Here is a 576,716-nt window from a genome sequence, read left to right on the forward strand (position 1 = left end):
GGTGGAAGTCCCACTCACAGACTCCCCAGTGACTCCAGGGGATGCAAACAGCAGCTGGGAGGCCAGCAAGGCCCTGGGAATTGCTTATCTCCACACCTGACCTTTCCCCAAATCCATTCCACCTATGGTGACAAGGCTCACCAGGATGTCCTAACATGAGATGTCAGGAAATCCATAGGAATATGTTTTTGCTCATGAAAACCCACATCACTGCCTGCCAGGGCCTGTGTGAGCACACCTGCCGTCCAGCCCTACATGTATTTACCTGCCATGTGACACCTGCTTTATTGGGCCAATAAATTGGAAGCTGTAACAGCCCCCCGGCCAGATCCTACCTGGATCCCAAGGCCAGGCTCTCACCCTACATCCTTGAGGTCTCCCCAGGCCCTCTGCCTGCCGAGGGCGCTCTGGTCTCTGAACCGCGGTGACATCCGTGGTGTGCGCCTCACTTTAGGCACCTACTGTTAACCATTTTGAACTGTTACTTAGCTGGATCGTATGGGCACAGTTTGTCTCGTTTTAAACTAGACAAGCTCTTGCCTGACAAGATTGCCAGCTCTCCGGGGATGGAGAGCCTGTCTTACATCCTTCTCCCCCACCCCTCATTGAGCTTTCCCTGGGGAAGGGCATGTTATAAGGGCTCAGTTAAATTGGATGGCATAGTGATTGTCAAGCTAGAGTGTTTAAGATAATCGGCTTGATGTGGTTGATGAGCACATGTGAAAGGGGAGTAGGGGTGGCATTTAAGACCCCTGTAGAGACATAACAGAGTTTTTCATCTCTGACCAGGGCCTGCCCTCCTAACTAAACAGGACATGGGGAACAATGGCCTCCTGGCCTCTCACGGTGCTTGGTCCAGAGGAGTCCAGACTAGGAAGGACGTGGAAACGTGCCCTTCTTATGCTACCAAGAAGGTCCTTGGATTTACCTTTAAATTTGTTTGGCTCAAAACACAGAATGTTAGCACTGGAAAGGTGGCAGTATGTGAAAGTACCAGGTCTTCATTGGAAAGATGATGAAACTAAAACTGATCGAAGGAAAGTAATGGTAGGAGGAGAATACGTAACATTACCTGGTCCTAGAGCTCGTTATTAGCAAAACACCAGGACCTGAGTTGTAAACAAATGCTCCTCTCATTAAACCCTTGGGAGCCCTCTCACGTCTGTCCAAGGAGAAGCGACAGTCCGAGCAATGGCCTATGGGCCCCTCCTTACACCTACTGTGTTGTTCCTTAAATGCCAGGCCTGCTTTTGCCTCAGGACCCTTGAACGTGCTGCGTCTGCCTGATTGCTTTTGCTGCAGATGTCCACATGCCTTGCTGTGCCACCTCTTCTAGGTGGTGCTCAAATGCCACCTGCTGAGGGAGGCCTTCTCTGTCCTCTAAATTTACACGTCTCTAAAAATCACATGTTCCTACTGCATGCCCCAGCCAAACATTCACTCCCTTCCCTGTTGACCCTTCTCTTCAGCACTTCTCACTAACATGTTCTAAATAGTTTACTTACTTATTCTGTGTATGTCTCTCTCCTTGATTATAGTGTATGTTTTCAGAAGGCAGGGGTTTTGGGGTCTGCTTCATTCAGTTGTCTACCCTCAGTACTTAAAAGAGGGCCTGGCACATAGAAGGTGTTTGGTAAATTCTTGTTAAATGAGCAGTGCCGATGTTGACTGGGACAGAAGCCAAAGCCCGGGAGCCTCAAGCCCAGGGAGGTTCAGGGACATGTGAGCCAGTGGTGAGACTGGCAGCCATATTTCAGTTCTCTGGTTTCTCCTAGAAACCTGCCAGAGCCACACCTGGGAAGTGACCCTGCTCTCCCTGGCCTGCAGGAGTTCCCCGAGTTCTTTGACAAGCAGAGCGGAAAGGCGCAGATGGATCTCATGGGGCTTTAAATATGGATTTAGAAGCACGGCCTTCAGGTTTCGCACTGGAGTGAAGGCCCCACGGACTGCCCTGTAAACTGTCACATCACCAGGGCCCGGCATGATTGAGGTGGTATTCAGGTTTTATTAAAATAAAAGCTCATTATGAATTCGTTCCAGAGATAAGAACCAACATTCAAACTGTCAGAGGCTTATTTGCCAATGGCTAGGAGAACCTCATTTGCCAGCGAGAGTCCCCCCACCATGCTCAGAGACCCACTTAGATGACAAAAAAATGCACATCAGAACAATTAAAATCAGTATCTGCTCTAATTGCAAAATGTGCCCCCATCCCAGAGCCATCTGAGTGGCAAGGTCATAACTGGCTCTTGGACTCCAGGTCACGGTCCACACCTGGCCCCCGATGGGGAATCGCTTGGGGAGGAGCGGTCCTGGGCCCAGTCTTCCAGAAGGGCCTTTCCTCGACTCCCAACCACTGCGGAACCCCGAAGGGCCGAAGAAACGCAGGACACAGGATGTCCTCGTACTCGGTGACCCAGGGCCAAGCGCTTCCTGGCATTTTTCAAGCCAAAGGGCCGTAGAGTTCTCTCTTTTGCCCACCCATCCCTTGGCCTGTTATTTGCACATCAGCTGGCTCTCGGAGGTCACGGAGGCCTTTCTCTCCCCACCTTCCCTACATACCAGGTAGGGTTCCCATGGGCAGGGCCACCACTTGGGTTCAGGCCCAAACTCAGAGCGGGAAGATTTCCCATTAAAAGCCTGACTCCTTAACCACGGGGCTCACACGGCCCCTCCTGGCCCTCCAGCCGCCTGGATGCACCAAGACAGATCCAGCAGGACCAGGGGGCCTTGAAGCCCTTCCTGCCGCTTGGGAGCCCGACGCAGCGCTGAGGAAGGAGGGACGGTTCCGTCCGGACGCCGGCTGTGCAAACGGGCTCCCTCGGAAGTCACCGCAGGCTCGGGCTGAAATGGGCACCATTCACCACCTTCAGGAGCTGCCACTGAACGCGAATGGAAATCTCAAGCTAGCTAGTCTCTTCCTTCCATATTCTCTTCCGCCGGCACAAAATGCTCGGGGCCCACCTGAGACCTAACATTTGTCTGTTTTGAGAATAGATGAGTATTTATTAGAATTAAACATCTGGGAGCTCTGTGATATTTAGACGGGCATTAGGAGGAGTGGATGAGAAGAGGAGAATGCAGGGTCTTTTCTTCTGTACACCAGTCTGGGCTTAGGTACTGAGGGGATTTCTCGGATCTCCTGTGAGAGCCAGATACAGTTAATTTCCTGCAAAAGCTGCCGGCTGGGCCACGCTGATATTGCGGTGTTATTTAGAAGAGAAAGGTCAGGCCTGAGATTGAATAATCATTGACAAGAAATCCACGGGGGATATGAAGCAGTCGGTGAGCAGTGACTGAAATCTACCCCGATTCAACCCCCGTCCCTTCCTTCCCAGGTGTCTGACTGATCCTGGGGTTTGTTTATTATTCTTTCTGCAAAATGCTTCCCGAGCCCTCACAGCTAATGGGCAAGGTGTGCTGGGCCAGGGAGAGGGGCACGTTCAGGGCACATTCAAGATGGGACGCACACCCCTATACACGAGGCACACCTGCTCCAGGGCCACCATAGTGCTGGGCACCTGCACATGAATTTTCAAATGGCCAGTGGCACTTTATCAGGCGTTCCTGCGTGGTCCCTGGGAGAGTCCGCACGGCCCAGTTCCACAGGCCGTCTGCAGGGTGGAGCCTTAGCTAGGACGTCAGGAAGCGCACAGGGAATCAGGTGGTGGAGCACCTGCTATGCGTCACACACGTGCTGTGCCCTTTGGATATAGTGTCTCCCTCATCCTGGCAACCCTGTGATCCCTGTCCTGCAGATGAGGAAAAAGGCTCGGGAGGCTCAGAGAGGGTGAATGACTTGCTCAAGATCGCCCAGCTCCCAAGCAGCAGAACAAAGGTTTTCCACCTGGGCTCTCTGAGTACCAAGCACATGCTCTCTGCCTGGCCGTGCTGTCTCAGATTTCCTAATCTCCACTGCAGACCTCCCCTGATGCTGTCTGTCCTCCTCCCCTTTAATCCAGTCACCTTAGAGGGGGGTGCTCAGAAATCCAGGTTTTCCATCAAGGTTTCTCTCTTGTAGAAAACAATCCGCAGCCACTGTACCTGAGGTCTGATCCCACAAACCTGGATGACACAGGCTTGCGTCCAGCTTGGAAAGAGGAAGAAAAGGCCAGGAGATTTCTGAGGTCCCTTTTGAATTTCATGCAATTTATTTACTTAAAATTATAATCATGTCTCAAGAGTTTGGCTTTAGAACAATTCTGTAAAGCATATTCATTTCATTTCATTTGTGCCTTAAGGGCACAAATAATAAAATAATCAGCAAGTAATGCAGCAGTTGTCAACTAAAATTGGCATCTAGGTTATGCTCCAGTTACTCTGAGGGTCACAGTTAGAGCCAGGTACGTACGGGTTAGTGTCCATGGTTCCGGTTAGAACAAGGGAAGGCCCGTGGTTATAAAGTCAGGATCAGGATTTATCTCTGTAGACAGCCCCTAATCTAGGTCAGATTATCAACAGGGAATGTCATTCTGGCATCATTTCCCGGCACAATAGCTTCGCACAACAACTTTGCTGATGCTGCCCTGTCTTGTCAGAATGTTCTGGCATCTGATGACACTGCTGCTCTCTGAGGCTCCAGAGGTGGGTGACGGGGAGGAATTATGGGTAATAGGCTGGGCGATCGACGGAGTTGGACCCAACAGCCTCTTCCCCAGGACCCCCCGCCCAGAGACATGAGCTGCAGAATGAAGATCCTCAGTGTGACTGGGCGACCCAGTCATACACTTTACCCCGGGGAGGTAAATCCACCTTCTTCCCTGAGGTGCCATTTGACCACTGCTGTCAAATCAGTTACGGAATAATGAATAGAAATATCTATTTAGCTTTTATAAATTTAAAAACACCCATTTAAAAAAATGCATGTTTTTAATAGCTAGAATTTGGGTTAGAAAGTTGGAGTCCTGAGTTCTATCTCCACACTGGACCCCCCTTTCTCCTGAGAGAACCGAGGGAGCTTCGTGTCTTGAGTTCACTTCCTGAAACTACACAGGTGCTGGGACGTGTCATGGCTTCAGAGTTTTTTGCTTACAAGGACTGGGTTCATTAGCGCAGCAAGATGTCTGCTGTTAGGGCACCTCTCCTTCGTTTCCTGAGCGCCCAGTCCCACTCCCAGGCCAGAACTGCCTCCTTATTTAGTCCACCTGTCCCTGGACTCCGAACCTGGACCTCCGTGAGACAGCTAGGCCAACAGATACGGAGGTCAGGAGTTCATATGGTATGGCAGGCTGGTCAACAGCTCAGACTCTCAAGCCAGACTGCGGAGTTTAAACGTGGCTTCTGCGTTTTATGGTTTTTGGAAAGTTGCTCAACCTCTTTGTGCTTCCATGTCTTCATTTGTAGTGGACGCAGTGATAGCATCTGCATGGGGCTGATGAGAGAAGCGAGTACGCGAATGTACGCAGAGCCCTTGGAGCCATGCCCAGTCCGTCACAGCACAGCAGGGTGGAGACGTACGCATCCCTGCCTGCTCTGCACCTACAGTGGCAATGCACCTTTCCCAGCACCAAGCACTCTGGGGTGCCCAAGCATCAAGTCAGGGAAACTGGTGGTGATTTCTCGCCCAGCTGATTCAGGTGCGAGCTGCAGGTTCTCGGATCTCAGTCCTGGACCTTTCTCTGGATATGCCTCCAGAGGCAGATGCTGATCTGTGCTTTTGAGGCTGTGTTAGAGCAGCATAAAGCCATTCATTCATTCATTCAACAAACACTTGTAGAGAGGCTCCTATGAGCCAGTCCTGCCTTGTGCCCGAATCTCAGTTTCAGGGACTCTTAACACCTGCCCTGCCACACTCATAGGGCTGTTGTGAGGCTCCAAAGGAATATGTCAGCACGCCCTATAAAATGCTAGACAAGCTGGTGGCACCAACATTATAACCATGTCAACTGTCCCTCTCTCCAGGCTCGTGACCCTGCCATCAGATGGCAATCCCTCCAGGGCAGAGTGGCACTAGATCAGACAGATGACCTCGTGAACACAAGCTCCATGGCACCATCTGGCATCCTCTTTGCCTCTGATTTATCAGTGCAGCTCTCTCCCCATGTAACACCATAAAGGCAGGCTGGGCGACACCTTTACTGCCTGGCACACTGTGGAGCAGAGACAATCTTATGCTGCCCACAAGGACACAGTGCAGAGGCTCACCTTGGCCTTTGCAGCAGCTGATTCACAGGCTGGAAAAGGCCACAGGTGCTGCCCAGGAGAAGTTGGCCACCCTAGCTTCCCCAGGATAGGTCAGCTGAGCCCAGGGCCACAGTGGATCGGCCAAGGCCAAGCCAGGTTCCTGCCACCCCTGCCCCGTGCCTCCCTTACTCTGCTCCACGGTGGCTGCCATCCCTGAAGTTTATAGGTATCATTACCTATGAAAAATCTGTTCTATCTGAAGACAGTTGGGGCTGGGGATGGGTGGCAGATGCAATTTAATGATCAGATTAAAATATGCTAAAGCAAACAAATAAATAAATAAAAAGCCCAGCAGCCTAGAGCTCCACAATTCATTCTGTGGGCAACAGAGGCCGGGGCTCCAGAGACCAGCTCGTAATTCACCCCACAGGCAGGTTTAGTAGCCTGTTACTGTATGACCACAAGGAAAAACACCTCTCCTGGAAAGATTTATACCCAATGGCACTGGAGGCGGAAGGGCTGGGGGCAGGTGAGGAGAGAGAAGGGGGAACCTGACAGGTCCCGGGACGGATGCTGGAAGAATGGTGCCCAATTCCTTCCCGTCAGCGCGGCCCATCTTCCCTCCTCTTCCCAGTGCCTCCCAGCCCCGCCGCGCCTCACCGCCCTTGAGCCATCTCTCCCCACCATGATGAAATGTGAAGTGGAAAGACTGCACACCTAGTGGAGGGGTGTGCTTCCATGTCGACTTCTCAGCAGACTGGGATCTCAGGTGGGGTGGAATGTCAGTTAGTCATCCTATTACCAGCTCAGGCACAGAGTTGCTCCTCCCTTGGTGAATGTGGGCAGGTTGAATGAATGAATAGCTGCCCTCCCCGTGGAGAAGCTCCTGGGTGCTCTGGAGTGCCGAGCAAGCCGGGTGAATGTGCATCCAGGCTCCCCGCGGCCCTGCCGTCCCATCCGCCTCCTTGGGGGCTTTCCTTCCCGGGTCCTCCTGGCCCGTGTTCAGGGGCTGGTCCCTGCCAGGCTCCCTTCTTGCAGACAACCTTGGTGCCCACTCTTCCCCTTGCCTGGAACTCTCTTCTCATCCATTATTACATATTTTGTCAATTTTTCAGTTTGCAGCTTGAGAGGCAGTTCCTTGAGGAGACATTGTTGATCCCCTGGAAGAATGCAATTCTCCTTCTCGGAGACCCTCATGGGCTCACCTATCTTTTATCCATATTCCAGATCAAGCGGCGGATGTGCACTTGCCTGTGTGAATAACGGACTGATGTCAGCCAGCCCATGAGGCAGTCGGCACCCGGACAGGAGGAAGTAGGTGTTTTCATTTTTGCTTCTCTCCCCCAGCGCCAGAACATCAGCTGGCACAGAGTGGGCTCTGAGAGTCTGTTTGTTGGATGGAGGACCAGGACCTCTCCCTAGGGATCTGGTCACCCTATCAAGTCCCCAAGCTCACCATATCCTAGTATCCACGACCCAGCACCCTTTGCCCCCGCTGAACATGCGCAGCGACAGCAGCAGATCCTCAGGAAGCTCGACGGGGAAACGGATTAGGGCAGCTCCGCGCCGGGGCCCCGCAGGGCTGCGGATCGCTGCTGCATCTGAGAAAGAGAGGGGTGAGGCGATCTGACATGATCACTCATTCCCCGCCCCCCTTTGGGGAAACTTTTTATTTATTCACACTCAGCAGATGATGCTCTTGTACCAAATAACAAATGTCAAATGCTCTGCCCGGGACTTGAGGGAGACAGAACATTAGCAAAGGAGGAGCGATCCAGGGCAAAGGACAGGACTTCTGTTTAAACGCTGAAAAGCCAAGTAACAGATGTCACCAGGAGACTCCGGGGAGACAGCGCTGCAGCAACGACCGGCACTACAGAAACGAGCGCACCCACGGTGACTTCTAATCACCTGCACCCCCGTTTCCCGGAGCCTTCCCCTCTGCCGTGGCCCTCGCTCAGCGATGCAGCTTCTCTGGGCCACTGTCCCGCCAGGACTGAGCCCTGGGGAGATGCCAGGGGAAGCTGGGAGCAGCAGTGACACTCTGCCCTGTGGCTCCGTAAAGAGCCTTGCAAATAAGGACACCACATCTCTGGCCATGCTGGTGTGGCTTCTGGTCTATGTGTTCACGTATTCATTTGATAACTTACAGCCAAACTCCACATTAGGCGTGGGGACAGTCGTTCAGTCCTGTACTAGATTATAACTGGATAGCATCCTTTTTACCTTTTTATTCCCACTAAGTATTAATGTTCGCACCCTGAGCTGAAATTGAGGGGTTCTTGGTTTAGAGGGCGGCTGACGTACACGAATAACCCCAAGTCAGTATGATGAGGGCTACAGGAGAGGCGTGACCAGCGGGCTGTGGGAGCAGTGACCCCCCCCAGGGGACTCCGGGGAGCGGGTGATGTGGGCACTGAGACTTGAAATACAGGAAGGCGTTTGGCAGGGAGGAAGTCGCTCCAGGCAGGAGAGATTGTGTGCAGGAGGGCAGGCCCTGGCAAGGACAAATGGAATGAACCCAGCTGGGGTTTTCTGAGCCCCCACCGCCCTGCTCTCCTGCCCAGAGTGCGTAACTGTCTTCTAACTGGGCCCCCAGCGCTCTTTCCTGTGGTCTGCGCCCAACACGCCCCCGGCATCCTACGGCTGAAACTTAAGTCACGGCACCTCGTTCCTCTGCCCCAAGCCCTCCCGGTCCCCGCACTCATGCTACGGCCTGGCCCAAGCCCCCAGCAGGCCGCACCCCAAGGGGCTCTCTATGCTCTGCCCTCCCTCCCACCATTAATTTGCTGCCCACATCAATGTCCTTCACCCCCTTCTCTCTCTGGTTCAGCCACTCTGCAATTCCTTGGACCTACCAAACAGGCTCCTGCCTCCAGGCCTTAGCAGGGGCTGTTCCCTCTGCCTGGAACCATCTCTCAGTTATCCTAACAGTCTGCCCCTTCACCTCCTTCAGCAGTTGGCTCAAACCCATCTTTTTGGTCCATGCCCTGGGCCACCCCATCTTGACTCACTGGCACCCCTGCCCTTCCCTCTTCCCCTTGGCTCCAGCACTTACCACCATCTAACACGCCGTTTGTTGTACTCACTATTTTGTTTCCTGTTTGTTTCCCTCCCATGGGAATCTAAACTCCTGGACAACAGGGATTTGGGTCAATGTTGTATCCCTACTTCTCAGACTAGTGCCTGGCACGCGGGGCAGGGTGTTTGTTTAGTATTTGCTGAGTGAAAGAATAAATGAATGGGAAGTGGTTGATAACCATGTGTTCAAACCAAATGCCGGTGGGACTAGTCTGGCCTGTTGACACCCCAGGCTTCCATATTACACATAATTGGGATTCTTCCAGTAAATCGCAGACGTGGTGCTTATAAGCGAGGCCGGCAGGTTTGCTCTTAAATAAAACTGTGAGGTCAGGCCATGGAATTTGTCTTCCTACTTGGTACCCACTTTGAGACCTTCTTCTCTCTTCATACCCACTTCCTCTGACCTCTTACAACTCGAAGGCCAGAGACCTCGCTTCAGGCGGAGACGTGGCCTGCTTCTGATTCTTCCTTGAGCAGCCCCGTGTTCCCCCTTCAGTGTTTCTCCTCCAACCTCTTCCTGCCTCCTGTTTCCCTTCCCTGCTCCTCTCCTCCGGGTTTCTCTCTCCTCTGTCCTTTCCACCTCCTCTCACCCCTTTGCTCTACCCTTTCCCTCCCTGTGTCTTCCCTCACTCCCTCCCTCAGTTGTCTGAGCACCTACTGGGTGTATAACATGGTTCTTCATTCTCTGGGTGACGGATATGGCCCTGGAGCCCTAACAGTTTATGTGGGGTGAGAAGATAGTTCACAGCATTTCGAGGCACAGGCAAGGATGCCCTGGGGGAATTTGGAGGAAGAGATGACTCCAGGAAGGAAAAGGCTTCCCAGAAGAGATGGGCACCTGCTTGGAGCACCAGCGTGAGGAGGTCTGAGAGGGCGGGAGGGGCCACCGCTCCAGGGAGCCGACGTCACAATAGCACGAGCAAAGTTTGCAAAGAAGCCAAAAGGATTGAGCTTGGAATTTTTGGGGGTGCAAAGAGCAAGCCACGGGCTAGAGGCCACTGCACTTATCTGAGCTTACAGGGAAGAGAGGCTAGATTAACGAACGCCCCTCAGAATTCAGAGTATTTCTTTTCTGTCATTCTAACATTGTATTGTTACCTCTGCAGAGCAACCTGGATTCACACATACATGTTTTTAGGAAAGCAGTGGCTAGCTGATCTTAGGGATCTTGTGCACTGGTGTATGCCCGGCGCTCAGCTGCCAAGACGTATTGGTTGAATTGGATGGAAGTGAATTCCTCTATGACTGGGGAAGGTTGCGTAACTGCGTTCCGGGCTTGGGAAGGCTTTAAATCAACAGCAGCGTTGCTTCTGGGAGTCAGAGATTCCTCCCTCGCATCCTCCCACTGCTCCGGAAGCAAGATGACTTTAAATAATTGGGTCACACATTTCCTCAACAGCTTCCTGTGCTTCCTATTGTCCTGTGCCTTCATGGGATTAGCTGCTTCGAGCCATCCAACAGCAAGAACATATTCATTTTAATGCACATCTGTTCCCATAAGCCCAGCCTAATTCCATTTCCCCCTGGTTTAGGGCTTTGGTAATGGACATTGTAATTTTAATTTCCTGCCCAAGCTTGTAAGTTCATGAATACAGTTGTATTCATCGACAAGAATCTAGAGATTTGGGTTGTTTTTTGCTTAAAACACCTTCCTGGTGGTAGCCCCATCAGAGGTTAGGATCCTTCCGAGGAACAGAGCTATGCCTGGCACACAGGACCTGGTCCCTGCATGCTTGTTTACTGCAGAAATGAAGGATGGCCACGCAGACAGCTGCCCCTTCTATCTCTGATGCCCCGAGCAATAACCCCCTGGCCGAGGAGCCCAGGGGACTCACAGAATCCTCAGGCTAGATTTTTCTTTAGATATAAAGGAGGTATTGGCCTTGCAAGGCAAGTCCCAGGGAGGGAAGTGTACTGGATAAAACAGTGACGTGAGCAGAGGTAGGACTGCAGACCCGGGAATAAAAGAGCTGGGTTCATGTCACTGAAGGGCAAGATGCAGTGGCTGGATGGCGAGACACCTGAGTGCAGAAGACAACAGTTACTGTGACTGATGAGGTCACAGTGTCTCTTCTCTGCAGCCAGGCCAGAGGGCTCTGGTTGAGCCTCCAGCCTGTGTGGACACGCAGAGGTCTCTCTTCCCCAGTCTGTCCTCTTAGATACGCCTGGAGGGTGTGACTCAGGCCAGGCCTGCATAAAAGGCTCTCCGTCTTCCATTGGAGTCACGAGGTGGGAGATCTGCTCTATTTTCTAAGAATGTTTCCCAGACCTCCGCGACTTGGAGGAACCTTGCAAATCTGGACAGCCTCTTGGCATCTCTTTGGTCATTAATAAAAGGTTTCTTTTTTCAGTTTAGTTAAGACATAAATTGACATAAAGCACTGGGTAAGTTTAAGATGTACAGCATAATGACTTGACTTGCATATATTGTGAAATAATTACCATAATAAGTCTAGTTAACATCCATCATCCCATAGATACCAAAAAAAAAAAAGGTTTTTTTCCTTGTGATGAGAACATGCAGGATCTACTTTCTTAGACACTTTCAAATATACAATCCAGTGTTAACTACGGTCATTGTGTCGTACATTTCTTGATTCCCATTCAACTGCTGCTATTTGTACTGATTAGTAAGAAGCTAGACACTCTTAACCTTCAATGTATGTTTAGATCGGCCTGGAAGACCTGCCAATAAACCCAAAGACTAGCATTTGGAGAGCAGAGTGTCACTCGAGGACAGATTTTTACATGTTGAAGCCATCAAAGTAAGATATTAGAGGCACACCACATCCTTTCTCCTAAGGAGAAATCCCTGCACTTTGGTAGTGAAAAGCCTAGGAAGGAACACCAGGCGAGAACAGGGTTCAGGTAAAGTGCGTGGCAGGTAAGAAGACAAACCTCGAAGCCCTCACAGTTTTGTCCGAGACCAACTCCTGTTCATCTGTGCCTAGGTAAGTATGTGATTTGTTCGAAGAATCTAAATTTTCCAAGATGGGGACCCTGGAAAAGTGCACGAGAAATGACGGAGCATGCTGACTGAGCCAGGAGAGGAGAAGAATTTCCTCAGGAAGGACAAGATCTTAGCAGCCAGGCTAGACTGATAGAAAAAGAAGGAAAAAAAAAAAAAAAAAAGACAGATGACCTACCCACAGCTAACAGTCCTTTACAGTGGAGTTAGGAAAAAGGAGGACATTCCCATGGCTACTCGTTCAGGGATGGAGACGTACCCAGGCAGATATATCAGGAGAGGAAATAATACTAACAATAAAGACATTTTTAGCACTTACTGTTGTGTCAGGCATTTTTCTGAGTATTAACTCATTGAATCCAACAGCCCTATGATGTATCAGTATTATCACCATTTTATAGATAAGGAAACCGAGGCAGAGAGAGACTAAGCAATTTATCCAGACAGTTGTCACGTGATGGGGACTATTTGGCCTTTGTGGTTCCCGACACAGAGCTCCTGAAGCCGTTGGAATTTCTGGATAGATAAGGGTGACAGGAGCAGGTTTTGCTTTCGGGTCCCCAGATGGCTTCAGGAGGGGACTGGTCACAAGAAAGACGGAGCCTTGATGAGAAGCTGGAAGCTTTCAGCCCCACCTCCCGACCTCCAGGGAAGCGGGAGGGGCTGCAGGGTGGGGGACTCACCAGTGGCCGACGGCTCAATCAGTCATGCCCAGATGAGACTGGTGCAAGATCCTCTGACCCACAGGCTTTGGGGCGCTCCCTAGTTGGCAGAGGCACCCACGTGCCGGGAGGGCAGCGCATCCCAACTCCCTGGGGACAGAGGAGCCTGCGCTCAGGACCCTTTTAGACCTCGTCCTACGCACCTCTTCACCTGGATGTTGATTTGTACCCTTCATAACAAACCCGTGAACTTAAGACTCCCTGAGTTCTGTGAGTCCTTCCAGCAAATTGTGAAACGTGAGGTGGGGTTGTGGGAACTTCACATGTATAACTGGTTGGTCACAAGTCCCGGTGACTTGATCCTTGCAACCGGCACTGAAGTGAGGGCTCTCCAACAGGTCTGCGCCCTTCAACCTGTGGATTCTTTGCTGACTCTGGGTAGGGTCAGAGCTCGACGCAGGACACGCAACTGGTGCTGGGATGCTGGAGAAGAAATTCCTTCTGTTTAGTGTCAGGAGGGACCTGAGAGCCGCAGAGCCGGGCTCAGATCTACGCAGTCTGGCTTCTCAGATCTCTGCGAGGGGCCTGTATGTACTTCTCACACCAGAGGATCTAAGGAAGACCCTCTGGAAGCAGGTAATGGCCATTGTAATTTTACGCTCGCCAGTACAGGTGGGGACTCAGAACAAAAGCAACTGGAGGTGTCCCCATGGATGGCTTTAAAGGTCACACTAGATGAGAAAACGCGGACACACCGGTAGTGGAAGTCAAGAAGACATGGCGCTAAAATGCTTCAAGAATTGATGGTGATTTCTAGCAGAACCACCACCGTGTACAGGGGCGCAGATGGGTGTTGAAGGCTGGCCCAGGCCATGGCGCCCCATGGGCAGGCTCCCCGGGGGTGTGTGTGGGACACACCACGGGGAAGGACAGCGGCTGAGCACGCCGTGACACCGCCTGGGTGGCAGCACCCAACTCAAGCAATTAGAGCCGAGCAGGAGTCACACAAACAATGGGAGCCTTGGACAGATCCAGAATTAAAAAGAAAAAAAAAAATCAACATAGAATTAGAAAAATATGTTGGGAAAACAAGTGATGGGCTCAACAGCAAAGCCGGCTCTCTACAGAGCTGGGGCAGAGAAGGGACCCGGCTGGGGACAGGGCAGGGCAGGCGATTTCACACTTTGCGGCTCTGCAGAGGGCTGGGGAATAGCAGGAGAGAAACGCCGGGGCAAACCTCAAGGAGATGACGGGACGGAAGGTCTCGGCGGGCGCTGAGGACTCCCGGGCAGCGGGAGGGCGCGGCACTGGGGGGAAGGTGGGGTGGGGGAGGCCCGCACCTGCACCTGCAGCCCCAGCCTGGTTCAGCGACTGGACACTGACTCCAGTTGAGACAGAAGAAGAGCTCAGCGGGGGTCGTGGGCTGGAGGACCTCCAGGGAGGGAAGAGCAGGAGCCCCAGCGCCCCGGGGGAAACACACCGGGAGCAGCAACGCAGGGCTTCAGGGGGAAGAGAAACGGCGCTGCCTCTCAGTCCTACACGAATAGCAGGGGGGAGAGGGGAGCCTCAGAGGAAGCCTGTGGATGGGAGGGAGGGGACCCATTTTACATTTTTAAATTTTTCACAAAGGCATGAATATTTCAAAGGTCATTCTCAGAGAGAGAGGAGGCAGCAGGCATGGGTTGGATTGTCTCCCCGGGATACAGGAAGCAGGGTACAAAATTAACCTCTTGCTGGGGGCTTTTTCTCAAGACTAAAGTGGAGACAAACCAGGTGGCACTGTGAAAAGACTGATGGAAAGATGGTCCTTTTTCCTTTTTCCCTTCTTTTCTATCTTTCCCGCTTCCTCCTCGATCCGCCAAATTTCTGCTCTGGTCCTTCACTAGCAAGAGTGATGTGGGTCGAGGATCTGGGTTCTGGGGAATTAATTTTGCTCTAGAAGCCTGATTGTTGCTGTGTTTTCTAAATTCCATAGGTAGGCCTGATGCTGGGACGTGCTTCATATGCCTACTAAGGTGACTTTTTAGAAAAAAATGGGCTAACAGAGAAATTTAAGTTTGGATTAATTGAACTTTGGAGAGATGGAAGAGCAACCTCCATCCCAACAGAGGGGGGCCCCCGTGGCTGCCGTGGAAGGCGGGCTGCACTCCGCTTCTGGCGATGGAGTGGGGTGCTCTGGCTAAGAGGGAACACAGGAGGGAATCAGGGAAGGTAGAGGGGTAGCCTCGCGTGGTGTTTTTATTCTTTATTTCGAATTTTAATTTATAAGAGGAAGATTTTGTTTTGAGCCTCAGTTCCTGTCTAGATATGCACTCGTGGGAGATGTATGTTCCACGTCCTGTGCCACTTGGGCCTCGCATGCTGTCAAGAGGTTCCCTGTGACAGATCTGGGGGGTGCCCTGGACAGTGTGGCTGAGTATCAAGGGAGAGAGGGAATCTCGGCTCAGGGTCAGTGTAACCGGATGCTAAGGAATGCCTCTTCCTGACGCACCCAGGGCCGTTCAGGAGCAGGAGCGAAGCTGTCTCCTACTTGGGTCCAGGAGGATACACACGGGCAGCCCTTCTCCAAAGCGTGAGGCCCTGGCACTGCCACTGTCGTGACCCCTTACACCTCCTCCGCCAGCCCCACACTGCCCAGAGTGGCCTCGGAAATCTGCCCCAGGCGCAGCTGTGGACTGGATCTCACTGGCTCCGTGGTCAGTACGCCGACTGCCCTCTTACGCACACGCTGTCAGCTTTGACTACAGCCCGAGAGTGGAGTCCCCAGAGCACAGCCTCAGGCCTGCCTCCGGGCCTAACACCCTCCTCCGTCCACTGAGTCACTCCGCAAGGCGGCGCTGGGGGCACCCTGCACGCTGGGTGCTTCTGTGCATCCAGCTACACTCTGCCTGATAAATGCAGGTCACAACACTGGAATTTGCTGCATGTCTTGGCATTTTTAAATGGGGAGTCTGTGAGGATAAGCACGTAGAAACCAGTGGGGCTGGTAAGCATATCAAATTCTGTATTTTTAAGGCTTTAGTCCTGTTCAGAGTGACTGCTGGCCACCAGAGGGGACCCTTCTAGCCGGCAGTAAGCATGGGCATGGCCTCCTGAAGGTGGGGACAGGCCGGGGCTGCGCTCTCCCCTCCAGGTGACCACAGAGGGAGCCGAGGCCTGAGTTCAGACAACAACTAGGTTTGGTGAATGCTGGGAAGGGGGTGTTTCCCTCCCACGCTCACATCCGCACAGAGGGGGAGACCCTGTGTCCTCCCTGGAGGGCGACGTGGGGCTGAGTGGCTCTGGCCCTGCTGGTACCCTCCTTTCCCCACTGTCCCCCTGAAACAAAGCTGAGGCTGGGGTGCTGGCTGGAAGGTTTGTACTGGGAGCATGTCCAGCGCGCGCAGTGCAACAGCCACGTGGGCTTGCCTCTGCTCACTTGTCCTTGTGGCCCCCGGCTGCGACAGAGATGGCCCACGGTCTGAAAAATTGCCAGGAAGTGGCTGCCTTGCCAGGGACGCTGTCACACCCCCCCTGCCCCCACCGCCCCCAAGCTCGTGCTTGCACCTGGGAGCCGGGTGGGAGGGAAGGGGTTTCAGCGAGGGGCAGCCTTCCTACTCCTTCCCCCTCACCAGCCAGATGTGGAGGCCTGCGCGTGCCCGGAGGGCGGAGGAGCCCAGAACTAACTGAGTCACTGCCCAGGCACCAGGCATCCGACCAGACATTTGCCTAGGCTGCTGCGTAAGGGACAAGGGGACTTGCAATGCATTTGGGGTATGGTGCCCGCTGGTTTCTTTGTCGCCAGTTAATGCCCTCTAAGCGGTGCACCTGGTGGGGGGCAGGTGTGCACGTCTCCACCTACCTGGAGGAGGAAGTCATTTGAGGCTTCCTGCCCAGACGTCTGGATGTGAAGTGGGAACACGGGGCCTCCATTCCAGCCCCTGGCAATATTCTCCACATCAACGTTAGCAGGTAATGTTGAGGCCAATGCGCCCTTAGCTTGTCCATCAACAAAAATGTTCATTTGATCCCCAATGACTCTCCATTTCTTTGATCTATTTTCTACTGATCAGAATCGTGATCAGGATGAGAGGGTGAGTGACTGGCACATTCCATACATACCGGCCTCAGAGGGGCTCTGGGCAGAGCCTCCCAAGAGTTCTGGTACGAAAAGGAGGAAGCCGTGCGTGTGAGGCCCCTAGAGGGACAGCACGTCAGAGGCCACACAAGAAGCTCCATCCTGATCGTGGATGGGGAGGCGGCGTTCAAGGCTGGGCCACAGACAGGCTGGAGGGCTGCGGTGGTGTTCTGGCAGAACACCCTGAGATGCCAAACTGCCGTGGGACCCAAACCCAAAGGCCAGGGGCTGTGTGAGTGCCAACTATCGAGAGAAACGCTGACACGGCGTGGTGGGTATAACACACGGTGGGCACGCAGATCTACGGTGACATCCAGCATATTCTCAAAGCCAACAACTATCCCTTGGAGCCTAGATTCCTTCCCTGAAGCATCTCTTGGACACCACGATGTTCCTTATGACCAGATCACAGCAAAGAGAAGGCAAAGAGAACTGGGCAAACAGCTACGGCTTTGAAACTTCGGATTTACTATGGACAAGCTCCCTGGAATCTTTTTAAACTGGTGCTGGTAGGGGGCGGCCGGTCACAGACAAGCCCGCGCTGGGGCGCTGCGCCCTCCTGAAGCACAGCTAGTGTTTGCCCATAAATGGCCTTTCCTTGTTTCTTCCCACCTTCCCTCCCACCCTTCCTTCTTATTTTGTGGGTCAGGTAGGTGGCTCATGAGATCATTTGCCCCACTGTCCTGGTATGTGGACTTCAAAATGATTAGGGCCACGGTTTAAACCACAATCTACACTAACACAGTCCTACTTGGGGGGAAGACTAGTTGTCAGCACAGTTAAGAGAAGAAATTTACACAAAATACAAGTCTATTTTTTTTTTTTGCAACAAAAGAAACTATTTATTTGGAATATGCATTACCAGTACAAATTAGGAGACTGCAAAACCTACCCCATGTTAGTATCATTAGAGAACACAAACGTCCAGCTGGAGTCAAAAGGGACAGAAGCCTGTGCTCTCACAGAAGCAGAAAAGCTTAAACTTTCAAAACCGAAACAGAGCAGAACTTTGCAGGTTTATACTCTGAATAATAACAGGGGAGGGGGAGCAGGGGAATAAAACCACCAACCAAAGTAAAGCACTTCAAAATAACTGGAAAAAAAAAAACCAAGGGAAAGAAAAGAATAAGAGAGAAAAGGGGGAAAACATTGAATGTTTTATTAAATTTAACAAAAGGAAAGAAAAAGGTTACAAAAAATAAAAGATTCCAGAAAGCTTTGAGCTAGGGATTTGGAACCATAAAGGTGATGTGAAAAGCTTGTCATCATTTCACTATGACTGAAACACCAGAGAGCGCGCGTTTGGGTGGAAACGCTTCCTAAAGCGGTACCCCGCAATTCTGCATATTTTTGCTCCCCTTTCTTTGCGGAGGTTCTGGTTGCTTTTTGAACAACTTGATCGTTTCTTGAATGAAAGACGTTTAAAACACGTTTCTTCCAGATAACGTTGCTCTCTTTTCTCCTGTAACTAATAAAAACATTCCCAGTCAAGCCAGTTTAACAATTGGCTTTAAGCAGCCGCCGGAGTCAACGGCTAGAGAGGGTGCTTCTCGAATGTAGCTTCTCAGCATTAAAACGACCGAACTGGGTCTGCCTCAATTTCTCACCACCTCTGCTTCCGAAACACGATTCAAGAGATCAGCAGGCCAACAGGAGCCGGGGAAGGCTTGCTGGAGCTGGTCTACTTAGCCAGCGGTGGTGCCCTTCACACCGGGGTCTTGTGTGGGATTCATCGGTAGGAAAAATTTCATGTAGATTCGTCTAGAGAGGTCTGGCTGGAAGAGGCCTCATGGAATGGTGTTATTAATCAGGAAGAAAGGAGAGAAAGCGTTTTGCTGTGAATTCACAGTCAACAAAGGCAAAAATCTTTCCCTACAGTGGAAAAGGTCCCCTGCACTCATTCCTTGAATTTTTAAAGGGCCAAATGGAGCGCTCAAATCCCTGACTTTGTTTCCCTCAGGGACTGCAGAGGCGCCACACATCCTGGACATGCAGGTGTCCAGCGTGGTAACTGTTGTGACACCAACAGGGGCTTTATCTATGTTTCTGAAGTCAACTGAATTCTGCAGTGAAGTGCAAGCACAAGCCTATTTCACGATGTCATCTTTTCACATCACCTCGTATACATTTTTAAGGAATAAAAACAGCAAGATCATAATCCTGACATTTAAAAAAAAGTACCCCCTCATAAACAAACCAAAAATAACACAAAACATAGTATTTTTTTTATACTTTAAAGAGCAGGAATAAAGAAAAGAAAAGAATTTATTTCTGGGTCTCAAAGTTAATAAACATAATAACGTGTTAGGTTGTACCTATTATGCTCACTATTCAGTTTACAAAATGAATTTTTTTAGTTTACAAAATGAATTACTGTCACTTTTAAACATTGTGAAACGGAATGGATGTGCACGACGACACTTTTCTAGCATTCTTGAACTAATTCACAAATGCAAGAAAATGAAGAAGAAAAATGGGGGAAATGATGAACATAGGTAGCTTGGTGTTAAAAACTAATGCAGGAATGATGCACATTGTCACAGAAAGAAGAGGGGGCAATTCCCCGTCCTGTTTCACGTGCTATGAGGGTCATTTTTAAAATTTTTTATTATAAACACTATTAAATTCAGACCGCTTTTTTGGTTTTTTTTTTTCTTTATCTGAATATACAAGAACATTCATTATCAAATGTTCATCAATACTACAAAGAACCAGACACAAGTTGCAAGAAACAATGGAAAATGTTAATAAAGCTGAAAGAATCATTGAGTATTTTTTTGTGTTTTTTTTTTAAGTTTTTTTTAAATTTGAGTTTCTGTAGTTTCATCTTTTTTGGTATCGAAGTCAGGTTTTTCTGGGCAGAAAAATAAAACTCAGAAGGAGAATAGGGGGAAAAGGTGTATGAGAGAAAAGGCAACAGCCAGTAAGAAACCACCAACACAGCAAGATGAAAAATAAATGCAAAGAAGGCGCCACGTGGTCAAAGTACTAAACGGGGGTCAGTTCCACGCCAGGGGAGGAGCTAGGGGTGAAGGGGGCAGATGAGTAGTTAGCAGATGGACAAACCCAAGGGAAGTGTCACTTCCGGGGGGAATTCGCTGCACCCCCACTTCCATTAGAAACTGATGGCGTCCTGGGGCTGGTAGGAGGGCCCCAGGAGGGATTCCGAGGGGCACGCTCTTTCCAACCCCATCCTTCTGCTGCCGCGGCGTGGACAGCTCTCTCCCGAGGCTGCCCCACTGGCCGTGGGCGTGGGGGGGAGATGGTGGGAAAGGCGCCTGGTACAGGGGACCCGGCGAAGCACCGGGCACTGCGAAGGGGAGGGTCGGTGCCGACAACCACAGTGGGGAGCCAGCCTGTGCACCTGCCACAGCTCTCATCTCTTCCATCAGCTTAAGACAGTGATCATTTGACCAAATCTGTAATCTTTCTTCCTGTTCCCAAGAGAACCCTTTCCTGTCTCTTTTGTACTTTGCCCAAGGTAGGCGGATGTGAGCCAAGCCATACCGCAGTGTGGGTAGTTTCAACAAGCCCTGCCGCCGAGACAAAGCCGCCCCTTCTGGTCACTACAGGGCCGCCACAGCGGGGGCTCCGCGGGCCACCCCTCCCTGGGCCCTGCTCTGGCACGGCACAGACGGGCGAGCAGGGCCTTTCTGCTCCTCCATCACAAGGCATGATGCCATCTCGCCCAGCATTTACCGTCGGCGTTTCCTTCACCCACGCACAGCTTCCAGTTTTTAGGCAGCGTCTCCCCATGACACAGGGGCGCGTTTTCTCTTCATTAACCATCATGTCATGCCCAATTTCCACGACCTCGCCCGCCGGCCGTCCTCACCCTCAGGGACGTCCACCTCTCCCACAGGCCTCGCGAGCAGAGTGTATGCGACAGGGGACTAAGTACTAACAAGGCCACGTATCGGATTCAAGTACAAACTAACAGAACCAGGTCCTATTTTTTCTAGTATGGAAGCTTACCTATTCTAAGAAACCAAACAGACCAAAACAAACGAGTGAAAGCCACAATCGCGCTTCTCTTTGTCATCACACGATGGCATCAGGGTACCGACAGCGACCCAAGTTAGAAGAGGAAGACCATTTATCGTCCCTCTAAGGCATGAACCAGCTGACCTCAGAGACCCTCCTTCCCCTGGCTTCATATTTGTAGACTGGATATGAATGAAATCCATCCCTTCAGTCTCCCACAAGCCTCTCGGTCAGCCAGACATAATAACCCCCATTTCACAGATGAAGAAAATGAGGAGCAAAGAGATTTGCCCACCTCCCCTCTCACCAAGTGGCCGACCTGCCATCTTTACGGCTGCACAGTTGGCTATGAAGAATGTACACTCAGGCGACATCAGAGAACAGCTTTCTAGCACGTACCCTTCTTAGATATCCCAGGGGACAACGGCCACTGTGATGGCGTCACTGAGAACGGGACCGCCCTGCTCCCCGTCACACTCAGGTCTTCAAATTAAGCTACCAAGTTTGCCCAAGGCATGTTCTTACACGTAACTCTCTCTTCGAGAATGAGAATGTGGTGCCATGTCACACTTTAAGACAATTAATGTGATGCCCCTAATATAAAGCCACAAATGAAACAGAACCAAACCCATTACAGACATTCTAAGTACTGTGTGTGGCTTCCTGAGCGCTCCAGAGGTGGTGGGAACCGGAGCAGTTACCGCGGCAGACCCGGCCTGCATTGCGGCCCAGTCCTGTGCACATGGTTTGGGTGTGTGTGCCCGGGTCCTGGAAGCCCTGCGCACACACTATTCCTCTGCCAGTGGCCTACACTCAGGGCTGCTAATTCCCTCCCTTGGGCTCACAAGGCAGAATACTATGGTCACGATGTGGGTATCTGTACGTGGCATGTGACTGATTGTGAGAAAGCGACTGGTGGGACTGTGTGTGTGCGTGTGTGTGTGTGAAGGGATTACTGAAAGCCAACTCAGACCTGCTTTTGCAGGAGGGTGTGGACACAGCTTACAAAGTCTTTCAGTTCCCACAGACTGTTTCTGAAACCAAGAGTTGTTATCAAGAGGCTGAGAAAGCCCCTAAGAGGCCGGCCCTGCTCTCTCCATGCCGCCTGACTTCCTGCCTGGGAGGCAACCCGGTGGAGCTGAAACCAGAAAATGCGGCACCTTCAGAAGCCCGGCTGTGGCTGTCCCCAAGGGTACCAGGCTGGGGAGGAGGAGGAGGGAAGTGTGCGAAGGGGAACCGTCCCCGGGGAAGGAAGAGCAAGAGGCGGCAGGGAGGCCTGGAATGAGGGGGGCCGTGTGGCGTATTCCTGCTAAGAGGTAGTGAGAATAACGAGAGAAACAGGACGACTACCTGTGAACATGGGGGGCGGGCCCCCCAGGGGAGGTGAATCTGGCTCCTTAAACCACCAGCACGAAAACATACAAACACCTTTATTTTCTTTGTAATTATTTTGCTCTTCAAATTCCTCTAATTGTTGGAAATATCCTTCAGGGATGTAATAGTGGGCAGGGGCCCAGGGAGTCTAGGACAGACGGAAAGGGGCGGGGGGCAGGGGGGATGACGGACACCAGGCTGACAGCCGGAGGCAGGGAAGAGTGGCATCTACCCAGAACAAAAAGGGAAGAGAGTATAAAGAAGTGTCCAGATTGGCTGAATAGCATCCCAAAGAAGAGAAGAGAAGGAGACTCTCATTGTGTTTGCTGACTGCTTCGACCTCCAGTCTGACCGCTCCAGCGCTGGGAGAGAAACCCCCCCTCCTGGCCCTGCCCCGACACAGGGCCGGCCGGGATGCGAGGGCGGGGGGTCAGTTGGAGGTATCGGAGTGAACACTGCCAGGGCCTTCTGTAGGGGAGGTCACTGATGAAGGGGTAGTGGCATCCTGCCAGCCTCCATTAGCCTAGAAGGGAAAAAGGGAGAGAAGTCAGTCCTCGGAGCTCGGGCGGCCGCTGTGAGCAACGACACCAAGACAACGGGTGTAAAGGGCTGTCACAGTGCCTGGCACGTGGGGACACTCATCAACTCGACCGTCTTGCTGTGGCTGGTGACATCCCCCGCCCTCGGCCGCATCTAGGTCCTCCCGGGGCGCCTTCAGACACACGCTCGCACTGCCCACTTCTTCTTCGTGCGTTTGGCCCGACCAGGCTGTCAGATGGCCGCGTGCGCCCTCGTGCTACGACAGTGGCCTGCAGGCCCAAGGGCCCGGGACCCATTCTGACTCTGGCCACAACTGGCTGTGGATTCTGGAAAAAACCCTTCCATCTCTTTGGCCTTGGGCCCCCCCGTAGAAACATTAAAAAGTTCCCCAAAGCTTTCAAAAGTCTTTCCAGCTCTGGTTGTTCCCTATGTACAGGATTTCAGCTCGCGGCTGCTCTTGGGTACAGAGTGATGGGTGAGCTACGGTTCGTGTCCTTAAGATGGGGGATAAAGCCAGCACAGGAATGAACTATGACCCAGGACGGAACATAATAAACAGGACAGCCCGCTTGTTGTGAGGTTCAAATGAAGGCAACATCCTATCTCGCTGGGCAATCAGGAAAGGCTTCTTGGAGGAGGTACTGTGAGGTAAGCCTTGAAGAGGATAGCGGGTGATTCAGGCGAATAAGAGGAAAAAAATGGTGCTGAGACCCTAAGGCCTGGTCTGCGCGAATATGTACCCGGAGAGGCCGTGAGCCGAGGGGCTGTAAGTCTGATCTACATTTGTAGGTCATTTTTCTAAGATGCTGAATCTGAGGCACCCAAACAGTGCAGCTGTTCTGAAAGGGTTTGTTTGAATGACCACCCCTTTCAAAAAATACCCACCACTGAAACAGCTGAAGTCTGATTTGTCCTAGTGGTTAATTCATGGTACATAATTCACGATGGTTTATGTATTTTAAAGCATTGAAATACAAGTGTGTTAAAATTCCTGTTTTTCCCTGAATGTTGTGTTCCTTTGCAGTTAACAGACCACAACTCTGAAAATGTGAATTTTGAACAGACCGGGTCTTAGGCATTCCTGGGAAATTATGTGCTATTGCACCTCCCAGTCACTTTGTTCCCTGACATATTTGGGGTACCTGGGGCAGGTGTGATTAATGCCATTTGGGAGGGACCATGGTCTCTTCTCTGGCATAACCCACGGTCCTCAGAACAGCATGCTTGGCACTGAATAGGTGCTGATGCTTCATTCATGAGAAGGCAGAGGTGGGAGGGCAGAGCAGGCTTCCGGGCTACGACTGACACACAGGCAGGCCTCCTGACCTCTGAAGTGAGGCCGCTTCCTAACCTCTTCCTCTGCCCTTTCCATCCACCTGGTGTTATTCGTCACTGGTCCCCCAAACGATGTGCCAAACTTCCCCAGACAGCCAGGCTTTTTATTCAAAGCAGCTCGCACCAGTTACTTCAGCATGAGGACAGGTTCTGTCCACACCTCACCCAAGAGCAGAGCTAGATACCAAGAGGGCAAAAGGTCATGCTGGGCAATGCCAGACACATGGCACCTTGAGGGCAGATACAATGAGTGACTGCCCTCAAGTTCACATGGCCACCTCCTCCCCGGGCCAGGGAGCCCCCTAGTCCTTCTCTGTTGGAGGACCTTCCCCTGTTGTCTGTGATAGTTTAGAAGGAGAGCAGTGAGGGAAAAGGAGAATTCTTTTGTAACAGGACGCTTTTCCAACAAGGCGCCAACGCTGTAGTATGATCAGAATCAAGCACAGAATTCAATTTCCCCGTGCAGGTTGGCCACAGGGGTGACAACACCGTCAACTCCCTTCCCCATCAGGAACATGTGCTCTGGGGCCTTTTTAGGCTGACTGAGAACAGCGATTATATTTTACTCTTCTCCAAAGAAAATCCTTGAACCGTCATTTATCTTTTCTGACTAAAAAAAGAGATGCTCATATAAATTTGCAAAAAATAACATTTGCAATTGTATATGCACTATAATAGTTGGAAAATAGGAAAAGATAAAAAAACCGAAAACTTATGATATCCATAATCCTCACTCGGGGATAATTACTGTTAGCACTTTGATACCCATCTGCCTTAAGAATCTTTTTTTTCTATGTGTATGTTTGCCAGGTAGATGAGTAAATAAATAACAGATGTATATGTGTGTGCGCGCGCTGAGTAGTACAGGATTTTAAGGAGACTAAGAGCTTCCTCTTGTTCAACGTCATAAGGCAGAGAGTAAAGTACTGGTATAAGAAGAAAAAAGTCATGTATCTCCGAATCGACTGGTATGAGACAAGTAGATAAAGAGGCTCTAAGAAAGCAGTCGGTAACCACACCACAGCGCGGGGACAAAGGAGTTTCACCGCGTGCCTCACAGGTCGCCACCTTACTCTTATGAAGCCCGTGCCATCATTCCACCGAAGTGATGGCGAACGGAGCCCCAGATGAAGCCATTAGTAAGGAAAACGAGTCGGCGGGTGCTGTGCTAGGAGCGCGCTGGCACGGCGTTCTGTGTTGGCCACGAGGTTCCAGGAGATGTTGTTTTTTTGAGTCATTCTGAGCTGACATAACTCAAACAGTAGACATTTGACCTCCCTCCTTAAGAAGTTCTGTTTTCTCAGGCCAGCGCACACGATGCCAGAGGGTACAGAGAACTCACAGATGGTGGAGACAGGAATTAGCTCAGGCTGAAATCAAAACTGGCATCCTAATTATGCTTGTTGGCCCAGTGAAGAAGAATATATAAAACCTTCTATTAAAAATAAATACATAAAACCAGTCTTGTTGCTGCCTCCCCGCCCCCCTCAGGAACACACACACGCTTCCATGTGGGGGACCAACTGTCTCAGTGTGCCAGGACCCCATGGTGTTAACACTCGAGTCCTATATTCCCGGAACCCCTGAGTCCCAGGCACCAGATTAAGGACACTGCAATCTATGGGTGTAAATTAAAGGAACTCAAGTACTTTTTAGACTAAGGATGTCTAATACTAGCAAATGTTGAATTCTTTTCTTTGGGGGTGCTTTCTGCCATGGGACGCTGTATGGGGCTGCCGATGCTGCTAAAATCTCCACCATCAGAAATATGGGCAAACCCAGCGTACCCGGGTTCCTGTAAAACCACTTCGGCTGCCCCGGCTGTGTCGTTCCAGCTTTAATGTACGGCGCTCGGAGGTTGCACCGTCCCGGGAACAGCTGACCCCGCTTACTGCACTTTAACCCTGGGGAGCAATTCCTTCCCTCTTCCTCTTGCGGGTGAATATTAAGCAGGAAATTTCACCTTTGTGTGTGTGTTTCTATCTGGCACAGGGACAGTGGGAGATGGTCTCATTAACCACTGTGGGATTTGGCGAGAAACCAAACTTTTGTTTTATTCTCTTCTGTACCCCAATATGCCCTCCACTCCCCCATGTGAACTACTCTTTATAATGGACACGCTTTTCCAAATGCTGACGTGAGTGACCAAATAGAGGGTCACCTGCAAAATCAAGGGTGCCCCAAACCCTTTCCAACACCACTGCTAGTGGGAGAGAGTTTACATTTGCACTTCATTCTACAGGTAATCCTGGGGCCGGGCACCCGAGCCTCAAGACCTGATCTAACATTGAATTCCACTAGGTGAAGCTAGTAGCGCGCACAGCGTGGAACCTCCAGGGGAGGAAGCTAAGAGAATATAAAATCAGGACAAAATGCAGCAGGTTTCCCAGACCAGAACATCTGGATGTTCAACACACAAATTAAAACACATTTGGAAACAAAGGTTCCAGGAACAAAAATGACTATTTACTGTATATCGTGCCTTAATGAATTTGGCACATGACCGATGTACACCAAATTCTGCCAGAACCCCATGCAATGGATAAGGCAGGTGTGGCTGTCAGAGGAAGGGGACCTAGTCATGGAGCCCAGGGAGAAACGGATGGGGAAACCTGTGTGGTTTCTCCTGACAAAACACAAGAGCCAGGACTGCAACTGAAGATGACGTCCCTCTTCTCTGCCACCGTCCCTGAGCCGGAACAGGGCCACCTGCCTTCCTGCGCTGTGTTGGAGCTAGTGGTGCTGTTAGCCCAGCGCCATGGCTGCCAGGCTGAGAACTGCTGGCTCCAGCCTCCTCTCAGGCCTGCCTTCCCTCTGAGCTTACCTTAGCAGCACACGGTTGATGCAGAGAATTCATCACCCAGCGTGACAGCCCAAGTGAGCCTGGCACTAAGAAACTCTCATTTGCAACCCAGAAATACACTGAGGTGCCACAAAGCAGCTGATGTCAGCACCGAGTAGAGCTAGATCTGCATATGGGCCAGATGCCGCTACCAGAGATGCCTCCACGCGGGTGAGGAAGTATGCGTGCCCCGGGGCCTCAATCACCCCAGCCAGGACGGGAAATAAAACGACGTGGAAGCATCCTCTCTCCTGGTCTGTGCACGCACACACACGCTCACATGCACACACACACACACAGACACCACTTATCAGGGGAGACATCCCATCACCAAGGGGAGTCATGCTCTAGATCAACTGCTTTGCCTTTAAGAGAACTGTTTTCCTGACAGTCATGTGCTCTTACCACAATTACTCGGTGAGCATTTACCAAGGGATGCTGGGGGATGAAAAGAGGCCACTGGTATAAGGCCCCCAATGGACAAAATGTTCCCCATTTTCCTGGGAAGGTTCACAGTGTACTGAGATCCATGCCCAGTCTTGCTTCCCTCCAGTCCTAACTCGGGCTGCCACCAGCGTGGTCTCTCAAAACTGCAATTCTGATCCTGTCGCCTTCAGTGGCTTCTCGTTGGCCTCCAGATGAGGTTTGATGTCCTCATCAGACCTGCAATGTCCTTGACTTTGCGCCCTCTCTGCCTCAGTGCTGTTTAAGGCTTCAATCACATCAGGCTACTAAGAAATTCCCAGAACAGAGCTGCCACGTCGTGCCTGCTGCTTCTCCCCTGAACGCTCCACTCCTCTGCTTACATGCCACGCACACCTTGGCTGTTTTTCAAGACCGAGTTTAAGCATCTTTGCACCCCCATCCACCCCGTGGCAATGTCTCTTCCTCCTGCACCCCACACCCCGGTTCTCTGGACGCACCTCTATCAAGCACTTGTGCTGCCGTGTTTGTTGTATTTGTTCTTTTACATCAGTCTCACCTACCAGAGAGCAGGGTGAGGGGACTTGGCTTTGATCCCAAAGCACCCACCACAGTGCCTGATGCAGCCTAGGTTTAATAAATATCTCCTGGAGAGTCACAGAAGACGTAACTGCATGTTTAGTGGCTCTCGACATGCAACCTCCTCCATGGGTGGGGACAGATTAGACATCGTCCTTGACCTGCACAATTCAGTCTGGCTAAATGCAAAGGGCTGTGTATACCAGAAAATACTCAGGAGACAGAGCAGGCATCGTGCAGGTCCACAGAAAGATTCACATCTAGGAAGTGAATTCACATCTAGTAACTTTTCTTTCACTCAGTAGGCATCAAGGAGATCTGGTACTTTGTAGCTTAGCCCAAACGGTTAACTATGATCAATATGTATATTGCTCTGTTTGGTTTTAGGGAAAACAGTTGAGAAAACACTGGGTCCTGCATGTAGCAGCCCCACAGCTTAGCACTCCAGCCCAGCAGGACACGGAGCATTCCCTACAGGGCACGAGAAGGAAGATACCCCACCCTGAATTTGGGAGAGTCCCCAGTCAGCATCTCAGGCATAGTGGGTACTCCAAAACATCCAGAACAGAATCCCTCTGTGGCCTGGAGGGTCTCTGTCTATCTTCAGTCTCCCCAGGCCTGCGACCCACATGCAGATTTGGTGTCCCCTAGGATCTGGGAGTGGAGTGGCCACGTAACATGGAGGGCACCCAGTTAAATATGGAACGTAAACAATAAATAATTTTTAGTATAGCTAAGTCCCATGCAGTATTTGCACTTGCTAAATCTGGGCAAATTTATATGGAACTAACATGTACTCTCAGCCAAAAAAGTTTTACTGTGGCCTAGCTGGGTACCCTAAGTGCCCGAGATCCCACGTGGCTGCTTGCTCGCTCCGACCTTGTGCACCTGCGTCTTTGTACACGAACTTCCTCCCCGGGGCTGAAACATCCCTGGGAAGCCTCTGCCTAGCACTGCTGAATTTCTTGCAATTGACTGCAGTTCTTTTAAGATGACGTGATGACTTGGTCTTGCAATTGGAACCCTGCTCTGGAGCCTAGCACACCAAATACTAGCTGGCCTTACACTTCCTGGAAATCAGTCCTCTGCCCCCGTCATCCCATGCTGGTGACTCTGGGATTCCCATGGTCCCCTGTCTGCTGGCAGTATCCCGACTGCCACCTACCACTAATTCAGTCCCCAGTGACGTACATCCAAGACACACCGTCCAACCTCTTTCTAGTCTGGCTCCTTCCCCATTCTCAAGTCCCAAGTTTTTGCTGCGAAAGTCTGTGATGTCAAGAGAGCTCGGCAGTGCCATCAGCCAGTCCTGGCAGAGAACAGATACCCTTGCTCAGCGACCTTCAGTAGTTTAGCCACTGTGAAGAAAAAATAGGCTTCCCATTGCCCAATGAGATGCCTGCTTCCTCTACAGAAGCCAAGTGAGGCTTCACTGTGATCATTTAAATCTTAATTCCACAAATACGTATTCAGTGCCTACCTCGTGCTATGTACTTGACATACAGTGGTAGATGTAACGATTTCTTAAAATATATGGTATCTGCTCTCACAGAGCTTACTGTCTTGTGGGAAACAGACATGCAATAAATCATTAGAAAAACAGTGTAGATTCTAGATGGTAGTAAGAGCTATGAGAAAGGACACTGGGGACGTCATTACTGAGATTGGAGATTCCGGAAAGTCAGCCTACAGGTGAACAGAAAATAGACAAGTAAAGAGTAGGGCAAACAGCCCTCTAGGCAGGAGGAGAAACCCGCCCAAAGGCTCCACGGAACTGAAAGAAATCCAGAAAGCACAGAGCACAGGCTGAGTGGCGAAGGCAGCAAGGTGGGGCTGGAGAGGGGGGTCTCCATCGTGCTAAGGCTCACGGGCCATGCCAAGGGCTCTGGCTTTATCGTCAACGTGATGGTAAGTCATTCAGCCGCCAGCCATGAGAGGACAAGGGTCATGTCTGATTAAGCAGCTGCCAAATTAGGCACTTGAGCTGAATTAACAGAGAAACGAATGCTTTGAAGGCTTCCCTTGGTGTCCTGCCCTGTGAATACGAGGCCATCCGGCTGCCGGGGCCCATCTTGACTATGTGGCCAAGGTAGAATCGCGACAGTTAAGTCCCCCACTGTGGCTGATGGGGGTAGGACGGTACATCAGCCCAGTGCCAACACCTACTCCTCCTCATTACATGAGGAAACTGGGACCCAGGAACTGGGACCTGCCAGTGTCAGTTCCTGCAGCATGCCACTGCTTTTGCACACTTCAAGTCTCAGGAGCTCCAGCTGTGTGAGTGTGTGTGGGCACCACGTGGCTGCTCCTAAAGCCCGGGAGGGACGGCGGACGACCCGTGCTCCGCACGCACGTGCAGGGAATCTGAGCGCGGTTCATGAGGATGCTAGAAGCTACGAGAAAAGTCTCAGAAAAATCTTTTGGGGGATCCTGACACCTTCCACTCCTAGGGTCAGTCCACCTCATCAAACTTGGTGTTGGACAGACCACCCCTATTCCCCTGGGGTTACACTGCTGACTCGCCACTGTGCGACTTCATATGGCTTATCTTAAATGGCAATGCAGAGTTCTGGCCTAAGGCCTGGGTAGGAAGATGGTGACCCACCCCAATCCACGTGCACTTGTATGAACATGAACCATCTCATGACAAGTCACTACCTCTGCCTTTATCTGGCTTTGCACCCGACCACAGGACTCTCACATGTGACACCACAATGTGCATCCTGCCAGCACCCAGCATGAGTGACTGATGGGCAGATTGACTCTGACGTCGAGCTCTATGGTGGCACCTTCTTAGCTTCCTCCTCTCCTAATTCATCTGTCAGGAAGGAAGGCCCAGGATTAACACTGCCACGTGAGACACTTGAGAGAGGCTGGTGGGGCTCAATCTGTCATTGCTCACCCGTGGTATGAGGGGGTGTCCATGTCTAGGTTTAGGGCTGGGTTGCTTTCTCATTTCTGTTCAAAATGTAAACAGGACAGTTACACATAATGTTTCCACATTCCACAGACTAATGGGGTCCTTAGGTTAAACGTACACATGGGAAGTTAAAACTTAAAATTCGTTTTATTTAACTTTGCTGAGGCAAAAGAAAACAAGCTCGGCTTGATTTCACTAAATAGAGATGTCTTAGCGTAGATAAACTATTTATATCTGAATAAACATCCTCCTCCACACTCAGACGTGCACAGACCAAAACACTTCCACACATTCACCCCATGTACAAAAACACACATAATTTACACGTATTTTATATTTATATAGAGCTAATACACGTTAAAAAATACAGCATCTAAAGAATGCACAGGCACGCGCATGTGCACACACACACACACACACACACACACTGCTTATTCTGGTGAAGACTAGCTGACATTTAAGACAATATAAAAGATAATTGTATTTACTCATCTAGCCAAACCTGGATAATTCTAGCAAAGGGAATTTTTTTTTTAACTCTCAATATAAATGATCTGACTGGCTGATTCTATACAGCCCCAAATTCTTCTTTTTATTTTTATAACCTTTGATTTTGCTTTGGCTTTGCTGAAAGGCTATTATTGACTCGGGGCATGCATAGAGATTGTATATATACACCTTAATGATGGACAGCGGCTACACACAGAACACACAACAGGCGGTGCAAACCTGGAGGCTGTTTCCTATCGCATAGGAAGCCAAAGCCCCTTACACTTTTCGGACCATCCAAGAGACAGCAATTACCCCAGATTATCAGACCAGAAATGACAGGCCGCGTAAAGAGAGACACTGAACCAACTCCACAGCCCTAAGACTGGCATATTCAAGTACTGCTAGGACACTCATGGCAATTTACGAGCCATCACTGAGACAAAGCCACAAAGACTCCGTTGGCAGCCTCTTATTTTGAAGCCTATTATTTGTGGGAGTTACAGGCTATAATCACAACAGAAACTTTCAAAACCCTTATCTTCCGTGACGCACCAAATCTATTTCAGAGTCATAATTGCTATGTCACCGGACAGTTTGCTGCTTAATGCACTCAGATGCCATTTAGTGTTTGCAGGGACATTACAGCCAGCAGAAGGGCGGCGGGGAGAGGCTGGGAGGCGGTGGGGGAGATGCAGACGAGAATGTACTAGAACGGGGCACACGCCTCCATTGTGCCTCATTTATTTCGGGGAGGACGCTGTTTTGAGAATTGTATTTACCGACATGGTGAGAGCAAGGGCTTGGACACCATCGATGGGCTCACGAGCTCTGACTTCGCCTGCCACCATCCCAGAGCTCTGCAGTGGGTGCTGGGGGGGGATCCTCTTTTATTCCGGGATTCTCATCCAGGTGTAAGAGAGGGCTGGCGTTTCAGTTTTTGGTTTTTTTTCTCCTAACTGTCCCTGAAATCTCTCCAGTGGAAATCTTCCAGCTGTGCTGGGGGTTCAGGCGTCTGCCGCGGCGTTTCTGTGCATGTTCCGCTGTGGGAGGAGAAGGGCAGAGGGGGGCTGGCGATGGGGAGATGGCACAATCCAACCTGGAAGAAGGTGCGACCTGACGGACGGCTGAGGACACAGGGGGACGGACACAGCACCAAAACACAAGGCAACATCCGGGCCCTCGGCAGAGCCCTCTCTAGACCTAAATGTAGCCAAGTTATAAGAAAGCTTTTTGAATATACATAACTTTGTTTCTTCAGTCTGGTTGTAAACTAGCCAGGTGCTTATTTGGAAGCTGCTAATACATAGGATAATACAAAGCATGACATAATTCTGTAAGGACACTTTTGACTAGAATTCTTAGGTTCTAGTTTATAGATACGTGTTTTTTCATAGGCTGGAAATACAGAAAATGTCAAACTGATTCAGACTGCAGGGTTAGTCATTTTTTTTTTTTTAACATGAGTTTCACTTAGAGATCTACCTTTACTTTTCTTAGGACAAGAGTCCAGCTTTCATGTGGAAGAATTTTCCATAGAGACAGAGAGAGTGAGTCCAGGGGCCTTATGCCACTTGAGCCGTCTTCCATGTAGGAATAGAGTTTTCTTTATTTTCTAGATGTTGGCCAAGTGTCCAGTGGAATAATCTTATTGTGTAAGAGTTCTTACAAATCAGCAAGAAAAGATGAACATTTCGAGAATACATATAAAAGGCTAATAAGCACGAGAAATGTTAATTAAATCTTATGAGTAAAAGAGTTCCAAATTAAATTAAAATAAAAATGAGCTGCCATTTTACAATTTGGTAATTGACAAAGACTGAAAACTGCTAACATGTTACTGAGGGTGTGAGGAAATGGGAATGATCATAAACTGCTGGTGGGAATCATAAATTAACAGAAATTTCCAGAACATCATGTTTATAAGACATCACAAAAAAGCTTTCAAAACATCACAAAGGCCTTACTTGTTCACTTCCTTTGATTTAGCAAATCAAATTTCTAGAAATTTGTCCAAGCAAATAGTAGGAAAAATGCACTGAATTTTCTGTACCATGATGTTTACCATAGTATTATTAGTAATAGTCAAAAAAAAAAACCAGAAAGAAAACAGCTCAAATGTTCCCCAGTAGAGATTGATTAAATAAATTACGACTTTCTCTATAACAGGCTCCTATGCAGTTATTAAAGTCATGTTTGAGAAGAATGTTTAATGATATGCAAGATATTCATTATATATTTTTAGTAAAATAAGTAGGTTACAAAATATGTTCGATATGATCGTAACTTCCCTACACCCACACCAAACACATTTACACACAAAACGCGATAAGGCAGCCGAGCCAAAAGTAAGCGGTTATCTCCTGTGTGATTTTTGCATTCTCCAAATTTTCTACATTAAACACCGATGAGTAATCAGAAAATCAAAAAGTAAATGTATAACTTAAGCCAAGTGCATGAAGGGAAGCCCGCATGTGATTTGGGTCTTTGTCTTGGGTGTTTGCAAGGTTTTGGCCACATTCTGGAGCTCTTTGGAAAAGAGCACTCAAGGTCAGATATGGGCCTGAGGAAGGAAGATGGAGGCAACTGTTCCTCTTCTGCCCAGAGAAGAGAAAGTGAGCAAGTGATTTCATACCCTCGCTCCAAAATCTGATTACCTGGGAAGAGTGTTGATCAGTTGTGTTTCCCTTTCCACAGAAAATATGGTCAAAGACAAGAAGCTCACCACGGAGCCCAATCTAGAGAAGACGGAGAGGTGCCTGGGGTAGGCATGGGCTGGCCTGCCTTCCCGCCCTCATGTCCAGCTCAACACCAGGCTAGTCATGGGATCCAGGTAAGTGCCTGCTCATCTCGTGAGTGAATCAATCAACTGTGGATGGAACTCAAGGCCACAGAGGCAACACCAGCCCCAGGAAACATCACGAGGAAGAGACCTAAGAGTGACAGAACTCTGAACATGAACCTGTAAGGGATTGCTGGCATGAGTTGCTGAAGATCATAGGGTCCCAGGGATAGACAAACTGGAGGTAAAGATGGGCACTAGGCTGTGATAACCAGGAAGGATGAAAAAAAACAACAAAAACCCCCAGCAACACTCTTTTGTGTGAGAGATTCTTTGGACAATAGAAATACAAAAATGCGTATTTGCAGGGGTTCCAGGTAGGCAGAAAATCCAGCCACAAGTCTTCTTGCTGGTTTACAAGGATAGAAAAATAAAGAATAAGAAAAACCCTCTAAACAACAGGTTCAAGTAGGCTAACTTCAAAAAACATGCATCAGCACATACTTGTACCAGGTCTGAATTGAAGGCTGGGATATAAAACTAGGATCTTCTCTTCAGAAGCCTAAGACCTAGAAAGGCTATAAAGAAACAGATCAGAAAGGAACTCCCATTCTAACCCAGGACACGACCTATCACGTAGGTACAGTCTGGAGAAGCCAGGAAGCACTTGCAGGAGGTAATCCTGAACAAAATCCTATAAAGACGAGTTAGATCATGAGTTGTTTACCCACCGCCACAGGTTCTGGGCTGTGGATTCTATCGCTTGAGGATTTTAACCACTAGGAATTGCTTTTGAGAAGACAAGAGAGGAAGAAAACCAACGTTCAGAGTACAGAGCCAGGGCCTTCCAGAACCCGAGGTCTAGACAGGAAGTACCAGGCCAAGGACTTGGTGATTTTCAATAGCAAAAATACACTTGACAGGGAGTAAAAATGGACATCTGCAGGTCTGTTGTGCTAACCTTCAATTTTATGTGTGTGTATTGTTCTGACGCGTTATTGTTACTATTGTTTTCCCCCCTCTGAACTTTTTTTGTTTACATTTTTTTAAATGTCCTAATCGTTTTAAGATACTTAAATACAATTAGATAATGCATAGAAAGGGGCCAGCACATGGGAAGAAGTCAGTGTGTTAGTTATTAATACAATTATTAAGTGTCATTTTAGCCTGCTAATTTTCTATCTTTATTGTTTTTTAATGGTTCTTTAATTTACGGCTTTCTACCAGTTCCTTATTTTATTACTACTTGATCTGTTTTATAATCTTTGTATGTTCTTAGCTGATGTTATTTATTTTAATCACTCATCCTAGCTTATTTTATCTTTTTATTGTTCTCTTTAGTATCTTAATTGCTTTTAACCTTTATTTTGCCATTTCACGTGCAATTTTATCCTTCTCCTGCCATTTTTACCCTTCCATCACCTTAGAGTTCATTAGTATTTTCTTCCTTCCGAATTTTCTCATTCCCTAGCTCTTTTTAATGCAATATGTGCCATCATTTTTTCTATTTATTTTTCTGATTTCATTCATATTGTATTACCCTTGCACTTTGTTGCATTTATTCTTTTAACTTACTAAAAATGCGAAGTGTTAAGTGTCGATAAAGAGAAGGGATGATCTCCGTAGGAGTCTTGGCCCAGGGAGGTGAGGGCGGCTCCTTCCTACTCTCTGTCGGTCCAGGAGAGACGGTTACACCTGTAGATGATACACCGGTTCCCTCAATGTTCACTTTCCACCCTCTAGAGCCATTATTTAACATGTGTAACCTATTACATTAACAGGCTTTAATACTTTGCCACACTGGCTTCTCTTCCACTTTAGTGTCCCCAGATCGACCAACACAAAAACAAAACCTCTTTGATATTTCACACCTACATTCCTGGGACAGCCTTGCCATCAATGTTAATGACCCACCCAATCTCTCCAGGAAGAGACACTTACCTAAACCACCTTTGCTCTCGTGTGTCTGATGGCTGGCTCCCTGGCTCAGCTGGCTGACCAGTATGATGCAACAGCAGGGCACGGGGGACTAGATCCAGGGAAGGACTTCATATGTAATTTTAGATTTAAGTTTACTACAAAAGCCAACTAGTCTTAAGCCTTCTCTATGCCACCCTGGAAGGATTCATAACAAAACAGTTATAACTGAGTTCTGACAGATTTAAGTATCAGCAAAGCTCCAAAATATTTATTACCAGGAAACACAGTGGATGCTCTAACTGTACGCTTCTGACCAACTGCCTTGATTTAGTGTAAGGGCCGGAGGTTCAAGGCTCCATCTGGATAAAGGGAAAGAATAGCGGCGGTGGAGTCCGACTGACCTGGGTCCACACCCATCACTCACTGGCTATTCAATGTTGAGGAACCTACTTGCCCTCTTTGACTCTCTGTTTTCTCAACCATGAGATGGAGGTGAGAATGTGAACAAAGACACTGGACTATGTTAGGGCTTAGTAAACATTCTGAGTTAGTATTCTCAGCGTGAATTTCGGTGGGGCCCAAGTTATCCCCAGAACTTTAAGCACAGCACGAGTTGTGTTACTCTTCATGCACAGCAAGGCCCCAGGGTGCTGAGTAGTTACACTGGGTGCCTGCAGAGCTTCCCCAGCAGCGCCTCAGCCTCCTGGTCTGTGGGCTGGCTGAAACAGGCTTCCACATTCCTGTGATAGATCGCTTCCCGAAGGGGAAATAAAGCTCAACTTCAGGCAGTGTGTGGTTCTGAAAAATAACAGGCTTGTGTAACTTAGGGGGGACTTTGGAAAATGAACTGGACTTCAAGCTAAAGGACACCAGAGAAGAAACTGGGGGATAGCAAAAGGGAAGAGGGACAATGTGGGTGAGGAAATCTTACCCTAATTCTCAAATATCATTAGCTTCTATGTTTATGTAGTTCAAAGGTTTTCATTATGGAAGGGTACAAATCCTTTTAAAAAAGCAGGCACATCAAGTCAGGACCTACGGCACATGTAGAATAAACCATCTTATTTCATTTAAAATGGACTTTGTGCAGGGAGGGTTTCACTGTCAGATGGAGGCAGTGGGGTGGGTGGGACAGGGGAGCACGTAGCTAAAAAGACCAGGCGACCCTGTGGTTACTGTGCTCTGTCCTTCTTCTTTGTTTGTTTGGTCTAATAGAGAAAAGACTAGGTGAGTAAAGGGCGGTAAATTTATACACAAGTGCATTACATTGGTCAGGAGGATGTACACTTAGCATCTGTACACCCGATTGTGACAAACTGTACCTCGGAAGAGAAAAACAACTGTCAACAAATACTGTCCTCGTGTTACTGACACACCGGCCACTGGTGTTTGTTGAGGCTAAAGTGTATCATTGTCTACAGTTTACTTTGAAATGCATCAAAAAAGTACAGTGGATTGATGGGTGGATAGAAGGATGCAGATACAGACAGATTATATATAACAATTATCCATCCATCCATCCATCTGATGAGGCCAGTGGAGCAAAGTATTATGGGTAGAACCTAGATGACAGGCATACTGCTTTCACTGTAAAATTCTTCTAACTTTTCTCCATACTTGAAAAAGTTCCAACTAAAATGCTGGACCATTTTGAAGAGGCAGTGTCACTAAAGCAACGGCAGCAGCTCTCGGCTGAGCGCTGAGCAGCATTCCAAGTACTTCTCACGGGAGCAGCGCTTCTCTGACTGGATGAGCTGAGGCATGACTGGGGGTCCCCAGGGGTTCTGATCCCAGGGAAGAACCTGCTGGAGGGTCTGGGCAGCTGCTCAGGAGCTCCCGGTGATGCAATGCTGTGGATCTGCAGGCCACACTTGGGCGAGACCAGCAGGGGAGAGAGGAAGGCACGGCGGAGCAGAGGAGGCCGCCTGCAAAGGCTCTGCTCCCCTGGGAGATCTGAAACACAGACCAGACCTCCTGCAGGCCCAATCGGTTTTTAGACGTAAAGGAAGAGCTCAAGAGAAGTTCAAAGACATATCTTGCTTAGCCGTGAAAAATTATCGGGTTAGACGAATCTGTGGCTGACGGAGTTAAAATTACTGCAAACAGAAATCTTATAACTGTAGGTGTTTATATATTTATTTATATATTTTTAAGTTTTTATTGAAGTACATCTGATAAGATGCACACATCTTAAGTGTACAGCTCAGTGCATTGTGGCATTGCAGACACTCATGGAAGCATCAGCCAAACATTCTTGCTAATTTTCCCCTTCTCCTTCAATATAAAAATTATTTATATTTTAAATCTTTATCCATATTATTTCATTGTTTAAAGCATGCTATTATCCTTATCTGAGTTAACTTCTTGTATGTGGTTCCTTTTAATAAAGATCTTTATCTATATTAGGAAAGGCGTGTTTAAACAGAAAGCATCTTCTCCGTGCTCCGTGTTGGGAAGTCTGCTCTGTCTACGCAGCGTGGTCAGTCAGGGCTCTGACACTGTCATCCCGCCTTTGGTGGCCACAAAGCGGCTGGCAGGTCACCTAGAAGCTGTCCAACTCTAGCCACTATTAAATTAACATTTAAGTAGTGTGGCTATTTAAAAGTGACTCTATTTTTTTTTCCCTGTTGGTTTACTTATATATATTTTATCACCTTATTTTTAAAATTCAAGTATAGTTGATATACAGTATTATATTTGTTTGAGGTGTACAACATTGTGATTTAACAATTATATATATTTAACTATATTCCCTATGCTGTACTTTTCATCCCTGTGACTAATTTATTTGATGTTTGGAAGTCGGTCCCTCTTTCTCTTCTTCATCCACTTCACCCATCTCTCCACATCTGTCTCCTAAGGCAACCATGTCTGTTCTTTGTGTTTATGAGTCTCTTTGTTTTGTTTATTTTTTAGATTCCACATGTAAGTGAAATCATATGGTATTTTTCTTTTTTTGTCTGACTTATTTCAATTATGATATCATCAAGCATAATATCCTCTAGGTCCATCAATGTTGTTAGCAAATGGCAAGATCTCATTCTTTTTTTATGGCTGAGTAATACTCCGTGATATATATATATATGCACCACATATTCTTCATTCATTCATCTATCAATGGACACTTAGGTTGCTTCCTTATTCTGGCTGTTGTAAATAAAGTGGCAATAAACATAGGGGTGCATATATCTTTTCAAATTTGTGATTTTGTTTTCTTCAGGATCAATTCCCAGAAGTGGAATAACTGGGCCAACAGGTAGTTCTACTTCTAAGTGTTTGAGGAAGCCGCACGCTGTTTTCCATAGTGGCTGTACCAGTTCGCAGTCCCACCGGGGCCTGAAGATTCCCTTTCTCCACCCCCTTGCTCACACCTGACCAGCACCTGAGCTCTCCTGTCTTGCTGAGCCTGGCCATTCTGACTGGTGTTTGGTTTCCATTTCTCTGATGATTATTCTTAAATTCTTTAAAAATAATATTATATTGATGACCTTGGGTGGTATAGTCCGTCCCTTTCAAAGAAACGGGGGACTGAACCAGGTAACTTTGAGCCCTCCAAGATTTGTGGCTTTACAGAGCACAAGAACCATTTTCTACTGATACCTGCATTCCTGGTGCTGGATATCAGAAGGATCTCTATGACCACTTGTTGAATAAAGTTTGTGTTCATGTATGTATTTATCTGGTTAGCCTTTCTAGACTGAAGCTGCCCAGGCCTTCTGCCTTATTTCTCTGTCAAACTGGAAAATAGTTAGAGATCTAAATACTTAATATTTAGAGATGTGGACAAGAATTTCCCCAAACTCAAACAGAGAAAGAGAGAGAGATTTTAAAAATATACCAAGCAACATTGGGATTTTCCGAGAAAGAGTTCTAATATTTTATCTGAGAACAAGCTTGTCTGAGAATATGGAGCTCCTTCCGCAAAGGCCAGAAGAAGGCCATCTGCAGGCGTCCATGCTAACGTTTCCCACAATTAAATTCGGCCCATTTAATTAGTTTTACTATTGACTGAGATCTAGAGGGATCATGTCACACTTTCAGGAGCAACCACAAAAACTGAACTGCCTTTTGTGGTTGTGAATTTCTGTGCAGAACCTCTCTGAGTCTGGAACTGCCAACCAGATCCTGGCCCAAGGACAGCACAGCTGCGGGTCCAAATGCAGCCCCCGCCAGGCGGGCTGCTAGGAAACGCTAAATGTAAAGAGCATGGTGAACACCTGTCATCTCACCGATGGGAATCTTTACAAAAACACATTTCTCTATTATTTATAGCTTAGAAGTATTTTCTCTCCTCTTGTATTTTTATGGGAATGGAAAAGCATCATGGTTTATAAGCAGACTAGAACACTGGAACAGGCCTTAGAGATCATCGCCCTCAACTGTCCTTATGAGAGTGCAGGAAACTGAGTCCTATTGAGGGAACGTGGCGTATGAATACTCACACGGGCAGAAAGTGGCACAAGGGGCATATGTACACACGTGTAACACCCCCTCCCACACACACACACACTATAAATGTGATGGTGTTTGGAGTGATCCTATCACTAGGTTTGAAGTCAACAAAATTCTTTGTGACTAACTCCTACAAAGAGCTAAGAGGTCTCCACAGAGGAATACCCACCATCACTATTAGGGTCAGCCCACGGTATGGCTTTTTGGAGAGAGGGGAAAGGATCTCACACACTACTGCTGGTTGGACTAGAGCTTCTCTCTTCCACTGTATAACTTAATTTCAAATTCCCTCCTAAACTACAGGAAAAGTGGTGGGTTCCCAGGGAACGGTGTAACAGGACACCTGATCCCAAAGTGCTGGATGAGATGTACAGTCACATATACCCTGACTGGTTTCCCCAACTTGATCTGGATATTATGACGTAGCCTCATTCGCCAAGCTCAAAAATGCACCTTGATGATATATTTAGTGAATGCATGGATGAATGAATGAATGAACAGATAAATGCATGTGTGAATTCAGCATTAAATGATTTGGCCTCATTTGCTTTCTGTACTTTGAGGACTTTTTATCTGGCAGCTGGATTGCATATGAAATTATAATATTGGGATTTCTGTTTTGCATCTCCAACTATGGTGGGCTTAAATAAAATGCTTTTCCGGTTTCAAATGCTCAACTGATACAGTGTTAGGGTTTAACGGCCTTGTCATGTAAGAAGCTGAAGGGACTTACTCTGTCTCCTTTTGGCTGTTATCAAGGAAAGCCAGGGTGCGAGCTTTCTGCACACAGGAGTCCATCCGCTCCGTATTCCTGCTGCCTCCAAACTCTTCAGAGATGGGTTCCCCGTGTTCCAACCTGTCCATCTCCCTCCCTGCCTTTACCCCTGCAGGTGGGGCTGTGCGCTAGTCCCCCACCCCAGCACCAGAAGGGACCCAAAAGCAACTGAGAAGCACATCTAAATATGCTTTAATACCTTCAAAATTCAAGTTCAGCTTGGTAAAATAGAAAAAGTAAAACTCCATAAAATTAAAGTGGGTTTTAAAGACTTACATATGAATTTTAATTATCACCCTCACTTTCCAGTCCTACAATTTCACATGTGGCAACATCTTATTAATACATACTTCAGTGGAAGGAGGTCTCTCAGACGTAGTTACGGAAAAATTAAAATGATGGCATGTGCCCAAGTATTACCAGGCAGACCCTGTGACAATCCAAACGCCAGAAATGTATTCACTTAAGCAGGACGCTATTTGTGTCCTAATGATTTATGTGTTCCTTATTTTCTGTTTAATGTCCTTTTTTCCTGTGGCCAAGCATGGAGGAAAAGAAAACCAGAACAAAATATGTATGTTATGACTTACAAAGATGAAAAACTTCATCTCTATTTTTCCACTACCATAATTATCACAACAAAGCAATTAATGAGACTTTTCTGCCATAAACTGACGTTAATGGCCCTTTGCCTTTAGAGAGAGAACACTAACACTTTATTTCCATTTTCACTAAAACTCTTGAATAAAGAAAAATCTTCTAGGGGTGTCTGTTTACATTTCAGATTGGCTACAGCGAACTCCCTCCCTCCCTTAAGTCCCATGTGAAAATAATCGAAAATAAATGGTGTCACCATTAAAGAATAATGTTTCTTGCAACCACAAATCTCTTAAGAATTCAAAGGGGTGGAAAGTTTGCGCAATGCAAGCTCTTTCTCCTTCCCATTTAGGGCCTGAAGATATAACTGGGGTGGGGGTGGGGGTGGGGACAGAAGGGGAGGCTAGAAAGAGTGGCAGGGACTAAATGTAATGAGAATGTTCTGGGGAGAGCGGTCTACAGCTGGGTCTAGTGCCCTCTGAGCCGACAGTAAGAACCGAAGATCGTACTTGCAGGATGCTGAAACAATTGAACTGAAACAGGGACCTCAGAGCTTGCTTACTGGTGAGTTTTACAGATGAAACAGCAACACAGAGGTGAAGCCACTTGTCAAAAGAAAAGCCACAGAAAGGGTCCAAGTTTACTGATTTCCAGTTGCTACCCCCTTTGACCAGTTTGTCTGTGGAGGTGCTGGTCCGCAATCCCACTGAAAGTGATGTGATATTGCTACATGGCTGGTGTCCCCTCAAAGAGGTTTGATGAGAGGATCCTTTTAGGGCAGGAGGAGTTGAAGGATTCAAAGGAATCGGTTGCTTGACAGTATCATCACCCTATAACATCATGTATTTAATGCTGATTGAATCTTATTCTCAGAGAATCTGCCCTGCTATCAAGTTGAGAAATTTTTTATGAAAAGGAAGACTTAACCTTTTTGAATTAAAAAGACAGTATATTTGTGGGCTTGTAAAGTATTCAAATAAAAACCATTACTAGACACTGCACAGCTGTTATTTAAGACGGGGCTATTGGTCATTCAAATGCATTTTTAATTCAGTGGCAGCTTATCTTTTCCTGCCTGATTTAATCATTCAACAGGTAATATTTAGAGCAACTAATGATACGCATTTTAGGAAGACACACATCTTTGGGAGTGAAAGGCACAGACCCACTACGTATGTCTGTGTGCGTGTCTGTAATGGTGAAATGAAGCAGACAGAAGAGCGGAGAAGGGCTAAGGAGGAGAAGACCCACAGCGGGGAGGAGCTGGACGTGGGCGAGTGAGCGTGACTGGCAGTGGTGAGGAGCGTGCGGAAGGACGTTTCCATAGATGGTGTACATGAGCCAGTGTAGGGGAATGTGTGTAACCAGGTGAGGGTGAGCTGACCACATTGCCTGGCATCCAAAATTCACCTGGAGGACAGGAGGATGAGGTGGAAGGACAGGCAGACAGGGGCCAGAGTGCGGAAGACCGTAAATGTCAGATTCAGGGTTTGCCGTGGCTTAGGTAGGAAGAGGGGGCGCTGATGATTTCTGGGCAAAATTCAGGGGATGTGCAGGAGAAAGAAGCTAAAGGTACTAACAGGAGTTAGAAAATGATCAGCAGAGTCCAGCTAATGAACTGTTTCTGGAATGACGACAGTGGCAGTGAGAATGGAGAAGAAGAACGGATGTGATAGCCAAACGGTGGTGAGTACATGTGACTGGCAGGCAGTGCAATGACCTCCCTCCATCACTGAGCCTGGTACTCTCCCGCCACTCTAAGCCTGGTAAGAACTGCCCGCTGCTGTCTGCGAGCACAAAGTGCAAAGGAGGTATAATTTAATGCTCGCCTGGCTAAGAAAGGGGGTCTTTAGGGCTTGCTTAAGTCTGCATACTGGCTGAAAGCTTCTCTTCCCATCAGAAGAGAACAGCAGAGACAAGTGTGTCCTAACCAATCCTCAGTAGGCACTACCAACTGTGAAAACCGCTCACACGAGGGGAGAAAAAAGGTCAAATTGGAAAGTCATCACTTACAACATTTCATTGCTGCCATTCACATGGAACAATTTATGCTTTGTCAAGCCCTTTCCTACTTATATTCTCATTTCCCCTAAAGCGGCTCAAGGTATTAAGGGGGGGAACTGCTGGCCCCATTCTGCAGAAGACAGCTACGGCCTGCCCGTGGGCACATGGGTGCCTAGGAGCAGCGTTCTGGCAGCTCTTAGCACTACGACCTTGCAATGCCATTGCTGCGTGGTCTTAGTTAAACGCAAGTGGTCTGAACCTTATGGGATTCATCATAGCCACTGGCAGGATACGATATGGGTGAAAACCCAGCCAAGGGAGCAGATAAAGGCTGCCCAGAAAATGTCCTCCCCCGAGTGAAACACAGTCCAGAGCCCAGCTGGGAATTCCATTGCCGCCCCGCGTTTAGGAATTGCTTACTTTTATTTCTTGGCTCCGACCTCCCATTCCTGTCCTTGTCTCTTCTCATCTCCCTCCTTTTCTCTTTCTTCTGGCAGCCAGAGCTCCACTCTGCACACGCACGTGCTCACGCACACACACACGCCCGTCTCAGCATCTAATACCACCTTCTAAAAACACATCTTGCTCTAAGCAGCTTAGCCTTCTGCAGGTGGCCTGATTTAAAATTGATACCAAGGAAGCATTCCGTATCATGATTAGCTTTTGATTCCTTTGCCCTGCATATTAAAGAACCAGAAATAAAATAAACAAAGTTCACAGGGAAGGAAAAATTAATGCAAAATGAGAGACTCTTTCAAGTGGCATTTTCAAGCCCAGTTTTTGTGGGAAGCTTATGCAATCAGACATAACTGTCTGCACATGTTTGGCCACACTATTTCAGAAATGACTCCCAGGCCATCAGATGACGTCAGAGGGGTCAACGTTGACCTCCCAGAGTCTGAGAGCTGCTCTCTTCAGTCCTACCCAATTAGGAAAGAAAGATGCCAACCAGCAGAACCGTGAGCCCCATTTCCCACCCAGTCATGCAGACTTGCGACAGTTCCGTTTCGGAGCGCGCTCATATTCTCACCCCCGTGCTTGGGTACTTCCCTCACATTCTTGTCTCTCATTTGCATGTACAGCAAAGGTTTCTCTGGAAAAATCTACCTTGTATCTCAAAAAAGATTCAGGCAATGCATAAATGCATATATGCTTGAACCTACCACACACACTGATGAGCACAGAGCAACTTCATTCATCTGGAATCCACTTTAGAGAACGTACGTCCCCACTATGGTCCTGTCTTATGCAAAGCAGGTTTCCAGCAAGTCGGCCATGAATGCAGCAATAACAACTAGTATAAGCACAAGAAGCGGGGAGTCCCTCTGCTTTGGAAATGCTTTCTAGAAAACTGACACTGCTCAGAGTATGTTTAATGGGTTTACCTTTGATTTCTTGTTTCCCTCCCGGAGAGGGGCTTGGTAAATATTACATAAATTTGGAGGGGATTCTGCCTAAGGAAGACGAAAAATAAAGAATTCCTAATTGGAAGGGACCTTCAAAGTCATCAAGATAGATATTCATAACCCGATACTTAACTCCCTGGTACAACACCCTTACTGAGTAGGCAGCCAAACCACGTTCGAATGTTCCGCAGACAGGGAGGTCTTCACTTCCAGAGGCAGCCAATCCCTCCTGAGGACAATTCTTTCTAACTGTGAGAAAGTCCTATCGCGCTGAAGTGAACTGTGTTTCTCTGAACCATCCCCTCAGCGATCCTCTTAGCCCTTCCACGTCATGCACGAGTCCGATCTCCCTCACAAGCAACAGCGGGTCTAGAACCATTTTATGCCACCCACACCTTCTCTTTTACGGGCTATGAGCTCCTAATGCTTTCGACCTCTCCTCCTCTGAGGGAAGAGCTGGGATGCTCTTAGTTCCTGCCAGTGTGGCCCTGGCCATGTGCGATGTGACCACTGTAGGCGTGAAGGCTCTATCCCCCGCCCTCTGCAGACGCGACCCCTCTGTCAGTACCAGCTGGGATCCGTGCTTCGAGCCGACCTGTCGTTCCTTCCATTCCCCAACTTATTTTAACCATAATGACAGATACAAACAACAAAAACTCATCACCATCAACCAACCATAATTTTCTTCAGTAGTTCTGAGCCAACAGCTCTCGTGGAGCCTCCTGCAACCTTGAACAAAGCCCGAGAAGTCACCCCTGATCTAAAGAACAGCCTCCTTTCCCAGGCCACCCTTCTGTCCCAGCCTGCTGTCACCGTGGCTGAGATAGCGGACGATTGATCTGAGAAATCAAGTTGGATTGCTGTCCCAAGTCCACATGCGGCTCCCCTTGTGTCTGTCTGATCGATTTCACTCGGTGCGACACAGCTTGTCGCTATGAATTTTCATGCTGGTCAGGAGCCGCCAGCACACCCCGGGACAAGTACAAGATGGCCCGTAACCCTCCCCGTCCCTTCCACACACCCAGCCTCTGCTTTCGTTTTTTTTTTTTTTTCAATTCTCCCTAGATGGTGTGGAGGAAGGATGTTTATTTAGACCACAGACCTGAATGCGATGGATTCTGGCTACTGGGTTTTCCTCTGAAGGTTCCCAGGCCCCAGCTTGCGGCGACAACTTCCTACCGCTGTTGTACTAGGTGTCACCTGTTTAGCAGCTCTTCTCAGCTGAGCGCAAGTGGCCGCAGGTGCCATGCGAACACTGATTGTGTCTGACAGCCCTGGACGCCAGCTGCCTGCATGAAGCCTGCCCAGTCGCCACTTCTTTTGTGGGTGCAACGATGCTGATGTCATGGCCGATACTGAGACAAGGAACTAGGTGACCATAAAGCTAAGCTAAGTCCTACTAAGTGGCATTCTGAGCCCCCTGGCTTTGAAATAATTGGGAAATGACAGAATTAAAACAAAGGGTGGGGGACCTCGGTTTCTTACACTGATGCCCTGCGGACTGTACATCTGGCTGGCTGCGAGTCCGTCACTGTATCCTCCTGTCTGGCTGATAACATGGCGAAGGGTATCCACCTAAACAGATGAACAACAGAGAGGAGGTTAGTCAGGGAGATGCTGGGCAACGTAGGCATCACCACCCAGGCTGCCATGTGCGTGCCGAATTCACATAATCATTTTGGAGATGATCTTCCAGGGAAGGGGTCCATTAGGAGGAGGTCGTGCCTCCCCTATATGCCAAATCCATGTCCTGTCTGAGTTCAGCAAGTGAGACAGTAAAATGGTAAGAGAAAGCGGGATTCCCAGCACCAGAATTGATGCACAGAGTGGAATGAGATGGCAGGGATGCGGGGGGAGAGAGCGGGGAGTTTTCCCTTCTATGCAGAACATCCTATTTAACTTCTCCTTGGCTGGGCAGCCTATAAAGTCAAGGTTCTGTTTAAAGGGGGCGAGGGCAGCCACCCCACAGAGGGGGCTGTGTGACTCATGCCCCATCTCTCTGAGGGCTTAAATGATGGCCAGTGGTTTAGCTGCTTGACCAAAGTCTGAACGGATCTCCTCACACCTGCTTCCAGGCAGTACTTTCTGAGCAGGGAGCTGAGTCACTGGCCAGCTGGGCTCCTGCGGGTACGTAATGCTTCCTGTTGCCCATGCAGGGTGGGAGACTGGACTGCGTGGCTCAGAGGGTCCCCAGCAGTTCCGACCCAGGGCCTCCTGCCGGCTCCCTCACACCAGCCGAGACAGGACGGCCTCCGCAGCTGCGGCGGGGGCGAGGGGCCACCACGGGGCACTGAGGCTCTGCCCCGCGCAGCCTGGCTTCTGCTTTCCAACACGGACAGCCTCGTGACCGAAACCCAAGTCCCTAGACCTCAGGGATGACTCAGGAGATGAAGTTCGTCAACCTGGCTGGGTGTTTTTAAGGCATAAATGGAAAACAGGAGATCACTAAAGTGTTTGCCTACTTGTTAATCAACTCCTTATTTGGCAAATCTTGAGTGTGGGAAATGGCTGACCAGAGGGAGACCTGGAAAGTGAGGCAGGGGCCGGGCTCCTCCCTCCCCGTTAGTGAACAAAGTGCACGCTGGCCCCACCTGCTCGCCGGGCCTCGGCCGCCCCAGCGCCTCTCCTCTGACCTCCGGGCGTGGCCCACGAGCCGGAGCAAATGCACTCACGCAGTGTGGGCGAGCTTCCCCGCCACAGTGGTTGCCTTTGTTTTGGTTTGGTTGTTGGTAACGTTTTGTTTCCACAGCTCTGTCTGCCTCTCTCCCTGTCTGGGCAGGAGCAGGGCGTGCCGTACGCCTGCGGGCTCCGGGCTCTGGCACATCCCCCTGGCGGCACAGCGGCTGGGTCCCTACCTGTGACTGCACGTTGGCTCCGACCTGGGCCCCTTGGTAAGAATCCCCATTGAGGGACTGCACGCTCATGAACAAATCTCCAGAGTTTGACATGTTAAAAGAACTGGAAGAACCTGGAAAGGAAAGAGTGAGGTACCTGAATCACAGAGAGGAACAAGCTCGACCCCTGCAGCTGCCGGCCGAGAGGAAGAACGGCATGCGAAGCGCCCCCCCCGTCGGTGCACATCAAAACAACACCAGCAGAGTCTGGTTAGTAGCATGAAGGACAGAGCAAGCGATAAGGGGGGCAGGGCGTCCATGGTATGTGAAGCCGCCTCTTACTACAAGTTGCACTAGGACCGCTTGCCCCGAGCAACTTCAGGCTGAGAAAGGGAACGTTTATTCTTCTCAACTTAGCCTATTTGAACGGGAGGTAGTCTCCACACCTAGATCCTCACGCCTCTGACATTCTGGGGATGGCCAAGGGACCGTCAATGGGAGAATTTGGGCTGGTCAGTGACTTCCGCCACCATGATGGAGAACTTGAGCTATTCAGCTGGACTCTAAATCTGCCACTGCCAACCCCATCAACCCTCGTGTGGGAGAGGCGCCGGCAGGGAATGCACGAAGGCAGCCCTACGTTAGGGCTGGTCCTGTGACAGGAGTCCGCCCACATCCCTGATTTCTAGAAGGAAGGTAAGTTCCTTGCTGGGTGCCGAACAGCCCGAGAGTATCTTCCCTGCCACCTGCCGTTACACAGGAAGATGAGACAGAATAATGGGCCAGGAGTTCTTAAGCATGCATGAACTATGAAATGCTAATAATAATAATGTAATTATTATTATTATCATTATTATTATTATTATTATTGTGAAAATGAGCCTCAAGAAGGGCCGTTAACTGTGCTCACCCCTGAGAGGGAGCCTTCTCCCAGAGAGAGTTAGCCTTCAGTCACCACCCAGATTCCACTGATTCCACTGGGGTAAACCCAGCCCACCCTCAACCTAAACACAGGGCGTGGGAAAGCTCACTATTACTCGGAAGTCGTTGTGCAGCTCAGCGCATTAGGAAAGAAAGCTCAACGTGCAAGGTTTGGTTAAAACATGACGTTAGCCTGGAAAAGGAGAGACTTCAGGGACCCAGGTCAGTTCCACTCAATGGTTTCTGACTTTGTGTTGCTCCAGTTGCCCTCTTGCCCTCATTTTCTGAGACAGCCATCGTTTGTGTGGAATTGCCCACCTGCAATGCCTCTGCTCTGACTCTTTCTTTTCTGCCAAGACAGGGATCTGCACCCTCCTAGAGAGCTGCCCTGCCCGCAGGAAGAGGTGCCGTGGAGCAGGAGAGGAGGCTTCCTCTGTTCCCCATGAGGACTACTTAACTAGCAGTGAATCCTAAACTCTGCCCCCTGCCCTGTGCTTAACTATTCACAGCATCCTCAGTTCTCCAGGAGCAAGAGCCATTTAGAGGAAACTATGATTTACTCGGGGACAACCTTAAGTCAAGAAACATCTCCATTCGTCTGTTTTGGGGAAAGCTCCCCCCTGTGCCAGGACCTAGCTAGCTACTCAGCTGCATACGTTCATCTCCCACTGTCACTCCCATTTTGTGGGAAAGGGCGAATGCTTTCCTTGGGGCATGGGGGACACACAAGCACCAGCCAGAGAGCTGTAACATCTCCGCAGCTCTGCAACATGGTCTGCCTCACCTGAGACACGTTTCCCTGTCAGTTGATCTGAATGCAATTAGAAAAGCGGAGTCTTAGGTAAAGTAGGCACAGGATCTGACTGGGTATATGGTCTGGCCTGGAACTTCCTTCCACTAACGTGGCACAAATCTTCCCCATGTGCTCCCCAACCTGTGGGGGAGGCAGTGTGGAGCACAGACCGCATTCCCGTGCCCAGCTCTCTAATACCCAGGCCTGTATAGCCCGATCACATCCCTCTCACATTTTTTCTTTTCATCATAGACATATAGCCTAAATAATAAAAGCCATTCTGTGACAGTTGTTAGAACACATGCTCACATTTAGACGTCATCAGAACCAAGAATAGCCATCACCAAGACCCCACATTATTTATATCATCTCAGAAGTTTTCCCCTGAGTGTTCACTTTGAAGCCTAGGTATTCTGTTCCTCTCCCAGTCAAACCCCATGTAATAAACACCCACTCCATATGCTTGGTTGATGGCTTATTGGAAATGAGCACGCAAACTAAGACAAGGGAGAACCCCCCCCAGGGGTATGCTCATGCCCAGTGACATGGCATCTGTGAAACCAGGAAGGTCTGCAACGTGCCATGTACAAGATATACATTGCAACTGACACCGATGATTTAAAAACTGTATGCGCATGGATACATAGTAAATAGGTCTGGCTGCCTGATGTACATGGAGATAAATATGCGCATACCAATGCACTTCATGTACAAATGCATTTGAATCAGAGCAGTAATTGCAGGAATAGGCCCTGTGCTCTCGGCTCTGCTGTTTCAGCATTCTGAAGTCTCTGTACACCCATGTGCGACACAACCATGGCTTCTGACGCTGGTAAGTAGCTAGAGGCAGTGATTGCTCTGGAGGGGAGACCAGGTGCTGCTAATACCGTGATAAAGCAGACTGAACTCCACACAAAAATCTAAATAATGAGCGGAAGACATGTTCTCATCTGGGCCTGGAAGTTGGAAACTTATCAGGGAATGGATAACCTCCCGGGAAGGATGCAGTTCATAGACAAATAACGAATGGGCTCTCTTGGAGGCGCTGTGGAATTCGCAAAGAGCTGAAAGGATTTCCTGGCCTGCTGAGGTCAGTCGGGGACCTTACCTGCGGGCGGCTGTTAAATAATCGGTGATTACTAGAAGCACATTTTAAGATGTGCTTACCAGTTAAAAGGCTCTGAATGTGACTTGGGAAGGGAGGCAAGTGGCTCGTTTAGGCTGCCACCCAGACATGAGGGGCATGTGCAGGGCTAAGGCTGCACTCAGCTAGACAGAGAAGAAATAACGGACCGCCTATGGATTCTTACACACTTGCTCAGGCACACACGAGGATATGAGATGTGTGACCATCCACTTTCTTAAGACAACTCCCCAAGACTGCATTTCGACTCCACAGAGTCACTAGGACACTTACACTTACTTGTTCAAGGGAAAAAAATTAACTGCATCATCCAAAAAATACTAATGAGAAATAGAACAGAATCCGATGACAAAATCTAACTCGAGAGCAGGGTTCCTCAGTGCTGGCCCTACTGATGTTTGGGGCTAGTAATTCTTCACCGTGGGGGAATGTCTTACGTATTGTAGGATGCTCAGCCACATTCCTGGCCTCTGCTCACGAGGTGCCAGGAGGACCCACCCCCAAAACTGTGATAACCAAATACGTCTCCAGATGTTACTGGACGTCCCCTGAGGACCAAGTTCACCCCAGTTGAGAACCAATGGCTTAGAGCAAGAATGGATTTATTCTTTATTCCTTGGGAACTTGAAGTGTTGGAAAGCATTAGCTCATTATGTCTTATAGCATTTTTATGAAGCAGATATATGGTGAATATTGTTCTCAGTTTTACAGTTTAGAAATCAAGGCTCCGGAGAGACTAACTAGGTGGCTAGCTAGCCTCATCAGATTGGACTCCCACACCATTTGGAGGCTCAAAGCACAGAGCCTCTTTGCTAGATGTAAGCTTAATTAAGTCTCATGCTTGCTTTTGTACTGTCCACGATTCTTCACCTTCCCAACTCCAAAAATCATTGTGACATTCTATCAGGGTGAAGTATGGAAGAGGGGTTGCCTGGCTGGATGTGAAATCCCTTCAGTAGTTGTGCACGGCAAGTTTCTGGAGTTCTAGTTCCAGGAGGCTGTGCTTTTGTTTTCCACTTAGAAATTAAGCGGAAAAACATAAGAAAGGAAGAACACAGCAGAAACCATCAATAGGCTAAATTCTTGCACTTGGTTTTTAGAACTAAAAGGGAAAGTGCCAGTCAATTTCCCTGGATGTCTTACCTCCTCTCTCACTGTGCATACTGTATATAAACTTCTCTTTGGAAGCCAGTGTCCAGGGTTTTACTTGGATAATGCAGAAAAACACCAAACCTCCTACTGGGGGTGGTAATAAGGATGTGTGCAAGGGCTTGCCGCTAACTTTACAGTGTCAGAGGAACAAGTTCTATGGCTGAACAAGGTGCTGTCCTCTCGACACACAGCTAAGCAGATTTAAAATCCAGGGTGTTCTGAGCTTCAGTAAGCCTGGGATTGCTTAGCTAACCACAGAACCTGATAAAATATCAACAGAGATGCTCTGGGCCAGCAAACAGCGGTACTGCACAAGCCCATTTCTTTCTTCTTGTATGTTAAAATGTTCTCCAGGAGATAATCTAACCTTCCTAAAGGGGTCCTGTTTTTCTGAGATCTTAATTCTTGCTCTCAGAATTGCATCAAAAATAGGAAACTGAGAATGTGTCACTTCAGGTGATGCCAGGAGAATTATGGGCCCAGGGTTATAACTATTGCTTCAGTCACTCCCATTTTTTGCTTCCTATTTTCCCCCCACGTTTAATTTTCTTGTAGTTCTTTCATTTTTCCTCTTTACTCCATCCACTTTGTCCGACTCTGCCGGTATAAAATCTGAAACAGGACAAGTATCTCTAAATGCCTGCTTATCTCCCCACTGGTCTTCATCCTCAGTGATTTTTACGAATGATGTTTAAGGTGACAGGAGGCCAGGATACACCAACAAGAAGGAATATTCAGAAGCCTAAATAGAGATACTGCGGCTGCTCCACACAAAAGCCACTGGAGGGGAAAAGATTTTCTTGCAAAGCATCCTCCTTACAGCAGCACTGAGTATTTATATTTAGCAAAGGTTCTGGAAAAACAAAAACAAAAAAACCTCTGTTTTGATATAAAGGATTATAAAAAGTTTCCAGGCTCCTGAAACTCTAGGCTTCAAACTGAGCCAAAATATATTTTCACCTATTAACATTTGTTTAAAAGCTTGCTATCTGTTCTAATGATCATTTATCTTTGGCACTATTGCTGAGCTAGGATGCAACATTGTAAACATCATTATGTGAAAAGTTGGGACATTTTAAAGTTCTCACTTTCTCTGTGCAATGATTTGGGTTAAGAGCAAAAGAAAACATTTTTATAAAATGTTTTTTAAAAGCATTTAGAAAAAGCCCATTTATAACTTTGCCTGTTAGAACTCCACATTACTACACATCTACAATGGCGTTTTCTTTTGTCTCTCAAAAAAAAAAAAAAAAGCACAGCAAAGGGTTCCTCGGCATATTATTTCCAAGAACATATTTTCCATAATAATTTACTTTGTGTTCAGAACAGTCACATGAAGTTTTAAGTCACCAGAAAAAATTTCCTTAGAAAACTGTAATCACAGACTGATATTCCAAGAGAGCCAAAATAATTCTTACACACAGACTGGGGGGCTTAAAATGCTTACTTTTCTCTTTTTCAGTGCTTTCGGAAGAATAAACAGTTCCGGATTTAGTAACGGAGGGAGTCCACCAGATCTTTCTAAGGACTAGTCATAAATCACGCTCAGATACATCAGGGACAGGAAGGAGTCATTCTGATACCTGTTCTGCATTACGATAACCTTTGCAGGAGTGTCGAGTGTGTTTTTGCTAATGTTGACAGAACTGTACTTCTTCCAAAGAGACAAGCAAACGGGTCTGCCTAGCAGGGCAATTCAACTAGTGTTGCTGGGTCTGAAATGCTTAGTGACTGACCAGAAGGGGAAGCCGGAAACTCTGACTATGGAATCTGTTAGCCTGGATCCTCTGTCAATCATACCATGTTGGGAAAAGAAGGAAACGCATACACATGAAAACCTCAAAGAGCAAATATGCTCCTTTGAGTCACCCAACGTGGAATGCTGGGAAAGATAAAACTGTACTGAACGTTACACTGTCTTCCTGTCCTTATGTTTACAAAGCCCAGGCCACTTGTCATGCATGATTGCATTTAAACAAAAGAAGGCCAGGATGATATAGTCCAGTGACTCGGGGAACCTTGCAACACACCAGTGCATCCAGAGGCCCACAGGACACTAGTGTGGAGCCTTGCACCTCTTCAGTAACAATCCACCATTAAGGTAGAAAGCGAGCTTTACTGTTTTAACAGACAAGTGAGCTTTGGGGTCAAAGATATCACAAGGCCCCAGAAAGGTTGGTTCACATTAGGATCTAACACATTTACATTTGTGACCCTTCAATGTTGGAGGTATCACTTTTCTTCTATGTGTACCCTACAGCCAAAAATCAATGGATCTGGTTCATTAGAGCAGAAAATATAATCTGAGACCAAGCTTATTTAATAAGGAAATATTTCTGGTACTTCCTTACACAAATAAAAAGTACCAACATGTTTTCCATACATACAAACACTAAGGTTCTATTTTGGGCATTGCTGACTATGTTTTTCTTACATGTGAAAATTCAGAACTGGAGGTATGAGGCACACCCAAAAATACATTATGTTAGCCTAAATTCTGGAATTAGTGATACAATGCATATTCACTATAATGAAAGCGGGAGTACAGCCCATGAGTGATACACTACAACAAGAAAACCAGAATCTGAATAACCTGAAGGAATGACGGGCAGTTTTCTTTGTTGTTTACATAAAGAAAGCCAACAAAATAAAACACATTTACATTTGTGACCCTTCAACGTTGGAGGTTCCAACAGAATGCCAGCTATAAACAAGGGATAGCGTTGATGGTCGTCTAGCTTTGCAGCCCAGAACATTCAAATGAGATTTTCAATGGAAAAGTGAATAATCCTGCATAGAATGCACACTAGTAGGTGTCCCGGATGATATGTGATGATAGACAAAGATAAAAAACTTCCTATGAAACAGACTAAATGCTGGAACCCCACGGGACACCTCTAAGTATTAGGTCAGGCCTACGTGCTTCCTGGCATCTTTGAAAGGACAAGTTGGAGGTCTCCTCGGGTCACAACCAACCAACAGACCTCCGACCGAGTCAGACACATTCGTCCGATCCTCCAGACAAGCCCGTTATTATCAACAGGAAAACACGCTGCCCTTGGGAAATAAAAACCCAAAGTGGCACAAAGAAGAAAATCAAATGCATAAATCAACCAATCAGACACCTAAGGAATGAAAAGAAAACCCCAGTGTCGGGAGAAGCGAGTGTGAAAGTGGAGAACAGTGGCCCCCAAGTCAAAGGGAAAACTAACCAGCGGAGTTGGGAGTTGAGGGCGAGTTAGCTTGGCTTCCGTGGGCTGACACATTGGTAGCGGTGACAGCCGTTTTGGCAGCATAAATATTGGCTTCCTCTTGAAATTTACCTATGTTCTTCTTGTACCGGATTCGCTTATTTCCAAACCAGTTTGATACCTAGAGCAGTTGAAGAGAAGAGGAAGCAGTTACCATGTCATCTGCACAAACACCACAGAAGAAGAGCAAGGGCTGTATGAGGGGGCTGGAGACATAGGCCAATTGGTCTTATCTTATTTCTGATTTCTCAGCATCCGTGAAAACATGGCAAGTAAGAGCTTCGAGAAGAGCCAACTGTATAAAATGAGATCCTCTGGCTTAATATAATCCAATTTAGCAAAAACCACTGTGACCAAGTTTTTCCTATGAAGGAGCTGCTCATTTAAACCAGGACCCTTTCTGTGTAGGGCAGGCATTTTTAATTTGCTTGCCTCTTAAGGATATGACACCAAAATAAACACAGCATTTCAAAGAAACACCTGTCACTTAACAAATGTTAATGCTGACTCAGGGCAATCAAAACACACAGACCTTTAAACATCCCTGAGAATCTGTAACCGCAGATGGGTTCTTTGATCAGGGGATTAATTTCACATTTTTATTAGTTAAATTACTTTAATATGGACTAGATTCATAGCCGCACTGTACTACAACCTTAGGGACTGGTGTTAATTCAGTCCAACAGATTTCACTAAAATTTTGTGCAAAGCCTATGTATTATCTACACATGGAAAAACGGGAGCATCCCACTGACTATTCCTTTGAATGCCATGCTTCACATATTAAAGCCAATACACACAAAATGAACCTAATTTACTTTCATCTGTTCATTTATTTCCTACATGGGCTCCCAGCAGCTGTCCTGGCTTGAGTGCACACCCCGTTCTCTTTACACTAAGACCACTGCCAGACACAAGTGGAGACACAGTGAAATGCAAGTTTTACCCCTGTAACTCCTGCCTGGCGGAGGAAAGTTTTGTACCCCATATTCCAGATGCCAGTTCAAACTAATATGCTGTGCTTTTCATATAACTACAAAACAAACTATGAATTTGGTGAGGGAAGATGTCACATGTACCACAGCTTACAAATAATTTATATTTACCCCCAACAATAACAGATAAAGAAAATTCTTGCAAAGCCGCATTTATTTTTTAAATGCATTAACAAAATAAAAAAAAAAAAAGATTCTTAGAAGGCTAGCCCTTCCACACCTATGCAGCTTAGACTATAGCAGAAACAGCAAGACTCTGTTATAAAAAATCCAACCATTCGGTTGCAATATTAGCAAACAAGACAGGAAAACATTTGGTAAGGAAATGCTTTATTTATTGTAAATGCTGGTGCCTAGAGACAGAGTGAAACCAGGAGAGGAAGAGCACACCTGGGTCCGTTTAAGGACCGCTACGTGTTTAAATTCACTGCAAAACTCATGCTTTTCTTGGCATAACTTTCACAATTCACATGAATGAATCATAGTTATGGTTGTTTTTTGACTTCTCGGTGGACGAGAGAGAGAGGAAAGAGGCAGGGGGATTTTCCTGAGGTAATTGGATGAGTTGGAAGAAACGGGGCGAGATGTGGTTTGGGAGGGCTCTTGAGGAAGAAAGGAAATGCCTGAGGTCTAATTACATCAGCCACAGGAGAGAAAAATGAGAGGAAAGAAGCAGGAGCGGGGATGGGGTGTGGGATGACTTCCCTACACACGAGAACACTGCTGGTAGCAGGTCGGGCATTTCCCACGTGTGTACAATGAGCTTTCATTCATTAACTCACCGTTCAGTCGGGGACTAAGGGTCTGCTCTGAGCCAGGCACTATGGATGCAATGAAGGCAGGTCCAGTGTGAGACAAGACACACAAAAGGAATCATAGATCCTCTGGAGAGAGTTTTGGACATAGTGAGATTGAAAGCCTGCGGGCAGAGCCCCAGGGGAAACAGATATTCAAGCCTCCACCCACCCTCGGAGGGTCTGCTTCAGGACTGGAGTGAGACCTGAGCATTTCTGTTTCTTAAGCGCCCGGGTGCTGCTGATGTGTGTCCTACGGATCACCCTCCGAGAGGAAGTGCTGTTTAGGGGTCAAGGGAGACGGTGGTCAAAGAGGGACCTCAGACGGATTTGGTGTATGACCAGGTTTTTGTTTTGGATCAAGGCGGGGACTCAATGGTAATTAGATTTCAAAGGAATCTGTGACTTAAAAAAATGGTTAAGAACCATGGGCTAGGGCATGAGGAGGTGACGGCTAAGAGAAGAAGTAGGAGAGAGACGGACAGCAGGTGGGGCTCAAGGAGAAGGAGGAAGGTCCAGAGGGGACAGGGCCCAGGAAGCCACGGTAGGAGAATCTCAAGATGAAGGGGTGATTATGAACCCAAAGCAACCAGCCCATGAGCACTGCAGCCCAGAAAGGCGTCCCCTAGATCCGGGAACCGGAGGGCGATCTGACACGTGTGGCCCCAGGAACCACGGCTGGTGGACAGGACAACCGAGACCCCAAAAGAGTGGTTCCGTCCAATCCCACAGCCGACTCCCGGCTCGGACGGGCTCCTGGCCACATGCTCTTTCTATGGAATCGTATCACACTCCCTCCCACTGGGACTTGCCGTGGTGAAGGGGCTGGCTGCTGCTGGGAGGGAATGACGTGACGGGGCACGGAGCATGGCGGCATGGTCTGGAGGGGGAGGTGCAGTCTGCACAGTATATACATCATCACGTCAATGGACAAAGTGTTTGTGCCTTCAGCTTCCGTGATGAAGGAAGTGAGGGTTGCTGGGCCAGACCAGGAGTCCACCCTCAATCTAGGTATTGTACAGACTAGCTCCTGAGGAGTTTATTCCACCTCCACCAGAGACTGGGACCCGAAATCCCATAATCTGAATTCAGACAATAAAATGACTTAATTCTACTTCAGAAGCAGAACAGAAGATTGCATGACTGAGACACACTGTGAGCCAGACATGTGGCTCATCCCTGGAAGCATGCCTCAAACACACAGCAAGCAGCGAAAGACGGCAATTTGCTTTTTATGTGGACAAGGGATCTACCTCTAGACAAGAATGGTTAGAGAGCTCGGCAACATCAGGCCACTGGGGTGCAGCCGCTGGTGTTCTGCCCTTCCAGGGTGGTTGGACTGGAAATGATCGTCAGCTGAACAACCTCTAACTCAGACCTTCCTTAGACGAGTTACAAAGGAAAAGATTCTTTCTGTCGTATCTGGAAGGTATTTCCGCACCTTGGGTGGAGTTCTGCGTTCTCACTAGACCTAATCCTGCTTAGCTGAATGCAGCTGGACGGGAATCAGCACCTTGTGTGGGTAAGAGAAGCCAGGACTCAATCCGGGGAGGTACCGATACTCAGTTTATACAAAACAGCCCCTACCTCTCTTGGAAAACGGTGAAGTTTCTCCCTAGTGAAGTTTCTCCCCAACTCCCCTGTCCCTTTTATGGAAATACCTGTACCTCTGGTTCTCTTGCATGTGACAAAATTCAAAGGAAAACTTTCTCTGATAGTTTCTCAACTAAAGATGATGGCATTATTTGAGGGTTCAGTCTGAATAAGAAGTTTGGATGGAGGGATCCTTTGAGTAGACAAAATGTTCATATGAAGATGCCTTAGTTAATAATGTTGAAGACTCCAGGTCTGTACAAGTTTCCTATCATGTATCTGTCCAAGTCAACAGGCACCTGTGATGGTCATTGCCCTTTGGGGGCAGGGGGCACTCAGTGACATTTTGTGCAACCACCTGAATGCCATCAGTGACGTTAAAATCCCTACACCTCACTTACAGGGTGAGCACTCCAGAGTATAAAGACATCTGAATCCCTCCCTTTCTTTAAAAGTTTCATTCACTGACTCTTAAAATTCCTGAGTTGGGCAAAAAATGGGCTAAGGAATTGGCTATGTTTGAGAAAACAACACAGGAAGTGCAGACAGCTTCCCAAGTGCACGTAAGACCCTCGGCCCATCTGAAGAATGGAGCCGTGGTGGGAAGAATGCCGGCCCTTTGTAATACTGCACTCCTGCCTCTGCTCGGCCCTCTCAAGCTTTTCCAGGGACTTCCCTGGGAATGCTCTTATTCACGCACATCGCGTGCTTACCTTGCCATTTTAGGGTCACAGGTGATGGAACTTGCAAGGCAATGAAGTTCAGTAAAGCAAGACCTTCAAGACCCTGCCAGGCGGCCCTGCCCCCGCCAGGCCCCTGGCTGAACCTTCTGAGGGTGCTTACCTGGGACACCGTGATACCACACTTCTTGGCTAACTCCTCTTTGGCTTCCTCACTGGGGTAAGGGTTGCTGAGATGGGAATAGAAATATTCATTCAGGATTTCCGTTGCTTGCTTGTTGAAATTCCGTCTCTTCCGCCTACATAAAGGAAGGAAACAAGCGCGACAAAGAGTTGACATCAAATACACAGAACAGGGAGAGACGAGGATCTGATTCTGGGAGGACATTTTTAAGCAAAATGTGGATTAGAGGAGAGCTGTGCAAAGGGGCTGGATGACGAACCATCATGAACAGCACTTGCTGAGTACTTCACTGCGCACAGTCATTCTCACCACTGTGCAGAAATGTGTTTGCAGAACGGCCAGGGGCACCAAGTGTCAAATCCCGGCCATGCCAGATTCGAATCCCGGACCGACCGGCTGCCGGCTGGGGGACCTGGGGTGCCTCTCTGTGCCTCAGCTTCGTCCTCAGAAGCGAGGAGAGCCACACCGAGCTCGCGCGCGAGAGTAAGTGAGCAACATGGTCGCGCACAGGAAGCGCTTGGCGTGGCGCTGGTGCGTGGCCGATGCCAGGACGCGGTGGTGGCAGAGTTTGCTCCTACTGGGTTCCAGGCATTGGGCTTTGTTCCTCAAAACAATCACGTTACCCATTTTTCACAACTAGTGAGATAGATATGGTCGTTCCTATTTAAGAACTGAGTCCGAAGGTCACCCAGCGACTATGTTACGGGGACAAGATATTAATTCAGGTCTGCCTGTCGGCAGAAGCCCACCTCTGTCCTCTACACAGACTGCCCCCTGGCGATCCCACAGAGACTCTGCAGCCCTAAGTTAAAAGTAAGTTGTAAGTTAACACTTCCTCTTTATGCCGTCCCCCGTGTGCGTGCACGTACCATTTTTAAAAGACATCTCTCTGGGCAAGAGGGTATGGAAGGGACTGAAATTAACCCCCTGACTGCCTGGCTTTCCTCAAAAGGAGCAAAGGGCCCTCTTCCACAGAACAGCTGCTAAATGGTAAAACAAAAGCCTGCAGAGGTCCTTTGAATGTACAGGTTGCTGAAAGGAAGAAAACCACTTTTTGAATAAAAGCATTTTTCTGCCTTAAAAAAAAAGTGCTAATTGAACTAATTTAAAGTGAGAATCACTTTGTAGCCTCCTCACAGCTCAGGCCTGTGAATAGCTAGGCAGCTGTGCAGACGTTGGTCGGTCCCCCCTTGAGCTGCTGGGGATCCATCTCTCAATTAGCTCTCTTAGCACTTTTCTTGACTTTATCAAAAGCTTTTCCTTCTGGAGAAGATTTCCGTAACATCCTTGATTATGCCAGTATATAGGATTTCCCCATTTTAGCCAACAGACTAGCACTGACCACCTTCCTAGTCAGGAAATTCAGCTAATAGTGTATTTTCAGGGTCCCGCTTGGATTAATTAACACAATCAAGTGCCTGATTTTGCCAGATGAGCACCATCTGTCCATAGGTATCAGCCACATCTGTCCAGATTACGCCAAGCCCAAGTCCCTTTCCCAAATCATGCTGAGTTTGTGGGTCACCCAGCATCAGAAACTGGGCAGACCGGATTAAAAAGCCCAACTAAAAAGGCAGGCGGGTGTTACAATGCCCATTTCTTATCTGATGGAAGTTTGAGGGAGACAGCCAACTGGCCATCAAGGTCTCCGGGCTGGTCTTTAGATAACCTTTGGCTTCTTCTGGGCATAAAGAAAACAGTTGTTTTAGGCCTGGGGAACTGGACCCTGAAGGCAGGGAGAACCTCAGTTCATTCGGCCAGTTGTTTGCGTCAGCATCTCGGTGTATTTTTTGGGAGTATTCCAGCGGAGCCAGGAGGAAGCCTCTGGAACAAGCTGGAGGCAGAGGGGTGGTGCAGACCGCTGTTCCCAGCTCTGCCGTCGTGACGTGTGACCTTCCCTGGGAGGTCTCTCCTCCTCTGACCGACTGGCTTAGCACCCCTTCCAGGGGCTGTCTGCATCAAGGGCCTTTGAAATCTCAGGCTCAGGAGTTTTTAGAATTTCAAGCAACCTAGTGAAAATAATATACTTCTGATGATAGGTTATTTGAGCTCAGACTCCAGGTGTCTTTACTTTGGCTTCAAGTGTTATCAGTTTGGGGAGTTAACCTTTGTGATTTTAAGCCAATCCAAAGCTTTGAGATCATGTATGTAGGTTTTTAATTTAAGAAACGTGGGAGTTGATTAAATAATACTGGACAGATGTGGCATTTTAGGGGCAAAAACTTTTGGGTCAGAAGGATTCAGGAGCGAGAAGTGGAGGTTCTGCAGACAATGCTGCCAACAGCCGAGTGCGCTGTCTCCTGCCCGGCGGCCTCTCCCGCGTGCCACCCCCCCATTGACCATGCACGCTACACTGCTTCGAACTAGCTCTGTTTCCACACCCCGAGCTGGCTCCATTTCCTTTGTTCCCCACTTTACATAACGACATCGCCACAGATACGGCTCACTGTACCTGCTCATTTGTTCATGCATCGTTCAAATAGCTGAGTCCCTAGCATGTGCTGGAACCTGGGAGTGATATTCGACTTCTGTTGCTGTTGTGCCTTCAACAGACAATGACTGGTCCCAAAGCAAGTCCTGCTGGTTCTGTTCTTTCAAATCCATCCCTTTTGTTCTGTTCTCACTGTCACTGCTATTTCTAAAATGGGTTTAGACAAGCCACTGACCCCCTCGTAGAATGGTCTGGCCCGAGCTGTCGACAGCACGAACTGCTATGAGGCAAGCGTTCTATGCCCTCAGCCGTCCAACAGCAGCCCTCAAACACGTGTGGCTACGGAGCAGCTGAAATGGGGCTCGTGTGACTGGGGAGACAAGTGTTTAAATGTTATTCATTTTTATTTTATTTTATCTTCATTAATTTAAATTGAGAATCAAATAGCCACACACTAGACAGTGGCGCTCTAAACTGATGCTTTCCAGAAACGGTAACCTGAGCGTCCCCTCCTGCAAAGCATGAGGTGGACGGGTAAAACTCCCTCGGATTAAAAAAGCAAGAAGGTTTTCAAACCTCCTATTCCGTACAATAACAATCTTTATCTTAAAATAAGAGTATTTCCCCCAAAATATTTAAGTAAAATGGGGGGTGGTATTTCCTACTTACTCTGTATCGCCCGAGCCTAGGAGCTCAGTCCTCACCCGTGGTCCCCGACTACCTTGTCTCTTTTCCGATTACTAGAGTAATTCCTCCAAACCAGGGATCTGAGCACGTCCATAACAATAATAACAATAAATGCCTACTACTATATAATGTAGCAATCTTTGTTATATTGGAGCAGAATTATTGTGCGAATACTATGTTTCAGACACTAAGGTTTTCTTTTTCCATATTATCTTATTTATTCTTGTGTAAAGATTATTGTCATGTGACAGATATGAGAATGGAGTCCCACGGAGGAGACATCACTCGCCCTGGGTCACAAATGGAGTCAGGGCTGTGGCCAGGGTTTGGATTCAAGCAGTGTGACTCAAGAACTTAGGCTGTCAATCACCATGTTCCTTTCTTAAACAGCTCTGAGGGTTTCTGCCACTTGATAGGACAAATTCAAAATCTTCACGGGGGTAGTTTTCAGTGGATCCATCCCATTCCGAGTGCCTCATTTCTCCCAACGCTAATGAGCGCTGACTAATTTCATCCAGTCCCACCACATGCTACCTCGCACCCCTCCCAGGCACCGTGACTTTCCCTCATCTGCACCTCCTCAGGACACCCTCTCTCCCACACTCCTCTCTGTGGCATTCGCCACAAGCTTGCATACATCTCCTAACCAGCAAACTCCTCCAGGGCAGGAGCCCTTTTTCCTCATATTTGAAACCCTAGAGCTGAACACACAGTAAGCAAATGTTTGTTGAAGTTGAACAATATTGTCTTACTTTGCTCATGTTACCCCTTCTCTTTGGCAAAACTCCTCCTCTAGGACTCGTACCATCTGCCCCCTTCCTAGTTCTCTCTCCGCTTGGGGTAGTTGGTAGACATACTTCACGTGTAAACGTAGTTCTATGCTCAGTTCTAAGAACGTCTGCTTGTCCTTGAAGTAGGGTCCCCTTTATAGGTTGTTTTTTTTTTTTCCCGTCTAAGTTATTCCAGTGGCTAATATAGTATCTGGCCCAGTGTAAGAACCAGAAAATCCACCTAAATACAGTGCCAGTTAGAGCAGATGCCACAAGATTCCCTTTCCTCTTCCTTGCCATTCTTCTCCTTGCTATTTCAATTTAAGTAATGCCCTCTGTCAGGGTGAAGCACAGAGGTGTCATTCTGTTTACTTTCTTATGTTATCTCCAGCAAAATGTTATCTAAAAAGTTAAAAATAAATAGGAGGGTGTATAAGTTCTTTCTCTCTTTCAACTAAGAAAACTGTATGAGTCCTAATAATAACTTTGACGAATTTTACAGCACAATGCTTGACACACAGCATGAGATATAAATGTTGAATGAATGGATGAATGGAAAGTTAAAATTTTCTGGCACAGTTAAGTCCAGGAAGGAAAAAAGGATGTGACTTGAGAGGACACACCTGGGCCAAGTGCTCAGTTGCGTATGGAAGACAGAATTTTAAGGTTTGCAAGATTCCATGGTGGGTGTACATGACGCCAGCCCGTGGAGTGTGGGTGGGGCTGTGAAAACGACAGGACATCATTCCTGTGATTACGTTACCAGCCAGTTGACTTTGACTCAATGAAAAGGGAGATTAGGTTAAAGCCTTATAATGGCAAGATTCCAGGAAGCCAGCAGGCAGCCCCTCTGTGAGCCGCCTACACAGAGGACAGCTTCCAAGAGCTGGGGGGCTCAATCCTACAACCGCCAGGAATTGAATTTTGCCAATGACTGGAATGAGCTGGAAGAGGACCCCGAGCCTCAACTGAGATCACAGCTTTAGGATCTAGTAATGCCCTGTGCAGGGTCCTGAACAGAAGCTATGAGATTGTAGCTTTGTATTGTTTTGAGCAGCTAAATTTGTGGTAATCTGTTCCTCGGCAATAGAGAACTAACACCCGGAACGCCACACCCAACAAAAGGGTAACACTGGACTCCGTACACCCCTCCGTGACAAACACTCACGCTGCTATTAGAGCAACCCCTCCTTGTATTTTGCCTTCTGTGAAATCTTTTCCTGATGAAGCCCTGATTGTCAGAGGCATGGTTGGGAGTAGCTCCTGAACATCAGCTGTGAGCATGTCTTTCTCACTGAGGTTTGTTTGGCCAGCTCTCCTCCCAATTATAGCACTGGACGTGATGATACTCACTGTACCAATCAGGCAGTCTGGGCAAACACTTATTTTTGAGTTGAGAAAGCCATTTGCCCAGACTTGGGCTGGGATGTGGGGTTTTATTCTTTTACAGATACCAAATATACCCTCAAAATAAATGCTAATAACAGTGGCAGTAAGTTAGTTGTTTCAGTTTGAGCCTCGGCTCAGGGGCAAGATTCCAAGGTTGCAACCCAAGCACGCAAGACACTCTCTCTTACAGTGATTGTCTTTCTCATACCGACTGGAACCGTCTAGGCAAAGGCTGGTGGACACGACAGGAGCCGTGTACAAAGCTCTAGTTCTGCGTCTTTTAGAGTCTGACCTTCAACTGGGCACAGTACAATTCCTGTGAGGAACGAGACAATGATCCTAACTCCCTGCTGCCCTTCCCGAGTTCTTTCTTGAAAAGAATTCAGTCTGGGCCCGACTTTGCTTTTTTTCAGTATCTGCCAACATAAACACCAACTCCAGCATTTTAACGAGGGGCGTTACCATGGGGATGGAAGCAACACATGCAGAATGGCGGCGGCTGCAGCCCAGGGGAAGGGCCCAGACAGAGGCCACCAGTCACTTGCACTTCGCACGGTGCAGAGCAGCATGCTCTGAAGAAGCCAGGCTGGCAGCAGGCCCCGAGGCGAGGGAAGCCCACGGGCCCCGCTTCAAATGGACTTTGGCTTTCTCCCCTTTTCACCATGCCCAGCTGGGAAACGCTATCTTCATTTCTACTTTTTCTTGACTTACTCTATGGACATGTACTGGCCCAAAGATACACTGTGCTAGCTGGCTTTCTCATTTCCTGCTCCATGTGACCCAAAGCACGCCGAATAGAAGGGAGTTTTAGGAGATGCCAGGGAGTTTTAAAGAGATCTGTGGACTGGTAAAAACCAGTTGTGAACAGAGAGAAAAGTACAGGTAAGAGAGCTGAGTCATGCATGATTTCAGGGGTGAAAAAACTCAGAAAGATGTGTGAATCATTCTGTCTGACTGCAAAGGGACAAAACTCTAGATCATGAAATGGTATAGAATCTTGACACTTCTAACACTTTAATGATACAAATCACAAGATTGGGATTATTTTCAGGAATTGAAATGATGCATGTTGAAATCTACAATTTTAGGAGATGGCTAATTTCACACGAACTGCAGGTCACAAAGGAGACCCGTGTGCAGAAAACACATTTGCTAGATCAATTACCAATTATTTTCTAGAGGAGATGAAAGATATGATTATCATTATCTTACAGGTTGGACAACAGAAGCAAAAGGAATCAGAGCGATTTGCATAAGTCCACCGGTTTAGAGAGCAGGGGGACCGAGGAATGACTACTTATTCTCTGTTTTCAGTTTTTATCTTCTTTAAAGGACCTTTCTATCCATGGTTTCTTAAACTGAAATCTACAAACTTGTAAGGTCATGAACGGCAAAGCCAGACAGAAAACATCAAATTTTGATTGAAAATTTGGCCCAGGCAGACCAGCCTCTATGCCCCCTCTATGCCTAAGAGGCCACATTTTATTCATCTCTGCACTCCTGAAACTCAGCCCAGAGTGTGGTACATGGTAATAAACTTAAAAATATTTGTTGAACTGAACTGAGTGTGGTCTCTGCCTATACAGAGTATATGGAAAAGATCCCAGCCCTCAGACCGAGCCATCTTTCTGGGGGCAAGTGGGTCACTGCAGTGTCTATGAAAAACATTATGGGCCATAGTTACAACGTGGACCTATAAAAGGGGGGCCTGGTGGTATGAAAACAGAAAGTCCTGCCTTTTCTGTCACTGTAGCCAAGCCACCTTTGCTTCGGAGTGAGTAGCAGTGGGTGATAAAAATCACTGCCTCAAGCACACGTCGCCCTGGAGCTGCAGAAACCCAACGGCTTGTCTGTCCTCTCACAGTCCTCCATCACCGAGCTAAGAACCTTCCTCACGCTGCCATTTGGCCCAGCATTTAACGCAGTGAAAACGGAACCTTTGATTCCAGCTCTGGCTCAGGGATTCTCCCGGCACAGAACCGCCTGGTGGGGACTCACCGCGCATCCAGGAACCGGGAGCGCAGGATCATGACGGCCTCGCACGTGCTCTGCTTGAGCTGCATCTGGATGGAGCTGAACTTGCGGTGGATGATGCTGACCATGCGCTCGATCTCCTTCGGGGAGATGGGCCTGGTCCGGCTCTGCTCCCGCAGGAGGTTCATCACGTGGGTGGTGAATTCGTTGCACGCCTAGAACGGCAGACAATGGGGCGGCTGAGGGTCCACGGCAGCGCGTCAGGTCCTGGACCTTAGGCTGTGTGCCAGCAGAGAAAACCGGGCCAGGCTGTGGTATGTGCATCAAATCAGAGGGATAAGATAAATGACTGCCTCGAAATCCCCTTCAGCTCATTTGACTCCGACTTTTGACCACGATGCAGATTATTTTTTAAAAGGAAAAGAAAATTCTTAACCATTTTTTTCCCCCACAAGTTTACCACAGTAAAAGGTGAGAACGTGATCCTAGTGAAACACTTCAAAACACTCAAGGTCGAGAGCCAAAGGGAGTTTGGGGTCAAATGTAACATGAACTTCGTTTTCAAATGTTCCATTCTGGGAGGTACAAACAGCCAAGAGAGGAATCATGGAATTAAGAGCTTTGGTAATTCTCCTGGGAGATTTCTCATCAATCTATTTCTACTTCTAATTATATTGTAAGAAGCCCCTCCTATGCCGGCCTTCTGAAGATCCTCTATGTCTACAACACAAAGGGAATCTGTCCTCAGTGGTCTTACGGACACAGCATCAAAACATGACTGAGGGCACGCAGGAGCTATCCTTGCAGAAAGCGGAGCGCTCAGGGTCCAGACCAACAGACCATCAGCTCTGCAAGAGGAGCTGGAGATCGTTTTCCTACCGCCTTACGTTATAGTTGGGAAAACTGTGGCCCAGAGAGATGCAGGGCCTTTTCCAAAGGCCCACAGCCAAAAGGAGCAGCCGAGACAGGGCCTGAACACTTCCTATGCCAGGCCAGGCACTTCTTCCCTTCCCAGAGCCTGAAATTGCTCCTCTGAACACCACGGCCTCACTCTTAGTTACTACTGCTTAACATCTGAGGTCTGGTTTCCTTAGCTGAGCATTTGATAAAATATCTATTCACAATTAAGTCATTGCAAGGTTGTAACACTGTATTAGATTTGTAGCAGAAAAGGCAAGATGGTCTTTAAGAGCTGAAGAACTAGACTCTAAGGGCCCCAGCTTAATGGTGCAACAGAAATACACTCATGCATGGGGACACAGCCGTGCCGTTGTCCTTACAGCCCAGGGCCCTTCAGGTTTGCTGGCAACACACGCACTACTTGTTTCTCGAAGAAATCCTCGGAGGTTGGATGGTCGAAGATACACAGGCAGCCGCGACCCCTGGGCTGTGTCTGCACTGGGGAGGGGAGGTCTGGGTCTCCACCCTGCCTCAGTGAGTATTGGGGCAAATGCTTTCACTACTCCTCACTTTGTTTTACTCATCTGAGAGGGGATCTCGTCAGTCCTAGCCCCGTAGAGCCCTGCTCTGTGCCGTGGCTGAGTAAACCATTTACAGAAACAGAGCCCGGTGGGCTGAGGCGAGACCACACTGCCTGCACTCCGGCCCTGCCTCTGGGGCTCCCTGAGCTGCGGGACCTCGGGCCTCATCGTCCTTATCCGGGAACTGGGCATGACAATACCCACCCCTAAGGGCGTGGCAAGGGTTGAATGAGTTACTGTGTGTCTGTCTGGTCACCTAGAATGGTGTCATTATTATCTCTTCAAAAGACAGAGAACTCCGAAATCCAACATGTTACCACGATTGCATAAACTTCTCCAGGCTTTAGTTTTCCTCCTGGTTAAAAAAAAAAGGTGGGGGGTTCATAAACACCTTTCCACTCTGCAGGCATTTACTGAAGACAAACCCATAGATAAGATCCAACTCTCCAACAAGAAAATTTTGAAGTAAACACAAGATCTATATTAGAAGCCTTTTCCTGTCTGGACACCCCTGACCACCCCACTCACCTGTACACCAAAGGAAGGAAATAAAATGCAACAGTGAGTTGGCTGGGACTTCACGGGGCCACGGGGTGGGGACAGAGGGCCAGGCACAGAGCAAGCTTCCCAGCCGGCCTTCGGGGGAAAGGCTGCGCTCCGCTGGGCTGCAGCGTCCCTGTCTCACGAGCGCTCACAGGCAGGAGGGCTGGGTGTGACGGCACTGTCAGGTGCACTTGTTCTCCATTGGGAAGCCACAGTGCTCGACTCATAATCATGTGCTTCATTACGGTGAATAAAAACACTCATAGCATTTGCTGTGTGTTGAGGGCACTGTATCCTGGGGCCCTTCTACGGTGCCACAGACAGACAGTGGGGTCTTTCCACCCGCTGCTGAGGTTCGGCCAGGCAGCTGCTCCACAGCTGCTCAGGGACGCACAACCGAGAGGGGAGCAGAGTTCCAAGCCCACGCTGGACGGATGGAACAGAGGGATCCACATTTCCCCGGGGCCTGGACTCCCCATGCCCCCTCCTCCGTTCCTCCAAGCGCAGCCCCTTCGGAAGCTGTGGTCTTCCTCAGGTCAGCCGTTCACAATGCGACAGCCATGTGGGCAGCTGGGGTTACCAGCACTGTGAAGCAGAACCCACCCAGGCCGAAGGCTTCCATGAGGGGGACACCCTGATGTAGACTGTCAGAAAGGCAGTCCCCTCCTGCAGCAACCGCTCCGGCTGTCCCAGACGGCTGGGGGGTTCTGAAAGGGCTCTCCCCAGGCTCCAGGGCGAGGGCGTCTCCAGGAGCCGCAGACTCAGAGAAACCCTCGGGGAAAACCTGGTTGGAGGCCCCCCAGTTTAAGCTTACATCCTGGACTGTGTGTGGACCATTTTCTTCCCTTACCCCAAACTGCATTTGCTTCTAGTCCAGCAATGGATACAACTGGGATTTGAGGACTCTCTTAGCTGTGATCTGGCCTGACCTGGCCCGGCCCAGCCTTACAGAGAGGGCCCCAGTGGATTTGTTCTTCTTTATGAATAGCGCCTGGACTATAGTCCAGGTTTCTGACAGCATGGTTTTATCTGTTAGAGTATAACAGCTCTTGGATACCTTAGCTACCAACATGAGCTGCTGAAAAAGTGTTTTGCCCACCCCATTGAATGAACAAAACAATTTCCTTCCTTTCTAATGGAAGTCTCTAGAAGCCTTCTTTATTTAATAACCTGAAGATGCAACAATGGCTGATTCAGGCATTTTTTGGGGGGTGGGAGGTGGGGAGGGGAGTATGAGGAGGGCTGTGGTAGTTAACTACTAGGAAGCTAACTGATTGCACGGTTATCTGCCACCATGACAGTAAAACCAAAACATACAACAGAATCAACTATTAGATAGTCAACTTGGTAACTTCATCCAGGTATGAAGAAAACAGACAGTGATGGTCATGCTTTACTGAGGTTTCCATGTTTAAGATCCCAAGAGGAATGGTTATTACAGAAAAGTGAAGAGGCTATACCTCTCACATATACTAAAAGCTTAATGTAGATGTAATTTCCCTACAATTTGCTATTTAGTAAAATTAACAATATGAGTAATGTTAATAAATTATTAAGCACATGGAGTGTGTTAAGCAGCACTCACTTCTTACCAGAAAAGTCCATATAAATAAGAAAATGATTTTTTAGTCCTATTTCAGAATCATAATACAGACAACAGCTATGATGCTTACATAATTTGCCTTGACAGAGTTTTTCCTTAAGTTCCCAATTTCCAGTATCTTTATTATCTAGAACAGGGAGACAAGAAGTGTCGAAAGGAGGATAGCCTTTATCCCTAGCCTCTCAGGTGCTGGCAATCTAATGAAAGGAAGTAACAGGGAAGATGAGCTGGTTATTTCACTGTCTACAGAAGGCCACTCTCTCTCCGCATTTAGGGAAGTCCTATACTGCTCCAGTAAAAACCCTTGGATGAAGGGTCAGAAACCGGATTCCAGGGCAGACGCCATCCCTCACTGGACGTGTGACCCAGAGGCATCCCCTAACCTTGCTGCCGTCCACTTCCTGACCTGTATCAAAATGGAAAACCTGATGACAGTGCCCGTCTTGGGTACCCAACCACAAAATTACCTCGAGGAGCAAGTGCAGTTATGTTGGTAAAAAGGTTTTCCTCATTTTGCATGAGCACAGAAGAGTGACAGCGGGCGTAAATCAAGGAAGTAGGCAGTTCTTCTATGCTGCTGGCAACCTGAGCTAAGACGTAAGCTGGTTTTCAACACCCTCAGCCTGACATCCATTCCCGCTGTGGGCTGAGCTGGGGAGGCTGCACTCGGGACCCTAGCGCCTGGAGCTTGGTATGTGAACCGGGATGACAGATCTAGGCAGGCGGTTATGGAGACACCAGGCTTAGCTGTGGAGGTGGGTAGGAAAAGCCTCTCTAGGGAACGCCCCACCTGTCTGCCCAAGTTACCCCAGGGGCTAGGGCAGACTCTGAACTCTAACCTTACGGGCGAGGCGGGGGAATCTGTCGTGGATCAGCCGCCATCTGCGCTCAGCATCTGGTGGCATCTGGAGACAGGTCTCCATGAGCCAGTACTGCGGCAGGAACCTGTGTTCTCTCCCAGGAGGGTGGAGGGTGATGACGCACAGGTCCCTCCTGTGGGGCCCTCCCTATACCTGTCTGACGCTGAATTTCCCCAAGCTGGCCGTCAAGCCTCACAGATTTCTTTCTTTCCCTTATCACAGAAGGGACTTTGCAGAAATCCATTCCAAAGGTAGGCAGAAGTGCAATAATGAAACTTCCCTCACTTTAAATTTTAAAGCGCATACTTCTATTTTAAAATTTAAAATTTCCCATTAAGTTTGCATTTTGCCTTCTACCTGGGCAGTCATAACTGGACACTGAGCTCTCTGCCTTCTGGGCTTTCTTCCTATTCTTTTGTGGCTCTTAAAAAAGAAAAGAAAGCCAGAAACCCAACAATCAAATGAAAGTGAATTTGCTGTAGACCTTGAGGACATTGTGGGGGCCAAAGAAGTGACCACCGATGTATCTGCCACTGAGTGACGGGGGGTAAGGCTGGTGCTCAGAGTCCCCTCGTAAGCACCACGGTGCATGCGGGGGCCTGTGGGCAGGGGGAGAGCTCCGTGAGAGAGGGGCTCTGTCGTAACTACAATACCCTACATTTATACACGCTTTGGAACATAAAGCCTTTATATCCTTTCCTTTATGGGGCTTTCATGGTCCTGGGGTATCCTTGGCTCCAAATCCATGGCTTTTTGGCATGCACCACCAGCTTTTGTGGCAGAGTATGTGGGCCACTGGGTCCCACACACCATCGGTGGACTGTCAACTTTGACTCCAAGGGCCCCCTGAGACCCTCTACTCTTTTCAGAGAGGGAGGTGTGTATCAGTCTGCACACCATATGTATCAAGGAGACTGTGTCTGATTTTCAGTTGAACTGGGTGTGGGCAGAGCGAGAGATGTTAAGGCCAAGTTTGAGTGTCCTTTCCCAGAGGCCATGCACACCCAGAAGATGAGGAATCCTCAGAGCAAACGAGGGCAGAGGAGCCCAGCGACCTCCCCGCAGGTCAGGTGGTGACTTAGCTAATGACCCGTGTCATCCGGACAGTCCCTAGGCTGCATGCCAGGGGCAAATGCTCTGGAGGTCCAGGTACTAAGTGTCCTCTATCTTGACTAAAATCATCATTTATAACCTAACTTTTTAAATGCCATTAGCCCTGTTTGCCTGGGTTTTAATAGTGGAGACCAAGAAGGTGGCAGACTCATGTTTAGCAGGTGGCTCTGCAGTGAGGCAGGAAACGCTAGACGTGAGAATGCCCACTCCAGGGAAGGCTGGCCCCTGTCTCCGCCAGCCCCTGGTTTACGTTTCTGCCACCCGTTGCTAAAGGGCCCGGGGTGCCCGCCGCCCCTCCCGGCTGGGTTACCTGTTCGTATTTCTCCAGCTCCGTGTGGTAGATCTGTCTGATCTGTGAGAGCTTGGCTCTGTAATCGGAATGCTCCACTGAGTTGTCTGAACCCGCCCCTCCTGACGCTGCTGCGGCCGCCGCCGCCGCCGCCGATCCGCCCCCCTTCTCGGGGCCCGCCACGCCTTCTGCCAACAGCATGTTGTCCAGTCGCATCAGCTGGGGGTCCGTGGGCTCCTCCTCCTGGGCTCCCCGGATACTCAAAACTGCAGGAAGACACAAAGAGGGGGTTGTTAACAGTAACCCAGGGGAAAAACTAAAGACAGAAACAAAAACAACACAATTGTGCCTCCTGGCTAACCCTGTCTCCGAAATGCTTGCAATGTGGCATCCGAGGGATGGGCGAAGGGCTGGTCCAAAAATCAATTACACTCTGCTTAAATGAAGTGTCTGGACAGTCCAGGTCACAGACGGGGAAAGCAGACCAGTGTGCCAGGGCCTGGGGAAGAGGGCAGAGGGGATAGGCAGTATTTAATGGGGTCAGAGTTTCACTTGGGGCTGGTGGTAATGATAACACAACAACGTGAATGTACTTAATGGCATGACCTGCATGACCTGTCTGCTTAAAAATGGTCAAAATGGTAACTTCTCTTACATATGTTTCACCACAATAAAAGAAATGTCGAAGCTACAAAACATGAGTTAGAATATAATTTTCGCTCTCATCCCCAAACTGCCAAGTTTTTAATTCAGGGAAAAGCATTTCCTTCTTCATATCTCATTCTAGATTTCTGTGAGTTTGTGGCTTTACACTCATTGACTCTGTAATTTTGATCCATCTCAATGTTCATTTCATTCCAAAATAACCTAAGCCAGGTGAATCCAGTAAGTAAGTGAAATCTTAAGACCATTCCCCCTGGACAAGCAGAGAGTATAGAGAAGTCTACACCTGCAAGAAGACATATGTATGTCAATTACTCCTCAATACAACATAAAATGAAATGGAGTAACATGTGAAATAGAAAGAATATAAAAAAAAAAAATTGGCTCTAGAGTAAGGAGGTCTGTCTCCCCAAGCTGAGATCTGTCAGTTCCAGGTGGGAAGGGCTCGGTCCCTGGAACCAGGGTGGGGCCCTTCAACAAGCTGGGTCCGGGGTTCCGAGAAGCCTAGAGGTGGTGACGAGATAGCAGCTTTCTATGAAAACACTGCCACTGCCCGGGCGTGATTCCTACTCAAAGAGATCAAGTGATTTAGTAAATCAGCAGAAGAGCTAGGCAGTCCCTTTTTACTACCATCAGACAACCTGCCATAAAATAAATCACTCATCTAAACCCCAGTTTAGTTGGAAGCAGCCAAGTCTTTGTTGAGAGGGAACAGGAAAAGAATTTCCAATTTTAAAAAAATCGAAAAAATTTGGGGTAGGTTAGGAAAAGAGAAAAGCGACCAAAGGCGGCAGAGGAGGCCCATGTTCGGTCACATTTCGGGGACGGGATGCCAATGGCAGGGACTACGAGGCCAGTGGCTGTCCAGTGGAGGGCTGTTCCAGGCGGGGCACACACCTCCCAGGGGGATGTGCCAGCACCAGCTGTCCCCCAAGCCCTGGCAAGGCAGCCCATGGGGTGTGACGGGGAAGGCGGGCATGGACTCGATAGGAGGGGAGTGCAGATGCTCAGAGGGGTCCGTTATGTCTACACCAACATAAACACATGCTCCTGGCTGCTGACAGGCATGACAAGAACCAGCCTTGAAAGTTGTTAGAAGGGAATCGCAAGGCCTGGGCGGAAGGGAGGCATGGCACTGCTTTCATGGAACACGAGACCGCTGAGCGGGAGGTCCGGCCACGTGGACCAGTGGTGACCGTTAGGAGCAGAGGACAGGAGGCACGGGTGCGAATGCAGCTCCGTGGTGGGCGGAGGGGAGGGTGGAGCAGGGAGGGCGGCTGGCCAAGGAAAGGAGGGTGTTTGCACCCACGCACACCAAAGGCTTCAGGACCCCACTCCTGTCCTTTCACACCTGACCGCTAATTAACATTCTGCCGGCGAGGTGCTGGTGACAGCACAGGTTAGGGCATCTCTGAGGTTTACTCGTGGACTCTTTTTCCAGTGAAATCCTGCTGTAGGCTCAGGAGACAAAATGGGCAATTGCCTCGTTGACTGATCTCTGAATAATAGAGATTTAGTCCTGTTATTCAGTTCCTGGAATTCATTTACTGGGATCTCCAAAGTCCTCTAAAGAACTGAGCATGGCTAACAAAGGCTTCCTGAAGAAAGTAACTGAGGGCCGTACCCACTTCCTGGAGAGCAGCCCCTAAAGGCGTGGGAGCCCCTCCTCCTCTCCCCACAGCGCTGGTATTAGAGCTCGGCAGCCCCTTCCTCCTCAGCTCCACTGCCCAGGGAGTCCCCTCCGGGGAGGGCACTGTGGGGAGGGCTTCTGGGCGTTTCTCTAGGGAATTTTAATTGCTTTACCAACAAAAATATTCACGGGCCATTTTAAAATGAAGAAAGGAATCACCTCTGAGCCACTCCTACTAAGTGACTGTAACTGTGCCGCTTTAGCTAGGCCGTTACAATGAGTACGCTGGGGCAAAATTCTATTCTCTAATGCACCTTCCTGAATCTCATGTCCAGTAAACTCCCGAAGATGCCACAAACTCTGGGAAAGCAGCCACCGAGGCTGACGGGAACCACCCCCTGCACCTCAGAGAAGCTGGGGCTGATGACACACGAGCCCGGGGGGAATGCCTTCAAGCGGGTCCTCCTGGCTACACATAACCAGTCCCTTGGGCGTGTGACCCGACACTGAAAGATCTTACAGTGATTTCTGGTCTGTAGCAAGGAGAAAAAGAACAACGTCCTCTTACTGACCCTGCCCGCCTGGGGCCAGCCTGCACTCTGCCCATGAGGTGTGGTCCAGACCCCCCACAGTCCCCGAGGCTGAGGTTGCCTCACTAGCTCTGTTAGTTTATTCCTCTAGCAAAGGTCAGTTCATTCTGAGAAGCGGGGGAAGCAAAGAGGCGGCATCCACAGGCCGGCGTGCCAGTCCCCGATCCCCCAGGGGCTGGGCAGGTGACCGTGGGCCTGTGGCCACTGCTGAGCTCCAAGGACAGCATTCCTTTCCAGACCTCTCAGTCTCATCCAGCTCTACTGTTCCTTCTAAACAATCAATGGGAAGCACCAACCATCCTACCTAATTAGTATTCTGCTTGGTCTTGAAATTGAACTGGTTTTAAATAAAGGAAGGAAGAGTAAACTGCTAAGGGTGGCAGAGGACACGGAAAGGATGCGCTGCAAGCTCCCACCCACCCCGGAAGCTCCAGGACAGTCACAGAGTGTTTAACACTGATTTACACGGACCTTCCGCCCGCCAGGTATGAAGGTCATTTTCCCCCCCTCCTGTATACATTTAGTCGGGGGAAAAAAAACACAGACGGAGTAAAAATGTTAGCATTTCGCTTAGCTTTTACATCATTTTATGAATCCTGGAATCCAAAACGCTTTAAAAGAAATATTTGGATTCACTAAAATTTAATATAATTGATTTCTAAATGTGGCCAGAAAGGAACTAGTATGATAGAAACACAATGTACTATAACATATATAGGTTGCTTGAAGAATATAAAAGAATGGAAAGATGTGGGAAAACAAAATGAGCCCTGTCCGAATACCCTTTAAATTATACTTGAATCATTATGAAAATGGAAAATTTCAAGAGTATCTGTCAGAAGCCACCCCTCCCCCCAGATATATAGGAAACAATATAAACAAGAACAGCCCTTCACCTTGCACTATTTCACCTAGAAGATCCCGGTTCTGCGGGTCTTGGGCTGTGTCTGTGTGCTTGCAGGCGGCGTGCCTGGCCCCATAAACACGGTATGCACACATCTCTACTCACGAGGGGAGAATCTGAATGTGCCACTATAAAAACGGGTGTTGGGATGCACTGACACGGAAACTATTCAGCTAGTCAGTTCAAAAAAACCCAACAACGTTAAATAAATAAATGTGAAGGGTGATACGTCTAAGCAGAACTGATGGTTACCTATTTATTGCTTGAAGCCAGCACTCCGGCGAGGGGAAGACAAAATGAGTACTTAAAAGCTCCTGTTTATCTCAGTGGCACCACGCAAGACTCAAACAAACCTTTCGCCAGGGCACCAGGGATGTTAACACGCATCCTCCAAGATCCAATTTCAACCAGCGTGGCCCGCTACCTAATCCGGCAAACATCGCGTCTGATCAGGTTCCTTCGTCCCGGGGGGGCCCCCGCCCCGCCCCCACCTCTGCCTCCCCAGCCGGCTGCTTTTACTGAAACCGGTTTTAAAGGGCCCAATCCCCCGTTTATGCCGGCGCACGTAGGGGCTTAATAGGCAGGTCTGCCCGTACACATCCACTACCAAAATGCAATCACCTGCCGTGGACCTGCGGTCCCCAGAAGGATCACCCCAAAAGACAACCCTTTCTGGAATACTTCTTAAAGGGATTTCTTTCTCACCAATCATCCCCCTTATGTGAGAGACGGTCAGGGCAGGTAAGTGATTTATATAGAAATTGTCACAAGCCCTTTAAAAAGCATCTGATGTCACCTCTCCCTTGCTGCCCTCACTGGCCCTGGGGTTAATTCTTTGGTAAAAATGCCAAGATAAAGGGACTGTCACAGCACTGCTGGAGATGCTCTCACAACTGGTCTCCTGCTGTCCTTTATTTATTTCTTTTTCTTCACACGAGGAGAAAAACAAACTAAACCCAAAGGCGCATTCATGATCCTTGGCAGGAGGGCTGAGCGCTGGCGTTTTGTCCTTGCTGGGGCAACCCGGGTCCCGAGCAGCTCCAGCCAAGGCCCACTAGAGGGCACTCTTTCTTCACCAAGGACCGGCTCTGCAGGGAGGGTCCCGCAGTCTCCCTTCCCTCCCTGGCTGGTGCCGGGGAAATGCCCAGATTCAAGGTTCCACAGGTAAGGCAGGCAGCAAGGGGAGGACAGATTTACAGGAAGGGCCGCCTTCGGATACGGTCAGCAGCCCAGAGACCCAAAGCTGGGCTGAGGCTCACACCCTCTGGCCCATCTCTTTGCTTGCTTTGAAGGCAGTAGCCTTAACATGCATGGAGGCTGTCCTACTGTCCACCACCAGAAAGACAGTTGGGAGCATGGAGCTCCCCACCTCACCCCCAGGACTGCTCGGCCATCGCCCAGTCGGTCAGACCTTTGGACAGAAGCTTGGGGCAGAAATAGGGTGTCCTTGCATTTCCAGAAACAGAGCAAAGAGCTCCTGAAAACACCACAGGTGCATGTCTCTGCTCATAAAGAACTTGCACACACTGAACTCCATGGCCTTAGAGAGCATGGAGTCACACTGCAAACGTACACAGCAGCTGAGTGAAGCTTACAAAGGCCGAGTCATGATAAAGTCACTTTCCCAAAAACAAAGCAAATGGGACACAGCCAAGACTAGAATCTAGGTCTCCAACTCTTAGAAAATTATTCTCCACTGCAGCATGAGGGTCCCGACTCTCCCCCAGACGGTAGCCAATGGATGTGGGAGCACCATGCCTGTGCACACACACACATACGCACACACACTCAGGTATGATCACCACACACACACACGCATGCATGCACGCGTGTGCCGCTGTCCTTTGATGCGCAGGCCATGACTGATGCCCCAGGGAGGGGACAAGCAGACGTGGGGCAGTGAAGGAAGGAAGTTCTTCTTACTGAATTCTCCGATTCCTTCTTTCTGCCAGTGGCACCTTAACAGTCAGAGTCACTGGGCCCCATGACAGGCTACAAGGCCCTCTTCCCTCTTGGCCAGAGACCACTCGCCACTGTCCTGTGAGACTTTAAATCTCAGCTCCTTCATGAAACCTACCTTAACAATAGCCAAAAATGCATTCCCTGGCCCCTGAGCCATCAGGGCACATACTGTCTACGCCTTGGCTAGGGTGCAGCTTAGAACACCCCAGGCCACACCTGCCACCTGGCCAGCAAGGCTGTGAGCCCCTGAAAGGCAATGACCACCCGTCCTGCATCTGTGTATCTGCCCTACGACCTCACAGAGCTCCAGGCACTAAGGGCCTATTCAAGGGCTGTTCAGAAAATTATGTATTTCTTAGTACATGAAAGCATGAAGGAGGGCGGGACGCAGGACGGTGCGATCCAAAGCTCTCTGCCTGGATCTGCAGTGCTCGGCGAGGCAGTCCGTTCTCTGTACGTGCTCTTCTCCCTGCATGCCAGTTACAAGCTGGACCCGAGCCAGCGTGCTGCTGGGTGGAAGGGGTGGAAGGGATGGAAGGACCCTCCCTCAGCCGCCTCTTTCACATCCACTTCAAAAAGCTGTCAGATCTGCCTTTTCAAATCTGACACTTCTAAACAAGCAAATCCGTGCTGTCATTAAGCCAGGGCCTCTGGGACCCATAGCCTGGTGTGTCCCCCATAAGTCAATGTATCCACGAGGAAGGCTCTCTGTGTTGGGGAGAGCCTGGCACGTGGCTGGTGCCTGGAGAATTCCTGGGGGGGCGGACAGTGGACCCCAGCAAAGGCGGCCACCCATACGATGTTAACCACAAATGAGCCCCCGGAGGAATTCTCGGTTCACTTAAACACACTGCTGATTCAGCACCTCTAAGGTGCCAGAAAGAGGTGGTGCTGGATTTCCAAGATGAATCAGGCCTGGGCTCTGGCTTCAAGAAGCCCACGGTTGACACCCCTTTGTCCCCCCTTACCCATGACACTCGCTGCCCTGAGGCCTGTGGTGGACCCACCAAGTCCCCAGGTTAGGTGGCTGCCAACCAGAAAAATCTCAACTGAGACACACCCTCTCATCCTTGCCCCAGTTCTTTCCTTTCCTGTACTCATGACGACATCCACAAATCGGAAACTCCTCGGCTCAAGCTGCGAAATCACCGTGCAGTAACTGCATTCTTCTAAGCCAGAGGTGGGACCAAAACCTCCAGGTAGTGGCTGGAAGCTTCAGGAAGAATGCCCTGATGGTCTTCACCCTTATTCTCAACCCCCTACTCTGCTTGATAGAAAAGCTCTCTTTTGGGTTTTTTTATAGTTTGCCCATCAAGTAAGTGGAAATGGTTATCAATTCATTTTCCGGAATTTTACAAACCAGCCTGACAGACAGCTGCCACTCAGGGCTTCCGGACCGCATGGGCGAGCCAGCCACCCCGAGCCGACGCCTGCCGGACCAGGTGGAGATCCTTGGTGCTGCAGCTGGCCCGCGACAGCCTGGTCGGATGAGGAGCCCAGGCGTGTGAAACCTTCAAATGCTGAAAATGCCCTGGGACTCGCAGTGCTGGCTCAGCCCCTGAGAAGTTTGGGGACACAAAGGTGGGCCCTGTAGGTGGGGCCGCCAGAGGAATTCTCGGTTCATTAAACACATTCCTGACCCAGGAAATGCTACCAGCAGTATATTAGACTGAGATATCTTCTAGCCCTTTCAATTTTTTTCCTTGGTTTGTTAAGCAGGTAGACCAAGCTAGGGGACTTGAGGGCACTAGTCAATCAACGGCAAATTTTGAGATTTCTCAAGTATTTCACCCCACAAATGTTTATCGAGCACTTCCTATGGGGCCGGGAGTTGTGCTGAGTGTCAGTATAATATGTGGTCATCGACCAACTGCTCACTGCTTCATATTTAGCCAACAGCCCCTAGAAACAGGCCCTTGTGTGAGGTTTTAGGGCAAGAGGTAAAAATAAAAATATGACACTCTTGAGATGATTTAAAGATTTTTTTTTTTTGCATTTGTATTTTTGGGTTCCTTTTGGAAAACCTATCAGGCTTTTCTGGTCATACCTTTTTCTGGGCTAGGTTTCAGCTGCTGGGGTCAGGTGCATTTTCAAGTTCTAGAGAGATGCTCAGGCAAGGGGCTTAAGAGCTCAAGCTTGGACTGCTGCTCGGGGAGCCCCTCTGCCTTAAGAGTCACTGCAGAGGTTGGTAGGAAGTGGTACGTAAAAAGATGAAAAATGTGGAGCCACTGATCGGAGGCTCGCTGTTCCTTCCCTGGAGATGCAAGCTCCTCTCTACAATGGTTGTTTCCAAAGGAGGTGACCACAGAGAAAGCGAGAGAAACTTCTCAATATTCTCTTGCCTTAGAGGACAATGTTCTGGAGCCTGGAGTCTGACAGGGACCTAACACACTGACTGCTGGTGCTAATGTATGATAGATTTCCATCATATTTTAATATCCCCCTGAAAGATGAGTGTGGGCCCGGGGCTCTCTCATAGCTAGCTCTCATGGCATAAAGGAAGGACGCTGGTCTAAAGCCAGGGACAGAACTCGCTCTGCGTGGCTTTGCCTCCCTTAAGCTCAGGTTCCTCATCACCTAACAGCCAATCATCATCTCAACCACGTCATAATTCTCATTAAGAATTAAGTAAGGTTATTTTTACAAAAGCACACGCCCATGCGTGGTAACTGGTAGGTTTTCAAATGTTAAATCTAAATCAATCCCACTGAGGAAGGTCCCTTTGGGGAGAAAAAGAGCAATCGATTCGGAGTTAAGAGTTTGGTTTCTGTATGTTAGGAATCAGCAACACGGAAGGACCCAGGGCACATCGGTGGGCGTGCAGACACGTCCCTGGACACACACGCTCCACCTACTATCCTGTTCCCAGGCAAGCTCACACTGACACGATCATGGGCCAAGAGATGGACCCTCAGCCAACAGAGTACATTTCAAAAAGTCATCTTTTTCTCCTTTTTCCACCTCTTCATGTTCCTTTCTTGCCATTCTCTCCTTCACTTTAAGAATTCCATTTCCACTGAAGCCTGCAGGGTCCCCTCTTTACACAGAGCCCCCGACTTTAGTCTTCCTAAGCCAGAAAGCATCTTTGTCTTCCTGACCTTGCAGAGCTTGCCCTGGAAGCCTCGGTCCTTCTCGAAGGCTGAAAGACCCTTCTGGGAACCACTTAGCTCTGAAGCAATCTCACCTTGGATCAGACAAGCTAGCCTGGAAGTCAGCTTTAATGGCTGCTTTCAAATTTCCATTAAAAGTAAATAAATGATAACCAGAAGAGAGTAAAAGGCTCTATTCATAATCGAGGTTACAGAAAATGTGTTTCCGTTTCAAATTTGGGGTGGGTTCTCGGTTATCTTCTCTGCCAGGGCATAAGTAGAACAACACACTCCGAATACTAAAGTGCCCGTATGTTGACATGTTTGTATCACATATGGTCTTACCTTCCTGACATCCTTCCGCTGTCTCAGGACTACAAACGCTTTTCCAGCTCCTAGGGACAAGCAGTTTTCTTGCCCATCTCTACAAGGTCAGTTGTAGCAGAATTGTTTTTTTTTTCTAACCTTCCAAATAACATCATCAGAACAGAGTTGGAAATAAAGTGCACTTTGTTCTCACAAGAATCTTTCCCAGTTTTTGAAGACCACAGAATAATTCAAAGGCAGGGTTCCTAACACAATGTGATAGTGACCTTGACGGGTCCTTACAGAAGATAATTGATAATTTAGCATTACATGCTCCACGATTATTCCCAATTCCACAAATCACAGGAGACAAATACTGCACCTTCATCCTGCTGGAATTGTGCAAGGACGTGGAAATGCGCAACTCTGCCCAGTGGTCGTCTGAGACCAAGAAGGGCAGACCAAGGGCAGAGGAATGACATCAAGGATGGTACACAGCAAACCCCAGCCGCGCCCGGGATGGGGTCTGGAAGCAGGAAATGAGGTGCACTGTTCTAGCTCACTCCATCCCTTTGGCCCCTGTACCTTGGCCCTTCTACTTCTCTCCCCATTAGCCATCCAATTCCTTTGATTCCATAAAAGGACGGAAAGTAGAAGTGTGGGAGAGAAAAAAGGCCAAGTCTGTTTTTCCTGAACAAGACAAGAAGGTCTCATTGAATCTCAGGATCACTGTTACCACTGCAATGGACACAGATAATAATGCCATTTTACATAAATGTGCACTTAACTATGCTAATAGGCTGCGATATGAGCTATGATGAAGCATGTATCTCTTCCTGCTAGGGACCTGGGAGAGGGAACACCTGGGGAAGGGCCTGCCAGAAGGAAAAGGCTGACTTGCTGGTTTTCCAATGTATCCTCTTTGTAGAAACAAAACAGGGATTTTTAGCTGAGTTCATGGCCACTGGGAAGAAAGACACCTCCCAGCTTCCCTTACAGCTAGATGTGGTCACACCTTGAATGACAAAATTGTAGGTATAGATGAGTGGAAGTAGGATATAAAACTTTTCAGAATGTCCTTAAGAAGAAGGAACACCTTTCCTGCCCCTCTCCCCTTCCCTTTGCTTGCTGGAACATATGAGTCTATGGCTGGGGCTCCAGCAGCCACCTTGGGCTGCAAGTTGGCCTGGGGAATGCTGGGGAGAGAATCCAGAGAAAAGTTCTCACACCCTAGACACACTAGCCTGGATGGTCACCTGCAGATTGTATGAAACTAAGAGAGAGACAAGCATGTATTTCATTTGGGCCAAGTTATTTTGGGTGTTTTTTAGAGGTTTTTGTTTTGCTTCTGGCAGCCTAACCAATTCAAGCTAATGCAAGCTGTTAAAAAAACACTAAAAAGAAAGAACTCTAGAAGGCAGGGTGGTTTCATGTTGGTTAGAGCATCACAGAGGGAACTAGGAAGAGGCAGGTTTACTAACAAGAGGCGAGTCACAGAAACAACTGAGCAGCCACTGGGAGGAATTTCTGCCTGCAAAAAGGGAAGGTTCAGGACAGATTGAAAGAGGCTTGGTCCTTAGAGGGGCCTCTCTGGGGGCTACCTGGGCTCTTCACAGAGCCGGGAGGTCTGGGGAGAGGGAGGTGGGGAAGGCGGTGCCTCCTGGCCAGGGTGCTGCGTGGCCCGGAGGAGTGCAGCCTGGGCCAGAACACGGGTGGGTGGGGAGGGGTGGCTGGGGGTGGCAACCAGCCAACACTGCTGCCTCTGTGAAGAAGAGAACAAAGAGAGCGTTGGGTTTTGACCAGGGAGAGAGAAGACAGGCACAGAGCTGTAAACCCCGAGGCAAACAGAAGGACGGGGGCAACGTGGGAGACGCAGGCCACCGTGACTTGGCCACCTACACACAGCTCGATCGGGGACGCGTCCTTACCCTCCAGGAACATCATGCTTGCACTCTAACCAGCCTGTGCATCTGTCAGTTCCAGGAGACCCGAACAGGGACACAGAACACAGGGAACGAGAAGTCCCGACGCAGCCTGCTTGGAGAAGAAATCACCTCCATTCACTCTGATGGCAGCAGGAACCCCCCTGGCTGGAGGACACTGCATCTATTTCTGGGCACCCGAGGTCCATTTCAGAACACATGCCAATTAGCTTCCCTTTTTCTGTGATCACAAACAACACCTGTGACCCCAGACAGTCATCTCACAGATGCATCCAAGGTCGGCCAGGGTCCCGCGGGGGCAGAATATGGATGATCCATCACCACTCGTTACAAAAACCACCCCAAGCACACGGCTGGCTGCTCACGGGTCACCCAGGCTGTTCTCAGACACAAGATGCTGTGGACCCCGCAGGCAAAAGGGCTGTGTGAGGACCAAGAGGCTGAGGCTGCTTCTCAAAACTTTCCATCAGCCTCCAAAAGCATGAAGCCCTGACTGACAGGGAAGACGGGGTGGCAGACGGGCACTGTGGCAAGGTTCTCACCCTGGGCAAGAGGAGCTAAATAAGAAATGCCAGTTGCGGTGGGGGCGGGAGGTGGTGGGGCGTCTGAGATAGGAGCCCTGGATTGCAGACATGCCTCCAGTCTTTGCTAGCCCAGGAGTTGGAGAAAAGAGAACCATCTCACAGGGACCAAGAAAGGCTTGGCTTGACATGTTAAGGGAGGAGACATTTCTGTTCTGGGGAACAGTCCATGGGGCCATCCTTTCCTCAGGAAATGAGATATGGGGTGGCCCTGGACTGTCACCCCATGGAGCCCCTTCTCTTCCTAAAGGAGTGTGAGTGGCTGACACCCTGAATACACAAGCACCTGGTGGTCAAACAGGTAACTTCTCTTGATTCTGAGCACGGGCATCCTGAGCCGTCCTGAGCGGGGTGCCTCGAATGCCCACTCCTGTGTCCAGGGGGACGTTCTAAAGGAGAAGGAGATTTCAAGTAAATGACTGCAACTTATCGAAAATAATGTGCTACTTAGCGTCTGCTGCAAACGCCCTGGCAGGCAGCGAGGGGAAGCGGCGCTGGAGCAGATGGGAACCATTATGCTCTGATTTTCAGACGAGATTTTTGTTGTGGCTGTTGCCTCACTTGCTTTTACATCTTGGTAAGATCAGGAAGTCAGAGAGAGCAGAGAGAAGGGTCTTGGGGCCCACTCCCTCCTCCGTGAACTACAGCTGGGGCCCCCAGCAGGCGCGCTCACCCAGGAGGCGCCCTCCCCCCGCGGGGAGGTACTGTGGGCATCCCGACCATCATCAAAAAGCATTTAGCACCACAAGGCGCACGCTAAACACATCAACGGTTGACAGAGAGACAGATGACGGACCATCTTAATTCTCCTTTAAAGATCTGCCTCCCTCAGGCTGGGCCTTATTTACTGTGGTCCTTACCACATTTATCTGAAGAAATGACTTGTTTTCTCCTCCAATGAGCGAGCCGACATCTTTCCAACCCACAAAATATCTGCTTTCCAACCAACATGGAGCGGACGCCGGCCGGCTGTTCCACCGGCCGGACGGTAGCACGGCCCCCGCATTATCCTCCTGGGACGGCCCCTGGTAAGCCACGCCTACTTCAATGAGGCCCCCGGGGCACACAGTGCTGAGCTCCGAGCATACCCCTTGCAGACTGGAGAGGAGATTCCACTGTCCCCAGGACAGCAAAGGCCACTGCCAGGGCTCAGGCGCTCTGGGGGGACTGACATAGGGTCTTTTCAGAAGCCTGATGTGCTTCTCTCCTTTGGTGCTGCCTGCTTTGCAGCGACTCTCTGCGTGACTGTGCCAGACTGGTCATGTCCACTTACGGTTAGGGACAGCCTTACGGCTCAGTTAAACCTCTCAGCCTACGTGAGTGCTGCTGGACCACACGATCCTACACACACCATCCTCTCAACGAGGACCCAGGCCGCTTTCCGCGTCAACTGGGCATTCAGCACACACACCCCGGGCAGCCACTCTCTGCTGAGTCCCACGTCCCAGCTGGGGAGACTCGACCAGACATAGGCCAGGCCTGCAGAATCACGAGGGGCAGGGAACCAGGAGCGAAGGACATGGACAGAGCAGACGGGATGACAACAGTATGGGAGAATGCTGGGGCAATGATGCTTTCTTGGGTGGGAATTAAACTTTACAGAGCATTCTGTCCCAAAATTAGCTCATTTGCTTTTATTTTTCACATGAGTATTACAGGGTATCATTAAGCCCTTTTTTGCAGAGGAGGGAGCAGAAGCCCAGGGGAGCAGAGGGCCCATGGGTGCACAAGGTAAGCAGCTGACTCATTTCAGGACTTTCTCCCTACTTCACAGCCGCTTCCAACCTCAGCAAGGCTGGTAGCAAGCGCAGGCCGGGCCCTGGAAAATCAGAGCTGAACCAGGACCCTCCTGCCCGAATTCCCAGCTGGCAATTTTCACAGGCTGGAGGCCCATGTGACCCGTCATGCGGCCTTCTGCAGAATTCATTTCTCTGCTCTCCCAAACTAGCCAAAACTAAGAAAAACTCTAGCAACACACCTGGGGCTTTCCCAGCTTCAAACCCCCTCTACCCTACTCTGTCCTCAAGTAAACCCAGAAGTCACAGAATTGTTTACACACCAAACCATCCAATAAGGCAGTTGTCCAAATGCTTTTTTAAAGCTGAATTTCTTGCTCCAGGGTCTACCATTCACTTTTTGTGGGAGTGAAATTCCAGCGACTGTAGTGTTGCTCTGCCTGGTGCAGAATGGCTTTGGGTTGCTAGCATTAAGACCTCGTTTGTTTTATTAAAGTATCGTTAATATACAATCTTACGTTGGTTTCAAGTGTACATCACAGTGGTTCAACAGGCCAGCTTATATTGTGACTGTGAATTATTGTTCCCTGTTATCTCCCTCCCCCTGCACCTGCCCCATGTCCACCCCTTGGTGACCACTAGTCCCTTCTTAGTGTCTATGAGTCTGTTTTGTTCCTTCAATTTTGCTGTTTTTATATTCCACGAATGAGTGAGATCATGTAGTATTTGCACAAGACCTTGGTTTTAAGGTTTGACATCACTCAGGAGGAGACACGCTCCAGTTCCAGGCTGCTCCCAATTTACAAACCAGAACTCCGAGCCCCCCTTCTGCCATCACATGCCCCCAAAAGGACACTTGGGCACACAGCAAAGGGCGAAGAAAGGTGCTCCGAGGTACCCCGGTGGAAGAGTAGCGTGCAACTCTATCGGGATTGTTCCATGTATGTAGGTGTCTGGTTCCTAGAAAAAATAAATAGGTATGAACCATCTCAGCCTATCCTCCTCACCTTCAAATATCTCAAACAGGTAATGGAATCATGGCAGCAGGAGGGAAAAAACTAGCCAACTCCAAGATTCTGTAAACCAATGGCAGTTACATCTAGGTAGTTCTCTTCCCTCTTCTCAAGAGGACCCAGAGGTTCTGCTCTGGGCAAACGTTCAAACCACGTCCTTAAAACTCAGGACAGCAGCGACACACTGGCAACCAGCCAGCTCTCCAGTCCTTCTGGGATGGGGCTGTAAATGTAGATGAACAGAATAAATTGCAGAAGTTTTCCTACTTTCTTTCTGCTTTGCTGTTACTGGTATAGTTCTGCATTTGGTGGAACCCTGGACTCCGAGAACACGATACTCTGGCGCATGCTCACGTCTTCCAAGAAAATTCTGACTTTTGCTCCACAGTCTGAGGTTCTGTGATGTAGCGACACTATATTCACTTGACTCTGACCCTGAGACTATTTCAGAGATGCCAAGATGAATTCAAGATATGGTTTTCCCAGACAACCGTTCTTTTGATAACCAAACATTTGCTCAGTTTGCATGTAGAAGGAAATAAAGGCTCCATTACTTGTACCTCCACCTGAATGACGGTACACACCCTCTGGCACACACACACACACACACAGAACACACACATGTGGAGACACTCAGTCTTAAATTTTAGATGAGATTTAAAAGTTCAAACCATACCTACAATGCTGAGAATCCTACAGCCATAGATTCATAATCCCTTAAAATTGAGGAAGAGAAAATTAATCATTGCACATCTAAGAAATCTTTCATCGCTCAAATTAGGCTTCAAACTTTGCAGTCCCCTTGATAGCTCCGTGCTGGTGGCAGCACCCCCTGTGTGGTTCCTTTGGATTTTTCCTAGGAGTATGGATAAATGCGAGTTCAGAGGAAAAGAGATCTCTGCGGGGGGTACAAGTCACACATTTGGAGAATAGGCTGACCTTTAGGAGACAATGATTTCCCTAGAAAAGGTAGAGGAAGGAGAGGTAGTGGTGGTGCAGGGGTGTTGGGGGAAGAGGACGAGGAAGGGAAACTGGGGGAAAGGGTAGGAGGAAAGAGGGATGCTTGCGGGTCAGGTAGCGTTACGCAGACCAGATGCCCAGGGGTTAGGACCTGATCACACGAGGCAGTAACCTTCCTGACACGCCACTTGGCTCTGCGGGATTCCGTCCTGCCTTCAGCTGACCTGCTCTTTACACCAGTGAATACCCATCCCCTGGGGACCCGGAGTCTCTGTTTCACAGACATAAAGCAGAAAAGACTCATTGAGGAGGACTACGTGGCAGTGCACTGCGATGAATTCCGAACCATTTATACCTGCTGTCATTCTTGGGCAAGCCCCCCACTTCCTGAAAAGCATTCATTCATTCATTAACTCAAAAGCATCGTTCCTCAGGAGCTTACCAGGTGCTCACCTTGAGCACGGTCTTTGTGTGACAGAGAAACGACAGGAAGTGCCTGCCCTAAAGGAATGGATGGCTTCATGGAGGAAAGCACAAAGGAACAGATTATTAAAGCACAGTGGTGTGGAGGAGGTTTACTCACCAGGAGGCCTCAGCTGTGATATTTTCACAATTAAGTGTGTTGACATCCATCCTAAATTCCTTACTCCATATTCAGATGTAGTTGACCCTTGAACACAGAGATTAGAAGCGCTAACCCCCCAGCACAGTCGGAAATCCACATATAATTTCGACCCCCCCCGAAAATTTAACTACTCATAGCCTACTGATGACGGGGAGCCTTCTCAATAACATAGTCAATTAATGCGTATTTGGCTTGTTATATGTATTATATATTGTATCTGGACAATAAAGCAGGCTACAGAAAAGAAAATGTATTTTCAAATTGTTGAAAATCTGCAAAAATTTTTCCAATATATTTATTGAAAATAAACCCACATAGAAGTGGACCCGCACAGTCCAAAGAAGCCTTGTGGTTCAAGGGTCGGCTGTACACAGGCAGACACCAACATATGTGCTGCAGAGGTTGAGCAAGCCAGGGGCCAGGTGCAGGGGCTCACCCGCGACCATGTCAGTGCTCCCCTCATCCTCACACCCCACCATTTCTAACGGCCTTTCTTGGACGTACCCACAGCTCCGCCTCTGCCGCCAGGATCCCACCTCTCCAGAAAGAGCTGCTTCAGTGAAGGGGTGGGGATCCCAGGAGAGAGGCCAGCGTCCATCACCCAACGTCACTGGGCAGACATGCATAGCAGACGCTCCTGCCTGAGGAGCAAGAGCTGTGTGGGCTGCGCCCAAGCCACAAGCCGCACACCAGAGAAGTGGTGGCCCGGGAGGGAGGGGGCAAAGGTGTTAACAGGCTTCTGCGGCTTTGCAGAGAGCACCTCGGAGCATGCACAGTGTTTGAAGGATCTCTGCCGGCCGCCCTCCTTCCCGGGGCTGGGCCCTCCTGGGTCTGCGGCTGGAGGGTTTCCACCACACGCCCTTCCACGGTGGGCCCACCTCTCCTCCCTCACGGAGCCCTCCACATACCCCTCAAACGGCCCGCCCACCAATCCAGGCGCAATCGGGCTGCACACTCAGAGATCTCTGACAGGGCGGCCTGGGGGCAGAAGTCTCAAGACTCTCACAATCTTATCGGGCTCCTTCTGTTAACAGGGGAGAGAAGTAAACACCCGGCCACTGGCGCAGAGGTTGAGGGAGAAGCAGCTGCAATCCAGACGCCGTTTCTCACCCCTCCCAGATCTGGGGTGAAGCCTGGCACTCCCACCCCCAAGCAGGCTTCCTCATGCGGTACGCACAGACTCCAACCAGCAATAATTCCACGTATAAACAACTCTTGCTAGGCATGAAGCACACACCAGACGGTAATCAGCTTATCTAATAGAACAGGCCTCTTTTCCGAACGCGGAGGAGGATTAGCAGGCTTGAATTACAGCCGTGAAGTGTAATCAAGCCCTGATCGACACTGGCAAAGGACACCGTATATCCCTGCTGGGCCCCGGGTTGCTGGCACAATGTGGTGTACCTACAGAGGATGCGCAGGAAATGCTTGCGATGGTAATTACACTGGGAGACAGCAATTGAGAAATGGGGCAAAACAAGCATTATGGGAGAAACATTAGATTATAGCTGCTGCCCACATCCCCCCTCTACAGCGCCCAGTCTTCAGAAAGTCTTGATATTGCTTCATTTGAACAGATGACTCAGGTCCATTAAAAACAGAATATCCTCTAAGTCATAACCAGGAGTGAAATCCTCCCTCACTTGGCCACAGAGGCAACCCCAGGAGGGTCTGTGGTACAGGCCCACGACCTCTTCCCACAGGGACACCACGGCCGGTGGTGTGCCACCCTGGGGAGGCTCGGCGGACATGCAAATCACAAAGGAATTTGTACCGGGCCTCGGAAATCCAAGTAAACAAGAATCCCACCCTCGCCTTGAAGCTGCCAGACCAATGCAAACTTGACAGCTGGCTTTTCTACGTCCCAGAGCAGAGACCTCCCAAGGCACTTGAGGGTCCAGCATTTCATGATATGCTTGAGCCAGGGTCTTCTTTCCTTAGTAATTTCCACAAGAGGAGATGCCATGACCTCGGAAACTCCTGAAACTTCCCCAAGAACCCTATATCTTGCTTAAAAAGGAAAACATTTTTACTATTTTTCTCTTGTTCTGCTATTTCTTTGTGATTTTCTTAACATCCTCAACTCATCACAGCCCCCTCTCAAATTACTCACCTGGCCTGCAGCCTCTCCTTTGCTCCTGTTCCTATTTCTTAAAGATCAAAGGATCTAAAGTGGATATAACATTTTTCAGAAGTTGCCCCCACTGACAGGGAGAATACTGGAAAAATAACTCCCTGGGTCCGGGACCCCCCTAGGTAGATCCACTGCACTGATGCTGCAAAGGTGCCAGTCACAGCACTAGACTCCCAGGGACCCAGCCACACTTGCTTTTCTTCAGTCAAACCTCCCCTCAACTAATTCCTTCCAATGTCTGCTTTTCAGTGCTTTTTTCAACACTGGATCCTTTTCTGTACCCGTGGCAGGTATCTGACGATGGCATCACGAATGCAACTCTAGAAATCATCTTCATGGGTGGGGACGGAGCTGGGCTGTGGCCAGTAAGATGCGGGACTGAGGATTCTGAAATGACGTGCCTGGACCACCTGTCCTAGCAGTCCTGTCCTGACCCTGGCCGTCCCTTCCTGGTCCTCGCCGTCCTGTCCTGGTCCTTGCTGTCCCTTCCTGGTCCTTGCCATCTTATCCCTTCAGACCCATGCCCCCAAAGCCCCCTCACACTTAATCACACAGGGAAACCCTACAGCAGAGATCTTTAAATCCATGGTTTCTGACAGGAGGTCTTGAGATCAAAACTGTCGGCTTCTTGGACAATCAATAAGGACATAAAAATTAATTTTTCAACAAGTGACTGGACTACAGTGCAACTGCTAATATGTGTAAGACACACAGTGGGTCGGTCGGTCATGCCTGAGGTGGGACACTGAGCTGACCGGGCCACCCAGCTCTGCCAGGGAACAATCCATGTGCCGGCACAGAAGGTAATACCAAGGACTGTGTGCGTGTGACTGTCGTCAGGAGCCGGGTCCAGGAAGAAAAGACTCTACTCAGTGTGTGACGTGGTGCTGAAGACCCTTGGAGAGAGCTTACAAGTCATTCCAAAGTACAACCGAGATAACTGTAGGATTCAAAACTGTGCTACCAAAACAGAGAGGCTGAGAACCACCACACTTAGGGGGACAAAGTCAGGAAATGCATGGAGGGACCAGGCTCTATCAAGAATTCCCTTGGTGATGAGTTAAGATGATCTGGCCTGACATCAGGTTTGACAGCCAAGGGGCAGTTTAGGGCTGCCACCCAGAACTGGATGCGGTCACACCTGAGAAATCAGCCAGCCAGAGCTTAAGCCATGGCTCAGGTCTGAGTCAGCAGTCCCCTCCCGCTCTGACAGGCCTGACCACTTACCTTGAGCCAGGCATGCATTCAGGGGTTGCCTAAATTAAGCACTGCAGGCTCAGCTCCGACTTCCAGCCAACCCGGAGGGCATACCTGGGCCATTCCACAAGCCTTTCAAACCTCAATCTACTATCTCCACCCAGACAAGCAAGCAGGCTGCCATACTGCCCCACACCAGCCCTCCTCAGGTGTAGAGTGGGTGGAGAAGGGGAGTGGTCAGCCCTGTCTAGGGGCCATACTCCAAGCTACAAGTCCAGCTGCTTTTAGTTTCCCGGACTGAGATGTGATTCCAAGAACAGCCACTCTGCACCAGAGAAAGTTTTAACTATCTGCAAAATGGGCCACTGTCTTGCCCTTCCAGAACTGTTATGAGTTTCATTAACATACTCTCTGCAAAGGCGTCTCAAATTTATTCACCTTGCTGACAACCGTATATAGCCCCCCAAACACGCCAGCTCGTAGAGTGGCCTGTCAGAGTGGGGAAAGGTGTTGCATCTTTGGGATTTAAAATGTCTGCAAGGATTTTAAGCCATATGTTCTTTTAAAGACAGACTTGGTAAAATAGAAAAAAATCACTTTGCTGAACCCCAAAGTCTAATGGCAAAGAATTTTGGGATGGCAAATCTTTAGAAATTACATCATGCGGTGGAATGCATCACCATTAGAAGGTGTCACGGCTTGCTCCACGATCTTTCTGTTAAGTTTCCTCTGTAGCTAAAATGGATGTTACAGCAGATTTTTGGGTAAGAGCTATCAGGTGCTTTTATGAGAAATGATGATTAGTGGGTTTTTTCTGTTTTGGGGGTAAGGCCCAAACTTGAATACAGCTCTGTGTTCCGTGCACAGATCTTGGTTTTCTGCATTCCATTCTCCTTCCCTCAGGGTCCCCCAGCCCCCTTTCCGGCAGGAGGCCCAATCATGCTCTCAGGCAGACAGGTCTGGGGGGGCAGATGGGTGATTGTTCCTTTCGGCTTTAATGGCTGCTGTTAACAATAAGTTGCCCTGCCCTACTGATAGCTCAACTTTCAGCTTTTCCTCCTCTGATTGCCTATGAGTAATACTGTGTCACATGAGCTGTGTTTAACAGAGGTGTAATAAATGCCAAAGAAGACATATTGCCCAAAATAAAAAATAGTTTGTCCTCATGTGGCCAAGATCCCATGACTCACAACAATGTTCATCTCAGCTTCCAGCATAATTTCCATTTGCATTCTTTTTTTTTTCAAGGGACTCTGGGGGCTTTAAAAAAGCTGTTTAAGAGAAAAGGCAGAAAGACTGTAGTCAATGTCAAGTACACGGAGTTCTGCTGTCCAGACAAACGCTGTGTACAGACAACAGGCAGAATTACTGACGAGAACCCTCTGCGTGAAGGGGGCGACTGCAAGTGGTGAGAGGCGGCCTGGCCTCCCTGCCTGCTGTGCTTCAGGGTGCTACCAGGAGACAGAGATGGAGGAAGGGAAGACCGGGCCCCCCACGCCACCACGAGTGTACACACACACACACACACACACCCTCGGGGCAAGACAGGTACCAAGTTCTCATTTAGTTGCAAGAAAACTCCATTCTCCTTTTGATAATAAGCAAAAAAGCACTTCTCTATTTTTCAAATAGTAGCGGATAGGAACTCATCCAATTCTGGAGGAAAAAAACAATAAACCCTGAAATCCTCAGACAGGCCCTTGGTAGAAGACATGGGCAGGAAGAGTTCCAAATCCTCAAGGTTGTCAGGGAGAAGGAGGACAGAGGTGGAAGGAGGCTGGCAGAAGCCCCCGGGAGGCCTACAAGTAAAGGGTGCCCCTCCTGTGGAGGCTGGGGTCTGACGGCATCAGGATCGAAATGCCTGCCTCTAAATCCGCCTTGCTGGCGACGCTCAGCGAGCCCCCAGCGGCCGTCTCTGCAGTGAATGAACACAGGACCAGTACCGGCCGGGGCCTCTCTGGGGTCACAGCCCTCATGCCTGTACAATGAATACCAAAACCTTCACTCTACACTTGAGTAAGGGGCTTGGGGGGCACCAGATGACAGCAGTACTGGGACTTGGCTTCAGAAAGGCACTTGGCTCAAGGAGATCCTCTGAGCTGGCAGCATCACCTGGTTGGGACCGGTGGCGGGCCTCACAGATTACAGCAGGAAGAAGAGACAGGCAAGGAGGATAACTGCCTGGCCATACCCTCCGGGAGAAGACCCCGGGGGATGGCGGACCCACACAGATCGGAACGGCCACTGGCTTCACCTGCAAGACCGCCAGGCAATGAAGCGCTTCAGGAAGAGGGGAGAAGACAGCTCTGGTGCACCTTGGTCACTACAGAGAGGAAATGTCCCCGGACTGTGAGCACAGGAGGCAACTGTGTGTGACCGTGGGGATCACAGCCAAGAGGCAGCTGCTGCGGAAAAGACATGGTTTGTTGGGGAGGCTGATGTCCCCAGTCTGCTGTCTCGATCCCTGTCATCGTGGACAAGCCACTGTCCTTTATCCACAAAACACAGAGATGGAACTTGGGAGGGTTCCTTGGGTCACTTTTAGAGATCTTGGCTACTGAGACACGTCTCTGGAAAACCAGCCACTTTCTAAACAGGTAGAGCTCCGCAGACGGCCTTCCAGCAGAGACATGGACTCCATTCCTGCGGCACTTTGCAGTCCTCGAAGAACGTTATTATCTCACCGGATCCCTACACAAACTTCAGAAGTAGATCATGGATACCCATTTTTTAGGAAACTGGCTTGGAGAGGTTGAAATGAGCACAGGTTTATACAGATCACTCAAGTCCACTTCATCAAAGTCCATACTCTTTGCCCAATCCTGGGCATCTGCCCTGGTTTTCAGAAGGACCCAGGCTGGCTGGGGGTGTGCGGGGGGCAGGCGGTGGGGGCTGTGCTGGCCTCAAGCCCGTGTCCTTGCTGTGAGCTGGAGGAGGGCAGGAGAGGGGAGGGTCGGGATGGAGCGGGTGCCGGCGAGCAGCACGTGCGGAGGCATTCGTGCGCAGTGGCTTCTGCAGAGACTGAAGTCAGTGTGAGGCACGGTGGCTGCGGCTGGGCCCCAACGCCTTTCAGCAATAAAGTGCTTCATCGCTTACGTGGAGGTTATTTTAAACTATTTCATATGGTGTCATGATAATAACACTCGGCTAGAGGTCCACGTTTGGCACATATTTCCTAGGTCACCAACTCAAGCTCTGGCCCCTGGTTATGTGACACTACCAGCGCCTGGACGGCACATGCCACCTCTCATCTGACCCCATGACAGCCTCACTGGGGGGGCTAGTTCTGTAAGGCAGACTTAATAAACAATAAAGCAAGACTCCACTGTACGAGGGGCAGAGAAGAGAGTAAACTGGGTGCCCTCATCAGGGGCGGGGGGCTCTCCCCAGTCTATTCACAGGATCTTCGGAGCCTAATCTCTCCCTTGGCTTCAAGCACACCCCCACCTCAGAACACGGGTCAAAGGAGCCGCTTCCGCCATCAAAGGGGATGTGTTTTCTGCCCGGCTCTGGGACGGAAAGGAACCCAGAGCACAGATCCATAGGTTGGGGCCTGAGCCTCATTCAGCCTTTCTGAGATTCGTCGTGACCCCCTTGAAACTTTAAGCTGGCAAATTCATTGCATTTGTAAGGGAGTCAAACCGCATGCACCAGCGGAGGCAATGGACCTGACGTTTAAGTCAATGCGGACGGAGTCCTTAAAGAAAGCACCCCGAGCTCCCCCAGGAGGCTGACCATACTCGCGGCCTGAGGCCCGGGGGTGAGGCAGAGCAGGGAGCGCGGGGACAGTGACAAGAAATGTAAATTTCTTTGGTGGGAAAGCTGATAGGCTTCCTCTGGGCTGTGCTATGCTCGGCACTAAGCAATGGTTCTCGCTGGCTGGAGCTACTCTGGGGGGGCCACTGTGCCTCGCACGTGGACAGGTCACATCGGCTTCAAATCCTAGACACATATCAGCAACAGTTAAGGGGGCAGACACCCAGTTAGGAGCCGTATCCAGCACCCACAAGGGCCTAAGGAAAGCTAACAGCATCCTCCCTCTTCATGATAAGGTTCCTACACGGTCGAGAGGTAGAATTACCTGGCAGGCCCTGTTCCTCTAGGTCTCTGGTGTCCTGTGCTGGAATTTAGAATGGGCTGGGGAAGCCGGCGTGCGGGGAGAGAACGGGTTTTGGGCTTGGGATTCAGGTCCTATCTCTGCAACTGGTTGGCCAGGAGGCCTTGCACGGCATCTGGAAGCACTTTTCCTCGACTGTAAAATAAAGCTGGAAGTACTGCCCACCTGTGGCTTCAGGGAGTCCCTAGGACGTGCTGGTGTGAAACAGGTATGAGGGACTTTCTTCTCCCTGTTCACACCCCTTTTGATAGTACGATTCAAGACAGTAGTCAGTTTGGGGTTAGCCTCCCCCTGAATGAGAAGTGTTGTCTTTGTTAGGCGGGCATGTCTGCTGGTGAGAGAAAGTATATCCATGGGGAAAAAATTACCCTCTTCCCTCAGAAGATGTAGAGTTAAGCCACATTCAGGATCAACGAAGGGGTCCTTTGTCCGAAGTCTTGTTCTACTTAAACACCCTGTCGTTTCAGCCTCAATTTCATGTTTTGCTTAATTGTCCTGAGTGGCAGAGGTGGTTTTTGTGTAAGTCTCTATCACATCTGCTTTTGTGCACAAAATACACGTGGAAGGTTCGAGGGCTTCTTCATAAAGGCGGGCCTTACCTGCGCTTAGAATAATAAACTTACAAGCTTGAAAATTAACCAAATCTGAGCTGGCAGGGAGTACGGAAGACCCGTTTTTCTATGCCCGGCTGCCTCCCTCTCCTTCATTCTCTCCTTTGCTCCGGATGGGAATTCTTCGGGAGTGGCTAACAGAGCTCTCTCTCCCGTCGCAGCGCAGAGCTAACACGCTCCCGGTACGTCTGCACGGAGGGGCAGAAGCAAATGATGGCCTCCGTCCCTCGCCCCGAAGCCCACCGCGGCCCAGCTTCCATTCCCCGTTTAGGGAGGCCCGGATAAGGCTTAGGGATGAAAGACAGGCCTTGTATTCTAAGCCAAATCTCCAAACAGGGCTGGCTTTACTGATGAGGCAGACACAGGGTCCCATGCTCGGAATGACCTTGACTTTGGTGTGATGCTCTGACGTTGCCACCTTGAAATTCTTGACTATTTTTGATGGAGGGGGCTCGCATCTTTGTTTTGCACTGTGCCCCAACAAATTCTACAGTCGGTCCTGCCTCAGAACGTGTACTCTTATCAGAAAATATTTGTAAACGTGAGCAAACATAACTGAAATAGAATCAGCGTTTCAGAAGCAAGGCACATTCTACTTTACAACAGGAATCCGGGGTGGGCCTGGGAATCTTAGCTATACAGCACTTTCAGGAAATGGCTTTTAGGGGGTTCGCAAAAGAAAAAAAGAACATGTCTGGAATACAACGCACCCCTAAACTGGAACCCACTGATCAGAAATGTCGAACTCTAGAAAATTCCTTACTTCTTATGTCCAAACTGGAATCAGAAGACTTGGGTGTGTCTCGTAAGAGAGGCAGTGAAGATAAATGAGATACGGAAATATATACACTCTTCTTACATCTGCAGATGGCGACACCGGTGTTTCTGCTGTCAGGGCTCATCCAGCTGTCCCTCTGAGGTCCTCTCTTCAGCCCTTCCTCCTTTCAGGCTCTGTTCACCTCAGCATGCACACATCACCTCTCCTCCGCCTCTGGATGGCTTTGAAGGACAGCATACAGCTCCACAGAGACCCCAAAGTCACGAGTTTACTAAGAATCACCACGGCTTTCCATTGCTCTGCATCCTGTTTTCTCATTGCCCAGAGACAGTTACCCATCCACAGGGACCACATCTGACCCTTCTCTTGTACCCCTCCAGCATTTGGGACTTTGCTAGGGGCACAGATGGCTTCGTAAGTACTTCCTAACTTAGTCAAACAAGGTAAGCACAGAGGGTAAATACAGCACAAAAAGCCACCACTATAATTTCCCAGAACAGTATTTTAAGGGGCATTTTTCACACCCTGACAACAATGAGCATATCTGACCCACAGGAACACAGGTTCCAAGGTACCCTGGGAACGGGATGGGTTCATAATCAGACAGATGCAAGTTAAATCCCGACTCCTCTGCCTCTTATTAGCTGTCTGACCCCAGATGAGTTAACTTCTTAAAGCCCCAGTTCGTTTCCTCATCTGAAAACTGGGACAATCACATTTATCGGGTTTCAATGAGTCTACCCGGGTGAAGTCATCAGAACAGCACTTGGCACACGCAGGGAGCCCCACAGGTGTTAGCTGCCTTCTCTCCGACCTGCTCGAGATGAAACGCACCGGGATCAGTCATGACTCTGCTAGCAGGCTGCTTCCTGCCTCACTCCATCCGGCACCGGAGGGGACCCACTGTCAGGAGGAACCGACCACCTTCGTGGACGAAGCCAAGTTCGCCCCTTCCCAGCCCAAGTTCCCAAAACGAATCGGAGCAGATGTATCCCGTTTTCTTCAGTCAGAGAAGAACATTTAACGTCCACTAGGCCGCACACATGCACATGTAATGCACCCAAGGCAAATTTTAGAGATAACATAATCTTGCTGGACGGAGACAAAAAATCACAAATTAAAAGCAGGATGGTATGCACCTGTGTATTTATACTGACTGCCACTTCTTGTCAAAACATTATCTCTGTGTATTCCTGAAACTGGGGGTTAAATCAATGGCCATAGACCAATGATGACCATAAACGTGGTCCTCAATGACCATGTACGTGGGCCCTGGTAGAAGCAACCAGGCTGGAAAGGTCAGGGTGGAAGGAAAAGTATTCCAATCTGTAACTATATGCGTATCCGTTTTCCATGCTAGAAGATTCTTTTCCAAAGGAAGAACAACAATTCAGAATTCAGAATTGTAATTATGGCAAGATGACTTCCAAGAATGAAACAAAGCTCTTAAATCAGAAGAACGCCTTTAGACATAACAAACACAGACAGTAGTTCCAATAATGGTAAAGAAATATACTGACCTAAATATTTCACATACGATCGTGAAAAATGTTTTGTATCTAACATTTCCACTATGCATTTCAAATCACATTACACACAGATTTTCGTACCAAAGTTGCCACTATTTTGTGAGTCTTTTTCCATGTACGTGGACTATAGCTATTTAGACCACTTTCAATGGAATTATAAAGGTGTGAGATAAAAGAAAAAAAAATGCAGCTGAAAATGTAATGAAATAAGACAACTAAATTATGGGACCAAACATCTGTGGTCTGCATAAAATACGTGATGGTGCAGACAGCACCATAAAGTTTCTCCTGACATCCTGAGAGGCCAGCAGTCCTGACTCATGGGTGATGTGGTCATCCCCACATTACTGGAGCAAAAATATTAGAGCAAGCCAAACTGTCCGATATTCCACATGGATTTGGGACCTAAGGAAAATCATATTAAGAGGCTAAAGAGATAAGACAATGTGAAATATTATAGATACATAAATACACACAAAATGCTTCCCATCACAAACACATAGGTGGTTCCATTTTCATCTTATTCTCTAAAAAATATAAATAAATAAAGGATAGCCACCAGCCACGAGTACCCCTGAGATGTGACCTGTGTGACTCCCAAAGCCCGTGGGGCAGGTGATACAACTGACAAAGCGCTGAGGGAAGACACCCTGCCCACTCAGCTCATGGACAAGGATTTGAGTGATATTTGGGCTATAAAACAAAAAGTACATGCCCAAGTACTTGGAAACCTGGATTTTTTTTTTTTTCCCTCTAGTAATGAGGTTGGGAGTGAGAAGCCCTTTCCACGGAGGCCATATGGGACACAGGTTCCTTGACCACTGACAACAGAATAACCAAGAAGTTGATCCTATAAATCTCCACATCCTATAAGCTATTCTTTTATGATTTAAGTGGAAGGAACACCCAGGGGGCATGTGCATTTGGCAGCTACATATTAAAAAAAATTCTTCTGGGAGCACCAAAGTCACCTTTAAGAATTTACACCAGAGCTTGAAGGTCACTGCTGCCTCCATGGATTGACCACCTGTGTGGCATGATTAGCATCAGACTCTTGTCAGTGTCTCTGTTGCTCTGGGACACACACCACCTCCTCTTTTCTGATGTGCTTCATCATGAATGTGTTTAGTTACATCAATTTAGCAAAGATCCACTAACACAATCAAGATTGGACTTTGCCTTCAGCACACAGGTTCTCTGGCATAATGTGACACCTATGTTCCAAATTAGATCTAGACAGTAAAATAAGTACCCAGTCTATCTTGGGGTAAATTTGCGGGCTTGGGCTTTCAATTCTCTTCCAAATACATGTGCAGTACCATTTCAGAAACTTGTCCTGTTTCTAAGAAATAGCTGAAGTATTTCCACCCAGTTACATTCCAAGGCTCTTAGAACAAAGCATAGTCATAATCAGTAAGTCTAGTCAACAAGGTACCAGCAGCAGTATGTCTAGTATTCTAGAAAGTCTTCTTAAAAAGGAGCACGTCTATCCTTCTTCACCCCTTCCTCCATTCTGATGCTGGGAATGGGTATGGGATGGCTGGAGTTCCAGCAGCCACTTTAAATTCATGAAGATGTCAAAGGCTCACACTTGTCTTCTGTTCCTTAAAATGATGTGCGTTTGGATTCTGCTGCAGTAGAACTTAATCCTAACACATTCACACTGGATTTGAATTGTGATTTTGGTTAAATCATTTAACATTGCTAAGTTGGTTTTCCAGTCTATAAAACAAGAAAAATAAACTTACCTTTCCAGAATTATGATGAGGATGAAATTCAGGTAGTATGTAGGAAAAACACTTGGTACATTCAAAGTTACTATGCCAATTATTAGTCCTATTGCTACAGTTTTTCAGTTTATTTCAAATTTCCAAAGAAAAAGTAAGTCAATGATGACAAATCAAAACTAGCTAAAATTAGGGACTCCAGTTTCATTTTTCAGGCAAGATTTTCTATTAGCGGAAAGTGAGTCCAAGATAATTAGTTTTATGAAAGTGACCAAAAGTTATTGAACATTTCGAATTGTAGTGCTCCCAGAAAATCTGCTGAAGAGAAGTTATTTTGGCTACCTGGAACACAGGAACAAGGGTGCTGCTAAGTCTATTTAGGTCCCAGGTTTTTAAAATTTTACCTAATATCATTTGGCTAACAGAAGCCAGGCCAGGATTCAAGGTGGACTGGAGCCCTCGGAGGAATCGACCTAAAGCAACTTCAGAACAGATCTTCAATGACAAGATCACCTTCAAGAGGTGTGTGATCATAAGCCAATGTGGAAAGGAAGCACACATTTTTTTAAAATATAGTATTTAGTATATAGCATTTCTGAAAAACTTGGCTCGTTGTTTTGGGTTAATTTTCACTGTTACTGCTAGAATAGATTGGATCGTTTGAGTGGGAAAAGAAGGCAGATGCTGATCTGAGATTTGCTACAACTCGCAAGAGAAAACAACAGTTCCTGAAGCCACACTGCTCCTGTTGCCTGTGTTGATCTAGGGCATCAGACTCTTACTCTGACATCCTACCACTGTCTTTTATATTGGCAATTTCTCTGTAGGCCACTTTATCCTTCATCTTAATGACTTAAACTTAAGAAATATAGGTGGTGAGGAGACACTATAAATTTATACCCCTGGTTAACTTTACAAGGGTAGATATCAAAGGGAAGGTGGAAGCAATAGGCCCGCGGGGTGATAATGCACAACTGGTTTCCAACCGTAGGTGAGTGAAATAAAAAAAAAAAAGAAAGATCTTCATGGAGATTCTGCATAAATCTAATGAAATATCAATCCATCCATCAATCAATCCAAGAGAAACATGGTCAATATTTTTCACTTCTTCTTTGAAATGACTGGTAGGTTTTCAAATTAGTCATTCTTCTAAAAGTATCTATTAAGACTGCACTGGCCCAAGACTTGGCACTCATAGATTGGGGGCTGAGGGTGGGGGGAAAATCTCACACTGATTCCAGATAAACATAGCCTGAAGTACACAGCATGCTCGACTACTTACCAAAATGTTCAAAAACTAATAACCCCAATAAAAGAATATATCCAATGTTTATCTTCAGACTTCCCAAAACATACCAAACCCAAGTCTTTCACCATATGCACGCGCATGCACACACACTTAAAATACTATTAGTGCCTAATAAATATGTGCATATAAGATTGCACTCATACATTTGCATAATCTACTATATTTGTATGTTTTATTTGTATAGGTTGAGTTAGTGGGCTGGGTATACACGTACTAATGTGAAGAGAAGTCTTTATCTGACCACCGATGGTCCCTAAGTGGTATGATGTGAAGGGATAGGGCTTTTGAGGGCACAGAGGATGGAAGTGGTTTTGCTCAAGGTTCTTGAATAAATAAATCCTGGAGTCAGAGCTGAGGAATCAACAAGAATCAGGAACTAGAAAGAAAAAAGTGGGGTGGGGGCAGAGGTCGCTTACACTTTCAGAATATGGCTTTAGTTCAAGTGAGAGAAAAGAAAATATTTTTTAAAAAATCATGATCACACATTTAGCTTCTAATGTAAATGTAACCCAAATCCTCTGGGGAGTGAACTAATGGGGGGACATCCAGGTGGAAGAGAGGCAATCTGAGAAATTCCTACCCACCCAGCTTCATTGTGTTATTCCAACTAAGCAGAGACAAAAAGACAAATCTCAGCTCCCTACTTCCATTTATAACTGAACCAGGTCCAGAAGGACAAAGTTAGTGCCATCTGTAACGCACGCGGCGTCAGCAGCCGGGAGCATGAAATATTCAAATGACTCTAGGCTACCTCGCAGAAGGACAGTGCCCAGCCACGGCGGGGCAACTGGGGCGGGGAGAGCAAGAGGAGAAAGTTTCTCTTATTTTCTTTTCTTTTCCATTGTTGTCATTTCAGGGCATGGCTCAACCTAACAAAACCTTAGTCTCAAAGAAAGAGAAGAGCTATACCAAAACATGCTCTGGAGGGAAAAAAGAAGTTTTAATTTATTTATAATTATCAGGAAAACTGAAGAATGGAGGGAGGAGAAAGAAAAAGGGAGGGAAGGAAAGAGGAAGAGAGAAATGTGCTATTCTGGATTTGATTCATTTAGACTCCCTCTCGCTTTATAAAAGATCCTGTAGTTCTAGAATCTTGCTTTGTGTAAATAGGGGCACTGTTTTTTTGGGGGGAGGGCATGGAATTGGAGCTGCTCATTCTGATACCGTTAATCAGGGCTGCTGAAATGTGTGACATGGTAAGTGGCTCTAGCCCCCAGCAGTAGTCAAGACGGAGTGACAGGCTCCATTTAAGATGTCACTGCACATAATAAAGTGTAAAACTATACTTAAAATAAACGAGATAGAAACAATAAACTTGACTCACTATTTGAACTTTTACAGACACACGGAGACGGAAGGAGGAGGCACGTGTGTTTGGGGACTTTTCAGAGGCTGCTGTCCCTACAGGGCTTCCACAGCTGTCATTTCTGGGGGACCCAGTCAGGCTCCGAGTGGAGGTCAAGTGGCCGTACCTTATCGTGCGAACCGGGCATTCGACTGGCTTACGACCAGAACCCCGCAGGGGTCAGGACCACGAGCCATTTCAAAGCCCAGGTCCAGAGCTGCCAGTCTTCCTGGGGCATGAATGCCTCAGAAAGGTGGAGCTGGCACCGTGACATCTCTTGGTTCTGGAAGTTTCTGCCTGCTACGGTTCTCCATACCCCCCGGCCTGCCCACCTTGCCACAGCTTGGCTTCATCTCTCAGAAGGTTTAACACAATACTGTCAAGGCTGGTTGGCCCCAAATTGGAATGATATTTTTTTTTTTTCCCTCCAGGCCCTGCAATTACTGTTACATGTGGGGGTGGATTCAATGTCAAAGCAAATGTTTTCCTTATGTTTCTTTCTTTTAAAAAGAAAAAAAAAATCATACATGGGAGCCAGCAGACAAAGCTGAACCAGCCACACAGTTTCTGCGTCACCAGTGGGCCCTGGATTCTTCCCTGTGCGCCAGACTTGGGGGCGTCCGCTCAGGAGGCAACCTGCCCCCCAGAAATTTATGCCAATCCCACACAGAAGGGCACAGCTTGGAAGGAACCATCTCTGCCCTGCCACCGCAGCACATTACTGGAACCCGGGTTCAGCCAAGCGGCATTAAGATCCATTGCCTATGTACTGCTTTCTACCTCCACCTTCCATCCCCCATTGCAACCAGAAGGTGATTCCTGGAGGACAGACACTGTCCCTTAAAAGATTGTTGTTGTTTTTTATTGCATCAGAGAATACATTAAATACAAACACATACATCACAGATGTTTGGTTTGGTCCATTTTCATAGTGCACGTAGCTCAGTATCCAGAACTGGCATCAAGAAAGAGAGTTACTAGCAGGCCTCATAGTCCCAGTCGGTCCTGTACAGACAAGGGTCATAGGGTCATGCTGTCTCTGAGGATGAACAATATCCATCCTGACTCCTCTGAGGCAGAGGTCTGTTCACCCGCTTTTGAATTGAGTTTTTCCTCCCATTTCTTCATCCCTCTCATGGGGGCCTGGCACTTTCATTCATTTAGGAATTCAGTAAGTGGTTAGTGAGCACCTACTGTGTGCCAAGCACTGCAGCTAGGTGAGCACAGTGGGCACTCAGGATGTGCTAGTGGAATTGACTAAACTGAAAGGAAAAGGAAATAGATTTTAGTTTCAAGCATCTTGGCTGTCAGCGTTAAAAGAGAGTCACCTAACCCAGCACACTTTAGGAGGCTCAGTCCAATTTCATACCATAGTCTGCACTCTTGTTGTGCCCGTGGCTGGTTGTTGGAAAGGAAAACAAAGGCTTCCACGTGGATTCTGATGGTGACAGAGTAAGAAAGATGGGAGGGGAGGCAGGCTTGCACTCACCCACGGCCCCTGGTAGCTACCCTGCTCCCATGCTCAGGCAGGGGCCCTTGGTCGCCTGCTCTTCCCCTGTCCTCCACTCTACGGAGCTGAGATGGATCCCCAGCATCCGGGCATATCAAAAACCTGCCACCGCAGAGCCTGCCGGCAGCCCACAGCGTCCCTTCCCACTAGCCAGGCTGCACTCACTCAGACAGGGAGTTTTATTAGCCAGAAGCCGTGACACCAGGCAATGATATATTCAAGCAATAATGAACAAGAAAACGGTAATTGTCGGAAACAACCATTGGAGTGGTAAAAGAAACCAACGGTGTTGTGTGAACACAAAGCCCCCCTGGCAGATCTGTGATTGTCTAAGAGGGGACGACAACACGAAGGTTTGAGGGGGCACAAGGTGTAGGCTCAAAGAGGAAAACCGCTAGAAACGAAGGGCTGTATAAACACGAGGTGGTCGTAGGTGACGGTCCGAGTGGCCCACTGGGTGGTCCTGCCCAAAACACAGTCACGTCAATCACAGAGTGCAGCTTTCCCCCTCCCCCAAAGTCTGGTCACCTCAAAAGCCATGGGACACCACCTTAAATTATAAAACTAAAAATGTTATAGTGAAAAACACTAAAGTACAGGAGTACTTACTCAGGGGTATTAGATCCAAATGGATCCAAATTTTCCCTCTGACCAGCCAGCCCCCCACGTGAACCTCGGGCTGCAGTTGGAACTGGCCTGGTAGTTAACAAATGGGGAGTTTTACTGGGTCACAACAACCTAGTGTGGGAGTAGCAGCATGTTTTAGAGGTTTAAAAAAGGCTTGAGCCAACTTGGAAAAATGCCTTTTAAAACCCTTTCCTTCATTCTTGCCAATGCCCAATTGAGTGCAGGTGGAGCGCACAGACTTCATTGCCTGGATATGTTAACCGGGTAATAGGCTTGATGTGATTATAAGATGAATGAGATAACACTTCTCAAGTCCTTCAACGTCTCTCAGAAGTTTGAATTTTAAGGCATTACTTTGGGGCTGCTATTTACATTCTTTTAATCATCTCCTTTGTATTCCCTGTTTGGTCAAAGTTCAGGCTGTAAGAGAAAACAGGAATCTTCAGTGAGTTGATTAGTTAAGACGCCAACATTAGCATCAATTATTATGAGGTTACAACACCATCCACTTCCAACTTTCCAGGCATTCCAGTTAATTAAAAAAAAAACAAAAACCCCACAGCATTTCATAACTTTTTTCTATCCGTACTCTTTGAACTTGAACCTTCAAAGTTCTGCCCACCATGGTCAGCCCTTCAAAATTCTAACTATTCCTGATCAGGTTACGCCCTTGTATCTGGCAGGCTTTATATATGTCTCCCCTATAAGAATCTGGGTTCCATGGGGACAGTGATGTCTTATTCATTGCCATATCCTCTTTTCTTGGTGCAGAAAATGGTCTCTATAAATACTTGTTGCATTTTTCTCTTGCCAAAAAAATTAAATGAAATCCGTATCAGTTTCAGAGGTAAGGCTAAATACCACCTCCAGTCCTCTGCCTCCAAACACCCTTCCCCTGCAACTCCCAGAGCATCAATGACCTAAGAGGTCTCGTTCTTCAGCAAGTTGCTACATAAATATAAGATTTTTCTCTTCATCAACACTTTATCTTTGACAACCATTTAAATTATGATTTTTGCTCTATTATCACACTAGGAATTCTCTGCATCCCAATCTCTATCTACCCTTCCTGTCAGCACATATGTTCATATGTCATGATAAGCCTAAAGCATATATTTATAAATAAGCATACAGACATCCAGAATTTGCACCAAATACATTACCTTCCTCTGTTTGTCTTAGAAACACTGAATCTTGTAAGGTAAGAAACATATGAGGAGCTCTCAAATCAGTTTTACTCTAGTGAGTAAATTTTATGACTCTGGTATTTTCATTAGATAGGCTTCTATTCTGGATTTCCTAAATTTATGGGATGCTTTACTATTTCTGGACTATGCATACCATATTAGGGTACCTTAAGACCTTGCAGCCATGTGCATGTTTTATATCGCAGTAAACATGGTTATAAATGTGATTGTGAGCATGGGTATGGCATTTCTATGCAAAAAGATGTGCAAATTATTTCTCTGGGAAAAACATTCTTCTAATTTTAAACATGTTTTGCAAAGCCCGAATTAAAGGGGCGTTTTTAAAAAACTGAGGTTTCTAATGGAGGCCACTATTTTCCATAAGGCTACAGAGGGGGAAAAAAATCTATAAGTTATTTTGTGACAAAAACCTGGGTTACATAGGGCAGTGTGAAGGAGAAAAGAGGCTAAGCTTTGGGCTGGCCATCCCCTGCAATGCTATTCATGTAATGACAAAGATGGCTTACATCAAATGCCACCATGCAAGTAATCCCCTTCTCCATGCCACCCCAGAGCAAAAGCTGCCCCCTAAAAATACAGGGCAATGTGCCAGCAGAGATAGTCCTTATATGCCAGCTAGCTCCGTGCAGATGGGAAAGCTGTGGAATTTTTTTCTGAATTGGGTTTTACAATGAATGGTGACTGGCACCAGGAGGCTACCTTGGGCCCCCAGAGCCTTCTTAAAACCCTGGCCGCCTGCCAGGGGAGCTCCCACTTTGCAGCCCAGAGAGAGAGCCATGTTGGCAGCTTGTCAGGAGCCAGGGAGTTACATGGCGCCCTGGGGGTAATAATATTTTCCAGAACACTCAAGCTAATAGTCCCATGATGGGTGATTCAAAGGACTATAGGTATGCTCTTCGCGGTCCTCAGTCTGGGAACTCTGATCCATCTCAGCAAAGCGCCAAGGCTCACTGCGCTGACCTTCACGGCAGAGCTGGGGACACGGTTCTCCGTCCCTCTTTACCTTGCTGTCCAGGCTGTTACGTTTAAGCCAAGCCTCGCTTCTGCTTATTGTCCCGCTTCAAGCTCGTTTATGTAAGAAAAAGAATGTTGTACATGTACCTAGAGGCATTCTGGCACCAAGTGCATTTTTATATCTTTTTTAAAAAAAAACTCACAACTATGGATACAGAAATACAGGTTAAAAACCCACACAAATTTAGCAGGGTGCCTCGTTCACACAAGGGTTTTCCTCAGATCAGTGAACTGGATGGAGTCCTGTGTTGTTTCTCTGAAAGTCGCTGCAGAAACTGACAAATGACTAGCTTTTTGTTCTTCCACCAGAGACCCAAGGAGAAAGAGACTGTGTTTAGTCTCCCCAAAATTCATCCTCAGCAGCTTAAATTTTAATCTCTTAATTTCTCTCAGCAAGATGGCTCTGAATTCTTAGCAACGCATTCAATGCTAACTGGAAATCTGCAGGCCTCTCTCTGTTTACATGTCAGTGATGAAAAATATAAAGACAGAACAACCGAATTCACTCTTCAAAGCATTCAGATAACAGAGGTCCACCCCCCACTGAGCCTGCTAGGTGGGGGGAACCACCTCGGAGAAGCTGTAGGGCAATGTGAACGCGCCCATCACAGAAGATGACAAAGCGAAACATGCCCCAAACCCATTTGTATCACCCTCATATGTGTCTCTCTCGTGCACACACCCCTCTGTTTGTTTCAGAACAATAAACTGAATTCAGTTACCCCCGATGAAAAGTAGGGTAGCCATTTCTCCTGCTACAACGGCTTTTTTCAGTCCCTGCAAACAACTGAATTGAAACCCTCACACAGGTTGATGCCAGTTCTACGTGTTGAAACAAACCAGTCACTCTTTCTCCTGCTAAGCAGTTAAATTAGAGAGTATTCAATTAATAACAGCTGAATATTCTGTCACATTTAGGAAGATGTATGGTAAGACAAGCGAGTTGTGATGTATCTGACAGAAATGATAAAGGTTCTCCCGACACAGTCTGGCAGATACTTGGCTCTTCCCGAGGCCCTTTCTCATGTTCTAAAACGTCAGCAGTACAGACCCAAGATCCGGCACTGGCTCCAAGGGAAGCAACACTCCAGAGTGAACAGGGCAGCCTCTGCCAAGTTCTCCAAGCATGCCCACCCTCTGCTGTGCCCCGTGAGCACGCGGACCCGTGTTCGCATCCACGGGTGAGCGGATGCTCAGGCAGGGGGACAGTGGGCGCTGTCCCCCAGGAACCCTGGGAAGGCGGGGGTGCGCCAGCCCATGCACGCCTGCACCTGCCCCATCCTCCTTGGCTGAGCCCCCCCTTTTCCCCCACCCACCTCCCAGTGGCCCCGCCAAAATGCTTTTCTTATTTGATACACACCAAAGGCGACCCGGAGAGCTGACCCGCTTCCCGGCCACACTCACCAGAAACCTCTGCTCTCGGGGGCCTTTCAAGGCTACTCCGGCCCCTTCAGAGGGTGAGGCAACTGTCCCAGCTGCATTATTCCTTCTCCCAGCACTGGGAGCCTCCATCCACATTCTTTTAGGAAACTGCTTAGGCCCAAATTGAAAAGGAAATAAAAGAGACCACAGTCAAAGTGCTAACATACGGGGAGTAACAGAGCCATCCATGACACAACTGTATTAAACTTTCCCCTCGGCCCAGCCAGCCAGCCCCAGTGGTGGGGGGAGGCGGGGAAGGTGCTCTCATTTCCAAAAACCAAAAGGGGTCAAACGGTGCACTGGCTGTGCCACTCACCAAGGGGGCTGGTGGAACTGCCCCGGGGCAGACGTGGGCTTGCACTAGGCACCTTTAAATTCCACGGAACGCCTTTCCTAAAACTGAAACTTCAGCTTGCAGACATGGGGACCAGGGTACCCATAGCAACATAAAAACAGGAGGTATAAAAAAAATTGTGCTACGAATGTGTAAAACAACAATCAAACCACAGAAAAAAGACAACTGAAATAACCGGCTTTTGTACAGAAAAATGACTGAAACATGAGCCTAGAGGCTTCTTTAAAAGCAAAGACTAAGAGCTACTGATTTAACTCATGGTAATAATTTTCAAAATGGAGTTGCATCTAAAATAAAATCTCAGAATCACACATTGTGCAAAATTTTTAAAAATTTCTTAATAATCCAAAAAACAAAAATGTATAGACAACATTGTGCCCATTTTTGCTTTCCATTAAGAATTTTTGTAAGCTAGAAAAGATCACTACACAACTTTTCTCTTACAGCATATATACAGGATTCAGGTCACTTGCACATTTCACACACCACACCCATCAATAAAATGTTTGCAGAACACAAACTTACACGCGTTTGCTATTAAGAAATCAAATTCATCTCCAAAACCCTTTCAAGTTATAGTCTTTTGGAACTTCCATGCCAAAACGCACAGCCTAATTGTTCCCCCCCCCAACGTAGTTTGTAAAATTGAAACTAGCCCCAGGGATTCCCTAGGCATCTTCCCAAGTGGAGAAAAGACTTGTTAAACGTGGAATGGCATCAAGGGCCTCGCCGCCTGGCACCAGTGACTGGGGCCTGACCATTACACGTGGACACCTCGGTTGAGTCACTCAGCTCCCGTCCAGAGCCACATGGCCCGTTCTTCAACCCTTCCATGTTCCATAAAATTATTATTATTGCCGACTTTCCCATCTACTTTATTGGCAAATGCCTTGGATTCATAAAGCCCTCATGGTGTTTATGGTCAGAAGAGTACTTTATTCCCCTAACACAGCCAATGACACTGCGGGGCAACAGGCCCTACCACTTCATTAGATTACATGACTGTCAGGAGTTGGTGAGGTTTTGGATTTATATTTCAATTAATATTTAATAGAGCTTAATTAACAAGTCCCCCCTCTCCTCCTTCCACATTCTGCATTCTCCCCTATGTCTTATTTCTCAGATCTCGTTCTGGAATGGGAATCTGGCTCGCAGGATTTGGTAGGCTGGTAACTAAGGACCAGAGAAATGCACTGAAATGCCCAGGCTATGACACCAGAGGAAGAAATTATGAGGAGAGATGAGTCTCTAGAAATATCTTAGGAGCTGGTTCTCTGTTTCCGCTGAAAATCCAGGGTTCAAAAGAGCCTGAAGGGAGAGGAATCGATGCACCAACTGCCTGACAACCTCTAACTTGCTCATTTCTTGAGGGACCATTTCGAATCCATCCCACCATTTGAAAAGAAATAGTACTGGTGGCTTCAAACCCATGGATCACACGAAGGCACAGACTTTAGAAGGTGCTTTAGAAGTAGCTGAGCTCAAACATCACGGGCTCAGAACCCTTCGCATTCTTAAAAACGCCTGAGGACTCCAAAGAGCACTTGTCTCTATAGATTACACCCATCAACATGTACTGTGATAGAAATCTGAAACTAAGAAAAAAACCTTCATATTTACTAATCCATTTTAAAACAATAGTGGGGCCATTACACGTTAACATAAGTAACCTGTTTTTATGAAAAATAGTACTTTTGACACACAAAAGAATTAATGAGAAAGAGGGCGCACTTGACATCTTTGTCAATCTTTTTAACGTCAGGTTTAATAGAAGGCAGGTGGATTCACACACCTGTTTGTGCGTTCAGTCTGTGGCAATGCCACACATCACATAGCCTCTAGAAAAATCCATTATACACTCATGAAAGTGTGAGAGTGAAAAAAGCAAATAACATCTTAGTATTATTATCAAAACAGTCTTGCCCTAGTGGTTCCCTGCAAGGGTTTGGGGATCCCCAGGTCATCCCTTAGAACTGTCGCATTAGAAAATTTCAAAATGTGTGATGGATATAACACACCAGGCCTGAAGTACATGAATTCCTCGTTTGCTTCTGCAGCCCCTACCCATCCTGACCATTTCAGCTAACTGACTACATGCCATGGAACAGCTGGCTGCACGTCTCAATGATACAGGCTCTCTGTTCCTGAGCTTTTGTGCTTTTCTTACAGAACTGCCTTACCTAGGATGTAAGGAATGCTTGAAAATTAAAAAAGACACTGAAAGGAAGAAGAAAACGGAGCCTCCTGCAAGCTACCTCTCGGTCTAGCATCCAAACACCCCAAGCCAGTGACTCTGCCTCAAGGCAGCTGGATGGACAAGAGGACATCGTTCTCTGTGAGATCAATTTCCTTTCCCACCCAACAGGAAGGGCTTGCCCAGCCATCAAGTGTGGGTATAGTTTTTCTTTTGTGGGCTTCTTTTTTCCTTTTTAATGCTCTTGTTTGAGAATGTATTTTAGTTGCTAAGAAACTAGTTTCTTATTGTAGACTCAGTGAGAGTAAAGATAAAGCAACTGTCAAAACAGCATGTTATTTTGACAGTAGCCATATCATAACCATAAATGATATAGTTTATCTGTACATTTTTACCCTCACTAATGGGGTCTAAATACTGTATTCTCAGATATTCACAGATACACAAAGACACACACATGTGAATTTTAGTAAGAAAGGCCACCACACAGTTAACAATGAACTACACACACACACACACACACACACACACACACACACACACACACACACGCACGCACACACACACACCCTACACAGTACCCAGCCCCTGACTTGAAAGCTACTTTTAAATGAAACTTCAGAGAAGTACAAGTACTCTGCTGGCTTCAGCTCAGTATTTACTACACTTGAGGCATTTTTCTATAAAGGTAAAATTCCTTCTTAAGAAAGGTAATGTACATTTTCCCCTATGCAGTAATGTTTTTATTTAAATCCTTTTCATGTAAAGCAAAATAGGCTTGGGTATGTCTGTGTTAATTCAAACCATCATTTCTACCTACGCATTTCTGATCCATCAGATGATGGTAACTGTGGTTGGACATGATCCATCTTCCCCAGGACCTGCTCGGTCCATGGCTCTCGTAAACCAGGTACTTACACTGGCTCAGTCACAGATTCAGTCTCTCCCTCCCGTCTCCTCATCCATCCATCCAGACATTCTCTAGCCACTGTATTTCTAGAAATCCTTTGGTCAAAGGGTAGAAGCCTTGCTAATAACAACAAGTTCACGTGAAGGATCAAAACTACCGAGAAATCTCCAGCAGCTCAAACCAGATACCTGAATACGTGCTTCATCTCGCTTTTGTTTTGCTGACAAATTTGGCAGAATTTGAAGGAGGAGGAGAAAAACAAACGTAGATCGTTATCTCCCTGTGTCTGCCCAGGACTGGCAGTAATCATAAACACTATTTGTCATTATTTTCACCTGTTTCTAGGGTGAGGACCCTTACAACTCTAAGGAATATTAAACAATTGTTAAAAACACTTATTTGAAAGTAACATAGCAACATGGAAAATCCCTATAGCGTTTGTTAGGTTAGTAAGCAAGATACTTGCCTGTGTACCAATTTTAGCTATTTGATGTCTCTATCACCTACCTACCCACCCACCTATCAGCCCAGAAGTGAGTACCAGTGAAGGAGGATGCAGCAAAATGCAGAGTTGCTGTATTTGGGCCATAAGACTACCAGTATTTTCTCCTTGTTTACCAAATTGTGTGCTGCTTCAGTATTGCCTTGATAGGCACAAAGAGAAGAAAGGACACCTTCAAGGGCTTTACCTGTGCTTCATTTGCCCTACGTGTGGCGATTTGAAACATTTTCCCTGATGGCATGAGACCTGCCCAACCAGGTGAAGATGAAAGGATGAGGCCCAAAGCAAACCTAACACAGAGTCGGGGGTTGTCCCGTCTGGTCTCCTCCTCATACGTCTGGTTCTATTTGAAGCAGAGACAGGTTTGCCCCTGTCGCCTTCATCACCCACCACCACCCCGGGGTGCTTCCATGGTCAGGGTGGTATGTTCAAGTCCTCGTTCAAGATGTGATGCCGCGGTTGACCCTTCTCCTCATCCAGAGTGAAGGGCAGCGGTCACGGGCATTTGCTCGCCATGCCCACAATCCCCATTCTCACGAGAGCCCCAGGAGAGCTTCCTCGGAACTCAGCTGAACTGCAGTGTGTAAACATTTCTACTGTGAGATTTAAACTTTGTTACAGAAATTCCAAGAAGCCAGAGGCTTCTGCAAAATATGTGAATCACAGGGAAAGAATCTGCTCTTTTCTGATGGACCCTTTTAATGACGTATTATTTAACCTTAGATGATAGAGATCAGAGCCTGCCGGGACCGCCTCTAAGGACTGTTGAGCTGACCTTAGGCAACAGAGCCGGGAGGAATCAGAACCGACGCGGAGGACCTGCTACCCCTTTCTGAAGAGGCTGGAGGTAGAGGTCTTATTTCCACTTAATTATCTCTTGGCCTGTCCTCTGATACACATGACTGCCTCTGGAAGCAGCAGAAGTCATTTGAACCCCAGTGGTTTCCTCCTCCTACCCCTGGAGACAGACAGACAGACACACACACACACACCACTCTTTGTATTGTACAATTACTATTTATGGCGTGATAGGACCTTTCTATATCATCTATTTTGAATGAAGAATTTGACATTTTTCTCTTTTCAGACTTGCATCTCGAATCCTGGTGGTCTATCTGCCTGCTTAGCGGTATCCTTATTTCAGGGTAAGGCAAACCAAAAATAAAAGAGAATGAGTTGTGTCCACACCATTATCACAGTGGCCAACCAGCTTCAGTCAGAGTGGCAGGCAGGCCTTTCTCCATGGACGGTTTGGACCCATCACCTTACTATTCATGGTCTGCGTACATAGTAGGAGGTGGACTAAGAAATATTTCTGTTCTGACTTGCAAACCTCTTCCAGCTTTCAACCCCCAATCTACACGAAATTCGGAGGTGGTCTGACCCCAGCATGCCTGGGCACACGATTCCTCCAGGAACACGCAGGTGGCCCTTGCCTTGCACGCACTGTACCTCAGGTCATCCAGGATATGTTGAGCATCACTAAGGTCCAGCAAATTTTTCCACTCAAAAGATTATTAATTATCTCATAATCGCTCTCCTCCTCCATCCAAGAAACAGCAGCAAACAAAATCTTGCTGTGCCTCCTCTTCATGTGCAAGCTGGCGAATCCTGTCATAGCCAGCAGGCCTGTGGTCACTGGAGACTTGGGGAGGCGGAGTTACTTGCTAATGGTTACAGAGTCGATGGCTCCTCTAATCTAAGATCCAGCAAACGGGCCACAAAATATACAAAACTGCCCTCTCATCTCCTGACAGGCCAGGAATATAAACATGACCACATTGATCTTCGGTGAATTGCTTTAGTCCTACCTTCCTGTATTTTGAAATAAAAAAGATACTTATTTATTTACATGAAATACACGTGCACATACATACATATGCATATGGCTCATACACATACAGGAGCCAGGTGAACCTAAGTAGGCAAGTTATAAATAACATTCTCTGCAGGCTGGACTTGCTAAAAGAAATACGGTCATTCTCAAATTTACTAGTATTTTAAATCTGAATTTGAGCTGGCACTCAGCAACTTAGGAGTGGGCACTCTCTGGAAACTTCATCTGTTTAAGCCTCAGTTCTTCATCAGCACGAAGGGACAAAAGGTCCCCAAAGACTTGTGAAGAGAACACAAGGAGAAAATGCAATGATTTTCAAAAGAATTTTGTGAAAGCTTAGCTCTTCCTTTAGGATTACTTGGAAGAACAATGTGTACACTAGACCAAAGCGGCCCTACTCCAGGAAGAAGTGGGATCCTGTCCCAGTTCACCTGCCAGTCCTCACCCCATTCCTACCCCAGGCGCCCATGTGGAGCCATGAGGTTCCTATGGAATTCTGTACAAAAAAAAAAAAAATCTGAGATAATTCATGGAAAGGAACACAAAACTGCTGTAGTTAAAATGAGGTCTGGTAGGAACTTGGACAATAATCGCTCAGAAAAAAAGTAACTACTCACTATAATTTCATCACATGATATTTAGGAGCTGTACCACTTTTACCTACAAATTCCATGCTCAGTGACTAAGCCCCGGGAGTAGAGGGGTCCTATTGTTCTACTGGCTGTTCTGATCCTCTTGCACAACCAAGATGCCCCACACAGGAAAAGTACCTCTGAATACTTTTGAGAGTGAAAAGCTGACTTTCTTAGCTTTTTCTTTGGCCATAGGAAAATCACATTTGTCACTCTATTTCAAAGTACTTAGGATAGCCCCTTAAAAAGAGACAGTTATACTGCTCTGTCATAACATATTCATGTGCTTCCCTGGGTAAAGACAAGAGCCGCGTGGGAACCACAGGTTAGCTCAGCGAGGGAGTGTTTTGATTCTGATATTTATTCTGCCGGATGAAGGCCAATGAGAAGTATCCTTCATAAGTACATGAGTCAATAATGTCAACTCTGGTTGGATGGGAAAGTAAAAGTATTTGCAGGGGAACAGAACTCAAGAATATGGTATCAGTTACTTTCGGACACATATGCATATATGAAAGCATGAGGCAGAATTCCCTAAGAGGTTTTTCTGAAAGCTTCTGGAAAGTTCTTATCTCAGATAATCTCTCACTCTGTTAATGTCTTTATTAGACACTTCAGAGCAGAAGTAAATTGGCAGAAAATGCTTAGATGCTTTGGCCTAACCTGCAGCTGGCTAAGTTTATTATTAATTACTAGTGAATTTGTATTGTTATTGTTACTAATACTTTCATTGGGCACTTTACATTTAGATGCTGCAGCTCAATTAGAAGATCCAAAATCACTTTGCAAACTTACTGTGTTGACAAGCAGTGATGTTTAAGAGGCACCTCATTTGTTGTTTGCTGAGCACTTTCCAACATATTAATTATTACAACACTCTGGCAGAAAAAACAATATTTATTATTAGCCCAGTTTTAGAAGGGCAGAAGTGTAGGTGTAAATATAACTTGTTATTATTTAGACAAAATAGCACTGGTACAGAAAGGGCTTGATCGTTTATAAAGCACTTCAAACATGCAGCTTGTGATGATGAAGAAAAGTCCCAGGGTGGCACGAGGGAGAGAGAGGATTCAGTGACTGATTTCCAGCCGTTGCTCAGTCTGCGGCCCATGCTTTCCTTCTATTTTTTCACTGTAAAGTTTAAGTTTCCTACTTTGGTATGTTTCCTTGGAGAGGCAGTGTGGTGGGCAAACAAACAGGCTTTAATACCAGCTTTGCCCCCAGGTATGTGACCTGGAGTGACTTTCCTCATCTCTCAGACTCAGTTTCCCCCTCTAGAAATATTGGCTTACAAGTCTGGTATAGAAAATAAAAATATGACTTTGCAAATATTACTTTGCAAATAGAGTTTTGCAGACGGCAGGTGATCAGTCAAGATGCAACCCCACCTCTGGCTCCTCCAAGCACCCTGTTACCTTCTTTGGTAAGATACCAGCTTAGACAAGCTCAACTAAGATTTGGGACACGTGCACCTTTTTGGCCTGTACTGCTGAATGAATTCTCCTCAGATTACCTAGGTGTCTCCTACCTCCTGACCACAGCTCCTAAGAGCAGAGGCCACCTACTTATTAACCCCTCCATCCTGAGTGTGCTGGGTCTATGGGGCGAAGATTATTTATCAGGCAGTGTCCTAGCCAGGCTCTGGGGATGCAGAACCCATCTTGATGGACAAGGATGTGCTCCCATAGACGAGACACCACCCCTGCCCTGCGAGGTTGCTGCAAGATTCCAAACAGCCGATGGGTACCCCCAGAGGCAGACTAACCCATGAGTCTTACTCTTATTTCATGTAAGAGGAGCTGAGTTCAATAACTATCTGCTCATTGGACATATGTAGGTTGTTGTGACTGGAAGTTCTTCAGTAGTAAGTACTGGAAATTTTTGATATCTCAATCCAAACATAAGGAAATAAGGACTAAACTTATAAGATTAGGTTAGAAATAGCCTAGGAAACATAATGTGCCACTGAGGCAGGCACATGACTTTGAGTTTCTGACATCAGCTTCCCAGCACCGACCACATGGGTGGGGTTTGTCTGGGTCTTCTGGTGACCTTGAATCTCCACCATTGTTCTCTGATGCTCTGTGACCCTACCTCCTTGTCTTCTGGTGCTGTGGACAGATGTGAAATGAAGTGATCAAGATTAATCAAATGGGTCCATAGCGTCCCTTCAGACTTCTAGCTACCCAGTCAATATCCACTCCACCTTGCCCGTTTAGAAACAGAAGTCTGATCTATTCAGAGAACATGCCCGGGTAGATGATTTCAGTTCTCAGCCTCCCTGGAAGCTAGCCATGGTCACAGGACAAAGTTCTGGGTAATTCTAAGTCCTAGAAGTGTTTATATAGCAGCTTGAAGAAGGCACCTAAAAGGGAATAACTCAGTTGGAAGTGTGCCCTTTTTAACCTTCCCCTTCTCCCCTTCGCGTGTGGAACATCGAAGGGATGGCTGGAAATCCAGGTAATGTTAAATGATGACGTGGTCTTGAGGATGGGAGTTAAATGCAGACGGACGCCCTTGTAAGGCCCCTGGCTCCCTGGTGATGCACTTCTGACATTCCATGCCATGAGAGACTGTTCAGCCACCATTTTTTAAAAATGCTGCTGGCAGACAGATCTAATCCAAAGTGACTCAGTATTGGGAAGCTGTCCAACAGAATCCTGGATTTCCTTGGAATCAATTTTGGAAGCACGGTTGAAAGATGATGCGCAGTCTTGTGGGTAGTGCCTAATAAATTCTGAGGGGTCCAGCTTATATCGTTATGCAGAAGCGCCACACTGGACATACATCATTTTCAACAGCAGCAGAAGGACGTTAAGTATTTGAGTAGAACGATCAAAACAGCAGGTAGCCAGGGCTCCAAGTGTTGGGGCCTTACATTCTGAGGTTGCCTAATTAAAAAAGAGGTGTGGGCAGGTAGTGGGACAAGAGAAAAGGAAGAATTCAGCAAGTCAAGAGTCAACCAAGACTAACTCTGCAGTGGAGAAAATAAATGACCCAAACGGATCCACAGAACCGTTATCAGTTTTGTTATCACGGCAATAAATATTGCTATTATCATGGCCATCTTATTATGTGGCCATTGATTGGATGTTAGTGTGGAAGGAACACAACAGCTAAAATGCCACCAGGAGCTCCGCTTTCAGGCGGCTGGGCTTTGCTGGCTTTGCTCCGTCACTGGTCCTAACCCCCTAGGAATCCTCTTCCCTGCCTTACACTGCTGTTTGCCAGGAGCTGACCCCGTAGCAGGAAAGTCAATCATATTATTGGAGTCAAAGATTGGTGCCACTCCTTCGGTCCAGTAACTAGTATGCAAAGCCATGACATCTCTGCTCTATTATGAACTTACTCATTACCATCTCACATTCATCACTGTCAATTGCTCTACAGGCACGTCCATGAGGCCTCGCCTCCAGCATTTTCAAGCAGCAAGCTGGCTGGGAGCATTAACCCCCATCCCGTAGATAGCAAAAGAAAGGCCCACCTTTGGTTAACCTGATCTCCATGTGCTCTTTTCTGGGTCAACCTGGAGCTCTTATTTCAGTTTTTAAAAGTCAGAGGTTACACCAGTTTAGTTAAAAAAGGCCTGTTTTTATATAGCAGCCTCCTGAAGCAGCGACCTGGGCTCTCCTATGGATACTGGCCTCAATGTGTCATTGTTTCACTGTTGAAAATGAACCTATTCCCATCCTGGAAGTCCAGTTTTCTGATCCTTAGAGTATGTGATTATGTGGTGGGTCTTCCAGTCCATAAATACTACAGATGCCCTAGTTGAAGGCTTTGAAGACTTTTCTCCCCCCACCTCAAAAAGAACAAAATATCTGCATATTTCCCTATTCTGGAGTTTCCCAAAACCACATGTGCCCCTGAGTAGGAGTTACCCCTCTCTACAAGACTTCCTGCAAGACCGCCTTTCAAAGATGGGTGTATTTTACTTGGCTCCTAGATGAAGCATGCAGCTCTCTAGCTTTTCTTCTTGCCTCTACATTTGTATTTTTCCAGATGGGATATAGTTTTGCCTAGAAAGATTAAAGAAATTTCTGTTTTAAAAGAATTAAACCGTTGGCTGTTAGAGCTCCAGGTTTACAAGTCTTTGTTGGAATTGACAGTGACATTTCTTCGCTGTTAACGTAGGTGATTTTCACCCTAGTACTTCACTGTGGCTTCAGTGTTTCATAAATCAAGTGCACGTGTGCGCACACACACACACGCTCACATGCACACATGCTGACGCCAACCTCACACAGTTGTCTTCATCTAGAGATCATAACTACGATGATGGCCAAGGGACTTATTAAAAATACCCTCACCATTTATTAGAGCAATGCAGTGAGAAAGAAAAGGGGAAAAGAAGGTTGGCTGCCATCCCACTGGTGCAACCAACAGGGACACACAGCCCATTTCTGCAGTTACTTTCTTGCACAGATATTCCATTTTTAAATGACAGGAGCAAAAGACCACACGATGCACTCTACCGTCATTCTCTTCCTCTTAGATCTGAAATACGTTTTACTTATAGGACCCTTTCTGGCTGCTTGTTAGCAGGAACTGCAATTTATAAACTTGAAAATCTGTCCAGCATTCTTTCGAACAGTAAAGGCATATATCTCTAAATCATATGGATTCTGGATCACTAAGAAGAATTTTTCAAAAAGTCCTCCTGGCCCACTGACTCCACAGGTATCCTCCTCATGACCCAAAAAGGCGGCCCTTACCCCATCAGCCTCAGACACGGAGGGGACTTAGCCAACTTCTCCACTTAAGTCTTAGAACGTCTGCCTCTCAGTCTATACCTTAGCTGGGCTAGGTAAAAGTAATCGATCCCACAGTGTGGCGAACAAGAAGAGGGAGAAGTGGCCCTGTACTAATGCTAACACAAACACATGTACATAAATCACTAGCTCTTGTTTGGTTTTCATTGTTATTTTTTTACTTAGCGTATTTAATAATGCTCCGAGATTAATGGTTTTGAAACCTTTATCCTCTATCTCGTAACAGTGATCAGTTATCGGTATCCACAGATAGAATTATTTTCCCCATTTCTGTCTTCCCACAGAATTCTGCAAATATCTATATTATAAAGCACTTTTAATTATGTACTGAAAAGAGTTGATTATGTATCTTTTACATACACTATTGAGTTCCCTGAGAGCAAAGATAATGTCTTATTCATGCGTGGCACGTAACAGACACACACTCAATATTTTATGAATTAATTAACAAATCCATCTTTGTATCCCAAGCACCACACACACATCACTGGCACACAGCAAGTACTCAGTAAATTTACTAATTTCATATCATATAAATCTTCATAGGTGGGATCTGAGCTTGGCGGGTCCCCCCACCCTACCGAATTGGTTGTAGGACTGTTTTCTCCATCCACTGGTCCTCTTGTCAACATAGTCACCCCTTTGCAATATACTGACTGCTACTGGGGGTAAAGTTTATGGCTGCTAGACTGTGAGCTCCCTGAAGACAGAATGCCTCTTTTCATCTTTTCTTTCTCTCTTCCACACTATAATTTAAAATGTATTTCCTTCTTCATACGGTGCAGCACGTACACAGCATATGGCATGTAGTAATGCCTCAGTATGCTTTGCAGCCATGATCACAGACCGTAGTGAAGCTGACCGTGACCCACGGGAACTGAACTCATGAACAGGATGCTCTCATGACCCTGCCAACTGCCGAAGGACTTTGGGACCATCATCTCACTCTTCACATCTCCATCCCTGCTCCTTCACTTGCACCTTTTATTTCCTCTCCCGACACTGACATCAAATTCTCTCTTCTTCGGATATAAGAATCTTTAAAAGGTAACCAATCTTGCTTACTGTTCAAGTCATGGAGGCTACCAGCTACCTTATTTTCTTCCACAAGGAAATGGACATTTTTGATTAGGTACACTTTTTTAAAGCCCTAAACCCTCTAGTATTTGTGCCTAAAGAATATGGACCCTAGAATTAAAATACAAAATGTTAATTAAACATTTCGCCACCGTCTATTTTGTCTCTGCGATCTCAGGTAAATGAACACTGGCGCGGAAGGAACCACACACACTCAGCGGCTTCATAAACACCGCAGCAGGGGCTGCGTCCAATCCCACAGAAAGAGCCAGCACTGTGCTGCTTAAATGGGAAGGAAGAAAAAAGGCAGGAGGGAAAAAAAAGTATAATCACCTAAACTTTTAAAGACAGCAATTTACGCAAATTGCCATATCTGCTTTTAGAAATGAAAGGGGAAGAAAAATGCTCATTTCTTTGGAAGTAAAATTGAGTAGGTCAATGGCTGTGACAATCCTCTCAATAGCCACTCACAAAAGACCAGTCCGCATGGTTAGGGAAGCCACTCAATAGCAGGTATTCATTGAATCTTGGAATAATTTCACTTACCACAAGCTGTGTGAGAACCAGGCACTGTGCAGAATACAGCCTGCGACCTAACACATCAGCAGCTGAGGTGGAAAAATAAAACCCACAACCAAATATTTCTTGAGCTTTATCGCATGATTATTTACTCAAAGGCAGGGAGCTGAATGTGGAGCCCATGTAAGGCACAGGAGAGGCACGATGGTTTTATAATACAAAGGCAGAGACTGAGTATGAATGGGAGTGTATGTTCACAATGGATTTACACAGACGACCCTTACGCGTTATTTAAGATATTTCACCTTAGGCGATAGAGTGGTAGTGAGTTTTTTGAACCACACCTTCTGGGGACTTGTCTTGCTTATTCAAGAATTTAATGAGCACTATAGTATGCATGGCATTAGTAAGTGGCAGGGACACTACAAAGGGAAAAAAAAGTGCCCCAGTTTGTCAGGGACTTAGACCAAAATTGGTCCTCACCAAAGAGACCATCACACCAACTAGAAACGACTGGTTACAAAAATACTGTCCAAACTGGATGGCAGTACGGTGTACTTTACACACTTAACAGTGGGAGGAAAGAGAAAGAGAGCTCAGGATGGAATTCTCTCTGGAAGGGTTCTTGGAGGAGGTGAGAAACAGGGCCATGTAACACACCTGACAGCAGAACTGTGTTTTCAGTGTTTCTTTCAAAAACTGCAAAATGCAACTGGATCAACTAATAATTAAGACCTATAGATTTTTAGGAAAGGCTTTATTCTACTGTTATTTAATTTTAAAAATGGAATAGTTTGAGCCATTCATCTTAACATAAAGCAGCTTACAGACCAGGAGAGGCCTGTCACCACTGGTCATGCCTTTTTCTCACACTATATGTAATATCTCACTGACATTTCCCTTTGTGGAAAATACAGTACGTTCTCACTCAAGAAGAGCTAGAGGTAAGATCACTTTGGGAAACAGGGTGGTAGTTTCATATGGCCTTAAATATATAGTTACTTCATGAGTTAGGAATGTAAGCCCTGAGAGAAGTGAAAATAGGTCACATGAAGATGTGCACACAAATGTTCACAGCGACTTGATTCGCAAGAACCCCAAACTGAAAATGACCCAACTGTCCATCAGTGGATGAACGGATCAACAAATGGTGCTATTTTCCCACAATGAAATACTAACCGGCCACATAAAGGGACAAGTCACTGAGTCAAGCATCCATGCGCATGCATCTCAAAACATTACTTTGGAGATTTTAGACATAACAAGCTGGGCATAAAACACTACATTCTGTATAATTTCATTCACATGAAACTCTAGATTAAGTAAACTAGTCCACAGTGACAGAAAGCAAATCAGTGATTACAGGCGGGCAGAGGGCAGGGGACTAACTGTAAAGAGGCTGAGGGAACTTTTGGGGGGTGATAGCCATGTTCTCTATCGTGATGGTTGGGGGGCCACATCTACCTGTCAAACCTCTTCAACTGTAGGCAGAAAATAGGTGCATTCATTTACGCAAATTACACCTCAAGCTAATTAAAACTAAAAACTAAAAAAAAAATTAGCTATCAACACTGAAGTAAGAACTTTGATCTATTTCCTTAATTTCACCCTGATTTATTTCTTGATTTAGGGGACTGAGGCCATTTGTCTCTCAGTACTACTAATGTCATAGGTGATTCACATCAGTCTAGCTTCAAAAAACTGGTCACTCAGAGAGCTGGAAGTTGAAGAGCCCAAGGCTCCTGAAGGGGCTTTTCTCACAGGACTCTGCCCTTGGCATGGAGAAAGCACACCTTCCTTCCTCGTCTCCTTGAACCTGTCAACAGCGCGGCATCCCGTTTCACCTCCTAATCCCTCCTGAGCAACTGCAGAAAGTGCTTCTCAAGAACTGAAAGATCCAGGCAGTCACGGGATACCATTTTCTGGGGCCTCCCTATTCCCACTCTTCTTTCCTTCAACAGAGTGAAACCCTAGGCCTCCTTGAAAGAGGGACTCGAACTAGACAATGAGAAACACACAGTATTTCATCATCTCTTCTTGACCTCAACTCCCTCCCACGTTTAGGCACGTTTCTCTCTCTTTGGGTCCTGTCTTTCTGATCTCTCTTTCTCTACCCACCCCGGCCCGCCCCATCCGTCCATCTCATCAACCTCAGATTTGGTTGACAATCATGTTTTCCGACTTCCGGTGCATTCATTTCCTGGCTGGTGCCTTTGTTAAAATCTCTGTGTTTTCCAGAGGATAACGCAGACGTCAGTGTTCCTTGTGTGCCTTTTCCCCTTTTCTTTCCTCAGGCAGCAGAGGAATGGATTTTTCTCAAAGGAAGATGAAAGGAGGAATCAGGTGGAGACGGGAGAGCGTGGAATGAGAGAGGAAGGTGTCAATTAAAAAAATGAGCGCCACCACATCCCCCTCGTGACAGGCGGGGTGAGCGGAGCTGACAGCCGTCGCATTGGCTGGCTTTGGTGGGACCCGTGTGCCTCGCGGCCCCCGGAGCTGAAAGAAGATGCCGGGGCCAGTGGACACACTCACACATCTCACTCGGTGCACCGACGCCTGCCCCGCAGCTATTTCCAATAATGGTAATTATAATGATGTGAGGCTCAAGCAGGCCGACGCCGGCCCGGAGGCAGATTGTAATGAAGCAGTCAGGGCGCAGGGAGGGGAGGAGGCAGCCGCAGGAAGGGGTGCACGGGGCCCTCTCAGGCCTTCAGCAGCTTGGGCTGACCCAGGGCCACCAGGGTGGCCTCACCCACCCCAAGTTTTGCCCCAGGATATTGTGCAGTTTCTGCAGGGGAAGGAGGCTCACGTACATCCCCAGAGGGTCCGCACGGACTCCTGGGGGGACCAGCAGCTCTGGGGCTGGGTGGGTGGAGGCTCCCCACCTGCAGCCCACAGTGGCTGTGGCTCCATTCACGCCCATCCAGCCCCTCCCCAGTCCCTCACCACAGATAACACTGTCCTCGGATCCTGGCCAGAATCCAATTACTGCTGATATACATCTTCCCTTGACTCCAAATGACTCTTTCTGCCATTGAAGGATACCCTGGAATGTTGAAAACTTGTCCTGATCGCAGAGTTAATGGTCATGCGGCCCTCCGCTCTGACGGAATGGCCTTAGGGGGGGCCCCATGGGTCTCTCCAGCCATCAGTGTTAGCCCACCTCTCCGCTCTGCCCTTATTAAAGCCATTCGTTCTGAAAGCTAAATGAATATGTTTCATCTTCAAATGCTGGAAAACAATAGCAGGCAGCCAGCGATTGGTACAGAACAATGCCGACTTAATCACTACTATTCTCTCCCCTTCTCCCACTCTCAATTGCCTGCTTTTCAGCTTTGTTCCTAGTATCAGCAATGAGGCCCAAATAGACAACTCCATGATTCTGCACATGCAAAAATAAGCACACACAGATAGGTGCACACAAGCCTACGATATTTACAAAGAAATCTGAAGTGCAAAATCATACATAGTCTATATATGCATAACATATATAATTTAATCTTATTATGTCTAGATTATGCATATCTGTGTTTATTTTTGACCTCCCTAAGCATTCAATGATTCTCATGCTGCCAAGTGCTGAATGAGTGCTTCTATCTAAATACTTCATGTATACAACAGTGATATGCATTTTTTCCAATGATCATGGTGTTGCAAAATGGAATATATTCATACTGTAATTGGAGTAGGGATGGGCTAACGCTGTAGAGCATGTATAGCTCATGCAATATAATGTAAGTAATTGCACAATATGCATTATTAAACAAATTAAGAATTTACATTAAATTTTAACTGGAGATGTGTATTTTTGTAATAGCATTAATGAATTATAGAAGCATTTGGAATATTCTGAATTTCACTTTGCTTCTGATATCTATCATTTTTGCTATCCAGCTTGGAAAATGTCATGATGTTATCTCTATACTCCCCATTTCCTTACTTCACAGATACTTACTTCTAAATTATTTTACTTAACTGGGAGAAAGGTAATATGAATATTCCCTCTCCAGATCACAAGTACCATCATACACAATTTTTCCATTCTTAATCCTCTACATGCTACTCAAGCACTTAAGACACATACCATCACAAGAGAGAAAAATGTTCACTGTGTCAAACTCTATTTGTTATTCATGGTAATGCTATATTATTAATTTTTTCACACTGTAATTCTTCACTCCATGTTATCCTCAGGGGCTAGTAAGTGTGTGACATACCCCAGGCATTCAGAAAGTGTTTGTTAAGTGAACCACATATATTACAGCCATTTCATATAATGGGGGAGAAGATATACAATCCCCAACTCCAAGAGTTAGTACGTACGTGGTGAGTCATGGAAAACACAGGCTGACAGTGATGGTTTGCAAAACAAACAAAAATCACTTGAACTGAGAAATTCAAATCACGAAGTTGATTATTCAGACAAGAAATAATAGGATGCAGTTAAGTAATTTAACATTGTGGTCTTTATATTTTCTGTATTTTAAACATGCAAATGAGTTGCCCACTGAAGTTGATTCTGGTTCATTATATACAAGAAATGCTTCCTTCAAACCACTGCTTATAATCTGGACTTGCTGTAATATACTTACAGCAAAACTCCAGGAGAAAACAAGAAAGCAGATGACTTCAAAATACAGAGCGGTATCATCTGACACATGCATACTGTATGTTCCATGCACACCCCATGCAACCACACACATTTGAATGTCCATTAAAATCACTATCTGTGAACATAGTGAAAAATGCAAGCACGCATACAAAATGAAGTACTCACACTTACACAACACGGCCATGTATACAGTAAGTAAATACACGCATGTTCTGTGAAAGCCCAACATTTAACCATTTGCAAATTAGACGACTAAAGAAAAAATAATTTCTGCGGACACAGCGAGAAACAAACACAAAAATGGGTTCATTAAAAAAACACACACAATTTAAATGTATAAAAGTTATTCTCCTTTGACCAACAGGCTTAGTGTAAGACTTAAAAATACTTAAGGAAAGTTAAAATCTCACTTATAATTGATTCAAATATAAAAATGTTTAAGATTTTTCTATGTTAATGACCAAAGAAGGCAACTGGATATAGAAAAAGTTAATTTGAATGTTTCTTTAGCACTAAGTGAAGGTTACCTTTATACTTGGAGCAGTATCCTTTGTTAATCTGAAGATAAATTTACTTATATACAAGCAAGTCACTTCTTATAAATAGATGGTAGTACACAGAATAAAAATATACTCAATAGTATTCTGGTATTTCTGCATCAACGATGTATCTTTGGAAATTTCACCATTAAAAAATATCCTTCTTTGCAGTCTGCTTTGAAATAATCTAGTCTCAGGATTTTCTTAAATGACACAAAGACCTGATTCACCCCCAAGGAAAAGGGGCACAGGAAACAAGAAGGACCCTTGAAAGCAGCCCTGGCAGGTAGCCAGAAAGCTTATGAGCTGGGCTTCTGTGGTCCAGCAGTCCGGCAAACTGTGTGGACAGCACTACATCGTTGCAGGATACGACAATGAATGAGACACGGAGCCTGGCATCAGGGGGTTCTTAGTCTAGTGAGTGAGCTGCCAACACCCTGAGATCGATGGGATCCCCCCAAAAGTGTGTTGAATGAGACCCACCCAGAACCCATCTGAGGTCAGAACTCTAGGAAAACACCAATATCTAAGGGCCCGATGGGCGAGAGAAGCCATTCAGAGGGACAAAATCATTCAGAATCACAGAGGTCAAGGGGTCAGAGGTTCTGAGAAAAGGTCATGAAGAAAAGTGTCAAAGACAGCAAAGGAAGAAATCTAAGGAGATGAGGACTGACAAATGCACCTTGCATCCTTAAGCAACCGTGGGGCCCTGGTGACATTAACTAGAACAGTGTCAGGGAAGGACCGGGACAGAAAGACTGGAGGGCGCTGCGGGTTAGGACAGACTTAAGAAGGCCCATGGGCTGGAGGAAGGAAGCCACTGTGGGGGAGACAGTGAGACACAGAAGGTAAACAGAAAAACAGACAAAGCAAAGGACCAGAGGAGAGCAGAGGCCAGGGCAAGGCGCCCGGGCGGAAGACTCTACCTTGACGTAGGGAGGGGAATATCTCCTGAGAAAGAAGAGGAAGGTAGAATATGGATACACTGGGAGACTCCTGCAGGGAGACGCAGGGATTTCGGGATTAAAGGGTTCAGTTGTCGTCATTCAGTAGAAGGCAACGTCGACGCTGGCAGGAGGCTAAATCCAGGACCTAAGGCCGAGAGCCCAGGTGAGGCTGGGGACATCGTACTTGCGTGACCAGGTCCCCGAGGCACGCGTAGCCATCCCCTCACCACCCATCACACAGTCAAGACCAGGGTGTCAGACAGGGAGGAGGTAGGGGAAAGACACAGACAACCTGGTGCCGATTTCCAACTGCATCTTTTATGTCTGACCCAGCTTCTCATGGTGAATGTGAGCCTCAGCCCCAAGGTGGAACTCTGACTTTTTCCCTGTTCACAAAGCCAACAGCGTGATCACAGGAAAAGAAGACAGGGCTGGCTCTGGCAGACCCCGGGAAAGGCTGGGGTCTGTGCATCTCTCCGCATGTTGTCGGGGTCCTGTGCCCAACACCACCCTGGCCTCCTGCCTGCCCTCCACGTAGGGAAGTGCCTGGTAGTTGATACCCTGCCAGGGCCTGAGCGCTGACCCCTCCTGCACCCCTGCATCCCCCCCGTCCCACAGGTGATGCTGGAAGGTCAGGAAGATGCGTGGTGGCAGGGGCCCAGGTGGACGCAGAGCCCCGCAGAGCCCGCACGGGCCGCCAAGCCGGGCTCACTTCAGTGGCAGACTTCATAAGGCTCCGCTCTTTGACTGGCGTTGAGTTTATGTGAAAGTAATTAACAGTAATTAATCCTTAATTACAGTAATTAGCCAAGTCGCAGTAAATTAAACCACATCTGGAGCAGATGAGGGCTTCCGAATGGGAGGCACAGAGAGGCGACAATCGGGGAGATGCTGAATTCATCTGACAGCATCTGATTAAGTCTACCTGTTGCTGGGGCCTCATTTCCATGTTGTTTTTGTTTGCATCTCCAGTAACCCTTTCACCGGCATTCACTGTGTGGACCTCTTGGTCCCTGCGTAACTACCGGTTAGGCAGCCCCGCTGCAAGAGAGGCCAGGGAGTCCCCTCACACCCAGCAGCGTGGTTGGGTTTGCTGGGCTTTATTTATACATTTACCCCCTCCCTCCTAACAAACAAAAATATAAATAGCAGGGACCTCATCAAGTCACAGGCTGAAATCAGAGAAGCCAGGCAAGAATTTTTTTTTGGCTGATGAAAAGGGAAAATGATATGAGCCATTAACATGTCTGCTGGGGGAAGGGAAGCAAAGGGTAGGAAAAGGGCAGAAGACACATGCAGAAATAGGTCAAGTGGGTCGCCCCGTCCCGAGGTCTACAGCCCACAGAGGACCTGTTGCCCATTATGTCATAGACACAGTTGTGTGTACGGATGCTCACACACACACATGCGTGGAATGCACTCACAGAAAAGCAAGGAACTGAGAAAAAAAATCGTCCATTTTTCTGACATCATTCTTATGAGCACTAATGATCCATGCATTACATTTCTGCACAGTAAAGCAAAAGAATACCCACAAAACCCCATCATCCAGAGAGGTGTTGACACATCTTAAAAGGAGAGAAAATATGGCAAAATACTGCAATAAATGGTCACCGCCTCTTTAACACCAAAGGGGCAGAGCCAGCTGAGTTATTCTGACTTCATGCCCTGCTGCTGCTCTGGACTTAACCAAGCTTACGCAGGGCAGAACTTTTTCTGGCCAATGACTCTTGGGGCCCCCCTGCCAGCTTGTTGAGATCCCATTTTAGTGCTGGCGGCTAAAGCGAGAACGGGGAGGGAGGGTCACAGTGCCTTTGTTCTTTAAAACAAGTTATGGGGGAGGGGGCTGAACCTTTGCAGAGAGAGAGGACAGGAGGGAGCGGGGAAAGCAGAGACTCACCCGCCCCCACCCAGACCTCACACCAACCAGGTCACACAAGACCCGGAACGGAACAGGACGCTCTCCCGTCCTCACCACGAATGGAGCGGTCCCAGGACCACACGCCACCTCCCGAGGTCACGACGTCCACGTGCCCCACGGCAGGGGACACAGCTGGCATCACCAGGTCCCAGTCAGCAGGGCAGGTCACTGACACGGCTGCGAGGATGGCTCTGCACCAGTCCAACCACACGCTCTTTCCGCTCGAATGCCATCAACTTGGGGACTAACAGCCAGGGTCCTGGCCACTGAGTACAACAAAACTGACTGGGAAAAATGGGTGCACTGACCCCGAGGCCTAACGGCCGGCAGACCTGCCACTCCCAGCCTCCTAGGCTCCCAGCTTTGCCTTCTGCTACCGTCACAGTGACGCTGAGGACTTTTCGAGGTCCTGATGCCCTCCAGGGTTTATCCCAACAGTAACGCATGGCTCTGCTGCTTACTAGATGTGTGACATGATGCAAGTTTAGAAAATAAGTCTGTGTCTAAATATGTGGAGGATACTAATGACACCTATATCATGGAATTATTGGGTGGATTAATGACAGCAATGAACAGAAAGTGCTTGCCACAATATTTAAAGTCCTCACAGCAAATATTTGATAATGTTTACTTCTTATTATTATATTACTATTACTAGTTATTATCAACATCCATCCTTTGCTTATTACACTTATACTAAGAAGCAGCACAATGTAATGTTAAAAGCATGAACTCTTGAGCCAGACTACCTGCCTACATTAACTAACTATGCTGTGTGACCTTAGGTAAGTTAGTCAACCTCTCTGGGCCTCAAGTTTCTTAAGTGTAAAGCAGGGATAATACATATACCTACTTCATCTCTTCTTCTAAATAAATTGCCTATCAACTGCAGAGGCTACTAGTCCCAGGCATATTGTAAATGCTACATAAATGCTGCCTGTTATTAATTTTATATATGCATAAGCATATATATATATACACATACGTATATACACACAAACACACAAACATACATACATATATACCTTTACACAATCTTTGAAATTTTTATATCCATATTAACAGCACTTATATTAACTTGTAAGTTCCTAGAAAGTGAGCCCACCCTACTGCTAATAACATAGATTCTTAATACTTTTTGATAATAAATAATCATAACGATGAGGAAAAGGAAGGAGAAAAAAAATGAAGGCAGAAACCTAAGCACGTGGATAAATGGCAAAAGGTGAACCCAGCAGGTCAGACCTTGAGCACTCCACACTTAGTGAATCTATAAATAGGATGTCATGGAGGGAAAAATCCACTTTTTATCAACAAAGGGGTTCCAATGATTTGAAGCAGACTGTCCAAAACTTATTTCCTACTTTTCATAACAATTCAATCACAGATTTTCTTTTTGGCTTTTAAACCTCTAAGACCAGTGGCCAAATATTCCTGGATGCAACCTTGAAACTTCTGCCTTGAAAATCCATGTCAACCACCTTTATTTATCCTGTCCTGAAAAGAGAAGTGGGTATTGCAAGCTGAGCAGAGAAAAGTATACAACACCTAACCCAGCGCTGGGGAGCCTACCAGCAATAACCCTACAATTGTCCTGTGGTTTCCTGGACGTTATAATGAGCTGACCCACATGGTGCATCCAATTCCTCCTGACTGGTTTTGAAGCTCTCAGTGATGCAGAGACACAGCTCTATGAAGAAAAATAACAGGCCATTTAAACTGAAATATGTTGCAGTGGGTGGGGAGAATATCAGGAAAGAGATGCATGCTGCAGTCACAAATTACCCAATGACTCTCAACTGGTGCTGTGAAGTTAAACAACCCAGACCGTGGGCAAAAAAACAAAACAAAACAAAAAACATGCATTTTTGTGAAAATAAACAAATCTTTGGCTGAGAGAGGTTCCCTCCTTCTGCTGAGAGACGAATGTGCGGTTCACATTAATACCCCTATTTTCTGCATTTCCTCCAATTTCATTATTCAGGCCATGTCTAAATCAGGGATAGGTTATAATTCTGAATAATGGGCTATCTGCTGCCTGTGAGGAAATGCTATAATGATAATAAATAATTTCTGAAAATTATGAATTACTTCTATGACTTTGGCTTTATTTTGGAAAACAAATAAATTATTGGTTTGCACGAGAAACGGGAACGTGTTTGTGCAGGCTTCAGTCCTCGTGGGCTCTGGCTCACTTCTCCAAGAAGCACGGTCTGACATGGCTCGCCTGTCTTAACCGGAGCTCCGCCAATTCTCACCGAACACGGGTAGGAAGGAGCTATCTCCACTTTCTGTCCATTTGTTTTTTTCTCCCATCCTCTGCCATGATGCTGACAAATCCCACTAAGGACTTCAACGAGGTCAGAGTCTTCCTCTCAGACCAGGGACAGACAGCTTCCCACCAGGGTCCCTGGCAGGGGGTGGGAGGCAGTACTAACCACTAACGAGGAAGCTGGAGCAAAGACCTCTCAGCTCCAGAGAAAAGAGGCCTATGCACAGTGGCCTGCACCCGAATCCTAGCAGCTGGCAAAGGCGAAGAGCCACAAACGGCATGTGTGCAGAGGCCATCTCTTCACAAGACAAAGTGGTCGGGAGTTACCTCTGGTGCCTGGGAGGGGGCTGCTGGCTTCTGCTGCAAACCATCTCAAGACCCTTACCATGGGCAGGGCTGTGTATGTAACACTCAACCAATCTCTCAATCTCAGTAACAAAAACCATTTGCAATTTGTGTGCATGGATGGGGGCAGGTCGGAACGCTCATTCAAAGGACCAGCACTCTCTGCTCACAACCTCTAAATGAAGGTTGGTTACCCTATTTACTTTTAAAACTATGTTGGTTCTCACAAAATGCACTTTATTAAAATGCTCTAGATAGGAACTGTATTCCCTTGAGTTATAGACCAAATATAGCTTTATTAACATGATGGTCAGTAGCAAATGAAACCATACAGGGAGAGTCCCTATCTTCTAGAATCTTACAATCAGAACTAACAGAATGGCAGAGATTTCCTAAGATCGCATGACAGACATTAAGGGTACACATTAAACAAATACATAAATTAAATAAGTTAATTACTGAATTTCATTATAGGTTCATTATGTGCATGCCAAGGGGTGAGGGCAGTAATTCATTCAGGAGCTGCTGAAGGGTCCAAATATTTATCCCCAGTGGTCTGTAACTTAATAAAGCCTAAGCTTGGTGTCGAGCTTTAGCGAAACCCCAACATCGGCACTGCATTCTGGGAGCATCTGACCAAAATGGAGTTGTCAGAGCAAGGAGCTGGAGGGAGCCCAGGAAGGCGAGGGAAGGCTTCTTCCTGCGGCAGGAAAGCTGGACAAAGGGCAGGTCCTGGACAAAGCCAAGGCCAGCGTGGGGGCCGAGCCCCAGCGCTCCTCCAGCTGAAGGGACTCTGGAGATGTCGCTGCTCCAGATGGGCCTCAGCTCTTCCTGCCGGCACCGCACAGAGAGTGCCAAAGAGTATGAACAAAGACGTCCAGGAAGAACTGTCCCCCCGACTGCGGGCGGGGCATTCTTTCATCCTCTGGGCTTCAAGAAGTACTTCTCCTCCTAGAAGACTTTCTAAAGACCATGCTAATACTCCATCGATCTCCGTGTCACACTCCAAAGACTTCAAACATAGTCCTAATTCAGTGATGGGGTAAGTGGCCGTACTCACAGTTTCAACGAAGTCCCTGATGTGGCTTCAGCATGCATCTATTCATAAACCCAGATGTGACCAGGTTTCTCTGGTTAATTCATTGGTTCCAGCCATATTTATGGCTGAATGCCACTTGGCTGACTAAACGGATCCGAGGGCAGCCTAACCTTTGCGTGGCTAACGTGGCTAAGGTAACTGGGAGGCGACGTACAAGGCAGGCTCACGAGTCATCACCACCATCCGGTACTGGTCTCTCTCCTCTAAACCCAGGTCAGAAAAAGACCACAGCCTCTGTAAACTTTCATCAACACATTCCTATCAACAAGATCCTGTTCCCTAGAGGCGGCAGATGTGGGCTGACCAAGATGTCTGTACGTAGAAAGAGGGTTTACAAGTAAACACTGCACTAGAACTTTGGCCGTTACACAGTGGTCTCCGATTATTTTTAATCTTGTCAAGCACAGATGAAACTTTTAAGACTCAAAGGCCCACTTGAGAAAGCATGTGGTATAACACTTCTCCAGTGAGAGAGCATCCAATCACCAAGGGCAGTCAGAAATTTTCAACTGAACATAAGGGAAGTAAATTCAAGAAGCTTTAAGGTGGTTAAATTTCATTTCCAAATCGTGGGGTTGTCAAAGACTCCCTCCACCAACTGAAAGGTAGACAAAGCAGACCCCATCATGGACCAGCAGTCCCGGGCAAGTCCCTTTAATTATCTGTCTTGGCTCTCTCACCAACAAAATGATGACTAGCTGCAGCACAGTAAGGATTTACGCCTGCAGGCGAAGTGCTCCGAAGACAGGAAGTCAGACGTATTACAGTATCAGGATTTTTGCCCCCAAATGTGTTTGTTACGGCCTGGGCATCAGATGCTCCTGTTCTGTGCATCAGTCTGAGAATGTTAGACATGTAATGGTTTAAAGGTTGCCGGGAGCAAAAGAGACCCTCGAGGTGTTGATGGGTAATCGGAGGTCTGTTAAATGATGGGGGAAGTTGGAAGGTGCTGCAGAAGGTGAGGCCGTACACGCAGAGGCAAGTTCAGAGGAGCATGCAGCTCGAGAGAGTAAGGAGGACTGAGGTGCAGAACGCTGCTGCCTGGGAGGCCCTGAGGGGGGTTCTCGCTGGAGGAATGTTCTCCTGGGGTTTCTGGGTAAGTGTGTGAACAGCGAGGCAGACAGAGCAAGTTCGTATGTGAGACGGACACACGTTCTGAAGGCTCATGAACGTGAATTCAACTGAGCCTGAGTGCAACCTCAGCCTCTGAGGGTCTGTCCGTTGGCCGTCTGTCCCAGGGTCCAGGGCTTGTCCCTTCAGGATAAGAACTCTCAAAGGCCTCACCAAGAGGGATGGCCAACCGCACATCTGGTTTTGCCTTCCTGCTCCCTGCAAGTCTCCGCTGGGGAAGTTGATGCCATGCTTAGGAGGCTTCAACGCCAGAGGGGATTTTCTAATGAAATTAACCCAAAGATGCCTTTGCTTGCTACGCCCTGTCATTCAGAGGCAAGCGGCACCCAGAAGGCCCCACGCAGGGACCCCAGGGGCTGTCTGCAAATACAGACGGAATGCCCAGCCAGTTAGGTCGGCGCCACCAGGAACAAGCAGAACCCCCACCACTCACACCTGGAGAGGCAACAAAGACAGGCTCGGAGAGTGGAGAGCGGACAGCTCAATGCAGCCTGCAAGGAGGCTGTGGTCCGGACTTTGGGGACCAGCCCTGTCTCCGATGAAGACTTGGGCTCCTCTCCCTTCACTCTGCTGCTCTGAATGACCCCAGGACTCTCTCTTCAGCTGCAAAGGTTGCCTGGGAGGATGAACAGGACGCCAGATGCAGAGTGCGCGCCCACTGCTGCCTGGAGGAAGCCATTCGCATGTGCTCCATGTACGCCTGTGTTACACAAGAGAGTGAGCTCCTGAGAGGGAAATCTCAAGGCCTGGGAGCTCAGCAGAACACCTGCAGGTTTGGATTTACATCCCTGTGAACCGCACAAAACAGTGAAGATTCTGAGGGTGCTTTTCGCAGGACCCCCAGCGTGCAGAGATAGGTAACCTCATAACACCTGACGTCTCATTTCCCGTTGGACCAAGAATCCTCTGGGACCTGGGAGGACTGAGCCAATGCCATGTGAGAGTTCTGGAGCACCTGCTTCTGGTGGCAGGACCTTGTTTCAGGAAAGCCACGTGTGCACAGGTAGCGAGACCCCTGGACTTGAGACACCGACCCTGCCTGCCGATTTATGCTACTGGGGGCTAGCAGCCGAGTTCCGTCAACACTCCCCATGCTTTAGCAACTTCCAGGCTGTGGGTTCTGGCTCCTCTTCTCATCTGCACGGTTCAAATTAATTATACACTTTAATTTCATGAATTATTAATTTGATTCTGACTCGGCAGCTTATGATTATCCAGCGCTACAGACTATACAATTCGAGCTTCATTAAAACATCACCAGCTGCCTGAGAGACAGACATTAAATAGGGGAGAGCAATAATAAAATTAAGCTTCCGGCGCATAGCAACAGTCTTCTCCAGCCGCAGGCAGTGCAGGGCCCTGCTGCCTGGCTGGCCTGGGCAGAAAGGAAAAACTCCTTTTAGATTAAGTGCACGCCCCTGTGCAGAATGCCTGCTTGGCCTTCCACCACGCCCACAACTTCAGACGGTCAGATGGCGTGATGGGGGGTGTGTGCCTCTCTCCATCCCTCCCCCCAGCCCTGCCTGCTTGCCCGCCACCCACACCCACTCACCCTTACCTCTCTGATGACTGCCAAGGCTCCAAGCACAGCCAGGCTGGCCACCACCCAGCATCTGACAGTGTCTGCTTCTGAGGAGGGTCTTCAATTGCTGCCAGCCCAGCAGGCAGAGCGTGAAGCTCCAAGGCGCCAACTAACCCGAGAAACTGCCGACTCTCTCTTCTCTCTCTTTGGCTATTGGGCTTAAGAGAGGCAGTACAGAGGCTGGGATGGGGCTGAGTGTGAGCTGCTGCTTGTGTGCTCAGCAGTCACTTCACCATTTAGGGCATATGTGCCTAGTGCCTAGGCTAGGTCCTGGTACACAACAAGCACTTGGTACAAATTCTTTACCCCATGTTCACATTTATGAAATGAGGGAACTGAGTTCCTCTCTATGCAGACTTCTGTACCTCCGTGTGCAAGATTTGCTGCACTTACAGACCTTATGATACTGAGCCATTTTGGATAACTGTCCCCCAGAAACCCATGCTCACTATTAACAGGGAGGATCCGGCAGTCAGAGAGATATAACTCAACCAGATTGCTGCCACAGGTTTTCGCTGTGCCGTCCTGGAAAATACGCTGCATTGCTACTGTTCAAAAGACTTCCTAGGTGATGGTTGCATCTTCTTCCAAGAAGAACTTGAGAATTCACTGGCTGCTGAGACAAGGTCCCATCTCGGCCAGCATTATGGAAGTAAGTGACAAAGGGGAGAGGTGACTGAAAGGAAGGAGAGAATGAGGAAATGATTCCTGCTGAGGGAGAGGGGAGGAAGGGGAGAAAGAAGAGAGAGAGCCAAGCACCTTTTTCCTTCTGGCAGGTGTACAAGAACCCCTCCAAGAAGGCAGAGTCCCCTGCGGACTAACATACTCCCTCCCGGCAACGGTGGGGCAAAACAATTTGCTGAAGGAACAGGGTGGAATGTAGACATTGCATTTAGCTGCTTCAGAAACCTAGGGACCCTGAACCTTGTGGGATTTGAGATCGATGGAATTAATTAAGGGAGATGTCCAGTGCCCTCCACTAAGTAATCAGCAAGTACAGTAGACCTGAAAGTCTATAAAGAAAAATGGAACAGGATGACACTGAGGGAGGCAGAAAGGACTAAAAAATGTGCACCCAGAGGGAAAGGCACACACCCATTGGTGGCAGCATAAGAGATGAAGGCTGTGGTGCAAGAAGATTTTGTGACAGAGAAATGGTTACAGACCATGAGCATAAACCCTGCAGATCTCTATAATCAGTGACAGCCAGGCAGCATCCCACTGGGGACCACCTGCCAGGAAGCCTAGAGCTGAGAGAGTCACTCCAGGGGTGAGAGGCGACACTGGGTTTGAAAGATGCTAGTATTTCATAGGATAGCGCACCATTTTATACCATGTTATATCCTATTTCTTTCCTTCACTAAAGTAGAAGCACCGTGAGGGCAAGGATTTTGTCTGTTCTGTTCAGACAGTATCCCCAGTGCCTAGAATATAGCCTGTCACAAAAAAAGATGCCCAGTGAAGTGTTGTTAAGTGAATAGACAAATGATGAGCAAGTAAAGAACAATGTAAGTGAAAACACGTCCCTGCTGGTCCCTGGGGTGATTCCCCACTTCCCACAGGCAGGCCGGTGCCTGGGGGGCAAAGGGGAGCCACCAGGAAGCCATGGATGAGCAACCAACTGAAATGTTCCCTAGTCATACCTGGGCAGCATGAATGAGCCTACAGGAACTCCATCTTTCATGCCAACGGCAGCAAACGGGAAAGTGAGAGACTCCAGCTAAGAGTTTTAGAAGATATTCCAGAGTGGGAAACAAGTACACAGAGCACCGCACCTCGAAGAAGTCACTGTGTGTGCTTCTACGTCATTGCGCTTGTCCCTCCATTCTCTCCCGACCTGCACAGAGAAGAGACCCCAGCACGACCACCCAGTGTTCCAGAGGGAGTCACAGACTTGGGGCAGTGCCCTAAAGAGAATTCTGCCCACCCTGAGAGGCAGCTAGAAAGTCTTAAGACCCTCCTGCTCCCAGTTCATATGCAGCTCAACCAAATGCCTGCTGGGGGGCCGGAGGGGAGAAGAGCAGCGAGTCCTACATTCTGCGGACACAGCTGCCCTTTCCACCACAAAGCACAACTAGCACACACCCTGCGTGACGATGCCAAGAGGCCGGCTCCAGAAATAGACGCATACGGGCTGTCGCCAACCTGAGAATGCTTGTGGGCTCTCAGGAGAGAAGAAACCCTCACAGACGCCCGCGCCTTCCCCTGCTCCCTCAGCCGTCTTCTCCCTGGTTCAAGTGAATAGAGTACGATGCCCTCCTCAGACACCCTGGCATTCTTCTGGACGAAGGGATCCTCTGCCTGCGCAAGAGGAGTCTTTTAAATGTGTCTTTTGTTACACTGAAGGTAAAGCCCCTGAGAATATACCTCAGGAAGGAAAACACAGAGGTCCTCAGCCAACCACACCTCGATACCGAGGGAGCAGCTCCCTGCGGCCAGAGATCGCCTGGCCCAACAGGCGGTGCTCCACTGGGAATCTGTTCCCTTATCAGGCATCCCACCACCTCCTGGCCCAAACACTACGTGCTGCTCATACTGAGGAAGATATTAGCTGGATGGGGATAGGGGTACCCAGGCTCCAGAGATAGTATTTCCCCATGCGAGCCCCCCAGTCTGGGCACTGGCAGGAGGCAGCCTTGAGGGGTTCCTGCTTATGTCAGCAGATGTTAGCCCAAGACACAGCAGCTTTTGTTTCTGGGACTTCCTCCAGAGTAAGTTCGAAGGTTCCCAGGCTCTTGGATACACCCTAGAGCCTTAGGAGATGGCTTTCCTTGCGGCCAGAACTAGAAATGTGGGGCGTGACATGCTGACTTTCACTGCGTGGTACGCATGTCAGTCACGTATCCCAGAGTCTTGCAGAGGGGTCAGCATGTACCCGTCAGGTTCCTTGGCACAACGCAGAACCCTGCACAATAGAGATGCAGCAGGTTCTGCCACCGAGGAGATTAGAATCCAGATAGGGTGAGTTTCCCACGAGCTCAGCTCTCTGTAAGAACTGCTCATTGCCATCAGACCCACCGGACTGTAAAAACAGAAAATAAAATATTCAGACCAATGAAAGAAAGGTTTTCTGAAACAGAAGAGACAGTCTTCCATTGTTTCCTCTGTCTTTACAATGAAAACACAGTGTTGGGCCTGTCTGAACATGGGGACTTTCCAGGTTCCACGTGAGGCTGGACATTTTGCATTCAATACAAATTAGTTCCTCAAAATCAGCATCAGTTGTCATAAAATGTAGAGAAGTGTTTTTCCCACGGGGCAAGCATTTGTGGTAAAACTGGAAATGTTCAACTTGATTATAATGCTTCACGAAAAGGTCAGTGTGGGATTTCAAAGCTTTACCTTGAGGATGTTAACTCTGTTTGCAGGCAGGGAGAGTAAGGGTGCCCAGGCTTGCCACGTCCACATCACTGCGATCACATGTCACAGGGCCAGCACCAGATCACGTCAGGAAATTAACCAACGCATGCCTACGTATGTCTACCACACACATTTTAACATGCACACAACCCCTCGCACTTTTGGGAGCCGGAAGTAGGAGCTTTCCAGAAACACACATGCCTGAGCCTCCCCACATCCAGACATTCTGGTCCAGGACATGTACAATGTAGAAAAGGTCTCCGGGTAATTCTAATACGCCATACACTGACTCCCTGGCTTCCTGGAAATGCTTTATTTTCAGCTCCAATGAACAGCCTGAAGATTTCAAATGTTCTGGCCAAGTGACGAGAGCTGCCACTTGTGAATGTCCGGTTCTGGTTCTGTATTTGTCACAGAACTGCACGACATTTAGAGCCAACATTTGACCTTAGGCGCTCAGACAATTAGCTTCCTCGCCTTCCCTCACAGGAGGAAGTACAGGCAGAGGAATTTCTCCTAAGCCCACCTCAGATTTACCCCTGAAGGGGATCGAAAAATGGCTCATCCTGGAGTTTGTCTACTCCTTGGACCCCCCTGCACCATGACCATTTGTTCCTCTCACAGACGCGCACTCCTGGGTAGGTCTCCTTGGCAGCTTGTGGGGACCCCCCAGCTTGTTCAGTTTATCGGATCTGATGGGGTCACTGGCTGGAAGAAGGCTGAGCAGAATTCTGAAACCCTTTTGTTATCAACCGAAAGCTGTCATTTGGCCAGTTTCTGAGGATCTGCACCCCACCCCCGGCTTTCAGGAGGTCCTGGTGCGATGCACCTCGGGGGAGGGGCGGTTCCCGCAAGGAGCGGAAGAACAGAACCCCAAGCTCCGTTTCCAAAGACCCAACCCCATGCTGTACTTGCAATTCACATCTGCACATTGCAAAATCTGAAACTCTGAAGCAGACTTCATTCAAAACTAGTCCCTGCCCCAAAGCTGAGAGCCTGTTGCTATCGCCACCATCTTGACACCAGGTTGGGGCGGTCAGCGAGTCAGGAACCCTAAGCCACCTTCAGCCAGGCAACCGCTGTCCCCACTCGGGCTTCCCAGGGCAGCGGAGGTGGGCTCAGCTCAGCCCCAAAGCCTGGGCGATGCAGGGCCGGCTGCCTGGTGTTCCTAAGTCCAGGTCCCACGACCGACCACTCACCACATCAAAACCAGTAACATGGTGAACCTGTGGGTCATTTTAAAGACCACAGTTCTCACCCAAGTCTTACTCCCTGCTGTCAACGATTCCTCTTACACTTGCATGTACCATGGTTTGTCCTACACGACAAGCCCGACATAAGGGAGGTCCCCACATCTTGACTTTTCAGAGTCATGCCCTCAGAGTCCGCAGAAGTGAGCCGATTGGGAGCTTCCACTGGCAGCAGCAGATTGACACCCCAGGCACGGGTGACAATCTTTACGGAGGCTGGGGGTGAAAGAACATTTTATAAAAAAAAAAAAAAATCTGATTCTCCAAAATTGCCTTGAACATGCATCAGTGCCAACACCCTAAGATACTATTACGTATTAATCTATATGTATAAATTTAGACTAAAAAAAAAATGTGCTGGTGCTGGCAAGTTCCAATGGAAATGTAATTAACATTTTCATTCAAGTGTCCATAGCACAGAAATCAGACTTGGACCTAACTCTCAACTCCGTGGCCATGTATGTGAACCTTGGGCAAGGTTCTTGACTACTCTGAACCTCGGTTTCTGAACCTATGCAAATGGCGATAATGTCACCTACCTTGAAATTCTTTTCAGGATTAAAGAAAACCACCGATATGGTGTCTGACACGTAGGAAGTCCTTAAGAGAGGACAGCTACTATATTGACAGCATCATTATGACTGTGAAATAGCGATGGATCTGGGGTGTGCTAGATACTCTGTTGGCGAGTGTTGGTCAAGAACAGGACGGGACGGATGTGCGGATGTTAATTCCACTCACGGCTCTGAAGCCACAGTCTCCCCCTAATGGACGCCGATTGGTTTGCTCGCTTTTGAACTCATGGGTTCAGACAATGCGCACCTGTTTCCAGGCAAGGCTGCATGAAATAAATGTCTCATTCTGTTTCTGTCAGAAACGGGGCCCTGGTCCGTGCAGGGGATGCGTCTAGAGAGTGTCTGTTCTAACTTCCTGGAGCCAACGCGCACCTGCCCGTGTAGCTGGGGTGATGTACTCCCACCGTCCCAGAGCTGCTCGAAGACAGTTCCAGCTGCTGCGGGAAGTATTTTTAGCTGCACTATTGATTTGAACACCTGCCCGACGATCCCAGACAGAGCTCGGTCTTGGACGGGAAGGGCCCCGGGGCCGCCCCAGGGTTCCTCCCCAGCTCAGCTGCATTTGCTAGTCGGGATTCATCCCGCGGCCAAGGGCTGTGCTCTTCCCCAAATCTGAGTCTGATCACACCACCCACCAGGGGGATGCAAGTCTCCTGACAAGGACTCCAGCCTCTTCAGCAGAGGCTCTGGAGAAACCCAAGAATCCAATACCAAGGCCCAGTGGTCAAACGTCAGAGCATCTCACCCTGGCAGCTATCAACGCATCAGTCACCCTCAGCCACCCTTCAGTGGTGGCCAACTACCAATGAATAGTATTTCCTTTATTTCTATACCAGAAGAAAAAGAGATACAGCGAGAACTGCTACGGCCAAATGTCATCCTCTATCTGATCTTTCTGCCTCTGTTTGCTGCTTCTCAAGTGTAAGGTCCATTCTTCCTCCTCCTGACTCTGATCCCATCTGTTTTCCAACTCAAAGCCTGAGTCCCCAGGCCTGCCGTCCCCATGACTGGTGCCCGGAAACTTAACTGCTCTCTGCCTCCAAGACAGAACACGGTCTGTATTACAGTGTCTGATCTTTTAATTATGTGCTGTATCTCAACAAAAGCAAAGAATGCTTTTTCGGTCTTATAAGAAAGGAACTATGTATGTTTTGATCTTTTTTTTTTCTTCTTTACTAGTTTCTAACTCATTACCAGGCACACACATACCAGGGGCTGGATAAAAGCCCAAGAGGCCACAGAGCACCGCTCGCAGGCTGCCCTGCCCTGTGCCGGTGTAAAAATGTTTACAGTTCAAACGAGCTCCTGGAGCTCACTAGGTTGTCCCTTCTCTGAACACTCTGCCTTGAACTAAACTGCCTAATTTTTCAATATTTGGGCTTCATACTCTGTTCAAGGGGGTAAGGATCTTATTATTTATTTAACGCACAGGAGTTTTAGGTGACTGAATGCTTGTGAAAGGTTCTGGCATCCCCAAATGAATGATGCTCCATTTAGAGCAGAATAGCACCACCTTACATAGATCAGTGGGTGGTGTGCTCCGAGTCATACACATAAAATCGCTACTTGGCAGTCACCGCACACACCATTTTCATATGATCCGAAAACATCTCACTGGCGTAATTCATAAGCGGAATGTCTTGATATTTAATGACACAAATACACCAATCACGTGCCTCTGAGAAGCAAGTTAGATCTGATAAAGCTGCATGTGTGATCTAAACCTCTCCCTTCCCCACCTGCATCTCCCCCAATCTCTCTGCCATGGATCTTGACCTCTCTGAATGGCTGCCTTCAGAAGCCTCAGTGGGCAATCAGTCTTTTGAGTAGTCACCTCCTGCGGAGGCTGAGAAGGCCCAGAATCCAAGGGTCTTGGCAGCACATAGGTTAACAGGTCCAAAGACACAGATTTTTAACTGACTGACAGAATTTATGCTTTGAAGGAGTTGATCCTGCCCAGGATTTCTGAGTCAGAGGAACAGAGTTGGAAGGGAACCTGGCAACAGTCATCCAGTCCAGCTTCCCACTGTGAAGGCATAAACTACGGAAGCAAAAGTAGATCAATCTGCATCTAATTCGTTCATTTACCAAGTGCTTACTATTATCTGGGTATTATTCAGGCACTAGAAATAAGTTAGACAAGGTCTCCACCCACGGTCCCATGTAAGTTCCCCTTCTATCCTCACGAGAAATGAAAGACAGACCCTACAGCAATTCACTGCACAGGGCTTCCAGGCACCTGAGCACGCTGAGGTCTGCTACTGACCCTCGGGACCGCTGGGCCGTGGAAGGCTTCACCAACAGCCCGCTGCCCGGAACACAGACGGCGACCCCAGTTCCATGATCGCAATCGGGCTCTGCCAGAATGGAAAGTCTTCCATCAGAACTACCAAAGACATCATCATCATTTTTCACTACTTCTCCTGAAAGAGATTTAAGAAATGAATGGCTGAGAATGTGCACACATGTTAGAAAAATCATTTAATGAAAGAGCCATCACTGGAGGAGTCCAATTAAGAGTCGTATTCATTCATTCATTCAATTATTCAACAGTCAACGTTTATTGAGCAGTTCCGTGTGCAAAGCGCCGCATGAGCTAGGCGCCCTGGGATATACAGAGATGGATGGCACAGTCCCGGCTCCTGTGGAACTTAAAAATCAATTGGGAAATTACAATCCTCATTTTACAGATGAGTAAACAGTGGCATGGACAGTTAAGGGATTTATTTTAAATGCTTCATCCCGTAACTAAATCATAATATAAAGTCATCATAAAGATGAAAAGGCACTGAGCTGGAAGGTGGAATATCCTAGTTCTAGGCCCAGTTTGGACACATTGGACAGGTCCTGTCCCCTCCCCGGGCCTTCAGTGTCCTGAGCTACCAAAGCAGGAGGTGGTTCTTTACCATGGGTCCCTCCAGCTCCAAGAGTCTATGATTCTAACCCTTGGATCCAACAAGGGTTAATGGCTGGAACCGAAGAACTCCATCTCTTGACAAAGAGGATGGATTTTAAGGGTAATTGTGATTGAGCTAACTTAAAAGTCCTACCTAAAGGAATACGGAAGCCATTCCAATCTGTTGGCATTCTTGTATTTCTTCTTAGAAGATGCTCAGGCCTAAATGAAACATGTTCTCTTCCCAGGACTTCCTAACTGGTGTCTCTGCCATCTTAGCAACAGTGGCAAAGAAAGCTGGAGCCTGTCCCCTGATCTCCCTTCAGCCCTGCTAATTGTCTATATACGCAGGGTAATAAGTGCTTGCAAGAGCCATGCTGCTCCCTGTAAGGGCACCGCTCCAAAGATAATATAACCAGTCTACATGTGATGTGACAAACAGGGGCTTGGGCTACGTGTAAAGAACTCTTAATCAAAGGTTTAACAGACAGTGAGAGGTCTGAACTAGATCCCATGGAAGGTCCCGTCCAGGTTTAGCTTTCTCTATTATGCTACTACGAAGTTTGTGAACATCATGTAAAAGATTATTTCACTGAGTTAACCAGTAAATCTAAAGTGTTAACTCAAGTCATTTATATTCCACTTACACATCCTAACTTCCCAAAGAAAAATTTGTGTAGAAAAACCTGTCTGGATTCTTAAAAACATACTGTTTAATAATTTCACGACACACTGACCGCCCCCCCAGAGATTTTCTCTGAACTTGGGGTCTGTCCCCTAAATTGCCCAATCAGCTGGCCATTTGCAACACGTGAGCTATAAAATTATATATATGAAGATCTGAATGACAGAAAGATGGCATTTGAATCCTTTTGTTTATATGTAATTTCTCCCTTCCGGCTTCCACCCGTCATTTGTTCTTAACACTCTTTTTTTTTGGTCCTGGAGGCACAGGTGGTTCTTACTTCAGGCCGTATGAATGCTTCTGCTGTTCAAAGATTAATGAATAAAGGGGCCTTGTAAATAGATTAGCATGATAATGGTAATAACGCTTTCTGAGGCCTTCTGTGCCCACTGCAATCTGCGTCCCTGAAACGCGCCCCCCTCCCCAGTGCATGGGTCTCCTCACCCCTCTTTCCTACCACCTGATTCTACCCTTTCAGTCTTAGGCAGACAAAAGTGAGTCAGCAATCAGCCAACTGCACAGAGAGCAGGGAGAGGATGGGAAGAAAGGGGAGAAGAGGGGAGATGGAGACAGACAGACAGACGCAGAGTAGAGTAAATGCCTGGCCCCCTGGGGGTTTGTGCAGAGTGAATTCAGAACATGCAAGACCTCCTCTGTCTAACGCAAACAGCACCTTCAAACTTCCCTCTCTTGTGAGGGCTGCTGGCTACCCCTAGTGTACCTCCCCTGCTACTTTCTATGTTCACCACATGCTTGCCCTTTTTATCCCAAATTCATAACTGTTCTAGAACCACACATAGGTCAAGGCCCAGATATAACTGTCTTTCTGGAGAATTTGGCTTTTATGTATCACCGTGTAGGGGCACGTTCAAAGGGCTTTTCCATGAAGGCTTTACTGAGAGGCAGAAACCTGGGCCTGGCGAGAACTCACAGCTCCTGCGGGGTTGGTGAGTGTCGGTTACTGATCCATGATTTCGTGGGCCTCAGTTTACATGCCCCTGGAGCCCCAATCCGTGTCCTTTCTCCACCCTTGGGTGCTGGCCTGTGTTCCTTTCTTCCTACCCTAACCCACTATCTGGTCTCCAAGCCCTGTGAGGAAATGACCGGGCTGGGGACACTTCTGGAGGCATGCCCTGAAGACGCCCGGGCCTAGTGGATTAAGACTGGAAGTAAAAGTCGTCCCTACAGCAGAAGGGAATGTGGACAGAACCCCACAGCCACGCCTGCCGGTCCGGTCGGGGTGGAGGCTCCAACTGCGGGCAAGGCGGAGCCGAGTGGGCTTCGGGGCCCACACACCAGGCCAGGAAACACGGCCTCTTCCCTTCCTTTGTCCCCTAAGACCTGCACGTGTTCTCCCTCATATGAAGGGAGCCCGGAGCACTGGAAGCCGGGCTGACCCTCTGCCTCTTGTGTTGATTAACATCCCACCGGCGCACACGTTACAACCCACCCCACCTCCTTCCTCTGCGCCTTCTGATATCAACCGGGAAAGGGGAATCTAAAAATAAAGCCGGGGCCAGAGTGTGTACCACTCGATTGGGCTCCTGTGTTCACAGATCTGCTTATTTTGGCCTATCTCTCCCCAGCGATAAGGCTGCTAACAGCCTGTTATCAGCCAGTCGGTGAAAATGTGCTCCAGCCTGATTAGGCCTCAGTCTTTGCCAAGGTTATAAACAGCCGTTATCGTTTTCCCGAACAGAATAATCCGGACAGTATCAGCTCAGAAACATATGGGCCACACAGAGAAGATAGCCGCTGACGGACACTTCATTTTAATTGTAACGAGTGGGTAGCAGCCGCCTGCAGACAGCAGACAGAGAGCTGCCCGCCTGGCAGCAGTGGCGTGTTTTTTTTTTTTTTAATTCCTTCCTCCTCCTCTGGTTTCCAAAGCCTAAACTGCTTTGATATTCTGGGCGACATAATGAACTGGACCCTACCCCAGATGTTACCAGTCACTGAGCACGACCCTCCCCTAGGAGGCAGATGGGAGCTCTCTGACTCTTATGGCAAAGCAAAACAAAACACACAGCAAAGGGGGATCAGGAGAAACCAATTTCTCCCTCTGCTCCCCACCCCCTAATTCAACTTCAAAACCCTGGTCTCACCCCAGCAGGGTCCCGACCCCACCGCCACACTCCAGCCAGCAGAGAGCAGGCCCTCCATGCACCGGGGCTGCACCTGAATGGAGCGTGTGCACGTTCCCTCCGACTTCCCACATGGAGATGTGCACACCAGCCCCGAAGATGGGGGCCCATGCTTGTAGGGATTTTGGGTCCTGAAAGCAGTTCCCACATCTGGCTGCTCCCCACACACCAGGGATAGGCCTGTGTCTCAGGCTGTCACAGGAGGGCAACTGCAGGACTGGGGGGGGCGGGAGGGGGTGCAACAAAAAGAGAAAGCCTGAGGAACTTTCTGGGGAAAAACCTCTCCCTATCCCGGGCGGCTGAGCCTGGGGCCGCATGGCCAACAGCCACCCTGTTCCTTCAGGGGGTGATGCGATTGTCCCCCTGGCGGGTGGGCAGAAGCAAAGTGCAGGAAAGGCGTGGGGACGCAGGGGAAAGGCCGACAGAGGAGGGCGCTGTCCAAGGAGGGCCCTGCTGCGGCCTGGCCACACGCACCCAGCCAGCCGGACGGGGTCCGGAGGCAGGTGGGATCCTGAGGACGCAGCACGGCGCCCCCACCTTGGTCTCATAACCACTCCCAACAGTTGAAATAAAATACCCTCAACTTACTTTGGGGGCCCTCCTTTGCTGTGTGACTTCTCTGTTTCCTCCCACTTTCCTCCTTAAAGCCCCAAGTGTCCTTTGCCTTTAACCAGAGAAAGCCAGTGGCTTTCCAACGAGAAGTAAGGAGAGGCCCGAGCAGAGAACAATGGCTGAATCAGAGGAACACTGGCCCAAAAGGAGACCCCCAGTACCAGCACGGTGGCCCCCTTTTCTGGATGTCTGTTTCCAATTCTGCAGGAGGGGTGATATCGCTTTGCCCAGGACGGCATATTAACAGTGGCTGCTGTTTCCTGAGGGCTGGCGTAGGTGCCAGGCCCGCCTGAGCGTTCTGCATCAATCTGCTGACTTCATCCTCAGAACGATCCCATGGTTCACACCCGAGTGCCAGCTTGCGGGCTACATCTACCCCACTCCAGCCTCTCCTGCGCCCTCAGCAGCTCCCATCCTGGGGCCCCCTTCCGGGGGCTCTGGGCGGCCGTGGCTAGCTCCCCCACTCCACCTCCACGCAGCCCTCCGCAGATCTCCAGGGGCTCAGGGGACGCCGCCCCACAGGGCCGCGGAGCGGTCTGGCCCCGGGACTTCTGGCAAGTGGAAACTGAGTCCGTGGTAATGTTCCTGTAATAATATCAAACGCAAAAAGGAAAGAGGAAGGAAATTCTGTTGCCAGCTGAAACGAGCCGGAGGCACATTTTTGTTTTAATTCTTTTTTTCATAGCTTTTCAACACCTGCTTTTGCTCTTCCACTCTTCCAACCAAATATGGCTTAGGTTGCCCGGCAGCATTACAGTGAGACTGGCCAGTGGCCTGACCCGAGATGCTCTGCAGTGGGTGGTCCATGTGCAACGTCCTGGTGGTCGTCGGCTCAGTCGCCCCAGACAAAGTGCCAAGGTTACAGCGGTCTCTCCCTAATTGCCATCTGCGTCTGAAAGTATCCTGGAAACAGGAGAGCCCCCCTCTAAACTCAGGAGTCGGCTCAGCAGCAGTTTATTCAACTTAAAGTGGGGTGTGTTTTTTTTTTGTGCTTTTTCTATTTATGTTTTCTTGTTCTTTCCATTTCAATGGGACCAGCTTTGTTCTGCCAGAGTTTCGGGCTAACAAGACTGAAGGACTTCCTGAAACAGGGAGCTGGGCCTCTTTCTCCAGGGGGTCTGCTTCCCATTTTGTCTCCACCCCCTTTTCTTTAGAGAAGCTTCCAACTTTGTGGAGAGAAGGCCAGCTCTCTCAGCGTCAGGCAGCGAGTAAGGGGGCGTCTTCAGGATGCTGAAGGGACCACAGAGTCCGGTGGGCGGCCGCCATCCTGCCCGCCGCACTGCGGGCCCCATGAGCGCCGCGTCCAGGTTCTCAGAGCCTCTGCGACAGGACTGCCGCTGCCCGTTTCCTTGGCTGTCCCGAGACCGTGAGCACCCGAAGGGCCAGGCACTGTCATCCCCCAGCCTGTATTCCTAGCATGGAACCTAACATACAGCAAACACACGATTCACGGCGGCTGGAAGGAGGGACTAGATTCAGCCCAGACTCAGCCTGGTGGGTGGGCAAAGCTGAGCACTGGGCAGACAGCCTCGTTTTAAAACCTGCCTCTAGCCCACTTTCTAACGGCCTTAGCCTCAGTTTCTCTGTCTCTAAAATGGGGACGAGCAACATACTCGTGCCATAGATTCCTTGTGAAGATTATGTAGGTTAAAAGCACTCAGCCCAGGCCCATCACCTCACAGTCACAGGCCAAATATTTCCTTTATGAATGATTATCACTCACTCATCCACATTTGCCCCTTGCAGAAACCTGCTCAGATCAACGAAAAGGCTGCATCAAGGAAGCCGGGGCCGGTCCCTGCTGAGCCAGGACCCCAGGGGTTGCCCGGTCACTCCATCTCTCTCTGCTCCTGTGGCCTGTGCTAGGCTGTGGTCACTCGGCCTCGCTTAACCGACTCGCTATGACACAGCATGGCCTCCTAAACGCGGCCATGTGTAGAAAAGCAAAGTCCAGGTTCTCAGGTCTACACGTCAGGCTCTGGCAAGGCTAGTCCACATTCCATGCTCCGCGGGGCTTGTGACATGTCCCACAGTGCCTTCGGATCTTCAGGGCTCTGCCAACATTCTTGCCTTAAATCAGATCCTCCAATGAAGATGGTGCAATGCAAATCGTTTGCTGGGCCCACCACCTGCACCATGACCTTGGCTAGAAATGAAACCACCTGAAGGGCACCCACCCACACGGCCTCCCTCTCGTCCACGATGCCGTTTCAGCAGGACCACGGCTTCCCCCTCTGGGCACACACTCCAAAGTTGTCTTTCCCTCCTGTTCCCAAACAGGGCATCTTAGTTTGGAGCTCTTAAACCCATGTGCATTCCCAAGACAAGCCTTTAAGCATAAAATTCATTTCAGCTTGGGGGTCTTCCTCTCACCATGAACCCACAGTGAATTCTAAACAGCTCTAGCAGTTAGCCCCAGGGCCTTAGAGGAGACTGGATGCAGGTGGTCTGTGCCACCCCCCCACCACCTCTCTTTCTCTCCCTCACCTGTCCACACCTCCACAGTGTTGTCATTAGCTACAACACTGGCCTCATCTCCCCCATCCCTAGACCCGCCCTGCCCCTGGCTCAGTCAGCGTTCTTTCCTGGCCTCCTGAGGGCATGCTGCCAAATAAAATAAAATATTCACACGGTAAGGCACATTCAAACCTTGGGAAGGTTCAAGCCTGGGCTTCATGTCACGGATGCGCCCTCCCATAATCTGTATTCCAATCCGGTGTCAGCAGAGCTCTGACAGGAATGCCCAAGGCCTCACAGAAGATTCAGGGCTCACTGACTTGCCTGACGTCTGCCGTGTCATGTTGGTCCTGCTCGTCCCCTTCCAGCCTCTGAAGAGTCCACAGTCCCTTTCGACTCACTGCTGCAGATGGCAGACGTGCCCAGTCCAGGAACTCAGGACAAGGACAGGACCTAAACCTTCCTGGGCCTGTAGCTGGGACCACGGTTGCGGTTCTTGTCTCTTGTGGCTGTTTGAGTCTGGTTGAGGGTTTTTCTAAGACCGCATTTCTGCTGCCTCCTCCATGGTACGTGGAAGTGGGACTTAATAATCTAGGAGGTTCACGAGACTTGATGAAAAGTTCCCCTCTTTGCCCTGGGTGCTTCGGAGGGCCGATGTGTGTGCCCGATTCAGCGTGTCTGCATCTTCCAGGTTCGCACCCCGGTGTAAACTATTAAACCCCGTAGAGTGTTGGGGCTGTCGTCTGTCGGGGTGGCTGTCCACCAGACAGGGCCGAGCACATTCTGTGGTGGCCAAGTGCAGAGACGGGCGAATTTCACATGTGTGCCATCCTACGCAGCAAATACCACACTGCTGTGGATATTAGTAGTTTAAAAAGTCAAGCGAGATGTATTATGAGTTAAGGGAACCAGCTGTAACTAAAGGGGTGCTTGCAAACAGCTCTTTGTGTTACTAAGATCACCAGAAATGTCCTAGGCAGACCACCGGCAGGTTTCTAATAAAATTTCCTTTCCAATCATCCACTTTATACCCAGCTACCAGAAAGGCATTTAGTGAATAGCCTAAGTTATACTGCACTTTTTAAAAATGTCATACAGCTTCACAGAAGGAAATCTCTGATATACCTACAGTGTAGGGGCCCAGTGACCTACAGAAACAGCAAGAAGGGAAGACAAGACATACTGTGCCGCGGACATCACCCAGCCCTCCAGGGTCAGAGGAGCAGAAAGGAATGGCGGCCTCACAGAATAACAGAATCAGGCACTTTCAGGAAACCCCTTTGTAAGTCACAAATGTTTAGTACTTAAAAAAGAAGAAATAAAAATGCAAACGTGGAATTCCAAAGCTCAGGCAGTTGAAAAGGGAAGGAATATTATAACTTAATGTTTTGAAAACTTACTATCTTAATTATTTCTGCAAATGCGATGTTCATCAGGCAAATTAACACAAAATCCCAGATCAAAGTGCCATTCGCACGGAGATACTCGCCTAATATGACGTAGCATGAAGGTGAACGGGTGCTATCAACAACTTCATTGAATGTTTTTACTGAACCCACTAACAAAACCTCCTGAAAAGGTTGAACAAATTCTAGCACACACAGTGAAAATTAAAGACAAGTTGACGGTACCACAAAATTAAGCATGTCAAGTGGGAAAATCAGAATAAAAATCGTCTCTCAAATCCTTCACAGTATAGCAACATAATATCTATCTATCTATCTATCTACTATCTATCTATCATCTATCTATCTACAAACACACTATATATACATGTTTCTGCATATGCTCATGAAATGTCAGAGGCAAACTTGTAAGTGGTCCATCATAAGGTAATACAAAAAGAATATGCCATCTTTCATATGCCACGGTTTCACACGTGGATGGATCCATAAACCCCTGTTCTCAGACCCAGGTGAGCAAACAGGACATTTTTCTGTTGCAGAATAATGTGGTCCTGAGAAATTATAAGTTATGCTGTAAAGACTGGGTTAGGTTGCCTTCTTTGGGGATGCATTGTAAGAGATGTCTGTAGTCAGACATTCCTGAAAGTAAATACTCCTATAATTCACATTTGGTAACTACAGTTTTTTTCTGATTAACAGACACAACCCATATTATTTATTTACAGTATCATTTTTTCAAAGCCTTACTATGATGCTATGGTACAAATGAGGGTGATTGTGCCCCCAGGGCACATCTTGCCATGTCTGGAGTCATTGGTTTTCACTGCCACGACAGAGGAATGGGCATGCTGCTGGCATCTCTGGTAGAGACGAGGATGCTGTTGAACACCCCTACGGTGCTCAGGGCGGCCCCACGACAAAGAATTTTCTGGCCCAAAAAGTCAACAATACAGCAGCTGAGAAACCCTGATACTGATGATCACAAACATGACAAAATTCCTCAAGTCGTGTCCTTGAGAGACTTTTGAGAAATGAGAAACAAGACACTGGAAAATATGAAAGAACTGTTCCTAGTAGCATTCTGATTAACAAAAATAGACTTGCTTTTTGTGGGTGCTCCGATGTATTACTTGACCTAAAATATGCTCTTAAAAATCTACCACCTGAATTTGCATTACAGCCACACACTAAGAAATCTGGGGAAATCAGCAAAGATCTGGAAAAAAACATTTACCCCGAGACACCTTTCAATGAACAGAGGCATACCCTGACTGTGTCAAAATCAAATAAAGTAAGATAAAACAAAAGCTAACTTTTCAACCAGTGAAAAATAAACACATCTGGTATTTAGAGTCCTACGTGTGTGTATCCAGCCGATTACGCAGCACCAGAGCTCTGACGCTCAGTAATGTAACAGTATTATTTTTCAGATCAGTTAAGGTATAAAATGTGCGTACTCTCAGTCTTTAATATTAATAAGTCTTGTAACTAGCAGTTTCTCGTAGCTCCGAATTCTTGAGCACAACTAGAAAGGGCACTTATCCTGAAAAATCTAATAAATTTACAGTTTTATATACTTCCTTCAATTGTAAAAGTCTTGTTCAATAAACTTTAAAATGCCACTATAGAGCAATAACACAGACAGTATAAACCCAGCCCTGGGAAAGCTGTGCAACCAGAAATTGTTCCCCTTTCTGCTAGAGCAATAAAGTTTTATATGTTTGAACTGACTGTAAAAAGGTTTGAATGTTGGCAACTGGGGAATAATCTGTCTTCTTTATAGTTATTATCATATTTCCCACAAGACCCCTTGCTCTGTGTCAATCCTTCTTGTATATGACACCTTTGTACTGTCAGCGAAAGCAAGACTACTCTACTTTTTTTTTTAACTATAGGACTTGTATCTGTTTTCCTTCAGATTACAGCTAACAGGAATAAATTATTTCTGACAAGCATCTATTGCAGCATTTTACCAAATAAAGCTGGTTGTGAGCTGCTTTTCCAAGACTAAGGCGGGAGGCACCTCCTCCCTCCTCCTCCTCTCTCTCAACTGATTCAAATGCAATTCAGAGATGGTTAAATTGGAGGAAATGCCAATAAAAAGAGATTTGTCGGTTGCTCAGAGTGCCAGAGCCCATTGTAACAAGGTGGTTGGGTCCTCATGGGTGCTACTGGCTCTGCAGAAGAGGTGCAGGAAAAGGTGGAAGGAGGAACCTCCGTTTTCCTTCCCAACCTGTCTCAGGTCTGAGAGAATCTGTGCTTCTAGGGTCATCCAGAGAGCTGAGCCCAGCCAGCAGCAGTGACCAGTTTCCTAGACTGCTTACGGCCAGAGAAGCCATGGCCGTGACCAGCAGGCGCAGACACCCAGGCTGTCGCATGCAGATTTGGCCAACAGGTCACTTCAGCTGAAATGTTTCGGCTCATGATCATCAGCCAAGAGCCACTGTGTGTGTGTGTGTGTGTGTGTGCACATGCTTTTGGACAGCAAAGAGTCTCCTCTCTTCCTCCCCAGCCCCACCACTGCAGCCACTGACAGCAGATACACAATTCTGTACAGTGTAGCCCACCACACACACACCGGCTGTACTGAACACACTCTCCCGTCTCTCACGACTCCACACCACCGGGCTGAAGTTCCTCTGCCATCTCCCATTTACAGAGAAACACAAAGGAAAAAGTCAGAGAGGAATGACAATAGATATTTGCAAGCACCAGGTTTTTTTTTTTAAATCAAAAGACATGACATGGTGGGACATGAGTGGAACTAGCCCAGGAAGTTGATTATGTCTGCACTTTGGGACAAAGTCTCTTTAAGAGGCCCCGAGAATCGGTTGGCCCAGTCACATGCACACAGGCATATCCACACACACACACAGTATGTACACCCATGGGAATGCACACATTCCTACTCAAAATTAACCAAGCCAACTCAAAACAGTCAGTTCAAACATGGAAGTTCTGGTGCAGAAGGGTGAATGCCAAATGGTATCTATAAATACATCCGCCCTACCAGAATGAGGCAGTGCCTTCAAAGCTGAGTAAATACAGTCACATCTCAGCAGCCTGGACAACAGCCTGAGCATCGTGGTCCTGAGTGTGAGCACAGGGTGTCGTCTCTGGCCCTGCTGTCTCCAAGTCCATGAACGTGGCGGGTCGGGCTATGGTGTGTTCTCCTGGCCCGGTTCAGACAGCAGACATTTCAGTCCATGGGTGGCAGACACCTGGAGCCCCAGCACGCCCATTGCCTCACACTACCGGGTGGGACAGAGGGCACTGTGCCGCCTACCACCCCTCCCCCAGCTGCTACAACCTGTACTTCTCAGTCCGAGCGTCCTCATCTGGGGCTTTACATCCCGGGAATGGCGGCGGCCTGCTGGGAAACACAGAACCACAGCCACGGCTCCCTATCCTCTGGACGTGGGTCAGAACTTCTTGAGTTTGGGTGATATGTCATAATGACGTGGATAAGAGGACAACAGAAGCTATTTTCACAATTTGGGGCAGGGAACATGGATACAGAGACGCACACGGATGACAGCTTGGCAAAAAGACATGAGACGTTTACAGATGTGGAACCGCCCTCGTGTGGGACCCAAGCTCACCTTTGCCAGGTGGGTCTCAGCTTGTGGGCAACCCGGAGGTGGGTGCACAGGCCGGGCTGAATCCACATGGAGGCGGATCACCAGCCTCATGACTGGTAAGTGGGCCACCGCCAGGGGAGGGAAGAGCTGTCCGTGCAGGTGGGGCTACTTCGCGACGGCAAAGAGGTGCTACGGGCTCTAATCCATCCAAGACCGATTTCTAGGCCACACAGCAAAGCCTGGATGCGGGACCTGTGCACCTGGCGTTATAAATACCCTCGGGTTATTCCGGAGAACGGCTGAGCTTGCCACTGCCACCCACCACAGCCCTCTCCTGGACGCCAATCACATTCCCTTTTTCAAAAACGAAGTTCCTCAGCGCACACATTTCTGAGATAACAGTCGGTGAACTTCAAAGTACTGTGAACCGTGCTTTTTGACATAGAAAAATAACTGATCAACAAGGGAAATAATTGTCCTGGAAGCTTTGCTTTCTCCTGCCTCTCCCGATCTCATGTCTACGGACCCTACTATTCTGTCCTAGTAGAATTTAAACAAGGTAGAGGGGCCAAGAGTCTCTTGGAAAGGCTGGGAGTTGGGCCTCTCCTCTCCCTTTAGCCCTGCCCTTCTTACACGTTTCAACACATCCAGGGATTCACACCTTGCTGTGCCCTAAAACACACCTTTTTTCATGAACCCAAAAGGAGTCAGCTTTTATAGGGACATATCTGCAGAGAACCTCCCGGGACCTCAGAGGTGCTCAGGAAGACCCCACGGTAGAGTCCAAGCCTTCAGAACCTGTCGGAGGCAGAAGGACCCCGCTAGCCCAAGCTGGAGTCACATTCAGAGGGTCTGGGGCTATTGTTCCCCAGCGTACAGGTTCCATTCATCACACACGTGGAACTCTAGCAGTGCCGATGGAGCAACAAGTGCAGGTCAGTGGGCATGGGCCTGGGGGCCACTACTGCGCCTTCCCAACTATTAATGCTGGTGTTGGTGCCCCCACGCGGCTGTAACAAGAGCTAACGCCTAGCGGGTGCCCGGGACCATTCTGAGCTCCTCAGACGCATCACTGCATTCAGTCCTCAGGTGGACCCTTGCGGGAACATACCAGCAACACTGCTCAGTGGGAGACAAGATCCTGCAGGGGCTGGTGCTCGGCTTCACTCCCCCAGAGCACCCACTGCCATTCCCTTCAAGGGGGAGTGGAAGCATGTCTGAGCATACAGACAGGGGCAGGAAGAGAACTTTTCTGGTAAAAACTGTCAGTAAGTTGAAGAAATAACAGGAGAGGTGGTATCCTAGATTCTTGGGACATCAAAAGACACCTAACATCATGCTTCTTTCTATAAGGAACTGCTAGCCTGGTGAGGAACACCAGAAATAAGAACAAAAATAAATGCTCCATGTTCTAGAAGCATTGTATTGAAACAGACAACAAAGGGTTGGAGAAGTGGGCAGTGCAATGCCAATCACAAGGGAAAACACATGCAGGACACGTACCCCTTCTCTCCAGAAATTCTTAATATCTTTGGAAAGTCATCTGAGACAATCAGAGAAACACCAAAAACTACAAATAGCCGGGTTCAAACGTGAGGAATCGAGAGAAGGGAAGGTTCAAGCTGTGGCTGCTGGAAAAGCAAGAAAAAGCAAAGTTTGAAGGATGGACAGAGGCTGGACATGAAGAGAGGACAGGAGGAAAAAGCCACCCCAGGAGGAGCAGGGTAAGAGCAGGGCCACCTCCTGGGGTGAGGACGGGGAATGGGGAGAAGGACGCAGGGAGGCAGGACTCGCCCCTCACCTCCCCACTGGGTGCCTCAGGCTGACCTGAGACCTGAGCAGGGTCCAGACCACAGCTGGTCATATACGAGCCCGCCTGAGCCTCGTGCTCCTGGGGAAATACAGAGGGTCTTTGAAAGCAAAATGACAACCAGAATAATCCCCTGAACGTGGGCCATGTCATCATCCCAGTAAGGGCAGGGCCCTTGGTGCCACAATCTCACAAGCGGCAGCCAGACCTGAGGCTGAGGCGGGGCTCGGGAACGTCCTGGATGGAGCTCAAAGGAAAGACCCTGCAGCTGCCAGAGGTGGGCTTGTGCTTCAGCAGGAAGCACTGCCCCAACTAAGTCAGGGCCAGGAACGGACATTCAACAAGGGTCCCTCTAATTCCAAAATGCAGGGTCTCTGTGAAACCTTGAGACAGAAGGAGGACCGTCAAGGCTCCTAGGTGACTACGGTCCCCTGCAAGGGCATTCCTGGCTCCCACCGACCCGGTTCCAACAATATAAACATGCAGCCACGGTGGTGTCCTTGCTGATGCGGCTGCCACAGAAAGCAGAGACACTGACATCAGACAGCAACAGTATTACCCGGGTAAAGGCACGTGAAATTGCTGGCTTGAAAACTATTTCTTGGGTGAACTTCTCACTTTATCACTTAATACACATTTATTGTCTTGTGACTAACAACAAAAATAATTGTAATACTTCGGTGTTTGCATGATGTTTCATAACTTGCCAACATTCTCATAAGCATGATTAGGCTTAATCTTGATAATAAATTTATGAGGTGTTATGATTCCCACATTACAGACGAGGAAACTAACACCCAGAGAGGGTCAAGACTTGCTCAAGGCCACACAGCAGGTGACGGCCAGAGCTAGATGGGGGCCCTTATCAACTGCATCCTCATAGTTTACTAAATGCTTGTCATGTGCTAGACACAGGGCTGGCCACCATCAGGACACACAGACAGGTGGGAAAGGTTGCAGGAACCCAGTAAAAAGGCGAAGCATCTTGCTCGGTGAAACTGGCCACCTTTCAGTCGATGTCTCTCCACCCTGCTCAGGCTGGCTGGGTCCCTTTCATCACCCCATCTGAGGCAGGGTCTCCCCCTGACATGCTCACCTCTGTCACCTCTATCGCAAACACTGTGCTTGATGAGGAAGCACTAAGGACGGCCACTCTCCACCCCTTTCCCTCCCACCTTACAGCAAAGCCACCTGCGGTGGTCAGGGGGTGAACAGCCAGGCACAGGCCACACAAAGTGGCAGAGAATCTTCCAGGGTCGCCGAGGGAGCCGGGTCACATGAATCTCCTTTCCCGAGTAAGCAAAGCTCTCTTCCTACATGTCCAGTGGAGAAATCGAGAGCCAAGCTCCCAGATCGTGTCCTCCCAGCGATCAGGCACAGGCCTTCCGGCAGCCACGGGGACGGCGCGCCCCTCGGGAACTGCCAAGGCATCCTGACGTCCCCGCTGCCGCGGCAGTGTCGGGAGGCACACGCTGGCCCCAATCCTCCACACACGCCTGCTTGCCCGCCTGGAGAAAAGCCACGCATGGGCTCCGCAGAGGGACGCAGCGGGAAGCCCACAAAGGGAAATCGGCACGCCGAGGGTTAAGCACACCCTGTAATGAGCATCTCTGTTCCGGGCATGTTGCGAAAGCCCATTACCTCCCGCCACATTACCTCATTCATTTCTTATATGCGGATGGTTTATTTTCCCATGAGCACCCTGGCTCTCGGTATTAAGTCCCCTCCTTCGCCTCTATTTCTCTATCCATCACATTTAACACTCTGACAGTAACAGTCTATAATGTTTCTATTCTACAAAACCGCTCTGTCAACTCCGGGCTTCCAGAGCAGCAACTGAGGAAAATAAATAACATCAACGCCAGGGACGACAGCATCTCGGCGCCCTCTCTGCTGGGCATTTTTATTTTATATTATTCTGCAAAGGGAGAAAAAATATAAAGGGGCTGGGGAAGGTGGAGGCAAAGGAGAAGGATTTCCTTCTCATGCAATAGACACCTAACAGACCTGCAGGGGCCGTCAGCGCATGCCCCTTCCAGACAAAGAAGTGATTCCCTCTCTCCCTCCAATCCCCTGGCAGCCCCCTTCCGGATCCCCGTGGCTCATGCGAGGGCTGGCGCTTCCCGCACTGCGTTCCCTCTACCTGCCGCCATCCCAGCGACAAGAGGCGACCAGTGCGTGGCACCGCGTGCACAGGGTAGGTGACTCATAAATTCATGTCATCTGTTCCGGAGCAAGGGTCCAGTGAGGACGTGGAGGCAGTTCCCAGGGTCACACCCATTGTTCTGCGGGGAGACACCAGGGACCAGAAGCAGGCAGAAAGGCAAGAAAAGGTGAACTACTGAGAAATCAATCACTCCAGAAAGCGGCCTCGTCTCCCCATTCCTGGGGCTTTACCAAAACTAGTTTTTTGGATATTAATCACTTAAAACATGTTATATTTCCCTCTAGTTTCTTTAAGAGGTGTCCAGACAGACAGACAGGTGGGTAATCCTGAACATAAACGGGCTTCGGCTTCATGACCCAAATCATTCGTCAGGGCAAATGCTGGTTTTCGCCCAGGCCCACCGCGAGGTGCGAGTCTGCGTGCCTATTGTATCTAAACCCGGCTGCTGGGCTTTTTAAGATCTCAGGTCTCACTCTTGCAGCCGTCCTGCCTCCCAGCACCTCCTCTCCTTTGCAGACAGTACAGTGTGAGACTTCAGAACATGGCTGCGGTACCAGATCTGGAAGCCACGCCTGACTACCGGCTGGCTGTGGGACCTTGCCTCTGAACAGTCCCCCGCTGTAAAATGGAGACAGCCGTGTTACCTGGCTCCTAGGGTGGGTGGGGAGATGACCTCAGTTAACACCTGTGAGGGTTTAACGCTGTTGTTACAGAGAGTTAGTGCTTAGTACATGTCGTGATCACTGCACCCACATTCCCAGGGGCTGGGAACCCAGACGCCCACACGCTCAGAATCGTGTCTGAAACAAGGGGGAAGGCTTGGGGTGGTGGCCTCTGGTGCTCCGAGGGGCGAGGTTGCCGGAGATGAGTCCTGAACGGGAGATGTAACGACAGAGAGATGCGTTCGGGACAGGGAGAGAATGAGGGGACTGAAGGCAAACAAGAGAAACACAACTCCAGCCTTTCGATTCGGCACTCCCTATTCAACCACACAGGGACCACACAGGGCTGCCTCTCAAAGAACAGGCCAAGAGGCCCTATGCATAAAACTGCTTTGATGAGTATAAAATACTCTGTGCATTATTGTTTTTACTGCTAAGACCACTATTAGCACCCAACTTTGCACCCTAGAGCAGTTATACGAGGTATGCAGAGGTGGGGACTCGCCTTCTCCCATCACTGCCGCCCACGGTGCCATCTCAGGTGAGTCAGAATGGAGAAAAGGACAGGCTTAGGGCCCGACCCTCCTGATCAGTCACTGACGTGGATTCCCCAGACCCTCTCTCCACCAGGTCAGACTCCATTGCATCTGTGGCACTCACTGCAAAGCTTGAGAATCCAGCCTGCATTCCAACGGAAGGAGCAAAAAGTAAGAAAAAGCCAAGCCTAAGTGGGACACAGCATGCCTGATGCCCGGCGGCAAGGCGGAACCGGGCCCAGTACTTTATTTCTTGTCTCATTCAATTCCAAGTATCACAAACAATTCAACTTACGGAGGCAAAGCTCACATCTGCTTTCAAGACTTTTTTGTTGTTCTTGGGAGAGGCGATATAAGGACCACAATCAGACTGGGGCATTATTTCATTATTTTAAATGATCACATTTCATGGGTGCTGCTCATTGTACTTCCTGACATGTAAATTTTTCTTTTTCAGTGACAGAAAGGCCAAGGTGAACTCATGTCACCAAAGGTGGCCCCTTAATACCATTTCTTTCCCACAAAGTAACACTGAGGATGCTTATGTATAAAGGAGGAGTCTGAGGGAAAATGCATAGGCAGGCACAGTTCCTGGATTCAAAAGTTTATAATTTAGTGAAGAGAGAGGGATATAGGAACAAATGACTAAAATTAAGGGTTGAAAAGTTATAAAATACATGGTAATTAAAGCCATGGGCATTTTGTTATAGGAACGAGGTAGAAGGGATGATCAATCTGAATGGAGGTCCTGGGAAACCTTTCAGGGTTTCTCAGAGAGAATGATACTTGAGGGGCTGCAGAGCTTTTAATTATTAAAGGCTCACTGCTAAGGTCACCCGACCTAGGTTCAAATTCCCACTCTGCCAGTACCTACAATTCTTAGGGCAAGTTACTTAACCACTCTATGCTCAGTTTACTGGTCAATAAAATGGGTCAACAACAGTATATAGCTTATAGGTTTTGCAGGGCGGATTCAATGGAAAACATGAATGTAAACAGCACAGTGCCTGGTACATTCCCCCTAAGTGGACATGAGCTATTTTTATTGTAATCCTTCCCCAAATCCTATGGAGTAGGTATATCAACATCTCTACTTTTAGTATTGAGAAAATAGACAAGAGAAAATTTAGGTAACCTGCTCAATGTCACACAGAAAGTGGAGAAAATAGGACACAAATCCAGGTCAGCCTCACTCCAAAACTAAAGTTCTTTCCACTGTGTTTTATGCTGGTCCACAACAAACTCTAGCTCCTCCCAGAAAGGAGGTCCCAGGTACCAGAGGGCTAAGTCTTGGAGTCACCTGAAAATAGAGCATGACACCAGCAGATCACACATTGCCCCTGGTGAGATAAAGTTGGATGAATGGTCAGAGACAGCCAGTTGGAATATCAACAATTCCACAGAAGAAATCACAGTATTCTATGAAACTGGAAGATCTACCAGTATCTGAAACAGGTACAAAACTGTACCTGGCATCCAAATTCCCTCCCTTTCCTAATTACCTTGTTCTTACAAAACCCAAGCCCATTCTCCCAGGTAACCAGATCAGACAACCTTAAACACAGAGGCACACAGAGACGGAGGCCATCTCAGAGTCTAGTTCAAACCTGCACACGCCACAGCAAACGCCTCTGTCACAGCCCTTGTTTCCGACAGTTACGAGATAAAGCAGGCGTCTGTGACCACACCCTCTGGCTGTCTGGGGACAGTTATCATTGTTAAACAGTATTTCACTGTACTGAGTCATCTCCCACCTCAAACGTTCTGTGGAATCCAAATTAATAAATGAATTAAATGATTCATTATCCCTGACTCATACCGTTCTTTCAATCCCACATCTAGATGGTCACTGGACTCTTGTTAATCATTCTTGCAAAACAGCCGGATCCTTTTCATTCCCAAAATACCATGCACTCAGCCAGACCCTGGGTCCTTCTGTCTCCTGGCTGAAGTCCCTGTTCCCAGTCTCTCTACAGTCTAGCACATCCTGCACATGTTTACCAGACTAAAAGTCTTAGGTCTGATTCCAGCATATGCTGTCTGTCCTCTAATAATGACTAGGTCTCCATTCCTTATCACATGTCCAAACCCTTCTGCTGGATGGTGCTTTGGTATCGAAGTTAACCACGTGGGCCTCACTTTACCTATTAATCCTGTTTCCCATACATCCCACAATAGATCTTCTAACTTGGTCTATGCAACCATTTCATAGGACAGTCCCACCAGCCAACCATGCACATGGACACAGATGCACATAGGCTTTATGTAACATAGCTACGGCCATAAGCCACTCGTGTTCCACAGACTTCCTGCCCAAGGCTTTCTCTATCCACCAACATAGGACATGGCACTAAAGCTGTCCGCCTCTGGACAATGTTGAGACCGGTGGTAAGAAGGTCTCTGTATGACTCCAAGTTCACATAACAAGTGATTGTGGAGCACTACTGCGTCCCCCAGCCTGCTGAAAGAATCGGGAGAATATAAAAAGGCATTCATCTCAAAGTGCAATGGGAAATGAACAGTCCCATGCCGTCCAATGGGAAAATAAACATATAAAAAAATAACAAGCAAACATTAAAATTACCAAGACTAGGAATATACAAGGCAAAGTGAATATAAAAAAATAAAATAAAGGTCCAAACACTCAGACAAGGCTCTGCTAGGATCTGAATGACTGGCAGTTGTTCACTGTGGGGATGGTAGACAGGGCGGGGTGGGGTGGGGTGGGGGTCCTGGTAGAGGAGACAATCCTCAAAGGTGTAAGAAAAAAGTGGCAGGTTTCAGGTAGATTGCAGGGGACTCTGTAGATCTGCAGCCTATGACGAGATAGAAGACAACGGTAGGAAACAGCGGTGGTGCGGCAGACGAGGGCTGGGTCACCAGGTTACTGGAGTCCTGCTGAGGGCCTCACAGCTCCTCCTGCAGACTTCGATCCCGTGTCCACCGCCCACCCCCACTCATGCTCAGATCTGGGGCACACTCGAGAGTGGGGCACCCACAGAGACGAATGCCTCCCAACAGGCGACCACGCTATTTCTCTTCCATGCAGGAGAACTCAATAGAGTCAAAGTGACATTTTATGGGGATAATTTGAATTAGCTTAAGATTTTAAATAATTTGCAAACCTCGGGTCCCAGGCCCTTTAATTATCAAAATTACTAGTGACATCCTTCACGGCTGATCACGGCACGATCGTTGTGAGATTCAGGGCCACAGCTTTTGACACTGGAGCTGCCAGTGAAGAATTTTCAGTAAGGGTTGACAAGCAGTTTTGCATTAAGAGTGTCATGGTGGGTCTCGGAGAGGAGGGCCAGCAAGAAGCTACGAGGGGCAGAGACACCAGCTAGGAGGTCAGTGCAGCGGTCCAGGTGAAAGACGGTGACAGGGTGACCTAGGCCTGTGGCAGACAGGGAGGGGAAGCGACAGGGGACATAGTTAGGAAACATGTGTGTTTGTATTCCCTCGCCTGGCACCAAGTGTCCGATGAATGCTTTCTGTTAAAATCAACACAAATTGGCTAAAGATTAGATTGGGGGATGGGCAGGCTTGGAAAAAAGTTAAGAGTCTGATGCAATCTGAGGTATCTGGACCGGGCAGATGACAGAGAGAAGGAACACAGGAAGGTTTCATATAGATGGGGGGTTGAGGAGGTCTGCCCTGGATGTGTAAAGTTTGAGCATCCTCTTGCACACAGACACAGAGCTGCCTGGAGGGCAGTTACCTGTGCAGACTGGAGAGTCACGGAATAGCTCTGGGCTGGAAATACAGGTCTTCATGCGTCATTTGTTCAATACCTATTTCCTGGGTGCTGGTTCCGGTTGGGGCACTGTGCTGTTCACTGGGGATGCGGAGGCTGACGAGAAAGGTAAGGGCCTGCCCTCAGTGGGATTACAAGTAGATAGATTTGCAAGGCATGAATATTTGGGGAATAAATGAAGCCATGGGGGTGGGGAGCAATAGTTCAGTGATGAGGCGGAAAGGCCCTGACGTTGACTGGGAAGGTCCTACGAAGGGGCTACAAGGCACATCAGGATGAAATGGAAATCAAGAGTGGGGGGTGGGGGGTCTGATAACAGAAAGGTGACTCGTATGAAATACAGTCAAGTGAAGACTGGACTTCTTACCCAGGGGGTTCCATAACCGAGAGAGGTGGAAACCCCACCTTAGCAGAAGCAAAGAAGCTTTTCAGGAGTTAGGTGAGGAGGTCAGAAATCTTAGAATGAACCTGTGAAGTCTGGAATCATCCCAGGAGGCTTCATGAAGGTGGGATATGGGTCATGGGGTGCAGAAGGTACAGAGGGCAATTTTGGACAAAATCAAAACAGACTTGGACTGGGAAAACACTGTCTAACCCTTCTGAAGGGCAAATAGGGGTACAGACACCTCTGCTTAGCAACACGTTGCTCAGAGGGAGGTAACGTCACCCTCATGGGGTCTAAGGACACATCCCTTCTCTGGCTGTGTGAAGCTCATGAAAAGGCCTTGCTAGGAAACAGCAGGGCCTGGAGAACAAAAGATCTGAAAGCTGCCAAGTGGATCCAGATACAGGAATGGAGGACACGCGAGAAGAGCCAACGGCATGAACCCCCATCCTGCCAAGTAGGGCGGCCCTGGGAGAGGCCAAGGAGAAAGGGTGGAGGGCAGGGGTCACGAGAGGGATGCCCTCCGAAGCAATTAAAGTAGTGTAAACATCTAGCGAGTAACGGTAAACACCTACCTGAAGGATGCCATAAAAATGTCACACTTGACCCTCAAAAACATATGCCATGCTTTATTCAATTTACCAGACTAATAACTTTGACCTTCGTCAGTGTCAGCTTGTCCTCAGGTCCTTTTAGGTAGTCTGACCATTGTCCCGCTATCTGAAAGCAGAGCATTCCTATAAAACCTTTTGTAAGCTGAAAAGGTGTTTACCTGGAAAAATTCTGAGTGTTCCCAGACCCAAAAAATAACCTCTCTCCGGCTTTTCTGATACCTTACGATGCATCTTGCAAAGGGATGCACAAAATAAATGGAGACAAAGCACGATGCTCACACACACAGTTGAAAGCAGAGGTGCGGAGCGTGGTTCCCGGAGAGGGGCTCGTCGGGACCGCCCACTGCTGGTGTGTGCGCCGCCATACCTGCTGGGCTCCCTGAAGAACACACACTGACCGCTCTTTTCACGTTTCACCATTTTTTGTTAAAGCAAAAATCCTCTTTGGATCTTAGCAAAAACAGGGACTAATGCAGGGCCTTCGTAAAAGCAGAGCAGCTAGCATGAGCTTTCTAAAACTGGACAGGGGGACAACACTTGACACCTGTGCCTCCCTTGTTGCTCAGCAGGAAACCCACCACATATCAGGCACCCTGCGCTCCAGGTTAAACCTGTTTCCTGCATCCCCCTTCCCTCACGAGCATGACCTGCCAGGCCGGTGCAGAGACACCACTTCTCCTAACTCCAAGCTAGATCTGATACCGGGAGTTGAACCCTGCCGTGTGGAGGTGGCAGTGGAGAGCCCCCGGCCCCACCGTTCTCTCTTCTCCTGCACACACACAGTTATGTGGGCAAACACAGGTCCCAGCGAAGGTCCCCATCACACAGGCGTCCATCCGGGATTGGCCCAGGCGGGCCGAGGCTCACAGAACCCGTGTGCTGTGGCAGAAAGCAGACAATCCAGGTTTACTCTTGACTCTGCAACTGGCCAACTCTAAGACTCTGGGTAAGTTGCTTAACCTCTCTGTGGCTCAGTTTCCTTATGTGAAATTAGAAACTCATAAAAATGCCTCCCATCCACCCACCCACAGTTGCTATGAAGATTAGGTGAACTAATGCTTCTGCAGGTTTTTACTGGCTTTAATACTATTTTTAAACAGGTAATACGTTTACAACATAAAAATACTTTTATAGCACATACATCATGATTCCCATATGCTGCTGAATTTTGTCCCATCTTGTCCCCATCCCTCCACCGCCCCCCTCATATCTGGCCTCTACAGATAACATAATAATAACTGTACAGATACAATATCTGTACAGATTATGATAACCCGTACAGATACAGATAAGAATAACATTTTTATTCCTTTCTTGTTTATCTCTTTCAAGTGTTTCTTGAAAGGCTATTTTCAGTGTGAAGTGCTATATAGATGGGTGATTATTATTGGAATGGAAAGCAGGTAAGTTGGGTGGGGGGAGTTGTTACCTTTCTAGAAGAGGCCCCTTTTCCACCATGAAGACCTGTCTCCTCATCACCATAGAAATGTTGGCCATAGTTGATGTTCAGGATGATCCCTTCCATTCATTCATTTATTGGTCCACTCAACCAGTACTGGGTAAGTGCCTGCCACAGTCAAGGCACTGCGCTAAGCGACAGCATCACTGTAGGAACGCTAGGTTAACGAGCGCACCTGTGGTGCTGTGCGTCCACACCACCTTCATTTGCACTTACCCTCCCCCGCATGCTAACCTTCTGCCTGGGCGTAAGCTGCCCACAGCCAGTGGCCATATACCATGTATATTTTTGGTATGTATTGCACACAAATGCATGCGGTAGATGCTCATAAAGCCCCGCAGACTTGAGCTGGGCATGGACAAGGAGCATGGTGGGGCAACAGTCAGGCCATCTGGGGCCCCGCGGCCTTTCTGTGCACCCATGAGAAAATCCAGGACCGCCTGCAGGCTGTGGGGCGGGCTCCGACGGGTACAGCTTCAGCCTCAGCTTGTGGCTGGCAGAGATGGAGGGAAGGGGCCTCTGGGTGTCCACCTGGTGAGGAGACATGCGGAGCAGGGGGAGCCGAAGGAAGGTCACAGAGCAGCCTCACGCTGGGAAGAACATCACGGAGGGAAAACTGCTCCTCCAGAGGGGATGTTACACGCCAGCTGTTCTCTGTATGAACTGTCAGGTCATGATATTCCAGCAGCCACTGCTCCTGCCCCAGACTCTCAAAGCACTTAATTTTCTAAGATTTACCGGCCCTCACTTTATAGTTTATACCCCTGAGCTACCCCACTTTGCCGCCAAGTGACTGTGCACCCCTGATCGGCAGTGTCCTGCAGCCTCTCTGTGTCTCTGTTGCTCCATCTGCAGAATGGGGACAATTTCTGTTCCACCCGGGTTGTCAGGTGCTGCAGAGACTCTAACAGTTTAACATGAGCTGAATAAAGATGTGCTTGTGCTATAAAAACAGAATGTATTACTGGTGCCAGCCCGTAAGTGTTAGCTCTCCTCCAGGAAAAAAAAAAGGAATTGTTTTTAAAGGAATAATTTTCAAGGTAAGCACCAACTAATCACGTACCCGCCTCCCCTACCAGCCATTTTTCAGCCACTCTTTCGGTTTCCTTTTCTGATCTTTCAACCTAGAGAGACATTTTTGGTCTCTTCTCATTGGAGGCCTGAGAACCACTTCCAAAAATTACGATTTTAAGGGTTAATTCCAATTATAGGCATAGAGTACATTTATATTCCTTCCCCACCAACCCTGTCCTACCTGTCTGTCTGTCTGTCTGTCTGATAGGCCTTCTTTTCCCAAGGACCCACAGGCCCCTCCCTTCCCACCCCCAGCCCACATCCAGAGCGGTGGAGATGATAACCACTAATGAAAACCTGCGGCTGCCGTCACTGAAGAGAGCAGAGCACAGAGGGAGGCTGGGGAGGAGCCGGTCAGGATGCATGTAATCAGAAGGGTTATCTAATGCTAGTTTCATTCTAATTGAGTCAGTACCATATGTCACCCTGCAATAACATCGCAAGCAGCATGCAACTGAATACATATTTAATTCACATAATGGGTACAGCAGTAGAAGTAATCAAGGCAGTTTGCCATAAGCCATAAAGAAATGTAGCTTGTTCCTATCAAGAAACATTTGGCACTTGGGGAGAGAACTGGATCACAGGGAGAGGGGAGCTGCGTTCCTGCAAAAGCTCACGGGGAAGCGGGAGGGGTGGGTGTGGGGGAGAGGGGCAGGGGGAGGAGAAGAGGAGGGGCCGGCGACAGAAACGAGAGGATTTAAAGCCCCACGGAGAGGAAGGCAGATTTTCATCGATTCACCGCGAATGCAAACCAATGCGGGAATATTGTCAGCCATCGGTTGGCCATCTCAATATAATTAACGGTAATGGATTTATTGGCAGAAGGTTAATGATTTCACATTAAACATGCCCCCCGAATTTTCTGGGCTGTCATGGGGTCCTTCGCGTGCCCTCCTGGCCCAGCCGTGGCCCAGGAAACGGATGTAGCAATGGAGGGCTAAAAAGACTTTTTTTCCCCCCACCTCTTCATCTGGATTGGCATCTGACAGAAACCTGCTCACAGGGCCTTCATTTCCTCCCTCAAGGCGATGATTAATACGGCCAGGCAATGCTCATCAATATCTCTGGGCAGATCAACTGCAGTTTTCATTAAACCCGTATTAATGTCCTAGATACACAGCTGTGGACAGGTTATTCTAAAAAGGGAAAGGAATGAAGGGGGAGAAAGAAAAGGAAAGGACTAAAAAGAAAGAGCAAAACATGCCTCCACTTCGGTTAGATATTTGCCTGGAATTAACAGGAAGCCCGGCCCCTTCCCTCATTAGGGCTTCTTCCGCCAACATGTTTTGATGTATATTTCATGAGGATAAACAAACATTCATTTCACTTTGGGAAGGTGTTTGCTGTAATGTATTGTCAGCCTAGCCGGCAATGAGGGGACATTAATTTCAATTCTGGTGTTTAAACACTTTGGCGAGTCCCAATTACTCATCCCCTGCTCGATATCAGGAGCCCAGGAGGAAGGTCGCTGGCTCTCCACACAGTGGGTGGCGTCAGCCGGAGGTGTGGCTCCACCCTGCGGAGCCCACCTGCCCCTCGGGGATGGCACGGGGAAGGGGGCGAGATGGGACGGTCACCCTGCCGGCCTCAGTCAGCCGGCGACATGAACGGCCGCGTCAGCTTGGCACCACTGCGATCTTAATGAAAAGCCCTGTGCACACAAGGGTTCTGGAAAGGGAATTCAGTCCCATTTTTTCTTGGCCTCCATTGGAGGAAGCCAACCATTTTATGGAGAAGAGGAAGGCCTCGAAATCTAGAAGGGTAAATGTTGGGAGAGGAATGGGAGAATGGACATAGGGCCCTGTGTCATTGGTGACAACCTTACAAATGACCCGTAAGAGGTCGTGGCCCCAGTGCAACTGGAAGGGCTCATGCTGGTGGCTTCCGGCCACGCCCCGCTCAGAAGAAATGTACGTGGCAGCCTCTCCATCCTGCAAAGGATCAAGGCTGGAGACTTCATACGTCACATGAGAACATGTGTGAATGAGCTTGTAAAGCTAGAGGACTAACAAATTTCAGTGCTTATTCGTTTGTATCTCCATTTCCTAGAGCACCTCAATGGGAGCTTCAAGTTCTTCAGCGACGCACCAAGCCACTCCCTCAAGCTGGTACTGATCTGTACACCCACTCAGGTACAGCAGAGAGTCCCCCTATGGACAGGGCTAGCTAGCGAATACGTCACCCAACTGAAGAACCCTTTAATTCTGTGAATAACCATCCTTACGTCAATCTGAACGGTTATTTCCAATTAATGACAAACTACAGGTACACGCAACTGCATTGCAGAGGTAAAGCTTTAAGACTGAGGAAATGAAAAGATGACATGAGATGCGTGGGCCCTGGATGAGCGAGGAGGAGCTGAGAGAGGCAGGCACCCCCCCAGACAAAACTTCTGTTACAAAGACCAGTCCCCAGCGCACCCCACGTGCGCCACAGAGGGGAAGAGCCCGGCGCCCCTGTGATAATTTGGGGCAACACATGGGGTGCAGCTGGACAGAGTTAGTGAGAGCTGGAAAACATGAAACCAGTAGAGAAAAACAAAAACCCACCCGGTTCTTTCCAAAGTTACTTCTCCCTTCAGTGAGTGTTAAGCCCCCAGTTTCTCCATACGCAATTTTTTTTTAAAAGAACCCAGTACTAAGCACCAGAAGCTAGTGCTGGTTGTGGTTCCAGATGACAGTTCCATCCCACACTGTGAATAAGACACGCAGGATGCTCCTAAATCCGCGCACATGTTCTGGGCTTTGTTCAGAGGCACCCTGAAAGTCCCTATAGTCACAGACGCTGGGCTGACATGTGTAGGTACCCGTGTATGTGGACCCCCTCAAATACTTCTACACCAGTGGATAGTCAGCTGTGCCTTAACCTACTTCTCTAGCTCCCAGCGCTGGCCTCTCTGCCCCAGTCTCTCCCCTGTACTTCCCAAGGATGCGGCAGCCAGCATCAGCAGCCAGCAGGAGGGGGGTCCTGCCGCCCCTGTCCACTCCGCTGCGGTGAAATGGTCCGGATGCCACCTCTGCACCCAGCGGTGTGCATGATCATGGCATCACCACCTGTCCAGCAGGCCTATCCAAGGCCCAGGGTGTAGCTGGGCTGTCCCCAGGGGACTAGGGATGTCGAGTCTCTCCCGCTGACTCACGTCTGGGAGCCCAAGGAGGCGTCCTCCGCCACGACTCCAGAGGTAATGACGGCCCGTGTGGTGCCTGCTCCCTGGCCCACCACTGCTTCGGGCCTGCTGGGACCTCGATGCACACCTCCCTCCAGTAGCTCTGGGCACACGGAAGGCTCCTGTGGCCCAGTGTTCCTGATGCACCTCTGCGGCAGCTGGCCCTGGTTCTCACCCCGCTGGATTCTCGTGAGACGGGCCAGGCAGGTTTGGCAACACAGAGAAGCCTGGGCAGATCTGGATCTCCGGCAGAGCGGAAGCCCGGGAAGCTGGCAAGTAATTCTGGCACAGATCAAAATCACTGTGCTGAGCAGCGTGGCCCCGCAGGCCCCAGGTCCTTCATCTTAACAAGGGATCATGTAGCCACTGGGCCAGTGAGGAGCATCATTTGGTGAAACCCACCAGGTTAGGGCTGTGCCCACATCCTGTCATCTAATCCTCCCCGGTCCCCTGCCCCACAGGCCATTCCCCTTTACCAGTGGCTAAATGGAGGTCTGGAGAGGATAAACAGCACGCCAAAGTGATCAATAGTAAGTGGCTAGTGCAGGATTCTCACTCAAGCCTGACGAACCCAGAGTCCTGGCTCTGTCCACTGAGGAAGGCATGCAGAACCTCCTAGGTCAGTGACCCTCACCACGGGAGGCAGGCACAGAGCCGTCTCCATCCAGAAGGCTGGCCGCCAGAAAGCCACCATCGGAGTTTCTCCAGCAGGACACCCAGTGTGGACAAGAGGCCCCAGAGTTTGGACTCCCCCAGGTCTGAGCTCCTGCCCGGGTTTTTCCTCACGACCTGTACAACTTTGGAAAAGGTTCCAAGTCCCGGTTTCCCACCTGAAAGCTGGAGACGCCACTGACCCTAAGAAAACTGTTGTAATAACTGAGAAAATGCTTACAAAAATCCTAACATCGTTCCTTGTACAGAATCAATGAGTATTAATCCTCCTCTGGTCCCCAGAACCCCCTTCCCTTTGAAGGGAAAAGAATCACTCTGTCATTATTTTACGGCTCTCAGGCTGGAGGAAGGAGAGAGCAGAGCAGAAGGAATGGGATCCGGGAGACGCCGAGGGCCCCTGGCTTCACGTCCATTGTGGGAACGACCTCTGCACCTTCCTTCCAGCCAGGAGGCATGAAGGTGCCCCTAACCTGTAGGTGAGATAAGACCCTTGTGTTCTGCAACGCTGTGATAAGCTGAAGCTATGCTATTTTTGTGAGCTAAAAGTACATTTTTCATGAAAACAGAACTAAAAATAACAACAACAATAATGCAGAGAGATATGGGAAAAGTCATTCCCATCTCCCAGGAACAGCTGTGACAGCAGGAAGCCTTCAAACACCGGGCTGCAGAAAAGTCTGAATAAAACTGGAAGATTTTTGCTAATGCTTCTGGATTATCAGACATGGCTTGACAGAGACAGAACCTGGGACTCGGAAAACTAAGGTTCAAGTCTTGATCTGAGCATGTAACATCCTGTGTCCTTGAGGATGTCACTAAATGTAAGACTCAGTTTCCCAATTAGTAATTGGCTCCAGTAATTTATGTCTACTTCCAAGGGTCATGGTGATGATTAAATAACATATTTATAAGTGAGTCTTCTATTATTTCTTACTTAAGTTCAACACACAAGACAAAGCGATTCTTAACCATAAAATGCTGTATAAAAGTTAACTTACTTTCTGTATTATAGATACGAGTAGAGGTGAAAGGATATATTCGGTAAGTACATCCAGAGAAGAACAAAGAAGTTCACTTTTGAGCCTAGTACCTCAAATCTCTTTTTGCTGAAATAAGGCGGGCTAAGGACCATTTCCAGAAGCTCGTAAGTACTTCCTCCCATTTTAAGTGATTTCTGGAGGCGTGGGGGTGATAATACTTTTTCCATATTTATCACCCTTAGGAAGTAACATCCGCATACATCTTGATGCCCAGACCAGAGAAGTCACTCAGGTCTGTGAATCTAGGACACTTAGAGAAAGACCTAAATGAAATCTTTTCAACCCAACAGCTGGGGTCAGAGAAGTTTCCTGGGCTACCCTGATCACACAGACTTCTATCCAGGTCTGTCCATAATGGCTCCTAAAAATTTTAAAGCACTTTTAAAGCCTGCTTCTCAAAACTCAGGGAAAGCACTAAAGCATCTATTTCCTTTGTTCCCCCTCAATTTTTCAGAATTCATAAAGCATCAGGGAGATCAAAGAATAAAGACAGTTCTTTTATTTCTGCCATGCTTTCACAAGGTATCAAGAAACAGAGAAAACATAATGACACTGCTCTGTGCCAGAGACAGGCAGGTATGTGTATAGATTTGTCTACAAAAAGCAAACGTGCTGAAGCTGGAGGAATTCACCAGGATATTCATAAAACTGTTGGCAATGTTAGCCTCGTGTTAAATACACTGTACGTAAGCAACAGCAAAGAAATCTGAAGCGTAACTATCAATCTAAAGTGGTCCCCCATCAATGCTAAAAGGAGGAAAAAGATGTACATTACGACAACACAAGCATATTATCAAAAATAAAACTTTATTTTACCATCACAGTTTCTGGATGAGGCTCAACGGTCTTTAACTAGCTTGCCTGGTGATAGAGTGAAACTAAAAGTGTGTGTGTGTGTGGTGATAGAGCGAAACTAAAAGTGTGTGTGTGTGTGTGTGTATGTGCACGCGCACTCGCATGTGCTGAGAGGTGGGGTGGTGGTTCCTGAAACATTACACAAAGTGACAGAGCAGAAAGACACAGATTAGATCCAAACGATCCTAGCTCCCCAGCCTGGTTTGTAAGAATGGCAAGACGATGGTGTGACGCCTGTTAATCTCATCTGTTGGTGAGGCACTGGGGCCTGTTAGGAGGGGCACCGGCCCTGGAATCACAGGACCATAGCCTAAGTCTTGTTCTGCACACTTCGTACAGGACCCAGGGCAAATTCCTTGGAATCCTGGGCTTCCTCTCCTGTAAACTAGGGCTGCCTCTCCTGCTTCAGGGCAGCCTGATGGGATCAAATGAAATAATTCCTGGTAGGGTATCTGGAAAGCTGTGGACTGAGACACAAATGCTAATGTCATTGATGACAGAGAGTCATACACATGGAAGCCATTGTAACTGTTTACTGATACCCATCAAGCAAACTTTGAGTTTTAAACCAAAATTTGATGGTATCCCAGAATCAACACTCTTAGAAGCTTTCTTTCCCTCTCTCCTCTTCCTCAGGACATGCTGTCGTGAACGGCTCTCCACACGCAAAGACATACAGACCGGGGGCTTAGCAAAACCAGTGGGAAAATAACTAGAATGAAGAGCGGAGCCTGACAGCCACTGGGAGCTGCTCTATCCTTGCAGGGATGGGAGGGGTGAGGGGAACAAAAGGAGAAGAGGAGCAATCCTGTCCCAGATCACGCTGTGTTCCAGTGGGGGCCTCTGTGGTGGCCGGGGCTCCCCCAGCATTTATACCCCAGAGCGCACAGGCCTGACCACTCAGCTGCCAATTCCATCAGCTGCCTGAGGAAAGAGGTGGCCACTTAAGAGCAAGAGAAAAATAAGGGGTAGGACCTGGTACCTGGTTATCCTTAGCGCATGTGATTCATTGGGTTTTATTCTTTTTGTTTTGTTTTTACACTGGAAGGATCCAGTTCGCAGATAGAGCTGATAGTTGACAAAAGAGCAACTACTAAGTCACTCCAAACCATCATTCCTAACATCCAAGCTCTCTGCGGTCAGGACATTCTCTGTTTTGTTTATTAATGAAGTCCAAGCACTGAAAAGTGCGTGGTATCCCACAGATGCTCAATAAATATTTATTCAAAGGATGGATGGTTTGCTGGCTGGACAGCCCGATGGGCAGACAGACAGGGGGATGGAGGATGAAAATGTCCTTCCTGTGGGGCCAAGAAGAGCTGTACCAAAACCACTCTTACTTCTAAACACTTGCAAAGGAAGCGAGTGATTCCAAAGTGCAATGTTTGCGCCATGTCGTCACCAATCCAGAGTGACCAGCAGGCGATTACTGGGGATGCCTAAGGGAGCTCGTTAAAGAAAGTAGGAGGATTTCTTTCCCCTTCTTTCAATCAGGTTCAACAGCCTTGGGGGCACACATCTGTTTTAACCTGTATTGAAGATCTCTACTATAATTACATTACCACTTTATGTGAGTGACCTATTAATACATTCTGACTGAGTACTTACATTACATGTTACAAAAACATGTGAAGGTGCTATTTTGTGTGCCTGAATACTTAACTCATTTCTCTTAAAGTCTTCTTTATTCTATTTATTTATTAAGTTTCTTTATTTCTGAGTAAATTTTTTTTTGCCAGTAAAACATAAAGGTACACCCAAGTGTCCCAGGTCAAAACATCAACTTTGGAGAATCGAGTTTAAATTGATGAGTTTTTTTGCAATTTAGTTTTCATTTACTTTCTATGTACTGGTCTGGAAAAAAACATCAACAGGCTATGGAAGCTGGGTTTCTCTCTTCACATGCATGGAGGCCTGACAATCAACCCTGTACCTCTGAACAACTCTGTCTCTGAGAAGCAGTTTTAATTAACTCCACAGTTAACATTGTAAATCATCGAAAGTCAAAAGATTATGTTTAAAATGCCTAATTAACTTTTCAATTTCTTTTTCATCTGTTCATCTTCTAGTTTTCATTCCCTATAGTTAAAAAATACACATACATATGCACATGTACATACATATATGTATGTACACACACACACACTCACACATACACTCTCTCCATTTTCTATTCCTTAAGTAGAAAGGAAAACAATACAACCAGTTTTGTTCTCCCTAGTTCTCAGGTTATAATTCATGTGATGAGGAAAAAGGTTGAGTTTTAAAAAACGCCAGGTTCACCCATAGTAGGTACTTTATAAAGGTCTGCAGAATTATAAATTAAAAATAAAGAACATACAAATAGCCCACAGAAACTCAGGGAATTGAGTGTTCAGCCTAGGGAGGAGAAGATGAAGGAGGAGAAATAACGATCTTCAAATATCTGAGCGGCCTTTGTGCAGAAGAGCAATGGATTTGTTTTACATTGTGTCCAAGGGGAGGCCTCAGATAGATGAGGGAAAAGTTTCACAGAGGCAGATTTAGTTCATCAAGAGAAAAAACCAGCCTGTTTGATGTGTGTAATAGCCTAATGGTTTTTGGTTAAATAACAAGTACCTTAAAGGCTCCTTTAAGATAGAAAAATTCTAGGATTTTACTGCCCATTTCTAGAAGTAATTAGACAATATCCAAATGACACTGGCCAGTCTTGTAGTAGCTGCTATAGTGGTAGGTCCACTGGGTAGGAGTTCAAAACTGAATCCTTTTTGAATCTGTAATTATAAAACTGTTAATGACCATTCTTTCAGATACCGCCCCCACCCCGCCCCCACAAACAAGCTTAAGGGCTTTGCTTTAAAAGAAAAAGGCAAATGAATATAATAAATGTTTGCTTTACGATCTTCCAGAGTATAATTTTCTAGTAACTAATTTCCAATTCCATATGGAATATCTATTAGACCCATCTTCCTGGAAACAGGCCTTCCTTCTGTTTTCATTAAACCATCCAGGCCCACCTCCCCAACAATACTTAGGTAGGGGCCAGATTTCCAAATGGGATGGACTAACCTACTGGCTCTCCCCTGAGGTCTCATTCCTACCAGGCAGGAAGGAACCATTAACTGACCTCACAGGGTCACTGGCATTTCCAATGACACCCCCTCTGTTCAACTAAGATCAGGTCAGTGTGTTTAAAAAACAAAAAAAGCAGGAGTTCAGAGTCAGAAGACATTATCTGTGAACTCCGGGCCATCATTTCCTTTCTCTGAGCCTCAGCTTTGCCCTCTTGAAGATGGGGCGATATCCGTGTCTGTCCTGAGAACCATGGGATATTTACGAAGATCACATGAGAACGTGAATATTAATGGAAACGTACAGGGCTATTCACAGGCAGGGGACTGCTTTTCAGGTAAATTTTAAAAGTAAGTACAAAACTAAGAGCCAATTTTGTCTTTGAATTACTTAGACAACAATTAAATGAATACAGTCTGCTTTGACTTTTTCTTTAAAAGCAACATAAGGTCTCCGATCCAATCATTTGGAAATTTTTATTGTGATTAACAGTCTGATGATCTCATATGAGCGACTTGATAAACAAAGTGCCCAGAAGGGCTGTACACTCATAGAAAAAGCCCGGATGACTGGACACACGGTGTAACCCTTACCTATTTTCAAAGGAGCCCTCTGACTATCTCGAAACTTTATGCTTCTCCCACTGAGGTCCCCAAGCCCCCCAACGGCGGCCATCTACCCGTCCGGTGTCCAGCACAGCAGACTATCCCCTCGACTGTCTCCCAGACAATTTTAAGTCCCTTCCAAGTGCCAACAGAGTTTGGCAAGGGTTCCCTAGTTCCCCATCTCCTCCTCCTCATCTCTGGCCTGGTTATCATTCATCAACTGACTAACACGCCCAGCCCAGGACGCAAATGATTTGTTGTGGTTGATGAAGAGCGTAGAGTATAGAAACCCTTGTAACCCTTATGGGGAGGATCAGGAGTGGGAGGAAAATCTATGGGGGATTTTTTTTTTTACTTATGGGCAACCTCTTTCTTAAAACACTGGTCTCGCTGTAAGATACATGTAGAACTTGATTTAGTTTTTTTCTCCCCTGCCCACATGAGGACAGTTTCCTTGCCATTTACGGTTTCTTTGCAATCTTTGATAAATCTAAGTGAAATGACCTCAGAGCTCCCTGCCCACCTGCAGACAGGTCTCCTCTGGAGTTCGGAATCGCCAGGCCTAATTAACAGGGAACATCCGTGGGAAAAACAGTCCGTAACTCCACCCCGCAGACCGGTGGGGCACTCGGCTTTGGTCTCCTTAGCACCGCGCTGGCAGCCGCAGAGACTGAGCAAAAGGACGTCACCTTTCCGGATAAAATGTCCCCCGGGGGTGAACTCAGAGGCAACAGAGCAGAAGGCTTCCCCTCCAGAGGTCACCCAGCACACTCCCCCAGGATGGGAGGACTAGGGTCCTGGGCTGGAATAAACAAGAACCTGCTCTCTGGGGAACACAGCAGCCCATGTTCCCTTCCTTGAAGGCCCCCTGCCCTCTCTCATCGACAGCCAGATCACCACCCCTTTCACCGGAAAAACCATGAGAGTTGAGAAAAATTACACCTTCCATACCTCTCCCCCCGCCGCCTCCACCCCCCCCCCCCCACAGGGCGTAAGGAGAAGCTGGAACATCAAATCCAAGTCCCCTGCTATTTCAGTCTCTGGTTAGAAACTCTGACAACATAACCTATCACGGGGAAGAGTTAACTTGCCGGGGTAGTTATGAGTGAACACACTGCCCAACGCACCAACAGGTCAGGAAACATAGCTTAAAGCGCCCCGGGGATGGGGTCTGCTGTCCCTGAATGGGCAGCAACCGCCAAGGGACTGGTCCTGAGATTCTGCCCTTGCCACCCTGGCCACCAGCTCACGTTCCCAACCCGCTGCCTGAAGAAGGCCTGGGCATGTCGGAAGCACAGTTTCTCACACACAGAGGGCGACGGCAGAAAGCTATGTCTGCCTCGGTGCCAAAGGAATCATGTTTGGCCATCAGAAAGCATCATAAACCATAGGGACGCAGCCAGGAAGGGCCGGGCCTCTGAGGCCAGCTTGATGCACAGAGAGCCATGTGGGCACAGACGAGCCAGACCTCAGAGAGAGGGTGCAGGTCACAGGAGCCAAGTTCCTACTCGGACGTTCAGGGCTGCCTCTGCAACTGCTCTGCATGTTTCCCAGAAGAATTTCCTTGTAATTCTTAAATCCATGAACATCAACACCCACCTGCAGTAAACAAGTTCATGGGTCCCCCCTTCCACTTTCACCTCCTTTGTAAGCAGCCCACAGTGGTCCCTCCTCTGCCCATCACACGCAGCTTGCAATCTGCCTGGAATGAATGCCCCTTAGGTCGGAAAGAGCACCCAGGGGTGCATGCACCATCACCATCACGCCCCGTCACGTTCTATGAAGTGGGGCCACTAAATACTAAATGAAGACACTTGTTGGAAAATTACATGACAAAATACGTATGTGAAGCACCTACTTTAAACTCCCGTTGCCGCCTCTGCACCATCTGACCCTACTCTTCCTGTCTTGGACCATTGCAGCTACTATAACAAACACCATATACTGGTAGCCACCGGTCTATAAACAAAAGAAATCTATTTCTTACAGTTCTGGAGGCTGGGAAGACAAAGATTAAGCTGCCAGCAGGTTGGGCGGCTGGTGCAGGCCTGCTTCCAGGTGCACAGACAGAGGTCTTCTTGCTGTGCCCCCACAGGGCTCCAGCCCAGGACCTTATCACCTCCCGAGGCCCCACCTCCTACACCACCACAGCGGACATTAGGCGTCCGCACAGACATTTGGTCCCCCAAGGCCCTCCTTGAACTCCGTCACTGCGCTGCACATGGGCGGGTCAGCTCCCTGGCTGTCCCCCTCCCCTGCTGAACGGATGCCTGCCGCCTCCAAGCGTCCTCAGCACTGGCGGCTGCCTCCTCACCACACGAGCCTCCCTCCCAGTACCTGCTCATCCCACCTCTTCTCTGTGAAGCCGACTCTAATTACCGTGAACTCTAAGCCACCGCTTTTGTCTCTGAAATATCACTGTACTTTTAATCCATGACACCTAATTAACAACTTCATTGAACATTATCATCTTCAGTTTCTGTATCGTAGTCTTTTCTCCTCAACACTGGAGGTTCCTCTAAGGCAGAAATCAGATCGTACAGTTTTTGTGGGGGCCCCAGAGCACCTTAAAAACTGTGAGTAAAACGGTGCAAATAAATGACTCCGTAAACTGTAAAGCAGTGTCTGTACAGTAAATGTTCTTACTCACCATAACCCATAAGGGGCTTGGCTGTTACTCATGTTGAGACCTTTGCAGGGCAGGCGGTTGGCATAGACTCCTAACAAGTGTCCAGATGGGGGTGGCAGTGATCACATGAGCCTGCCTTGTTAGTCTTATGCAAAAATAAAAACACCCAGGCAGTCACTGTGGTGGGTAGAGGGAACTCTGCAGGGCAGCATGCCCACTGAAAGGCAGACCTCAGCCCCTTGCTTACGGGGCAAGGTTTAAGCTTTGGAAAAGGGAACTCCAGGCAGCTTGGGAGTGAGTCGAGAGGGGCTTTTTTGAAGAAAACAATGTTATGCATTAAGCGGGACAGTTTAAAAACCTCAACGTCACTCAGCCAGCAAGCTGAAGGGCTAGGCTTTGAACCCAGTAGGCCCATTCCAGAGGCTGTCCTCTTAAAGGCTTCACTAGAATCCATTTCAAGACTTGTCTGGGCCAAGAAAGTCCTTGGCTATGAACTCTGCACCCACGGCAGCCAAGCCCCAGGGCTTGAGGTCTGGTGCCCCCCTGCGCCTGGGGCCCACCTTGCTGCAGCGGGTGCCCCCACTCCTGCCTTCACACACAGCCCTACCTCTTCTCCTGGACTGCCTGGTTGGACATTTTGGTCTACCTGGATTTGATTTTAATTTTATATCTTTAATTTCACCCTTAGTTCCAGCCCCTCTTGACCAAGAGCCAGCTCTAATCTACTCCTACCAACAACAACAACAAAAATCCAGTGCCCCAGGGGGTCAGCTGTTTAGGAGGGGATTTGAAAGCAGAGAAGGAATTCCAAGTAGAAGCATGGGCATTTGGGCCGGGCAATCACAGCATGGCCCTAACACATGGGCCCACGGAGGCCCTGGTTTGTCACAAGCCGTGCAAAGACCCACCTGTGGCAACACGGAGAACACAGACCCCTCTTTTTCCTTCCTGCTCCCCTCTGTGCAGTGAGCTACTTTGACCCAGCTTTCCCATCAAGGTGGGCTCAAGGATGCCCAAGTTCATGCCAAATGGAACCAGCACCACCCTACAAGTAAAGCATGATGGGAGAGGTCCCATTAAGGCAAAGGGGGAGAGAGGTCACCAGACTCCAACTGTGGAAATGGAAGGAGACCCAGCACACAGGCCACACCGAAGACGGCATGCACAGCAAGCGCCAACCCAGCGTTAGGGATGGAATGCTTGTGTCCCCCCAAAATGCCTAGGCTGCAGCCCAAGCGTAGGAGGAGGTGGGGCCACGGGGGGTAATTAGGGTTAGAGCATGAGGGTAGAGCCCCTCGTGATGGGATTAGCGTCTTCATAAGAGGAGGAAAACCACCAGAGCTTCCTCGCTCCCCCACGTAAGGATGTAACGAGGAGGTGGCTGTGGGCAAGCCCGGAAGACGGCTCTCACCAACAAACGCATCTGCTGGCATCCTGATGTCCGGCTTCCCAGCCTCCAGGACTGTGAGAAATGCATGTGTCACTTATGCCACCTGGCTTGTGCTACTGTGTTCCGGCAGCCTGGATGACTAATGTACTGAGTCTGGTGAAATACGCAAATTTCAAGTCCAATCCCTACTAGGATCTGCTTGCAAGTTTTCATCCAAGGGGGTGCAGTAGGATATAATGCAAGGAGACAGCAGTCAGTCCTTGGGGTCAGTGGGGCTCCTGAAGTTCATTCATGATGGTACGAGCCTAAGGCCAGTGAAGGGACCTTGCAGCTTCAAGGGCAGAGCATGGGAGAAAAAGCCAGGAAAGTGTATGGACCCCTCATAATGGCGGGAGGGTGGGGTGGGGGCGCTCTGAAGAATGGTGTACAACGGAAGAGCTTGGGATTCCTTTACTGAAAGGAAAGCCCCTCTACTCTCGCCAGGTCTGGTTCTGGCTGGCTCGGTCTGGACAGTGCTGGGCTCGGGAGAGCCGGCTGGGATCAGGCACACTGCTGTCCACCAAGGAGAAGCTAGGGAGGCAGAGACGCATGGCAACTGTTATTAATACTTAAGTGAATGGCGAAAGGAAAAAAAAAAATCCCTCATCTCTTTTCAATGCCAAGAGCTGGAAGCCAGAGGTAGAAAAAAATATCTAGAAGGGAGCCCTTATTTCTATTCCATTTCTATGGATGATATGGTTTTACTGTTTTTTTGTGGGGTTTTTTCCCCACCAAAACTCCCAGAGGAAAGATCTATTGACATCGCTTAAGAGCCCAGGGCCAAGAATTCAAGCGAAGACTTCAAAACATGGTCTGCTGTCGTGGCTCTGCCACCTGCCAGCCGTATGACGTCAAACCAGCCATTCTAGACCAGTGACCTCAGTCTCCTCATCCTCCATGAGAGTAACTGTATTTCCCTTGCCAATCTCCTCGGGTTGTTTTCAGGATCAAACAGGAGCGTAGATGTGAAAGCATTCAGTCAACCGTGAAGCGCCATGTCACAGAGAGTGGTGACGTTCGCGGGGACCACGAAATCACACCACCATTCCATCAAGTTTCAGGTCCCTTTCGCGTGGGTGAGCCCGGGATTCATTTCTCTGACCAGCAGCCCAGGAGCACGGTTGGTCTGCTGGGCCCAGGGCCACTGGCCCCCAGGATCAACTGCGTTCAGGCTGTGAAGCGTTCCTTCATTTTCTCCAGTTGGTTCAAGTCTGTTGTCTTGCCTCCCTGAAGCTACGGCACTCTGGGTGGCTTCTCGACTCTGGCAGCATCTGTAAGAGTTTCTGCCTATGTAGCTGGCATCAAGTTCTTAACGGTCCTTAGTGGTTCAGAATGGATTCCTCCACCGCAGAATTATCCAGGACATTCCATGCCTTTTTATAGTTTTCTCAGGACAGCCAGACTCCTGGCTTTCACCCCAAGTTCTCTGTCTCGGAATTGGAGAAAGGGTTTTTTTGGAGACAACTAACTACCAGAATGCCTGTCTAACATCCCAACTTAGCAATGATAACGTTGGCAGGGCAGAGCCAAGTCAGGGAGGCAGGGCGAAAGGGAACTCCTTGTGTACCTCGGCCACAGATTGAAAGAGGAAGGTGCTGAACTCACCAAGACGCTAAGGTGCTCTGATCCGAAGCGGACTCCTCCTCCGTCCTCCGTCCTTGTTCACGGCTAAGTCACGACGCCGGGAAAATCAGACTTGCTACCAAGACGGGGAATGTGCTTCCAGAAAGAAGCATTTCAGGGGCACAGAAATAATGCCATGTCATGTGAAATTAGGAAACCCCAACCTTAATGAACTTGAGAAGCAGAGATGGACGCCGACCACATACTGATGTTGGTAAAAAAAAACAAGAAAACAACAAAACACCGGCCACGAGTTGAAAGGGCAACTGGATGGCAGATGATGTGTCTCATCGTTGTAAACTGTATGCACCCATGTCTTCTGTTCAGCTCGGCATCACTTCATTTTTGTGCCCCAGGCTCTCGATGTGCTGGTTACTGAAGCCCCCAGACCGCGTACTGACCCCCAGCGGTGGGGCGCGGTGTGTGCTGAGAGATCCCGCAAAACCCCACCACCTTCCCTCGCAAACTCCATCCGCTTAGGAAGGTTGAAAGGAATGCTTTTTCTGTTGAATTTACAACGCCAAAGTTGAAGCAGATTCACAGGACTTTGCTGTCCTAAGGCGAATTAAAAATGTCACTTGCTTTTCCAGAAGAAAAAAATGCCAGAGAGGCTGGGCTGACAAATTATTGGAGGAGAGGGGTGGCCCTTGGATCTTGGACTCATTGGAAGACAGGCTGTATTCCCCCTTTGGGGGGATCCCCACCCCACTCTGACCCTTTCAAGACAGCACTGCACTGGTTACTTATTTACAACCTTATATTATTGTAGGTGATGAGGATTCCAGTGACTAGTCGTCCAAGAAAATCCCTCAACTGTGCTATGCTCTTATTTTCCCTTTTCAACCTTAGTATAAAATACGTCATCCGGCATGCTCATTTTCATTGCATCTATCTGTGTATGCAGGTATTGGATGCATTTGTTGGGGCCCAAATGGGTTTGCTGGAATTCCTCAAAAGAATGACCCGGTATAGTAACTCAGAATTTTATTACACACACATGCACACCCACATCTGAGTGAGTGCAGGGTTTTGGGGAGGCCCCTTTCTGTCGAGTAGAATTATAGCTTTAAGACAGAGGGGGAAATTAGAGAATGAAAGAAAAAAGAAGAGAGAAATAGAGCGAAAAAGAGATGACATGTTCCCCCTCCCCTGGAAGTGACCTACACGTACGCCAGATGAATTTGGAGAGGACAGATCACGGGCAGCCCGAAGGCGAAGACAAAGGGAGGACTCCCCAGATAAGAACAAAAATAGAAATCCATGGGCCCCTGTGTGCATCCATATTTGCGAATAACCAAATGTACACACAAGAGGCACAGACGTGCCTCTGCACATTTATGGGAGGTGAAGGCATATGTTCAAAGAGATGAGGCAAATATCTTTTTATAAATACAATTTAGCAGATACGAGAATGCTAATCAGCTGCAGCTTAAGGAAGAAGGGGGAGAAAAATCCTATGGAAATCATTAATACTCCAAGAACCTCTAAGACTCAACCTGAATGCAGACACTTAAGCTCTCAGCTTTGCCATTAAAGCTGAGGCCTAAATTATTGATCTCTTGCCTTTATCAGCATAACAGTCACGTCCCAGTATCGAGATCTAAGTACACTGCAGTCCCTCTGCTGCAAGCCACTGAAATAATTAGGAGAAATTCTCATTAAAGGAGAGTGAAAGGTTCACAGACGGAGGCAGAGCAAAGGGTCTGGGGGGTGTTTAATGTCTTCCGCGGGGTCGAGAGATCACTGGGACCAAATCCCCAAGCAGTGCCCACAGATGACAGCTCATCAAAGGGAAAAAGTATAAACAATTCACACATGCGGTGGCCCTCCGGTGTGTTTACATCTGTGAGTGTGTACGCAGAATGGCACTGCGTTGGCTGCAGAGACATCCTTATATCCATGATCAGGGGGCGGCGGGGGAGGAGGTGCACGATGTGGCCGGATACTTGTGTCAACGAGCGAATAAGAGACAGAAAAAAGAAAAACAGCCAGGGTAAGAAAAACACATGAAAAATAAATTAAAAGAAACATATTAATAATGGAAAATCCACTGTGGACTCTCTTTGGCTTAATGTATTCATTCTTTGGAAGCACAAGGGAGTCTGGAAAGAAAGGCAAGGTGAAGCACCTGGCAGCCATCACCTGAAGGGCCCAGCGGGCGGGTGGAGACGCCAGGATAACACATACACGATGAGACACCCTCCACCCCCAAATAAAACCCCGACTCTGACAGCAAGCGGCTCTCTATTGATTTGAACACAGGTTTTACCAGTTCCCTCTGCCTCCCCCACCACTTAGGGAAAAAAAAAAAAATTTATCCTTTCACACATGTTCCCAGAAATGGCCCAGACTTATAAGAGGGCAAAGGACAGAGAACAGCCTTTCAGAAACCGTCCTGATGGAGGGAAAGGCTATGACAGGGGGAACTAGACATGAAGCAAGCGGGAAAACAGTGTAAGGAGAGGGCAGGAAGAACAGGAGCCTCTCGCCCAGCTCCAGGTGGGCACGCATGCAGGCACACGCCCCAAAGTTTGCCCGCATCCAACGTCAGAGTGCAGCAATTTAAAAGACAAATTCCATAGCACCCAGCTAACCAGAATCATTAGCGAGCCCATAGCCACAAACACGGGGAACATATGAAATTGATTATTTTTACTTCATTCGGTTAATGAAATCCTCCAGCGACCAAGAACTAGCCCTGGATGAATTTCTACACAATGAAAAGACAAGAGTAACTTCACGGACTTTAAAAAAAAAAAAAAAAAAGGCCTATCTGTGTATTTGAAATATATAGAGATATTTATTTAGTGATTTCTGTCGGAGCGGAATAATTGAGCCGGCTGGATCTGTTCCCACCGTCTTGGGAGCCTGGAGATATTAGCATGGACCTCACATCCCATAGGAGCGCCACATCATTAAATGTCTCGGGCTGGCGCAGGGGGAAGAGAAATGCGGGATGTCACCAGCTGATAGGGAAGAAGACTTGATGTTATTTATTAGGGAACACTTACCAGAAACTGCATTTTCTCCATTTGCATTAGACACGGCACGGCTGCCTTTGCAGAGCACACAGGCGCCGGCCCGGGCTGCAGGGGGACACCTCTGCGGGTCCTTCCTCATGCTTCGTGCACCGTCCCCTCAATCCCACGTGCCACCCAGTCCTCGGTCTGCGGGACACCCTCCACTGTCACCGTCTACTCCCTCCCCGCTGTGCTCTGCACACCATCTTTCTGCCCTAGGGTTGCTTTGTTGCTCTAAAGCCCCTTTCTCCACCGTGCTCAGAGGTGTCCATATATTATGCAGCTTCACCCCATCTTCCTTCCAATCCTGACCCCGAATGCCTTCAGTCAGCTGCCTATTAAGATGTCAGGATGCCTACAAGGAAAGGCTACCGCAGCAGAGCTTATATGTGTATTTCCCCTAAATTCATGAGTTACAGGAGGCACATGGCGGGTAGCTGACACAACTGTTTTAATGAAAGGAAAGGGACAACTGAGTTCAGGCTTCAGTGGAAAAGCGGAAATCTCCCCTAAGGGGATTCTCCTGGAGAGGGGCTGGGTGTGGAAGCCAAGTGCTAGACCCCCAGCCCCCAGGTTCCTCCCAAGCATTTCTTCATCCTGGCAGTCATCAAAACAACCCTGAAATGTGCTTTAAAGGTGCAAAGCCCCAGGCCGTTCAACCTCAAAGAAGTCCTAGGCGATTTCCCCTGGATCTCCCTATGGGGCGTTGCAGCCCGGGGAGGAAACCAACCAGCCTCTGCTCTCAGGAGTCTCTGCTGGGAACCTCGGTCACCTGGGGACAGAATCTGGCTTCCTCCCTGACCACCCACCCGTTTAAATGCCCTCATACTTTTGAAGCATCAAAGATGCAAGAGGAATGACCTCCAGCAAGAACAGCAAGCTGGGCAGGCCGGTCTCCAGACAGGCCCCAGCCTTAGAACTGGGAAAGGAGGCAGGGCTTGCAGAGTGGGAGGGCTCCGAGGAAGCTCCCGGGTGCCCCATCCACAACAGACACCACTGCGAGGCAGGACGCGTCGACGGGCTGCGGGCAGGTGCTTGGGGCCAAGGGTCAAGCGGCAAAGCCCCCAGAGTACGGGGTCTGCTGTGTGAACAGAAAAGGGCAGCAGGGGAGGCCTGCAGACAGAAGGCCAGAGAGGCAATGCATATGTTGCAGAGAATTCCACGTCTGGAAACGACTGGTGGAGCTCAAACTGAGCCCCTACTCAGGACTGCTTCCAGGGAGGAGAAGGGAAAGGAAGAGAACAGGGGGGTTTCTGCTAATAAGTTTTGCTCACCTGCCAATACCAACACCCACGGGGAGTCTGCCCCGCCCCACCCCAGCCTCTGTGCACGGATCAGGGGGCACCCTTGCCCGAAATCTAGCTCTAGACCCCCTCATGCAGTGGCCTCTCCCCCACCTACAGAAAGTGGCCGAGTGTAATTATGCAGAAAGCGCCACTGGAGCTATATCAATAAGACAGACGTCTGTTGTATCATTCTCTCTCAGTAAGGCATTTCTTCTCCCCAATTGCTCATATAGAATCATAGCCTAATAGCATGCCATTAACATAATTGCCAACACAACTAGTGTTCCGTGTCTCAGAGCCATTTACTTACTTTACCATAAAGAATACCAAAACAGCCCTAAAATCACAAAGAGGAGGAAAGGAGAGAAATGGGTGATGGGCAAGGCGAAAGGAGATTTTTACCCTCCTTGGGTTCCCCTTGCTCCCCAGAATGGGGTTCCAAGATGATAAACACTGGAGCGCCTCTCTCATCCATGGGAATCGTAACACCCAGCCTTCCTACCAGACTCCCAAGCAGACGTGTGCTAAAATCTAAACGGATTCTGCCAGGCGAAATGAAATTCCCATTATTTTTAATTAATCCTTAATTAAAATATATTACTCCGCAGATTCCGCAAATCTCTCTTAATATGCAAATGCGGCCCATTCAAGGATATTTACATATCATTAATTAAAACGGCACATTCTTTCAGTCTAACAAGCTGAGGGGCTGTGGCTGCTGCCACATTGGCGCCAGGAGCTGGTCCTGGCAGGGCCCCGCTCGTCTGATAAAAAGACGTCAGGTGCTGGCCGTGCAGGGGGAGGGTAAGGAGAGAGGGGGGAGCCCACTGCGCTGGACACACTCCAGGGCCAGGACTTCAAAGGTGATCTTGGCGCTGGGACCAGGTGATCTGCGCAGGGCTGGAGGCTCCGTTATGCACACCTACCTAAAGATCACCTTGGGGCCCAGCCCCGCTGGGACGCCATGCGTTCTCACCCTGGCCACCTTGAGGTGCGGTGGAGGTGGCCTGGGAGAGGAGGGAGATCTGTACCCACCTGGCCAATTTTCTCTTAAGAAGCAAAGCGAGCTTCAAAGTCAACCATCTCCCCAAATCAAGGCAACGGCAGGTTAGGTGGGGAAAATGAATATGGCCACAGTATGCCAATCCCTTTGTCAATGGCTAACTTAGGACTTCCCAGGAAAAAACCAGTCCCGCAGGTGGAACTGTGTGCTCTGTTTCACAGAGTCCTGAAGAGTTAAGTTCGGGGCCATGTAGCAAAGGGCTGACCGCTGAGAACAGAATATGGGAGGATGATAATGACAGAGTTCCTGACCACAGCATAAAGGAGACGGCCCAGGAGGAGCATGTAAAGTGGGCACTGACCACTACTTCACAGACAAGCCCGATCAGTCTGGGAGAGATCTGCAAAGAGCACTCCACGCACCCCCAAAGCAGGGGGGGGGATACCGTTTGCATGCTGGCCTCCTCTGTGTCGCTAGCTGGACCACCTGAGACTACGAGAGGCCGGCAAACAAAATATAGGGAGCGTAAACTGGCAGTAAGCTTGCTGTCCCGAGACCTCTAGGAACCCCCCATCTGAGAGTCCCCCTCAGAGAGAGGGGGCTGCTGACGGCGGGTAGGGCTCTCACATCAGCGGAATGTGGCTCTGGCTCACGTCATTCAAACTGGTGCCTCTGCAGAATTACAGCTGATGATACACCAGAAACATCTGTGGTCACTTTTAATAGTTGAAACCAAGAATATGAAATCCTTGAATGCCAAGGGTCTCCTGTGCTCAACTGTAAAACTACTTATCCAGTTACAACAGAGGTCGTGTCCATAGGATGTCTTCAGGCTGAAGAGGCTCCCCAAAGGGTCTGAGGTGCAGCCCAAGGACTGGTGGCTCTCGCCTCGCCCAAATGCCCTCTGCTCCTCACCGCGTTGGAGTCCCATCAGAGTCAGAGTTAGTGCTCCGTTATTCAGATCATAAAGTTCTACAAGGGAGGGACCTTAGCGAAACACTCGCATTGTTTACTTTTAGCCTGTCACCATATAAAGACGGGAACTAGAAACAGACACACTGGATGATCAAAATGAGATCAGTGAGAAAAAGGGACAGTCGAAAGGCCAAGGGTTCGTGAGGATGGAGCGGTGACCCTGAAAGACACCTTCGGAAGCAGCATCAGCCTGGAAGGGGAGAGCAACGAAGTTTGCAAACAATTAACCTGCTGTACAACCATCTCAAGACAGACAGGATGGCGGGCTCTCTGCTCAGGGTGCAGCCTACTGCTTACGGGCAATTCCGGGTTCGTTCGTATCTCAGTTCCACCCAGGATGGGACGTGATGATGCCTGGTTCATTCACCTGAGAAAAGGGGAGTCACTGCCTTCCTTTAAAGACTTCTGTGAAGACTAAATGGGATAACCTAGTAAGGACCGCAGAATAGAATCAGGACTCATAAAAGGTAGTAACCACTAAAGTATTATTTATTCTTACCTTTTTTTTGGGGGGTGAGGGGGAAAAAGGTCAAGACCCTAGTCTGAAATTCCTCCCAATTTTAAAATCCAGTGACTCTCAAGGAATCATCTCATCCCCATTGCTTATCCTCCATACTTACCACGGCCCCTCTCCTAGGCATCATTAACTAATATTTTTTGAAACGAGTCTAGGGGCATTTCCGTTACTACAGCAGTCAGAAAAGCCCCCCAGGTCTACTGAACTTATGAAGCTGCACAATAATCTGCTCCATCAGCCAGAATCTGTTATCAGACTTCTTAGAGTAGCTACCATTATTTCATTTTTCTTTCTTAGACTAATCGGAGAAATGAACAGACCAGTACATTATAACAACATGAGCATTAGCTAAATACATCACTGATTCTTTGAAACCTTAGGCATATTTATATACAAAAGCACCAAATAGGAATAATGATAATAATGGACATAAGCCTCTTTAAGCATGCATAATATGTCCACTGAATGCAGAAATGAACAGTCTCCCCATCTTTCCATGTGGCTTTTGAGGCTATTAGGAGGAGCTGAGCTGCCCCCTGGCAGCTGAGAAAAATCCCAGGAGGGAGACACTAAAGTAGACATACACCCCAAGAGGATGGCAAGTGGGGCTCTCCCCTGGGAGGTGAGGCACCCGTGGGAACAGCGAGCAACACCCAGGGGGTCACACCCCACAGCTCCTCAACTCTGCCTGGCCCTGAGTCACTCCCTCCTGGAGATGCCCTGAACTGAGAATCCCATAGCCTACATTTTATAGCTGCCTAATGTCTTTGGGACCTTACAATTTGGATAATTTCCTACCCACCTTATGAGTCCTACCTTCCTGAGGCCAAACCACAAGACTTACAACCCCAGACTCCCCTGCAACTAGGTGCAGGCAGACAAAACAGGTTCTATCAACTTGATGAACTTGCGTTTGGAAGAGCAGCAGTGAATTCAGAGGACTTGATCTTTTGTCAACCACGGTGAAGAGGCATATGGTTCTTTAGGGGCATAAGTATCCACATCACTGGCAGCAGGTCCAGTGGCTCAACCTCCACAGTGCCTCGGTGCTGTGCACATGGCTGTCATGCCCACCACACCCCCCAGACATTCTGTGACCTAAGCAGTGTCCCGTGTATCTTGTAACCTTTGTTTTTCAAACCTAAGATCATTTAATAAAACATTTATTCTGCTTAACATAGCCAGAGTGCATTATTTTCTGGTGCAACTAAAACATTTGACTGATACAGCTATGCTTCCAATGTGGAGATCACCAGTTCCTCCTGCCCAGTTAGAGAAGGATCGTGTGACTCAAGTATTCACAGGATTCACTATGGGATGGAGACTCTACTGAGGAAGCCTCGTCGTCCTCCTCTCCCTTCACCCATTGCAAAAGATCTCTTTTCTAAGGTGCCACAACACAGATCCCAAGTCTGTGCCATCACGAAGCCCCAGAACAGTGGAGAATGCCAGGAGCAGTCAGTCTCTCACGACGGGGGTTCTCAAGCCCCACGCCCTAAGCCATGGCGCTGGTTGGCACCATGACCCATGTTGGTGCTATCACCTGTTACCAAAAGTGGTGTGGGCATCCGACTGGAAAGGCAAGCACCCCCGAAAACAGCAACCTGAGCCCAGAGGAAGATACAGAGCCTCCAACGGTCAAGACACCTGGACCAGGTCCCAGCTGGTTAGCGTCATATCATAACGAGAAGGAAAGACCGCATTACAGGAAGATGAGGGAAATTTCGTCTTTCTAAACTTCATGACCTCAGTTCATCTACTTCAGGTGAGACGTCTGTATCCTTCTCTTTGACATACAGCCACCTCCCTTGTTACATGGATTCATATTAAGTAATTCAATATAGTCACCACAGCAGTGTGTCTGCCAGTTGTGACTGACAAAGCAGTCCCATCGCTCTTTCAAGATTTACCTGTTGCACATGGGGAGACAGTTAGAAACCCCTTGACAAAAATCACCAGGCTCCATTCAGCAGGCTCTTGGACTCCCACCCACAGGGACCACCATCTCGAACAATCTTCAACACCTGGCTTCTGGGAGGGGTGAGTAACGTACACACCCTCTGGTTAGTCACAGCTGTTCTATGAAGGCTGGCCTAGGCTTCACCCCAAACTCACCTGCCAATTGCTATTTTACTTAAGGCGCCAACACACTTCACCACACTTTGCTAATGTAATTATTTGCATAGGACTATGATGGATAGGATATCATACCAGGAGCACTCCAAAAGGTGTCTGATGATCTCATAAATGTTTTAATTGCAATGACAGACAGGTGCAATCATCTCATTAAATGTGAGTATCTTTGATATGGCTCTACTTCTTAAAGAACACACAGTATGTCAATGATAAGTATCTTTACTTTCAGAGCCTAGATCAGGCAGGCCTCCGGCCAGGGCCCGAAGCACGTCATGCTGAACAGATTCCACGTTTTGTGAACAGTAACATATTATTACGCTACATCGTGCTGTATCCATGGGGAGAGGTATCCTACTAAGACACCTTCTGCTTCAACCAACTTTTAAGATAAAAGACTTACCAAAAAAAAAACACTTTACATTTTTGCTTAAGTCATCTATTTGGCTGACACGTGTGAAAGGCTTTGGCTTCTGGGAAACCTCTGAAAGTTACACAGCTGAGCAGGACATATTTTCACAAGTTACGCTTCTGTTGGGGCCCACACACTTCCACAGTATCACAGTCAATTTTAAGACATTTGTGTTTTAGAGATGTAGTTCTTTGTAGTAACCCAGTGATAAGTGAAGGGAGGGAGATGGTTCTAAAGCAGAAGGAAGAAAAACTACTTCTGATCAAAGTCCTGTACGTTAACCACCCCTGGCCAAAAGAGAATAAATATACACACCAATTCACACGTATGTATAACACAGAATGAGAAACCCTCAGATCACAAGGACATAACAATGGCAGAGAGAGATGATCACAGCAACCAAGGAACCAAACCGCAGGCAATTGTGGAAAAGCAAGTGTGGCGCAAAGGCATCGTGCTGCCGTCAGGATTCAAGCGCAAGAGGCTTTAATCCAGGGATACTCAATGCCCACACTCCTGAATCCCAGAATGGGCCCGCCAGGCTTCAGCCTCGTTCGGAGTGAGCTAAAGATGGCTGCTCTGCCCCTGGGCCATCAGGCATGACATCAGACCTCCACAAATGACCGTGGGAACTCAGGATGGACTTGGTAACAGGCAGCTGTGCAAAGGATGCACCCAGAGCCTCCTGGGGAGTGAAGGTCTTCTGCAGGAGTCCTGGGAACTCTGCCTAAACCATGTCTCCTCGAAGGCCTGGTGCCTGGTCAGGGGGAAAGTTCCAAAAACAGACTCAGAAAGTTAAAAAAAAAAAAGACCTTTTCTTCAAGTCTGGGAGGAACTGATTTGGTAAGATTTAGAGCACAGTTATGAAGAAAATATTCAGAAAATTGATGCTCTCCACGGGAGTGTTTTTTTACCTCTATAACCAACCTATTCACCCTTGCTTGAAAGTATGAAATGATAAAGAAAAAGAGAGATGGCGCTATGTTTTTTTAAACTTCCATGAGGGGTTTATGCTTATTTAAACATTACCACCCCGCATAAAATCACACGGGTTAATATAAGAAACTGTCTCAGAGTGGGGTTGCCAGCGCAGGGAAGGCTCTCCCTACGGAGGTGGAGAGCGCTTTCACAGGAACCACTGGCACCATTAGCCCTCCTGGCAGAAGGAATGTCCTCCACACACCTGGGAGGCGGTGGCCTCTGCTGGGCTCATTCATGTTTGCCCAACACAGTGGCCCTCCTTTACCTTCTGACCACTTTAGATGCTGAAGAAGCAAAGTATAAGCCCCTGGCAGCAGGGTTCAATTCACAAGCAAAGCACAGTCCAGTGAGGAAGAGGGGTGAAGAATGTAAGTTGCCTGCCCTCGGCCACTGCCAACCTGTGTTGACTTAAATAAGGCAAAAGGGCACAGCCACGAGCAATGCGTGTGCCTCCAACTGTCCACAGCTGTCCTGATGTGGCAATTACCTGGGTGCGTCCCCCCAAGGCACAAGCAGAGAGGAGATATTAATCAAGGTGCTCGGCTCCACAGGGAAGGTGGGTACCCTTGTGAACAGAATTTGTAGGGAGGAGTATATGAATCCTAGAAAGGGGATTAGTAATATCAACAGCTGATGCATTATTTATTTAGAGGCACTGACCACAATCTGTACTGTCGTTAGAAATGAAATGAAATGCTGCACTGAAAAAAAATATCTTGTGCGGGCTCTTCAGGGCCCAGGGACTAGCAAACGCACCGAAGTGTTGCTGTGAAGGGTAATGTCCGTACAAGGGGCAGGGCTGTTTGGCTAACCCAGAAAAAGAGCAGCGACGACAGGCGTCAGGACAACCACTAAGCGTGACCTCTAGACAGAACCACTTCCTTCTTCCTCTGCTGATGTTGCTCAAAACCAACTTTGGTTTTATCTAGCTGATAGGGCGGCAAGGGGCAGAAGTTACTCGAAGGGAAATGTACGGAACAGCAGGAGGTCTTTCCACTGTATCCCAAGGGGAGATCCCTAAGGCGTCCTTTCGACAGCTCCACGCAGGTGTGTTGAGTCTCAGCACTGCCGTGTCGGCCGCAGGTGAGAGGCCTCAGCCTCCCAGCAGCTGCTTTTCAAACCCACTGGAAGTTCCCCAAAGCTCCAGGCCCCAGCATGTCCCGTACAGGCAAGGTCCCCAGCGGCCTCCATTCAGAGCCCAAACCAGTCTTTCAGGCTCAGACAGCATTCCCTTATATTTCAAGGCCAGGTGCGATCCTTCCAGGGTCTGCTTAACTTCTTTCCTCCCAGACCTGCTCAGCTCACTCAGACCACCTTGTCCTTCTCATCCTACAGCGGGAACACACCATCCACCGGCCCCTCCTCGCTTCCCAGCGGGACGCAGCTCCTGCGACGGCGTCTGACTCACCCCCAGCCTCCTCTAACCAGTCAAGGTTTTTGGCGGCAACCAACGGGAACGGACTCTTGGCTCACCCACTAAGGAAAGGAATTCATCGGGTAGATCCGCTGCGTCTCACAGAGTCAGCAGGAAGCCTGGAGAACCAAACTCAGAAAAATAAGCACCGGCAGCTGAGAATCCAGCCAACGTGCTGCCCCTTCGGGAAGTCATTGAGGAGAACTGGCCGAGGGCTACGTGCTCCTGACCCTGCTGCCCGGGAAGGGGAAAAGGGGTGTGTGGAGGGAGGCAGGCTCTGCAGGAGCCCCTCAAATGGCTCAAAAAAGGGGACATTCTTCCCAGACGTACCTCCTGCTTCCTGGGTACAAATCCCAACTTCCCTCTACTCAGGCACAGGACGCCACTGGTTCAGGAAGTTGCCTTGGAAAATCCAGCCCACGTTCATGACTATATAAGGTGCTGGGGGCTAACAAGGGAAACAGAAGCTACAGCCGCTGTCCTCAGAGAACTTGGGTAGTAACATGAAGGAAGGAGGGCCATATCCCCCATGAGCAGGTAGCAGAGAAACACAGGATCCTTGCTTAAAGCTGAAAAGGAAATGGTCTGTGGCTGCCTTCCCCATGCCCTTCCTCAAAGATGAGGATACAGAATTCCAGATGGTACTGCAACTGGACCTTCCCCGCTGTCCAGCGGAGATGATGTGGGTCAATATGAAGCTTCCAGTCGGAGCACATTCCCCGGATGTGATTCCTAGAGCTTGGAACAAGCCTAACTTCCAATTATTCGGGAAGGGAGTACTTCCTCTCCATGCCCATGTCACACTGTTCCTAGGTAGGGCTAAGGGGCTGGGGGTGGGACACACTCCCTGAGTGCCTCCTGTCTCTCATAGGGCTGCCCGAGTGCCTGCCACATATGACGCCACTGGTTCCCCAATGTTCTTGGGGAGGCAATGTAAGGAGCGGCCAAGGCCTAGAAATCAGAGTCCACAGTCATGTCCTGGCTCTGCCATTAACTAGCTGTGTGTACCTGGCCAAGTTCCTCAAGCCCCTTGGCCTTTACTTCCTCAGCTATAAAATGAGCCTAAGAGCCTCCACTTTGAAAGGCTGCAGTGAATATTCACACTGATACTATATGTAAAGTGATTACAATAGTACCTGGTATATAGGCACCCAATGACTATTATTATTAAAATCCCCATGTTACTGATCAATGATCCGAGGCTGGAGCGAGGCTGAGTAGCCTGTCCAAGGCCCTAAAGCTCGCCCTCACATGCAGACACATGCTAGATCTCACATGCCCTGTGCACACTTCTACGCTGTTAAACACACTCGGGGACATCAAGCCACCGTTCAGAGCAAAAGCTGTGGTCCCACGGCTCGTGGTGCTGAGGAACTGTCCCAGCAACTATCTGTATTAACTGACCTCTAATATTTTATGCCGAGTAATTATCTGTACTTTATTTTGGTCATTCTTAGAAAGGCAAGAGCTGAAATTCCCGGAAACCCCTATGACCACAGCAGATAATAAGGAGTTTCAACCGGTTGGTCCACATGCCAGACTGAAGTGAACCTCGAGTAATGACAACATTTGCTTTCCTGGTGTTTGGGGACCAGGTCACTTTTACAAGGAAGCTAAAGCATGGCTGCAGGATGAGAGCGGGTTGTGAGGTCAGACTGGGTTTTGGTTTTCCCAGTTCTTGACTCTGTTCCTCCTTTCCTCTTTCTTATTTACTACTGGAGAAACAACCACAGCTTCTGAATGCCACCATGGCTGAGAGAGAAAGGGACCAGCCTTTGAATTTCCGGTCCCTGCATCCAGCACCCACTGCGGCTCATCACTCTCCCTTCTCCTCTAGGACCTGCCTGGCGGCGGGGCACAAATGCCGGCAGCCCTGACACAGACGCCGCTGGGAGGCACCTCTCCAGGGGCACCTTTGCGGCAGGCCCTCCCCAAAACCGCCGGCACGACAGAATGGCAAGTCATAGCGTGGCAGGGGCAGCGGGAGTTTGTCTAACTCAGGGCTGTCTGTCCACCACCTTTCTCTCCCAAACAGCAGGCAGGTGGCAGGGGCTTAAACCACAGTGGTCGATAAAGCCACAGAACAGGGTCAGACAGCCGATCTAACTCAGGAAGGAGACAGAGCATCTCTTTCCTCATCCACCCCATCAGGGTAAAAGCCAGCCTCCTTTGGACTCGAGCAGACCAAGAAAATAAACAATACAGGTGTGCTCGGATCCCCTGACGTGGAACACGAAGGTGGATGGCAGTGTGCTCTGCCCCGGGGTTCTGCAGTGCAGGACCGACTAAGTGGTGGCTGCAGTCGTGTATGATTCTGTGCCTTGTTCCCGCCCTCCCGAAACAGGGACCATGAAATATGCTAGCATTGTGAAATTATTCTCATTGCTGATGTTGAAGTAAATCTTACTTAACATATTGCATCAGCTTTTACTTTTCTTTTTTATTGCTTCAACTAATCCAGTTTTAATACATCATGATAATACCGGGTTTGGTTTACTGTATTTATTACTGCCTACTTTTGAGCTAAGTCTCCCAATTACATGACAGACAGCAGATGTCCCCACCTTCTGAAGACATACTGATGCATGACACATTTCCTGAGTCCTAAAAAAGTTCACCTACACCAGAAAGAACCATTTAGTCACTGCAACAGCTGTGCCATCCCAATGTCACCCAATTGCCACATATTTCAAAGCCTGCCTCCAGGATCCACCTAATTTTTAGCCCGTCTACATATTTCTTGTTTTTCCACACTATGGAAAACAATACCAATACACTCCATTGTTTTATCTAAACAAAAGCAGATTATTTGCTTATTTAGACTAGAAAATACTGTCTTAATATGTTAGGCAAATAACCCGCATAGGCTATTTTTGTCCTTATTTTTAACACAGGCTTGGGGTCATACACATAACCCACACTTAACCCATCCATAAACTCACACTTTTTTTGAGTCACCAGCTGATGAAAAACCTTATCACCTATGCTTGGTCTAGTATGATTGTACAATATAGTACATGGAACATATAATAATATATATGTGTGTATAATAATATAGTGTACCATTTATATACTGTTAGGATACCAGAGGCAAAAATGATATTCACAAACCTCATACACGATCAGTACTATGACAAGAATTTCCTGTGCATTTTAGCATATTCTGCTGCCCTTTTACTTACTAGTTCACATTGAGAAAGGTTTTTTCCTTCATTTCCACTGTGTCCATCACTCAGTCTTAAATTGACACAGCAAATCCCCCGGTGGCATCAAATGGCATACCATGTTTCAGCCAAATTCCAGGCAGTTTCTCCTCATAACCTATCTAAGATGAAGGGCATAGATGTGCTGTGGTACTATACAGATGTGGGAGTCCCTGGAGTCTTGAAATGCCACAAAGGAGTATTCTATATAATTTAGTTTCGGGGGGTAAAAATGTTGAACGTTACTAGTTTCTTGGATCTAAAGTAACTCAGATGAGATGAATTCTATAATCACTTTAAATTTTTCTGACTAGGCAAAATATGGATTATTAGATCCATTGGAAAGAATATAGATTCTGTGGGCAAATACAGGTGGACCAAAATGTCCAAGAGACAGGCTAATAAGCATTTGAACAGGTGGAATAATTATCTACTTGAAGAAGTTCCCAGAGTCTATTAACTAGTCCACCACACGGAGGCTTCCTCAGGACCTAACTGCTTGTGCTGTTTACCTTCATTAGTTTCCATAGTGGCCTCAGCTTGACAAGAGTTACATAATTATTTATGTATTAGACCAATATGTATGTGACAATTCGTACCACTGGGCAACTGTATCAATACATCCTAAGAGTTATTAATCAAATAATGAGAGTGTTTTACTTTGACTCTCTTAAAAAGTATCATTTCTAAAATATTTAAGACTATACCATGTTAACTCCACTCTCTATCCCTGCAGTTGAAGCCTAATGATCTGCATGTGATCCACACCAGTCCAAGCGGTGTGGACAAATGGTGAAGAGTTACATTACCTGCTGGTTCCATGTTTATCTACTGACCGTAAAGGTGGCCACAGCCTCATGTGTCATACAAAATCTTCATCAAGTCCTTACACCGTATTAGACTCTAACAACCCTGAAGTAGTTTTATTGTAAAACGAACATATTCCTGCTATGTGAAAGCCTCTTCATTAAGGTTTAGAGCCAGGACATCACACAGTTTACATACAATGTTTTACAAATCTTAAGTCCACTTCAACCAAAACAACAACAGATGACCACGGTCAAGGACGTAACCTGGAGCTCCAGACCAGCAAACACAAAGACTAGGTCAAATACAAAACAAGAAGAAAATTCACTGATCGTTACCAGAATATTCACACTGTCTGGCCACCCCAGTGGGACATCACCAGAAGCAGCTCAACCTTCGGGAGGTCAACAGTGGCCCCAGCGCCCTTGCGCCTCATCAATCCCTACTTATTGGGCACTGCAGTTTTCTACTCCAGAGGGCAGACCACACCCCCAGAGCATGGTGCCCCACAGAAGACGTGTGCTCAAGAAAGACGGCAGGGATGGGCGGAGGCGATATGCTGAACGAACCAGTAACTAGTGGAGAGCTCTGGCTAATGCCCTTAAAATCAAGTCCTCCCCTGAGTCATCTTGGCCAGGGAGCTGCCTGAGCCAGGACCCCCTTTGGGTTCCCAGCATACACTGTGCTCCTCCCTATGACAAGGCAAGTCACACTGTTTCCCAACTGTGAAGCCCCTGAAGGCAGGGGCGGACTCATTTCTTTTTTATCCTCAGTTCAATAAATGTTACTGAATGAAGAAACGAATGCTTAAGATTCAGGTAACTGCCTTGATTCTTCCAGACGACAGCAGCGTCCTCCCTAAGCGGGCCCGTAATGCTGCAGCACCGAGCGTCTTCTCGTGGATTTGATGTGTGTGGACTGGAGAAGCCAGCATGGTGACTGGCACGCTGTGCTGCCCCCAGTCTCTCTCCCAAACCATTCTCTTCCCGGGTTGGCTCCTCAGATGGTATAAGCATCTCCAGGGAAAGTTAGAGAAGGAAAGGATCTCAATTCCTGTACTTCTCGCTTTCCTTGCCCCCATCGTTACAAGTCCTTGTTGACCCCCTCTCCTGCTCTCATGCGCTTGGCGTGGCAGAAGCAGTGGATTTAATGAAAAAGACCGTCAGTGAGGAGATAAACACATTGCGTAACAAGTTGAGATCAGTGGAACCTGAGACCTAGGATCCCGCCATGATGCACCAGAAGACCAAAGACTGGGCCTCTTACCTGTTAATACAAGTGGCAATTCCCTGGACACACACACACACACACACACACAGACACACACACACACAGACACACACACACACACACACAGACACGCACACACACAGACACACACACACACACACACACAGACACGCACACACAGACACACACACACACAGACACGCACATACACACACGCACACACACAGACACACACACACAGACACACAGACACACACACACAGACACACAGACACACACACACACACACAGACACACACACACACACACAGACACGCACACACACACACAGACACGCACACACAGACACACACACACACACAGACACACACACACAGACACAGACACGCACACACAGACACGCACACACACACACAGACACGCACACACACACACACACACAGACACGCACACACAGACACACACACACACAGACACGCACACACACAGACACAGACACACACACACAGACACACACACACACACACAGACACACACACACACACACAGACACGCACACACACACACACAGACACACACAGACACGCACACAGACACAGACACGCACATACACACACACACACAGACACACACACACACAGACACGCACACACACACACACAGACACGCACACACACACACAGACACACACACAGACACGCACACACACACACAGACACGCACATACACACACACACACAGACACACACACACACAGACACAGACACACACACACACAGACACAGACACAGAGACACACACACACACACACGCACACACACACACACAGACACACACACACACAGACACGCACACACAGACACGCACGCACACACACACACACACACACACCCTACCAGTGTAGAGTTTTCCAGATTGTCCCCATCTACAAAATGGGGCTATTATAGCTAGATTCTCCCCCATCCACTGTGTTCGCAGAGTATCTGCCAGAGATTTCTAGTTCCAACTTGGGATAGCTTTGAGTTGACTCTACTATTGGGAAAGGAAATGGGGAGATTTCCCCAAAATAAAGTTCCTCTTAAATCTTACAAAAAGGAAGATCAGAGTTTTTATAATCAAATAACCAACAGAGAGGGACAAAATGCCAAAGAGGAAGGGAAATGCGGTTCTATTGTCAGTCTTATTTGTCATAAAAAGCAAAAGACAATGAACAAGAGAATGAGCCCTAAGCAAAGAGAAAAAGAAGTCCCCAGCCATGTTAAGTACCCATTCCAGAGCCAGAATTAGGGAAGGAGGGCCACCAAGACTTGCTCACCCTGTGCCTCGGCCCTGCCAGGCACAGGATTGAGCACCGTGAGCTCCAAACTTTTTTTGAAACTTTGTGTCTTAAGCATCAAATTATTTTCAAAATATATTTTTCTTGAAAAAAAATTTGCAAGTGAAACTGGATAAGCAAGTAACGGTACATTTATACAGTGGACCCCCTACTTGGCAATGAAGAGGAGGAATAACTATCGATCCAAGCAATATGTGAACCTCTCAGAAAACATTATTATGCACAAAGGTTAGGAACCAAAGTATACATAACTGCATGATCCATTTATATATATAAAGTGTTAAGAACTGGCAAAATTCATCTCTGATGATAAAAATTTGAACAATTGCCTGAGGTGGGATGGGGTATTGATCTAAGTGGAAAGGTCCCAAAGAAACTTTCAAGGGTGATGGAAGAGGTCTTTCTTAATTGGGGTGCTGGGTATGTGGGTATATTCTCGTGTCTACATACATCAAAGGGAATATTCTAAGACCTATCCATTTTACAATCAGTAAATTTACTTCATTTTTTTAAAAATTGACAAGCTTATTCATCAACGATCTCCTTCATGCTCTGACTAAATCTTGGAAGCTGTGTGGTACCAGGGGAAAGACACTGACTCCCAGAAACAGAGGATGTGAAGTGTAACTTTAACCCCCGTCCTCTCCATCTCAGCTCTGTCATCTTGAGCAAGTGGGTTACCATCTTCCCCACACGTTTTCCCTGTCTGCCAAACAGGAAAATCCTACTACCAGTCATTTCAAACAAAATGTTATTACGATAAGATGCCAGTAACATATTTTTTTTAAATGCTTTGTAAATGGTATAATGTTAAATACAAAAGAGATACAAGAACTCATTATTCTCGGGTTGGGGTGGGATGGGAAAAAGGAATACACCAGAGAGAACCCTGCTGGGATTATTTCAATTTATGAGATGCTGTTCTTCCCACCATTGTGAAGCATGGTTTCTGTGGCTGATGACAGCCACTGCACGGGGCTCACATACGGCCTCCACCCTTCCCGACACATACACATGCATCCCCACACACAGATCTTCCACAAGCTCTGTCTGTTCTCACTTGCTCGAGCTGCTCTGTCTGCTTTGCAAGGTACCCAGTCTGCATAAACCATGCAGGTAATGCAACCAGGCAACTAGAAAAAGGGCCCCAAACCACAGCCGAGGCCAAGGTGCAAACTGCACACCTGGACAGCTGGGTCACTAGGTCCTGCTGAGAGTCGTGGAAGTCACCTTGCTTGGAGGGGACGTGGTCCCGGGAAGTCACCCGTTTGTGGCATCCCCCTCTTTCTCCTCCCTGCACCTGCTCTTTGCGAGGCTTGTTTATGTGCCCTCCGCACCCTCCGTCTTCCCTGCTCCTGCGTCTCTCCCGCACTTTCTCTTTCTCTCTAGGCTGGGTTTAATTTGACACCTTGAGCTTTGGTAACGAGGTGGGGAGCAGTGCAGCCACAGCGGAATTCATTAGGCGCAGCACTGCAGGGCCCGCTCTCTGTGCGTTAATGACATCGGAGGGTAGGGAAACGAGACAGCCACCACGCGAGATGAAATAAACATGAGGACTGTCAGCAGTGACAGCCTAAGCAAAGGGGACAAAATGAGCCAGGTAGAGACCTTTCCCCGGCCGCACAATGCAAACCGACAGCTTGCAAAGCCCCCTCCCTGCAGCCTCCCCTCACCCTTACCCAAAGCTAAGAGTAAGACTGGAGGGGAGGTGGAGGTGTGGATGGGAGAGAAAGAAAGAAAATGCGGCACATTGAAATTGTCATTGTTTTAACCCACAAATTTCATTTCAGTTTAATGTTGACACAAACCGAATTCATCACCCTCCTTCGGAGCAGGACGCCCAAGGAGGCTGGGCGCGGGTCTGGGCTGAGCTCTGCCTGGGTGTTCGCGCCCTGCTCCCACCCTGAAGCTGTCTGGGCTGATTTTTTTTCCAGAACAGCATCACTCCCCCCACCTTCAATCACTGTAACTCCACTCTCCCTGTTACTAAAGGGAGCATTGGAATGAGGAAAAGAAGGGAGAGAGACAGCAGAGGTGGTAGAGAAGGGCTAGAAATCCTATACCTGCTTTTTTCTTAAAGGCGGAGGGGGTGACAAAGAAAATCCAGGCAGCGTGTGCTAGAGCACAGGGCGGAGAAGCATGAGTTCATTCCCACTGGGCAAATCCCAGCGCACACTGGGAGGAGCAGGGCCCTGGCTGCAGTTACCAGGTGCCCAGAGGGCTCCCTGCAGGGGGGGCGCGGGGACCAGGCTGGCCTTCTCTTCTCCCGCACAAGGCAGAGGGAAAGAGCCGGCTGTAACCCCACTGAGTCAGGGCCTCCTTCTCTTCCGACAGAAACAATCCCACAGCCACAGGAGCAGAGAAAAAGCCTCCCATCACGCACTTCCCTAAGACAAAGCCGGCATCCCTATCTCCCAAAAGGCTGGCTCCCATTGGCTGGCCACAAGGCGGGCCCAGGGCCGCAGGTGAGCGCCCTGCCCGGAAACCTGCCACTCCCGGGCCCTACACTGTGAAGCCAGAGATCACTGTTTTCTGAGGTTGCGGACTTCACAGGCAAGGTTTTCAAAGAACCCCCAAAGCTCGCAATATTGCTAAGAAGAGGGAAAAGAAAACTGTCCTTTTTTTTAACCAGCGTTAAAGGGAAAGTACTGTAAGTACTGAAAGTACTGAATCAATGACAGAATTCAAACTTAGACCCAGCATGGCCCTTTTGAGTTACCTGAATGTAAGTTTGCCCTATCACACCCCTGGCAGGGATGAGGGGCAAAAACGCCAACTAGCAACTCAGCTGCAGAGACGTGAAGGGTGCGGGAGGCCAAGGGTGGGAGCACCTTTGATCGAAGCTGGTGGGGGTCCAGGAGGCCAAGTGGCCGCGCCTCCAAGCAACAGGTATGAACAACTGATTCAGAAAAACACCTGTTTCACATCCTGGGGGAAAAAATCTTGATAGATTTGGGGTGTCATAAAATGGGAGCCATGATCATTTTTTCAAACACCTCCTGGGGTTAAGGCCTGGAGACTCCAAACAAAAGCTCTGTCTGCATTCAACACTGACAAGGCTTTAGTTTGCACATCAGAAAACAGTTAACACCTTCCTCCCCTAAGGAGTGGAAACAGGTGGGCCAGGACCTTATCCTGAGCACTACGGACTGCAGAGAGAAAGCACTCCCCTCGGGTTTCCCAGGGAAAAGCCTACTTTTGTTTCAAGCTAGGAAATATGATTGTAGGGCCTTTTGTTAAGAGAAGGAGACACACACGGTCCCTGGGTCCTGGAAGGCTGTGACGGAGGGAGGAAGACCAGCGGGCTGGGCGGGCACTGACCTAGAAGGCCAGCTCTAGCAGCCCCAAAGAGAGTCCAGGAGGCCACAGGGAACCCCAGGGCTGCCACGGTAAAACAAAGAAGCAGAGAGAGAAGCAATGTGAGCGCCAGCAAAGGTGTGGCAACCGAGGGCGAAGCTTGTTCACCAGATCATTTGTATTTGGACTGCCCGCAATTTTATTTCTCTGGGCCCAGGTCTCACTTCAAGTTCGCCCGTGGGCCAGGTGCGCTGGCTCCTTGGCACGTTTTCCTTCCTGCGAGGCCTCAGAGGCCATCGCAAAGGGAATCCCTTCCTAGGCTGATTCCTCCCCAAGGATGAGGGTGTTGCTGAGCATAAGGGTAGGAGGGACGTGGCCTGAGAGAAAAGTTTGATCGCCCTCTCCACTGCTTACACGTTTTGGGACCTGGACAAACTATTTAGCGTCCTGGGGCCTCAGTTTCCTCCTCTGTAAAATGGACAGTGTAACACCGACCTCTTCACTACGTGGAATTTGCACACAGTCGGTGTGATACCCCCAGCACAGTGGCTGGCATGTGAGAGATGCTTCCACGGGAGCCAGGGAGCTGGAGAAGCCTCTGCAGAAGGTGCTGGGACAGCTGTGAAGTTTCCCTGCCTTGAAGTACAGGGGAAAATGAGCTGTAGGGGCCCCATGAACTACACTTAGCACCAGAAGAACCTAGAACTTGAGGACATCACAGCAGAGCTTGGAATTCTCTCCCCTCCCCACTGTTTCTCAGAAGAAACACTTAAAACCATGCACCCTGATGAGCCCCCCTGCCTTTCTCTGGGTATTCTCGCCTCTCTTGTTCACCCTCCCCAGGTCCCCATCACAGTACTCTATGATCCAGGTGCCTAACGCTGTAACCCGGGGGACTCTGAGAAAACAGGGTGCTCAGCAGGAGCCCCCAGAGGTTCTGATTTCACTGCTCCAGGACAGAGCCCAGACGCTGGCGCTAGTTTGTACAAGTGCCAGGGTGATTTTCTTGTGCAGCCAGGGTTGAGAACCACGCTGTACCAAGCACACTTGTTACTGGAAGGTTTATGCATAACATTAAAAAAACATTTGTATTACATAATGACTTGGCGGGAGTGTTAGCCCTGCTCACCTGAAAAGGGAAACTGCTCAGCCTCCAAGAAAGATCATACCTGGGAGGGGCTGGGGAGGTCGATTAAGTCACCTCCTTTGTAAGGAGGAGGCTCAAAGAGGTGAAGGGACTTTCCCTAATAATACAGCTTGGTGGCAGAACTGGATTCCACCCCACAGAGCACAGGTCTTCACAACCTGCCTCTTCCAGCTCAAGCCCTGAGTCTGACCTGCTGACCCCCATTTTCTCTTCTCTTCTTCTCTTCCCATCTTTCCCAGGGCTTCCTCAACTGCTGGCCCTGTTTTCAATCTTTAATGCTAAATATGATCAGTCTGAGTGTTCCATAGAGTGCCTGAAGCTCTGAGAGGAAAGGTGCCGTGAAAATCTTAATAAACAAATAAATAATTCATACTAGGTACTGGTCTCTTCTCTGCACCACTGGGTTTCGAACATTTCTTAGAAGCAGACTCTTACCCATAAAGTCAAACAAACAAAATCCATGAAACAGAAGTGCAGGGTGGAAGTTGGGGTGGGAGTCCAGAGCCTGGGGCACTCCCAGCCCCTTCCCAGGGCTCTGGGGGCACAGCCTGGAAACGAGACACCACAGGTCCAACAGTTATATTGTGTGCTTACAATGGGCAGCCCAAAGGATGCAATTTCATCCTATTACACATCCTCAGCCCCCCAAAAAAACAGGGAAAATAAGTTATCTGTTGTAAAAATTGCATGTATTGCGATTGAGTTATGAGAAAAAGAAAAAACTATATGACAATGGTTAGACCTGCTCAATCCATTCAATTCTGAAATGGGATTTAAGTCCCCCAGGACGATCAAAATAAAAAACAAAAAACTCCTCTTAGCAAGGAGGGCAATCTCCCTAACGTTTATGCATCTGTGTGTGCCAGTGACTCTGTTATGTCCCCTGAAGATGTGGGGCCCCCAAGCCCTCTTTTCATGCAAGGAGTGATGGAGAACAACTGGAAGCAAGGAGACCATTTCGGACATACGTCCTGCCTGGAAGCATCCACAGGTCTGCCTCTTCGTTGGCGGCCTACGTGAGGAAATCCAAAAATCACCTTCAGGTTGATTCCTGAATTGCTGTGGCTGTCAGTGACAAGCTTTCCTACTGTTGAGCAAACTAGGAATGCAGCATACAGCCACCAATTTGGTGGCTAAATTTGCCAAAAACCTCAGATTGGTCGTTTTAATTGATTTTCATAATATGGGTGTGGTGAGGATTACAACAGCGTTTGTATGTTTCTTTGCTTGCTTATTTCTTTAACCACCATGCGCTCCTGAATCAATTTCCCCCTCATTCTGCTTCAAAGAAATTCTGGCTCGCTTAACCACTAGGTCTGAACATCTAAAAACCTGTCCAGGGGAGAAGGCAGAGGCAGAAAAAGAAAATCTTTTCAGATATGCATGTTGTGTCCCCTGTCAAACCACTTTGGTTGGATCACAGCATTTCCATGAGGCAGACAGCATGCCCCTGCCCCACATGTACAGAAGAGAAAAGAAGGCTGAGAAAGGTTTAGTGACTTGCCCAAGGTCACACAGTCTGGGTGTCCTAGAGCTTGGGTGCAATTCTTCTACTTCTACCTGCAGTGCTCTACCCACCACATGGCTCCTCCCTCAGAACTCCCAGGACCCACAGTTAACCTGCACTGAAGTCAGAAATCACAGCAAACCTGTAAATCTGCAGGTCCTGTCACTGTGGTGGTGTCACTTTGCCCCAGTGTCATTTTACACCCACTCCCAATTTCTCTTCTGACAAATGTGCACATTGACTGGGAGAAGCTGTATAAGGGTCTGGGGCACCAGTGTTGCCAAGAATAATGGGCCACAAACAATTTTCAAAGGGCCACTCACTCTGTCCTTAATATCTCCAAGCAAGAGGTGGGGTTTTCCTCCCACCTCTCGCTCCAAACTCTTTTGGGTCACCCACCTCGGTACTGTTTAGCCCTAACCTATCCCCAGCCCCTCGCCTTAACACCAAACAGCCATAGTTTGTTCGGATTCCCTATTCATTAACGAAATGAATTCCATATGCATAATTCATTTCTTTTGTGAACTTTTTTCCCCTGCAGGGAGTTAATGCTCCCGAGCGCGCACTGGGAACAGAGACAGTGACAGGAGGGCGAGAGCGGGCGCAAGGGTGCAGAAAAGCCTTCCCCCTGTATCGGGGACAGACCAGGGCCAAGAGGTCTGGCCTCTGCTGGCTGACACCTTGGGCTCCATGGTTCTATCTCGCTGAGAGGAGGCGGGGACCCTGTACCAGTTATTAGGGGACAATAGGCTTCACCTTGGAGGGCGAGCAGCCTGGGCCTTCTGTAGCTGGAGGCCTGATTTCCGAACCCAGTGGAGGACTGACTCGCGGGCAGAGAGAAATCGATGGAGTCCTCCGGCTCTTGTGTCTCTGCTCATATTAAAAACCCCAAACTAAACAAAGAGATATGCACGGGGCCCAAGCAGCATGGTTAACAGCTGCTGCATTTGGAGGAAAAGCAGTCCCTCGTCCCAAGTCAGATTTGAAAAACAGCTTTATTAAGAGAAAGATTTACTATACATGAACTCGAAGGCTGGAAGTGGAGGACGAGCAGCTGAGAAAGGCAGGTCTGGCGGACGGGAGCCCAACCAACTCCCCTGCTGATGTTACCTTTTGGCGGGATACAGGGACCCACGGCTTCCGGAAGTTCCAGGCCTTTGGTTATTAACCCTTTAGCAACCGTCTGCAGTCCCCGAAGTTCACCACTGGCTTGACAAATGGCAGAACAAGTTCTAAGGCCAAGACAGAGCTTTTATTTTAGCAAGGTTTTCAGGGAATTTACGTTGCTTAGCGTCTTGCTTAAATTTAAAAAAATACATCTTTTTTCTCTCTTTTTAGCTTCTGCCTTCCTCTGTCTCCACTGAAAAAGGGTGGCTGATAAGCAGTTTAGATTTGGGAATTCCTATGCCTCACTTCTAAAACCACCTGTCATTCAGGATCTGCATCTTGGGCAAGACTGGCTGGAGATGCTGTCTGCCTAGGGTCAGCACGGTTTTGTACCCAGCTCCTGCACGGACTGGCCTAAAGATGCTCCTAAATAAGGAATAACGAAATTCCATTTTTATTTACTTTTTTCTCTGTGTGGTCTGATATGGGCTAGATAGGATGAGGCCTGTGAACTCACAGGAAGAAGTAGATTCACAATAAACTGAAAGCAACAGAAATTGTACTGTAATCCCTATAAGATTAAGTTGTAAAGACAAAACCCTCCATGGCTCGCTTCCAATGCATGAAAACCAGAGAGAAGCCAGGCAGCTTCAGTTTACCATCCGTGCCCTATGCCCTGGAAGCACAGTGCCAACGTAAGCCCGCCAAACAGAAGCTCGGGCTATCAGCAATGGATACGTGAGTTATGAATCAAATGGCTCAGCGGTGGCTGGGGCTCTAGAGACGGGCCTTGCCCCAGCCTCAGAAAGCTTGTGGTCTATTTAGGAGAGAAAGAATTGTGAATGAAATAGGAGAGTGAACCCTAAAAGTACATAAATATGTAAATGAGCCAAGCTACTCCCAATAGTTAGCAGGGGTTCCCACAGGTGCTCTGCATCAAAGCCACTGGACGGTGGCAGTTTCCTGCAAGGGCTTTGGACTTGCACAGACTTGTGCATGATCCCCAGCCATGCCACCTATTGGCTATGTGATTGTGGATGTGAATGTGGACTCTCGAACCTCATCTGTCAAACACATGCTTTAATTTCATTTCTTCATAGGATGTTTGTAAGAACTTAAGAGTATATAAAATAACTTGGCAGTGTGCCCAATAATGTATGTAATATATGTAATAAGTACCTGATAAGTTGTAACTTCTCTTTCTCAAAAAGGTATTAGCTCATTTAACCACTGGAAAGAAACACAGTGATGCGAACTGATGGTGACAGGTAAGTGGATTTGGTGCAAAGTGGGAGGTCACATTCTGGAACCTACAAACATGAAGGCTTCCAATCTGACATATGCTACCTACATGTTTCATATATGGACTAGAAAGGGCATCAGAGAATAAAAGAAGCCACCCCTTCACCAAAAACGAAGCTTTTCAATCTGGGGGGCAGACATCTCCATTGTACCCTTCGTTTCTGCTGGGTGGAACCGCACCTACCTCGTGTCCTGCACAGTACCTCGTAAGAATAGCCCTCCTTCCTACACTAAATCTGGACAGTAAGTAGCATCGCCCTGTCACGGGGGTACAGGGAGCATCTGCAACGCCCCATTTAACTGCTCTGTGCTCCTCTCTTCGGGCGTCATTAGCATATTTCAGCAGTGCCTTGATGGATGAAGATAGATGGGGAAACATCATCCTTGGTGAAATCACTGTTTCATCAAGGTTAAACCAGCCTCGAGCTTCGCCACCTCCCTTTGTTTGGCTAGGTCTCTAATAACAAAATGAACGGCAGAATTAATGCCCAGGAGGCTCCCGGTGAAATATACTGATGCACCCAGAATGAAGCCTTATCCTGGACCTCCCAGTTTATAATCCATCAGTCAGCTGCTCCCATACTTTATCTTAAAATAAAACATCACCTCCAACATGGCAGATGTCCGCCTCTCCATCCTTCCGTCTGAAACTGCTGGGCTGGGTAATAGGATAAAAGGTGGCCTGTGATTGAGAATCATCACAGTGACACATATCGAAGCAGAGAACAGACACTGTACGTATGTCCTCCACAACCAGACTGCGGGCTCCTTGAGGGCAGGCAGTTTTTGTTTTGTGATCTTTCATATTTCCAGATATCTACTGCTCTCTATGGCAAGCGGCACAAGTTCACTCCGCCCTTGCTGTTATTAAAGGGACTGTGTTTGCCATAATAAAAATACCTCATCAAATTAATAAGTGTATACCAGACTCTTACTATCTCATTGGACTTCAGAAGACCAGGTCGTAGCACCAATCTGCAGGCCCTGGGGGCATAGGAAGGACCCCGGCAAATTTCAGCATCACTGCCAAAGGATCTTATCTCCCAGCCAACCTCCCAGGCACACCTGGGCCAGTCCCTATATGAAAATGGAGTGATGCCCGGAACTTCCTAGTCTGAGACCAAACTGACGAGTCACGTAAGTGACAACAGGGGTCAATTTTACTGCCATTTCTTATTAACAGTCATATTCCAAGACACTTCCACTCACTGGGACCCAGTCTCCACAAAACAGAATAAGCCTGCTCTCAGTGCTGAAGCGGGGCACAGGGGGGCACGGCTAACTCCTCATGCACACCCTACAGGAGAGACGGCGAGGAACCGTGGAAGGGAAAAAGGCAAGACAGAAGCACACAGTGCCAGAGACGGGGCGCATCACCAGGAAGTACACTATTGCTCACCTAGGCATTCGAGTCATCGTCCAGCAAAACCGAGGCGGAGGAGGGGAGGGCAGCCAGGCACAATGCAGTGGGCGTGCATTCTAACTTATCGAGTACTTTATTCACCGAACCTCAGTTTTCCAGGGGTATTTGTGAGGATCGAAGGCTTCAAGTTTACCAAGCATTCTAACTTCCTCAAAGGAAGGGTGTTAGCTGAATACCACAAGTCGCCCGTGAGCCTGCAAACCAGTGTGAGATCCTTGTCAGTGCAAGGATACAAGCCCCAGAGCTCACACCACGTGGAGGGGGGTGCAACTCAGCAGACCACACAGTCTCCCTCCTCGCCATGTTGTCTGACTCGGCAGAAGAGCTGGAATTCTTGGAATCCACAGGGAGAAGGAGTCTGGAGGCAGGCGCAGAAGCCTGGAAGCTCTTCCTCAGGTCTGCTCTCCCAGTGTCCTCTTCACTATGTACCCACGCAAAGAAGAGCAGAGGGAATGCCACCGAATCGGCCAGGGCCGAGGCTGGGCGGTAAGCTGCCCTGTGTGGCAGCCAAGGCTTTTGCGAAAACTCTCATAGAGAGAACCACGCGCAGCGAGGGTGTGAGAAGGCAGGTCACCTCCAGACAGAGCCACGTGGGAGGGCAGCTGAGGAAGCCCGGCTGGCAGGGAGAAGGCCTGACCCCCGTGCTGGTGCACACTGGGTCCCTGCGTGTCCTCCTGGCCGGCGCAGGCATTCCGAGGAGCTGCTGGGGAAATGGACCCTATGCACATCCCCTCTTTTCTTCTCTTCTCACTCCTTCCATCCTGCCCCCAGCCCCAAGTAAAACACTGAGACCATTACCACGAGTTGGCCGTGGCATGGGGCCACCGAATGTGACAGCCGGAGGCAGCTCAGAGGACACACTGGAAGAACAGGTGGTGGGGAATTTTAGGCCCACGCTGCTGCACGTGGTCTGCACCAAGTCCTGCAGGGCCGTGATGAGGGGAGCGTTTTGGGGGACGGTCTCCCCCTGCATGGGGAACAGGACCCAGAGGAAGGGTTATGAAATGAGAGCCAGTGGGTCCTGAGTGACCAAGTCTCTCTTCTGACAGAGCAGCTCAGCTGCTAACAGGTGTTTGTGCAGAAGTAACTCATGAAAGTAAGTACACAGTGTCCTTCATCCTAGTGGGTTCGCATTGTTTCCGAGTATTTGTACTGGGCAAGGAGCAAGGCGCTGAGCGGAGCGCTTTGTACAAGTCAAAGCTGGACACTGCTAATAACCCAGACTTCCCTTGTGCTGAGAAACAGGTCAACACTCTCACCTTGGCGGGGGAACTGCAGCCCGAGAACACACAGAAGGACTCCCACGGGCGAGGCCAGGTGAGGACTGGGAGCCTTCCCCATGAGTCACTCTGCCACCCTGCAGACTGGCAGACGCACAGACCTACACTGAACAGAGAAGACACAGGCCTGCTTTCCACCCTGCTGGTCCCCGAGCTCAGCCGGGCCCCCAGAAGCCACACTGCGATCTGTCCAGAGGACACTCGAGGACCCGGCAATCCTGAAGTGTAAAATTCAGGTCTCATCAGCTCCTAGAACCTTCGGACCCCACAGTGACTTCCTCGGCTCCTCCACACCCTCTGGCTTTGCTCCATTCACCCCCATCAGGCCCCAGGATTTTGGATCTGTCTTGAAAACAATGGTCCCTAGGGTTCCAGAAAACAATCTCACTGCTCTGTATTACTGTCTCGTCATCTGTGAAATGGGTGCAATCTGTCCTGACTCTCTGAGGATTATTTACGAAAACACTCAAAATAAATGAGTATCTTCCAGGCTCCCTATGAACCAAGTTAAGCCACAAAAGGAGGGCAGTCTCTTCTCTTCTCCAACCTAAACGGGGGGAAAATGGCTCTTAGTGTTGAAGTCTGAGACTGAAGATGAAACCAAGATGCTCAAGTGTGTACCCAACAGGCTGGCTCTCTGCCCGCCTTCCCCCCGTTTCCTGCTCTTTCCACAGGCAGGAGGCTAAGGGAGATGATAACTTCTCACTGGCTACACACCGCATGTGGCCACCAACCTGTGCCTCCAAGCCCACCTGGGGAGGCAGACACCGCTGTCCCTTAGACCACATCACAAGGGTTTGGTGGGATGAGCGGCCTGCACAAAAGAGCCACACCATCGGTAGGTAGTGAAGTAAGGCATGAACTAGGGCCTTCCGACCCACCCTGGGCTTCGGTTACCACTCAATTCCAGCAGGCGGCAAACGGGCAGGCAGTACCTACTGACCCAGGGGGTGGGGTAGCGAGCACACACCCAGTGCCTTTTCTCACTGCGCAGTAATTCCTCCTTAAGCATTCAGCTCCAAGCCCTCCTTGGGCTCCACACACACAGCCACCGAGAGCAGGCAACTCCAGAACCCGCAGTGGGCAGCTGACCTCACCAAGGAGTGTCATGTGTGAGGGTGCAGGTCGGGGCTGGGAGGAAGGGTATGTCTGCTTTCTCTCTCCTGACTGCTTTGTTCCCTAGGAAGTCATGCTCTGCTCCTCTTGTCGTGTGTGTGTGTGTGTGTGTGTGTGTCTTTATCAGAAAATTGACTGTTTTACATCATATTCACACATTCAGAGTAAAGGCTCACCAGAGGCAGCACCCAGAGAAGTCTGATGTTTTTCTAAGCTTCCTCTTTCCGCTCAGCAGCGAACCTACAGGTCCAGCTGTGCACAGTAACTTCAGAGGGGAATCCGAGGAATGCTGTGCAACAATCAGCGCTCAGCCTAGACAGTCTGAGAGGTGCTCATTTTGAAGCACGCACTTGTGAGTGTGTCCACCCTCGTTCACGGTGTTTCCTGCATCTCGTGGCTTGGGCAGAGTGTGACCCATGGAAGCCCTCTGTATTTTACAGCAGACCAAACAGGAAGAGGTGCAGAAATGCGCGCAAGTGACCACGCGGCCGCTGTTGCTAGGCAGCACGAGCATGTCCATTCCCTGCTGCTTGGCAACCGGCACTTCCCATCACATGTACACATAGCCACAGCAGCAGCCCGAGTGCCCAGAACTGTTGGCTTCCAGCTTCCAGAGAAAAGGACTGAATTTCCAAGGAGCTTATAAGTATTAATGGGTCCCCTCAACATTCCACCCATACCTGGATGGCCCCGTTGAATCACAGTGTCCCTTTGATGACACTTGAATGTGCACCTGTTGGTCATACAAATCTTCTACGGAGTGCAGGGACATGCCATGGAAAAAGAGATGGAAAAAGAGCCAGCATTAGAACCCGTGGGCTTTTGGGGAAGAAAGCCTGTGCTGGCTGCCCCTTACCTCTGAAGAATTCACTGGCAGAATGACCTTGTCTGCCAGGATCAGCTGTGTCGTGGAGGAGGCTGAAGTAAGGAAGCCAGATACCTTCAATGGTGCTGCTTCTTTCTGCGGTCCCCGACCAAATGCCAGTGAAACTTGGCGAGCTTCTCCTAACTGAGGGCAAAATTATTCTAGAGTCGCCCAACCTCACTGGTCACAATCTGTCAGCTCCTCGACAGCAGAGCCAAAGGCATCCACTTGTTGTTCAAATCGAAGAGCTGCCTACTGTACGACATGACTCCCCCAGCCCACCTCCTGCCTTTGGGCAATAAAGAAACAGATGCCCCAAATCCCAATGGAAGTTAGGGAGCACTTGAACTCAGAAGCCTACTCAGTCAGCTGTCTCAGCAACTCTTACGACCAGCTCTGATTTTCCAGCTAGACCCACAAGAATCACGTCAATTCATTTTCTCCTCCAATTCTCTACGGGCTTCTTCAGCCCATCTTTTTCCTGTGTTAACTTTTCTAAGAGCCCCTCCTGGAGGGGGGACATTACAGATCTTGCTCTGCTCACCAGGGGGATGCAGTCTCTTAATACATCCAGGCCATATGCATTCTCTTCTAAATCTCTCCACAGAATTTTAGAAAATCCTCCAAGAATCCTTCGGATTCTACTCTAAATACAGTTGAGACCATCCAGAGTGATAACCTCGTTGCTATTTCATTTTCTTCTCAGCCCCAGCTGGAGAATTTTTCCCCTCATTAAGATTAACGAGGTCAGTTTCCCAAGCTCAAGATGAGGGGCCCTCCTGTTGGTGTAGTTCATGAAGCTACAGGTCCACGAATGCGAAGTTGTCCTAAGCATCGTTTACTTTATTGCTGCATAACAAGGAACCAAAACGCAAATCCTAAGCTGTCCTCCTAACCCATCCCACACCTCGGCAGCCACACGCATTCGCACACCCCAGCTCAGCCCTGGCTTCTTTGCATTCTGGCCACCACAGGCCCCTTACTGCTGTTTAGGATGGACAGCTTGATGGCAAAAATAAAAAACGCGGGCCTCCTAAGCGGCCAGGGGACTTGTGTTACAGCCAATTTGAAATGAAAGACACGGTCTCCCTGGGCATCTGACAGAGGCATGGTGGCCACGCCTAAAGTCATACTGGGCAAAATGATCTGACTGGACGGTATGATTTCTGTCCCCTTCTCCAGCTCTTCTCTGCAGCCAGCAAACAGGCGACCAGCCAGCAAGAGCCTGATGTGGCCTTATCAACAGTCATCAAACACCCCAGTCCCACCGAAACGCAAGGGGAAATACTCTAAGGCATACTTGATGAGACATCTCTGGTGAAAGAAACAGGGAGAAAAGGATAAAAATAAAAAGCCAGTTTCCTAAATGAGGCGGAAGGCACTGCACAGAGGCGCTGTGAATGCACACATCCCACAGCCTAGACGCAGCCGGCCTCATCCACCCACCCCGTTCCGAGCTGGAGTTCGATGTGCCCAAGACGTCCTGCAGAAAGGAAAATCGTCTTGCTCCGACTCACTCCTCTGCCCGCCTTCCAATTCCTTCTCCTCGGTTGGTCCGACCGACTTTGTTTTCTTCCTCTTTTTGTCCCCTGCCTCTGCAGACCCGGGTTTCGGTACAAATAAAATCTAACTGTAACCGGAAAAAAAAAAGATGATGCTGGGGGTGGGGATGAAAACCTGGAGGGGTGCCCACTGGGCTGCCCAGGCCCACTTACCAGGCCCGGGAAGGGAAAGCGAGCGCTCCCCGCCCCAGGGCTGGCTGACCGAAGCCCAATCAGACAGCACAGGGGGCGGAACCGGGCCAGCCTCAGGGGACCCAGCTCAGGAAGCCCCGTCTGAAGAGAAGGGGCTGTGCTCCTGGGGAGGACGCACCTAGATCTTCACTGAGCCCGCCGGGGAGCGAGAGGGAAGGGGGCCAGCGAGGGAGTCCACCTGAGGCTGCACCCTAACAAACCCTAACGAGTTAATGCGGGGAGCCGCCCCGGGAGTCTGCCTGTAGGAGACGCTGGTCTCTACTGAATCAAAACCTGCTATGCTGTGATGTAATAGATGTAAATTAAAACAGAAAATCTATCATGCCTCTAATGTACCCTGATAGCTGAGTGTGTGGATCCGTCCGAGGAGAGGCACCAGGAGGAAGGGTGATATATGGCGAGGCTGGATGGGGGGCGAAGAGCGTGGCGAGAGGAGCGGGCGAGCGGCACGGCCGCGCGCGCTCCTCGGACCCAAGGGCAGGAGACGAATAAATGTTGATTAGTGTTGATTTTGTCCGACAAACGCCTGTCGAGTGACAGTTGGGCTAAGCTGCACTGAAAGAGGCCCATTAATCTTGGTCTGGTTTAAGTAGAGTATATTAATTTGTGTCATTTTTACTAAGTCGCAGCGAGAAAGGCCTCCCTCCCTGCTTTGCACAGGACGGTTCTGGTGGCCCCGCCCGCCCCCCGGCCCCCCGCCCCTGCCCCCGCCCCTCCCCCGCCTCCACTTTTTAAAGCAGATACCGCGGTGGCAGCAGCAAATTCAAATGACACAGCAGGAGAGCAGGGGACTGAGGCTCCTCTCTTGGATTAAGAAAATAAACTCCCAGGGTGTTGGCATAGCAACAGCATTTCAGATGAACTGCTATATATTCAGTGATTAATAAATTAACATTTTTTACAGTTGTTCCTCCTTTCCTCCCCACCCCCCCTTCCCTCCCTTTGCCCCTCCCCACACACCCTCCCACCGCGCCTCTGGTTGCATCTCTTAATTCCAATGAGGCGCAAGGCTCAGCGTCACCTCCTGCCCACAGCTGCCATCTCAGAAGACACACACACAGCCTCTTTTCACCTATGACGCTGCGAGGCAGCTGGGGCACGGAGGACAGAGCCCCCTGGAACCAGGGCCAACGGAGCGTAGGGGACCCGGCCCTCCCCAAGGCGCTGCAGGCAGCAGGCCCCAGCAGGCCCCAGCCCTGAGCCCCGAGCGCCCGGGCCTTGCCAAGTCCAGGCAGGCCGGGACACCACTAAGAGGGGGCATTCCTCCCCAGAAATACATCTGAGACAAGGCCCCGAACCCCACCCAGGGGAGTCCTGGGCTACGGGGCAAGAAAGTTTGTGCCCCCGGGATGGCAGGGCATCGGTAGGGAGCTGACACTTTCCTTCTGAGCTTACAGTCGTCCACCAGGCACGACGTCCAATTTGGGCAATTCATGTTCCGGAAACGGAGCCCAGTCAGCACTGTGGGAGGAAGGGAAGAACAGAGAGTAGGGGCTGCCATCGCTGTCGTGTTCAGACACATTCAACAGTAAGTTCAAAAAGCTCTCTTTCTTCTCAAAGCCTTAGTGAAATAATATTACACCCCAGGAGACCAGAGAAGGGAAAACCCCCCTCACCTGTACCGGGCTTTGGCACAACCATCTGCGGCTCCAAGGTGAGCCCTGGCAGGTGCGGAACCAGGCCTGTCCTGCGGGGGCCACTGGTACGAGCCTTGGCCCTCGGGAGACACAGGCTGGGGGGCCCTCTGGCAGGATCGCCCAGCCGCCTGCAGCAACAGGCTGTGGGCAGCCAGAAGGAGGAACGCTCAGTGGGCAGCTTACTCTGTCCTGGGCCAGAAGAACGAAGGCTGAGCATTAGAGGCTGGCACGGTGAACCACAGACAGCTGGACAGCCATTACCAAGGACTGTTAACAAGGTGCTTCTTTCCTCAAAGGGGACTTGATTTATATCACCTTTTACGTAGCTTGAGGCGACTGCTGGCGGACGAAGGGAGTAAGTAACAACAAAAATACACTATGAGGCTTCACATGCGCCAGGCACCGTTTCAACCGCTTTACGTATGGTAACCATGAGGGAGATAATTATGCAGGCGACATGACCCTTATTTTTCCTATTATATTGATTAGGGTACTGAAGCAAAGAGAGGTGAGCAACATGCCCACGTCGCCTTGCATATAAATGGCAGGGCTGGGATTCACACCCAGCAGGCGTGTCCAGAGTCGGTGCTCGTAAGGACCACGGGGTGATGCGTCCCACTCACATCCTACCAGATCCAGGAAGAAGCCCGCGCTGAGACCCTCACATTACAGCAAGATGGACCCAGCCACGAAAATACTAGTAATAGAAAACGACATGATTATTAGCATTAGGGAAAGAGAGAGAGAAGGTGGACATGAAAAACAGTCAGAGTACGTTCTACGCTGGGAGTGCAGGATGGCGGGCCTGAAGTCGGGGAAGCTGGTTGCGAGGTCCAGCCACGCCATTCACCTGCTCTATGAACTCAAGCAGGTTAACATCCACTCTGGGTTTCCTTCTCTGCAAAACCACTGGCTGGGATGTCTAAGGTCTCTTCCAGTTCTTAACCTTGTATGAGCAGGTTTAGGGTGCAGGCACCATAAATCAATTCCCCACTTTCTAGGTTATTCCCTGAGTCACCCTGATAATATCCTTTTGTGCCTCCATTTTTACCTTTCCCCCCCATCAAGCTTGCAGAGAGCATGCATGAGGGCATGGTTATGTATTGGCTAGCCCTCAGACATGTGTGCCTGGTGTACGCCTACCACTGACTCCTCCCAGGCTACTCATCACGAGAAAGGCCACTTATAAGTGTCTCAGGTGGCTGATATAAAGCAACAGAATGAGAAAACACCCAAACACAGGATTTGAGTGGTGTTGAATCGGTGGTGGGCATTCCGCATATTCTACACTAGTAGGACATCTAGAATTCGTGAAATTATTCAGATTGTGCAAACCCACACAGTCAGGGTCCTGTGTTTCACAGGAGGGACTCTGTGCTGTGAACCTGAGGACAGGTGCCCAGGTCTCACGCCTCTGAACTCAGAGCCTGACTTCTTCCCCAGCTCCCTCTAATCAGAGTATCTGAGGTTTTAATTTAGGAGCGTGAGCAGTACCACAGGGTGGGGAGCATAACAAAGACAGAGCGATGGGCTGTGGGGCACCCGTGATACTTCCCTCCTGTGTTAATTCAACTCCAGTGCAGCCCCATCAGTGAGGCGCTGTGGGGCTCAGTGCTGGCAAGGTCCTATGATTTGAGGGCAGGAGGGTATAAGGTCAGCCCCCAGTAATCAGGATGATAACAGTAACAATATTAGCATTTGTCCAGAGAGGGGTGGCGTGAGGAGAATCACATTAAATCCACGAGGGCTCAGATAAAATGGTGCGAAGGGTCAGACCGATCTAACAACAGCCTGTGATTTGTGGCCACGCCACCGCTCTAATTTGCCTCTCTCCGGCTGACGGCCCATGAAGGTGAGGGTGTCACTGAGCGTTTCCCAGGCTCAGCTCGTGGAACGAGCCGGCCACAGCCCTGTTCACCCCGTCCCGCACTCTGCTGAGCCACAATGGCCCCCAAAGTCAGGTTTTTAAATACAAAGAGAGTCAAACGCGGATCAGATCTGTTTCCGGGTCTTTGATTGGTACTATTTTCCCTCATTCAATCTAAAAGCTGATTTATCTTAGTGATTTCATGTGCATATTAATTGCTCTCCCCCTTTGTTTAAAGTCTATCTGATGCAAGTGTCTGCCTATCAAAACAGTATATATCTTGTTTATATATTATCTACTGCGGATTGTAAACAGTAATGGCAGGGACTGTCTTTTTTTCTATCACACTTGTAAATATGCCCAGAGGCTAAGCAGCTTCTCCAATAAGTAAAATAAATAATGAATTAAGTAAGTGGACTTGTCACTCTCTGTGAGGATTATTTATGTTTGGCACCTTATCTCAGTAAAAGGGTCAACTCCGAGTGATAGCTTTTACTTCCCTTTTTAACTTAATTTTTAGACCCCCTTCCCCTACCCCCATGATTTTGTTACTTGAATCTGAGAGCTATGTTTTCCGGCTTCTCTGTTTACATCCAAAGACATTAAACTTTTTTTAAAAAGTGCTTTGAGCATCGTAGGTGGGGGAAAAAAGTCTCTCTCCCACTGGGTTTATAAAACTCTTTCATTTTAACCAAAACTTTCATCTAGTACCTAAGCCCAATGGAGGCTTTTAAAAGGTATTTTTTAAAGTAGTAATACTAATAATAACAATAATTATTATAAGGCAGCAGTTATGTACCTTGACCTGCATGAAAAAGAGTAAGAAACTGTGCATGTGATGAAGGTTAACACCTTGATCCTTCCTCTCACCCTGCCAGCCCCCGTGTCTGCCAGGTCCCTAGATGTCCCTTCGCAGGGCCCCGGTGCTGCTATCCCATGATCCCCTCTGCCACACTCCTTGGAAACCTGCTGGCGCTGACAAAGGTCCCTCCATCAAAGGTGAGACTTGCTGATTCTCTGGCTTTTGCAGAATGATGCCAAATGCTTGCCATTCTTATTTTATCATGAGTTTTGTGGAGGAAGGAATTAAGCACGTTATAAAAGCAAAGACCCAGTGATTGCACAAGAGAGGAACAGCCACGTACCCAGTGGGGGAAACGTGATGCAGAAAAAAGAATGTGGGCTTTGAAATCAGAGAAACCTGAGCTTTACCACTTACTAGTCAGTCATAGGAGACTGGGCCACTGACTTAATCTCTCTAGGGCTCAGTGTCCTCACCTGTCAAGTGGGAATAATAACTCTTCCGATAATAAGTTTACATGGATAATCTCATTATATCTGCTTGGTACAAGCCCAGTGAATGTTAGCTTTCTCTTCTCCCTAGCATTTGGGAAACAGAAAAATGATATCAAATGGAGTATTACAGTGTTTCCTGGTTGAGAGATGGACTCATGGCAACTTGCAGCCTGTGTATGACAACACAAACATACTCATGACACAATAGGAACAGTGCACCTTGCTTACAAGTCAGAAGGCCCAAGTGAAGATCTAAACCAAGGCATGGGCTGTCTCCTAAAATGCCACATGACCCACACAAGGCAGGTAATGTACTTCACTCAGAATTAAGAAACTCAGAAAAGAAAAACATATTCAGGGTTCTTTTTCATGCCATCCAAGAATGGACTGCAGTCTTTCTATGCCCATGCCAAAAGACTTAGATCTGAATTCTTTTCCCTAATAAAAATCACTAATGTCAGCCATGTAATCCCCAAGCCCCATGGATCACAAGCACTAGCTTTTCTAATCACCTTGTAAAATGAAATTAGGAAAAATTTCATGTTTTTATTTTTAGGGTTGTTCTAACCACCTTCCTGAAAAAGTGCTTTTATTGATAGCACTTCTCGCATCATCTGTGATTTCTGGCATGCTCATATGCACTTTCAAAAAAGAAACAGTCAAAATATTGCCTATACTAAAATATATAAATACAGGTAGCCATATATAAAAGCATCTCAAATGTGGTTCAGATAACAGATTACAGGAACTCCTACCTTTTATCAGGGAGCTGGCAAGCCAACCTTCTTGCTGAATAAAGAATTGAGAAATTTAGGGGCTACGGCCTCACCACCTGTCAACTTTTACCAAACGATCTCACCACTATGGCTACTGTTATGTTTTACAGAAATGCTCAGGGAGCTTGAAGGGAAATCAGCCTGAGAATGAAAGTTTTTGAGTAATTTCTGTTTTAAAGAATCAACTATTCGTGGCAAAGCTCAAGTCCAACTGGGGGCCAGGGAATGTGAGTTTTCATCCCACCTGCACCACTAGAGGGTGTGTGACCTCAGCACACCATGTGACATTTTGCACCTCAGTTTCTCCATGAAGTAAGGAGCAGGTTGGACTCAATTCTATGAGTCCTTCTAACACTAACAGCCCACAAGTCAAAGAGAAGGAAAATCTGCTGGAAGGGGAAAAACTCAGAGACAGAAAGAGAGAACCTGAAAGTGCACAGGGTGGCCCACAGAAACAAGGGTTCTCACTCACCCAGGCCTTTCTTGGCCTTCTGCCTGCACACAGTATTCACTATGCAGTCTCCCACTTCCATAACTCCGTATTTCACTCAGAGTGCTTACTAACACTAATCTTTTCTCCCCCCTCAATTTTTATTTGATGATTGTCACCTTCTTCACATTCCCTAGAGGACAGGTCTGTGGAGATCTGGAGAATGATTAACAAACAGAAGCCGTGGCATTCTTATAACCAGAGCTTTGGTCATAAAAGAGAAAGAGGTGCCACAGATGACCAGGGCGAGGGCCCCAGCCCTGGCCCCAGCGGAGGGTCTGCGGTCAGCCCAAACACGCACAGGCTTGAAGAGTCTCGCGTGAGCCTGTCATTCCGCTCCACCCTGCGCAACGATGGAACTGTTGCCACGGCAACAAGGGTACTTGAGAGGGACAGGAGCAAAGGGAGACTTAAAAAGAAAAAGACAATATGTGGCCTAAACAAAAATATGTGGCGGTGTAAGGGGTGCTGTAAAGCCTTTATTGCCACTTGTTAAGGAAGACCTGTATAGCTCACTCGTGAGTAATAAGGCGGTCAACCCAAACTAAGGCACTAAAAATTTTATAGTATCCCACATATCATATATATCTGGATGGATACAGAAACAGAGAGATACATATATAAAGGACCTCCACAGATACAAATACACAAGCAAATTGTGCTACTGATTCTGGAACGGCCAGCTTCTAATGGAGTCGTTACAGTTACCAATATCCTTAATTTATTGGCTATCAAATTCCACATCCCATCAATTTGGTTCTTAAAAGGTTCAGAAAGCTCAGCTGCAATGAGAACACACAGGGATGGTTTCACAGGGAGGGCAGACCAGCCAGGTGCAGGGAGCTAGGATGCCCACCTCTAGTGGTGACTCCAGCCAATTTAGTAGCTCACATTTGGATTAAATGATCCACACTCCCCATCAGGGATTGTCAGGGACTTGAAGAGGGGGGAGCACTGCAGCCCAGCACAGGAGATAAGACACTGCTGTGCTGCACATCTACACCCTTACTTTACCCCAAAAACAGTCTCCAAGAGCATCATTCTAAACTAATTTATAGTCTCATTAGATATACAGGCCTAGAGGACTCGGGATTTAGAGCAAACTTAGTGTACACCATTTTAGAGTAGTCTTTTAAAATACTTTTGTAAAATGAATGATGACTTTTTAATTCTTCCCTCAAATTTAGTGTCTTACAGGTTTTCTCAAAGTGAGGTACACGTAACCCAAGGGATTCCACTGTGTGCTAAGAACAGATGCCCCCAAAAGCAATCAACGTACCACTTTTCTCAGCCACCTGAATCTGAAACAGGTTCAAAAAGATGGCTTCTTGGGCCCATGCCCTATTTACAGTAACTCCCAGCTGCCAGTTTCAAATGTACGGTCACAGCAGGAAACCAGCTTGGGCAGGCTGAGTGGCCTGATCTTGCCCACCTCTAAGCAGTTCACGGTGATACGTGGGGGGAAAAAATGGGACTACATGGATGAAAATGCTCCTAGCTCTTTGGAGAAACAGTACTATAGAGATGAAGTGCAGGGGTATTACTATTTCTACGGAGTCATTTCTGAAGCCCAGCCATGGATGCCTGCCTGGCTACTAAAGAGGGAGTGATGCCCAACCCCCAACAAAAGGCCTTGGTCAGCCCCTTGTGTAGCTCAGACAACGTGAACAGCCCAGTCCAGCGTCTCTAAAACACCTTGTCTATCACACCGGCTTCCTACCCCTGCCCTTCCGCCTCTCCTGTTGACGATGCCGAGGGTCCACCACCTCTGATCCCCCGATGTGGGCTTACAGCTGCAAGGTGAGCCCTGCCCCTGCCACTCTCACTAAAGCAGGAGGCAATCTTGCTGAGTTGAACATGCAAAAGCTGCAGGTGACACAATGATCAGGCCAAGCAACTGCCAGCCATACTCTGTCCCGACGCATTCCAAAATCAATGGGACATTTATAATAATGGAAGCTCAACGGCTTCCATTTGGTAAAGTGTTAAATGTGCCAAGGGACTGAGTTAAAGCTCAGGCTATGAAAAGGAACTGTAAGTTATACTTCCTTTAAAAAAATTAGCAAGTGGTTCATTTTTCCTTAAGGAAAAAAAAAAGAAAGCATTTTCAATTAGGTGAGTGGAAAGACAAATGCTCCAAGTGCATTTTCTGAAGTTATAGGTGCTTTTGAAACCCCTCCTGTCAAGGCGTTAGTAACAAAAGATTTAAGATGCCCAATTAATTTTTTCCAGCCACCAGCCAAAAGTAGATGCAGGAAGAGGTTAAAAGCTAAGTGTTTAATTAATATTAAATTTATAAGATTCTCTATCACTGAAAGCATTGTAAAATTGAAAAAGCAGTTAATTTTACGGTTGCTGTGTATTCCTCTGCTTTGATCTTTGATCTATGATATAAAATCACCAACTGTAAAGATTCCCCAGCTTTATTATACCTGTTTAATGGCGAGAAGGAAGAAAGAGTGGGGGAAACCTACAGGCATGAGAGGAGTGAGGCCCTGCAACTGGTCATTAGCGCTGATCAGAAAAACCTAAACGTGTATTCAGGAAATAGCCTCTGACCAAACCACATACACAGACAAGGCATATTCGTCTTATCCATTTTCTATACATCATTTTTCTAGAGTACTCAGACCAGCAAAGAGCAGTTGGCTATCTCTGACTTAAGGCAACACACCGAAGCAGAAAAGATTTAGGTCAGATTATAGAAGAATATTCTGAAAGGGAGACTTGCCAAGACTTAAATTGTTCATTGGAAGAGACCACAGAATTTTTTTTTCTTTTCTTTACAGACAGAAATTTTGAAATGGGATGTGTGTGTCTGTCTCGAACAGCCTACACATTGATTCATTCTACCAATGGCTCCATCCACTCACCCCATGCAGAAATCCAGGCATGTGCCGCCCGGACAATAGCCCTCTTCACTCAATGGCATTTGCAAAAACCCTACTGATGAAGGGCAATGCGACAGGAATCAAGAGGTGATGGGAGGGGACACCTGCTATTAGAAATGTTCCCATCCCGAGCAAGGTTTTCCCAGGGTTTCCAAACACCCAGACGTTGGTCCATCTATGCCAGACCAAGGCATGAACACTTTAAGTTCAAAGGGTTGGTAAGGGAGTATATGCGCCTCAGATAAACTGAGCATTTAGCCGGAAGAAGAATCAAATACTTGCTTTCACCTCCTGCCAACCCCAAGTTGGGAAGGTTAAAGATGGAGGAGTATGAGGGGTCCAGGGAGGAACAGGACTGGGAGGTGAGGACAGAGAGCATTCTCTGCCAGGCAGAACTTTGCATTCTGTTCCCCAAAAAGAACAAATGGGGGTATTTCCGACTCCTGGTCTCCTTCAATTCTGTCTCAAATCCAGAGACAAAGACCTATTATGCAGAACAGATCTTACAGAAAAGCAGAAGGAGGGTGAGGGGGAATGAGATAATTCATGTGAGGTGTTTTTCCTTTTTTTTTTTTTAATCCCATCAGGGACCTCATTATAATTTCATTATTAGCAGAAAAACCAAATAAGTGGCAAGAAAAAGAATCTCAACTTAATATTAACACACACACTCACACACACAGAGATGAAAGCGCGGAGCTTCAAAGCGGCTGCTAATTTTCCCAGCTTCAAACGACTGTGAGAAAGACTCTGGGTAATGAGGGTGCTTTTTCCACTGGTTCACTTTTTTAAACTTTTGCCTTTCCATCTCCCTCCCAAAAATTAGTTCTCATTTTTAATTGGAAACAGGTATCAGACGTAATAACAGCATCCCGAGTTCACACATCATCTCCCCTCTCGGTGCCTCATCAATAACAGTGAGGGGGAACAGGAGAAGGTGCTGTGCGGGGCTCATCTCAAAGGGGAGGGGATCGAGCAGCGTCAGCAGAAATGGACCCAGACACTGAATGGGGTTCAATGGTAAACAAGGAAATCCAGGTCTCCAAAGCCTTGAGAGTGTCGAGGAAGGACAGCAAGACCCAAGAGAGAGAGAGCACCAGGCCTCAAGCACCAGTGCCGCACAGTGTTTTGGCCTCGGTGCATCATGGAGGGCTTCCAGGTGTGTCTCCTTTGTGCATTTCTAAAAACACCACTGCTTCTACTCTGGAACAGACAAGTTCCCTGATCAGAGAGCATTTACCCCAGGCACGGCTGGGGGTCATCTACATTCACAAGACTGACGTCGGGGATGTTAAGAGGGCACTGTTTAGTAAGTGGGGTGATACATATTTTGCCTTCTGTCTTTATAAAATCAATCCTTAGGGTAACGCAGAGCACGGCAAAGGAAGACAACCTCGAGGACTCACGTAGTTACCGCAGTGGGAGGCCATTCTGTCCCCGAGCCCGTGTTCCGGTACCACACCACAGAGAGATCGCACAATGCAGTTTGAACCCCTTAGTAAAGGAAAAGCACACAGAACTGTGCCCGACACAGAGGGAGTGCTGGGTGTCGTCTAACAAAAACCAGTCACCTACACCCTTCCACCTTCCCTGGTGGTAGCAGGGCACATCGCCTTGGGAAAAAAAGCCAGGGAAAAATACTACAAATATACCTCATTGCGCATAATGTGATGAATATACGTCAAGAGTGTACAGCTGATGCACAGAACACTAACTTTCTTTGTCTCTGTCACCATCTTTATCCAAAAGAAGTTACGAACTTGAAACACGTTCACACTGAATCTATTTCTGAAAGCCTTCCCTGGTGGTCAAGTGTGTATGATAACTGAGTCCCTCTCCCCTAGGCACACAAATAAAAGCAAGCTTCTGAAACTGAAGCCCCCGTAAGCCCGTGCCACCTGTACGCTGGGATGTCCACTCACTCAGTGCCCAACATTCTGTGCGGTGGCCTCAGGGACAACCATTCAGTTCCCACTAAGGGGGATTTTCTACCCTAAGGAAATACATTCCTACATTTTTAATAACAGCCACTTTAGAAACAGATGACACCTTAAGGAAATTTTCACAAACATATTTTCTAGAATTAAAATAGTTCAAAAGTGAAAATTACTTGCTTAGTTTCTACAAGCAGCTTTGATAACAACCGGCTAGGCAGGGGTTCCCAACCTTTGTGCAGGTAGTCTTGTTTTTAAGGTAAAAACATATTAAGGAGCACCACAAGAGGGTCATTTTATTTTTAGCTTCTGCAGATGGAAGAAAGGTGTACATGGACAAAAAGCCAATAGGAATTGAAATTTTTTTTTAAGTGAATGTACATTTTGTTAACCATAATGGTGTCTCATAATAGTATCAACAAATTCTAGTGTGTGTGTGTGTGTGTGTGTGTGTGTGTGTGCACATGTGCACATGACCTTATTCTGTTTACTGACAATTCTGAATGTGCATGCGGGTTTACTAAACCTTTTTAACAACTTCAAGGTTCCCCCAGGGTCCACAGCCCACAAATTGAGAATCACAGTAGTAAAGGAAAGAAGATTCCAACTGAAGAAATACACTCCTGTAACCAATTCTTTCACTGAGAGAAGTTGACATTCAAACAGCTGAATGACTTTATACATACCACTCCTTACTGAACTCCTACCATTACTATCAAAATGTTGATAGACACAATACAGATAATTCCCCAGTTTACATGGTCTTGATTGTTGGTTTATTACACAATAAAATTTCTCTTTGGCACAAGAACCTATCTTCTCCTATCTTCTGTGTATACATCTTCTATTACAAATTGCAAGTAGGGATATTGTGGAGAACAACATAATCAAAATAACATTTCTAACAAAGATATAAGTGTATGATCGATGACAAGAGTAGCAATTGCTTAGAAACATCAGTAGATAATTCTTCCGAGACAGTCAGCATTGTGGTTCCAGGACAGTGGAAGGATGACAGGGAAGCGACGTTACCCAGAAGACTGACCCGCACGTAAATGCACACACGGCATTCACAGCCCTGGTACATACCTCCTCCCTCCAGCTCCACTCATCCATTCTCAGCTCCCGTTTGTCTGAGGCCACAGGCAACTGGATTTGTCAAGCCCCCTTTTAACAACTTGTCGTCACAGTCCATTACCAAATTGCATATAGTTATATATCCCACTAATTAGGCTTCTAAAATATCATTAACATGTCTCTTGATCATTAGCATAACGTATGAGGCGTCCTCGTTAGGCACGACTCGAGTTTGTTAACGTGGTAATGAAAGGCACGAGGCGGACGGGCAGGAACCAGGAACACGGGCGAGTGGGGGATAGCCGGGCGCGGATGCCGAGCCGCCGACGTGTGGACGGAGACACAGACAGAGAAAGGCAAAGAGGGAAGATGCAGCACGTGAAGAAGAGGCAGAGGAACACGCCCAGAAGGCAGCACCAGGAAGTGATGCTCCGGGCACTGGGGTGGCTCTCTGGAACGAAGGTGACGCCTAACGCAGCCTTCCCAGCTTTGAAGGACCTGCAACCTGGCACGGCTCTTCATCTGCCTAAGCAGAAGCAGCTTTTAAAATTTCCTAAACGAGATGAAAACGAAGTGCAGACATCTCTGCTTTCTTCTGCCCCAACGCATGGGTACGCACCCCCCACCACCACCCTGCTATTCCTGTCCCACCTCCTCTCCAGGCCTGGCCATGGAGAACTGCAGGCAGGCTATTAGAACCAGCTGGAGGTGACACTTTTCTATTCCTCATCGGGCCCTTTAGGAACACACTGCTAGGGGTCTCTGTCTATCTGCACTCACTGCGTTGGTGCACAATGAAGCAGGCCTCACCTCCGAAGATGATGGGCATGTGGTGTGTGAAGGAGAAAGAAGAGGGGCCTTATTTTAAAAAGGGCACCTGTATGCATGTATGTATGGTAAGCATGTGTCAGCATGTGTGTGAACACACACCAACAACGTGCCAGACACGGACTGTGATCTCAAACAGGCAGCTGACTTTCCGTATTTCATGGAAATGTTTTTGAAGGCAGCTGTTAGGACTCGCAGAACAAGAACAGAGTAAGAAATTTGGTTTAGGAAACTGCCTGGCATATGAGGGGTAGAGAATATGAAGGAACTTGGACAGAAAAATTAACAGCATGTGTAAATCAAGTGCCCAATTCAAGGCACTAGGATGAGTCTTGGTCCAAGTGAGCTTGGCCACAGGCTGAGGGTACAGAACAGCCTAGAAACCACAAGAAAACCTCACAAAGCAACCCACTCCTCTAGAAAAATATCCATCAAGAACTTGGGAGTCCTGAAGCCCCACTGGTCTTCCAGCACAGAAGACTCTGCCGACTAACTTCTGTGTCCCAATGTCACAGATAAACAGGAAATCTGCAAAGCCCAGGCACGGAGCAGCACGAGACCGTGCAGACACATCCCAGAGGCTGTCCTGGGACAGAAACCGAGATGCCAGCAGCCCAGGGTCTGAAACCACCTCCCCCCAATACAATGCCTTCCGCCCAAGTGATCCTTTCCAGCCCGGCCTTGCCTCCTGGCAGCACTGAAGGAATAGTCTACTCAGCCTTTGCAAGTATTAAAGCCAAGTGTCATAGCAGAGAAGAGGCTGACAAATGTAGACGACACCCAAATGGCAGTTTATCTGCTACTGTCCAGCCTGCCTGTCACCGTGTACCACCAATGCCATGATCTGGTAAGTCTATGCCACTAGTGCCCACTTACAGGAGGAGAAATCAGAGGCAGGTGGTCTTACAGACCAGATTGGAAGGTATGAAGAGGGCTTGCTCTTCAATCCACTCATCTCATTCTTGAAGAAGATGGAAATCAAATGGTAGAAAGTATCTCCCCAAACACCTACACAAAAATTCTATAGGTAGGTACAGAAGCAAACTTCTCTGAGACCTGCATGTGATTCCTGCATTCCAGAATCACGGAACCCTTTCTGATTAGGTATGTCCACCCATCCTTTCTCAGGGCAGGTGTGACGAAATGCCACTGGATGTGAATGATTCTTAATTACCGACAAAAAGATGGAAGGTGCACCAGGACGGATGGCCAAATGACACGGCTGTTTCCGTCCAGAAGTCCTCCATGGCTTCTGGAATGAGCAGCTAAGCCCAGGTCCTTCAGAGGCTGAAGGAGAAGCAATAGTAAACCAGCAAGCACCCCAGGCCCAGCCCCAGGTGGCTCCCCAGGCAGCCCTCTGCCACAGTTTCCCACATCCCGCAGTCAGACAAATGTCTCTAATAGGTTCTCAGGCCTCCAGTTCTCCCCCTCGGGCTCTAAAAGGAAGGCAAAACATAAAGGCAGAGAAGGAGGATTTTTTTTTTTAATGGAAAGATAAATTGTAAAGAAAAATATTATCTGGCTTTCCTCTCAAAACCTGATGTCAAGAGTTATAAAACCAATCTTACATTCAACCATCTACTCTGCGTATGGGGATATAGTTATAGGCAAGGTCCTACTTCATGTCACAACTTCATGAGGACAGGAAGAAAAAAATTTACAACATGTATGCACACACACACACACACACACACACACACACACACACACACACACACACACATGCAAACATGTGAATTAGTAAAAGAGCCTAAAACGATAGGGATGATTTTGATGAAATGATAAGGATGATTGTGATAAGATGGTAAGATATGAGATGTCACTGTGTTTGCATGTATACAATAATCAGAACTAGCTAGAATTGCACTAATAGAAGTGTAACCTCTAACTAGTGCCTCACGCAATGTGTTTCAATTAAAAGGCAAATTTGACCTAAATCTTGGGGCATTAAGTACAAATGGGTGTGTTTGAAGCACCTGGATACAAGTGATTTTTATTTTTCTATAAATATTTGCTTAGATGTTTCCAGCATCTATTTCATGGGTCTTCCTTTTCAATGAAACAAAGTAAACTTCAGCCATGTCTCTGTAACAATGATCACAAATTCAAAATCAGGAAAATCAGACTTGGTCACATCCAGCTATGGATGCAGAAACAATAGTTCTCCCATCCGCTTGTTAGCACCAGAAGCTGATGTAGAGAAGGTGCCTCCATCTCTGAGCGGTCAACTGTTCCTCCGTCCCTTGGCTGGACGGTGCTCCTCCCATCATCCTCTCTGTCCACCTCAACTGCTCTGCATTAGCCAAGCACATAGGCGAGATGGAGCCTCTGAAAGAACCAGCACTTTCCATGGAGAAAGCAATTGGCAATGGGGTCACAATACACACAATCTACCTCCCAGGCCTGTGGTGAGCCCCAACTGGGTGTTTAGAAAGGGCCCTGCAAACTACAAAATCAGGGATCAATGAAACTTACTAATAGCACTGCGGAGCAGGAGGAAAAGAATGGAGGACAAAATACTCCAAAAAGCCACTGATCACCAGCATTTTCACTGAGCTGTCTGGGGAACCTATCCAAGTATTTCTCTATTGTCGAGAAAACTTCCCAGCCCCACCTTGGCAGCTAAGCAAGATTTTTTTAACCTGACAGAATTAAAAGATCCACGGTAGTCTTTCAGGGGTTCCTTAACTTCCTGAAATTACATGGGGAAAATATGGGTGTATCTAAGCTCATTTTCCGGGGAGAGGGCCATAGCTTTCACCAGAGTACAAATGGACACATGACCCAGAAAAGGTGCCCTGCCTGTGTAGTGTGTAAGGATCACGCAGGAGCTAGTACTTCAAGAGTTAAAGAATGCATTCAGTTCCCTGTCCAAACCACTCGTCCTTCGGGTTATCCCCCTCCCATGGGCACCTGCCCTCGGATCCCCCTCAGTCCCTCAACTGAATAATCTAGTCATCGCGGGGAAAGACACTGCAAACAGCTCCACCGGCCTGCGGTTTGGGGCAGCTTCCAATTAGGCCTCACTTCCCTCCTTTCCTTCCGGCCAAGGCTGCCAGTCGCCCTCTGCCTGGCTCCGAGCTCAGGGGCAGGGAGGAGAGGAGGCAAGCCGGTCATCAAGCTGGTAGAAGTCAGCTCCCAGGGGTACGAAAGTCCCACCAGAAAGCTGAAGAGGGGAATAGAAGGTTCTTTCAAGAAGGGTATGTGGGGCAGCATGGCCCTAAAGGGACCTGGTTTCCTGCCAGCATCCTTCTGTTTCTCTCCCTCTAGCATAACCCTAACTTTTCCTGCTGCCACTTAATTATGCATGATCAGTTTACCCTTCTCTCTGCTCCCTGGCTGGTTATCCCCCCACTTCATCTGAATCCCAGTGGAGATACATCCAAGCTAAAAACAAAGCTGATGGCCAATTAAAAGGTAAGTGCCTTATGTTAAAAGCCAGCACATTACACTTCAATATTCATAATTAGGTAGCTTTTGAACGGCAGAACAATGCATGACCATATATGGGGCTAATCAGGGCACCTATATTTTGCAATCCAAATCAACCGACATCTACTTAACTGATTGCTAGGAATTACCTGCTTCCTTATTGGCTGGCTGGGAGCCTCTGGACTTCATAAATATTACAGATGTAAAAGATGATGGAGTTCCTAATGTGTTTATTTCAGTATAATGAATTTTTCAGGCAAGTGGCAGGATTACTGAAGCAGAGCTTGGTAAAAAACCCAACTGATTCTGGCAGACCTACTGTTCTTCCGGAGTCACAACTGAATGTTATTAAGGAATAGCGCACAAAGATTATTCACTTGGCTTTAATTTTTTTTAATAAAATAAAATAAAATTTACCTTCCACTCTGTCATTATCTTCCAAATTATAAGAATACCAAAGGCCACTGGAGCTGCACAAAGCCCTGTACGAGCACCCGAGGAGGAGAGCGTCACTGACAAGACCCCAGAGCACTTAGGCATCCCCGGGAGAGGGTGGGGGGACTGGTGCTGATCATCCCGGGTCCCTCCAACGCGATTATTCTCTCAGTAGAAAGTCAATTTAGAACCTGCTCTTAGAACCTTTAAGTGACTGTTTCAAGCATTTATTAATAATGCAACTAGTGTTTTGGGGGATGGTGAAAGGGTGTTCAGTCTTGCGTGGGGGTTAAGACAAGGCCACTCTGCAGACTGGGAGCAATGGCAGGCCAAAGCAATGCTCACAGACCCCACGCAAGCCTTTCCTAGGAAGGAAGCCAGCACCAAGAGCTCTGCTCACTGCAGATGCTCTGTCCACTGGGAGGCAGCATAGGCTGTTGGAAAGAGAAGTGGACCGGAGCCCCGAGGTCTGGGTTCCAGTCCCTGCTGTGTCACTGACATGGGGCATGGGCTAAGGCCAGCAGCACAATCCCACTTACACAATTAGGGCAAAAGGGGGAGAGGGGACGAGAGATGTGCAAGTGGGTGAAAGGTAAGCAGGCAACTGGCTGAAAGGAGATGAACGCACACAGAAGTCTGGGGGACGGGGGACTGGTCCTTGTAACTGGACCCGACTGCCCCATGATGTGGAACAATTCCACTACTACAAGGATGTAAAATAAACCGAACAGAGCAAACACACTTTAAGACAGAGCTTTCTAAAGTGTGTATCTAAGAATCCTAGTCTAGGGAGAAGGTCCTAGCGTCAAATAAATTCTGAAAATCCAAGTGACCGCACCCCACTCGGCCTTTGGGCGGGTCACAGCATGCGCCTGCAGTGAAGGCTCTTCACCTCGCTGCTTCCCAGGCTTACTCAACAAGGCTATCGCTCCTCACATGGAAACACTGACCCCAATAGCAGCCCCACAGGGCACACTCCGAAACGCTGTGCTAAGCCATTAAAAACGGCCATAATGCCTAGTCCCAAACTGGACAGCCAACATTACTGAACCACCATCCACAGTCCTGGGTGGCTTGTCCCGTGTTTTGCACCATTTTATCCTCCTCATTCCGTCTGATCAACAACATGCCTTTGTGACACAGCTGGCAAAGAGGAAAGGTTAATTCTGTGGTCATGAAACTAGCCCTGCTAGGACACTCATACAGGGGCTGAACCTTGTCATCTCTGCCCCGTTAGCTCTAACCAACTGAGCTGACTAGCCCCAGACATTAGCCTTCCTTATAATCTCTAAGGGAAATAAAAATGTAAAAGTATCAACACACAGCCTATGGGCTTTAGCGTATAAACTTAAGAAATTTTTAAAAACAGTATTTGAAATGAGGCTATGCTATTTCACACATAAAGGGAAAGAAATAGTCAAGAGGTAATAGGATACCTCTGGAGCTGGACTCCAGGTGGGTTCAAATCCCAGCTCCACCACTTAACAGCTGTATGACCTTGCATAAATTACTTAACTGGTTTGAACCTCAGTCTCAAAAATTTATAATTAGGATAAATATATTCCATTCCTCAAGGGATTATTATGAGGATTATGTGAAATGATTTATGTGAATGGATTTAGCACTGTGCCTAGCATGTGATAAATATCAATAAATATTAATTATTATTACTATATTTGAAAGAACTGAATAATCTCAGAAAACTCAGCTCCCTGTCAAGTTAGCATCAAGAAAATGCACTTTGGGTTTTTGTGTTTTTTTCCTGTTACTACATAAAGTGCTTTTACCTTGTAATTTATTAGAAAATATGCTTCTTACACCTTTACTGAAAATTTCAGTGTGTGGTTGAGATGGCCTTGGTTAGGTTTCTGTCCTTGAGAGCAGTTTTCTAAATTAATAACTTCACTGGCTATAAAATATGATTCAGCTAACTGAAACTCATTTTACTGGTGTACTCCCAGGAATATATTTCTCAAGGGAGATACACCCAATATAATGCTAAATAATTGCACTGATTTACTATTTGGCCTACAATGTTTCCCACCAACACGGTGTACCATAGGTCAGTAAACAGTTTCCGAGCACATATCACAGGAACAGGAGAAAGAAGGTGGGGAGGAGACCCAGGGGCAGAGAGAGAGCAGCACGGGGCTCGGAGAATGGACGTGGGGCAACAGGGGCACGGGACAGAAGGGGCATGGCTCCTGGATGAGCCACTCATGGCGATGTCAAGGGCTGGTCTAGACCTGTTCACACTGAATCGGCCCCAGTCTGGAGGACGGCCATCAGAAGGCGTACTGGGAGTCACACAGCAGCAGCTCCAGCGGCCAAATATAGAAGGATACCAAGCCAGCCTTACTTTTCCTGTCCCACAGTTGACATGACCACATTCCGCTTGGCAGGATCCTGGGTCTGTCATCTCAGGAGACCCGGGTAACAAGGATTTCCACGAGGGCCACCTGCGAGGCACCTCGGCACCCACACACAATAACCCTTTCGCCTCCCCAGACTCTGGGTTCTTAACCTCGAAGACCCTTTGAGGATATCCAGCCCGGGAGAGCCAAACCCCAGCGACAGGAGGGTGTCACGGGGGTTCCATAGGCCTGTGGGCTCTCCCTCCAGCCCCTTCTCTGGCTTCGCTCCTCCCCTCTCCTGACAAGTCATTTGTAACTGTCTCCTGGGTTTTATTTAGTTGTGGTGGGCACAATTAAAGGCTGTTCTAACTAGTGGAGCCCTTGTCCAGAAAACAAAAACCACACACGAGTCGGTCTGGTTCCTCCGGCCGCATTCAGTGACTGCTTCACATCACCACCTCATCGATACAATCGATGGTGCAGCGGTTGGCTGTTAATAAAGCTGGATAAAAACAAATTGATCACAAAAAGGTCAATTTGGTACCTAACATTTAGAAGGCTAGCATTTGAATGCTAGTCATCTGTAGGGAATCCACACTCTATAAAATCAGGAGTGTTCCACCTTTACAAATAGTCATTTGCTTGAAAGAAGGAAGAATTAGAAAATTCAAGTTATTGTTTCATTATTTTTAGATCTGTCAGCACAGAGAAAGTTAGAAATGGAAAAACAATGAAGAGGTCATTTTTAAAAAAATTCCTCACGGTTATTTGCAAAGATGATCGCAGCCACCAGTAGAAATACAATTAAGGAGGCCAACAAGAACAGGCTATCCCACAGACCAGTAATCAAAGAAAAAGAAATGAGCTCCAACTCAACTCCGTTTCTTATTTTCACACACTGGTTACTACATGTAGAAATTGGGTCCCTACACCACCACAACCATTGGACTACCTGAGAAATAAGTAGTTTTGAAGACTCTTCACTACCAAGAATAAAGGAAAAAGCTAAACGTGCTTGCAGAGTTCGACTGACGTGACCAGGGGAGCCAGCCCGGGCTGCCCACCAGTCAGGTCCTACCACACCTGTTTATCATTATCAAGTGCATTGATGAAGGCCCGACTTAGATGTGCCAAATGCGGGGGAGTCTATTTTTTAGGAGCTGCTTCTACATATCAGAGGGTGGGAAATGGAGGCCCAGCAAAGTGGGAGAGCAGACCCTTCATCAGCCAGTCGGCAAACATCCATGATGTAGGTAGGGACGTTGCAGGGGCCAGAAGTCAAGCATCAACAGTAACAGAGAAATGGGAGGGGAACCAGAGAAAAAGAGGGGCCAGAAAAATCCAGGAGGAGAAAAGGGAGGCTTGATCTATGGGCTGGCCTGATCGGGTGCCCCCGACGCTCAGCAGGCAGCATAGTTAGGCTCTGGAAGAACCGCGGTCCTCAGAGTGGATCCCAAGCCGTTGTCGTGGAATAGGTCTGTGTGAATGGCTCTCCGCCTCACCATTCTCACTTAAAGACGAGACGGTCAGACTAAATGGACTCTAAAATAGGCCCCTCTACATCTGTCTGCTCTGCTTCCATGCACTTGGGGACACTCAGCCTTAGGAAGGCCCAACCGCTGGAAGCCCCAACTCAGGGAGGAACAGTTACCCCTTGCTTCCTGAGCACTACTGGACAACGAACGGTGCTCAGTTTCTTGTGTTCTTACTGTTAGTTTCTATCAGACATCCCTCAGAAATATCTAGAATGACTACCCCTGGGAGCTGTTGGAGTTTACCTGCTCAAGCCCTATTTCTCCGCAAGGCAGTGGGTACATGCCAGGTGTTCCTAGGTCCTGGGGCCCAGTGGGATCACCACCCCAGGCCGCAGGAAAAGAGGGGCTCTCTGAGGGGGCAGTGCACACGCAGCCCTGGGGAGGGCCCAGCTTTAGAGAGTCAGGCTTTGGAGTCAGCCTGCCTCAGACTGTGAGCAGGTCAGATCCTAAGGTGGAGTCTGATTTCTTTGTTTTTTCCCCAGAGCAACTTTACCGCAGGGAGAGATAAGACAAGGAAAGTCATCTTGTCACCAGAAGTACTTATCTGTCCATTTATTAGGACTATGGCACTCTGACCACGCAGCAGGCCCTGGGCCCGCTTCCTGTGACGGAGCTGGGAGACCTGACTCATGGGTAAGACACCGATCACAGCCCAGTACCGTCTACCCGGACTCCCGGGAGGACCTGGGCACAGCAGGAGCAGCTCTGCAGCACCACTGACATCTGAGCTGGTCATCAAGGAAGGAAGAAGAGTCCTCCAGGTGATGTGGCATGAGGGGGGGCACTCAGAGGACCCAGCGCAATGGGGGAGGGTCAGCAAAGGGTGTGTGTGAGCTGCTCGGAGAACAGTGACTAGGTTGGTGCAGCTGGTATAAAATGCTTTTCTTTGCCGTCCGACCTGGGTTTTGGTATAAATATCCAGGTGATGGCCTCAGACAGCCCGTAGGTATGGTGGTAACCAAGCCTAATGGGTCAAACCTTGGAATATAAGGCCTGAGCACAAGCCACTTAAATCGCTGAGAGTAACACAGAAGGAGAAAGAGAGGAAGAGAAAATAAAAACGTATTTATAATTTTCAAAAATATTTCTGCAAGGACTTTTTAAAGTAAATCGTCATGCAGCGTTCTCAGCCAGCCAAGCACTGTTCTAAGCACTCTCTGTGTGTATCAACTCATTTAACCTGCTCGATGACCCTGAGAGGGAAATCTATTGTCCTCATGCTTAACAGAGCAGGGACTGAGCAGAGAGTCCATATAACTTCACCAAGGTCAATCGGGAAATTAATAGCAGGGCCAGGATTGAAAAGCCGAGTTGGACTCCACCTCCCATGCCCCTTACCCCCTGCTTTACCCATGAGGCTCTGGTAACATGGTCGCCTCCAGAAGGAGGGAGGGACTGGGGAGATGCAGACAAAGTCTCCTTGGCGTAGGCACAATGCTCCCAGTTGAGCGCTAGACAACTTTCCACTGTAGTATCTTTTGTACCTTTGGATTCAAACAAATGTAAATACAGACATGGGTCTGTCCTGCCAATTTTAGGGGAAGGGTACTGTCCACAAGAAGGCCATGGCTATCAGCTTAAGGGGAGGGGCACGGGGAGCCCCCAGGCCCATCAGCTCCCCATCAGCAGGGGGAGGGCCACCAGAGAACTCAGGCCTAGAAGACAGGCCCGTCTCACAAAGTCCTGCTTTCCTGCCCATGGGCACCTCCTAGTGCCGCCTCTCTCGATGGCAATGCCTTGGAAATCAAGACAATGGCAACACGTCCCAGCAAGGTGGCTCTAAAAGGGGAAGCTGCCAGCCTCCTCCCGACAGGAGCCCTTCCCACACGTGGTGGACTGACTTAGGCTCTGGGGAAAGGAAGATCCCAGCACAAAAACGCCTTGCTCCCCACGGCCCACCGCAGCACCCCCTCCCCGCCTCCACCTCCTGAACTAGGAGCCCATCTATTATACCACGCCATGGTTCATTTCAGCAAAAATCAACTAGCATTCTTCTGACCTGGGGCAAAAAATTCCCTCATTGAGACCCTGAAAAATAACATTACATCATGTTGCCCTGTCAGGCTTATAAATGGGCTGGGGGTAGGCTGGGGTGTAACCTGACACTATCAAAACACTGGCCCTGGGAGAAGAAAGGAGGCCATTGTTGCAGGCTGTCAGCTCCCCTCCTGCTGGAGGTAAAGTGAGATCCAAGAAATGTTAGTAGGAGGCCAGGCGCAGAGCTGGCCCTTACTCCCCATCTTCTAAGAAATCAGGGAGCCTCCTTCCAAAATGGGGTTGTCCCCACTTCCTGTGGGGTGTGCCACCCTCCTTTGTGGTCAACGGGCAGCGTGAATGAACTAAGTAATTTCTATTCCCATGCCTCAAAGCAAAAAAGCAGTTAGACATAGGGGTCAAGGTTTTGTTGATTTTTTTTCCTGAGCAGGATTCACTTCTCTACACACACAACCAAAGGGAGAACTGCGCCCCAATGATCATGCATCCATGAGTAGCCATGTTCTTTGAAAGACAGAAACGTGAACATGGCCCAAAAGGTAGAGGACAAGGCAGACCCCTAGAAGGGTCAAGTGGACATCCGATCAGAAAGCAAGAAGTCCTGAAATCTGAAAAAGAAAAGGGAAAAAAAAGCATTTCCAAGAGAAGGGCTGGGATCAAGGGGGCAGGAGAGTGGCCAGAAGAACTCAGGGAGGATGAGGGAGCTGGGCAGGACCACACCGGCCACGAGACAAAGTGCTGGTACAAAGATGAAAAACATTTTAATGAATAAAAGAGGAAAAACCAGGATTGATGGTGAGAGAAAGTCCAGAAAATAGAAAGCAAGACAAATGGAAGCCAGCCTGACTGGAGGCAGAATTCATTCTGCTGCTCAAACGTTTTCATTCTCTTTTCTCTTTGCTTTCTTCCCCATGTCCCAGCTCAGCCTCTAAGGACAAGGGAGCGTGCAAATGCGCAATCCCGGGCAGCATGGGCGAGGAAGCCAAGCGGGGTCATCCCACCAGCTGGTCCCCAGCAAGGGTGGTGCGGCGCTACGATTATCCAGGACAACAGGCCTAAGGTCCCTGATGAAGCGGACACCACGGGGACACAGCACAGAGCTGATCCTGTGTATTTCTCCTGGTTTTCTACTTGTTTCCACCAAACTGTTGCTAATCCCATCACAGCTCCACCAGGAACCTAACCTCTCACAAAGGCTCTGCCCGCCCAGCCCCCACCCCCAACTAGTGCCTTCTGGGTGTAATTCACCAGCAATTAAGAAAGCAGGCCCTATGGACCACTGGGTCCCTGGCTGCTAGACCCTGCTTTTATGTTAACCCCACCATATTTTCTCTGCAACACAACAGAGACCCCCTCAACTAAAGTTGAATAGTGCCCCGTGGCCCAAGTACATGGCCCTTCAAAAGAGCTTTCCCACAGAGCCCTGGGACCAGCCCCGTCCCGGGTTCAAAGAAGAGGAGGGGAGGGGCCATGGGCCACCCTCCAAGCCCAGAACTGACATTTCCCTCACAGGCCCGGTCCCTCGTCTCTCAGCAGGGAGACTGTTACTGGCACCAGAGTGTGTGGCAGGCTGATTGCAAGTGGAGACACAGGGACAGGGGAGTCAGCTGAGGTGGCAGCCACCATTTGCCTCGGTGCCCAACCTAACGGAACAAAAGGAGATGCACAGAGGCTGGGGATCTTTGTCAGAGGACATCCGTGAACTTGTACTAAACCTTCGGTGTGACAGCTTTGGAGCAGCAAAGTGCTCGCAGGAGGGGATCTCCAACAGGTTCTCCAGGATTCTCTGTCACTCTGCCTGGAGGCATGTGCTCGGACCCCGACCAGGCCCCGGGCCTTCCTTCTCTATTAAAGAGGCCCATGCTCAGTCTAAAGCCCCTGTTTTCTCTTACCACTGGACTGAGTTAAAGGAGTCGCTGCGTGTCAGAGAGCAGAGACTGAGCGCCCATTAGGTGCCAGTCACTGCATTAGGTGCTGAGGGAGCGCACAGCGGTAAAAAAATTGGATGGGTCTGTACCCCTAGACATGTTGCCTTCCCTGCTCCTTCCCCGTTTCCAGGGCTCTTGCCAAACTCAATAGAAAGGTGTTAGGTGATTTCATGAAATCTGTGGGGCTCACATGGTGTGCCAAAGCGCGGGGCCCAGCCCCTAGTGGACACTGGGAATCTCAGCGTGCCTGGGGAATGGAGCGTGGGGAAGCCTCTAGAGCCGAAGAGAGAGAGGGAATTCGGAGGGACGGAGGGTGGCCAAGACAGGGGGAGAGGCGAAGAAACACGAAGACGCGGCTTTTCGGAATGTACGCACACATTTTTAAAATCCTGATACATGTCCTGCCATGCCGCTATCCCCTCAGGTATTTCCGTGTCTGATTACCAAGAAGAAAATTCTGGTCCCCACCCGCCAAAAAATTGCCTGATGTTACGAGAAGGGCCGTGTCCCACCAACCCCCATGATTTGTGCTCCCGGAGACACGGTCTCCTGCTCTGAGCTTCTTACTTCCTCAGGGAAAAGAAAAAAAGCACAAAGAGGGGCTTCCTAAAAAGTGTGACACCTCTGTCCCTAAATTTATTTTCTCATTAATGAGTAAAAGGGGAATTTATTGTTTGAAACAATGTCTGTTTCATATCAACTCTTTTTCCCTGTCTTCCCCCCAGACAGCACAGCTCCAAAGAGACGAAGAGCAGATGTTTTATATTTCAGGAAAGAGCAGTCTCCCCCAATTCCTGAAAGATTCCTGGAATTCTTATACTTAACAAAAATTAGCTACAGAGAAAGAATCCTGAATCATGAATAGGCAACCCGCTCTGGGAGCCAATCATTTCTTCCCTCCTCCTAAAAACCTTCCGACACCCCAAATTCTGCCCACTGCCCACTGGGTTGTGTAAATCTTCTGGCTGCCCCAAGAGCAGAGTCGTATTTTGTGATGGGAGAAGCCCGTCCCAGGGCCACAATTGCAGAGCTGAAAGTGGGATGGAGACCTGCGTCCTGCTCCTGAGCTCAGTTTTGGCTTTGTTAATCTCTTTCAAGATACATCCATCTCTATTACCTCATCTGTCCAACGGAGAGAAAAACATACGACCTATTTCTAATGCAAAGATCAAGTGAGATGCAAGTGTGCTCTAATAAGTTAAACACTTAACAAAAGTGAAAAGCATTCATATTAAAATCATTGACATCCGGCACTGTTCACACCGATGTAGCTAACCTCCCGTTGGGCATGTGCAGATGGGGTAAGAGGCACATCACATGGACGCTGCCCTCAGTGGTCACCCATCCTCAGTCAAGACCCTTCACCACTCCTTTAACCATTTAGTATTTATTCAATAAACACTGACTTGAGGACCTGGCACCCTCCTCGGCCATGTTGGATTCTCAATAAATATCTGTTGAATAATGAATGAATGCACGTCTAATGCAGAAATGAAAACTCCCCAGCAAGCTGCCTCCCATCTCTGATCTGGAACCCGTATCAGAAATCATTCAGGGACTCCGGCACTCCCCGGCGAAGACCCTGGACCCAGCTCAGAGTTCTCAGGCTTGGCACATGAAAGGAAACCTCGTTGCCATTCCCGACCTAGGCACAAAGATAAAACCCACCTGACTCCTGCTTTAACAGAGCCCACGAGCTAAAGACAGACAAATGTAACATGGATGTGTTAGGACGGAAGTGTAAGAGCCCAGGGGAAGCCACGGCTTTAGTGACGGGGTGACCCTAGAGTTCTCAAACTCCCCTCGGCTGGGCAGGTGCAGGTTTTTCTCCTGCCTTTCTGCTAATCCTTTCTCATCCCCTCCTCTGTCCAACTTGCATATTTGGGTTATTCTCAGGGTCCTGCCCTGATCCCCTTCGGTTCTGCGTGGACGTTCTTGGAATATCGCATTCCCTCTTATGACATCAACTGCCATTTGCATGCTGATTACACCCAAATTTATGTTTCCGGCCTTGACCCCTCTCTGAAGCTTCAGACACCTACTTCCAACTGCCTCCCAGGCAGCACCACTTGATTATCTACCCGACAGGCTACTTGGAACCTAACTCAGTAGCCCTCTTCTCCTAACCTTCCTCAGCAACTCTGTCCAGCCTCTAATAATCTTGACATACTATGAGGCATGACCTTTCAAGTCTTCCAAGTTAGGCATGCTTAGCTGTGGGATAATCTGATCCCGTGACGGCCCTAGACACTGGCTGCAAAAGTCATGTCGCTCCGGGCCTCTGTCCACACTGTGTGCTCAGCCTGGTATAGACCCCACATTCACCTTTAAACTATACCTCTGCAACCGTCAAGATCCAGTGACCCCCAATTCCAGTACCATTCTGGAGTACTCTCCTAACACCTCACACAGCAGACTTAGGTATGCCACCCTCTGGAAACAAATGGTCTTATAAAATTCTGATATTCTTTCTCTCATCAAAAAAACGAAGTTATACAAAAGGCAGTATGCATAGTTATGCAATGTATTTTATACACAATCTGGATATGTCACCAGTTACCATGCACAGAGAAAGCATTAACCGTTTCACCCACTCGTTAAATAATGTGAATGAAAGAAATGTATTTGTCTATTTACTGTCTTTCTCCCATTAGTTTGGGAACTCCATGAAAGAGAGTTAAAATGAGTTTTATCTTTGCATCTAAGTGGGGAATGGCAATGAGGTTTCCTTTCACCAGCCAAGTCTGAGAACTCTGAGCTGGGTCCTATGGCAGGAAATGTTCTAGATGTTAAGGACAGAGCAGAAGGCAAAATCTCAGCTGTCATGGAACTTACATTCCAGCGGGAATGACAGACAGTAAGGAAATGCAACATGAGACCACCAGACATCAGAACCTTATCACAAAACCCACTTATCAGAGAAGACGGAAGATGAGTCGTTCTAAATACACACAAAAAAATTACAACTCTTGAATGATGGAAAAGAACTTAAATCCCTGAAAGCTAAAAAGAATTGCTCTGGCCCTGCCCAAGCCCTTCATCAAAACCACAATTATCAATATCCTTATTGTAATTATAGGAAAAGGGAGTGCAATTATGGTAAAATCTTACCAATCTAGAGAAATTGAAGGGAAGGTAGAAAGGACCAAAAGTCTCTGAATTTGGAGAATTTTAGTGAAAAATAAAATCTTAAAACTTTAGGAGACATGAACACTTAATGCTAATAAGCAGTTTCCTCAAAGAGGCACCATCAGACCTGCTTTCTGAAAGACGGCAAAAGTTGGAATTAGTGTGCAAATAGATGCTGTTCATTTCATAAAGCTTTTTAAAGGTCTGTATCTTTGAACTGGCTATACAATCCTCTTAACAATCTGTGATACATAAACCCAGCCCCCTAAACACTGAAATGCTCAGTATATATTTATTAATTTCATAGTTTTATATATATACTTGGTCAACTGCTTTTCTGGGGAGGTTTTTCACAAATGAGCCGACACTGTAAACACTGGAGTTTGAATTCAGGGGCCTGCAGAATGCCTAATCAGACAGAAAAGAGAAAGCTGTCAGCACAGCCTATAGCAAAATAGAGACTCGGTTCCGGCTCCTCATTCTTCTACAATCTGCTTCAGGACACCTTAACCCCAATTATCATTCTGGAAGCTCTGCTGTAGAATGTGAGAGGACAAAAAGTCATCTTTCTCCAAAACCACACAAGCACTGCAACAAAAATGTTCTTTTGCCGCCCTGCTCCCCTCGCCTACGCCACCTCCCCTGGCCGACTCACCTTCGTGGTGAGGCCCCTGCTCGCCCAGCATCTCTACAGAGACACTTCTGTGGACCTCGTCACCACCAAGACGGGGAGGTGCCCTCCTACACACCGTCTTAGTACTCCATCTGCACCTCCATCACAACATTCCATACTCTGGACTTGGGGGTGGGGGGGCCCCTCGTCTGCCACCACCGGAATACGGGTTCCTTGAGATCGGGGTCTCTGGTGTGGTCATGATGCCTTCCCAGCAATGAGCACCGCGCTTGCTCCAGAGAAGGCACTCTACCTCTAGAGAGTAAAAAGCAAGGTGTTTAGCCTGTCTTCTCCCATCTTTCCTTTTATTTCATTTATTTGGGAAACAGAGTGAGAATTTCAAAAGCAATTTGTCTAAAAATGAAGCCTTCCATAAATGAAAAACTCAGTCCTTGACATGAGGGGGTCTTGGGAGGGGAAAGCCTCAAAGGGAGGGCTCAGCCAGACACAAGATGTGTCTACTGCTCCTGACTGCGCATCCTGCCTAGTTAAGCTCAACACGGGCTCCTTTAGCAGTTCATTTGGTCTGCCATCCCATATGACTACCTTGGTAACTTACTCGTTACATGTGGATGCCACAGGAATAGGCAGATGGCACAGGGAAGGGCTCACAGGACAGAATGGAAGGGCCAGGTCCTCTCCTGCTGGTAAGGCTACATGCTGTGACAAGCGGTGACCAGCGAGTGCTGGACGGAATGACAAGTGTCCGGGTACACAGCAGGCGCTCAACACAGGTAACTGTTGAATGAATGTCAAGGGGCCTCAGAAGTCAAACTGCAGTCATGATGAGTGAGGAGGGACGGAGCACAGTGCCATGGGAAGGGGACGCAGAAGGGCGAGAAGGCGAGCAGGACAGCGCCGTCTAGCCTCGCGGTTCACACAGCCTCTTAATCCTCAGCGTCCTCATCTCTGAACTAGAATAACTGCAATAGTGTACAAAGTGCTTTGCACTATGTCTGGCAAACGGCGTGTGCTCATGGCTATGCTATTATCTCCTGGGTACAGTACATAGTGCCTAGACTGAAAAGCACACCAGAATAAACTTAAAACTCAAAGTGTATAAAGTAGAAGGCATTAGGAAACGCTCCAGACTCAAGCAGGTGAATTATGTAGGTGTTCTCCACACAGTTTGTCAAAAATACTCTATTTGAAAAGAAGTGGATATTCGGTAAAATTAATCACCCCAAAAACAACGTGAAAAGGTTGTTATTTAAAAAGAACCCACCACCTTGAGTGGCTTATACACCACTGCTTGAAAATGTGTGTATTACATGGAATTACACAGACTTCTTTTGGAAATGCATACATCATTCCGTATATATTTCTGAGGATGCACATTTCACATAAAGGAGTTGTTTCAAGTGAGACCACCCCTTCCCCAGGTGTAACTACCTGGTACTGTGACAGTCCCTTAGCTACATCAGGCCAGTCCCAATGGGACAAAGTACATTATTCTCCTCTAGCTTTAATTTTGAAAGCATGGGACAGGGCTGAACTGTCTTCACATTGCATTCTGTTCTAGGTAGGTGGTTATTCAAAATTTCCCTTTTGCAAGCATCAATTCTGAACGTGGCTTAAGAGAAAGAAAAAGAAAGTCAACACAGAGTAAGAAAAGGAAAAATAGAAAAGAGAATTAGAATAAACTCCTTTGGCTTAAGTAGAGAAAAAAAGCAGTCTACTTGTCGCCTCATTATTCCCGCTCTGCACCTCGTGGTTACTAGTAGAAAAATCAAGAGGGGTGGGGAGGGCATGGGTTTGGAAGAAGGAAAGAAAGAGATGGACGATAAGAAAGGTGGAGGGCGGGGAAACAGCTGCAGAAAAAAAGAAAAAAAAAAGAGAAGAAAGGAGAGCTGAAACCTGACACTCAGGAACTCAGGCCCGAAGCAAACAGCCTTCTCAGGCTGCAAACGTGCCAGCCTGGGGAGGCCACACGGTTCCAGTCACAGCCTTCATTAACGCTCCACGCGCTCAGCCCCTAATTTACAACCGTTTAACGGCAAACATTCTACAAGTACCTTTGGGGACCTCTGAGGACAGAAAGAAATCTAAGAGAAATTAGGTACCCAGAGTGCTACCCACAAAGCAAGAGCCCTTTTACGCAAGCAAGCAATTTAGCACATTTTTGGGGGCTGTTCGGGGCTTTGAAGGAGGGGATGGAGATGGGGGAGTGGGAGAGACCTGCAGCCAGCTAGGAGTGCGGGGCGATGGGGAGGGCCTGGCGCCCAGGCCTGGTCTTGGGTCTGGGGACGGTGTGTAGCTGGGGGTCAGGGCTGCGTACCCATGGGGGGACGCACGCACAGCTGCAGGCAGAGACTCTCCCCAAACAACCAGACCCTTGTTTAAGTAATTAAATAAACAAGGACATTAAGAAATAATAAAATAAAATCCCACTCAAACGATCATTGCCAAGCGGTTTCAGAGTGCTAAAACAGAGGCCATTGTTTTTTTTTAAAGGACTCGGAGAATGCACAGAACCCTGAAGTTCACGCCAAGCTGCAGAAACTGAAACCCAGCTAAGGGGGAAGGCGGCTGGGAGGGCGGGGCCCCCTGCAGTCACTGGCAAGCCTTTCCCGTCACTCTCCAGCTTTGTTTCCCGTCAGCCCCCACCTGTGAGCACCCTGAACACAGGGTTTGAACTAACCAGGGCCTGGGAACTGGTTAGGCGGCTTTTCTCCCAAGGCCACAGGCAACTGTCAATCAGCCAAAAGCAGGAGTCCTGGAAGCAGACTTGAACTCCCCCTCGGCCCGCAGCAGGAGGAGGATGCGGAAAGGGCCGCTGGACAGGTCAGCGCCGGGCAGGGACTGGCACGGGGCCTGCAGAGCCGGCTCCCACGCCGAGGGGCGAGGCCGCGCAGAGGCCGGGCCTGTGCAGAGCCAGGAGCTGGGAAGGAGAGCGGGACAGCGTCTTCCCAGGCGGACTTCCCTCCCAGAGGAGCTCTCCCAAGTCTCCCCGGAATAGGCTCGCTGCAGACCTGATCCCACAGCTACGGGGTCTCATTTTCAGCGTATTCAACTGCAACACTTAAAGCCCTATGTCTCCAGGGAAACACAGTGAAAGCTCAGTGGAAGTCGGGGGGTGGGGTGGGGTGGGGGAGAAGGGCCCCCTGTCCTGCCCGGGACCAGGTGGGGGCCTCACCGTGCCTTGTTCCAGAGACCCAAGGCCCGGCTACAGCGTAAAGGCCACGTGGGGTCAGTCTCCCCCCTCCGCAGAGGGGCACTTTCGGGTCTCTCCCACAGCGATCTGCTGATGAATCCGGTTAAATCGCCTCTGTGCATGCCATTCGAAGGACTAACAGGGCCCAGATTTTTATGAAACGCCTGCCATTCTTCAGGCGGGAAGAACACTACTGACCCCATCAAAAATGATCTGTTTGGATCACTCCAGTCTCAGATGGGCCTTGATTCCCCAAGTTCACTGCGTGACTAGAAGCACACACTTATGCGAAGGCTACATTCACCCACTTAGGGGTGGAGCCTATGGCTGAGTAAATACAGTAAGGACTGGCCCCAGGGGTGAGCCCTGATGGGGACCCTGGCCCAGCACTTCTCCAGTTAAACTGGGTGCCAGTATGGGTGGCGGCACCCCAGGGAATGGGAAAGCGCTAAAAGCCTGTTTGCTTTTTGTGTGGAGAGGGGGTACAGATGAGTTTAGTTAAAAAGCAGTAGGATCATTCAGGTTCTTAATATTCTCATCGTTTTCCTCAGATATTACAGCAACAATACATCTTGGAATTTTTCTTAGGACAGTCCTGACTCAAATATTCTACCCCAGATTCCCCCCGTAATTATATATGCATGATCATCAGGCCCAACAGTCTGAATTGATATCTAAGGAATAGAAAAACACCATAGGTAAAGTATTCAACGTTGGGAGAGGTGCTTCAGATTACCAGGGTGGTTTGGGTTTTCGCACTGTCCCCAAACTGGCAGCTGTGGATTAAAATTTGCTTTGGAAAAGACTTGCTCATGAGGTCTGGGTTGCATATACCCAGTGGCTTCAACTTTTGTTGGCTTGCTTCAAAAGAGCCCAGGAGATTTTTAAGAAAAGCATTTTTTAAAAAACGTGAGGGGTGTGTGTTGTGCAAAGCCTCCTCTTTGCTGAGCAGACCAACAGGAAACATAAAATGAAAAGAGGACACACATCAGGACGTATTTCCAGTCTTAACTTCGGCAGTAGGCTTTTAGAAGGGTGCCGCTGAGTGAGCCTCAGCCTCCCCAAGCACTGCTACAGTACCGGGGCGAGGGCCCGCACAATAGCCAGCGTCCCCCTGGAGGACCCTGGGGTCAAGTTCAGGATCTGTTAAGAAAGGATTATTCAACTTAGGGACAACTGCAGAATTTGTATTGGCCCCTGTGGGGAGCAAGGTCAGGAAAAGAGTTGCAATGGACATGAAATCTGCTCTTTGCCGAGCAAAGAGATGGAAAGGGGAAAACAGAAATCATATTGAGTCCGCTGCCGGCTCTTTGCTGGAAGATCAGGAGGAAAAACAGTCAGGAAATGGAGTGTGGCATAAAGAAACATCACTCTGTCAGGAGGGTGAGCTTGGTAGGGACCCAGAGCAGGGTTCAAATTCAAGCTCCGCCATATACTTGTTGAATAACCCACGGAAAGGCACCGTACCTTTCTGAGCCTCCATTTCTTTTCATGGGAAAAGGGGATAACAGTACCGCTCCTTTGTACCTCTGGGTGGTTTTAAAGGTCAAATCCAGTAATACAAATGAGATGTACTGTAAACTCTGAGGTACTACACAAATGTCAAGCTATTTTAGGTATGAGGCTCTTTATGAAAAATGTGGCTGCCCAGGTAGCCCTTCAAAAAGTCAAGAAGGACAAAAGGGGTGGAGCAGAGTTGGGAAGGGGAGAGCCTGCTGTCCAGAAAAGACGGAACCAACAACAGTGGCAAAATCAAGTGTGACCAGGACCTCCAAGGAATCTGCCACATACTGAGGGCTCCAGTCACCCAACTGAAGGTCCCATGGCACGAGTTTGCTCATCCAAGCCTCTGGGAATTAAATGACCTCACCTCCAACCAACAGCCTCTCCAGCTCTGAGAGTGGATGGCAGGCACGCGTCCTTGCATGGACGGGTGGAGGGAGAGATGCCCTGAAGAGCTGCAGACAACAGAGGGCACAGCTCAGGCCCTCCACAATGTGCCTCTGTCCCACCTAACGCCAGGCTGGGGCTCCCAGCTCTCTAGTCAGGTTAAACAAACAAAAATCAGAAATTCAGAAGCTGGGACCCCTACAGAAATGTATGGCAACAATTCAGATCAGTTTCTTAAAAGGCCAGGCTTCTTGAGAGCCCAGAGCTTTAAGCTACAAACTCCTGTGAGGTTACCACATGGCCACAAGACCCCAAAACAAAGCCCATGAGAAGCGGATTCTGAAAGGTAAGGTCCTAAACTACAGATGAAATGTAAGGAATTTGTGGAGGAAAATTCCTTCAAGGCCATAACTTGAGAGTCATCATAGCTGGGGGCATCCAATAGGTATAATGATCCTTTTAAGGCCACATACGGAACTGGGAAATTCTTTCTTGCTGGCCAAAAACTTTAACGTGTGGCGGACAGCTGTCTCTGTGCCCCCCAAAAGCTCTTTTACGATACCACTATTGTAACAAATCGAGACCGTGCCATGCCACCTCTTTGAAGAATTATGCTGTACTTTCCAGCCATCAACCCTTGAGGTCGCCCTCTACCTTCTAAGGAGATGACCGTCCTCCGGGTAATGACCATCACTGTTCCTTCCACAAAAGACAGGGAGAGGGGAGGTCTTCCCGGCAGGCCCCTCTGGGGCCACGTCAACCCATCCTAGCTGAAGGCGTGAGATGAGCGGTATGGCCCAAAAAGTAAACATGACTTTAAATCAGTATTTCCAAGTCTTTAACTGCAACAGCCATTCCCCAAAAGAAACCTTACATTGTCAGGCAATTCATAAAATAAAACAAAGCAGAAGAAAGACAAATACGAGTTCTTGTCTTCGAGTCTGGGTCCTGGAGCTGCTACACTGAACACCCCAGGACTGTGAGGAACAGGCACACCAGAATACAGGCCGTGGATCAAGTCAGGAGACCCAGTCTCCCACCCCAGCTGGGCCATGTCTCGGCTCTGTGGCCCTTGGCCAAGACACTTCTCTGAGCCCCACGTTCCTTCTCTGAACCCCACGTTCCTCCTGGGATAATTTTTTAAGAGAAGCTGAGCAATGTAAGATGTAAAAAAAAGTTTAGAGATTAGTATGGAAATAAAATGAGGGTGGTATAAGGGTCACAGAAATAATAACTCAATCCTTAAGACACTATCTTGTAGTTAACTATTATCCCTATTTTATACAGATAGATACTGATGCTGAAACATTAAATGCTGTATCTACAAACTCGGGATGAATGGAACAGAAGCTTCTACAGACAAATGCTCTTTCCATTAGATCAAAGTTTCTCTCATACCACGGGCTGGTCCATAATGCCTCTGGTGATGTTGGAAGTCATTAAAAAATGCAAATTATACGTAGTAAAAATAGATCCTAAATATGAACCTGCATGCCAACGAAACAAAACATATGTCCAACTTTCCCCTTGCATCTGTTCTTCGTAACTCAGTCTGATAGTAAAACTGGCCTGAAACCATTGACTTTGTCTTACTGGGAAATTCTACTTGTTATTTTTCTACTCTGTGTTCAAGGTGCCACACCGGATTCCACCAAAGCCCTAAAAATTACAACCTTTGGAGTGATTCTGTCAGCTGTATTTCCCTAGAATGTATTTTTCCTACCCAGGCAAGCTTGGGTATCTCTTCCTGTCATTTTTTTCTTATGAGCCCATTTGCAAGGACAGGGTCTAATTCTGTGTTCTTTAGAGCACCTTTCATGCTGCTGTTGATTAACACTAAATAATAATGATGTTTATCATAATGGCTGTCAATAATCATAACCATAACTATCATCACCATAAATAAGACTTCCCACGAGTGGTTTCTGGAAGCCAGTGAATATACAGTGATCACATCAGCTTGGAGATCGCTTGCTACAAGCGAAGCTGAGCTGGTAGTGACAATGAGCAAATGATTCATACATAACACGCCAAAAGTGGTGATTAATAAATGGCTCCTCTTCTCCTTTAAAAGGAATAGGCTCCCAGAGTCACCACCCAGCCAGGTAACCGTGTTGTCCATTAAGGCCGCTCCGTCTTGGCTTCCAGAGACATCATTCATGTCACCCTCAACCGCTTTGACAGCCCACCTGCCACCTTGGGGCCATTACTGAAAATTGCTCTACTGGCACTGTCCACTTGGCATGCCAGTGCAATGTGCCAAGGGTGCCACTCACAGCTTCCAGGGATTTTTCACGAGAGTCGTGCCCAAGTCCACAGCATTGTACAAGGGAAGTTCTGAGCAGAGAAGGACCTCCTCCCACCAACCGGAAGTCTGCAAGGCACAAAGCCATGCATTCCCACTTCCCCTGGAGCAAGGATGCGCTAAGCACTCAGAAAACTCTCTGCCACTCCAAAGACCGCAGTGTGATTTAGGGAACAGGCATGCCACTGTCCGAAAGCCTGTTAACTGTGGGAACCCTCTCCTAGCCCCAACTACAGGGTGTAAGAGGGAAGGTATACAATTACAGCAGAAACCGGGTTCTGTCTTCTTACTGAAGACAGTTCAGTGCAGACAGCAGAGTAAAAAGGGCTCCGCAGGCAGACTAGTGTCATTTTTGCCATCACAATCCTGATCCTCAGCGTCCTGGTCTGTATAATTAAATGGGTAGACTAGACGTGCACTGACCAACAGGGTAACCACTAGTTATGTTGATTACAGTCTGAAATAACATTTTAGATATACTGCAATATTTTTTAACTTAATTTCACCCGTTTCTTTTTTACCTTTCTTCATGGGGTCATTGCAAACTTAACAATTTTCCGTGTAAATTTTTCATTTTCTCAGTGCTGGACTAAATGATCTCAAAAGTCTCTCTTGCAGCTTTCACATCCTGTGTTTCTTTCTGGGCTTCTGAGTGACCTTGCCCCCAACAGGTTAGCAGTGGAACAGGATTTAAATCTTTCCCTTACAGAGATTCAATTGCTTTGTCTCGAATGGGGATAATGCCGCCCTGGATGTGAGATGAAATGGGACAGTGATTTGAAATTGATAAAGTGCTATGCAAATTAAGTTATTGTAATTACCACCCTACGCTGTTACTTTTCAAGTCATCCGACCAAGAAACAGAAAACTGGAATAGCAGGTGAAAGGAAGGGCAGAGTGGGAAAAGTGAGCTTCTCCGGAAAAGAAGAGAACATCAACCTAACCTTGAAATTACCAAGTTTATAGGCACGTATGAACCCTGAGCCAACCAGGAGCTGAACTTCTCGCCAGAGAGTGATCTAGAACCATCACATGAGCCAGGGGGGAAACAGATGGTGACAGGGAGTCCCTGCTTTGGTGTGAGAAGCACCTGGGTCCCCAAAGCACAGGTACTTGATCGTTTACAGGACACCAGGCGGTGCGTTTCTGACCGAGCAAAAACTAAAAAGGAAAAAAGAAAATTAGCGATATTTGTTTGAAAGCAGCTATTTTTTCTTTTTTAGCCCTCCCAGCAATTTTCAGAGTTAAGCCAATACTCACATTTTTACAGGAAAAAAAGAAAAGACGAGAAAAAAACAGAGAAGTTAAGGAACTTGGCTTGGGTCATGCAGCTAGCTGGTGGCCTCAAAAGCTCGAATTCACACCCCTTGTCTCCCTACCTGATTAATTCTTCCCAGCAGGAAAAAGGGGAGGACATGGGGCCGACTTAGCATTTCTAACCTTTTAGGGGCATAGTTTAATTCGTGTGGAGTAGCCCTGGAATCTGGGGTCCACTTGACATTTGGAAAATAGAAGTGCCTCACAGTAACTCACCCACAGTCAAAAATCCAATAAGATAATCTATAAATAGGTAGGTTGGGTTTAAAAAGAATGTAAGGGTTGTGTACTACAAATGCTGGGAAAGTATTAGTTTCCAGTGCATGTGATGGGGGGAACTGTCTTAACTACATGCTCACAAGAAAACCCAGGAGGAGTGCGCACTGTCAGCAGGGCAAACGGGATGGGTGGGTGTGCTGCGGTTCCACTCAGCAGGGATGGCCTGGTGTGCCAGGTGGGGGTCCCTGAGGGACGGGCCTCAGGCCTGCGGAGGGAGAAGCCCCGACAGCGAGCGGGCCGCCTCGTCCACGGATCCCACCCTGCTTTTCAATTTCCTGCATGCAGGTGCCACGCCAACCGCATGAGGCATTGCCTTTTATTCCCCCAGAACCAGCCTGACCCCCACCACCAGCAACAGCATCTTTAGACTCTGCTCATCCTCGATGGCTGTGAGATATGATGGTCACCATTACGGCCCCACTTCTCTCCTTTCTCCTCAGACCATCAGCTTTGCAGACCCGTGAGAATTAAACGGCCAGCCAGGGTCAATCCTAACGGTGCACATACACTCAGGCACCAGGCGAACTGCAGGCAGCGGGCGCTGCTTTGTGAATTCCTACAAACCAAACTGCGAAGGCTGGCGTGGAAGTTTACATGTTGAAGTGCAGAGCGCGGCGTGCGGGTCTTGTGTGCGCGGGTTCCCGGCTGCCCTCCCTCCGAACCGCAGACTGAGAGAACACAACCTGGCTTCAACAAAGGCCCCTCCTCCCCGTCTCCCTGCAGTTTCCCCTTCATCTGCCTTTCCCCCCAGCCACATTAACTACTCAGAAACACAGTCACACCACTCTAGAGTTACTCAGGAATCACATTCTTAGAATAACTCATCAATTATACCTGTCAACTTGCCAAAAGTGCCACAGGGGAGCTGGAAAGTCTAGACTGAGTCTAACTGCGGCGGCGCAGCACCCCTGTTCGCAGAGGCCTCCAACTTCACAAACGGCCTTTACAGGCTCCCAAGAAACAAGGATCCAAGAACACGCAGGCATGTTGGGTTGGGATGGAGACCCTGCCACCGGGTTATTTCTAGGCCCAGGTACAGCATGGATCTCTCCATCTCTCTACTCGCAGGCTAGCAAAACCTGCCCCGGGTCCGCTAACAGGATGTCCCGCCATGAAAGGCCCGGGTTAGGAAACGCTGAAAAGAAATGTCATTGTGTTACTTAAATATGCACACGAACTCATTGTCGATAAACGTGCTGCTCAGAAAGCAATGCCATGCAGACATAGTTTTTAATTAATTGCCAAGGCTCATTACTAATTAAAACATTTATTGTATGCAAATGCTGCTGCTCAATATTGGGAAAGTTTATTCTCCTAAGCAGGACAAATATTTCCAGGAACAGCATTCATGCTACTAATAGAGGTAGAAAGCCCCCTTTGTGTTAACCTGTGAAAAAGTAAGCTTTCCTTCAACTCAGCCTGAAATGATTCAGGATCCAACTTATCCAGGATCCTCACTACTAAGGTTGGCTGGCCCCTGGTTCCCAAACTGTGTGGAATGAAGCTATCCTGCAAAACCAGCCTTGGGAAGGCACTGTTCTTCCATGATAATGCACATAACTACTTGCTAAACCAACCTCAGGCAAGTTATTTTAACCTCCCTGTGCCTCCATGTCCTGGTGTGTTAAGTAATCACAATTTCCACCTCCTCAGATGGTTGCGTACATTAAGTGAGATAGCATATATGAACACATATGACATGCTTTACATGACAAGTGGCACATAGCCTAGACACATGTTAGAGGGGTCATCATGAAGTCCTTTTTAATGTCACCAATTCTCAACATCCCTGCCAAGAGTATATTTTGGTTTTTATTTGGCTTATACCTTAGATAACAAATCAGCGGTCAGGAGAAGCAGAACCCAGGGGTCCTGACACCTCAGATCAATCCCCTGTGCACACCAACAGAAGGAACTCCCAGCCCCCCTAATCATCCGAACCATGAAAGCTACGGGACGGCATCTACATTCCCGAGTCTCAGAGGTCACTATGATTTCGAAGATTTGGGAGAGGAAAAGTCAATAGATCTTCTGGCCTCAATGCTGAGCCAGATTCCACGCCTGTGTCCTTCCCCTGTTAAGGCTCATCTAAAAAAGGGCACCTCGCAATGCAAATTCTCCCACCAACGTGGCCCCATTTTTCACGGCCCCCAGCAGCTTGTGTACGTGGACACAGCAACACTGACCTTCGAGGCACAGGGGCAGGTGGCAATTGGAAATCACAGGCAGGACCCCATGCAGCAAGCAGCGACAGGGGGCCAGCCCAGAGCCCAAGAGCAGACGGAACCAGCCGGCAGCCCCTGGTGAGGCCCTTGCTTATTCTTTGAGAAAAAAGCGGTTGCATCGGGGTTAGAAATCAAACTCCCCTCACTTACAGTAAGCCCTTGGCTCTAAGACCTTGGAAAAGTCACTCTACTGCCTTCCCCAGAAAGTCAATCCTGGGAACAGAAGTCAGGAAGGCATTTGTCAGCCCCATTCCCAGGTGACAGGTGGCCAGTATCACCTCCACCCTGGAGGCTTCACGGGGATGTGCAAGGATGGACGGCAGCAGTCCGGCCAACAGGCTCCTCTCCATCAATAAATGACTCACCTTGTGGAGGTAAACGGGCTCTTCCCAGGGCACCAGGGGATCATTTAGCGCTCTCCGCACTCTGGAAGAAGTAATTTGCTCTATGGGCCTCTGGTGTCCTGAAAAGTGTAATCCACCTCCAAAAGGTGAGCCCTTCACTCCGCAAGAACTGTGCTGTCTCACAGGAGGATGGGAAAGCGCCCGGGGTCCCAGCTACAGGGAAAAGCGGGCGGATCGCCTTTGCCCTTCTCTGGCTCCTTCTCTCCCAGCTGCCTGCCCGATCCAGCTTGATTGGCCCCCGGGCTCTAGTCCCCAAACAGAAACCAGATGAAAGCATCGCCAACAACTCCGGAACGCTCTGTGCACGCCTGGGGGAAACTTAAACAAAACTCCTTCAGGGCCGGCCCCTCCCGCGGCCGCTGGGGGCCCCGTGAGCTAATGGGGGCCCTGGCCTCCTCCTCCCCCAGGGCCCCTCTCCCGGCTGGGTCCTCAGCGTTTGATTCCTGCCTGTCACTGACTGATGAGGACAAAGGGTGAGGAGTCAGGAAAAGGTCTGCGCCACTTTGTTCGGAGTCTGGATGCGAACTTTGGATGAACCCTTCATCGGGGGAGAGGGGGAGGCCGGAGGAGGAGAGGAGAGGCCAGCAGGGAGGACGCTCTGCTCTCTGGGCTCAGTCCTCAGAAAAGGAAGGAAAAAACAGGGAGAGAGAGATTGTCTTTAAACAACAAGGAAAAAAAGGGAATCAGGAGGATAGAACCAGCCTCCCTTAGCCCCCTTAGAAGACAAGAGGGCTCGCGGGGGGCAGGGGTACACTCAAGGGAACAGCGGGCGGGGCTGAGGGCCCTTGCTTGCAGGCCCGGGGCCAAGAGCTAGTTTCGTTCCTCCCCCCTCCAGCAGGCTGTCTTTCTCCCTCTAATTTTTTTTCCCTAAACCAAAGGGAATTCCTAATAAAGCCACAGCACACGTGTAGGGAGCAAAGGGAAGAAGAAGTAACCAGGGATGGAAAGGCCAGAACAAACTCACCACCTTCTCAAAAGTCCAAAATAATATATATATATTACTCATCACCACATGCAGAGACCTATATGCATAAAGCCAACCATGCTCGGTCTTGAGCCTCGTCCTCCTCTTCCTACCTGTGCGTGTGTGTGCCTGCATGCATGGCTGGCAACACTTTCCCCTGCCCTCCTCTGCAGTTTTTAAAAAAGCACCATTAACATATAGCTGGAACCACTGCAAAGCCAATTTGTCTTCTCTGTGCTCAATAAAACCCAGCTGAACCTCCTTCACCTGCACTTACTATGGCCTCTCCTACCGTGCCGTACAGGGGTGCGCACCCCCCTCATCAGACTGCCTTTCGTTCTTGGAACCTCTCTGACCACATCTGGACTGAGGGTTTCAGCTCCCCGTGGTGGGGATAGCCCTGCTTCGTTCAATTATTTTGCACCTGATGCAATTCCGTGGTCACTTTAGGCCTGGCCTCTGTCCTCTGATCTTTGCCTCGGACTCTGGACTTCAATTCCCAAAAAACTCAGGTGTCCATCCCAGCAGAGATGAGAGGTGAGAGATGAGAGGTGATAAGGCCTCCTGCATTCCCAGGGCTGTCCCCCTCTCATCCCACGTGTAAGAAGGGGTTCTGAAGTGACTGGGTGGGAGCTCACACTTCCAGGGCTAGAAGGCAGGGCGAGGAGTGAGGAGAGAGAGGTGGCCACAACATCTGGCCCTTGTGTCTCTGCCTCTCCTGGGAATACCTCTGGGTCGCTGTTCGAGAGGCTGTTTCCCCAGTGCAGAAGTGCCGGACTGCTGCAAATGGGAGCTTTGTGGCCGTGCCTCAACTCCACAAAAAAACTACGTGACTAAGAGAGACTGAGATGAGCCAACGGATGACCATTCATTCACCTTCTGAGAAACTGGAGTTCAGAAATGAATCTGTGTATTGAAAACCTCCCATCTTGCATTCCGATGAACAGGAAAATAAACTCCACACACTGAGTACGTGTATGAGGGCCGTGATCTAAGAAAACCAGATACAAAGCTCAGTCACTAAGAACAACAAAGGCCAGTAAAACGTGGGAGTCCTTACGTTACAGAAAGGGCTCTGCCTGCCATCAGGAGTGCCACCTGCCTAAATCCTGGAAGAGACCTGAAGCATCACCCCAATCAAGCCATTCTCTCAAAGATGAGGCGGCCAAGACTCCCAGAGCACAGGCAGCTCACCAGCGTCCCCACCCCACACGCCCCACCCAGTGCCCTTCCGCCATGCACTGCTGCTATGAGGCCCAGGCAAGCCTCGGATGAAGGACACGCGGTCAGAACCTGAACCCCACTTTTCAGAAACACATCCATGTGAAGTAAAAGACCCCGGTGCACCTCACCTGAAGATACCGAGTAGCTGCAGGCAGCGTCCTGTCCTGGTGCGTGAGACCGGGGACTGTGACATGAGGACACGCACCGGGCATATGCACAAATGGCAAACCACACTTGCTATCCCCTTGCCTCCTGCCTCCACCATCGTGCTTGCCACCCTGAGATGTGAGGTGTAAGGTGTGAGGGCTTATGAGGTCGATACTCAAGTTTCATTCAAAATCCTGCCAGGCTGTTGCCAGCACGAGTGGGGGCAGGTAACCTCTGTTTTCGAGTCTCCTCTGGAAACGACACCCTCAAAGTGCCATCATCTGCCTCTCAATCACACCTCTCGGTTCCACTCTTTCGGGATGTCCACCTCCACATCCGCTGCATGCCCCACCAAGTCTACGTCCAACAGGACTTGTATGCCATCCCCAAATCGGCCCTCTGCATGCCTGCCGATCTGTGGCTACCTCCTCTTGCTTCAATTGTACAGAGAGTTGCAACAGGATGGGTTAGAGAAGAAATCTTAATATTGTGTTGGATTTTAAAATTTACAAAGCATTTCAAACCCACATCTCACTGGAAATTCACAACCACCCTGGAAGGAGATACAGCCAGGCTGATGAGTGTAACCTGCGCCCATGTTACAGATGAGGACACTGGCTGAGTGGCAGGCCCCTCGCTGCGCATCTACTTGGCAGCAGTACAGGTCACATGGTCCCCTGCATCATACTGTGGCTCCAAACAGGTTTGGATGTTTCCGTTTTGCTTTGGAAATGAAGAGGGAAAAACATTTACTGGGCACTCAGCATGACCTCTGTGCGTGTCTGACACTTGCTCTTCCACAGCAGTAAATACATATCCTCATCCACAAGCAACTTCCTCCAGGCCAGCCACGAAATGCACGCACATGCATCTCCTGCACATAACACCCTTTGCTCTTCTTATTTCTGTTTGTCTGGATGCATTAGAGCAATAACTCCTCCAGTGTAAACCCCTCAACAGGAGAGGTGGGGGCTGGGTGCATTTTCCTCTTTGGTTTCACGTGTAGGATTATGAGAGCGATCACCTGTATTTATGGCTCTTTCAATATACTAAAAAATGCTCTAATTCCTAAGGGTGTGAGTATAACACACAACTTCCCTGTGCACACGAGAGCTGTGCCACCAGGTTCCCAGATCACTTTTCTCTCTCTTTTACTTGGTATCCCAGGAAGGGGCCTTTTGTTGAATATTTGAGTGAATGGATAAATCAGTGTCTATAAGCACCACTTATCCAGGGGACACTCCAGTAAAGGGAGGAGAATATAAATTGAAATTAATATTGTTTACTCATCACACAGAGGAAAGGGGTCCTTATTCAAGAAAAAAAAAAAAAACACATGAACATAGGATGTAAAGTAAAAGGTTTCTAAACCAAAATGCTAAAAGTTTCTCAGCTAGAATCATCCATGTTGTTGCCTATTTGAAAAGTCTGCTCCTTTTTACTGCTGACGAGAATTCCCTTCTATGGATGTACCATAATTTGTTTTTCCATAAACCTGTTGATGGAGATTTGAGTTGTTTCCAGTTTGGGCAATTACGAGTAAATTTGCTATGAACATACACACACACACCAAAAAAAGTTTCTCAGCTAGACATACGTTGTTATTAAGCTGCCGGGAAGCCCAGTTTAAGATGAAGTGTCTCGGCAAACGAGAAGAACAGGAGAAATTTTCAACAGATGTGGTTGTGCTGAGAAGGAGAGTCGGACCATGCAGAAAAAACTCACAGGAACTGGTTCTAGTGGCCTCCAAACCAAGCCAAAGGGCATCTCCAGAACATGGTTATTTAAATGTGCTGGTCCTCCCGTGTGGATATTTTCATTTTGTTGATGCAGAAACTGAGGTCTAGTAAATGAAGTAATTTGCTCAAGGTCACCTAAGTAGTAAAAGGCGGAGCTGGGGTCTGGAGATTTGAACCTGGGTCTTTTGATTCCAAGGAGGAATTCTTTGTAACTATTGTGCCTAACTTTTGTAACAAACTTCCTTTCATTAAAAATTCTTTGAAACTTTAAATAAATATATGTACTGGTCCTCAAGGACCTACCAGTACCCTCCTCATAGCCAACAGTGAGAGTCCTTGTCAGAGACCCCCCCATTCCACCCCCACCAAGGCAGCAGAGCAAAGGCGGGGCCCAACAGGACAGGGGCTGCGGGGGGCTGACGTGTAGGGACCACTAAGCTTCTTGCGGCTCTTCATCCAGAAACCCGTGAACTGCAATAGGACCGGGGTAGGCTGCCCCCAGGGAGTGGCCCTGCAAGGTGGCAGCCCTGTCTGAGGTACCACAGACCCCGGCTAGGAATTCCCCTGAGGGAGTCGGGGCAGTGGGAGGAAGGTGGGACGACCCCTTCCTTCAGGCCGCCCCAGAACAGGTTTAAATTACACACGCTTGTCCAGGAAGGGCCGGGGGAGACGAGGGGTGTGTGCCCTGAGAGCCCCCCGTTCAGTTACTTTCCCCGCCTCGGGGTCTGCAACCACCTTCACCTTAAAAAATCCTCACATTCAACTTCTTGGGTTTATGTGCAGTTAGATGACGGTGATGATGAACTTGATGGAGGATTCCCAGTCCCAACCTTTCAACTGATCTGATGGGAGGAAAACTGGGCAAAAAGTTAGCACAAGCAAACAGACAGTTGGCTTAACTTTTGGGAGAGAAAGAAAAGAAAAGAGGAGGCTCTGCAGATGGAACAAGACAGGACAATTTGGGGATGTGAATGCAAGGAAGGTGCTGGGACCAGAGTGACGGAAAGCAGCACGCCCTCCCACCTGGGGTCTCCGCTGCAAGGTTGTGTCTAGCCAGCTTCCTAAATGCGACGATCACTCATCTTTACACAGTTCTCCTATGTCCTCTCTTGCGTACTCTCCCCAGAACCCCGTCTACTCCACAATACCCCGAGCACCCTCGTAACCCCAAGTTCAAGATCATAACTCAGAAAATTCAAGACTCACAGGAGCCAATCAAACACTCCCCCATCCAACAACAGGTAGATTCCAACCAGAAACCTTTCCCTCCGAGCACAGGGCTTGGAGCATTTCACTGGAATGATCCCAGAGGCGTACACGGGGTTTCCATCCTGTGCTCCCAGTCTTTGTCAGAAGCACATACATAAGGTTCAGGAACTAGTACCCTCACAGAAAATTGTAGGAATTTTGGAAATAATTCAAGATGTTCAGTCTGACAATATAAGTAAGTCCAGTTTAGAGTTAGATGAATTACCTGTGGCTCCTTTTTTCCTTCCTTCCTCCAACTGACATTTATTGAGCATCATATATATACTGAGCACTGTGCCAGGCATGCAAAGATGAATGAAGCCTGGCTGACTGGAGTTCACCATCTGGAAAGAGAAGCTTACAACTTAGAGAAAACTGCAATCATCTTTCTGGAAACTTTTTTTTTTTTCTGAGAGTGTACTGTGGGTTAAGGGCTTACTACACTTGGGTCGCCTTCAAGGCCCTGATCAATACAGCTGCTCTGAAGAGCTCATTCTTCTCCCAGTGGTAAGCAATTTGGGGACACGGTCCTAAGTTGCATTGCTCATTACAGGTATACCACGCTTCTTAGAAGTTCCAGTTACACCACTTCATTTTTACGTAGGCCCTGCATTAGTACCTATTTTTGCTGACCGAAAGCGACCCAGAGGAGATTTTTTTACAAAAACTGTCAAAAAGCGGAAAGAGCCTTCAATTCAGTGTGCGTTCTATAGGGAGCCCAGTGGGTATGGAGGCTGTGCACCCCGAGCAGCAGGAGGCCAGCCAGAGCTCCCCCGCCCAGACCACGCTTGGCATCTCCACTTCCAGCTGTGTCCGAGAGCATCTGTGCTTCGTCTCTATTTATTTTCTGAGTCCCTTAGCAAGATGTGTTCTAAGGTATCAGAAATGCGGGAGAAAGGTTATTTTTTCGGGTCTGGGAATGCTCTGAACTTTTCCATATAAGTTAATGACAACTGCTTCCCCACTTTCCACCATTTCGGCTTAGGAAAAGTTTCGAAAGACCTCTATTTTCGGATAGCAGGGACAACCTGTATGCCTAGCTGAGAAGTAAGTATGTGATTTTAAGAGGAAGGAAGGGAGAAAGGGAACGAGGGAGAAAGTGACGTAAGAAGGTAAAAATTCTCTCTGATTAGTGTTATAATGCACATCGAAAAATTAACAAAATGGAATAAAACTCAATGTGGCTGTTATTTGCTCTTTTCACTCTTTATTTTGCAAATACGTGCCAGGGATTGTTCCTTCCTCCTACCAGGTTTTCTCTGTAAGCCAGTCACAGGAGTGGTATGGTGGCCCCAACTCCAGCTGCCATGGCAAATGGAACCACAGTCTACCCAGGAGGTGGCCTCAAGTCAGAAAGAAAGCCTGCCCCACCCTGACACTAATCCCCCTCGCGCCCCCCATTTCAGAGACCTGAGCACCAGGAAGGTTGGGTTAGTTAGCCAAGGCATAAGGTCCTTTTCCTCCAAAGAGAATGGAAATGAAATAACAAGTCTGCCAAGACAATCCCCTCTGTCCTCTCAGAACATGCTCAGAGGGGCCCTCACCATTCCTGTCTGGCCCCCTCCTCCCCTCCTAGCTTAGGGGTCCAAGCCCAGACTCCAAAGGGGGAGGCTGGCTGTACTAAGTGTGGGTTGTAAGCAATCTTACCTCATTCCACAAAAGACAGAATGTGCATACCTCTATTACATAGCACTTATCAGACTAGAGTCCAGTGTATCTATCAAGATATATTTAGTCCCAGTAGACCATAAGTTCCTCAAGGGCAAGGACTCTTGACGGCTCCCTCTTTTAGTTGCAAGTACTCAGTAAATATTAATAAATGGAGTTTCCTCCTTTTAAGATAAGTAGATAAAACAGTGTTTCAATTCAAACAATATTAACTGAGTAACTATTACATGCTGGGCATATGGAAGTCCCGATCATTATCTTTCAGAAACTCATTAGTCTAATGAGGGAGGCAGATTTTAAGCCAGTAATTATAACAACATCTGATGAAGCTTACGGGATGTTATATATAAAAAGCTATGGTAAAATATGAAGTATAACATCTTATTTATCATGTTGTAGAGTACAACATTTTATCACTTAGCATCTTCTTATGAGGAGCTATGGGAGAAATTTTGCATGGAATCAACAATTGATGAGTTTTCAATTCTACATGGTTTGAAATTTGAAACTGATCACATTTCCCTTTTTGCTCTTGCTACCAGGAAGCAGAGTCTCAAATCTGCAGCCAACTCTATAGAATCTGGACTGAACAAGGTCCTCAACTAGTTTCATCCAAAGGGTCAGGAAGTTATTTCCTTACCCACAAAAGGGCTGGAAAGGCCACCATAAGAAAGGATCCTTATATGTGCAATTTTACATGCTAACATTCCTTTGTACTTTATTATTCTACCTTAATTTTCTCTTCTAATTTTCTCATTTATTTAGTAACTCTGCATCTGGTTTGCACCTTTTGGTACGCTGCTTGAATTCTTCTTTGAAATGATATGAGCAATAAATAAGACACATAACAGGTTCTGTGGATAAGTATTAGAGAATTTTATCCCTGAATACGTAATCATTCCCAAGAAATGGAAAATTCATACATCCATAAGCAAAAATGACAGAAAGAAAATATAAACATGAAGTGGGTGACTTGTATGAAATACTGAGCTAGGGTAGTAGGATTAAAGCTGAATTTCTTTACCTTTGTAAAATTTTCTTAATTAAGGTCTTCTGCTGCAATGCCATTTTCTAAACAATAAATTTAAACATGGGATATCTGGAATTCTTTTGTCCCTTCCAGCACGTGGGTAACATCAAGATAACAGGTCCTGGCAAACGTCGCCATCACCAGGACTTCGCCTGCAGCCAGGTCCTTTGCAGCAGCCTGTTCCCTGGGCCACCCCGCTTCTGGAGAAGCAGCTGTCCCCTCCTCACACCGAGGACACTAACTTATTTTTAAAAAACGAGCTGCTCAACATGTTCTGACAAGAGTGACTCTGCGACCGGGAAGCTGAGACTTTGAGGTCTCACCGATGTAGCTTCCACCTGCACCCCTTCCAGTCACCTGCACGTCCCAGGCCTGGAGTGTGGCTGCACTCGGACGTGTGACAGGAGGACGGCAGGATGAGGCAGGTGGGCAAGAACAAGACACGGCGCCCTGCTCTACGCTCCTGTCAAAACCCCAGGCTTCTGAGCAGGAACTAAGAAAGGTGCTGCATAGAAGAAGGGCAGTTAAGCTATAGACCACCTATGAAAATAAGCCCTGCTCGCGGCCTGAAAGAAATCGGGTGGTAGATTCAAAAAAGGTAACAGGCAGACTCCTAATAAAACTCAGGAAATAAGAGTCAAGGAGAATTTTGGACTTATCTCCTTTTACTTCTATTTCACAGCCAACCTCAGGCAAGAGGTAGTTATATAGATGTACTTGAGAAACAGGACCCCAGATGGGTACAGCCAAATGATTTGGTTTTGGGACAACTAAGTAGGATTCCACAGGATGTTCTTGAAAGAATCATAGTTTAAAGGGCTGTCACTCATTGGCACTGTTTCCAATAGAAAACCATATTTAGTACAACTTCCTGAGTAAAACCAGTGCTAGCTCAGCCTCTCACGAGCTGCGTGACCTTACGGAGGTTCACGACACTCTCTGTATCTCAGTTTCCTCATCTCAAAATCGGAATCCTAAGAGCAACTCTGCACGTAAGTGTTCAGCAGGCCTTAAGTGTCAGCGCCTGTGGACGGCATTCCCTGCTCCCAGAGAAGGAAGGGACATCACTTCTGACATTTTCTGTTCAGCTGCCCCGAGATGAGCCACCACCACTCGTCTCCCAGCCTGGGGCCCAGAGCCCTCTTCCCTTCAAATCACCTGGACAAGGTAAACATGAGCATAAGGAGCAGCTTGGCCATCTACACCACCTGCCTCCCTTCCTCGGCTGGCAGCTGGGACAGGCAGACTGCGTCCCTGTGTTCCGAGAGCTGAAGACACCTCCAGGCGGGCCTGTCCCAGTAACTGGACGGAACAAGCTCCTACAGCAGTTTGACCCAAAGAGACAGGCAGCTATTCCCTTCCCAGCAGAATGTCTGGAGAGACACAGTGAGGAGGCTGTCATGGGGCTTCGGGAACCGTAAGGGGCAGGAGGTCTCATGGCGCAAGGCCTCAAAAGAATTAAGTTAAGCCCACATCTTTTACCACCAGGGAAAGAGAGGAAGAAAGAAGGTAGCTGTGGAAGCCAGGGCCCCAGTGTGAACGATGAAGCTGACAGTGGAAATTTAATTTGTTAAAATAATGACTGGAGAATGACAGATAATCCACACATTGTCTACATGCCTTTATTGAATACATAATAAATGTGTGTATGAATATATACAGCTATATATGTGTACCATGATCAAAATTAATTCCAGCCCCTAGAAAGCATCCTTGTTTGCCTCCCTGCTGGCCAGAACCCTGGAGCACAGAGGTAAATTCCACACTAGCTCCCGGCAGCCCCTCCGAGCAGACCATGTAGCTTAGCTGCCCAGGTGAGCAAATGTCACCGGATGCCTGTTCGGCGGGTGGTAAATTCCAGCCATCCCAGGGAAATGCCAGGCGGTCTCAGGTCACAAGGTGGGCAAATAGCAACTTGGGGGCGTGGGGGAGGCCCCAGTAGAGGGGAGGTAGGCAACAAAAGAGAAGATGAAAACGGAGAGGCGGAAAGGGAAGGAAAGGGGTGAGTGGGTTCAAGGAAAGGGAAGAAGTCCAAAGAGGCGAGGACTCAACGCGAGAACACTTCTCAGGCTGCCTAAGTCAAAAACAGCGCCCTCGGAATCAGAGAAAGCGGATTCTGCACACATGGCCCAGCGTGTTTCTGATTCTGCACGTGACCCAGCACATTCGTGATTCCACACATGACCCAGTACACATCTGTGATTCTGCACGTATGATCCAGGGTCTTCCGGATTCTGCACATGACCCAGCGCTTGCGTGAACTCTGGTTCAGCATCGCCTATACGGCCCAGTCCTGGCCATAAGGAATACGGTCTACTCATGGGCTCAGGGCTTTGGGAGCAGGTCAGCTGTCCATGTTACCAAGATCCTGACCACGATTCAGGCCCCTTATGGGGTGTAAGCTCCTTGAGGGTGAGGGCCACAACTAATGCATTCGAAATCCTCCTCCTTTCATAAGGCCTCATCCAGACAAGTTTCACAAATATTTGTTAAAGCAATGAATGGCCCAAAACAGAATACGAACCTAGCAATTTCATTCGTCCTCCCAAAGGTCTAAAATAAAAATATCTAACTGGTGATGAAAAACTAAACCCAACCTGGAAAGGAATTCACTTTTAATTCATCCAATATTCACCCAGTGGGACCTGAGTTTTCCCCCAACATCTCCAGAATAGATGGTGTGCAGAAATATTTGGTCCAAGTCACTAAAAAACAATTAAGCTTCTATGACCTCTGTTTACGAAAAGCAACATTCAGGAGGTGACAGTACAGGAGACAATATATCCCAATGGGATCTTAACAAGACAAGCAATCTTTGCACACTTATACCCAAAAGGAAGCCTCTAGGGAGATGTTACTCTCCCCGGTGTACACCTCTAGAAGTTAATTCACAGTTGTAATTTCCAAGCTATTCCAACTTGAAATACCTGGAAAGGGAGGAGTTCGTACAGTGAGTAAGGGGTCAGGGGTCATCCCGATCAGGAAGAGGGAAGCAATTGTTCTCCTTTGCGATCACTATTGCTGACATTAGTATTGTTACCCTTCTATTTCAGCTACATATGCAACAGTGGAAAATAACAGGTGACCCCTCAACCTGCATAATAATCCTTCCACCTTCTCCCCCAGAGTTCCCAGGATGAGAAGTTCATCCTGTGAAATTAAGAACAGGCCTGATTCTTCAGCTGGTGGATCAGAGGCAGAGCTCATGGAAATGTACACAGAGAATTATTCCTAGATTTTCGAAGTAAGGAGGGGATTCAACCTTTCTGACTTCTAACTGTCCTACAGTCAGTCAACAGAAAGTTTCCGGAGGGTCTGTTGGAGGACCTGGGGGTGGCCCTGTGGGGCTGAAACAGCAATAATAGGAAAGCGCAAGAATCCATTTAATAATAATAATCACACATCAAGAGCATCTTAGTTTAACTTTCTAAGATAAATAAAGCAATAGGGCTTCGGCATAAGCAGGATGACAGCCCCTTCCGGCCTGGCTCCAGCAGCTCGGTGGGGGAGGGGAAGCACCTACTGCACACGGGTAGGAGGGCGGCAAACTACCAAAGTCAACCCTATTATTCGAAAAACATTTGCAAAAGTAAGGCAGCCTGAGGCCCCTCGGACATTCCTCTGAGACAAGACAAGCTGCCATATAAGAAACTAGTATTGTTTGAAGGCCCCAAACCTTCTTCGGGTGTTAAAGAAATCAGACCACGCTTAACGAAAACAAATGTCAGGGATGTTTAAAGTACATCAAGGTTCTTTGGTTTAAAAACGTACCCAGGGGAATACGGTGTTCCTTGTAAGAGCAGAGATATAGGCAAGATCGAAGGGTTTCTGCAGAAACTTCAGATTACGTTATTTGACTCATTTCAATGCCATAAAGCGCCAACTGGAATACGACTGAATAGAGAGGAAACAACACGGGGCCAACTAAGAAGAGCTGCAAATTAACATGCGTGCCTGTGGGCGCGCGCACCCGCACCCACGTGCTCGCGCGCTGCCGCCTGCGTGTCACCTCTGCGTGCAAAGCCCCCGCCGCGGGGACTGCCCAGCGCCGACCCCTCGCACTCGGCCAGGGCCGGGGCTCCCCGGGGGCAGACCAGACCGCCGGCCCCGACGTCCCTGCGCCGAGGCCCCGGCGGCGGGGGGCCACCCCACTCCCGGGCTTGGTGAGGGGCGGGACGACGCCCGGGGTGGCTCCCCCTGCGAAGGGGGTCCTCTGCTGCCCGCCCTCAGAGAGAGGGAGGCCACGGGGACGTGGGGGCGGAACGCCGAAGGGACGACCAAGCCCCACTGCCGGAGCGCCCGGCTCCCCGGGTCGCGCGCGGGCGGCCCACGCCGGGACTCGGGGACCCGAGGGCTCCGCGCAGTGCTGCCCAGACGCGATCTGCACAGAGGCGCAAGGGGCCTGGGGCAGGGGCGCGCCGGGGGTCGGGGGAAGAGGAGGCCGGTGGAGGGGCTTCGTGACCCCTGACCCGCCCCCCCACCTCCGCTGAACGGCCGACCGTGCGGGGTGCTGCAGCAAGCCCGGGCTGCCCTCCACCGCGGCCCCGCTCCGCAGCCCTGGCCTCCCGTCTCGCAGGAGCCTCAGCACGAGGCCACGGGGCTCAGCCACTGCTTCTTGGAATTTCCTCAAGTTCCAGAAGTTTTATTTTGTGCTGTGGCCCCTTAAGCCCTCCAGACAACTGCGATGTCTCCTTCCCACCTGGCCTAAGCGACGCGCCCTCTCTCCTCCGGTTTCGGTGGTTGCGCTTTTCTCCGATCCCCCTTAACCGGCCTCAGGATGAAGCCGCGTTCATTTATTCCTCGCGCGATGCGGTTATTTCTCGGCCTCCAGAGTCGGCGCTGCACCGCCGCCCGCACCGCCCGGGCCTGCCCCTCCCTCGCCCGGCCCGCGCGAGGGGTTAGGGATCGCGGGCACCCCAGGAAGGAGGCCACACAAAGGAAAGCTGTGTGTGTGTGTTGCCCGCTTTGTTTTAAAATGTCTATTAAAGTAAGCGGGGTGCAGGGCCCTAGCGCCTTTGCATGCAAATTCTGCAGAAAGAAATTACCGTCTACACCCTCACATCCAGAGTCAGCCTTGCTGAATGCTTGTAGGCTGAACTCATTAGGGTCCTGGGAGGCTTTCTTTGTTAGGGACAAAAGGTAAATGCAAACTTTCAATTCTCTTAACAATGGAGATTTTAAGGAGGATTCTCCTACAGCTACTCTTGGGTCTCAAATCACCTAGAGCCCTCGGAACGCCGACTCCCGCTCTTAGCCCTACCAGCACAGGCCACTAGGTAAATGTATTCCTGGGACCTACTGGCAGATTCAACCCTGTCTCAAAGCACCACACAGACCTTGTCTGGCCCACTGACACTGTCTTAAGGAAAAGTCAAGCATTCCTAAATATCCTCAATTGAAGATTCCAGAAACCTCATGGGCAGGTAGGTGAGAAAGACATTATTGCAGCATTGCAGCTGAGGCAAGTGGTGAACAAGGAGCTCTCCACAATTCCTAGGTGGAAACTAAACCCAGGTGTCCTGACTTTCTGGGCTGCACCATATAAACCTGCAAAGGGATACACTGAACTTCCCATCCTACAACTATACATTTTTACATTTTCCAAAAGCAATTTTCAGTCTAGAATTCACTAGCCACGAATAGTATGCAGAAGAAACATTTGCATTCAGTCATAGAGTCCGCAAGGTGGATTAAACTGGGGCTGGCCTCTAACTGGCCTTGTAAATGGGATGTTGAAGGCTTCTTAAAGAAAATGAAAAAGTCACTATTTTTCCCTCCCAATTTACCTTCTCCAGTTCAACTTGGTTGGCTGGAGGTTGCTTTACCACCACCATAACCAGTTCTGCAAGACTGTCTCAAAAAGAAATAAGGAATCACAGGATGAATTACAACTGCTGTAACAATGAAAAAGAATTTTCTTTCGTAGATGCTCCACCTGCCTTCCTCCTACGAATCCAAGCCTGGGCAGGGATCACACTGGGGCTCATGATTCATGGACTCTATGGTCAGATGAGTGGCTCTCTGGATTTGCCCATTCCATGGATGTGGAAACCAGAGACCAAGTGGTTAACTAGCATTCTCGAATTAACATACTAACTTGGAGGCAGGCAGAGTGAAGCCTCAGAACTCCTGACTGATGGGGTCCAGCGAACTTGGCTCACACCATGGAATCCCCTATACTTGTTCCACTGTATTCTGGCTGTAGGAAACAAGCTGGCTGCCACGGCCCACTCACTCTGTTTTGGGGAACATTTCAGAGTTCATTAAGGAGAGGGAAACAAAGCATATAAACAAGGACTTAGAGAAAAGAAAAGTAAAAAACAGAAAGACGTAGAAGGGAACTACCTCATCCCAGCTCCCAGCAATAGGACATTGCCTGTCGGAAAGAGATGCCTAAATATGCTTAGATATGGCTTTTTATGGGAAACTAATTCTAATTGCTACAGAACTACCAGATCAAGTATGAATAGGGAACAATCATGTGTCTCCCTCAGAGTATGAAAACTATGTCAAAAAAGGAACAAAACAAAGGTTTATGCTGGAATAACCATTGCCTGACCATGTCATCCAACATGGAAGACACTAGCCCCATGTGAACGCTGAGCATTGGAAGCATGGCTAGCCCAAACTGCGGATGTGCTGTAAATGCAAACCATACAATGGATTTCAAAGCCTTAGTACAAAAAAAAAGTAAAATACCTTGTAAACTAGTTGATCACATGTTAAAATACTTTAGGTGTATTTGGATTTAAATAAAATGCATTATTAAAATTAATGTCACCAGTTTCTTTTTACTTTCTTGGAGTGGGCTGCTGGCAATTTAAAAATATTACGTTTAAAATTGCGCATGTGTGCAATGTCCAGCACATTCTATGGGATTCTCTCCCTGGAACTCTTAGCATTGAAGGAGGGAATGCAGCAGTGTTAGAATGCCTTTCCTGAGCTCTGCCCAAGACCTTTCTCCCTCTCACACAGACAACCATTTAAAGCATTTAAAAGCAAGGTCAGGAAGCATTTTGGTAAGCTTCCAAAACTCCTAGGCAGAGCTGGTAAAGTACCCAACCTGAACAGAGAGACCCCAACTCATGAGAGCAGTGGTCAGCACTCTGCCGTATGGTTTTGGAAAAATGACAGCCATTGCCATTTATTGGGTGCACTCACTGAACTATGCACTTTATATTACTGCCTTGTTTAATCCTTCGTCAACCCTCTGTAGTATCATCTTAACCGAGGAGGAAACTGGAGCTCTGTTAAATCAAACAACTCACTAATATTACGTGACAAGCTAGAATTTGAATCCAGGTCGTTTGACCTTAAAATCCATGCTCTCTCTGTCATACTAGATTGCTCTTCACAAAATTATCCAATCTTTTCTGCAAATGTCTCCCTCTCTAGGAATATGGCATCTGAAATTCCGGCAGATTCAAAGATTCATTCCTTTGACTTTTTTTTCTCCTCTTTAAAATGCAAACAGCGAGGTTTCACATAAATCCTGATTATGCACCCTTCAAGTCAAATATTTTTATCAAAATATTTTTTTCTTAGAGTAGGTATTGATAAAGAAGACAAAAAATAAAGTAGAACCCTAAATAAGGGTGAGTAAATTAATTTTTCTCCACTGCTTGGAGAAAAAGGCTGGAAAAATGGACAGGTGGGAATGCTGAAAAAAAAATTTAGTGTCATTTATAATATGACAAGAATACACCTTCTACAGCCACTCTGGAAACACACTGGGAGCTCCTCAAAATGCTAAGCACAGAGTTACCGTAAGCTCCAACATTCGCCTCCTAAGCATACATCCAGAGAAAGAAAAACAGATATCCACACAAAACTCATACAAAATATCCACAGCAGCAGAAACACATGGAAACAACCTGAATGTCCATCAGCTGATTAACAGATGAATAAAATGTGGTATGTCCACATAATGGAATATTATTTGGCCATAAAAAATGAATGAAGTATTATTACATACTATGGTACAAATGAACCTTCAAAATATGCTAAGTGAAAGAAGCTGGTAACAACCCATGTATTGTGTGATTCCATGTATGTGAATGTCCAGAACAGACAAATCCATAGATCAGTGGTTACTAGGGGCAGGCAAAGGGACAAATGCGAGCTGGTAATGGGTCTGGGATTTTTTTAGGGACTGATGAAAACATTCTAAATTTAGGTGGTTGTGATAAGTGCATTTTGTAAATATACTCAAACCACTGACCTGTACACTTTAAATGGGTGAATGTCATGGTATATGAAATACACCTCAAGAAAGCTATTTTTAAAAAGCATTTTTTGTTTATTAATTTACTATGTTATCAAGGCTGTCATTATAACACAGATAAATTTCTTCCTAAATAAGAAACCTATTAAGAAGACAGGAAGAGGTCAGGATGCCCTAAACTCGCCTTACTGTTAGTGCTTTGAAACTTTGTAAGATGGGCCTTTGGGTTTTCAGAGGGAAAATATTTTTAACCCTGATTACATAATATCTCCAGTTGCTGATGCTAAGTAAACGCCATCACTACTATATGCAATTCTCGCTCTTCAGGTGGTAGTTGTCCAGTGTGTGGATAATTAAAAACCTCTGCCTTTGTTCTTACACATTCTTTTTTTCCCCCTCTTCTTTCAACCTATTCCCAGGGCCTTCTGGCCAGATAGAGCTAATTCTCACTTTAAGAGAATGGCAAAAATACAAAAGAAGGCAAATCTTAAATTCAGCAATTTTTGTCTCTTTCCAGCATAGAATCGGAGTCTTGGAATTGGCTTGGTCTTTAGGGACCATCTGGTTCAAGCCTCTCTTTTTTATATAAGAAAACAGGGCCAGAAATAATAAAAGCTAACTGCTGTTGAAGGTTTATGCCAGGCAATGTAATTTACACATATTACCTCATTTAATCCTCACAACAGCCCTCTAAGAAAGGTATCACAAAGCTCTCCATTTTGCAGATGAGGAAAATGAGGCTCAGGGGGGTTTAGTAACTTGAATAAGGTCACATGGCTAAAAAGGAGGAGATCTGGGATACAGACCCAGGCAGTCTAGCTTTAGAGACCAGGTCCTTCACCTCTACCAGCAGTTTCCCCTAAAAGGGTTTAAGCAATGTGTCTATCAGTCTTATAACTGCCTAGTGGGAGATCCGGAACTAGTACAGGTTTGAGGTCCCCACCCCAGTAGCTGCTTAATGCCAAAAGTGTCAGTGGAAGATGTAGTTGGAACTATTGACCGAAACCAAAAAGGATGAATTTTTCTACCCATTGCAATCTTGATTCCCACCAATAATAGAGAGATTGAAACAGAACTGTCAAGAGGTAAGAAGACCTTCCGGGAAGTCACTACTGACCTTATTCTGCCATAAAGGGAGATAGATTTTTAAATTCTATGACAGTCTATACCTACAATTTTTTTTTTCTGCAAATCACTCTGCCAGGTTCTGAGAAGTGGCATCTCTAGGATGCAGATGAGGCAAAAGATTCAACCAGAGAATTGTCCTCATGAGAGACTACTGACAACCCCATTACTTAGCCACAGCCTAGGAGATGTGTTTCTTTGGCTGGAAAGAGTTAACACAGTGACTCCTATGAAGTGGGAACAGGATATGATTCCTGTGATAACTTATTATAGAAAATACAGCATCTTTTATTTATACAGCTCAGGCTGGAGAAATTATTTCAAAGCACTTTGAAAATAACTCATTAATCCTCCACTTATTTTATTTATCAATTACTGCATTCTTTAAACCTCACCACACCACTCAGGTAAGAGGCAGACATGGGGTCAGAACTGTTATATGCCTCTTACCCAGGATGCAAAGGTCAAAAGGACAGAGTGCTTTCAGGGTCACAGGAGGATGAGTGACAGCTGCCTTTGGGAGCCAGACCTACGACACTGCCTCTATCATATGGCATTCTGAGTGAGATTTTTTTTTTTATAAAAAGGAAAAGAAATAAAAGTGTATATGTAAATTCACTTCACCAAGTCAAAACATAACAGGATTCATCTAAACGAGGTTTGAAATCAAAATTAAGGCTGTTTTCCTAAGGCATGCATGTAAAGCATGTCTCAAAAGAAGCCAGGATTTTGCTTTAAATTAAAATTAAAATTAAAATGCCTTCCTATTTTAAATATGTTCAATATCTAGGTTTTGGTTTGTTTGCTTGTTTGGGGGGATTTTTGTAATTTTGCCAACCACGACCACCAAGAGTTCACGGAGGTCAACAGAACACAAGGACAAAAGCAGGCGACGAGACCTGGCACCGACAGTGGGGACACACACAAGCAAGCAGGGCCCCCCCTCACCCCGAGAGCAGCCTGCAGCCCAGCTGGGAAGCCGCATCCTCACTCCTCCCAGCTCCCAGCACCCCAGTCAGCCTAGGTCACAAGTTCCTCTCTGCATTTCCCGTCACCAACCTTCCTCCAGTTTCCTCAATTTAACTGAAATCCCTCTCATTTCCAATCCTTATAAGACTCCCCTATTGGAAGAAGTAGTGACACCAAATTTCCAGTAAATCTCATCTGGCAGGTATGACCAAAATCCCTTCTGCACCCTCCTCCCCTCCTCTCAAATGCCACAATTTGTCAAAATCCGCTTCTAAAAATGGCTTATCCCAAAGTCACTGGCAAGAAAGTCCCCCCTCATCGTCAGCTTATGGTGGACCTCTGAGAGTCACACTGTAGGTCTACAGCCTATAGTCAGATTATAATAAACAACATATAGTCTAATCACCTTGTCTCTGCCTAACACATTGCTGTGCCTGTTAGGTAGTGTTCAAGCACCACTGGCTTGTAACTTCCTTTCATTTGCTACCCCTTCCAAAGGAAAAGAAAAAAAAAGACCAAATACTTGAATCAGCAAGAAAAAGTTTTTCATTTGCCTGCTGTAGATGAACTTCTATAAAAAGCCATTCCTGCTACTTTGACCCCAAAAGGAATCTGATCAGAGTCATCTCTAAATTGTCTAAAGTTATCTCACTCCTGTTTTCTGTTCAAGGCCTTAATACCATCAGAATTATTTCCCTGCTGTATACAGCTTCCTTCCTGACGCCCCCTCTACCTTCTCATACAAACACATACACACACACGTTAGTCCGTAATGCCATAAAGAGCAAAGGAGCAGCAGCCCCATAATGTAATTGCTATACAAAAAGGAAGCAGCAAGCAAGAATAATAAGAGAGCATGTCAAAGTGAAATACAGTAGTAGACTTAAAAAAAAAAAAAAACTACAGTTCTGTGATGGGGGTGTTAATTGAACACAGAGAAAAAAGGAGAGAGAACAAAAGGGTGTTAAGGGAGCAAAAAAATAATTTTGTAACCTTCAGTGATTTAACTTCAGTGCAGATAACACACAGAGGAGAAATGGCAGAGAAGCACCATATATAGCTATTATGTTCTAAAATTAAAAGCTATTTGCAACAATTACAACAATTCATTGCTATCTATAAATATTCTCCCTAATAAATGGCAACCAATTATTTTTGTTTTCCTCATTTTTAAATGTGCATGATTTTTGACACCAAAGTAAAAAAAAAAAAGTCAAGAAACATATACAGATATATCTAAGGTCTTTCTAAGAATGTAGCATATTTGACTTTTTTCTCCTTTTCTACCCCATCAACCCCACCATCACATATACACAGATGTAAAACTCAGCCTAGTGCTATTGACATGTCAGAAGACAACGGTTCTTAAAAAACAAAAGAAAACAAGGTATTAAATGGTCCAAAGCTCTGCATTAAATCTCTATGCTCCCAGAAGGAGCGCGCAGAGAAAAGCCACCTCTGCAATACACACAGTTGTAGGGCTTCACAGGGCTCTTGGCTGTTGTTTGAGATTTGCCGCTAGAGCATTTTGCAGACATTGTTTTTTCTTAGCATTTATTTTAAAAAGCAAGAAGCTATCAAAATAAAAACTCACCCACACTCTGAAGCCAGGAGACACCTGGATTTTTTTTTTAAATATCCTCCTCACAGTAATTTCTGACTTAGGTACGCATCAATCACCTGTAATTAACACGGCGCTGCCCACTTTGGTGTTTTGCATGTGTTTCTTTAAAAGTTCTCAAAGGTTGGTAAGACAATCTTAGCCAGTTTTCCTACTTACTTCTGAGTTTTCCAACTAAAATCATTAACAACAACAAAAAAGCAAAAATTAAATGAATGCAATTGCCATACTCCTCAGAATCCTGTCTTCCTAATAAAGACCTGGGTTGGGAACTTCGTGTGAGAACACAAAGTGCACCCCAAGTCCAGGAACCTCTGCAGTACTTGAGATGGAAGCTCCAAAAACCTCATTAAGTGCAAAGGGGCTTGAAAGTAACAAAACGCAAAGTCCCCAAACAATTAGGGAATGTATGTGAACCGACCATCCAGCCAGCTTTTCACTAGCTCTGTATCAAGACGAAAAAAGGCTCCTGCAACTTTACAAACACTTAATGCATCTCTGACACATCGGCCGCATGGAAGATAGGCTGGAACATGGAATGAAAGCTACAGACAGATCCTGAATAACCAAGTGACCTCACTTTAGATTCAAAGGGCCCTTTCCACACACCTCAGTTGTCTATCTCCTACTTTAACACAGAACAGTCAACATTCCAGGACAGGTTTCTTCCTTCCCCTTAATCCTCCCCAATATATAAAATGAAGAATATGAAGGGAGGCCTTTTCTTTCTTTACTTTCACCCATGGGTGTCCTCTCAATCTACAACTCTGTGTGTGTATGTATGTACACGTGTATTTCCCTCTTAACACAAGGGCACTGATCCCTATCACTGTCAATTTACAGTACTCGATTAACTTTTTTTTAAATATATTATTCTAAAGAGAACACACAAACCTCAACTTAGATATTTAAAAATCTACAAACATTAATGTCATTAATTGACAGAAAATTTTGAAAGCAAAATATATAATCCAACAATAAATTACACCTTTAGAGTGTTATTTTAACCAATACGACTGTGTGCTATCACCATAAATAAGCCTATATGAATAAGGAGCAAACTCTAACCTGCACGCAACCAGATCTCTATTCACACCCACCCCCTCTGATCTACTGCCTCAGTAGGTTTTAATTAGAAGACTAGAATTAAACACTTCGGCCACAGTATACATTTAAATGCCCTATGGGCTTCCTTTCAATAAGAATCTGATAAAGTGTCTTCAAAAACAGAGTCTCTTTAGCCCGGATTATCAAACATGCCTTTCTACCTCGATTCTACATTTTATGAATCAAGACCGGCAGGAACACATACTAGATTAGAAACAAATTTCAACCAATCAAATATTCAAAGTAAATAAGCACCAGAGATCAAAAGGAAAAAAGGAGAGAAGAAAAGAAAGTATGCATAGACTTAGGTTTCCTATGCTGGGCTAATAGGAAAAAAAAAAAAAAAAACTAAAAAGTGTGACAAACTGTAAAAGCTCTTTGATATTTGTATGCACCATCCATACACCTCTTAAAGGGTGTCTCACCACTAAAATAATGCAATTAACAGCTTGGCAATAAGGTTAGAATTTGGCAAAAGGCAAACCTGAAGACTTAAAGGTCTGAACATGACTATTCAGGTGCTTTGTCTAGAATGTTAGGCACAACACAAATTAACATTCAACAAAGGGGCTGCGTGCTAATTTTACATACATTTTGAGGCCCAAGTAATTACATATTCCATCAACGGGTCACATCTTGAAAACGATTTGTTTTTAAAAGGGAAACACAGAGAGCGCTCAAAAAGAAAGCCACCCTGTGTATGCCCCCCCCCACCACCGACCTTTTTTTTTTATGTGTAACTATCAATGTATATCAACCGGGCATGCAATCATATTTATTGTCACTTTCATTCATGTCATGCCCTTGCTTATATGGTTTAGATATGAATTATTGACTGTTACACTCCTTGTTGTAAAAAATAAATAAATAAATAGGGTGGCAGGTACTTTGCACTGCTCTAGAGCTAGCCAGCAGAAGCTCCCGCTTTATATAACCACCCCTCGTTCCTCATCTTCATGCCCTGGTTTCAGACTGTCTTCTCAACTCGTTTCTTTCTTACCAGGGAGAGATTCACCCCCTTTGGAAAGTTGAGGATTAAAATAAACAAACAAGAGGATGTTGCTAAATGTCCTTCCCAGAGCATCTGTTGTTTAAGAACACCTCTGATTGATGACTGCTATTTTTTAATTGTTGCTTTAAAATTTAAAGGCCCTCCTGGGATGTGTTGTAAGTGTGTTAGTCCATGATATGAGATCTAAAATGTAGAAAAACAACAGAATGAGTGATCTCAGGGCATGATGTTCTCCTAACCCAATGATTCTCCCTGCTATAAAATCACAGGGCACACAAACCCCGACAACCTGAGAGTGTAGAGTGTTTTCCACAGAGGTATCTGACAATACTCGTCAGAGAACCTCCCGTGCCCTGCTTCGTACAATGACAAGAAAGAAAAAGGAGAGGGCACTTTAAACAGTTTAGCCCCCCGCTGCCCAACTCCAAAAATACTAGTTTCCAATATGGGCCAAAATATATTCTTTCAAGAAATGGATCTTCCCTTTCATATTTTTCCTGCAATGGTGCATCATGCCACACGTTCCACCTGCAGAACCCACGTTTTAGCCCCCCTTTCAAAGAAGCCGGGAACACAGTGAGGGCAAATAAACCAGCAGTGTGTGAGAGTAACTGTCAGAAAAACTTGGTGCTTTCTTTTATAGAAGGCAGGCAGGGCTAGCAAGACGTCCTACCGGAATAGGCGATCAATCTTCAGAGCATCACTATTCTGAAATTTTAATATTTAAATAATGGGTTCATGATTGCTGGTTAAGTGAGTCAATTGGCCAAAGAAAATGCTTAAATGTTGGAATCTCATTCCTACCTGTTTTTTCTTTGATTTCACACAACACATTAAACAAGGCAGGCTTCATTCTGTGGCAGTTTAAAGCATGTTTTCTGCAAGAAAGAAACAACAGCAATAATAGCTTAGGTGGACTTTTCAGATCAAATTGCTGATAATGCACAGGGGGAAAAAATCTGAACGTTTAGTCAAAATTATATACCAAGCATAACCCTGTGGCATGCTTCAATTGTTTTATGACTTAATATACAGAGTCCTGCCATAGAAAAAGAAAGAACGTTAATTAGCAGGGGAGAGCAGAGATTTAACTACAGAACAGAACTAACCTAAATTATGCCCATTTAGGCAGCGTTCTGTTTTTTTTTTTTTTTAAGTAGTTTAATCAAAGTGGAATTCTTCAACCAATAATCCTATCCAGGGTAATGAATATGGCAAAGCCAAAAGCATGGGTTAACAGTTTTGTATAATCTATGCAACCACCACAGTTTAGGAGCTGTCTGCCTCTTGGTGATGTGTGTGGTGTGTGTGGTGTGTGGTGTGTGTGTGTGTGTGTGTGTGTGTGTGTGTTTTCAAATTTAATTCATCCATGTGTTCGAATTCATTCCGCAGATGCCCCTGTATTCTCATAAACACAAGATGCTTGAAAGGTCTTCTGAGAAGAACTGTCAATTTATAAAATTTCAGTCCCCAAGTTAAAGAGTATGGAAATGCATTGCCAGGGGGCAAACATACCCATATGGGGAATAAATTCATTTCTCTGTGTTCACATTATGCCTCTTGTGCACATACCGCTTATGTGCAGGTGCTGAAATTCAATTATTTACAATTAGGACCTTGTGCCCATTGGGGGAAAAATAAATACAATTCTGCCTTTTAGATTAGTGATTTACCTGGGTCTCGTATGTGTTCGTATTCAGAATGCACTTGAAGAACAAAACAACACCTTTCCCTTTATTTTTCTGTGGCAGCACTTAGCAGAAGGATATTGTTTTGCAAACAAAACAGTGATCCTATCAGCTATTAGTTATGGGAATTCTGTTTACGAACTATAATTAATGTGTAAAGATAAATGGAAACTCCTAACTCTCCTGACACATGCAATTCTTTTTTAATCCCTGTGAAAGTTAAAAAAAAAATAGACAAAACACACATTCTCATGAAGAGAAACCAGGAGTATGATCTCTATATATACCGTACAGCACGAGTAATAAGCTCAAGATTCAAGAGTATCAAAATCAACACATACTGTGTCTAAAACACAAACGGTTTGCTTTGTAAGTAATAAATGCACATTATGAAGGTGTTAAGTAGGGAAAGGTAAAACATATATTTTGCTAAATAGACTTACATTATTTAACCAAAATGAAAGCTTAGTGGTGACTTAATTCTCATGTGGGGGGTCAGAAAAAAGGTGGGAAAGACTTCAATGTACCAAAACCTCTTTGGGGGCCTTTCAAATAGTTTTCATTAATTCTATTCTCATATATAGGCCCAAAGGCAAAAACAATACAAAAGTCAAACAAATTGAAAAAACCCTACACGGTTTTACAGAAATACTGCATTTCCACAGTACATCAATGGAGTTATAGTGAGAGAACAGAAAATGTCCCTACCCCGAAATTGTGTCTGATCTCTCAGCATCTAGGCCATTGAAAGGGGGAGCCGCCAGGCCACTGTGGTCCTCAGTTGCACAAAATGGAGTGGGACTAAACAGCACAACAGTGGTAAGTCTCCAGTCTTACTGGCCCTTACCACTTCACAAACTCGTTATTAAACCAGTTTGTTGGTACAGCTGAGTTAATTTTTCTGGAACAATGTGATGGAGAAATCCGTTCCAGTTCAAAAAAAGCCTACCCGTGGGAAGTCTTACACTTCACAATACCTATTAGCTATTCTTCGGATAATAAAATTCAAAAAGAGCACCGACTGATTTTTGAAACTTTCCCTATTTTAAGAAATTAAAGGTAGTTCCAATCTTTGAACATTTCCAAGTTTTCGAGCACCCGTAAACCTCAGGACCTCTGAGTTTACATGTTGCATGTGCTTGCAGCTAAACCAGGAGTGTATTTCATAACATCCATGGTTTTAACTGCTTCTTCTCATTTTCTCAACTCAAACTCCTTTTTCCCTAAGACAAAAATACATATAATGATATCTTTTTCATACAACTACGTCAGCTAAAGCATAGGAATCGCATGCATGTCTTAAAAAAAATTACGAGATTTAACAAAGCTGGGTCATTAACTGTAAAGACATATGTGCTCATTAGATTTTTTAAATTCTTCCTTTTGAGATGGGCCCCGGGCAAGCTGTTCGTGGGTTGCCATTGAGTCTGTTTCATTTTGAAAGAGAATTTACTGTAAAATCCTAGAGTGGGGAACTATGTATGTGGCAGTGCCTTAAGTTGAGAAACTGCACAGCTTATTTATTGTTTCCTTAATGAACATCTTCATGTCCCATAGAAATATAAAATGCACACATGCCTTCATTTCTATTTAGTTGCATTCTAAGTGGTCCTGAAAGAAGCATTGGAAAAAAAGCATGCTGGATTTTGCCCCCCCCTCCACCCTTTTTTAAAGGACCATACATTCTGTGCAACGGAAGGTTAGTAAAAAGACTCAAATTGAGGGACAAAAAAGTTAAACTAAATAGCTGAGTCTCTTAACAAATGTGTCTAAAAGCAAAATTACCTGTTCTTTCTTTCCCACCTTTTTATTTTTTGAACAGAATTAAATGCAAAATATTTTCTGGAGAGCTGACAACTACTGACAAAGAATCATCCGGGCTGGTTTTTTTTTTTTTTGGAGGGGTGGAACGGGGAAAATATTAATTTCGGAAGGGTAAGCCAATAAATAAAATTCAAAAGTCTCCGAGTCAGATAAGGAGTCAAGTCAATCGGCAAATAAAGTATTCTGGGACGTGTTATTTTGTAACGTTGCGGGGTCCCTCGACAAGAAGGCATGGAATGCTGTTGCAAACTTGATAATTCTGCTCTCTCTGATACTTTTCTAAAGCAGTAAAAAGTGCCGAGGGCCGCTTTTGAATCAGTTGGCAGTATTTTCGGCATGCCTGAGTGTTTAGTGTGGACATGTGTGGATACCTCCCTATGCACACACGCGCGCGCACACACTCCGTGTATATACATATGCATGTACACGCGCAGCCACACCACGGCACGGGCGATTACACTTCCGAGAACAACCCTCCTGCAAATTCCACTCCTCCGCCATAGAGTTGCCCGTCAAAATGGGAAAAGAAATAACATCTAAAAAGAAAGCGCCCTGGTGGTTCGGTTCCCATTGTTTCCCCCTGCGAGAGGGAGGGAAACACCGAACCCAAGAAAGGGAAGGGAAGCCTCCATCTCACCTGGCCTGGGCCTCATCCAAACTCTGGTCGGTGATGGTCATGATCTGCTGCAGGATGTCCCCGATGTCCTGCTTGCGCCCGCCCTCCCCCTCGGTCCCGCCGGCCCCGTCCGGCAAGTGCTGGGACAGGCCGGGGTGCCCGGCCATCCCGACGCCGGCGTGGGAGTGCAGCAGCCGGGGCTGCTCGTCCATCTCCGGAGGCGGCGCGGCCCCGCTCCTCGCTTCTGCTCCGCGGCGCGGCTCCCGGGAAGCGCCGAGGCTTTTTATCCTTGCCGCTGTCTTCGGATCCTTTTCAGGATAAACAGGGAAGGGGGAAAAAAAGACCAAAAGAAAAAATCCCCTTTGCCTCTGGAGGGGAGGGTGGGAGGATGGGGAGCGGGGAGGGGGAGGGGGCGTGAGGGGGCTGCGGGGCGAGGGTGGGGACGAGGGCTGGCGGGTGAGGGTGTCGACTCCAAAAAGCAAGAAAAATAAGCCACCTTCCCACTGGACGCCAAGAAAGCAGAGCTGGCTCTTGCTTTTCCAGCCCGGTCTCCCTGGCAAGGCGGCGCGGGCTCCCGGCGCTCAGATCTGAGGCTTAATCCTTCCGCAAACAGGCACCGATCGGGAGAAAGGAGCGGAAGGCAGGGGGCTGGCGAGGCAAACTTTCCCCCCACCCCCCGCGGCCCGCCGCCCCCACTCCGGGCCAGAGCGTCTCGGGCGGGTGGGCTGTGGCCGCCGCCTGCCGCCCCCGGCCGCGCGGGCAGAGCTCGGGCTGCGCGCCCTGCAAACTCCGGCAGCCCCGGCAGCCTCCTGCTTTTGTTTAGCTCGGGCTCAGGACTCCAGAAACATAGACAGAAAAACCACGGCCTGAGCCGAGGAGGCGGCGAAGGAGGAGGAGGGCGGCCTGGAGGAGCGGGGAGGGGGCGGCGGCGCGGGGGAGGGCGGGGCGGCCGGGGGAGGGGGAGGGGCGGGCGCGCCGAGCCCCGCCCCGCGCCCTGATTGGCCGGCCGGGGAGAGGCGGCCCCGCCCCCGCGGCCGCCCCGCGCCTCCGCCGCGCCTCCTTCAGCTCCGCCCCCGCGGCGCCCTGTCAATCAGAGTTCAGAGGTGGGCCGGGAAGGAGGCCGAGCGAGCGCCCAGGCTCCGGTCCTTAAAGGTGCCACGGAGCTGCAGCTGAGCTGAGTCAGTCGGTTCCCAGGCGTCCTGCCGGCCTCTCCTGGGCTCCGTCCTTGAAGAAAACGTGGCTCCACTTAAAGGCTAACGTGTGATATTTACACCAAGGAAAGCGGATGGGGTGCGACTGCCTCCCCCCGCCGTTTTTCTCTTGCTGTGTGTAGCATGGCCATTTAAAACCTGATCCTTGTCGATCCTGAACCTCAGGGAAACTTGAGAGCAAAAGTTCGTCAGCACCAAGTACTTACGAAATACAATCGAGCTGTTACTATAACTAATAATGATCTGTAATGAGCAGCAAATGTAAGAGTAGATTTTTTTAAAAATACAATCGCAGTACAGTTAAAAGGAATATCGAACTGTGACCTTTTTGTTGCATGAAAACTAAATTACGGACTATGAAACTAAATAATGCTGAAGAAAAATAAGATTAGTAAATAAGTTCACTAAATGAAACTAATTCAACAGATCTCTCCCTCCCCCCTAGGGGAAATTAGTTATTTGGCTTAAGTACTTAATAAAGAAATGCATTATCACAGCCTGGTTCTAGTTTTTAATATAGTCTAATAAGCATTATTAACTGGGATAAGAAAGGAACTGACATTTATTGAATGCCTACTATGCACCAAGTAATTCACATGAGTTATTTTATTTAATCCCCAGTACATATCTGTGAGGTATGGATTATTATTCCCATTTTAGAGAGAGAGGGTTCAGCAAGGTTAAAAACTTGTCCAAGGTCCCACAGTTATTCAGCATGAAAGCTGAAATTCAAACTGTGGCTCTCTCCAAAAGCCTGGTGTTTCGACTATACAACGTAACTTGGTCTAACGGAAATGCATGAACAGTGTAAAAATTAGTTATGTACATATCACACATCTTATTGGAAAAGAAACTTAAGGTGCTTCAAATGATACATATTTGAACAAAATGACTCAAACTGAAAATGGTTAAGAAGTACTGAAAAAGAAAGAAATAGAATCAGGCATAAAAGCTAATAAGAAACCCATAGCTCACAGCCAGTACTATACAGCTCCAGGTAGACCATAAACATGCCTCTAGTCTTTTCATCAGGGGAAAGGAGAGGGGAAACCTGGCTGGCTACACGGTTACAATGGTTTTAAGACAAAAGAGCAGTGGAACTACTTAGGAAAAGCCCAGAATATTTTGGAATATAAAAATATTCTACTGTGTAGTCAACCAACCTTCTTGGATGGAGGTACAGCCGCATGAAATGCATTGAACCCCTGCAAACCTCAGTGTGCTCAGTCTGCAAAGTGGTCGGTAGCCTTGCCAGGTGCTTTGAGAGCCTCAAAAAAATGTTATTTTTTTTTTCATCAGTCCAACCACCTTCCCAATCATTGTGATAAACAAGTTTGGCAAGTTAAAGGCGGACATGAAAGGATTTCAAAGCAGTTCTTAACAAGCTTCTTAGCACTTATTGGCACACGATGTGCAAAAAGAAATATTAATGTAATTACAATGTCGTATCACTTAATAACCACTGTTTTATTCACACACATACCCTGACTTGTAAACTGGTTTTTTATATCAACACGAATAAAAATTGGAGTACAAAACCATCTCCTCAAATCACATGTCAATCACAGAGTTAGCATATCCCTTACAATGATGAAGTTAACAACTCTTAAATCATGAAAAGGAGTTAATTCAGAACCTATAAAAAATCAGTTTGTGAGCATGTAATTCTAAGTGAAAAATCCAGTGTTTGCCATGCAAAGTATTAGAAAAGGTACCACCACTAATGAAAGTCATTATCATCTAGGAACATTCTTTTTGGGGTGATGGAAATGTTCTAAAAATAGGTAGTGGTGGTGATGGTTGCACAACTCTGTGAATATACTAAGAACCAGATATTTTGTGTACAGAAAAGTACACACATTATAAGGGTGGATCATACCTCAACAAAGCTGTTTTTAAAAAATCCAAAAGATTAGGAAAATAAGAAACGTCCAAAACAAGAATACTAATGATAGTAAATATGTATTGAGTGCTCTATGATTAGGTATTATAGTCAAGGCTCTTTATTAAGTGAATCACCACAACTGTTGGACCTCAGTGCTGTTAATTGTTACTCTATAGTGTTGCCAAAGTATATTTCAATATGTATTTTATGCTATAGAATGCTCTAACCACCTACAAGTGATGAGAACGGGGCAGCTGAGGTAAGGGGCTTGGAAGTAGACCTTGAAGTGGGTCTAGAGGATGAACTGGGCCTGAAGACAGATTTAATGAACTTGACATTGGTACAGAGTATCTCCTCAGGAGCCCTGGAAATGATGTTAGGAAGGTGTGAGTTTGAGGACTACCAACAGCAGCATCTGTGGTATATTTGGTGTCCATGGAGGAGCCGCTGAGAGAAGTCATTTGTGTGTATTAAATGAGGAAGCAAAGATGTATGTCATAGGAAGTATGATCTGGTTGCCCAATATCAAGTCTTTTGAGAAGAGAAGATGAAATAGGGAAGACGAATGAAGAAGGTGGTGGTAGAAAAGGAAAAGAGGACAGGTAGGAAGGGCTCTTCAGGGAAGACCTAGGAGAACTTTGTAATTGGTTTTACGTGGGTGGGAAAGGCTAAGGAAAACGGTTGCACACGTGCGAGAGGAATGCGGTGGCTTTACTCAAATAATCATTGCAGCTATATACACGATTTGCTGAATGCTAATTGCATTACAGGCACTGTGTGTACATTACCACTTAACTTGAACAGTTTGATGTTTAATTTTTACACCTTCATCTTCGTTTTGCAGAGGAAGAAACCAAGGTTCCCAGAAGTTGATTGCTTGATGAAGTATAGGTTTAAAACCTTTCTTATATCTAATATGTTACAGAGGATAAAGAAAGTCAAGAGGAAAAATGCCCATAAGTGAACTAAAATAAAAATTAGAACCATCTATTTACATTAAGGAACTTCTGGAAGTAGATTCTGAAGAGGAATGTACACACACAGTGTCTATACCTTATGGGTTGTGACAAGGGATGGAAAGCGCTTTTTTGCATCTACCATTTCTCAGCAGTGTTTTAATAGTAATAGTATTATTATGATGATGTATGTGTTGAGAGAATGAATGATGCTAGTAATCTCACCATACTCCTTCAAAATAATAACTGAAGTACATCGAATCATGTCTTAAGGCCAAGAGCCTTTACCAAAACTTGGCCAAGGAGCACAGTGTTCTCAATGTGACCTTGTTCTAATGTCTGCAAAGTCATCTCACCTTGTTACCTCTATGTCAACACCGAGTTCACCCAGAGGATTCTCTTTCAAACTTCATTAGATGCCCGCTGGCACATGCTCTGGTCTCTGTTAAGGAAAAAGAGCAGGGCGCAAGGGGAATGTGCAAGGGGCCCGGTCCATTCCTCAGCAGACAAGATGGTTGGGAAGAGAAGGGAACCCTGGCACGGGCACAGAAATAAGTTCCCTACCACACGGTCCCTACCGCATCATCTAGGCAGACGCTCAGCTGTGGATCTTTATGATTATACTTGCATTGGCCTCTAGGTTTCTGTAACCCTTCTATTTATGTGGGAAAAGAAGTTCTCTGCCCAACAGGGTCAGAACCAGTCAGCAAGACAGCGCCCAAGGCAGTTAATGGCATCTGTCCTCTGCCCGGGAACCCTTGTCTTTCTCTTTCAGCTTTGATCTTACCTTCCTTCTTGCTTTTCAACTTTTCCATGCCTTTTCCACCTGCATTTCTCTTGCTCTTCCTGTTCTCTGCCTAGCCTCCCCTGCCCTGCTCCCAGAGGTCTCCCCCATCCAGCCTGATCTGTTCCCTTGCCTCACCAGGCAGCCCCTGCAGCAGGGCTGGGGCCACTGCCCTGCATGTGGCGCTGACATCTGCGGGGAGCCAGCAGCCCCTGAGGGCAGGTGTTCTCCATCAGGGCCCACAAGGAGGCTTTGGGAGTTCTATGAAGTCTTGGAAACTATATATATACAATTTGGTGGTATGTACCACTTTACATTATCCTTAGAGCAGGCTCCACTATGTTTATCAGAGTCTCACAAGATTTCAAGACCCGGAAAAGGCAACATTTCCTAGCCTAATCAAGTAAAGCAAGAGGCACAGCTTTGCATTAGTCTGGGAAAACCATGTGGCTCTCAGCACATCAGGTTTTTCTATGATTTCATGGAAAGCTGTCTCTATTTCCTAAACAAAGCAAGCCATTGGACTGTTCAGAGCCCATTAGTACTGGCTACTGAATGACAGTCAATCTACCATCAATGTCAGAGCCAGAGCTGCAAGTACTACCCTTGAAAGCAGATGCAAAGGCCAGGGGGTGGTTCTCTGTGGCGGGACATTGACACGGTTGTATTGTTCAGGGTATTGGGGCTATAGAAGTCGTGGGACAAACTGTATTCTCTGATTTCCTGGAGCTTGCAGTCTAGCACAGGAGATAGTCGAAACAAAGACCTATGTAAGCTCAGTGACTCTTAAACGCTCTGAATGAAATTAAGCAGGGCGATGTGACATGGACTTGGGGAGGCAACTCCAAACAGGGTGGCCAGAGAAGGGCTTTCTCAGAAGCTGACATTTGGTGTTAATCCAGTAGAAATATGGTAGAAATTGGAAAAGAACAATTGGGGGAGAGGGGTAGGAAGGAGAAAGCAACATATGCAAAGAGCTGGAGCTAAGGTTTGAATTTAAAGGAAAGAAAATCAAAGGCTGGAGCATAATAAGCAAGAGAAAAAAGTATACAAAGATGACATCAGAGAGGGAAGCAGAGACCAGAAAACTTGGGAATTCTTAGGCCATGGTAAAGATTTTGGATTTTGTACTAACTGCATTTGAAATCCACTGCAGCCAGCTAAACAAGGCAGGGACATTGCACATTGATTCAATAAACACTTTTTGACAACATACTTCATGCCAAGCACTTCATAGTCACGGGTGAATATGTCAGGCTAGGTCTCTGCTCTTGTGGAACTTACATTCCAGTGAAATAAACAAATGACTGCAGCTACAAGCAGGCACCAGGGAATGAAAAGTTTCATGAAGATGAAATCGAAAGATGCGACAGCAAGTGAGCTCAGAGCTGCTTTACATTCAGTGGCCATGGAGGACATCCCAAGAAGGGATGTTTGATGGCCACAAACAGTAAGCAGTAAGCCACGTGAGGCCAGTGAGAGATGAGAACTAAGGTCAATGTGTCAAGAGGGGAGAGTGCTACAAAATCAAGGTCAAAAACTTAGTTTTGGATTAACAAGAAGAGAAGGCATTGGAGGGTTTTATGAGGATGTCTTAGTCTGTTTGGGCTGCTATATCAAAATACCGTGGCTTACAAAAATCAGAAATTGATTTCTTGCAGCTCTGGAGGTGGGAGTCCAAGGTCAAGGTGCCAGAAGATTCCATGTCTGGGAAAGCCTGCTTCCTCCCTAGTTCACAGATGGCTCCCTTCTTGCTCTATCTTCACTTGGACGAAGGGGCTCTGTGGGGTCCCCATCCAAATATCATCAGATTGAGCCTTAGGTTTCAACATAGGAATATTGTGGGGACACGCACGTTCAGTCTATAGCACAGGAGAACAAAGTCACCTGACTTCTGTACTTAAAAGTACTATTTGCCTCCAAGCAGAAAATGGATTGCAAGTGTGGGAGTAGGGATAAGAGGAGGCATGAGGAATGTTTAAGTATTGCACAAGGTTAGGCCAGAAATGATGGCATCTTGGGCAAGTAGCGTAGGACTAGACACAGTGCAAAATGATGAGATTCAGGATCTTTTCTGGAGGTGAAGTCCACAGGACTCACTACAAACTAGGATGCAGAGAGAGCAGAGAGACAAGGAATCCAACTCACTTTCGGTTTTACAAGGAAGTGGTGTAGCCACTTTCTGAGAAGCAACTAATTTTGGGATGGTTTTGTACACAATAGATAATCTGAGCATTCCCTGTGAGATAGACATTCCCATTCCCATATTACAGATGAGGCAACTCAACTTCCACCAATACAATTCCAAAGTACAGGCTTTATCCCGGCAGGGTGTGTGTGTGTGTGTGTGTGTGTGTGTGTGTATGTGTGCACCTTTGTGCATGAATACCTGCCTGTGTGTATGTGCATGCTACTAATCTTGTTGATAAAGGTATCAGAAGCAACTCTATTATTTTTTATCCATCCCTTCATCTTCCCCATCTGTGAAAGGGAAGGGATAGCAGAGCAATAAGCTGAGCCGGCTTCGGACCAGCCTGTACTGGGTTACTGGGATGAACTTGGGCAAACCGAGATTGACAGTATAACAAAAAGTCCTGACATAGCAACTCAAATAGTCATTATCATCCATTGTCAGAGCACAGAAACGCTTTTCAGTTGCACTACAACCTGAGGCCTGGGCCCAGATACCGGATGAACAGCAGAGCCCGGTATTTAGCATTCAGACATGAAGCTCACCAGATGGCCTTAGCCGACTAGGTTAACTTATCTACAGCCCCATCTCCACAAGTTTTCAAATTGTGCTTTGGTTGAAATCAGATCACGATGAACGGTAAGCATTTAGTAAGTATAGTGCCTGAGACAAAACATGCTCAATAAATGACTGATTTTCTAATTTTTACTATTCTTGAGTAGCCTCTCCCAGAGCCACAAAATTTCCCTCTGTCCTTCCCACGTTGGCAGTCATTAAGAGCATCGTGCTTTCCTCCATAGGGCTCACAGCCTTTCCAGACAGGAACCTAGTGACCTCCCTGGATATTTTCTTTTCTATCGGCCAAATCACTCTCCTTCACCTGAGACTATTCCCATTCTCATTTGACTAACGAATTCACTCTGCAGCATAAATACCATAGAAGTGTAAACCCCTGAGTTAGTTGTAGAGTTCCAAAAGGAAGCTTTTAGTCTAGAAAATCCCAATCGTCAATTTATTGATCATCTATTGTGTACAAAACCATCTCCAAATTAGTTGCTTCAAACCATAACTATTTTTTACCGCTCACAAATCTGCGTATCAATGGGGCATTTCTGCTGACCTGGGCCGTGCTTGGCTGAGTTTAGCTGGACTTATTCAGACAGCTGGAAGGTTGGCTGGGACCTACTTGTTTGACGAGGGCCTCAGTCAAATGTCTGATGGTTGGCTAACTATGGTTTGGGGCAGCAAGAATGATCAGGTCCCACATTTCTTGTCTTTCATCAGTCCACCTCAAACTTGTTTACATGGTGGAAACAGGGGTCCATGAGAGAGAAAGTGAACGTGCACAGTGTCTTTGAAGGCTAAGCTTGGAAGTGGCACATATCCAGATTATTCTGTCCACCAAAGCAAATCCCCAGGCCAGCCCCAACTCTGGGGTTGGGGAATGTGCACCACCTGCACCCTCTGCTGTTGGTAGTAGCTACAAAGTCACACTGCAAAGGGAGAGGTGAAGAACTGGGGACATATTTGGAATGAAGAATAAGAATGAATCCTTGACCAGGGACATTTTGATTTCTTTGCTAAACCTAAGTCTCCTTCACCCATTCTCTGGCCAGTTAATAGGTAAACAGCCTACCTCTGCTTGCCCCACAAATACTAGTCCATGCTTGCAGTATCCTCCTTAAGTCTAGCTTTCTGGATCAGTATTTTCTTGAAACCCTAAGCACTTCTTTTCCCTTACAAAAATGAGAAGTTGCAGGGGGAGAAAAAGGAGATAATAGAAAGGCACTTGCTACTGGAGAAAACAGGTTAGACTTTTATTCCCAGGTGACCCTCCTCCCTTAGCACACCTCAGCCTTCTTTCCTGATCTCTATATGCCTGTACATCAAAAAGATCAATAGAAACCATGAGCTGTGAGAGAACAGTCTACATTTTATATTTAAAAGGAAAATGTGACTGGCAGGCCCAGCTAGTTACATGCCTCCAACAGACAGGGTTTCTTACTCACAAATCACAATTCATTTTGACAGCAATGTACCCAGATAGATAACTTAATCTCCTAGGCTTCCTTGCATATGGGTGTGGTCATGTGTCATAATTCTGGGCAATGAGGTATAAGGAAGCATTCCTTGGGTTGAACTTCTGGGAAAGCTAATTTTTTTTAGTGCTAAAAGTGGACAAATAAGCACACTCAAGCCTTTTACCTTTTGCTTTCTTAGTTATTGCCTGGGGCAGAGACAAAATATCTCGTGATAAAATAGCCATCTTTAGACCATGAGAATAAAAGGTGTTGCTATTGCTGGTTGAAGAGGAAACTAGAAATGGCCTGAATCCTTAATGATTTGCTTGAAAACCATACTGGTCCTTGACTGCCTATCTCAGGATTTCCTGTTATATGAGATAAAATAATTCCATATATGCTGAAGTCATTATAATCGGTTTACTGATACATGTAGCCAGGCACTATCATAACCAATACTGAGGTTGGTCACCAAAGTATAAATTGATGTCAATAACAGAAGTAACAGAGAAGAAATAAAGATGACGCTTTTTTCCCCAAGAACAAAGATATCATCAAGAGTTTGTTTCCTCTCCCTGGATCATCAATTCTGGTTGGACATTAAGGATGAGAAAGGTAAGGGAACCATATAAAAGCAAAGAAAATCTTAGCTATGTGGATGGGGAAGGAGATCACAAGAGAAAGGGTATTGGTAAGCCATTCTGTAGATGTCCACCATACCAAACTTCCTTGGAATATTATGCCAAAAAGCCAACTGGCACTGAAATCATCATTCTGCTCTTGAACTTCCTAGTTACCTACTTCTTACCTAAGTCATGGGCATCACCATCTACCCATTCTCCCTAGACGAAAAATGTTTTCTTCTCCTTTAACCCCATATCCACCTGACTACCAAATCTTCTTGAGTGTACTTCTTTACCTCAGACCCTTCTATGTATATGGATGAGAGAATCAGATGTACAAATATGATTATAAATTGCTGCTCAAGACATCTTTGTGTTCCATCCAGACAACTGCATCAATTTCCCATCCTCCAGTAAGCCCCCATTCTTTTCTTTAATCTAAAATTCTTGCAAGGTTGCACTCCTAAAATTTATCCTGTTGTTCCTTTGCTTTAGGATATTGAGAAGATTAGAGTTTGGATGGTGTTCAAATTCCTTTGCATGGCATATTAGGACTTTCAAGATCTATTCCCATGGTATGTCTCCAGCCTTATTTCCTATTATTGCATCTACACAACCTCTGCTTCCCATGTGGGCCCTGCACTTTCTTAGGTCTATAAACCAGTAGGTGCTCAACAAGAAGTATCTTTCTTTCTTCTTTCATTGGCTAAACCCAGCTCAAATTCCTTTCTGACTTCCCCAGGCAAAATTAATTATTAATTCTTTTGGGCCCCCTGCATACTATTCATATAACTCTTTGTTTATGGGTACGTATCTGCCAATGGACTGCGAGTGCCTTGGGGGGAATTTGAGTGCCTGAATGGCTAGCACATGGAAACATCTCAATACATCTAAGAAAGAAGAAAGGAGGGGAGGCACTCACATTACAGATTTTTTTTCTTTTCCTTTTGCTTATTTCTTCTCCTTAACATTAAGTTGAATCTATGTCTTCATATACAGTGGGAAGTATTTTCAGACAATTATTTTCTGGGGGAAGGGATTCATATTTTAGACAGGAATTGGACTTCAAAGACACTTAACAGCCTTTCTAGCTCTGAAATTCTATGCAATGGTACCTTTTTCTTTTAATTGCTGTATCAGAGTATTTTAAAATCAAAAGTTAGTAGGATTCAATTATACAATTAATGGTCTGAAGTCTCCCCTTTACTTTGTGTTTATTGAAGATAAAAGTAAAGTGAAATCAATGAACTTTACATACCTGAATTAGCACTTTGAATTTTGACAAATTTCAAGGCAGCATAAAATAGTTTAACAGACTAAGTAATGATGATAAAATAATGGATAGTTTTATGTTTCTTTTTGTAACTCCAGGGGGAAAATATGTTTCCACCCTGGGGAAGATAACCTTTGAAGTTGAAATCAGTCAAAGGGAGAAATAAAGTGGAAGAGACCCGGTTATTGTTTCCAAGCAGTCGTCCACTCTGCCCACCCATGTCTCTCATGACCCAGTTGCAAAAGGGCCCCATCACACCTCCCCAGTCCAGATTTGCTCTGGCTCCCCACCCACCTTGTAATCACCTATTGATATGGAGATGGACTACTTCTCTCCATCCCTTGGAAACACCTATTGACATGGAGATGCATTAAGGCCAGATGAGAGATTCTGGAAATATTGCAATTTTACCCACACTCTTCATTGAATCATATTTTATAAAGTCAATAACAAATATATATTAGCAGCAAATATCTTTCTTAAATCAATAGTAACTCCTACATTAGTTGGGATTAAAGGATTATTTTATCTGACACTCCCCCAAATTAGGAATTAACTGAAAGCTAGACATTACTTACCAAATAGGACAGAAGATAGAGAGGGAACACTAATTCATGGTTCTGCCTAGATCTAGTCTGCCTGTGTAGATGGATTAGGAGTGAAGTATAGATGAGAGCTGTAACACATACACACAACACCTTGCTGCCTCCCATGAGAAGGTGACACGTCTATCATCCTGTGCAAGCAAGTGGAAGTTCACTCTCTATAATGGAGGCTTATTTATGAACCGAAGGATTGAAGTTTGTTTCTTCTTTTCACTATAAAACAATATCCGTCAAGCTCAATTCTCCAAGGCTAAGAAAAGCAAAGTCTTCTGGATTTCCACTTCTGGCTATAGCTGAACTAGCTTGTATCAGACAAATACTCCTGACAATAACAACTAGAAAGGGTTAAATGAAAAAGTCTTTTTTGAAGGCATTGAGAATTAGTGAAGGCCTAAGGCCTTACAATCCAGAAGACAAGGGAAGTTCAGAGAGATAAGCCTAGCTTTCAGCACTGTTTTTCCTTTTAATCCATTTGCTGATTTTTAACTGGCTGCCAAGAGGCTGAGAAACAATAAATAGTCTCACAGTGTTAGGGAGACACAAAAAATTATAGTTCTGGCTCCTATGAAGGAGGATTTATAGTATATTCCCCAATGCTGCATTAGGAATAGAGGTTAAAAAAAAATTAGAACAGCCCTGCCAAAACCTATAATCCAGACTCAAATTAACACAATTATAGACTGGATTAAATAGATTTACACTATCTATCTGCCTCACTGAAATGAAAGTACATCCTCTCTAGAAGTATTTAACATCAATCTGAATCTCAAATTACCTTACAATTCTTCATATGCAACATTCATCATTGTTAAAAAAGTAAAAGGCAAACTGATAAATGAGGCCAAATGAACAAAATCTCAGAAAAAATTGGCACAAATCAAACCCATACAGGAGGTCCAGATATTAAAATTCATGCACATGGTCCTTAAAATAACTGTGATATATATTCTAGAAAAACAGAAAAGCTATGGAGAAGTTCAGCAGAGAATTGTAATCTCTAAATAAAAAGAAATCCTAGAACTGAACAATCTGACAAAAATTAAGAATGCAATAAATGAGTTTGCTAGCAAAGTAGACAGAGCTGAAGATAGGACTATAAATAAATGGGAAATATACAGACTGAGGCACAAAAAGAAAAGAAGATGGAAATTTTAGGGAAGATTCTATAAAATAAATGGAACATAGTGATAAGGCCCAACATACATGTAATTGGAGTCTCGGAGGCGATGAGAACTGAATTATGTTAAAGGCAGTCTTTGAGAAGAAACTGGTTGAAAATTTCCAAAGCTGATGAAAGATATCAAGCCAAAAGTTCAAGACTACTTATGAACTCCAAGCAGGATACATTAACAGAAAACCACATGTAGACATATGACAGCATAACTGCTGAAATCTACTGAAAAAGAAAATTACAAGAGCAGTCAGAGAAAATACATACATTATTTTCAACAGTAAGACTGACAGCTAACTTCTTAATAGAAGCATTTTAACCCAAAAGATAGGGATGCCAACTGTAAACCACTGAAAGAAAATAGAGTTAAAGTGTATATCTATATCTAGAAAAAAATAGTGTTCTAGGGAGAGTAAGGCAAATAGAATAGGAGATAATGATATCTTATGTCACTCTTCAGGAACCACATAAGGCAGGTTATGGGCTTCTTGAGAAATCTGTTCTTTGTATTTTGAAAAGCCTATCAGAACTCAGAATACTCCTGTAGAACAAATGAAGAATTTGGAGCTCTTGAACTCACTCCACTTGGATGAAACTGATGCCACTCCAAAGTGCAAGTTAACTGAAATGTTTTCATGTGGGCCCTACTAGTTTTCAGTTGTGTGATACAGAGAAAATTGTTTAACCCCTTGTATTGATTTCCGAACAAATCACCACAGACCAAGTGGCTTCAAACTCTCACATCTGGAGGCATTCAAAATTAAGGTGTCAGCATGGTGAATTGCCCTCTGACAGATGCAGGGAGGAACCGTCTTGGACTCCTCTAGTTCTTGGATATTGCCTTGGCAACCCTTGCCATTCCTTGTCTTATAGCTGCATCATTCCAATTTCTGCCTCCCTCCTTACTTTGAGTCTCTAAATGTCTCTCCCTCCACTGACTGGATTTACAGGTACTAGTGGTAAGGACTTCAACATACCTTTTTGGGGAACACAATTGAATGCATGGTACCCTGAACTTCAGTTTTCTCTTCTATAAAATAAATATTATAATACCAACTTTGAATGGTTGTTATGAGCAATAATCTCTTATAATCTGGAATGGACCCAGAATGAATGGGTAATAAATTCTCCAGGCAAGTTTTAAAAACTAAGTAATATGGAAAATGACATATTTATACATATTTATAGAGTCAGGAAGGGGTGGGTGGATGATTGAAAGATCCTACTAAATATACATTTTGATAAGGTTCTGTCAATGAAGAAATGTCATTTTTCTTCAAGAAACTGTAATATTCAGTCAATAGCAAATGGACCACTAAAAAAATATAAGGACAAAAGGCACACAGTTGAATTTTTTCAGTTCATTTTATCTCCAGCTTAAGGTTTGGCACATTCCCTTTGGATTTTGCTCTTATTTCTGCCATCAGCAGATGAACTGACATTGGCTACATTGTTTCATTGCTTAATTTATCTTTGTCTGGATTTCCCCATTTACCTAAAACACAGATTCAGATCCTGTTTCACTGAGTAGGCAAGTGAGAGAAAATCCAACTAAGAGTAAGAGAGGCTTAAATAAATAGGAGTTTTATCTATTTACTGTGATATTGTGATATTGTAAGAAATATATATATATATGATCTTTGACCCCAGTTCCTGGCACAGGGCTTCTAGAATCCTTGTAATTGCCTGAGTGATAGCAGCTATAGGAGCATCTTTTGTTATAATATTTGGTCTTAGAAACTCCTGTTCCCTTAGCCCCAGTTTGTGACATCAGGTCTCTAAGACCCTTAGAATCTCCAGTGTGATGAGGAGATGGCTGAGCTTGGGGGCCCCCAGATACCTTTGGGATGGGAGCTGGTTGCCAGAAAGGCCAAGCATTATTAGAGGATTGGAATTTTTAGTCCCCCCTTAACCTCTGGGGAGAGGAGAGGGTCTAGAGGCTGAGTTAATCAACAGTGGCCAGTGATTTATCACCAATGATCAATCGTGTGTGCCTAACTGAACCTCCATTAAAACCCTAAAAGATGGGGATCAGAGAACATCCAGGTAGGTAAATACATGTCGGTGCTGGGAGGGTGCTGTGCCCGGAGAGGGCTGGACACACCTTCCCTTCATATTCCCTTCCTGTTTGGTTGTTCCTGAGTCGTATCCTTGAGGCTAAACCAGTGATAGTAAGCTGAGTGTCTTCGTGAGTGCTGTGAGCCACTCTGGCAAATTATCTAACCCAAGAAGAGCGTTGTGGGAACCCCTAATTTATAGCTGGTTGTCTTGAAGTATGGGACCTGGGACTGTGATTGGTATTTGAAGTAGGGACTGTCTTGTGGGACTGAGCCATTCCCTTGTGGAATCTGATGCTAACTCCAGGTACTGCTGTCAGAATGGAATTAAATCGTAAGACACTCAGCTGTTGTCAGAGAACTGTGTACTGAGGGAAAAAACCCCTTCACACATTTGGTATCTGAAGTATTCTGTGGGTAGAAACAGATCTTAGTACTTACCTAACAGCAAACCAAGTAGGGCAGTTGCTGCCTGCAAGTCAGATGCTCACTGATGTCCTTGGACAACTAAGACCCTTCTGAATTTCTGCTCAACTAGCCCTTGCATTTGGGCTCGGCTCTTACCATCACGGTGAGACAGTGGCTAGCGCTCCACGCCTCACATCCGTGTTAAGGCAGAAAGACAGGGGCACACAGCAGTTTGCAGTCATGTCTGTCTCCTTTTATCAGTAAGACAAAATCTTTCCCAGAAACTCCCCCAAATGTCAGCTTAATATAATTGGTCAGAACTGTTCATGTGACCGCCCTTTGCTGTGGGGAAGGCTCTAAAAGTCTGGAACACGTTTGTCACATTGGTGAAGTAAATTGTGATCCATCTCCCAGCACAGGTACGTGTGACCACAAAGTCAGGGTTCTCTCAGCAAGGAAAAAGTGGGGGTGGGAATGCACATGGACTGGTAGCTAACAGAATCTGCCACAGGTCCCTTTCTGCTAAGAGACCATATTTTTAAAGTTCCAAACAGTGGGACACTTTGCACCCTTGCCCCCCACCCCCCACCCCACTCTCACCACTCTCAGGTTTTGATGACTTAGACGCTTAGAGTTTTGAGCCACAACTTGGAAATGTCTCAGGCATCTGCAGCAACCTGAAGAAATTAATTCAAGCCTAGATTCACTGAAATCCCTGAAACCCTGGTCATATTACTGGACTCTCATTTCTATTACTTTCACCATCCAGCAAAGTGGCTGCCTTACAATATGCTTCAATAAATGTTTAATGGATACATTCTTAGAATCCCTGAAAAATCTGAGATAATTAGGAGGAAGCACCTCCTATCCACATTTTGAATCATGGCCCAAGACTGGGTTCTAAGAGCCTTTCTGATTGGATAAAGAGTGACTCAAAAACACAGGACACTTCCTTAGTTCTGAACGTGCATAATGTGCAATTCCATGAACATACATCTATATAGGCAATTAAGGGCATTCTACTAGTTATGTGCTATGCAACTTATTAAGGTTATTAAAATTGGTTTATTTCTAGAATTCACTGAGATATATGCCATTAAAAAGTCTGACTGCCACTAGATTGGCAACAGGTAATTATTGCATTCGAACTCAAGCATATATTTGGAATTCTAACACATTTCTGGAAGGACTCCTTGACATAAGTGCATTGTGTCTTAAATGAGTTGTATATTTTACATTTAATTCTTAAAAAATATCAAAGTACTATGTATGTTGTTTTAAATGTCAGATTGTACTTCAAGGCTTTTAACCAAGAGCGTTAGTCCTCTTACCTTTTCACTAGACTCCCACTGCCAGGAAGTAATAATAACCAGCAATGTTAGCTGGTCCTTCTGGCATTTTTTTTGTACCTCCATATTTCTAAAAGCATACTTACACTTAAATGAGTGCTTTAAAGAAATTAGGACCTCATATATTAATGTCCTATTACATTGTTATCTCATTCATTGTCCAGGGCATTCATGGTGCCCTTCCAACCCGGAATCATGTTCTCAATTCTGGGGAATTTTCCTATATTGTTTCTGTGAAATTGTGATTTGTAATAAGAAAAATATACTGGTCTTTGTTCCCTTCCTGCCACAGGGCTGTCTAACCCTGGGATTTTCCTAAGTGATAAGAGTGAACTTGGGAAAAAAAAAAGGTGAAGAGTCTTTTGTTGTTTATAACAAGTCTATTCCAACCACACCTGAATTTGTGAAAATGAGAACTTTTGGAAAGTCCCAAAGGATGGCAGGGGGCTGGTTGCCCAGGTAAACTTGGATTAGAGGGTTGGAATTTTCCTCCCCACCTCTTACATCTAGGGAGGGGAGAGGGGAGAGATCGATGGAGTTAGTCGCCAGTGACCAGTGATCTAATCAGTCCTGTCTGCCTAGCGAAGCCTCCATGAAAACCCATGAAACGCAAAAGCATTGGAAGGACTTCCGGGTTGAGCAAGCAGGGGTGCTTGGAGGGCACCACACCTGAGGGGAGCATGGGGTCTCTTCTCCCCATCTCCCATACCTTCTCCTATGCCTCTTTCCCATCCAGTTGTACTGAGTTATGTCTTTTTATAGTGAACTGGTAATTTAGCAAATAAACCATTTTCCTGAGTTCTATGAGCTGTCTTAGTAGATTCATAAAACCTGAGGAGGGTACCACGGAAACCCTGATTTATAGCCAGTGGGTCAGAAGCACAGGTGACAACCTGAGACTTGTGATTGGAGCCTGTGGGGCAAGTCAGCAGGTAGGACTGAGCCCCTGTGGGATCCGACACTGTCTCCAGGTAGATACGGTCAGGATGGAATTGAACTGTAGGACACCTGGTTGGTGCAGAGAATTAGAGAACAGGATGGTGTAGAGAAACCGTCCCCCTCCCATAGTCTGGTGGCCAGAATTATTTAGTACAGAAAAAGAAATAGACTTTTTCCCTTTCAATTTCTCTGTTAATTTCTTCCCATCTATTCTCTCTTCGTGGAACTTCTATTTGTTTTGTGTTATATCACCTGGTTGGGCCTCAGTCACCCACCCAACCCCCCACTTCCCTCCATATTAATTTTCTTTGCCTATTTGTTTATTTATTTTACCTTTTGGGCAGATTTTCTTACCTTACTTTTCCAAGCTTTCTATTTGACTTTTCATTTCCATTCTATTTTTAATTTCTAAGAACTCTTTTTGTTCTTTATCACTCATTTATAGAAGGATTTTTATCCACCTTTTGAAATACCTTCCCTTATCTCTGTGAAAATATTAAGCATAGTTATTTGCCCCAAGCAAGGAAAACAAAATAAAAAATGAACAAGTGGGACTACAGCAAACTAAAAGGCCTAAAAGGTACAGCAAAGGATACCTTCAACAGAACAAACAGGTATAAAATAATATATTTGTAAACAATTTATCTGATAAGTGGTTAATATCCAAAATATTTAAAGAACTCACATGAGTCAATACCAAAAAAACCCAAATAATCTGATTAACAAATGGGTGGAGCACTTAAACAGATGTTTTTCCAAAAAAGAAATCCAGATGGCCAACAGGCACATGAAAAGATGGTCCACATCGCTAATCATCAGGGAAATGCAAATCAAAACCACAATGAGATATCACCTCACAAGGTTAGAATGGCCACTATCCAAAAGACAAGAAGTAACAAGTATTGGTGAGGATGTGGAGAAAAGGGAACCCTCCCACACTGTTGGTGGGAATGTAAATTGGTGCAGCCACTGTGGAAAGCAGTATGGAGGTGCTTCAAAAATAAAAATAGAAATACCATGTGACCCAATAATTCCACTTCTAGGAATTTATCCAAAGAAAACAAAATCCCTGATTTGAGAATATATATGCATCCCTATGTTTATTGCTGCATTATTTACAATAGCCAAGATATGGAAGCAACCCAAGTGTCCATCAATAGCTAAATGGATAAAGAAGGAGTGGTACATAGACACAATGGAATGTTATTCAGCCATCATAATATAAGTTGGTCACGGGGCTGGAAGTGCGGTGTGGAGAATATAGTCAGTGATCTGTAACATCTTACTGTGTTGACAGGAGCAATTGCACGAGTTGGGGTGAGGATTCAATAATGGGGGTAACTGTTGAACCACTGTGTGGTATACTTGAAACCAATATAATATTGTTTATCAACTATACTTAAATTAAAAAATTATTATTATTATTATTATTTTAATCTTTTATGAATTGCCTTTTTCTCCAAGTTTCCCTTTTGCATTTGTTTGCTTTGGCCCCTATTGTGTGCGGTGGTCTTTTCTCTAATGGCCAGGACCCTCGTCTCTCTGCACTTATGGGCGAGGCACTAAGGGATCGATAGAAAACTGTGTGGGGCTGGCTCACTGACTGATGGGTTTCAGATGATGCTCAGGCCTGTCACGGCCCCTTTGTTGAAACTCTCAGAAACTGATTTTTCTCCTTCTCTAAAAGCTCTTTTTTTTTTTTTTTCCCAGAGAACCATTCTTCAAGTTTTGTCTGGGGGATACAAGCTTTTTTGCTGACATTCTGGAAGTTAGGTGGGGAAAGAAGCAGAAGCATTCTTACTCAGTGTGCAGAATCATTTTCTTTCTTTCAGAAAAGAATATACCTCCCCTTCCCTGTAGCTGGGGCCCTGGTCCACGGCCCTCATCTCGTGCTGAGGTGGGTCAGATACGATTCCCTGTGTCTATGGTCTGGAAGGTGCATCTGAATGCAGCGCTGTCCTGTAAAACTTTCTGTGATGGGAGCGTTCCCTGAGCTGCCCAGTAAAGCTCTCAGCACTTAAAATGTACCCAGCAAAACTGAGCAACTGAGCTTTATATTTTAATTAATTTAAATTTAAGTAGCCACATGTGGCTAGTGGCAACTCTGTTGAATAGCACAGGTCTGTAGGCTGTAATTTCTCCTTTTACACAATTTTGAACATACTTCTGACTCTCCTTTCCCACCCTGTCCTCAGAAGGACCTACTACATTGATTCCTGAGCCGTTTCCAGTGTCTGTATCAAAAATCAACTTGCCTTAGGTTGACTGGCACTGATCATTCTCCTCAGCACTTGAACACATTCAGCGGAGAGGGGACACCAGGAGTGTGGGTGAGATAGCATCAGTCCAGGCTTTTCTCTCCCTCCGCATGTTGACTTGTCTCATTTGTTGTCTTTTATCCAATTCTTTTAATTATTCTTTCTTCACATCCTTTCCCCCAGAAATCCCCTTAGAATAATAGCATGGTTTTGGAAGAGAATTATGGAAAAACCGGATTACGGTTGTTCAATTGTTTCTATCCTTTTAAAAATGACTCCTCGTTTTAGCTTCTTTATCAAGTTGAATTCCACTGGTGGCTCCAGAATCGCTGTACCTGTGGGGTAGGAGGGGCACTCCTTGGAGGCTGGAACGAAGCTTGGGGGCTTGTCTTGAGGCTGAGTTCGCAGAGCAAACGCAGGTTTATAAATAAGATGCGCGTTTCTTTGGGGGACTGAAAAGTGTGTGGTAGTGGAAATTATGGTGGGGTGAAGGTGTTCCTCAAACTAGACCCTGCATACTCCCACGATTGTGACTTTGTATTTTTCAAATTTCTGGATGCTATTTACTAGTGTGTAATGAAATCAGTTACATGGAATGTAAGCACCATGTTTTAGAAACTTGAAGTTATAAAATTAAATAGAAAACATTGAGGTAAGGCCAACTTTAAAAAGAAATGAAACTATTTTGTGTATTGTAGTATACACACACTCACACACACACACACTGGGTCAGGAGACAGAATGCATTTCTATTGTTGGTCATGTTCAAAAAAGTTTCAAAGCCAAAGGCTCAGTGAACTTTACAGCGTATAAAGATACGTATTTGTATCAATGGTATTTTTGGCCTATATTTTTCTACTAATTAGGCTTTAGAACATGGAACGTTGCAAATGCAAATATGAATCATCCAGACTTTCATTGCTAAGGAAGATGTATGCATAATATTCTTCAAATTTTCTTCTCTGTTGACCCTTCCTTGTTCTTACAAATTCTTTTTCTCAGCAGAAAATGAGAATGGGTGAAGTAGGTAAGCCTGACTAAAAATTGTGAGAGGAACTGTTTTAGACCAGTGCACTTTTATTTGTTTATTGAATAGGAAATGACTTACATCGTTAAAAATTTTAAAGGTAGAAACAGTATGTGGTGAGAAATCTTCCTTCCTACCCTTACTTTCTTACCAGTAGGATACTCCCAGCCTGAGCTGAATAGAGTCTAGTGTTATGAAATTCTTGTGTATACATTCTAACATATGTATTACTTTTTATATACTAGAGAAGTTTATATATTCTTTTACCTCTTTTTATACAATAGTAGCACACCCTACACATTGTTATGCACTTTGTCCATTTTACTTAACTGTATATATTTCAGATTATATTATTCATTACACAACATTGACCCACTTTTTTTTTTTTTTAGATAATTATTTTTTATTGAAGGGTAGTTGACGCACAGTATTACATTACATTAGTTTCAAGTGTACAACACAGTGATAAAACATTTATATACATAATTCTAGGTTCCAGCTATCACCCTACCAGGCTGTTACAATATCTTGACTATATTCCTTATGCTATACATTACATCCCGGTTACTTACTTATTTTACCATTGGAAGTCTGTCCTTTTTTTTTTTTTTTTTTTTTGTGAGGGCATCTCTCATATTTATTGATCAAATGGTTGTTAAAGACAATAAAATTCTGTATAGGGGAGTCAATGCTCAATGCACAATCATTAATCCACCCCAAGCCTAATTTTCATCAGTCTCCAATCTTCTGAGGCATAACAAACAAGTTCTTACATGGAGAACAAATTCTTACATAATTAATAAGTTACATAGTGAACAGTACAAGGGCAGTCATCACAGAAACTTTCGGTTTTGCTCATGCATTATGAACTCTAAACAGTCAGTTCAAATATGAATACTCATTTGGTTTTTATACTTGATTTATATGTGGATACCACATTTCTCTCTTTATTTTATTATTTTTAATAAAATGTTGAAGTGGTAGGTAGATACAAGATAAAGGTAGAAAACATAGTTTAGTGTTGTAAGAGAGCAAATGTAGATGATCAGGTGTGTGCCTGTAGACTATGTGTTAATCCAAGCTGGACAAGGGCAATAAAACATCCACGTATGCAGAAGATTTCTCTCAGAACGGGGGGGTGAGGTTCTAAGCCTCACCTCTGTTGATCCCCAATTTCTCACCTGGTGGCCCCCCTGCGACTGTGCCTGTCTTAGGATGTTCCTCCCATGAGGAATCTTACCCGTCTCTGGCCAACCAGTCATCTTCCGGGGCCATACAGGGAAATGTAAAGTTGGTAAGTGAGAGAGAAGCCTTATTGTTTGAAATGGTTAGCTTTTTATTTCTTTGCATATTAATGCCCTGTGGCTTCTATGCCCAGCATTTGTCTTGAGGTATCTTGATCACTTGGAAGAATTATGATACTCGGTAAACTTGATATGAGGCACGAATTCTATTTAAGGGTTGTAATTAGGAAGGAAGAAGAAAAGCTATAGAAGTAGCAGGCGGAAGAAAACCTGGGAAGATTATTTCTTTGACATATCTTCTTGTAGAGTAACTTCAGCATGTATAGATTTTAAGCTACTACTTAAATTGCGCACACACATTAACATAATAGGAGTATAGTTACATAACCAAAGCATACCTGTAATTACCAGCCATCTCCAGTGAAACCAAGAAAACCAGTTAGGCACCTTAGGCATTTGTGAAAACTTATCTATGATATGGTGGATATTGTCCAACTGAACTTGAACAGTCTGAGAGAAATCAGACAAATTAAAACAACCCATTCCGGGGGAATGTTCACATCCCTTACGTTCTTTTAACAGTAAATAGTCTGTAGTTGTAAGATTTTGGAGCATTACAATTTGCACTTCTCCTAATTCTTGGTTGAGTTCCAACAGTATAGATCCAGTCAAATTTGTTGTTTTACTGTATGTACAGGCCAGCTTAGATATCTCCTTCCTCATTCCCATGGCAAGTCCAGGAACTGGTGGGATGAGTGCATCTACACCTGTAGCAGTGCGTGGATCTTTGTTGGGGTTTTTTGATGATCATCTTCTGGCATGAGTCTTCCAGAGAGTGCTGATGTTGGAAGTTCTCTTTCATATCGTATCTTAGTTCATTTTCGGGGTAGCCCAATTAGGCTTTGATCCTCTGTATAAACACAAACAGACCCTTTGCCTACACTTTTATATGCCCTTTATACCCTTGTGTAGAACTCGTTGGAGGTTACCACACAGGAACTGCCCTTTTTTGTTTTGTTTTGTTTTGTTTTTGGTATCACTAATCTACACTTACATGACGAATATTATGTTTACTAGGCTCTCCCCTATACCAGGTCTCCCCTATAAACCCCTTTACAGTCACTGTCCATCAGCATAGCAAAATGTTGTAGAATCACTACTTGCCTTCTCTGTGTTGTACAGCCCTCCCTTTTCTCCTACCCCCCCATTGCATGCTAATCTTAATACCCCCCTATTTCTCCCCCCCCTTATCCCTCCCTACCCACCCATCCTCCCCAGTCCCTTTCCCTTTGGTACCTGTTAGTCCATTCTTGAGTTCTGTGATTCTGGTGCTGTTTTGTTCCTTCAGTTTTTCCTTTGTTCTTATATTCCACAGATAAGTGAAATCATTTGGTATTTCTCTTTCTCCGCTTGGCTTGTTTCACTGAGCATAATACCCTCCAGCTCCATCCATGTTGCTGCAAATGATTGGATTTGCCCTTTTCTTATGGCTGAGTAGTATTCCATTGTGTATATGTACCACATCTTCTTTATCCACTCATATATCGATGGACATTTAGGTTGCTTCCAATTCTTGGCTATTGTAAATAGTGCTGCGATAAACATAGGGGTGCACTGATCTTTCTCATACTTGATTGCTGCATTCTTAGGGTAAATTCCTAGGAGTGCAATTCCTGGGTCAAATGGTAAGTCTGTTTTGAGCATTTTGATGTACCTCCATACTGCTTTCCACAATGGTTGAACTAACTTACATTCCCACCAGCAGTGTTGACCCACTTTTTAATGGCTACATAATATTCCATCATCAGGGTAAACTATAACTAGTTTAACCAGTCACCCATTGGTAGATATTTGGGTTGTGGTAAATTTTGCTTTAAACATATGAAGGTTGAAAGGAATAGTTTTTATATGCATTATTCTCCATATGTAGTTGTAGGATAAATTCCTATTTAGAATTAGTAGGTCAAAAGATAATTTAATTTAAGTAGATGTTGCCATATTTTATTGTCCTCCTTGAAGGTTTTATCAATTTTTAATTCCACCATTACTGTCTGGGTTTCTGTTTTCCTCCCCTCTTACCAAATCAGTTACATATCAGTCCTTATGATCTTGCCAAACTGATGGATGAAAAAATATCTCAGTGTAAGCTTCACTTATATTCTTCATATAATGAGAGGATGGACTATTACATCATAGATCTAAGTCATTTCTATTTCTTTTTAATTGTACTGCTTATTAATACTCTTTGCTTATTTTCTTTTAGATTAATACTGATTTGTAGGATTTTTTTTATATAACAGGAGAAAAAGCCAAAGTTTAATTACATAGCCATAGACATGGGTTCCCTGCAGGAGGTTTTCATATTTTAAAGAAATTAGTCCATTGTGAACTGATTGGCAAATACTTTTTCCAATTTGTCATTTGCCTTTTGGTTTCACTTATGGGGTTTTTTGCCATTCAGAAAAGTTTTATTTTATATAGTCAAACTTACCAATGTATTATTTTAGGACTTCTAGGCTTTTGGGAATAGTCTTAAAGGCTTTTATAAGGAGAGTATAAAGCATTGCTGCCATTATTCCTAAAGCATTTTTTTCTTTGGTTTGTTATCTTGATATGTATTTGAGATAAGGATCCAACTTAATTCTTTGCAAACAACTCAGTTGTTCTTAGTTTGTATGCATATTGTAAAATAGACTCAAAATATATAAAAATATTCTTAAAAGTAGAAATAAACAAATGTATAATCTTGGGCAGAAATGTTTAACACATTTCTCTAAACAATATTTTAAAAGCCTAACAAAACTGGTAAATTCCTAGTGAGACTGATTAATCACTGTTAGGAGTTTGTGAAAGGACTACCAAAATTAATTCCATAGCAACTAAAAAGATAGTAAGACCATATTGTGAATAAATTTGCCAATAAGGAAGTAACAAATTTCTAGTAAATTGAATTTACTAAAATGGCCACAGAAAGAAACTGGGAATGTGCATAGCTCTATAACTGTTCAAGAAATTGGATCTGTAATTAAAAAATTTTTCCATAGAAGAAGTTCCAAGTTCAGAATGCTTCACTGTGGTATTCCTGCATAATATTTACAGAACAAAGAACACTAGTCTTGAACATATTCTTCCAGACAAATGGGGAAAAAATGAAATACTTAATAGCCACCATAAGCTTGATAATATCAATAATCTACAAAGACACTGTGAAAAAGAAGTGATAGGTCTGCCTCATTTATGAACATAGATGCAGATATCCTAAACAAAATATACTATTAACAATCTAAATGCTTCAGTATGTTAAAAGGGTATACATTATGACCGAGTTGAGTTTATTTCATTAATACAAGTTTGGGATAATACTAAAATATTAATATAGTTTGGCATGTTGGCAGAATAAAGGAGAAAAATACTAGTATTAATTGAATAGATGTAGTAAAAGCATGTAATAGAATCCAACATCCATTCATGATAACACCTTTTTTATAATCTAAGAAATATGGGAGTATTTTTAATCTGATAAAGATTGTTTATAAAAAAACCGACAGTGAACATGATTCTTAATGGTTAAGTATTGTAAACTTTTCCTCTGAGATCAGACACAAGACAGGATACCTAATATCCAGACCGTGTAATCTACCTTTTACTGCAGGTTTTATCTAGTGATGTAAGAAAAGGAGAAAAAATAAAAAGAGTAAATATTGGAATATAAGAAATAAATTTGCCATTGTTTATCTATAAATGATAGCTCCATATAGAAATTCCCAAAGAATTCATGGGTAAATTATTCAAATTGATTGGTGAATTTGGTGGATATAAGCTCAATAAATAAAAATTGAATGTACTTCCATAATCCACTATAAACAGAAATTAAAATTTAAAAAATATTACCATTAATGATAACATCAGAAAATATCAAAAGTTGAACAATAAATCTAACCAAATGTGTATGAAATCCCTATGCAGACAACATTAAGTTATAATTAATGGGAATTTAGAAATATCTTAATAGAGATATATATCATGTTTAGGTCAGAGGATCTAATCATTAAAAATGTCAATTCTTTCTGTATTGATCTCTCTAGTCAATACAATCCCAACAGGATATTTTGAGGAATTTAACAAGCAGATACCCTGGGAATTATGTATTAGCATCATATTGCAGTTTCAATTTTCTATTCCCTGATTATGAATAAGATTGATCATGTTTTCATATGTTCACTAACCATTTGGATAGCCTACCTGGTGATGTGCCTGTTCAAGTTTCTTGACCATTTTTGTGTTGGGTAGTCTCTTTTTTTAAATTAATTTGTAGGAATTAAAAAAATATTTTCTGTACAAGTCCTTTCTTGGTTTTATGTGTTGCAAATATCTTCTCCCACTGAATAGCTTGCCTTTTTAATCTCTTAACTCTCCTTTGATGAACAGAACTTCTTAGTTTTCATATAGTCAGATTGGTCCATCGCTTCCTTCATGATTAGTACATGTTAAACCTTTAGTTAAATCTTCATCATTAGTACCTGTTTAAATCTTTCCCTACCCTAAATCCAGGCTGATACACTCCTACATTACCGTATCTAGTAGCTTTGTTGTTTTGTTTTTTATATTTAGGGACACAGTCTACCTGGAATAATTGTAATGAGAAGTAGAAGTGAATTTTTATGATTTTCCCTTATGAATAGCTAAGTGTGTCAGCTGACATCTACAAAAGACTATCCTTTCTCCAGAGCTCTGGAGTGTCAACTCTGTTGTATATTGAGATTTCACATATATATATATATAGATCTGTTCCTTGCCTGAATATCCTCTTTCGTCTATTTTCCTGTTTGCTTGCTCTTGCAATGATACAGTATTGTATAAGAACTCACAGCCATAGAGTCTTGTCTTTGTGTGATTGTTCTGCGATGTGTCTGGAGCTGACAAGGAGGTGTCGTAGTTTAAATGTATGTCTTGAACAAAGGCAAGGCAAATCCTCCTGTCTTTTGTTTCTTCAAGATTGTTTGTCTTATTGGTCCTTTGTACATCCATGTAGATTTTAAACTAATCTAAACTAGCTAGAGATACATACTTTAAAAATTATAAGAAAAATAGGATGCGATTACCATAAAAGTTAGGATAGTTGTTATTTTCAGCGGTGAGAAAGGGGATTATGATGTGAAGGAGCACACGGGGGCTCTGGGCTACTAAGTTCTGTTTCTTGTCTTGGATGATGGTTATACAATGTTTACTTCATAATAATGAAGAGAATATAAAAATTAAGTCACACATTTATGGTTTGTGTGCTTTCATGGATATATGTTATATTCAATAATAAAAAGATGTATAAAAAAGAAATACATTTTACATCCTCTTTTATGCATTACATAACAACTAAGACACATGCAACCGAAATAACAATTTTGTGAAATAGTATTCACCTTCATTATGTGTGATATACTCTGATACATTTTCTTCTCTCCTTTTCTCTTCTCTTCCATCTCATTCCATTTTTAAAAATGCTGGCCATTAACCACTAAACTGACTGGATGATTTACAGTTTGAGAAACATTCATCTAGACCATTAACCAGTCATGGGACTGCTGAACGGCAACTGAGAATTCCAAGTTGGGATCACAGGCAACCCGTAACTTCAAGCCTGGTTTCTCCCCATCAGCATCACTGGAATACTGGACTGTGTGATTCTTTTTGTGGAGGGCTGTCCTGTGCATTGTAGGATATTTGGCAGCATGCCTGGCCTCTGCCTACTAGATACCAGGAGCACGCAGCCACCTCTCCCCATCGTGACAAACCAGAGGCAACCCCAGATGAGAAGCATGCCTCTAGAGGCTCTTTCACTTTCTAAACTTGGCCGTGTCTCTGTGGAGCAGCTTAAGTTAGCATTGCTCAAACATGAGTGCCCGTAGAATCATCTGAATCTTCTGCTTGAGAAGCAGCCAGGGAATCTGCCTTTTTAACAAGGACTCTAGGTGGTTCTTATTCAGGTGTTTCTAAAGATTCCACTTTGAGAAACATTGCCTCCTGAAGAATACTGCAATCTTGAATGAAAATCCCCTTGGAGCTGTTAGAATGCTCCAGATACATTAGTTTTCAAGGGGCAGGTCAATGCATTAGAAGATAATAAAGTATCGGCAGGGTGAGGAATCATGTAAAACATCCAAGAGCTCTTCACGGAGCAAATCTAGTACAAATGCTAGTGAACCCACAGCCATAGAGTCTTGTCTTTGTGTGATTGTTCTGCGATGTGTCTGGAGCTGACAAGGAGGTATCGTGGAACCAGAGACCCAGTCTGGCCTTTCCGAGTCCGTGATTTTCCTGAAGCTCATATTTAAGAAGGAGGCAGGATCCTCAGGAACAACACTGGGTGGCCAATTACTTCTTGCCTGATAGAGAAGCTGAAATGCCTCCCCATACTTCAGATATTTTTTCCATTGCACTTAATTGTTCTTCCTAAATTGAATGATCTATTTTTGGAACTCAAAGAGATTCAATGTAGAGGGGAGGGAACTGACAAAGCCCAAGGCAGGGAAGGAAGGTAGTCAAAGGAAACTCAGGAACATGGGATACTGTCTGTTTACACCTTCCTCGTCACAAACCCGTAAAGTAAAGAACGACATTCTCTCTTCCTGCAAGCAGGTGGGTGAGACATTAGGGGCAGGAGATTTTGCTTAAAGAACGAGGAACACCTGAAATGAAAAATGTAAAATTCTGGAAAGAGTTGTGACCTTGAGATCTATCTCTCTAGAGCCATTGGGTTTTACATTAAAGCTCCACAACAAGTGAGTGTGTTTTTATCACCAAATCAGAAGATGAGAAAACCTGTTCCTTTACTGTATTTGTTAATAGATATTTATTTGAAAAGCAGCCTGGCCTTAGTCCTGAAACTGTGGGATTGTCTCCTGGATGTGATTTCAAGACTATTTAGCAGGTCTTCTGAAACATTGAGTCCACATGCTCATAGGAAGAGGCACATATGCACACAGATGTTTGCATTGCCAATGAGCTCAGGATTGTAAATAATGTCCACCATAGCCAGATTCATTAGCTACTATCAAAAACACATTTGAAAAAAGAGTCAGCAAATATTGTGCCAAACAACCTGCGTGGATATCAGCTTCTTACATTTTGCTGCTTCTGTAAATTGTGCTTTTGTTAACTGCAGTGAGTTCTCTGATCCTCCTTCAGACAGAACATCATGCTCAAAGCTTTGGAGCATGCCTACACTAGCCATTTCTGCTGCTTTTGTTCTCCAGGCACTTCAACTACAGTTACATTTTTAAAAGACTCCCTTTCATGCTTTTAAATGTTAGGCAAAACTACAAAGCAGAACACATATCATTTTCTTCAAAACACATAGACATTTTGGCATGGAAAGAAGACCAGTCCAAAGACAGCCAGCTTGCCTTTAACATGCACAAGAAAAGCAGAGACCTTTCAAACCCTCCCAAGATTGTGCCATTCTTTGCACCCCTCCATGGGTATTTCCACAATACCTGTAGTTTCCTCCTGTAATGATGCAACTAAGGAACGGAAGAGGCTGCAAACCAGTGCGTACTCTTGCCTTGCACTGCCAAGAGGTGTCAGGAGAGGAGCTCCTTGGCTGCGCATGCCACCCGTTTTTCCGGTTCTCTTGCCATTGTAGCCTTAGCTTCCGGTGGATAGCAGATCCGTGTTTTTGTGTGTGTGTCTGAGCATTTGATTTCCATCCACTTTCCCAGGAGACGTTAACACTGGGGTGGTGGAGAACGGAGTGTGGCGCAAGAGAAAGATCCTGGGAATGGTGGCATTCAACCAAAGAGGCTGTGCAGACCCCTGAATGCCAGCTTATGACACACAAGTCACAGGATTGAAGGATTTTGTTCTTAAATGTGCTCTCCCTTTGGTGATTTCTCTGGATAGTGTCTCCAACGTTTCCGAAGTTTTATGAACATTAGAAGCCCAAAGTTTGGGATTCTAGTCTAACTCTGTCGCTGATGGCTGTGTGACCTTGAGCTGATTACCTACACGCTCTAGAACGTACCGTCTTTGTAAGAATGACTGTCCTGGCTGACCTCTGTGGGCCCGGTACAGTACGTGATAGGATCTCCTTTCTCAAACTTTAAAACTCTTGGTCACCTCTGATGCCTTCCTTTCTCTCACCTCTTAAATCCAAGCAGATGCCAATTTTTGTCCGTTCGATATCCACAGCCTCTCTCATGCCTGACTTCTGCCCATCCCACCCTGCCACCTTATCGAAGCTCCTGTTGCCCCTCGCTGGGTCTCTACAGCGGCTCCGCTCAGGCCTGGGGCCGCAGAAGAGGCTCCCTAGCCCGGTGTACTGCTTCCTCATCATCCTTCCTTTATTTTCTACATGACCAATTAATCTCTCCACATTTGCACTTAATTGTTATTCGCATGCCATGTCCAAGCACTACCCTTCTTTTAAGGCTAATGTAAATAATGGTCTGTTTTATAATATCAGCTTTTGGTCATCTACTCTTGAGAAATATATTATTTATGCAATAAACACCATCATCATACCATTATTCTTAAATGCTAAGCTTATAAAAAAATCCTTTCTTTTATCAAGATGGTTGATGTATACGGAAATTAAACTGCTTGTAGGTCAGTTATTTTAGTTTTAGAAGGACCATTTTGCATATGCAAAGAATTTGAACAGACCTGGCAGTCAATTCCTCTGTGAAGGCAGCTGGCTAAAATTTGTCATTTTGGAGTCTGGTTTTTTTTTCCATCATATATATAGTCATTGCCTTCTTATTGCTCTATTTATCTGGTGAGTTCCAGATGCTTTTTCACAAGGAGTATCTGTTGTGTTTTTTTCGTAAGACTAATGAATCCATAATCAATCAATAAAGGAATACCTCTCAATATGTCATCTTTGAATAATCTGGTTATTCTGTGTTATGATGACAGACATCTGAGCTGTGGTTCAGGAGCCCAGTGACTTGCTTCTTCTTTGACCACGAGATTGGTCTCCTAAAAGTAATTTAAGCGGAGTCCAAATCCAATTAACTTGGAAACTCCATGAACCGTAACATCATTTTAGCAGATGATTCGAGTTAAAGTATTAGAAACCCAAGTCATTGCCTGCTCTCTTCAACAGTAGAGAGAGGAATAAAAAAAAAAGGGGGCAAGGGGAGAAAGTAGTTCCAAGCATCTAGTCTTCCAGTTATTAGACAAAGTATTGCATGAGACAGCTGGAGACGGATGCAGTCTTTAAGATGTCATATGATTTCTGTGCATCGCTTTCTGTCTCTAAATGGGTGACCAGTAATAGGGAACATGCCCATGTGGCTTTGGTGAACCCCAATGAGACCTCACTCTACAAAGTGAGGAAAACGTTGACTTTCCCCTATGCTATTGTCTGATCTTATGACACATTTGGGGATAAAATATATTTTTCTATTATTCTATGTATTTGCATGTTGCATCAACCATATCTTGAACCAGTAAAACATTTAGAAATACACTTTAAACATTTGAGTCCAGTTCTATATACATATATGTATAGTGTGTGTATGTGTGTGTGTATATATGAATACAGGTGTATGTGTGACCTTATTCACATTTATATTCATACACATATAGGCAGTGCTTTCTGGCAGGACTGTTTTTTTGGTTAATTTGCCAAAATACCTACTCAGGAATTAAATACTTTTTAATTGTATGATTTCTTTGGTCTCGTATTTTTTCTTTATTGTTTGTTTTTTTAACTAGAATGCAGTTAGAGAGCTATTTTACTTTTTCAGAACCTAAAGTTTTAGTTTTCCTTTTTCCTGTGAAAATCAAAGCTCAAGGAATCAATTTCATGTTTTTCTACTGTTTGAATGTGGCAGAGGGATGTACTATAGGGATATTTGAAAAGAAAAATTCTAATTCTCAAAACACAATCTTTTAAATTAAGTAAATAGTAAGAACAAATATTTGATTTTGCAGGAAATTATTCAGTGAGAAGGCCTTAATACCAGGGAATAAGATAGAGGTGTTTCTCACTTAATGCAAAAGATGCATTCTTGCAAACTTTTCTGCAAAACACGTGTGTGTCACATGAACCTTATTTTCTTCAATGCTTGTAAAACCAGAGATCCTATGGATAAACAAATTATCTCTAAATGTATAGCAATGTTAAATTTGTGCATTATGATTGGATGGTGAGTCCTTTTGAATTAATACACTTTAATAGCTGAATAATATCCATCTGGGTGCTAAAATTATAAAAAGTAGACATTTTGTCAGAAATATTTTTGGAAAGTTATTGAAGAAGACTGACTTTAAGCAGAAGTTGAAGAACGCTGTTGAGCTTTTGTGATGCCAGGAAAATCACATTTAATGCCCTCATATATTCGGGATGTGAGAAGTTGCCCCTTCTCTTTCTCAGCTCCCATCTCAGAAGATCTCTGGTTGAAAGCAGAAGATGAGGGAAGGGAGGAGAAGGCCAGAAAAGTGTTGCTAAGGGCAGGCAGCTCAAACTTTCTCCACTATGTTAATTTTTAGAAATAAATAATAATTTACTTTTTGAGCAACCACTGTAAAAAAAATTACATGTAGCAGAATGCCAAATATTATAGTATACAAGAGAGAAGAAGTTGTGAGCACCGAGAATAAGAGGCAAACAGGAGGGTCACGTGGAAGTCCAACGTCTTACATCTTAGGATGATGCTCCTTAGGATGAATGTGTGACTTAATGAATAATTTCTAAGCGGAATTATATAATGAGAATTTCTGTGTAACAGGAACTACAGATGCTCACTTGATACAAATGACATGATAACAGTTGTAGTGTATCTTTTCTTAGGTCAACAGCGCAAATTTAAAAGATGAAGACGAAGGTGTGTTTATGGAGCGTGTGAGGCTGTCAAGGTCTTTACTCCCTTTATCTCATTTAATTCTCAAGACTATCCTATAAAACAGGTATGATTTCTCGTCCCTTCCACCAGGCCTTACCATGGCCCTGCTCCTTCCTGTCTCCTAAATTAATGGTGCCGGACTTCCCACCTGCAGCCCCAGATTTCCTTAATCTTGCTCTTATGCAGAGGAATTCTAAGGTAACTGAGTCTTGTGGCTTGAAGTCTTTCCTGAATCTTGGTCCAGTTTGAATTCCCACGTGGTCTATTGGCCAGGTCTTCGGTTAGCATGGAGACCAGCTCCTTCCCATTCAGTGTACATCTCACTCCACAGGCTTGACTCTGTTGAAACACATCCAATAAGGGATGAACAGGGACGTACCAGGGATGTCCGCACATCTCAGTCTGAACATATTTTATATATTATATATATAATATATATCATAGGCATATATAAATGTAATTAATTATATAAAAACGTACATAAGTATATAAATTACATCACATATGTCTAAAGATATATTAAGGCAAATTCATTATTTTTCCTAGGCTCTCTCCACTCCTTCCCCTCAATTACCTAAAAATTCACTTTTCTCTTTTGGATTCTTTAATCTCTGATGGCATCGCTATCTACCCAGTCATCTAAATTAGCACACTAGAATTTTCTCTGACTACCCTCTCTTCTTCATGGATCTAATATGTCATGAGAATCTATAAATTTTGTCTCTGAAGTCGGGATTTTATCAGGACTACTGAAAATACAGATGTGATAATGCCATTCACTTGATTAAAGGTCTCCTTTATTGGGTGTAGAATAGGATACGGTAACACGCATCTTCATAATCTACCTGTCACATTTTCCCCTCCCTGCCCACGGTTACATGCCACTTCCCCTGTGCGTTGGCCGACGGGTCTGAATAATCGTGCCTTGTTCTTTCAGATCCCTGTGCCTTTGGACACACTGTTCCCTGTGCCAAGAGCTGGCAGGATACGCTCCATCTCTCTGGGCTCAATGTCACTCCTCCATGAAGCTTGCCTGGGTCCTACTTTCTCTAAGACAAAATGAATTTCTGCCTCCTCTGTTTCCCTAGTAGTTTGTTCATACCACTATTATTATATTCATGATGCTTCATAATAAGTGGATATTTCTATATCCTACCTATGGACTGGGAGCTCCTTGGCGTCAGGGACTATGTTTTATTGACTTTGCTGCACCTTCTTCAGTTCCCTGTTTAGTCCTGGAATAAATGACTAAATTAACTCAAGGGAATGATTTTTATCCCATCATGTAAGACAAGGCAGGAGTCAGGATGGCACGGTGGATATTCCTTAAACATATACTCAGTGCAAAAACATGGAAACTCTTGCCAAAGACAGACATGATACTCTTTCCATTCACACTGAACACAGACACTAGGAGACAATTAGTCTTAATATTCCCCTGCAAGAATTAAATTTTAAAAGAAGGGATACAGTGTTCATTTATTCAAGCAGTTTTCCTCTCACAACTAAAATCAAGTAAAATATCTCCAGGTCAAATGAGCAACGTGCGACACGCTAACATGAGACAGGGCACCTGGTATAGCGTGTGGCCCTCACGGTAGTGAGCAGCGACACTTACACAAAGGAGAGGGGCACTGGGAACACACAGCAGCGAAGAGCCGGAACACTGGGTGCCACTGCCAACGACCATCAAGAGCACTGAAGATGAACACGACTCTGACATGTAACGCTATTCAACAGGAAAAATAGGATTTATTTTAGAAATAACTTGCCAGGGATTCTGTTCTATAAAGTGAAAGATGTCTGTTAATGTTTGTATGTCATTATTTCCAAGTTTCATTGTTTTTACAGAAATGCAGAATGTCAAAAGTGGCTTTCCGTCTAGTCTGCACCAGTAGTTTGGGGAAGATGCAGAGGGGCACCCCGGAGCTCGCTGCCGGGGCTCAGGGCGGCCGGGGGAGTGGAGAAGCAGCCTGGGGTGCACGGTGCTCCCGTTCTCCGCCGGAGGACTTCCACTGTACCGATTTTATAGAGAGGCAGGAGTTTGTTTGAAGAAATTGGCCCAGCTTTCAAAGGTATTTAAAATCTCTGATCAGCTGCTTACATCTAACCCGCTTACTTTATTACTTTTATTTTTAAATTATAAACGAAGTTTAAAAATTATTTTTAGTTTTATTATTTAATCTTAATTATACATTTTAATTAACAATTTTAACCTATTAGCATTAAACTTTATAGCTATATTTGCCGAGTTTTTTTTTATTGTGGTATTGTTGATATACAAATTTACATTGGTTTCAAGTATACAACACAGTGGTTCAACAGTTGCCCGAATTATTGAATCCTTACCCCCCCCCAGTATAGTTACTATCTGTCATCATAGAAAGATGTTACAGAATCAGCTATATTCTCCATGCTGTATTACTATCCCTGTGACCAATTTATATTATGATTGAGAATGTGTAACCCTTTTATTTTTATAGGTGAGGAGAATGAGACCAAGAAAACTCAAGGGTGTTACATAAATTCAGAAAACTCTGAGTGTGCTAGCCACTAGTCAGCACTCAAATTTGCTTTCTGTTTTTGCTGCTGTTGTTTTCGACTTCATTTGGTCAAGAATGTGCAAAATGACAGCCATTAGGGGACAAGTAGAGGTAAGGACGCTAGATTAAGGATGGAGTTAGGGACGTCATGACAAAGGGTTGTGCTGTCCATGCAGAGTGAAGAAACAAGTTAGGAACTTTCCCTCTATTTCTTTCTCCTTCTAGAATGTTGCTCTTAAACATATAAACAGCTGTAATAGGTATTCCTTCCTAGAACACTCATGAGGGCTCAAACTGGAGAAACTGCTTTATTATACATATATAATTTATGTATGTTTTATAAAAATGTGTATCATATAGGGATATATGTGTGTGCATATATACATCTACATGTTTATGTAACATTTGGATAATTAGATTGGTGCAAATTCTGGATGGCTTATAAAATGTGACTATGGAATTCAGAGAAAATTCTTTGTGGAGAAGATGCAAAAACTTATTAAACATTGGCCTTAAAATAGGTTGGATTTGCCTGGGTACAAGAGTTCTTTCACTTCTGTGACTTTATTATTCTATCACTGCTGGAGGACAGGCTATGGCCAATAGTGTAAGAGTTAAGGGGGGTGGACAGAAAAATGGTTAGAAGACCATTGAGTCACTGGATTGCAAGAGAAAATTAGGAAATTTGTTTAGGTGAAAGAGCAGTGCATTTAAAAGGTAGGGGAGACTACTGTGACAGTCAATGGCTGAGAGGAAGAGAAAGGTTACAGGGTAAAGCAGGATTAAACACTGGACAAGAGGCTCTGGGACATCTCAGCAGCCTTGAGGGGAGATGATCCTGTTCAACATAAGAGATGAAACAAAAAAGAATAAATGGATCTCTCTGAACTTCAGTAATTAAAAAATAAATTACAAAATGAAAGTGTAGGATTCAGGCAAAAGAGGGAACATCAAAGAACGAAGATTGAAATCTACAATGGGAAACAGAAGATGAACAGCAGATAGTACGAGTCGAAAGAGGCACATATTGGACAGAATAAACTCCCAAAAATGTGAAGAGGGAGAGAGGCAGTGCTCAAGGAAATGACATTGAAAAATACGAGTAGAAAACTCAAGAATGTCTTGTTGCAAATGAACACAGAGGAATATAATTAGAGGACGGTGTATCTAAAAGACACCATAGGCAGCTTACCAGGTAGTAGCAGAGGAGTAAATAATGTGGTCATTAAAATTGTGAAATTAAGCTTCTCTCTTGTTTTGGGGGGATTTAGAACGAGTTCATGCAGAATAAAGCAATTACCACACATGAGCTCAAGTTAAGGCTTTGTGCCTCCCAATGGCACGCATGGCTTTGTGCCATGAAATCAGAGCAGACAAGACTCAGGCGTGTCACGGGAATTCCAGAAAGTTGCAAACTATTTCAGGGCAGCATCGTGCATTTTCAACCTCAGGAATGAATTCAGGAAGGCTTAGAGTTCGCATAAGGAGGATTCTCACACTAAAAAGATCAAATTGGAAATCACTTGTGTGGATGACAAATGTATCATTTCTGTGTGTGTGTGTGTGTGTGCACGTGCATATGTACTCCATGATGCAATAAAAATGGACTGGAACATGGAAAGTAATTTAACCATTTGAAAGTACAATAGTTTCATTAATGTTTACTTTTACTTGATTAAATATTCATGACGCCCTGCTTTCCCTCCTTCCCTCCTTCCCTCCTGGTCCAACAGTGTTGCATTCATGGCCATGTGTACCCGCTCAGTACCCGGGAGGTCTCAATTAGCCATTCAGGCTGACAGAAGACTCTCAGCCAAGGGGCCCTTAGCCTGCAATGGGCTGAAAACAGATGATGAATTTGTCTGCAGGCAGAAGCAAGAGCGAAGCAGACTTTCCCTGGGCTGTTAGGGCAGAGCAGAGGCTACGGCATCATCGTCCCCTCAAGAACACAGAGAGGAGATTTCGGGAATATCTAAATACATAAGCACAAGTGAAAAGTCTCTCCCTAGGGTGCATGACGTCCTGTGGGGAGCAGTATTCAGGAGGTAAGCAGGATGAGAATTGGGGCTCTTGACACCTATAGCACCATGCTTCCATCTGCCACCAGGAGGCTGAGCAACAGACGACCTGATTTCTCACCCTAGTTTAGCAATCTGTAAAATAGGGCTGAAGTATCTGCCCCTGCAGGAAGTGCTGGGAAGGCAGTTGTGGATCTCAGTACTCTTTGTTGCTGTGGTCTCTGGCTCGTACAGACCTCAGTGGCAGTGAGGGTTCACCTTGTATTGTAATTGCCCGCCCCCTGTTGATCTCTCCTCTAAACTGTGACTTTCTGCAAAGCCTAGACTGTATTGTGTTTATTGTGGTATTCCAAGATTTTAGCTAGCATACTAGCCAGTTGATACAGGAACTCTTTTTTCAATAGTTTAGCCTTTGGGGAGACAGGTTTGATTTTAGAACATGGTTTCAAAAGTGGCTGGACAGTTTTATCTATGGTGGGAGCATACGTTCTGTGTGGAAGTGCTCACACACAATGGAGAAGTACGTCGCTGTCCATGATTAAAAATGAAATGCTAGGGATTTTTTCTTTTTAATTTCTGCTAGACTCTTCTGAAGCTGACATTCAGCCACAACATCTGTGCTACATGGACTAATGGCTTCCAAGCGTGTCCATATCCTAATCCCCAGGCCTGTGTGTATGTTGCTTTTCAGGGAAAAAGGGACTCTGAAGGCCTGATCATCTGGATTATTCTGATCAGTGCAATCTAATCACACGAGTCCTTAAAAATGGAAGAGGAAGGAAAAAGAATGAGTTGGAGAGATGCCACAGGAGAAAGATTTGACCTGCCACTGCTGGCTTTGGAGATGGGGAAAGGCCACAAGACAAGGCATGGAGTGGCCTCTCAAAACCGGGACCTCAGTCCTACAACCACAAGGAACAAGATTCTGTGACCAGCCTGAGTGAGCAGGAAACGGATTCTCCCTCATAACCCTGGAAAGACACAAAGACTGCCTAGGTACTTCCTTTTAGTCCAGAAGACCCTCCCAGATTCCTGACACAGACAGCAAATCTGTGTTGTTTTACAACATTACATTTGTGGTGAATTTTTAGGGCAGCCGTAGAGAACTGATACAGCTCACTGACTAGCAGACCACACTTCCCATTAAGCTCAGAGCCTCTAAGGACATTAACAACAGTGGGGCTGTACTGAGATATTTGCCAGTGGTCGGGATGAAAGCAAAGGGCATATGCATTGTCCTCCTCTCTCCTTAGAAGGGTCATGGGGTTGTCCTCTCTGTCACCATCTGTTTAGAAGCTATTTGGCCTCCCCTCGGGTGTAAGCAGAGGAGCAAGATACAAAGCCTGATTTTTAATTTGTGTTATTTAGTTTGTTTCAGCAATGTCTCCAGAGCTGTGTCACGTACAAAGTGAAATCACCTCTACGCTGTATCTTTAAAAGCCGGGGAAGTGCACAGAGCAGAGCAGCGGTCAATAGCAATTTCCACATCTGGATCAATACCATCGGATGGCTCTGTAGCTGCAAAGATTGTTTCACGCACATACTCAGGGAAAGGGAGGGCCGGGGAGAGAAGGGAATTGGCTTTAATGATTTCATGGCGCTGAGTATTCCCTCTCTCCCTCTTTTCTTTAAAAGAAATAAATATGTAAAATTAGAAACCAAATTTACGAACCTGTCAGTCTGCATTCAACCCAGCTTCCTGTCCAAACCTGTCACCAGTAGTGGCATCCAATCTAGCAAAGAGCCTCATTCTGGGTGTGGGATTAAACATGTTGGAAAGAAGAAAGTGATAACACTGTTTGCGGTGATGCCGTAATAAAAATGCTCTGTGTTTACAACAGGCTTCTCCTCAAGGACTTGAAGGACAGTCTTCTTATTTTACAAATAGAAAATAAGGACTGGCTGCTTGTTGACTAGCTCGCATTAACCTCTATACTGTGTCTATATGTGCAGGTCTGGATAACACAAAACTAAAACATTTTGCCAGGCTGTTCACAGCAGCTCTGAGTGACAGAGTCACCCTCATGAGTAGGACAGAGAAGTGATTTTTCACAAAGCAGAGCTGTGGGACTGCCAAGACCCTGCCACGGTGATGGACGCAGCAGGGGGAGTGCAGAGATCCGATGCCCTCTGCTTTGCCGGAAGCTTTCCCTGTAGGCCAGGGGCTCCTGGGCGTGGACATGGCATCGATTCTGTAGCCCTCTGCGAGGCCCCAGTGAACACAGCCTGCCACGCAGCCCAGTAGCTCACCCCCACAGAAGGCTGACCCTCACTCAGCGGGGGCGCACTCTTCATCAGGATGAGCCACACAAAGGAATAAATACGTCCCCTCTGGGCCCTGACATGATGGGGAAACTGAGGCCTCAGCTTGGGAAATGCCATAGCCACACGGTGACCAGCTCAATCATGAAGGCAGATCGCGTGGTTTTCAGGGGTGGTTATGGACAAGCCCCCGCTGAAGGGCCGAGAGGGTCCATGAGTCACTTTTCCAGACAGGAATTGTAAACAGACAGTAACTACGCTACTTGGGGTGAGCATTTCATGGGGAAGATCACTGGTGAACCGCTGGGTCAAGTACTTGAAACCAAGGTAAGATTGTGTATCAACGGCCTTTGAATAAAAGCAACTCTCTTCCTCTTTGTCATGTTTTATATTTTATTCTACTGTACAGTCTGACAAAGCTGTGCTGCACGCACTGTCCCATCTACTCCTCTCAGCAAGCCTGTGCATTTGATCCCTTTTGTGCAGCCGAGGCCCGGAGAGGGGGGCGCGTCATGGTTAAGGAGGCCATCACTGAACGGGCTTGGGTTTTCTGTCCCTCCAAATTGCCTTCTCATCTTCCAGCCCACAGCTTGCCTCTTTGCACCTGACCTGGGGTCTCTGTTACCTCAAATAGCTGAGTAGCTTAGCCTTAGGTTTCCTCTGACTTGACGTGATGTCACAAACCACCCAGGGTTTTACTGAAGTGCCTCAGCCCTGCCCTGCAAGGCCCAGCCCCAGGGGGTGCTGGGAACCAGATGTTTATCATACATAATAATTTTTAAAAAATATAAACTGGTCGTTTTGAAATCATGAGGATGTAGACAACTTGAAGGGTGGTATCTGCCCACTTGATGTTAAAATTCATTTATGTGTCTCTTGCCAGTTCAGAGTCCATGGGTGAGCTTAAGGGACTCTCTGGCCATTAGAACAAAGCAGGGGGACTACCCTAATGGACATAAAACCATCTTAGGACCATATAACAAGGACTGGAGCCAGGAGGCCAAATTCAAGCTCAGACCCAAATTCAGTTCCCTTGAAAAATCTTACTCAAATGTGCTCGTCCACCTTTGGGGCATTTTACCTCTGCATTACCACCAGGAATCTTTCACGGAAGAACTCAGGATCGGCCAGTCAACCCAAGTTAATGACTTCGGTATTGAAACCCAAGAATTCAGTGGGTAGTCATTGACTTAGGGAATAGGAACAAAGAAATAAAGAAGATATCTGGAGGGACCTGTAACTATTGCAATATAAATTAAAAGCAAACCTTCACATGCACCAATCTCAAATTGGCATCTGAGGATGTAATGATTGAACTTCACAAGCCTTCCCTTCCCTTGAACAGGAACCACTGAGCACATTTCTAAGTAGCTTTAGTTACTATTATTCCCACCACATAGTAAAAGAAATTGAGGGGTTGTACAGAGGTAAGGGGTCTGACTTAGAGCCACATGGGACTTGAACCAACTTAGAATCAGAATCCCAGCCAACCAATTTGTGGTTATGGAATCAATCGGCCAAACGAGGCAAGACATAATTAAATAAACGCCTACGCACATGGTGCTGTGCATTTAGTAGGCACTCGGCACATTCCATGGAATGAATGAAATCAAAACACAAGACAAATAGAATTCGACTTTGGTTGCCAATCAAATGTGCCATACTGAAGGCCTAAAGGAGGATTTAGAACTGGCACACACAGGAAAACCTAGGGGGACATGATGAACGTCCACTGTCAGCTTTGTCTCCTTTCCTGGGGACAGGATCAGATGGCCCGTCAGTGCACGCTCCTCTTCTGTCCCGCCAGTGAGGGAAGCTCACACGAGAGCTTTTCTCACCGATGCTGACGGTTGGATACCTCTGTCTCTCAAACTGCAGCCAAGTAGGAGAAAGTCCAAAGTCCACCAGGAAAAGAGCATTTGTTTTTTTTCAAACTTAAAGACTATAAACACTGTGTTTTTCTTTATAATGATTAGTTTGGTGTTGTGCTCTGTTTCAATAGCTGCCTTAAACCATGTGGCCATTATTATCAGTTATGCAAGAAGTAATATAAGTTCCTTGAGGGACTGACAGATACTAGTATGTCCTGTGTGAATCTCTCCTCGGTGTCTTTGCTGCTTGCACACACCAGAGACCCTTTGGCCCCACCATTGAATTTCACTGCCATCCAATAACGTTCTTTAAACAAATGTTTTGGATGTCCTCCTTTGGGTGTTTTATCTGGTAGTATGTGGGGTGCCTAACTGTTGGCCCTCTTTGCACATAAAAAGCGGTCCCAGCTCCCATGTCATGATGTGGAGCCATGATAATTTCTTCAACCAGGCTCAGGGTGGCTAACCAACGATTTACTCCCTTGAGGAGCAAATTAATTCATGTTGTGAGAGAGTGATCATCTCACCCTAAGATTAAAGAAGGTATAGAGGCCTAGAGGCCAAAAAGCCACGGGAAGAAAGGCATTTGACTTGCTTTCCCTTGACCAACCTGCGAGAGCTGCCTGGCCCTCACCTGTGTCCTTGTGAACATTTCACAATAAAAACTTCTCCTCTGGCTAACAGGGGGGCCACGTGATAGAAACAAACAAAACACCCCACTTCATTTAGCTGTTAGCTGGAAGATTTCGTTTGGTTAGATGCTTTATTGGGAGATTTATGGGGGCTTTTTATATCTGCTTTTATAGTTTCATAATCAAGCTAATTGCCGTTAATTGATTTAGGAGGTTTTGGAGGTGAACATAAAGCAAGCTTCAGGAAAAATTAAATACAGTGCGGGCAGTTTGAGCATGTGAGTAAAACAGGGAGACTTTTGGCAAAATCACAGGAGTATTTCCAATGGTTATTCAGCATTTTGTGCCCTTCTCAAATCTTGTTTTGGGGAAGGTTAATTTAGCGGGGATTTCCTGGATTTTAAAGGAAAGCAGGGATAATTTCAGAAATGCGTTGCTTCTAGGGCTCTCCCTGCTGAGATAGGGCTTCCAGTCTGTCTGCCAGGAGAAGGGACAACAGCGAGGATGCTGGGCCCCCACTGGGGGACGGGATGCAGCCAGCACAGATGGCTCAAGTCTGCGTGGAGAGCCGGCCTGCTTTCAGTCGGGTAGCTGGGGTCTGAGGAAGCTGTGGTTTGGCTTCTGTTTATGGAAATGTACAGCCTTGGAGTGAGGGGTGTGTGAGGTCCTGCCACCCCACTCCTGTCCCACCCTGACACTCCAGGGGCGAGCCGTAGTAATCGGTCCTAGCCCCCAAACTCCCTATTCATGCCTCCTTAACCATGACGTGGTTCCTCTCTGGGCCTCGGCTGCACAAAAGGGGTCAAACGCACAGGCTTGCTGAGAGGAGTAGATGGGACCATGCGTGCGGCACAGCTTTGTCAGACTGTACGGCAGAATAAAATACAAAAGATGACGAAGAAGAAGAGAGTGCCTTTGATACACAATCTTACCTTGGTTTCAAGTACTTGACCCAGCGGTTCACCAGTGATCTTCCCCATGAAATGCTCACCCCAAGTAGCGTAGTTACTGTCTGTTTACAATCCCTGTCCTGAAAAGTGACTCATGGACCCTCTGGGCCCTTCAGTGGGGGCTTGTCCATAACCACCCCTGGAAACCACGTGACCTGCCTTCAAGACTGAGCTGGTCACCATGTGGCTGTGGCATTTCCCAAGCTGAGCCTCAGTTTCCCCATTATGTCAGGGCCCAGAGGGGACGTATTTATTCCTTTGTGTGGCTCATCCTGATGAAGAGTGTGCGTCCGCTGAGTGAGGGTCAGCCTTCTGTGGGGGTGAGCTCGCAGGCTGCGTGTCAGCAGACTGTGTTCCCCGGGGCCTTGGGAGGGCTGCAGAGGGCACGGAGGAGAACGGTGGGAGGCGAACTGGGAGCTCCAGCCAGGGAAAACTGTGTAGGCCAACGTAAAGGTTTTGTATATTGGGTTCTTTGTGTGATTTTGAACCTATCGGAGGGTTTTTGATTAAATGAGCAATGTGACACAACAGGGGCAAAGGTGTAGAAGTGACCTGTTTGGGAGCTATTGCATTAGTCCATGTGAGGGATACGGCCGTTTGGATCAAATGGCAACAACAGAGATGATGAGAAGTAGTTAGGTTTGGGAGACATTTTGAAGGTCCAGCCAGTGAGATTTACTGATGGATTAAATGTGGGTTTGAGGGAGAACAGGAAGTCAAGGATGGCTAAGGGTTTTGGCCCGAGTCACTTTATGGCATCTACTGATGGAGAAAAACGTGGAAGGAACATGTGTGGAGGAGGAAGCCAGCCAAGAGTTGGGGCATGGATATGAAGGTGCAGATGGCCATTTGCATACCAAGTGGAGATGTCCAGTGACAAGTCGACATGCAAGTCTGTTGATCAGAGGGGAGTCTGGAAGCTAGAGATCAGAATTAGGGGGGTATTAGCAGAGAGATGATTTACATCTGCAGCCCGGGTGAGACTACTTTGGTGTGATGGTGGCTAACAACAGAAAAAGCAGCCTGAGGAGTAAGGCTTGGAGAATCACAAGCCTTAGAACTCAGGAGGTGGAAGAGGAGCCAGGGAAGGAGGCTGAGAAGAGCAGGGCAGGTTAGAAGCAAAGAGGAAAACGTGTCATGGAAACCAAGTGAAGAAAACTTTTCATAAAACATGAAATGTGTTGAGCTGCATCAATTGCTACTGACTGACAAAACAACCTGGGCGTTGAAGCATGAGGTCAGCAGCATGAACAAGCATGAGGTCAGCAGCATGGACAAGCATGAGGTCAGCAGCATGGACAAGCATGAGGTCAGTAGCATGGACAAGCATGAGGTCAGTAGCATGAACAAGCATGAGGTCAGCAGCATGGACAAGCATGAGGTCAGCAGCATGGACAAGCATGAGGTCAGTAGCATGAACAAGCATGAGGTCAGCAGCATGGACAAGCATGAGGTCAGCAGCATGGACAAGCATGAGGTCAGTAGCATGAACAAGCATGAGGTCAGCAGCATGGACAAGCATGAGGTCAGTAGCATGGACAAGCATGAGGTCAGTAGCATGAACAAGCATGAGGTCAGCAGCATGGACAAGCATGAGGTCAGCAGCATGGACAAGCATGAGGTCAGTAGCATGAACAAGCATGAGGTCAGCAGCATGGACAAGCATGAGGTCAGTAGCATGGACAAGCATGAGGTCAGTAATATGGACAAGCATGAGGTCAGCAGCATGGACAAGCATGAGGTCAGTAACATGGACAAGCATGAGGTCAGCAGCATGGACAAGCATGAGGTCAGTAACATGGACAATCATGAGGTCAGTAGCATGGACAAGCATGAGGTCAGTAACATGGACAAGAACACTTTCAGTAGAGTAGATTCAAGAGATAATGGGGCATGAGTAGGAAGAGGAAGGGAGCAAGATGGGCCATTCTTTTGAACAGTTTTGTTGTAAAGGGGAGTAAAAAAGAGCAACAGTAGGATGTAGATATGTGATCAAAGAATTTTTGTCTTTTTTTCTTTAATGTTTACATGGTGATGAGATGATTCGGTTAAGAGAGAAAAGATGATGGGACATGAGAGAAGAAGTAATTGTAGGAGCAAAGTTCTCGTGTCAGAGGGAGGGGATCTAAATCAGGGGCTGGGCAAAATCACACAGCCGGTGTGGTGAGGGTTGGGTTTAAACCCAGGCAGTGGGAGACTTTATAACCACTATGCTATGCTGCCAAATCCATAGTTTAAAATATCTTTAAGCACAGAAAAGTCTTTTTCTCAAGTGCAATCTTATAATGCAGATATAAGAGTAAATCCTGGTGGTAAGGGTGAGTGAGGGGTGGGTAGCATCAGGACCCACCGGTGATGCAGACCCTCCTCTCCTCTACCTCCCGAAAGCCATTTAAGCAGCTTCTCAGAACTCTAAGACTTCAAGGCATGTATGAAAAGCTGTAGCCCGAGTAATCAATTCACCCTTAAATTCCATATAATGGAACAGGATGGTCCCTAAATCTCTTCCCTGTTTAGGACACTGGCTATGTCCACATACGCAGCTCTGTGTCAACAGCCAAAATGGAGGAGATGAATGAAATGTTTGCTTCATAAGGGTTCAGGTTTCCCACCCCTTGCCCCCCGGAAAAGCCCCCCCAAACCTAGGAAGTCATGTGCAAATGAAGGCCTCCTCAAGAGGATGGCAAGTTTTCAGCGATTTAAGCTTGTCTGCAAGAACATGTGTGTGGTGCAGCGCTCAGCAGGGTGGCCAGAGGTTTGTCTTAGGAAGTTTAATGGATTTTTCCTTTCTCGTTTTAAAGCCCTTTCCCTGCACAATTAGTTGAAAGCAAAATCGTACTGCTCAGTCCTGAACCGGGAGATCAATAACTGTTGATGCTTGTGTGCGGAATCCCAGGTACCAGCTCAGCCACTAAAGCGGCGGGTAAGGGATTTCACTGGCGTCTGGGCTCTGATGCCAGGGAAAAGCCCAGAAACGAGGCCCCCAGCGGCACTCTGCCAAGAACAGAAACGAGGGCTGCTTCTGGCGCAGATGGGACGTGCGGGGGAGGGTCGCACGGCCACATGGGGATGAGCATTGTAGGGGAGCCCCTGCCGAGGTGGGCCCATTCCTGGAGTCTGGGATGGGATGGGTAGGAAGGCTCCAGCTAAATTTCTGGGAGAAACTCTTCGGCTTTTTGTTCGTTCCTTCTGTCAGTGACTAGTTATGAGCACCTAGTGGGTGTCAAGCCATTTGTCATGTCCTGGGAAGATCTCCAGGGTGCAGGCTTTGCCCTCAAGAAGCAAATAGTCCAGTGGGTGAGAAGCAAGTGGAATTGAACTTGATAATTATAGAATGCACGGGCACATCCCATGATGGAGGTATGTACAGGGGCTGTTTCTCATTCGGTGTTTTAACAGTTTAATCTCCATTTTTCTTTGGTTAATTCCTTAAAAGGAGAACTCAGAGAATACCTTGATGCAGTAACAGTTGGATGCAGCTGCAGTTCTTTCCATGTCCTTGGCACACAGGAGGTGCCGCCTACGCACTGTCGGAACTGACGTTAGGTAGCACTTCTGATATATTTGTTTTCATTCTGTTATTTCATAAGTTCCTCAAAGTAACGTGTCAAGCTAGATAGGCCTTAGTATTATTATCATCCTCATTCTCCGACTTGGGGTATCACCACATCAAACGCGATGTGTATCAGCTAATTCACATGGTGGTGTCAATAACTAAGAAGTGCTTGGTGTGGAGCTACCCCACAAGTCCGGGCATTTTAACATGGGCCAATATCCTGATTCAGAGCCCTGACTCAGATCTGTGTTTCAGACAAGGCATCAAACACAAGCTGATATTTTGTGGGGGATGAAAGATTGCTTGGAATCCCTCAAATTATACCATGACATCCAGGTGCCATAGTGTGGATAAGGCTAAGGTTCCTGGGGCCAGGATTCTCACCTGGCCGTGGCTGGCTAGCTCACTACACAGGTGTGGGGAGTACGGCGCTACTGACTCTGTGTAAAGAGCTCCGCCCAGTGCTCCGGGCAACACGGTGGAACGGCCGCTGCACGGCTGCAGGAGCGCAGACGCCGGAGCGGTGGCAACGCTGAGGACAGACACTGAGATGGCTGCAGGGGGCAGAGGGACCCAGAGGCAGAGCCCGGCCTGCCGCCTGCAGCCTCGCTCTGAGTGGACGGGATTCTAGCAATTGACCTGCCACCGTGGGAATAAATAAAGTTGGGTAAAAACCCTTTCACCCCAAGAACATTCCATTGTCATTTTTCAGTCTCAATGAATCCATAGTGAACTTGCAATCCACTGGCAAGACTCATGGATAATATTTAATGACTTAAATGAAGATTTCATGAGGATATGTGAGAACCAGAGCTCCCCCCTTCCTGTAAGTATCGTGACCTACGTCTTCCCTGTGAGGACCTGGACCGAGCAATCCCTCCGGGGCCGTACAGCTGGGAGGCAGCGGAGATGGGACTCCAGGCAGGTTTGCTCTGACTCCGAGGCCGCTCTCGCCCTGAGCCGGACCAAATCCAAAGGAAGCCAGTCAGATGGACTCCAGGGCTTAGGCTGCGCTGGGACCCTGGGCCTTATTATGAAGAACCCTTCACGTGCTCTGGGTGAACTGGGAAAACAAACACAGCTGAAAATCTCCATGAGGAACTGGCTCCTCCCGGCGCCGCTGGGCCCCCTCCTCGCGTGAGTGTCTGGCAGCTGCAGGAACATCGCTTCCAGGGCCAGTCGGCCCAACTCGGCTCTGCCACCCAACAGCTGGTACCCTTGGGAGAATTATTTTCTTCCTTTGTTTCCTCAGCTGTAAACGCAGGTAAGAACAGCATACTACGTTCCACAAAGGGCCCTTGGGAGGATTAAATGATTTAATATACGTACAATGGCTGCATGGCTGCTTTGTACAGAGTAGATGTTATATAAAGGGTAGTGACTACTATTATTACCTTTCTGCATAAACGTCACCCTCCTCTCTGCCAGGATCTAGACAAATATTCTCAGGGACTGTTCAGGATCATTTGTTTTTTTTTTCCAAAATGACCAGGAGGCACAGATAGAAGCCCAGATGCTGAGCTGTGTTTTCCGTGTGTGTCTCTGCGGCCAGCCAGGAATGGGCAGAAATGGGAGCAGGCAGCCCCGCCAAGCTGTGTAGTACCCGCACTCCTGCCCTGTACAGTCAGAAGCAGGCTGGCAGCAGATGCTTCTGAGTGGCTTCGCTACCCTACTTCTTTTGGGCCTCCTGGTGGTTCCTAGGAGATATGAAATAAATCATCTAGCTTTTTAGCTCTAGAATCTCGCGATTTCTCAGATATAGGGACATTCCCTGCTCTCTTATTTCTTCCCCAAGTTGGTCACTGATGGCTCACGTTCTTTTCGAGGAAGGAAGGAAACCCATTGCACACTGTCTGTGGTCCAGGCATTGTTCCAGGCACTTGACACCCATAAGCCCATTCTGTGTGTGTTAAGATCCTATGAGCTGTTTTACTGTAAGGAAAGTGAAGCTCAGGTTATGGGATGTCCCAGTCACCACGGTCACACAGCCGGTGAGGAGCGGCTGCCCAGGGATGTGACCCACCACTGACAAGACTCCAGGTATGGGCAAGATCTTCCATTACACAATTCGAGCTAAAACTGAAAATGCAAATTTCACCAGGAGATGTAACACTGATGTAGGTTCATATTAGGGGACAAGATTGTTACCAGGCTTTTTCTTGAAAACAGGCTTTGGTAAGAGAGAGAACAGAAGAGAGAATATGTAGGACAATAAACAACAAAGGAAGTGAATGGGGGAGGGGGAGGAAGAACAGAATAGGAAGAAGCATATCAATGTTCCATTGCTGCTGCAACAAAGTAGTATAAACTTTGTGTCTTGACACAAATGTATCCTCTTACCGTCGTGTGGGTCTGAGGTCTGACGTGGGTGTCACGAGGCTGAAATCAAGTTTCAGCAGAGCGGTGTTCCCTTCTGCCGGCTCGACGGCGGCATCCATTCCCCTGCCCATTCACGTGGTAGCGTTCAGTTCCCTGGGGTTGTAGGACTGAGGGCCCCCTTCCCTTGCCGGCTGTCGTCAGAAGCTGCCCTTAGCTCCGAGAGGCCTCTGTCTGGTCCTCCTGGCAGGCGGCCCCCAGCTTCTGGGGACCAGCAGTGGAGGGCTGAACCCTCCTGGTGCTGCCGTCTTCCAACTGAGCCTTCTGTATTCCATTGGTGACTCTGCCCCAGCTGGGAAAGGGTCTCTATTTTTAAGGATTCATGTGATTATATTGAGCCCATCTCGATAATGCAAGATAATCTCTCCAGCTGAAGGTCCTTACCCTTAATCGGGTCTGTAAAGTCCTTTCCCTCAGGCAAGGTAACATATACGCAGGTTCTGCATATTAAGGCACAGCCATCTTTGTGGGGGGGCAATATTCTACCTACCACAAGAGGGCAGCCTGGGGATTGCCTGCAAACTGTGCCTCCTTCACAGCCCTGTCCTGGGCCTCCCAATCTTGGGGTGATTCCTCCACCCTGCTCTCCAGGATGGATCTGAGGGGTCAGGATGAGGAGGAGCTCAAGGGCAGTGCTGAGATGCTAACAGACAGATCCTGACCTACCTCCAAAGGGTTTTTGGCCTACCAGCCTTCCCAGTGTCCCTTTAAAGCAATTTGTAGTCTGTTATCCTGTATCATTAACCTAATTAGTGTAATTGCACCCAATTACGTAATCAGTGTAAATACATGAAGAATCCCATAATTAGACGATGTAATTAGGTAATTAATAGATGACGTGGGAAAAATCCATAGAAAACATTCTGAAATGGACATGGTGCCTGCATGAGGCAGGCAATTTGCTAACTTCAGCCTCTCAGCCAACTCCCTCTGTTGGGGAAGACAGACTCACAAAATAATTAGAATCCAAACCATAAAATCATGTTCTAAAAACTATCTTGCCTCCTATTCCTCCAGCCCCAGTTTCATAAATATATGGCCAGGTTCTCTCTCTGTGTTGCTCCTGGGAAGAGAAACTTAGTCCACAGAGCTGAGTAGGATGAGAAAATCTGATCCAATGTAAACCAGATTTCACTCTAAGTCTATAGATAGAATGAGACTGTTTTTAAGGCCATGTCTGTATGATCAAAATAGACAGACTGCACCAGAAACACAGTTGGGCAGCTTAGTCAACAGTCTTACCAGCGGATTCTCACTGAGGCCAAGTCAGACAGAGCAGTGGCACACACTCCTTAAGCAGACCCAGCAATTCTTGGGAGTTCAGAGGAGAAATAGGCCCTGACAATTCCGGTTCCCAGCTTACCTTCGGTTTATCCGCTTCTTGCTGCCTTGAATAGCCGCCACCCGAGGTCCAGCTCCTGGCAGGTGTCTCACCTGATCTATAGCAGCAGCATCTGACCAATCTCCTTGCATCCTTTCCCACCCTTCCTCCCATCTATTCTCTGTGGGTGAGTCACCCATTTAAGTTCCCCAGGTGTTTGCAGAAGACCCCTTTCTTAGTGCACGTATCTGATCTGGCATCCTCATGGAGACCACCAGGGAGGAAGAGGCATGGTGGGTTTGGGATTCTGGTGGAGACAATTCCAAATCTGAGTCTCAGGGACATAGCTGCCAACATCAGCTGGGATGTGCTAAGATGAAAAGCAGTTTCAGTGTCTTCGTGGCTTGACACCACTAAGGTCTATTTTTAATTCACACAAATATTGGTCAGGCCAGCAAGTTCCCCAGGTCACCATTCTCCGTGTTGCCTCATTTTGTAGCGACCTCTCCTGGAAGAGGTGGCCTCCTGGGTCATCACGGCAGAGGAAGACGGAGTGATAGCGGTGAGAACTGGCCGTTTCACGTCCAAGTGAGCTGTGCCATTTCTGCTCACGTTTCCTTGTCCGTAGGGGAAGTATGGCTGGTATGGCTCTGCTAGCTGCCAGGGGGTGAGGGATCATATCCCTTTGTGTATCAGGAACTAGAGGAGAGCCATGTATTGGTGAAAGTTGAGAATATTATAGAGAATAATGAGACTCATCCTATAAGGCTGTTGTAAGAGTTAATTGGGATAATATATGTACAATTGACACCTGTTGGGACCCCGTAAATGTTAGTCCCCTGCAGTGTAAGTAGCAGGGAAGGGTGGGGGCAGAGACTAGAAGGCCACACCAGAGGTTCTGGGAATCCACAGATGGCAGTACGAAAGACCTGTATTTTTGTATTTCACAGAAACTGTGTAAGCGACAGGCAGATTGTCTGCACTGTTTCCCTCTCGGCTCCTGCAGCCCCCCCAGGCAGCACAGACATTAGGTCATGTGAGTCTGTTTCCCTTCACGTGGGTGCACTTACTAAGCCTCTTGGATGACAAGGAACATGGAAGGGGAGCAAAATCCGCTCGTATCTTCTCTGTGCCCAGCGCTATTCTCATTGCGTCGCATGTATTCTCTTACCTAGTCCTAGAGCTCTGTGAAAACAAAGTTAAGTTTACCTTTGTCTTGCAGAAGAGGTAGACGCCTGCCCAGGTGCTGACATGGGTGCGCTAAGCTGTGGAGCTGGGTTTCAACTCAGGGTTGCCCGACTGCAAAGCCTGTGATCTTCCTGCCTCCCCAGGTTGCTGCTTTCCACGATGGCCTCCTCAGTGCGGTACCTGGCACACACCAGAAGTCACGAGTCGAGGGGAAGCTACACCAATGTTCCCAACCTCGATTAGAAAGGGGAAAACCTAGTTCTGCCCAGGATTATTCAGACAGAAGGTGGCCACGGATGGCTTTAGTTTGACGAGGAACCTGACGGGACGGTGGGATTCATGAGGTGAAGGTTTGCAGGCATGCTAATTACTTTTCTCTGGTTGGGAAATAGGGACTCAGGGAAGAAGTCTGCAGAGAGGCCTTTCCTGACCAGCCTTTCTAAAAGAGTCCCCTGCTACTCTTTCTCATAGGATGAAAACGTGGGCGCAGTCCTGCAATTATTAGCTTTGAGACCTTTGCAAATCACTTAAATTTTCTGTTCCTTAATTTCCTCATCTATAAAATGGGGATGAAAATAGTACATACTTCATAGTGTTGGTGAGGATGGATGAGTTGATGCAAAAGAAATTCTTCAAACCATCCTTGGCCCATGGAACACGTGGTCAAGCTAGCTATTATTATTCGTACAGCGCTTTATTTCCATCCGAATAGTTATCACAAGTTGTTAGTTCATTTACTCAGTTAACTTTCTCTCCCTCCCTAGAAAATAAGTGCCACGAGGCAGACACTGCCTATCTTAGTATCACTGCATCCTCGCACCTGGTATAACACCTGGCCTTGTGTGCTGAGCAAACATTTGTTAATAAATTAAGAAACACATGTCAGGTGGCTACAAAGGTGATTTAGACACCATCCCTGCCCTTTAGGAGCTTATAGTCAGTAATGAGGAGGTATGACAGATAAAAACGTAAGTCAACATTGCACAGACTGTAGTTGGTGTTCTGAAAAATGATGCACGCAGGGTGATGGTGGGGGTCAGCAGACGAGGAGGCCTGTCTGTTCGTACCTTTGAGAAGGCTTCTGAGGGCTCGATCACTGAAACCAAAATAAGGAATTATACATTTTTATGGCATTTCCAGGGCATGTGTCTGGAGCAAAAAGGTGAATTAAAGGCACACCAGCTGCTTTTAATGTATAACTGATTGTAAAGTTTTCCTGGCCTTTTGCCACTCGGAAATGTTCCAGGTAGGCGGCGGCTGGTGCTGGGGGCCCAGCACTTCCAGGTCAAACACCGCAGATGCGCTGCAGGCTGGCTCGGGAGGGCCTGTGTCTGCATCCGCGGGCTGGCTGCCCTGGGCTCACCGCAGTTAGAATTCGTACTCTTTCCATGTCCACACTCTGCTGTGCTCCAGGCTGCTGGCTTCCTTTATGGCCTGGAGTTCCCAGGCTCACTTCCATCTGAATTTTCACCTTACCGTCTGAAATTGTGAATGAGGAATATATTTAGAACTATATGTCTCTTTTGAAGACAAAATAAACCTGCTGTCCTGAGATTCCTTGGCCGATTGTATTCCAGAACAGAGGGCTTCTTTCCCCTGATGCATAGCCCCAAACTGCCAGAATGGCTAAACATAGCAGGATTTTTAAAGGTCGCCACACTTACAAGGTATTTGGAGAGTTCCGAATTTTTTATAGGTCTGTAAACAGGCCCCACGTTAGGCGACCATAGGATGTCTGTACCTCTGCCTGCATCCTGCTGTCTGTGCACTGGGGAGGGGAGGGTTGATCTCAGATGCTGTAGCCGTCAAGAGAGGGCGCTCTTTGTGTCTGCAGCTGGCAGGTCAAGGTGGTAACACCCAGGGAGGCTGATGCCATTTGTCCTTTGTTCCTTTCTTCTGTTGCCTTGACAACGGCTACGAAAGGTGATGCCCCTGGATCACGTAGAGCTCGGAAACCTCTCCTTGAGACTGTACGTGGTTCTCTAGCTCAGCCCCTTCTTTTAAGAACGGCTTCACTTTTTTTTCACTTGGGGTGAGGATGCCCTCGTCTGTCCCAGTGCAGAACTCATCTCCTCCTGCAGCAGGTGGGCCAGAACTTCCATCCTGCTAGGGGGTCTCCACAGGGAGTGTGGGCCCCAGGGAGACTCTGAAATCACAAGCATTTAGAGGCAAATCGAAGCTCTGTGGAGTTTCAATTCTGCTCCCCCCCAAAAGGCACCTGGTCGTAAGTCATTGCTGCAGTAAGTCTTTGGCATTCCCCCGTTAGTACTTACAAGGCTTCCCTCTTCCTTTTGTGTTTTCTTTGGCTGCAGAGCTTGTCTGCCCCAAGCCTCTTCTCGAGGGTGCCCGTGACTCACAGGAGCTGACGGTCTCTTACCCTGACTCTGTGGAGTCAGCCTCTGTCCCAGCAGGTGGCAGAGCTCTAGGGCAGATTCACCAGAGGGACGAAGGGACTCTTTGCTACCCAAGACTCTTGTCTGGAAGATGCTCCCTTCCTCAGGCAAGTCTCTGACATCCCAGAGAAATGACACCGGCATTCTGAGCCCCTGACTTCTCTCTCTGTGCTGTTTATATTGAAGTAGCCCCACAGAATTTCCCACCAAGGTGAAAATTTAGAGATGAAAAGGGTGCTAGAATTCCGGAGGAGGAAGTGTTTAGGCCTAGTGGTCCTGTTCTTCCAGGAGTCCAGGCAAAGATAGGTAACCAGTAGGGATGGTTGAATTAGATGTGAAACCCTGGCCTTTGTAGGCAGCATTGTTAAACATGCAGAAGGCACCCTAGGGAACATTTACTCCAATTAATTTATTTTACATATAAGGGAACTGAGGCTCAGAGCAAATAAACCCTCACCCAAAGTTATGTGGCCAAACAACACAGCCAAGACTACAACCTAGATCCCCTGAGGTTCCAGCCACTCTTTTTTCTGCTTTGTTAATGGATTTGTCTAGAAAAAAATCATTGTTTTAATGAAGCATAACAGGTCTATGGACACTATAGAAGTGTCTTGGTAAGTTCAGTACCATTGAACATTCTTGATAAATTGTAAAAAACTTATGAAGTCTCTGGAAAAGGACAAGATAGTAACAACCCATGTGAAGCTTATTCGGTGTGGAACAACATTCATTCATTTTTTTTTCGCTGAATATTTAATAAGCACCAGAGAATATGCAAGGCACAAAGAGATAGAGAAATGGAAAAGATGATGGCTCAGCATTCTGAAAAACTCAGAAGCTTAGGGAAGTTTTGAATGGCAGATAATATTTGACCTGAATTTTGAAAACTGAGTTCTAAGTGGAATTAGTCTCAAGTATCCAGTCTTTCTGGGACACAAACTTCTTACAGGGAAGCAATGGCTTGTGGAGCTAGACTGCAGAGGCTTGTAGTCTATCAATAAGTTTATAGATCTGGTCCACTAAGTAGCCATAATAAATATAACCTGGCTTAACTTTGCAAGGATTTTGAGCTTGTCCTTCACGGACTCCCCATTGATAAATTGGAAAACGAATTCTAGGCCAAATAATTACTGGGTGGGCAAAAAGTAAACTGTAAGTTGATCATTAATGTTTACTAAATCTATTGATGTAGATCTAATAAGCATTAATTTCCGGTCAAATGGAAGAGGCGAGGTCAGCGAAAAATCTGAGGGCCAAATCCATTCATAATCCATTTTTGTAAATAAAGTTTTATTGGAACATTGCTGTAGCTATTTGTTTATGCATTGTCTGGCTCCTTTTTGCACTCTGATGGTGGAGTTGAGCAATTGCAACAGAGACTGTAAGGCCTGCAGAGCCCAAAATAGGTACCATCTGGCCCTTTCTGGAAAAAGTTGGCCAACCCTCAGAATACAGCTTGATGACTGAGTTTGCATACAGACCAGTTTGTGTGGGAGGGCTTGCTGACTGCTTGTTTCAGGAAAAAATCATGGTGGGTTGGAGGATATTTCAAGTAAATGAATGAAATTCAATAAAGAGAAGGAAAGAGTATTTAATCTAGCAGTAAAAAAGAAACAATAGAAATGGCTATCAGAAGGACTGATTTTGTGTACATAAGGCAGGAATAGATAATACTGAAGCTAGCTTAGCTGACCATGGGTCAGCAAGGAAGAGCAAAGTAGTCCTGTAGATAAGAACAGGTACCCAATTTTAATAACAATTACAGTATTATTAGTTAACATTTATTAAGAGCTTACTTGTACCTGGTAGGGTTTGAGGGCTTCACATGTGTTAATTCAATTAATCTGAACACAAATGTGATTATTAGGACCATTTTAGGGATGAAGAAACTGAGGCTGGATAAAGTAATTGCCAAGGTCACAGAGCAGCTAGGTGATGAATCCAAGACTTGAACTCAGCCAGCGAGACATGCTCTTAACCAGTATGCACTATTGCTGATCTATAGTAAATCTTTGTTGCTTATCAAGCAGGCATGACCTTATGCTAAGAAGGATCCTAAGTATGCATTATAAGGAAGGAGAGTAATTAACCAACCAACAGGAGTGAGACCAAGGTGTTTAAATGAGGACTAGTCTAAAATCCCTACGTCCTCAGACCAGCGTTTACTTTACTAACGGTTTTAGCTCAGATGGCTATGAATGGGAATTTCCTTTCCACAGAACTCCGGTTAACAGGCAAACTCTATAGGACACTCAATATATGTTTTGGAATTATTCCAACTTGCTAAATTCTTATAAATAAGAAAGCTTGATCTTCTCAATTTTGAGGATTAGTGAGTGGCAAGGGGAAATCTAAGAAGTTAAGGAAATCCTCAACTTACTCAGCAAGATGACTGTCCTGTTAGGAAGCAGAATGGAACCCAACATGTTTCCTGAAAAACTTGGGGCTACACGGAATAATTATCACTGGAGCATCCTCCGTGTCTGCTGCTCTTTCCCCGAGTAGAAGAAGGTGTGGGGCTCATCTGTAGATTATCCCAGTTGAGGGAAATGGGGAAGGAGAGACTTACTCCGTCTCTGTCTTGGGTCCAGTGTGCTGGGCAGCGGACTCTGAGATGGAGATTTGCATGCAGGAGATGTATTGGGAAGTGCTGTCATTAGGAAGAAAGGAGGGGACACATGGACACTTTGAGCCACCATGCATCTGTAACTGAGGCTTCAGCCCATCTCCCAGGGACCTGAGCTGGGGTGGCCTTGCAGAGAAGGAGGCTGAGTCTGTGTACCCACCACCGCTCAGACTTTAGAATCATGCTCTTCCCGGCTGGGGCATAACTTTGGGCAAGGTGGTTCCCTTTGGCTGAGGACAATTCCAGGGAGGGACTTACCTGTCAGTCATCAGCAATCATCTCTCTTTGCGCCTGGGGAATCCGTTCCTTAGTTCCGAGGAGGATCTGAGAGGCTCATCACAGTATCCATTCCAGTTCCTTCCTCATCTTATTTTCTCCAGACAAACTCTGGTTAAAAACTTCAGGGAGGCATCTGAGAAGAGGGCTTTAACTGACCTCAGCAAGAGTTTGTTCCAAAGATCCAGTTAAATAAAAGAGCAAAACTGTAGCATTCTATGGTCTATGAGATAGTTTGGTCTCCCACGTTCACCGTCTTTACACCTGTCCTTCTGTCCTTCCCCCTTGGGGTGTGAAGTGAGTCAAGTCAAGTGAGCAGTTCACAGTTGGGTTGGGCTGAGCTGATCTGCCACATGTTCAGGAAGGTTCCTGCCTTGGCAGTGATGATGGGGTCACTCCCCAAGGTTCCATTACTCTCATTAGACTTGAAGTTAAGTTTTCCCCAGAAAAGCATTGTACCTAGGCATGGACAAGCTGCCCTCTTCTCTCTCTTGGCCTGGGAGGATCTGGTGGGGTGTGTAAGGGCCTGGGAGACTGGGTGGGGACAAAGAACTAAATAAAGATGCAAGCTTTCTTGATTTTTGTGGTTCCCAAAATTTAGCCTGAGGCTCAGCCTTGAACATAGTTTTACAATATTAATTTTCTCACTTAGACTTTGCCTACCATAGTTTCCTCAGTCAGTTTGGCTTCTACCAAGTCCAACCCACAGGCACTTAGAGCATGTTCTAGTTCAGGCAGGCCATCAGAGCTGCGCAGGTCATGTATCTAACTGTCACAGCAAGTGTGCTGGGAAGAGAAGCACGAAGGATCAGGACAGAGGAGAACATAGCATCTCATAGATTTTGGAAGCAGAAGGGTGGCATCTGTGAGACCTCAGGTCACCTCAAGGGACAAGTGCAGGAGCTGTTTAAAAGGTTCACAGATAGAACAATATGGATTAGGGACAGAGAGGAAAACACTGAAATCATTATAATGTGGTTAGAAAAGAGTAATAGGCAAAGAAAATTGGCTAGAATTTTGGAACCAACCCTCTATTTTCCCAGGAAAAAAAGGCTTTAGATTAGTTACTTAACATATTTAGGCTTGACCATTTTTTACTTGCTGTTAGCCAATTTCATATACATGAGTTCAGTTAACTATCATAGCAAATTTTCAAGTTTGATACCATTTACCTTATTTATTTATTAGGAAACAAGACCCAAAGAGTTTCTGAGTGATTTTCCCAGGTAAAGCCTGGATTTCTGGTAAGCTAGTACAGGTTTGCACATTAATTGTGCAAAAGGTGGTTTTTGAGCTCAATTCTAGGACACAGCGATAACACATGCTTAAGACATTTATTCATGATTAACATGGCATTAGTTACCCATTAGAATCTTGATCATTTACTGTTTGGCAAGGTCAAATTAGAAACTTCACCTCATCAGTTCACTTATTTTAAAGATCATTTTCAATTCACAAGGTCCTGGGAAAAGATTAAGGTCAAATGTGGTAAAATGGTTCAAAGGAGCTAAGATTAAGCAACAAGAAGCCATGACCATTTACACATAAATGATGCCGAGTATTATTTTCTCATGGCTCTTGTAATGGAAACAAATTGATTTCTGGGGCTGCTAGTTCAAGTTTAGGACAGTTCCGATGGTCTCATGGGACAGAAAGTGATAGAAAGGAGAGTAACCAAACTGTGAGCCACTTCCGCTGTCTGCAGTGGCTTCCCATTTCCTTGTAGTTCTAGGCTGCATTTCTTATATCCTCTTAGACTGATACACTTCTTTTGTTTTGTTTTGTTTTCATGAAAGGAAGGTCCCTCTATCTGAAGTCAAAACTAATGGGTTCTTGCCCATTTTTCTAGCTTATTACTGTGATAAACATTGGCAAGCTATATAACTTTCATAAGTTTAGTTTTCTCATCTGGTAATATTGACCTTGTCTTCGTCCAAAATTAGCAAAAGCCCCAAATGACATGATGCGGATAAAAATTCATTGCAATCTTGAATGTACTAGGCAAATACAAAAAAACGAATTGCTAAGGCATCTTCAACCTAGTTGAAGATAAAATGCTGCCTCATGCAGACTGAGGTCCTGAAAGCATTCTCTTCACTTTTGCTTAGTAACTAGCTCCCATCCTTGCAAGTTTCATAAGCTGGACCCTGTGATATTGCTGGTGTCCATTCTGGAAGGGGTCTCAGTTATCCTTCCTCTTGTGAATGCGAGGGCATGAATTAAGGGGACCTCCCTGTGAACAGGGGCCAGGGGGGCCCAGCCCCTGTAATTTTTACTGAAGATTTTCTTGAAATGGGGTAAACCTAAGATTTTATCCAATGTACAAAACAGGCATCTTCCCAGAAAGCCACTCTAGATGGTATTTTTTCTCCCAAAGTTTTTGTGGCAGTCACTGAATCCCTCCACTGCCTTTAATCCTTCAGCGCCCTTCCTGCCATGATGCTTCCCCCCTTCTACTCCCCCACACCTGCCCCCCCCACCGTCCCCTCCCGCACATCTGCCATGTGGGTCCTCCAGCCTGTGGCACCCCCTGCTCCTGCCCGCTGGACCAGGCACCCTATTCTTTGTCACGACCATTTAATGGTCCTAAGGGAAATGCATGCTTTCTGTTATCCTACTTTTCCATGAATAACTCTCATGGAACATTTCTAGGGGATAAAATTCCTCAGCCCATCACATCTGGAGCAGGTAGTTCCAGGGCGAGGCTGACACTGGGCCCAGCTGCACATCTGAACGCGAGTCAGAAGCATTCTTTCTCTTGGTTCTGTCTCCCTTCCTCCTCAGCAACTCATTTTGGTCCCAAGAAGAGGCAACATTTTCTCTGTCTACCAGTTGAAGACTTGGGATTTGACTGATGTAGAAATTAGCTCCCATGTATAGCATTGGCCTATGGGAAATACCTGAGCTGCAAACATGCTTCCACGTGTAAACTGAGGATTGCATATCTATACGAATCTGGGCATCTGATCTCAATTTGTTTTCCTGAGGAACGTGACCAGTGATATTTACCTGGGCACATAGTCCCACATGCGTGCCCTCTTATAGCAGCTGCAGAGAGAAGCACAGGCTATGGGTAATACGCATTCTGGTCCTTTCTCTCCATCTTAAGAGTGCAAATCAGAGTGAAAATGGATGGGAGTGGTGTTATTATTGGGGTATGTTTGCATCTACCTTATTTTTTTTTCCATTTTACAAATGCCCATGTTTTATTTCTAGTAACAGACTCCTCTCAGGAAACTTCCTAACCCCTCATGATTGACCTGAGGGCTGTGACTTATGGTTGAGACCTGTCGGTTAGGGGTGTGAGCGTAAATTTATAATGTTTTCCTAAACAGCGCTTTCCTTTTACCCATAGTCATGCTGGCTATGGAATGGAGAGCAAGGACAAGTTCTCGTATCTGTATGGATTGCAGCCGTCTATATTCTCTGCGAGGGGGATATGGAATAAATGTGCGCATTGCGGAGGCAGTTAAGCGAGCCAGATATAGTGAACTAAGGCAGATAACGATATGGCCTCGAGCCTGACATGGCTGAAGTCATTCCTCCCTGACAAGAGGAACGGCTCTTTTGCCCCGAAGGCCCTCAGCTCCACAGGGCTCCGGGCTGTCATCCTCCTCTACACAGGACACGTGGGTCATTAGGAGAGATGCTGATGCCATGCTAGGGGCCGTGATCTTCGCTGCCACCAGGCTGCAGCTGACACATAGATGACATTTCTTTGGTGTCAAATCCCGGCAGAGCGTTGTCCTACCTGTCCCAATATCTGCTGGAAATCAGCTCTTGGAGGAATTTAACTGGCTCTCCCTCAGGTCAGGTACGACTGAGAGGCAGGGATAAAGCTGCCACACAAGGGCAGTCCTGGATTCCAAATAAGCCCGCAGGTCCCTGGGTGCAAAGAACCCTGCCAGCTCATCTGCAGGGAGTGTGCACGGCTGCAGTGGGACGTGATGTGAGGTGCACATCATATATCTTATTTTTGTGGATCTCAGGTGTGCTTGTGTTTCTGAGTATATGGGGGGACGACCTTGTTAATAATGAGAATATGGTCACTGAAATTTCATTATTTCCAAATTTAGAAATAGTATAGTGGTTCATAATGTCTTGGTCCAAGGTACGGATGTTTTTCCTTTCATGCTCAGTGGAGTGTATCTTTCCTCTTTCTCGCTGACTCCTCACAGGGTAGCATAGCGTTCATTGGACACCTGTGGTCCACTAATCCACCGCCACCACCACGGCCACCATCACCACCACCACCACCACCATCGTCACCACACCACCAACACTACTCCAGCTGCAGCAATCCCTAAGTTACTCTAGAACAAATTTGCTTAAAGGTCCCTTTCTTTTAGAGAATTAAGGTGGGTGTAATGCCCTTTCAGGCTTAAAGAAATAGAGATACACTCAGATAATCTCTACTGACTCAGCCTATTATAAGGGTACATAGATAGATGATAGAGAAAAATATTTTCCTGATCACCACAGTCACACTTGCTGGAACTGAATGTGGTGCATCCCTTATAGGATAGAGGGCTGCTCTGGGCTCCAGGAGTGTCTCTAGTATTCGTCCCCTTAAAGGCAGTTTGGGGCCGATCCTGACTCTGACACTCTCACCCCAAAGGCTTGGTTCCCGCCCGTCTCTGCTTATACGTCTATCTGGTCTTCACCTGGGTGCCTCCTCTCTCTTCTCTCCTTTCCGTCCTTTGGCTTCTGCTTGCGCATGTCCTCTCTGGCTCCATGCCTTCCGTCTCTTGGGCTGGTTTCTACTCCCCTGCTCACTGGACAGTTGTCTGCTGTCTTGCACATTCTTTAAGTGAGTTGGAGATCTTACAGAATAAAGTGCCACTGTTGGCAAATTTCTTACATAGGTCACTTCACAAACACTGACCCACCTACCTAGTCATGACTGACTTTAGAACAGGCAGCAATCCCTGGTCCAATGACCTGGGTTGGTGTGAGGGAGACCCTGGTGCAAAGCTTGTGCATTATAAGCAAGGAGCTGCTTTGTCTACCTTACTCAGAGTGTAGCTGTGGGAGTGTCAGACTCTCCTCTCCATAAGCCATCACTGTACGCTTTCTGGGTGTACATTAGGGTTTGCCAGATTTAACAAATGAAAGTGTAAGCTACCTGGTTAAATTTGAATTTCAAATAAGCAACAAATAATTTTTGTGTATAAGTATGTCTCAATTATTGCATTGGCCAGTCCCCAAATCAGAGTTATAACCATCATGTCACTGCCCCAGATAAAGCCCTGGGCCCTTCATCATGTCACCCTAGGCTCTCTGAGAATAGAAAGGGTGAGCCATGCATGCCTGTTTTCCTCTGCATCAAGGTCCTGTAGTCAGGCACTGCCTTAGTGTACTCACCCCTCCAAATGCTACCACAGCCTGTGTAAACTCTAGAGGCATTTTTGAGTCAACTGAAGTAGGAGGTTGGAGCCCAGCTGAAGGGAATCCATGCACAAACCCTATAATCTTAGTTTTGTTCCTTGCACAACTGGCTAGATGGAGAGGCACCCAAGGGCATGCAGCTCATGGGTATAGAACTGGGATGAGCTTAGCTGATCTAAATTTATCTCTCTTTCTATGAGGAGCCCCATGCAAGACATAAGCAAGTGTGTGTATGCCCCTTTCACAGCCATATTACTATTTCACGTGTTTATTCTGTTTGCAAGTTTACAAAGTCCTATCTTAGGTTTTACCTTAGATAATGTTCCACAAAACAAACAACTTTTTCAGATGGTAGTTATGATTCCAACTTTACAGATGAAGGGAGGCTCAGAGACCTTAGATGAAATCTCCACAGCGAGTAATGAGAAAAGCTGTGACATAAAACCAGACCCTTTAAATATAAATTCATTGCTTTTTTTCACCACTCAAAATGGATGGTGCAATTCCTTCACAAACAAATAGTAGTTATAACTATTTATTGAATACTTGCCATGTGTCACAGGCGTTGTTTAGCTGTGATAGAATTCCTGTGAGGTAAGTGCAGTATTATTTCCATCTTAAAAAGTCCATGTGGCTCAGAGCAGGGCAGCGACTGGAAGGGTGGAACCAACTCGTCGCCTCCCTCGGTCTGAATCCCAGCCTCAGCCAGTACCAGCTCCAGGGCATTGTAATATTTCCCTCTTATGGTCTTGTAAATATTCTACGAGTAATGTGTAAAGTGTCCAAATAAGCAACAAATAATTTTTGTGTATAAGTGTGTCTCAATTCTTGCATCGGCCAGTCCCCAAATTACCACCATCACCGCCCCAGGTAAGGCCCTGGGCCCTTCCTCAGGTCCTTCTGCAGGTCCAGGCACATACTTACACTTAAAAGCACTTAAATGCTCACCATTTTTATTATCATGGCTGTTGTTGAAAATTTTACTCAAGCTCAAAAGGAAGTTATTTGGCAAATGCTGGAAGAAAATTAAGGTTATGACTGAGAAGTCTGTGTTCTTCTCAGCTACACAGTTCTATAAATAGTCCTGTCTCAGTAAATGTATGATCTGACTTCCTCTCTGTACATCTTTAGATCTTTCAGGCTTTAGGTGTGGGAGTCATCCATCCAAGCCTAGATCTCCTTTACTAGACTTTGCTGAGCCCCCCAGCTTCACTGAGACCCAAATCATGTATTTCACTTCTTGCAATTTACTAAATTCTGTTGTTACAGAAAGGGTTTTGTGTAAGTATGTCTCCCCAGTTAGACTGTAATTTCTTAATGGATGAGAACATTTCTTCTTGTCCCATGATGATTATTTCAGAGATGAGTATACAGTTGAGTCTTTAACACATTCACTAATATTGGGGGCACTTTCTTTCAGGGGCTCATCCTCTCTTTGGAGAGCCAGCCCCATCTGCTCTTGTTCTGTGTGGTTCAGCCGAGTTTGACTCTGTCTTCTATTAACCCCATCTTCACCAGAGGGTGGGTGTGGGAGCAGGCGGGGTGCCCCTGGTGTACACTGCGCCTCCACGTCCACTGTGCTTGGTTCAGTTCAGGTGTGTGACCGCAGCCCAGCCTATCAGAGGCCTTCTTGAGACTGAGCAGGAACTCCTGGGCGGGAGGCATTCTTTCTTCTCTGGAATGATGAGTGACAATGGTCACAGATCTGTTCTTTCCCACCATTTATCAAAAATGGACCTCAAACTGAAAATCAAGCCCTCTCAGAGGAAGCAAAGGAGAAGAAGAGAGAGCAGGAGAGAAAATGACCTCTAGGCTCAGCTCTGCCTGTCTGCAACTCCTCCCGTTCAGCTGAAGTTTAGTTGAGTGAGATTTCTTTCGCGTGGAACCCGAGCAGTTCTGGTGGGTGTGCCACACACGGGCTCAGCGACTCATTTGCAGCGTGGACTCTCTCTCGGATCTGTTGCCTCCCAGGACTCTGTCCTCAGTGGGGTCGTCACCGTGTTCTCACTCTCCCATCAGAGAAATGGACTCTGGCTGTTCCCTTTGAGGGTTTTTCATATAAGTGCTTGGAAGACAATCACAAGTCGCTTTACATTAGGCTTCCTGGGACAGGTTTTAGTTTAATGAGGTCATTAGCACATGGAGACATATCGGGGCTGCCTGGTATCATCACTGGATAAAGAGTGATTTGTCCTTCCTCCTTGAGAATAGGGAATACTTGCTGCCCACAGGAAGGCACGTTGTGAACGTGGGATGTAGGATACTGTCGTGATAGATGGGAACTTTCAGTCAAGGCAGGAGAAAGGTGAAATAAACTTCTTGGTCTAGAGACCAATTAATGAAACCAGTGAAGTTTTTCACTGAGAGAAGAAGAACATGGGGATGGGACTGCTGCTATGGCTGCATTCACAGGTTAGAAGCACAAGTGTGCAGAAGAAAACGGCTGGTGTTGGCCATTTGTAGACGCAGCCTCTCCTCAGGTATGGCACCAACATGCTTTATGATTACAGGAATCAGTGTGTGTTGAGTAACCCCTGGCCCCTGCCCCCAGTGACCAGGGGAATGCACGGGTGACACGGCGGCTGGAGAACCCACGCAGGGCTCGCTGCCTGCGTAATCACGGCAGCCGGACTGGGCACCACGCTCCACCCAGCTTGGCTACACAGCCCCGAGCCTTGACAAAACACTTGGAGGCACTTGGACGAACCCTTTCATTTTATTCTTTTATGTAAGTCCAGCACCGACTTTCCAAATACTGGGTGAGCACGACTTTGGTGCGTAACCGACAATAATGTCAGGTTTTATAAAATGATCTTTCAAATAAAAACAATTGATAGCAGTTCTATGGGTTTTTTAATGGGGTTGCAATGGATTTATGAGGGTGAAAAGTATCGTCTTGTGGCAGCCTTGGAGACGTGCCCCTCAGCTCCCCCTACCAGGGACCTGCGGTGTGGACGCAGTGGGTGGCTGACCTTCTCCAGTCGCTGCTCCTCCGGAGCCACCGGCATTCGCTCTGAAGTCACACTTCCCAGGAGCTATGTCCAGCCAACGACTGAGTAAGGCAGTGATGCCAGAGCCAGGCCATTCCTTCTTGGCCCAGGGTTTTTCTAATAAATAGTTTTGGTCAGGAGCTCCCCAATGGCATGGCCAAGATTTTCTGAGAACGTCTCTGCCCTCTGGAGTTCTTCTTACCCACCTCTGCCTTTTCTCTCTCCTGTGTGCAGATTTAAGCCCTGCAACATACCCGTGTAATCACAGAGCGTGTTGGTGCCACACCAGAGGAGAAGCTGGTCTGCTAGTGGCCAACATCAGCAGTTTTCTTCTGCAGAATTCTGCTTCTAAAAGGTAAACGTAGACATAACAGTTCTATACCCATGTTCTTTTTCTCTCATGTGTGTTATCTCCCCTTTGGCCCTTTACAGACATTTCTTCCATTTACATATTTTATACACAATCTCATTTTGGCGTGTATGTCTTGGAAGACCCAAGCTGTTGAAGTACGTGTGGGTTACTCTCCAGAAAACAAGCAGTAAGATGGGCTTTAGGACTGGCTCATTCATTGCCCAGCTGGTATATGGGAAAAGCATAGGCCCAGGCTGATGGGACAGTCCGTTTGCTAAATATGCCAGTGGGGTTTCTCTAAGTCCCAGTAGAGAGAAAGACTGTTATCAAGTTACTTATATTAAAGCTATGGAGAGACAGGAGAGTCGGCTGGTTGTTATTACATTTTATCGATGCCCTAAAAATGGGATAATTAGAAACAGTGGGCTGTTAAAGTCTGTGAACATAGCTTATAAAGGAGTTCCTAATCTCATATGGTAGGAGGAACGAGGCATAAGCTCAGGATCCGATAGGGTCACAGAGCTCCAGAGGTACTTAAAGCTTAGCTGAAACAGGTCTGCTTCCCTGAAGTCAGGGCCTTGGTGGGGAAACCTGGGATGGGGTCATCCTGGCGCAAGTCTCTGAGGATTTTGGTTCTCATAGAGACCCAAGCCTCTGGAGTAAAATAACACTTGGCCCCTGTGAGAGGTTCCTGCAGAGACCACCCCACTGCAAGGCCCCCTCAGGAGGAATCCCATCTCCTCTCTTGGCTGCCAGGCGAGTGGCGAGGGTTCAATGCCATCAGGACTCATCTGGGCCTAGTAAGTAAGGAAAGAGAGTGTAATGCATGGGAGCTGTGAGAACTGGCCTGTTCTGGCAGGAGATGGAGGAATACCCTTGAGATGGGATCTTGAGGATTTTTGACCAAATGGAAGGAACTTCAGATTGTTAAGCTAGAACTTAGTGATTTGGGGGTACTCTTTCAGGACATGGGGCTTCACACCTGACAAAGACCCTCAGCAATTGAAAATAAAAGTTCCCCAGGTCCTGGGGCTCTGACTGAATTAAAATCTTGGCTTTAATGACCTGTGCAAACATGGGCAAGGTGCATAACCTCTTGGGACCTTGGTCTCCTTTGAAATGGGAATAAAAGTAGTTAACAATTTTATGTTGTATCAAAGGAGATAAATCTTATTTAAAAAATCTATAAACTGTTACAAATGTTATATATGGCACATTATAAATGCTTATAAAAAGAAGGAAAAATAGGCAAATGGGTCCCAGATGGAGGTCAAAAATACTAACAAGGAGTAAAGTATTTCCAATAATCTTGGATTCTCCAGACTAGGCAAGGACACCACTGTGCCCAGATAAGCTCTCATCTCCATCTCGTCTCCTGCTGTCCAGGACACAGCTAGGATTTTTCAGTTAGGTGATTGAAAGAACTATGGTAGAATTAATAGAATTCATAGTTTGGAGTGGTAAAACGGAATTAGTGTTATACCCATTGAGTCACATGCTTGGCGAATTTTGGAGACAAGTGATGATAGAGAACATAGACAATCAAACAGTGGTTACCGAGACCTGTTAAATGCCTGCAGGTGTTAGAGCACATAAAGATGCATCAAACAGAGATTACTAGGTTCTAAAAAATGAGCATATTTGAGTAGTTTGCTTGTCAACCAATAGTCTCATTCTAAACAATTTGTATTTATTATTTCAGCATAGTAGTTTCACAGCTTCTGACTTGCTCTTTGGATGTAAGTGTTCTTCAGTTCTTCCGGCCTCACATGCATTTAGAATTACGTCTCTGATGGGAGTGGTAGGTTTGAATGAGTGCACCTGGTTTTCCTTGCCATGACTGGCATAGATTTATGTGATAGCTGATCGAAGTTAAGACCACAGTTTTGTGACCTTACAACAGAATTTTTTTTCCTCTATAAATTTAACTGGATGACACAGCGGTTGCCCCTGAAAATCTGATTCAATACCACTAGAGTCTCACCGATGTTTCAGAGGTACAGAGGGAGCTATTAGGGACATAATTTGCAAAACTAAACTAAAGTTCTTCCTTATATTATTATTTGTGGCATATTGTGCATGTGTGTGTGTGTGCACATTAATACTACACCATGGAATGGGAAACCAAATGGAGCTGAATGCATATTTTTGTAAATGAGGTTTTCTTGAAATACAGGTACATCCTCTCATTTGTGTAATGCCTGTGGTAGTACATTCTCAGCCATTATAAAGGCAGAGTTGGCTAGTTGCAAAATGACCTTATGACCCACCAGGCCTAAAATCTTTGCTATCAACCACTATCCTAGAGGGAATTTAAAACCAAAACTGCCCTTCAGGTGGTTTTCCTACAGAATAAACTAATATTTGAAATCAGATTTCACTATCCCAGTATTTCAAGGTCACCTTCATTAGGTTAAATGTGTTTAACCAAAACACATATTTCCATAGAAAAGTATTAAACAAAGAGGGTGTGAGATAAATCAGTTGGTATTGAAAAAAATGGGGATTTTTATTCCAAAGCTCTAAGTCCTGAGGTTCCTCAAAGCCAATATTTATTGGAATGTATTTATTTTATATTTTTAGGATTCTATAACTGCTGCTATTTTTGTAGTTAGACAATTCAAACAAAGCCAAATATTTGACTACTGGTATGTGATAAAGTATTTGTATCCACAATACATAAAGAACTCTTATAATTCAATAATAAGACAATCTAATAAAAATGGGCAAATGCTTTGAATAGATACTTCGTAAAAGAAGAGAAATGAATGGGCAATAAATATGTGAAAATATACTCCACATAACTACTTACCAGGGATATAAAAATTAAAATCACAATGGTATACCAGCATATATACTTCAGAACGGCCAAAATTAAAAGGATTGACAACATGGAAAGTTGGCAAGGATTTGAAGCAAATGGAACTCTCATACACTCCTGGTGGGAATAGAAGGGGTGTAATCATTCTGAAACAGTTCACTTGTTTCTTATAAAGTTAAACATATGCTTGCTATATGACCTAGGTATTAATATGATGGAATAATATTTAACAAAAAGGGATTTAATGTGATACATAAAACTACATGCATGCATCTGAAATTCATTACGCTGTGTGTAAGAAGGCAGGCACAAATGGGTCCATCTTCTGTGACTCCATTTCTTGGAAAATCTAGCAGAGACAAATCTGATGTGTAGAGACAGGAAGCTGATCAGTGGTTCTCTTGGGTCAGCGACAGGGGCATTGCCTGGGGAAAAGCACACAGCAACTTTCTGGGGGTGATCATAATACTGGGTATCTTGACTGTGGTGGTGGTTATACACATGCATAAGCTGTTCAGGACTTATCAAACTGGATATTAAAATGAGAGTCTTTCGGTATGTAAGTTATATCTTATTAAAGTATATTTAAAAACTTGAGAGAGAGGAGGAAGGAAGAGGCGGAAAGAGACAGGTGCTCGAAGAGACAGAGAGGGAGAAAGGGGTGGGTGGAGACAGAGAACATGGCGTTGTACTGCCCAGTGAAGAGATTAGGTGAGCAAGCTCAAAATTAGCAGTTGGCTTGATGACCCAGGACTCTGAAGTGGAGTTATATTCAAGCTGTGCAGCAAATAAGTGTCTTATGCATCTTTCTTGGCCTTATTTTGTTTTGTCTTCTGTTTTGCTGTGACCCCAGTAGCATGGAGTCATCAGTCAGAAGCAGGTCTCCATTCATGCTGGGAGGGGAGCTGGTGTGCTCGGTGCGCACATCCCTGAGGACACGCAGCGGTGCGCAGGCCTTGGTGCATGGCCAGAGGTCGGGTCTGCCTTGGACGGCTTCTGCCTCCCCTGTCCTGGACCCTTTCTCCACCCCAAAGCTGATCTCTCCCTCTCCCATGGAGTGTCCTGTGACCTAAGGTTTCCCTTTTCAGAAGGCCACCTTCCATCCCCACTAGGCATCCCTTCTCGGGGAGAGGTGACAGTGTTATTTAGTCTTTACAGAACTTACATTAGTGACTTCCTTAATCCATCGCGGGGCCCCTTGGAGGCTTCAGACAACAGAGACAGTGAACCTTCCTGCACCCCAGACATCTGTTGGAGGCACGTGCTTAACTTGGCTCACAGGTGAGCCTGTTCTCAAGAGCCCTGTGCACAGTCTGAATTCCAAGAGGTAATGAGAAGTGAGCAGAAAGTAGTAGATGTTTTACGTCCGCTGATCCTTCCTGCACCGGCGGGCCCCTGACAGCTCTCGGCATGTACCCCTGCTCTTCCTTTGGGCTCCTCTAATTATTCTGAAACGATCACTACGTCACAGCGCTGTTTTCTAGTCCTATTATGTGTATAAGTCTTGCCTGCTTGTGCCTGGCTTCAAGGAGGGGATCAATCATTACTCCTTCATCTTCACCTAAAAGCCTCACTTTGTGTGAGGTGTGTGCTACCTGGCAGCATGGCCAGCTTTTAGCCAGAGCGCTGACATGTGACTTCTAGCACGGAGTCCTCCTAACCTCTGGCAATACTGTTGTGTCACCTTGATGCCCTGTGGTTGACTGACCTTTCCTACGGTCCTTAGGCCCCATTCATGGCCGCTCCTTGCTCTGCGCATCAACCTGCGATTTCTTTCCCACCTTCCCTCCGATACAGCCCTGACCACAGCCTTCTTGCGTCCAGGTTTCTCACCTCACTCACACTGTATTCACTTAGATTTCAAGGCCTTGTACCCCTGAACTGCTCCACGTTCTTCAAATCTACAAGTCTCCACCTCTTTTCACATCTGCCCCAGATCACACAGTGTGTCATTTCACCCACTCTCTTTAGCCAATACTATTGGCTGCCTTTCTTCTTTCTCTTTCCCACGTGTACAGATTGTGCAGCAAGCCAGTCATCCCACTTATCTGCTTTGTCTGATCCTATGCTGCAGGTACTGTGGCTATTCAAGGGAATTACACACTTTATGTAAGTCATGGCTTCTATAAATGCGTGCCTCATTTCTTTAATAACTACTAATTGAACATTTACTATGTATCAGACACTGTACTAGATTCTAAGCACACAGACATGAACGAAATGGACGTCTAGGGTCGGTGACAGTGTGAATTACAGAAAGGAAGAAAGAGCAAGAATAAATTGATGGCAAATGGTTTTAGCACGAAATGCATTCCTTCCCTTATTACCTCAGATGAGCAGGCTAGAGAGGTCAGTAGGAAGGCAGTGCTGTGTAATGAAAAGAGCATAAACTCCAAGTCAGATAGACCACGATTTAAATCAAGGAGGTCAAAGTTGAGGGCAGGTGGAAGGCTGTTGCGGTAAACTGGCGGTAATGAGAACCTGAACTCCAGTAGTGACAAGGACGCTCGAGAGGAAAGAAGCTCTACCTGCTATCACCTGGCACTTTGATTTAAAAGTGAATGGCACCCCCAAAGTAAGAAACATTTTTCCACTATTAGAAATGCTGTGTTTACAAGATGGCAGATTTTCAGATGAAAGCAGAACCTGTTCTTAAAAACATTTCTAGGACAACTTACTCAGAACAATCAAAGACAAGCTGAAAAAGTCCCGAGTCTCTGGTTTTTCCGAGAGTGAAACAATCCACCATTATAGAGGAGATAACTAGTCCGGAGCTATAATTTAATTTATTACCGTCTCAGCACAAAACACATATAAGCTTCTTCAAGAGTGTCTGCAGAAACCTAGGAAACCCAGGAAACCCGCGAAAGGCCCCTTTCAGCCGGCCTGGTGGTGCCTGCTGGCAGCCCGGGAGCACATCTCTCGCAAAAGGTCACTAAGTTAGGGGCCGCGTCCAACTCTGTGCTCAGAGCAGTGCCGCTGGGCGGGCTCTGCGGGCGCTGGTTTCCACAGTTAGCGCCCTGCTGGGCACCGAGGGGAGAGGGGTACTTCCCCACTGTCCCTTCTGTCCCCGTTTGCTCTCAAAATTCTTCTTTCCTTCCAGAAAAATGCCTGATAGAGGGGAGAACATGTGATGGTTAGAGGCTGCCAGTGCTCTCACTGTCTGCCAGGAGGTGTATGTTTTTGGCCAGGCATAGTGAAGACTTTTTTGTTGTTATTCACTGGAAATGCCAGAGATTGTAACAACTTGGCAAGGTTTCTTACATTAAATGTCTGGGTCATATAGTCTCCTCAAACTGTGCCCTTTCTTAAATCTAGACTAAGTCACCCTTTCTCCCTCCCCCACCTTCCCTCCTTGTTCCTTCCTTCCTCTTTTCTTCCTTTTTTTGTTCTTTATGTATCTGTCTGTTTATCTGTGAGTGTGAAATAAGATTATTATAGCACTTGAATATTTTCTTGGGACCAGAGCTTTTTGGCAGAAATGATTTGAAGTAGGTTAGATTCAATCAATCAATTAGACAAAACAATTAAGTAAACACACCCATACATACACATATATACAAAGGACATTTTACTGAAAAATGCTAAAGGAGTAAGAAAAGTCCTTTACCCTTAAGGATAGGAAACAGGAAAGGAGGTGAGAGTAAGTGGGAGAATTCAACATATTTTTGGAACAAAGAAGAGACCAGGGTTACTTGTGTGACTGGACTGGATGAAGATATAACCAGGTGTCTGCAGTTGTGGACAGCAACGTGAAATGAACAATTCACTCTGCAGAACCCTGAAGAGCTTAGCATTTGAGGCACTGGGGGAAGAAGTGGGGGAGACACTGCACTGAAAGTGGTGCTAATCCAAAGCCGTACACAGTGTAGTGGGATCTGCTGCTCCCTTCTCTGCCCATGAAACTCGGGGTCAGGTAGAGGGGGTGTCCTCCTTAGGCTCCTGGTAGAACAGAGGTTTATACTGTGGAGAAATTATACCTACCAACCTCCAGAAGGCCGTGGGTGTAGTGCAGTGCAGGACTGAGGTGTGGGGCTGAAAACAGAGGGACTAAGTGAGAATCTACAGCACAAACACTGAGACACCTCAATTCCCTTCACATGCTCAGATTCTGGAATCAGACACCAGAAATATCTGCCCTGTTCCTTGTCTCTCTCTACCCCATCTTCACAATAGAATAGAAGATTTGTCCCTGGAGAAAGTACATTCAGACGCTGATATTTGGTGGCTCCCAATGAATGACAACCTCGAGTTCTTACAAAGAGCCCTCTGAGAGCTAGCCTTACCTTGGCATGCAGAACCAGGCTCACTCTTGAATAGGAAAGCCAAGGTTATCAGGTAGCTGGGGAAAAACCTCCAAAATGACAGAGAGTGACAAAAAGAAATGAAAAAAAAAGGGAAGCTAGAAAATAAGAGACATTGGACATGGAAAAAAAAACTGTTCACATATGATGATTAATGTCCCTAAAGAAATAAGAGATAATATTGCTTCCAAGAAACAAAAACTAGATTGCTACTTCAATGCAGTATTCAAGGAATAAGATTTGGGAAAAAATAGAAAAAAAATGCAGTATTGTAATTGGAGAAAAATTCTGAAAGTCTGCTGGAAAATAGCATAAGTCAGTGATGGAAAGCTAGAGTGAAAAAGGTAAGACAATTAGAGGATTAATCCAACAACTGATGAATGGTGTTTCCAGGAAAGTAGAGATATTGTGGATAGTAGGTATTTCCAAAGAAATAATAGGAGGAAATTCCCAGAAGCTGAAGGATACATGCTTCTAAATTGAAAGGCTCAGGAAGTGTTCAGCCCAGTGAAAATAACACTCTTAGAAAGATATCCTGACATGAAATTTCAAAACAGCAGAGGTAAGATGAAGATTCTAGAAGATGAGGGAGTTGAGAGAGAGAGAGAGAGAGAGAGAGAGAGAGAGAGAGAGAGAGAGAGAGAGGGAGAGGGAGGGAGGGAGGGAGGAGAGAGGAGAGAGGAGAGAAGAGGAGAAGGCAGGAAAGAAGAAAAACCAGAGACATTCCAAAACACCAGGAATCTGAATGACATGGAATGTGTCAAGGGCAACACTGGGTGTTAGAGGACACTGGGTACTAGAAAATCTGAGGAAATGCTTCCAAACTAGAATTTTATACCCATTAAAACTATTCATGATTGTGATGTAAAAAAAAGAAATCATGCTCAGAAATATAAGAATTCAAAAAACATGAACTGGAATGCTACATAGAAGACGGTAGCATTTGGTTCATTCCCCACATTATATACCAGCAAGAATTCCAAATGAATAGCAAATGTGGAAAATAGAACCATAGAACAACTGTTGAAAACACAGGGAAACTCCTTCATAATCTAGTAACAAACAAGGTTTTGTGTTTTTTTTTCCACAATGCCTTGGTATCTAGAAGCCATGAGAGGGGAAAGTCCAATAAATGTGACCATAGAAACAAACAAAAATGCCACAAAGTCATGACAGTAAAGACTATAAGCTAAATAAAAACATAAATGAAAATACTTGTAAATTATAACACAAAGGGTATATACTCCTAATTTATAAAAAGCCTAAAATGGAGAAACAAACAAAAAATACAAATACCCTGTAGATAAATGAGCAAAAGGTATGAATGAAGAGTTCACAGGAGGAAAAAAATGCATAGGACCTTAAATATCTTAATATATGTTCATTCTCACTTACTATAAGAGAAACACAAAATAAAATGACATTGAAATACTACTTCTCACCTTTTAGATGGATAAATTCCAAAGTTTTGATAGAATGCTGTATTGCATAGACTGCAAGGAAGTGGGTCGTTGCAAATACTGGATGGGAACAGAAATTGGTACAAGTCTTAGGGAGGGGAAGGGAAATTTGGCAAGATCTGTCACAATTACACATCTATTTTCACTTTGACCGAGGAAGCCTGTTCCCAAGAATACACTGGCAAAAATATGAAGACATATTCAACAAAGCTATTCATTGCAACCCTTTGCAGCCGAAGTCTGCAAATGCCTATACTTTCTGCCTATCAGTGGAAGAATGACAGGTGTTTATCGGCATAGGACTGGTTGAATAAACTATGATACATACAGATCATAAAATACTAGGTTTCTCATAAAAGGAATAGGGAATGTGTTTATATACAGCTGACTCTTGAACAACACAGAGTTTAGGGGTGCCTACCCCCACACAGTTGAAAATCTGTGTATGACTTTTGACTCTCCAGAAACTTAATTACTATTGGCCAGAATCCTTACTTACACAGTAGATTCACACACACTTGTATGTTATATGCATTACATACTGTATTCTTATCATAAAGTAGCTGGGGAAAATAAAAGGCTTTTTCAAATTTTCACATATCTCCAAAACTTTCTCCAATATATTTATTGAAAAAAATATGTGTATGAGTAGACCCAACATTTCAAACTTGTGTTGTTCGAAGTCTGCTATGCTACTGCCCAATAATATACTGCTAATTTCAGAAAACGAGGTTCAGTGATGTGTGTATAACACTCTACTTTTGGCTAAGAAAATGAGAGCAATAGGACTGTGTAACGTATATAGACGCTTTCCTTAAGAAAAAAACCCCCACAACTCCTGAAAAGATGTACCAACATTTAAAAAGTTTACCTGTGGGGAGGAGAATGGACATGGGGATGGGTAAGACATCAGGCAAAACAGCTAAATTTCTCTGTACATATTTTGGAACCCCATAAATATTTTAGAAAACTACCAAATCAAATCAAATCAAAATGAGAAAAAAAAAGCAATACCTAAAAAAAAGAGCCAGAAACAGTTAACTCCTAGTAGCAATGAGCACTTTGAGCTACACACTGTGGTCTCTTACTACCATTTAGCACGAAAAGGATCTAGGTGTCCTTGGAGAAAATAGCTAGGAAGGTACATCTGCAGGGCAGGGAAGGTGCAGGGGAGCCTGGACCATCTTATGCAATCAGAAAGTAGGAAGTTTTCTAGGGCCAATCAAGGCTTGTGACAGGAAGTGTCAGAAATTAATAACCAGGCCAAAGTCAGGATAATTTAAGCATTGAGAAAAAACAAACTCACACTGGTTTGAAATATATAAAGTATGTTGAATCAACAAATTCATTATATTAAAAAAATAAAAATATCATTTGCTATGTTTAGAAGATGTTAGAGAAATAATTCATTATTCTACAAAGTGATAAATGAAAAGAAGCATTTTTCAGACCTTTTCTGTGCAAATATGTGTTTTAACATGATCAAATAGCTAATGAGGGGCGGTTCTTAGAATTCAAGCCAATGAATGTATTAGCGTTGAGCTATGTAGAAATTACCTTTTTGCAATCCCAAATAAAATAACATACCAGGCAATGATTATCAATGGCTACTAAAACTGGACTGTTAAAATCACAATTTCTGAGCCCCCTGGTTAGTCAGAATATCACAAAAAGAGAAGCAACCAGACATATTTAAGCCAAAAAAAAATCAAACCTGAATCTGACCAAGTCTTTATTTCTAAGAGTCTGGTTTATTAAGAATACAGGGGTCAGAGAAACATGTTAGCATCACAGGAACACAATCAACAATATCTAGAGTGTGGAAACTGCAGAAAAAAATGACCTTCAATAAATAAATAGCAAGGAAAATAATGGGGGAAGGAATGTTACAGAATGAAAGAGACTTAGAGTCATATAAGCCAAATGTAATTGGGAAACAAAATTTTTACAAGAAGATAAAATGATACATGACATATTGGGGAAATTTAAACATGGATGGCATTTGGCAGTAAAGTTAGCTATTTTTACGTGTGCAAATAATATTGTGCTTATGCTGAACAAATCCTTATCTTTTAGAAGCATTTACAGTGGAAAGAATAGGATGGATCTAAGGTCCATCCATCCATTTGTTTTGTCTGTGACACAAAAGAACAACTTGATGTCAAATTTGGAGGTTAGGAGCCATTAGTGTCAATACAATAATATATCTATTTTTGTAAACTCACCGGAACTTGTTTTATAGACAATATGTGGTTATTATTAATGAATATAGCTCAATTTTCTTTGAATCAGTTTATATTTTAGATCATACTATGGGAGGTAATGTAATTTTTACAGATATCAAATGAGATAATACATGCAAAAGACTATCAAAACTGCAAGTATTATGAAAACACAAATTTCTATATAATTGTGTGAAGTAGTAGATATTCTATTTTATAATTTTCTCTCTAAACCTTTGAGATACTGCTCCTTGTTCTAATACTTTGTGTTGTCTGATGTGATAGAAAGAGCAGGGGTTTTAGATTCAGAGACATCTTAGTCCTCATTCTAATATTAGGATTTAGTGACTATGGGAAACAGGCTACTTAAAAACCTTTTGAGTCCCAGTTTATTCACCTGTAAGCTAGACATAATTAAACCTATTATCTGAATGTCATTCTAATTCTTCAGGGAAATCATACATGTGTGTCCGTTAACACACAGTACATGTTCAATAAATGTTAGCCATCCTTTCTAACCCTTTAACAATCAAAGCCCTCAGTAATAACATATGAAAGAAATAACCGATGTTTAGTCTTTATTATAATTTAATAATTCATAATTAACATTGCCTGTATGCATGAATATAAGATGAACTATCTTCTAGTTATTTCTTGGAAAAGACAGAATGGCTTCACCTTTGAGTCTATAATTGCTTAGATTATGGCATGCTCTCTCAAATATTTTTTTCCTAAACAATGAAGTTTTTTTAACAGAACACAAGTCATCCTTAAATCATTTCAATCCACAATAGTTTGTGTTGCTTAGAGAAATCATCTGATGAAATTCTTAAAATAAAAGGATACAAATATATTAGTAACTTAGTCATTGTTTCTGGGGGTATAATCTCACAACTGCAAGTGTTTGAGGTCATTGCGAACAACTTTAAAAAGCTGCACAGATAACTGGTTGAGTTTTGAAGAGAATGCATAATAAATAGTAATCATGTAATAATTATCATTATACTTATAAGATGAATGCAGTGAAGGATAGTCCAAGTGCCATGTGAGTGGCAGTTTGTGGGGTGGACGCATCAGACATGGATTCAAATGTTCTCGGTCTCAAATGACTTCAGTGGCCATGAGGAAGATACGCTTTGTAAAACTGTGGCAGATGACTCAAAATGTGGCTTTAATAATGAAAAAGTTATTCAGACTGGAAGTGCACATGAAGAGTTTGAGGATAATTGTTTCATGATATGTAAGAATTAGAAGAAGCATTATTTCTAAAATAACACTTTACTTAATCTGAGACTTTAAATATGTATGTGTGACTAAATTAAGAAATGTTGTTAAATATTATATGGGACGTTAATGGCAGAGAATTGCTTTTTCATAATCGTGGTGTAATTTAAATCTTTTTAGACTGTACTTCAATGATTACCACTTTCTGTGCTCCTAGACATTACATTTTTCGCACTCTAGAATTGTTCTGCATGCACTTAGTCTGTTTCTACAGGTGTAGCAACTTGCAGAGCATTGCATTTCAGAGGGAATGCACAGGTTCTGTTTTCTGGGTAAATGCTAAGTGTGGTTTGCTTTGTGTTTTACAATACCCTTTGGATCATACCAATCCATTTGTTGGCCTTTGCAGCCACAACACATCGGCCGATGTCCTCAGCAGACTACAATAAATTCTCACATCCATTTCTCAGACCACAACTCAGAGTTCACAGCCCATCTTTTACAGTTAACGGTTTGGATGATTTCTACCCAGTTGTACTGTTTTCCACTGTGTGGCCTGCACTGAAGTTCACTTATAATTTCTATGTCAACCCACACAGGGCGGAACACATACTTAATCCAATTCTTTTTGTTTCACGTGCAAAAATACTAACGGTAAGTCCAGAAAGGTCAAATGACTCGTTCAAAGTCACAGCTACTTTGTGGAAGTAGTTAGTCCTTCCTGCTTCCCTTCTCCCAGTCCCCTGAGAGTTCCTGACGCCGCTCTCAAGGGTTTGAAAAACGAAAAGCAGTTGCCTCAGATCCAGGATTTTCCAAGGAGGCAATAGGAGCTTCATCTAGTATGGTTTCCAGAAGGGAAGGGCACGTAAATGATGAAATCCACATGGCCACCCCACATCTTGGGACTATGCCTCATTTGCTTAGTCCTTGAGAAACTTCAGGGGAGTTTCCCAAAATGACATTTGCAAGGATGAAAGCCAGGAGTTCCTATCCCGTCCTCATCCAAAGCCCAGTTTAGCAGCCGTGTGAACTTGTGTCAATGAAACACTGTGAGCCAAGCTGTACTTTCCTTATCTCTGAAATGGCAAACCAGGCATCATTTCCAACTTGTTGATTAGAAAAAGGCAAAAGATACAAGTGACTTGCTCCCCTCGGTGAGCAAGCAGATTCCCGAGTTAGATCCCAGGCAGGAACGCCAGCTGAGGTGACTGCTGTCCTGTCTCCACACCTTTGCCTCAGAAAGGATGTGGTTTGAGTAACTGTGTCCTGCTGGCTGCATATCATCTTGCTTTCTGCAGGGACGAGCCCTGCAAGGGAAGACCCAATGCTTTTCTCCTGAGGTATCTTCTCTGGAGCTGGATATGCCGAAAATGCATTTGGAAGTGCACAGGACTGCTGTGTCCCCCTTGATGTTTCTGTCTGCAAGTGTGCAGGTTGATTTCAGCTTGTTAGGTATCGGAGGGAAGTGGGGTGTGCCTGTGTTCTGCAATGGGAAGCAATAACCTCAGAGAAAACAGGTGACTAGAAATGGCTACCAGCTCATGGAGTCAGTTTCCATTCAGAGCACCCTTTTTGAATAAACCAGGGGAGGCTTCCATTCAGTCATTCACTCATCATTAATTGATTTGAGCAATTTTTAATGCCTACTGTTTTGCAGAAACTAGTGCCAAGTTGTGGGGATACAAAACAGAGTATGGCCCAGTCTCTGTTTTCAAAGAGCTCCCCTACGTGGCAGCACAGTTAGCAGTTGGCGTTCTCGGTTCAGATGTGCTGCAGCTCTTACTGGTTGAAGACAACAGGCAGGTTACAAGACCTCTTTGTCTCCAGCTTCCTCATCTGTACAGTGGGGATGACAAAAGACCCTACCTTACGGAGTGGCTATGAGAATAGAATGAGTTAACATTTGCAAAATGCTTAGAATAATGCCTAGCACCTGGCAAGTGTTTTATAAAATTTTAAAAAGTGAGTAAATACATATGTAAGTTAGAGAGAAGACATGTAAGCAAATAAGTAAGTCACAGGCAATGCCCCAGCTTTCAACTTCTTTCACCCTTTGTCTCCCCCATCCAGTTGCTCAACCGCCTCCGTCACGTCAATCATCCTCCCCAGGGGGAGACGTCTTTATGTGATGATCTCTCAAGCTACGCTACGAGAGCTATCGATATCAGCAACTTTGGAATGTGTTGTCTCTTTGGTGTTCTGTTTCTAAACGCATTCTCTTTGCTCTGCTTGAAAATAAGGCAGGGAGAGCGTGTAGCACGAAGGTGGGGTTTGTGTGTGTGCAGTGAGGGCGACAGGAAAGGGGTGAGCAGGGGCAGAAAAGGAGCAGGAACTGTCCAGCCCCCACACAATGGACTGAGGGGCTCGCCTGAGGGCAAGAGAAAGTCAGGCCACATCTGCATCATCTTCTGGCTTGAGCAGGTTCTGCGGTCAGTGTTCCACCGGGTGGAACAACCCTCTGGACTATCATGGGCACGACAATGCCCAAGTGGCACAATTTGTGGCTCTGTGTGTAATGAACTAATGGGAAGTGGGCCTCTCACCAGTGATAGGCTCAGCTCAGAGACCTTTATCAGCTACAAGGGTAGGTCACAATTATAATGTCATGTGGGGAGGGTTATAACAGAGACACGTGTGAGCTGCTGTAGGAATAGAGCAGGAAATGAAACTAAGTCGGTGTGAATGACTTTGGAAATGCCTCCAAGGGTGACAAGCCAACTCCCAAAGCAGGACAAGCTTCCATAAGACACTCGGTGTCCATCAAACCCTGTCCTTTGCCCAGAAGGGCATCGAGCATTGCCAGAGAAGAGGAGCTCGCGATCTTGTGGAAATATGAAGTCTATAAGGAATCATTAGTCTATATCAAAGATAGTTTATAAATAAAGGGTCACAGGCAGACATAAGTCACGTGGAAGAGGTGTGAGATCAGTTCTGCATAAGTTCAGAAGGTCCACCAGGACCAAACTGAGATAATAGGGGGGAAAATCTGCTCAGCGTAGGGAAAATTTGTTAATAGTCAAGCTGTGGTAGGAATGAGCCCCTGGTTATGGTGTTTCACTGGAGGCCGGGAGCTTGTGGGAGGGGATTTTTATCTGTTAACCTAGTGCTAACTGTGGAAAAGAGTAAATGTCTAATGTCAGTGTCTTAACACAGCTGAAGGTTATTTCTCGTTTGCGTAGAGTCCAGGGCGAGTGTTGCTGTTGGCAGGGCACCTTCTTCCTGCTGGTGGCCCAGAGCACCTTCTGCCTTTGTCTCCACCATCAGCTTGGGCTTCAGTGCCCTCTGAGTCAGGCAAGAGGGGGGGCAAAGGAGTCAGGAGAACTTCTTACCCAGCTTGGCTCAGAAGTGACATGTATCACACACATTACATTGGCAATAGTTGGTAATAAGATTCTGCCTAGACACAACAGAGATTGGGAAATGGGGTGCCTGGCTGGGAAGCCACATTCCAGTTACACATCTACAGTATAGAAAGGAGAGCCCTAATTTTGCATGGCCAGCCGGCCATAGGACTGAAGCCTCAGAGGAGAGGTTTCCCCACATGACCTTTAAGTCATCCAAACTTTGAATTCTGTGGTCCTGTTAGGTCCCAATTCCATCTCTAATTGCTTTTGTGTTTGGGGGTAAGCCACTTGTCATCTTTGAGCTCAGTGGAGTCATCTGTAAGGTGAGATTAACAATTCCATGTCAGTTAACAAGGACTCAGGGTCACTGGGAGACCCAGATGAAATAATGTGGAAGTGTTTGCTAAATTTGAAAGTGCTCTGAAGATATGAGGCATTATTTTTAGACAGTTGATTCAAACTTAGCTTTGACTTGGGCCTACTGTTAAGCTTTGATATGTCTTCCATGTGTCTGTGAAAGATTATTGTAATGTTCTAACACAGAAACATTTTGAATGACATGTTTCTATAGTTTTGTTTTTCATTTTAAATGATCTTAAAGTGTTTCTTTAACTCAAGAAAAAAGAACCATGCAGATGGTACCGAAGTACCAAATGGAATCTCTCTGCTTGTCATATAAATGTGTCCATCTCTTCAATATCATATACTTGGTAGGGCACAGAAATATGTATCATCTGTTACTTTTGGACATTTTGAAGTTTAAATAAGAGCATAGATGGATATGAAAACATGAAGTTTAATGATACATCGAAGATATAATTATTGTTACTATGTAGTAGAACTTAAGTAAAATGTAGAGGAATGAATGTTCCAGTTAATTGAATCCTCGATTTAACTAAGATATACTGGGCTCACCATTCTGAATCATCAAACCTAAAACCTAAAAGAAGTGGAGAAATTATCCATTCTATTCTCTCAGTTAGCAGATCAGGAGACTGAGGTTCAGAGTGACTGTCAAGGATTACAGAGCCAGCTTTCAGTGGCTTTGAGCTAAACAAAGTGATGGAAGAAGTGCATTTAAATCTGGATTCCTAAATATTTCATATGGCTCTTCTCAATAAATCATAGTGCTCACTTGCCAAATCTTTTGAAAATTACATCATTGAACAGTAGCTGTAGGTATGAAAGGCACAGATCGGGCAGAGTGTACACATTCTGTACAAACCCTGGAAGGTTCCTCTCTTGGACACCTCTTTTATATAAAGTTGAATTCCATAATTCATAATTGCTTTTTTACTCCTATTTCTGGTTTGTTGAGGAATCTGGCAGAATGAGCTCTGGTCAGTTGATATTTCAATCGTGCCCCTGGTAGTTGGGGCATTATTAAGCATGGCATCCCACTATACAAGTATGGATTAGCTTGTGGCAGAATAAGGAACTGAAACTTGCTGAGTACTGTGGTCATAAGCACCATAAAATAGAGAGACAAGCAGATGGCGATAGATGGAGAGACTGGAAGGATTAGGATTTGTACGGGACCCAAGAGTTCTCGCTGTGCCCCGTACAGTCCATATTTAACACCAAATGGCAGGACAAGTTGTTAAGTGTGAGGAGCCAGGTCCCAGCCAGCCCACTGGCGTCAAAGCCATGCTCTCTGTAACTCGATTCTCAGGCTGCTCATGTGGAGGATGGATGACAGTGGAATTCCAAAGAAATTACTTTGCCCTGAGCTGAGAGGACAACCATCAACAAATCTTCTCCAGGAGGTCAGAGGAAGCCCTCCAAGGATACATAACTGGATACAGAAGCAGTGGAAAATGGTTGCCAGTTGCCACGATAGCTATGGATAAAAAGAACTGACCAGAGTGGAAGTGCTCACAGTGATTGGACTGGGTGAGAGGGTTCGGAGGTCGGTCGTGTGTGTGCACACGAGTGTGCATGCCGGGATCTCTGTGAGGGTAGCCATCTAATATAGGCAGATACCACTTTTATCCCCAGTGTTATGCATAATGAATGTCTTGATCCTGTTCCCAATTTTTCTGAATTACCACTGAATAATTCTGGTCATCAATTTTCTTTCTGTGTCTCAGCTCTGCCCTTTCATGTACACTCTTAATCCTTCCTAAAATACTCTTCCACGTGAGGTGTCATGGGGGCTGATTGCATTTTCCAAAACTGGTTGCAATAATATCTTCAATTCTGCAGGCTCTTTGTGCAGTATGATGGCGGCACTTTCCCCACTGGGAGATGCTGAGGGGAGGGTCTATATTTCTTCTCCAGGAACCTGGGAAGGACTGTGACTCATTTACAACCAAAATAATGTGGCAGAAGAGACAGAGCTTCCAGCTGGTTGGCTGGAATTCTTGGGCTGGAGCCGTGAGCCCTCACGTGAGCAGTCCGGCTGTGCTAGGCCACCGGGCTGGCCGGACACAGGAACTAGCCCAGGCAGAGAGGCCGCTGTGCGGAAGCCCTGAGACCACGTGAGGATAGAACGGCACCTAGCCAGCCCCCAGCACCTCCTCGTCACTGTTCTAGCTTTGGCTACATTTGACTGTAGCCACATGGGAGACCCTGAGCTGGAACCACCTAGTTGAGTCTTTCCCGACTTCTTGACCTACCCTCAGATATTATAAAATGATGGGGTTTTTTTGTTTAAAGCTACCAAGTTTGGTATGATTTGCTATACAGCCACAGAGTCCAAAAATAAGACTTTTCTCTTGAATACTTGTGTATTTATTCACTTTACTACATTGCATTGACCTATTTCTGTGATCTTGAATACATCCTTCCCAAGCTGTAACCTCTAACTGCACACCTTGGAGCGGAGAGTGTCTCAGAGAGAACTGGAAGAGTCGTCCTAGCACCTTGGACTGCTCCTTTGCTCTGTGGGTATCACTTTTATAACTAAGCTGAACATGCATATCAAGCATGATCTTCACTCACTAGATCTTCCGGGTCGTTTGCACGCGTAGGTGACTGGCACTCCACCATCTGCTGCTCACGTGGCAGCCTGGCTCATGGCACCGCTCTGGTGCTGCTTTGGAAGTGCTGCTCGACATTCTCCAGGGAGCTCCATCCAAGTCCGATCCAAGTGCCTTCCTGTGACTTAGAAGGCGTTCCATTATTTGGCCTCCTTCCGCCTCTCAGACACCAATTTCTGCCACTTCCCCTTCCTGTAGCCGTAGCTTCGTTAGCTTTCTTCTCATTTCTTGAATCCCTAGCCTGTTCCCCCTTCAGGGCTCGTGCATTTGCTGTTTCCTCTCCTTCAAGCTCTTGCTCCCGATCTTTGCCTGACTCCCCCATTAACTTCAGTCAGGTCTCTGCTTCCATGTCTCTTCCACGGAGGGGGCTTCTCTTACCATCCCATCTGGAGTTGCCCCTAAAACCCCCTGTCCTTTCTCTGCTTTATTGTTTTTCATAACACTCGTCACTGAGTGAAATCTCACGGGAATGTAAGCACGACGGGACGATGGCTGAGCAGAGGGCTGGGGAGCCGATGCCAAGGGCTACACTGTGTGCCGACTCCCTGCCCCCCGGGGGAAGGAGAATTCCTTGTTAACGTGAGCCAAGTAAATGGTCTACAAGGAAACAGCTCAGCAAATGTGACCTGAGTCCCCGGATTTGGGTGGAGTGGGGCATTGATGAGCACAGATTGCTGCCTGTATAGACCCACAGGTGGGCCCCAGAGTGGCTAGCTGGACCCACTCTCAAGTCAGAGTGAGCAGGAAGGGCCACGGTGAGAGCGAGCCTCATTCGCTGATGGTGAGACAAAGGTACCCCCACTTTCAGCAGACCAGGTAGACCTGGAGGGTGCACCCAGCCTTTAGCCTTCTTGACGAAGCCCTAACCCGAGAGGGTTTCCTGCCAGTGGAAGCCACCCAGCAGAAAGGCTGGAAGTCTAGTGTCTCAGATGGGTAGGAGGGTAGGTGAGGTCAAAAGAGGTCATAAATTCAGAGGTCACCTGAATGGGAAGTGACTCGTGTCAAGAAATGCTGCTCAGAGAGGCCTCGAGTGAGAGGAAATCATGGTGGGACATCAAAGTGCGCCCCAAGATGAAGGGCCAGACTGTACAGGAGACCTGTCCTGCCCCTGAGCTGTCCTCCTTCCCATCAACCCCGAAGGCGTCAGAGAAAACAGGTGAGGGGCAGGGGGGACTAAAGAGATGGAGAGGAAACTCACACGACCCCACCCGTTTCCTGTTGCAGACTTCTCAGCCCACGATGGAGGATATGCTAAAACCTAAAGGTCGATGAGAGAGTGATGTTTTGGTATTATTTGGATGGGCCTTCAAAATTCCTAAAACGGGACTGGTCAGTAATCCCTGGAAATGGTGAGAAAAGCCATGCTGGGTGGCCTATGTTTTGTCCAGGGCTTAGAAAGAAAGATCAACATAGCTTATTAAAATAAGTTTATGATGACTGAAAAAAATAAGAATTTTGCTCCACACTCTACTGCATCAAGGTTGTTCCGTAAACTTGTCACACACACACATGTATCTGTGTGTTATGTACTTTCTGTCTCCTCCACCTGAAGGTCAGCTCCGTGAGGACGAGGTCTTCGTCTGCCTTTGTTTACTTTGTATCCCAGTGTTTACAAGGATGCTGGCACCCTGGAGCTGCTCAATGATTTTTTTCCTTGAGAAATGAATTCTGGAAGGATTGAAATAAGCTATTTTCATCTGGATATTATAATCCCTTGCAAGAGAGCCATTCGGACTCAGGACTCCCATAGAAAACTTCCCTCTGTGGAGTCTGGTGAGTTGGCTGGGGAGGAAGAAGTGGGGTAGGCCTGGGAGGTTCTGGTGCACACGCGCTTAGTAACTGTGTGTCCCTGACGTCACTTCGCTGTTTTGGCCCTCGTTTCCTTTATGGAATAAGGATTCCGTCACTTATCTGACAAGGTCAGGGTGAGGGTTTTATCCATCACGTATGCCCAGCTTCTGGTTCACTGTGCCTACTGACCTCTCGTTCTCCTTTCCTCTCCTGCAGAAAAACATTGCCTTGTTAAGACTTGCCAAGGTTTTTCTGGTAGACAGAACCATTGAATTTTTGAATTCAGAAGGGTGACTATGATTTGCAGTAGGGCCATTTTCTCTGGGAGTTCTCTGGCCTCAGAGGTGATGGATGGGCACCTCTCAGGCATAGGTCCTTGATCAATAAGTCATAAAGTCTCAAATTGTTTTGTTAGATCCATTGATCAAATCTATCGAATTTGTCCCAAGTCTCTTACTGGTAAAGCAGGGACTGGCCATGTTCAGTTTCTCTCTCTTTGCTTCATTCTCCCCTTCATTTGGCTTCAGGGCACCGTGCCGCAGTGTGAGAAAGGCTAGCGGGCAACGCAAGATACTACCCCGCCCACTGAAGGAAAAAGACTTATTTGGGTTGTCTGTTTCAGAATGAAGCAATGTGGGTTTCTGTGTTTTTAAGAGGTTCTTCAGTGAACTGGCTTTGGGGCACATTCGCCTTGTCGTTCACATTCATCCATGCCATCATCGTTCAGTAAATACTTAATATGTACCAGGTACCATGGGTGGGTTATATTTGCATGGCTGTTGTTTTTTTCTTTAAGGAACAACTGGGTTCAGAGTCCCAGGAAGCTACAAGATTTGCTAGGGACGTGACATAAGGCATTTCCTTAATTTTTACCATTGGATGAGTGAGTCAAACTGTTTCTGGTGTAATTTACTAGGTGGAGCTTCAATTTGCTCATTTAACAAAGATTTACTGAGACTCTCTAGTGCAAATAACCACACCTGACTTTTAGGTTTGTCTTGAGGATAAAAGAATATGTAGAGACCCTAGCACATTTTTGGGTATGAAATAAATTCTTAGTAACTGGTAGGTAGTATCGTTATTGTGTTTGATTTATGGCAAGGGAATGTCACTTCCTACTTATTTGGTGGGTTTATTTTAGAAAATCTTACTGCTGAGTATCTTATTTTAGAAAATCTTATTACTGAGCATTAATTGAGCATACAATTAATGCAACGATTCAAGAAAGTATATTCTTAGTACCTTATTTCACTCCTCCTTTCTGCCCTGTTCCCCCAACCCACACACAGTTATTTAGTTCAAGAAGAGTATCACCATCATAGAATTACCTAGTCCTCGGGGAACCTAAAAAGTAAGATGTAATCAAGTTCTATCTTAGTGAGTAAAATACACTCATCCTTGGAAGTAAAGACATTTAGCTCCCTGTATAATGCCTCAGGTGTCCAAACATCTTTTTTCCAAGAAGAGTTTTATTCATTCTCCTAGAAGGTGAGTCCAATATTTAGCAATTGGTTCGTGTTGTTCATTAGAGTAGTGTTCCATTGCAGACTTCCAACAAGGAGCCAACACTGCACATACTTTTTAATATTTTGTGTGAAAAAGAGGAATACCTGTCATTCCTTTCATTTATAGCCTTCCTCTTTTTCCTCTTCCTTCTCTGCTTGTTGCATTTCAACTGACAAGTGACGTTCAGTCACCTGCTGTCTGTGCAGTGCTGTGCATCCCGTGTCTTTTCCAGGCTCTCGTTCATCATCTTCCTTTCACTGGATGCCTTCCCGACCTTCCCTACCCCAGTTTGGGGTTTTTCCTGTGAGTTTCTGTCTTGCAGGGCTTACTCTTATGAATACATTAGTCACTCAGCACAGTAAGGATATGTATATATTATATACTAGTTTGTTTCTCCATTAAACTATGCTTCTTAAGAGTAGGGACCCTGGCTTGTAGTCCTGGGGGCCAGCAGAGCTTCTGACATTTGGCAGCTGCTCATCAGGTGTCTGTTGGGTGAATGCATGATGGACTGAATGAATGAGTGCTTGCTGCTGTGTGAGTTAAAGGAACATGAAATGTGAGGTATGTGAGGTGACTACTCAACTTGGGAAAATGAGGTACCTACTTTTGTGGAAAGAAGAAAACCACACAGAGAATGTTAGTGATATTTTACTCCAAGACATGGTATAGTAGAGGCAAATAAACTGAGTGGTCTTGTTTCCTATAAGAAGGAGTCCATGTGAGTTGAGTGGCAAGTGGTGGCATTTAAGATGAGTCTTAAAGGATGTGTCAGAGTGAAGGATAATCACGGAAACCTGAGAATTGGTACTGACTGTAATGAACGACATGGATTTGAGTTGCCCAGTCTTAATGTCACTAAAATTCTATCTCAACCTGGGAAATTATGAAATATTACTAATGAATACACAATGGCTATGAATAAAGCACTTTGAATAACATTTGAGCTGTGTCAAATACTTTAATTTTCAGTGAGTCCTCTTGGAGTTACCATTAACATTAATAAGAAAATTAATAGTGTCTATAGGCATATAGGTTTTGAATTATGTAAAAATCATATGGAAAAAGATCCCAAATCCCTATGTTTTATGACTTTAAAAATACTTCTAAATGTCAACAGGGAAGCAAAACTTTCTATACACATATGAGCTTTGTATTAAAAAGTTCCAAAGAATTTCATAAATGACATGAAAGGCTGTGATTTTGGAAATTTATAGAGGCGAAGAAGGGCTCAAGGTTGTAAACCTATGATAAGTGGGCAGCAGACAGCCGAGGGACTGGGTCATGAGGAACAGCATCACTATGGGTTCAGAAATTGTAGACTTACTGCTAAACGAGGCATGGGACATCGTTGCTGCCAAAGTTTTAAGTTAATTGCTGGCACCTCTCTTTGTGCATTTGATCAGACATGAGAAGGAGAAATTCTTCTTGCCCTTCATAAATTGTCAAGAAGCCAAGTGAATTATGTGTCTGAGAGTGAACACAAACCTTTTTCATCGTTACAGAAGAACACGATGCAATGGCTTAGGCACCTGGGAAGCATAGCTCTTTCCCCATTATACTTATTTTTTATACTAAAGTAATGTACAGATTGCATACTTGAAAGGATACATTTGAACGATCTTCATTAGATTTTTTTCAGCTTGACAGTAAAGCAATATAGAGCCATCTCTGAATTGCCCAGATGTGGACTTTCCCATTTGTGAATTATCTGTGGCGCATTTTCCAACTCTGACAGCCTAACCCTGTTACCCAGCGTATCTTAGAACTATTGCTCCCTGCTCAGAAAATGAAGGCATCATTTGAATATGAACCAAAGCAAAATGAAGTCTACAGGTCAATGACTTAGAGAAATATAAAATGATTACATGGTATGTTTCCAAATCCCTCTAGCAGAATGAATGGATTTGTTTATATTTCTTAAAAATTTTTTTACCAACTACTATTATAACATTTATCATAGTTTTTTTATTTGCTTGTATGACCCCTTAGGCCTATGAGAGCCAATGGTAAAGAGAGGTTTTAAATTCATTTTTCTTCCTTTAGCCTCTAATTCTAAATCTTGTGCTCAATAACTTTTTGTTGAATTAATTAGTTAATTGAAGTACAAATGAATGAATAAGGTCTTGCATGACTGAAACCGATATACCACTTCTGTGAGGATATGATATGGAGAATGGTCTGTAAAAAATTTAAATTGCATGGCATTTAAAGCTGCAGGTTCTTAGAGAAGAACATCTGGTACAATGTTTTTAAGCTTTATTATTTTTCTTTAAGCGGAAGAATTCTGATTTGAATAAAATGTTTCATTGAACATTAAAAAGTATATAAATAGATAGAGGGGTGTACACCTGACCTAGGTGAAGAGGAGATGCCTCCCTGAGCGTCGCGTCTTCTTGGCTGCACCACCGTCCAGACCAGAGCCCTGTGGCCAGCACGGAACTCCACGTCTCTGCGGAAAGCAATTTGGAAGGTCTTTGTCAGCGAGACTTTACATCTGTCAGATGAAGCCAGAAATGCCTTGGCCTCCCCAAGGCTGGTCCCCATGCCAAGACTGGAACTCAGGTCTCCTGCATGAACAAGGCTTTTTCAGCTTTCATGTCTGAAGCTCATTCTGATTTCTGCGGTTGTTTCAGATCCCCCCACCCTCCTACTTGCCTTCCTGGAGACAGAGGAAGGGCAGCAGACTGCAACATCAATTAGCGCAAAAGAGGCGGGCCCGTGTGACTGCACAGCCGCCGTCTGGAGGGCTCTCTCCGTTTCGCTTCTAGCCCTCCATCACCCCGGGTGGGATGCCCTGCGGTGTCGCTGAGAGCTTATTGGACAGGATGCTTTGCAAGACCCAGACAGGATTTCTTAACCTGAATATGCATTAATTCTCCCATGGGCATGAGTGGTTCAACCAGCTCCTGTCTATGTGGTCAAGGAGAACTGAGTAAGAAAAATAAAAATCCATAGAGTCTGCAGACTTCAGAGCAGCCTGGCACCTCCGGCTCCTTCTTTGTCTACTAAACTTTCCTCTGGGTCTTCTCAAAGGGAGCCAGAGTGACAGTCTTGTCTTACCTGATGGAGACCCAAACAGGTAATTATAAGAATGATGACGGCAGTGATGAGGGCAGTAATGCTTATAAGCTGAAGTGCATGTTTGAGTTTACGGAGCGTGAAGCACTGTATTGCATGGTATCCTGCAAGCAGTCCTGGAAGGTAGGAGAGCAAGCACATCAAGAAGTGATGGAGCTAAAGATGAAGGCTCAAAGGCCTTCCCAAGGTGACCCAAGTGGCAGGAGTGGAAACCAAACTGGGTGCTTTTTCCTCCATATATAATACAACCACGACAGGACAGCATTTCAGCTGCAGGAAACAGCTGGTGGCTTCCAAGGAATTCTTGTATCAGCCTCTGTAACACGGGGCTTTCTAATCCTCCAAACATTCCTCTTGCCATTCTCTCCATCACTTCTTCCTCACTGATCAGTAAAGATGCAATCAAGGAAGCTCAACTATTTGAGTATAATAGACCAGATAATTTATCTAAACAATTAGTCTTTACACAACCGTAGGAGCAAGTGGGGAAGTAAAGGTCCAATGAAGGGAGCAGAAGATCAGAGAGAGGTCCCTAACCAGTCCCCGCACAGCTGAACATGGTGAGCCTTGCGGGGAAATCTGAAGCCAGGTAAATCTAGGTGCCATAGTAGGACCACAGTAGGAGCTGGCATAGAATTGTGTAAAAGGCTGTTGGTTCTTCATGGCTGCAGCCCTGTGTGAGTTCATGGCAAAGTATCAGGTGGGGCTTGGGTGGGGATGGGTCACCAGCACCCATGCACCTGCCTCTTATCAGCTCTAATCAATGAAAACTTTAATGAAGTAATGGCTGCTTCTTTACTCCTACTTGCACAAACTCAGTGCAACTTTACTTCTGGCCAGCTCCAACCAGAGTCATACAGAGAAGGGGAAATTGAAATATGTGGTTCCCAGCATAAATAACCTAGCACTGGAACAATCCAGCATTCTCCTGTACCTCTATGTTTGTGGATCAAACTATTTAGTACCACTGAAAGATATGCCTTCTATACAGAGTCAACTCCTAAAATTTAAAACTTCTAGGAAAAAAAAACATATCTTTGCAATATTAAGGTAGGTAAATGTTCTTAGGATTCAGTAAGCAAAAAGGAAAAAATTAAAAAATTAGAAATCGAAATTTAAGCTTCTCAACAGAAAACATTGTACAAATAAGTAGATAAATAGAATACAATGTAGCACGCATGAAAAAAATTACTAGAGAATCAACAGGCTGAGGGAAAGTATTCTTAAAACATGTATCTGTGGCAAGGACTTTATCCAGAATATACAAAGACCTGTGAAACAATAGAAAAAGACAAACAGCTCAATAAGAAATGAGTAAAAGACGTAAACAGACCCTCCACAAAGGAAGATACACAAGTGACCGATAAGCACAAGAAAAAGTGCTCAACATTCTTGGCTATTAGGAAAAGCAAGTTAAATTTGTGATGACTTACATGATACACTCCCTAAAACAGCTAAAATCACAAAGGCTAACAAAATCAAGTGATGGCGAGTATATGGAACAAGTGGGATTCCAAGGCACGGTTGGTGGGACGTTGAATGGTACACCTGCTTCAGCAATGAGGTTGGCAGTTTTGTAAGAAGTAAAACACGTGCCTATCCTGTGATCCAGAGGTTTTACTTCTCGACACTTAGCAAAAGAAGTAAAAACATGCACACAGGAAGACTTGTATGGGAATGATGGCAGTAGCTTTACTCATGGTAGCCCTGAACTGGAAGCAACCCCAACATCCATCACTAGGAGGATGGACAAACAAATCGTGGTGATTCCCCCTACGGAATACTACACAGCAGTGAAGAGGAACATACTGCAGATATGATGACATGGATGAAGTTCGAAACTGTTAGGGAGAATGGAAGAAGCCACATATAAAAGAGTGCATACTGGATGATTCCATTTGTGTGAAATTTTAGAATGGGTGAAAAATAATCTACGGTGAGGCAGGTCTGAAGAGCAGTTGGCTCTGGGGGCTGCAGGTTTGTGGGGACTGACTAGGAAGGGATGAGAGGAAGTGCATGAGGGTATCAGAAAGTTCTGATTTGCATAGAGTGCAGACGCTTGAGTTTGTCCAGTTGTCAAAACTCACTGAACTATAAAAATTAGGAACTATATGCTTTAGTATATGCCTATTATGCTTTGATACAAAGGTTTAAAATAATAACAAAAGAATCTGTACTTCGTGCACACCTGAGTTTAAGGTAAATACATTTTTGACCTTGCTACCATTTACTGGGTTCTATCTCGATGCCACATTTTAAGATCACAGACTCTAACATTGGAACACATGGGTTTAAAACCCCAACTTACCATTATTTTTAAGTTGTATAATTGTAGGGAAGCCATTTACATATTTAAATCTCAGTTTTCTTATCTGTGAGATGAAGAGAGCATTATCTACCTTGCAGGATGCTTGTGAGGATTAAATGGTACAATGTGTGTAAAGAGTTTATCACAGAGTCTAGATCTACACTGCTAATACTACGCCTACCAAGTACATGTGGATTTTTAAATTTAAATAGATTAAAATTAGGTCAAATTAAAGTTTAAATGACTCGGTCACACTAGCCCCATTTCAAGGACTCAATAGGCACATGCAACTAGCATCATCATATATAAATATAGAATGTTTCCATCACCAAAGACACCCTATGGCTAGTGCTGTCATAGAGCTCAGAAAGTGCTAAGTAAATACTATTATTACTGTTAGAAGAAAAACACTTCCCTTAAAGATTTCCCATTTTATAGGAGACACTAGACAATGAAAAAGTTAGAAAATGATGTGATTAAATGCTACAGCGATGAGAGATATAATGGAAAGAGGGAGAAAGACCTTTAGAGAAGGGCAGTTAGGCATCGCTGAGAGCAGCAGCTCGCCTGTGTCTTAAGCTGACCGTGGGCTCAGCAAGATAAATACACGTAAGAAAGGTGCTCAGTGACAAATTCTAGGAACACTGAGTACGTGCAGGCATGCCGGCCATTGCCTTCACTGGGACAGACTCCAGAAAGAGGCATAGCAGGTCAAGCTGGAGGGGATGGTGGAAGGCTAGAGAGGAGACCTGAAAGACATTCTGGGCAGAAAAATCTGTTCATACAAGACAAGTCAAGAAGAGAGGCTAAGAGGTTCAGTTTCCCCAAACCAATAGACTTCGTGTGAGTGGTGGTTGGGGTCCAAGGACAGGACCTGGTCTACAGAGGTAGAAGGGGTGTTTATGTCATGCTAATGTGTGGCTTGCAAAATACTTGCATGTAATTATTTAAATATGGAATACATTCATGTGGTCCACAATGAAAAAGTATAAAAAGAAATACAGTTTTTAAAAAGAAATACAGTTTATAAAAAGAAATACAGTTATTAAAAATAAACACACATTAGAGGCAACCTATAATTTGTGCCTAAACTCCTTTCAAAATTTATCTCATCACATATAAACAAAAATTGTGTGTGTGTGTTACCCTTTTTAATACAAATGGGTTTTGTCCTCTTCTGCACCTTGCCTTTTGTCTCACATTATAGAGACCTTTGCATCCAGGTATGTATGAAACTATTCTGATACTATCTTTTTACCCTTTTCTTTCTCCTTCTTCTTCTTTTTTTTTTTTTATAGCTACATAGAATTCCATTATGTGGGTATAGGGGAGTTTGTTTAATCAGTTTCCTATTAAAGGATATTTATATTTCCAATCTTCTGCTATTACAAAAAAGTGCTCTAACCAGTAACTTTGTACATGCACAGTTTCTAAGTATGAGTGTGTGTGTCTCCAGGATAAATGTTTGGAAATGGTACTGCAGTTGTCTACATGGCCACGTTGCTCTCCACGGGTTCCTCTAAGTCACCCTCCCCTGCCCATGCATCAAAGTCCCGGCTCCTTTCTGCTTCCTCAGCAGAAACAGTGATGCAATTGCTTTTGTGTTTTGTTGTTGTTATTGTTTTGTCAATCTGACAAGTGAATGCAGGTAATTTTAATATGCATTTGTTTTATTTTGAATGTATAGGAACCATTTGTTTTCCTCTCCCGAGAAATACCTGTCCGTATCCTTTGCCCACTTTTTTCTTAAGCATTTTGATTTGAACTTTATTCCCCTTCTCCTGGCAGTAGCATTTGAAGGGATGCCGATGTGATCGGATTTGCATTTTAGGAAGTTATCTTTGGCAGAGGCCTTGAGGAGAGTGGGCTGCAGCAGGAGAGACAGGAGATAAGAATGCTAAGAGGAGGAATACAACGCAAATCAGAAGTTCAGTGAGCCAGGCTGCGGTCTGGAAACGGCACACTTGGAAGGGAAAGGAGAGAGAACAAAGCAAACTGGGGTGGTGGGTGGCTTGGGGTACGGGAGAACGAAGAGCCTAGGGGATTGTCGGCTTCTGATTCGGAGGACGGAGGGGCCGGTAACTGGCACTGGCAGCGCTGGAGTAGAAGCAGATTCTAGACGGAAGCCGTCAAGTCCCTGCGGGATGTCTGTTTGGCTTAAAATGTCCAGAATTTTAGGAAAGAGGCCAAAAGTAGAGCTAAAGATGAGAAATATATATGTGAACTTATTAATGCGAGGCCTTTCTGGTAGCACTGCTAATGGGGAAGGTGAGGCAGAGGTATCTATGTTAGAAATTCTTGTAACGGCTCTAACAGGTGGGTAAGATTCGGTTATAATTAGCATATTCTTTGTCTGAATGCAAATGCTCTTTCTAAAGCTCCTCATTCTTAACGAGGCTAACACTTCCTTCATTTCCACCAGCAATTTGCTTGGCAAATCCTTTCTGCACTGTTACAGGCAACATCCTCTTACAAATGTCCTGTGAAATACTGTAGGGCCAAGCTGACTCTAGCCCAAAGCAGCTACGTTTGTGAGCCCCCCAGACCCCAGTGGGCTCCCGTAATGCCCGGGGTATTATCCATCTTTCTAATGATGGCACTGCACTGTCTAGGTTGAGACTGGCTGAGTTTAATATCTCTGGGGAATGCTGGCTTTGTATCGCCAGAACACTGCGTAGGGCTTGACACATAGTAGGTGCTCAAGAGGGGGTTGTTGAAGGGAGGTACTTAATAAATGCCAGGCATCACCAGTGAGCTGCTTTTTTCCTCCCATTTTTCTTACCCTGTCTTACAGTTGACAAAACTCCAGAATATCGAATAAAACCCTCCCACCTCTCACTCACCCGTCAATCTTCTGACCCCGCTCCACTAAATAATCAGGTGCAGGGTGCTCTGTACATTGGGAGTAGGAGCGAATTGCTAAACTAAGATAAATTGTATCATTGCCAAGCTGTGTTTCAACTGCTTACTCTGTCACCAAGTATAAAGCAAACTGAAACACCTTTTCCTAAGCTCACAAACTCAGAAAGAATCATGACAAATTATTTAGGAGCTGCGGTGGGCTCTCGGTGGGCAATGCCTAACATCTACACGGCACTCTTTTCTCTTCCCCGCTTACTGTTTTAATACCAAGATGCTCGGTCTGCACAAATTACTTCCCCCACGTTTACCTTAAATCTCTGGGCCAGGGGGGCTTGCCAGTCTCTTTTCATATTTTGAGTTTTTCATCTCTGGGCTTGCATTTTGTTTTGCCTCCGTTGAAGTATGAAGTATGTGCACTATACGGAAATGCACAGACCAAGGGCATGCCGCTTAAGCAATTGCAAAGTACTGAACACACCCATGTGAACACCAACATAGAATGCTCGCAGCCCCCCACCCCAGGAATTCCTTCTGGTGCCCCCCGCCCCCTTCAGTCACTATGCCTTCCTTCTTCCTGAAGGTAACTACGGCCACTTTCTTGACTCTAACACCGTAAGTTTTGCCTTTGGAAGGTTAATAAATGGAATTCTGGGCAACATGTTCTCCTTGATGTCTGCTTTCTTTTGCTCCAGATGACGCATGTGAGATCCACCCGTGTCGTTGCAGCTAGTGGGGGCTCATTAATTTCATTGCTGTATGGTGTTCTCTTACTTGCATATGTCATAGCATAATCCATTCTTCTGATAACGGACATCTGGGTTGTTTGGAGTGTTGGGCTGTTATGAGCTATACTCCTATTTATGCTTGTGTCTGTGTTACTGTTTATGGTACTCCTTTTACTTGAACATCCCTCCCGCCAGTTCTACCCTAAAAATCCTTAATTTCTTACTCAGATTTACCTAATTACTCTGGCTATAAATGAGCTTCCCCATCTCCGAAAACCTACCACCTTTCTATTCTCTTAAAGTACCTTTCATATATCACCAAAGGGTTCCTTTTATTAAAACCATTCATACATGTGAATTATTTGTTATTAGATTATAAGCTTCTTAGGGCAGAAAATATCTCATTCTTCTTCTTATTTCCAAGTACAGAGTCTTGCTTATAGTAGAAATTGAATAAAAGTTCAGTTAGTGAATGAATGGATGACTTAGGAGCATTTCTTCCTTATGTGGGAGGCACCACATCAGTCTGGCTGAATAGGCTCCATTTTGATGTAGGCTGATTGGCAATAAGATCTCTGGAAAAACAGTTAAAATATAGATTTTTTTTCCATTGAACAGTAAGCCTCACATGATCGACACTTATAAATATCTAAAAATGACTTTTTAAAAATCAGGAAATATGGTACTTTTAGATGGAAAATCTATAAATAAATCTCATATGTGGCTCAGTGTAGATCATTGGCCATATTGTGGAAAAAGTATTGCTGTATTTGGTATTCTCTCAACAAAAATTGTTTTGTACTTATTATGTGCCAGGTGTTATGCTAGATCCACAATATGCTCTCTATTTCTTTCACGAATTAGCAGGAAAAAGGTCAGCACAATCTATCAGGGGGGTATTTTGCATTCTTCATTATGTCCATGATTTAGCTTTGAGTAGCTCCTTCCAGACCAAGAAGCTCAGCACAGACCATGCTGCACAGAATTGATTAAAATCAAAAGGCAAAGAGAGATAAAAAGAAGATAAAATCTTCATGTTTGGGAATGTTAATCACTCACCAGTCTCTGTTTTGGCTTCTGAGCAATAAAGAACAGACAAGAAGCCAGACTGAGATTGTATTGATTAGGCTGGGCTGGTGAGCACCACAGACCCTTCTGCGTCTTGCTCGGAACCAGCGTGCCCACCCCAGTCACAGGCAGGGAGGCAGGAGGTGGGCAGACTCCTCCCACAGGCGAGGGACCAGCTGCCAAGGGCTGAGCCCTGAGGTCCGGAAGCAGAGGAAAGGTCTCTTCACCAAAAACCTCGTTGGTTTTGAGGGGAAAAAGAGCAAGATAGGGTAGAGCTTGCTTTAAAGTTTTATTTTATTTTATTATATTGTGTTTATTTTTTGCTTTTGGTCTACCAGGCCCTCCCCAACATCAATAATCTGATAATCATGCCAATAAGCGGATGGGCAGCCAAAGGGCATGGACGTTTTCACCCAAGTATTGCTCCCTTCTGGAGGGCGGAGGGGGGCCCCAAACTTCTCTACGAATTCTTGAGAGGCAGCAAAGACAGGAGACATGGAAGAGGTGTCAAGAATAAGAACGGGAATGAGTCTAAACGATTGGGTGCAAGTGGGAACATTTTTCTCTCCCTGAAATATAAAAATCAGGACTGTTGAGAAATGTAGAATGATACAGAGGAGAAGATTCTTAGTGTAAATTTATGGCCAAATTCTCAGAAACAGAAGAGAATTAATTTGTGGATAATGGGAAAAGAAAGAGAAATGATAGGAGGTGTGTATCACCGTTCTATTTGGGTGGATCGCTGCAGCCTAGAACCTGTGAATGGAGAACATGCCCCTGGAAAGGCCCCGCTTACAGAGGGCACCTGCCTAGCTTCACAATGGAAGAAGGGCAAGGGGAAGGACTTTACACCCTTTTAGTGGGAATAGTGGCTGATGTAGTGGAGCTGTCTCAAATTTCAGGCTTAGTTGTTTGCTTTGTATTGTTCCCTTTTTTTTTTTTTTTTTAGCAGAGAAAAATGTAGCAATCAAGGAAATTTTGAGATAAAGAGCTGGCAATGTCTAACTGGAGCTATGTTGCTGAAAGAAAAATCTCTTTGGCAAAATAAATCTGTTGCATTTCATCCCAATCTTTTTATTCCCTCTGTCCTCTACTTTTTAGTAAAATCTTGAGCTTCTTCAAGTAAAAGGGCTTGGTTTTTAATTTATTGAATAGGCTGGGTCACACTTTCAATATCTTGACTTTAATTACTAGATGCTTGTAGCTCTGGGGACAGGGGTGTTCCTGTCCCAGGGCGAATCCCCTATGAAACTGGTGAAACCAAAATAAGTCAAGGGAAAGGGTAGTTTGGGAGAAACCATCTGGATTGCTCACAACTTGCTCGAATTCCCTAGCCAGGCCCAACCCTGTCCATCTCCTCTGACCGCCTTTCTGGGATGAACTCCATTGGTGGGTTCTTGGTGACTGGCAGACACCAGACCAATTATGCACCAGGAACAGATGGGAGGAGAGAATGGCCTTTTCTCTCCACCTCTTTTCCAAGTTCAGTGGGAGGCTCTGCAGTGGTAAACAACTATTGATATGTCAATGAACTAAGGCTAGGCAGGAGATAGTGGAAATTCTGCAATTTACCCCACAATGCCAAAAAAATGATCTGAAATAGAATTCTAAAATATTTACCAATGCAGTGAGAAATGAACCATAACGATGTTTGACGCCTAGATATTTTGCATGAGTAGCCATTGGTAGTGGGGCCCCCAGACTGGACCCATTCCCTAACCGCAGCTACAGGGGCGTTCACAGACTCTGCTGACCCTGTGTTCGAGCTGAAGGAAGACCCCACCATCTTCTCACCTGCTGTCTGGGCTTTTATAAGTCTTCTCCTGATACCAAATCCAGAAGTGATGCCCTAGCCTTAATTCTGCCTTGATTTTCACCCTCCGTGGAATATTTTCATGGAAAATTCAATTTTTATAGGGCCATTTAGCATGAAGAAGGGGGACCTTACCTCCTCAATTCAGAAGACAAATCAATAGGGAAAGAGGTAATGCTGGAGAGCAGAGCCAGAAACAATTTAGCAACCAACATTAATGATGATGTAGCGGTTCACAGAGGACTAGGGTGATCCATAACCCTAGGAAGTGGATGGGCCTCTGGGTGAGCTTTAACTATCTCTGTCAATCGGAGCACCGGCAAAAATCTTCCAGTCTGCTCAATGCCCTGACTGGGTTCCATAAAATCTTGATTTCAGAAGAAAATCACTTCGTTTTCCAAGCAGATATATGCAAAATAACATCAAAGTATTTTTTCTTCAATAAGAGGAATAAAATGAGATATTGCGTTGATAGTAATTATGTATGCAAAGAGCACAATGTCCTGACCATTGGTTAAATTGTAAAAAGTCAACATACATAATATGAATGTCACTGTAAAGGCATTTACAGTTCTGGAAGCCCCCCCTTCTCCCATCCCCCGTAGGTGTATGGCAATCCTGTGAGAGATACAGGGCACAGATATTTCTAGTTGAGAACATAGGTTCAGTGGGATTCACTGCTTAAGGCTACATGGCTAATATGGGGCATAATTATGCCCAGAACACAGACCTTAGTTCTCTGCCCCACAGTGCTCTGATCCATGGAGGGTGACAGCTAAGAATCTGCTCCATCATTAGGGGCCTGGGCAAGACTCTACATGGTTCCATTTAGCTGCTGTTTAATTGATTCACTGATCCTAAGTTAGAGATTTTTAGGGAAAGCAATTCAGCGCAATGTTTTTATTTTGTCTTTGGTGCAGAAGTCCTTTCTCATATATAACAGCGATTTTCTTTTCTTTTTTTTGCTGGTGCAATTTAAAATCAATTTCTCTTGCTCCGCCTTGATACACAACCCCAGTTTTGGTCACACTTAGTTTTGTCTCCTAAAAGGTAGTCAATTCTATTTTAAGCATGACTCCTAATTCTTGAATTATGTGGCTCCTATACCTTGCCCGTGCTCCAAGTTTTCTACGTGCTTCATCATCGTATTAATTGGATAAATGAGCAAACAAGTAAAATCCCATTGTAACCAATATCAATATAACATATAATTTGTGTATTTAAAAATATTTATTGACTTGGGATCGAGACAGTGGACTGTGAGTCTGTTGCTTCTTTGAGTGAGTTATGCAAACACCTGTCCCCTCCCCTTTGTCATCCAAGGGGATGATAGTGGTAATGGAACAAGAAAGTAGGTAGAATAAGGGATTGATATCAGAGCGTTGGAGATTAATATTTAAGATTTCTGGTGTGATGAAGATTTTCTGATGATAAAATATATGTTTTTTCAAGAGTGTGGTGGAGTATACTATTATTTTTAAGTATGTAATGTCCTTCCTGTATCCGTATCAAACATTATTTTCCCTTAAAAGTGTCTTGCTCCCTCTCGTGTGCTTCCCTGGGAGAGGGACATACTGCCTCGCCCTAGGGAGTCAGGCTTGGACACTGAGTTACTCTGGTTGATGGAGTGTGAGCAGGAGTGGCACTGGCCACTGTCGGGCAGCAACTTTAAGAACCATCGAATGGCTCTGCCGTTACCATCCCTCCTCCCTCTGTTGTGTCATTGTGGTTTTACCACACATCAAGTAAGTTTCAGACAGGGCCTCTTCTTCAATCTGGATTCCACACACACAGAGCAGCATATGCAGATCACCAGCAGCTGATGTTTCCCGTGAGACAAACAACGTTTCACATGTTATAAGGTGCTGAGCTGCTGGGGTTGTTTGTTACTGCCACTTAAGCGAAACTGACTAATACAGATGGAATGGCTGGTGTGGAGTGGAAGAAATGGTGTTTGGAGATGAAAAGCTCGAGGATCTAAGAGGCCAAGGTTTTGATAGGCCCGGGTGATGCACGTGAAATTGCCAAATGCAATGAACAGTGTTAAGTCAGAAAGGAATACTCTGCTCAAGGGCCTCAAGACGTTGATGAATAAGGGCACATGAACGGGATATTGAAAGAAATGAAAAGTGAGGCAGGATGATTTCTTAGAGGAGGGATTTTTGTAAGAGAAACAGAAATAGAAGTATAGTTAGTTATAAGGGATAGCAAGAACACATCCTACCACCTGACCTGCCAGTAAATGGTATATAAGCTTATATTGGAATAGTTTTAAAGGGAGGCAGAGAGTTGAGGTTTATGATCATTTTTTAATAAATGCAATTTCCCAAAGACGATGTGAAATGAAATGTTGAGGGAGTTGCTTGGTTACAGGAGACAGTTCCAGAAGGCAGTGAAGGAGGACTTCAGAGAACAAGAGGGGTGAAGGGTTCGGTCAGACTAGCAAGTGTGTAGAGATCAGGTGATTTGGAGTCAGGGGGATGAATAGCCTAGGAGGCCGGGCTTCTGGCCACGACGAGCCCTCGGAAGTGGGAGGCCCCATGGGACGAGCATGGTGGGAGCCTGCTTCCAGGGCTGGGATCCTGACGGCTTCCCCTGGTGCCACAGTGGTGTCCAGGTCAGATGCTCCTCACACCGTGGCCTACTTTAAAGGGTGCCTTATATGATTTAATTAAGAAGGTAGAGCTGGTTTTTAAGGTTTCCTCCTTGCCTTTTGTCTCTATTTGACCACTAGTCTCTCACAAGGGAGTTTCCTCAGAATTCACCATCCCATTTCACACTAAGTCGGGAACATTTTCTTCCTTCCACAAATTCCCTTGAACAACAGGACTTGGAAAAGAATACTCGGTCCGAAGGACATGTATGTGTTCATAGAGCATCAGGTGCCCCCAAAGTCACTGTACCTCTGCCTGTTCCAATCTGACTTTTCCAACTCGGGCATCCCTATGGATAAAGACTGAATTTCTTTATATTCTGTCTCAAAAGATATCAGTTGAATTCCTAGCTACTCCATAGCATTAATAAAATGATCCTTTTATAGACGATAGCATGTAATATTTTGTACTTTCTTTTTCATTACAACAAGCTTGCTTGCTAAAGTTGGGAATATAAAAAAACCCACATTAATAATTAAACCAAAATGGGGGTAATTGCCCTTACATGAGCAATTGCTAGTCTATTAAATTGCTTACTCTCTGAATATTGCTCAGTGTTCAAACACTTAAGCAGCAGTCATTAAGACTGTCAAAATGATAGTTCCTATTTATTTAGCACCTTCTACACAATGACTTTAAATAAGTAAATCAAACTTAGAATACTTTAGAGAAATAAATGTTGACCTTGAGATCTCCGAATGAATTTCCACCTCGATTATTTCACTCTGTTTATCTTACGGAAGCCAGGTCACTTTGGCATTGACAAAACTTTGATTCTCCTTGGCTTCCGTTTTTACCACAAAGAAATGGAATCTGCAGACTTTAGGAAGATTTCAAGAGCAACTGGCAAATCTATATTCTAGAGTGAGGCTTCCTCTCAGTAGATCCTGAGCTTTGTAAGAAACTCAAAGTCTGTCCCTGTGCTCCTGGCTGGAAACAGCCATTCTCTTCTATGCTGTCCTGGCTGAAATTTGCAGAAGGGAAAAAATGCCAAGTGCTGATGATGGTGATGGTGATGAAGAAAACAATACTATAGCAGCTTCGTTGAATGTCTCTTTTATTCCAGCTACTCTACATTCACTTTCCATCCTCCTCACAAAAATCCCTGCAGAGTGGGCTTTGTTATTCCTATTTTGCACATGAGGGACCAGAGGCTCAGCGGTAACCTATCATCAGCCTAGTCTCAAATCACACAACCTGGCTGAATCAGGACCCAGATTTAGACCTGTCTCAATATCATGCTGAGTCAGCCTCAAAAATGTGTATCACCTTCTCAGCACTTTGCAGACACTATTATCATTTTCTCAACTCTTCCTTTTGTCAGGGAAGTGAAAAGTAGCCTCTCTTTAATAAAATGCTTACTAAAATTGTAATCATAATAACAAAACACTTTCATGCTTATTGTTTCAGTTGATCACCACAAAAAGCCTGTGAGTTGTGTATTACTGTCACCCTTTAAATTGAAGACCCCAGTTTAGGTCCCTTGCTGAAGCCTACACGCTCCTAGGTGGTGGAGCTGGTAATTACACTCAAGTCTCCTAATTCCACACAGGCTTTCCGCATGCTGTGGGGGCTCTTGAAAGATTTTGTATAGCAGAAGACAGTTTACAAAGTACTTTTATGCACATTATTTGAGTTTCTTCATGCCTCATGATTTTGCTGTACATTAGGAATTTTGTGAGATTTTATTAAGACTTATCCAGAAACTGATTGCTGTTTCTCATTGTCTGTTAGATCGTTGTGGAAGTCTGCCTGTCTGTTTATACGACACTAACTAAGTGTAGTTCGCCCAGTAGGGGTCAACTAAGAATCTAGAAAATAAAATATGTATCAGTAAGCAAAATGTCACTCCTAGCTGTCTCATGGAGGCATTGAGAATATCAGGTGGATAAGGCACACTGTCTTCATTCCTTCTCTTTGTCCCTTAAGAGGGGTGACACTCTAATCGATTTTCCTCTCTCTTCTGAATTGCTGTTCAAGTTCCTTCAGCTGTTAAGGACTAGACCTGTGATGTGAGCCTACCTCCAACCCTGAAAGCCGGTGTCCCCACCCAGGATGTTATGCAGCCGTCCTGAACTGTGGCAGGTCATTCCTTCTTGCTTCCCCACCAATGTTCTTTCTGGTGAAGTGGTTTCCATCTCCCTGTATCTCCCCAACGCCCCTTGATAAATATTTATTAATGTTTCAAGACCCAGCTCAAATATGACTTCATTTATTCAACAGCATTTATCAACCACTAACTGTAAGCTGAGGGTGATGCTAATGTTGAGGAAAAATCTGTAATATCAGCCTGACGGGATCACTTTAATGAACCCTATGTAGTCACACTGGCTAACTGGTTGTGCTGTGGGTGTGGCCAGATTCTGTGCCACAGGTTATAATCCTGGTGGGTCAGGTTCCTGTTGCCTGTCTACTGACCTCCATAGTACATGTCCACTTTCCTTAGTGACAGGAGGGTCCACCTTCTTGCGCGAGGTAGCGTCATGATCCATGTTGAAGACCCACTGGTGACCTCCCCTCACCTAGAGCCCCTTACCGCTGAGAGCAGTCACTACCCGTCCGCTGCACGCAGTCACCCGCGGGTCGCCTGCAGATCCTCCCGTCATCCCTCGGAGTTCTCTCGCCACCAAGGTCTTCAGAGCTGGAACTCTGCATGACTTCATGCTCCGCTCTCCTTCTAGTTCTCAGAGCCTGTTCCTGCCGGCCCCGCCCTTCGCTCCCCAGGCCTCCAGACCCAACATCTACTCCAGGCACAGGGTATCAGTCGCTCCTTTCAACCCCTGTGGCCCCAGCATCCTTACCTGTATAATATGGGTAATCATGCTGTCTTGAGAAACCATTAAATAATTAGCTCAGATAAACCATAACAGTGCTTCTGAGTTCTTTCACCACTCGGTTCTCACTACTTTTACCACTTTAACCTTCCACCATTTCATGCGGGATAATTTGTGTAATTCCCTTCTGTCTCTTATTGGACTGTAAACCCAAGAATAAGATGATAAAAGATTATAAAACTTTTTAATGAAGGAAATACAACTTTCTGTGTCCTTACATCAATCATCCTGGGTATTCTGTTTCAATGCCCCTTTCTCTCTTCACTGAGAAGGTCGCTTTACAATGTTTAGTCAGATTAAGGTAAATTGTTCCTGATCCTGTTCCTCTGCTGCTCAGAGCTTCGTTCCAAAGCGTGTCCGTGGCTTGATGTCCAGCAGTGCCTCTCCGTGGTCAGAACTGGAGTGGCGGGTCCCACGGCTGATTGGGAGTTGGGGATTCACCGAGACTGTCTCATAGCTGTAGTGACCTTGACAGGCTTTATATGCTTTTCATGAATCGACCACCTGTCCCCATAATTCCTCCATAATGTCCCCATTTGGGGACAGGAAACGCTGGTCCAGGAGAAGGACTACCAGGGATGTGACCTTCTCCTGGTAAGTTTTCTATGTGCCGTGTCTTCCTTCCTTTTGCCTGGCCAGTTTAATATTTACTGAACACTTATCGAATACATGTTGTTTGTTGTTTGTGATGAACACTATCCCTAGAAGGAAAACAAAGGACCTAGTGGTTTGTCAGATGTACATACAAAAATTATTTAGACTTGAGAAAGATTTCTCCCATGTGAGTCCTCATTACAAAGCTAGGTATGTAAGACAGGATAACGTACCTGCATTTTAAATATTCTCAGGATTCTTAGGACTGTAGAATGAGGAGACTGGACACGGTTGTCTCTAAAACATCTTTTGGTTCTGAGGGACCAGCAAAACCTCCGCTGGAATCAGGGGTCAATGTGACTTAAGCAATGCATTCCTAAGACTGAAAAGTGCTTCCAGGCAGATGCAGGTGAGCACGACTGGTTTGCGCAGCCCCACAGTTACTACAGACCCGAGGACGGTTACTGTGAAGAATGGTAGCCAAACATTATGATTATGATCATGTCTACACGTGGCCGGTGATTCAAACTGAACTGGGAGTTTAGTCGTGATTGGTTTTCTTGGCATCCTGCTAGGTGATGACTGTTTTATAGGAGCAAATGAGTGGTTTCGAGAGTGGTGGCGCCATGTATTCCCGGCCAGACTGGTGACTGTGTCTGCCACCTGGGGTTTTGATGGCAGGAAGCTGTGTCCCGGTGTCTGGCCACCTGACTCAGCCACCGCCCGGACCCTGCGCCAGCGCTGTTCCCCAGAAGGTTGTACCAAATCTCCTTCCAGTCCAACTGACGAGAGTCTCAGAAAAAAATCTGTGCTCTTCTCCATGTCCCTCTGCCTCCTAACTGTATATCTTGGGGAAAAAAATGTTTAATTTCTCTTGGTCTCTTTCTTCATATGTAATATGGGGGAAATATCCACTTCACAAGGTTGTAATAAGAATTACATGAGATTTAAAGCTCCTAAAACATAGAGTAGGACTCCAAAATATGCTATTTTCCTTTTGCCAAGTTACTCTTTTCCATAGCTGTCACGCCCCTCGGCACAGCTGGGATCTGAAAGTTTAATTGCAACAATTATTCACTGGGGCAAAAACATCCTCCATTTACCCTGCTGGCCCCACAGCCGAACCTGCTGCACAGGAGCCCATAGACACACTCAGATCACCCACCGCAAGGGGCGCCAGGCTGGCCAGCAGTCCCCGTCCCCTGCTCCTCTCGGCTTCATGCTCATTGCACACCCTTCCTCTCTTCTCAAGCCCCTGCCATCTCCTCCCCAGTCCCATCCTTAGCCAAGGACCAGCTTCCTGTTGCAATGTGGACATGGAGGCCCTCAGGAGACGACTCCCCCAAGCCCGCACCATCACATCCACTGTTGGCTGTGCTTCCGGATGCCCCTTCCTTTTTGTTTGTGCGGTTGAGGCCCCTTCACCGCTTCCATGACCAGTTCTCCTGGGCAAACACTTTCCATTCCTTCTTGCTGACACCCAGTAAGCACCCCCCACTTTCTCTGGCATCAGCAAATTTTCTTGCTTTGTTGGACTTTTCCAAACATAAACATGCTTTTATTTCTCCTATCTGATAGCAAAAAAATCTTCCTCAGCCAGGACACCACTTCTTTTTAATTCATTAAAAATTCATTTTCATGTCGTCTTTTTCTTACTGTCTCAGGTTATTTTTCCTTCCCTTTTCTCATCAACTCACTGCCGTCACATCTCTGCCTTCATCACCCACCTGAAGTAGCCCTTGTCATGGTTACCAGCGATCTTGTGTTACTAAACTTGATTATTTTGCAGTCCTCATCTTCCCTGCCCCGTCGGTCAGCGGCATTTAATGCAGCTGATCATTCCTCTTCCTAGAAATACCTCCTCCTCCACCTTACGTCCGGGTCCCTTGGGTTTTCTCCAGCCTCCCTACCTCCCCTTACTCCCTGTACCTGTTGCCTCAGACCCGGGGGCGATACAACATCTTCATCAGCCCGGTTGCCAAAGCCAAATTTTGGAGTCACCTTCGACTCCTCTCCTTTCATGTCTTGTATCTAATCCATCTGTAAACCCTGTGGCTCTACCTACAAAATAGACCCCAAAGCTGACTTCTCAGCATCTTAGCTGCTGCCTCTCTGTCCAAGGCTCCATGTTCTCTTTGAGTTACGGCAGGCATCCCCTAACTGCCCGTCCTGCTGCTTCTGGGCACCTAACATCTGGTCTTACCAGAACAGCCAGAGTGGCTTTGTTAGATCCTCTCACAGTTCTTCAATATTGTCCAATGGCTCCTGCCTTATTCGGAGTAAAACCCAGAGTCCTTCTAATGGTCCACAATGCCCTGCATGATATGAATCCCAGCGGGCTGGGGTCATTGACATCTTCCATGTTGTCACATCCAGTGATCTGTCCTCGGTCCCCCTCCTACTTTATGCTCAGTAGCATTTGACTCAATCGATCAACCCCTTTTTAAAAAAATGCTTTCTTCACTTGTCTTTTGAAATGACATATTTTCTTGGTTTACCATTGGCGTCACTGGCTATTTCGAATCAGCTTTCATTTTTCTTATTTTTTAAATGTTGTGATGCCCCAGGGCTTGTGTCGGAATGTTTTCTGTCCTCTGTTCATCTCTATTCCCACAGCTTTAAATATCCCCCGTATGCTGATGTCTATCCTTCTTCTCTCTGCTATCCCTTGTTCGGGTGTCTAAAAGTCATCTTAAAATCTTAAACTTAACATATACAAAAGTCAGGTTTTAATTTTCATCCCTGAACTTACTACTAAGGTTTTCCCATCTTAGCAAATGATACTGTTTTCCTTGTTGTCTTTTCTTTTTTGAGGTTAAAAATGAGACATTTCCTTGTTTTATCTCTTTTCTCTCATCATATATCCAACCCCTCAGCAAATACTGTTGAGTCTACATTTGAAATATATCCTGAAACTGGCATGTTTAAGTAAAAGAGAGAGAGCAGATCGATGGATGGATAGATGGATGGAAGGATAGATAGATATGGCCTAATTTTTAATCTCTTGCTATTCTTCTGGGAATTGCTCTAAAGGATCCCTTTATAAAGAAAATGAAGGGCTTTTTTCCTGAAATGTCCCATATCAATTCAGTAGGCTCTATTATATATAGTAGTTGCCCAACTAACATTTATTAATGTCAGAAAAAAAATATTCTCAAGCCACGAAGAGTGAATGAACAGTTTAATATGATTTTCCCTAGATGGCTCAAATGTTTTATAAAAATGCTAAAATAATACAACCCAACTAATTTAGAGATATATATGATTATACCCATCTTATAGCCAGGGAAAATCGAAACATTAGAAAGTAAAGTAGCTCGTGTAAAGTAGGGTAATGAGTCACTTAGTTGAAAAAGACCAGAGTGGACGTAAGTAGACTAGTTAGAAGGCAATTTCAACAATCTAGGAAAAATGTAATAAATTTTGATTTATAGCATAGATATATTTGGGTTAAAGATGTCTACAAAGCAGGTATCTGTAAAGAGTATTATATTTTATCTTTGAGCTCTATTATTCAAATAGAAGTATGTTATCACAGAATGAATTAACTAATAGACTCGCTGAGCAGTCATGTTTTGAATACATTCCTTTTCTATTATATCAAATTAATGAGAGAATAAAAGTAACAGATTTTATTTCAGGCAGTGGATTTTATTATTTTATTTCATAGTTTGTTCTAAGGATATTTACATTTTGGTGCAGGACCTAAGCAACTTCACCTCTTTGAGTTTCTATTTTCTTATCTATAAAAGTAAACATTCAGATTGGGAATGTACAAGCTGGGGAAGTTTAACCTTTCTAGGTTTTAGTTTAAGTGTAAAATAAAATCTAATAAAATTTATTGAAAACTCCCTGCCAAAAATAAATCAATCAATAAATCAAAGGAGGAATGAAAACAAAAAGAAAAAAGTAAGTCTTAGATAGGTAGGTTTTAAATAAGAGTTAAGTCTGCTGGAAATTGTATTGCGGATGTTTTTGGGAAAATCTGTGCTAAATAGTTTTTACGTTAGTGCTTTCAGAGTCTTGGATCCGGGTGCACGCACTGTGAGTGGTGAAGAGGGGATATAATGTGCCGCATTTCCCATACTGCTTTGCTCAGGTCACTTTCTGTGTTCATGTAACACAGATTTATTTCTTGAGGCACATTAGTCTTTTTATAGAAGAAAATTTTGAAGATTGTTCATTTTCCAAAATGTTAACATTTAACTCTCAAAATGCTATTTTTCTCCTTCTTTAACATAGTTATCTGTCCTTCAATTCGATGTCATCCTACATCATATGACATCATAAGAAAGCGCTCTCCAATCCAGGGCATACAGCAATGTAACTTGAGAATACTAATACTTACAGGCTTTAGGAAAAGCAATCTGTGTATGCCCTCTTATCATAAGTATGATTTGAGGTAACTGTTCGCAAGGACCATATGTACATTCTCTCCTTACCCACAAGTCTTGCCTCTTGGCAGAAGTCATGTTCTACACGCACATACATTTTAATTTAGCAATAATATTCATATAACAAAATGTACAGATATTAAGTGTTCCATTTGATGAGATTTGACTATCTTACACATCCAAATTAAAGAGTCTGATATTTCCATCATCTCAGAAATTTCCCTGTTTCTCTTTAGAATCAATCCTTTTCACACACTCAATGAGGCAACTGCTTTCTGAGTTCTGTCAAAGTAGATTTGCCATACCTGTTTCTGTCCTTCCTATAAATGGAATAATTTTAAATATATTCTTTTATTTCCAGCTCTATTTGTGCTTTATGCGACTTGTTTTTGAGATCCATGTTTTGATATGTATTAGTTGTTTTTTCCTTTGTATTTCAAAATATCCACTTTCTGAATAGATCACATTTTTGTTTAATGATTTTGTTGATGAATATTTGGATTGTTTATAGTTTTGGGCTTTTATGACTGATGGCCATTCTTAAATCTTTTGGTTGGTCATTTCTCATGAGTAAATATCTAAAAGTAGAATCACTAATTGTTAGGGCAGCTGTATATTTGTTTATAAGATGCTGCCAAATAATTTTCCAAAGTAGTTTTATCATTTTACATAGCATCAACAGCATATAAGTCCCAACTTGTCTACATTTTTGCTAACATTTGTGTTGCTGTATTCTTAAATTTTAGCCTTTTTAGTGGAAGTGAAATGGTATCACACTGTGGTCTTAAATTACATTTCCCTAATGATTAACATTGAGCACTTCCCATGTGCTTATTGATATTTTTATACATATGTTTCTGTGAAGTGTCCATTCATATATTTTGCCCAGTTTTCTTGGGCTGTTGATCTTTTGACTATTGATTTATGGGTATTCTTTCTGTGTTCTGGATAAAAAGAAATTCTTTGTCGGGTATATGTATTGCAAATCTTTCCTCCTATGCTGTGGCTTGTGTACTCATTTTCTTAATGGTGTATTTTGATGAACAGAAATTTTAGTTTCAGTGAAGTTCAGTTTCCTCTTATGCTATTATTCTCTATCTAAGAAATCTTTGCTTGCTTATGTCATGAAAATATTCTTTTAGGTTCTTGTCTAGAAACTTCATTGTTCTAGCTTTTACATTAATATTTGTGTTCCAACCCAAATCAATTTTCGTTTACGTACTGAGGAAGGGGTGAGGTATGTTTTTCCCCAGTTGAATATCCAGTGGTTCAGCCCCATTTATTAAAAAGTCTTTCTTTTCTCCATTGAGTTTATTGGTGCTTCTAGTGCTCATATTGGTATTAAATGATTTCATGTCTCCCGTTTCAGACAATAGGACATATTCGTTCATTTTGCTAATTATCCCTGAGCCTCTATTCTGAGCCAGGCACTGTCCTAGTCCCTGGAAGCACAGTTGAAAACATCAGTCATGGTCCATACACCCCAGTAGGTCAATTAGCTACCTAAGGACCTGAACTCTTGTCCCAAAGTAGCTCAGACCTAAGGCTATAAAGCAATCCCACATAACTGGAATTCTGTGTAAGGCTGACTTGGGGGTTTATTAATTCTGGGCCCAATAGTGTCATTAAGGTCTAGGAAATGTCCATGTCTCTGGTTTGTCATCCTCATTCGGACTGGCTGCGTCCTCAGGCTATAAGGAAGAAGGCTGATGCGGAATGAGTGAGACAGAATTACACTCAGAAGTAGGTGATAGCTCGTTCTTACTTCTGGCTCTGTTTCTGCAGTTCGCATGCTTTCCCAAGGACCCCCTCAGAGGACTCTTACTCGGGTGTCTTTGAGAAGAACAGTCGCACCCTGTTCTAGAGCCAAACATTGGGAAGGGCATGAGGTTGCTCTTTGGCCAATCAGATCCACTTCTGGACCTGGTGGAGGCTGCTGCTGAGGTACATGCCAGTTTGGGGGAGGGCTAGCAGCCTGGAAAATCAGGGAACATGCATGCTGGGTAGGCAATCGCCGGTGTTCATGGTATGTTCCTTATGTCCAACTGGGGGGGATCGACATGATGCTCGTATATGCACAAAGGGGAAAGGAAATAGTTCAATTGTGCTGGGTATTAAAATGGAAATTAAACAAGTTCCTGATAGAGAATATACGGAGCTGCAGGCAAGGGTTTCGTTTCCCCTTTTAGGTAGAATGTTCAAGGCCAGGCTTTTGGAGGCCATGACCGAGCTCCATGAAGAGATGTGACCCAGAGTACCCAACTGCGCCCGAATTCTTTCAAAGCAAATAGCAAAAGCAAAGTCGCTGAGGAGGGGAAGAGCTTGCCGTTTTCTAGGACTTGCAGAAGCCAGCATGTCAGGAATTTAGTGCGTGAAGGAGTGGGTGGCCCAGTGCAAAACATGAAGGGTCGTGTTATTCAGGACCTTTTGGACCTGGGACCAGTTTGAGTATTCACATTTCCTCTCCTGGGAATCTGGAATAGGAAATAGGAGGATGCATTTCAGTTTGGAAGGATCTCTAGAGAGGAAGGGATATTAACAGTGGAGCCAGAGTCGGGCAGGAAGATGAGGGGAAATCTGGCTGGTCTGTGAAATGAGAAGCTGAGAAGTCTGTCTGCAGAGAAAGAGAAGAAACAGATGTTCAGAAAGAGGCCGGGGCAGGCAGAGAAAGAGAAAATCTTGGTTGCTTTTAGCTTCTTTGTTCCGGTCCCCCCCTGAATACCTGCTCTAATCCTTCCTTTAAACTGCATGAATGAGCTGGGTTCATTGAGTCAATTCGCCTTTCTTGCTTAAGCTAACTTATATTGGATTTTATTACCTACAACTGAAAACTCTTAATCGATGCACATATAATTCCTGTGAGTTTGACATTCTATGAAGCAAGTTAACTAAAATCAAGTCATCTGTGTGTGTCAATCCCAGCCAAGAATCACTTCCCCAGGTTTCTTCTTTTTGGCTCCTTGGGAGGAGCATCAAAAATGCTGCAAGGGTTAAAAAACAAAAGAAGAAAAAAAAAGGACAAAAAAGAGAAAACCTCTTATGGCCACAACTAATTCCTTTCATATGAATGTTTTTCATATGTCCATAAAAACTGTTCTGTTTACATTCTGTTCTCCTTTGCTTATTTTGCCCAGATTTTTGAGATTTCATCACATTTTTTCCCCATGGCATTTCTCTCCCATCACCACAAATTATTAATAATTATCAGGGATTTGAGTACATGAAAGATTAACCATTTCTACCACTGTGACCAGACTACACATTTCTTAGAATTATAAATTTACTTTCATTCTTTGTTAATTGTTTCCTTCTGAGACCCAGGCCCCTGGTTTCTGAGTCTTCGCTTTGCCCTTTATTGGGTTGAAATGTTGAGAGCTCCATCCTTCCTTGTCCCCTCTCCAAATTCTCTGCCTCTTCTAAGACCTCCTTCAGGTCTAATCTTCTGCTGGAAACCTTTGTTCCAACCTGCAGAGATTTTTTTGCCTTCTCTGATATCCTCTTGCTCTTAGAATCAGAACCACAGAGTTTAGAAAGTAACCATTCACTCACTTGATCTCTCTCTCTCTCCCCTAGTAAAATATGCATATTTCCTGTCTCCTCAGTAAGGTTATAAATTGGGGTCTCAGTTTTACATGGTATATCAGTTAGGATTGGGTTTTGCTTTGTAAAACAATAAAGCCAAATAAGCCGGTTAAACAGAATAGATTTATTACTTGCTAATGTAAAAGAAATTTTGAATTTGTAGTTTCAGGATAGAATAGCAGCTCCTGTCATCAGACACCCAGGCCTCTTGTTTCCTTTTGTTCTACCATCCTTAATATCAGACTTCTCTCCTTTGTGTTACTTTATTGTCCAAAATGGCTGCCACGGTTCCAGCCGTTGAGTCAACATTCCTGGCAGAAGGAAGGAAGAAGAGGAATGGACAAACTAGCCACTCTGGAAGCCCCCACATTGACTCTGTGGTTTTCCCATGACACTTGGCACAGGGACAAGCATAATGCAGTGAATACTCCCTTGGTGCCAAGAAACGTACTCAGCTCTTTGCAAATATAACCCTTCACAAATTTTATATGCTCCATTCACTTACCACGTGAGATAGATATTATTGTCCTCATTTTGTCCATTAGATATTTGGAGCTAGAAAGGCTACAAGCTCCAGAACCAAGAACTGGCAGAATGAGAACTCAGTACCAGGTTTTCCTGGCTCCAAAGATGGTGACATGGAGTACTCAGGAGCTTTTCCAAACTAGGTCAGGGAGGAGAGACTAGGAATAATGGCACACATTCTAACCTGACAAAACATTTGAGAAAGCAATAATGAGGGAAATACTCTATAAATGGCAGAGTACTTAGCTTAGAGGTGGAAGACTGGGCATGACTCCTGACTCTGAGATCTACTCTAGCTGTGTGTACTGGAGTAAGTGGTTTAACCTTTTTCTTTTGTGTACGTAGAACAGATCGTGGAATGTTGGAATGGCTTGCTCTAGGCTCAGATAAAGCCTATAGCCAGCTTGTGGACAATGCTGAGGGTTGGGTGTGCTCTTCTGAGATGTTGGATCTGTGTTGAGATATATGATCCTGTGTTGTGTTAACCTAGTGTCCCTTCTGCAGTTCCTAAAAACACCTGGAAGCTGTGCATGTGACCTTACTTGGAAATAGGGTTTCTGCTGATACAGTCAAGTTTTTGATGTCATATTAGCTTAGGGTGGCCCCTAAATTCAATGACTGGTGTATGCATGAGAAGAGGGACATTTGGACACAGATTCACAGGAGGACACAGAAGAGAAGGCCATGCAATGAGGGAGGTAAAGGTTGGCACGATGCACCTACAAGCCAAATAACGGTAAGGATGATGGCAACCACCAGAAGCTATGAAGAGGCTTTCCTAGAACCTTCAGAGAATTCAGACTTCAGAACTGTGAGAAAGTCATCCAGTTTGGGGTAATGTGTTACACCAGCCCTAGGAAGAGAATATAGTCCCCCAATCCCTGAGCCTAAGAACCAAGTGGTGGAAGTAGGGTCGACTCACCATCACCCCCGGGACTCGCTTGTGGGACTGGAGATTATTGTCTCAATAACTTTGGTTGTGCCAAATGGGAAGTCCTGGCTTCTGGGGCAGGGATGATGGTAGTTGGGGGAAGTCCCACCAGAGGACACACTAGTTCCACTAAACTTAAAGCCACAATCACCACCCACGTATTTGAGGCTCCCCTTGCCAGAGTACCAATAGGCAAAGGAAAGACTTAAGGTTACTGGTAGGTGCTTGATTCTGATTACCATGAGGAGCTAGGGCTGCTGAAACCAGGAAGTGAAAGAGGAGCATATCTGAAGTCTGAGGGGATCACTGTGGCATCTCTCGGTGCCTCCATGCCCTGTGGGAATGACGAACAGATAACTGTCACAATCATTGCCCGATAGGGGCCAGGCAGCCAAGGTGGGAGATCCTTTAAGGATGAAGGTCTGGGTCACCCCATCAGGCAAGCTGTCTAGATCGCTCGGAGTTTTGGCTGATGGTGAGGGATCTAGGATGGACTGTGCTGGAGGGAGAAGATGAAGGTCAGTTACTACTTCAGGACTTGCTGTTGGTCTCACTAAGTCTCTTGCGCTTAGTACATGCAGAAATTGTGGCTATTCACTACATTAAATGGGACTTAAAGGTCATAGTTAACAGAAATCTAAGTGATAGGAGGGGTGGGCTCTCTTGCATGTAGTACATGCAGAAATTGTGGCTGTTCACTAAAAGGCTGGACTTAATGGAGCTCTAAGTGATAGAAGGGCTGGGTTGCCCTGGACGCCTTCTGTGTGCCATGCAAACCCGCTCATTCTCATTCCTACTCCCGCCACTACTGTGGCAGTGTTCTCCGTGCAGGTTTTAAGGAGCTTTGCATGGGCGAAGCCTGATGTACTTCCTCTTGGACCAACACCATATACCTCTGGCTTCTTTTCTCAAGTTTTGCTGATGCCACAGTCTGGGACAGTTGTTAAAATCTACTTGACATTTATGCCCATGGGACCGCCCTTGGCAAGGAGGCAGGCACAATGGATAAATTTGTCTGCCTACCAAGTCTCAGGTATGAGGCTCTGAGGCTCCCTTACAGTAGCCCTGGGAAGTCCCTCGGGGGTGAATGGCAGACGCCCAACCCCAAGGTCAACTTAAGCCGCAGTAGAGTGACGTCCTGCAGGAGACAGGAGCTGCCTGGCAGAGAAGTCCCAGCACGTGGTGGCTTAGATTGCTTTTATGGAAAGATATCCTTTGGAACTTTTAAAAAACATTTTGGGGAGGATGGAAGAAACCAGATTAGAAAGGTTCCAAGTCCAGCCTTTGGGGAGGAGTTAAGAACTAGAAAAATTTGAGTTACTCCTATTAATGTGATTTTTTTTCCCCATATTTATTAGGCTGGTAAGGCCTGTGTGAACTCAGGTGTTATTATTATTCCCATTTTTCAAGTGAAAAAGTTGTGGCACAGTTGGGACAAATCACTTACTTGTGGTTATTTAGCTGGAAGGTGGTCAGACAGGAATATAACTTGGAATCTACGACACTAACTGGGAAGCTAGTTGTTGGTATCTTGTCCGGAGCAAGTTCACTGGCTGGAGTTTCCTATTTCTCTATGTCCTCTTCTTCACACAGATTTTGAATAGCTTTGAGTCTTCCTTGTCAATTTTTGCTTTCATCTTTTTATGGCTTATTTTCTCTCTATCCTTATATTACTTTTCAAAGGTTCTCTCACAGTGCCTTCTCTCTGATTGAGCTGACGTCTCTACTCATGAAATAGGACCGGCTCTAAAGCTGTAGTCACACATTGGAACAATTGAAATGTGGCTCATGAGAATTGAAATGAGCCAGAAATGCAAACTACCCACGGGATTTCAAAGACTACATATAAAAACAAAGATGATTCAATATCTCATTAATATACTTTGAATTCATGTAGAAATAGTAATCTTTTGGATCTATGGGGTTAAATATATGATTAAAGTTCATCTGTTTTATATTGTTTTTAAGATGACTACCAGAAAACTTTCAATTGCATGTGACTCCTATCTATGGCTCAAATTATATTTCTGTTGGTAGCACTGCTCGTAGTTTGCCAAGGAGAAGAGAGGAGCCGTGGGTTAAGGTTCTAAAGACCAAGTGAGCAGAGCGTTTGGGAGTCCAGGAGGCCGAATCACTGAAGCTCCGAATCCATATGGAATCCAGTCTGCGTCGCACAGCATCTAGTCTGTGAACTTCTTGAGCACAGAATCAGAACCCGTCTCATTTATAGGTACATCTGGCCGTATCTTACTCAGGCCTGGCGTGTGTAAGGCTGCATGGATCTTGTGTGGTGGTTGTTGGAAGAACTCCTGCGACAGTGTCGCCCATGCTTGACAAGAGGTACAGCCAAGGTTTCAGGAAGGGAGACGCAATTTTCCCCTTGGTTCTCTCGCTCTTTGTGATGCCTTGGGGCTCTGACTCTATCATTTCTAATTTCTCCCTGAATACCCCTCTTCCTGCAGCCAAGAAAGACTCTTGGTCTAAGGTACTCCAGAGTTTCTGATGGCAAACATTAAGATGTCACTGTAACCAGCTCTTCAAAACGTGCTGACAGTTAGTGTCATTCCTCATTCATTTATTCGCTCACATATTTGTTCTTCAATACATATTCATTTAGTGCTTATTTTCCACACAGCATAGCACTAATTATTGCAGGTAGATGAAGAAAGTATCAGAAGTTTATGGTGAAGTCCTGTCCCATTCTGTAATAAGGCAGATTCACTCTTTTCCCAATGTGACTTTCATAACTCATTCTGTCTTTCTGTAAGCTTATCTTGTACTTTGCTGCCTCGCTTTTATTTGCCCGTCCTGTTCTTACCACCTGACGAGGACTCCCATCTTATCTCTGTTTTGTGTACTTAACCTCAATTCTATTTTTCCCTTGCAGCTTTATGTATTCTGTTTTCTCTCTCTTGTACGACAAGATGTGTTTTCTCCTTGTGGGGTGTGAGTTACAATAAAGGACACCTAGGAAGCGGTACTTTAGCTACTATTTCAGAGTAAATGAATTGGGGTAATTCAATCAACACACGACTTCTTCTGGCGGCCCAGTGGAAACTGGATATTCTCACGTGCTGGGCTTATTTTGTTTTCCTTATTTTGATTTTCCTCTGCTGAGTCCATCCTGTGGATAAGCACATTGAAAGGGTTATTTATTTCTGATAGGATTTTGTTTACTTCTAGGGTTTCCCTTTGATGATTTTCATGGTTTATGTCCCCGTGCTGAAATTCCTCATCTGTTCGTGTAACTTTTCCCACTAGATCCTATAACATGCTAAGCTTAGTTATATGAAAGTCTGTGTTGATAATTCCAACATTTGGAATTTCTAGGTCTGGTTCTATTAACCATTTCCTTTGTTGGCAGTTGGCCACATTTTCTTGCTTTTTCACTCGTCTAGTGATTTATGATTAAATGCCAGAAATTATATGTAAAAGAAACATAGAGACTAACGTAACTAATGGTTAACCTCAGAAAAGGGCCAGTTCCTTTGCCCAACCAGAGGGGGTTGGGTGGGAGCTGAGTCAGTCCGGTCTGCGGTTCACCTGCGTATGCAGCTTGCGGTTGCTTTAGTTGGATTTATTTTACCACAGGCGTCAAGTGATTTGCGGGCTGGAAAGAATCTCTCCTTTAGCAGGGATTTGAGTTCCTGGAGGGCTTGTCTCTGTCCTGTCCTGCCCTTAGCGCTGTGCCTCTGGGTGGGGGTGGGAGAGCCTGCTCAGCCCTTCTGTCTCTCTTTCAGCCACACGGGGCTTCTGCCCCATAGTTAGTATAAAGCCCAGAAGTTTTAGGGGGATTGTGCAGTTGTGCAGACGTCAGTAGGCTCTGCACATTCTCCTGTTCCTTTCCAGCTGTAGCAGCCACTGTCTTGTATTCAGTATAGATCAGGGGTTCTGGGAGTGTTTCTCTGAGCCTTCAGCAGGCCCCTGACTTTCTCTCTCCTTTTCTGATACCCTCCAGCACAATGTAACTGCTGCCTGTAGCAGCTTCTGACATCACATCTTTTCCTGTAAAACTGACAAACTATTTCATGTTCTAACCCTACTCTCTCCACACAGGGCAAAAAGAATGCAAGAAAACGGTTTTTCATGTCCTGGGCGTTGTGCTGAGCACCTCACGTACACGTATCTCATTTTATCGTTAACCACAGTGCAATTATTACCATTGTGCAGATAAAGAAACTAGGGCTTAGGAAAAGTGAGTTCACTTATTTATTTCAAAAAGTAATTTTGAGTGCTTACTATGATATTTTCAATGCCCATTCAAATATCTCCGAAACTGTGACATATTTCATGGCAGATGTAAATGCTTAACATGGTTGTAGCTTCCTCCTATTAGAAGACTGTTATTAAATACTATCTACACGTTAGGTTGGGGGAATAGATGTACAGTTGACCCTTAAACAACATGGGTTTGAACTGAACTGGTCCACTTATACATGGATTTTTTCTCAATGAGCAGGTTGGAATTTTTAGGAGATCTGTGACCATTTGAAAAAAACACCTTCTTTTCTCTAACTTGCTTTAAGAATTCTGTATGTAATACATATAACATACAAAATATGTGTCAATCAACTATTTATGTTATCAGTAAGGCTTCTGGTCAACAGCGGTGATTAGTAGTCAAAATAATATGTAGATTTTTGACAGTGCAGGGGGTCAGCGCTCCAATTCCCACGTTGTTCAAAGGTCAACAATAGTGGTGAAAATGCCTCATAGAGACTGAGGTTCGTGGAAACTCCAGCCCAGTAATCACACAGGGACTACGAAGTGGAGAACTTAGTCAAACTCATATAAATTCCATCTTGACACTAAAATATGGAGCCCCCTGGTTTCAGTTTCCTGGTAACCTGCATTGACTACCTACCAGTAACCCCTAACTCAATGCTGAGTGCTGAGATACTGAGTGAACATTAGTTAATTTTGTTTTAAAAAAAAGTTTAATTTTTTTCTTTTAATTTCATCTAACTTCAACTACTTTAATTATTAAACATTTCTGCTCTTTTTTTTTTTTTTTGTCTCACATGTCGCTGACTTAGCTTTTCTATCCTTGGTAAACATTCTTCACCCTGGCTACTGGTTATTGTCCATGTTTGGTTCGGCCATGCCCAGATACCCTTATCCTTTCCTGGTAGGTGACTGATGGTGACTCTGTCAGCAGTGCCATTAAAGGTTTTTTATTCTTTGATTTTGGCTCACTGACCATTTTGTCCTTGTGGAGCCACTCAACTCTAATCAGGCTTATCTTTGGGTATGTGGTTCATACTGGAGAACTTGGCTTGAGCCCTGGCTTCATGGAAGCTTGCCTAGCTGGCTTTGGGAAGCAAGTGCTAACCTCATTGCATATGATCTATGCACACGGCCATGGTCCACCATTTGTGTGTTCTCTGCACTTATGCCTCTATCATAATAGATTAGGAATAATAAATAAGGCCACTAACTGTACAACTACTCCCAGGTGTACCTCCTTCTAATGTGGGGGTTTTAATATTTGGTGAAGTCTCTGCAGATTTTTTTCTGGAATTCTTAAGGAGAGAAAGTAGAGGATTATTTCACATAGGCCGGGAATGCAGCACCTTCAGCAGTCACAGGACTACTGCTGTTGCTCTCTTCTAGGACTTTGGCTCTTTGCTGTTTTCTACTTCCTTCAACACCTGTGATAGCCAACGAGGACTATTCACAGCTGTGATGCCTTCTGCTAAAACCCATCGAAGTTATACTATATCCATGATACATTGAATTCCAGCATGCCCAAACCACCATGTGCAAGCCCAATAACATTTCTGAATTGAGTGAGGGGATGGGGCCCTTGATATGCATCCGTTAAAGTAAGGGACAGTTCTTCTGGTCTATGTGTTTCAAAACACATCACATGACAAGGTGACAACATGCTGCTGTCTTAGGATGCTGCATCATGTAGTGAAGTATGTGAAGTAAGTTGTGCTTTCAGCTCTCATAGAACTCAGATTTTATTTCCTAGGTCCCTAGGCCAAAGGACAAATTAGGTGACAGGCATCATTAGGCACAAAATGATGCTCCTGCCGGTATTGCTGGGTATTGGCCCAAGCTTGTGTGTCTAACTCTTCTCTCCTTTTGGGGAGGTCTTCTCAGTTGATTTTTTTCTGGAGTTAATGCACCCAGTTCTACAGCCATCCAACCCTGCAGACACACGTCAGTACGTCCAGATTCCAGAGTGAACACGGTTCAGACGCTTGTGCACCTTCCTCATCCCACCTTTATGACTCCTTCCAATGGTCACAAGTTAATTAATCCTTTTGCCCTTGAGCTTGTCCTTTCATCCAGTGGGATACGGAGCACGTATGACCTCTGAGTGAAGGAATATGAAAATATATACAATAAACCAATAGATTCTTGGCTGTAACTTCTTCTTTGTGTCACCAAGCAGCTTTATGAGACTCTTACAACCTTGGTTTGTATCGGATGACTTGTGCTCAGATGAGGTGAGGTGTACATATTTAGGATTCATTAGTATCACATTTGCTGTGTCTCTAGTTTGCCTTTATTTGCGTTGTTTTCAGAAGTAAACTATCTCCATACCCCCAGCATCTAGTAATGAGTTGCTTGCCAAAAAAAATGACGTTTTATTATACATCTTTTAAAAAATCAATTGAGATGACTAGAATATAGATTAAAAGGACAAAATCAGAGTTGATGTGTTACGAGGCTTATATTTTCAACATGAAATATAAAAAAGTAACATATGGTTTGTCAGCACAAATAGTATGAATAAATTGAGATACATTTAATGATCATTGGCTCAAAAATATTTGAAGGATGTGTTAGCCATATATACATGAAAGGGGGGAGATGAGGGTGTGTATCTGGCATGGTTTATAAAATAGCTTTGCGATTTTATACACTGTGGAATACAATGTACCCATTAAGCTTTACTAGAGAGTAGTCTTAATGAAATCTGGCATTTTTATTCATAGGCAGTATAGATTCAATAACCACCATTTTGTGAAAAATACACTAATGGTCCTATTAAAAATAATGACTTTGTGCTTGTTAAGTGCCCATTGATTACTTAGAAACTCACACTCATTTAAGCTGGAAGAATAATTAATAGAAGAATCATTTCAGAGTTCAATTTCCTAATTACAAAGTTTATTTCTACATTTACTATAAAAGAGACAATATTGTCGCAAAACACAGAGCTGTCGTTTCCCTGTTTTAACTACTTCTGTGCTGAGACCCTTTCTGAGGACCCGGCTACCCCCCACCTCTACAGAAGTGCCCAGATGGCATCAAGTCCTGTGAGACCCTGGCAGAGAGCAGGTCGCAGTGTGCACTCATGACCATGTGCTTCTTGAACTGGAATGAACTTTGCAAAGCCCTGTGTTTAACTCTGCCCAAATGTGGGTTGGTCTGCTCTGACAGCGTCTAAAACTGTTGTTTGGGGGACCATACACCATGCTTGGCCAACTGGTTCGTGGACACCAAGAGTTTCAGAAGAGGTATAAAAAATGAAGGCAGATAAAGGACCCAATAAATGATTTGCATACCATCATACCCGTTACAAGGCCTAATAGCCTGCATCTGCTGTGGCTCATTTTCCTGGACGATATAAAGGCCTAATGCCCCCGAAAGTTCCCCTTTGATGCCATGTGCCATTCTGCTGATATGAGAAAGTATGAGAATCAAAATCGCTCTGCCCTGGTTATGCCTTCTTAGAATCCAGACCCTCCCCCGCCGTGCTGGGGAGCTTCATTTTCCTGCTCTCTGCTGCTCTACAGGTCAACAGAGAATCTTCCTTTTGCAAGTCTCTAAATGCAGCAAGGGACACCCCCGTCCCGTAAGGGCGACGCTGAAGGGTGTCGGCAGTGCCTGCATCACCTTCTGAGCACGCCTCCCACCAGAACCTATGAATGAGGACCTTGGGTCTGTCCCCTGATATCCAAAATACCCCTAATGGGTAAGATTGGTCATCTGTGCTAATATATCTAAAGATTGTCAGAAAACATGCTATGGTAACATCTAGGGTACCCCAAACTCCCATCAAGCAGATTGGGTGTCCTCTAATGGAGGCAGGGCTGATTGTAATTGTAATTTGGTAAGGCTGAAAAGAGCAAGCCAGCTGCCTGAGGAAGACAGCAGCCCAAAGACCCAGAAATCATTCGCATTTACCTCGGAGGGTCAGTGAGGGAACAGCCCACAGGAGATACCAGCTCTGTCCTCAGGGAGATGAGTCCCTCTTGCAGCGCAGGGATGCTTCCTGAGGCCCGTGGCTGGCTCTAGACCTTGCATTCGGCAGCTGTTTGGTCTGAAACAAAAGGAAGTATAGAAATATTATATCTATGTGGAAACCAGTTTTTTTTCTTTGAACAGATTTGATATAGACCTTCCCATTACCATGAAATAGTAAAGGACAATTATAAAAATAAACCTGCTTTATGAAAAGGTATAGCCAAAATTATATTGCCAATAATTCAGTTCTTTGGAGCATTGTAAAAATGTCTAGGGTTTATACTCTCATCCACCCAATTACATATTTAGAAGAGAATATGTAAAAAAGAAAATGGTAGTTCTTTATAGTAACAGTCTTTTATTCAACAGAAATTTATGAGTGCTTACTGTGTATCCATCTCTGCAAGGTGCTGGAGATAAAACGCTAAGCTTAAAATAGTAAGGTTATAGAGATACATGTCCACAGGGTTACAGAAAAGGAACGTTTCTGCAGTGGGTGCTACAACAAGTGCCAGGTGCGACATGCACGCATGCACACGATACCCAGGGTGTGTCCACCTGGCATAGCAGCCTACACTGAGCACGGCTGGAGCTACTGTTAGCTGAACAATCTGAACTCGGATGGGAATTCAAGAAGGAGCAATTCTTCATTTAGTTTTCCCTCTATTTCCTCCTGCAGTCACTCATTCAGCGAGTCCTTCTGAGGGCCTGTCGAAGGTGAGGTGCTGCGCGGGTTCCCCCCTCTGAGCTGGGATGTGGACGTGCTGTCAAGAGGAAGAGAATGATTTTTAGAGCTTGTGTTGTCCTCAAGCTCCCTCCCTTTGGTCATTTTCTAAACCTCTCTCGGGGCTTGGTTTTCTTCCATGCAGTTGTTCACTGAGCTGCCTGGAAGCCACCTCGTGTCCCAGCTGAGAGCTAAGATGTGGCTGGGTAGCCCTTGTTGGCTTGGTCTCCACTCACTCTGCTTTTTTCTGTCCTGGCTCATTTCCTGCACCCACAGCTTTGATGGTGAGGTAGGGTGAGCCCAGCCAAGGGTTGGCTCTATGGGAGGCCACTTGGTCAGGCTCACAATGAGCCTTAATCTAAGGGAACAAAACATGGGCACCAAGGGTGATGACTACGACTGCAAAGGGCCACTCAGAGAAGTGACACTGAAGTTAAGGCTTCGATGAATATTGTTTGCCTCAAGGAAGGTCAGAAGACAGTTGCTGCAGACTGGGGAAAAGCAGAGGGTGTACTAGGCAGGGGGAATGGTGTTTCAGGAGGGAGAATATGGCACAGCTAAAAAACTGAAGGGAATTTAGTGTGAATGAAACTCAGGATAGGGTACAGGAAGGGGGAAGAATTTTAAGGAGGGAAGTGTTATTATCTGATGTCACTTCAGAAAGATTTGTCTGGCTACAGCATGGAGACCAGACTGGGTATACGGAACTTAAAAAAAGGTAAAACAGTTTCCTAGAAGAGGAATGACAGTCACGTGGTCTAGAGTAGGGGCAGTGCCGATGGAAAGATACAGACTTACTGGGGACCTTTCTTAGAAACAGCACGTGCAGAAACTTATATGGAGAAATTTTTCTTCTCACAAGGCAGAGCCAGAATAGATGTTGGTCTGGGGCACTTGGATATGAGTTCATTAAGCACCAAATAATGCAAAACCACGCACCCCAACTGAAGAAACTCCCCTCCCCTGTCTAAAGAGTTTTGTCTCCCCTGCAGAAGGACCCTGCTTTGGACCTTAGCTAAGGCACTTGCCTGCTTTGGAATCTGGGCTCTCCTTAAAACCCTTTCCTACCGCCTCTCATTTCTGGCAAGTATAATCAGACTCAAATCTCTAGATACATGAGAGATACACAAAATCTAACCCATGAGGAGATACATACATGCAAAAGAACTAATATTTTGCCAATTTCAATCAGCAGATATCTGGGAAATGTGTGTGGAAATGGATTCTCAGTGTGTTAAGTCACGGAGGAAGAAATATCTTTGGGCTGGGCTGAATAGTTTAATGTGAGAGCAGTAATCAGAGATTAAACGGAGATGCCACCATTGAGATGCTTTCCATGCCTTCAGTGGGGATGACTGGATCACAGAATGAGAGAGGGAGACACTTAAACTTCAGAGACAAGGTGGAGGAGCTCCGTCTAATGGTCATCAAGGCCAAAGCATTAATCTGAATGCTTTAAGCCTAAGACTGAAATAGAAGGGTGAGCCAATATTACTGTATATGGCCATGAAGTGTATAAGAAAACAATCGAACAAGAAACTCTCTAGGTTCACCTCTTTCCTAGCAATGGGTTGCTTTTAATGACTCACTTATGACATGGTTCTGGTCATGATTACTGGTGTCCCTGTGATCTGAGATATGACAGTGGTTTGACACATACACAGTTAACATTCCTGCCATCTGCATCTAAGCTCCTGAGCAAGACCCTCTGGCCGGCTCACAGGAGCCTTGAGGAATGAGAAATAGACTAGACCCAGGGAGAAAATTGTTTCCATGTTTCCACCATGGGGCAGCTTTGTGTTTATTCTGCCTGTTGGCCTGAGATTTTTGTTTCCCTTTCTTTAGCCCCTGTGATAAACTCTTGACCCTGTCACTTTGCAGTGAAAACTCAGCATTGTTTCTGGTTTGTTAAGTTCACAGGCTCTGTCTGAGTGGCACCAAATCACTGAAATCGTTCTGAGCAATTCATTGGCACCTTTTGTCTATGCAGCAGATCACAAACATGACACCTCAGTCGTTGCCCACAGACTATTCTGCTCAATAAACAACACCGAGCCCGAGGCAGTGGGGCTGCCGCTGGCCTAGACCCGCAGTGCACGCCAGAGGCGATGTCAGAACTGGGGACGGAGAACCTGAATGTGCAGGCAAGAAACGTGGGGCGGGCACTTGAAGCTGGACTTGGCTGCAGGTGGTAGGAGTAAGAGAGCCTGGCACGTGAATCACCACGTCTAAAAAGCATGGATGGGTGATTTATGGGTCCCGCCTGCCTCCCTGGGAGTGTAGGCCGACATGTGTGGTCTTCACGAGACAGGCCGTGCCGCTGTCCTGGGCTGGGAGATGCGGAACGGTGGTTGTGCAGATCAGTGGGCCTTGGGGGCTAGAGGGAGAGCCCAGCTGGGATATGGAGGTAGGAGTTCGGAGTCAGGGAGGGCAGGTTAAGATAAAATGGAGTGGAGTATGGGAAACTTGGGTTTAGGATATTGTAGGAATAAGATTCACTGGAGTTGGAGAGACTGGGATAAAGATAAAAAGTCTGAGGGCTCGAAGTGAAGAGTAGTTGGTGAGCAGAAATCCGTGCTTCAGCTTTGGGGCAGGTCTTCAGGGGAGGGCTCCAGTTTTGGAAGAGAATGGCAAGAGTGACGTATGATTTCCTTCTTGGAGGAAATGAGGAACTGGGTAGGATCCTGAGGTAGGGTTTCAACCACAGGGAAGTTAGGAAAGTGCAAAACCGAGGCACAGGCAGGAAGTGTCTCACAGAAACCGGGCAGCAGCTCACGTACCAGAACTGGGGCAGCTATTTTCAAGTATGAAGGCATTACTGCAACAAAGTTTATTAAATCCTCTTGTAGAACCGAATCGATTTCAGGGCCTGGGGAGGGAATGGACTTGGACTGAAGTCAAGAAACCCAGGGATGGATTGGGAAGAGACTTGGACGGCTCAGAACAGGTCATACAAGAACCGGAGTCAGGTAGGAAACAAATAGTCATGGGCACCTACCCTAAAAAAAGCACTGGTCAGCACAAAAGTGGGCGTGAAAAAGGGTGTGTGTGTTTGTAGGTGGGAGATGAGAAGCAAAAAGTAAGACATAAAGACCTATAGCTCTTCTACAGTGGTGATAGCTTTTCTTGCCTCTCAGTCTAGTTGAGGAAATAAGTCATAACAAATATTCTCATGGAAAAATAATAAACATTGCAGTTGAATAAATGAAAAGGAGGTCAAGACCATGGGACTGTGGTGGTCAGAGAAGCCTGCACCTGGCAGATGTCCTTGAAACTGGACTCAGTGGGAAACGTAGGATTTGGGTAGAGAAAGGAGTAAAGGAGTACGGCCAGGGAGGAGAGGCCTTAGAAGACGTGGAGGTGGACGTGCCTTGGCTCAGCAGTGAGCACGCCATCTTGGCTGGCAGGGAGTGTTTCTGTAGGGGCGGACTGTAGATGAAGCCCTCAGGAAGAAATGGAGCTCCTATTTTGTATTTAAAGGATCATTAGTGATCTCTTGTGCCACACTTTGATGTCTATTTCGTCACAGTTCTTTTTTTGCTGTTGTTCTATTTATCTTGACTTCAACTATGAATTAGATGGGATAAGGATGTTCCAGGCAATAAAGAGATGAACATTTAGACTCATTGATTCTTAGAGGTATTTTAACGACTTGTGGGCTTTCATTGTCCAAAGGAATGTTTGCTGTGTTTTTGTTTATAGTACAGCTAATAAGCTAATAAGGGTCCAGCTGGAACTCAAACCCAGGTAGCCTTTCCTAAGTCTTGCATTCTCTCCAGTATATGTGGGTGTTCATTCCACCCCTGTTCAAACACCTCTTGGTTGGGCTCCCGTGTAAAAACACCAGGTCCTGAGCCCCTGGGTGCCTCAGGTAGCATGCCAGGTATTTCTCTTACATTGGAATGTATAAAGCTATATAAGGAAGGTGTGTGTCTTGTTTGACCTGCATTTGATTGTACGTGAGCAAGGTATGTAAAAGAACTGAAGCCTTGTTTTCTTTTGTGAGAAGCCATCAGTGAATGAATGGCACTGTGTGTATACAAACTTCCAGCAGGGTGACAGGTGACAATGATTGACTGCATGGGTGGGTATCCCAACACATTCTGAAGTGGGGACGATGCATACCTGAGGTGGGAGAGGGAAGGTGGTTGTCTCAAAGTCAATCAGTCAGTTGGGTATACATTGAGGACAGCTGTGTGGCAGGATATGAGGCATAGCTATTGCAGGCTTGGTTTCCATCTGGGGGTGAAGGATTCAATCAGAGTCCATGGGCATGGCCTACTATCTCATAATTATTGCTAAAGGCACAGCTATGTGGTAAGTCTGGAGTAGTTTCCTCTCAGAGGCAGAAAGTCCCTAGTCAAATCTGCAAAAGAGGAGTGTCATGGTTTGTGTGTTGTCTGTGTGTGAGTGTGTGTGTGTGTGTGTGTGTGTGTGTGTGTGTGCGCATGCGTTCCCTTCAAAGCTGGCAGCGACCAGCCTGTAAAGCACTGTGAGGCAACATAAATGATTTAAGACCCAACGATTTTGCCAGGGAAACATTCAAGACGGAGTCTAATCCTTTAATCTAACCCCAGTCCCTTTAAAAGCTTTGAGCTAGGAGTTGACTCAGCATGTCAGTGCCAAGAAGATCCATTGACCCTGAGTTCAGTGCTGAGAAATTGAGAAATGTTCTTTTTAATGTCTATTCAATAAATACAGCATCCACCTTGCAAGGGGATGCACAATCCACTTCAAATCCATTATGGGATGTTCTTGTGGGCTGACAAGCTGTCCTGAGACAACGGTGGCCATGAGACGGGGTTAACCCTTCCTGTGGAATGTAAATCATCACGGCCACCACCACTGCTGGCTCTCCTGAGACCTTGGAAAGAAGGTAGTATTTACACTGATACTAGAACTCTGGTGTGCATTTCCTTCCAGACTAAGGCCACCGTCTTCAGGATACAGAAACTCATACACAGAGTAACCACAAAGTGGCATTTTATAAAAAAAAAAAAAAAGCAGTTAAAATGATGCAAAATTATATATTTTCTGGTCACTCACCCTTGGGAAGAAAGAAGTCAGCTTTTGCTCACTTCATGTGGCACGGACTATCCCTACTGCGCTTGCTAGGAATACTGTGGCCGTGTTTTATGAATTTCACATCAAGACATGTCACCTGATAAGGAGTGGTGGTGCTGATAATAGGAGAAAGGAGAAATCTAAGAAATGCAGCTTAGGCACTGAGGCATGAGAGTCGTGTGCCCATTGCAGTGGCTTATGAGGCAAACGGGAGAGAATATTGAAAATCAGGACAGTTCAAGGAAAACATCTAATAGATGGTAACTGCCTTCCCTATGTGGCCTGAGCGCAGAGTGACCTAGAGACAAAGTGACAGATCTCTCCAGAGCTGGACCAAGTCAAGCCCTTTTGGATTCTTGCAATACGATGCCAGATTGCCTTATGCAAGTCCATCCACTCCACATCAAAGATATCTGTGCTGGATCAGTGTTTGTGGGTTGATAGATTAATTAGGTAACTGTATGTGATGTCACATTAACCAATATAGGAATTGACTATTGTTTGCCAAACGGCTGACCACTGTGGGATCCATTCATGTAGCAAATACTTATTGAACATCCTCTTTCTATCAAGGACTCAGTAAAACCTAAAACAGAATTCTAAGTACATGTGAGGAAACACAGTCTTAGACTCTTTGTGGGGTTGCCAGAAAGCCCTTCCTCGAAACCAGTGCCATGGAATTTTGTAGTTCTTTGGAAAATGAGTTCCATTGTCAAATCAGTTTGGGAAACAGTAATCAAAATACAGAACTGGTTTTACCAGAATCCCTCTCCAATAATAAGGTGACACTGATGGTCAATCTCGAGAAGGGGGATACAGCAGAGAGTATTTTGAAAACTTTTGATCCTGACGCAGTCCTTTAAAAAAAAATGCATCTCTTGGAATCAGCATTCTGTAGAGCATTTCTTGAAGATGCTTGTCTGTTGAATTCCAGTGGATACCTTTCTCAAAGCAACTAGAAGAATTTTGCAGTCAACCTTGATTTTCTCCTTTGTGTGTGAGAAGGTGCTAGCAATTTGCTACAGTGGACTCTGAGGAAGCCAGATTTATGTCTCCCAACAGAGTAAAGTGACTTCAATGCACAGATTGCTGGTGTTGAAAAATGTAGGCTCTGGGGATAAAGGGAGGGTTTAAGAAGCCAGCGAGTATCTAGCGGGAAAGAATGACTGCATGGCTCCGCACTCCTCTATCCTTGCTGTGTTCCCTCCTGGGTCTGCTTAGATCTGGGATAGAGCATTATGCCCAGGGTCTTCCCACCTGCATGCAGGGCTGAGAGTGATTTCTTCTTCCTCTTCTGCACTTTTCCATGTCTCTCCCTGCACACCTCCCATCGAGGTGCAGCGGTCATAGGAATACTCCCTTACACTTACCTTTCCTCCCCTTTGCAGGGATGCATTGTCTGCATTATCTTAATGAGGATCCGTCAGGGAGCAAGTGTGGGAGAGAAAGTAGATGTGTTCCACCCCAGGTACGGTGCTAGGTGTTTCACACCTGACTCTTGAGACCGATATTATTGTTCTCATTCTAGAACTGAGGGAACTTAAGTAGCTTTCCCAAGGATATGGAGCTGGTAATCATGGAAATGAAATTGCATCTGGGTCTGCCCAACTTCAAGGCACCATAAAGAGGTGTATATACAAGTGCTTTACAAGTGACAAAGAATGACACACGCATTATCTCTTTGAATTCTGACCTTTTATTAAATCTGCTTACAGATTAAAAAACAGAAGGGATTGCCACCTCCCCGGGGTGCTAGTTCCCCCAGCTCAAAGGGAAAGATCCTAGCAGAGGCCGAGGCTAGACATCCTGTCTCCAAACAGATGACAACTTGGGTTGTGTCTGTAGTGATTGTTACTATCTTTTGTAAATTTATGGGGCTTCGTAAGTAGCATCCTCCCATTTAACCCTTGAAGCAATTCTAAAGGTAGGTATTATTATTTTCTGTTAAGTCCAAATGAGGAATATCAGGCCAAGAAAGACTAAATGATTTGAACAACATCAATGCCAGATACCATGCTGAGAGTTTGTTAGTCTCTGTTTCATCTAATCCTCCATTATATTATCCCCATTTTGCAGAAGGGAAAACTGAGGCTTAGAAAAACTTGAGTGAGAAATGCCGGAGTCAGTTGTCAACCATCTTCAGATTCTACGTCCTCTGCTCTCACCCTGTGCCTGGCTGTCTCTCAAATTAACACTCACCCTCAAGGCTTCTGTTTCTGATTCTCATTCTCTTCCCCATACAGTCATGAGCTGTCCAAAGATATGGATGTACAGAGTGAATCGCTAACCCAAATACTTCCGCTCTTAGAAAAACTATGTGTGTGCCTGTCAAAACGTGCATGTGTTTAAGGTCATAAATGTAAACACAGTACACTGTGTCTTAAAAAGCTCGATTCCTTTAGAACTGTAAAGAGTTGTCTGTGGGCCCCATTTCTGTAGCTTTTGCTCATATTGTAGTGAAATTCTGTCCAAAGTCAATTTCTTTCTATCTGAGGCCTGGTGAGCCTTTCCTGATTGATTAGGATGGAGTAGCCGTCCCTCGATCAGACCTGCATGTTGTGAATGTGACAGCGCACGGATCCGCCTGGGCCCCCGTCATTGCAGTAGCTGGAGTCCCGGACTGGACTGCGCCTGAGCATTGACATTCTGTACTGATGCTCATGTGACACTGCGAGCTACTGTAACAATCTTTATTTTATCTGTGGCTTTTGCTCTCGGGCTTGGGTTGAGCCCCCACAGGGTTACCACGATAATCAACACCTCTAATTAGCACTTAGAAACGTCTGGCTCCCAAGGCTGTCATTAGAAGACAAGCTTGGTGTGCAAAATACTGAAGCTCTTCGTTTTCCCCAGCAAAAATCTTCCTCCCAGGCCCATGTCATGGATGGTGCTTTCAACAGTCTGCTGGCAGGAGATCCCCCCCTCTCCCTGCTCCCCTCATTTAGGAAGAGCTGAATTCAGGGGATGAGGTCTGCCTGGGCAATTGGGAGGCTGGAAATTAGACATCATGTCTCATGCCTGATTCTTTCTGCTCAGAAGGCGGGTCCCCGATCCGGGCCTGAGCTCTCCACCAACCCTCCCCTGCCATGGCTGAGACGACGGTGTGCGCAGTGATCAATGCAAAGCAAGTAACAGGCGCCTCTCTTCCCTTCCCGTTCCTCCATCTCATTTTCCTGTTACAAGGAGATGGGGAGAAATAGCTGAGCCCCTGCTCATACCTCTGTACTCAGCAGGCCCAGGGGACCGCAGAGAGAGACAGTGTCTCCCTTCTACTCACTTCAACCCTCCCCCAGCAAGGAGCAAGCGACAGGAGGCAGCAGGAGGGCTACTCAGTGGAGGTTTTCAGTGGGGAGGGAAATGATCCATCCGCCAAGGGTACCGCGCTGTACTTGGGAGCGGGCTGACCGCTTATTCCGCAGAAACCTTCACCCAGTCAAAGGTGGGCTAATGCTGCTGACAGCTGCCTGCTGTCCTCATTGCTGCTGCTGCTGATAGTAATACTCTCAGGAGCCCCAGCCGCAGTGGATGTCTTCGCCGGTCCTCCTTTATCTACATTCTTCCCTGTAACCAGCAGACACCATACCACGCCCTCATCCAGTTTGTAGGGGCGCATTCGTGGATGACTTTATTTTTCTATTTTGAGGAACAAGTCAAATACAGAGGGTGGCAGAAAGGAGAAGAGGCTGGCCCAGACCTTCTGTGAAAACACTGCGCCGTCCCCTGTGCCCAGCCTTGCCCATCCCCCTCCCGTTTCTGCAGCCGCGGTGGACCGACTCCCCCAGAACCAGATTTGGGGGAAAGCTTGGTGGATAGAAGCGAGGCTGGACGAGCTGATTGAAGCCTTCATACCCCAGGGTAGAGACTCGGATTCTAGTCCGTGCTTAGCTGCTCCCTGGCAGATTGCTTTAGTATTCTGGCCCTTACTTTCCCATCGAAAAGAGAGACTATTTACTCCCTGAAGACAGTAGGCAAACGGCCTGTGAAGTTTCCTTCCAGTTGAATAATTTAGGGGGACAGGCTTTGGGACTATCTCCTCAACATTTTTTTCTAACACAACTGGCCTCCCTCGCCTCCCCTTGCGGAAGACAGCTCCAGGCTGGCGGCTGCTCATGCTTCTGCACAGAGTGCGGCCCTTAGCTGGTTATCAGCGATAAAAAGTGACCAGCTGCTGTTCACCAATAACCAGATTATTTTGTTATGCCTCCCAGGAAGCACACACACTCACACACACACACATTTTCATGGAGATCTACTACCCTAATGATGGTTTGGGTACCTAACTACCTTTGGAATTGCTTCAAGTAATAAATAGCTAATGGTAACATTTAAGTTGTCTCTTATGAAGGGACTATGATTCATATTCAAAATCAGCTCTCGAGCACCTAATATGTATAAGGAACGGTTCCAGACATATTTGTGTATGTGATTTTTTTAAGCGAATTAACTCTCAGAATAAAAATCTGTGGCTCTTATTCTGTGTATTTGACACCCTGGAAAGCTGAATCATAGAGTATAACTTACTCTGAGTCAGACAGGGATCGATTTCCGAATGGAGCGCCAAAACTCCAAAATGCTTGGTTTTTGGTTTTTCCTCCAATGAAACCAAATGAAGCCAAGTTTATTTCATTTTTTCCCTTAAGACGAAGCCAGACTCCACCTCCATGTAGTATGGTCTGGAGGCTGGCTTCGCCCCTGAGAAGAGGTGAGCAGTTCTTGGAGTGAGTCTGGTCACCACCGAGGAGCTGGGGTGTGCACCCCAGAGAGATGGGGCTGCAGGCGGGTCTGGAACTCACAGGTGATATGACCAAGGGCAGGTACTCAACCCTCTGAGCCTCGATTTTCTCTGTGCAATGGGATTAGCATACCTTCCTTAAGATGAATGGTAATGAGTCAGGATGTGAAGCGCCTGGCAGATAGTAGGTGCTCAATACAAGGGATTCCCCTTCCTTTAGGGCAAGATTGTAAGTCTTTTAATTATAACAGCTAGCATTCCTGAGACAGGTTATAGTTTGTAAAATACTTTTATATGCTTTTTATATATTCTGTCACCTCACCTCTTCTGGACAGATACATTTAAGAGGTAGTCAGAGGCTCAGTATTTTTGGTATTGTCACCTGTCCAGTAGTTTTACTCTGAATGGAGGAAAATTAGAACTAGTGGGTAAAGTGGATGTGGAGATGTGGAAATGCAATGTTTGTTTTCTTGAATGACTGCCAAGATAAACTGGAAGACGGGGAACTTGTTTTCTACTTTCTCTATACTACTAAAGCATATGCATTGGTTGCACACCTGCTCTGTCCATATGACCAGGCTGAATTCTGTTTGGTCTGCTTACTTGGTATTTACCCAATTCTGCGATCAAGAAGAACACACATGTCAGGATCGCACTTGGCAAGAGGAAGAATTGAGGCAGCACAACCGCTGTCATATTTATTTCGGTGGCAAAGCAGGTCAGGAAAATTGATAAAATTAATCACACAAACCAGCAAACATCAGGAGGGAGAATGTGAAGGAACGGATGAGTTCTCGCTTCATTCCAAGCTGCACCTGCCCTTAGTTCTAATGGAATCTGTGCAATCAGCTGATGAAAACAGGCGAGGGGCCCTGGCAGTGGGAATAAAGGCCTGAAGAGAAATTGGAACATGAGAGATTATTGGGGAAGGTCTTATTCTGTGGGCCGGTGGTGTCTGGGAAAGTCTATTAAGTTATCTGAGCCAGTAGGAGATCCATCTATCAGTGTCCTTTGAAGAGAATAAGTTCAGGACCTAATATTGGCTTGGAACTATGGCAGGCGGTCCTAACTAATTTGGGCAACATTTCTTTCCTGTTAGGAGAGGCAGCCTGGCCTTTATGGGGGTGGATCTTGTCTCTGGATACACTTTAGCATCACCTGGAGAGTTTTTAAAAATACTGATGCCTGCACCCAACCCCACATGAAATCAATCAGATGCTCTTGGGGGTGGGGCCCAGAAGCTATTGATTTTTATACAATTTGCAGGTGACTCTAGGACGAAGCCCGTGTTAAGAGTCACTGGTCTATAGCAGTGGTTGTCAAACATTAGCATGCATCAAAACCATCTGGAGGGCTTGTTAGAGCAGGGATTTCTGTGCCCCACCTGTGAGGTTTTGCTTCAGTAGGTCTGGGATGGGGCCCAAGAAGTATTTCTGGAAGGTTCCAGGGAAGGTGTATGCTGTTGATCAGGAGACACATGTTCAGAGCCACTGAGTAGAGGGAGTGTTACCGGGATCTTGTTCTGACCCCATCATTGATTAGCTGTAATACCTCGAGAAATTCAGGGAGTTTTCTTTAAACTCACATTTTTGAGTTTTGTCTTCTTTATTGCAAAGCTTTTAGGGAGAATCAAGTGAGATAATGTATATGGAAGTACCTTGTAAACTATAAAGCATAGAATGATAATTACTTTTTGATTATTTCTACTCACATGCCCATTTTGCCTGGTGTTGAATAGATCTATCCTTGATTATGACAACATACAGCTAGATTTATTCATTCATTAAACAATTAATCAACCAGTTCTCTTCTATATCAAGCCCTGGACCAAATGCTGGGGCATAACAATGACATGACCAATGTATCTTTCCCCTCACGGAACAACCATTCTGATGCAGGGCCAACCTGTCTTTTTATGGCCTATGAGCTAAGTATGGTTTTTACATTTTTTTAGTGGTTGAAAAAAATCAAAATAGTATATTTCATAATGTACAGAGACTGTGGAATTCAAGTTTCAGCATCTATAAATAAAGTTTCCTTGGAACACAAATAGGCTTGTTTATTTTCAAATTTTTAACAAGTGCTCTCACACTACAAGGGCAGAATGGAGGAATTGTGACAAAGGCTGTATGGACCAAAAGGCCTAAAATATTTACTCTCTGGCCCTCTACAGAAAACGTTCTGACCCCTGTCCTAGGGGAGAGTTAAATCCCACCCTAGTAAGCGCTGGGAGGAGGCAAACAAAGGCCTCTCTGGAGATGTGAGATTAGCCGCGGACCTACACAATGAAAGGAGTTAACGGTGCAAACTTTCAGGAAGAAGAGATGAGCATTGTAAAGGCCCAGAGGAGGACATTTTGAGTTTTTCAAAACACCACAAGAAGACCAGTGTAGCTGAAACATAGATTGAAGGGGTAGGTGCATGGCTCTTGGTTCTAGATGAGGGCATGTATAAGCAGAGGCCAGGTCAGGAGGGGCCTCATGTTTCTTAATGGGTCTGATTTGATTCTAAGTACAACGGACACTCTTTAAAGAAGGGAAGATGGTGATTAACACAAAACAGTCATTTTTATTGAGTGCTTACCATGTGCCAGGTGTTATTCTAAGGGCAGTACAGTCTTCAAAACAATGCTATAGGATAGGGGCTGTTCCTTCCTCATCTTACTGATGGTGGAAGTAAGGCAGAGAGATGGAAATCACCGAGGGTCCTACGGTTGGCAAATTCAGAGCTGACATTCGAACTCCAGCAGCTTGGCGATTGTTTGAAGGTGCGGCAGAGCAACAGGGAAGCTATTCCTCAAGTCCCAGCAGGATATGGTGCAGACCAGACATGGGCGTTGGCTGGAGAGACGGGCAGGAGAAGGAGAGACTGAGGCATAAGGAATCAAGGCGTGAGGGTGATGAAACCTGTGATTGTCGACTGTCTAGATGAGGGGGTGACAGTGAAGGAAGGGTCAAGTACAACTCCCAAGTTTCAGGTCCGTGTAAATGGCTATTCACTGAAAATGCCACGGCCAGAGCGCCAGTGTTCTTGGGTACAGGAACTTCAGATACGTACAAATGCACAGCTCACCGCTGTTCGCTGTGAGTAGGTCTGTGAACTCTTTGAGGGCAGAGACAATATCCTTGCATCTCGCCATGTAACATGATAGAATTGGTCAGTACTAGTCACAGAAAAGGGGACACACTTTCGTCCTTATTCAGGTTGGACATGCGCAAGCGGGCTAGGCTGGGCCACACTGAATTTTGACCAGCAAACTGGTATGGGAAAGTCTGCCCCTCTGTATTCAGGTAGATTTATTTGGGGCGGGGGGAGAGGGTCTTTGCTGTTTCTTGCTTCTTCGTCTAAAACTCTTGAGGCTGTGATTACATCCTGACCAGGGCTTAAAATTCTCTGAGTATTCCTCAAAGTATTTATAGTTCTTAAGCTTAAAAATAAACATAAATAAGATTAGCAAAGCACTTAGAAATGTGTGTGCCTACGATTTCTGTTGCTTCTTTTTAAGGCTAATAGGACACCAAACTCAAGAAGGATTTGATTTGGCTTATATATATATTTCTATTCACAGATGCTTCAATTTCTTCTCACAGATGAGGATCAGATCCATTTGAAACAATTAAAATAAGACCAATAGAGACTTTGTGGATCCTCAGCGACCCTTCAGTTCCCTTCATTCTATGCCATGACCTCTCCTGACTCACTGGATCCCTTTAAAATCTCCGAGATGTGGCCTGTAGGTTGCCAGGCAACGCTAACAAGACTGGTCCTTACCCTGCAGTTAGGTATCAGCTGCTGTCATCACATTTTAAGTTATTATTACTATTTAACAAAACAATGGCCAAGGCCTGTGTTGCTCTCAGTGGGGTACTCTCCCTGGAGAAAATGCTCATGTACATTTCCTGGGAAACTAATTTATTTTCTTTTCTTAAAGCTGACCACAGTTAAGTCTGTGAAGGATAGAAAAGGTCCAGGATGGGGTATAAGGGAGTGTGGTGCTCGGCTGATGAATAGACACAACACAAGCATCTTGAGCAGATAAATAATCAGCATGTGCAAATTATACACAGGAATAGAGCAGAAGACGCATTTATTTTCTGACAGTTGCTAAGACTACCAGTGTTTTAGTAAATTCCTGAGGAAGAGCCTGAATTGAATGATAGAAACTGTGGATCCAGGAGCCAAGCTTTCAGTGTGAGGATGGGCTCAACAAACAGCATTTTCATTGCTCCAAGTTTTAGCGATTTTCTGTTTCTAACTCTTCACTGATGTCTGACTACTACAGTCACTCGTGCAATTCCTAGATCATCGACCCTACTTGATAAATATCTGAGGATTAGGGTTGTTCATACAACAGACTTTTTCCTTTGTGCTTAGAGCTTGAGTTTATCAATCGAGAAGCCACGCACATATTTATTAAGTTGCTACTATTTGTCTTTCAATGTGCCAGGGACTCTGAGAGATGTAAAGTATAGGACCCGACCAGTGCCTTTAAGTCCACAGGTTATTTGAGAGCATAATTAATAGTTATATTTATCAAGCACCTATTATGGGCCAGGCACAGGGATGAGCACTTTCTAACCTCTGTCTCTGGTCCATACAACAGCCTTTGGTGGTAGATGTTGTTGCCTGTGTTATTCTGTCCAAAGCCACCCAGCTTGTTACGGGGGTAGCTCAAGGTCTACACCAGGTAGGCCTGGGACCAGAGCTCTCATATTCGGAAACTATGACTGTGCCTGTGACATTAGCACCCATGAAAACATCCATCCAGTCATCCATTAGGTCACTCATCTGGTACCTTTGAGGGTTCACCGTATACCTGACAGTGTACTTATCACAAGGAGTGGGAGAGAAAAGGCGTGAAGGATCTAATGAACTATGCAAACAAGGTCCTTGCCCACATGGAGCTCATATTCTAGTGGAAAATAAAAATAAGCAAGCAAGCAAACAATAAGCACATGAATGAGTCAGCAGGCAAGCAAGCCTATCTGCTTCCTGAGAGTAACATATGCTATGACGATGGTAAAGCAGGGTGAGAAGGAAGTTAGCATGATTTGCTCCAGTTTGCCTATTGCACACCCTGAATTGCCAAATTCTAGTCCTGCATACTTTCTACTTGATATCCTAGAAAAGACAGAATCTCCAAACAGTCCCAACTAGCAACACGGGATTTACACTACAGCATATAGTTTGCTTATCTTTATGATGTGCTCTCTTTAGCATCACAGTATAACGGACCATTGAAAACCCAGCCCTAATAAGTTGGAAAGTAGAAAGTCAAAACAAAATGACCTCTTTGTGATATAAGTGATGTGACCAGCTGCCTAACACCCCAAGTTCTAATTCTCTGACTCATGCGGATAGCTCTGATCACAGGAGTCATGATACCACAAACAATCAGGGTGCACACTATGCTACATCTTGTGCTACTAGCAAAAACAGCCACCAAATAAAATCCTCGTTTGCTACCTAAGTTTTATGCCTCTGAGCAGAGAAGAGGCACTCAATGAAAGTCTTTTTATTCTGTTGCCTGCCTCTCTCTGTCTCCTAACCTGCCAAATAATGTAAAGTTGCAAGTAGGGAGACAGAAAAGAATGGCTGCAAATGCAAAGAGTAATTCAAATATTAAAGAACAACAACCTAGGAAGACACAACCACTAACAAGCATTAAAAAAAGGCAGAACAAACCCTTGTATAGAATCTTGCTGACAAGTGCTATTAAATATTAATTCTATAGACCACGGAGACATCATTAAACAAACATATGTACCCTGATGCTGAATGCGCACTGGTCCAGGCATTCGCTTTACACGTGGTTGTTGGCTAGGTGTAGTCTTTTGTGTTGTCTACCAGGCAGAAGGCATCTTCCCCCTCCTCCCTTTAATTGTGTCCTTACACATCACCAAAATTCTCATTGCCTTTTTGGTTATTTGTCTTGTCTTTTCCTTTCATTTAATTGGAAAGACAATTTGAGGGAGAAGAAGGGAGTTACCTGTCTTAAGGCTGTCATGCATGGATAAAAATGCCCCGTGGTTAGACAGTGTCTCCTCAATTTGAAGGACCTGTGCGATGCACAGACATTTAGAGACACTAAGAACCCGGGGTGGCCTCTGCCCAGTCGGATGCTACTTTACAATTTCTCCTCAAGACTCTTTAAATAAAGATCGTACATGTAAGAAGGAAAAATTTGAACCCACCAAATCAGCAAAGTTTACCTATGCAGCCTATTCTTGAAGTACGGAGGATCTTCCAGTCCTTCGTGTTTATATGAAGGAACAACGTCAGCCTATCTGGAATTATGACTGTGGAGCTGCAAAGGACTTTAGGGAGCATGTAGTCCAGTGCTTCTCAAACTTCAGTGACCTCAGAACATCCTTGTGAAAACACCGATGGCCCCAGCCTGCCCCCACTCGAACTTGCATTTCTAACAAGGTGCCAGGTGATGCTGGCGAATCTGATCTGGGACCACACTTTGAGACTCACTGATGTAGTCTAACCCCCCGTTTTATAGTTGAGGAAACTGAGACCCTGAGAAGTTACTACAATTTACCCAACGTTCCACATTTAGCTAATGGCTGATTTTCCATTGGTACGTGAGTGTCCGGCGCCTAAACCACGTCTTTCCCGCTGCACCTTGAGGCTGAGCAGATGCCACAGGAAGAGTACAGCTCTGGCCCCGCGCTGGGATGTCACTCTCGGCCTCAGTCATTCTGGGCGATCTGAGGACCATTCGGGGGTGCAGCTGGAGAGCGCCTGAGCAACCTCCCAGGCCTACTGCCCTCTTGCGCGGCAGTAACCAGGCCTGGGAGGGACGTGAATGCCCAGGGCTCCTTCATGGCCTGAGATGCAGCCGGAACCCAGCCCTCTGGAGCCCCCGAGCTGGGCTCTTTCTGCCCCTGCGCCATGGGATGGGGCCGCCTCCGCCTGCCTCTGCGGGACGTCCACACCGACGGAAAGAGGGTGGCCGCTCCTTGCCTGCTTCCAAGGAAGACTTGGCCCAAGCAGAAACGCAGCCAGGATGCTTATTTCAATGCAGCAGCGCGCATCCACTGCACACCACCCATGTCCAGGGCCGCCTGGGACTTCCATGGGCCTTTTGCTTTCACGGATTCACCTTCCTCCTTAATTTTTCTTTAAGAACATAGGAAGCATGATCTTCTACGCTTGCGCTGACATACGGACAATCAGAGCCCAGGCTGCCTTTACTGCTCCATGTTCGTTAGGAGGATTTCTGGTTTTCGAAGGAATTACACTGAAAGCGCTCTCCCGGGCCCTCCGAGCACAGGCAGGGCGCCCGGTGTGCCCGATGGGCGAGCGGGCGCCGGGTCCTCGGAGGCGGGCACCCGCGGCCCTGCCGCTCTGCGCTGCGCCCTGAAGACAAAGGGGAGGCCGCGCCGGGCCGGGTCGCGGGCTGCGGGCGCTCCTGTGGGGCGCGGCGGGGACGGGAGGGGACAGGAGGGGACGGGACGCGCGCACGCGGGCAGGGGCGCAGGCGGCGCGGCCAGGCCCCCCGCGCCGCGCGCTTCCCTTTGCATACAATTACAGTGATGGCATCATTTATTTTTATTTTTTTTGAAACAAACTGTCCATAAATGTCACTGAAAATCCGGGTCTCCTTTTATTAAAACTGAAAAATGTGTATAAATGTAAATAACAAATGACTGATACAGGGATAAGAACACCACAGCGGCTGCTGGCGTTTCTCTCTCTCTCTCTCTCTCTCTTTTTTTTCTCCCCTTCTCATGTAATTTGCATTAATAAAGAGGCTGTTCCTTGTCGGAATGTGTTTCATCCGGTTTAAAATCCCAGGGCGATCCACTAGGAAGAGCTCTGGGAGAATCCGACTGTCAGAGCCGACAAGACAAATGAATCCCGGTGTCAGGAACGTGTGGTTCAACGATGACAGATTGAGAAGAACTGTGCCCCTCTCGACAGGCGGGCTTCATTTTCAAATTAATAAATCTGAATAAAATATTTTTCCTTTCATTACGAGCGGAGCCTGTTTGACAGTTCCTGTGACAGGAGGGAGTCGCAGTGTTGATGAGAACAGTTCGCATGAATTCCACCTGGGCTTTTTCTGTTTTATTTTTACCTGCAATCGCTTCCCTGTTTGCCTCTCTCCGCACCCCCTCCCTCGCCTCCCGTGTTCCCCCTGCCCCTCCCTGCTTCCCCACCCTCTTGTCTCAGGGTCCTTCCCTCCCTTCCCGCGCCCTCCTGGAATGTCACCCACTCCCGCTGTCTGCTCTTTTTATTTACCTGCAGGCTACTACCGTGAATTGAAGTCCAGAATATTATTTCCCTTAAAAAAAAGTCCACAACTAATTATTATGAAATGATTTCTTTTTACCCGAGGTTGCTGCTTTTCACTGACCGTATTGTGATTACAGCTCACGCCCAGGCTAGAGGAAATCATGGATTTCTGTAATTTATAATTTCAGCTTAGGAAGCAAGTTGATTTCCTCTTCACACAAAAATAAAAGCAACCCTTTCGAACAGACAAACAAAACATCCTTTGTTGTCAGTTTCCCTCCCGAAGTCAAAAATGAGATCAAGTGCACCTCAGGAATCGGATGTGTACAGGCAAGTCTTAATGCATCGGGAGACAGGCTGTTCCTCTTAAATAATTTAGGAGCACTTTCTGGGAAACAATATATGATCATTAGAGAAATACTATTGAGAAAAGTGACTTCTTGATAATAGAGGGGGTTTTGTGTTTGCATTTCTTACAGAATCCAGGCACAGCAGGCAACGGGCAATGTCCCTGTTCCCCAGCCTTAGATCCACAGAGTGGGAGAGAAATGAATCTGAAGGGCAGCAGTCAGTGACTCCCCAGTCCCCGGCCTTAAATGCAGAACTCCCGGCTCCATCCTCCTCACCCTGGAAGCAGAAAGGAGGCCTGCCACAGCCCCACAGCCTCACAACCGGGCGGGGAGGGGCCCGCAGATCCTGAGGGCTCTGACCCCGTCTGGTCTCCAGCCTTGATTTGTTATATTCCTCACATTTGTTGTTCCTACTCTTCCTGTATCCCCTTCACAAGGCTCTGAGTCTGCAATATCTTCTCTGCAGTTGCATAGGACACAGCAAGGACCCAGGGTTCCGCATCTGACATGCATGAAAGTCTGCTTCCCTTCCCCCAATACTGTTGAGAACACTGGGCATAAAGGTCCCAAGCTTGCATTGGGGTCAATGTAGGTGGTCATCTTCAGCAACAATCTGAGATCTTCAGAGGCTTAGGGAAAAGTGTGTGGGTGTGTATCACATTTTGGGTTTGATTCTTGAAATAAATGATTCAAGTGATAGAAATTAATACAAAGGCAAAAAAAATAGGTATTTGCCAGATACCCGTGTTCAAGCCCAGTAAATGGCACGAGGTAGGAAGCAGAGCATAACACCCAGATTTCAGACTGTTACAAACGTTGGAGAGGTGATTTCAGCTTTAATTTTGCCAAAATCCCAGTTTGATCATTAGTATAAATGGATAAGCCAATTCCAAAAGGTCCAAACCGAGTCATCAGTGGGAAGATGGGAGGAAGTTTGAAGGTCAGTGTCAAGGTTCTAGAAGTTCTCACCCAGGGTGCCGCGGTTGCTTTATTATACGTTTCCTGAACTGTACTTTTCCCACATAGATTGAAAGTACCATTCTAAGTCAACTGGTGATTCCCAAACCATGCAGTCTGGATTTTAATATCTAAGTAGCTCTTGTGATTCTGTTGGACTATAAGACAAGAAATATGACTGTTCCAGGAGGTTTTACAGACTATAGTTCATTAGGTTATCACAGTGAGCCTAGTAGGCAATTTTTGGTGGATTACAATCTTCATTTTACAGAATTTATGGGAAATGGATAGTCAGAATTAAGTACTTAGATGAGATCACTTGCTTACAAATGGAAAAGGGGGGACGGGCTTTTCCCCCTTACCCCAGGTGTCATTACCTTGTCACTAAATTATACTGCACTCTGCTCTGTGTGTGTGGGGGTGGGGTGGGGTGGGATGGGGGTGTGTGTGCATGTCCTCAGGTAAATCACACCACAGTAGAGTTAACTATTCTTCATTCTCTGATGGTTGGAAATTATTGTTCTTGACACTTACCAATCCACATTCTATTTCACTGATTGCTTTGTATCCGCCTCTCAAAATACTTGTTTCCAGATTCTCTCTTCTATCTTATTTCTGGATAATATTTAGGTGGTTAAGAAACAGCCACACCAAGAACATCACCTGCTTTCAAGCAAGGGGGCTATTGATCATTGTATGGGAAATGGCCTACACAAACTTGAGATCCTTCAGAGTATTAAAAAGTATTCACAGTACTGAAAGAGGATAAGAAGATAGTAATAGATAGAGTGATTTATGTATTTATTTTTTTAAAGATGTGGCTCACTTTAAATTATGTAAGGACAGGGAATTATGCCCTATCACCATGGTTCGGTGAGCTGGTTACTTACTGAATATTGGATTTTTTGACAATCTCACTTCCTTGAGACCGTATTAATAAAAAATGGACAATAATTATTTTTATAGAAACACCTTGAAGGCACTTGAGAATGCAGCACTTTACATCTTACAATTTTCAACTACCACACAAATATTGCTTCTTTTCTTTCTTGAATCAGACAGACAGCAAACGAATGAATGAATCAACAAAAGGATAAGGGAATCCTTTTATCTTCATGAGAGTCCTTTAAAGCAGGCTTGGTTATTCCCATTTTACTGCTAACTGAGAGACTGGATGGCTGAGCCCCTCCAAAGAGCTACCAGGGGGCAGAGCCGAATTCACTCGAGCTTGTTTGAGTCTAAGTTTCTTTTGGCTGTATCATAGGTGTGCTTTAAATCAAATTCTGACGCAGTAGGAAAACTTTGTGCTCTGTGACTGGGTGTTTATGTTACTAGAGCAGACAACCAGTATGGCTAACTAGATAATGTGCTAAACTGGCAAATTGTATTTAGTATCAATCCATGCTGGGTAAGGGGGAGGTATTAAAAAAATGGAATGAGTCACTCATTCCATGGGCCACATTTTAGGTTCACAACTCACTAAATGTAACTCCAGGCATGGTTTCCTACACAGACGTGGCTCCAGGCTTAGCATGTAGCTGTACCTCCGTGAGCATCAAGGACGCACACGCAGAAGCTGAGACCAGCCCAGCCAGCACAGGGCATGGTCTCCCTCGTCCCAGGTTTCCTGACTCATGTTGCAGGAAGTCAAACCAGGACAGATTCTTCTGCTTCCTTCAGGGAAGCACCGAGGCTGCTAGAAAAAAAGATCAAGTGATTCCCTGAAACATTTCTTGAGCTCCTTCTTGGCACCAGGCATTGCGCTAGGAAATGGAACTAGAAAGCTCAGCAAGACCCAGGCCCCTCGTCAGGGAGCTGAGAGTCACATACATGCACAGTTCTCTGTGCTAAGTTTTCCGAGGAGGTGTGTGCACAGGGCTTCGGGAGCAGAGGATGGTGCAGCTAACTTTGCACGGGAGATTCCTGGGAAGTTTACCTCTTGCTTGATGCAGAGAGACGGAAGAATCTTGTGAAAGGCACACATCTTTGCATGTGGAATGGTGCCATGGGCTGCTCCGGTCTTACCTTTCCATTACTTATTTACATTCAATTTTCCACTTAAATGCAATTGCTTTCCTTTTTATAGTAATAATTATGGCTATTAATATTGTTACTACACCATTTATTAGACACCTACTGTGTGCTAGGCACTGTGCTCTATCTTCCATTATATGTCTCATTCAATCCTGACAATAGCTCTGTGAAAATAAGTATTTTTATCTTTTTCTCATTATAGTGATGAGGAAATTGAGGCTTAGAAGCCAGGTCATGTGAGTGACCAGTAAGGGAAGAGTTGGATTCAAACCATGGATTTATTAACTCCTATGTCAGAATCATTAATTATGAGGCAGAGTTATCACCTGTCTCATTTCCATAATGTCTCCACAGCCTTGTTTCATTTGCTTAGAATGGCTTTCCTTGTATTTCCATTGTCAAAATCTCCTTCACTTCAAATGCCTGCTCCTCAGTGAAATCTCTCCTGATTTTACTCTGCCAGGATGGTGTCCCCACATCAAGGGGATCCTTGAACTTGGAAATCAGAGCAATCACTTTAGGATAATTGTGAAATCATGAGCTCAGAGCCCCGGGTCCTGCCTTCCAACAGATTTGCTCCATCCTATCCTTCTCTCAGGAGCTCAGAGTCCCTGTTCTTCCTTAAATATCTCCAGGGGTAGAATTTCTATCGTCTGTATAAGCAGTTCCATTTCTTTCGGCATATCAACATTTCCTCCACTTAATCTAAACGCATTCCCTCTTGTCTGATACTCCACTGCGTTAGAGGCTACCTGCTCCTAGATAACACGCCGTCGAAAACCAACCCCAGGCGCCAGAGCAGTAACCAGGCAACCCTTCAGCCTTACCCTCTCCGAGTAACCTTTTGCAATTCTTGGTGACCTTTCTTCCAAAGTCTATTTTTCATTCCTTTAATCTTTCTGTCACTGCCCTTCCTCACCTCCAGCATCAACAGCCAGGAGACCAGGTTTGACGCACAGAAATACCACTAGCAGGTGGCAGGCAAAATTGGCATGCTTAGCACAGCCCCATGCATCCTCAGGGGATTAATAATAAATATACTATTTGATGATGAAATCTGAGGGCATTTTCTTTGCAATGAGACAGTGTCAACTGTTTTCTTCTGAAATAGAAATGAGCAGAATATGAAATTGAACAGCCTTCATTTCTGCCCACTCGGAAGGCTGTTATTACGGATCTGGTTGGCATTCCACCTGGCTCAGCCCAGACAGAAAGAACCTGAGTGGGTATCATGGTGCCTTCCCTTGATAACAAGCGATTATTTATGAAAAATTGGAGATGAGTACTTGGAATGTTTTGTTTTCTTTATTTCCTGATCTGGCTGGCATACCTTGAATTATTGAAGGAGATCATTCTAACATAAAGTAGTAGTCCAAAGCAAAGTAGAAAATCATGGATATATTTTTAAAAATTGGATGTCTCTGCCAGGGCTAGCTGGAATTCTTCTTTTTACATTTAATGAGCATATTCTATATTCTAGGGTTGGAGTGGTTCTGGGAGAAGGGTGTAGGGAGAGAAGTGAGGGTGGACATCCTCAAACTAATCTATTCCAAATACTTTAATCCCAAAGAAGAAATCTGTGGCTCTGAGAGGCTGGGTCATATGTATATAATTTGATGGCTGTTTATGGGTAGAGTCTGGGTCAGAATACGTTACGTTCACTTCTGGTCTGTTTCTGGTATTGCTCTGATTCCTCTGTGTTTCCTCAAGAAGCGCTAAGAGCTATGGTGAGAAGAGCTATAAATCTACGGTTAAGACCTCCAAGAACACTGAAGGCTAAAGTCTAGATTCAAAGAACCTGGAGCTGATCTGTTTGAATTAGGAATGGACGCCTGAAGCTCTGCCTACCATGCTACCCTTTGTCCCACCCGCCCAAAACCTCGGGGCTCAGAGGAGCACGAAACAAAATCAGTTCTTCAGGGAGGTACGAAGAAAAATATGACAGCTTCCCTGTGCTCAGCAAAGTCCTTGTTTCTTAAAGCTCCATGTCAGAAAACTGCAGAGTTAAATACTAATGCCAGAGATAAACAAGCCGATTAAACAGACACTAAAAAGTCTGAGTGCATGATTAATTGCCAATTGAGTGATACTATAAATGCTGTGAGAATTTAGATGTGGAAGAAAAATTGTGAATTAGGGAGGGAGAAATTTTAGCCACATCTGCAAGAATGTGTATGATCGGAATACCTAGAAAACAAAGAGAAGAGCCTACAGGGAGATATGGGGGAGACTTTGAATCCAGAAAATGTAAAACGTATTTGGATAATCAATAAATAATTGATTACACTGGAGTATTTGATACAGTGAGTTGTTACAGATAATCCTGAAAAGGCAGGTTTGGGTCAGGCAATGAAAAGCACTGAAAATTGGGCCAAGGAAAATGGAATTTATTTAAATTCCTCAGTATTGGATTGTTTCAGTACTACCTAAAGAGGTGGTCCATAAGAACCAGTTCACATGACCTCCCTGCCGCCTTTTAAAAATGATATTCATGTAGTCTTTAATTTATGAATCAACAGTGATGTCTACCACTTCTACTTCCATTTGGCAAGTATTCCTGAAGGGCGTGAGCCCCCCATCTCATTTAAATGCCCTGTCGCACATTGCTCTCCAATCCTGTCTTGGCAACTGACCAAAGACTTCACTCTTTACTGCTTCAAATCACTACTGAATTGCACATGGTATGAAAGTCAGTTGCTGATCTAACTCCGGTTGTCTAGCCATGTTGTGATTTCATGAGCAATATCAGGTCACCTTCCTATCTTTAAAACAGGGGTAGCAGGGAGACTGCATGTTCTTCATTGGTAGGCATGTGACTATTTTAATTCAAAAGATATAAAATGAATATTCCATATATTAAATAACCAACAGGGTAGACAAGGTTCTGCTGAAAAATCTAAGACCTACGGGCAACATGAAAGGACACGGAGCTGTATCACTTGCCATGTGATTGGGAAAAAAGAGGTAATAGACATTAAAAAGCAGAAATTCTTAGGAACATATGTATAGTTAGGGTACAGGGAGGGAAGATGCTAGTCTGGACAGAGAAGTACTTGGCTGTGAATTATTCGATTATATTAAATAGTCCATATGATGCTCATGATTGAATTATCTGCCTGTGGTTAAAGATAAAAAGGAATGTTGAAGTAAAATATTTTCAAGTTGAAGATAAGTTTCTAAACGATGGAAAGTAAATTATTGGCAGGAAATTATGCAGTGGCCTGAAGGGAAAATAAAGGGAGCTAGTAGCAAACACCATATTTTGGAAATAGGGGAATAGTTGAGCACCCTGTCTTATATACCTATAGAAAGTACTGGAAAAACTATTAAGTGGGCATAGGAAGAGATAGTGTACTAGGCTTCAGCCTTATTACTGAATGGATAATTTGGAGTATGTCACATACAGGGGACCAAGTGATTTTCTGGAGAGGAGACAATATGTATTCTAAGAAAACTATCTACTCAGTTTACCATATAACACTGAATAAGTTGTAAAATGTTTGGGACTAGTTTCCAACTTCAATTTTGAAGTTTTGTAGTTTTGGTATTTCCTGTCATGCCAACTAGAACGTTTCCTCAGTAATTCTGCACAGAACCTCTGCAAGACAGTCTGCAGTAACTTTGTGTGTCTGTGGACCTGGTTTTCTAGTGCATTTTTTAAAAGCTAGGTTGGCAGCCTGACTTTATGATATATATATTTTTTAAACAATGAAGTCTAAATTACAATAACTGACAAATATTCACATTATTTTACTATTTATCAAGTGCTTTTGTATACATTTACTATAAAAATTTTATTAAAACCTAAGTGATAACAATGAAAAAAAGAATAAAAAAATGTGTATCTTAATGAAACAAAGGATCAAGTTACTAGACCAGGAATTCATAACCTATGGAAGCTGTAGCCAGAAACTGAACTTAAATTTCCTGGTTCCAAATTCCACATGTTAACCAGCCTATCACCCATCCAACGAATCATATATGATTTACAGTCTAATGCATAAAATCTGGATATTTTCAGTAAATATTTTTAGTTCTTAGCTTATTTCACTCTTTGGGAGAAAATAGCAAAGAGTCACCAACACCTGAGTGAAGTCCACAATATTTACACCTGGAGTTAGTGCCAGAAGGTGTCCCTCCCCCAAAAAATTTAAGTTTCCAAGGAGTCCATGATGACTCCCACTCCTATGGACAAATCCTTGTTAAATAAAAGCAATTCCTTGTGCTTTAAAATGCCCAGAACACTTTGTTTTTTTAAAAAGTCACCATCATTTAGGACTCATCGCTGGTTGGCAGACAAAGCAGATTCTGTGTCACCTTCCCATCTGTAAAACGGAGTTCATGGTACCTGCCATGCGTCTGATGCGGAGTGGCTGTGAAGGTAAGGGATACGATGGGTGATGGGAGCAGGAAGCCATCTGAATCCAGGCATGAAGATGCTCCTGATATGTACATAGCTCTCTTCTCCTGGGCCTACAACTGCTTTTATTGCTTCAAGAGCTCTAGGAGGCGGGGCAGTAACTCTTCCAAAAGGGACGCTGACCAGTGGAGTGGACAAGCAGCTTACCCCCACATGGCACAGCGAGGTGCTGCTGCCCAGTGGCATCACTATTTGTCAGTTAACAGCCAGCCCAGTGCGTCCAGCTTGCTGGGGGCTATCACTACAGTAATAAAAGCCCTCCTGCTATAGAAGAGTCCAGGGTTTCTAGAATGGGATTTAAGCTGGACTTCTTTGTTTTTCCTGAGGCTCTATATTCTCAGATAACTTTCTCCTACACTTACTTTCTGGTTTCAATAGAAATAGCACAAAAATGCTGACTGTGGAATTCCTGGCCATCAGAACAGTAGAAGGTTGGAATGTCACAAGAAATATTGGTTTCCTTGAGGCTTTCTGGACATTTTTTTTCCAACTACAGAAACAGCTTCAGGGTGAAAGAAAGAGAAGGCAAGGGATGGGGGAAGGGTTGATGAGAGGGTGAAAATGTTGTATTTTCAAAAGAGAGGTGGAGAGCGTTTCTGTGCTTTTTTAAATGTGTGTCTCCTTAAAAAACAAGTTGGGGTGGGAGAAGTGGGGTAAGTGGGAATGGCAATGTGAAGTCGGGGGTATCAAGAAATTGGAAGACCTGAACCCTAACTGTGGTTCTGCCACTGTTTGACCTTGGACAGCTATTTAATCAACCTCGGCGTTAATGTTTGACTTTTTAAAATTAAGAAGATTTAACTAGAAGATCTCTAAGAGACTCTTCAGCTCTAAAATTCAGGTTTTTCCCCTAAATACCACCACAATATTGCCTCCTGCATTGGCTGGCTGTTCTTCGCCCGTCCGCTCTTTGTGCCCTGAGAGGACTTTGCCACATGGAAACGTCAGGACAAGGACAGGGCAGCCGCCGGTGGTGCGTCTGGCTTTGTGAAGTTGTGAAACGTTGCATGAAGCTGCAGCATTCTTTTCCAAAGCTGAATTCCGTTAGATGATGACTGAGGAAGACTCTTGTATGGGCTTGGGATGCAAGAGAGTCTCCCACTCTGAACCAAGGACCCAAGGGCTTGTTTCTGTGCCCAGGCTTCACGCGGGAGTGCTGGGCTCCCCAGCCTCATATTCCAATGGCTTCCGTTGGATTTGCTAAATCATTTACGTTAAGTGTCTCAGCATTTAATCCCCAACGTCCAGGCTCCGGATAGACAATAAAAAGATACATAAGGAAGAGATAAGACTGCTTATCAGTCTGCCAAGTTCCAAGGCTATCAGTCAGTATGACTGGACATCTGAGTATCTGAAAAATTGGTTGACTTTGATTGTTTATCTTAAATGGCCAGAAATCTTAAAATGAGTGAAAAATTTACCCAATTTGGTCTAGGCAGAAACTGGTTCACGGAGGTAATATTGTTATCAAGTGACTTACTGTTCATTCAATACAACTGATTTTAATAATAATAGATCAAGTATTTGCTGTCAGATAAACAGGGTTCTAGAAATCATCGGCTTTGTGACGGTTCTCTGCATTTTCTTAAAAGTAAGTGGTATGTGATTAACTTTTACTGAGGATTCTTAGAAAATATCTGAGGTCATTTTACTGATACGAACAGCTGAAATTTTATTTTTACACCTTAAATAGGTAGTTAATACTGTCACTGTGGCACCATAATAAAATCTACTTGCATTTACGGGTACTTTGCATTTTATAACTCATCTCAAGAGCAGCCCTGAATCCTGAGAGGTAGAAACTGAACGTCAAGAAATTCATGAGTCTTTCCTCTCTGAGGCCCTACCCCTCTGACCGTGGCCTTATGATGGCTGGTTGGCGCTGTTTCATAGTGCTTCTACTATAGGACATTGCTCTTGTGACCAGAAGAGTGGTGGTTATAGAAGAATATCAGCCAGGATTATAACCCAAAGTTCCAATTTGCTTTTCCTGGCTCTTCTACCTTGGATAAAAATGGTCACAGCTCTCAGTGAATTCAACCGTAGCCTCCAGTTCATAGGTTTGGCCCTCAGTAGTGTGATCACAAGGAATGGGAAATCTTAACTCTGATTCTGTGGAAGTACTATTTCCATTCTATAATTGAAAAAAAAATTTTAATTTGCTAGGTGATTCTAGAAATATCAGTCTGTGGCTAGCCAGCCCTGGACCAAATCTTAGAATCTTATTCTAATGGAGCGGAACAATTGCCCACCCCAACTTCACACATGAAGACGGGAAGACTGTACTTCCAGACGGTGTCATTGTCTTTTTAACTCCTTACTTTTGTCTGTAAGCCCAACATATTGGACGACTGAGCATTCTTCTCAGCCATCTAGCCCAGGGACTAATTCGCATAGTCCCGTATTAAACCAGGAGGTCACATGTCCCGGGAGCCTCTTTGGAAAGAGACCTTGGCTTCCCAGGTCAGATTGTATGTGGAAGACTTTGGAAAGGCTTCAGGGGATGTTTCCTAAGCCCGGATTCTTATCTGAGGGATACAGTACCCCTCAAGGAGGAGGTCTTGACACCAGCAAAACGGCGGCAAGGCAATCCAGAGCAGGGGCTATCCAGCTTAGGAGGACTCGTGGCAGGTGACACATGTTTAGTCCGTACACTTTGTGACTCCGTCCGTGGGACATGGAGTGGTGCCCTCTCGCTCTGGCCCCCCAGCACCCCCAGGTCTGCAGCAGCTGGAGCTGTAAGAGCAAAGTGTCTCCATGTGAAACGTGCCGGCAGCCAAAACTGCCGACTTGGAGGGGAGGCAGCAGGCGCGGCCCGAGGTGGGAGGAAGTGACCCCGGAGGCACATGAAAGCAGTGGACGCAGGGCCCGGAGGACAGCGCGGGGCGGTTGTGGCACCTAGTAGAGCAGGAAGGTGGCCTCCTGGTGCCTCAACAGGAAATGTGACGAGAGTGGCGAGAGTAATATTAATTATAATACTAACAGTTTTTCTGCCAAGTGCTTTCATATAAGATTTCATTACATAATCACATGGAAGGGCTCTTTTGATCCTTTTTGTGAGATGAAAAAAAAAAGAAAAGTTGCAAGAGTTGCCTGAGACCAAACAGCTGTAACACTGGAGCTAAGACTTGGACTCAGTTCTGTCCTGAGCCAAAACCACTTCAATGTCACAAACACTAGAACTTGCTCCTTTAATGATTGGGTCTTCAGTGACTCAGTGATTAGGGGGGACACGTTCTCGATGGCACCATCTGCTAACAACGGCCAGTACTGGGAGATGATGGGCCACGGCAACGATGTCAGGAAGTTCTGGCAGACGCACTGTTCTAGGAACAGAGCAGGGATGCAAGAAGAAGAGGCAGTGTAGCAGCGTGGCCCCTGGTGACTGAAGCAGAAACCAAACTCAGTGATGGCCCGTGTGTCTCCCTGCTAGTCTGCTAGCAGCGGGAGGACAGGAATCATGTCTTATGAATTTCTATACTCCCAGCACCTAAGATAGTATCTGGTACATTCAAGGTGGCAAACAATTTCTTCTTAAATGGTTGAATTCAAGGTGGTTGTCCAAGACCCAAGGCAGCAGAAGAGTAGTGGTCCAGCCTGAATGGACAAGGTCGGATGCAGAGTGGCTGCACCACAGAGGGTCAAGGCTACCTCACTTCAGCAGGTCCTTTGGACCCGCAGGAAATGGAGAACGTTGCTGGGGGTTCCCCTTACATGAAAGGTAAAGGCAGATTATGGCTCGTTTAACTTTTGTTTTGAGGGAATATGATGTGATAGAGTTAGCCAGTATTAATTATTAGGAACTTACTGCATGTTGATCACTGTGCTAAGGACTGAAGCAACCAAGTCTCCCCAAGTCATTCCCCATAAGAAACTTAGCAGGTGGTTTTGGCCAACTAAGTAATTAAAATGCAATACAATGAGCACATTGGCAGAAGTAGGGGTGCGATAGGAGTGAATAGTAGAAACCTCTCTCCCAGGATGCCGAGGTTCAGGGAAGTCTTTCCAGAGAAAGTGGAATAATGCGTTCATTTGGATGGAACCTGAGTTGGAAGTCTCACCCTGTCATTTTGTAGTTGCGAGGCATTAGGGGATTAGCTTAATATATCAGCACTTCCGTGTCACCATCTTTAAAACAGGGAAAATGAAAATTAAACATTCACACTTATTCAATGATTAAAAAATGCTCAAGAAAATGTTCATCCATCCTCTTCTTTCCTTTTCTTGAGGTAATACTAACATGGAGTTGGCTATGCTGGCACATAGTATGCACTCAATAAACATATCTTAAATTGGTCTGACTCTCAACAAAACCACGTAACAGCAAGTTTTGTCAACTTTTCCACCTTTTCTTGGATATTTGTATTTTTAGCATCATTTAGAGTCTATATCCATGAGATCATCTCACACAGTGGTAGCACCCCCACAATACTCCTTGTCAATCAAAAAATACTCAACTCTTATGGGAACGCAAGATATCTTTGAGTATTTAGATAATGTCTAGCATATGCAGCTAATTTATGGATTCTCTACCTTTTGGAGTGGTTGCCCAGATTCTAGAAAAATTTACTTCTCTTGGGCATGTGTTCAGGGTCTGAGAATACTAGATGGGGAGGTGGAGGGTTTTTACCTGCAGAAGACAATGCTTCTTGATTTGGGTCCCTTAGAACCTCTCATAAGGTGAAGTCAGACTGGAAAATTTCGCAGAGATGCTAACAGGAGTGACCTAAGAGTGATTACAATGACTGTATGTCCTTAATCCAGAAATGTGCACAGATTTGGAAGGCATACAACTAACGTGCTGGCCAAGCAGGCTGGAATCCAGTCCTATGTGTCACTGTGGAGACTTGGCATAAAAATCCCAGGTCTATAGATAGACCCAACAAGACTGCATCCCTGTTGACCTGTGCACAGCAGCAATGGCAGGAAGGCAAAGAGTAACACTTTAGCAGTAAAAACTCCAGGAGATCATGAAACTGAGTATCTATTCACCACACTCCCTGCTTCCTGGAAGAGACCTCGGGGCCTTGTGTGAATGGAGGCAGAGCATCTTCCAAACCACAATTCTAAAAACACTTAGCAATTCCCGTTACTTTATGAGGGAAAATAATTCTGGGGGCATTTGAAGATACTTGGCACAGAACTTAAAGTGTACCAGTGCCCTATAAATTTTTTTCTTGTTTTGTACCTCTAGGGTTCTTTTGCACAGAACGTGTCATTCACTTCCAAAGGGAGAGAAAAGCTAGGAATCATGCAGACAGTCCTCAAGGACCAGCGTAATGGTAATAAAAAGGAGCCGGGCAAACAATGGTGAAGAGGGCAGTGGGGTCTGAAGTCTGGCTTGGAAGCTCTTTTTGAAGGGCTGTGAAAATGTTGGTGGGTGAGTTGGAGGCAATGAATTCTAAAAGGCTTTATTCATTCCTCCAATTATGACCAATGCAAGTCCTTTGGTCCAAGTACATTGTCCTGAATTGACTTTGTTCCTCTTCCTGGGACACACACACTCTTAAATTCCTGGTTACAGTTTGGAAACACATATAGTTGTACAAAGCTGTATATTCTCCCATTTTTATGTAATGATCCCACCCTTTATAATTATAAAATGGGGCAGATACCACTTTCCCCATTTTACAGAAGCAGAAATAGATGTTAAGGGATATTAGAACAGTGGTGGGGTTGCAATTAGAAACCAAAGATTCCTGATTATCAGGGTTTTCCCAGTAAACTATGCTGCCCCCCTGGTCCTGGCTGTTGCTGAATTTCAATCCGAAGCTCATTTCCCATTACTGACTCATGACAGGAGGCTGTGTCATTAGCAGATGCACCTAATGAAATGTATCTTTCTCTTCTCTCCTGAATCATGGCGAAGCCATTTATGCTGGCCGTAATCAAGTCCCCTATCTATAAAACAGAGGGAGCAGGCAAAGAATGGGGGAGAGTTATATCTGCTCTTTTCTTCTCTAGATGATTCTGTGACTACACACACACAAGAAAAAACCATTACTGGGTAAGCAATTTGGCCTCTGAAGACAAAAAAATATATATATGTGTCATATAAATCTAAAGCAATATTATTTTTACCACTTGGATTAATTGGGTCTTAACACAATATAACCATCAAGACATTATCTAGGGATATTTTAATTATCTATTTTGAAGCAAAAATATGTCAGGTGTGCAGAAATCTAATGGGATGCTGGGTAAACTCAATGCATGCGGACCTGCTCTAATAGTTCAGCCACCTGAGTTTTGTCTTTCCGTCTTCTATTTCTGTTTCAGCTCCTATAATGATAAACAGGATAATCTTATTAGGTATCTTGGCATATGTTACTGTGGTATAGCAAGTTACAGAAATCTCTTTATTAAAATTCACTGTTTTTCAGCTGTCAATCTCTGCTTGGTTCAGGTCTCGTCCTAGCAGCACGCTCAGCCTCCCCTGGCTGCCAGGCACTTTCTCGGTACCAGTGGGTCTATCAGGCATCACGTCAGCCCACCTGCCTCAGCAAGCAGAGGGGCTTCAAGAGGTTGCCTGGCTTTGAATCCCAGCTGCAGCCTTACATTCTGCACAGGATGATTGTATTCCTGGTTTGCCTGGACAGTCCCAGCTTTAGTCTATTGTGTCAGTGTGATTAACAAATAGCTCCACCTTTCACTCTCAAAAGGTCCCCCGCCGCCACCCTATTTATGTAGCACCCCAGACAAATCGCAAGCTCTTTAATCCTTATCTATTTTCAGGAAAAGTTTTTGAATGGCTCCTAGCACAAAGCAGAAATACTAACCAGAATGTTACGTCTGTGGGCCTGTGGAGGGGATGAACTAGTTTTGTCTCTTTTCAGTGGCTGTCCTGCAGAACAGCTGCTTGCCATGACCTTTCTAAGACCCCCAGCAGACTCTCCGTCCATCTCTGGTGTGGGCTGGTCGGGCACCTGGGGTTTTCCTACCTGCCACGTCTTGTTCCCGGTGGAGAAGACTTCCTCTGGCCCAGACGGAAACTTGGGCGCTAAGCATTGTTTCCTGGGCTGGGCCTGATCTTGCTCTTCTCTGCATAGCTGGGCTCTGCCTCTACTTGGAAGTCTTGGGATTGCACCCTGGATGCACACTTCTCTTGCCATTGCTTGGGTGACATAGGGTGAGTGGAGCAGTAGAGGTATATATGCAGTCAAACTGCTGGTGAGGAAGAAAGGTGAGCTGTGTGGAAAATGGGAAGAGCCAGACGGCCAGTCGAAGATGAAGCCATTTAATGAGAGTGGAATTCAATTGTCAGGTACAGACATTGAGTGCCAAGGGTTAAAGCAGAACCCAGGTCAACACGGAGAGCTGGAACCTGCAGTCTGACAGATGCCAAGTTCAGCGGACAAGCAGACAGTGCCAATGAGAAAGGCCTGGCCACTGGCAAACAACCCCAGACGTGTGGCGGACGCCCTTCCCACTCAAAAGGTCGCCTTCCTGGACATGAGGGCCTTCTTGGAACTGGGCTGGAGCTGCCACAACCTCATAAATCAACTCTTGATATATGATGTGTGACTCCTCTGGCCCATGGCTTGTCCTGAAATCCCACTAAGTCTCTTCCCAGAACTCAGTCTGCCTTTGTTCTCCGAACCATGTGCCCCGCTCTGACCTGATCTCTCCTGGGAAGTGAAGTGGTCACCCAGGACAGATAAGAACCCCATCCCCGTAAGAATCCAACGGGCAGCACCAGGACAGGACAGGATTTAAAGCCCCACACTGCAATCCAGAGAATGGGTGATTCCGTACCTAGCCAACATTTTGCTCACTGTTACCTGTATTTACTGTGTTTTCTGATCGTCTGTCTTCTTGATGGTCTGTCACTGGAAGGCTTGGTGACCCTGGGGGGACTGCCCCTCCCAGGGTCAGCTAATTCTGGAGATAGTGAAGAACTAATTTGCAAACATGCCTTGAATATACAAACCAACCGATTCTGAGCCCATGCCCCTCACCCCCTACCTCTGGAACTCTGTGCCCAGGCCCTAATCACCCAGGGCCAGGTAGTGGATGACTAGGGACCCTTATAGCCCAGCACGCAGCGGATCACACTAGCTTGCTTCCCCTGCCTCCCCCTTCCTTCCCTTGAGAAATGCAATCTAGACTCTTGCCTACAGTTCTTCTCTCTCTCTTCCTGCTCATCTTGCTGTGGATTTCATGCCAAGCCATGACTTCTGTTTCTAGGGAACTATGGGTATAATAAAAAGTTCTTCCTTTCTCATGGTAATTTTCATGTCTTCGTGTCTTGCATACCTGATGAACGCAAATCCTGGTACTATGAAAACTCCTCTTTCAGGGCACTGGTATTATTGTCATATGTGTCTGTTTTAGAGGCAGAGACCAAGCTTTGTTCTCCTCGGTATCTGCTATTTCTCATAACAAAACACTTTAAATACCACAGATATATTTTTAAGTAACTAGAATCTTAGGGATGGAAGGTTTACCGATACGGAGGGGGAACTAGACCCTGGGTCAGTTTTGGCAAGAATGAAACCTGGTCTTGGTTGAGGCAACTTAGACTTCAGCTAGTAAACGATTTCCCACAAGATCAAGAACACTTGATGCTATAAGTAGATACCCTCCCTTGTGTTTCCCAACTACCCATTTTTTATTTCCTCAAGAGTTTGTCCCAGAATTTCAGAGGCTTCAGTTGACAACACAGAGTGAGCATTCTGTAAAGTCAGAGAAACAGCCAGAGACTCACCACTGCTTTGTACATTTCAGACTGGAGTAGAGAAGGAGGAGGGACTGTTTCAAGCACTCAAATTCTACCTTATTAGCGTAAACATAATTTCTTGCATCACCATAATTGTAGACATCAGTTGTCATTTCTTGGTGCATTTATTAGCTTCCCCAAGTGTCAGGGCACCTGGACTGTCCATGGCCTACCACCCAGGGATCCACAGATCACGTCCCAGTATTTGTGGTCATTATGTTCTATGAAGTTGCTGTGGACATTGAACTAGTAGATTGAGAATCATAGCTCCTAGGAGAAATACAGGATGGGGTTTCTGAGAACCTCTGTCCACAACATTTTCATCAGCGTATCCATACCTCACCTGTCTTTCTGTTTAAACATAGGTGATTCAGGTATATTGTTGATTCATTAGCACTGAACTCACAGCCAGCAGGACTGTATAACTCATGCCTGAATGAAACTTCTGTGACACACGTATTTTCTCCGTCCAGGGTGTGCACTCGAGAACACCAGACTGCACCTCAGCACTATGCCTGGGAGATCATTTGAACAGCTAAATCACCCAAAATAGCACAAAAATGAGAACAAATGTGGGCACTAAATAGACCTCAGAGGGACACTTGTTTTCAGTATGACGGCTGAAACAATAAGCAGCGTATCGCCTTGCTCACCCTCAGCTGGGAATAGATGCACTGGGTGACTCAAATTTTTCAAAGCTGTGACCACGTCTGTGAATAACTGTGAAAGCCCTGTGTGTATTGCTTTTGGGATTATAAGCAAATTTTAATGAACAGGTGAATTCATAGACATGAAATCCATTGATAAGGAGATCCACACACTAGGTCGTGCGGAAAAGCCCAGACTGCTCGAATGCTAGTTCAACATCAGATTCCCAGCCAAGCCTACTATTCGTCATTCACCATCGACTCTCTGCCTAGTTTCTGCCCCACTTGCCGCTTTGACCTCCTAGAGTTCTGTTGGCTTCAGCCTTGTTTCAAGCTTAAGAACACCGATGCAATGACTTCTCTGGGCTCTAGTGCACTGATTTTTCTTCTCTACTTTCTTCAGCACCACGTTTCCAAGCATCTGTGTTCTCCATTTGTATACTGAGGGCTCTCTCTTATTAAATCACTTCCATGGATAGTCTTGCAGATCGTAATATCCTTAGAACTTGACACCCTCTCATGCTCCAGCTCCAGAGAGTCAGCCCTGCACACCCGATGCTGGAACGTGCCTGATGGTATTGAGTGTCCATTTGTTCTCAGTACAGTGACGTTCTACCTCATGGGACAGCTCATCACATTGTTTAAGTAGTTCTGATTGTGAGAAAACTATTCCTTCCCTTAAAGTTTAAATTTGAACCCTATAGTTTTTCACCTACTAGTTTCAGTAATTGTATTATCATGACAGAATGTGTTCACTTACTATTATCAATTTGGCCAGTTGGCTAATAGCAGCTGTCTACTAACACTTTCTTAGGTAGTTAATTGTATTTCTGGACTAATCACCTAAACTGCATTTTAGGATGTAATGTTGAGGTACTGTTCAAATACCGTAATTATAAGTTTAGTACAACAATCCACACAAGAGAATACGTTCTTCATGTGGTCAGCCAGATGGCAGTGGGGTTAACAGAGGAAGGCAGGCAGTTTGTTAATGGTAACTTGCTGCAAGGCTGGAGTATGTAACCACTGCCTGAGTGCAGAGTTCCAGGGGTAGAATCAATAACACTACTGGGAATGTCACACTCTGGGTGGAGAGACTACATTATATCGTTATAGCAGAAGCCATGGAGGAATTGATAGAGGCAAGTATATATAAACTGATGGGTGTTGCTTTAGGGTCTAATCATTATCTTGATCTTCTTATTGGTATGTGATTGTTATTCTGTCAGCTACATTTTATATTAGGAGAAGAATGTACTTTCTAAAGCTGGGAAGTCAATTGTGGCTCCTAGTCTGATATGATATGGTCTCATTACCATTTGATTGAAAGGTGGCCTGGAGATACTGTACAATTGTCCTTAGTTGCATAGGATTCCAGCAGAGAGGGCCGGGCATTACCTTACATTAGTGACCATCATGACCAGACTGACATTTTGGTTTTGAAAGCATGATGTCAGTAATATAATTCATACAGGGTGCTAAGCGTGCTGTCACATGGGGTGTATTAGTGTATTAGTGGAGAATCTTATGGACTGAATATTTGTGTGCCCACGAAATTCCTATGTTGAAGCCCTAAACCTGAATGTGATGGCATTTCAAGGTGTGGCCTTTGAGCAATGGTTAGGTTGAGAGGGAGTCATGAGGATGAGGCCTCCCTGATGGGATTAATGTCCTTATAATAGAGAGACGGGAGCTCTGCCTTTCTCTACCGTTAGGACATAGAAGGCCTGCAAGCCAGGAAAAGGGTCTCATCAGGAACTGAGTCACCAGCTCCTTGGTCTTGGACTTCCTGGCCTTCAGAGCCATGAGAAATAAGCGTCTGTGGTTTCGGCCACCAAGAGGTAGGGAGCTCAAGCTGATGACCTTGCTGTGTATTTTGCTGTAGCAGTGAAGAAGCACCCAGGGTCTGTAATCAATCTGTCTCATTTCAAATCCCAGTCCTGCCTTTTATTAACGGTACAACTTGGGAAATTTGTGCCTCGGTTTCCTCAGTGGCTTAGATTTACTCAGGAGTCAAATGGAACCAAGATGTGTCTCACGCGTGGTGATTAAGAAGACAAAGTGACACGAAACAAAGAAAAGTAGAGTTGTAGTGAATGGCATATATTAAACTTCAAATATATGGCAGCTATTATTATCGGTACCGTTATAAGATTTGATGTCTTAATTGCCCCAAATGATACCAACTGATCTTGTAAAGTCTTCATGGAAAGGCCTACTTTTCCCCAGATGCAATTAGTTCTTCTCAGCTTTGGTCAAACCCTATGGGAAGCAGGAAGGTAAAATATGACCTTTATATATGCTTAGGAGATGATTCCCAGGAAAAAAACGGCATATATCTGCTCCTAAGATGCATTGTCTTGGGCATGTTGAGTATGTTAGGATGCGATTGACATGTTGTGACTTTTTACTGATCAATAGAATGGGTAATCCTTTTAAAGATTTGTTAAGGGAACTGTCATAGGAACAAAAAATTCAGTCTAGTTATGGAACATATAATGAAACTGGGCATTTAATTAATCTTAGAGTATATAGGAAAGTGGTGATCTATAGCAACTTTAGACCAACAAACATTTTCTGCAAAGGATCAGATAATAAATTGAGTTTGTGGGCCCCAGCCCTAGGTGTCCATAACAACTGGTCACCTCTGCTCTTGGAGTATGAAAGTAACCACAAATAATACATAACTTAAGGGAATGGTTTTATTCCAATCAAATTTTATTTCTAAAATAGGTGACAGGTTTTATTTGGCCCATGGGCCATAATTTGCCAAGCCCAGATATACAGAAACTAAACCTCTGTAATTGTAAATTTATATCTAAGCAATCATAATATACAAGACGAGGATATTCAAAACCAGGTTATTGGGTTGAGTTAGGTCTTACAAGAAGAAAAAACCCACCCAAATTATTATTCAAGTAAATAACCACCTTTATTTGCTATAGCAGTTTCTCATTCTTTCCTTTTTCTCTCAATGTAGCAATCATTTAAAAGATGTCCTTATCTAAGAGAAAAGCAATACTTATTGACCTACTGTGTGAAAAGCATTGTGTTGGGTGCTGGAAATGGAAAAGTGAATTAGGGAAAATGGAATGTTTGATAAGCTTACAGTTTGTAAGTAAGAGAGATACGTATGCAGATAACTGTAGTTTGGTTCTGTGCACTGTGCTAGAGGCGTCTGCTGAGCACCCCGCCCTGTTGGCTCTATTGTCCAGTATGAAACCGTTTCCTCTTCTTTTCCCTAAGTAGTTGCATAGATTCGTTAGCTTGTGGGTAATCTTACATTTCCATGGATACATTATCCATAATAAAAACTTAAGTCAAGCTTTATTAATTGGATTGGCTTTGCTGATTCAATATCTTGGGGCCTCCCAAATATCTTGGGAGAGACCACAAATGTGGGGGATAAAAACACAAATTTGGTGGGAGAACCAAAAATTGAAATACCCTTTAGGCATTTTTTTTTTTTTATTTCCATTCTTTTATATTGAACAAATTAGGAGACAGATATCACGAGCTCGCAAGGCAGTAGTTGATCATTTTTTATTTGCAAAATAATGCAATTATAAACAAAATTATCCAGTGCTTTCATCACTGCATAAAACAAATACTGTTTTAGCAGCAAAATTATCAGGAAATATTGTTAACTATCTGGTATAATATAAACTGGAAATTAATATATGGTCCTTTTTTTCTGTCATGCATCATAAGCAAGTAAAAATTCCATCACAGATAGGTATAGACATACCTCAGAGATATCGTGGGCTCAGTTCTAGACCACTGCAATAAAGTAAAAAGTGTAAGTCAAATGAATGTTTTCCCCTGTGCAAATACATTTATATTTAACCTATACTGTAGTGTGTTAAGTGCAAGAGCATTGTGTCTTAAAAACAACATAATACCTTAATTAAAAAAAAAACTTTCTTGTTAAAAATGCTCACCATCATCTGAGCTTTCAGTGAGTCCTAATCTTTTTGCTGGTGGAGGGTCCAGCCTCCATACTGACGGCTGCTGACTGATCAGGATGGTGGTTACTGCGGGTTTTGGTGGCTGTGGCAATTTCTTAAAGTAACACAGGAATGAAGTTCGCTGTGTACACTGTCTCTTCCTTTCCTAAACAATTTCTCTGTAGCATGCAGTGCTGTTTGATAGCATTTTCCCACCGTAGACCTTTCAAAATTAGAGTCCATCCTCTCAAACCCTGCTGCTTTCCCAAGTACGTTTATATAATACTATACATCTTGTGTTGTCATTTCAATAATCTTCAAAGCATCCTCAGCAGAAGTAGTTTCCATCTCAAGAAACCACTGTCTTTTTTCATCCAGAAGGTGCAGCTCCTCCTCTGTCAAAGTGTTGCCATGAGATGCAGCAGCTCAGTCCCATCTTCAGGCTCCACTTCTCATTCTAGTTCTCATGCTGTTCCCACCACATCTGCAGTGACTTTCCCCTCTGAAGTCTTGAACCCTTCAAACTCATCCACGATGGCTGGAATCAACCCTTTCCAACCTGCTGTTATGGTTGATATTTTCGCCTGTTCCCATGCATCATGAGTGTTCTTAATAGTATTTAGCATGCTAAATCCTTTCCAGAAGGTTTTCAATTGCCTTTGTGCAGATCCATCGGAGGAACCAGTATCCATGGAAGCTGTAGCATTACAACATGTACTTCTTAAATAACAAGACTTGAAAGTGGAAATGACTCCTTGATCCATGGGGTGCAGAACGGATTGTTGTATTAGGAGGCATGAAAACACATTCATCTCTTGGTGTGTCTCCATTGGAGCTTCTTGGTGACCAGGTGCATTGTCAATAAGCAGTAATATTTTGAAAAGGATTTTCTTATCTAAGAGCAGTAGGTGTCAACTGTGGGCTTAAAATGCTCAGGAAACCATGTTGTAAACAGATGTGCTGTCATCCAGACTTTGTTGTTGTCTTTCTAGAGCACAGGTAGAGTAGAATTAGCATAATTATTAAGGGAAACCTAAGATTTTTGGAATGGTAAATGAGCCTTGGCTTCAACTTAATGTCATCAGTTGCACTAGCCCCTAACAAGAGAGTCAGGCTGTCCTCTGAACCCAGGAATTGACTTGTCCTTTCTATGGAAGTCCTAGATGGCATCTTTTTCCAAAAGCAGCTGTTTTGTTTACATTGAAAATCTATTGTTTTGGGTAGCCACCTTCATTAAGTACCTTAACTGGATCTTCTAGATGAGTTGCTTCAGTTTCTACATCAGCACCTGCTGCTTCGCCTGCACTTCCATGTTGTGGAGATGGCTTCCTTCCTTGAACCTCAGGAAACAACCTCTTCCAGCCTCAAACCTTTCTTCTGCAGCCTCCTCACCTCTCTCAGCCTTCATACAGTTGAAGAGAGTCAAGGCCTTGCTCTGAATCAGGCTTAAGGGAATGTTGTGGCTGGTTTGATCTTCTATCCAGACCGCTAAAACTGTCTCCATATCAGCAGGAAGGCTGTTTCACTTTCTAATCACTCATGTGTTCACTGTAGTAACTTTTTAAAAAGTCCGCTTTTAATTTCCTCCTGGAACTTTTCCTTTGCCTTGACAGCTTGGCTAACCAGCACAAGAGGTCTGGCTTGCAGCATATCTTGGCTTTTGCTGTGCCCTCCTTATGAAGCTGAACCATTTCTAGCTGTTGATGGAAAGTGAGAGACGTGCAACTCTTCCTTCCACTTGAGCATTTAGAGGCCACTGTAGGGTTATTAACTGGCCTAGTTTCAATATTGTTATGTCTCTGAGAATAGGGGGGCTTGAGGAGAAGGAGACAGGCAGGGGAAGGGTCAGTTGGCGGAACAGCTGGGACACACATCTGCCCGTTAAGCTCGCTGTCATATGTGGGTTTGGTTTGTGATGCTGCAAAACAGTTGCAACAGTAATGCCAAAGATCATGGATCACAGATCGCCACACCAAATACAATGATGATGAAAATGTCTGAACTAGCATGAGAATTAAGAGACACAGAGACACGAAGTGAGCAAATCCTGTTGGAAAAAATGGTGCCGGGAAGACTTGCTCGATGCAGGGTTGCCAGAAAACTTCAATTTGTAGAAAACATGGTATCTGGGAAGCCTAATAGAGTGAAGTGCCATAGAAGGAGCTGTGCCTGTACCAACCCACCGCAGTCCCCAGTTTGGGAACTCCTGGGCTAGGTTTCCACCATGGACTGGATCCGCACGGTCTCCATCAACAGGGCAATGTCTGCAGGTGATCTGGAAACTTCCCTGGGATCGGTTCAGAAGGAATATCTTCAGCGCCTTTCTGTGAGAGAGTGTGGCTAGAAGGGGTTGAGAGGCAGTCTGTGAGGACGGTGCTTATAATGCAAGGGGAGAGTCCGTTTGGACGTCACAGGCATCAGTGTGCAGCCTCCCCCATTTCAGTGACAAGAATTGGCAAATCTGATCTTGCACCCGATTCCCCAGTTTTAACTTCCATTGTCTTTGCGGCTGACACAGAGTAGTGGTTGTACCTAGCCCCTCATGATTGAATGTGGGCCTTATCCAGGTGTCTGTTGCTGTGATGGGCACTCATGCTGTGGAGACGTGGTTCCCTCGAGGGCGGGAGAGAGAAGCCCATCTTCCTGGTAAGGGTACCTTAGTTTATACCCTCATACTAAGCCATTGTTCTCAAGCACAGTACTCCATATGGGGTCTCCAGATTAGAACAGGCTTTGAGCCGCAGGCACATGCGTCAGAACCACCTCTTTCTTCATAACTGCCTACGTGGTAATGTTGAGCCTGGATCACTGGCCAGAGGCATCCCTCCCTCATGATGGGTTCAATTCGGTCAAAATTATCTCAATTCATCAGAAAGGGTCTAAAAACACTGGACTTCAAAATGGAAGTGTCCACGATCCCTAGCTTTTTCCTTCCACTGGTTCCCTAACTCCTATATGAAACCCGATCGTCTCCTTTCCAGAGAAAGCATGCCCCAAAGGACAGTGTTTCTTAAGGCACAAATGGTTTCCTTACCCCTTCAGCACAGCAATGATAGCCCAATTAACTTACACTTGCATGATGAAGAGGAGAAATTCATACTTGACATGGAACAGCAAGATTTGCCTCGAGGTGACTTTCTGCCTTACCTAGACTGGACAGCCTTTCAGTAACACCTCTCTCATTCTGGTTCCAGCTAACCTCGTCCCTTGGTCAGGTGGCATATTATTCAGCTAGCATGACAGCCAGTTACTCAGCTTCTCGTTTAAGGATGCATTTCTTAATGAGTGTATCTAATCGTCATTTCACTCGACTGTACCTTAATATTTTTAAACGTGGCTCTGGCTGCATTAAAATGATTGCCTACACGCTGAGAGAGTCGCCGATAACCACGCTTGAGACCACCTTTTGAAAGTGCTTTGAAATCTTCAGTTTGACAGGATAAGACATCCAAATGATTGTTTCTTTTACAGTTAAAAAAAAAAAAACCTCCTCCACATTCCATTCATTTTTTAAATTTAATTGACAAGATAAAGAGCAAATGTGTCTGTGGTCAGTGAAGACTTCTCTGTGGAATTTGAACAAATACGTAGGTTGCAACCCATGTACTCTTCTCTCGCTACGAATTCCATTAACTTTCTAGGCATCAGTATTTCTTCATTCCTTCCTAGTTTCTTAGGACATTACAATAAGAAAGAAAAAGTGGGGAGGATGTGAAAACCATCGACTCCATGGCCCACAAAACTAAAGTCTGCCTACTCCATAGGATGAAAGAGAAGGAAATAAATAAAATCTCCCCAAAAGTTAAAGCAGTAATCAGGGAGCAGCTATTCAGAAGAAAGAGATAAAAAGGAAGCCGGGGAAAGGCCACAGGGAAGCGAGTCTAGGAACCGGCAGAGGGCTGTGAAGTCTTGCAGTGATTGTCTCAAAGAGCTTGACATTAAAGGAAGCTTTGAAAACACCTCAAAGAATGAAAAAGGCTAGTTAAGCGTGGATTACTTTATCTTGAGGAAGGACATGTTTTATTTATGTCTATATGAACAGAAATACAAAGTTCTGTCACTCTGCTTGTTTCTTTTTCTTGCTAGAAACAGGGCTGTTCTGTGAAGAGGGTCTCCTGGCTTGGCTTGAGCCAATCGGATGGGATGACCCTGATTTAGTTGAAAGGAATTCTTGAAGCATAAAGCAAGAAAGGTGGCATTCGGGGTGCTTTGAAACGCATGGCAGTGAATCCATTGTGCTATAGACCGTGGAGGTGGGGGAGACGATACAGGTAAGCAAAGGAAATGATCCGTGTGACCTGAATTTGCAGCAGAAAGTGGGAGAACTGGGAAGAAAGTAGGATTGGGAGCAAATATGACACTGTCTTCCCTCTCCCAACTTAATTATTTAAGACCTTTTGCTTACTTCCAAAGAGTGCGGTATTGTGCTGCTAATATAGCCCCTGAGAGGACCTGTCCTCTGGATTCTCCCTGCTGCTGACTGTACTGCAGGGGGGATCAGCACCTGGCCCTGAAGTACACCTTGCCTGGCTCCCCATCCTCTGACACAAGTCTGCAGAAACAGCGGTGTGTATGTATGAACTTCCTCTACTGTAGCCTAACAGCTCCAGCCGATCACATTTTTTTAACCAAAGGTCTCTTTTTCCCCAAATGGCAACTGGTGCCGGCACGTATTTTACCTCAAGAGTTCTCACAGAGTCCATGCCATGAATTAATTACTACCCCTCCCCGACCACTACTGCCACCACCTCTAATAATTCTTCTATCTCTCTGGCAACCATTACAATTAGCTGACATTTAGCAGCACTTGCCGTGTGTCAAGTGCTATCTTGAACCCCCTCTGTATATTGTTTAAGTCCAGTTTTACAATAACCCCCTCAGATGCCCAAATCCACACAACCAGAACCCTCAGAGCAAGGATGCAAACGTTGTCCTGGCCTCCCGCTGTAGCATACTGCTGTGGTGTGACACCGTGGTGTCTGGTCCCTCTGTTGGTACTGCCTGACCTTGATCTCCTAATCCAGCCCTCCTGCGCGGCTTCCACTGGCCACAGATTGTCCTCTCTGGCAGACACCTTCCAACATCTGTCTCCTTAATAACATCCTTTACAATAAAATGTGAAATGTAAGTAAACACTTCCCTGAGCTTTGTGAGCTGTTCTAACAAAGTCTCAAACCCAAGGAAAGAGTCATGGGAACTTCTAGGTCAGAAGCACAAGTGACAGCCTGGACTTGCAATTGGGGTGTGAAGTGCACAGCATTGTGGGACTGAGCCCCCAACTTGTGGGATTGGTGCTATCTCCATGCAAACAGTGTCAGAACCAAGTTAAATTCGTAGGACACCCAGTCGGTGTTCACCGAGAATGGAAGAACTGCCTGGTGGCTGTGGGAAACATTTCAGAGTGACGTGGTGCTGGTCTCCATTCATCCCTGTAGCGCTGACCTGCCGCGTGCTTCCCATCCCTGTCTGTGAGCCACAAGCCACAATGTGCACAAGATCTGGAGTACGTACCCAGCGTTGGGACTGATGTGACCGCAGTAAGTCTTCTTTCTTACCAAAATGACATAAGTAATTATCAATCCGCCCGTCTCCCTTATTTCATCCTTTGTCTTTACCTTCTCTCCATCTCTTTTCTATATTTCCTCTTTCCTTCCCTTATTTTATTATTTCCATCCTGGTGAAATCCAAGACTTTTATTAAAATGTATTGGGATGAAAGGAAGAGCCAGTACAATGATATGCTTATTTAAATAAACCATGCCCTGTCTTTGTAACAAAGATCCCCATTCTCAGAACTTTACCGCAGGAAGGAGGTACCTCACCCTCCTCGAGCCCTGGGGGTGGGGCTTTGAGCCCTGCCTCGGTGGCTGAAAGATGGGTCTTTTGACATCTGTGCAATGCTGCCAGTTCCCATGAAGGTCTCACAGTAAAGGATGAAATAAACATTGGTGGTAAGAAAGAAGACTTGCTATGGTTACATCAGTCCCAACACTGGGTACGTACTCCAGATCTTGTGCACATTGTGGCTTGTGGCTCACAAACAGGGATGGGAAGGATGTTATAATGAACACAGGTGAATAGCTGCATGAAGAGGTACCTAGGGTGAGGTCTGGAAGGGTCCCAAGCACAGGAGCGTTAGTCCCCAAGAACTGGATGGAGAACACCACTCTCTGGGTGTGCGATGTGTTCATCCACTCAGAAGCTCAGCAGATCTCATGTTCAGACTTTCACAGAGCTTAATCTGTAGCCCTCTTCCCCCTTCCCCATCCAGCAGTCCCTGGGTTGGAGTGAAGGTCCCAGCCCGCTCATCACTAGGTCTTTCTGGGGACCAGCCCCTCCTGAGGCTATGCAAGGACGCCAGACTAAGTCACTGGTTAGCTTAGACCCAAGAGTGCTCATAAAGAGGCTCCTCTTGAATAACACAAGACACTCCTACACTCAGGAAATTCCCAGAGCTTTAGGAACTTTGTGCCAGAAGAGGGGCAAAGACCTAAAATATTTTTCCATATACCACAAGCCACCATTCCTAGAATATGCTCCTCTGGCTGTTGATTCTTGCTAGGAGCCATCACTCCCCTAAGAAAATATTTCCTCCCTCTTATTTTTAACACAAATTTTACTTTCCCTTAATGCCCAACTCAAATTCTATCCACCTTGTGATGTCTTTATAAATGATTTCAATACATGTTGCTCTTTCTCTGCCATCTCAGATTTTGTCTATCCTTTATCATTTTGTCAATTAACAATATATGATATTGCTTCAAATTATCTCTATTTATTCATCTAGACTGAAGCCCCTTGAGGACTGAGAAGGTATCTTCTTCGTTCATAGGGTTCTTATGCATAATGTAGGTGCTGGGTACCTCCTAGGTTTCCAAAATCATTATGGGGGACAGAGTCCCTATCTATCATTATTATATCATCCTTTAACACATTCACACGTTCATTAAATAGTAGATAATATTCTATAATAGTGAGAAAACTTATTAGAAAATTCACGGGTCATAGTCCTAGAGACAAGATTTCTATTATTTTAAGAGAGATTGGGATCGCAACTTTCATTTTGTTGAAATACCAGCAATTGTACAGACCTTTGGGGTTTACAGCTCATTAGAGACATTAACAGTGCCAGGAAGGCAGTCAACTTCAGTTTAAATAAACAAATCATTAGCGATGACAATAGAAATTTAAAGAACAAATCTCTCATGATCTCTTCACTCCTTTGAACACCTCTCTGTTCTAGTCCCTGAAACACACGTGCATTCATGCAGGGCCACTCACAGACACTGTTATCTATTCAGCACCCAACAGCACTGTATTCTAGAGGATGTCATTGTGGGTACAGAGAGGTGTGGCTTCCTGAAACCTCCCTACAAAATCATCTTAGTAGAAGCAAAGCAAACCTCGTACGTAGCTCGGCTTCTTCATCTTGCTTGATCAGCGCTGCTGTGGAAGCTGAGGTTTGGAGATCAGTGGAGTAGGAGAAAACCAAGACAGTGAAAGAGGTAACAGCCAGGAGCCGGGGGGTATCTGGGGAAAGGGAGTGGGGGCAGTAGGTTGGCGCTTAGCAGCCTAGCCAACGGGATGCGTGAGGGTGACAGGCTCGCCTCGGACAGACAATTCCAGTTTCCTTTAACTTTAAAAGCAGAAAACGTCCGGCCACAGTGCTATTTCAATTTAAATGTGTGACTAGGAGGCATTACGTCCATATCATATTAACTGGGGAGGTGCTGTGTAAAGAAGAACTGAAAGAGTCCCATTTTCTCTTCTTCTGCTCCTGAGTTTTTTTTGTTTTTTTTTTAATCTATTTTTAGCTTTTGTCCTTTTAGCTCAGCCAGGAGCCGCCTTGAGCCTCAAGTCTATGGAAATGTGCCGGGCTCTGAACTGAGCTGTAAAGAATGAAGGTGAAGCTTTGAGCTGCTAGATTCATGGCTGGGGTTTTTACACACACATAAAATATGAATCTCAGTTGTATACAAAGCTGAACCCATCGTGACAAAAGGATCCCAGTCAAGCAGGCCTGTAAAATGAAATCCTCTCGGACTAATTTAAGGAGACCTGAGTGATATAAATTGTGGCCTGCTCACATGCAGGGGAAAAAAAAAAAATTCAGCCTGAATACATGCTTCTCTCTCGGTGCCGCTCGTAGCCCAGGTATGTGAGCAATGGGAACAAAACCCAGACCGAGAAGTGAGATCCCTATCCGTTTCCAGAGAGCTCTGCAGCCCCCTGTTCATACTGGTCTTATGGGCCTAGTGAAACCCTCTTCAGTGAGAATTTAATACAGAGATAAACTTTTCAATAAATAAATGGCTCTGAGTGGGCCGCAGTCTAATGCCTTTCAGTCTGGCATAGCTACTTCTCTGGAATTGGTATGCAGAGAAGGAAAATGCTCATAAAACCGCTCCCGACAAAAGAATGAATTCATCGAGAACCCTGAGCCGGAACCTCTGCCTATCAGACTAAGATTTCTCTATTTCATTCGATTTTTCACTAACCATCTTATAGGTCTTTAGTTATCTTACTAAGGTACAAATGCTCAAGGTCCTCCTGACCTTCTCAAGCAAGCATTTGAGTGGCTATTAGAGCAATTACGTCCAGATGTACCTAAAATGTTTCCATGTTTCCATATCTGTTTAGGGGATTTCAGACAGTGCAAGAAGATGCACCTCAAATACCAAATGTGTGACCTTGAGGATGTTTCATTTGGAGCAAGCCCTTATCTTCCCTAAGAAGTTAACTGGTTAGAGTTTGAGGAGAGAAAAGCATCATCTAAGTACACCAGGATAGATGATTTTCTCCTTTCTGTCCAATACAGAGAAGTGTATCTATGACTGCCACTTATTTTAAGTTTCTAGGGAAAGATAACATCCATCAAGTTATCCATCAAAAAAACAAATATTTTCTGAGCATTAGTCAGTGCTCTGGGTGTTCATAATATCCCAGGTCATGACCTCCACTTGATAAGTCAATCAACGTACAGAGAAGGGAGCATCGTCGTGCATATTTTATCAAAAATTAGGTTTTCACTTTCTGGTGACACACATGTGAATCTTAGAAGTAAAATATGATTTTTCTTCAGTTTCAAAAACGACAAAAACCTATGACTCTGTGCAAACTGCTGTGGCTTATTTTTCCAAATGGTGGGTAATCGGCTCTCTTTCAACCTCACATGATTAATGTTGTAATCAATTATATAAGTGATTCATCATCACTATTAAAACACAAGTGTAAAAGAAAGTGTAATGTTCCAAGGAGCTGTTTTATGACACATTGAGGACTATAGTTTACATAAATATAAGACAAATAATTATAAAACACAATACGCAAATACTTGCTTATGATTATTTTGCTAAGGAAACAATTACCAAGGGAAAATTTGAATCTCCAACGTGTAGTCACAGTATTAAGTTGTAACAAAGATAGTTGAGTAAGCTAAATGAGAATTTTCAGGAACGATTTGCTACTGAGATGGGCCACATCGATTCAAGAAGATCATTCTGAATAGATCCTCTGAAATAGAAATGATACTTTTTTTTCTTTAAGGGTCTGTCTTAAATGTCAAAAGTTCTGCTTTTTCTCGAGGGAGAGATTCTGTTGTTTACCATTTCTGTAAAAGAAAATTTTATTTCCTAATACACTGCATCAAAACTTAACTCTAGTGGTTGCTATTTTTGTAAGGTCATTCTAATAGGCCCTTTTACAAAAATGATGAGCCAGAGCTGTGTTTGAAGTTGAGGCTTGTCAGGCCCAGCAGGTTGCTATGGCTTCAGGGCAGAGCTGGCCTTATTCTGGGGCAGAAATAGGTGGCTGCCTACCACAGGGATCAAAGGCATACAAAAGTCTTGTAACCCAGAGCCCTCTCCCGTCAACCTAATATTACTACAGAGTTTGAGGTCCTGGTGTTAATGATTTCTCTCTGTGCTTCAGCCAGGGATGGCGACAGATTTCATTTCACTTTCCAGTTTTGGCGTGGCTGCGGGGCCTGCATCTTTCAGCTTAACCACTAAGAAGGTCATTGGAAAAGAGGAATAAGATTGTTGAGCAATGTTTGTCATGGGTCAGGCCTAGACTGTATCTAACAAACTTGTGGATTATTAATTTTCATAGAAAACAAATACTTCCTAGAGGGGTACTCTACCTGTCATTTTGTCTACGAGATCCTTTTTCTTGGGGTATGTAATAACACATGCACATGCATGCATACTTACATATATGTTAACATACAAACGTGTAATTATAGATACTAAGAATATATACCTATGTATTTATGTTTTTATATATATTGTAAGTGCAGATCTCAATGCGTTTTTATGGAGTGAACCTGCTAGTCTAACCATCGCTCAGGTAATAGAATATTACCAGCCCCTCAGAAACCTATCCCCTCCCTTCACAGTTATCATAGTCCCTCCACACTGACAGTGATATTTGATATTTAACTTCTAACATCATAGATTAGAATTTCCTGCTTTGAAATTTATACTAATGAAACCATACAGTACGTCTTCTTTTGTGTCTGGCTTCTTTAACACACCATTTTGTTTGTGAGGTGTGGTCATGCTATGGCATGTAGCAGCAGTTTATTTATATTCACTGTTGCATAATATTCCATCTTATAAATATACCACCATGTGCTATCACATATTATTATAGGTTGTTTTTAGTTTGGGATTATTACCACCAGTATGAACATTCTGATACATGGCTCTTGGAGCATATATGCACAGCTTTCTGTAGAGCATATGCTTTAAAAGTGCAATTGCCCAGTCATAAAGGATGCATATATTCAGCTTTAATAAATGCTGCTAAGCAGTTTTCAAAAGAATTCGTATGAAATAATACTGTTACCGGAAGTGTATAAGACTTTCAGATGCTCCACACTTTGTACTGTCATTTTGTAAGATTTTGGTCATTCTAGTGGGTATGTAGTAGAATCTTACTCTGGTTTTACAAATCCACATTCTCTGAGGATTAATGATGGTGAGGGCCTCTTCCCATACTTATTACCCCTTTGATTTCCTTCTTTTGTGAAGTCTGTTCAAGTCTGTTGCCCATTTTCTATTAGGTTGATTATCTTTTCCATAATGATTTAGGAATTTAAAAATATGTCCTAGATACAAGTCCTTTGTCAGATACATGCATTTCAAATATATTCTCATGATATGTGTCTCCTTTTAAATTCTTTAATTCCACCATAAATTCCTTAATGGTGTCTTTTGGAAAACAGAAATTGTAATGAAGCTCAATTTATCGACATTTATTTTATTGTTAATAATGTTTGTCCTGATTAAGTAAACTTTGCTTACATGAAGTCTTGAAGATGTTTATATTTAGATCTATATACCACCTAGCATTGGTTGCTGTTATCTATAATGTGAGGCAGGGGAAAAGATATATACAATGGATATCCAATTCAGTAAATACTACTTATTGAAAATACTATCCTGTTTATTGAATAGCTGTGGCATCTTTACCTTGAGTCACCATATATATTTGAGTCTCTTTCTGCTTTTTTTCTTATATCCTACTGGTCTATTTGTTTTGCACCAATACCACTCTATTTTATTGATGGCAGCTTTGTTACGTATTTGTATCTAGTGGTATTAAGTTCTCCAGCTTTTTTTTCTTCAAGATTACTATAGCTATTCCCAGCTCTCTACATTTTAATACACATTTTAGAATCAGCTTGCCAATTTCCATATTAACATTTTCACATATGCACTGACACACACAATCTTCCAGGAATTTTATTTAGATTGCGTGGACTGTATAGATAAATTTAAGGAGAGTTGACTTTTATTTTACTGGATTTTTCAATCCATGACCATAGCATATCTTATCATTAATTCAAATATCTCTTTATTTCTTTCAGAAATGGCTTATAGTTTTTTAGGTGGAGTGCTTGCACATCTTTAAGTTTATTTCTAGAATACAGAAATAAAGTTATTATTGGTATATTCATCTTGGACCTGGAGAACATGCTAAATTGATTTATTAATTTTTCTGGAGATTTTTACGTAGATAAAAGTATTTTCAGATAATGGCAGTTTTATTTTTTCCTTTCTAATCTTTATTTATTTTTTCTTTATTGGACTGGCAAAGACCTCCAGTATAATGATAAATAGAAGTGGTGGCTAACTTTGTTTCAAAATGCTTTAAATATTTCATCATTTGGTAGATACCTGCTGCTGGATTTTCTGTGCATATAAACGCTATATCAGATTATGAAATTTGCTGTGCCAAAAGTGTTTCTCCTTTAATTATGCACAGGTATTTTATTAAGTGCATTTCTTCTGAGAAAATCACATGATTTTTCTTCTTTATTCTGATAATGTGGTGAATTATATTGATTCTTTTGCAAAAGTTGATCAATCTTACAGCCCTGGAATAAATGAAACTTGGTCAAGGTGCATTTTCTATTTTTTTGGATTTGATTGTTATAATTTTATAGGGTATTTTATATCTATTTTTATAAGAGCTACTGACGTATCTTATAATTCAAATTTTCTTTTCTTATAAGGTTCCTGTCTAGCTTTGGTGTCAAGAAACCATGGAATAAGTTGGTAAGATTTTCTTATTTTTATTTTCACAGAAACGTATTATTTTTAATATATAATCAAATTAATATTTTATTTCCCTTTAATGCCTAGAATAATTCACCAGCAAGCCATATGAGCCTGGAGTTTTCTTTGTGAGTTCTGAGTTGCATTTGTCAGGCATTTTATCTTTCATCCAAATTTTCAAATTTATTGGCATAAAATTATCATAATATTCCCTTATTATTTTTAAAGGTCTGTAAAACCAGTAGGACCTGTAATCTGTCTCTATCTTTTCATTCCTGATATTGCTAATTTATGCCATTGCTTCCTTTTCTTTTTCTGGATCAATGTTGCTGAGGACTCATCAATTTTATGCCCTTATTTTTTTAATTAGCTTTAATCCTTTTTATTTTACTCCAATGCACCTTTTTCCCCCCTATTTCATTGCCTTGTGCTCTCTTCCTCTTACAGGTTTTTATTTAATTTAGTCTTTCTTCTCCCAGCTCCCTGAGACGGATACTTAGATCAGGCATTTTTTTTTTTCTTATATGTGCATTTAAGGACTGACTAAATTTCCTTCTAAGCTCAGCTCTAACTTCACCACATAAAACTTGATTTGTTATGGTTTTATTTTCATTCAGTTCAAAATATTTTTTAATTTCCTTTAGGATTTCTATTTTGACCTGTGGGTTAAGTAGGAATATATTGCCTAATATACAAACATTTGGGGATTTTTCAGTGATTTTTTTGGTTTTTATTTCTAGTTTAATTCCACTGCTGTCAGAGAACACACTCTGTCTGATTTTGATTCTCTGTAATTCTTTAAGACTTGCTTTATAGCTCAGCATATGGTCAATTTTGGTAAATGTTCTGTTTACACTTGAAAACAATGTGTTTCATGCAGGTATTGGATGCAGGATTCCATTTGTGTCCATTAGGTTAATTTTGTTAATCTTGTTTTCAAGTACTTTATTCCTCTAGTGATTTTTGGTTTGCTTTTTGCATCAGTTGCGAAAAGAAGTGTATTACAGTCTCCAAATATGAAATGTAGATTTTATAGTTTTTCCTTATATTTATTTTTATTGGTGTCTTGTTTCTAAGGTATTTCCCTCACATGCAGTTCTCATGTTATATACCATCCTTTTTTCTCTTTTGATTAAATTAGGTATTTATTTGTCTCTTTGATTAAGTTCTTAAAACTCAGAATTTGGGTTTTTAATTGAACCTTTTGTTTTCCTATTATTGAACTTAACTAATTTCACTTTTATCTTTATTACTTTCTTCTCTCTGTGTGTGTGGTTCATTTTGCTGTTCTTTTTCTAACTTCTTAAGTTGATAATTTATTTTTATTCTTTCATTTATATTGATGAGTGTATCTAAAGTTGTAGATTTTTCTCTGTGCACTACTTAAAATACATCCCACAAGTTCTGTTCAATAGTGCTTTCGTTATCATTATTTTCTTGATATTGTGTAATTTCAGTTTGTATTTCCACTTTCATCCAAGAATTGTGTAATGGAAATTTTTTAATCAACAGTTGCGTAATTTAAAAAGTTTTGTTAATAACTCTTGCTTACGCTGCACTGTGATCAGATAGCATTGATTGTGCTATTTCTAAATTATAAATTTGTGCTATTTCAAGTTATGCTATTTGTGTCACTGCTAAATTATTTCTAAATTTTGTGCTATTTTAAAATTATGATTGATTATGCTACTTCTAAATTATAAAACTTAATGTTTTTTTGTGACCTCATATGTGAGCAGATTTTGTGAATGTCCACTTTAGAAGAAAATGAATTTATCATTACTAGGGTAAAAATTCTGATACATATATATTCATTATTATATATAAAATATATAGTTATATCCATGTGGTCTGCTTATTGGCTATATCATTAAATTCTCTATAGCCTTACTTTCTGTCTACTTCGTCTTGTACTAAATGTAGTGTGTTAAGGCCTCTTATTATTTTTTTTTGTCTGTGTTTTCTCGCACCTAAATTTTTGCTTCCTATAGTTGGTTCCTGTGTTATTTGCTATAGATATTCATAATTCTTAAAACTTCATTATGAATCCTGCCTTTTATTATTGTTATGAATTTTTAAGCCTTTCTGAATTATTCTGTTTGGGGCACGTCTTGTTTATATCGCATATAAGTGGGTCTTTATCAGCGAAATTAAAACTCTTTTTCTTTCAATAGGTCAGTTAAGCCTATTTCCATGTATTTGTTTTTTAATATAATATTTTTTAGTGTTATAATTATTATGTGTATTATATTTGCCACCTTCCTTCCTCTATGTAATATTTTAAAAGTACATTATAAAAATTCTTAGTATAGGAAAGTTTGTATTTTTTGTTCTATTAGTTATCTTTGCACTTGTATCCATTTATCGTCCTTATTTCCTTTTTATAAGTTGCCTAATTTCAACTTTTTCAAAACAGAACATATGAAAAATAGAGCATGCATCATATAAGATATAGCTTGTTATTATTCCACCTACACTCAAAGTTTTTCTTTTTAATCTTAGATCTGTACTTAATTACATTAAATTCTCCTCAGTCATCTTTTTTTCATAAATTTCCCTAGTCATCCCTTGGTTGGGTGAAATTTATTTTCTAGATACTTCAGGAATGGATAATGGGCCTAGAATTCTGTGCATTCTTGCATGTTTTAAACTATTTTTCTACAGCCTTGATACTTAAAGGATAGTTTGGGTATATATCTTTGATTTAGACTTTATTTCTCGAGTTTTTTGAAAATACTATTTCATATTTACCTACTTTGTATATGATTTTACAGAAGTTTAATTCTAATCTAACTCTCTTATTCTTATAAATTTATGTATTCTATTTGGAGATCCAGAGGAGATCTGCTTTTTCTTTAAACCTAATGGCTTTACGAAAAAAAGTCTCAGAGTTAATTGGATATTCCTTGTACCTTGTGGGCCCTTTTATTACATGGATTCAAATCATCTTTTATTTATGGAAAGTTGTCTTGGATTAAACTTTTAAATATTAAGTTTATTCTTTAAAAAACCTGTTTCTGGGTCTCCAATTTTATGTAAATTCTATCTTCATTGTCTCTCTTCTGTCTCAATCATATTCTCTCTAAATCTTTCAAAATCTTTTCATTTTCCTAGTTGTTTTCCTTCTTTCCTTGATTCATTTTTTTCATTTAGTTTTTTTCTTTTCCTGGGATGATTTTGTCTTTTTTTCCTCTACTTTGCTACATTCAATTGATTTCTTATTTTATTTCTGTAGATGTTTAATAAATATTTGATGAATGGACACATGAATGAATGGGTCAAAGTTGTAGGTTCTCATAGACTCTAAGGAGAGGCTCTGTTCCCTCATGTATAGGCAAAATATAAAGGATCTGAAGGGATAAAATGCCTTTCTGCTTCTAGTCAAGGGAAGGAGAAGGGGGGAATCTGGTTTGTGAAAACATAGTGGGTAATAAATTCTAAAAGAAAAGAGTTATTTCTAAGGTCCCACAAGCATAATAATTTCAAAATGCAATTGATTTATTCAAAACCAACTTACTCATATAGCAATAAACTCACCTTCAAGAGTAAAAACTAACAAAACTTAGTTTCCATATAGTAAGATTGGAAGACAAGTAGATAGATCTAAATACAGCAGCTTAAACAGTTTCTAGTTACCAAATCTAACTGCAAAAACATGTGTCCTTTTTTGAAAAGGAAGCCTAAAAGAATCAAAGTACGATATAAAGAACACACAACAGTTAATAAGAAAACTCCCTGTGATAATGGTGAGTTTTTCTGTTTGTTTCTCTTTCTGAGGCTTTCTTAGCAAATCAACTGGCTTAGAACAATGCCTTTTAGATCCTGTTCTTTGCAAAGAATATATGGTGCAGGATTCTCTAAGAACCTAAGGAAAGGGTAACCTTACACAAAAATGCTAAGTCGACTCTGAAAAAATGCTTCAAATTTTTGAGAACTCACAGCCACTAACTTATCTACCATGACCATGAATGTGGTAATTCTTTAAGGATAAAGAATTACATTGTTATATCAAAATCTAAAAATTGCAACTGTGGATCTAAAGAGATCCCCTAATAACTGATCTATTCTGTCTTACCCACATATTAGGAGGGGTCAAAGTCATGTTTGTTCATGTGTATAATCTATAAGCACATAATTAACTAGGATACTTTTCTGGCTGGTGTTAGAGTTACTTTCTGGAAAGTGGTAAGAATCACTTTTTGTTTAGACCTAAAAAATATCATAGAAAGTAGGTCCTCAAAGATCATCATGTAGAAAGCTAAGCTTTGGGTATCTTGTTCTAGGTCATAAAACTAGCTAAAAGTTTTGCATTACTCTTTGGGGTAAATTTTTCTAAATTATGATAGGCCCTTTCCTACTAAGGTGAGATGGGTTCAAAGTGTTTTGAAACTTAATAACCATAACACTGCCAAAAATTTTTTGAAGAGAACATAGAGCAGCCACTCAGACCTAAAGCCATTAAGTTGTTTAAGAGGCATACATTTACAATAGTTTCAGCAATGTAATGCTGGCAAAACTATCAGTGGAATAGAAAATAAAGTCTAGAAACAGACCCAGTCAAATATATATATATATACACACATACGTATAACATGTAATGTATGACAAGGTTAGCATTTCAAATAAGTCTAGATATGCCCATAACTTGATTATAGGTGTTAAGTAATTGGAAAAATTAGGACACTCAACTGCTTACATCAAATAATATACCAAATTGAATTACAAATGTATTAAGGGTTAAATTAGGAAACAAACAGTATAAAAATATAAAATATAGATGAAAACTTAAACTGAAAAACAGGGATAGCCTACCTGAGAATAATTCCAAAAATAATAAATGGAAAAAAGTACTTGATTTAATTTCATTTAAAACATATCTACATAAAAGTATCTACAAACAAATTTAAAATGAAAAAGGTTATAAGATTTATATAATTTTTATTAAAGTGTTAATAATTTTATAGACAAAACATCAATAGAAAAAATAAGCAAAACATGGGTAAGAGACTCACAACAGCAATTCATAAAAGCAAACAAGCAATCACTATACATGTAAAAGAAGTTAATATAATTATCAAACTAGAGTAAATTAAAAATTAAAACAAGACATCATTTTTATCTATAAGATTAATGGAGAGTTAAAAATATAATAGTAAATTTTAGTTTTGGTGAAGGTGCAAGAAAATTGGTACCCTCATAATCTGAACAGAAGATAGAACAACTAAACAGCATAGGATAGGATAATGAAATTACAGTAGGTACAGATTATAACATTTTATGTGTATCTTAAAATTCATGCTTTAGCACAATATTTGATATGAAAAATAGTCATAATCTATTGCTAAGGGATGTGTGTAGAATCTTTTTAAAATAATTTTATCTGTAGCTATATCTATATTTCAAGGATATATACCAGTGGTAGGTTTTCTTAATAAGTTGCTATATTTTGCAAATTTAGATAATTAACATTTATGTCTTATATAATCAGAAAAAAGTATTAACAGACACAGGTATTAAAAATATCTGAAGCACATGGAGCAAAAATGACAATTATTGCATCTAAATGATTCTAAAATGGTTTTGTTATTATTTAATTTTATTGTATTTTCCAAAGTTCGTATACTTAATGTATGATTTCTATAATGAGATAAAACTTTATGATCTGAATTATTTTTGCACATGTGTGTACAGAAGAGAACTGTAAATAAATATACCAAAATATTAGCCTTGATGCCTTCTGGGTAATGAGGTTTTTGACGGTTTTACTTTTCTTCTTTATACTTTCTGAAGTTTTCTGTTTTCTATATTCAACAAATCTATTGTAGAATAACAGAAATAAAAGTTATTTAAGTGTCCTTGCTGTGTTGTGCTTAGATATTGCCTAACATTTGTATAATAGAGTTGGAGTTTTTTTGTTCTCACACATGCTGTAACAAGAAACAGAGCTTCTCTGCATGAAGGTAGTGAGTATTTATGTATTTAAATTACTAGCAAATTAAAGCACCATCTAACAGCTTGCAATTCTTGCTGGAATGGAGACATTAAGACCTGATGTAAAACAGGAGAGGAACGTTGTGATTGCCAAACAGTTAATCACACGGAGTCCCGGTGACAAGGGAACTTACTTCATACTTGTTTTGCTCTCTCTGCAGGCTGGAAAAATAGGAAAGAAGGGAGAAGAAAAGACAAAAAGAGGGGGTAGGTGGCTGTAGTTTTACTGAACTTTGTTAAATGAGTGGGGAAGACTTGGTGTCTGACATGCATCAAAATAGCAAAGGAACAATTGAGGAAGCAAAGGCCTGCTGAAAGTCGAGCGCACTCCACTAGCAGGTCACCTAGCCTCAGTCTGGGCTGATCCTAGGGCAGTGTTAGGAGGCAGTTTGACATAACAGAGAGATTCATCAAAAGGGACCTTTTTAATGTTCTGTATAAAGCAAGGTTAGATTAAAGAGACCGATAACTTTTGAAGACTAATTCACGAAGAACCTAATGATACTGAGGCACTGGGTTTCTTGGTTAACTTGCTTTGCGGTAGCATTATTTTTTTCCCCACTTTTTTTATTGTGGCAAAATATATATAATGTAAAATTTGCCACTTTAATCGTTTTTAAGTGGCTATTTCAGGGTATTAATTGCATTCATAATGTTGTACACCATCATGACTATCCATCTTCAAAACCTTTTCATCTCCTGAAATAGAAATGCTATAGCCATTAAGCAATAACTCCCAAACTCTCTTCCTGCCAACACCTAGTAACTTAGAGTCTACTTTGTCTCTATGAATTTACCTATTTTAGATATTTTATATAAGTGGTATCATATAATACTTGTCCATTTGCATCTGGATATTTTCAAGTTTCATCCATGTCTGTGTCAGAACTTTATTACTTTTGATGGCTGAATAATATTCCATTGTCTGTGGTATATACCATATTTCTTTACCCACTCATCTATTGGTTTGATAATTTTGAGTTGTTCCCACTTTTTAGCTTTTGTGAATAATGCCACAATAAATATTTGCTTACACGTATCTGTTTTGCTCCCTGTTTTAATTCTGTTGGGTATATGCCCAAGAGTGAAAGTTTTGGATCATGTGGTAATTATGTGTTTAGCATCTTGAGGAACCACCCTAATGTTTTTTATAGTGGCTATACCAATTTATCTCCTGGCCAGCAGGCAGTGTGTTAGGATTTCACTTTCTCCACATCTTCAACTCATTTATATATATATGTATACATATATATATATAAACAATATATTGAAAATATTTTCTTCCATTCTGTGGAAATATTTAAGTGCCCAATTTTGGAGTATCTAACTATATAAATAAAAAACCAACAGAACTTGAAGAAGAAATAATGAAAAGTTGGAGACTTCAATACCCTAGTCTCAACAATGGATAGATCGTCCAAAGAGAGAATCAATGAGAAAACAGCAGATTTGAACAACAATATAGACCAAATGTATCTAACAGACATATAGGGAACAGTCTGTCCAACAGGGGAGTACAGATTCTTTTCAAGCACACCTGGAATGTTTTCTAGAATGGACCATATGTTACGCGGCACAAGTCTTAGCAAATTCAAGAAGACTGAAATCAGACCAGTGTCTTCTCTGACCCACAGTGGTATGGTACTGGGAATCAATAACAAGAGGAAAACTGGAACATTCACAAACACATGGAAGTTAGATAACACTTTCCTGAATAACAAGTGGATCAAAGAATAAATCAAAGAGGAAATAAGGCTTCTTGAGACAAACGAAAAAGAAAACAAAGCATACCAGAACTTGGGGGACACGGCAGAAGCAGTTTTAAGACAGAAGTTGGTAGCAATAAACGTCTACATGAAGAAGCAAGGAAGATCCCAAATAATTAACCTGACTCTATTCCTCAAGAAACTGGAAAAAGAACAAACGGAGTGCAAATAAGCCAAAGAAAGGAACTAATAAAAATTAGAGCAGAAGTAAATGAAATAAAGAATAGAAAAGCTATAGAAAAGATCAGCCAAACTAAGAGTTGTTTCTTTAAAAAGGTAAACAAAATTGACAAGCTCCTAGCTAGATTAACCAAGGAAAAAAGACCCAGATCAACGAGATTAAAACAAACAAACAAACAGGAGATTAGAAAAGCTGAGTACTTTTCACCACTGGACAAACAGCTTCTTAGGAGTGTACAAGCTCATACCCATAACATGCTAATAACAGGTGGCCCTGCTTTAACACCGAGTACAACAAGCCTAATTACATCTTGGGTTTCTGGGGACACAGAAATTTCTTGGTGAGATAATTCTGAGCATGCATTAAATTATGGGGGAACGGTAAGCAGAGAAGTTTCAGAAGATTCGTTAAATTGTTCAGAAGCTTTACAAATTGCTTGGAAATTTTGGCATTTCTAACAGGCAAAATAGCTGATGTTATCTTGATTTTCTTTTCTTTTTTTCTCAAAAGAAGTGATAAAATATTTTACATTTTGTTTTCATTTATGGGGATTTCCTGATTAATTAAAATACTACAGATTAAAACCAGACAAAATGAAGAAAATGCTGGGGGAAATCTTGACATGTTTCTAATGCTTGAATCAGGTTTCGTGAGGCACCCTGCGGGCGGCTGGGCCGGTCTGGGGCGGCCTGTCCATGGCGTCTTGTTCGAGGGCCTTCCACAGACATCTCCAGGCAGCCTTCCTGCAGTTCTGGGAGTGGCGAAACTCTTCCAGCCAAATAGCTTCTTCAATCCAAGTGAGTCTGAAGGATTTTACTACTTTCCAATATATTGGCAGGAAATCTCTTTAGATTTTGCTGAGTCTACTTGCAAAATTTTTAAGTTTTACTGAAAACATTTGATGATACTATATGGACTTTAGGTTTTAACATTGAGACCAGGACTTAACATATTTGGAGGATTTATAGGGCTAAATCACAAATTTCAACTACGGTCTTTGTCTTCCTCTCGCCCAGGCTCTCTCTGTGAACGTGTCCTCTTCCTTTTCTAGGAAAAAAGAAAGACAGATTGTCTAAATTCTTTTTTTGGCTTCCCTTTCATTTCCTGTGCATTCTGATTGGTTTCTTAAAATGCTTGAAGCCCTGATGACTGGAACGTTGAAGGTTTCAAAGTCCCTGTCTTAAAATTTATAGCGTAGCTGCTTGGACTTTATACTAATACAGGAATGACGTGGGAGTGGACGGTGTAAAACACATCATAGAGTTGTAGCTGAGGATTTATGAAAACCCCGGTGCAGTGTGCAAAGATCACATTCCTCCGAAAGTGCACGTTAGTTTCTCAACGAAGCCTCCTTGGATATTAAAGGGAAAAGGTGTAAAGGGGTTTAAAACAATTATCATTTGTAGTATTAATAAGGAAATGCTACTATGCTCACATGTAACAGCATTTATGAAACAGCTTGAGAATATTTTGTGAGGTGTCTTTCAAAATAATCCTCAGAGGTGGACCAGTAAGGCCCATTTTCAAATAATAGAGGAGGAACAGCAAAGTCACTGATTTCAAAGGCAAATAGTGGCCGTTGTCGCACCAGCTGGATCACGCAGCGAATCCAAGAAATGACTGTGAGGCTGTATGTCAGACCAGTCTTATTTTTCTTTTTAAATAGGAAAGGATATAAAACGTAAGGATGCATCCTTGGTTCTGGACCCATGCAAGTACCTTTTAGGCAAGTCCTGGGAGATACTGAAACGAAACAGGGACTCTCTGGTGACCTTCATGTGCAGGCCTGCCTATACCCCAATGTGAGGAAGGCTGCAGCATGCACGGCCCTTCTGATAGGCCATAGCTATTTTTAAGACTTGGTTTAATTAAATTGGGCCAGGAGAGGGCCCTAGATTCGGGCTGTCTAGTCATGGTTTGACCAGCCATGTATTTCCTGTGTGGCCTGGTTTCAAGAAGATGTGGACGTCTGATACACTTTCTCTCAAGAGCATTTGCAATTAGAAAACCGAAGGTAAAAGGTAGTTTGTGGTGGAGTCAGAACATGAATGGAGGTATTGAGAGAGGGACGCAGAGCTGGGACCACAGCGTCTGTGGGGCAGCAGACGTTCTGAGCAAGCAGGCAGAAGCCAGCTGGCGGCGAGAAGAGCAGGTAGAGAGGAAAGATGAGCTGCAGAGACACCAGGTGCCTAGAATGCCCTTCGTCCATTCCTAAAGCCTTTCCTGCTTCCTAGTTAGACGGCAAGGTCTTGGATTTCTATGAGGTCTCTATATCTTGCATAAGAAGAGCCCCAACTAATCATTTCTCAGAGCAGCTTGAATGGGTCTCTCTTGAAACTCGAATAGACTTTACTGTAATCCCCAGAAAATACTGTTTGAAGCACAGGAGTCCTATGCACAGTTTTGGTTTCATCAAGAGCCGTAACAATGCTGAAGCACACACATAGCTCTCTGTCCTATTGATCAGGGGGTGCCGCTAAACACAGCTATACAGTTTGGATTACTTGCTGCTGTCAGGTTATAGGAAAAGGTCATGGGAAGGACTAGGGAGAGGGGTGTCTTTTACCCATGGCGTGGGTACCTACTTCTGATTGTGATGTCAAGGAGGCTGGCAGGAGTGGCTGTGGGCGAAGGTGCAGATGAAGCCTGAGAGAAGGACTTTTCTAGGATTGCTGGAATGTGACGTGAGGACTGTTGTTAGGCTATACAATTTTAGAGTTCATGTGACCTTACTGGGCATCTCATCCTACCTCCTTGTTTACAGAAAAAGCTGAGAGGTAGGAGCATGATGGACTTCCAAAGGACTTCTGATAATCAGGGCCAGCACAGGCAGCAGAAGTCAAGTTCTCTGCCTCTCGGTCCAGAGCTGCTTTGTCCTTACCATAACCAACTTCTTTATTGGGGGGGTATTTTTTCAGCAATTAGCCTGCAGGCTTCCCAACAGACTGGGGATGGACAACATGGATCTTGGATTTCCTTCAAGAATTAAGTACATGCTTCTTTGATTCCCAGTAATCTGAGAGTTAGAGAAGCAGGAAATAAAAATACACTCTGCCCATACCTGAGCTTTTGAAAGTTTTTAAATCTTAGAAATTGGTGCACATTAACTTTGAGCCCTGGATACCAATCTAGCCTTCTCTCTAACCACATATATGTTGTCCTCACAGTTACGAGTTTTTCATAATCATGAAGTTGATGAAGAGTCATTTCAGGCAGAAATAATAGCTCCTAAACTGAGGCCATAGATTAAACTTCGAGATTGTAAGTGAAGCACATTGAACCGAGGCAAAAATTAAGCTATATGCTTCACATTTTTATTTCTTTGCATTACATGTGCCCGTGAGGTTGTGCTCTCAGAGACGGCTGAGTTTTAATTGACTTGTCACCTGCAGTATTTTTTTCCCATTGAGCTATAAGCCCGCAAATTCAGCTTGGAGGATTAGCATAAGGCAAGGTGTCAGGACCATCCACAAATCACCACTTGTATCCTGTTTACAGCACCTTTGCCCCATGCAAGTCTATGTAACCGATCTCATTTGCTGTTTGCACCAAGAAATAACCAGACCATATAAAATCACTGTTGCATCACTGTAGATATCATAATACCATGCTGAAAGTAAATGATGAGAACAACGGGTGCACTAGGCTGAATAATATTTGAGCAAAGGGTATAAGAGCAAAAGTGTGGACTGCAAAGCCCCATAATGCTAACCACCACTTTTTGAGTGCCTACTGTGTGTCAAGCCCTGTACCATTATTATTTAATTGAATCCTCACGATTATCTTATGAGATAACTTCAGCTACAGATATTTTTACAGATATGTAGACTGAGGCTCAGAGAGGCTGAGATCACATGCCTAGGGAATGGCAGAGCTGGAATTTAAATTCAGGTGCATTTTTCTCTAAAGCCCATGAATTCTCTTAACCAGGACATTATCCTGTCTTCCATATGACTGATAAATTCTGGCAGTGGCAGCAATTTGTCACATTATTTGACCTACTAAGAGAGAAGAGATCTAAAGACAAATGCTTCACAGAAGAACTGGACACGGCCGTCTACAGCTCAATGGATGAACAAACTCTTATTGATACAAACGGTGTGCATGACCCTGGTCTGCATGCGGCAGTGGGTTCCAAGAAGGGGAGGAATCAGGCTTTGCCCTCAAGGACTGTGTAACAGCGGTTGGGGCGATAGGATGCGCACATGAAGGGTAACTAACGACACAGGGCTTATATGATAATAGATGACAAGAAATCCCTTAAGGGTAGGAAAGAATAATGAGAAGACGTGAGGTCATCCTTTGCCCCTAGGAGAACAGAGACTTGCAATACAAACTATGCCAGAAATATCTTTATGGAACTGGCTAATTTCATTTGAGCTGGAGATGATTTCTGGGCTGCTGGGTTGCTGACCCCATTCCGGCTCTAAAGTTTGACTTTTTACAAAAAAACAACCTCTCAGTAAGACAGGAGGAAGCACATACTCTCTGTTACATGGTTCTGTTGATGGAAACAGGCCACTTGTCAAGAGTAACCTCATCCTTCTGGACCTACCCCTATTGGAGACAGAAAAGTGTCCAGTGGATAATTCCCAGATGGGAGGGTTTTGCAAGCTGCCCTCATGCAGTGGGATGATAATATTGTGAAGTACTTTTCAATTCTGTAACTCCAGAAAAACACCTCTAACATTAAGGAAAAGATACTTAAAATGTCCTGCCCTGCCACCTTCTTGGTGGGTCTCCCTGGGTGAGGCAGATGGCATTTGAACCGGGTAATCATAAACCTCTAGCAATTAGTCAATAATATCTAGTAATCTTTGTCTAGCATCTCCTCATGAAATGGGCCATTAAGAAATAGAGCAGGTCACCGTCAAACACAGTGGTGGCTGTTTGCTTCTCCTTTTTGTGTCCAAAAGATGTCACCTCAGCATGGCAGGCTGGCATGCCTCGGCCCCACGGTCAGGCTTGTTTGTAAAAGCCACCCAAATCCTTGTTTGACATGCTGCATGTGGTCTCCCCATGTCTGGCTGTATACTGTGGTGTCATCAATCAATGCCACACTGAATTCACCCAACTTCATCAGCACCGTATTTACCTTCCTCTTAAATGTTACTAGTGTGTTCTTCTTGCGGAAAGGGTGCCCCTAGACCATTTCTAAACCTGAGATGTGGTCAGGGCTACCTGCTCAGTGGCATCCCCGTACTTACCAATGCTCTTTATTGTCATGCTCTGAGTGTTCAATGGCGTCCCTATCTCTGTGACCATACGTTGCTCTCAGTGTTCTAGACAGAACCCAGGTAAGCAACAGTGAAATTCCCATGCGTCCTGCATGGGAAGCCTCCCTTGCTATTTTGGTTAATAATGCCAGGCCATCAGAAGGACGTAGAGTCTGTAGGCATCGCACGTTGGAATCACAATAGAACTCAGCCCCAAAGAAAACGATAGCAGAACAGTGGTCTCTCGTCTTCAGAGCAGAGAAGGGCTAAATGTTAGTCAGGAAGAGCAAATGCATAATTGGGTGTGACTGTCCTGCCTTCACCCAAACGTGAAACCCAAAAGGTGGCATGGAGGACACATTGATTTTGTAAGCCTGCCAATGTCTGACTCTAGCCTTCTGCCCACCTGGCGACCAGTAGCTAAATTATTTAGAGGAAGGATCTGTGAGGATGCCCAAGATGCTAATTCAGTTGATATAAGCTCTGTAGAGAATTATGATGGGTAAAGGAAGCTTCACATATATGCTAGAACTGGTTCTGATCCACCATCTTTTTCTCCCCCCTTACCCTTTCCTAAAGTCCTTAAAGAGAGAGGAAGGTCATTTTATTGACTTTATCATTATCCACGAAATAGTCCACAAAGGAAGTTGATAGGAAGTACAGTGTAGCATCTTGGGGTCTACCGCAGCGTCAGTGCAGGCATCGTTCTCACTTCGTAGACACATTATTCACAGAGCTCCTCTCTGCTGCTTCTTGCCCTTGTTCCTGTAAGCACTGCCTGATCCTAAAGCCGGAGATCACCTTCTCGTTTTCCTCTCCAGCGCTCTGTTTAAGCCTGTAAGCCTCATGAACTGCTGTTGGCCTGATGTCCGCCTGTCAGTGTTGAAGTTCAGTGATTTAAGAACCTGTGTTCCACAGGAGGGTTCCTCGTCATAGTAGCCACCCCTGTTGTGGTTGATCATTTTACTAGATTAGGGCTTCCTTGCTAGAGCAACAAGAAACTACATGGGGGGGCTCCTGCTGTTCTCCCCTTAAGGACTGTTTCCAGGGCTTTCCTCCTGGCCAATTCCCTGTGCTTCCCACCTCTTGACTTCTGCAGTGAAATATCTTTGTTCTTGCCCTTGGGTAGGCCCTGAACCCAGCCTGTGCACACGGAGCAGAACTTAGCGGGTATCACCTGGGGAAGTTTGCAAGCTGCTGCAAGAAGCACGCAGAGGCGGCCCCAACAGGTGTCCAGTTTCGTCTTTCCGAATACCTCTAGTGAGTGTTACCAAGTCAGAGATGGGAGCTCGGGAGGCCTGAAGAGCATCGCCCGGACGTAAAGGGGGACTGATGCAGAGCGCAACGACCAGCCTACCTCTCTCAGCGGAGGTTGGTGTTCTGGTTTGTTCGACTTCGTATCTTTGCTCTGGGCATATAGAAACTGGGATGGAGTAGAGATGACTGAGGAAACTTCTGGGTCTGGATGCCAATTCTATGAACGTATCTGTATGTCTCATAATCCAGAGAGATAAATTTCTTTGGAGAAAAGAAATTGTCATTCTTGAATGCTGCCACGTTACCAGATCTTCCCCTTCCCTGCAAGATTTGCTTTTACATATTAAAAAAGGAAAAAAAAAGGTAAAGAGTTAGAGGATGTTGGCATATTTCCCTAAGCAGAAAAATTGCCCTTACCCTAGGGTGAAAGAAAGTGTGAATGGTGCCTTAAAGGCAATTTGGGAAGTTTTCGTTAATCAACAAATATTTATTAAGCACTATTTTCAGAATTGTGCTTGGGGCTATGGTAATAATAAAAGAAGTGTAAAACACAACCCATGCCCACAAAGAATTTATGCTGTAACTGGGGAGACAACTAATAAGTGGTGCTTTAGAATAAATGCTAAATTGTGTATTTCAAATCATAAGAACAATAAGAAAGAAGCAGGTTATATTATATAGAATCATCAGAAGCCTTTGCCGAATGATAGGCTTTGAAATGAGTCTTGAAAGATGGGTTACTTATAGTTAAATGACCCCATCATTAATTAATTCAGGAATTAATTAATTCTGATGGTGGAGAATGTGACCTAGGATACAGCACTATTGTCACCATTCTCTTTAATTGCAAAGAGGAGGAATTAACCTATACCATGAAAGCATTTCATATGCACGGCCACCTTTGAGACAATTTATAGGCATGCCACTTAAGTAACAGGGTTTCTGCTAATTGACCTCATTTCTCCTTTCTCCTTTTTTTTTTTCCTGTAGGCATTGTAACCTTTAAAGTTGTGAACTATAGCTTTACATTAATATCCTTCTTACCCTGTGAACATTCTATGAGACTGAGATTGGAGGAGGGTGTGAGGACTCAGGGTGAGAACCGCTTTCACATCTTATATTCCAGGGATGAAGCACAGCCCTCTTGTGTGAGGCGGCAGGACAGCCACATCTTGTTTCCTAGGTGACAGGCAAATGGGACCGTCCCATCTACCAGGCACCTTACAGGGGGATCCGCAGTGCCACTTCCTCTCTACCTCCTCCTGTGCCCTGGGAAAACTTCTTGGCCATTTCTCCACGTCCTTGTGAATTAGGCTACGGATTGCCAAAGAGAGCCACTCTCCCCTCCCCATCTGCCTCTCACTTTGTCTGGCACATCCACACACAGTGTTACGAAGACTTCAAGAAAAAGCCCTTCCATTCATTGTATGAAGAGTCATAATTACATTAACTCACATTTGTGAAGGGTTCTCATATTCTTTTTCTTATTCAATTCATAAACTAGTAGTTGTATGAAGAAGTAGGAAATAGAGCACTATGGAAACCCACTTCTACACACATAGAAGGGTTATTTTTTCTACGTAAAAGTCATCCTGGATAATTGTAAAAAAAAAATGTATAGAACACATATAGACCTACAAACACTACATTTAGAAACAAGGGAAAAATATGGATGAAAATATCTGAGACTCTAAGAGGTTAAGACTTGCCCAAGGTCACATTTCTACATAAATGGCATGCTGGGGCTCACGCCCAGGTTGCCTGAGGCCAGGTGCTGTGCCACTGGGCCAGTCAGGATGTTACTGGAGAAGGTTCAAAAGGTAAGACTCAAGGCAGCATCTCCACCCTTGATATTCAGGAGGGTGTATAATTTTATCAATACAATACAAAGGTTAATGGGATGGCCTCCTTCCAACTCCATCATAGTAAACGTAGGCTTTATGGCAGCATTTAAAAAAATGACCTCTCTCTGCTTTATGCTGGTTATTAACTAAGATTATCTCACACTAGAGATTTACTATACCAGAGAGCACTGACATCACTAACTGCTTTTAAGAGTATAATACTTAGACTCCATAAAGTGGAGCAAAATACCTTTGTCAGCAACGTAGAGAAAATAGGCATGGCCAGAGGCATGCGTCCCACACAGAACAGAGCTGCTGTCCACGGGCATCTGTCTACCAGCTTCTGAAACACTGGCCGTCTCCACCTGATAAAAATATCTGTATGGAATGACAGTCTGTTCTGTGTTTCTTCTCTTTTAGACAATGGAATGAGATCAACTTCCCAGGTTATGGTGAGTGATCAAAACCCTCCAGCTACGAGCAGAACAAAGGAGCGACAAAGTTGGATCTTAGGGCCGATGATTAAGTGTAGTTACTAACTGTCACCATATAAGGTTATTTCAATGTTACTGACTATTCCCTAGGCTGCACTTTTCATCCTGTGACTTATTTATTTTAGAATTGGAAGTTTGCCCCTCTTTATCCCCTTACTTCACCCATCCTCCTATACCTCTCCCCTGTGTCAATAACCAGAAATAAACTTGTAAACACAAAGAACAAATTGGTTTGTTTTTGTTTTGTTCTGACTTTTTTTTTTAATGTGGGAAAAACAGCAGCATACTCTTGAACAGGCAAGAGGGCATAGGATCTGATGGACAGATGGAGGGGGTGGCCTTACACAGCAACACAGGTGGCTCAGGCTGCTTCTGTGTTCTTTTAATATATCCCCATCTTTTTTGAGGACTTCCTTCATTTCTAGAACAACAAGGTATTCAAGGATCACCTTGTGCTTTCCTTGCTCCAGCCCTTGAATCAGATGTTTCCCCTGATTCTGGTACATAGAAGCCAACATGTCAGTGCTCGGTGTGCTTATTGCTACCAGAGTGTCATAGCTTCTTTCATTCTCAGAAGATAGCACTAAGAAGTATATGTATGTGTGTGTGTGTGTGTGTGTGTGTGTGTGTGTGCGTGTGTGTATATACACACACACACATATATACATATACATATGCACATATACACTCCTATACATATACTGTTTTTCCATATCTCTCCATATATGTATTTAAAAAATTATGAGTTCTTATTAGTACATTTATAGTCTAATTCAATACCTCATAGGTCCTTCTAGCTTTTACTCTTTCTATATTTGCAAGTTTCCTTTTGAACAGTGAAAACCGACTCCCTGATATCCCAGGTTGATACCCTCATTATGTTGACCAATGGGGTCAGTCTCCTGTAGGTAACGAATGCCTCAATTATTTGGGCTGTCTCCTTGGCCCTCGGCCCTGCCACCGTTTCTTCTGTTCCTTCGCCTCCTCTAGTTCTACTTTTTCTATTACATCTTTGACTTGCTGCTGCTTTGGTCTCCTGTCAGACTTTTATGCCTTTAAATAGGGGATTGGGAGAGAAAAAAAGTAAAAAATGAACATTTTCAGGCAGTAAGAGTTGAAGAGAGCATAAATAATTGGAAGAGAATATCAAAACTCTTTATTGTATTGCACTTTTATATTCACCATTGTGGAGACATTTATACCCACCACTGTGAAAACTGACAGGTTTAAAAATAAGGGTGAAGTGGAAATTATGTCTGGCTTTTATTAAATTTCAAGTATTTAAGAAAATATTTGTTTAAATTAAATCTATGCTAAGCATATATCTTATATTTCTGCACAAAAGTATCACCCCCCCAAAATTCAGTTATTCTAAAGATTTACTTATTTCATTAAATGACTTCTTTATTTTGAATATTTTGAAGTCAATTTATCATCATTACGTAATATTAAATATCACTGACTTACCTACCCAAGACAGTAATATGAGCATAGTGGATCAGCAATAAGGGGAAATATGATAATTGAAGGTCCCTAGGATTTAGATCAAATTCCTAGGGAACAGACTCTCAGTGAAACCAAATCTTATAGATCCAAGGAAATGAAATATTACTAACAATGCTCAATAATCTAGAAAAAAGCAGGTTAATGTACACTCCTTGAAGATTTTTGTCCCCATATTATTGCCCTCACCGAAGCACCACTTCTTTACCCATCTTGGTGGTACCAGTGTCCATATTGATGTCCTTCTAACAAACACTGTGGCTTTTCAGTTCTGTGTCCTCCTCTCTTTCAACAATCTTATCCTTTGTCTTCCATAAGAAACTCATATCCGTGGTCATGACCTAGATCTTGCCGTTATCAATCGTTTGAACACTGCTAACATCTCAAGTTGATGTGTTGCATTCTTTAAACACCACTTTCTATCTTCCTCGTACCCTCTGATCCCCACTTTGGATTCTTCAAGTCTTACCAGTATTAAACCCAGTTGAGATGTAAAATCCATTGATGTTAGCACATTTCCTTCCCACCCTGTGATCTTACTTAACTTCCTACCCAGATTAAATTCTCCAGTTAATCATCATAATTACCCCTTTAGACATGCCTTCAGCTCCTTTGCAATTATATTGCTTTTTTGTATTTCTCTGGCTAAACCGCCGAGTAATTCAACCCTGAGTACATTCTGTGCCTGCTCACCTGCAACTAAAATGATGGAAGAAAACATGAACTCCACTGATTGGTCACTTTAAAATTATGATCAATTAACCTCAACCAGCCCTTGATGTTTTCGAGACATCATATTGTATTTTTGCATCCATTCATGTTTAGGTCTCTAAGACTGTTATTTCATGCCTTCTCCACTCTCCTGAAATCTTGATTCCTTTCACCTTCTTACTCTCCTCATTCTCAATTGATGAGTTTGTTTTCTATTGCACTGCGAAAAAACTTCTGTGAGCAATTACTATCACATCTACAGTCCAGCCAGCACCTGTGCCTATGGCATCTCACTTCCCAGAGCTGCCTGTGTTCCTGTGCAAGGCCAACCTCTCCATCTGTCCATCAGATCCTATGCCCTCTTGCCTGTTCAAGAGTATGCTGCTGTTTTTCCCACATTAAAAAAAAAATCAGAACAAAACAAAAATAAACCAATTTGTTCTTCGTGTTTATGAGTCTATTTCTAGTTATTGTCACAGGGGAGAGGTATAGGGGGATGGGTGAAATAAGTGAAGGGGATAAAAAGAGACAAACTTCCAATTCTAAAATAAATAAGTCACAGGATGAAAAGTACAGCATAGGGAATAAAGTCAGTAACATTGTAATAACTTTATATGGTGACAGTTGGTAACTACACTTAATCATGGTGCACATTTCATGATGTGTATAATTGTCAAATCACTCTGTTGTACACCTGAAGCCATTAACTATACTCCAATAAAAAGAACTAGTAGCCTTCTTTGCCCCACTATCTGGATACCACTCCAATTTTTTTTTTCCCCTTGAGATAAAAGTCTGTGAAGGGTCATAGAGCTTACTGTCCCCAGTGTCACATCTCTCACTTTCTCTTGGACCAGAAATCCACATGGTTTGCATATTTTCTTCAGGTCTTTTTACCACACTCCTAACCTTTCATAGGTCCTTTGTCTGCTTTATTTATCTCTTATATGCTAATCCCTGTCTAATATTATGTAATATATTTTATTTAATTTATGTCCTTCCTACAAGACTTTAAGCTCAGGGAGAGCAAGGACTTCAATAAATATTACATATAAGAATAGATAAGATACACCGGCAAAATCTGAGTAATTATTTCAGTTCATTAATGATTGAGAGTTGGGGTTCTGATCAAACGTGGCCATATGAGGAATTCCTGTTAGTTGACCATCAGAGCAGATCCGTGTGAGTCATTCTAGGGAAGCCTGTAATTCTGCCCTTGTCCCCCACTTCCTGAGACACCCCACCTCAAATCTGCCAGCCACTCTACTTTGTGGATTGTTGCTGGCGTCATGGACTTGAACTTGTCACATGCCATTGTTTTTCTATTAACCACCTAAAAATTGCAAACTAACAACCTGGTACCAGATTTTGTTTTATCTCCTTTTCTTTTAAACTGGCCATGACAGCACAATGGATGGAGGCCCACCGACACCCACCCATGAATGGGACAAGTGTCAAGCCCTGTTTCACGCTTGACAGTGGCAAGGTGGTTGAGCGTCCTGAATTGTATCCTAATGGCTGAGAACAGCTCCTGTCTTCCATTCATAGTGTTCCAAGTGACATCTCGCCTCCTGTCTCTCATCTCCATTATTCCCCCCTCCCTTTCTTACCTCACCCCCTCTTCTGCGTCCCTCTACCTTGTTTCCTCCTTCCCTTTGGAATGTTGGCTGTCTCTGGGCAGTGGTGTATTTGTTGACGTGCTCTTTAGGTGACATCTTCTTTGAACGAGGAAATCTGTCTCTTGGTGTCTCCTTGCCTAAGGGTGTGCTTACTTAAAGTGTAAAATGTCAAACTCTACCAAGGATGACAATAACCCTCTGGGTGCAGAAGGATCAGCCACTGTATTATTAATCACTCAAGAGGTAGACAGGAAATATCAACCCTCTAGAAGAAGAAACGACCAAAATTAGCTAGATTCTGCACCCTCTTCATTTCGCTCCCTCCCCATCATCTTGGGCAAGGCCCTCCACTACCACCTTAAGCTCTACACTATTGCAAAGGCAACAGGAAAAAAGCCAAGGGTCAGAAAAATCCACCTTGTCACAGCTCAGTGTCCTCCGGTAGCAGCCGGAGCTTGAATTTTACCCAGGGACAATCACATTGGCTGAGAAAATACAGGAGGTGTTCCTTTGTAGTGAGTTGAGACTAGCTTCAGAGGTAAGTGTCACAATGTGTGATGAGGATGTGGGGATGGGGGATAGGCAGGTGACTACATTCTGACCCTTGCTACTGCTTGGCTGGCAGTGCTGGCCTTCCCAGCTCTCCTGACTTAATGTCCCTTAAACACGACGGCAGCCTGATCCTCATGAAGCTGAGAATCAGTCTGTCGTTTAATGGGCATGAAAACTGGGCGAATGCTACCCTACACAGTCATGATTTTTCTGGATGGTCACACAAGCATGGAGAAATGGCGAGGGGAGTCTTATCTTGGTTTGTCCATAGCATTCCAAAAAGTGATCATAGATTTGTTCTATAATGAAGTAGTGTGGCCGCCAACATTTCTGTACCTGCATACACACACTTGTACACATCAGCATTCTTTCTGTAGGCTATCAAAACAATTGACGACACCCCCCAGGGAGCCAGTAACTGGCCCCCAAATTCCACAACTGTGGAACTGGGAAAAGAGTACCTTTTATGTAGATCCCTTGTAGCTAATAATACTTTCCTTTTCGTTCTTGCCAAATCATGGGTTTCTGATTATGTTTTATCTTGGCATAGTACCAGAGGTGTCATCATAACTTGAATTTTCCCAGTGAGGAATTATCCTGAAATTAAAAATTTTAAAAGGGCTTTATGTTTTATGTTATATTTTCCATAATCATTTGATGGTATAATGTGTTCTGTATTTATAATAGTATTTTATTTTGTATTCATAATAGTATTTAGATTTATTCAAAAGAAGCAATTAACATAAGGGATATAGTTTAAGATCTGGACTTTGTACATCCAGTCTGAAATCTCGTGGGCCAGTTCAAAGCTGATGGGGTAGATGTTATTGATAGATGATCAGGTCCACATGCAGGATTCAACTGGGTGTTGATTCTTAATAGGCAGTCAAGTCTAAGGCTTGGAGGATATTTAGAGTTTATATAGTTACCTTCATTCATGCAAAACTGTCCCTGAGCATTTCAAGATATAGCATTCAATTGCAAGGATGCTCCTATTGAAAAACATTTATTCTAGTGTTTCATATGCATTATTTAATCTATTCTCATGACAACTCTATGAAGTAGAGATTCGTATACCAGTTTTGTAGATGAAGAAACTGAGTTTCCAAGAGGATTAGTAACTTCAACAGAAAAGCTGATTTCAAATGTAGATCTGTCTGAACGTCTAGGTTCAATCTTATTTCTAAAGCCCACCATCGAAAATTTTATTAGCTTTTACAATAAGTAAATATTTACTGATTTGGATACACAGATTTTTTTTCTCGGTCTTTGCACTGAATTCACGCACACAGATTTTTTCCTTTAATTCCGCTATATCAAATCTTTGACTTGAGCTTGAATTTTTGAAAATTATGGAAACCTGCTCAGGAAATAAACTGATTACAAAAATCCCTTCGAAGCACTTAATGTGATATACTTTTCTAACCTAACATGCAATAAAATATATTCGTTACATATGTTGGTGAAATCTTATGTACTTATTAAATGTGTTTTAAAATTGGGAGTGTAAAATAAAATCTAGGTTTCTGAACTCTGAAGATTTGTAGTTCTATTTGAAATTAGAATGAGCATCTGAGTATTCAGCCAGATTTTAAGAAGTCAATGAAGTTTTCAACTGCCACACATACCACAGGCCAATAAACACTCAAGACCCTGTACCCCAGTAGCCATGGTAGATCTCATATATTTTGAAAATGATAATAAATACATATTTTTAAATCTCAAAAGCAAAATCTACCAAGGGGAGTGATTTACGATTATTTTTTTATAATAAATGAGGTTCTAAAGACATTCAGTGACTTAAAATGACTAGAATGTGGGTTTCTTTGTTTTTAATGTTAATTGTTTTGAATCAACATGGACAAGGCAGGAAAATCAATGGTTAGTTGACTGGTCATTTATATTTATATGAAAAATTATAATGCGTGCAAGTCATCCATTATTTTCTTTCTTTACTATTTTGCAAATGATTTAAGAAGATATGTAGAGGAATTAGTAGAGAGATCAAGTTTAGAGTTATTTGGTTGGGGTTAAAATTCTTGAGTCATTTGTCGCTAATTGAAATGAATGCGCTTCCCCATCATTCTAACCGTCGTCGGTTTCATTGGTCTGGAGACTTGCACTTCCTCCTTGGAGTGATGCAGTTTGACTGAAATTAAACCATCAAACTTTCTTTGCTTTAACAATCGTGCTGGATGAAAAATAGGTTAGGGTTTCTGGAGGGTTTCGCATTCATATTTGAGAAAGAATGAATGTAGCTGATGACCTACAAAATCATTTCTGTATGCCAAAAGACACACAAAGGCCACCAAAGATCCCTGAAATAAACTAATAAACCACAGTTGTTCAAGCTGGAAATAAATATCAGCTAAGATTTATATTCAGATTGATGTTGAGGCTAGTTCTTACTGCTAGGCAACCAGCTGACCTAAGTTTAATTTAAATCGGCGTTGTCGTGTCTCCTAATGGGAAGTGTCAGTAGGATTTCTGTGACATACAGAAATGTCGTGATGTTTCCCTCCTTCCCGCCCCTGCTTTAAAAAAAAATGACTTCCTACTAGAATTGTGGCCGTGCAGCCAAATGAGGCGGGAATATGTGGCCATTACTGGAATAAATCAGGTTCAAATAAAACTTTCATTCGAATTATCCAGGGATTAGGAGGTATGTTTATTATTTGGGGTTTAAACCATTGAATGTCCTCATTCCTTTGCTTTCTGTTGTGTTCAGACCCCAGTGAGGTCACATGAAATGAAATTTAGGGGCTCCGGTATGTATTTTCTTTGCCTGCCTCCCTATTACATTATTCTTGTCTTTTTCACTAGTTGAAAATACCAGCTTTTTCCTGCCTTTCCTGTTTCTCCAGCCAAGTCAGAAGCAAGGCCCGCCATCTCAGCTCTGAGTATTCGTAGGGTCTCAGGGTGGGAACATGGGTCTCTAGGTATTCACAGCTTCCTGTTCCTGACCTCTTACATCGGCTAAACAGCCAGTGGGCCTAGTGGCTAGATTTGCCGGCACAGCAGATGATAGCAACGTAAGACTCCCCAGATGCTGAGTCCCAGCTAATCTCCTGTATAAATCCTGGAAAGATACTGTCAAGTCTTATTTTGCAGTCACTAGCTCTATGCAGGGACCACTTCAATTTAACTATTTCCATTTATATTTTTCAATGATGCTAAATCGAAAGTTTATATTTTCTGCCTGTAGATTTTATATTGCCTCAAAGTCCATAGCTATATAATTGATTTCTTCTGCTGATTGAGTCTTCTACCCATAAACAAGCTTATCCACATATTTTCTGTCTAGTTAAGGGTCAAGAGAAATTATGGATGTCAAATATGTTCACTATGTTAATAGTAGAACACATAAAGGGTAGGAAAATACAGCCACTAGTTGTGGCTCGAAAATGAAATAAAAGCAGCCGTTTATCATTTTTATCTATTAAACTTGAAAATATTTTTTTCAGAAGATCAGTCCTGGTAAATTATGATAAAACATACACTGTAACAAATTGTTATTTACAAGGAAATTGGTGAAATTATTTTGGAAATAAGTTTGCATGCATTAATGTTTATACATTTTGGAAGAGTAATTTCATTTTGCGATTATCCACTTCATGCATAGAAAACATCATCTGAAAGAGGATACTAAGTAGTCCATTATTTCAGTTATTGAGAAAAGATAAATAACACAGAAGTCTACCGATCAGAAATTACTATAAAAATGTGACCCACCTTTCTATTTTGCATTTACATTGATAATAATAGAAGTTATACAACATCATGGGGTAAATATTCATAAAATGATGTAAAATTTAAAAAGCAATTTGAAAATATGGGTATCACTATGATTGCAACTGCATTCTCTTGCAAGTCAGTATGTCCGACTTGTGAATGACTTAAGGTATGATTTAAGGTATCACATAAACTCTGAAATATCAATGGTTCTATAATAAAAGATGATTTCTCACTTGGGCCAAACTCTAACAGTTCAGTGCTGGTGTTTGGAGGAGAGCCATCCAAGTGATTCAGAGATGAGGTTCCTTCCATCCTGTGCCTCCACCATCTTCTCCAGGACCTCAGGACCCTTCACTTGCAGCGAACAGACAGGGCATGTGAGATGCAAAACCACATCTGCTGCTTAGCCACCTCAGGTCTGAGGTGACACCAGTCATGCCCAATCAAAGTCTTCTGGAAAGAACTCATTCCCATGGCCCCTCCTAGCCACCACGGGGTGGACAAGGACAGCTGCTTTGCAGCAATAATGCTACATTAAGAAAGGCAAACACGAAGTTTCGTTGAAACACTAGCTGTCTCTGCCACAATTTTTATGGTCATCTTTGTGTAGCACAAAGTAAGTGCTCAAAAACAGTTGATTATCATGGTGATGATATTCTTGTTCTCTAGACACCATCTATGAAAATAATTGGAGGGTAATAAACAAAACGCTAATGGTGGTGGAACTGGGTGATTATCCTCCACGTTTCTGTTTTCCAAATGTTCTGTGTCATGGTTCGGCAACTTTTCTCATAAATCATAATTCACTGAATATCTGAATAGAGGGTATTCAAAGAATTTTAAAATTTGTTGTATTCCATTAACACGTAGGTAGTGCTTTCCATGTGATGGGCATTCTTTTAGGCACCGCACCAATCTCTGAAATGGAGACTTTGGAAAAGATAGCAGGTGATATGCTCTGTAAATTCCACGTAAGTAAAGTGGGCTTCAGAAGATCATTGATGATGTATGTATGTATCAGTAAGCCTTTTTTCAATATGCAGAAAGCTGAAAGTAGATCATGGTCTGATTGGTGGCCCCAAAATTTTTTCTGCTGGGAATTCTCAGGGATTTGGTCCAACACAGAAGAACCTTTGGCAACAGGAATAAATACTGTTACCTGTGCTTCAGAGATGGGGGAACTGAGGCTCGGAGTGGAGGTTCCCTGCTTCCCACTCATACTCGTGGGTTGCTTTTGGAGTGGGTGGGGTGAGTGGTCTGGAAGCGACACAGCATGGAAGCCTGAGAAGCCTGTTTTAGGGCCAATGGGCAGCATTATCAGTGCATTTGGCAGTTAGGAGACAGGGAAGGAAGGTTTGGTAACAGACCGTGGGTGAGGAATAGTAAGGCGGGTGGAAAGGACTCGAGACTCACTTTGCTCATTTATGACGTTTGCTTAAGGTTAACAATAATTATAAAGGCTCCTCAAATACCAAGTGGAAATAGAATGCAATAACGCAGACACTGATACTAATCTGCACAACATAGTTGAGCGTGTCAGGAGCCTTCTGTCCTCAGAGAGTAAGGACACAGAACGAATAGAAAGGGGAGAATCCCGTAGAGCAGCTCATAGCACAGTTGGGGAAAGAAGGAAGCACAACTCGGATGCACACTGCTATGAGCTGAAGTAGAGGAATACATAAATCATATTCAATATGTAAGAGTTTCTTTTATCGAAAGTGTAAACTTCTAAAGGACATAGAGCCATAAAAAGGCAAGTGCTCCAATAATAAAAGTAACTTTTCTTCTCCAGATTTTATTGAGAATGGCTTACCAATATTGAGCTGAATTTCCAGTGATGTATCAAAACGCTCCAGACATACATATCCTGAGGACAAGGGTTGCTGCAGTGGGGATATTGGTGATCTTCAAACTCAAGGTAGCTGTGCTATAGGAAATGCTGGTTCAAATGACGATAAAACTAATATTTACTGAATACACTTGTGAGCTAAGTAAGTCCCCACCTTCACTTCTTCAAATACCAAGATGGGAGGCACTAGAGAATAGTATGGTAAGCAGTTTTATTTATGAGCCATTTCAGGTTATTTGAATCAGTTCTACTGGAGTCCAGCATTCTGGTTCTAAAATAGAGATGCCCCGCGATTGACCTCTGGCCAACTATTTCGGAACATAGGCCTCTCCTGAATCTCTGTGTTTCTTACTTAGTTCCCCTCAAATGTCAAACTAATCTTCCAAAACTTCTTATGACATAATATCTCCAATGAACAAAAAGACCCCTCGTGAATGTGCATGTGTGTGTGTGTGTGTGCGCACGCGTGTTGGGTATTTTCCTGGCTAACACGTGTCAGGGTCTGTTTAAACCCCTCTCTTTGTGCTCACATGTCGCCCTGCCAGAACTCATTATATCCTGTTTATTAATTAATTAAAATATATTTATACAGGACAGGTTTTATGAAATAGAGTAAAAAATAACGTAATGAGAGGCGTTCTCCAGACGGAGTGGCTTGTCTCCAATGGCAGCCAGGAATGCAAGCCTAACGTTTGCTGTCAGTGCCCCTGCAAGGGCTGAGAAATACAAAGAATTAGTAATTAAATATAGAAATCAAAGGACTTACTTTCATTCTGGAGGTGGATATGGGGGCATGTGTCTTATCTTTATTTCACTGTATAATCATAAATATCACTCAGGTATTTTGTTAAGTCAAAACACATCTTTCCCTACACACACACACACACACACACACACACACTCACACACACACACACTCCAGTGGGCCAGTGGGACATCAGGTGAAGTGCTAAGGGCGGCCCTGAAGATTCAGTGAATGCTTGCATTCCTACATCTGCTGGCCTCCTACCGACCCCAGTCTCTGGACTAGATGCTCCCACGATCTTCTCAAGGCAGCTGAGGGATACCAGGATATTTACCTTCCACCCTTAACCTCTGGTTCCTTCCTTGTTTTGCAAGTGGGGTTGAGCACACCTGCCCAGACTCCCACAGTTACTGTGATGGTGAGGTAATGTATAGAGAATCTATTCTAAAAAAAAATGAAGGATGGCATAGAGATAAAGTGTCATTACTAGATGGCTTTCCCACAGCATCCATTTAGGGGCATAATTTTTCAATATCCAGGCTATTTTTGATAGAGCTCAGTCCTGAGGTGTGAATAGGTCCAGACCTTGGGTGCAAAAGCTGGAGGGTGCTAGTGATGGCTGAGATGAGCAGTTATCTTGAAGATGCTGTAAATATGTATACAGACACACCATATATATATATACCCATTATATATACCCTATATATATATATAAAGGTAAAAGGTATAAAAGGAGAAAACAGTTTAAGGCAACTTATAAGTATAATATAAGGGATAATTGTATTTAGTTACTTTCTCTTCTGAATGCCCCCAGACCTAAAGTATCTTTGTGGCAGACAGTCCTGGTCAAACAGCCCAGGCAAGGCAGTTGGTTCCACACGCCACCTTCATCCTTGTCTTTCTGCGCTGTGACACCCTCAGAGCATCTGTCCTAGGTGCCATTGCTACAGGGTGACTCACATGAAGCATTGCATGGGTGAGAAGCAGACCTTTGTTATGTGAGGCTCTTCAGACTGGAACTTGTCATATGGCAGTTGGTATTAATCATTCATTTTTACAGTTACCGTTGTGGCTGCCCTGTGCCTCGTTTCCTTTCACTGGGTCTCAGTTCGGGGCTTGTCTGTATATACACACTTTCCTAGAGATCAGGTTTGGTATTTTCAGTAAGAACTTTCCTGATCCAAGAAATGCCACTGTTTTGAATTACATCAAGATATTTCTTGTGAATTATATAGTCCTTAAAAGAGAGAGCATCTTGCTTCCCACTAAATGCATTTATTTTTGTACTAAAATGTCATCTATTGACTACTTTAACGAGAGTGTAGTTTGGATATCTCTTTCTCTCCCTCTCTTTCTGTAAGGGTGTGTTGGAATAGGTCAGCTATACAGAGGCCAAGGTTATCTTTCTCATTGTCCCATGCTTCATGATAATAACAATTACAACAAAACAAAGAGAACCAACCATCTTGGCGGAGACTGTGACTTCCTTCTTTATTCTCCTCTTCTCCCTTCCTTCCAACAGGTGGACCGTTAGCTTGGCCCTTGGCCATCCAGCAGGAGACATCGCCCAACCTGCCTTGGAGCAGCATGTGGTCAGAGGGGGCGGGAATGGCCGAGTCTCCCTGAGTGTGGGTGACCCCCGAGTCGTCGCTCTCAAAGGAGGTCACCTGCTCACTCCCCACTTCTGCTCTCCTGTCCTCTCCTTGCATGCGGGTGACCGTGGGTTAGGTTTAACCAAGCAGCCGAGGACAGAACTCTAAAACAATGCTTTGCATATATTAATTTGCTTACCCAGGGATCTTATTGAAATACAGTTTCTGATTCAGAAGGCCTGGTGGGGCCTGAACTCTGGCCTTTTCAACGAGGTCCTGCATCTGCTAATGTTGCTGGTCCAACACCACACGGGTACAACCCGATCTTAGAGGACGACAGACTGATAGACAAAACCTGGGCCTGGGTGACCTCTGCAGCAGAGCTTTAGCACTCACCCTGGACCACTCCTGTCTGCATGGCTTGGAGAGAGAGAAACCAATTTCTATTATATCCACCATGCTTTTGGATTTATTGGTTAGCTCTAGTCTATGTTACAATGAATGTAAAAAGAGTTATAATAATAAGTATCATTTAGGGAGGGCATAACTATGTGGCAGACTCTTGTGGTCATTATCTATTTAATATTCATAATAGCCCAGTGATGATTACATTCCTTATGTGGATATAAAAACTAAGGCAAGGAAGGATCAATAACTGGTCCAAACTCACACAATTATTTTGTAAGTGGCAGATCTGGTTTCGAAACCCGGATATCTGTCCACAGATGAGACTCCATTCATCACCCAATGGGCCATTGCTCGGCCAGTGCTTTTGGACTTGGGACCTGATCAACCTTCTCCAGAGGTTTTGCCTTTAGGTTTTGGGTAAGTGTTGTCTGTTCTCTTCCGGCCAACAAGTCAGGGAGGATCACGCTTTGCTATTCATGGGAAAGAGGACCCAGGCTGTCATTCTCTCTGCCTGCCCCTCTTCCCAACCACGATTACAGGAAGAGACAGACTGACCCTCTAGAAGGCACTAGCATGCATACTACATCTGCAGGTTGAAAAGGCCTGTTCTCTTCTAATGCTTCATCTTATTAGGTGCTTGTCTTCTACTGATCAGCTCTTTTTGGTCCCTGGTGACCTCTAAGAGAGAAGGAGAGAAAGAGAGATGCTAATCGATTGATTACAAGCCTGGAAAATGTCAAGTCTGGCAGAGAAGAAGAGAAACCAGTTTACCTGCTTAATGTCCCTCTGGCCTCCGGGCTCCGTCGCCAGGCAGTACTTTTAGACGGAGGCAGTTGAGATTCTAGTAGCCTCGGGAGGGGTAAATGCTGAGCACCCCTACCACCTCTGACCTCTGTCTCATCCTGGGCACATCCAGCTATATGGAAGCACCACACCTGTGAAGTGTGTGGGGAGAATGATGGGCGGATTAAGGTGTTTTTGAAACACAACTCTGGATTAAAAGTCAAACCTCCAAAGGAGCACTTCGCCACTCCCTGCTCCAGAAAAGTAGAATCTACCTTTAGTGCAGTTTAGGCCTATTATTTTTGTGACAGTAAAATAATGACTTTTGTACTTAAAACTCTTTATGACCTTTCTAAGGGAGCTGTTCATGCTTCACTTGTTCTGTCGTTTTCCTCTCTTCCCTGGAGATCTCCTTGCTTTTATAACATTGAGAGACTAAGAGAGGGGGCGAGAAGGGAGAGGAAGAATGAAATGGGGAAGAAAGAGAGAAAGAGGAGGTAGAAAAACATAGTAAGATAAATGGTACATGAATAAGGATAAAGGAGAGAAATTGGCCTGTATGATCGATGTAAATTCTAGGTCTTCAAGCGAAAAAATATTAGGAAGTGCTTTCATGCTCTCTGGTAATTTCAAAATTAATAGATTTCCAGTAAAAAGGATTATTTCTATAATGCAGAAAGTCTAGGCAATTGTTAGTTGAATGCTGGGACTGTGTAACAGGAGACTGATTTTATCTGCGGAAGTTTTTTTTGTGCTCAGTTTCTGCCTCTTCTGTTTTCCTTGGACACTGTTTAGCTCCACTATCTGCTTCTGTGTAAATATATATACATACAACATATAAGTATGTATGTATATATGCATATTTTTTTTTCCTCTTTAGGAGGGCAGTCAGATTCAGTTACTCTGTGCTGTATATGACTAAGTATATACATATATATTTCTAATATGTAAATATGCACAAAAAGTATATATCCATATAGTGACATAACTGAGTTGTTTAATTTTGGTATCGTTATTTGTGATCAGTTTGAAAAAAGTAACTGGTGCTCTTTGTTTTACACAGATTAAATGAGAGGCTTCATTAGTAACACTAAAAAGTGTAAATGTACTTCAGAAATCCACACCAAACTTGGGAAAGCAAAGGCCCTAATTCTCATTGTCCGTTGTGTGATACAGATACAAGATCATAGGCTCATCACCACAGAGAATGGAGTTTGTTATCAAGCCAGTGATTGATTAAGTATTGTAACAGAAGGACTATGCTCTTGCTAGAGAAAGGAGTACTTGCTAATGTCTTTATTAAATCCTGCTGCCAACCAACTGGCCTATAACTTGTGAGAAAGAGTAAATTCTTCTTTTTTTTTTTTTTTGCTTAAGCTGTTGAAGTTTGTACTAGTTGTTATGCAGCAGTGCTAGCTGAGACACTTCTCCACAGCTGACAAACGCTGTGTCAGAAGTCCCTTGACTTGGTAAATACCTAGAATCAGTAATAGATTCAGGAGAATGACAGTGTGAAATAAAGCGATTATAACACAGCTTTGCTTTGTGGTAGATACTTAGCAGTGAATAAGAAGAGGAAGAAAGTTCTTAAATTCTCTCCCTGTCACTCTTCCTTCCTTTATACCATTTGTCAAAGCCCTGTGATAGAACATGGTAATAGGAATAGGTAAGTTATTGTCTCTGCCCCTAAGGTGCTCGGGGTGTATTGCATGAGTGTGTGTGCAGGGAGGCAGATGAGTAAGTGAGCAATTAAAGGGCACGTTCAACTACAGCCAACAGAGGAACACACCGAACAAGGGGTGTAGTGCTCAATTCTTCTGGAGGACACAATGAATATTCTTACAAGGGATACCTTATTTGAGCTAAGGTGTGAAGGAGTAGTTAGAATAACTTTGATACACAGAACATGATCCATGGACCAGTAGCACCTGCTCAACCTAGGAGCTCATTAGAATGCAAAATCTCTGATCCAGTCCAGACTACTTACTCAAAATCTGCATTTAAAAAGACCCAACAAGTGATTTCTATGTACATTAAAGTTCGGGTTACAATTATGATTAAGGTGATGCTTCTCATTTTGTCTGCACATTAGAATCAGCTGGGTAGTTTGGAAAAAATGTTTTAATGTCTAGTATCACTATATCAAGAGTTTCTTACTATGCTGGCCTACATAGAGCTCAAGCGTGGAGATGTGAAAGATTCAGGCATCAGCCAGAGGTCTGGGATGGCTACACGCATATTTTAGGTTGTTAAATTGTTCAGGAGCTTTGGATTCCATAAGCCAGATCTTCAGGAATGACAAAAATGGGCATGGTGAGGTCGAGGTCGAAGATGCTGAAAAATTCTTTAACTCTCCAAGGCACAAATTAAAGTTCTGAAAGTGGTCATGGTGACTTTTCTTGATTCCTGTGTCCTAAGCAAGCTTACTGGACAAAATGTCAGAGTGCCTGGAGACATGGGCATAGAGGAGGCATTGGCTAGAGCTCCAAAAATTGCAGGGCTTGGAAACAGGAGGGCCCACTAATGGGGACAGATCGTATATGGAGAGGTGCTTGTCCAGATTGTAATGAACAAAGGCTTGCTGGCAATGCATGGGCAAGTTTTTTTTTTTTTTAATAGGAAATGGTGTCAAGGAGGATTTAATTAATTTACACAAACTTCCTTATGCTTTTCATCCAGTTCTGCATCTTGCCTGTGCTGGCTCTGCTTGGAGAGAGAATTTAAACCCTAGAATCTGTCGTTGATGGATGTTACAGATCCTGCGGCATTCTCACTGTATCCATTGCAAAATTTGGGCCAAGTTCCAATCAGAAAATGACTTGCTATTGACTGTAAATTTCACACCTCTCCCTTGAAGATTTCTCATAATACACACTCTCTAAATTGGCTTCAGGTCCTGCCCGAGACCAAGCGTGACACAAACCCGCAGATGGGTTTCAAATTGAGCCACAGCCTTGGCTAAACATATTTTAATGACAACACATAGCATTCAGGTCATTGAAAGACTATTTCCTCCTTCACATGATACATGTGTTGCTGGCATAAAATTATATGACTTAGGTCCCCTTTCAGCATTGGGAGGGTCGAGAAATCTTTTTCACTTTCAGTGTGAAATTACTCTGTGGTATAAATTATAACTCACAGATCAACACTTGCTGTTCAGCCCAGAGGTGGCTGCCTTCTCAAAGGTTCTATGATTTATGGGTGGAGCCAGAGGGCAAGGGTGCCTGTGAGCAAGCGCACACCCGCTCTGCGTCCCCTCCACCAGACGCAACAGAGGTTGAGGACATGGTTCCCACCAAATCAAATGAATTAGACAAATGTCAGAGAATCTTCCAGTTCCTATGATGTGGAATAAGAGTGTAGGAGGGTGGGAGCATCACGGGGGTACATCTGCTCTATTCAGCTGGTTCTCGATTTTATTTTTCAGGCACCTCCACATTGGGAACAATTCGAATCTGGAATGTTCTAAAAGGCAGACAATGAATTCTCGTGCTGGATCAACCATTTGCTAACTTTTGAAGGTGAGCAATAAATCTCTCTAAGTCTTCATAGTCTCAATGATAAAATGGAGATAATATATTTCTTGTTTAATTTACAAGGTTCCTGTTTTGCCTAAGTTAGATGAATTATGGGACATATTGTGCAAAGTGTACAAATGTAAAATACATTTACTAGATGGAAGGTGCTGTTATCACATATGGGGGTCACCTTCGAGGGACCCTCCTCAAGGTCCTAGCTGCCTTGTCAGGATCTACCCAGTGTTGCTTAAACACAGACCTGCGGGGGCCCTTTACGATATACTGCGTCTCCCATCTCGTCCCCTGTGTGCGGTTGTGGCTGGAGTTCTGTCTATTTTTTAATTTGAGAAATATTTTTGAAATGTCCTTTTTTGATTGGAAAGGAAATAGATCTCTAGTGCCTACCTTGCTTCAGGAAATGGAAGGCCTGCTTAGCAGCTGTCCATGAGGAGAGCCGAAAGGGATGAAACTGTAAGATTGTCTACCATTTTGTGGACTCTTTATAACGTGCATTCAACCTCAAAAGGTGAGAGAGCTTATGTTTAGCAAGTTAGAGGATCTAGAAATTTATAGGTAATGATTTTTTTTTTTAATGAAAAAGGGGGCGCTAGGGCTGGTATTTACCAAAACGTAATACCTCTGTATCAAGCACGTTGGTATTAGGAAAAGCTGTCTTAGAGTCACAATGGTTTATAAACATGGAAGGTAGAGTGAAACCATGCTGAGATCGGGCTCGCCCACCCGAAGGTCTGTGTCTCCATGTGCAGTACTCACTCACGGTCCAAATTTGAATGGACACGTGTGTCCATGTGTCTATTTAGTGAGTGAAAAGTCTTAGCCACACAAACACAAAACATAGAACGAAATGTGATAATAACACTTCTCAAAACAATCAGGCCCAAAGGGGTGAGGTATGCCTGAGGGTGGCCAGGGTGACCACAGGCCTTGGTGGCTGTGAAGGTGGGGGACGTTGGGGGTTCTGGGATTGCTAAGTAGAGGTCCTCTCCTGGTAAGCTGCCACCACGTGCTACTGGGAGGTGGGCTGTGCGATTCCCTGGTTCTTGTCTACTCGAAGGGAAGAATTCAAGGCTGAGACCCACAGAGAGTTAAAGCCACAGGGAATTTTTATGTAGCAAAGCGAAAGGAAAAGTAAGTTCCAAAGACAGAGGAGGGACTGACTGACCCCAAGGGTGGGAAGCGGCTCGCTGGGTTTTCCGCAGTCTTAAACTGTGTCTTTTATGGCGGTGTAACTCTGGGTGGGAATATTTTCCCAGCCTGGGGCAAAATACCTCTGAAACTGAAATCAGTCAAAGGGAGAAAAAAAGTGGGAGAAACCCGTTTATTGCGTACAAGCAATCCTCTACTTTTGCTCGCCTGTGTCTCTTACCACCTGTCTGCAAAAAGGGACCCCACCCAACCTTTCTTGTCCAGATATGCCCTCGCCCCTCCTTGTAATTACCTACTGATACGGAGATAACACGAAAGCCAGAGATTCTGGGAATATTGCAGTTTTACCCACAGGGGGTTTCTTGGCTTTCCTCTCTCCCAGTGTGTCATCCTCACACTATCTTTTGGATTCATCTTGCTTCCTCCCCTTCAGCCTCTTTGCACAAGTTTGTGTTAATCATTTCTTCCCATGAGCTGAGCTGTAATGCAGTGATTTAATAATGGTATTATAATGGCCTCAGGGTCATTAGCAACAAGGTCTTCCTTTTGGGGTTATGCTCCAAAATCAGGAAGGTCCCGGTGACCGTTATCTTTTGTTATCAGTTTGTGCTGAACTGCGAAAGGGCTTGGTCTAAGGGAGACAGGGTCACTCTGGCAGATACTGGGCGGAGACTGGGTGGCCTGCTATTTTTTTTCTCCCTGCATCCTCCTTTCTGCTTTGCTTATCTAACTGCTACTCCAACACATGCAGGCTGCACTTTAAAAAGGATTTCCTAAATTCATATTCAACTTTAATTCAAAACCTCCCCTTTCTGGGTACTTAAAAAAATTAATTAATTTTTTTCCATGGGAGATAGATTCTGTTTTATAGAGAAGTCAGGGTACCTAGAGGAGAAGTGGCTGTCCTCAGATCTCCTGATGGGTCTTGGCAGATTTTCAATGAAGGCGGCTTCCCATCCTGCGTTTCACATCCTGAATTTCAAAGGTCTTTTCTCTCTGGTGCACGATCCCCTCTATTATGCAAATGTAGCCCCCAAAGACACTTCTCAGACATTAATAACCGTTAGAAGAATATTATCAAAGGATCAATGCGCTAAATGTTACGTTGGGAATTCTGAGGTTTTGAGAACAATGGTAGCTGGGCTTTAAAATCCTTGAGGGTGAAATGTCCTCCTATCCATTAGATTTAGAAGTGGATCTGCTCAGGGTTGATACAAAACAAATCAAGTAATTGGGAAGCTCCTAGTAAAGAACAGCAAGTATTCTTGGTGTTCCTTAAGCTAAATTTTTAAAACATAAAAATACATGTATAATAATATGTAGCATAAATATTATATATTATATATTTTATACCTTCATAATCCTATGGAATTATATATTACATATAGTATATAAAAACACATGTATAATAATATATCATAAATAATATATTTATGTTATGTCTATAATTTTAAGGAATCACATATTATATATAGTATATAAAAATATACATGTATAATAATTGATCTAAATCTTAAGAACTGGATTCATAATTTGTTTTTTTCACATTGATACTGCTTATGTGTACATAAAATAATAGTTGATTGACGCAAGTTCTGTTTATGCATAAATTTGCAGAGCCCATTTTGGATACTGAAGAATACATTAAAAAGTAGAGATTATTTAGAACAGAAATTAAAAGTTAAGAGTTACTTGGAATTCAACTCTATCAAGATACTGAAAAGCACAGAACAGGGGAATATACTGGCCTTGGAGAACAGTGTGTTGTACATCAAGGAAGGTTCCCAAAGAAATGATGATTAGCTGAATCATAAAGGACAGGTCAGAGTTCAACAGGCAGAAAGAGACCATTCCAGGCAGAGATCCAATAGAATGAGAAGGCACAAATGCTGTGTGTGTGTGTGTGGAGAGGGACTAGAAGGCTGTGCACGTAGATGAGGGTATGGTCAGGAAAGGTTTTGTGTTCCAAATTATGACACTTTTATTTTATCCTGAAGCCGCTGAAAGGTTTGAATATGAGTTATAAAATGAGTCCTTACTTCTGTCCAGAAAGCCTAGCAGGTCATGCAAATGACTTTCTGCTATGTAGGTGGCTTACCTATAAATAGGCATTTCTCCCTAACCTAACACATGTTCAATGGTATGTGCGGACCCTGCTTTGGAGAGGGTCAGAACTGATTGATGTCACTGTGTTAAAAGAAAGAGGAAATGGCTCTGCTGCATAGGCAGCCAAGTTTTTCCTTCTGGGGGCTGCGGCGCCTCGGCGCCTCGGCAGCTGCAGACGCTGCCTTGAGCGAGAGCTGTCTGTTAAGTACCTTCTTGTATTAGCAAAGCTCCTTGAGTGGCCTTGAAAATCACTGAAGTACCAGAAAGCTTTATAATCCCAGCTTAAGTTTACTCCGGTGATATGTTGCAGGAATTGTTAAGTGAACACACACGACCTGTCTATTCACCTGAACAAGTGAGAGAGGCCGACAGTCTCCCCGAGGTTAGGGGAGGTGTGCAGGGGGGAGTGGGGAGGGCGTCCTGGGCCACGAGAGCTGAACCAGAGGAGCATGTTGAGCCAACATCCAGGCGTGGAACAGAGCGAGTCCCTGGAAGAAAGAAGAAAGGTTCCACTCACACACCATCTAGTCTGTGCCAAACATAACTAAGGGTCTCCTGTATAATTTTGGTTTGTGTGGTTGTAAGATTTTATGGGCTCTTGGAACCAAGAGGGGAGACCGATGAGGAAAGTAACTGTCAACACGTGTTCTTAAGGAAATGCTGTATTTCAATTCAACAGGCATTCAGGCATGGTGCTGACATCATAATTTTCAGGCAAAGGTGTAAAATACATCTTTTTATACAGGGCTTCTATCAACCACTGGAACTCCCTGCTTAAGGGTGGAGGGCCAGAGGTGGGTTAAATGAAAATAATTTAATTCAGGGAAGAAGGTGCTGGTGTTCGCTGAAGCAATTGTTACCTTTCAGAACCACAGGCGATAATCATTATTCCAGACTGACCGCTTTCTTCCTTCTAATTATCCAAAATAATGTGACTTCAAGCAGGTGTGCCGATGTATCTATGAGAAAAAAAGTGAGAGCTAAAATAAGCATGTGTGCAGGTCCTTATTTACAACAGTGGACACATTTTCAGTTACATTCAATTGAGAGGAAGTCAAGATCGGGATTGCTTACCTGCTAAGGGCCACGGCTCCTGTCCGACTGGGTTCTCACTCTGCTTCCTACATAACACTTATTGAGCGTTTCAGACTATATGCCAGGTACTCTGCTAAGTTATTTATGTAGACCGTATTATCGGATCCTCACAGTCATGCTCCCGGAAAAGACTCCATTATTAACCCACTTTTTCAGAAGGGGAGATTGCAGTGCAAAGTGAATTGGTCACTTGCTCAAGTCAGACCGCCTTTAAGTGACAGACTAGGATTCGAACTCATGACTACCTGGCTCCAGAGTTCAAGGACTCAGCTATTCACTACATTGGGAGTTTAATGTTTTGCTGTGCATGAAGTTTCCCAGTTCATTTATGTCTAGAAACTCATACCTTGTCCTTATTAGCACTTTGTTCTTAAAGACCCCAGGCCATGGGTATTTATACTCAACCATGATAACTCAATAGACAGACATTGCCTCAAAGTGAGTTAGTTGTTCATTTCCAAATCCAAGATTCCTGGATAGTAATCTGAGTTTCAGAAAAGTATAAGAAAAATTCAAATGCATGTATCTCTGTGGGTGGGGAAACATATTTTGAGATTTAGCCTTAATTTTGGTTAACATTTTACTCCTTTTATTTTCAACATTCATTTTGTAATATGGGTATTTCAGGAGAGTCAACATGTACTGTTCTCCGCTGGTCTGCAGTGTTAGCGTTACTGCTGTCATAAATTAAATAAATGCCCATTTTCAGATGATCTGAATTATTCTAGGTTCATACTATATCTTGATATCTAGTAGAGCATGTTCTCTCACTTGTAACTCTTTCTTCAGATGGTTTTTGAGATTCTTCATCATTTGCATTAAAAAAAAATCCAGTTTGTTTTATGGTGGCAAAGAGCACACTCTAGACTTTCCTAATGATCAACACATGGTCAGTTTTTATAAATATTCTGCATTTGCTACAGAAAATATTTGTAGGTTGTTAAATATAGTATTCTACATATAATATGGCAAATTTGCCAGTATTTTATATATTGTACATCTTCCTGAAAAATCTCCTTGTTAAGATAAATTTAACTACTTGATATTCTATTGATACTTTTGTTTCTTTTTTTATACCAATTATTGAGTTAGATATATTAAAATTCCCACCAAAGCAGGCAGTTTTGCTTCTGATGTTTATTATGGTTCTCTCATTTTTTGCTTTCTCTATCTTTATCCTATTTTGTTAGGATATACAACTTTAGAATTGTAATTTTTCTTTTGAGTTACCTTCCATTTCCCGTATTTTTTCTTTACCTATGTCAAGCCTATGCTCAACCAAACATTCTGAGTATTGGCTATTACATATATATTTTTTTAATTCAAGAATTTCCATTTATTTAAAAAAATTTTCTAGCTCTCTGCTGAAATTTCCAAACTAATTTTTATTTCTTTGAAAATCAAAAGCCTACTTACATTAGAGTCAGTATCTGGTAACTCGAGTATTGGCACATCCTGTTGGCTAACTTTGTCTTATTTGTTGATTCTGTTGGCTTTTATTTAGAATATCTGATTTCCTCTTGGGTTTGGATACTTTTGATTTTATGCTGTGCATTGTGTTTTTAAAATTGTTGGTAACAATAATTTGAGATCAGATATATTTACATTCTTCCAGAGATGATTGAAGTTTACTTCAGCCAGGGTTCGGAGGTATTAGCAATTCCCCATCATCTTAATGCAAATTCAGAGCCTGACTCTGCTAGAAGCCGAGCTGCAGTCTGCTCACCAGTGGTCTTTTGTTAGTCCACTCCCCCTCTTGGGTGTGAGGTTTCCCAACCTGAAGAGTGGGCGGTGGTTCCCAGGATACATTTTTCTTTCTTGGTAGGTCCTAGATGCAAATTCATGTCTCCACAGCCCTGTGGGGCTTAAGCACAGCTCGGTCTCTCTGCACCCTCTCTACAACTGGCTAAAGCTCTCAGAAAAAAGTGGTACTTACATTGCCTTCCCAGGTCTCTACTCTCCTGATGTGGTAATTTCTTACTGGTGCTTCCCTTCCATCAAATAGTTTTAAATAATATTTTGTCCTGCCGTTTTTTCTCTTAGGTAAGATTGTTCTGCATCTCTTGGCCCATTACAACTGAGTTATATTTTTCCTCATAATACTTATCACCAACCCAATTCCAATTCGTTTTTGTTTCTTATCTGTCTCCTCTCACAGAAATATAAGCTCTATGAGAACAGGGACTGTTTGATTTTATTGAATAATACATCCCAAAAATCTAGAACAGTTCCTGGCGCATCAAAGGTAGTCAATTTTGTTCAGTTGAAAACTTATATAGATGTATATTTCTCAATCATGACAAAATTTTTTTGTGATGTGCTCTGCCTGTTAAAGTGATGTCACATGAATGATTGCATTTGGCCATTCCAAAAATCATTTGTCAGATGAGGAAACCAAAGTGTAGAGAGGTGGTGGCCAAGCCATGATACCACAAACAGGGAGTGCCAGATACTTTGTTTGAACCTAGATATTCAAAATCAAACTTGGCATAGTAAATTTATGCCTCTGAGTTGTAGTGAGATATTTCAGGCCACAGGAATGGCATATGTGCTAATGATTTTTAATCCTTCATAATTTGGAAACTCTTCCCTGTAATCAGTTTCTTTAAAACCAAACTTGGATGCCAGGCTTATTATTCACAGCCCATGTTCGGTCCTACAGATAATGGCAGTATTAGAAAGTGACATACAGAAATCACCAGTAGGAGAAGGTTTGTGTCTTTATGTAAATAAAAGACATTGAAACTTAAAAAAATAATAATAAAGTCATGCTTGTAAATGTAGTTCCTCCTTCTTCAAATCCACAAACTCTAAAAAGTTATTCTGAAAGTCCCTTTATTTGAATAATTGGGATTTAAAAATGCTGTTTTCCTCTTATTAGAAGGATTATACCTTTTTATTATCTTCCTAAGATTCTGAACATTGTCTTCAGGAGATTATGGAACATTGCTAGGCATTATGTTTTACATATATAGCCTACTTGGATATATATATATATTTGCAAATACTAGTACGTGAAATGGACACAAACATTGAAACAGTTCACCGTCCTGACCATCACGTTAACACGACTGATTTCTGTGTGGTCATGGTACCCACAACACAAATCATTAACGCCAAATCCTGTAGAAATTTGGCAAATTTTTCTTTTTGGAAGGAAGGAAGGGGCGACTGGTGCCAGTCAGTAACTGTGTTTTGCATAATCAGCAAAGTTCTCATTATTATGCAGGAATCTCCCATTTCCTGTCTCTGTGGCCACAAGATGGTCTGACCTGGTTCTAACTGTTGTGCTTGAAGGAAGGGGAAGGCGACCCTCCGGCATTAGCTTGTCCAAGAACCCTTAGCAGACTGGTAATATGCCCTGGAGTGAGTAAAATTTTAGTGCCCTGGATCTGACTCTTACACGCGCTGATTCTCCGTGCTCTGGCCCTTCACGTTTTCTACAGATGCTTGTAAATCACTTGTCATCTCTGCAGCTGACAAAGAAACCAAAAGGATCCTTCCTGAGTCAGTGCTACTCATTTTTTTGAAGGGCAAATTTCTTTGGTCACCCCGCTCTGTCTTGACAAGGACAGAAGCCCCCCGGTAAAGCACAGATGAACCGTGGAGATTGGGACACTACTTCTGGTAAGGACCAAGCGACCTCCCAGGAGGTAGCAGTGGTCGGGTGGGCTCAAGAGAGTGGTGTCCTAGGGCCTGAGACAATCCCAGTTAAACCTGTGCTAATACCGTGAGCTAAGAGAAAACCACGGCAGGTCTGAGCACCGGGAAAGGGGAGCGTGCAGGATTACAGCTCAATCCCTTCCAAAAAAATTCTGGGGCTGGTTCGGATAAAGGGTTAAACTCCCTTAAGATTTGCTTTGGCCTTGACTGCCCACACTCCCCACCTCCCCCGCCACTTCCTCACATTTCTAAGACGTCCCTTGTGCCAAATTCTTATTCAACTTCAAACTGACAAACTGTTTTTAATCTTTTCCTTCTATCCAGCCTGGAGATTGGGAAGCAAAAATCAATACTGGTTGGCAGGTGATCACGCTGCTCAGACTGGTGTGAGGAGAGAGCAGGGCGAGAGAGCAGGAGAATGGGCGGAGGGGGCCGGACGGGGGGACAGAGTTTGACTAAGTACCATGAATTACTGGCTAGAGGTCCAAAGGGCTGTGATTTCTCTGGCCTTGAGCAGGGGAGCTTGGGAACGCCATTAGAACCACTCGGTCAGGAGTTCACAGCTGTTAAGGTGCCTTTGGAGGAGGCACAGAGAATTTTCCTGACAATTCAGTGGAAGACAGAGGAGGGAGGGAGAGAGATGCCAGGGAGGGGCTCAGTCTTCCTGGGGTATCCTCTAAGCAGAGCAAGTTTGACACCAACACTGCGCTGCAAGGCCGACTGCTGCTTTAAGACAGGGAACAGGTAAAAGCATTTTGAGTCGATTTAAAAAATAATGTTGGAAGTATTTACACGTGACCCTCGAGGATAGGATGGCAGGGAAGGAGACAAGCAGGCCAGTTGCTCACCCAGTCATCCCGAAAACCCAAAGACCTGTGTGATTTGGTCTTCAGTTCTGGCTCAGAGGCACAGGGAGCCTTTTACTTAGTTACTGACGTTCTGAAAGCTACGGTAAGGCAGTGGAGCCTCATTCAACCAGGTGCTAGTCAGGAAATGGGGCCTTTCTACGGAAAACCTTCCTGAGTGAAACGGGAGCCTGAACTACATTTGGTGCTCAAGCACGGGAAGGGATGCTGTGTGCCCCGCGACAGCTCAGCTAAGATTCTGACATCTCTACCTCCAGGCGCTTCCCCACCGTTTCCTTTCCCCACCGCTGAGGCAGTAGTAGTGCCTTCCTGTTATCTTCTCAGAGTAGAGATGCTATGGGGACAACAGAGAGTCAAAGTGTTGGCCTCTGAATAATTGGGATTTAAAAATGCTGTTTTCCTCTTATTATAAAGATGATACCTTTTTATTATCTTCCTGAGATTCTGAACATTATCTTCATGAGATTATGGAACACTGCTAGGCATTATGTTTTACATATATAGCCTTACTTGGATATATACATATATTCACAAATACAAGTAAGTGAAATGGACACAAACACTGAAACAGTTTACCATCCTGACTTTCACGTTAACAAGACTGATTTTTGTGTGGTGATGGTACCCACAACACAAATCACTAATGCCAAATCCTGTAGAAATAAACAAGGAAGGAAGGGGCAAATAGTTTAGTGTGGATTTTGTGAAAGACACAGTTCTCCAGTGAAAAGGGTTTGGGCACAGTAGAGGTGCAGCCTCCTGTTTAGCCTCCTTGCCTCCAGTCCTCCTAGGGAAGGGCTATAAACTCTTCCTAAAATGGACCAAAGAGTTTTTGTCTTGCCTGGAGAAGAGAAGAGGGCAGGTCATGGCCGTGTGGGTCCCACACAGTGTCCCTTACCAGCACTGAGTCTCTGGGCTTGGGTAGGTCAGTGTGAGGGGAATCTCAGAGTGGAAGAACATATGTTTCATTTCCCAGTGTGTAGCCTGGGGAAGTCACGTGTCCACTATGCAAGTCTGAGGCCAGCTAACTGCCAGAGCAGAAGAGCCACAGAGGCTGAGAGGTGTCCAGGAGATGAGCACAAAGATAGCCTTACAAGGGGACAGGATTCAGGACACGCTATCCCAGAACACAGCACATCGAGTATTTCAAGCTGAAGGGTTTGAGAAATGGCCTGTGCAGGAAGACCTTTCTGTCTGACCTTCCTGCGTAGCAGGTCATAAAACCCTCGTGTGAGAGGTGCCCACCATACACTCACAGAAAGCAGCATTCTTATCTCTGAAGACAAAGGGACACAGAGAAGGGAAACAGAATCTTGCTGTTTTCTCTGGTTTCCTCCCTAAACTCACTTTTGTCCTGTTGTATCTCTCCTGGCTTTCCACCTTCATCAAACCCAGCACAGAAACATTCAGGTTTAACAGTTTCTTTGGGTCTTCATTTCTTGTTATCCTGTCTTTGTCAGTCTAATTTTCAGACACAGCCAGAGACCCCAAGGGTGTCAGGGAAAACTTTTTCTTTCCCTGCAAAGGTTATCTACCTTGGTATGGTATAGTAAAACAGTAAAGAGAACATAGTTTCCCTAGCTTTAAAGAGATATAATTGATATACTACTTTGCTGTAAATTTAAGGTGTAAAATGTACTGATTTGATATTTGTACATATTGAAAACTGACAACCATAATGTCAGCTAACCCATCAGTCATCTCAATGCAGTTACAACTGTGTATGTGTGTGGTGAGAGCTTTAAAATCTGCCATCTGAGCAACTTTCAAATATACAATACAGTATTGTTAACGATCACCACCATGTTGTACGTGACCTCCCCAGGACTTATTCTAGAATTCTTGAATCCATGGGAAGAGCTTGGGAAATCTGGGAGGGAGCCTAGAGACCTTGGAGGGAACTTGACAGCCAGGAAAAGGGAATGCGTGTTGGGTAGTCTTGGAGACCTGAGCACGTGGAGGGAAACGTGACATGAATTACATCATATTGGAAGTCACGGAGGAGAGATGATAACCAGGGTCAAGTTGTCCTTCCCCCAACCGCCATGCCCATCTCCAGGGTGACATCTACATCCTTCCCCAATTCCAGGATGTAGGTCAGACCTGGGAAGGAAGAAGCCTGTTATAGACTGAATGTTTGGGTCCCCCACCAAATTCCTATGCGGATGCTCTGACCCCCGGTGTGGTGTTAGGTGGTGAGGCCCGTGGGAGGTGGTCCAGGTCATGAAGGTGGAGCCCTTCCGAGCTCATCAGAAGAGTGAGAGACACCAATGCTTCCATCTCTACCATGTGAGGACCTTGCAAGACTGCAGCTGTCCACAAGCCAAGAACAGGGTTTTCCTGGACTGAAATTTTAGGACTTTAATGAGGAGTTGCTGGTGAGCAGATAAAAATTTCAGTTATGCAGGGTAAGTGTGTTCTATGCATCTACCGTAGAATACTTGCACACTTAAAAATTTGTTATGAGGGCCGATCTCATGTTAAATGTTCTTACCAAAGTGACTAAAAAACAAAAGTTAAGTCTGGCTGCACTGGGTAGGAATGCTGTCTGCTCCTGAGTGTGGTTAAATCTACATCAAGGATGAACGTGCATCTAAAAGTGAGCTAACTTTTCATTCTCCCACCTCCCAATCCCTCCCTTCCGGGATGTCCTGTCGGCCTGGACGGCACCACGTGTGACCGGGGAGCGGTCCTTCACTCTCCTCACGTGTGTCCCCCCAGCCAATTGGCTATCAATTTCTGCTGCTTCTACTTTTAAAATGTCGTGTGGATCCGTCATCTCCTCACCCTCCACGGCCGTCGTCTTACTTCACACGCTCCTGTTCTGCCCCCTGCACTGTGGAGCCAGACTTTTCCTGCTGCTCCGAGGCATGGAGAGGGGGACGTGGGGTGCTGCCTCTCCTCTGGCTCCCCATTTGCTGTCCCCCAATCCCACTGCCCTGGTCTCCAAGCCTCTGTCTGGCAGGTGACCCCACACAGGCACCTTCTCTGGGGGTCTGTTTTAGCGGGACCCTTTGAAAGTTGATCAGACCAGCTCTCGCCTCAAGCGTTCACACCTTGCACGCAGAAAGCACACTCACTCGCCTCACTGGTTGGCCTGCCCCTGGCTTCTAGTGCAGCCTTTTCCCTCTGTCTCTAAGCAGCCATTCTTTCCTCCTCTGGTCTTCCTTAGGTGAAAATGAGATACCTCAGCCTCAGAGAAACAGGCCAAGCTCTCCAACTGGCGCCCATGAAGTCCCTTCTCTCATAGGTTGAACGTGGGAAAAAAGTAGCCCCACTTACCTCAAAAGTAGGGGTCGGGCAGCAGGAGTTGTGCGGCCAAGCGAAACTCTCTCCAAAGAATCAACTCTCCAGGACTCTTTTACTTCAGGTTACTTATTAGAAAGGGTAGTGTGAGCAATAAAGGCAACGTTGTAATGAAAATTAAATCCCAAAGGTGGGGAATGTTCTGCCAGTTATTGTGTGTTGGTTATAAAGAAATATATTGAATACCGCCAGACTATCATATTTCTTGGTGTCCAGTGACAGAAGGGCAACACTGAAATCTATCGTTCAACCAGCATCTGTGAGCATTTTTGTGTTCCAAAATTCAGTCAACCAATTGACAAATTTTCATTCTTTCATTCATCTACTCATTCGCTTAAAAAAATTGTTCTGGCCTCCTTCCACGTGCCAGGAATGAAGGTACAAACAGGAGTGGGGTATTATCTGTATTATTGAGAAGTTCACAATGGTTTGTGTATTCTGAGGGAGTTCAGAGAAAGAAGCAGTGAATTCTTTTTAAAGCAATTGTAAAGAATTTCATAGAGGAGGGAGGATTAGAAATCCTTACATCTTTTTCTAAAAGCAAGCAAAACAAACCTCTTTGGATTCTAATTTTTGCAATTCTTCCTTCAAAGCTGATAACATGGAGAGCAGAGTCTTAGCTTGCTTACCACCAGTTTGTTTTTCAATTCATGGCAATTAGGTTGCTGTTCTATCCCTTCAGTGATACTAGCAAAGGTCAGCAATGTCCTCCTAATCACCAAGTCCAATGGGCTTTTAATCATCATCTCCTTACTTGACCTTCCTCTGATACTGGACCCTATTGATCATTCCCTTCTTGAAAGTGTCTCCTCCTTTGACCTACATGACAGTTTTCTCTCTCTCTCCGTTTCCTCCTCATATTCCTCAGTATTTCTTAGTTTCCTGAGCAGGACTCTTACTCTAGCCATCCTATAAATATTGGGGATACCCAGATTCTGTCCTTGGTTGGCTTTTCTTCTCAACCACGTTATTCTCAACCATTTCTACAACCTCCACTAACATCTATAGAATGATGTCAATATTCTAGCCCATATTTGTCTTATTTCCAAGCCAGTACAACTAACTGCTTCCTGGAAATCATCACTGGATTTCTTGCAAGTATCATAAAGTAAATGGATCCCAAATAGAGCTGGGCTTTCTTTTCGCTGGATCATACCAGTCACTCAAAACAAATCCTGTGAGTCGTTCTGGAAACTTCCCTCTCTTTCACTGTATAAATCCAGGTCACCAGGGCTAGCAGATTCTACTCATTATTTGTGTTCATCATATTGGTTTCTCGATCCTCCTGGCAACTCCCTCAGTTCAGATTCTCTTCATTTCCTATTTGAAACACAGTTGAAATTCCTCACCTCCTGTTCTGCACTAATCTTTAACTAGTTAGACTAGTTGTTCTTAAAGCACAAACCTTATCATGCTAATTTGCTTTCAACAAATCCTCAAGTATTACCATTTTAAGATAAAGTCCCAAATCCTCGATCTGCCCCTGCTTTTATCCCTAATTTTATAGCTTGGTATGCTGTGCTCTTGCATAGTATTTAAAATTCTTTCAGTTTGCATTAACTTGTCATACTGTGTCATGAATAAGCATTTTTCTCCTGCTCTCCTCTCTGCTCAGGACTAGTTTCCTCTGACATCATTTCATCTTTTTGGTCTGGTAGAAACTATAGCATTTTGGGGACTGTGATTTCAATGACATCTCATTTTACAACGATAGCTGGCTCTCCCCCAGGCAGAAATAATCACAGAATCCCTTCTGTCTTTCCTACTGTCCTCCACTTCCCTCTATACAGACTCCTCTTATATCATAAAATATTTTACCTTACTCATTTATTACAAACCATCTCTATCGATATGGTAGATAGAGTAATGGCTCCTCAAAGATGTCCACATTCCAAACCCTAGAACCTGTGAATGTGCCACTCATGCCACTGGGGAATTAAGGTTGCAGGTGGAATTAAGGTTACTAATCAGCTGATCTTAAAATAAGGATCATCCTGGGTTATCCAAGTATGATTACATTGCTCAGTGTAATCACAAGGGTCTTTAAAAGTAGAGGAAGGGGGCAGAAATGCTAGAGTCAGAGATGTAGCCAAGGAAGCAAGGTTGCAGTGATGGGACCCACAGCCTGAATGCACAATTCCTGGCTTTGGTGATGGAAGTGGGTGAAAAGCCAAGGAATGTGGGCAGCCTCTAAAATCTGGAAAAGGCAAGGAAAGAGGTTCTCCCCCTAGGTTCTCCAGTAGGAACGCAGCCCTACCCACACCTTAGTTTTAGCCTGGTGAGAACCGTTTCAGACTCTGGTCTCTAGAACTTTAAGACAAACACTTGGTGTTGTTTGTAAGTCACTGAGTTTGTGGTGATTTGTGAAAGCAGCGATAGAAAACTAGCATGAGCACCACGATGCAAGCTTTTTACAGGTAGTTCCTTTGTGTCTAATGTCTGACACGCAATTAATATTCAGTATTTCTGTATCGAACAACTAAGCCTGCATCATGGTTACTGAGGGAATTCCAGGAGTTTGCTTTCCATCTGTGCCTGTGCAAAGCTTTGATGCATGAAACCCCAATTATGTTACAACTAGTTACAACATAATGGAGTTGGAGGGTATGCTCACAGCTTTTGACTTGGCCCTGTAGGATATGGGGAAAGCATGGAATGTTCAGGATGAAGGCACACAGCTTGGCGTGAGGCATTGGGTAAGACGCAGTCCATCCCTCGTGTGTGTAGATCTTAATGGTAATTCAGCACATAAGACATGTGCCTCAGAAAAGAAAGCGAACATAAGAGAACACAAAGAGCTCAGACGGTGAAGGGACGATTCTCTCCTGAGGCGGTCGCAACTTCTTTTTGGCCAAGTGTGTGAAAGGTAGGTGGGGGTGTTGTGCTGGAGACTTATAACAGATCTGGACCAATAAATGCTCCATGCAATGGATGGACATGGAAAAAGAAAGCCAGATTTACATCCTAAGGATGTGTCTTTAGAAAAAGGAAAAATATGGTTTGAGGCATACTGAGTAATGCCGCTTCAGACACGTGTGTTTAGCATTGTGTCTGCCCTTTGAATCAGGTGTGAACTTGGAGAGAAGGATAAAGAAACACACACATGCACATTTTCCCCACGACCACTACCCCTTCCCTAAAACAGCTCTGTCAGAAGGCTCTCCTGGGTCTTCTTGAAATGGACCCCTCCCAGTGTGCAGACCGTGGTGTTTGAGGCAGGGTGCCACACCTCCTCAGGTCTGGCCACCACGCCAGCCCTTAACCTCTCCTCCGTGGCATCCTCTCACCCTTCCCACCTCCTTCAGCTTAGATATCATGTGTACCTTTGGTGCCCTTTAGGTTCCTGGCCAGGTCGGGCCCTTGACTGCACCTGATGAAGTGGTCTGTGTCACTAGTTGTGTCTGCATAGTGAAGTGAAGGAAAGATGGAGTCCCTGGGGGAGGGAGGTACTTAGAGAGGCAGCGTCTGCCTGCCTCATGCCCTCAACAGGAGGGTGAGGCTTCCGTGGGGTGACAAAGGACAAGGACTGATGTCAACTCCTGCAGGCGCCGAGCAGGGTGTAAGCAAAGGAGAGGCGCTCCTGCCACGCAGCCCCCTGTGGGAGCAAAGGATTGACACGTAGTTTTCATAAGTCAGTTGTATGTCACGGGTGGGCTAAGGCGGGGACAGCTGGCTGGGCCAGTTGGTTCTGGCCCAAGAGGGAGAGCCCTGTGGCACGGAGCGGAGCAACACGGGACTTCGCTGTCTCATCGAAGGTGCCCTTCAGAGCAGACCCCGAGCGACCTTGAAGTGGCTGTAGGAGAAACGCACTGCTTCACACATCCCCCAGGACCCAGAAAACCCGGAGCCATACCGCCGCGGTTACAGCTGAGGGCAAAATTTCTTCCCTGCCGCCTCCTCCTCTGTGCTTATGTCCCGCCCCCTAGAAATCAGTATCAAGACCTCAAAAGTTGGGAAGGACCTTTTGTGAGAGAGAAGAAAGAGGTCACATTCCCTTCCTTGAAGGCTGGCCTTGTGTAGGTCCTAACTGAGGCCAGGAAAACCCGAGGTGTGTGCTGTGCCCTACTTTGGACTAGGCATTCTAATTTTTGAATCAAGATCGTCTTTGGCAACCTAAAGTGACCGTTGGACTTAAGGTGACTTCATTACCGATGTTTGGGTAATGTGACTATCAGCATCACAAAGGACCAGAAGGTGCAGGGACCAGCCACAGTTTCCCCCCAGGGCCCAGAGATATACTTGCGCTATTGAGTAAATACAAAAAGGGCCATGGGAGAAAATAGAACAGTTATGTACAGGAGCACCCCACAAGTTTCAGTGATTTTTTGCTTTGGTTGCAAAAGTCATCATTAGTTTTTAATGATTTTTGCAATGTTGTTTCTTTTCAAGGGACACTGAGGAGGCTGGCTTTAAAGAGAGCAAACGGGTTTTGCTTTCTTTGGGTTAAACTCATAAATACCTAATGGAAATATCATGACTTGTGTGTAAATAGTGAGAACACGCCCCACACTCCCATCCTCTGCTCACTTCCCACCATGAGGACACAGTAGGGACTCACAGCCATAGGCAATACCTCCTGCATCGCATCACACGTGGGTGGGCGGCTGTGACATCACCTTCTACTTTTCCAGAGCCGGGGAGCAGACCCCATGCTGATTTCCAGAGCAAATGCTTATTCATTTTGTGATTTTTGTGATTATTGCTGTGATTTTTTAAAAATGGGGGATCATTAATAAATAATCATTTCAATAATAAGTAAATTATCTTATTGGATGATTCTGGTGTTTAAATACTCAGAAAAATAATCCTCCACTGAGCAAATTTCTCCATTCATTTGACAAACAGAGATGCTGTTTTCTCTGTGTCAGGCCTTACCTGGTTCAGTACTGGCTGTTTAATGGGGAGAAAACGATTTATTTCCTGCTTTTACCAGGGTTACAGTTAACAGGAGAAGCTTACATTAAACAAATAAGCAGAATGACTTGCAAGTTTTGTTCCGTACTAAGAAGGGAAGAGCAGAGTCCATAGAAATGACAATGGGAACACACTTTGATCAACATAAAAACCTCGTTATAGCTAAAATTAGTCTTGGGCTCTGCAGGTGAATTTGTAAATTGGTACAATCACTTTGGAAAAACAATTTGGCCCATTTGTACCAAGAACTTTAAAAAATTATCAGGGACTTTAACCTAATGATTGATTCTCTTGTAGAAATTTATCCAAAGAAAATAATTTGAGATGAGGTCCAAGTTATGAGCCAGCACATTCATTGGAGATTGAATACCTGAAAAGGACCTGACTTCATAATAAGAAGGAAATGGTCCCATGAATTAGGGTAAATTCAGACAGGGTAAATCATGTCACTTTTTTAAGGTGGTACAGAATTCTGTACATATACAATATAATTCCAATTATAGAAGCAACTAATAGGAAAATCTACACCATTTATTAATGATCTTCTCATATACTTGGCCCAGGAACTACTGCAAAGAATAAATGACTTTTATGTTCTCTATACTTTTCTGCACTTTCTGCAATAAGGATATATTCTTTCTGCAAGAAGAAATATGGAACGTTACAAAACAGAAAATACATATTAGAAAAAAGGACTTATAAACCATGACCACCTGCAGGTTGAATAATTATGCTTTGTTTTTATTTATGTTTTAAATATTTCTGTTGTTTGCTAACTTGGTAAAATGAACGTGCATTACTTTTGCGACATCACAATGCCTACCCTAATAACAGGTTCTTGAGTTGCAGAATAAAATCGATCAATTAAAAAACTTGACAGGATTTATATCCCCATTGCTATCTAATTTTAACACTTTTAATGACCGTACATCGATAGAATGCCAATTTCAATATTTTCTGGAAATGAAAAGCTACTGGGATGTCACGATGTGCAATGGCTATTTTCAGTGTGTATATAAATAATCTTTCATTTATGTGGATAAAGTAACGGAATCTAAGATCACGTCTGTCTTCCCAGTCCCTTCTATCCCCTTAAGACACCTTCTTCGATCTCAGTCGCTCCCATTCCTATGATGGAGCTGTAGTGCCGAATAGAGAAATTATTAGAGTGGAGCCCTAGAAACCAGGGACTTCCTAAATTTTAAAGCAGGCCTACAATTACTCTCAGTAGTTAAAGCACTCCTTCCCCTAAAGAGTCATTGTATATTCAGCTTAAATATTAGCTCACTTTCTATAATGGCAGTGCTCTCAAAAAGATTTTATGTAAGTGTGCTAGGGAAGCTAGTTATTTAATGTTATCCTATGGTGAATTCTTTATTAAAATAAATACTTGTTACCGAATTTACCTCTTCTTGTAAAGGGTTTGTTTAATGAACCACATCCACAACTGATCCCAGCTGAATGAAAGACATTATTTCGTAGGCCAGCAAAGTCTCTAGAGAGACGCTTCCTTCAAGCAGAGGGCCTGAGCCCCCTGGACCTGCACAGTGACAGACGGGGCCGGGTGGGCAGGGTGGGCAGGGGGCGGTCCAGTAACTGACCGACAGCTTACCTGGGTCTGGACGGTCCAGTCCTATCCCAGACACTGAGGCCAGAGGCTGCCAAGACACTGTTTAGGAAAGGAACAAAGTGAGGCATCTAGGAGCTCAGGCAGTCAGCACGAGGGCATCCTGCCGGGACTCAGCTCCTCCCAGAGCAGGGCTGCCGGCTGCTCCTGCTGGTTCTTCACTGACTGCTGGCTGTCAACACGCTTACATTTCCGACTGTTAGTTCTGAACCGTAGGAAGGCATCAACTTCTCTCTGATACAGTGATATGCTGGTAATTGCGTAACAGCGTGCTGGGAAGGCCTTCGGGGGTGGTCATGGAGGAAACCTCCGCTGATTTCCCTGGTGACAGTACTCCCACCACAGCTGAGGTCAAGTAACCGGTGTGAAGTCATTCCACAGGGGCTGGGAGGAGAGGGGACAAGCCGGCTCTCACCAGGCAGTATGAGCTGGCTCGGCACCATCACTGCATCTCTTCTTGCTGGGACTGTGTCAGCTTCTAAGGTTCTGGAATCTTCTCTCCAAGTTTTCCTTTCTAATCTCTGTACCAACGTCTTTTTTTGGTCTCTTCTGTGCCTTTTCTCTTTTCCTTTTTTCTCTCTCTCTCTTCCTCTCTTCCTTTTCTCTCCTATTCCCACTTAGCTGGAAATCATCTACAAATATTTCTCTGCTATCATAGCCAGGTTATTTTTCAAGTCATCTCTGTTACCAGATTTGATTTCAACACATCTCCTTTTCCTAAAACAATGAATTGCCATACTCCGGGGTTTTTTTTATACAGAGATCTTTTTTCCTTCTAGTATGCTTTCTCAATCTTGAGTGATGTTAGAGCAAAGATACTGCTTTCCTATTCCCTTACGTAATGTGTCAGTGCTTCCATTCATATTGTGATCTTTATTCCACATATTATCATATGTAATCAAGTAATTCTCCAGCATTTATTAGGCACAGTGTGGGTACCATGAAAACGGTGACCAGTAAGGAGATGACAACTCTGGCCTAGAATTTCATTGACAAGATAGGAATAATATACCCCAAAAAAGTAGAGAACTTTGCAGGACTGAATGTAAGTAAGTGTTAAATTCCATAGAGGATTACAGGGATTTCAACTGATGGTCATCAGAAATGTTTGTTTGGACCACAAAGTGTTTTACAGGGTGTTCAGCCTGTTGCAACTTGGCAATTTCACATAAAATAAGGTATTATAATTCAATAGGAATAATGTGATGATTTGGGAACCGTAGGATCACATTAGAGTAAGGTAGCAATACCCTGAGCCCATAACCTCCATAATCCCATTGATTTTTATTTGTCAGTTTATCCTGTCCCAATATCTGGGCTGACCCTCCCTTTCCATGTAGGGATTTGTGAAGTTCTTTCTTGTTCAACAAGAAATACGTGTATTTCTTGGCATCAAGGCACCTCTGCTGCTCTGATGGTTTAGGATTTGTGCATATTCCTCATTGTGCCTTTGCCTTTTTGTTAGGAATGAGTTTTCACTTTCTTTGCCACTTTTCATATCTACCCAGGCCGGTCTCTTCTTTGCCATGTGCCCTCTGTTCTGGGGATACCTGAAACACAGACTTTGGCAGGGGGCAGGGGGCAGGGGCAGGGTTATAACCCAGGAACCCAGTCTGTGGGGTCGCTTGCTGCTGTTAACTGCTCACTGGCTGGATGGGGCACTCTGCTATTTCAATTGCCTAAAGACAACTGCTTGTCAGAACCGTAACCATCATTCTGGGTTCTGCTTCCTGCTGAATATCAGAGTGCACAGGTTTTCCATCATGGATGGTTCCCGCCCACCCACATATCTGCTGTATCTCAGTAAGTACGTCTGATTGCAGGCCCTCCTCCGTCTATACCATCATCCTAACACAGATAACGTGCCATTTCATGAAAGAGCACAACTAGTCTGAATGGGGATGAACTTGGCTTGTATGGATATAAGTTTGGACCAGGTCAATTGAGGCAAGATCAGGAAGGTGTACCAACCACTTCCCAAGGAAAAAAAAAATGATTCTATCGAAATTTTTCATTTTATAAAATGAAATGTGGAGATGCTTTAATACTAAAAGGTGATTTTTTTCAACATAAACCATAATTCATTTTTAACAAGTCCTTTGTATTCATCTTATAAAATGCTTCCTTTTCTGCATCCCCTACCATTTGCTATTGCATTTGCACATGTTCATTATTCACAGTCCCAGATATTGCCATTGGAAGTTGAGAAAGGAAAAAGAAAGAGAAAATCTTACTGTGTTTAACATATATTAAAATTAACATTCCTCTCAAAGACATACCATATGCTACCTACAACACACAATAACTTTTTTCCTCAAACTTTACAGCTTCTTTTCTTCCTTCTTATCCTTTCTCCTTCTCTTTTTCCTTTTCCTTTTATTGCATTATATTCTTTTCATTCTCCTCTTGCTCATCTCCTTCCCTGCTTTTTTCTTTGACTGATGGGTTTTGCTTTTTTTTCTTGCTTGAAAGTGGCTAAAATGAGAACATCATCACGTCGGATTCCACTAAGTGGCACTCATGCATAAGGACTATTGGATGTCATGTGGTTCTTGAAGAATTCCGAAATGGTCAGGTGATTTATCAAGCACATTTTTTTTGTCTGAAGCCGTACAGAGTAGTGTGGTAATATCCTTGGTGAACTATTCGCCTAGTTACTAATTAACATAAGACAATGTGCGTTATCAACAATACATGTAAATAATTTCATAAATGCAAAAAGGGATAGTATCTTGTTCATTAAAAATGTCATTTCTTGACTAATTTTTGGTCTTGGGAATTGTCATAATTTCTGTTTCAGGGAAGATCATAGTGGAATGAATATCTGCATAGGAGGAAGTATGTATGAACTGTATCTAAAGGAAGGAATGTCCTTGGGAGGTGATGAAAAATCTTATCAGCACTGCGCCCTACTTAATATTCTTGCTCACTGGACCCCTCAAGATCAGACAGATAGCGTTAAAGGGGAGAGAATTCAGAATGACAGGAACGATTTGTGAATTGAAGCAGTCAACTAAGAGAATGATGAGCATCTCAACCAAGTAATGTGAATGACAGAATATTCTCCATTTTATAGAATGTGACTCAAAAAATAACTCAATGGGTAAAAAGGTCAACTTTACATATTTGGAAAGGATTATACTAACAATTATACTAACTCATATTTTTATACAGTTACATTATACTTTTCAAATACATAAACACATCCTTACTTTTTATTCTTTCCACAAATATTTTAGGTAAGATGAAGTTTTGTCTCATTTTTACAGATGCAGAAACTGAGGCCTAGAGAAGGTAAATGTTTTTCCCAAGTAATGAATGCTAGAGTGAAGAAAATCTACTGGCTTTACATGTATTTCCATGGGGCTTTCCTGACTGTATTAATAAATAATGAAGACTAATTGATCACTGAAGTGCAAAGGGCAAAGAAAAAGGGATGAGTCAAGTAATTATATAACATGATAGTACATAATATTATAAAGAACGTAGCAATTATATAATGTTATGGAGAAAATATATTAACACTCTGACATCGTTCACCTATTGAATCGGTTGAAGTCCCTAGTTTAGGCCGTTTGAAGCTGAAATTGCAAAGATGCCGTGAGGCACAGGCCCCCTCTGAGGATAATGGAAGATAGACCGGGTGATCTGTTGAATGTGACTGGCTCAAGTCTGGAGGATTCAAATGGCTCTTGCTGTATTCATTAAAAACAGGTTTGCTTAACAGTCTCTAGAGCTCCCTGAGAATGGAAGTGACATTTGCAAATGATAGGCTCAGGAACTTTCTTCCCTCCACAAGTCCCTTTTTCTATTGTTCCTTTCCCTCTGAGCTTTCCCTCTGGATGTTGGTAAATCTCTAGGAAATGCGCTTGCGTTTTCTGTTGTCACATCTCATCAGTGCTCTGCAAGGGGGGTTGGGCTGGGAGATTAGGGGGAACCAGGAAGAAGGAGAGAATGCCTTGGGTGGAAATGGCGGCAGCACGCAAATGAATGCCAATTCCATGAATGTTTCCCAAGCAGTCACATTTTATTACAGACAACTTATGAGATGCGATTCCTAGAAAATGGCAAAAGAGGGACAAAAATTTAAAAAAAAAAGTAACTATGCATAATTAGCTCACTTATTCAAATGGCAGGAGTACCTACCAGTCAGTTGTTTATGTCCTTCGGTAAATGCATACATGTTCACCAACTGTACTAACCACCTTAGACACGCCATAGTGCTGTGCATGTGTCCGTCTTATTTTTTACATCTCCATCCAAACCTTTCCCCCTTTACTCTCTTAGTTCTATTGTAAAATTTAAATTTAACTAGGTCCCTGGGCAACCAACTTGTCAAAAATGCTTTGGTCCAGAAGAATAATCCCAGATCTTAGCACATATGACTAGGAGAGTCAGTTATCTGCTAAGGACAAGACTCACTTGATTAAGTATTTAAAAATACATATTCCTGAGAACCACCCTTCTGAAATTTTGATTTGCTAAACCTGGGATGGAAAATTCTGCTGCAGAGCCAGGTTTGGAACTGCGGAATAAGACTCGATTCAGGTAAGGCCAAATTGGTAAAACCAATTCATTACCTTAATAGCCTTATAAGATTGTACCAAATGATAATTGCAGCTTTCTGCAGGATTAAATTTGGGACAAAGAGTAAGGTATGAACCACATATCTATCAGATGAGGACTATTTCAACATATAGTAGAAAAAGAAGGAGGGGAGGAGTATGTATTATTTTATAGAAATACTGAGAAGTTCAATCAAAAGTGCTTGAGGTGTGGTTGCTGCCTTTCATATGCTCCCAGACTGCAGAGGAAAATAGATAAACATGTAAGAGTTATGTTATTAGAATATGTTTTAGAATTTGTGTGTGTATGACCAAAGAACTATAGAAGCAGAGAAGGGAGATAAATAGGCTTAGCCGTGGCTGGGGTGGGAGGCAGGACATAAGTGGAAGTCTTCACAGAGGAAATCACACTCCCCTGAATGTAAAAGGATGTAGAGCTTCGTGAGGTTAAGGTTGGAATCATATTCCAAATAGAAGCAAAAGCATGTGGAAAAATTAGACTTTTGAAAATTCATGATAGTTTTTATAATCTGCATAAAAACCAGGGGCTCCCAGTTTGTACATGGCACAGTATTTAAAACAAACCCAAACAGAAGACATAGTCTGATGGCCAAAAGGAATCAAAATAATTCAAATTTAATTGTATATCCTGAAAATTTTTATGTGAATCAATCCTAGAGAAATCCATATTTACATCTGATATTACTCTCCTTTCCTAACCCTTACTCATGTGTCCCTTCTGGAAAACAAGATTTCCTTCCCTGCTTTAATCCTTCTCCCCTGCTTTTACTCTAACTCCTCACCCACACCCACACTTTTGATTCACCCTCATCCTTTGAGTACTCTAGACTTCAACTATCTATCCTACAGATTCTGCATTTAAAGAAAAGAGAAAAAAAACAGCAACCATACTTACACTTCAAAACAAGATAGAATAATAGGGACATTTACCCTCACATTTAAACCAACTGAAATGGACAAAATATGTGAAATATTGTATTGAAGGCACTGGACACCAGGCAAACAAATAATATGCACTATGCCCCACGTTACTGTACAAAGAGAGTTCTTGGTCATGGTACAAGAAAGGAAAACCCCTGGTGGGGCCAGATGGACTTCCTGTGATGAGAGGATATTGTTGAAAAACTAGGAAGCTGAAGGTGGCTGGATTTTATAGGACAGAATACTGAAGAAGAGAGAACTGCACCCGAGATCTGCAGAGGGTTACACTGGAGTATCCACCTGAGTACTGATCAACATGTGTGTGTGAGGAAATCACAGCAGGTTGGGGAAAGAGTCACCTGAAAGAAGTAGAATTAACATGCCTGGCAGTCAAATAGATTCACAAAGTGTTTCTGATCCCACCAATGAGACTAGAAAACCAGATGGTTCATGAAATCATGAAATACACAGAGAAATATTGTTTTAATAGTGCAAAATAATTATTTCTAGATTAATTGCAATCTAGGACTGCTTAACAAATTTTAGAAGACTCAAAAATATTTCATTGATTACAAGTGAGTTAACTAATTTCAATTTCAATAACTAATTAATAAATTTCAAATTTAGAACAAAGTTTAAGAATATTAATAGGAAAACAAAAATATCCAGCACCTAAGAAGATAAAGTACCTGGTATATGGCATCTAATAAAAAATTGCTGGGCGTGTAAAAGAGGAAGGAAAATACAACTCATAATAGAGAGAAGAATTAAAACCAATGAAAAACTGATACAAATGTTAGGAGAAAAGTATCTAAAACAATTATTATATTTGCATTACTTATATTGAAAATCTTAAATACAAACTTGAAAGATATTTCTTAAAAATCAAACTTTTAGACCTGAAACTATAATGCCAGAGATTATTTATATACACTGGAAGGGATAACAATAGATTGGACATCACAGAAGAAAATATCAATGAATGTAACAATAGTGCAATGGAAGCTTTCCAAAATTAAATATAGGAATAAAGCCAAAAATAATGTTAAAAGAACATTAATGGGCTGTGAAAAAGCCACAAGAGACCTAATATATACATAAATAGAATTCTTAGAGGGAAGAGGGGTGGGGAGAAAAAAATTTGAAGAAATTGTCGAACAATCTGTGGATCAAATGAACCCTAAGCAAAGGAGACAAAAAGAAAATTAATTATGCCAAAGCATAACCATTTGTTCAAACCAATAATAAAGAGAAAATCATAAAAGAAGCCAGACACAAAAGGTTCGTTATGTACAAAGAATCAAAGATAAATGTGGCAACAGATTCTTTGTCAGAAACAATGCAGTTAAGAAGACAGTGAATCAATATCTTTAAAGTACTGAAAGTTGCTCCTGACTTCTATATTAAGTAAACAAAGCTTTCAAATAGAACTGCAAAATAAAGGCTTTTTCAGATATACAACAATTGAAAGTATTCATCATTGGCACACTGACCCTACAAGAGATATTAAAAGAAACTTTTTGAGGAAGAGGAAAATAATAACAGATAATAATTTGAATCCCAAAAAGAAATGAAGAACATTTGAAAAAGCTATAACATGGTAAATACATAAGGATTTTTCTTAGTATTTAAATCTGTAGTCAATAATTAACATTTAATAAAAAATAGTATTAGTGTGGTATGGAGCTTATAAGGTAGGTAAAAGTGATGTGTATGACAATAATAGCATAAAGGATAGAAGGGGAGAAATTGAATTATACTATTGTAAGGGTCATATACTATGCATGAAGCAGTGTATTACTGCTTGTAGGTAGTCTGTGATAAGTTAAACATGTATGCTACAAATCCCAAAGCATCTTCTAAAATAATATGGCAGAAATTTATAACTAAAAATCCAATAAAGGAGAAAAAATTGAATTAATAAAGCACTTTATTAATCCAAAAGAAAGCAGAGAAAGGGAAAAAGAAATAGCTTTCTAACAGATTTAATCCTAATCAGATCAATAATCACATTAAGTGTAAATGGTCCAAATACTCTTACATTAAAAGCATATATTGTCAGATAGGATCAAAAGCGAGGACCAATAAGGAGTATATATTCAATACAAAGACATGATATGTTTAAAGTTAAAGAATGAGAAAATATATACCATGCCAACCAAAATATATACCATAGCAATCAAAAGATAGTTAAAGTAGCTTAGTTCATATCAGGGACTTCAGAGCAAAATATTACCAAGTATAAAAAAATGTTATTTTGTAATGAGAAAGAAGCCAATTTATCAAGAGGATATAATAATCTTAAATGTTTATCCACCCAATTACAGAGTCTCAAAATATATGGAGCAAAAAGTAATAAAACCTTCAGGAGTAATAAAAAAATCCATAATTACAAACAAAGACAATAGTACTCTGTCGAATAATTGATAGAACAAGTATATGGAAAATCAATAAAGATGTGGAGTTGAACAGCATGGTCTGAAAGAAGCAGCGGTAACAAGCCTTGACAAAACTGACTATTTCACCCGGCCACAAAAGAATATGCCTTCTTTTAAAATGCATATAAAACACTTGCCAAGGTAGGCCATACTCAGGACCACAAAATAAGTTTCAATAAACTTGAAAATATTCAAATCATAGTAAATAATTCTCTTACAACAAGGTAATTTAATTAGAAATCAATAAGAGAAAAGTTAAAATTCCCAAACATTTGAAATCTAGACAAAACATAGCAGCAAATAACATGGGTCAGGAAAACACCAAGTGGGAAATTACAGTGTTTTTAACAGAATAAAAATGGGTATGCAGCATATTAAAATGTGTAGAATGAAGTTAAAAGCAGTATCCAAGGGAAACTTATGGCACTAATGCCAATCTTAATAAAATAGTAATGGTCTCAAATTGGCAATATCAATTTCTATCTTAACAAGGTAGTAAGAAAAGCATATTAAACAAACTAAGAGGAAGAAATCAAGTAATAAACATTAGAACACAAATCAGTGATAGAAAGCAGAAAATCAATGAAAACAAAAGCCAATATTTTTTAACAAGGGCAATAAAATTATTAATCTCAAGCCAGACAGATAAAAGCGATATGTCACTACACATTGTACAGATATCAAAAAATGATGAGACTATTATAAATAACAATGCCAATAAATTTGACAATTCATATGAAATGGATAAATCCCTTAAGGATATAAATGATCAAAGCTTACTCATGAAAAAATAGAAAACCTGAATAGTCCTATAATTATTATAGAAATAAAATTTGTAGTTAAAATTCTCTGTGCACACATACACGCACACATAAATTACAGGCCAGGTGGTGTTACTGTTGATTTCTATCATACACTTATGGAAGAAAAATACCAATTCTACCCAGACTATTCCAGAAAATTGAAAAGAAGGGAATACTTTCCAACTCATCTTAGGAAACCAGCACTTCCTCGATATCAAAGCCAGACAAGGACATTACAAGAAAAGAAAGCTATAGACAAATATTCTTTATGAATATAGATAGGAAGCTTCACGACAAAAATTTAATTTGAAATCAGTTCTGTATAAAAAGGATAATATGTTATGACCAAGTAGCATTTATCCCAGGAATGCAAAATTTAAGATAATGCAATATCCTTTCTTGGTAAAAATTCTAAGTAAATTAATACTAGAGGGGAACTTCAACTTGAAAAAGCACACCTATTGAAAAACATTTGTATACCATCATACTTAATATTGAATTCTGGAACTTTTCTTCATAAGATTAGGGACAAAGCAAGTATCCACTTTCTTCACCTTTACTCAACATTGTACTGGAATTTCTAGTCAATGGAATAAGATAAGAAAAAGAAATAAAAACTGTCCAGATTGGGAATGAAGAAATAAAACTAATTTTAATGACAGATAATGTGATTATATATGTAGAAACTCCAATGGAATTATACATATACTAGAACTAATGAAAAAGTTCATCAAAGTTGCAGATATAGGTCAATCTATGTACTTTCTAAGTCATAGCAATGAGCCAACAGTGATTGAAATAAAAATATCATTTAAAAAGCATCAAGATATGTAATAATTAGGGATAAATGTGACAAAAGATGATAGATCTATACACAGAAAGCTACAAAACATCACTGAGAGAAATTAAAAAGTAAGTAAATGGAGAGATATCACACATTTATTGGTTGGAAATTCAGTGCTCTCTTTATTGAAATCTCAATAGGCATTTTGTTAGAATTGACAAACAAATGCTAAGTTTCATTCAGAAATGCAAAGACCCAAGAATAAGCAGAGCAACTTTGAAAAAGAATAAAGTTGGAGGAAGATAACTGCCTGATCTTTATGACATGAGATTTATTGTAAAGTTTCAATACCCAGGACAATGTTGTGTTGACATAAAAATAGATTTGTGGGTTAATGCAAAAGAATAAAAAGTCCTAAAATCAATCCACACATATATGTCCAACTGATTATCAAAGATATGTAAAGGTAATTCAATGGAAAGAGGATTGTTTTTTTCTAAATAAATGATGTTGGACCAATAGGATATTTATATACAAAAAATAAACACTGACATATACCTTACACCATTTACAGCAATGATCTCAAAATAGAATATTGACCTAAATGTAAAACCCAAACTTCAAATCTGCTAGAAGAAAATATGGAAGAAAATTGTGTTAGGCAAAGATTTCACTGATGCAAACTCCAAAGCACAATATAAGAAAAGACAAATTGGTAAATTCTATCAAAATAACAATAAAAGTAATAATGACAATTAAATGTCTACTCTTAGAAAGCCATTGTTAATAGAATGAAAAAGCAAGCCATAGACTGAAATAAAATATTTGGAAATCATAAACATGATAATGTATTTATATCCAGAATATATAAAGAACTCTCAAAGTGCAATGAAAAAGAAACAGCCCAAAGAAATGGGTGAAATTTTGAGTGAATATTTCATCAAAAGAGGACATGGATGACAAGGGGAATACAAGTTAAAACCACAACGAGATACAACTTCCATATCAGAATGGCTAAAATGAAAAAGAGTGACTCTATCCCATGTTGCTAAGGCTATGCAGAAACTGGGACTCTCATGTGCCGCTGGTGGAAATGGAAAAAGGGACAACCTCTTTGGGAAGAAATCTGGCAAAGTTAAGCAAAAATCTACCATGTGAGCCAGCCATTTCATTACCAGGTATTTGCCCAAAAGAAGTAAACGCATATATTCATACATAGACAGTTTTTATAGCAATTTTATTTGTATGAACTTCAAACTGGAAACATCCCAGTTTGCCCATCAACAGGCAAATGAATAATATTCATGCAGTGGAATATTCATTTTGCTCAGCAAGAGAAAGAATGGAGTATTAACACATGATGCAGCATGGAAGGACCTCAAATAATGCTGAGTTAAGTGAGACAAAAAGAGCACATACTGTATAACTACATTTATATACAGTTCTAGAGAATTCCAGGTATTCTGTGGGATTGAAGGCAGAGAAATGATTTCCTAGGAGTGGGGGTGAGGAGGAGTGGCGGAGAGAAGTCAACAGGAGAGATCTCAAAGGCTTGAGGACACTTCTGGGCTGATGGATGTATTCATTTCCTTGATTTCATGATGGTTTCTTGAGTGTATACATATGTAAAAATTTATCAGGTTATATACTTTTAATAGGTGTGATTTAATGTCAGTCATACCTCAATAAAGCTGTTTAAACAATAGCAGTGAGAGGGAAGAGAGAGAGAGAGACAAGCCACATACACAATTCTTTTTTGGTGAGGAAAATAAAATTTGTGGGCATTCCCACACATCAATAGATGTTCACCATGCTGCATGTAAATATCTTGGTATATTATTTCAATGGCTTTCTAGTAATACAGAATTTCTAGGGAAATTTCATAAATATGTGGAAACATGGCTTTGGTACAATCAAACCACGGAGTCAATTCAAACAAACATACACACACATTAAAAGGCCGAAATAATAATGCCCCCTTTTTTCCAGCCCTCCCTTGAATTCTATAATGCTTTGGTTAAAAATCATAGGCATGCTGTTTGAACATAAAATAAAAAAGGTGCATTCCAAGAGGCATATTAACATATCCCTTTCTGAGACTTCTCACTAGCGGGTCAGCATCGCCTAAATACTCTGTCTCCTTAGGTCTTTAACACGCTTCCCAGCCCCTGGTTCTGTTTTTGTCTCCCCCACTCATTTTGTACTGCCGTTGTCTTACCCCCTGGATATGTTTTCAGATCTTAGTTCATTTTCACCTTTTCTATCTTTGTCTTGATTCCAACAATCAACTCCTTCTCTTAAACTGTGCCAGCTCACTTGAGGAATTTCATCTTAAAACTTCATGTCTCAGAGATTTTGGTTACCTTAAGTACCCCAGTAATTGTAGATGGATGGGAGCATAGAAGTCAGGGGCTCAGCCAAATGGAACTCATCGTAGATAGTGCAGATGAGAAGACTTTAAAGAAGGGACCAGTTTTTAATGAAGGGGTTAAACGAAGGAATGTTTTAGGAAACTAGAACCATAGACAGGGGCTGCCCTTGGGAAGACGTACCCTGATCTTTCTCCATCCACCTCCCTCCCAGTCTCTGGTGAATACCTACCATTGCCCGTGGGCCAGGGGGCATGAAGAATGTTGCCTCAGAGGTCCTGCTACTGGGGATATAAAGCAGGGCACAGAAAAGCGAAAAATAGCATGATACAGAGGGTAATTCTGAAAATTTTCTCTCAGTCTCATGTATTTCTTATTCCCATCACTGTTAAGATAACTGTTATGTCATAAGTAGATAGTTTCACAGGCAGAATTTTGAGAGGCCTTTAGGAAAGGAGCATTTACTACAACTTGTATTTCTTGAGCAAATCTATTAAGGCACCACTGAGGTGCTGTGGGGACAAAGGACTGAATACAGTACACGGTCTTGTCGACCAAGGTTGCGTTTGGTAGTGGAGGACCAGCTCTCTCCTCTATCCCAGGCAACTCTATGGCAAGGACTTCAACCTGCAAAAATAATGGGCCACGTGAGAACAGGGTGAGGGGTGCGTATCAGAGTCATCAGTCCTTGTTTGTTTGGCTCCTGCCCGAGTCCAGTCTTTATCTCTGAGGATCCATCCATCTTGAGCACCCGGGGAACTGCCAAAATAATCTACATGGGCCCACCTCCCTTCCCCTTGCTATACAGGCATCTATTTGTTAATTCTTTTCGGAATGCCCACTCGAGGCCAGAGACTGCACTAAACCCTGGGGATGCAGCCCTGGTAGAGATACACGGGCACTGTCCCTGTCCTCGTGGAGACAACACTGTTGTGGGAAAAGCAGGATGAAGTTAAAGAGCCACTAAATAAATAAGTGGCTCTTTATGAGAGTCTCTCGGGTGGCCATACATTTATGTAGGAAGGAAAGAAGCAGGACCGTGTGAGAGAGTAACAGACTGCACTGCATGTAGTCAGGCAAGTTTTCTCTGAGATGAAGGCGCTCCAGCTGAAATCTCAGAGAAGAGCTGAAGGTAAAAGTGTTGAGGAAGAAAGAACAGCAGCGAAAAGCCCCTGAAATGAAACTGACTTCAACTGCCTTGAGGCAGAGAAAGGGAACAAAAGAGTCAGACTGAGTGATAAACAGGGAGAGAAAAGCCAGAAGGGGGCTAAGTCTTTCAAGACCTTCTAGAGCAGAGTAGAGGTTTGGGATTTTATTCCCAGTGCTATGTGTTTTGAGCAACAGAGTGACATAATTTGACTTACAATTTGCTGGGTGACAAGGACGTCTGGGTAAAAGGAAGAGGAGGCAGCCACAGCTGTTAAGACAAGAGGTAATTGGGGCTACGTGGGGCAAAAATAGTGGACCCACTGACCAATAGCATTCACACAAGTGGAGCTGGGGGTGATGCGAGGGAAAGAGAACAATCAGGCAGGCCTTGAACCTCCTGCTCTGGGCCTGACATGTTCTCATCTGGTGCTGCAGAAACCTGTGCAGCGTCTGGGGGGCAATTCACCCAGCCCTTTTTAAGGCAGGTCTATGGTCGTGGCATCCTGTACTGTAAATCAGCTGATTCATCGATGTTTATTTTCCTACCAAATTTTGAAGTCAAAATGCATAATTAATTTAAACTCGGTAGCTTTTTATGTTTAGTTATTCATTTCTATAAACTGTTTCTGGAACTCAGTTCTAGTTTTCCTGCAGGTGCTTTGCAGTCCACACACCAAGCTCTAGGGAGCCACAGGAAGCCCATGCGGGGTGCTCAACTATCCCTGAACCTGCCTTCTTCCCAATGGGGCTCCAGTCAGGAGACTTTGAAATTTTCCCCACCAGGGTCTTTGGTTTGAGTCCTTTTTGTTGACAATTGCTTAAGAGATGGTTGAAGAAGTTTCTCTTTTATTTGCAATAGTCAAACTCCAAACAGTCACTGAGGGACTATTCTTCGCATTATGTAAAGAGGTGAGGTACGAAGGAAAGCACAGAGTCCTACCATAAAAATAACAATAAAAATAATATTGTCAAAGTTCTGATAAAATCGGACATGGGCTTGTTTTGTGCCCAGGAAAGAACATTCTGTATTTGACCTGATGGTTGAGGAAATATGTAATTTTATGACTGTTCTCGTAAAGTAGATTGTAGCAAAGCTTCGATGCATGGCGAACAACAGCCAGGACGCGGGTCTGTGCAGGGTATTTCATCGCAAAACACTTTTAGAAAACCATATGTGTTAAGTCTATAGCATATGGTAATGGGTAGGCAGACATGTGCTACAGTCTGAATGTTGTGCACACCCCAAATTCATATGTTGAAATCCTACCCCTCCCCGTGAGGTGGCATTAGGAGGTGAGAGTTTTGGAGAGGTGATGACGTCATGAAGGTGCCGAGCTCAAGAATGGGATTAGTGATTTTGTAAGAGAGACCCCGCGTGAGGACACAGCAAGGAAACAGCCTTCCGTGAGCCGCGAGTCCGGCTCTCAGCAGACACCGAATCTGCCAGCACTTGGATTTTGGATTTCCCCAAGTCCGAAAGGCAGCCTCCACAACCAGGAGAAATACATGCTGCTGCTTATAAGTCAGCCAGTCTATAGTATTTTGTGATAGCAGCACAAACAGATCAAGAATGTGCGTGTATGAAAGATCACCCGGCAGATGGTTCCTCGGCTGAGATGAGCCGGCTTTGCCCCGTGGAAGGTGGACAGGACCAAGCTGAGCAAGGGCCGTGATGCTGCCTACTGTCTGCTGTGCATTTATGAACAGCCAGCCAGCTTGTTCTGAGTAACCCACTTTCTAAGGGAGTGGGGAATAAATGGGACCAACTCATGCAGGGGCTTATTGAACGTGCGTTATGAAACCAGAGGATTATTCATAGACAGGCAGACATCTGGAAAGAGGGAGTAAAAGAGCTCAAATGAGAAGCCTGAGCAAACTGGAATGCACTGGAAATGAGGAGGTCCTGGACAGAGCCGTGGGGTCTCCGACAAGCACAGGCGGACAGCACAGACTGGCTCATGCTGCCCCGGTCCTTGTCCTAGTATAGGAACAGGGAGTGGTTGCAGACAGCGAGGATAGACATTGCATATAGGAAGCATTTTATTTTACTAGGGGCTGAGAATATAATTTAGTAGCTATAGGAGAAATAGAAGCAGTGGGTTGAGAGAATTCATTGATTCTGTGGTTTGGGCTTGTTTAACGAGCCTTTCAGACCATGCAGCTTACGCGACCTACTGCGTGGCCTTTACTTATGGGGGCTTCACCAAGAATGCGCAGGTTACTTAGTTACATGCAAACCTGATTCCAGTTTCTAATGACTAAAATTCACCCTTCAGGTTTAGTTTCTCTTAGGAAATGGAGAGTAAGATTCGTTTTCCTGACTGTCCTCAACCTGCACTGATATTTACGCAGCATCTAAGACAACTCTTTCTTGAATAGTGTGTCTAATATTGAGCCATTGCTTCATCAAAACACATCCCTGCTCGTCAGCTTCGCCATTTTGGTTGGTCAGCAGCCAGTCTGGTTTTTATCTTCAGTGAAACTGGAGCAATGAAGGTCTCTGTTTCTCAGCTGGGAGGGCTTTGCTCCCATCATGTCTCCCACGACCGACCGTGTGACTCCTTTATCTGCGCTTCCTGCCTCGCCTGGATTGATGGTTCTGCCCAGTCAGAAACATCAGGCAAAAATCTCCTTTCCAACTGAGCACAGCCATCTGCAATTCTCAAATAACCATTCTTGGAAGAGGTGGGAAATCGCTATCCTATGTCAGTTTGGCAACTGGGAGGAGAGCACGTACCTCCTAAAAATTTCTACCTTGGAGAAATCTTTCCTTAATTTTTTAAGAGAAAATGGGTGATGTAAGGATTAAAAGTGACCTTGTCTCTTTAGAGCTGTACACGGAAAAATGTTCAGATGAAATACTCTCGTTTCCAAATTTCAAAATGAGTTTTCTTTTGTGTCATTCCTACACTAATTATTTATTTCAAAAGGATCCCCAGGTAGGGGAGGTGGTGGGCGAAAGTACAGCTGAAAGAAGACTGGCCGTGTTTGATGGATCTGAACTGTGGATACACCAGGTTCATTATTCTATTGTCTTTACATATGGGGATATTTCAATATCTCATGATAAACATTTTTTTAAGAATGAAGCCTTCTGGTAGAGTTGGGATCGGGGTTAAATATTGACTTCAAATTACAGAAATCGCAGATTTGACAAATAAGCTGCACAGTGACTGTACGCTGCTTTCTACCCCATCACAGACATCACTGATGAACTGACTAATCCCAGCATCCCCCACCCCCGCCCATACCCTGCCCAGCACTGTGTTGAGAAGGATTCTGAGGCTGTTTTCAGGCAGCCACTACATGAATTGATTACAGCGACAACTAGGAGGATAAGCACTCGTCATCCCTACACTGAGATGTAAATATATACAAGTCGTTCCTGTCATTCTCCAGCAAGTGGGGGAGGGGGGCGGTTGCTGGGTGCCTAAGGAAGGTGGAAGGAAGAAATGAGAACATGAGGAGAAGTAAGGTCCAGAGGGAGAGACTGAGGTCACTGGAGAGAAACTGAAGGCAACAGCCTTAAAAATATCCCGTCAGAGGGTTTTGGGTGTTTGGACACGCAGACTCCTCACTGTGTTCAAAGGGCTGGACACTGGTTTGTGATTAATACTTAGAACTGACGTCTTAACTTTTCTGTTCTCTTTTTCCACCTAATTCCTAGTTTCCCAACGAAGGTTTTTATTTTGATGAGCTGTGTGTTGAAAAATGTCACATTCTGTTATTTGTCATTTGAAGAGAAGATATGGGTAAAGAAAAGGAAATAAATCTTGGGTCCTGACTATAGGTCAGGCACAAGTCTTGAAATTGTGTATACAATGTACTATCTCATGAGAATGTAGAGCATCTTGAAGTCACTGAGCGCCCTCCACGGGTGTGGGCGGAATCTTCGTTTCCTTGGCTTTTATCTCCAGCTAAATTCAGTTTAAACGTATCTTGACGAAGGGGAGGAACTGTATGTAGGGGATATGTTTTCCTCCAGGTAGCCTATAGAAACCTAACTGCCTCATAGCGCCACTTGAGGAAATCATAATCTGCCTCCAGAAACCTTGCAGAACAGTTACAATGCTTACACCTCTGTAACGCTGTCTTGCAGGGCATCCTGTAATACAAAACCCATAAACACTCCTTTCCATTTCTCTTGAAAGATATCTCCTTCCTCCAAAAGCTTTATTTCTATCCTACCTCCTTCTTCGCTGCCTCCATCCCCACTGTCTCCTCATCAACACTGTGTTTTTCTGTCCGCTCTTTCCATTCCAAACTTCACCTTCAGACACTGTGCTTTGATGCACGCCCTCCCCTGCTGGGCACAGCCCTTTGGGAAATGTGCTCTGATCTTCAGCATGACAGCTTTTATCACAAGAATCAGCCGTAGTACTGGAATTCTGATGGGTAAAATTCCACAACTTGTTAAAAATATGACTTTCTTGATCCAGGGGTACTGCTGTCACTCCTGTTCCCCAAAGTCATCAAGAGTTAGTGGGTGTCTGGTGATCTCTTTCCGGAAAGTTAGGATAGTAAAGGGGGTGCTGGGGGGTCTAGAACCCCTGCCAGACTAAGGTTTCAGAACCTAGGTATGGAAGTGCGTGGATCCAGCCTGAATCTGCAGTCCAAGCTGACGTCTTGATCCTGGGCAAGTCTATGGACAGACCCATATTTCTGGGATGTGCATCAAGGGGAATGTGTGGCTTCAGGAGGGCAGGGACAGTTTAGAAAGCCAGAGGTAAGTCAAAACATCATGTTCAAGAGTCTAGATGAGGAGCTGTGACATATTCCACCAAAAGGGGAAAGCCACAGAAAATACATAAGGTAATAGTACATGTTCTGGAGGAAACATCTAGAAGGATCCTTGAGGCAATGGTTTTCAGTGGTGTATGTGTATGTGTATGCGTGTATGTGTGTGTGTGTGAGAGAGAGTTGGTAGTGTGCTGCAGTGGACAGCATTAATCCAGGGCTTAGGACACACCTTTACCAAATTTTGGACCCAAAATCTCAGCCCTGCATTTTTTCCCTTAATTCCCTGGGCTGTTTCTAGATGGGACATTGATATGTCCACATTCCTATCCCCTAACCAAATCACCAGAATTGCTGGCTGCACCTGTGAAAAATAATACTTTATAGGCTTAAGGGCAGTTGGAGAATTTTCATCCAATATTTTACTGAATGTTTTGTGAGTTGTGTAAATGTGTGATTGTATTATATTTTAAGATCTTAAAATGGAGATGACTGAATAAATAACACTAGGAGAATTTCTATCGACAGTGTCAAATGAAAAGTTAATCATAACCTTTAATTGCACAGCAAGCATTTCCCCGTGGTACCTGGTCCTTGTAACCCTATTTCCATGTGGATGAATCCTTCAGAAATAAGACACGATTCTGTATCCTTAAGTTAGTTGTTCTTTGCTTACCGTTTGGTTTTCTCAGGGTGTCAAGAATTAAAATTCTATCATTGAGATGTTCAAAAGCCTGGCTCAAAGCTTTGCTATATATAATATCATTTAGAATGAGGACAGTTTTTTTAAAAACAGCAAGTGCTGCACGTACGGCAATATTAATAGTAATATTTATGCCATGCAATCTCATGTTGCAGGCTGGGTTCTCTGGAAGCAGACCTGAGATGGAGTTTCCCCTGTTTCTTAGGGATCAATACCCGTGAGGGGAGATGATGCAATATCAGGCAAAGGAAGAAAAACAATGCAGTGAGCCCAGCTGAGCCTCAGCCACCTGGCAGCGAGGTAGAGCATGAGTATTGCCCATCAGGGTGTCCCAGGATTGTCCTGATAAATATTTAATGACTAGCTCTCTGTAAAAAAAAAAAATCCTGATTTGTAGCATTTGCCGGTTGCCGGCCTGTAACCTCTGCTGTCATGGGGCGCAGCTTGGTGTCAAGTGGGAATGGGGAAGACGTGCACAAATGGTCTCTTGTGAGATGGTGCTGTCAACTCCAGCACACCAGGCCTCAGCGGCCATAGCTTTACACCATTGCTTGCTTAGCGCTGCCCCGGCTCTAGGTTGTTCTGCAAAAGCTGTGACCTTGTGTGAGCCTGCTTTCCACAAAGGAAGCAGAACCAGAAGGAGCTTTGACTTCCTGACGTCCGACGGGGTAGAAAGTTCTTCTTTGCAGAGTAATTTACAACATTCTATTCCCTGCGCCACTCGGTACACTTTTCCATATGGTGGCAGTTTTACTTTAGCTTATAATTCAATGGGACTCTTGTGTCCCCTGAAAAAAATATGCTGATTTTGAGGACCAGGACCGATAACCCAGAGTTGCAGGGATAGGAAACACAAAGCCCATAGTAAACTCTTGGGTGTGAGGATGGGACCATCCATGCCTCACCTCCTCGGTCCCTGGAATTAGGTATTCTTCCTGCTGGGGACCCAGCATACACAGGGTCCTGGTTGATGACACTATATCCTTGAGAACAGAGGCTGGCAAACTTTCCCTGTAAAGAGCCAGACACTAATTATTTTAGCATTTGTGGGCCATATGGTTTTGACAATAACTCAGATGTGCCCTGGTGGTGCGGAAGCAACCACAGACAACACATGAATGAATAAGGACGGCCGTGCTCTGACCAAACTTGTATTTACAAAAACAAGTGGCAGGCTGGACTGCCAACCCCTACTCAAAATTGTAGCCTCTGCCCTGGAGCTGGAACTGTCATTGTCCCTCGTAGGCCACTGCAGTATTCTGTGAGACCAGCTGCTTCTGCAGTATGGGATGGGGTGGACTGCTGGGTCCCATGCGCCTGGGCCCACGCTGGGAACCCCGAGAAGGGGGTCCATGCTCAGCCGCTCTCTGGTGCTGACTGAGGTCTGTGAACAAGAAAGACAAGCCCGTATGGGAAATAGGAGCCCCTGCGCAGATGAACGGCTGGTGCTTTATGGATATAGGGGACCTGATGTGGTCCACTTGTCACGGAGTGGCCAGACGGTGTCTTAGAGAAACCATGCCTCACTCGGGGCTCCGTGCTGGTCTCCGGTGCTGCCCCGTCGAACCTTCAGAGGCAGCAGAAGCCAGATCAGCCTGTGCAAGCAGGGGCTGACGCCATGATGCCCGTTGTGCCGAGTCCCGGTGTACTTGGTGATTTAGCGCTTCTGTGCGGGGTGCTCTCTGGTGCTTGTTAGCATGTTTGAAACATAGTCACACTCCAGCATCTTCTTTCATATAACTCCTCCCAAGATTTCTTGGTTCTCCACATTTCAGTATGTTTCCTCCTAGGCCCCTTTCATCTGGCCAGTTATTCACCCCACCCACGAGTCCTTCTGCATGAACTGCTGTGCTGCTCCAATATTCACTTGTTGAGAGGCTTTTCCCTTGCCACCTGGAATGCGCTGCCCCTGAGTGAGGTTGCCGCGCAGCCGCCGTCCATTCTCAGCTTTTACCCAATCCCCAGAGGGAGGTGTAGCCTATCTGCTGGCATGGCTCACTCACGCCCCCTTGTCCTACTCGATCTCAGAGGCGCTGCTTCCAGCCCCTGGTGACTGTGCCAGGTGCACGGACCTCATGACTTGGTGGACCTGACAGGTTCCAGGTGGAGTCACCTGGTGTCTCACAATAAGGCCTCTGCTCCTCCAGGGCCAAGAAGCATGACAGAAGCTGTTGCACAAAAGAGACATAATTTTTCTTAGCAGATGGAAACCTCCAACAGGAGAACCTATGTCTGAAGCTTCCCAGAATGGATTTCCTGTTCCTGGTCAAGGACTCACAGCTGAGCCTTACCCCAGCCCCTTGCTTTTCTAGTACACGTGGTCATTCACAGTACTCGACGCCCTGGAGACCCTTGATGGACACTTGGTCCAGGCCAGGCAAGCAGATCCCCTTGGGACTAGAATTAATGAGAGAAAGGAACATTCCTGTCAATAGTTTTCTGGCTCCAAATGATTACCTGATCACTTTTGTCAACATCTTGAGAGGGACTGCCAGAGAAAAAGCGACCTGGGGACATCGGAGCCCAGAGCCTGGGGGTGGCGGGAGAGGGCAGGGGAGACGGGGGCAGATTCTGAGACACCCGTTTAGCTCTTGGATGTAGTCATGTCTGCCCAGATTCTCCTCTGGAATACTGCAATTACATAGATCAATATCTACCCCCACCATCCTTTCTGAGAGCTGGTTTTAATTGGGTCTTGATTGCTCGTAGCTGAAAAGTTCATGACTGACAGAGCCAGGCAATCTCATCCTTGGTGGTCAGAGAAGTCTTCTCAGGGGAAGTAAAACTGTAATGGACACTTGAAGAGCAAGTAGAAATTGGCCAGGCCAAGCTGGGAGGAGGGATCAGTTACCACAGCAAGAGGGAGTTCTCGTAGCCTGTTCACCCTCCCAAGCTAGACTCAGTGATCAACAGCTTGGGAATCTGGATTCTGCAGCACATTGCAGATTGTAGGTAGGGAATTAGAAGAGGAAGACACTGTCAGGTGACCTTGCTGAGAACAGGGTGGGCAGAGCAGCAGGGAGTGTCAGCCTAATGGCGAGGTGATACCAGAGAAAGAGTACAGCAAAAGGCATAAGAACAAAAGATCATCGTTTGTGTGCATTTAGAGTGGAAGCAGAGAGTCCATAATCCCTTTATGGCAATAATAACAGCATTAACTATGGTGTGTTGAGCTCTTTCTATAGTCCAGATACTCTGTCAAGTGAGTCACACTTATTATATACTCTTACCCTTTTAACAACTCCAAGAAGTAGGTGTTAAAATCTTCTGCATCATCTTGTATTTTTTTTCTCTCTGCCGGATCATTTATATCAACATGCCAACAGGATGTTATTCCTCTCATTTTAAAAAAACAGGAGGAAAAAAAGTTCTTAGCTCCAATCGCCCCATCCCACTATTATCTAATTCCTTTGATCCTCTTTCCATTTAAGGTGTTGTCTGTAATTCACTGACTCCACGTTTTGTGATTCTCTCTTTTTAAAAACAGTTTTAATTGACACTGAAAAAAATGCACAACTCTCAAATGTACAGTTCAATGAATTGTGACAAGTGCTTATACACATGTAACTAGCACCCAAAATAAGATACAGAGCATAACCATCACCCCAGAAAATGTCCTCATGCATTTTCTGATCAATTAGCTTCCTCCTCACAAGAATTTCTAACTCTGTATGGTTTGTTTTTGGACTTCAGGTTCTGATTAAATCAATCAGTAATTATCCTCATGGGGTGGGGGGTTCTGATTTCTTTTGGGCAACATCATGCTTGGAGATTTATGCACTTTGTTGGGTGTATTAGAATTAGTTCCTTCTTCTGTAGTGCTGAGTAGTAACATTCCATGACCACACTAAAATTTGAGTTTCCATTCTCCTGTTGGTAAATATTTTTATTAGTTTTATTCCAGGTTTTGGCTATTATGAGGAGGCTTCTCTGAGAATTTATGTCCAAATCTTTGAGTGGATGTCTGTTTCCATTTATTTTGGATACATATCTTGGGGTGGATGCGTTGGATATTATGGTAAGCATATATTCCACTTTAAAGAAAGTACCAAACAATTCTTTAGCATAGTTCTAACTTTTCCCATTCTAGTCAGGAATCTATGAGAGTGTCATTTGCTCCATATCCTTAGTGTGAGCAGTTTCTTTGATTTTCAAGCTATTCTGGTGAGTGTGAAATGGTATCTCATTGTGGTTTGAGAATAAATTTCCTCTGATGACTTTTCTTTCTCTTTTAAATCTACTTATATTAATCATTTCTCCAGAAGTTCACTCTAAAACTATTCTTCTCAAGGTTTCCAGTGATCATGTTGTCAAATCAAATGAAAGTCCCTAGACCTCTATTGTTTTACATGGTTTATCACTGAAACTTCTTTGGAGGTTTCCGCATCCACTCATCTGCCCTCATGGACTCTTTCTTATGTTCTTTGCTGGTTCCTCGTTGTCTCTTGACTTCCAACATTGGATTGCTCTAGAGCTTATCCCTTGTCTTTCATTTCTTTTGTTGGTGAGCTCATCCAGTCTTATGACCTTAAATATGAACTTTGAAGACCTAAATATAAGACATGAAACCACGTGTAGAAGTCTCAGAAACGTGGAGAAGTCTCAGAAGAAAACCTAGGCAAAAGTTTCTTGAACATAATAAGCATGAACAACTTTTTTTCTGGACACATCTCCCACCAGGCAAGGGAAACAAAAGCAAAAATGAACAAATGGGACTTCCTCAAACAACAGAGCTTCTGCACAGAAGGGGACCCACCAACAAAATGAAAAGGCGACCTATAGTATGGGTGCACGTATTTGTAAATGATTCATTTGATAGGGGGTTAATATCCAAAATATATAAACTCATACACCTCAATACCAAAAAGCAAATAACCTCATTGAAAAATGGGCAGGGAACCTGAACATTTTTCCAAAGAAATACAGATGGCCAACAGGCACATGAAAAGATGCTCACATTGCTAATCATCAGGGAAATGCACATTGAAACCACAGTGAGATACCACATCACACCAGTCAGAATGGCCACTACCCAAAAGACAAGAAATAACAAGGGCCCCCTCCTGCACTGTTGGTGGGAATGCAAATTGGTGCAGCCACTATGGAAAACAGTATGGAGGTGCCTTGAAAAATGAAAAATAGAAATACCATATGACCTAGTATTTCCACTTCTAGGAATTTACCTGCAGAAAACAAAATCCCTGATTCAGGAAGATATATGCACCTCTATGTGTATTGCCATGGTGTTTATAATAGCCAAGATACGGAAGCAACCTAAGTGTCCATCAATAAGTGATTGGATAAAGATGTGATACATATACAGAATGGAATAATATTCAGCCACAAAAAAGAAAGAAATCCTGCCATTTGTTACAACATGGATGGCTGTCCTAGAGGGTATTATGCAAAATAAAATAAGCAGGTAGAAAAGACAAATACCATATGATTTCACTTAGATGTGGAATCTAAAAACGAAACAAAACAAAATGAAGAAAATAGCAGTAGAGTCATAGACACTGAGAAGTGACTGGTGGTTACTGTGGAGGAGGTGAGTGAGAGGGATAAAGAGGCAAAAAAAATCTCAATCATAATATAAGTTGGTCAATGGGGAGAATATAGTGAGTGATTCTGTGACATCTTCTTATGTTAGCAGATAGTAACCACACTAGTGGGGGTGAGGATTTAATAATAATGGGTACTGCTGAACCAGAGTGTTATATACTTGAAACCAATATAATATTATTTATTAACTATATTTCATAAGTGTATAAATGAATACACTTAAAAAATAAATATGACCTTTGTATCTCCAATATGACCTTTCCCCTTTAACCCAGAGATTTGGGCATATGACTGCTTGCTTGACACTTCCCTTTGGGTGTGTATGAGGCATTACAACTTCCTATGTTCCAAAAACAAACTCCGAACTACTGCAGTAGATCTGTCCTTCTGTCGTTGTCCATCTAAAGTAATGGCAGTCCCTTCCTCCAGTTGCCCAAATCCTGGAATCGTCCCTGGCTGTCTTCTTTCTTTTTACCCAAGATCACGCCCATTAGCCAATATGTCTGTTAGAGTTGATCACTTCTTATCACCTCCATCGCTAACTTTTCCTCTCAAGCCGCCAATATCTCTAACTTAAATGATTGCAGTAGCTGCCTAACTCGTTTCTCTGCCTTCACCCTTGTCCTCTTATAATTCATTCAAGGAACAGTAGCTAATGTGATCCTTTTGAAATGGAATTCAGATCACATCACTCTTCTCCTCAAAGTCCTTTATTCAATTCAATAATTATCACCTATCACAGTCCAGCGAGGGGGATACTGGCATGAATGAAAATAAACACATTTCTTGCCTTCTTGGAGCTTGTGACTTATTAGGAAAGATGGACAGTAGTCACGTAGTTATTTCATAATAATTCTAATAACTGTCACAAGGGGTAAGTACAGGGAGCAATGAGGATATATAATAGGTGGGTCAGGGAGACTTCTGGAGGAAATTGTATTTAACCTGAAATCTGAAGGATGGGCAGCAGTATACTGGCACCATGAGTATATAAAATATCACAGCCTTAGAAAGTGGTGGAACAAATATTCAAAACCAGGTTAATATGTCTCCAAACCCTGAACTTCTCAGCATTATGTAATATTGTCCTTGATGTTAAATATGTTGATCATGATTTATCTAGATCGTAAGTCCCATAGGTCATGGAGCCTGAACACAAATAGAGAATCAAGGGCTCTTTCTTTTTTAAACCTTGGTGCCCATCAGTCATTTTATGGCAAGTCTTACATTTGGAGATGAATAAGAAGAATTAATTCATTAAGAGCTATGATTAGGAAACCAAGCTAAAAATATGTATATGGATTAATCATAGTCACGAGCACCTTTCCATAGGATGTACCATATACTGGAAACGGTGCTGAACATTCTACACGAACGACTTCATTTAAATTTCACAACAGCCTTACAAAATAGGGTTTAATTATTCCCATTGTGTTGACAAAGAAATTGACACACATAGAGAGAAAATCTTAATCTAAAGTCACACAGCTGGGAAATGGCAGAAGTGGGTTTTGAACCATGCTATGGCCCTTGAATCTGCCATCTTAATATCTCTGTGAATAGGTCCTTGTTTGCAGTCGCAGGGCTCCTGGGCAACGCCAGCTCCTAGTCATGTGTTGCAGAAAAGGGGGTGCTATTTATTTTTTTCTTCTAATCATTATCTATGCATCTCTGGCTCCAGACCCCCACCCATGGTCTCCAGAAACCAGTGTCCTTTGGTGACAATTTCAACACATGCTAGGTAATCAGATAGGTTGTGGGACTGCAGAAAAGGTGGCAACTTTAGGCAACCTTGTGTCTAGGGTGAGCAGCAGGCGGATGGCTCCACTCTTCCTTGCAGCCTGGCATCATTTTCCAGGTCACAGTAACATCATAAAACACCTTCTTCTTGAAATCATTATATGAGTCTTCTTTAAGGATTTTAATTGCTCACAGAGAGTCTAATTTTAGGTTCCTCTTTTAGTATTAGGAATAAACACACATATTTAAAAACAAAAGAATAAACAGAACCAACGACAGCCAGAAGCCAGCACATCTCAACTTCCGAGGAATTTTGCTTGCAAACAGCTAATTGAAACATTCCTTCAGTGTGTGCTGCTCTGTTTTGACAGTGGCTCTGCCCCATGTCATAAAATCAATGGTCTTTTTTTTATCCCTCTCCTTCTTGTGCCATCTCGCCCCTGACTGTAGGGCCTTCTTTCCTCACTCACAGTCTTCCTCAGATCACCGGGGTTAAGTGATCTTTTCATATCGCCTGGCCAGACTGTCACAAGGCGTTGAGTGGCTTTTGAAAATGAGCCACGTTAAATGGACTTGATGGGGGTTACAACCACCATTATTGCTATCACCACTGTGATAAAATGGAGCAATAATGACGGGGGAAGGCACTTATCACTGTCTTTTTGAGATCACTTAAGATAGTTTGGGTCTGAAGCTTTTTGCCAAAGATAAATGGAACACGTACGAGATAAATGTTACTATTGGAGACTCTTTTGTGTGTGGACTTGCATGAGCTTGTGTTGTTTACCTGTGTGACGGCTGGACAGGGGAAGATAAAGACAGGCCTGGTTGGCATATGGTGGCCACCTGTCGTGGCTGAGGCGGGAGCTGCCTTCATTAAAGCGGGTAAGTCAGGATGCAGAGAACGGACAGATCGAATATCCTGTTGCCATTGTCTGTATTGCCAGTGTGCCGCCCATTTGTCATGAGCATGTGAGATGGTTGGATGGGCTAAATTCTGTGTTTCAAAGTCTAACAAGCACTCTGGTTTTGTTGCAAAGGCCCAGAGCTCTGCGTTCTAGTCCAGTCTGTCACCAGCTTGCTGTGTGGCGTGGTGCGACCTATACCATCCTGTGTCTCTGTTTCCCAGAGTGACCAACTCATCCCAATTGCCCAGGACTTGTCCTGGTTTGGGCATTGGAAGGCTCATGTCTCAGGAAACACCTCAGTCCTGGGCAGACCCGAATGGTGGGTGTCCCCGTCATTTTCTCATCTGCCCTATCACGTAATAATTTAAACTCCTTTTGTGAAAGCCATTGACTAATGTAAAATGAGTGGAAAGGTGAAGTAATACGATTGTCCCACCATGAGATGCCCATAGGGCACCACTTGGCCCTACCTCTAGCCTTAAAAATCTCAAAATAGTTCCCTGTGTATGAAAAAGGGGCCACCTTCTAACTGGAGAAGGCCGGTCTTGGCCTAGTGGAAACGGGTAATGGCGAGGGACTGTGGTAAAGATCAGATTACCTGCATTTCAACACATCCTGATTAACGTTAGAGTAAAAGGGACCTTTACGCACCTCTGTTGCTGGGGATGCTATGTGCACCCCAGCTCAACTCAAAGGGAATGTGGTTCTGAGATGGACAGTCTCGTAGGATTAGGATCGAAAGACACTGGCTTGCAGTCTGATTCCCCTTCTATTTTAAACTGTTTGAGTATCTGTTTCCTGAATTGTAAACTGTAAAGCATCAATTATTGTGAAGAAATGAGATTACGACTGTGTATGTGCCTGTCACATAGAAGATGCTTAATAAATGCTAGTTTTCTTCCTGAAAGAATTTAGTCCTTGCTTTTTACACTAGGAATAAAGTGGGAGTCACAAAAATTTTCAAGCACACCGTCACTTAATGTATGAACACCTGTATTTTTGTTCTATAGTATTTATAGGTTTCAGTGAGGTAGATCTCTTCATCTGTCTGGAGTTTCATTATCTCACCTCTGAAACATGGTACTTAGGGCAATTCTGAAATCTCTTCCAATTTTAGCATTGTGCTGCTCTAGTATTATCAATAGCCATTAAAGTACGTAAAACAGTGGAACAAACCCCATGTACCCATCACCAGTTACACCACTGAGCAGCATTCTAGAAAAGCTTTATATAAAAAGAAAAAAACACATGCATGTAAAATATTACATACTCACTGCGAAGATGCGGGCAATACATGAGGAAGCAAAATGAAATTCACCCCATTTCCTCTTCCTGGAGATAACCATTGTAATATATCCTCACAGACTTGTTATTTGACAAGGCAGGAACATTGAAAAAATTTGAAATCTAATTCATCATTGTCGGTATCTTTCGCTTGAAAATACAAAACAAAATAATGGCATAGACATTGGAAGATGGGGGTTCTAATCTAGAACCAGCCACTTACTGTCTGCCGTGTTGCCTTCACAGGCCTCGTTTTCCTCATCAAGAAACTACAGGCATGAAACAGGACAATCCCTCAGGGGCTGCTGAGGTTCTAAGTGGTGGTGATCTAGCCTAATGCATTAATTCATGTGAGCACGCATAGGAAATACGTCTAAAACAACAGTTTGGGATTTAAAAAGAAACAATGGATAAAGTACAGGGGTGAAGGTATCTACAAATTCCAGAAAATAGTTTTGTTTTGTTTTTTTAAACAACTGTTTACCTCTCACTTTCACATCATTTCCTTAACATCCCATTTCTCTGGCTGCCTAGGTTGGCTGGTTGACTGACTAGCTAATTCGGAGCTGGCCAGTCAAGGGGCCACAGAACTTCCCTGTACCTCTACAGGGCCAACACCACCGTGCTGTCCGTGGGCGAATTGCTGATGGTCCTGGGTGTTCAATGCAGACCTGGGGGCTCAGGACTCCTCCTGCGTCCCCTCATTTACCTGTAGTCTGAGAGGACTGGATAAAGGGCTCGAATACTATCAAGTACGCAGAAGGTCCAGGCCTGATGTTCGTTATGTATGCCTGCAGTGTCTACTGTGCCCTCATGAGATTCATTCATCTGTGCAGTCCTTCTCAGCAGAGTACTCCAGACAGCCCTTAAAATCCAACTGGGGAGGTGGTGAGCCAAAGCTCGCTAGTCAATGCTTCCCCAAGGAAGGTCGATGGATCTTCCGTGGTAAAATTATCAGGACTGCTCATTTCAGAATTAGATCCCTGATTCTTGGTTCTGTTCCGTATTGCTGAATCAAGATCTCTGAGATATAAACCAGAACCTGAGATTTTAGATAAATCTGAGAGTTTTAAATAAAATTGGAGTCCCCATCTTTCTAGGGGCTCTCTTAGCATTTTGCAGTTGGATCTCCCCACTTCATTTCATGAATTTTATTCATTAAATACATTAATTGTCCCATGTATACCAAGCATTTTTCTAGGTATTAGAGATTAGATGATGTATAAAACTTAGTCTCTGCCCTAGGATGGGTCATTCTCAAAATTCATACATCTTTTCTGTTCTCTTTTACATGCTTTACCCTTGGGACTCTCCTTGACATCAACCGACTCAGAGATCATCTCATGTAAAAAATGACCCTTAAGTCTGTTTCTCTAGCCCAAATGTCTTCTCCCCCACAAAATTTCCCCATCTTCAAAAATCCTCTGGACATTTCAGTTCGGACCTCACATTATCATCATGGAAGTAAAGTACCTAAAGTTGAAGTCATTTTTATTTCTACCTCAAGTAAATAGCAGCTTCCCTTTGATTTCTCTAGTCTTGAAGTCTGTGGGGCCAGAAATCTAATTCTGCTCTCTCCAAGTTATTTTTGTATTCCCTTGCACATGTCCCTATGTCGAAACCATTGTCTTTGCATTGGCCAAGCCAGCTATGTCCTGCATCTGTATTATTTTAATTTGGTCTTAATGTGTACGTGTGACTTTATTCTTTCTCCCAGTGTGTACTTTACTTTCCCCGATTGCTCTTTTTAAAATAAGGTAAAGCCATGGAGCGAAATAAGCATGAGGTGTTTTCCCCAAGTCCTGTTTCTCCATCCCTCTCTCCTCCCCACTTCCTGTCCTTCCTGTCCTTCTCTGTCCCTCCTTTTTCCCCCACTTCCTTCCCTTTCATCCTCTCTCTGCCCTCCCCCATTTTACTTTATTTCCCAACTTTCTTCCCTTTACCCATCTTCTATGTATTTCTTTGTTACTTGGGTGTCACAAAAATTTCCAATTTTATGCACTTGGGGATGAGGGAGAGATAAAGGTGAGAAGAAAAAAATTAAATGCTCCCCAAAGATTTATGTGATGTACTGAGAAAGGTAAGCCTGCAAACCACTGACCTGGTTCTTTATTTCTTGTTTTCAAGGCCCGATGAGCTATTGCTTTGCTGTATCTAGCTGATCACTTCCCCTCTATTCTTTAGAGAAACCAGGATAGATAATCTAACTTTAATTCTTTCCATCTAGATTGTGAGACAATGAAGGTCAACGGCTCTGATATCCTTCCCTCAGCCCCTTGAGGTGGGGAAGAGAAGCTCCTTCCTTGCCCCAAACTTCAAAAACTGCTGCTGTTCACATGCTAAAGGACACAGCTTGTTTGCAGTTTGTTTCTACAAATGCAGTGTCCTGCAGCTGAGACGTGAGTCGTAATGCTAGAAGTTCTTAGTGTCACTAATCTTTGCCCTGTGGCACAGCTGTAATTACCCAGCAAGGAGCCCTCGTGGCGTTTACCAGGACGATGCCGTGTAATGATGGAGTGTTTGTAGGTGGCTGTGGATGATTGTGTAATTACACTGAATAGATCCAAAAGTAATTACCAGCATCATACCTCTGGGGTTTAGAGGGCAAGAATAATCATGTGCACAGAAGTCCTTTTCTTAAAGCAAATCCCTCTTCAAGGGGTTTCCAAGCAGGAAGAGATCAAAAGAGCCTTCCTGATTCTACGTGGTCAAGCGTCTGCCTCAGAATACCGCTGTTAACCCCGTTGCTCTGGCCTGGCTCCAGCTCAGAGCCATGTTTGGTTGTCTAATCATTGCTAGTTAGCTTTCATCCCCAAGAAGTACAGTCCAACTGTCAGTGTGTTCATTGTTCGTACCCCGAAACTGGCTTGGCATGGACTCATTCCATTTCGCTCTGCCCACCCTGGTTGGGCACCTGGCATCTGTAGTCACCATGGAGATGAAAGGAAAGGATGGATCAGGCACGGTCCCTAGTTGTACAGGTGACCCCTGTGGTCGGGAGATGAGGTGTGACCACAAGGCAGGATGCGGGGAGCTCCGTTAGAAAGGTAAGGAGCCAGAGGTTCACTTGAATGGAAGGAATCGTTGATGACTTTGCAGAAAAAGGTAGTTTATACTGGGCATTGAAAAGTGGCTGAGCACTGTTGGTAAGGTGGGGCATTGGAAGGGAAAGACATGACAAAGAGAAGGATACCATGAACAAATTTATGGACGCACAAAAGAGAAGGGAAAGCATGGAAAGGACAGGAAGTCAGGCTTGCTTGGAATGTCTGGTACATGAACGTTATTTGTCAGTTGGGGAGGTTGAAATGTGGAATGCAGTCAGATCGTGGGGGGCTTGAAATGCCAGTTGAGATGTTTGAACTTTATTCCTGGTGGAATGGAGAGCCACTGACTGGAGGAACATGATCAGGGACTGACTTTATGCACGTTAATGTGGCAACACCATGCACAGTAGGGTAGGAGAGGAGAGAAGGAAAGACAAAGATGCAAAGTTGAGCAATCTGTAAAAAACCTCACTGTCATAACAAGTTGCAAAGCAGTTGGGACGACTGGGTGAGCAGCTGGGGAAGTGGAAAGGAGAGGACGTTTCTCAAGAGGCGTTCCATAGGTTCAGTGAGCAGATTAGAGTTAGGATTCGAAGTGAGGGACGGGGAGGGGGCTGACTTGAGGGGACATGGTCATACGTCATGAGGATGACACTGTTATCACTGGAAGCAGCAGACACACAGGAGGAACCATAGCAGGCAGGTGAGCTCAGCTCTGCGAGGTGAAAAGATGGGCAATCCTTCTAAAAACAGAAAGGATAGTTTTCCACAAAGCAGTGGTTTCTCACGGAAGCAGAAAAGGCGCTTTCTCTAGTCCACCATTTCCTGTTCCAAAGCATGAAGGCACCAAACAAGAAGATGGCCGGGTGGCAGCAAATACATGCATGCTGCGTCCTGTGGGGAGCTCAGCTGGGCAAGGACAGAGGCGCCGGGCGTCTGTCTGTAATGGACGTGTAATGTAAAACACCGAGGAGGTCAGAACTTCTGTAGGCTCATGGTCATGGAGCAACAGTGAAGATTATTTGTACCAAACCACCTCACGACTTTACGCTGCCTGGAATCGCTGCTTTACTGTCAGCTGCCTTACATAACGTGAGGCCAGGAAACACTACACCGTGCACCAGGAATAATCAGCCCTCTCCAACCCCACTGAAACCCCCCATCTCAGCATGATGTGGTGGTTAGGAAGGGTAGCCAAAAACACATTCACATGTGTAAATGACTGAAGAAAAAAAGTGCTGTGCAAATTCTCATCATGCCTTTTAAGTGCTTAGTGAAATGATCTCTCCATATCGACAGTGTGGGAGTAGCAATTGGTAAGTCTTTGGAGATACATTGGGTCCTTTTTTATGTGTGTATTTGGTTTTCCTACCTTCAGAGGCAATGCACTTGCCACATTTTTAGCTTTCTTGTCTTTTAGTAAATAGGGCTTGTTAGACAAATAAAAGAAGGAGTGGCCCATTCTGTGCAGCCTCTTTGCTCTGTACTGGAAAGAAGATTTGGGTGGGGGGTGGGAAGAAAGATTCCTCCTTTAGGATGCTTCTATTTCCATGGAGAACTTATTCCAAATAATGGAGAAACAGGCAAACTACAGGGAAACCTTAATTTTGAATACAGGCCAGCCTATATCTTTATTTTCCAAACAGCAGAGATCAGTGAAGGAATCTGGGCACACGGCACTGAAGCTGTCAGGCGTCATTTTCTGGATGGAAACGTTTCCTTTTTCTCATTAGATGCTCAGAGATCTTCAGCCAGGGAGGTGGTAACTGGCCTCCGGTTTCCCTGTCCTGCAGAACTCCACGGTTCACGGCAGCACTGTCTAACAGAAACTTAAATTTTCAAGAAGCCACATTTTAAAAAAAGAAGGCAAAAGGTGGAATTAATTTGGATGTAATATTATGGTTCACTGAATATGACCTAAATATCATAATGTCAGTAGGTAGAGTAGTTTTCTGGCTGCTATAACACATTACCACCAACGTGGTGTATTAAAGCAACAGAAATTTATTGTCTCACAGCTCTGGAAGCCAAAGTCCAAAATCAGCCTCACTGGGCCCAAATCTAGGCGTCAGCAGGACCACATGTAGTCCAAAGGCTCTAGAAGAGAATGTGTCCCTTGCTTCATCCAGCTTCTAGTGGCTGCTGGCATTCCCTGGCTGGTGGCCACATGGCTTCAGTCTCTGCCTCTTCCTTCGTGTGCGTCCAAATCTCCCTGTGTCTCTCACTTACAAGCAAACGGGTGATCTTACATGTGGCTCACGTAGATAATCCCAGATAATCTCCTTATTTCAAAAAGCTGTTATTGAGCACATTTGTAAAGACCCTTTTCCCAAGTAAGGTACACGTTCCAGGGTTCAGGGCCTGATATCTTTGGGTGCCCATTATCCAGACTGGCACAAAATGTAATCGATATAAAAATCACTAAGGAGATACTTTACTTATTTTTTATTTTTGCACTAAGGCTTTGAACTTTGGTGCTTAGCTTCCACTATAGCACAAGTTAATTTGGATGCTGAATTTTTCAATGGCATAATTGAAATGTAGTCCAACCTTCCCAATGAAGCTATGTTTAACAGAAAAACATTTTACACTGTTCCAGGATTTTAAATTTAAAGGAAAGAAAATTAATGATTTAGTGTCTCCGTTGCACTAGCCATTTGTCAAGTGCTTGATAGCCATATCTGGGTACTGGCTCTCATTGTGGATGGTGCCGTTATAGAAGGTTCCTGTTTTAATTCCTCTTTCCTTAGGCCAGTGAAATACATATACATTTTATATATATATCATATTAGGTGGACTAAAAGAAAAAGCACAGTGTTTTTTTTTCGTGGTGGATATATGCTTGAACCTAGCAATATTTCCATGGCTCTATGCTGCATTATTTTTCTAATAGCGTGTTTTCTTCCTGAAATCATGAGAATTTTCCTTCTATTCAGTTCATGGTTAGTTTAGCAACAACTTTGCTAGAGGATGAATTTGGCCCCAAAACTGGTAAATAAGATGAGGGCATGCAAACAGTAGCATATAGTTCTTTCAGTTAAGAATTATAATGTTTGTTGAAATTGAAGGAAATCCATCTAGAAAGAAAATATGGTTCTGCATTTTGTGCATATGATATACCTGCTTTGTTGTAAAATTATAATTGATACGATACTAGCATCTGAACTATATGTTATATTGCATCAACTTTGTAATTTTCGTTAAGAGGAGTAACATGCATTTATATTATTTTCCATTTTTTGCAGTAGTTTTAATGCATCATTTCATTTCATCTCCTGAATAGCCCTCTAAATTCAATAAGGAAAAAATAATTTATGAGCATACCAAGACACATGGTTTAAAGATATAGTACATTACAGTATATATTTGTCAAATGAAAGGAATAAAGGCAAACAGAGGGAGAAGTAACAATAACATGAAATAAAACAAATTTACCAAAGACGAGAGAGAGAAACAGAGTGTGTCTTCGTCCACGGGGTAGCAATTGGAGGGTATCAGAAGTCACACATATTGTATGTAGTGTAGCCTTGTCAATGTCAAAATTCCGATGACTCAGTTCTTTTTCAGTGGCTGCTTTTGACATTTCAGCTCTGCAGAGTTCTGAGGACCCTCTTCAGTGTCAAATAGATATTCCATCTTCTCAGCCGAGCCTCCCCCATCACCTCACCGCTCCCTCCCCATCCTCTCTTCATGTGGTGCCGTTGCTGGTGATATTGACAGACTAAAGGATTGCTCGTTCCCCACAGCCCCACAAGGTAAATTAAAAAAAGGAAAAGTCAAAGCTATTTCTGGACCCTCTCGCACTTAGGGACTCCCAACTCAATACATCTTGGTTGCTCGGAAATGATGCTTATTAATAAGTGAGGAAGGCACAGTTAGTTCATGAGGCATCGGAGTCTCCTATTTAGGGGATAATTTGCTTCCCAAACACACTTCTGCTTTGGATTCTTGTATTGGTGAGCACAAGATATTTGACATCAAGGCAATTACTGTTACCATGTCTGTGACTGCAGTAAAACATCAGAAAAGCTGGGGATAATTTCCAACATCTTTCCATATTGCAACATGTGAAATATCTTAGCAATAAGCCCACCAGTCGGAAAAGCATGGTTACAGTCATTTATAGGATTTTAATATGTCCACATAAATTCAGATTAAACTATCACTCCTTTCCAGGAAATAAGAAAAGCAAGAAATAGAAAAAAATGTATATTAAAAACATGTGATTACAGTTTATGAAATAGCAGTTGAGTGGGGAACTTTTGGATAATGAGGCACTTTGAGCTTTGCTATCACAAGTCTCTAGAATCTGTTACTGAATTTCTTGAAATGATGAAGCCAGTAGATAATGTTACAGAAAAGTCTGTATTATAATTAGAATGGGGAAGAGGACCTTCTACATGTGAACACCTCAGGGAATTTCTGACACATATGACAAAAAGGATACAAGTAACAGATGGGGAGAAAATGTTTGCGAAAGACACATCTGATAAGGGGCCATTATCCAAAATATGCAAAGAACTCTGAAAATTCAATAATTAAAAAACAAACAAATTGATTTTTAAAAAGAGGCCACATTTTTAACAAACACCTCCCAAAGAAGATATACAGATAGCAAATAAGCACAAGAAAAGATGCTCTACAATCATATGTAATCAGGGAAATGCGAACTGAAAACAAGAATGAGATACCACTGCACACCAATTAGAATGGCCAAAATGCACCACACTGACACCACCAAATGGTGACAAGGATGTGGAACAACTTCATTCATTACCTGTGGAAATGCAAAATCATACAGCTCCTTTGGTGGGCCATATGGCAGTTTGTTATAAAATTAAACCTACTCTCACCATACGATCCAGCACGTGTGCTTCCCAGTATTTACCCAAAGGAGTTGAACACTTAACATTCACACAAAAACCTGCACACAGATGGTTACAGCACCTTTATTCACAATTGCAAAAGCCTGGAAACGACCAAGAGGTCCTTCAGTGGGTGAATGAATATATAAAGTGTGGCACACCCCGACAATGGAATATTGTTCAGCCCTGAAAAAAGAGAGGTATCGTGCAGTGAAAAGACACAGAGGAAGCTTAAATGCCTGTTACTAAGTGAAAGCAGCTAATATGAAGAGGCCACTTACTGTATGACTCCCAGTTAGACAGCATTCTGGAAAAAGGCAAAACTGTGGAAACAGTAAGAAGATCAGTGGTTGCCAGAGATTGGTGATGGGAGAGGGAGGGATGAATAGGTAGAGCACAGAGGATTTTTAGCATAGTGGAAAATACTCTGTTTGAATCTATAATGGTAAATACATGCGGCCGCCATCGGACATTTGTCCAAGCCCGTACAGTATACGGGGCCAGGAGTGGGCAGTACTGTCAACCATGGACTCTGTGTGATAACGAGGTGCTAATTTTAACAAATGTCCATCTGGTGGGGGATGTGGGTAACAGGGGAGGCTGTGCATGTGGGGGGGACAGGGGACATATAGGAAATCTCTGTACTTTCAGTTCTGCTATGAATCTAAAACTGCTCTAAAAAATTAATTTAAAAAAATTGATGGATATTTTTTGCTGATGAAAATGGCAGACTATAGGCACCTCTTTGTCACCCTCCTGAAACCAACCAATAACTAAAATAATGAGAACATAAACTCCATCTTCAGGCTATAAAGCAATCACAACTGAAGGCTATGAAAACTAGCATCTAAGGCATGTGAAAACAAACCTCGTCGGAGGAGGGGGCTGAGAATAGACTCATATCCTATAGAAGTTCAGCCCTGTGCAAAATTCTCCACAAGAACTTTTAACATCCTGAAGGGCAAAAATCTACGGCCCTTAGCTTGAAATGCAAATCTAGGTTTTGTGGAGGGCTTCTGGAAGGACCCAGTCTGACACTGCAGTCAGGAAGGGGACACGGGCCACAGTGAAAAAGCAGGTCATTTCTGCAGAGAGTAGTTTATTGGTAGGCACGATGTCGGCCCTGCAAAGATATCCATGTCTGAATCCTTGGAACCTGTGACTATGTCAGATTGCAAGGAAAGGGGAAAGTAAGATTGCAAATGGGTTTAAGTTTGCTCATCAGCTGACCTTTATATGGGAAGGTTATCTTGTATTATCTGGCAGGGCCAATCATATCACACAGGTCCTTAAATGGGGAAAACGGAGGCAGAAGAGTCAGAATCAGCAAGAAAACATTGAGAGACTTTACCAGCCATAGCTGGCTTCAAAGATGGAAGGTGGCACAAGACAAGAAATAAAGGCAGCCTCTGGAAGCTAGGAAGGCAAGGGAATGGGACCCCGGAGAGCCCCCAGAAAGGAACGTGGCCCAGAAAATATGTTGATTTTAGCTCAGTGAAGCCCATTTTCGAATTCTGATGTCCAGAGCATTAAGATAATAAATCTGTGTTGTTTTAGACCACTGAGTTGGTGGTCATTTGGTACCACGGCCACAGGAAACTGCCATGTGGGGTGACAGAGCAAAGGAGAAATAGTGGATGGCAATCAATCTTGCAGTTGACAAGTTTAGTCTGCTAAAGAGATGTAATGTAAAATTAAATCTTTGCACCAAAGACTGCTAAATGAGGCTTTGCTCTAATAATAATAATTACTGCTAAGCACGTTCCACGTGCCAGGTATTGCGCTAAGCACTTCACATGAATTATCTCTTTTAATCCTCACAGCACCGTGGGAAGGGGGAGCTATTGTTGCACAGATTTAAAAAATGCAGAGCATGAGGCTCAGAGAGTTGAAGTAACCTGCCGAAGTCGCAGAGCTAAGAATTCAGGGCTGTGAATTCAGGCCTCTGATCTCAGATGCAGAGCATCTTGCTAACCCAGAGCAAAGACTGGCTTATCAGTACAGTATTCGTAAGGAAGAGGCTGCAGACAAAAATCAAAGCTGTCTGCTTATCATGCCTCAGTTATCTCCTCCTCTCTTACATGATACTTCAGCAAATAGCTGACCATGTGGATAAACCTTCAACATTCAAAGTAATAAAGAGAAAAAAAAAATTAGACAGTCCCTGCCAGACACTGCAAGGGAGAAAAAAAAAAAAGAAAAATGAAATACAAAAGCAAGATGCAGAATATCAAGTATATAAATAACATCATGAAGATGACAATTATGGGTCAACACATCCCCAGGAAATGAAAGACATGAAAGGAAAATGCCCCCTTGACATGAGAGTTCAAAACATGGATACAAGGGCTTGAAGAAGAAAGAAGACAACAGAGTGGGATGAAAATTGAGCTGACAGAGTTCAAGAATCAAGTAGAAGGGGGGCATTTTTACATGAAAGTCAGACTAATAGCATCACAAAATGACAAAAGATACTCTTGGAACCACATGAAGGACAGGGGAACAGAATTGAGGGAAGAGACCCAAGTGAATGGAAATGAGTAAAAAGTATCACAGATAGGGAACTCATGCAAAGATCTAACAGGCACATCATTGGTGTCATGCAGGAAGATACCCGGAAGATAGAAACACTAAAAAATTCGAAGTTATAAGAAAAAAATTCATGAAATAGATGAAATCCTGGATTTGCAGCATGTATGAAGGTAGACAATTATAAACACCAAGAAGCAGCCTGGACCAGCGATCGCCCTGTCACGACAGAGAGAATCCACTGATACAGGCTCCTCTTCCTCCTCCAAAAATCACGTCGCTTATTAGGAAACAGACCAGCATTAGATTTACCCCTGCACATCCCAGCACTAGCAATCAGTGGAAAACACAGTTTTAAGGGAAGGATGGCTCTACCACGAATTTTATGAAAAGCCAAAAGTCATTCCAATTAAGACAAGAAACGCTATTTTACACATGAAAAAAGTCTAGACGTTAGCAGCCATGAGCCCTTTAAAATGAACTTGAAGAAATTTCAGACACCTGGATGATCCATAGAGAACTCCTGGAAATCAATGTGCTGGGGACAACCGTTCTAAATTAATACAGGCTAAGGCTAAACTATTGAGGGAATAATAATGTAGAAATAAAAGTGGAAGCAGGTATCTCAGTTTTTGAACTAGTATGGGAAGAGTGGGAAGGAATAGAAATAATCAAATTTCCTCAGCTTTCCAAGCACAGGTGCTAACATGTACTATTAAAAATGAAGAATCAAATAATCTCTATTTAACTATATACTCCAGTGCATGAAGGAACCTTTAGAAGAACTGAGATGGGGTGGAGGAAAGGAAAGATGGGGTGAGTGAGAAATGGGAGGGTCAGTGTACCAACCCTTTGCCTTCTATGCTTAAAGATTATAACTAACTCCAGAAAAAGGGATTTAGGGACATTATCTCAAGTTGTAAGACCATTTCTTAAAGATTCAACCAACCAAATTATCTGGAGTAAAATAAAAAACATACAAATCACAACAAAAACATACCTTTTTCTGGCGGAAATAGGAACAGGGCTTCAGACCTTAACCTCCATGACAGAATTAAGACCAAACATATCCGTTACATACAGCAATATTAATTGGACATATATATTTAAAAATAAGTTACTCTAGAGATTAGTAAAAAAGGAAACCCCAACTGTGTGCTGCATGAAAGGCATAGATTGAAAGCAGTCATCTTGAGCAAGTTGGCGTAATTCTAGGAACATAGAGTTAGCTCAGTGCTTGTAAATCTGATAATAAAAAACATGATATTTTTAAAAAGTATGACCAATCTCCATAGATGGCAAAAAAGCAATTAGTGAAATATAGCGTTAAATACTGATGAAGACTTAATAATTAAAAGAGAAAAAGAATCTCTCCTTCTCTCTCCATGCATTCATTGTTTTAATTAAGATCCAATATTAAGTTTAATGAAAACACACCAGCCGTATATAAAATCCACCTGGGTCTACCATGCTTACCATTATTAAACAATGCTCTAGAATCTAGATATACTTGCCAATACATTAGACAAGAAAAATAAAAAGGTATAAAACTTGGAAAATCATTATAACATATATGTATCATGTAAGATTGTATATATAAAACCTTAAAAGGTAAAAAACTTAGAATTTATGAGAGTTCAAAGAGTGGCAGACTTTAAGATTTACACTTAAAAATCTTTTTGCATGTTATCACTTGGAAGAAAAGACATCACTGGAAATAACAGCAAATGTGATAATATATTGAAAGTTCGACCTATTAAGGAATATTCACGATCTATATTAAGATAACTGTAATCCCCTTTCCCCCCATCGAGGAGCATAAGAAAATCTTGCATAAATAGAAAAAGGCATTCTTTTACATAGAACAGATTATTGTACACACATCTCTTATCTCCTCAATAGTATGAAATTTTATTGCAGTTTCAAAATAAATATTTTAAAGTCATTATTTGTGCATAAAGAAAAGCAAGCTGATTCTGGGGTTTGAGAAATTTCTGAAAAGAAAAAAATGGAGGTATGGACAAAACCTAATAATTATTAAAATCATAGTTATTAAAACTGTTTTGTACTGGTGTGCAAATAAGCAAATCCAGAGAACAAAGTAGAGCATGCAGAAAAAGATCCCCCATTGGCCACTTTATATTTGATAATGTAGGTGTTTAAATTCCTGGTGAAAGGGATGAATTTTTCAATAAATGGTTTTTGTACAATGGGCTGATCACTTGGTGGGTAGAGGGTGGGTGAATTTTATCTGGAAATATTCTTACTATATTGTTAGGGGGAAAAAAGGAAACCAGGAAGCCATATATTGAATGTTTCTATTTTTAACCACGTGTGTGTGTGTGTGTATCAAACTCTGAACCATGGACACATCTGAACTTTTGGATTTATATAGTTCCCATTTTGTCTGCTGTATATGTCTTAATGCTTGCCAGTGCATCACTACTAATATTGATTGCTTCTAGGATTAGGAGAAATATATTGGTACACGAAGGGAATAACTATGTCTTGTCACTTTTTAAAAAAATCCACCACCTATTTATGACACACCTGTTAAGTGACAGGTGCTGTGCTAGGATCTGACTTGATTATCCAATCCCATACTACTTAAACAAGAAGAGAGATTGGAAGACTTTTAGAACCAGTAAAATAAATGCTGCTGCATATAGGACCTGTAACTTTAGAGGACTTGTCATATAATAAAGTTATGCAAGTAGAAAATTCAAGTAGAGAAAAGCTATGTTGGGATACAGCAGGGACAATAAATTTATTAGTAATCACTATTTAGCTGCTCTTGAAAGAAGTCTGAAATTTTAGCCTGTTTCATTATTTTGTTCCAAGTTGATTATTTTGAGCAGATTTGGTACAACACTAAACAGTATCGTGATACCACTTAAGTTTAACGTGTGGATTTACTAGTCAATACAATTGACCATATTTTTTTTTAAAAATAGGCACTTTTCACAATATGTGGGACATGCAGTAAGGACATAGACCATTATTACATGGATGTTAGATATTGCTGAGGGAGCTATGTCTAAAAGTTTAAAGTGTTTATCACACAAAACTAAAAGACTTGTTATTTTGGAACTTAGATATAGGAACTTAGATAACTTAACTTAGTTAATCATGTTCCTCAGCTCATGATCTATGATTTTTTGTAGTTTAACTCAGGCCACTCTGTCATTTCATGCATTATTTTATGTCCTTATCATATATTCTTATTCTTCCATGTCCAAAGGCAACAATTCCAGTATGATTGATGTGTATGTTTTTGTTTGCATGTGTTTTTGTGAAATACTCTGTTTTTATTTTATGTGCAGTTTAAAAATTATTTTTAGAAATGGTGCTGCATTTCAGTATCTATTTGCTTTTTATTTTTTTCATATAAACATATGGATTAAAATTAATAATATATAAAATTATATAGAGAAGTTATATATACATATAATTTTAAGATCTCTCCATCTCTCCATTTTCGTTATATATACTTCTAGTTGTTTCCTCTAAGGGCTGCATGATATTCCATAGTTTGAATCCACTCTCTTTACTTCCCAATTCTCTGTCTCATGGTTACCAAGATCGCCACTAATTCCACCGACTAACTGTGATGAACATCCTTGTGAATGCTTTGTTGTGCAAAATACATGGGAGGATTTCTTCAGAATATATAAGAACAGAATTGTTGGATAATTTTAAGTTGGGGGAAAAAAAACGTATCTTATCATGTGAAGTTCCATCATGTGCACAAACTTGTTCAGAAGAAAATCAGAAGAGAAACAAATAAACTTGTTCAGAAAGTATATGTAAATACCGAAATTTCAAAGGCTAAATCTTGGACCATTGCAGACAGACTGAGACTTCTTCATAAAGTTCATCATCTTCATGCAAAAGAGGACTAGTCATCAAAGCGCTGTCATGACTTCTGTGGGGTGGAAGAGAACCCTGAGAAGACAGACATGGTACTGAAATAATGCAAACATCCAGAAATAATTGGGAAGGACTTACTTCACTAAGCTCTGCTATGTACGATAGCACTTTTCATTTAGCAAGGAAGAATCGATCATTAGACCTAGACCTAGGGTATAGGAATATTTTGTACATATTTTGTGTACCTTTATATAGGGTTAACTGGTTATAAACCAAGGATTGATTAATATTGATTTAATCAGGCTAATTATGCTTTGTTGTTTTTGCATAAAGCCCTGCATTCAAGAGATCCCTAAAATTTTTCTCTTGATATGGAGGTATGAAAACGTAATTACGTTATTTTTAATATGTTTATGTTACACGTTTTTCTAAGAAAGATTTAAGTCAGCTGAGAGCAATGGGGATTTTTTTTACTAGGGTCAATTACCATAATTGATTGCTTTTGGATGATTGAACTTACTTCGCTCAGAGATGCCTGTGAGTCACAACGGTGCTCGGCCCCCCCATCTCAGGTCGGTAGATAATATTTGACAGGAAAAGGGGAGCAAAATCCTGCTCCCTTGCCTCAAGATGAGGCAACCCAGACCTTCTATGGCATTAAATGAGGCTAGACTTCTCCTGAAGCCACAGCCTAGGTTAGCTTCTTTCTTTTCCTTATCCTGTTCCCATCCTTAAGAAACTCAAGGTAGCAAGAAAGACGGGAGTTAGAAAGGCATTGCAGCTACAGTGAATACTGAAAAATAGACGAGAGCCATGGAAACGCATGGGATTTGGGGAAGAAGGGCTAGATATTTATTGTTTCTGGAAGACACTGGATGTGGTGGGATCTCTCGTATGGTAAATCTGGAAATGTAAGAAGTCGGCTATGTTGTCAAAACCTTATTGTGTGGCGGTCGGAAGAACAGAGACCCTAAAGCCAGACTCCCTGGGTTTGAGCACTGTTCTCCCACTTCCAGCTGCTTGTTCTGGGCGAGCTGCACAGCTTTTACCTACATTTCCTCATCTTTAACAAGGTAGTAAGAGTCCCTACTTACAGAGCGGTTGAATTAAATGAGTGTGGGGGAAGTTGGGGTTCCTATGACCAGGATCCTCACTGAAAACTTCAACCACCTGATGACGTGACTGGCCTGTTGCTGGGCTGCCGCTTCCGCACTTTTAGGCAATGAGCTATTACTGCGCTGTACAGAGAGCTCCCCAGTCCTCTGGGCGGGGGCAGAGACGCTAGTGCTCCACCTCCCGCCGGAGAACAGGCGGGTAATAAACCCTTTCACCCCAAAGAACGTTTTGCTGTCAATTTCTTTGGTCACATTGAATCCATAGCGAACTTGCCCGGGGCTGAAACCCGTTGGCAAGACAATGAGTTAACATAATTAAAGCACTTGGAGTGTCATTAGCTTATAGTTAATCCACTATCAGCACTTGACAGTGAAGGGCCTTGCAGGACATCCTAAAGGAATGCAGAATGTATTCTATGACAATGTAAGTGACTTGCCCATGTCTGTACTTGCTTTCTGGTAAGTGGTGATGCAGAGGATATATTTTATAGGAAAAAAGCAGAGACTCTTATTAATTAACATTAATTTTTCTGAAATGTTGCATTCAGGTTTAGGAGTATTGAGATTTCTATCTTCAGAAGTGAATGGAAAAGATACCTCAAGTGTTTAGAAGTCTAGACTGAGACTGGTGATAGAAATCTGGAAACAATGAAAGTAGCTAAGAAAATGGAGACTAAAGATAAAAGCATGAGGTGATGTTATTTAAAGAGAAATAAAGATCAAAGACAAGATAAATATGATACAAGGGGAACTATAAGGATGTAACATAATAAAAGTTAGGGAAAGATTTTTCACAAATGAAGGATGATCGACACTTTCAAATACTGCGGAAAGACAAACTAGGATAAAGATTTTTAAAACACATTAGATTTGAAAATCAGGTGGCTTTTGGTGAACTTAGTTTCAGTGAGAACAATGTAGAACTGGACAAAATCAATTGTAAAAGAGAGGAGGGAAAACTGAGGGAAATTAAGTACAATCCTGGGGGAAAGAGGAGAAAAATCAGCAATCGGGGGAAGGACGCCTTATCCTCTGAGCCAGAGGGAACCATGGAAGGAAGAATGAAACATGGGGATGTTCTCAGCAGGTTGAACTACTATGTGAAACCCACAAAATGAAATTTTTAACAGGGGTCAGGTCTGCATTTAGGATCAAAAATTAAATTGATAAGAAAGACCTGGCTAAAAAAAAACCCATCAGAAACAGAGTTAAATGTAAAAACCTTTGCTTTTACTTAATTCCAAACTCAGTGTGTGCCAGTTGTGGGGAAATATTTTGTCAGTTGCATTTATTAATGGAAGTCTATGTCCAAGCCAAGCGTTATGAGGGATTCATTATCCTCGGACATGTCAAACCACCCTTGCATGCCTGTGTGTAGTTTGAGGCACCATTCTCTAAAAAAGGCTAAATCAATGAACCTGAGCACCCACAGTAAAGACTGGCAACTGGGCAAACTGCGATTGTTTCAAGATGTGGGAAATTTGATTTGGAGAAGGGAACATTTTGGGTGATTTCAATATTTGGTGAGTTGCATTGATTTCATACAATTCTCTTTCTTCGCCTATCTGGGTAAAACTGTAACATTTCCAGAATGTCTCGCCTGGCTTTAGTGCACCTGCATATCCTCAGGGGTGGAGAGAAGTTCCTCTCCGTGTCAGTGGGTAATTACCTGGGCAACCGAGGGCGTGTCTGAACCCCAGAGATTAAGGGGAGGGGCTGACTTGTTTGCTTGCCTCGTCCGGAGCAGGGGGAGAGAGACAGCGCTGGACTGCAGCTTGTAAGCAATAAACAGGTTTTAAACTTTATTTCTCCCTTTGACTGATTTGGGTTTTTAGAGGTATTTTGCCCCGGGATTTCCTCTCCCCGGACTTCCAGCCTACTAGTATCAAGAAGGTTTTCCTTCTAAAGATTGAAGATACAGATCTCTATCTATCTATTTATCAAATAAGTCAATGCAACTGGCCATGAAATGTTGAACTCCTGTCTGCTGGAACACTGTTCTGGTTATCCTGGCTTTTCAGGAACAGCAGCAGATAGTCTGTCTCTGGAAGTGAGCAGACCTTTTTTTTTTCTCCCCCTGCCAGGTGATGAAAATGAGGGTATTAATTCAACAAAGGAATCCTTGGCGGCTTCTATGTACCAGGTGTTGTGCTTAGTGTTGGGTGGAATTACAGGATGGTAAATTTCAAGTCTTATAAAGATGAAGCTTCTAATAATTATGTCTCTTAATAATTGAGCTGCCTGTTTTAAAAAGTGATGTGATCTCTATCACTGGAAATACTCCGATGACAGGGTGTGGGGGGATGTAGGAGTATTTTCCAGGCATTCTAGAGATCTTGTTTGGAGGAATATTTACACTAAGTAGTATCTGTCCGGTGGATTTGGGGACCCCATGACTGGACACCATTGGGCGACATACATGGGCAGGAGCTATGTAAACTCACGGACATCTCACTCCTGTCCATCTTTAACTGCCTTATCGCACCAGAATCTGAATTATCTGTGTGCTCCCACCACACAGCTTTTGTGGTTGACCAGAAATCATATTGTGTGGCTGCCAGTTCCTCCCCTGTTCTCTATAATTACTCCCCAACCTCCTTGCTGTTGCAACTAAAATTCATCTTTGCGCTTTCTTCCTTCCACTGGTATTAAGTCCAGCATCTGTGTGCAATGTTGCAAGGTGAGGGGAGGAAGAGTTATTGAGTTGAACTGTTCATTCATTCATTCATTTATTCTATTTATGGTGGTCCAGCCTCTCTGCTGGTAGTTAACAGAGTTCGGTAACCAACCTTCACATTTTTACTCATTTTTTTCTTCTGCACTGCCATGTATAGATAGCTTTACTTTCCACTTTCCTAGTTATATCTCTTGTTTCATGTCTTTTAGATCATCAGTCTTGCCGTCAGAGCCTTTTATTTTGATTTAAAATTAAAATAAAACCTTTAGCTATTTCAGGACAGAGTAATTTTGTTTTTAAATATTATGTGGCTGTATATGTATGTGTTTTCCTAAGGTGTAAATTTAAGGTTTTGCTTTGCTTTCATGAAAACAATTTCTGGGGCACTTGGCTTTCTCTCTCATAGCACTGGCTTCAGATAAAACTAAAAGTATCCTCACAAGCCCACTTCATTTTAGGGTACTTTTCAGCTAACATACTTGTCCATTAATTAAATAAATATTTAAGCAATGCCAGTCACTGTCCAAATTGTTGTGTAAGCAGCAGTGAACAAAACGAAGTCCCTGCCCTCACGAAGCTTTCATTTTAATAAAGGTCTCTTTATGGGAAAATCTCTGGGGTCATCTCCATATTTTAAAGGATGAAAAATACAAAGTACATTCATACTTATATCTATGTTTATGTCTATATCTACATATATAAGTTGTCTCCAATTTACCATGGTTCAGTTTACAATTTTTTGACTTTACAATGGTGCAAAAGCAATATGCTTTCAGTAGAAACCATACTTTGAATTTTGAATTTTGACCTTTTCATGGGCTACCAGTCTGCCACATGATCCTCTCCTGTGGTGCTCATCAATGGCAATGAGCCACAGCTCCTAGTCAGCCACATGGGTCAACAACCAATACGCTGACAGCCATTCTGTATCCATATAACCATTCTATTTTGTCACTTTCAATACAGTATTCAACAAATTACATGAGACAGTCAACATTTTATTATAAAGTGGGCTTTGTATTAGATGATTTTTCCCAAATGTAGGCTAATGTAAGTATACTGAGCGTGTTTAAGGTGGGTTAGGCTAAGTGTGATATTTGGTAGGTTCGGTGTATTAAGTGCATTTTTTACGTCTGATAGTTTCCATTATGATGGGTTTACCAGGCTGTAACTCATCATTAAGTAGAGGAAGATCTGATTTGTGTATGTATATCTATATTCATCCCTAGAGGAAAAGGGGTGTGGATATTTGCGTGTGGATGTTGCCGAGGTGGTTTGAGAGACTGACTAGGTCAGTTGTGTTCTGCATTGAAAATATGTGAAAACAAAAGAGAGGAGAAATAAAGGAGAAGGAAAAAAAGATTGAGTATTTTTCAGATAACTCTCCCTTACCACAAGGTAGTGAAATATATTACTAACCTTTCAGAGCAGTTATATTATTTCAAACTCCACCCATGTTTCCAGTCTTGAAAACAGAGGGAGAATGGGGAGGGGAAGAGAATCAGAACATACCTGACTGTGGGTGGAAGGGAGAACCTGGTTCTACATAAAACATTTCCTAAGTGGCAAATTCCGTTTGCTCCCCCCCCTCAGCTAAATACAAAATTTGAGACTTTTCTGCCTAGGTATTCTTGAAGCAAGACATGTCCAGTCTCCAAGAGCAGCCCTACTCCTGAGTTCTGCCTTAGGAAGAGAAAAAGGAGGCGTGGGACGGAATGGCTAGCCTGGGCCAGGACTTCTTAGATCTGTGTCAGGAAGCACAGCTGGAGTTCTTAACCCAGAGACTAAGAACCCAGAGACTAAGAACCCGGGAACTACGGGTTCTTGAATAGAATTCACAAGTCCCTGAATGCAAAAGGGGAACTATTGTATCTTCCCTTTTACTAATTTCCAACTAGAATTTAGCATGTCCTTCCATTAGGAATGTAGTAAAGAAATGAGAGTAGGATTAACAGATATTATGACTGCCATCAGGTGAAATCGCAGACATTTTTGTACCATATTGCAGCAGTGACGGCCGTCTAGAGATAGCACCTGTGCTCCTCGCTATTTTCGATTATGGTGGTTATTAGACCCATGCCTAGAACTTGTTATTTAATATATTAATAAAGACACAGTCTTATATCAAATTGTTTTTCATGGTTTGATAACTACTTCAACATAATGAGTTTCCTTTGAAATTTGTGCATTTTAGTTTTGTGTTTAAAAGCGGTATTCTGAGAAGGGGTTTGTAGGCTCCCCCAAGCTGCCAAAGAGGAACACGGCACAGGAAGATCAAGATGCCTGGACCAGAGAGAAAATGATTCACCTGCACTGAGGAACAGTCTCTCTGTCCGGTCATATTATTAACTCCTCCTTTTTAAAAAGTTGCTAGCTGCGCTGGACAGAGGCGGAGCCCAGAGAAGATGCATTAGCTCTCCCTTCCACAGACCTGAAACACAGGAGTTTTCTTCTCTCTGCGTTTCGATTACAAATCCCCAGAATGAGAGGATTCCCTGGGAGCACTGGCAGGGGCCCTGGGGGCCTAACTTCAATTCAACTTAATGAGAGGCTTGGCAAAGTGCAATGGACACGGTGTGGGGGAGTACGGTCCTTGCGTTTGGGCAAGTATATTTAAGCTCCCTTTTCTAAACACACATTCATTCTTGAGGGTTTTAAAAATGAGAAGTGTAAGGGGACAAAACTAAAAGGTGTGGTTCTACCAAACATGTGAAGAACACAGGTAGTAGCTGCCTAGAGTGCTCGGGCGGACAGAGAAATGCAGAGTTGATCAAGGTAACAGGCAAGATTATGCAGACGTGATGGTGGTGGGCAGAAGGTTCACTCTGAGAAGAGCTTGGGTCCCACCTTGGAACATACAAATTTCAGTATCTTAAAGGGCGTCAGGGAGAAAAGCTTAAAAGAAGAGCATGTGAAATGAAATCTGAACCAAATTAACGTGTCAAGTGTATTTGATGCATTTTCAGACACCCAGCGTGTCAGACGGAACCTGGAAGCCATACTGGGTTTTTTAGAATAAGCTTTCCTTATTTGAAAAATGAAGGGAATGGAAGAGAGAGTTGCTCAGGTCGCTTCTAATTTGAACCTTTCTATGTTTAGAGCTTGTAAATTCTTTAAGGGCAGAGACAAGGCCCCGTGATTCCTGTTCTCCTCCGGCAGAGTGTCCTATACGTGTTTCTCAGGTTGAACTGAATTGCAGAACAGGTCTACTGCCTGTAACAAGCCACGCGGTTTGAACTACTCTGCGCCTGGCGTTGTGTTCAATGCCGTTCCTGCACACCTCCTTGAATCACCCTGTAACACTCCCAATGGGTAGATGCATTCCGCCTCCACACGAAGAACTAGACCCAAAGACACAGATCAGACAGCATAACCAGGAGGTAAACCCAGGTCCGCCTGACGACACAGCCTGTCGGCGTCACTCCATCCTCACGTTGGAGGGGCCGTGAAAAGTGGGCATGGCTGAGACCACTAGAAAATAGTTGACTCACTGTGTGCCTGCAGCCAGACCTCTGTACCTCCGACCAGAGGCAGCGTAGAGCACACTTGAAGCAGCTAGTGTCTAAACCATCTACATAACCATCTTGTCCTCTGTGTGGACTAATATTGGCTCAAGGTGACATTTCTAATGACTGCTCTGCACCCAGGAAGGCACCTGTTGTCCTGGAGTGGAAAATAATTTTGCCCAATAGATGATGGAGGCCCTGAAAATGAGAAGCCTGAGACTAAGAACAGCCAGTTCCCTTGAAAAACTGCTAGCATAAAGTAGATCTCTATTTATATGACAGCATGAATAAAATAGACTATTTTGCATTTATATAGTGCCTTTCCTCACATTAGAGCCCAGGGGCTTCCCTAATACTGCCTTCCAGTGAAGCAGAGTCACCTCTGGGAGACCAGCAGGCAGACGTCTAGAGCTGTGCAGCCCGTCCGTAAGACGTAAGGGGGGAGGCAAATGTGGAGCCGAGCACATCAGGCGCCCACTCTGAGCGACACTAAATTGAATGCTTTGATAACAAGATACGCTTTCAGTGCCACACTGTAGATACACCCTCGTCAATTCTCAACCTTGCCAACAAGAAGTAAAGAAGTAGGTGCAAATGTTCTGTTTTGTAGATTAAAATATAAAGCAAGCATTTAAAAAATTGCATTTTCAATTTAAGTTAAAATGGTCTAATGCCATAGCTCCTAATCTGTATAAGAGCTCTATAGCTCTGCCTAACGTCTGTGTGTGTGTGTCTACATGGTTGAGATTTTGCGTTGTATATTACATATAAAAGACCTTTTTCACTTGGCAGTCCAGAAGTATTACAGCATATTACAGAAATACCGTGAATATAATGTAATGACACAAACTGTATTTCATATTCTTTATCATACTCCCATAATTCACTTAACCATTCTCTTTATATTGTTCCTTTATTCCTCCTATAAACAGTGTGATGTCTTTGTGTGCAAAACCTTGTATTTATTTCAGATAAATAAAGGTGAATGACTGCATGAAATGTAACGCACATCTTTAAAGCTATTAATAAACATTGCCAGATTGACAAATTAATTTCCTGAAACGTGTACAGACATATTCTCAGCAGCAATATATGTGCCTATTCTAGTCCATCAATGCTGTGTCTTATCATTTAAAACTTATTTCCAAATTTGATAAAAATATATGTCCATTTTAAAATTAAGTGATTTTTAATGATAACCATTTGTTTCCTTTTTGGTAAACTGTCCATTTTTCTATTGGTGATCTTGTACTGATTCAAAATAACTTTTTCATGTATTAAGGATATTAACCCTTTTTCTCTTTTGTTAGCAGTATATCTTTGGAACTGTTCAACCTCGACTTCTAAGCTCTGCTCGCAATTTGCAAGCTTCGTGATCGTGGACAGATTCCTTTGCCTCCTAGTCGCAGTTTCTGAAATGACAAAATGGAGATAATCAGAGGTAAGATTTACCACAAAGCCAGTAAAGGAACTCAAGAATGTGCTTACATGGTTATACATTTTTTTTTTAATTTGAAAAAGCAAAATATTTTAAATGCACTCAGTTGGGACCATGGTGTCTTTCCATTCCAATTTTCCCTTTATAATTCTCCCCGTCCATCACACATTTCCTCTATAACATCTCCCCTTATGTCAGATTGCACTGTGGCAGGGCAGGCGTGTTAAGATCCAGCTAAGAGGACACGTTTAGTTTGGGTCTAGAGGAATAGTTTTGTATGGTTCGCCATGGCTTTCCTGTATAACAAGCCCTCCTGCTGGAGAACTGATCTCCAGAAATGTTACCCATTTGTGCCAGCCTCCTGGTGCCCTGATACTAAGGTATATGACTTTCTAATGCAATAGGAATATATTCTCTGATGCTCAGCACTGAACAGGTGTTGTTAATGGGCAAACACCGAGATTTGAAATGTATGAAGGCAAAAATTAATCTGGAAAATTCTCCAAATCTTACAGCTCATATATGAACAAAACTTGACATTTTCCCAAAGCTGACAATAATCCTAAATACTTCCATGACATTATCAGTAATGAGTTAAGGATATAAAGAAATTTCTTTAAGTTGTCAATAATAAAAAAGTTAAATTGCTGTTTTTATGAGAAGATAAACAAAGAGTATGCAGCTAACACATGGGGAAAAATATTATAGAGCTGGCAGGCAATTATTGAATTAAAGTACATTTTTCCAGATTTCCTATTTGTGAGATTAGCTTTTTTAAAAATTTTTTTATCAAGGTATTATTGATATTCACTCTTATGAAGATTTCACATGAAAAAAACAATGTGGTTTTTGCATTCACCCATATTATCATGTCCCCCACATACCCTGTTGCAGTCACTGCCCATCAGTGTAATAAGATGCCACAGAGTCACTATTTTCCTTGTCTGTGCTACACTGTCTTCCCCATGATCACCCCCAGCACCATGTGTGCCAATCATAATACTCCTCAATCTCCCCTTCTCCTGCCCTTCCCCCACCCCTCCACTTTCATAACCACTAGTCCCTTCTTGGAGTCTGTGAGTCTGTTGCTGTTTTGTTCCTTCAGTTTTGCTTCATTGTTATTCTCCACAAATGAGGAAAATCATTTGGCATTTGTCTTTCTCTGCCTGGCTTATTTCACTGAGCATAATACCCTCTAGCTCCATCCATGTTGTTGCAAATGGTAGGATTTGTTTCCTTCTTATGGCTGAGTAATATTCCATTGTGTATATGTACCACATCTTCTTTATCCATTCATCTACTGATGGACACTTAGGTTGCTTACATGTCTTGGCTATTGTAAATAGTGCTACGATAAACATAGGGGTATATATTTCTTTTTGAATCTGAGAACTTGTATTCTTTGGGTAAATTCCTAGGAGTGGAATTCCTGGGTCAAATGGCATTTCTATTTTTAGTTTTTTGAGGATCCTCTATATTGCTTTCCACAATGGTTGAACTAGCTTACATTCCCACCAGCAGTGTAGGAGGGTTCCCCTTTCTCCACATCCTTGCCAGCATTTGTTGTTCTTAGTCTTTTCAATACTGGCCATCCTAACTGGTGTGAGATAGTATCTCATTATGGTTTTTATTTGTATTTCTCTTATAATTAGTCATGTGGAGTATCTTTTCATATGCCTTTGGCCATGTGAATTTCTTCTTTGGAAAATTGTTCACATCCTCCGCCCATTTTTTAATTGGGTTATTTGCTTTTTGGGTGTTGAGGCATGTGAGTTTTTAATATATTTTGGATATTAACCCCTTGTCGGATATGTCATTTACAAATATATTCTCCCTTACTGTAGGATGCCTTTTTGTTCCATTGATGGTATCCTTTGCTGTACAGAAGCTTTTTAGTTTGATGTAGTCCCATGCGTTCATTTTTGCTTTTGTTTCCCTTGCTCGAGGAGATGTGTCCAGGAAAAGTTGCTCATGTTTATATTCAAGAGATTTTTGCCTATGTTGTCTTCTAAGAGTTTTATGGTTTCATGACTTACCTCCAGGTGTTTGATCCATTTTGAGTTTACTTTTGTGTATGGGGATAGACAATAATCCAGTTTCATTCTCTTGCATGTAGCTGTCCAGTTTTGCCAACACCAGCTGTTGAAGAGGCTGTCATTTCCCCATTGTATGTCCATGGCTCCTTTACCATATATTAATTGACCATATATGTTTGGATTTATATCTGGGCTCTCTAGTCTGTTCCATTGGTCTATGGATCTGTTCTTGTGCCAGTACCAAATTGTCTTGATTACTGTGGCTTTGTACTAGAGCTTGAAGTTTAGGAGCATAAACCCCCCAGCTTTATTCTTCCTTTTCAGGATTCCTTTGGCTATTCGGGGTCTTTTGTGGTTCCATATGAATTTTAGTACTATGTGCTCTGGTTTCTTGAAGAATGCTGTTGGTTTTTTGGTATGGATTGCATCGAGTCTGTAGATTGCTTTAGGCAGGATGGCCATTTTGACAATATTAATTCTTCCTATCCATGAGCATGGGATGTGTTTCCATTTACTGGTGTCTTCTTTAATTTCTCTCACAAGTGTCTTATAGTTTTCAGGGTATAGGTCTTTCACTTCCTATGTTAAGTTTATTCCTAGGTACTTTATTCTTTTTGATGCAGTTGTGAATGGAACTGTTTTCCTGATTTATCTTTCTGCTAGTTCGTCATTAGTGTGTAGGAATGCAACAGATTTCTGTGTATTAATTTTTTATCCTGCAACTTTGCTGCATTCAGATTTTAGATCTAGTAGTTTGGGAGTGGATTCTTTAGGGTTTTTTATGTACAATATCATGTCATCTGCAAAGAGTGGCAGTTTAACTTCTTTACCAATCTGGATGCCTTTTATATTTTTGTGTTGTCTGATTGCCATGGCTAGGACCTCCAGAACTATGTTGAGTAGAAGTGGAGGGAGTGGGCATCCTTGTCTTGTTCCTGATCTTAAAGGAAAGGCTTTTAGCTTCTTGCTGTTCAGTATAATGTTGGCTGTGGGTTTGTCATATATGGCCTTTATTATTTTGAGGTACTTGCCTTTTATATCCATTTTGTTTAGAGTTTTTATCATGAATGGTTGTTGAATTTTGTTGAATGCTTTTTCAGCATCTATGGAGATGATCATGTGGTTTTTGTCCTTCTTTTTGTTGATGTGGTGGATGATGTTGATGGATTTTCTAATATTGTACCATACTTGCATCCCTGGAATAAATCCTACTTTATCATGATGGATGATCTTTTTGATGTATTTTTAAATTCAGTTTGCTAGTATTTTGTATATTGGTCTGTAATTTTCTTTTTTTGTGGTGACTTTGCCTGGTTTTGATATTAGGGTGCTATTAGATTTTTTGATGTTTGTGCTTTGGTGTATTTTGATTTGCCTCACTCTAAACTAAAATCCATTTGCATAATTAATTTTGTATTTGTAGTATTGTATTCTTTTTCTTAAATAGGGCACTCAGAATTGTGATAGTTCAAGTACTTCAAAAATCTGAATCCATGTAGGCTGCATACATATATTGGATAAGGTATAGATCTGATTCTACTTTTTGCCACATGTCTAATAAATTTCTGCAACACTATTTATTGACTATCATTCTTTATCATTGATCTACAATGGTAATTTATTATTTGCTGATTTTTCTATCTATCAGGAGCTGTTCTTGGACTAGTTTGGTAACTGAGCTCTGTGGTTTTAGTGCCAATACCTTAGAGCTTTATTAGCTGTATATTAAAAATATACTTTCCTATCTTGCAGAATAAGTTCCCCCATTCACGGCAACTCTGATTTTTATGAGAGTGTTTATTCTTTCTTACTTGTGAATTATTCTGAATTTACTCTAACATAATTTTTCTTCTTTTTCCTCCCAATTTTGCTTTTGTTTTGTTTTGTTTCTTCCCAGTTTCTTTCCAAAATTCCCATAGCATTTTGGTTGGAATTGTGAGAAACTTTTAAAATACTTTGCTTAGAGCGATGTTTTTACAATAGTGTCTTTCATTCAGGAACATGATACGGCTCCACAATTATCCAAGTCTTCTTTTATATTGCTCAGTAATATTTTGTAGTTTCTTCAAAACATAGTTCTTTAAATATGAAAAATCTTTCCTAGAAAGATTTGCATTACCTCGGAGTTAATTCACTGACATCCAGTGGGATGGTCGCCTGATTTATCTAGTGATTTGGTTTGTTATGTAATTTTTTAGAGTATGTTAGGACCCCCCAAAATGGTTTCTTAGGCTTAAAAATATCTTGCCAGTTATTCAAATCTATCAGGCCTCCCTCATTTCATCAATCATTTCTCCAGTACAATTTCAGTGTTAGTTTTAACATGTGCAACTGTGGGATCAGAAAAAGGGGGTGCATCTTGAGTTAAGCAGAATAATGCTGAATTTTCCTGCTTTGGAACTTTTCTCAAGAGCTTTTCAGGGCACCTTTGTTTTATATCATATGTGAAATGACATCCTGCTCTGGAATCTTTTGTACTTGTTTTTTAAACTTTTGATTTGCTCCTGAAATATAGTTCTTAACAGGGAAAGCAAATCAAACACAAAGTCCCCTTGGCCATATTCCTGTTAATGGCTGCAAGACTGATCTTTTATCATTGATGGTGTTCAGAGGTCATGCTAATCATACCAGGAGGTCCTTATTAATGTTTCATGACTGGAGTATTTGGGCTGTCAATACTGGCTTTATCTTATCACACAGAATGCCATAAGTAATACATAAATTACTGAAATTTTCTAAAGGAAACAAAAGCAAACTGTTGACCTTTGGAATATTTAACTCATCTAAAGTGTTAAATGTTATTTCCATTATTTCAATATTATTGAAAGATTGATGGGAAACTGCTGACCTGTTCATTTCTATCCCTGGGAAAATGATAAGAAAACACAATCCACAGACCTTAATTGCCGTCTAAGATGAAACAGATAATGCAAAATGGAAAATTAATTAACGTATTTTCCAAGTGTATTGGTCTTTGAAAACTACAAGAGCTACAATCACATAAAGAAATCCTATGAGGTGCTCGGAGCCATAGCTCCTTCATCTGAAATGAAAATACTTAGATAGTGAGTTGTTTCTCAGAGAACTGTATGACTTCTCTAAAAAGTTGTTTTGCCAGACTGCTTAAATCCTACAATCAACTGATGGCTGACTTTATAAAATTGTGAATCACACTTAGGCTTTTGATTCTACTTTTGTGTCTGTTACCTGGGTTGGCATAATAGACCATATATAAATATTAAGGTGGGTACATTTAACTAGTGAATATGCAAAGAATTGATATCAATGGGTTATATTAACCTGGAATGACATAACAATTGATTTTCCATCATAATTATTCCTGCATTTAATGGTATTTAATAGTTCAATCAATAACCTGAATGACCATGTTCATTAGACAGCAAATGATGCCATACTAGTTAGTTGAATGAGTATTAAAATTCGGGACAACCAGGACAAGGTGAAAGGCAATAAGAAATACAGAATATTTAATAAGAGAAAATACATCATAGAAAGATAAAATTTACATGCAAAATTTCCTATATGGTTTTCAGATTAGAAATATCTGAGAGTCAGTACTCAGGGTAGACCATGTAATAAATAAATATGAGACAAATCTCATTCTGTGTTAAAGAAAGAATGAAGCCCCCTCAAATTATTAGACACAAACAATTCAATTTTAATGTCAAGTAAATTAAACATAGTTTCTGGGTCTATAAAAGGAAAAATTATAAATTAAATCACCCACTCTCAAGTCTCCTTCTACATTTCTGAATGCTTAAATTTCAGTGTGAAGTATTTCAGGCAAACATGAAAATACAGCCGATTTGCATATTTAATACCTCTATTTTCACTGTCTGCCTTAAGATATAAATAATACATAATTTAATATTTTTTCAATATAGGGTCAATTATCTGTATTTTCCTTAGACATATATCACTGTTGTCTGTCTTAGACTGGAAGTTCAGAAACCAGGGACTAAGCCAATTAATTCACAGCTTTTAAACAAAAACTAAGCTATAGATACACTTAATGCTTTATTATGATAACAATCTTCATAAATCCTTACAGTAGAACACCCAAGCCTGCCCTCTCACTATTAGTTACCTAAAAGTCAATTATGTTTCCATTTTTTCCTCTCTTTTTTTTCCAGCTTTATTAAGTTGTAATTGACAGATAATATTGTGTAAGTTTAAGATATATAAAATATTGATTTGATACATCCATGTATTGCAACATGATTGTCACCAAAATTTAATTAACACCCTCATCATGTCATACCATTTCTCCCAAGAAAATCTTAATAAGGTAGTTATAAGAACTATAAGGAAAAGCTACAGAAATTTGTTTTATAGTCTAGGAAAAAAGTCTGAGATATCACTTAGAAATGGCCTACAGTACATATTGTACAATACATATAGTAGTAGTAAATATAGATAAAATGCAAAAGTAAATAGGATTAAAGTAAACAGTTATCTTAGAGGTGTTCAATCATAAGCATGCCACTCGGCACTCTACTAAGTGTGTTTCTTTTTGGATTATCTTAATTATGCAAAACAGCCCTAGAAAAATGGTATTATTACCCCCATTATACAAAAGAAGGAATTGAGGCTGGAAAGAAAGGTTAAACTGTGTAAGACCAAACATCCATAAATAAGAGGTTTAGGATTTTATCCCAGGCAATCTGCCCACATTCCTGTTGTGAAACATCTCACAAATTATTGGGCACCTCGCACACATGCAACATTTGTGTGTATGTGTGGTTATGAGTTGTAATTAATAAAATGTCCCTATATCACTAAATGATGAAATGTTTCTTCAATTGCTTCTTTCTTTTTAGGGTCCCTTCATCATTTTTCTATTTGTAATTGCCAGAATAATTTGGTTACTGCATCATGAGTTGTATCTACATTTTGCTGAAAAAAAATTAAGTCAATAAGCAATACTAAGTCATGCTATCACAAAAGTAAGCATTACCTATAAATAATAATTTCCTAAGAAGTGAAAGTCATTAAATAGTGACTCAACAGGGATAGGGGAGAGGAGAGGAGCCTCATCGGATTCAGTCTCAAGCAGAAGTCTGTCACCAATGATGAGGCCATCACTCATTTTGGGTCACTCAGGGGTTGGCACCTGGGTAGGATGAACCGGCTACAGCCGCTGAAGAACTAGGGGTGTGTGTGAAGGGCTGTGTATAAAGCCTGGGACTGGGGGGCTTACAGACCACTGAATCGATAACTTAAACCCTCTGGTGGAGTCGAAGAGCAAAGATGAGTAGAGGGATCTGATTCTGTAGAAAAAGAGGCAATAAAAATGGAATAGAATACATTCTATACTGGACACCACAAAGTATATTCAAGACAAAGTCAGATTAATGTGTGGGCAAGTGGAGGGCGTCTGTGGTCAGTGGTTTGGACAAGATTCTGCCAGACAAAGGAATATTGTGCAAATGGCGTGCTTGCCACCAATACTTCCCAGACAGCTTTTTGGTCTGGTTCTTCAGGGCACCAGGAGTGGCTTCTAACTCCAGGGATGTCAGGGACTCTCTGGAGGGCCTCGGGGACCTGGGAAAATTGTACTCTCGTTCTCATGCATGTTAATAAACTCACTAGAGGAACCCTGCATCCCTCTCCAGCACCGAGAGTCTACATTTCCCTTACTCAGTCCTCCCCGGAGCTCTGTTGAAGTGGCAATCAGATGACAGGTAACACATAAACTCCTGGCTGGATAAATAGACAGATGATCCTCGGAACACGTTCTGTTCCAGTGATTTCATTTCCCTCAGATGAAATGGTACCTGGAGATTCAATCATTTTCACTGGTGAGTGGATGCACAAAAACACAAGACCAGGCAAGAAGAAGGCTGCGGTTTAGGGGAAATGTTCACATGTAAAATTTTTCTCTAAAGGCAGGCTTTCAATCAGCACTCTGGGAATGAGAAAACTTGAAAAACTTGAGCCCATAGGAATTTACTAAAATTTCATTTTAATCTAGAGCCTGTGGGATTGGAGTGGTTCGTTTTTGCTCTACTTTGATTGGTAAATTTGCTGCTAATGGAGTAAATGTAACATTGCCATTTAGACAACCCAGGCATATGGAATTATGCTCACTGTTGAAAACATGGGGACTTGTTCTCGATGCCAGATCCTCAGGGTTTCTTGACCATCACCATTTGTGTTGGTCCAAATAAACTTCTTAAAATGTCAGGGTATCAGAAATCTCTCCAGCTGGGAAATTTTCCTGTGGTGATGTTATTTTATCCCAGGCAATCTGCCCATGCTCTGCTTTACATAGAAAGGTAATGGAAATGAATTAAATTTTCATTTAATTTAATCAATGCATTCAATCCTAAAATCCTGGTCTATCCTTTGGCATATTAATTCATCGATATGAGCTCCCCTTTACTTATTTATTAGTCCAAAAATGTCTTCATTCTGACTGATTCACATCAGAGAGAAGAGCCAAGTTTTGAGAATGAACCCCAGATTTTTAGTTTTAAGTCACTGAATGGGTCTTGCTCCCTTAACTAGAATGGAAAGCATGGGTGGATTACGCTTGGTACTGATTTTAACACTTACCCTCTCTCAGATCTCTCAGTGAAGGGAGTTGCCTTGTGCTCAATCCAAAATCCCAGAGGCATCCTTTATTCTTCATTCTTATCAACCGAATCCAACCCAGATACCTGATGATTATAACTCCAAAAAAATTTTTTAATGGGAATTTGTTTTTTAACAACTTTACTGAGGTATGATTAACATAAAATAAATGGCACCTATTTAAAAAGTACAATTGGATAGGTTTGATATATGTATACAATCAAGAACCCATTCCCACAATTATATGAATGCATATGCCCATCACTCCCCAAATTTCCTATTGACCCTTTTAGGGTAATCCTCTTCCTGCCTTGGGTAACCACTGATCCGCTTTCATTCACTACGGGTTACTTTGAACATTCTGGACATTTGTATGCATGGAATCATGCAATGTGTTCTCTATTTTTTCTGGCCTTTTCCACTTAGAATGAATATTTTGAGATTCTTCCATGTTGTTGTATCAATAGGTCATTTTGTTGTTGTTGTTGTTGAGTCATTCTAGTTTTTTGGCTACACCACAGTTTGTAAATGTATTTATCTGTTGATAGATTTGAGTTGTTTCCATTTTTGGCTATTACAAAAAAAAAAGTTGCTATGAACACAGTGTAAAATCCTTATGTAATGCATGCTTTATTTTCTCTTGTGCAAATACCCAAAGTGGAACAGTTAGATCACGTGATAGATATTTGTGATATTTGCTGAACTTAAAAAAACCCTGCCAAACTGAGTTTCAAAGTTGTGTTTATCCACCTGTAGATTCTCATCAATGGCACATGAGAGTCCCAGTTCTCCCCATCCTTTGCAACATTAACATATATATCTTTTTTTATTTTTAATTTAAAATTTTATCTTTAAAAGACTTTATTTTTTCAAGAAGTTTTAAGTTCACAGCAAAACTGAGAGGAAGGTATAGAGACTCCCTGTATCCTCCCTGCCCCCAGTTATGCATACAGAGCCTCTCCATTAACCACATCCCTCACCAGAGGGGGACACTTGTTATACTGATGACCCTATATTAACACCTCATCCCCCAAAGTCCACAGTTTCCATTATTGGTTCTCTTGGTGTTGTACATTCTATGGCTTTGGACAAATTCATAATGACATGTATTTATCATTATGAACTCGGACACAGCATTTTTTAAACTGCCTTAAAAGCCTTCTGGGCTGTACCTGTTCATCAGTCCCTTCCCATTCCCAGTCTCTAGCTCCACTGACCTTTTCACCATCTCTGTCGTTTTGTCATTTCTGGAATGTCATACAGTTGCAGTCATATGGATGTAGTCTTCTCAGATTGGCTTCTTTCACTTAGTAATATGTATTTAAAGTTCCTCCATGTCTTTTCATGGCTTGATAACTCAATTTTTTTATTGCTGAATAATATTCCATTGTCTGAATGTGCCACAGTTTATCCATTTATCTACTGAAGAACATCTTGGTTGCCTCATGTTTTGCAATTATGAGTAAGTTGCTATAAACATCTGTATGCAGGTTTTTGTGTGGACGTAAGTCTTCAACCCCTTTGAGTAAATGCCAAGGAGCAAGATTGCTGGATCGTATGGTAACAGTCTGCCGTTTTGGAAGAAACTTCCACACTGCCTTCCATTGCAGTCGTACCACTTTGCACTCTCCCCAGCAGAGACTGAGAGTTCCTGCTGCTTCACAACCTTGTCAACATTTGTTGTTGTCAGTGTCTTGAATTTTGACCATTCTAATTAATTTTGATCATTATTGTTTTAATTTGCATTTCCCTGATGGCACATGATCATGAAGCATCTTTTCATGTGTCTGTTTGCCATGTGTATGTCTTCTTTGGTGAGGTGTCTGTTAAAGTCTTTGGTCCATTTTAAAGCCAGGTTTTGTGTTTTTATTGTTGGGTTTTCAGAGTGCTCCCCATATTTTGGACAGCAGTCCTTTATCAAATGTGTCTTCTGCAAATATTATCTCTACACCTGTGGCTTGTCCTCTGATTCTCCTGACATTGTCTTTCACAGAGCAGAAGTTCTTAATTTTAATGAAGTCCAGCTTTTCACTTATCTCTTTCATGGATCTTGCCTTTGGTGTTGCATCTAAAAAGTCATCACCATACCAAGATCCTGTAGGTTTTGTCCTATTTATTTTCTAGGAGTTTTACAGTTCAGCACTTTATATTGGTCTGTGATCCATTTTGAGTTATTTTTTGTGAAAGGTTTAAAGTCTGTGTCTAGATTTGTCTTGTTGCATATGTGTATCCAATTGGTCCAGCACATTTGCTGAAAAGACCATCTTTGCTCCACTGTGTTGCCTTTATTCTTTTGTCAAAGGTCAACTGACTATTTATATGGATCTATTTATAGGCTGTCTATTCTGTTCCATCAATCTGTTTGCCTATTCTTCTGCCCATACCAATACTGTCTTGATTACCATAGCTTTATAGTAAGTTTTGAAGTCTGGAAGTAAGACTTCCTAGGTCTGATTCCTATGGTTTTAAAAAAAGCAAGACCATGTCTCCCAGAATGAGGCAATACTGTCATAATGGGCCACAGAAATTTTCCTTGACTTCTTTGGCTAGCTTCTCATCTGCTTCCCCTTACCATCCCTTCATTATCCCAAAATAAGGAATATTACCTCTCAGGCTAACATAACACACAAGCTTGAACATGAACTACCTTCTCTCTAAACTTGCTGTGTCTGCCTCATACCGTTGGCAGGAAAATGCTGAATTAAGGGTTTGCTTCCTGTATTTTTCCTACTTGATGAGATGCATTTTGGAGAGGGAAACAGCTGTTGAGCTTAGCTTCTGAACATTTCCTCTTTCCACTGCTGAAGATATTGATCTAGAACCTCTTCTTGGGATAGACAGAGAGATACAGGAGCTCAGGCCCCCACCATTCTTCTTGTTATTCTGATACACATTTCATAGTCCAGTTGTGATCATTGAGCTTCTGCCATATTCCCACATTATTCCTTAACTTGGTGAGATCCTGCAGCCTGGCCCTAAATGTGTAACTGACTGTGCCCATCTCAGTGCATCTTTCTTTCCCTAGACTCTCCAATTTTAGGACTGGAAATAACCCTGTAGCTCAGAACCTGCCCCGTCACATAGAAGGCACTGGATAACATTGTGAATGGTGCCACAGCCCTGCCTGTACCTCTCATCCCCAAGATGCCTGTTCTGCCACCTACTGAGATGCTTCCTGAGTGAAGCATTCGCTGCTTGACCCCGGCTTCTTCCGTCCTTCTCACGTAACTGCATGCCTGGACCAAGGCCAGCAGCGTGCCAGGCTCTGTGAACTCGTGCCCTGTTGGGAGGTTGATCCCCTTCAAACATTGTGACTAGATCCTTCTCCCTGGCACTTGTTTGGTCAAGTGGGCTGGTGGTTTTGGGCCTTGAATTCCTTGCTGCCCAGTCCTATTGTATTGAAGCCATGAGCAGAACAACAAACCCTTACCCCAAAAATGCCCCTTTAGAGTTCACCCCCGAATGAATTCAGGGATGTCCTCAACTTTCACCACAAATCATTCTATCTCTGCTTGAAGATGTCTGGGGTTGGGGACTGACTGTCTCAGGAGCTACTCTTTTCTATCAAGTTCACTTTAAAAAATCATCACTCCGGGCAGAGCCAAGATGGCGGCGTGAGTAGGACAGTGGGAATCTCCTCTCAAAAACATACATATTTTTGAAAATACAACAAATACAACTAATCCTAAAAGAGAGACCAGAAGACACAGGACAACAGCCAGACCACATCCACACCTGCGAGAGCCCAGCGCCTGGTGAAAGGGGTGAGATACAAGCCCCGGCCCCGCGGGAGCCGAGCGCCCCTCTCCCCAGCTCCCGGCGGGAGAAGAGCAGGCAGAGCGGGAGGGAGACAGAGCCCAGGACTGCCGAGCACCCAGCCCCAGCCATCCGCACCAGAGCGCAGACACAGTGCGTGCGTGGGGTGCTGGAAACTAGGGAAGCAGGACAGTAAGACCTCTGAGCGGGTCCCCGCAGTCGGTGCCCCTGTGACAAAGAAAAGCGAGTGCTTTTTGAAAGTCTTAAAGGGACAGGGACCCCACAGCTGGACGGAAGCATCCTGGGTCACAGTCCAGCAGCTGGAAATTCCAGGGAACTCCGGGTGCACTAACCCCCTGGGCAACAACTCTGAGACCCCTCACGGAGGTAAACAGCCAAACAGCCCCCCGTGCACTACCCCTCCCGGGGCCCCACCATAGCAGAGCAGCAGCCTGAGGCTGGCCACGCCCACAGCAAGGGAGCTTCCTGCATACGGGCCGGGCAAGATACAGAGACCCAGCCTACACGCAATTACCCAACACAAGCCACTAGGGGTCGCTGTTGTCCCAGTAAAGAAAGGCCAGGAGCAAGTGGAAAGCCTTGGCTCTCCCAGCTGACAGACGTGTCAACAGCTCATCATTGCACCTATCAACATGGAAAGGCAAAAAAATTTGATCCAGACAAGACTAACCCAGACAGCTTCGGCATCTGCTACATCTTCCCCTGAGAAGGAACCTGGGGAGATAGATTTAGCCAGTCTTCCTGAAAAAGAATTCAAAACAAAAGTCATAACCATGCTGATGGACTTGCAGAGAAATATGCAAGAACTAAGGAAGGAGAATTCAGAAATAAAACAAGCTCTGGAAGGACTTCAAAGCAGAATGGACGAGATGCAAGAGACCATTACTGGACTAGAAAACAGAGAACAGGAACGCAGAGAAGCTGATGCAGAGAGAGATAAAAGGATCTCCAGGAATGAAAGAATTTTAAGAGAGCTGAGGGACCAATCAAAAAGGAATAATATACTCATCATTGGAATAGCAGAAGGAGAAGAGACAGAAAAAGGGATAGAAAGTGTCTTTGAAGAAATAATTGCTGAAAACTTCCCCAAACTAGGGGAGAAAATGGCCTCTCAGACCACAGAGGTACACAGAACTCCCATGACAAGGGATCCAAGGAGGGCAACACCACGACACATAATAATTAAAATGGCAAAGATCAAAGACAAGGACAAAGTATTAAAGGCAGCCAGAGAGAAAAAAAAGGTCACCTACAAAGGAAAACCCATCAGGCTATCATCAGACTTCTCAACAGAAACCCTACAGGCCAGAAGAGAATGGCATGATATACTTAATGCAATGAAACAGAAGGGCCTCAAACCAAGACTACTGTATCCAGCACGATTATCATTTAAATATGAAGGAGGGATTAAACAATTCCCAGACAAGCAAAAGTTGAGGGAATTTGCCTCCCACAAACCACCTCTACAGGGCATCCTACAGGGACTGCTCTAGATGGGAGCACTCCTAAAAAGAGCACAGAACAAAACATCCAACATACGAAGAAGGGAGGAGAAGGAATAAGAAGGGAGAGATATAAAGAATCATCAGACCGTGTTTATAAAAGCTCAATAAGCGAGTTAAGTTAGACAATAAGATAGCAAAGAGGCTAACCTTGAACTTTTGGTAACCACAAACTTAAAGCCTGTAATGGCAATAAGTACATACCTTTCAATAATCACCCTAAATGTAAATGGACTGAATGCACCAATCAAAAGACACAGAGGAATAGAATGGATAAAAAAGCAAGACCCATCCATATGCTGCTTACAAGAGACTCACCTCAAACCCAAAGACATGCACAGACTTAAAGTCAAGGGATGGAAAAAGATATTTCATGCAAACAACAGAGAGAAAAAAGCAGGTGTTGCAATACTAGTATCAGACAAAATAGACTTCAAAATAAAGTAACAAAAGATAAAGAAGGACATTACATAATGATAAAGGGCTCAGTCCAACAAGAGGATATAACCATTATAAATATATATGCACCCAACACAGAAGCACCAGCATATGTGAAACAAATACTAACAGAAATAAAGGAGGAAATAGAATGCAATGCATTCATTCTGGGAGACTTCAACACACCACTCACTCCAAAGGACAGATCCACCAGACAGAAAATAAGTAAGGATACAGAGGCACTGAACAACACACTAGAACAGATGGACCTAATAGACATCTACAGAACTCTACATCCAAAAGCAACAGGATACACATTCTTCTCAAGTGCACATGGAACATTCTCCAGAATAGACCACATACTAGGCCACAAAAAGAGCCTCAGTAAATTCCAAAAGATTGAGATCCTACCAACCAACTTTTCAGACCACAAAGGTATAAAACTAGAAATAAATTGTACAAAGAAAACAAAAAGGTTCACAAACACATGGAGGCTTAACAACATGCTCCTAAATAATCAATGGATCAATGACCAAATCAAAATGGAGATCCAGCAATATATGGAAACAAACGACAACAACACAAAACCCCAACTACTGTGGGATACAGCAAAAACAGTCTTAAGAGTAAAGTATATAGCGATCCAGGCATATTTAAAGAAGGAAGAACAGTCCCAAATGAATGGTCTAATGTCACAATTATTGAAATTGGAAAAAGAAGAACAAATGAGGCCTAAGGTCAGCAGAAGGAGGGACATACTAAAGATCAGAGAAGAAATAAATAAAATTGAGAAGAATAAAACAATAGCAAAAATCAATGAAACCAAGAGCTGGTTCTTCTAGAAAATAAACAAAATAGATAAGCCTCTAGCCAGACTTATTAAGAGGAAAAGAGAGTCAACACAAATCAACAGTATCAGAAACGAGAAAGGAAAAATCACGATGGACCCCACAGAAATGCAAAGAATTATTAGAGAATACTATGAAAACCTATATGCTAACAAGCTGGGAAACCTAGGAGAAATGGACAATTTCCTAGAAAAATACAACTTTCCAAGACTGACCCAGAAAGAAACAGAAAATCTAAACAGACCAATTACCAGCAATGAAATTGAAGCAGTAATCAAAAAACTACCAAAGAACAAAACCCCCGGGGCAGATGAATTTACCTCAGAATTTTATCAGACATACAGGGAAGACATAATACCCATTCTCCTTAAAGTTTTCCAAAAAATAGAAGAGGAGGGAACACTCCCAAACTCATTCTATGAAGCCAACATCACCCTAATACCAAAAC

General features: G+C 44.7%; 1 protein-coding gene across 4 annotated transcripts; it reads right to left on the bottom strand.

Moving 5' to 3' along the window:
- Positions 1-22,351: 22,351 nt before the first annotated feature.
- PBX1 (PBX homeobox 1) lies at positions 22,352-283,210 on the bottom strand. 4 transcript variants are annotated; one of them, XM_036922866.2, is made up of 10 exons: positions 282,805-283,210; positions 282,330-282,616; positions 278,985-279,058; positions 72,879-73,123; positions 66,993-67,183; positions 59,697-59,832; positions 55,544-55,592; positions 48,232-48,344; positions 46,862-46,951; positions 22,352-22,835 (listed from the first exon to the last, which is right to left on the bottom strand). In XM_036922866.2, exons 2-10 carry the CDS (start codon positions 282,518-282,520, stop codon positions 22,743-22,745), a joined length of 1,182 nt encoding a protein of 393 aa, XP_036778761.1. In that variant the 5' UTR covers positions 282,521-282,616; positions 282,805-283,210; the 3' UTR covers positions 22,352-22,742. The 4 variants fall into 4 exon arrangements, with proteins under 4 accessions (XP_036778761.1, XP_036778760.1, XP_036778762.1 ...); XM_036922865.2 differs by having other exon boundaries at positions 55,433-55,592; positions 282,805-283,208; XM_036922867.2 differs by lacking the exon at positions 48,232-48,344 and having other exon boundaries at positions 55,433-55,592; positions 282,805-283,205.
- Positions 283,211-576,716: the final 293,506 nt, after the last annotated feature.

Source organism: Manis pentadactyla, chromosome 19 (assembly GCF_030020395.1).
Source record: "Manis pentadactyla isolate mManPen7 chromosome 19, mManPen7.hap1, whole genome shotgun sequence".
Classification (NCBI taxonomy): domain Eukaryota; kingdom Metazoa; phylum Chordata; class Mammalia; order Pholidota; family Manidae; genus Manis; species Manis pentadactyla.

What these genes read in the sequence shown, in the direction of transcription:
- PBX1 (XM_036922865.2), bottom strand. Translation starts at nt 282,520, where the DNA reads ATGGACGAGCAGCCCCGGCTGCTGCACTCCCACGCCGGCGTCGGGATG. An exon ending in TTGGATGAGGCCCAGGCCAG is followed by an intron (nt 279,059 to 282,329) that starts GTGAGATGGAGG and finishes TCTTTCTTGCAG; the next exon opens with AAAACATGCTTTAAACTGCC. An exon ending in TCCCGGTTCCTGGATGCGCG is followed by an intron (nt 59,833 to 66,992) that starts GTGAGTCCCCAC and finishes TCCTTTATGTAG; the next exon opens with GCGGAAGAGACGGAATTTCA.